At 45.8% G+C, this 576,716-nt stretch overlaps 1 protein-coding gene and 1 long non-coding RNA gene across 3 annotated transcripts; one reads left to right on the top strand and one right to left on the bottom strand.

Moving 5' to 3' along the window:
- Positions 1-205,778: 205,778 nt before the first annotated feature.
- On the bottom strand, positions 205,779-566,629 carry LOC146861952 (cysteine-rich protein 1-like). Of its 2 annotated transcripts, XM_085641115.1 has the most exons (4): positions 566,378-566,629; positions 437,805-437,899; positions 329,289-329,343; positions 205,779-206,087 (listed from the first exon to the last, which is right to left on the bottom strand). In XM_085641115.1, the coding sequence occupies exons 1-4, from the start codon at positions 566,418-566,420 to the stop codon at positions 206,002-206,004; spliced, it is 279 nt and encodes a 92-aa protein (XP_085497241.1). In that variant the 5' UTR covers positions 566,421-566,629; the 3' UTR covers positions 205,779-206,001. The 2 variants fall into 2 exon arrangements, with proteins under 2 accessions (XP_085497241.1, XP_085497240.1); XM_085641114.1 differs by lacking the exons at positions 437,805-437,899; positions 566,378-566,629 and adding an exon at positions 420,593-421,028.
- LOC146861953 (uncharacterized) lies at positions 420,875-437,994 on the top strand. The gene is made up of 2 exons (XR_014978072.1): positions 420,875-421,014; positions 433,707-437,994. It is a non-coding gene; the product is annotated as an uncharacterized LOC146861953 (long non-coding RNA).
- Positions 566,630-576,716: the final 10,087 nt, after the last annotated feature.

Genomic DNA, 576,716 nt, shown 5'->3' with positions numbered 1-576,716 from the left:
GGGCTTACTGGAGGTACGAGTAGGGCTAGTTGGCCCCAGGGACCCTCAGGAGGAACCACCAACCAAGAGGGTGCCAGGAGGCATGTTTGCAGAGTGGTGGAGATAGGTCATTTGGCCCCTAAGGACCCCCAGCAGCAAAGGGGACTTCAATCCCCATCCAAGAGCTGCCAGGGAGCGTGTTTGCAGAGTGGTTGACTAAGGGGGTGTGGCCTGCTTTGAGAACTTAGCAATCCTGAGGTGTGGGACTTACTGGAGATAAAAGGAGGGGTAGTTGGCCTCCAAGGATGTCCTTGGAGGCCAACAACCTCTCTTGTTACCTCCAGTAAGTCCCACACAGTGGGGTTGCTGAGTCGTCTTCGGAGGCCACGCCCCTTTCTCCTCCACTCTGCAAACGCACCTCCTGGCAGACTACAGGATGGGGGATGAAGTCCACTTTACTCCTGAGGGACTTTGGGGACCAAGAAGCACTCCTGGTACCTCCTGTAAGTCCTACGCAGCAGAATGGTCTCAGGCCCAGCACCCTTTCTCAACCACATTTTAAATGCGATTACTGGTAAAGAAGCATTTGCAATGTAATAGGTTTACCATTTGCGAGAGTTAGAGCTATTGGTATTGTAAATGTAAAAGTTTTTTTACTAATGTTTTTGGGTGTAGAGTGGATGTACGTTGTGTGTAGTGGAATTATGTGGTATGTTGTGCAGTCAAATTATGTGAACAGAAAGTATGTGGAATGTAGTGTATAGGAATTATGTGGAGTTGGATTATGTGTTTTGGAGAGTAATTATGTGGTATTGTAGTTTGTGTTGTGGAGTGGTAACCTCAGATTTAGTCTTCCTCGTTTACATAAAAGTTAAACTATAAACTCAATAAGACTCAAAAAAAGAAGGAACAGCTGAAGAGTACTTCGGGACCTAGTCAGAGGTATGAGCAGGGCAACTGGAATTATGTGACTGTTCAGCTGCACCAATTTTCACATAATTAAACATTTCCGCATTTGCTAAATATTCCATCATCTGCTGCCTAATCTGCAGATTTGAACAAAAAAAGCCTTGTTTCTAGCTCAAAAGGCTTGAATGTTCTAAAAAATGCAGCTTCACATGTTACAGCATGGTGGGAGGTCCTTTAAAAAGCTTGAATGGTCACGTGCTACTTATTGCTATATGTGGGTATTAAATTGGTACTAATGGTGAACAAACCTCTCTTCTTTCTGTGTCTCTCTTGCGTTTTTCTGCGTTTCTGTTGCATCTTTCTGTACCTTTCTTCCTCTTTCTGCACATCACTGTCTTTTTTCTGCACCTCAGTGGCCTCTTTTAGCACCTGTGTTGCTTTTTTCTGCAGATCTCTTGCTTCTTTCTGCACCTCTCTTGCCTCTTTCTGTACCTCCCTTGTCTTTTTCTGCACCTCACTTGCCACTTTCTGCACTTCCCGTTGCCATTTTCTGTCCCTCTCTTGCCTCTTTCTTCTTCTCACTTGCCTCTTTCTGCAACTCACTCTCTTCCTTCTGTACCTCTCTTGCCTATTTCTGCACTTCTCTTGCCTCTTTCTGTACCTCTCTTGCCTCTTTCTGCACCTCAAGTGGCTTTTTCTGCACTTCTCTTGCCTCTTTCTACACTTATTTTGCCTCTTTCTATACCTCTGCACTCGCCACTTTCTGCTTTTCTCTTGCCTCTTTCTGAACCTCACAATCTTCTTTCCGCATCTCTCTTGCCTCTTTATGAACATCTCTTGCTTCTTTCTGTACTTCTCTTGCCTCTTTCTGCTTCCTTCTTGTCTCTTTCAGCACTTCTGTTGCTTCTTTCTGCACTTCTCTTCCTTCTTTCTGCGCACCCCTCTTGCCTCTTTCTGTACCACTCTTGCCTTTTTCTGTACTTCTCTTGCCGGTTTCTGCACCTCTCTTGCCTCTTTCTGTACCTCTGTTGCTTCTTTCTGCACTTCTCTTGCTCTTTCTGTACCCTTTGCGCTTCTTTCAGCATCTCTGTTGCTTCTTTCTGCACTTCTCTTCCTTCTTTCTGCATCCATCTTGCCTCTTTCTGTGCTTGTCTTGCCTCTTTGTGCACCTCTCCTTCCTTTTTCTGCACCCCTCTTGCCTCTTTTTATACCTCTGTTGGTTCTTTCTGCACTGCACTTGCTTCTTTCTGCACCTTACGTACCTCGTTCGACACTTCTCTTGCTTCTTTCTATACCTCTGTTGCTTTTTTCACCAATTCTCTTGCTTTTTCTGCGCTTCTCTTGCTTCTTTCTGCACTTCTCCTGCCTCTTTATGCCCTTCTATTGCCTCTTTCTGCACCTCTGTTGGTTCTCTCTGCACGTCTCTTGTCTCTTTCTGCACCCCTCTTTCTTCTTTCTGCATCTCTATTGCTTCTTTCTGCACTTCTCTTGCTTGTTTCTGTACCTCTCTTGCTTCTTTCTGCATCCCTCCTACGGCTTTCTGCACCCCTTTTCCCGCTTTCTGTACCTCTCTTGCCTTCATCTTCACCTCTCTTGTCTCTTTCTATGATTCTCTTGCCTCTTTCTGTACCTCTGTTACTTCTTTCTGCACTTCTCTTGCCACTGTCTGCACCTCTGTTGGTTCTTTCTGCAGTTCTCTTGCCTCTTTCTGCACCTCTCTTACCCTTTTCTGCGCATCTCTTGCCTCTCTCTGTCCTGTTCTTGCCTCTTTCTGCACTGCTCTTGCTTCTTTCTGCACTTCTCTTGCCCCTTTCTGCACTTCTCTTGCCTCTTTCTAGATTTCCGTTGCTTCTTTCTGGACTTCTCTTGCCTCTTTCTGCAATCCTCTTGCCTCTTTATGCTCATCTGTTGCTTCTTTCTGCACTTCTCTTGCTTCTTTCTGCTCCACTCATGCTTTTTTCTGCACCCCTGTTGCCTTTTTCTGCATTTGTCTCCCCTCTTTGTACACCTCTCTTGTCTCTTTGCGCTCCTCTGTTGTTTCTTTCTGTATCTCTGTTGCCTCTTTCTGCACTTCTCTTGCCTCTTTCTGCACCTCTGTTGCTTCTTTCTGCACTTTTCTTGCTTCTTTCTACATTTCTGTTCTTTCTTTCAGCACTTCTCTTGCCTCTTTCTGCACCTCCGTTACTTCTTTCAACACTTCTCTTGCCTCTTTCTGCACCCCTGTTTCCTCTTTCTGCACCTCTCTTGTCTGTTTTTGCACCTTTCACCTCTTTCTCCACCCATGTTCCCTCTTTCTGTACCTCTCTTGCCTGTCTCTGCAATTCTCTTGCCTCTTTCTGCAGTTCTCTTTCCTGTTTCTGCACCTTTCTTGCCTCTTTCTGCTCCTCTCTTGCCTCTTTCTGCGCTTCTCTTGTCTCGATCTACACTTCTCTTGCCTCTTTCTGCACTTCTTTTGCCTCTTTCTGCACCTCTCTTGTTTTTTCTGCAATTCTCTTGCTTCTTTCAGTACTTCTCTCACCTGTTTCTATATTGAAATGGGAAGTGCAAGCTGTCAAGTTTAAAGGTCTGCGCGCTCTCGTGTCTGAGGTATATGTCTACTTGTACATGTATTCTCACAGGTGTTATGGATCTGAAGATGGTAGTTTAAAAAGCGGGTAGCTCTCTTATAGATGGTCAAATCTTAGTTCTGCTCTGTCATTGGGTTGCACAGGCAGACATGTCATGTATATAGGTGTTATAGAGCCCCTCAAATGCACTATTGAAAACGCATGTACAAAATACATACACCTTCTTCTACACAAATTAAGAAACACAGATATTCAAGTATTTATATGTTTATTTTTATGTAACATGTCACCAGGCAAAAGCAGAGGCACACGCATGCATACCTTTATGAACTTTGTCAAACTTGCAACAGCGAAATGGTTAGGATTTCTGTTTTACATTTGGTAGGCCTAATATTCTGAACAGTCGATGAATAGTGAGCGTTCAAGAGAAAAGTGAGGTTTAAGACATCTTGGGAGAAGTATTAGTGATTAGTATACTTTGAATGAGTCTGTGGAAAGGTACAATTGAAGTAGGCCTCCTTCTGCACCTCTGTTGCATCTTTCTGCACTTCTCTTGCTTCTTTTTGCACCATTCTTCCTCTTTCTGGACTTTTGTTGCCTCTTTCTGCATTTTATTTGCTTCCTTCTGCACCTTTCTTTCTCTTTCTGTACTTCTCTTCGTTATTTCTGCAATTCTCTTGCTTCGTTCTGTGCCTGTCTTCCTCTTTCTGTATATGTTCTACCTATGTAGGCATAGATAGAAATTAGCATTTAAAAAACCTCAGAAATTCACTGAAAAAACACAGGTTTCAGGGACGTTATAGTTAGACTGACATTTAACTCATACAAAACCAGAGAAATTAGACCAGTATAGTTAGCTGAGCTAACTATAACTTGCGCCCCCGCAATGCACTGCTGATGACGTCACATATTACATCACTCATGACATGGTCAGTGACATCACTGATAACATCTCAAATGACATCACTGATGACATCATCCACATAATATCTGATGCCCCTCCTCAAGTCCTAATATAACCTTTGATGCACCTAGTCTTAAATACAGACAACCATTCTAGAAACCATAGCCACACCAATACCAGTTAGTATATACCGGCTCACTGATTCATAGGTCTACACACACATCCACTCACTAACCCATACAGTCACTCATACACGCAGTCACTCATAAATACAGCCACTTATATATGCACTCATATACCAATACATACACCCACACACTGCCACTCACCTGTAGAGTTACTCAAACACCTAGTCAGTCACTCAAAGAATCAATCACACTGCCATTTACTAAACTATACAGTTATACACACACCACCTCCCTTATTCAGACAGATAGTAACAGATACTTACTCTCTTCTACAATCACTGACACAAGCACACTCATATATACAGCCACTCTCACCATCACTCACTCTCACATTTAGTCACTTATATATTCCAACACTCACATATACTGCCTTTCATATATGTACTTAGTTACACATATACCACTGAGATATCATTCGCTCACCAACACAGCCATATGCACACTCACTCACCCATACAGCCCCTTGCAGATACGCTCATGAACCCATACACCCATTGAATCAGCCACTCACACATCCATAAAGGGAGTCACACACACCCCCACCCTATCCCCACAGACAGTCAGGCACTCATACAGGTACTCAGACAACCAAACATTAACTTATATAGACACTCATGTAGCTATTCACCAACGCATACAGCCACTTACACACCAATTGAAAGACTCATATAGACATTCACACAGTTTAGTCATTCACCCATGCATTCACTAAGACACATTTAATCACTCAGTTATAGTCAGTCACATACCCACTAAATTATCCATTTGGACACTCATACACCCACTCATTCTTCAATACACTTTGGCATACATATATATATATATATGATGGGGGTGCAAGGGAGGTACGCAACCCCGTCTATGCTGAACATTCCATCAAGCCTGCTTGAAATTTTAGAAATGTAATATGACCCTACAACTAGTTTTGTGGGGTCTCACCCGGGCTGAATATGAGTGATTTAGTGCCAGCATGCAACATCTATCTATTATTTACTGCAGTGCGATGCATAGGCAATACGAAGTGCAACTATTTGACAAGCATGATGATTTAAACATATGGCCTAAGTTTTATATATTGTATAGAAACATGAAAGTGTTTATTTTTATATTATGCTGGTGTTTATTTATATTTAATTTGCTGTACTCGAGTGGTGTGGATAACACTAAGTGTACATTGACAATTGTTGATGCATCACGATATGCTTCATTATTTATGATGTAAATAGCCACAATGCACAGAATTTATATGGAATTAATTTTCAAGTAATTGGTCACCAGATTTTAAATTTAAGTTTAATTTAGTTCCAGTTAATAAAGTAACTCTTCTATGTTTACAAGCATGTTAGATCATAAATGCGACCATTAAAATGGCGCTCATCAGATTGAGAAAGCCACCTGTGACAGGCGAAATGTGTCTCTATGTGCTGGGTTGGAGGAGGCTTAATTCAATAAAGAAGCCTTTACCTGAAGGGTCCTCGTGTGCATGCTCTTTTTCCTGAAGTATATATATATATATATATATATATATATATATATATATTCAGTGAAAAAACCATAGGTTTCACACACGTTATAGTTAGGAATTAGCATTTAAAAAACCTTAGAAATTCAGTGAAAAAACCATAGGTTTCACACATGTTATAGTTAGCTGGACATTTTACTCGTAAAAAACCAATGAAATTCCCCCATTATAGTTAGTTCAGCTAACTATAACTCGCGCGCCCGCAATGCACTGCTGATGACGTCACATATTACATCACTCATGACATGGTCAGTGACATCACTCATGACATCACTGATGACATCTCAAATGACATCACTGATGACATCATCCAGTGAATGTGGGTTTTTCTGAAAATTAAATATGTTTTATATATGTATATCTCAAGGTCGATGGAAGAATAAATGGGTATATAAGTGTCTAAATGGATGATTTGTTTTTGAAAAATTGATTGTGTAACTGACTGATTAAGTGTATCATAGTGAATACATGGCTTAGTGAGTAATGTTTAAATATGTAAATATCTGTATCAGTCTCTCACTTTGTGTATAAGTGGCTGCATGGGTTGGTGAGTAGCTACATGGGTGTCTATATAGGTTATTAGTTGGTTTTTTGAGTATCAGTCTGAGTGTCTGCATGGTTCGGTGGGGGGTATTACGTAGTACATAGGTGCATGAATGAGTGACTCACTGTTTGTATGTGTTGAACAGAGCATGTGTGCAGGACTGTATGGGTGGATGAGTGTGTGTATGGGTGTGTTAGTGATAGTGTCTTTATGAGTAACTACATATGTTTAAAACTAGTATATGTGACTATTGGTGTATATATGTGAGTATATGTGAGAGTGAGAGATTGAAAGAGTTCCTGTATGAATAAGTATGTGTTTCTATAAGTGATTGTTTAAAAGACTAAGTATGTGTAAGTTTCCGTAGAAGTAAGTGTGGTGGTGTGTGTATAACTGTATATGCAAGTAAATGTATGTTTGATTCTTTATTAGCATGAGTGACTATGTGTGTGAGTTGCTCTATGGATGAGTGGCATTGTGTAACAGGATGTATAGGTGTATGAGTACATATGATAAGTGAGTACATGTATGAGTGACTGTATTGGACTGTTGGTGAATGAGTGGATGTGTATGTGGATCTTAGAATTACTGAAGAGGTTGTTGTAACTGTTATTGGTATGTCCATTGTTTTGTAAATTTTAGTCTCTATTTTTGAATGTGTGTGTCAAAGGTTATATTAGGGGAAGAGGAGGTCTGCCACTCTATCACAAGGATGATGTCATCAGTGATGTCATCAGTGATGTCATTTGAGATGTCATCAGTGATGTCATGAGTGATGTCACTGACCATGTCATGAGTGATGTAATATGTGACGTCATCAGCAGTGCATTGCGGGCGCGCGAGTTATAGTTAGCTGAACTAACTATAATGGGGGAATTTCATTGGTTTTTTACGAGTAAAATGTCCAGCTAACTATAACATGTGTGAAACCTATGGTTTTTTCACTGAATTTCTAAGGTTTTTTAAATGCTAATTCCTAACTATAACGTGTGTGAAACCTATGGTTTTTTCACTGAATTTCTAAGGTTTTTTAAATGCTAATTCCTAACTATAACGTGTGTGAAACCCATGGTTTTTTCAGTGAATTTGCAAGGTTTTTTAAATGCTAATTTTTTTTTTTCTTCTATTTTTTCTAACATATTTTTATTTAAATTTTCTTACCTTTTATAAAGACTATGATTTAATTTTTTTAATTCTTTAATATGTTTTTTTTTATATATTTTTTAAAATAAACATGTAAAATTTATTTGCAGTACTTTTTTTCTATTTTTTTAAAAAAAAATTTAGTACGCGTACCGTAAGCTCACGGTAAGCGTACGGTTTACGCAACGTCCGTAATTTTTCTACGCTGCTTGCGTATAGTTACGCAATTTGCGTAGCCGCGCGTACTCCGCGTGGGACGCGTACGCGTGTACGCTACACGCGCACGTTACGCGGAAGTGTCGGGTAGTGACTGTTATGCGCATGCGCGCAAGCGCGTGTCTTTTTTACGCGCATGCGCACTTTTGCCGTAAGCGTACCGTAAGCGTACCGTAAGCGTACGGTAGGTCATGTGATCATGAAACACAACTTTTGATTGGTTGAAACTACTTTCAGTTCTAGAACTCTCCTACACCACACCCATTCCCCTCATTTCTGCTTGTGATCCCTTGGGAGAAGGAGCTGGTTTGTCTTTGGGATACGATGGCAGAACAGCAGAGCTCTTCTGAGAGTGAGGCTAGCACTAGCAGCACTGTCTTGAGGCAGAGATCGAGGAAACAAAAGCCCTCTTATGTATGGGATTATTTTACTTTTCCTGAAGGCCAGCAAAAGGTAAATGCACCCTTAGTGACTTGTAAGCTGTGTAAGCGTGTACTTTCTAGAGGTAATCCTAACAGGAAGTATTCCTTTGGGAATCACACCATGAAGAGACACCTCCAGGATGTACACAGAAGGACACATGGTCATCTTTTTGGAGGTAACTCTTCAGAAAGACAAGCCAGTACATCCACAGCAGCTCAGCCTGGACCATCATCTGCAGGGCTGACTCCTTCTTCTGCAGGTCAGGTGAGCCCTTCATCTGTGGGGGGAGAATCTCCTTTTGCTGGCCCTCTGGAAATCAACCCTCGATTTCGGAAGGTTGATATTCGATGCACATTTTGTCAAGATCTAATTTGCTATAGGGAGACCAGTGTTTCCCTAGTGAACAACAAAATAGATCAGCACATTTGTCGCTTTGAATAATTTTCCCATGCTTCCTTTCCTCTGTCCCTGCATGAACACAACGGTTCTTTTAAGAGCCAACCTTATCTTTCATCTTTTTTTTACATATGTTTTTAAAAACTTTTTTTTTTTTTTTTTACCGTACGCGTACTTTTTTTTATTTTTTTTTTAAAAACACTAAAAATCAATTATCACATTACAAGGTCCGTGAGAGACTACAATTATTATTATTGACTTACCATACTCACTCAAAAAAATATTTATTTATTTGTTTTTAAAAAAAATAGTTTTAAAAATGGTTCTAGTTTTCGAAATTTTTCTATATCTATCTGGAAAAAAAGAAAAAAGTATTAATATTTTTAAAACATTTTATAATACAGTACACATATTTACATTTTTTTCCAAAAAATATTGTTGCCTTATTTTTGCTGTTTTCAGAATATATTGCATTTCACTATAAATTGTGAAAGCAATTGCATTCATCATTTTACAGCGGGCAAAAAAAAATAACAATCACAAAGATTGTATTAAAAAAGCCCTGATTCTTTTTTTACTTAAACTTAACATTATAGAAATGCATAATATTCTAAAAAAATATCATCTAATACCAATACTTATTTCTTTAAAATACCATCTGATATGTTTGTTTCAGAAGTATAATCACAATATTATATCTCAAATAACTCCAAAATACATCTGATTTCATTTCCTTTAGACCAAATAGTAATTTTAAATTTTTTTTGGGAATAAATTTCCAACGGTAATCCAATAAAATTCTAAAGTTTAATTTGTCCAGATCTCACCGATTCTCTGTAACATTTTGGTTCACGAACATTTTTTGAATAATTTATTAAGTCCACAATAGAATTGGTTACTTTTCCGCATGGCCAAATAGTAATTTTTTAAATCATTTTTGAAAAAATTTCCAATGGCAGTCCAATAACATTCCAAAATTTAAAATGTGCAGAAGTTACCGATAATCTCTAAATTATTGGTTTTTCAAAGTTTCATTAAAAATTTAAAAAGTCCACATTACAATTGGTTATCTTTCCATTAGGCCAAATGATAATTTAAAAAATCTTTTTTCTACAAAATTGCAATGGTAATCCAGTAAAATGGTAAAATTATTTTGTCGAGATCTTGCCAAATCTGTCTAAAATTTAGGTTTCAGGAAGATTAGATAGGAATTTGCTAAATCAAAAGGCAAACGTTGTTTGAAAATCAATTGGGAATCATTACACAGTGTCCAGCCTTTTTCACATTTAAAATAAACTGTGTAATGTCCAGAAGTAACAGTAGGTCCATCATGGAAAATTATTGCAACAGTTACAAAAGTTTTTCCTGAAATTGATAATTGCTGTCCTGTAAACTTCTTTATTAAAGTATCCAATTTTGAACCATCAGCTCTACATCGTTGCATCATTAAAATTACATACTGTCCGTATTCCTTTAAAATTAATGTTGAAAACATGTCAGAATTACACTCACTACATTTCATGCTATGATTAGCATCTTTAACTAATTTTGCAAAAGTGACTGTTTTACTCTCTGGCAATGTCAAATAAATAAATCTTTCATTATCAACAATAGAGCCACATATATTATAACAATTATCACAACTATGTTCCCATTTATAAGAGAGACCAAAAAAAATGTCAATGGGAACACCTTCTTCTTCCACTACCTGAAGAAAAGACATCAAAAATTCATGTGCATCTTGCTGTTCATTTTGAGAAAACTGTGTTCGTCCTGAACATACATCTAAAAGTTTTCTAATTTCAGTAGCACTTTCTATTTGAGTTTTATCTTTACTCAGCTTTTGAAAAAGGAGACTCAGCTCTGAACAGAATCTTTTTCCCTGATTTACTATTATCTGCTCTTGCAAACTTTTCAGATAAAATGCAACATTCAGCACTACATTTGCGTAGCAGTTGACACCAGAGCTATTTTCAAAATGACATCCTACAACCTGTTCTTCATTTTCCTTTTTCTTTTTGCTTGCAATTACATCACTCCTCTTTTTTTTCCTCTTCTCTACATCTTCATTACAGATATTCTCATTTTTTCTTTTACGAGAAACTACACGTTTCTCCAACACAGGATACTGACCTAAATGAGGAGCATAGCTTCTTCTTAATCTATTATACTCCTTTACACAGTTTGTATCAGCACTAACTTTTGAGTCATCAAAGTCTATCATGAATAAACCTGATAATGTTTTCACTCGTGACAAAGCTACATATGCCATACCTTCTTTGAACACAGTTGAACCAATGTTCACAAATGCACAATCTACAGTCAATCCTTGAGACTTGTGAATAGTTACAGCATATGCTAGAGAAAACGGAAACTGCTTCCTACGTACATATAAGTCTTTCACAAGCATAAAACGTACTGTACAACGACAAATATCTTTAACTTCTTCTATCTGATCAAATTTTATTTTTAAACATTCAACTCCTTCTTATTTCTGGTAATTAATAAAACCCACAACTCTTCCCATCGCTCCATTAACTAAACCTTTTTCAACATCCAAATTTCTCCTTAAAAATACTCTACAGTTCATGCAAACATATAGATTTTTTTCTAATCCAGCTGTTTTGGAGATGTTCTTCTCTAGTGAGTCCAATTTATTTTTCAGTTTGCCTGTTACTGTGACACTAATTCTTCCATCCTCAATTTTGTCCACTGCTTCCAATTTCCTGATCTCTTCCTTTTCCAATTTCAAAAGCTCCTCATTGAATATTGAGCATTCACGTAGAGTTGGCATTAAGCAGATGACACTTTTGTTTTCTGCAATGTTCTTGTATATCTTCTCTGCAACTATTTCTTCCTTTGGAAATAAATTATGTAGCAGCCGACTCTGTAATGTTTTTTTGCCAACTTCTGTGAGTAGTCCAATCCTGATATCTTTCAGAATACTTCCATATTCTTCATCGTTTGCTTGCCTCATATTAGTAGTAAGTTCCTTGTACTCAAAGAAGGACCAAATATTTGTATTTCCGATGCTTCCCAATGACTTCTTCGTGTCTTCATGTGTGACAGTATTAAACACTGGTTGTCCTTTAACTGGAGTAAGTTGCAAAAGATCTCCAAAAACTATGACGTGTTTTCCACCAAATAACATGTCATAGTCTGTCTTCAAAATTTGCTGCATTCTTAAATGCACAAAGGCAAGCATTAAGTTTGATACCATGCTCACCTCATCAATAATGAGAACTTGCATCTTCTTCAATACTCTTGAAACTTCCAAGGATGCTTCTCCAGTTAGCTTGTTGAATTGTATTTTGTTCTCATGCTCCACTGGTAACATTAGCAAACGATGTAAAGTGATTCCTTTTATGTTATATGCTGCTAACCCAGTTGGAGCAGTAACCACACAAGACAAAGTAGAATCCGTTTTTTGCTTTAGGTAGCTTCTGATGACTTTTATTAGGAAACTTTTTCCAGTTCCAGCTTGTCCGCTTACATACATCCTGATTGGATGAAATGATATGCATGAGCACTCTTTTTTTTCATGTAGAAATCCGTGATCAATTTTGTTTTTGATCTCTTCATAAATTTGTTGCTGCTCTTGATTCAGTTGTCTTTCCAAATTTTCTAAGTCTATAAATTCTTCTTGAGCTTGATTCATAGCCGTTTCCACTTCATTCATGGCTATTGATGCTTCATTTTCAATGATTGGTTGTCCTAGGGGATCTTGACTGAGTGTTCCTGAACTTTGGCTGTCCTGAGAACTATCTCTAGCGATTTCTGCTGCAATTGTAGTTTCCTGATCAATTTCTTCATTTAACATTTGCAGATAAGTTGAGAATGTACTGCATTGTATGCTGTCTTTGCAAGCATTAAAAGAATCTTCATAGCTCTGGAATTCTCCCAGTAGTTCATCCTCTGTACGCCATGGTTTAAACAACTGTAAAAGAGCCAAGTAGTAAAATTCCTTCTTGTCAGTAGTGTCGCAACTCAGCTTCCGGTGATTTATCAAACTTCCTTTTGTTTGCTTCACCAAACATCCTTCTTCACCAACGACTTTATATTTTCCATTATTGATGTCTTCTGTGGCTTTCCGTGAATAAATGTAGTTCTGCAGCACTTCATAGAGACACATGTTCTCCAGATGTTGACTTCTCTTGGGATAATATGTGTCCAACATGTTTGTTTTCAAAATATCTGTACTTTCTGGGTCATTCTCGGCCAAATATTCAATTTCTCCTACAGATTTCAGTACCCGATTTCTCATTGCTGCAAGGCCTAAACTTGCCCAAATTATTCTTCTTGACTTCGAGTAGAGACTTGCAGAAGATAACCTATCTGAACATTCGTAGGATCCAATTTCTCGATGCGATGACATCTTCAAACTGAAACTGTACAGCTTCTTACTGACAGTCTTCTCGTGAGAAATCTCTTCCCACATTTCCTTCAATTCTGTTTTTTCTGATTTCGTAATGTAAGACGTTACATATCGAGCAACAGCAATGGAATTGTCAGCTACATACTGTATATCCATGTTAGCGTTCCACATGGATAAAATGACTGGGTTGTAGTCATTTATATTTTTTGATTCTTCTTTTCTTTTTAGGTTGTAGGTATTCTTAGGTGATTTTCTTGTGATAGTATGTCTCACAGCTGACATAAAACTGTTGACTCTTCCATTTGAAAGAACAGGTCTAGGAAATCCAAATCGACATTTAGTGTAGTATTTTTCTTTGCTCTTGTATTTCCGTCGACAGTATTTTCCACACCGATGACTTTGGAAACGTAAAACTTGCTCCTTTAACTTGTTCTCTTCTGTGCTTTTTGGTATAGCACATGTTGCATATTCTTCAATGTAAGATAACACTGCTTCATCAGCATCTGTTCCAAACTTTGGGGCATCCTTGATCCACAACAGCATATGAATATGAGGAGCACCTCTTGCCTGGTACTCTTTTCTCCAAAAGAAATCCACTACTTCTCCAAGGGGTGGATTTTTTTTATTGCAGATGAAGGACATCATAGCCTCAAATCTATGATTGAAATATCTGCAAACATTAACCGGATCCAATGAGCACAGTTCTCCTGCTGTCTTGTATTCGATGTTTTTAATGTTTGAATTGGCCTCTCGTAGAAAATCCAGTAAATCATCCCAAGCGTACTCGGCACAGCTTAGGGTAAGGAACCATGTTGGTGTTCCTAAATTCCGTAACATGCATTTTAGTTCACCATGGCGTCGGTACCAATATTCATTTGTCCCACGCTGACAAGCCATCAGATTGATCAGTTGTGTTTCCAAATGATCATCTCGGTGCTGCACTTTCTCCATAAAATCCTTAGCAGACACATTTTGTAAATGTACTCCACTTTTTAAAATGTGATTTACTGCATAAGACAGTGCAGACAAGTCGCTTTCAAATAAAAGATGGAACAAATAAGGAATACTTTGTCGAAATCTGGGATCTTCAGCATATAGTCTTGTAGTCCGATACTCAGAAGCTGGAATCTGTTCTGGACGTTCATCGTATCGTCCTCCTTTTCCTTTAGGAAACAGCTGGGGAAAACATCGAGCTTCCAAGCTCTCCTCCCATACACTCACGGGAGTTCCTTTTGCTTTCTTCATCTGAAAGAGATCAATATTGTCTCCCATAACTTCTTTCGAATGAAGAGGATGTATGCTAAAATGTTCATAAATTTCTTCTTCCTTTGACTTGTCCACTTTTTCAATTTGTCCAGTTGGTATTTCTGTGTCTTCTTGTAAATCTTCTTCTTCTTCTTCTTCTTCTATATAAATTGATTCATACCATTTGTTATTTTTTTTCAAATACAAATTTGCTCTTTGTACTTTCCGCACATCTACCAGCTCCTGCCAAATCTTCTTATTCTTTGTAGGTACACCATTAACCAGAATAATTAATGGTTCAGTTTCCAAAGTATCCGCATCAATAGTTTCCATATTTTTTTTCAAATCCAAGGGCAAATACACCACTCTACCTTTTAAACCTCTCAGTAAATCTGAAGGAGGTAATTTACCAGTTTTGGGCTCCATACGTACTATGGTCTGGAACGGATGAACACATTGAATGAGTATAGACTCATATGTATTTAATTCAGAAAGTTCAGCAGGAATAGCATCCAATTCTAAATTATTATGTACAGCTCTGGTCGGCATTCTATTTTCCTCTAACTTGTTGTAACAGTATTTACAAATACGCTGATCTTCACCCAATTCAAAACAATTTTCTAGAAATATATATGTGGCAAAATCCTTCCACTTATAATTATCTTCATTTTCACTCTTTCTGTAGAGATCAACATTCCTAGTTTGTTTTCTATAATGAGTTCTGCGGCAACAAATACAAGTAAAATTTGGTCTTTCATTAGAGACTATTGCAAATTTTGTTATGTGATCATTAAATGTGTTACTTACAGAGGGTTCTACATTCTCTTCCACTTCTTCCTCATTTACTGTGTCCTTCTCTGCACTGTTTTGTTCAGGACCAAAGTAACAAAACTGAATTTCATCAACAACCTTCTCTACATCTGATACTGTTCCTCGGAACAGAGCCCTATTCAATTCATTTAACTTTATTGCTGGACTTTTGGCAAAATACAACCGTCTCACAAACGTTCTCATTTCAGTATGATGAACAGCCAGCATCCTAAAATGATGGAAAACACTATTGCACACTTTTCTAGATAGACAAGCCAGAGAATGACCCTGCAAACCAGTATTCTCTCTCACTCTGCATGGATCCAGACTTTGAAGCACCTTAATCTTCTGTTTTACACTTTTTTTACTATATTCTCTTAGAAACTCTCGAAATTTGTCAATAGATTCCTGACGCACAGTGCAAATACTACTACAATTCCAAGTGTACACTGGGGCTTTAGGACGTCTCCCCATTGCCTCATCTGCCATCACTTGTACCTCATCTCTTGGAACCATTATCTCCTTCTCCATTATGCAACCATTTGTTACTTCGTATGAACGACCTCTGGTGTCAACTGCATGCAGCAAACTATTACTTTGAAAATAGCTCTCTTCATTAAAAAAAGGTTCACTACTTGAACTATGCATCCACTTTCCTAAAAACACTTTACAAAAGTTTGTTCTGTTCACTACTCTTTTCCTTTTGCTATGTGATTTCAGTACATTAACCATTTTGTCTAATGTACGCATCCTATTCAAAATTAATATGACTAGTTTCCTTTTTAATTCTAATGCCTTTGCTGCAATGGCTTCAATTTCTTTTTTTCTCTTGTAATATTTTGCCTTTTGCTTATATTTCTTCACATCCTTTATCAAATTGGACATAACTCTTCTCTGAAACATTTTTCTACGTATCTCTTTAAACGCTGTTTTTCTGTTTATGTAAATCTTTTCAGTTGCAGAAGGTATATTTGTATTAACTAAATTCTCAATTTTTTCCTGTTCTGTTCGTTTCGTAACATTCTTTCCAGTACAGACATTTTGTACATTTTTCCTTGTTTTGAATATATTTTTAAGAAATTGTTTTTTCTGCTTACCAGAAGATTTTTTCTTTTTCCCAACATGAGCATCTTCTACTAACTTTGGTCCTCCAGTTGTCTTCAAATATAGTTTTTTTTTTAGCGTTTTTTGAACTCTGGATTTTGTAGGCATCTTAAATTTTGTTCACTGCTCTTCAGCAATACCTGAAAAAAACTAAAAAAAAATTCCTTTATTGTATTTAAATATATTACTACATTTCTTTTCACAATAGTCACAAAACGAAATTTCTATGCCAATTTGAATGCACACTAACTGCTCTTTTTTTTGGGCAAGTGAAAATCACTTTTACAAACTGTCACATTATGAAACCACTTTTCAGATTTTTTAAAAAGCCCATGTCCAGACTGCTACACTACAGCAAGGGCAACCAGCCTTAGTGATGCTGAATGTATTTGCATTACAGACTGAAACCTGAAAACCCCACTCGCTTGTAAATACTGTGCATGATTATACATGGCAAGCACATGGGTGTGTGCTAAGAGTCTGCCTCTTCCCCCAAAAATTCGCTCCCCCTTTCCATCTAATGCAACTGTGAAATCACCAGAGCAATACGCAATAAATCTCTGCCTATAATTCCTCTCTGCACACAGAGTCATGTTTTCACATTAGTCCCAAAACGAAATTTCTTTGCCAATTTGAAAGCACACTTACTGCTCTTTTTTTTTTCGGGGCAAGTGAAAATCACTTTTACAGACTGACACATTATGAAACCACTTTTTTGATTTATTTAAATGCACATGTCCAAACTGTTTTTTCAGACCACCACCATGTGTATTCTCGGTGACTGCCTACACTCCAGCAAGGGCAACCAGCCTTAGTGATGCTGAATGTATTTGCATTACAGACTGTAACCTGAAAACCCCACTCGCTTGTAAATACTGTGCATGATTATACATGGCAAGCACATGGGTGTGTGCTAAGAGTCTGCTTCTTCCCCCAAAAATTCGCTCCCCCTTTCCATCTAATGCAACTGTGAAATCACCAGAGCAATACGCAATAAATCTCTGCCTATAATTCCTCTCTGCACACAGAGTCATGTTTTCACATTAGTCCCAAAACGAAATTTCTTTGCCAATTTGGAAGCACACTTACTGCTCTTTTTTTTTTCGGGGCAAGTGAAAATCACTTTTACAGACTGACACATTATGAAACCACTTTTTTTGATTTATTTAAATGCACATGTCCAAACTGTTTTTTCAGACCACCACCATGTGTATTCTCGGTGACTGCCTACACTCCAGCAAGGGCAACCAGCCTTAGTGATGCTGAATGTATTTGCATTACAGACTGAAACCTGAAAACCCCACTCGCTTGTAAATACTGTGCATGATTATACATGGCAAGCACATGGGTGTGTGCTAAGAGTCTGCTTCTTCCCCCAAAAATTCGCTCCCCCTTTCCATCTAATGCAACTGTGAAATCACCAGAGCAATACGCAATAAATCTCTGCCTATAATTCCTCTCTGCACACAGAGTCATGTTTTCACATTAGTCCCAAAACGAAATTTCTTTGCCAATTTGAAAGCACACTTACTGCTCTTTTTTTTTTCGGGGCAAGTGAAAATCACTTTTACAGACTGACACATTATGAAACCACTTTTTTTGATTTATTTAAATGCACATGTCCAAACTGTTTTTTCAGACCACCACCATGTGTATTCTCGGTGACTGCCTACACTCCAGCAAGGGCAACCAGCCTTAGTGATGCTGAATGTATTTGCATTACAGACTGAAACCTGAAAACCCCACTCGCTTGTAAATACTGTGCATGATTATACATGGCAAGCACATGGGTGTGTGCTAAGAGTCTGCTTCTTCCCCCAAAAATTCGCTCCCCCTTTCCATCTAATGCAACTGTGAAATCACCAGAGCAATACGCAATAAATCTCTGCCTATAATTCCTCTCTGCACACAGAGTCATGTTTTCACATTAGTCCCAAAACGAAATTTCTTTGCCAATTTGAAAGCACACTTACTGCTCTTTTTTTTTTCGGGGCAAGTGAAAATCACTTTTACAGACTGACACATTATGAAACCACTTTTTTTGATTTATTTAAATGCACATGTCCAAACTGTTTTTTCAGACCACCACCATGTGTATTCTCGGTGACTGCCTACACTCCAGCAAGGGCAACCAGCCTTAGTGATGCTGAATGTATTTGCATTACAGACTGAAACCTGAAAACCCCACTCGCTTGTAAATACTGTGCATGATTATACATGGCAAGCACATGGGTGTGTGCTAAGAGTCTGCCTCTTCCCCCAAAAATTCGCTCCCCCTTTCCATCTAATGCAACTGTGAAATCACCAGAGCAATACGCAATAAATCTCTGCCTATAATTCCTCTCTGCACACAGAGTCATGTTTTCACATTAGTCCCAAAACGAAATTTCTTTGCCAATTTGAAAGCACACTTACTGCTCTTTTTTTTTCGGGGCAAGTGAAAATCACTTTTACAGACTGACACATTATGAAACCACTTTTTTTGATTTATTTAAATGCACATGTCCAAACTGTTTTTTCAGACCACCACCATGTGTATTCTCGGTGACTGCCTACACTCCAGCAAGGGCAACCAGCCTTAGTGATGCTGAATGTATTTGCATTACAGACTGAAACCTGAAAACCCCACTCGCTTGTAAATACTGTGCATGATTATACATGGCAAGCACATGGGTGTGTGCTAAGAGTCTGCCTCTTCCCCCAAAAATTCGCTCCCCCTTTCCATCTAATGCAACTGTGAAATCACCAGAGCAATACGCAATAAATCTCTGCCTATAATTCCTCTCTGCACACAGAGTCATGTTTTCACATTAGTCCCAAAACGAAATTTCTTTGCCAATTTGAAAGCACACTTACTGCTCTTTTTTTTTCGGGGCAAGTGAAAATCACTTTTACAGACTGACACATTATGAAACCACTTTTTTTGATTTATTTAAATGCACATGTCCAAACTGTTTTTTCAGACCACCACCATGTGTATTCTCGGTGACTGCCTACACTCCAGCAAGGGCAACCAGCCTTAGTGATGCTGAATGTATTTGCATTACAGACTGAAACCTGAAAACCCCACTCGCTTGTAAATACTGTGCATGATAATACATGGCAAGCACATGGGTGTGTGCTAAGAGTCTGCCTCTTTCCCCAAAAATTCGCTCCCCCTTTCCATCTAATGCAACTGTGAAATCACCAGAGCAATACGCAATAAATCTCTGCCTATAATTCCTCTCTGCACACAGAGTCATGTTTTCACATTAGTCCCAAAACGAAATTTCTTTGCCAATTTGAAAGCACACTTACTGCTCTTTTTTTTTTCGGGGCAAGTGAAAATCACTTTTACAGACTGACACATTATGAAACCACTTTTTTTGATTTATTTAAATGCACATGTCCAAACTGTTTTTTCAGACCACCACCATGTGTATTCTCGGTGACTGCCTACACTCCAGCAAGGGCAACCAGCCTTAGAGATGCTGAATGTATTTGCATTACAGACTGAAACCTGAAAACCCCACTCGCTTGTAAATACTGTGCATGATTATACATGGCAAGCACATGGGTGTGTGCTAAGAGTCTGCTTCTGCACCAAAAAATGGCTCCCCCTTTCCATCTAATGCAACTGTGAAATCACCAGAGCAATACGCAATAAATCTCTGCCTATAAATCCTCTCTGCACACAGAGTCATGTTTTCACATTAGTCCCAAAACGAAATTTCTTTGCCAATTTGAAAGCACACTTACTGCTCTTTTTTTTTCGGGGCAAGTGAAAATCACTTTTACAGACTGACACATTATGAAACCACTTTTTTTGATTTATTTAAATGCACATGTCCAAACTGTTTTTTCAGACCACCACCATGTGTATTCTCGGTGACTGCCTACACTCCAGCAAGGGCAACCAGCCTTAGTGATGCTGAATGTATTTGCATTACAGACTGAAACCTGAAAACCCCACTCGCTTGTAAATACTGTGCATGATTATACATGGCAAGCACATGGGTGTGTGCTAAGAGTCTGCTTCTTCCCCCAAAAATTCGCTCCCCCTTTCCATCTAATGCAACTGTGAAATCACCAGAGCAATACGCAATAAATCTCTGCCTATAATTCCTCTCTGCACACAGAGTCATGTTTTCACATTAGTCCCAAAACGAAATTTCTTTGCCAATTTGAAAGCACACTTACTGCTCTTTTTTTTTCGGGGCAAGTGAAAATCACTTTTACAGACTGACACATTATGAAACCACTTTTTTTGATTTTTTTAAATGCACATGTCCAAACTGTTTTTTCAGACCACCACCATGTGTATTCTCGGTGACTGCCTACACTCCAGCAAGGGCAACCAGCCTTAGTGATGCTGAATGTATTTGCATTACTGAGTCCAACCTCAAACCCTTAAACTATTCTTTTTTTTTCCAGTACACCTTAATTTATTGTGAAAACATACTCCATATTATTTTACATGTTCCTCACATTTAAATTTCTCCCAAAACAGAAAATGATAAACGCAACTACAACAAAAACAATTTCCATTTCTATTATTCATTTCTTAAGTTACCACATACATCCCCTCTCAAACTGTAAACTCACCTTTAAAATTAGTTAGTTGTGAAAGAAATGTGACACTCAAACAGCAGATTATCAGAGCCAGGATCTCTGTTGTGTTCACCTCTCTCCTCTCAGCAGAACCAGATAATGGCAAACTTTCCCTCTATTTTTCCACACATATACATGTAAGTTTCAAATCTCAGTGCTTCCCCCTTTTTTTCAAATGTAATCACACATTTCTATTGGTTGAAAACCAACCCTTTTCCAAAAGTACCCTTCCCCCAACTTGACTTCTGCCTAGTACCCTTCCCCCAACTTGACTTCTGCCTGCTACCATAGCAACAGCTCATGGAACACTGCTGTGTTGAGTTAGGTCAGAAGTTCGCCAAACAATGTTTCAATTCCACAGAGCAAGAGTGCTTGACTTTTCAAACCTAACAGCAAATCCATAGTACTGTTCTTTGGTTACACATTTTTTTGTACCAATACAAAACATGCTTCTATTAATTTACACATACAGCCTAGTTTTTATTCTAGAATGGTATGAAACAGCCAATCAGTTCTTTTTGTTTTGAAAAAAATATGTATGCCTCCATTTCCAAACTGTCTTTCTTTTCATATTGCCATTCTACTGAAAGACACCTCCTGAGTGCATCCAGATCTCCTTTGAAGATGTTCACAGTGTGGATTGTAGGGCACAGCTATGTCTTCTGGAGTGAAAAGTTTGCAGAGAAAACAGATATGGTGAGAGACCTTGCTTTGCCAAATGTAGACATTAAATGGATTGGTCAGAGAGGGTTAAAGTGGCACCAATTGATGCCATTGGTGAAATCCTTCATGCAAATCCAACACCCTGACCTCATAATAGTGCACTGTGGTGGCAATGACCTAGGCACTTTGACTGGGGTAGGTCTGGAAATGCTTATGAAGGACACCTTTGCACAACTGTTTTCACTTTTCCCTAAAACTGCCTTTGTGTTTTCCAACATATGCCAAAGGCAAAAATGGAACTGGTCCAATCATTTCTGTCCACAGATTGACAAAGCAAGAAAGCACGTCAACAAATCTGTTTCTGCTTTCCTCCGTGACTATGGTATGGGTGCCATTTACCACAACAACTTGCGTTATGACATGCAAGACATTTATAGAGGAGATGGTGTGCACTTCAATGATGAAGGGAACAGAGTCTTCCTTTTGAACCTTAGACTCTGCATCGGTACTTACTTGTAGGTACCACTAAAAAAATGACTTCATAAACACAACAGCTCTTTTTAGAGCTCCCTAATATCTAAACTCTTAAATCTGCTTTTCATTTATTTATTTTTATTTTTTTTACCGTACGCTTACCGTAAGCTTACCGTACGCGTACCCCGTGATTTTTTTAAAAATCAATAACAATTTTTTGTACTTTTCTGTCCTTCTTTGACCCCCTTACAAATGTTAGGGGGTCTGTAACTCTCCTCATTGCCCCCTTTTCTTGTTTTCACTCTTTTTTTTCAGAGTGAAATACACAAAATGGCGGCCGCCGCTTCCTGGTTTCGGCCGATTCGAATGTTTACTAAGATCTAAGAGCCAATCAGAATCGCGCTCGCGCACGCCACCGTACGCTTACGGTAAGCGTACGGTAAGCGTACCGTAAGCGGGCTCAGATATATATATTGATTTAAAGGCTATTTTCTCAGAATCTACTGAACAGATTTACACCAAACCTACAAAAGGCACTTCCTTGACCTAGGGACTACCTCTCTGCCAAATTTCGAGTACTTCTGTTCAGCCGTTCGGGCTGTAGCTCGTTCTAAAGGTCCTATGGAAAAATGCATGGGGAAAACGCGTTTTGGGACCCCCCTTTTATCTCAGCCCCCGCTTGACGGATCCCCCCGAGACTTTCAGGGTAGGAGCGGAGCGTAGCGCCCCAGCTATTTTGAAAAATTCGCGAGGATTCGTCGACCGGCGCAAAAGTTATTCAAAATAGAATGTTGCGGATTTCCTATGGAAAAGGGGTCCTAACTATAACTACCTACTGGCGACCGCCAGTAGGTGATATATATATATATATATATATATATATATATATATATATATATTCACTGAAAAAACCATAGGTTTCACACATGATATAGTTAGAAATTTTACTGATAAAAAACCAATGAAATTCCCCCGTTATAGTTAGTGCAGGCAACTATAACTCACGCGACCGCAATCCTCTGCTGATGCTAATACTGTATTTAGACACTTATTTGCCCATGTCTTCTTCCATACATTTTTAGCTATACATATATTACAAATATTTTTTTTCATAAAGACACATATGTCATCAGCAGAAGATTGCGGTCGCGTGAGTTATAGTTGCCTGCACTAACTATAACGGGGGAATTTCAATGGTTTTTTATCAGTAAAATTTCCGCTAACTATAACATGTGTGAAACCTATGGTTTTTTCAGTGAATTTGCAAGGTTTTTTAAATGCTAATTCCTAACTATAACGTGTGTGAAACCTATGGTTTTTTCAGTGAATTTGTACGGTTTTTTAAATGCTAAGTTACTTTACGCCATTCGTGGCGTGCGCGCCCACTTAACGCAGTTCGTTCCGTGCGCGCACGGTGCGCTTCGTGCACTGTGCGCGCACAGTAAGCACGCGGTGCGCTTCGCGCACCGCGCGCCCACTTTACGCAGTTAGTGCCGTGCACGCACGGTGGGCACGCGGTGCGCTACGCGCACCGCGTGCCCACGTTACGCTAGATGGGCCATGTACGCACGATGCGCTTCGCGCACCGTGCGCACATGGAGGACATATGATGCACTTCGTTTTGAAAGGTAATATTTTAATTTTTCGTAATTTTTATAAGCCTTGCACAAATGGTGCCCTTCGGGCACCATTTGCACACGGGGTGGACAGAGTGTGGATAATTTTTTTTTTTTTAAATATTATAGTTTATCACATCGGTTATAAGCCATGCACAATTGGTGGCCTTCGGCCACCAATTACACACGGGGTGGGGAGAGTGTGGATAATTTTTTTTTTTATATCATTTTTTACCGTACGCGTACGGTAAGCGTAATCGGCGAAATTAGCGAAAAAAAAAAATCCGTTTTTGGCCTTGGGGGATCTTTGGGGACTCCCTCAACATGGCTATGTGTGTGGGAGCTGTCTAAACAGCCCCTTTACATGTTTTTGTGCTTTGTATTTTCATCATCACTATCAGTGCGAGAGAGAAAATGGCGGCCGCCGCTTCCTGGTTTCGGACGATTCGAATGTTTACTAAGATCTAAGAGCCAATCAGAATCGCGCTCGCGCACGCCACCGTACGCGTACGGTAAGCGTACCGTAAGCGCACCGTAAGCTGGCTCAGATATATATATTGATTTAAAGGCTATTTTCTCAGAATCTACTGAACAGATTTACACCAAACCTACAAAAGGCACTTCCTTGACCTGAGGACTACCTCTCTGCCAAATTTCAAGTAATTCTGTTCAGCCGTTCGGGCTGTAGCCCTGTCTAAAGGTCCTATGGAAAAATGCATGGGAAAAACGCGTTTTGGGACCCCCCTTTTATCTCAGCCCCCGCTTGACGAATCCCCCCGAGACTTTCAGGGTAGGAGCGGAGCGTAGCGCCCCACCGATTTTGAAAAATTCGCGAGGATTCGTCGACCGGCGACAAAGTTATTCAAAATAGAATGTTGCGGATTTCCTATGGAAACGTGGTCCTAACTATAACTACCTACTGGCGACCGCCAGTAGGTAATATATATATATATATATATGATCCACAAATGAATGGGAACACCCGTTGCCTCCAGAACGAAGGGCGCGTCGAAGAAGAGACCTCCCAAACGCGGTCACGAATATTATCCAAAACTTCTCCAAGCTTAAGAAAAGCAATCGACGCTGTGTCTGTGCTGAAAGTTATTTATTGCCAGCCGAAAAAGCTAGACGCGTTTCGCCTGTCCTGCAGGCTTGTTCACTAGCAGTTTGGTAAAGTTTTCCAAGGCAATTTAAAACAGTGAGTGACGATCAAGGCACGTGATGGACTACAAGTATTAAAATAAACAACAGACTCGTACTTCAACAAACTGCGATAGATAGACAGTCCAGGCAAGTGCCATAAAGTATAAGACCAATTCATTATGGTCAGTAGAACATAGTATAAACTCATAAAATTTAGAATATTAAGTAACATTCATCAATTATAACAAAATTATTAACCAAGTGGTCCTGTCATATCGATAAACATTTAAAACCAAGTCAATATTTAACTGGCAAGGTTAATACATTACACGAGTAATTAGATCAAGTGATCAAACGCTCTGAATATAATTTCAGCCGTTTTGCCAAAACATGATTAATCAGATCATAGTGGAAATGACAGTAAATACGAGGTACCTGTGAAGTTACTGCCCAAGTGGGCTACAGTGAACATCGACAAAGAGTCAGTAACAGTTAATAGTAGCTTATTTTTAGTCCAAAACAGTGACGAGATCACACAATAAACAAAATACAGATAAAACCAGGTAGAAAAAGAACGGGAGGAAAATTTCAGAATCACTGATAGTGCTAGTGAGTTTCAGGTTCAAGTTGTTACATTGCAGCTCTTTGACAAAATCTTGCGCACTTTTCATGGTACCTTTCCAAATAATAAAAAGGTCCAACAAATCAAGGGACATTACACATGTAAGACTGACTATGCGGTCTACATATTACAGTGCCCTTGTGGCCTTAAATATGTGGGCTCTACGATTTTGCCTGTGCATAAAAGGGTGTTACAACATCTACGTGCCATTAAAAATGGGGATAAAAGTTATCCCGTGGCACGGCATTTTGACAGATGTCATAACAAAGACCCTGAAGGTCTTCTTTATTATGTAATTGATGCTGTTCCATCTGGCAGCCGAGGTGGAAACCGGGAAAAGAAACTGCGCAAACTAGAATCTTGCTATATCATTAGACTCAATACTAAAACACCACATGGTCTTAACATGGAAGAAGACTTACACACGCATTTATAGAATCCTCCCGTTCTTTTTCTACCTGGTTTTATCTGTATTTTGTTTATTGTGTGATCTCGTCACTGTTTTGGACTAAAAATAAGCTACTATTAACTGTTACTGACTCTTTGGCGATGTTCACTGTAGCCCACTTGGGCAGTAACTTCACAGGTACCTCGTATTTACTGTCATTTCCACTCTGATCTGATTAATCATGTTTTGGCAAAACGGCTGAAATTATATTCAGAGCGTTTGATCACTTGATCTAATTACTCGTGTAATGTATTAACCTTGCCAGTTAAATATTGACTTGGTTTTAAATGTTTATCGATATGACAGGACCACTTGGTTAATAATTTTGTTATAATTGATGAATGTTACTTAATATTCTAAACTTTATGAGTTTATACTATGTTCTACTGACCGTAATGAATTGGTCTTATACTTTATGGCACTTGCCTGGACTGTCTATCTATCGCAGTTTGTTGAACTACGAGTCTGTTGTTTATTTTAATACTTGTAGTCCATCACGTGCCTTGATCGTCACTCACTGTTTTAAATTGCCTTGGAAAACTTTACCAAACTGCTAGTGAACAAGCCTGCAGGACAGGCGAAACGCGTCTAGCTTTTTCGGCTGGCAATAAATAACTTTCAGCACAGACACGGCGTCGATTGCTTTTCTTAAGCTTGGAGAAGTTTTGGATAATATATATATATATATATATATTATATTATATATATATCTACATATCCACCAACAAGATCCAATTTGGTCAAAATATGTTCATTTTCAGGCAAACAAACAGACGCATTTCGAGCTATCCAGCTCTTGGTCACATGACCTTAAGTTCAAAGTTCAGGTTTTTAAAGACACTTTGATGGAAATCAACAAAAGACTTGGGATTTAAATTCATCCCCGGAGAGGCAAAGACAAAAATGTGCACTTGAGTCAAAAAACAAACAAATGATTTTTGTGTCATAACGCAATGTGTGTGGCAAAATACAACACAAATTCCTTTCTTATACAGAGCATAAATATATAGGTATTAATTATCACTGTAGTGGAACCTTTATTTAGTTCTAAATGGAACAGTCTAAGGGTAAAGTACCCATTATAAAGACTCTATATCGTCTGTCATTCGAACAGAGAAAAAACTAATCAAGGGTTTAGTACCCTATTAGATGCAGATTGTGCGCTATCCTGATTAATTCCAAGAGAAATAAAAAATCATAATAATTTATCCATATAAATGTCCACAACATAGAACTCTTCATAATACAACCAATAATTTGTTTAACGTGAGATATTACCCAGACCAAAATCTAGAAAAGGAGATCGTGATTGTGATAACAAACACCTAAAACTCCGTGCTCGTAGCTCTTAATGGTAACAGTGGTGATCATGAGCTCCATACGTTCAATCTAAGGGAAAGAAGAAAAAAGGAGTTTTTAGAGGTAAAAATACTTATTCATGTTCTCATTCCAATATTTGGTTTCTAAAGTCACAGGCCAAGGAAATAGATCATGGACAGTCTCTGCATTGAAGATCATCAGGAGTTAGGTAAAGACAAGGTATACATCTCACTATTTCACATTCCACATATATCACATGCGTTATGTAGTCGTGAAGGGATACAAAAAATAAAACACATTACAAGGAGGGGTTAATATATATATCAAGTCACTCCGTCACTCCTCAGCATTCGTTCCACAGACGGAGACGGACCACAGAGTCGTGCTGCAGTTTTCTTTATTGCTATTTACTCCATCTGACACGTTTCGGCTCTGACACGGAAGTAAGAAAACCTCTTGTATTTAAAGTGACGAATGCTTGTTGTGAGACATCACATGTACAAATCAGCAATAGACATAAAATAAATATTTATACATAACAGTGTATATGTATATTGTTATGAGCAGATATATACACACTCTATTTGATACAATAAAATCATTTCTTTTCCTGATTTCTTTGAACATAAGTTTCATATTCATTTCTAAACATACGCTTTATATTGGATCGCTTTGGTTTAGTTTTTATATTTATATAAGTTTTTATGTTTTTAGTCCACTCGAATTGCTGACTGCCAAGTAAATTGTTGACAAAAGAACGTGTTTATTTACAAAAAGTGCTTGATGTGCAAAGTGCAGTGAGTAAATTTAAAAAGTTACTATTGTTATTTTCATTTACACTGTTAATTGAGTTTGGTATCGCCTCAAAATGTGTATATGCAAGCATGTATTGCCATTCGATTAGATTACTAGTTCTGATGTTCTCTGCACTATGTATGTCACCTTAATTTACCAAATGCGAGAGCAATGTTAGTGTAAATACCAAAAGATGTTCCACTTGATCTCTTTAATTTAACCAATGTCACAGCTTGTTTTTGAAAGAGTCCTGTGAGCCAGGGATGTCATGTACCATCTTGTTTATCTGGTGACATTTACTGTTTCTAAATATGGGCTATTGTGTAGGAGCCTACTTTTTTAAAATTCCAATAAATATTCATTGCACATTTTATGATATATACGTTTCAATAGATTAATATATAAAAATATATATAAATATATAGATGCTGAAATAAATATTCTAATAAATGTTCTAATAAATATATAGTGCAAATCAATGCAATAAATAACTAAACATCTTAAATGCATATATTGTTTAATTAAATATGCTATCTAATGAGCACTTCTCTTAGAATACAACGTATATATATAATAATAAATAAAAATCATTGGATAAAAATAATCAAATAAGACTCTTAAAACCCTTTAAAACTTTTTCTAAACATTGGACATTCTGTATGTGTTGGTGTCCAGGAGATTGTTTTCTCTAAGTTGGTAATGACTAGATTCATAAACATGTATAATGGTCCTCTGACATGTTGAGTCCATTCGGTTGCTTTCTCTCCATCTCTATGATATACCTAGTCTCTAACTTACTCAGGGTACTTTCTCTGTTCCCGCCTCTTCTGCTGGGCGGAACAGCATCAATCACATAGTACTTGAAACCCTTGTTGTTTGATAGGTGACAATCTCTAAAATGTCTGGCAACCGGATAGGTATATCTTGATTGCTGATGGCCCTCAGATGTTGCAGCAAACGCTTTTGTACTTGTAATTTTGTGCTGTCAATATATAGCAGATTACAGGGACAAGTTAGGACATAAATTGCATACTCGGTTTTACAATCTAAGAGTTTTGTTATATTATGTCCTCTGGAGCTAAAAGGTGTTTGATAGCTGATTCTGTTCTCCCCATACTGACATGCCTTGCATGTTTTGCATTTGAAGAATCCCTTGTGTTTTTGGAGCCACCTTGACCCCTCTATGATTTCAGGACTTGTTTTGACCAGCTGGTCTCTCATAGATGGGCAACTACTGTATATTATAGCTAGTCTTCGAGGTAGATCAGATCCAATAACCGGATCATTAATCAGGCCATTATCATGTCAGTTTCGCTTGATAATGGCCTGCAACTGTTTATGCTGGTTACTATATTGCATGACTAACCTGAAGTCTTTGCCATCTTCCTTGCTATCATTAGTAGTCGACCTTGCTCCAATCTGTGTGTCCTCTAGTTTGTCCTGTAATAACTCCTCTCTAGTGTGGGCCATGGATTTAGCTATAGCAGATTCAATAGTTTTTCTCGAATAGCCCCTATCTGGGAACCTATTTCTCTATTCTATTTGAGCTGCCACAAGATCTTCATGTTAATTGTGAATTCGTTTGAGCCACAACATCTTGCCATAGGTAATACTGTTGATGAGGTGTCGTGGATGGGCGCTACTGGCATGTAGGATAGAGTTCCCTGATGTTGGTGTCCTGAACAGTTTAGTCTCTATTTTATTGTCATTAATGTACACCTGTGTATCTAGAAATGTCACTGTGAAGTTGCTGACAGTGGCATTGAAGTATAAATTGATCAAATTGATCTCATTTGTGTTGATGTCTGTAACAAATTGTCTGGCTGACTCCTCAGTGCCTTCCCATACAACAAATAGGTCATCAATATAGCATAGCCATGTTCTTATATTGTTGTTAACATAATGAAGATATGTGGTATTTAGGACCAACTCCTCTCACCATCCCATATGGAGACAGGCATAACTGGGGGAGATGCTGCCCCCCATGGCTACGCCCCTTGTTTGCTGGTACAGAATACTGTTAAACATGAACACGTTATTGTGTAAACAAAAAGTCACCATATCTGACAACATTTCCTTGTGTTCACTGAAATGATCTGGATCTTTGTTCAGAAAATATTCCATGGCCTTCACACCGTCATCAGGCTGGATGTTCGTAAACAACGACGTCACGTCTAATGCCAACATGTAATAACTGCTTTTCCATTCAGTTCAGTTCAATAAGCTTTTATTCGGTTTGCGTAACACAACCATGTAAGCTTTACAATTTATTCTACATTTATCAAATCCCCCTCATATATAATTAACAAACGCAGTATAATCAGTACTCCTCCTTCTGGATAATTACTATAATACATGTTCTCAATAAAACATCAAAATGTGCCAAATCGCTATAAAGTGACCTATGCTAAATGTGCAAAATTGCAATATCAACTAATTTTTACAGTACATGAAACTGTGCAAATTCGCAATAGAGGAACATCCCATAAAAATTTATAAAGTGCAAATTTACATTTACTAACCATCTGTTACAGTACATAAATTTGTGCACATCCGCTTTAAAGTGCCATGTGTTTATGTGCAAATTGCAATAGTAACACATTTTTAAAAAATATTATCGACTTTCTAGCAGCTCTACATTTCAAGATAAAACTAGCCACATAAAAACAGATATCTGAACTCTCCAGTTTGCATAGTAGTCTCATGGCATTTGTGGTTAAACGAATATTATATTTTAAAAAGATTGGTTTTAAATAGTATTTCCTAAGAGATACATAAAATTTGCAAAAAAGTAAAAAATGGCAGCAACTCTGACTAGAAATATTGTCACATGGACATTTAACTTTGGAATGTTTACCCATATCCGGAAAGGCTACAAGATGGTGGGCAATACCCAACCTGAGACGGGATAATACAAATCGATGCAAAGAATTTGTCACATCTTCCAAATACTGTTGGAATCCACTTTTAAGATCGAGTTGCTTGTAAAGCACAAGTGTTTTTTGGGTCTCTAGTAATTTATTCTCTCGTTCCCCCCTCTTAAAGGACAAAAAGCAATCTTTTATCTCTTTTTTGGATAGTGTTATAAAATGATCGGACTCATCAAGGATGTTAAAATCAAATAAAAATTTGTACCAGTGATTAATATAACTTATCCAAGGTATACGAGTACAAAAATCCAACTTTAAGCATCCCTAATTATGGATTGTGTAAATTCAGTTTCGCTCTTGGACCAGATAGAGCGCCATAAAAGCAAAGGTCGCAGGGCACCCAAATCAGAAATATAATCAAGACCGGTATCCATATGAATGAATTCATCAGAGACAAGTGCGTTTTAAAGAACTGTTTTCATCTAATTGAAGTCGGTCAGCAGGGTAATGGCCCCAAATTCCAGCCCCATAAAGGGCTGAGGAGACACATCTTGCAATATATATATTTACCATGTCCTTTACCCTCCGGTCCCCTAGTTTGGCCGCAAGCCTAAATATTCCATTCGTATTCCTAGTCATATTGTATCTGATATTTTCATGCTCCTTTTTCCAATTACCACTTCCAGTAAAGGTAATACCTAAATAACTCAAGGAGGTAGCAGCTTGAATTTTAAAATCATCTAAAAAGAAAATCCTAGATGAGTTCGGCTCTTTGCCACATGTCATAGTATAAGTTTTGGTTTTATTTATTAGGAGTTTCCTGCCTTTAATAAAATCTATAAAATTGTTAATAGGTCGCTGAAGGCCTAGTGGGGTACGGGATAATAAAATGGCGTCATCAGCATATAATAATATTGGGACCACCTTTTTATCTATTATCGGTGCGTCTGCTGGAATTTGACTTAAAACCATAGCTATTTGATTGATGAATAGAGAGAATAAAAGCGGGGCCAAAACATACCCCCTGCCTAATGCCTCTTCTGACATAAAAAAAGGGAGTTCGTTCACCAGTTGGCCCATATCGTACACTACAGGATAGTTTCTCATATACTCGTGCCTGAAAGAATATTATTTCTTTCGGGGCCCCAGATTCGAGCAGTACAGACCACAAGAGAGAGTGGTCCACCAAGTCAAAGGCACTGCTGAAATCGGCAAAACATAAAAACAGATTACCACCCTTCACTAATGTGTATTTATTGATCAACAGATCCAGGTTCACACATTGTTCAAGAGTGCCTAGTCCTTTCCTGAATCCATATTGGACTGGAGTTAAAATCTTGTGATCCGTTGCCCAGGTTTCCAAGTCTTTTTAGAAGGATCCTGCTCATAACCTTTATTGAAGAGTCCAATAAAGATATTGGGCGATAATTACAGGCTTCAGAACGGGAACCCTTTTTATATATTGGAATAATTAAAGATTGTCCCCAAGATTTGGGGAAATTCCCTACTGCCGCAATGTTAAAAACTCTTGTAAGAATCGGGGCCCATAGATCCATTTCACTCTTGTATAAATCAATCGGAACGCCGTCCGGACCTGGAGCTTTTCCCCCTTTACTGTTGATTAGCCCTTCCTGTACTTCATCCACTTCAATTAACATAGGCAAGAAAGGCCAAAGAGGGTCATTATTTGATGTTATAGTTAAAAGGTTCTTATGTGGGTTAAAAATATTAGTAAAGTGGTTGATCCATTCAGTGCAATTTACTTGGGACATCAGATCCGGTGTACATTTATCTCTCAAAAAAGGAAAATTTATAGTTTCCCAGAAGAGTTTACTATTATTGGTGTCTGCTGCCATATTTAATTTATCCCATGCCTCCGCTTTTAGCTTTTTTTTATGTGTCAATATAGCTTGCTTATATGTGACTTGCAGCTCGTGTATATACAATTGGTTTCTGGGAATTGTCCTCAATGCCAGTTTTAATTTTTGTAATACGAGTGTACATTTTGAATCAAACCACCTCGGTCCTGTTTTTTCTGAATTTTTAACACTTTTAGTTAGTAGAGTCTTTATTGATTTATTAATGTTTGAAAAGGCCTCTAGCAGAGTATCAGGGAGAAACTCTTCACTAAGACAGTAATCAATTTCTTTCCTACAAATTGTAACCACCTCTTGTTGGACTTGTGGTGGGTCTACTCCAGTCCATTTAATTCTTGTGCCATTAGATCTAACAGGGAGGATATTTAAAATACAATCCTCAGTATTCACCAATTTATTACCCCAATCTAAAATTACAATGGAAATACTATTATGATCACTCACAACCTGTTCAGATATCCATAAATCAGTATAAAAGCTATTCTTTGAAATTAAGATGTGGTCGATATTACTGAAAGCATTTCGCCCCGTAAAAGTTGGACATTTAGTATGACCCTTACTAAATGTGCAGTCTAATAAATCAAGATCAAATTTTGCCATGATCATGTTTAAAATTGTACCATATCTGCAATGGGGGGAAGTGTAACATATCATCATCATTCTTGTTATTATTACTATGAACTTTCATAAAGCCACAAGAATTAATTTGTGATGTGGGACATGTTCGTATATTAAAGTCTCCAACCCAAAGGATAATGGCGAGTTTACCAGAGAGTGCCAGTACCCTATCTATTTCCTTTTCTAATGCATCCAGCAAATCTCCCCTGTTGTTGGAAAAGATGGAATTATAATAGTTAATTAATATTAAATCCTTACCCTTTGGAAACTCAAATCTCAATATTTGGCTGTGGTTACATACAGATGAGTAACTTACAACTTTACACCCAAGTATTTTGTTTGATATAAGCATCAGCAATCCTCCCTTCGCTCTTCCTGATGTGGACGGTAAAGCACTTAAACAATATGAGGAATATCCTTCGACCACAACAGGATTTATACACCAAGTTTCCTGTAAACAAATAAAATCTTTGCTGCATGTAATAAAGTCCTGCCAAAAAGTGGTATCTAATTTTTTACCAAGGCCTGCAATATTCCAGGTTATAAATGTATAGCCCCCATGTGTTATTGTATGCATTCTTTGACTAGTGGAAGGAGTCATAGTTGTGATAGTGCCTGTTAAGATTTCAACATTCCATGACCCAACTTCTTGCTCTTGGACGCCCCCGGGCATCAATCGCGCTTAATAAATCCACATACAAATACAAATACAAATTTATAACAGGGACAGTATACACAATATTGTCGTTATCTAAGGCCACCTGCTTAAGTTTTTTATCTTTATTAATTTCATCTCTACTAACAACTAGCCCATAATCTATCCCACTGTCTTTCCCATCAATTGATGTTACCATCTCAGGTCTCTCTTGTCAATCATTATCCTCCAGTGTGCCCAAAGGTTGGAATCTGTTATACAACGGGATAGTAAAACATGTGGCACGGGGCGCTAATGGAGGCATTGAGTTAGTAGTTGGATAATGGATTTTTTGGTATGCAACGCAATCACGTGCAGGTAAGGATCTATAAAAGTAACCCAGCGGCAGTAATGTCGTGTTGAAATCCCAACAAGAAGGTGGAGGGGCATTGGTTATGGTTTTATAAGCCCAACCTGGTGACCTAAAATTAATTATTATACAGTCCCAAGCGAAGTTTTTCGATAATGGGCCTATCCATCCAACCCTTTGGGTAAGTATTATCTGGTCGGCCCTCATTGTGGGGAAACCACAGTATTTGGATAACCAATGCAGGGTTTTTTATTTAAAGTTTCGTTGTTTTCTAGTTGCCCTTCCCGTAATTTGGGTACATTGGAAAGAACAGCCACGTATGCCTCACATTGTGGTGGTAAGTTGATAACCGCTGGTATATGAGTGTTATTAAAATTTTCAGTATCACGTGGCTTTCTTACCTGCTCTAGGGTTTCATTCCTGTGGGTTCCTTTACCATTTGGTGGCATAATATTTTTAACTGGTGTTGGATTTATTAACTCCTGTAAATTATTCCTATTATCTAGGTTACTGTCGGTAGTTGGACCAATAGTAGGATCAACAGGTACTAAATTTAACGAATTACTAGTTACTAAACTCCTGGAGACATTATTTATCTTTGTGTTAATCTGGTTACAAGGATTAATTGAATGGACTTGCGGTCTATGGTTATCCAGATATCTACCAAGTCTATGAACCTCTCTAGTCAGGATATCTATTTTCTCGTGCAATGGTCGAATTATCTCGGTAATTTTCTCAGTAAGGACCTCCAAACTAATGGAACACATAGGTTCCCCATTGTTCAATGCTACTTTCTGTTTAGTCAACATCCCTCTTGTTGCTATTTGCTTTCCTTTGGCTGTCTTACTAATACCCTGGCCTAAGTTTCTCCTTTTGCCCCCTTTATCTAAATTCTTAGGCTGTGGCGAAGAGGGTGGATAGGGTAAGTCTGGTGTATTAGGGGTCCGGGAGCTATATACATTCTCTGTATCAGCCAAGGCTATACCAGAGATTATACCCGGTGTCCCATCTGCTATACTCAGTCCGTCCTCCCTATGTGTATATACCTCTGCGGTCACATCAACTTGATCCCCGCCCCTTATGCCTGTTCCCATTGAAATCCGTCTCTCAGTTCGATCTATTTCCTCAGCCAGGGCACTGACTGCTTTAGTTAAATATGTATCTATAGTATTGGGTTTGTTATCTGCTACAGGTTTTACTCGGCGTCTCGACATGATTGCTCGATAAATTTAAGATAGCAGTGTTCTCAACCCACATGTTTAAACTACACCTATATACAAGCAAATGACGTGTAGAGAATTTACCCAATACACATACAATGTCACGCTCTTACTCGAATCGAATAGTGTCAATAAGGTGGCCCAGCCCGGCCTCCCTCTGCCCCTGACGGTCACAGACGGTCCCGCCCTTGTCCCGGGCTAATCACGGCGCGGCCCCCGTGCATCCCGTGGGACGAGGATCCGCCTTGACCTTTATGCGCCTCCTGGCGCCCGGTAGCAGCGTCTGCGGTGACCTCGCTGGTAGCAGGGCTGCTGGGGGATGTAGTCCTGGTCACATTGTGGAGGGGGGGCAGCGGAGCAAAGCCCAGCCAAGGGGAGAGTCAATGAAGGGGTGCGTGCGGCGGAGCAAAGCCAGGCCAAAAATAAAAAATCACCAAACAAAGTTCCACAGATTCCTCGGCCCCGCCCTGACCTTTATGCGCCTCCTGGCACCCGGTAGCAACGTCTGCGGTGACCTCGCTGGTAGCAGGGCTGCTGGGGGATGTAGTCCTGGTCATGTTGTGGAGGGGGGGCAGCGGAGCAAAGCCCAGCCAAGGGGAGAGTCAATGAAGGGGTGCGTGCGGCGGAGCAAAGCCCGGCCGAAAATAAAAAGTCACCAAACAAAGTTCCACAGATTCCTCGGCCCCGCCCTGACCTTTATGCGCCTCCTGGCGCCCGGTAGCAGCGTCTGCGGTGACCTCGCTGGTAGCAGGGCTTCTGGGGGATGTAGTCCTGGTCACGTTGTGGAGGGGGGGCAGCGGAGCAAAGCCCAGCCAAGGGGAGAGTCAATGAAGGGGTGCGTGCGGCGGAGCAAAGCCAGGCCGAAAATAAAAAATCACCAAACAAAGTTCCCAATGCTTTTCCATTCAATTGTTTTCAGTTTTCTTAGGAAGTCGCTAGTGTCAAGAACATAAGGTGGCAAAGTTTTTACGTGATTTTGAAGAAAGTAATCTACATACTGTGATGTATGCTCGAGCAGACTTTTGCGGGCTGATATTATAGGTCTGTCCGGTGGTTTGACTGGATCTTTATGAACCTTTGGAATAAAATTAATTGTGGGTATAACTGGATTGTCGTTTTCTAAAAACTTAAATTCCTGTGTTGTGATTAAACCCATACTTTTCCATGTCTGCAGTTTTTGGTAAAATTCAGTACAAACAGACTTAAGGTTCACGCTACTTATTCTTGCATAGCAGGATCTGTCATTTAATTGGGCGTATGCTTCCTTTGTATGATCCGCTTTACCCCAAATCACTATGTTGCCGCCCTTATCTGAATTGCATGTCACAATAGCATTGTTTTCTTTAAATTTTTTCATCAGTTCCTGGTATTTTCGATCTTGCCATTCATATTTGTTTTTTGTACTTTGTATTTTGTGATTTAATTCTTTGATTTGATCTGACACAAGTTCATGAAATACATCAATTGAGTCATGTATAGTCACCGGATTGAATGTAGATTTAGGTCTGAAAGGTGTTTAATGTTTGGTTTTGGCAGTTAGAGTGGTAGACATGTCAGGCACATTGTTGTCTGTAGCGTTATTTTTCCTTTCGGACATCTCATTAGGTTGAATCCATAGATCTTGTAAGGTATTTATTAAGGGTATATCCGATTGTGTTAAGTTGCCTACAAGGTCACCTTGGTCTGACCCGATCTCTGGTGTCATTGTTTTTCTTCCTCCTTTGTTTGATAATTTGTGGAATTTCTTTAATTTTAATTTTCTCACATTTTTGTATATCCACAGTCTGATGTTAACATAATTGAAATTGTTTTTTGTGCAATAAGATAATCCCAGGCCAAGAATTTGTTTTTCTTCAGTGCTTAAATCAACTTTGGCTAAGTTCATAATGGTTTTGTCTTTGGTTTCTTTGTTTACCTCTGTTGTCTGTTCTGCCATCGGCCCCCTCTTATTTTCTTTGATTTTCCATTGTTTTCTGTTTGCCTTCCGCCTTTGTCGCCTCCTGAAGTTGTTGGTTGTTCTGCGTTGTGCCGCGGTATTCTCTGTCTTCGATCGTTGTATAAAAAAGATAATTCTTCATCTAATGTGGTTTTCTTTGCTTGTGGATCTCTTTCATGGCCGCTAGATTCGTGTTCAGATGCGCTATCGACCGTGGAACTGAGATCAAATAGAGATGTGTTGGAACCTGTTTCCGCAGCTTTAGATTTACCAGCTTTGTTTGCTGTGGCCGATTTGAATTTAGATGTACGCATTGCCTCGAACTTCTTGGCAAACTTAAAAATTGGACCCCGTTCATAATCCATCTTGTCTCGATAGAATTTGTATTTCTTCCTTTCTTTGATTGAGTCCTCTTCATTTTTGAGGCGAGTCATCATTTCTTTGCGGAGTTTGTCTCTTTCTTCACTGGTTCCCATACTCTCAAGTTCCTCATTCAATTTATTTATTTCCTCTAAAAGGGTCCGGTCAATGTCTGCATATTTAATAAGAATCAATACCAAACGTTTTGAAGAATCTAAGTCACACTCCGCCCATTCATGCATCATTTCGGTGTTCGGATTTTCGTAACTAGGTGCTAAAAATATACGAAGGCCGTGGGGGGTCCTGCCAACATCGATATAGCACTGCAGGGAGCGGGACTCCCACCATTTACTTTGTTCTGCTTTGCCTTTTTTTTCTAGGATTTAAAAAATGTCTTTCAATGTGTTTGCTTGACTTTGTGTCGGTTTGCTTGTAGTAGCACTGTTTGTTGTTGCTGGGCAATCATCAAACATTTTGAGAGCCGCTGCTTCTCTGTCTCGGCTATCTCTTCAGCGCGCCTCCGGCCGGTTTTCGCCAGGGCCGGACGAAATCGAGGGCGGTCGTTCGGCCGAGGTCACAATCAAGACGCCCCGCATGGCAAGCAACATCACAGAGAAGGTTATCAGGACAACTCCTCTGGCAACTCTAACTTTTACCCCTCCCGAAGCGCGGAACCGGTCCGCAGAGGCAGGTTCGGTGGCAACCAGGGAAACCACCAGGATTACGGAACAACAGGTGGGATTCATCCTTTTTTCAGAAGTGAGGTTGGAGGGACGCATTCAGTATTTTCTTCAGGCTTGGCGCACGTTCTCACAAGATCCTTGGATCCTAGAGACGGTGCAGGGTTACAAGTTAGAAATGTACGAAACCCCCATCCAGAGTTCCCCCTCTCACGCCATACATTTTCAGAATTTTATTTCAGAGGAGATACAATCCCTTTTGAAGAAAGGGGCAATAGTTGCATCTCAGTTTCACCCTCTGGGTTTTATCAGCAATGTGTTCCTAGTCCAGAAAAAAGGGGGCGGGTCCAGGTTGGTACTGAATCTCAAGGAGTTCAATGGGTGGATTGCCTACCGCCACTTCGAAATGGAGGGCGTCCACTTACTACGCGACCTTCTGCAGGAAGGTGATTGGATGGTCCAGCTGGACCTAAAGGATGCATATATGTCCATGCCCATCCACCCCCCTTACATGCGTTTTCTTCAGTTCCTCTGGCAAGGCGTTTACTACGAGTACACGGTCCTTCCCTTCGGACTTTCGTCAGCACTATGGGGCTTCACAAAACTCCTTCGGCCAGTGATGGAGTCCTTGCGCTCGCGCGGAGTGAGATTGATCGTCTATCTGGACAACGTCATTATCATGGCACGCTGTCCACAATTGGTGACAACACATCTGGAATGGTCCATCCACCTACTTCAGAGTCTGGGTTTCCTTGTAAACCCTCAGAAGTCCGTTCTGGTGCCTACGCAATCTATAGAGTTTCTGGGTTTTCAGGTAGATTCAAGCAGCTGCTAGATTCTCTTGCCCACGTACAAGATCAGAATCCTCAAGAAAGAATTGAGGTTGATTGTGAGCAGGCAGATTGTGTCCTTGAGGTCCATAGCCCGGGTAATGGGTTTGCTGGCCTCTTCGAACTAGGCCATCTTTTCGGGCCCCCTTCACTACCGCGCACTCCAACGTTTGAAGATTCAACATCTCCGCAAAGACCTCGGATATGCCGAACAGATCCCTCTTTCAGAGGAAGCGAGGTGGAAATGGTGTGGTGGTTAGACCACATGGAGTCGTGGAATGGCAGAGCCATATTCGGTTCCGAACCCGACGTAGTGATCGAGTCGGACACCAGCCGCTGGGACTGGGGAGACCGCTGTCTCGACGGGGGGACGGTGGTCTCCGGAGGAGCTCTCCCTTCATATCAATTGCTTGGAACTGCTGGCATGCTCGTTCACGATTCACAGCCTCCCCCCACAGAAGACAGACTGTTGCATCCTCTTGAGGATGGACAATGTTTCGGCAGTCCAAAAGGTGAACAATCTAGGGGGTACCAGGTCCCGCATCCTAGCGGAGATTGCCAAAGACTTATGGCATTATTGCCTACAACACAAACTGTTGGTAGTGGCGGAGTATCTCCCAGGCCGCAATAATGAGGTAGCCGACGGGCATTCCCATTATCTTCGGGACTACAGCGATTGGCGATTGGCGATTGCACCCTCAAATTTTTCGTATGCTGAATCACTTATGGGGCCCTTGCCAGCTGGATTTGTTTGCGTCACGACTGAACAAACAACTCCTGGATTTTTACGGATGGTGTCTGGATCTGGAGGCTCTGGCCTTGGATGCGTTACTTCAGACCTGGCCTCAAGTCCTTTGTTATGCCTTCCCGCCTTTTGTTATGATAACCAGAGTCCTGGCTCAAGCCATAAGATTCCAATGGCAAGTGAGAAGTGCCTCCTTCTTTATGGTATGGCTGAGAGAATTCCCTTCCCGTCAATGTGTGGTGATCGTTCGCCAGGATTTCAGGGCACGGACTCGTTCCTTGGTTCCGAAGTTTCCATGTTGGTCTTCGTGATGTTTGGTCCTTTGAATATTTTTCCTCACGGATTCAGTTCAAGATAAAGGAGTCTTTTGAAGGTGTTGGATTTAACAGTTTGCAGTTTGGCAAAGAAAGAGGAAGTGTTTGTCTCTGTTGGTTCTTATATTGGGACAGTCTCTATGGTTGTATTGCACACTGTGTTCATGGGCTTTGTAGTTTTACTGAATAATAAAAGATGTTTTTTTATTGCTGCTATGATAAACTATAGAAATAAGAAGAAGAATCCTCGCCTCCTTTGTCCTTAATAGAATTGAAAATACTTGTCACGATTGTTCGCAAATTTTTAAGTGACGGCTCCCAAGATGGCCACCAGTAAAAAAAGAGTCCAAATGTAGCACAAATATCACCCAGATGTAGCCCACATATAGCACAATGGCCGAAGTGTGGAAAATTCCAGAACCAGTTTGGGCACTTTTAGAAGTCAATTGGTAAGGGTTAATATGTCTAACCAATAGAAATGTGTTTTATAATTTTAAATAATGTAGGAAGGAATGTGACTTGTTACTTACATGTATTTATGTGGCGAAAGAGAGGGAAGCTTTGCCATTACTGGTTTTGACTTGCTGAGAGCAGTGCATTACATTTATTGTGTGCATAAGAAAATCTTTTCTGAGTTTCTGATATTTTATATTCTACAAATCAATTTGGAAGGTGAGATATAAATTTGTGAGGTATTGTACTTACATGTTGGTTGAAATAGATTCTGTATAGTATTATGTGTATATTGGAATATGGATTATTAATTATGGTAGTTTGTTTTAGTGTGTGGATATGTATATTTGTAGTGTACCGCATAATTTTAGCTGTTGCTTTAAATTTGGAGGTGGAGTCTGTCAAATTTGAAGGTCTGCATGGACTTCTATTGCAAGTATGTTTCTACTTGTATATGTATTTTCACATGTCCTATACATTTGGAGGTGCATGATGATGATGAAGAGGTGTTGTTGCTTTGTATGTTGTAGGCGCAAGACTGTGAGTACTAGAAGAATGGTCAAGATGCAGCACAAACTTGTGGTGTAAAAGATGGTGACATAAGGTGTTCTTAATTAGGCTTCTTTTTTTAAGTTTCTAGAGAGGTACAGTTGAAGTATGCCGCATAATTTTTGATGTTTGCTTGAAATTTGAAGTTTGTTCTGTGTTTTTTAAGGTTGGATAGTGTTATGGAACAGACATATTCATGTATGGTTTTAGTAATATGGTGAGACTTTTACTAAATACATGTGAAGGGTTCCTACTTTTTATTAGGGTAGGTGTGATATTATAAGTAGTTTTAGAATGGTTATGCAGAAACCTGAAAGTGAGGTTTGAAATGTTTGTAGAGATGTTATTTATTAGAGTAATTTTTACGATGTGAAAAAAGTTATATTTCATATAATCCGCATAATTTTCAGTGTCTATTTGAAAATTGAAGTGTACTCTGTGAAGTTTTGAGCTGTGCATGGTGTTGTGACTAAGGTATATGTCTACTTGCTCATACACTTATAGAATCACCCAGGCACTACCTTTGCACTCCTGTAATCCCTCAGCCAGTAAATTAGTGCTTCTGTATTCACCCAGGCAGTACTCGTGCACTTTTAAAATCACCCACTCACTTTTTACGTATTCCAGTAATCCCCTAGATATTACACCTGCAGTCATGTAATCACCCAGGCACTAGTTATGTACTACCCCTTCAGTTATGAAATCATGCAGGCTGTGCCTATGTAGTCATATAATATCCCACACACTATCCTTGCAGTCATAGAATCACCCAGGCCCTTCTGTTGCATTCATCTTATTCACCTACATATTACTCAAAAACGCATCTCTGCATTCAGGTTCTATTTATACATTTATTTTTGCACTCAACCTGTTTGCTTGAACTCATGTAATTAGCCAGTCACTACCCATCTTTTCCTGCAACAATCCAGTGATTAACCTTCAACTCATTCATTCACTCAAGCACTACACATGGAGTTTTGGAATCACTCTGGCAGATCTATTACTTGTCTCAGTTTATAGGTTTTACTATATTCCAGAAATATTGTATACCTGTTTGTTTTAGATTTTAAAAGGTAGAGACGTATGTATGCACGCTTTTAACAATATTGAGAGATTTATGGTTGAATCATGTAATAGTGTGCTGCTTTATATTTGGCTAGGCCCAACACTCATGCAGTTATAAAAACACTCAAGTACTACCCAGGCAGTCTTTGAATGATCCAGGCACCACATATGCACTACTGTAATCCCTCAGGTATTACTGATGCACTCATGGAATCCTCTAGGCACTACCTATGCACTCATACAATGACCAGGGTATTACTCATGCACTCTTTCAATCATGTAGTCAGTACTCATGCACTTATATAATCATCCAGGCACTACCTATGCACTCATGCAGTTCCCAGGTATTATTCATGAACTCTTTCAATCACCCAGCCACTACCCATGCACTTATATAATCACCCAGGCATTACCGTTGCACTCCTTCAATAACTGAGGCACTACCTTTGTACTTATGTAATCACTCAGCCAGTAGTCATACTGTTATGAAATCACCCAGGCACTACCTTTACACTACTTTATTCACTCAGGCTCTGCCCCAGTAGTCCTGCAATCACCCAAGAAGTACCCATGCACTTAGAAAATCACCCATTCACTTCCTATGTAGTCATGTAAATGCCCAGATATTACCTCTGTAGTCACACAATCACCCAGGTGTTAGCTATGTACTCCTTTTATCCCCCAGACGTTACCCTGTACTAATGCAATCATGAAAGCATTAGATATACTGTACTTCTACCAGTCAGCAACTATCTTTCCACTCTTCCAATCACGCAGGCACTACTCTTGTACTTATGTAATCACTCAACCAGTAGTCATGCACTTTTGAAATCAACCAGCCACTACCTTTGCACTCCTTGAATCACTCAGGCAGTATCTTAGTACTTCTATAATCACCCAGGTAGTACTCATGAACTTATGAAATCACCCACTCATTTCCTATGTATTTCAGTAATCCTCCGGATACTACCCCTGTAGTCATGTAATCACCCAGGTGCTAGTTATGTACTACCTCTGCAGTCATGTAGTCATGCAGTTTGTATCTAAGCACTCATGTAATACCCACACACTAGTCTTGCAGTCATAGAATCATGCAGGCTCTACTTTTGCACTCATCTATTCACATACGCAGTACATAATGACTCAGGCAGGGGGGAATTGCGATAATCCATAAAGATCAATTCATCTGCCGCTTGCTTGGGAGTCCAATCACCGACTGCGAGAGCCCCCCCGGAGCTTTGGGCTCAATCCACCACTCGCTTCTTGAGGGCGCAGCTAACCTAGCAAGTTCAGCACCCAATTTCACTCTCCTTGGAAACTATAACCTCCACTTTGACGATAGTTCGGCTGTTAACGCTAATGAGCTGACTAGGGACCTCTCAGCACTACATTTGACGGAAAAGATTCTAAAAGCCACCCATGTGAAAGGCCACCTATTAGATCAGGTTTTCTCAAATCTTGAGGACCTCAAAGGAGTTGACCCTATCCCCCTACCATGGACTGATCATTTTTTAATCAACCTTTCCTGGAGCCTTCAACACACAAATCTTCCCCTCCAACCCACCTGGATTTTTGACCGTCCTTGGTCCAAACTTCCTTTGGAGAAATGGATCCAAACCCTAGAAAGAACCAAACCCAAAGCTAACCCCTGCCCAACAATTGCCAACAAAAATTTTTCAGACTGGATAAATCAATCACTGGACTCCGTCCTCCCCAAAGTCAGAATAAAAAAGTCTGAAAGGTCTCACAATGCCCCTTGGTTCTCCCCTGAGTTATGAGCATTTAAACAGCAATGTAAAACCAAGAAAAGGCAATGGAGAAAAGAATTCCTCCCTTCAAAAAAAGCTGAATACAGAGCGGCTATCCAAACGTATAAATCTCAAATAAAAAAGGCCCAATCATCCTACTATGAAGAAAAGATCCTCTCAGCCCAGAACTCGCCCAGGGAAACGTTCCCCATTATTAAAAAACTACTCACACCACCAAACCCACTCTGGAGACCTTTCCCCCTATGCCCCTGGAAACTCTTCTCACTTTGCTATCCACCGTTAAAAGCGGATCACCAAAGGACCCAGCTCCACTCTACATCCTGAAGAAAGCAATATCCACCTTAGCCCCCAACATACTGAACCTGATTAACGCCTCACTCAACACAGGATCGGTACCCTCCAGCTGGAAACTGGCTATGGTTAAGGCTTTACTTAAGAAACCTAACCTAGATCCAGCTGAACTGGGAAACTACCGCCCAATATCTCTTCTACCAGGAATAAGCAAAGTGACAGAAAAGTTTGTCAACCAGATCCTTTCAGGTTTTCTTGAAACACACAATCTGATTCACTCCTCCCAGACAGGATTCCGGCCTCGTCAGAGCACGGAAACAGCCCTGCTAGCAGTAGTAGAGGAAAGCAGAAAAATCCTCGACTTAGGAGGTTCCACGGCCATCATCCTCCTCGACCTAAGCGCAGCATTCGACACGGTGAACCATGAGACCCTAATCAACCGTCTGAGGAATATAGGAGTCACAGTCCTTCTTAGAAGGAAGAACCTTTCTCGTTTTTGAGGAGAAAGTAAGTTCTGAACCGGCCAATTTAACGAGTGGGGTCCCACAGGGCTCCTCTCTCAGCCCGACACTTTTTAATGTCTACATGTCCCCTCTAGCAACCATAGTTGCCCCCTATGGAATCCGCATAGTGACCTATGCGGACGACACGCAACTGGTGGTAGCACTCAATCAGGCAGAAAACAATACCAACAGTCTCCATTCCTGCCTAGAAGACATCTCAGAATGGATGGATAGTTCCCAGCTCAAGATCAACGGTGGAAAGACCGAGATTATGGTCTTAGGTAACCACAGCAGCTTTCACCCCAACTCAATGTGGCCTTTAAGCATGTGACCCCCCCCCTACCCATAAGACCGAAATCAAAAGTCTGGGCATCTGACTGGACCAAGATTTGAATTTTAGAACACAGGCCAGGAAGACAACAGCTACCTGTTTCGGCAAGCCCGTAAAGTCCTCCCTCTTCTCCCCCCTCCAGCAAAAAAGGTACTGATACAATCCCTTACACTCTCCAGGCTTGACTATGGGAATGCATTCTACCTAGGCTCACCCTCCTCAGTAATTGCCAAACTCCAGCTAGTCCAAAACAGCGCAGCCAGAATTCTGACGGGCACCTCAAACAGACAATCAGCCAAACCAGCTATACACTCCCTCCACTGGCTTCCGGTGCACAAACACATCAAATTTAAATCATTGTGCATTGCCCAAAAAACACTGTCAGGAACAGGCCCCGCCATTAACTCAGCCCTGATTCTCCCCTACAAATCTAACAGAAAACTCCGGTCAGATGACTTGCGTCTGGCTGAGGTGCCGAGAATAAAAAGAGCCAGAAGTGGCGGACGACTTTTTTCCTACAATGCCTCCAAACTCTGGAACTCCTTGCCACTTCATCTACGCCTGATCCCCAATCACCTGACCTTCAGAAAACAACTTAAGACCTGGTTGTTTCCCTAGTCTGCTCTCCGTCCATGTTTGGTTCCACAGCGCTGGGACACTCCCAGGTAGCCATGCCCTTTATAAATGTCGTTTCATTTCATTTCATTTTATCTATGCCTTCATTTGCTATTTATACACGTATCCATGCTTTCAACATCTATATTTGCACTCATGCAATTAGTCAGTCACTTTTAATATTCTCCTGCAATTGCCTAGTGACTACCCTTGCACTCGTATAATCACTCAAGCACTACCCATGGAGTTATGCAATCACTCAAGCAGATCTATCACATGTCTTAGTTTCTAGGTTTCACTATATTCCAGAAATATTGTATATATATTTGTTTTAGATGTGATGATGATTTGAAAGGGTAGATTAATGTGTATGTGTGCTTGTAACAATTTCAAGAGACTTATAGTTGAGTCATGTAATAGTCTGCTGCTTTATATTTGGCTAGGCCCAACATTCATGCAGTTATAAAAACACACAAGTACTCACCATGCAGTCTTCCAATGATGCAGGCACTATATATGCAGTGTTGTAGTCACTCAGGCATTACTGTTACACTGATGCATTTATCTAGGCACTATCTATGCACTCATGCAATGATTAAGGTATTACCCATGCACTCTTTCAAACATGTAGCCACTACTCATGTGCTTACATAATCACCCAGGCACTATCGTTGTAGTCCTTCAATCACGGAGGCACTTACCTTGTACTCATGTATTAACTCACCCTGTAGTCATGGTGTTATGAAATCACCCAGGCACTACCTTTGCACTCCTTCATTCACTTAGGCAGTACCTCAGTAGTCCTGTAATCAGCCAAGAAGTACCCATGCACTTATAAAATCAACTAGTCACTTCCTATGTAGTCATGTAAATCTCCATATATTACCCCTGTAGTTATGCAATCACCCAGGTGTTACCTATGTACTCCTTTGATTTCCCAGACGTTACCTCTGTACTCATGCAATCCCCAATGCATTAACTATACAGTGCTTCATTCAGCCAGCCACTAACTTTCCACTCTTTCAATCATGCAGGCACCACTCTTGTACTGATGTAATCACTCAGCTAGTACTCATGCACTTAAAAAATCACCCAGGCACTACCTTTGCACTCCTGTAATCACTCAGGTAGTACCTTAGTACTTTTATAATCACTCAGGCAGTACTCATTGAATTATACATTCCCCCATTCATTTTCTTTGTATTCCAGTAATCCCTCAGATAGTAACCCCTGCAGTTATGCAATCACCCACACACTACTTATGTACTATCTCTGAGGTCATGCAATCATGCAGGCTGTACCTTTGTTGATAAGAAATCACCCCGGCAGTATGTTAACACTCCTTTATTCACTCAGGCACTAACTCAGTAGTCGTGCAATCAGTCAAGAAGTACTCATGCCCTTATAAAATCACCCAGGCACTACCTTTGCACTCCTGTAATTACTCAGTTACTTTAGTACTTCTGTAATCATCCAGGCAGAACTCATAGGGGCATATTTTCAAGAACGTGTGATAAACATCGCAAAAGTAACTTAACGCAACCTTCAAAATCGCAGTCTGTCGCGGGAAAATGATGCTGTGTTAACGAAACATTCTCAACACTGCAGCCCCATGCAATATTACCCAGATAACGTGTCAACTGACCGCCTTAAAATCAACGCCACGCCGCAGAAATGGGAAACATGAACGCAAAAAAAGCAGAGATGAGGCCAATCGCGATACAAAAATCAGCTAAAACCAGCTACAGGCCTGCAATTCACATGCATCATGCAGGAAAAATCACCATAAAAGTACAAATGCCAAACAACAGCCAAGCACAATGGATGTTGCCGGAGCAGGTACGGAGGAGAACCAGAACCCCACAATTCCCCCGGAGGACCTGCCTTGGACCTCGGTGTCAGGGAAGGGCAAGGAGAAGAAAAGTGGGAAGGAGCGCTTCAGTCCGCAGGAAAACAGGATCCTGATAACGGAGGTGGTCGAACACCATCAGCAACTGTTCGTCACCTCCACTGTGTTATTAGCAAAAAAAATGGACTATGGCAGTCCATCGTGGACAAGGTGAATGTAGTCGTAATGCTGAAGAGGACAACGGAAGAGGTCAAGAGGTGCTGGAATGACGTCAAGCGCAAAACAAAGCTGAAACTTGCCAACAACCGCAAGGCAGCAATGCAGACTGGAGGTGGGAGTCCTCCTCCACAGGAGGAGTTGGACGACATGGAGGAAATGGTGTCCACAGTCAACAGTGGGGAGACGGTGGCTGGAGTCGGGGGACCGGACACTGCTCAACATCACCGGACACAACAGCACCAGAGTGAGTAACGACCAGGGACTGGGGGGACGGGGGAGATGGGCACAATGGCACACATGCACAATTGAGCTGAGCACATCTGCGGACAAACCATGTCCCAGACCCCAACTCCCACCAAGAGAACAATGTACCCAAGTATGCTACGTGTCAGCACTGTACAAGCATGGAAGTCAAAGGCACACCGCAATAAATGGATAAGGGGCAGCAGAACAGAGCAGCAGGGGCCACCCCTCCAATGCAGAACACATACATAACATGCAGAGCACATCAACACTGACAAAAAAGTGGCACAAACCGCAACACGTCCACAACAGAACACAGGACACAACTGGTGCCTACTGGGTGTAGACACTGGCCAATCCGAAGTGGCATTGCAGGAAAATGTGAGTGGACAATGTACAAGTTGAAACACACATCCGTGATGTTGTCGAAATGTCCACTGTCGCGCAGCAAATAGGCAGCCCCTCCAAAACAGCCACGATGTACACAGTCATGCAGTCTGTATGTGAACATGTACAATCCGACAACACACATGTGAACACATTGTCATACTGCATCTCCCCTTCACATTGCAGCGGGACAATCAACACCTCGTGCAAAGCAGCCCGAGCCTCTCTTCTCTGATGACGAAGAGGACCACTACAGCTTCGACTCCGACGCCCTCCAAGAGTTCATTGACAGTCTCCGCAGCTCACCTCTAGGAGCAGGGCAGCACAGCTGCAACGGAGACACCCCATCCCCTGCACAGACCACAAAGCAGGCAGCACCCACCACCACGACTGCCTTCCAGGACCCCCACAAAGAACACATGGCCTTCCAACGCCATGTGTTGGGATGCCAGGGGCAGCTGGCTGAACAGGTGCTGGAGGGCTTCGACCGCACGGCAGACAAAAACTAGATGTCATGCGTGGGTGTCTAAGTCCCATCAGGGACCACTCACAGTCCCTAATGAACACCCACAGTGTGCTCCATGTTCTCCAATGAACCATGGCAGACATCGCCAGAGTCCTGACTCTGAGACAAGAAGGACTGTCTAGTTAGAGTGCATCCAGCGAGCTCGCCCGTAAATTGCGACTCATGCGGAGGCTCATGGAGACCATGGAGCGGGCCAATGTGGATAGAGCAGCTGCCATGACTTCACACCAACGAGATGTAGCTGGGTTCCACAATGACCTCAAAACCATCCTCATGGCATTGCTGCCAAAAGGCCTTCCGCCGATGCATGCTGCTGCTACTACCACATCCACATGTCTGCCCCCTGAAGTGTCAGTGCCACACAGTGCTGGAGAAAGGCCAGCACCATTCACAAGTGAGGTACATGAGACAGCAGGGGACAAAGATGTGGATGAAACCATCTTACTGGTACGGAGAAAACGGTAGCATTCATCTCTACCATATGGCCGGTATCAGCTTGGTTCTGCCCTCTGCATCATCACCTTCCACTGTCCCCCGATACACTCTGTGACTCTCACCTTGTACCTCACAATGGACTGCCATATTCTGTATGAAAGCCAATGACACAGCTAACAGACTGCAGACTGCACTCTTCCTCTTCCTTTGGACGTGTTATTCCCTGAAGGACTCTTGCTGGCTCTCCATGGGCCAACATTGTTAAGTGGACTTTGCATGGCCCTGTACTGCTCCAGATGTAACACTCCACTGAATGTGCATTAAACACAGGGAGGACCTGGCTTTGCAGTTCGGGCTGTACTGTTCCCATGAGGCACAGGGTCAAGACTGATTTGCAGAAGGCTGGGTTCAAACTGGAATGGCATGGTGAGCAAAAAAACTATGGGTTTAGGCCCAGATCACTGTACTGGGGTTAATGTATGACATTGTTCTGCATTCTGTCCATCAACTGTTGTTTTTGCATTTGTCACCCCGAGTGGGACGGGTATATTCAGACGTGAGTCCCGTGCTCTCCATGCCACTGGAATCAAGCTATCCTGGCTGAAGAGGGATGAAACCCCGAAACCGGTCCTAGGATGCTTGTTTTCAGTCCAGGGAGGACCTGGCTTTGCAGTTCAGGCTGGACTGTTCCCATGAGTCACAGGGTCAAGACTGATTTGCATATGGCTGGGTTCAAACTGGAATGGCATGGTGAGCAAAAAAACGCTGGATTTAGGCCCAGATCTCTGTACTGGGGTGAATGTATGACATTGTTCTGCATTCTGTCCATCAACTGTTGTTTTTGCATTAAACATTCTTTGTCACACAGATGTGTAGTGTCTATGGTCTTTGACGTGTGGTAGTATTGACGAATGTAGGGTCAGTGAATTCCTCTTACGTCCATGTGGCTCATGTCGTTGGACTTGGGTCACAGGGTGACACATTGCCGAATGTTGTCAGGGTGACGCCGATGCAACAACAGCGACACACGCATTTGTTACTTCCTTGTCCAGCATGGAACAATGCCCAGAGCCCCAGGGTCATTGTTCAAACCCTTACGCTGGACTTGCATATGCCAGGCCAGCCCACTCCACTTACACTTACGGGGGGAACGACAACGCTACATGTCCCAGGTCTTCCCTGTAGGGATCTGCTGCTCACACGTCTAATTGTCACTCCCTCACGGCTGGTGTACACTCACACCACACCCATCCAGCACACGTGTCACAGCACATATGACCCTGCCAATAAAAAGGGCCAGGCGCACGTCCTTGATGCCATTTCCAACCTCTCTCGAGGTGTATCCGTGTGGTGTGCATGTGGGCATGGGGGCCAAGGGGCCTGCGACATCTCTTTCTGCAGGCCAGGAGGTGACATGATGGCGTCTGCACCACGATACCCAATCATAGAGTGTCCATGACTTGCGGGGCACAGACTTAGTGGCACTGGTTACACTGCGGCCGGCACAGGTACATCGCCACAGGACGGTGACTTTTGGTGCTCTGAGGTAGGGGCACCATAAGCGCTGAGTGGGTGTGCAGCCTGTTATGATGCCCCGTCTTGGCGGTCCAGACTGCTCAGGTTTTGTGTGCCCTGCTGGACCGCAGTGAAGGCCTGAGCCAATGGACAGTGGGGGCCTACCGCCATGTGGCACGGCCTTGCGGGTCACAGAGTTAGTGGCACCTCAAGGGCTGCGCGGGTGCGCAGCCTGCGATGATGCCCTGTGCACTGGTATGTCCTCTGCCATGGCGAAATCAAGACCCAGCATTAAATGTGAGACCTGGTGGCCTGCCGAGCGGGGCTGCATGATGTGGAGGGTGCCATGTCCGCGGGCCCCGGGCTTGTGGCTTGCAGTGGCACGTGGTGGGCCAACTTTTCTACACGCCAGTGGCGGAAGGTGAGCAATGAGGCCTGGGTGCGCAGGGGCGGGCAAGCACCGCTGGGTGGCGGGAGGGGCTGGGGTTCATCTGCCTGGGTGCACAGGGGCGGGCATGCACTGCTGGGCGGTGGGAGGGGCTGGGTTGCATATGCCTGGGTGCGCAGGGGCGGTCAGGCGATGATGTCTTGTGCAATTGTATGTACTTTGCCATTCATATATCTGGACTCTGTTTCAGATGACGGGTTTGTCTCAGATGTGGGACCTGGTGAACTGCACTACATACTGGCATGTGGTTGGAGACACAGCGGTGGCAGCAGGTGTGCAGTGTGGCCTGGGTGCGCAGTGTTGGCACTCTCTTTCCCTCTCTTCTTTTCTCTCTCTCTCTATCTCCCCCTCTCTGTCCATCTATCTCTCTCTCCCCTCTCTGTCTGTCTATCTCTCTCTCCCCCTCTGTTCCTCACTCTCTCCTGCGCTCTCTCTCCGTCCCTTGATGTGCGCAGTACACACCTTCTCATCATGATTTCTGTCTAGCAGGCTGTGAACTATGAAATGTCCCATGGGGAGCCGCCATGTGTCTTCATTTCTGTTCTGTGTTCATTTTAATACATTTTCATTTGTTTCTTCGAAGGTGGATGTGTGATGCTCATCTTTGTGACAGCACATGCATGTCACCAGATGTGATTGTGCCACATCAGGCAGATTATTTGGTACATGATTCAGTGTAGCTGATGTGGCATGTCTCTGGCCGGGGGGGGGGGGTGCCGGGGATGTGTGGTCTTGGGGGTGGTGGCGTTGGGTGTTGTGACCCTCTTGGGTGCCCGGCACGCATGTTCAGGGGATCAATGGCATCTGTTGTTCTTAAGGTGTGGGTCTGGGCTGGGCTCCTTTTTGTTGTGCAGGCTGCTGTCCGACTTTGCACCAGGTCCGAGCAGGTGTTGGTTTTCTGCTGCTAACGCGACTTATGGCATGTTTTGTGGTCTTTTCGCCGATCTGGCTGGTCGTGGAGTGGTGTTTTCGTGGATTTTGGCAAGGGAACGCCTACTCTTTATCTCATTAGCGATAGTTGCCTGGGTCATCTGTGGAGATGTTTTTTTAGGCTGCTATTGCGGGTAAACTGGTGCTATGGGCTGTTGGCGCCAGCTTGGGAATGGAGTGATAGGTTTATCGCAACTTTGGCTGTGATAAAGTGCCTTTAACTCGGCGATAGCTCCTTGAGAATATGGCCCATAGAGTTATAAAATATTGTATACATATTTCTTTTAGAGATGATGTTGGTTTGAAAATGTAGACACATATGTATGCATGCTTCGAACAATATGGAGAGACTTGTATTTTCAGTGATGTAATAGTCTGCTGCTTTATATTTTTCTAGGCCCAACACTTACGCAGTTATAAAAGCAGCCAAGTACTACCCATGCACTCTCCTAATGATCCAGACACTACATATGCACTGTTGTAATCACTCAGGCATTAGTGCTACATACATGAAATCACCCACGCAATACCTATACATTCATACAATCACCATGGTATTACCCTTGCACTCATTCAATCATGTAGCTACTACTCATTCACTTATATAATCACCAAGCCACTACTGTTGCACTATTTCAATCACAGAGGTACTACCCTTGTACTTATGTAATCACTCAGCCAGTAGTCATGCTGTTAAGAAATAACTCAGGCACTACCTTTGCACTCCTTTATTCACTACTACTATCCATGCAGTCTTCCAATGATGGAGGCACTACATATGAACTACTGTAATCACTCAGGCCTTACTGCTGCACTCATGCAATCATCAAGGTATTAACTATGCAGTCTTTCAATCAAATATCCACTACCAAATCACTTCTTAAATCATCCAGCTAGTACATATGCACATATGTAATGACCCAGACACTACCGTTGCACTCTTCAAATCACCCAGGCACTAGGCCTGTACTCCGAATCACCCAACCAGTATCTATGGACTTATAAAATCACCCATGCACTATCTCTGTACTCCTCCAATCACCCAGGCACTACTACTACACTCATACAACCTCACACACATTACTCCTGCACTCATGCAATCACCGATACTTTACTTATGCACTCCGCCGATCTCATAGACATCTCCTAGACATTACCCCTGCACTATACAATCACCCTGGCATTACCCATGCACTCTTCCAAGTACTTAGACAGAACACATGGATTCTGTACATCTGTTCTTTCTTTCTGCACTTCTTGTGTGTCTTTCTGCTTGTGTTGCGTCTTTCCATACTCCTTTTAGGTCTTTCTGCAGCCCTGTTTCCTCTTTCTGCATTTGTGTTACCTCTTTCCACACCTCTGTTAATTCTTACTGCACTTTTTTAGTTTTTTTCTGTACGACTTACTTCTTTCTGTGCCTTTTATGCCTCTTTCTGCCCCTCTCCTCTCTGTTTGCACCCCTCTTGCCTCTTTCTACACCTCTGTTGCTTCATTCTGTATCCCTCTTGCTTCTTTGTACACCTCTGTTGCTTCTTTTTGCACTCCTCATGTATCTTTCACACCATCTTTGGTCTTTCTGCACCCCTCTTTCCGGACCTTTGTCTGCAGTGTCTGACATACTTTTGGAATGCAATTAAAACTATTTTTTTTATTTATATATAAGAATATTTGCATATAATTATTTTATTAATATTACATTATTTAATATAAGTATTTAAACTTTTTTTTCTTTTCAGACACTCACCATTATTATTAATAAAGATTGAGTATGGCAAGAAAAGATCCAAAGAAAAGAAAAGAAAGAAGAGTACTATTTAAAAGAAACAGAAAATGAAAAATCAGACAAAGTACAACATGTGACATTGAAGAAAATGCCTTCTGGTAAGAGGACTAAAGAATTTGTTAAAAGAGTTTTAAAGAAGATTACGAATTTAGAAAATGGAGAAAAGAAAAAGAAAAGTAGTACAACCTTCAGAAGAAAACAAAAAACGGATATATTAATAGAAAATCATGTTTTGGGAAAATAATCTATGATGAAAGAAGGATGAAACAGTATAAGGATATTAGGAAACAAATGTTTAAAAGTAGAGTACTACAAAATTTAATGAAAGATTTCAAGAAATATAAAAGATCTGCATTTTACAAGAAAAAGCAACAGATTGAAAGTGTTGTCGAAAATGCTTTTGAATTGAAAAGAAGATTGTATATATTAGTTCTGGAAAGAATGACAACATTGAATAAAACAATGCATTTTATGAAGGAGAAAAGTAAAAGAAAAAGACTGGTCAATAGAAATAACTTTAGCAAAAAAAAATGTGGGGGAATGGAAGCACACTTCTAGTACTGAACCTTTTTTTAATGAAGAAAGCTATTTTCAGCAAAATACATTAGTTCACGCAGTTGATACCAATGATCGTTCTTATAAGGTTAAAAATGGTTGTCCAATTGAAAAAGAAAATATGGGGGCATATTATCAAGAAACGGCGTAAAAATTATCGCCGCTTTAGCGGCAGACAATTGCCGCTAAAGCGGCGATAATGGGCTTGATAATATGCCCTAGAGAATTCCCATAGAAGCCCATGTTCTGGTGTCAACATGGGCTTCTATGGGAATTCTCTGCGGCATAATATCAAGCCCATTATCGCCACTTTAGCGGCAATTTTCTGCCGCTAAAGCGGCGATAATTTTAATGCCGTGCTTGATAATATGGCCAAGGTTCCTAGAAATGTAGAAGAAGTAACAGCTGAAGAAGTTCAAGGGAGACGTTCACAAGCTCCAGTGTATAGGTGGAATTGTAGTAGTATTTGTAGTATACGATAGGAATCTATTGATATTTTACTCAATTTCTTACGATAGTGTATGGTAAAAAAAAGTGTTAAACAGAAGATTAAGATGTTGCAAGGACTAGATTCTTGTAAAGTGAGAAAATATACTGGCTTGCAGGGACATTCCCTTGCTTGTCTTTCTAGAAAAGTGTGTCAAAGTACTTTTCATCATTTGAGAATGTTAGCAGTACATCACTCAGAAATGCAGAAGTTAGTAAGAAGATTGTACTATGTAAAGAGTCCTGCATTATGTTTAAGTGAAATAAGCACTGCTCTTTTGCATGTTTCAGTATTCGATGTAAAAAAAGTTCATGAAGATATACAGTTTCGTTTCTTTGGTCCTGAAGAGGAGTGTAGAGAAAGTGAGAGTTTCATAAGTGTAGGTGTTGAAGAAGAGGTGGAAGAAAGTAGTACTCAGAAGTTTGCAGAAGAAATTACAAAGTTTAAGGTAGTTTGTTGTGAAAAACCAAACTATGGGGCATATTATCGAGGAAGAGCGGTAAACATCGCTACGCGCACTTAGCGCATTTCTGTTTATCGCCGTCTATCGCTGAATTACATTGCCGTGTTAGCGGCGTATTATCAATGCTTTGCGAACTGGCGATGTAATTCCAGCGATAGCCGGTGAGAAACAGAAACATCGCCTGAAATCCAGCGATGATTATGGAGATGCTTGCTGATAGGGGAGGGTGGTATTAACATGGCGATCCACCTCCCATTATCAGCATAGCTAAGTAGAAGGAAAAGCAGTCGTAAACTTCATGCGATTACCGCGGTTAGCGCGTTTTTTTACATCGCTGGGGCCGCATTGTAAATAGTGCGAAGGTCTGTCTGTCACGTAAATCATGCAGACATTGTGAGAAACTCCCATTTTGCATGTCATTAGCGGTAATAATCGCTGACATGTAAGATGGAGAGAAAACGGCTACAGATTCAAGGAAACACCTGTTAACGTGTCCTTGAAAATAGTGAGATGTTTATTTCGGCCACTAAAGCGGCGAAAATGGGCTTGTAAATATGCCCCTATGTTTGTATCTGTTGTTGACGTGCTCACTTTAGAAGTAAAACTAGGAATGTTGATGTGTATTTAACAAGTGCAAAGGAAAACAATGATAAGTGGGAGCAATTTGGTCCTTATTTGTTGGTGGAAGGTCATTTTGAGTTGGGTAGTGATCAACGTATTTGTGAATATTGCTACAGCAAACTAGAAGAGAATAAAATGCCAGTTAGAGCTGCACATAATAACCTAGAGTTGGTAGGTATTCCTTCAGAACTAGTAGATTTAAATACATTTGAATCTATTCCTATTCAATCTGTGCACCAGTTTCAGGCTATTGTTCGTATGAAGCCTAAAACAGGTAAGCTGCCTCCAACAGATCTACAAAGAGGGTTAAAAGGAAGAGTTGTGTATTTAGCGATAGATTTTAAGAAAAATATTGAAACTGTTGGTGTAGAGAGAGAGGAAAGTGAACCTGTAGTCATTCTAGTTAATGGTGTACCAACAAAGAGTAGGAAAATATGGCAAGTGTTAGTAGATGTCACCAAACTTCAAAAAGCTATATTATATCTTATACTAAACAATAAATTAATATAACAATATGCATGTGGACGAAGAAGAAATATCTTTAGGAGATGATAGAGAAAATTCAACTGGCCAAATCGAAAAAGTGGATGTCTCCAGGAGTGAAGAAATTTTTTAACATTATAGTATACATCCTTTACATTTAAAAGAAGTGATTGGAAATACTATTGAATTATTCCAAATGAAGAAAGCAAAGGGAACTCCAAGAGTGTTTGAGAAAGAAGTTTAGAAGCCCGTTGTTTTCCACAGCTCTTCCCCACTGAAAAAAGTGGATGATATGATGAACGACCCGTGCAGATTCCAGCTTCAGAAAATCGTACAACAAGATTGTACTCAGAAGATCCAAGATTTCAACAATGTATTCCATGTTTATTTCATCTTCTGTTTGAAAGTGACTTGTCTAGACTTTCATATGCAGTGAACCACATATTAAAAACATGAGTTCATCTTACACATTTTTCTGCAGAGAAATTCATGGACAAAGTTGAACAAAGAGACGATCATTTAGAATCTCAGTTGATCAATTTGATGGCATGTTAACATGGTACTAACGAGTATTGGTATTGTTGTCACATAGAACTTAAATGTATGTTAAGGAACTTAAGAACCCCTAAGTGGTTTGTTACGCTAAGCTGTGCTGAATACGCATGGGATGATTTACTTGAATTTCTATAAGAAGTAAATTCAAATATTAAAAACATTGAAATGAAGACAGCTGGAGAACTGTGTTCCTTGGATCCTGAAATGTGTGCAGATATTTTAATCATAGGTTTCAAGCTATGATGTCTTTTATCTGAAATAAAAATAACCCACCTCTTGGAGAAGTTATTGATTTCTTTTGGAGAAAGGAGTACCAATCCAGAGGTGCTCCTCATATACATATGCTATTATGGATCAAGGATGCACCTAAATTTGGAACCGATTCTGATGAGACTGTTTTATCTTTCATTGAAGACTATGGGGCATATTATCAAGAAACAGAGTTAAAATTATCGCCGCTTTAGTGGCAGAAAACTGCTGCCAAAGCAGCGATAATGGGATTGATAATATGCCATTGAGAATTCCCATAGAAGCCCATGTTTTGGTGACAATATGGGCTTCTTTCGGAATTCTCGAGTGCATATTATCAAGCCCGTTATCGCCGCTTTAGCGGCCGTTTTCTGCTGCCAAAGCGGCGATAATTTTAACTCCATGCTTGATAATATGCCCCTTAGTTACCTATGCTATTCGAAAAACAGGAGGCAAAAAAACCCTAAGACAACAAGTTTTACGGCTTCAAAGTCATTGATGTGGGAAGTATTGTCGACCGAAATACAAGTCAAAGGAAAAATGTTATACAAAATATCGTTTTGGATTCCCACGTCCAGTAATTTCCAAAGGGAGAGTCAACAGTTTCATGTCAGCAGTGAGGCATACTATAACTCGAAAATCTCCAAAGACTACAATATGAAAAGAAGTGAAGATTCAAAGTATATTAATGATTACATTCCAGTGATTTTGATGATGTGCAAATATGGAAATCCAGTTTGTTGCAGATAATTCAATTGCTGCTGCTCACTATGTTAGATCATATATAACAAAATCTGAAAAAACAGAGTTGAAAGAAATGTAGGAAGAAATTTCACAAGAGAAGACTCTTAGGGGCATATTCTCAAGGTCTTATTGCAGAGTTATCAGCACTTTATTGCAGCCAAAGTCGCGATAAATGTATCGCCCTATTCACAAGCTGGTGCTAACAGCCGATACCACCACTTTACCTCCGAAAGCATTCGCAAAAAACATCGCCGCAGGAATTTAACACCTGCTCTGACCTGGTGCAAAGTCGGATGACAACCTGCACCAGAAAAGGGAGCCCAGCCCACAGCCACACCTGGAAAACAACAGATGCCATGGAGCTACTCATCGTGCAGCTCGGAGCCACAACAGGGCCACAACACCCACCGCAACCACCCCCAGGCCCGCCACCCCTCCGGACCCCCCTGCCCCCCCAGACCACCACAGAGGCAGCGCAGACAAAGACAGCGGGCCTTCAGGAAACGCACCAGCCTGAGGTTCTGAAATTTGTCGTTTCTCGATCGTACCCAGACTCCATCTTGTGTTTTCCGCCATCTTAGGTTGCCCTCACTCAGTCAGCTGGTAAACAAGATGTTTTTGTCATTTCTGCCCTTGCGTGTCAGGTAGCTTTTCGTCCCGTGTTTATTAACTAGTGTCAGGGTCTGGCCGAATACACTAATTCATGTCTGAGCCGGATAATCCCCGCCCGAACTATTTGTTAGCTCACACCATTCTTTCCTCCCGCTTATCTCATCTACTGCCCTTCGCTACACATCTCATGCATTCTCTGGTCTCACGACTGTCCTTCTAGAACATACAACCATGTTTTCCTTTCTTGTAAACTGTATCATGTGGATTCTCTTTGCAATTTACTTAAAGGGGCTGGCAACAAACATCACGTGGAACCCGAGTCAGTTTTTAGCTTAAACCATTGTTGGTAACATTTGTCGATGTCTCAAATTTTATATGTGTTTGGGTTATCCATTGTATCCATTGTATTTCACTGTATAAAACGTTGTGTGCCACGGAGGTCAGGAGCAGTCTCTTGAGAACCCATCCCTGTGTGACTTCACGGACAACTGTACTAGCTGCAGCTAATAAAACTCGATCTTTTACGCCAGACGGAGTGTCCAGTGTCTCTGTATTGCAAGGCAGGAGAACTAGAGGATTTCAGGCGTACTCTGCGCCACTTGGCCCTTAAAGGTCAGGTTCCTCAAGCCTCACAGACTTAACACCAGAGAATGTCATTGCCCACTACCGACTCAAAAGGACAACCATCCTCCTCATCCTGAAAATCATAGCCTACAGGCTGAAGGTACCAACACAGCGGACAACCAATATCCCACCTCAGACAAAGCTGCTGGCTGTGCTGTACCTGTTGGCGTCTGGGACATTCCAACCAACAACCGCCAGAGTCGGAGGAGTCTCACAGCCAGCCCTATCTAAGTTCCTCACCCCTGTCCTGGATGCCATCATCAGCTTGGCACCCCAGTAACCAAACTTCCCCGCACTGCGCAAGACCAGCTGGGGACCAAGCAAGGCTTCTACGCCATAGCTGGATTTCCACACGTGTTGGGGGCAATTGACTGCACACATGTCATACTTGTGCCCCCTGCCGACACTCCACACAATTACCGCAACAGAAAGCACATGCATTCCATCAATGTGCAGCCAATAGTGGACCACCGGGGACTCTTCACCAATGACATCGCCAACTACCCAGGCAGTGTGCATGACTCATACATCTTCCAACACTCCATCATCAACCGGCGCTTCCAGCATGGCACCTATGGAAATGCAGTGCTTGTTGGTAAGTACCAAATGAACACACCACACACCTCAACTCCACAATCATGCAACTCACAACTCTGGCAATGCACACGTTACAAATTCACATACAACATGGCAAACAACATGCCCACCTACACGACAGCACAATGCACTGTGGTAACCCGGGCTAGCCATGTACATGAGCCATCAATGGCATGGCACCTCACCCACACAATAGCATGATGTGGTGAGAGGTGGGAAACAGGCATGTGCGAAGGAGGCAAGTGACCCATGAATGAGAATGTACACAATGCCAAGTGTGGCGTGGATGTGCTTGACAGACTGCAGTATGCAGACCACAGACAAACCCATGTCGACATATACTGCTGGTGGTTGAAGTGTTGTGGACAGTGGACGCCACCATGTCACCCCAGCCAGTGGGGAAGATCTCAGAAATGTAGCATGTAAGCATGTGCGGAGTGGGCTGGCCCGGCGTACTCCAGGCTAGAGTAGCGGTGTGAATAAAAAGCACATAGCCCTGGGCGTGATTCTCTTCCAGAATGGCCAACGTGTCTGCAAGGGCGGTTCCTCTCACCCCGCCATGAGGAAAACGCCGTGAGCAGTGGTGTCTGTGATCCTGTGTGCCTGCTGCACCCCAGGCCGCTGGTCCCTAGACCTCGTCTTGCCCTCCCCTGCGTATCCAGGCCTCACTGCTCAACTGCCGACACCGGCGTGTCTCCAAGAGGGCCCACCTCGTGTCGGTGCAAGCTCCAAGCCTGAGGCCCGCGACCTTGGCAGCTTCTTCAGACCATCACGGCCTCCGCAAACAAGGCCCGCAGTACTCCTTTCTCGTTGATGTACTCCACCGGCATACACAGAAGATAAGTAGGTCACACATTTGGAAGTGAGTCTTGATTACACAATGGCAGAGTACATATTTTATGGCTGAGTTTATCTCACTATACTCTCTTCGATGTGGTGCCACCAACTCTGTGTATAGCATTCCGACCACACGTGTCTGTGGGCCCTTGCTGACTTCTGTTTCGGGCCTACACTGCGGTCGAGTAGGTCCCACATTTGGAACTGAGTCTTGATTATGCAATGGCAGAGAAAAAATCGCTGTACGCAAGGAGAGGAGTAAGAGGAAGACGTGGTTCAGTCCTGAGAAAAAAAGGATCCTTGTTACGGAGGTGATCGGACACTACCACCAACTTCTCTGGTGCCACTAACTCTGTGCATCGCAAGCCAACAACACGCAGCTGTAGGCCTATGCTGACCGCTGCCTCCGGCCCACACTGCGATCCTGTAGGTCACACATTTGGAACTGCGCCTTGATTTATTTATGGCCGAGTTGATATCATTGTACAGGCCTCATCGCAGACTGCATCCCCTTCTAGCTCTGATGCCACTGATTCTGTGCCACGGAGTCAGGGACACTCTCTGGTTAAACTTTGGTGGCGTCTGAGTCTATGGCCTGGGGGTTGTCTTCATCATCATGTAGCTGATACTGACAGGGTGGGAAAAAGGAAACTGTAGCATTCAACTCCGCCATATTGCCTGTTTCTGCTTGCTTCTGCCCTCTACATCATGCCCTGGATGGACACCTTCCACTGTCCCCCGTAACACTCCGCAACATTCTCCTTGGACATCAACAAGGGCCCGCTCAGCTCTCGTGGCCCAGTCTCAGTGCACTGCAAGTCACTGTCTTTTGGGGGTGTGTCTGATTGTCTGATCACAGTTGTAGTTGTTGCCAGCACCAACCAACCCCTGAGGGGTGGCTTACACTACCCAACACCCATCCATCACAGGTGTCACTGGACGTTTGACCCTGGCAATAAAAGGTGCCGGGCGCACGTGCCTGCAGCCAGTTCCACAAATTATCTCAGTGTGTCCGTATGGTCATTATGTATGCATGAGGGCCCCGGGCCAGACCACATTACATTGTGCTGTTGACAGCAGGAGCAACCTTGTCACCTCAGGCAGTGGGGTAAGCCTGGGACATGTAGCTGTGTCGGACCCCCCTGTAAGCGTAAGGGAGTGGACCGGCATACTGCAATACAGCATAGGGGTGTGGTCATTCAACATGTGGCTCTAGGCGTGGTTGAGTTTAGCCTTGTCAAGGAAGTTACTAATGCGTGTGTCTCTGGTGTAGTGTCAGCGCCACCCGTCACGCAATATACAATGTTGCTATGTAGCATGCCCCCGGAGTGCTAGCTCGGCTGAGGGGTACATGAGGGTGCGCAAGCCCGCGCAGGGTCATGGATCATACATGCCAACTGTTGTGTGTCTCCCTTTTTCCGCAAAAGACACACAATTGATGGACAGAATGCAGAACAAATCAAAACATTCACCCCCAGTCCAGAAATCTGGGTTCAATCCATCATTATTTTGCTCACCATGCCACCCCATTTTAGACCTGGCTATATGCGAATAAGTCTTGACCCTCTGCCTCATGGGAACAGTCCAGCCCGAACTGCCGAGCCAGGTCCTCCCTGGACCGGACACAAGCATCCTAGGACCAGTTTCGGGGTTTCACCCCTCTTCAGCCAGGATACCTTGATTCCAGTGGCACAGTGAGCCCAGGACTCACGTCTGAGCATACGTGTCGCACTTAGGGTAAGAAAGCAAAAGACACACAATTGATGGACAGAATGCAGAACAAATCAAAATATTCATCCCCAGTCAAGAGATCTGGGTTAAATCCATCATTCTTTTGCTCACTATGCCACCCCATTTTAGACCTGGCTATATGCAAATCAGTCTTGAGCCTGTGCCTCATGGGAACAGTCCAGCCCAAACTGGCAAGCCAGGTCCTCCCTGGACCGGAAACAAGCATCCTAGGACCAGTTTAGCCAGGATAGCTTGATTCCAGTGAACCCAGGATTCACGTCTGAGCAAACCTGGCGCACTTAGGGCGAGAAAGCAAAAGACACACAATTGATGGATTGAATGCAGAACAAATCAAAACATTCACCCCCAGTCAAGAGATCTGGGTTAAAACCATCATTCTTTTGCTCACCATGCCATCCCATTTTAGTCCTGGCTATATGCAAATCAGTCTTGACCCTGTGCCTCATGGGAACAGTCCAGCCCGAACTGCCAAGCCAGGTCCTCCCTGGACCGGAAACAAGCAACCTAAGACCAGTTTCGGGGTTTCACCCCTCTTCAGCCAAGACAGCTTGTTTTCAGTGGCACAGTGAGCCCAGGACTCATGTCTTAGCATAACTGGCACACTTACGGCGAGAAAGCAAATGACACACAATTGATGGACGGAATGCAGAACAAATCAAAACATTCACCCCCAGTCAAGAGAACTACAAGCATCCTAGGACCAGTTTCGGAGTTTCACCCCTCTTCAGCCAGGATAGCTTGATACCAGTGGCACAGTGAGCCCAGGACTCACGTCTGAGCATACCTGGTGCACTTAGGGCGAGAAAGCAAAAGACACACAATTGATGGACGGAATGCAGGACAAATCAAAACATTCACCCCCAGTCAAGAGATCTGGGTTAAATTCATCATTCTTTTGCTCACCATGTCACCCCAGTTTAAACCTGGCTACATGCAAATCAGTCTTGACTCTGTGCCTCATGGGAACAGTCCAGCCCAAACTGCCAAACCAAGTCGTCCCTGGACCGGAAACGATCATCCTAGGATCAGTTTCGGGGTTTCACCCCTTTTCAGCCAAGATAGCTTGATTGCAGTGGCACAGTGAGCCCAGGACTCACATCTGCGCATACCTGGCACACATAGGGCAAGAAAGCAAAAGACACACAATTGATGGACGGAATGCAGAACAAATCAAAACATTCACCCCCAGTCAAGAGATCTGGGTTAAATCCATCATTCTTTTGCTCACCATGCCACCCCATTTTAGACCTGGCTATATGCAAATCAGTCTTGACCCTGTGCCTCATGGGAACTGTCCAGCCCGAACTGCCAAGCCAGGTCCTCCCTAGACCGGAAACAAGCATCCTAGGACCAGTTTCGGGGTTTCAACCCTCTTCAGCCAGGATACCTTGAATCCAGTGGCACAGTGAGCCCAGGACTCACGTCTGAGGATACGTGTCGCACTTAGGGTGAGAAAGCAAAAGACACACAATTGATGGACAGAATGCAGAACAAATCAAAACATTCATCCCCAGTCAAGAGATCTGGGTTAAATCCATCATTCTTTTGCTCACTATGCCACCCCATTTTAGACCTGGCTATATGCAAATCAGTCTTGACCCTGTGCCTCATGGGAACAGTCCAGCCCGAACTGCCAAGCCAGGTCCTCCCTGGACCGGAAACAAGCATCCTAGGACCAGTTTAGCCAGGATAGCTTGATTCCAGTGAACCCAGGATTCACGTCTGAGTAAACCTGGCGCACTTAGGGCAAGAAAGCAAAAGACACACAATTGATGGACGGAATGCAGAACAAATCAAAACATTCACCCCCAGTCAAGAGATCTGGGTTAAATCCATCATTCTTTTGCTCACCATGCCACCCCATTTTAGGCCTGGCTATATGCAAATCAGTCTTGACCCTGTGCCTCATGGGAACTGTCCAGCCCGAACTGCCAAGCCAGGTCCTCCCTAGACCGGAAACAAGCATCCTAGAACCAGTTTCGGGGTTTCACCCCTCTTCGGCCAGGAAAGCTTGATTCCAGTGGCACAGTGAGCCCAGGACTTACTTCTGAGCATACCCGGTGCACTTAGGGCGAGAAAGCAAAAGCCACACAATTGATGGACGGAATGCAGAACAAATCAAAACATTCACCCCCAGTCAAGAGATCTGGGTTAAATCCATCATTCTTTTGCTCACCATGCCACCCCATTTTAGACCTGGCTATATGCAAATCAGTCTTGACCCTGTGCCTCATGGGAACAGTCCAGCCCGAACTGCCAAGCCAGGTTCACCCTGGACCGGAAATACGCATCCTAGGACCAGTTTCGGGGTTTCACCCATCTTCAGCCAGGATAGCTTGAGTCCAGTGGCACAGTGAGCCCAGGACTCACGTCTGAGCATACCTGGCGCACTTAGGGCAAGAAAGCAAAAGACACACGATTGATGGACAGAATGCAGAACAAATCAAAACATTCACCCCCAGTCAAGAGATCTGGTTTAAATCCATCATTCTTTTACTCACCATGCCACCCCATTTTAGACCTGGCTATATGCTAATCAATCTTGACCCTGTGCCTCATGGGAAAAGATAGCCTGGCTGATTAGGGTTATGAACCCAAAACTGGTCCCAGGATGTTTGTTTCCGTTCCAGGGAAGACATGGCTTGGTAGTTTGGGCTGGACTGTTCCCATGAGGCACAGGGTCAGACTGATTTGCATATGGCCATGTCTGAACTGGGGTGGTGGAGTGAGCTAAAGAATGATGATGGATTAAACCCAGATCAGTTGACTGGGTGCGAGTGTTTGATTTTCTCAGGCGCTCCGTCCATCATTCCCTTTGGTATCGCTTTGTTCGCCCTAAATTGGTAGGATATGCCCAGACGTGGGTCCCTTGCTCACTTTGCCACTGGATTCAAAATAGCCTGGCTGATGATGGCTATGAACCCGAAACCGGTCCCAGGATGCTTTATTCTGGTCCAGGAAGGCCATGGCTTGGCAGTTTGGGCTGGACTGTTCCCGTGAGGCACAGGGTCAGACTGATTTGCATATGGCCATGTCAGAACTGGGTTGGTGCTGTGAGCTAAAGACTGATGATGGATTAAACCCAGATCAGTTGACTGGGGTGAGTGTTTGATTTGCTCAGGCACTCTGTCCATCATCCCTTTTGGTATCGCTTTGTTCGCCCTAAGTTGGCAGGGTATGCCCAGACGTGGGTCCCTTGCTCACTTTGCCACTGGATACAAGGTAACCTGGCTGATGAGGGTTATGAACCCGAAACCAGTCCCAGGATGCTTGTTTCCGGTCCAGGGAAGACATGGCTTGGTAGCTGGGGCTGGACTGTTCCCATGAGGCACAGAGTCAGACTGATTTGCATATGGCCATATCTGAACTGGGGTGGTGGAGTGAGCTAAAGAATGATGATGGATTAAACCCAGATCAGTTGACTGGGGGTGAGTGTTTGATTTGGTCAGGTGCTCCGTCCATTATCCCCTTTGGTATCCCTATTTCCGCAGCATAAGCCAAAGATCTACCCTCAACCGCATGGCGAGTTTTCAGCCAGGCATGAACTCTACATGTGTGTCTGCCCTGTCCTTACCATAGGCCTACACACACGTGGACACCCACCTTCAGTGCACAACATCACTGTGTCATTGTCAGGCTTGTGGACATGCGCAGACAGCCATGACAATGGTGTGCTGTAGGGGTGCAAGTAATTCAACTGCGCTGCGCACACTAGTGAATAGGCTCGGGGGGAGGGAGGAGCAGCAGAGAGGCTACCTAATACACATTGATGCCGCTCATTTGCAACAAGCAGTACATGTCATACAGAAATCACAAAGTCACACATATCACACACCAATGAACCAGTGAGCCTGCCAACACATCATGCAGAACCAACTATTGACTCATGTCTCTCTGCACTGTCACAGGTGACTGAGGACATGCACTCTGCGCTTGGATGATGACACCCCTCCGAGCCCCGAACACACAGGCCCAGAGGCAGTATAATGCGGCCAACAAATGCACCAGGGGCATCGTGGAATGCACATTTGGCGTGTTGAAGTCACATTTCAGGTGCCTGGACGTCACAGGTGGAAGGCTCCTGTACAGCCCAGACATCGTGTGCAAGTTGATTGTTGCATGTTGTGTATTGCACAACATATGTGTACGCAGCAATGTCCCATGAATATAAGTGCCAGATGCAGTGGACGAGTATGATGAAGATGAGGCAGGTGGACCACACCCCACTGCAGCCGCAGCAGGAATAGCCTGTAGAAACATCATCATTAACAATTTCTTCACATGAGCACATCACATCAAATTGTGACAGTCCTTAGCAATTATGGGACAGTACAAAATGACCACAAGCACAACATGTGCAATTAAATGCATTCCAACAACACATTCCCCTGTTGGGGCACGTACATTGGACCTCCTTAAATATAGCCCCTCTGTCCCCCCTTTTGAATTACTTATTGGACTTGCCAGTTCTGTGTGTCACAGTTGGTAGAGAATCCCACTCTTCGGCGTTTCACATGTGTCCAAAATCATTCCATTTTGGCAGTCATTGGTGACCTACAGGTGACAACAGGGCTCCTTTTGGGGTCAGATATATGCCACGATGGTGCAGGGATGCCCCCTGTGACTCAAGACCCACAACATGAGCAACATGGATGTAAGTGGGAGTCACTGCCCCTACATTTGACCACGCTTTCATAATTGATTGATCATGGTCGTGGCACGTCTGAGTGCAGGAGGGGTTGCTTGTCCCTCCGCAATGTGACGGGGAGATGCGGTTTCACAGTGTGTTCCAAGCATGTTTCAGCATTGATGCAGTTTACATGCAGACTGCATGTCAATGTACATTGTGACTGTGAGGAGATGCCTATTTGATGCGGGACAATGGTCATTTGTTCTACGTCACGGATGTGGGGTTGTGCTCGTACATTGTCATCTCATCATTTTTTTACTCTGCTTTCATTTTAACGCGGTCATTCGACGCGTTATCGTGGGACTATCGCATGGTACCGCCGGGTTGAGAATACTACGTTAACACAGCAATGTTTTCCTGAAATAGACTGCCATATGCAAAGTTGAGTTACGCTAATTTTGTGATGTGTATCACATGTTCTTGAGAATATCTCCTTTAGTAACGAATTGTACAGCTTTAGTTTGAATATGATTTTCCATTGAGAGATTGGATCGTACGAATGTTCGAATCGGTTGACATCTGCAAGTTTCAAAGTCAAGAGGAATCATTTGGGTAAGTCTAGGTCTTGCTGAAACACGAAGTCGAGTATTGAAATCTGTACAAGAAACTGAATACTTAGCATTAAATGAACCGGAAAGTACAGATATTGTTAAAACAAACATGCTGGATATTTACTATCCTAAAAGAAGTCCACATCTGGAAAACATATGTCTCTATGAAGTACTGCAATATTACAGTTTTAAGGGAAATGTTAAAGTAAATATAAAAGAAGAAAAATATGCAGTAATTGGATGTAATGGATGTTTGGTAAATCATACCAAAGGAAATCTTATTAATCACAGGAAACTCAGTTGTGATACTGCAGATAAAAGGGAATCTTTCTATTTAGCACTTCTGCAGCTCTTCAAGCCTTGGCATACTGAAATGGAATTAATTGGAGATGTTGATTGCTATGAAGATTCTTTTAATCCATGTAAAGATAGTATTGAATGCACAGTTTTTCCAAATTATCTACAAATGTTGAATGTAGAGATTGAACAAGAAACTGGTATTGCAGCTGAAATTGCTAGAGACAGTTCACAAGATAGTTAAAGTTCTGCTCCACTAAGTCAAGATCCACTAGGACAACCAATTCTTAAAAAATGAAGCAGAAATAGCCATGAGTGAAGGAGAAACGGCAATGCAACAGTCACAACAGGATATTATGGAGTTGGGAAACTTGGAAGAACAACTAAATATTGAACAGAAAGAAATATATCAGCAAGTTACACAACAGATAGAGCATGGTTTACTTCATTAAAAAAAGAATGCAACTGAACATCATTTAAACCTATTCGAATGTATATCAGTGGTAAAGCTGGTACAGGAAAAAGTTTCTTAATCAAAGTTTTGACCAGTTATCTACAGAAAACCACTGAATCAAATGCATCTCATGTTGTAACAGCTCCAACTGGGTTAGCAACACACAACATTAAGGGATTACATTACATCGTTTACTGATGCTACCAGTTGAACATTGTCAGGGTCAAGGAAACGTTGACCTGAAGTGCTTGCACAGGAACAGAGATGCTGGTTCCAAACTCCCTCTACAAGGCAACCAGAGTTCCAGTAATATTCACCTGGACTCCGCACTACCCTGCAGGGGAAAGGGGGGAGTGGATAAAATAATAAACCAAGAAGAGACTGGTCCTGAAACACCGGTTCTTCACTATTCTTCTCTGCTTCTTCTAGCGCTGTGGTCAGCTCTTGTTATTGAGAACCTTAAACAAGAATACAACACAATAACTTTCTTGCTCTCTTCTGCCTCTAAACTCTCTCTCTCTCTCTCTCTCTCTCTCTCTCTCTTCGTGTTAAAACCAACCCTGGGTTTCAAGCTCTGTGCCCCTCTTCTGTATGTCTGTCTGTCTTGTTGTGTGGTGTTTTTTCTTTCCATTCTTTTTCTGTTGTTCTGGATACTTCCTTCCAACTCTTTTCCCTACAAAACACCCTCCTATTAATTCTTTCTCATAATCTTTTTCTCTTTAATTAAATGTTATTTTAACTAGAAATTTATTATTTTGGGCTTACTTCTAGAGTGGATTATTTCTAGCTGTCCTCTTCTTCCGTGTATTCTTCATGAAGTGTAATTCTTAACTCAATACTGTTCTTGCGCTAACTTGTATATCCCTTGCTTTTCCTTCTTTCTAGTTACCTAGTTTCTAGAGAACTGAGGTGAGTATATTTATTATATTGTTTATTTCTACTCTCTATATAAACACGGCTGTTTATTTCCTCAGGGCGTCTACGGAAGACTTGGATAATCAGGTACGTCGTCTATGCATTCTCTTCAGTTATATACTTTTACATTCTGTCTCCCATGCCCATCAAAAGTACTTAGCTTCGGTCTTCTTTGTTGTGTCGCAGGATGGCGCCAAAGACCTCCGACTAACTGCTCGAGGACCACGGAGATGCTTCGGAACGTCTCACGAAGGTAGGAGTGAATTCTTCGTCTTTTCTGTCTCTGTGAATCTTCGGAATTCTCTTCTGTAATTCTCTCGGAATCGTGTAAGGGTTCCGACTTGGAAAACTATTTGTTGCTCTGACGCTACTAACTAACTCTTCAGGTGCTCTATCTATCTTACTCAGGAACTCTAATGTCGAACTGCTCTCTCTCTGAATTACCTCAGTGAAGTGCGCATTCCTCTGGGAGCGCGCGCCTCACCTAACCTCGGAACACCTGTGGGAAGAAAGACTAGACTGCCGCTATGCTTCCAGCGCGGCCGCCATCTTGGAGTTCCTCTTTCTATGCAATTCTGTCCATGAATTGTCCTTTGCCCATCTGTTCAGTCTTGGGCGGCAGAAAGGCCCCAACGTTGCCCCCATTATCGCCTCTTTGTCCTCGGGAGGCCTGACAAACATGAAAAGAAGTTGGAATATCAGAAGCTATCTGGAGCAGCATGTAATGAAGTTTCAGGAGTACTGAAGAAAATGAAACTTCTGATAATTGATGTGGTGAGTATGATCTCAAATGTAATGCTTGCCTTTGTACATTTAGGAATGCAAAAGATTTTAAAAACAGATTATGATGTTTTAATTGAAGGAAAACATGTAATTGTATTCGGCGATCTATTACAACTTACTCCTGTGATAGGACAACCAGTTTTTGAAACACTTGTCCATGAAGACACTAGGAAATCTTTGGGATGGATTGGAAATGTGAACATGTGGTCTCTTTTTGAATATAAAGAACTTATTAAGAATATGAGACAAGCAAGTGATGAACATTATGGAAACATTCTTCACGATATGCGGATTGGTGTCTTCACAAAAGATGGTAAAGAAGCTTTACAAAGTCAACTACTAACAAACTTGTTTGCAAATGAAAATATTGCAACTGAAATAATGTACAAAAAAATTGGAGAAAAGAAGTCTATAGTTTGTCTAATGCCAACACTGCAAGAGTGCTCTACATTCAATCAAGAACTTTTGAAACTGGAGAAACAACCAATAGTGAAAATGGAAGCCATTGATAAAATAGAACACGAAGGAGTTACTATTCTTCAGTCAGAGAAATTACAGTCAAACTTAGATTCTTTGAAAAAATCTGCATCTGAGACTGCTGGTTTGGAAAAGACTTTATATGCATGTGTAAACTGTTGGGTAATATTACGGCGTAAATCAGATGTTGAAAAAGGTTTAGTGAATGGAGCAATGGAAAAAGTTGTTGATTATGTAAATTTTGAGAACAGAGATGGAATTGAATTTCTGAAGAATACATTTGATCAGATTGATGAGGTAAAACAGATTGGACGTTGTGCTGTTCGTTTTTTGCTTGTTAAAGATTTGTATGTTCGTAGAAAACAGTTACCTCTTTCTTTCGCATATGCGGTCACCATTCATATAGCTCAAGGTTTAAGTGTAGAGAAGGCTTTGGTAAATATTGGAAGTATAGTTTTTTAAGAGGGTATGGCATATGTTGCATTGTCTTGAGTAAGAACATTATCTGGATTGTATTTGATTGATTTTGATGAGAAAAATGTTAGTGCAGATGCAAATTGTGTAAGAGGGTATAATCGGTTAAGAAGGCTGTATGCTACTAACTTAGATGAATGTCCCATATATGAAACACGTGTAATATGTCCAAAACAAAAATATGAGAAACACTCTAGTGAGATTGGAAAGAAGAAAACAATTCAAGAGAATGTGCAGGCTGTAAAGAAAATGGACACTGTTGATGATATTGTAGGATACCAGTTAGAAAATAGTTCAGGTATCAACTGCTATGCTAATGTGATTGTGAACGTAATTTTTTTTCTAGAAAATCTTCATCATCAAATTATGGAAAAATGGAGCAAAAAGATTCTGTTCTTTATTACATCATATTTTTGAAAAGTTGAAAACTGATAAAACTAAAATGCATACTGCTTCTGGCATTCGGCATCTTTTGGATATATGTTTTGGTTCCTCACAATTTACACTTAATGTACAACAAGATGCTCAAGAATTTCTTATGTTTATGCTTGCAGTTTTGGAAGATGAAGGAATACAAATTGAAAATCTGTTTGGACTACGTTACAGATGGTATAAATGTGAAGACTGTTCATTTTCTTCTACCACTGAAATAGTAACTGAATGATTCATATATTTGACAATACCAGATTGCAAAACAGTGTATTTTAACAACAAATTAGTTATATCACCTAATCAAGATATGAAATGTACTCAATGCAAATCAGAAATGCTGTCAAAATTATTTATAGAAAGATTTGGACAATATGTTATTTTAATGCTACAATGTTGTACAGCAAATGGAAGAAAATTAGAAACCAAAATAAAAAATGTTGTGGCAAGTCAAGTGTCAATTTAAAGCAGTGGCTATTATTTTCCACGATGGACCTAGTACAACATCTGGACACTATACTGTGTATTTAAGATGCAATAAAAGATGGACACATTGTAATGATGCCCATTTAGAATTGAAATGTCGATTGCCTTATGAATTACCAAATTCATATCTGATATTTTTGATGCCAAAGTTTTGAAAACATCATTCAGCCTATTGGGAAGATGTAAACATGAATTAATTAGTTTATTTTGGATATTTTCAATGCAAATGATTTCAGAAACAGCATTCGGCCTATTGGGAAGATGTGAACAATTAGTGTTTGAATTATCGTTTCTGTTCTTTGATATTGCATTGGGAAAATTGTGTTTGAAGGAAGTAGTTGATATATTTGATATTTGTATTATATGCAATGTAAATGAGAGTGTTTACTTTTGAAAATGTAAACAGATAGTTGAACTTGTACATATTTTGAAAAGAGATTTGTTGTTTTTTTTACAATCTTATTAATTGTATTTTTGCTAGCTCTTATATGATAATCAACATTGCAATCACTGTGTATGGTGAAATTCAGTAGAATCTGAAAACAGCAAAAAAGAGAACCTGAATATGTCATGTAATTCTAAAATTATGTTGTTTTCTTAAACCTATAATATTACTTGCAATAACAGTATTTTTTCTTCTCTTTTACAGAAAGAAAAACTAATGTTTGAAAATATTTTGAATTTACTTTACAATGAAACAACTGTAAAATAGTTTCAATGAGTTTGAGATATACTTCAATACAGAAGGTAAGATGAAATAAGGTAATAAGAATAATAATATTCATTAATGTTTACAGTCACTTTTATTGCAGTTATTAATTTTTTCAAACTCAATCATCTCACTCCTCAAATCAACTCAGCAGTACTCATGCACTCCTTCAATCACTGAACCACAGCATAGGTACTTAAAAAATCACCCAGGCATTACTAATACACACATTTAATCAGTTGGACAGTACACATACACTCCTGCAATCACCCAGACGTTGCTTCTACAGTCTTGAAATCACACAAGTATTACCTATGTACTCATTCAATCATCAAGACATTACTCTTCCACTGATAGAATCACCCAAGCAGTAACCATGCACTCATGCAATTACCCAGGCATTACCTATGCACTAACAAAATCATCCAAACAATGCCTATCCACTTAAAAAATCCCCCAGGCATTACCGATTCACTGCTGCAATCACCCAGACACTACTCATCCACTCATGCAATAACCCAGGCACTACCCATGCACTGCTCCAATCACCCATGCACTACTCATGCATTCCTCTAATCACCCAGCTAGCACCTAAGCACTCCTTCGATTACCCAGCCAGTAGCTATACACTCCTCACATCACCCAGTCAGTACCCGTTCACTTAAAAAATCACCATGCACTATCTTTGCACTCCTCCAATCATGCAGGTAGTATCCATGCACTCATGCAATCATCCAGGCATTACCCTTGCACTCATGCAATCATCATCCAGGCATTACCCATATACTCATGCATACCTCAGGCAAAACCTATGCACTTACAAAATCATCCAAGCAGTACCTATCCACTTACAAAATCAACCAGGCACTACCGATGCACTCCTGCAAACACCAAGGCACTGCTCATACACTCATGCAATAAACCAGGCACTACCCATTCACTTCTCCAATCACCTGTGAACTACCCATGCACTCCTTCTATCATCCAGCCAGTACCTATGTACCTATCCAGTCACTACACCAATACCCAAGCACTTACAAAATTAGCACACATTACCCTTGCACTCTTACAATCACCCAGATACTACTAATGCACTCATGCAATCATCCAGACATTACCCATAAACTAATGTAATCAGTCAAGCATTAGCCATGCTCTCTTCAATCACACATATATTACCTGTGCACTCATACAATCACCCAAGCAGTAACCAAGCACTTACAAAAAAATCACCCAGGCACTGCCCATGCACTCCTCCAATCACCCAGGCACTACTCATCCTCTCATGCAATAACCCAGGTACTACCCATGAACTCCTCCTATCAACCAGCTAGTACCCATGCACTTATCAATCACTCCGCAATACCCAGCCACTTATAAAATCACTATGCACTACCCTTGCACTCTTACAATCACCCAGGCACTACCAATTCACTCATGCAATCATCCAGGCATCCAGGAATTAGCCATAAACTAATGTAATCAGTCAAGCATTACCCATGCAATTCTTCAATCACCAATATATTACCTGTGGACTCATGCAATCACCCAGTCAGTAACCAAGCACGCACAAAATCACACTTGCATTGCCCATGCACTCCTCCAATCACCCAGGCACTGCTCATCCTCTCATGCAATAAATCAGGCACTACCCATGCACTGCTCCAATCACCTATGCCCTACCCATGCACTCCTCTAATCACCCAGACACTACTTATTCACTACTTTGATTACCCAGCCAGTTGCCATGCACTCCTACAATCACCCAGTCACTACCTATGCACATATAAAATCACCATGCAATATTTTTGCACTCCTCCAATCATGCAGGCAGTACCCATGCACTCATGCAATCATCCAGGCTCTACCCTTGCACTCATTCAATCATCCAGGCATTACCCATAAACTCATGCAATCACTCAGGAAAAACCTATGTTCTTACTAAATCATCCAAACAATGCCTATCCACTTACAAAATCACCCAGGCACTACCAATGCACTCCTGCAACCCCCCAGGTACTACTCATCCATAGACTGCTCCAATCACCTGTGCCCTACCCATGCACTGCTCCAATTACCCAGACACTACTTATTCACTCCTTTGATTACCTAGCCACTAGCCATGCACTCCTCCAATCACCCAGTCACTACCCATCCACTTACAAAATCACTTAGACACTACCAATGCACTCCTGCAATCACCCAGAAACTACTCATCCACTCATGCAATAATCCAGGCACAACCCATGCCCTGCGCCAATCACCTGTGCACTACCCATGCACTCCTCCAATCACCCAGCCAGTACCTATGCACTTATCCAATCACACCGCCAATACCCAAGCACTTATAAAATCACCATGCACTACCCTTGCTCTCTTACAATCACTCAGGCACTACCCATTCACTCATGCAATCATCCAGGTACCACCCATAAAATCATGCACTCAGTCAGGCATTACTCATGCACTCTTTCAATCACCCATACATTACCGCTGCACTCATGCAATCACCCAGGCATTAACCAAGAACTCACAAAATCACTTATGCACTACCCATGCACTCCTCTAATTACCCAGACACTACTTATTCACTCCTTTGATTACCCAGCCATTAGCCACACACTCCTCTAATCACCCAGTCACTACCCAATCACTTATAAAATCACCATGCACTATCCTTCCACTCCTCCAATCACGCAGGCAGTACCCATGCACTTATACTATCATCCAGGCACTACCCTTGCATTCATACAATCATCCAGGCATTACCTATGAACTCATGCAATCGCTCAGGTAAAACCTATGCACTTACAAAATCATCCAAACAATACCTATCCATTTACAAAATCACCTAGGCACTACCAATGCACTCCTGCAATCACCCAGGCACTACTCATCCACTCATGCAATAACCCAGGCACTACTCATGCCCTGCTCCAATCACCCATGCACTACCCATGCACTCCTCCAATCACCCAGCCAGTAACTATGCATGTATCAAATCACACCACCAATACCCAAGCACTTATAAAATTACCACGCACTACCCTTACACTCTTACAATCACCCAGGTACTACCGATGCACTCATTCAATCATCCAGGAATTACCCATAAACTAATGTAATCAGTCAAGCATTACCCATGAAATTCTTCAATCACCAATATATTACCTGTGCACTCATGAAATCACCCAGTCAGTAACCAAGCACGCACAAAATCACACTTGCATTGCCCATGCACTCCTCCAATCACCCAGGCACTGCTCATCCTCTCATGCAATAACCCAGGCACTACCCATGCACTGCTCCAATAACCTATGCCCTACCCATGCACTCCTCTAATCACCCAGACACTACTTATTCACTACTTTGATTACCCAGCCAGTAGCCATGCACTCCTCCAATCACCCAGTCACTACCTATGCACATATAAAATCACCATGCACTATCTTTGCACTCCTCCAATCATGCAGGCAGTACCCATGCACTCATGCAATCATCCAGGCTCTACCCTTGCACTCATTCAATCATCCAGGCATTACCCATAAACTCATGCAATCACTCAGGCAAAACCTATGTTCTTACTAAATCATCCAAACAATACCTATCCACTTACAAAATCACCCAGGCACTACCAATGCACTCCTGCAACCACCCAGGTACTACTCATCCATGGACTGCTCCAATCACCCGTGCCCTACCCATGCACTCATCCAATTACCCAGACACTACTTATTCACTCCTTTGATTACCCAGCCACTAGCCATGCACTCCTCCAATTACCCAGTCACTACCCATCCACTTACAAAATCACTTAGACACTACCAATGCACTCCTGCAAGCACCCAGAAACTACTCATCCACTCATGCAATAATCCAGGCACAACCCATGCCCTGCGCCAATCACCTGTGCACTACCCATGCACTCCTCCAATCACCCAGCCAGTACCTATGCACTTATTGAATCACTCCACCAATACCCAAGCACTTATAAAATTACCACACACTATCCTTGCACTCTTACAATCAACCAGGTACTACCGATGCACTCATGCAATCGTCAAAGCCATTACCCATAAACTAATGTAATCAGTCAAGCACTACCCATGCACTCTTCAATCACCCATACATTACCTGTCCACTCATACAATCACCCAGGCAGTAACCAAGCACTTACAAAATCAGCCAGGCACTGCCCATGCAGTCCACCAATCACCTAGACACTACCATTGCATGTATACAATCACTCAGCCATCATGCATGCACTCCTTTAATTAGTCACGTACCATAGGTTTCAGGGACGTTATAGTTAGAAATTAGCATTTAAAAAACCTTAGAAATTCACGGAAAAAAGCACAGGTTGCAGGGACGTTATAATTAGAAATTAACATTTAAAAAACGTTAGAAATTCACTGAAAAAACCACAGGTTTGAGGGATGTTGTAGTTAGTTGGACATTTTACCCGTAAAAAAACAGAGACATTCGGCCATAATAGAGATTAAGTAGGGGTGTGAGTGGGTGTGTGAGTGATTATGTGGATGATGTCATCAGTGATGTCATCACTGACAAAATTTGAGATGTCATCAGTGATGTCACTGACCAAGTCATGAGTGATGTAACATGTGAGGTCATGAGCAGTGCATTGTGGAGCCATAAGATATAGTTAGCTCAGCTAACTTTAACAGCTATATTTCACAGTTTTTTATGAGTGAACTGTGATCCTAACTATAAGGTCCCTGGAACCTTTGTTTTTTTTAGTAAATTACTAAGGTTTTTTATTCTATTCACTAACTATAACGTTCGCATAACCTTTGTTTTTTACAGCTAATTTTAAGGTTGTTTTCTAACTATAACGCCCCTGTAACCTTTAGTTTTTTAAGTGAATTTTTAAGTTTTTTAAAATTTTATTTCCTAACTGTAACTACTAACCTTTGATAGTGAGTGTGTGATTGAGTGCATGAGTGTCTCTGTAGGTCTGTGTGTGGGTGTGAGAGTGTCTGAGTGGGTTTATCAGTGGGTGTGTGAGTATCTGAGTAGGTCTATGAGTGGATGCATGAGTCTCTGAGTGGGTCTGTGAGTGTGTACATGAGTGTCTAAGTGGGTCTGTGAGTTAGTTCATGAGTGTCTGAGTGGGTCTGTGTGTAAGTGCATGAGTCTCAGAGTAGGTCTGTGAGCAAGTGCATGAGTCTCTGAGTGGGTCTGTGATTGAGTGTGTGAGTGAGTGGGTCTGTGAGTGGGTGTGTGTGTCTCTGAGTGAGTCTAAAAGTGGGTACATGACTCTCTGAATGGTTCTGTGAGTGAGTACATGGGTGTCTGAATGTGTCTGTGAGCGAGTGCATGCGTCTCTTAGTGGGTGCATGAGCCTAAGTGGGTCTGTGAGTGGGTGCTAGAGTCTTTGAGTGTGTTTGGAAGTGGGTGCATGAGTCTCTGAGTGGATTTGTAAGTGGGAGCATGAGTGTCTCATTGGGGTCTAAGAGTGGGTGCATGAGTCTCTTAGTGGGTCTGTGAGTGGATGTGTAAGTCTCTGAGTGCTCTCTGTTTTGCCCTCTTCTACTCTGTTTTGACTTTTCTGCTTCTTTGTATGCCCTGTGTTCTGTGTTTCTTGCTAATTTTTTGGTCTTCTGGTTTGCCCTCTTCTGCTCTGATTTTCCTTTCTTGCTCATTTTATTACCCTCTGTTTTGCCTTTTTTTGCTTGTTTTCCTGCACTCTGCTTTGCTTTTCCTGAAAGTTTTTCCCCTCTGTTTTGCCTTTTCTGCTAACTTCCTGCCCTCTATTTTGCCTTTTCTTCTTGTTTTTCTGCCTTCTGTTTGCATTTTCTGCTAGTTTCTCTGCCGTTTATTTCACCCTTTATAATAGGGAGATGATCCTCATAATTTCAATGGAAGAGAGGGGCCATGTGGCCTCCCTTCCTGGGTCAAATTCGGCCATAGGAACCCCATCCCCCAGAGCACAGCATAACACAATGAGCTGATTTTGGCTACTGGGACCCTATCCCTCGGGACCTGGCCTTAAAATGCTAGTTACCCTGGAGCCCAACCAGGGCACCCAGTCCCCACCGTTGGGGACTGCAAGTGGAGCCTTAATGCCCTCATTGTCCCTGCCAGCTCAACGTCTCCTGTGGGAGTCTGCATTGCTCTTACACGCAGGGAGCTGGTAAACATGCAACTCCCTCTGTGTAACAACAATCCTTTCATCTGTTTCTATGCATGCATGACAGCAGGAAGGAAAGAGACAAAAACTCCACTTTCAGCAAGCAGGAACAGTTTCACAGCTCTTGCTTGCTGACAGCGGAGTTCATATTTGCTCTGACTTGAAGGGAGCGGTCAAAGCTCCCGCCAAATATTTTGCCATTTGGGAATTTGCAGGGGGTAAAAACGTTTTGGAGCCCCTTTTTTTTCTTGGCCTCCATTTGACAGGTTACCCCAAACCTTTCAGGACAGCAGTTGAAGTAAGCGTCGTACTCATTTTGAAAAATTTCATGAGGATTCATGAAACGGCGCCAAAGTTATTGGCAAAACAAAAATGCTTTCCCTATGGAAACAAGGTCCTATCTATGACTACCTTCTGGTGAATGCCAGTAGGTAATACTATACTGGGTAGTTATAGTTAGGTCAGCTGTTTCATAGGAAAGTGTTTTTTGTTTTGCTAATAACTTTGTCCCCGCTCGACAAATCTCCAAGAAACTATCCATAAAAGTGCTACTTTCTGACTAGTTTATATATGGAATGTTTCGGGGTGATCCATCAAGTAGGGGCTGAGAAAAAAGGGAGGTCCCAAAATGCACAATTGCCATGCATTTTCTACAGACCTCTTTAGGCAGGCCTGCAGCAAAAACTGCTTCACGGAATCACACTACATTTGTCAGGGAGATAGAGTTTGGCCCTCAGAGTGTGCTTTTTGTAATTTGGTGTGAATCTGTTCCATAGTTTTTGAGAAATTTGGGTTAAAAAATAATTGTATATCTGGACTGTTGGATCTGCAAGGGGCATGAGGAGACGCTCACTGGAACGCCAATTCAAAAATGGTGCGTTCTAAATGGCTCAGTGCACTTTATTTTCCTTGGCGTCCTCATGCTCCCATGAGTAACAGACTCCTGAGGGAGCAAGCGCTCGGATTTGCTGCTAGCAACATGAAAGTTTTACTGGCAGCCATTACAGGACTCCGGGACTTAATCCTCTGGCTTGAACAAGTAAACAAATATATATATATATATATATATATATATATATATATATATATATATATATATATATATATATATATATATATATATATATATATATATATATATATATATATATATTTTTTTTTTTTTTCACAGAAAAAAACATAGGTTTCTGGGGTGTTATAGTTAGCTGGCCATTTCACTCGTACAAAACCATAGAAATTCCTCCGTTATAGTTAGTTCTGCTAACTATAATTCGAGCGCCCGCAATGCACTGCTGATGATGTCACATATTGCATCATTCATGACATGGTCAGTGACATCACTGATCACATCACTGATGACATCTCAAATGACATCACTGATGATATCACTGATGACATCATCCAGTGAATGTGGATAGTTTGAAATTTAGATATGTATTATATATATACCAATCTGTATCGAAGACTGAGTGGATATATAACTGTCTGGATGGAGGATTTAGTAGCTGTCTGACTGTCTGTTTAAGTGAGTAATTAAAAGTGTCTCACTTAATACATGAATAAGTAACTAAACTATGTGAATGTGTACATCACTGTCTCTGTTGTTGTATAACATGCTGCATCAGTTGGTCACTAACTACATGAGTGTGTATATTAGTTATTGATTTGTTGGGTGAGTATTTGTATGGGACACTGAGTTTGTGTGTGGTTGGATGGGGTGTGTGTAACTATGCATAGTTGTGTGAATGTTTGATTGACTAGGTGTATAGGTTTAAGAATGCATGTGGAAACAGTTGTTTGGGTGACTGAGTGTATTTATTTGTGTGGTGTGAGTGAATATATGTTTTAGTTGTACATCTTCAACAAAGTAAAAAAATAAAATGCATTGTATGTGAGAGTTGGTGTATATTAATAAGTATGTGTAAGAGTGAGTGATTGTGAGAGTAACTATATGACTGAGTGTATAACTGTAATGGTGATTTTTTAACATATTAACTATGAGTTACTATGTGCTGGAATAAATGAGGTGTTGTTGGATAATTGTGTAAGTGAGTAAATGTAAGTGTGATTAATGATTTTCATGAGTTAGTAGGATGACTGCATAACCAACTAAGATGACTGCTGATGTGTCAATGTCTATGTATGTGTATACGTGCATTTGATAGTGTTCTATTAATTAGTGACTGCATGTATAAATGATTCTGTTGTTGAATGGGTAGTTGTGTGTGTAGACTTAGGAACCAGTGAGTGGGTATGGAGTAACTGGTATTGGTGTGTCAATGGTTTCAAATATAGTCATCTCTATTTTACAGTGAGTGATGAAAGGTTATACTAGTGTATGATGAGGTGTATCAGATTATCACGTGGATGATGTCATCAGTGATGTCATTTGAGATGTCATCAGTGATGTCATCAGTGATGTCACTGACCATGTCATGAATGATGCAATATGTGACATCATCAGCAGTGCATTGCGGGCGCGCGAGTTATAGTTAGCAGAACTAACTATAACAGAGGAGTTTCTATGGTTTTGTACGAGTGAAATGGCCAGCTAACTATAACACCCCTGAAACCTATGTTTTTTTCTGTGAATTTCAAAGCTTTTTTAAATGCAATTTCTAACTATAACGTCTCTGAAACCTATGGTTTTTTCAGTGAATTTCAAAGGCTTTTTAAATGCTCATTTTTAAGTGTGATAGTAGTTATAACTATTTTTTGTACTGATTTTCTACGGTTTTTTAACTGTTTATATATAAATATTTTATTCATTAAATAAAATTTACATTTTTATGAAAATTGCAGATTTTTTTTAAAAAAAATTCAAACTGAAATATTGATTAATTTTCTTGTTTTCATTTTTTATTTTAATATATTTACATTATTTTCTTTAAAAAAAACAATTATTTTCGGAGTCGCGCACTCAAAGCGTACACATCACAGTGGGTGTGCGCATTCTAGCTGCCATTTTAGAAAAGTCGTGAAGAATCCGCGTACGGTGTGCGACGGCTGCGTGTTTTTCAGTTACATCATATACATTTAATATTACGTGATGTGCGCGATTGGTATGCGACCAGTCCGCGACTCCTGCTCACGTGCATTCGTGATACATGCGCATTACAGTACGAGATGCTTGCGTGGTTGCGGGTCCTGCATGATGTCATATACATGCTGGGGCATGCTGGGTGCCAAAATGATATGTATGTGTCTTTAATACACATATTAGGGCAAGAGATTATCTAAGATATTCATAAAAATATTATATTTGTACTTATAATCAATTTATATTATTTTTAAATATATTTTCGCGAAGTCGGGTGCGTGTATCATGAGTGCAGAGAACCAGGTCAGCAGAGCTGCTGTAGAGACAGAGAAACCAGGTCAGCAGAGCTGTTGTAGAGCCAGAGAACCAGGTCAGCAGAGCTGCTCCAGAGCCTAAGAAGCGGGTCAGCAGAGCTGCTCTAGCACCAGAGACCCAGGTCAGCAGAGCTGCTCTAGAGCCAGAGACCCAGGTCAGCAGAGCTGCTCTAGAGGCCGAGAACCATGTCAGCAGTGCTGCTGTAGAGCCAGAGAAACCAGGTCAGCAGAGCTGCTTTAGAGGGAGAGAACCAGGTCAGCAGAACTGCTTTAGAGCCAGAGAACCAGGTCAGCAGACATGCACTACAGCTAGAGAACCAGGTCAGCAGAACTGCTTTAGAGCCATAGAACCAGGTCAGCAGAGCTGCTCTAGAGGCAGAGAACCAGGTCAGCAGAACTGCATTAGAGCCAGAGAACCAGGTCAGCAGAGCTCTTTAGAGGGAGAGAACCAGGTCAGCAGAGCTGCTTTAGAGCCAGAGAACCAGGCCAGAAGAGCTGCTCTATAGCCAGAGAACCAGGTCAGCAGAGCTGCTTTAGAGCCAGAGAACCAGGTCAGCAGAGCTGCTCTAGAGCCAGAGAACCAGGTCAGCAGAGCTGCTTTAGGGCCATAGAACCAGGTCAGCAGAGCTGCTTTAGAGGGAGAGAACCGGGTCAGCAGAGCTGATCTAGAGCCAGAGAACCAGGTCAGCAGAGCTCTTTGGAGGGAGAGAACCAGGTCAGCAGAGCTGCTCTAGAGCCTAAGAAGCAGGTCAGCAGAGCTGCTCTAGAACCAGAGACCCAGGTCAGCATAGCTGCTCTAGAGCCAGAGACCCAAGTCAGCAGAGCTGCTCTAGAGGCCGAGAACCAGGTCAGCAGTGCTGCTGTAGAGCCAGAGAAACCAGGTCAGCAGAGCTGCTTTAGAGGGAGAGAACCAGGTCAGCAGAACTGCTTTAGAGGCAGAGAACCAGGTCAGCAGAGATGCACTACAGCTAGAGAACCAGGTCAGCAGAACTGCTTTAGAGCTATAGAACCAGGTCAGCAGAGCTGCTCTAGAGGCAGAGAACCAGGAAGCATATGTATGACAGGAAAAATTAGTCGCAAACGCTGCGAATCGCTAAAAACAGCGTTTGCGACTGATTTTTCGCTATTCCACATGTATGACACACTTCCACATAGAAAATTAAGAAATCGCTAACTTTGCGAATAATTTGGCTGCGAAACAGCAAAACTGCAAAATATATTGCGAATACCTAATTTGCGATTTCTTAGCCTAGCGAAACTCGTAAACAAGAAATCACAAACTAAGAAATCGCTATCGCATGTATGAAAAAGTCACAAATTGCGATTTCACAGAATTCGCAATTTAAGAAATCGCTATTAACACCAATTGCTTGCAGGTGGTAAAATGGTGCAAGGTACATAAACCACCCCACAATGCAACAGTCCCACCCACAATGGCAGCAATGTACGTGATAGCCAGGAGGCTGCGTATTCGGGCCCTTGCTCAGAGGAGATTGAGACAGGAACGTATATTCAGGCTGCGCATCACCCTGTTCCAGAACACTGAAGAGGACATCTATGACAAGTACAGACTGCACCCACAGACCATAATGGACCTGATTGAGGAGCTGAAACCCTACTTGGAGCACCCTACACGCAGGACACAAGCAATTCCCACACATGTGCAGGTCCTGTGCTCCCTGCACCTCCTGGCGTCAGGGAGTTTTCAACGGGTCATAGCGGAGGTTGGTGGGGTGTCACAGAGTGCACTTTCGCGCTTCTTCCATGCCTTCCTAGATGCAATGCTACAGAGGCTCCCACATCACATCTACTTCCCCACCACCCAACAGGCATTACAGCAAACAATACTGGACTTCTACCAGATTGCAGGTTTCCCCCACGTCATTGGCTGCATTGACGGGACCCATGTGGCCATCACACCCCCAGCAGAAACTGAATATGTCTACAGGAATCGGAAATGCTACCATTCCCTCAACATACAGATTGTGTGCAACGCTAAGTATCTCATCACAGACATCGTAGCCAAATACCCCGGCAGTACACATGACTCTTTCATCTTCGAACACAGTGGAATACACAGACGTCTGAGTGCTGGAGACTTTGGGGAGGGGTACCTGCTTGGTAAATACATTGCACACATCAATACATCCACTACATCACTTGAGGGGGGGGACATTGACTTACCTATTGTGTTTGTCCATGCAGGTGATAGTGCCTATGCAGTGCGCGACTTCATCCTGACCCCATACCTGGATCCTGCAAATGCAAGTGAGAGGAGCTACAACAGGGCACACAGATCTACACGCTGCGTCATTGAGCGAACCTTTGGAATCCTGAAGAGCTGCTTCAGGTGCCTGCATAAAAGTGGAGGCGCACTGCAATACAGCCCTGAGACCTGCTGTAAAATCGTGGCAAGCTGTGCAATGCTACACAACATGGCAATGAGGAAAGGCACCACAATTGATGTAACCGATACAGACACATCGGATGACGAGCGCCCTGCTCCCCCTGCCAGACCAGCAGCAGGAGTTGGGGAAGCTGCTGGACGCCAGAGACGGACAGAGATCACACAAAACTACTTCTAGGTGAGTAATGATGAAATAAGACAACAAAGCTTGATGATGTGTCAAGTGTTTAATCACGCTTCACATGCAAGAAATAGTAGCTGTCCCCAGCACATGTTGTGCACACAGTGCAGATAAGGCACAAGTAATTGTTCAAACAGCATTTTCGGGTTAATGCACCCGTGTTGCAGTGAGTGTCCCCGCAGATGATCACCTCCTTCAGTGCCGTCCAGGCTGAGTGCCCCCCATGGTGTCCCGTTGGCCTGCACCCTGTCTGGCACTGCGGCGTCTTTCCCCTGGCAAGGTGGGAGTGATGCTGCTGCGACTTGAGTTTTCCTCACTCTCGGCAGAGGCCATTAGTGCGCTGCCACCAGCATTGGCTGTCTGCAGCTGCTCCACAGCAGTGGTTACCTGCGCAAGCCCTCGGGCAATATCCTGGCAGCAATGTGCCATGTCGACCTGCATTGTTACGCTTCTGCGTGTGAGGGCGCTGGTGGTGGTGCAGAGACGGTTCACTGCCTTAGTGTAGTTGTCGAGGCGTGCATTGGCACGTCGGCCAGCCCTGTCATTGGCAGCTTGGGTGTACCTCAAAGTGGCACAGAGCTCATGGATTGCCGCTGCCATGTTCCTCTGGTCCTTATGTATGCGGCATAGCTGGCGATTAATTGACTGCAGTGCCTTACTTTGCAGGCGCTGTTCCTGCAGCAGGCCCTCTTCCAGGCCGGAGAACACGGACCCTTTTGCTTCTGTCGCAGTGCTGCTCCTGGGCCTTGCTCTGGATTTCTCATGTGCTCTTCGCCTTGGTGTTTGAGTGTCATGAGAGGGAATTTGTGTCACACCCTGACTCCCCTCTCTCCTGTCAGTGTCATCCCCTGTTGCAGGGAATTCGTCCTCAAATGGAGCCAGTGGGGGCACATGTGCGCGCTTCCTGCGCTGAATTGGCTGCTCTCTGTGTCATCGCTGGAGTCCGCAGGGTCTGCAGGCTCCTCTCCCTCTGCACTGTCTTCTTGTGGCATGCCATGTGCTGTGGATGTAAAGGGGACTACATGTGTTACTGTCTGCATGTGGCAATCAATAAAGTTACTATTTATTTTGGCTAACCTCTGACACAGTTTCATTCACTTATCCCCAACACACATGTTGCATTTGATTTTGTTAGTGTCATGGACACACAGTCAGACACAGTACTACGAGTCACATGATGCATTGCTGGGTGTTCTGTAAGACCTGGCCTGGATTGACATTTTGGGTGTTTACTATGCGCATTTGGGGAAGTGTGCATGGGATGGGGATCAGTGCAGATTGATTTTGCATGCATCTTACCTTGGCTGCTGGTTGCAGGGTCGGAGCTGTCTATTGCAGCCACACCACCAATGCTCTCAGGCAGGAGAGTAGACTCCACGAGCTCCTCATGGGGGGTTGGCTGCTCTGCCGTGGAGGGTCCTCCTCCAGTCTGATTGGCGTCCTTCAGTCTGGCTGCCACCCTCTCCTTGGACCTCTGGCGCATGTCGTACCACCGCTTGCGCAGCTCTTCGATGGTATGTGTGGTGACTCCCACAGCATTCACCTTACTCTGTATTGCTAGCCAGATCTTCCTCTTCCTGGCCTCTGGGACACGCAGTGCCTTCTTTCCGAAGAGGAGCTCATGGCTGCAGACCATCTCCTCAATGAGGACCTCCTGCTCCTTTTCAGAAAACTTATGTTTTCGCTTCCTTTTCTCAGCATCCTTGCCCTGCTGTTTTTGGGTGGGATCCATTGTTGTTTGCACTCTCCAGGGATGCCTCCTCACACTCCACAAGCAGCCTCTGGGTGTGGCCCAGGTGAGCAGGTGCAGGAAATCACTCCAGTTTCCTGTTTGTGATGTCATCATGCTGCACCTGGCTTGCAGATTCCCGTTTTTGCGATTTCTTAATTTGCGAATTTCGCTATTAAGAAATCGCAAAGCGGGTGTCTGAGAATTATTTGCGATTTTTAAGGATTCGCTAATGATTTGCGATTTATTATTTACATCCCGTTTAGGGAATCTGAATTTGCGAATCGCAAAATATCGCAAATTAGGATTCGCTAAACGGGAGTTTGATATTATGCCCCCAGGTCAGCAGAACTGCATTAGAGCCAGAGAACCAGGTCAGCAGAGCTCTTTAGAGGGAGAGAACCAGGTCAGCAGAGCTGCTTTAGAGCCAGAGAACCAGGTCAGAAGAGCTGCTCTATAGCCAGAGAACCAGGTCAGCAGAGCAGCTTTAGAGCCATATAACCAGGTCAGCAGAGCTGCTTTAGAGCCAGAGAGCCAGGTCAGCAGAGCTGCTCTAGAGACAGAGAACCAGGTCAGCAGAGCTGCTTTAGAGGGAGAGAACCAGGTCAGCAGAGCTGATCTAGAGACAGAGAACCAGGTCAGCAGAGCTCTTTAGAGGGAGAGAACCAGGTCAGCAGAGCTGCTCTAGAGCCTAAGAAGCAGGTCAGCAGAGCTGCTCTAGAACCAGAGACCCAGGTCAGCAGGGCTGCTCTAGAGCCCAAGAACCAGGTCAGCAGAGCTGCTGTAGAGCCAGAGAAACCTGGTCAGCAGAGCTGCTTTAGAGGGAGAGAACCAGGTCAGCAGAACTGCTTTAGAGCCAGAAAACCAGGTCAGCAGAGCTGCTCTAGAGCTAGAAAACCAGGTCAGCAGAGCACCTTTAGAGCCATAGAACCAGGTCAGTAGAGCTGCTCTAGAGGCAGAGAACCAGGTCAGCAGAACTGCTTTAGAGCCAGAGAACCAGGTCAGCAGAGCTCTTTAGAATGAGAGAACTAGGTCAGCAGAGCTGCTTTAGAGCCAGAGAAGCAGGTCAGCCGAGCTGCTCTAGAGCCAGAGAAGCAGGTCAGCAAAGCTGCTTTAGAGCCATAGAACCAGGTCAGCAGAGCTGCTTTAGAGCCAGAGAACCAGGGGGCATATGTATCAACATCACCATTTGCGATTCTCAAATAGCGATTTTTAAAGAATCGCTATTTGAGAATTGCAAAACGGGATGTATTTAAAAAATTGCAAACTTTTTGCGATTTCTTAAAATTCCTTAATTGCGATTAGCAAATTGCGAAATCGCAATTAAGGAATACCTGCCCATTCATTTCTATGGGCCAGGAGACCCATAGGAATGAATGGGAAGTAATTCTCAAATAGCGAATCGCAATTTGCTAATCGCTATTTGAGAATAATTTCAAAGGTGCAAGGGTGTCATGATGACACCCTGATGCACCCCTGAAATCAGCATGTGTGTGCATATGGTGCACATACATGCCCTAAGGGCATGAATGAGCGCCATGTGGCACTTTGTAAAATTAAAAAAAGTGCATTTTGAAAGGAAATCGCAAATTACCACCAACTGGAAGTTGGTGGTAATTTGCGATTTCTTAAGGATAATTCGCACAACTTGGGTGCTTTTTACATGTCATTTAAGAAATCGCAATTTGCGATTTCTTAAATGCTTACGAAAAGTTAGGAAATCGCAAAATTAGCGATTCCTTAAATTAGCACTGAAACATGGCTCATACATACCGTTTAGCGATTTTTTGTTCGCAAACGCTGTTTTTTGCGATTCGCAGCGTTTGCGAGTAAAAAATCGCTTGATACATATGCCCCTAGGTCAGCAGAGCTGCTCTAGAGGCAGAGAACCAGGTCAGCAGAGCTGCTTTAGAGGAAGAGAACCAGGTCAGCAGAGCTGCTTTAGAGCCAGAGAACCAGGTCAGCAGAGCTGCTCTAGAGCCAGAGAACCAGGTCAGCAGAGCTGCTTTAGGGCCATAGAACCAGGTCAGCAGAGCTTTTCTAGAGGCAGCGAAACAGGCCAGTAGAGCTGATTTAGAGGGAGAGAACCAGGTCAGCAGAGATGCTTTAGAGCCAGAGAACCAGGTCAGCAGAGCTGCTCTAGAGCCAGAGAACCAGGTCAGCAGAGCTACCTTAGTGCCATAGAACCAGGTCAGCAGAGCTGCTTTAGAGCCAGAGAATCAGGTCAGCAGAGATGCTCTAGAGCCCAAGAACTGGGTCAGCAGAGCTGCTCTAAAGCCAGAGAACCAGGTCAGTAGAGCTGCTGTAGAGCCAGAGAAACCAGGTCAGTAGAGCTGCTTTAGAGCGAGAGAACCAGGTCAGCAGAGCTGCTTTAGATAGAGAGAACCTGGTTGAAAGATCTGCTTTAGATCCAAGGCACCAGGTCAGCAGAGCTATCTAGAGCCAGAGAACCAGGTCAGCAGAACTACTTTAGAGCCATAGAACCCGGTCAGCAGAGCTGCTTAAGAGCCAGAGAACCAGTTCAGCAAGGCTGTTGTAGAGCCAGAGAACCAGGTCATCAGAGCTGCTCTAGAGCCTAAGAACTTGGTCAGCAGAGCTCCTCTAGAGCCAGAGAACCAGGTTAGCAGAGCTGCTCTAGAGCCAGAGAAAACAGGTCAACAGAGGTGATTTAGAGCCAGAGAACCAGGTCAGAAGAGCTGCTCTAGAGCCAGAGAACGAGGTCAGCAGAGCTGCTTTAGAGCCGGAGAACCAGGCCAGCAGGGCTGCTCTAGAGCCAGAGACCCAGGTCAACGGAACTACTCTAGAGGCCGAGAACCAGGTCAGCAGAGCTGCTGTAGAGCCAGAGAAACCAGGTCAGCAAAGCTGCTTTAGAGGGAGAGAACCAGGTCAGAAGAACTGCATTAGAGCCAGAGAACCAGGTCAGCAGAGCTGCTCTAGAGCTAGAGAACCAGGTCAGCAGAGATGCTTTAGAGCCATAGAACCAGGTCATCAGAGCTGCTCTAGAGGCAGAGAACCAGGTCAGCAGAACTGCTTTAGAGCCAGAGAACCAGGTCAGCAGAGCTCTTTAGAGGGAGAGAACCAGGTCAGCAGAGCTGCTTTAGAGCCAGAGAACCAGGTCAGCCGAGCTGCTCTAGAGCGAGAGAACCAGGTCAGCAGAGCTGCTTTAAGCCATAGAACCAGGTCAGCAGAGCTGCTTTAGAGGCAGAGAACCATGTCAGCAGAGCTCTTTAGAGGGAGAGAACCAGGTCAGCAGAACTACTTTAGAGCCATAGAACCAGGTCAGCAGAGCTGCTTTAGAGCCAGAGAACCAGTTCAGCAAGGCCGTTGTAGAGCCAGAGAACCAGGTCATCAGAGCTGCTCTAGAGCCTAAGAACCAGGTCAGCAGAGCTCCTCCAGAGCCAGAGAACCAGGTTAGCAGAGCTGCTCTAGAGATAGAGAAAACAGGTCAGCAGAGCTGCTTTAGAGCCAGGGAAACAGGCCAGCAGAGGTGCTTTAGAGCCAGAGAACCAGGTCAGAAGAGCTGCTCGAGAGCAAGAGAACCAGGTCAGCAGATCTGCTTTAGAGCCGGAGAACCAGGCCAGCAGGGCTGCTCTAGAGCCAGAGACCCAGGTCAACGGAACTGCTCTAGAGGCCGAGAACCAGGTCAGCAGAGATGCTGTAGAGACAGAGAAACCAGGTCAGCAAAGCTGCTTTAGAGGGAGAGAACCAGGTCAGAAGAACTGCATTAGAGCCAGAGAACCAGGTCAGCAGAGCTGCTCTAGAGCTAGAGAACCAGGTCAGCAGAGATGCTTTAGAGCCATAGAACCAGGTCAGCAGAGCTGCTCTAGAGGCAGAGAACCAGGTCAGCAGAACTGCTTTAGAGCCAGAGAACCAGGTCAGCAGAGCTCTTTAGAGGGAGAGAACCAGGTCAGCAGAGCTGCTTTAGAGCCAGAGAACCAGGTCAGCCGAGCTGCTCTAGAGCCAGAGAACCAGGTCAGCAGAGCTGCTTTAGAGCCAGAGAACCAGGTCAGCAGAGCTGCTTTAAGCCATAGAACCAGGTCAGCAGAGCTGCTTTAGAGCCAGAGAACCAGGTCAGCAGAGCTGCTTTAGCGGCAGAGAACCAGGTCAGCAGAGCTCTTTAGAGGGAGAGAACCAGGTCAGCAGAGCTGCTTTAGAGCCAAAGAACCAGGTTAGCCGAGCTGCTCTAGAGCCTGAGAACCAGGTCAGCAGAGCTGCTTTAGAGCCGGAGAACCAGGCCAGCAGGGCTGCTCTAGAGCCAGAGACCCAGGTCAACGGAACTGCTCTAGAGGCCGAGAACCAGGTCAGCAGAGATGCTGTAGAGACAGAGAAACCAGGTCAGCAAAGCTGCTTTAGAGGGAGAGAACCAGGTCAGAAGAACTGCATTAGAGCCAGAGAACCAGGTCAGCAGAGCTGCTTTAGCGGCAGAGAACCAGGTCAGCAGAGCTCTTTAGAGGGAGAGAACCAGGTCAGCAGAGCTGCTTTAGAGCCAAAGAACCAGGTTAGCCGAGCTGCTCTAGAGCCTGAGAACCAGGTCAGCAGATCTGCTTTAGAGCCGGAGAACCAGGCCAGCAGGGCTGCTCTAGAGCCAGAGACCCAGGTCAACGGAACTGCTCTAGAGGCCGAGAACCAGGTCAGCAGAGATGCTGTAGAGACAGAGAAACCAGGTCAGCAAAGCTGCTTTAGAGGGAGAGAACCAGGTCAGAAGAACTGCATTAGAGCCAGAGAACCAGGTCAGCAGAGCTGCTCTAGAGCTAGAGAACCAGGTCAGCAGAGATGCTTTAGAGCCATAGAACCAGGTCAGCAGAGCTGCTCTAGAGGCAGAGAACCAGGTCAGCAGAACTGCTTTAGAGCCAGAGAACCAGGTCAGCAGAGCTCTTTAGAGGGAGAGAACCAGGTCAGCAGAGCTGCTTTAGAGCCAGAGAACCAGGTCAGCCGAGCTGCTCTAGAGCCAGAGAACCAGGTCAGCAGAGCTGCTTTAGAGCCAGAGAACCAGGTCAGCAGAGCTGCTTTAAGCCATAGAACCAGGTCAGCAGAGCTGCTTTAGAGCCAGAGAACCAGGTCAGCAGAGCTGCTTTAGCGGCAGAGAACCAGGTCAGCAGAGCTCTTTAGAGGGAGAGAACCAGGTCAGCAGAGCTGCTTTAGAGCCAAAGAACCAGGTTAGCCGAGCTGCTCTAGAGCCTGAGAACCAGGTCAGCAGAGCTGCTTTAAGCCATATAACCATGTCAGCAGAGCTGCTTTAGAGCCAGAGAACCAGGTCAGCAGAGCTGCTCTAGAGCAAGAGAACCAGGTCAGCAGAGCTCTTTAGAGGGAGAGAACCAGGTCAGCAGAGCTGCTCTAGAGGCAGAGAACCAGGCCAGTAGGGCTGATTTAGAGGGAGAGAACCAGGTCAGCAGAGCTGCTTTAGAGCCAGAGAACCAGGTCAGCAGATCTGCTCTAGAGCCAGAGAACCAGGTCAGAAGAGCTACTTTAGAGCCATCGAACCAGGTCAGCAGAGCTGCTTTAGAGCCAGAGAATCAGGTCAGCAGAGATGCTCTAGAGCCTCAGAATCAGGTCAGCAGAGATGCTCTAAAGCGAGAGAACCAGGTCAGTAGAGCTGCTGTAGAGCCAGAGAAACCAGGTCAGGAGAGCTGCTTTAGAGCGAGAGAACCAGGTCAGCAGAGCTGCTTTAGAGGGAGAGAACCAGGTCAGAAGAGCTGCTTTAGAGCCAAGGGACCAGGTCAACAGAGCTATCTAGAGCCAGAGAACCAGGTCAGAAGAACAACTTTAGAGCCATAGAACCGGGTCAGCAGAGCCGCTTTAGAGCCAGAGAACCTGTTCAGCAGAGCTGTTGTAGAGCCAGAGAACCAGGTCAGCAGAGCTGCTCTAGAGCCTACGAACCAGCTCAGCAGAGCTGCTTTAGAGCCAGAGAACCAGGTCAGCCAAGCTGCTCTAGAGCCAGAGAAGCAGGTCAGCAGAGCTGCTTTAGAGCCAGAGAACCAGGTCAGCAGAGCTGCTTTAGAGCCATAGAACCAGGTCAGCAGAGCTGCTTTAGAGCCATAGAACCAGGTCAGCAGAGCTGCTTTAGAGCCAGAGAACCAGGTCAGCAGAGCTGCTCTAGAGCCAGAGAACCAGGTCAGCAGAGCTGCTTTAGAGCCATAGAACCAGGTCAGCGGAGCTGCTCTAGAGCCAGAGAACCAGGCCAGTAGAGTTGATTTAGAGGGAGAGAACCAGGTAAGCAGAGCTGCTTTAGAGCCAGAGAACCAGGTCAGCACAGCTGCTCTCGAGCCAGAGAACCAGGTCAGCAGAGCTCTTTTAGAGCCATAGAAGCAGGTCAGCAGAGCTGCCTTAGAGCCAGAGAATCAGGTCAGCAGAGATGCTCTAGTGCCTAAGAACTGGGTCAGCAGAGCTGCTCTAAAGCCAGAGAACCAGGTCAGTAGAGCTGCTGTAGAGCCAGAGAAACCAGGTCAGTAGAGCTGCTTTAGAGCGAGAGAACCAGGTCAGCAGAGCTTCTTTAGAGGGAGAGAACCTGGTCAGAAGATCTGCTTTAGAGCCAAGGGACCAGGTCAGCAGAGCTATCTAGAGCCAGAGAACCAGGTCAGCAGCACTACTTTAGAGCCATAGAACCGGGTCAGCAGAGCTGCTTTAGAGCCAGAGAACCAGTTCAGCAAGGCTGTTGTAGAGCCAGAGAACCAGGTCATCAGAGCTGCTCTAGAGCCTCAGAACTAGGTCAGCAGAGCTCCTCTAGAGACAGAGAACCAGGTTAGCAGAGCTGCTCTAGAGCCAGACAAAACAGGTCAGCAGAGCTGCTTTAGAGGGAGAGAACCAGGTCAGCAGAGCTGCTTTAGAGCCAGAGAACCAGGCAAGCAGAGGTGCTTTAGAGAAAGAGAACCAGGTCAGAAGAGCTGCTCTAGAGCCAGAGAACCAGGTCAGCAGAGCTGCTTTAGAGCTGGAGAACCAGGCCAGCAGGGCTTCTCTAGAGCCAGAGACCCAATTCAATGGAGCTGCTCTAGAGGCCGAGAACCAGGTCAGCAGAGCTGCTGTAGAGCCAGAGAAACCAGGTCAGCAAAGCTGCTTTAGAGGGAGAGAACCAGGTCAGAAGAACTGTATTAGAGCCAGAGAACCAGGTCAGCAGAGCTGCTCTAGAGCTAGAGAACCAGGTCAGCAGAGATGCTTTAGAGCCATAGAACCAGGTCAGCAGAGCTGCTCTAGAGGCAGAGAACAAGGTCAGCAGAACTGCTTTAGAGCCAGAGAACCAGGTCAGCGGAGCTCTTTAGAGGGAGAGAACCAGGTCAGCAGAGCTGCTTTAGAGCCAGAGAACCAGGTCAGCCGAGCTGCTTTAAGCCATAGAACCAGGTCAGCAGAGCTGCTTTAGAGCCAGAGAACCAGGTCAGCAGAGCTGCTTTAGAGGCAGAGAACCAGGTCAGCAGAGCTCTTTAGAGGGAGAGAACCAGGTCAGCAGAGCTGCTTTAGAGCCAGAGAACCAGGTCAGCAGAGCTGCTTTAGAGGCAGAGAACCAGGTCAGCAGAACTGCTTTAGAGTCAGAGAACCAGGTCAGCAGAGCTCTTTAGAGGGAGAGAACCAGGTCAGCAGAGCTGCTTTAGAGCCAAAGAACCAGGTCAGCCGAGCTGCTCTAGAGCCAGAGAACCAGGTCAGCAGAGCTGCTTTAGAGCCAGAGAACCAGGTCAGCGGAGCTGCTTTAAGCCATATAACCATGTCAGCAGAGCTGCTTTAGAGCCAGAGAACCAGGTCAGCAGAGCTGCTCTAGAGCAAGAGAACCAGGTCAGCAGAGCTCTTTAGAGGGAGAGAACCAGGTCAGCAGAGCTGCTCTAGAGGCAGAGAACCAGGCCAGTAGGGCTGATTTAGAGGGAGAGAACCAGGTCAGCAGAGCTGCTTTAGAGCCAGAGAACCAGGTCAGCAGATATGCTCTAGAGCCAGAGAACCAGGTCAGAAGAGCTACTTTAGAGCCATCGAACCAGGTCAGCAGAGCTGCTTTAGAGCCAGAGAATCAGGTCAGCAGAGATGCTCTAGAGCCTCAGAATCAGGTCAGCAGAGATGCTCTAAAGCGAGAGAACCAGGTCAGTAGAGCTGCTGTAGAGCCAGAGAAACCAGGTCAGGAGAGCTCCTTTAGAGCGAGAGAACCAGGTCAGCAGAGCTGCTTTAGAGGGAGAGAACCAGGTCAGAAGAGCTGCTTTAGAGCCAAGGGACCAGGTCAGCAGAGCTATCTAGAGCCAGAGAACCAGGTCAGAAGAATAACTTTAGAGCCATAGAACCGGGTCAGCAGAGCTGCTTTAGAGCCAGAGAACCTGTTCAGCAGAGCTGTTGTAGAGCCAGAGAACCAGGTCAGCAGAGCTGCTCTAGAGCCTACGAACCAGCTCAGCAGAGCTGCTTTAGAGCCAGAGAACCAGGTCAGCCGAGCTGCTCTAGAGCCAGAGAAGCAGGTCAGCAGAGCTGCTTTAGAGCCAGAGAACCAGGTCAGCAGAGCTGCTTTAGAGCCATAGAACCAGGTCAGCAGAGCTGCTTTAGAGCCATAGAACCAGGTCAGCAGAGCTGCTTTAGAGCCAGAGAACCAGGTCAGCAGAGCTGCTCTAGAGCCAGAGAACCAGGTCAGCAGAGCTGCTTTAGAGCCATAGAACCAGGTCAGCGGAGCTGCTCTAGAGCCAGAGAACCAGGCCAGTAGAGTTGATTTAGAGGGAGAGAACCAGGTAAGCAGAGCTGCTTTAGAGCCAGAGAACCAGGTCAGCAGAGCTGCTCTCGAGCCAGAGAACCAGGTCAGCAGAGCTACTTTAGAGCCATAGAACCAGGTCAGCAGAGCTGCTTTAGAGCCAGAGAATCAGGTCAGCAGAGATGCTCTAGTGCCTAAGAACTGGGTCAGCAGAGCTGCTCTAAAGCCAGAGAACCAGGTCAGTAGAGCTGCTGTAGAGCCAGAGAAACCAGGTCAGTAGAGCTGCTTTAGAGCGAGAGAACCAGGTCAGCAGAGCTTCTTTAGAGGGAGAGAACCTGGTCAGAAGATCTGCTTTAGAGCCAAGGGACCAGGTCAGCAGAGCTATCTAGAGCCAGAGAACCAGGTCAGCAGCACTACTTTAGAGCCATAGAACCGGGTCAGCAGAGCTGCTTTAGAGCCAGAGAACCAGTTCAGCAAGGCTGTTGTAGAGCCAGAGAACCAGGTCATCAGAGCTGCTCTAGAGCCTCAGAACTAGGTCAGCAGAGCTCCTCTAGAGCCAGAGAACCAGGTTAGCAGAGCTGCTCTAGAGCCAGACAAAACAGGTCAGCAGAGCTGCTTTAGAGGGAGAGAACCAGGTCAGCAGAGCTGCTTTAGAGCCAGAGAACCAGGCAAGCAGAGGTGCTTTAGAGACAGAGAACCAGGTCAGAAGAGCTGCTCTAGAGCCAGAGAACCAGGTCAGCAGAGCTGCTTTAGAGCTGGAGAACCAGGCCAGCAGGGCTTCTCTAGAGCCAGAGACCCAATTCAATGGAACTGCTCTAGAGGCCGAGAACCAGGTCAGCAGAGCTGCTGTAGAGCCAGAGAAACCAGGTCAGCAAAGCTGCTTTAGAGGGAGAGAACCAGGTCAGAAGAACTGCATTAGAGCCAGAGAACCAGGTCAGCAGAGCTGCTCTAGAGCTAGAGAACCAGGTCAGCAGAGATGCTTTAGAGCCATAGAACCAGGTCAGCAGAGCTGCTCTAGAGGCAGAGAACCAGGTCAGCAGAACTGCTTTAGAGCCAGAGAATCAGGTCAGCGGAGCTCTTTAGAGGGAGAGAACCAGGTCAGCCGAGCTGCTTTAAGCCATAGAACCAGGTCAGCAGAGCTGCTTTAGAGCCAGAGAACCAGGTCAGCAGAGCTGCTTTAGAGGCAGAGAACCAGGTCAGCAGAGCTCTTTAGAGGGAGAGAACCAGGTCAGCAGAGCTGCTTTAGAGCCAGAGAACCAGGTCAGCAGAGCTGCTTTAGAGGCAGAGAACCAGGTCAGCAGAACTGCTTTAGAGTCAGAGAACCAGGTCAGCAGAGCTCTTTAGAGGGAGAGAACCAGGTCAGCAGAGCTGCTTTAGAGCCAAAGAACCAGGTCAGCCGAGCTGCTCTAGAGCCAGAGAACCAGGTCAGCAGAGCTGCTTTAGAGCCAGAGAACCAGGTCAGCGGAGCTGCTTTAAGCCATATAACCAGGTCAGCAGAGCTGCTTTAGAGCCAGAGAACCAGGTCAGCAGAGCTGCTCTAGAGCAAGAGAACCAGGTCAGCAGAGCTCTTTAGAGGAAGAGAACCAGGTCAGCAGAGCTGCTCTAGAGGCAGAGAACCAGGCCAGTAGAGCTGATTTAGAGGGAGAGAACCAGGTCAGCAGAGCTGCTTTAGAGCCAGAGAACCTGTTCAGCAGAGCTGTTGTAGAGCCAGAGAACCAGGTCAGCAGAGCTGCTCTAGAGCCTACGAACCAGCTCAGCAGAGCTGCTTTAGAGCCAGAGAACCAGGTCAGCCAAGCTGCTCTAGAGCCAGAGAAGCAGGTCAGCAGAGCTGCTTTAGAGCCAGAGAACCAGGTCAGCAGAGCTGCTTTAGAGCCATAGAACCAGGTCAGCAGAGCTGCTTTAGAGCCATAGAACCAGGTCAGCAGAGCTGCTTTAGAGCCAGAGAACCAGGTCAGCAGAGCTGCTCTAGAGCCAGAGAACCAGGTCAGCAGAGCTGCTTTAGAGCCATAGAACCAGGTCAGCGGAGCTGCTCTAGAGCCAGAGAACCAGGCCAGTAGAGTTGATTTAGAGGGAGAGAACCAGGTAAGCAGAGCTGCTTTAGAGCCAGAGAACCAGGTCAGCAGAGCTGCTCTCGAGCCAGAGAACCAGGTCAGCAGAGCTACTTTAGAGCCATAGAAGCAGGTCAGCAGAGCTGCCTTAGAGCCAGAGAATCAGGTCAGCAGAGATGCTCTAGTGCCTAAGAACTGGGTCAGCAGAGCTGCTCTAAAGCCAGAGAACCAGGTCAGTAGAGCTGCTGTAGAGCCAGAGAAACCAGGTCAGTAGAGCTGCTTTAGAGCGAGAGAACCAGGTCAGCAGAGCTTCTTTAGAGGGAGAGAACCTGGTCAGAAGATCTGCTTTAGAGCCAAGGGACCAGGTCAGCAGAGCTATCTAGAGCCAGAGAACCAGGTCAGCAGCACTACTTTAGAGCCATAGAACCGGGTCAGCAGAGCTGCTTTAGAGCCAGAGAACCAGTTCAGCAAGGCTGTTGTAGAGCCAGAGAACCAGGTCATCAGAGCTGCTCTAGAGCCTCAGAACTAGGTCAGCAGAGCTCCTCTAGAGACAGAGAACCAGGTCAGCAGAGCTGCTCTAGAGCCAGACAAAACAGGTCAGCAGAGCTGCTTTAGAGGGAGAGAACCAGGTCAGCAGAGCTGCTTTAGAGCCAGAGAACCAGGCAAGCAGAGGTGCTTTAGAGACAGAGAACCAGGTCAGAAGAGCTGCTCTAGAGCCAGAGAACCAGGTCAGCAGAGCTGCTTTAGAGCTGGAGAACCAGGCCAGCAGGGCTTCTCTAGAGCCAGAGACCCAATTCAATGGAACTGCTCTAGAGGCCGAGAACCAGGTCAGCAGAGCTGCTGTAGAGCCAGAGAAACCAGGTCAGCAAAGCTGCTTTAGAGGGAGAGAACCAGGTCAGAAGAACTGTATTAGAGCCAGAGAACCAGGTCAGCAGAGCTGCTCTAGAGCTAGAGAACCAGGTCAGCAGAGATGCTTTAGAGCCATAGAACCAGGTCAGCAGAGCTGCTCTAGAGGCAGAGAACAAGGTCAGCAGAACTGCTTTAGAGCCAGAGAACCAGGTCAGCGGAGCTCTTTAGAGGGAGAGAACCAGGTCAGCAGAGCTGCTTTAGAGCCAGAGAACCAGGTCAGCCGAGCTGCTTTAAGCCATAGAACCAGGTCAGCAGAGCTGCTTTAGAGCCAGAGAACCAGGTCAGCAGAGCTGCTTTAGAGGCAGAGAACCAGGTCAGCAGAGCTCTTTAGAGGGAGAGAACCAGGTCAGCAGAGCTGCTTTAGAGCCAGAGAACCAGGTCAGCAGAGCTGCTTTAGAGGCAGAGAACCAGGTCAGCAGAACTGCTTTAGAGTCAGAGAACCAGGTCAGCAGAGCTCTTTAGAGGGAGAGAACCAGGTCAGCAGAGCTGCTTTAGAGCCAAAGAACCAGGTCAGCCGAGCTGCTCTAGAGCCAGAGAACCAGGTCAGCAGAGCTGCTTTAGAGCCAGAGAACCAGGTCAGCGGAGCTGCTTTAAGCCATATAACCATGTCAGCAGAGCTGCTTTAGAGCCAGAGAACCAGGTCAGCAGAGCTGCTCTAGAGCAAGAGAACCAGGTCAGCAGAGCTCTTTAGAGGGAGAGAACCAGGTCAGCAGAGCTGCTCTAGAGGCAGAGAACCAGGCCAGTAGGGCTGATTTAGAGGGAGAGAACCAGGTCAGCAGAGCTGCTTTAGAGCCAGAGAACCAGGTCAGCAGATCTGCTCTAGAGCCAGAGAACCAGGTCAGAAGAGCTACTTTAGAGCCATCGAACCAGGTCAGCAGAGCTGCTTTAGAGCCAGAGAATCAGGTCAGCAGAGATGCTCTAGAGCCTCAGAATCAGGTCAGCAGAGATGCTCTAAAGCGAGAGAACCAGGTCAGTAGAGCTGCTGTAGAGCCAGAGAAACCAGGTCAGGAGAGCTCCTTTAGAGCGAGAGAACCAGGTCAGCAGAGCTGCTTTAGAGGGAGAGAACCAGGTCAGAAGAGCTGCTTTAGAGCCAAGGGACCAGGTCAGCAGAGCTATCTAGAGCCAGAGAACCAGGTCAGAAGAACAACTTTAGAGCCATAGAACCGGGTCAGCAGAGCTGCTTTAGAGCCAGAGAACCTGTTCAGCAGAGCTGTTGTAGAGCCAGAGAACCAGGTCAGCAGAGCTGCTCTAGAGCCTACGAACCAGCTCAGCAGAGCTGCTTTAGAGCCAGAGAACCAGGTCAGCCGAGCTGCTCTAGAGCCAGAGAAGCAGGTCAGCAGAGCTGCTTTAGAGCCAGAGAACCAGGTCAGCAGAGCTGCTTTAGAGCCATAGAACCAGGTCAGCAGAGCTGCTTTAGAGCCATAGAACCAGGTCAGCAGAGCTGCTTTAGAGCCAGAGAACCAGGTCAGCAGAGCTGCTCTAGAGCCAGAGAACCAGGTCAGCAGAGCTGCTTTAGAGCCATAGAACCAGGTCAGCGGAGCTGCTCTAGAGCCAGAGAACCAGGCCAGTAGAGTTGATTTAGAGGGAGAGAACCAGGTAAGCAGAGCTGCTTTAGAGCCAGAGAACCAGGTCAGCAGAGCTGCTCTCGAGCCAGAGAACCAGGTCAGCAGAGCTACTTTAGAGCCATAGAACCAGGTCAGCAGAGCTGCTTTAGAGCCAGAGAATCAGGTCAGCAGAGATGCTCTAGTGCCTAAGAACTGGGTCAGCAGAGCTGCTCTAAAGCCAGAGAACCAGGTCAGTAGAGCTGCTGTAGAGCCAGAGAAACCAGGTCAGTAGAGCTGCTTTAGAGCGAGAGAACCAGGTCAGCAGAGCTTCTTTAGAGGGAGAGAACCTGGTCAGAAGATCTGCTTTAGAGCCAAGGGACCAGGTCAGCAGAGCTATCTAGAGCCAGAGAACCAGGTCAGCAGCACTACTTTAGAGCCATAGAACCGGGTCAGCAGAGCTGCTTTAGAGCCAGAGAACCAGTTCAGCAAGGCTGTTGTAGAGCCAGAGAACCAGGTCATCAGAGCTGCTCTAGAGCCTCAGAACTAGGTCAGCAGAGCTCCTCTAGAGCCAGAGAACCAGGTTAGCAGAGCTGCTCTAGAGCCAGACAAAACAGGTCAGCAGAGCTGCTTTAGAGGGAGAGAACCAGGTCAGCAGAGCTGCTTTAGAGCCAGAGAACCAGGCAAGCAGAGGTGCTTTAGAGACAGAGAACCAGGTCAGAAGAGCTGCTCTAGAGCCAGAGAACCAGGTCAGCAGAGCTGCTTTAGAGCTGGAGAACCAGGCCAGCAGGGCTTCTCTAGAGCCAGAGACCCTATTCAATGGAACTGCTCTAGAGGCCGAGAACCAGGTCAGCAGAGCTGCTGTAGAGCCAGAGAAACCAGGTCAGCAAAGCTGCTTTAGAGGGAGAGAACCAGGTCAGAAGAACTGCATTAGAGCCAGAGAACCAGGTCAGCAGAGCTGCTCTAGAGCTAGAGAACCAGGTCAGCAGAGATGCTTTAGAGCCATAGAACCAGGTCAGCAGAGCTGCTCTAGAGGCAGAGAACCAGGTCAGCAGAACTGCTTTAGAGCCAGAGAATCAGGTCAGCGGAGCTCTTTAGAGGGAGAGAACCAGGTCAGCCGAGCTGCTTTAAGCCATAGAACCAGGTCAGCAGAGCTGCTTTAGAGCCAGAGAACCAGGTCAGCAGAGCTGCTTTAGAGGCAGAGAACCAGGTCAGCAGAGCTTCTTTAGAGGGAGAGAACCTGGTCAGAAGATCTGCTTTAGAGCCAAGGGACCAGGTCAGCAGAGCTATCTAGAGCCAGAGAACCAGGTCAGCAGAACTACTTTAGAGCCATAGAACCGGGTCAGCAGAGCTGCTTTAGAGCCAGAGAACCGGTTCAGCAAGGCTGTTGTAGAGCCAGAGAACTAGGTCAGCAGAGCTCCTCTAGAGCCAGAGAACCAGGTTAGCAGAGCTGCTCTAGAGCCAGACAAAGCAGGTCAGCAGATCTGCTTTAGAGGGAGAGAACGAGGTCAGCAGAGCTGCTTTAGAGCCAGAGAACCAGGCCAGCAGAGGTGCTTTAGAGCCAGAGAACCAGGTCAGAAGAGCTCTTTAGAGGAAGAGAACCAGGTCAGCAGAGCTGCTTTAGAGCCAGAGAACCAGGTCAGCAGAGCTGCTTTAGAGGCAGAGAACCAGGTCAGCAGAACTGCTTTAGAGCCAGAGAACCAGGTCAGCAGAGCTCTTTAGAGGGAGAGAACCAGGTCAGCAGAGCTGCTTTAGAGCCAAAGAACCAGGTCAGCTGAGCTGCTCTAGAGCCAGAGAACCAGGTCAGCAGAGCTGCTTTAGAGCCAGAGAACCAGGTCAGCGGAGCTGCTTTAAGCCATATAACCAGGTCAGCAGAGCTGCTTTAGAGCCAGAGAACCAGGTTAGCAGAGCTGCTCTAGAGCAAGAGAACCAGGTCAGCAGAGCTGCTCTAGAGGCAGAGAACCAGGGCAGTAGAGCTGATTTAGAGGGAGAGAACCAGGTCAGCAGAGCTGCTTTAGAGCCAGAGAACCAGGTCAGCAGAGCTGCTCTAGAACCAGAGAACCAGTTCAGAAGAGCTACTTTAGAGCCATAAAACCAGGTCAGCAGAGCTGCTCTAAAGCGAGAGAACCAGGTCAGTAGAGATGCTGTAGAGCCTGAGAAACCAGGTCAGGAGAGCTGCTTTAGAGCGAGAGAACCAGGTCAGCAGAGCTGCTTTAGAGGGAGAGAACCAGGTCAGAAGAGCTGCTTTAGAGCCAGAGAACCAGGTCAGCAGAACTACTTTAGAGCCATAGAACCGGGTCAGCAGAGCTGCTTTAGAGCCAGAGAACCTGTTCAGCAGAGCTGTTGTAGAGCCGGAGAACCAGGTCAGCAGAGCTGCTCTAGAGCCTAAGAACTAGGTCAGCAGAGCTGCTCTAGAGCCAGAGAACCAGGTCAGCAGAGCTGCTTTAGAGGGAGAGAACCAGGTCAGCAGAGCTGCTTTAGAGCCAGAGAACCAGGCCAGCAGAGGTGCTCTAGAGCCAGAGAACCAGGTCAGCAGAGCTGCTTTAGAGCCAGAGAAACCAGGTCAGCAAAGCTGCTTTAGAGGGAGAGAACCAGGTCAGCAGAGCTCTTTAGAGGGAGAGAACCAGGTCAGCAGAGCTGCTTTAGAGCCACAGAACCAGGTCAGCAGAGCTGCTCCAGAGGCAGAGAACCAGGTCAGCAGAACTGCTTTAGAGCCAGAGAACCAGGTCAGCAGAGTTCTTTAGAGGGAGAGAACCAGTTCAGCAGAGCTGCTTTAGAGCCAGAGAACCAGGTCAGCCGAGCTGCTCTAGAGCCAGAGAACCAGGTCAGCAGAGCTGCTTTAGAGCCAGAGAACCAGGTCAGCAGAGCTGCTTTAAGCCATAGAACCAGGTCAGCAGAGCTGCTTTAGAGCCAGAGAACCAGGTCAGCAGAGCTGCTTTAGAGGCAGAGAACCAGGTCAGCAGAGCTCTTTAGAGGGAGAGAACCAGGTCAGCAGAGCTGCTTTCGAGCCAAAGAACCAGGTTAGCCGAGCTGCTCTAGAGCCTGAGAACCAGGTCAGCAGAGCTGCTTTAAGCCATATAACCATGTCAGCAGAGCTGCTTTAGAGCCAGAGAACCAGGTCAGCAGAGCTGTTCTAGAGCAAGAGAACCAGGTCAGCAGAGCTCTTTAGAGGGAGAGAACCAGGTCAGCAGAGCTGCTCTAGAGGCAGAGAACCAGGCCAGTAGGGCTGATTTAGAGGGAGAGAACCAGGTCAGCAGAGCTGCTTTAGAGCCAGAGAACCAGGTCAGCAGATCTGCTCTAGAGCCAGAGAACCAGGTCAGAAGAGCTACTTTAGAGCCGTAGAACCAGGTCAGCAGAGCTGCTTTAGAGCCAGAGAATCAGGTCAGCAGAGATGCTCTAGAGCCTCAGAATCAGGTCAGCAGAGCTGCTCTAAAGCGAGAGAACCAGGTCAGTAGAGCTGCTGTAGAGCCAGAGAAACCAGGTCAGGAGAGCTGCTTTAGAGCGAGAGAACCAGGTCAGCAGAGCTGCTTTAGAGGCAGAGAACCAGGTCAGAAGAGCTGCTTTAGAGTCAAGGGACCAGGTCAGCAGAGCTATCTAGAGCCAGAGAACCAGGTCAGAAGAACAACTTTAGAGCCATAGAACCGGGTCAGCAGAGCTGCTTTAGAGCCAGAGAACCTGTTCAGCAGAGCTGTTGTAGAGCCAGAGAACCAGGTCAGCAGAGCTGCTCTAGAGCCTACGAACCAGCTCAGCAGAGCTGCTTTAGAGCCAGAGAACCAGGTCAGCTGAGCTGCTCTAGAGCCAGAGAAGCAGGTCAGCAGAGCTGCTTTAGAGCCAGAGAACCAGGTCAGCAGAGCTGCTTTAGAGCCATAGAACCAGGTCAGCAGAGCTGCTTTAGAGCCATAGAACCAGGTCAGCAGAGCTGCTTTAGAGCCAGAGAACCAGGACAGCAGAGCTGCTCTAGAGCCAGAGAACCAGGTCAGCAGAGCTGCTTTAGAGCCATAGAACCAGGTCAGCGGAGCTGCTCTAGAGCCAGAGAACCAGGCCAGTAGAGTTGATTTAGAGGGAGAGAACCAGGTAAGCAGAGCTGCTTTAGAGCCAGAGAACCAGGTCAGCAGAGCTGCTCTAGAGCCGGAGAACCAGGTCAGCAGAGCTACTTTAGAGCCATAGAACCAGGTCAGAAGAGCTGCTTTAGAGCCAGAGAATCAGGTCAGCAGAGATGCTCTAGTGCCTAAGAACTGGGTCAGCAGAGCTGCTCTAAAGCCAGAGAACCAGGTCAGTAGAGCTGCTGTAGAGCCAGAGAAACCAGGTCAGTAGAGCTGCTTTAGAGCGAGAGAACCAGGTCAGCAGAGCTTCTTTAGAGGGAGAGAACCTGGTCAGAAGATCTGCTTTAGAGCCAAGGGACCAGGTCAGCAGAGCTATCTAGAGCCAGAGAACCAGGTCAGCAGCACTACTTTAGAGCCATAGAACCGGGTCAGCAGAGCTGCTTTAGAGCCAGAGAACCAGTTCAGCAAGGCTGTTGTAGAGCCAGAGGACCAGGTCATCAGAGCTGCTCTAGAGCCTCAGAACTAGGTCAGCAGAGCTCCTCTAGAGCCAGAGAACCAGGTTAGCAGAGCTGCTCTAGAGCCAGACAAAACAGGTCAGCAGAGCTGCTTTAGAGGGAGAGAACCAGGTCAGCAGAGCTGCTTTAGAGCCAGAGAACCAGGCAAGCAGAGGTGCTTTAGAGCCAGAGAACCAGGTCAGAAGAGCTGCTCTAGAGCCAGAGAACCAGGTCAGCAGAGCTGCTTTAGAGCTGGAGAACCAGGCCAGCAGGGCTTCTCTAGAGCCAGAGACCCAATTCAACGGAACTGCTCTAGAGGCCGAGAACCAGGTCAGCAAAGCTGCTTTAGAGGGAGAGAACCAGGTCAGAAGAACTGCATTAGAGCCAGAGAACCAGGTCAGCAGAGCTGCTCTAGAGCTAGAGAACCAGGTCAGCAGAGATGCTTTAGAGCCATAGAACCAGGTCAGCAGAGCTGCTCTAGAGGCAGAGAACCAGGTCAGCAGAACTGCTTTAGAGCCAGAGAACCAGGTCAGCGGAGCTCTTTAGAGGGAGAGAACCAGGTCAGCAGAACTGCTTTAGAGCCAGAGAACCAGGTCAGCCGAGCTGCTCTAGAGCCAGAGAACCAGGTCAGCAGAACTGCTTTAGAGCCAGAGAACCAGGTCAGCGGAGCTGCTTTAAGCCATATAACCAGGTCAGCAGAGCTGCTTTAGAGCCAGAGAACCAGGTCAGCAGAGCTGCTCTAGAGCAAGAGAACCAGGTCAGCAGAGCTCTTTAGAGGAAGAGAACCAGGTCAGCAGAGCTGCTCTAGAGGCACAGAACCAGGCCAGTAGAGCTGATTTAGAGGGAGAGAACCAGGTCAGCAGAGCTGCTTTAGAGCCAGAGAACCAGGTCAGCAGAGCTCTTTAGAGGAAGAGAACCAGGTCAGCAGAGCTGCTCTAGAGGCAGAGAACCAGGCCAGTAGAGCTGATTTAGAGGGAGAGAACCAGGTCAGTAGAGCTGCTTTAGAGCAAGAGAACCAGGTCAGCAGAGCTTCTTTAGAGGGAGAGAACCTGGTCAGAAGATCTGCTTTAGAGCCAAGGGACCAGGTCAGCAGAGCTATCTAGAGCCAGAGAACCAGGTCAGCAGAACTACTTTAGAGCCATAGAACCGGGTCAGCAGAGCTGCTTTAGAGCCAGAGAACCGGTTCAGCAAGGCTGTTGTATAGCCAGAGAACCAGGTCATCAGAGCTGCTCTAGAGCCTCAGAACTAGGTCAGCAGAGCTCCTCTAGAGCCAGAGAACCAGGTTAGCAGAGCTGCTCTAGAGCCAGACAAAACAGGTCAGCAGATCTGCTTTAGAGGGAGAGAACGAGGTCAGCAGAGCTGCTTTAGAGCCAGAGAACCAGGCCAGCAGAGGTGCTTTAGAGCCAGAGAACCAGGTCAGAAGAGCTGCTCTAGAGCCAGAGAACCAGGTCAGCAGAGCTGCTTTAGAGCTGGAGAACCAGGCCAGCAGGGCTTCTCTAGAGCCAGAGATCCAGGTCAACGGAACTGCTCTAGAGGCCGAGAACCAGGTCAGCAGAGCTGCTGTAGAGCCAGAGAAACCATGTCAGCAAAGCTGCTTTAGAGGGAGAGAACCAGGTCAGAAGAACTGCATTAGAGCCAGAGAACCAGGTCAGCAGAGCTGCTCTAGAGCTAGAGAACCAGGTCAGCAGAGATGCTTTAGAGCCATAGAACCAGGTCAGCAGAGCTGCTCTAGAGGCAGAGAACCAGGTCAGCAGAACTGCTTTAGAGCCAGAGAACCAGGTCAGCAGAGCTCTTTAGAGGGAGAGAACCAGGTCAGCAGAGCTGCTTTAGAGCCAGAGAACCAGGTCAGCCGAGCTGCTTTAAGCCATAGAACCAGGTCAGCAGAGCTGCTTTAGAGCCAGAGAACCAGGTCAGCAGAGCTCTTTAGAGGGAGAGAACCAGGTCAGCAGAGCTGCTTTAGAGCCAGAGAACCAGGTCAGCCGAGCTGCTTTAAGCCATAGAACCAGGTCAGCAGAGCTGCTTTAGAGCCAGAGAACCAGGTCAGCAGAGCTGCTTTAGAGGCAGAGAACCAGGTCAGCAGAGCTCTTTAGAGGGAGAGAACCAGGTCAGCAGAGCTGCTTTAGAGCCAGAGAACCAGGTCAGCAGAGCTGCTTTAGAGGCAGAGAACCAGGTCAGCAGAACTGCTTTAGAGCCAGAGAACCAGGTCAGCAGAGCTCTTTAGAGGGAGAGAACCAGGTCAGCAGAGCTGCTTTAGAGCCAAAGAACCAGGTCAGCTGAGCTGCTCTAGAGCCAGAGAACCAGGTCAGCAGAGCTGCTTTAGAGCCAGAGAACCAGGTCAGCGGAGCTGCTTTAAGCCATATAACCAGGTCAGCAGAGCTGCTTTAGAGCCAGAGAACCAGGTCAGCAGAGCTGCTCTAGAGCAAGAGAACCAGGTCAGCAGAGCTGCTCTAGATGCAGAGAACCAGGGCAGTAGAGCTGATTTAGAGCCAGAGAATCAGGTCAGCAGAGATGCTCTAGTGCCTAAGAACTGGGTCAGCAGAGCTGCTCTAAAGCCAGAGAACCAGGTCAGTAAAGCTGCTGTAGAGCCAGAGAAACCAGGTCAGTAGAGCTGCTTTAGAGCGAGAGAACCAGGTCAGCAGAGCTTCTTTAGAGGGAGAGAACCTGGTCAGAAGATCTGCTTTAGAGCCAAGGGACCAGGTCAGCAGAGCTATCTAGAGCCAGAGAACCAGGTCAGCAGCACTACTTTAGAGCCATAGAACCGGGTCAGCAGAGCTGCTTTAGAGCCAGAGAACCCGTTCAGCAGGCTGTTGTAGAGCCAGAGAACCAGGTCATCAGAGCTGCTCTAGAGCCTCAGAACTAGGTCAGCAGAGCTCCTCTAGAGCCAGAGAACCAGGTTAGCAGAGCTGCTCTAGAGCCAGACAAAACTGGTCAGCAAAGCTGCTTTAGAGGGAGAGAACCAGGTCAGCAGAGCTGCTTTAGAGCCAGAGAACCAGGCAAGCAGAGGTGCTTTAGAGCCAGAGAACCAGGTCAGAAGAGCTCCTCTAGAGCCAGAGAACCAGGTCAGCAGAGCTGCTTTAGAGCTGGAGAACCAGGCCAGCAGGGCTTCTCTAGAGCCAGAGACCCAATTCAACGGAACTGCTCTAGAGGCCGAGAGCCAGGTCAGCAGAGCTGCTGTAGAGCCAGAGAAACCAGGTCAGCAAAGCTGCTTTAGAGGGAGAGAACCAGGTCAGAAGAACTGCATTAGAGCCAGAGAACCAGGTCAGCAGAGCTGCTCTAGAGCTAGAGAACCAGGTCAGCAGAGATGCTTTAGAGCCATAGAACCAGGTCAGCAGAGCTGCTCTAGAGGCAGAGAACCAGGTCAGCAGAACTGCTTTAGAGCCAGAGAACCAGGTCAGCGGAGCTCTTTAGAGGGAGAGAACCAGGTCAGCAGAGCTGCTTTAGAGCCAGAGAACCAGGTCAGCCGAGCTGCTTTAAGCCATACAACCAGGTCAGCAGAGCTGCTTTAGAGCCAGAGAACCAGGTCAGCAGAGCTGCTTTAGAGGCAGAGAACCAGGTCAGCAGAGCTCTTTAGAGGGAGAGAACCAGGTCAGCAGAGCTGCTTTAGAGCCAGAGAACCAGGTCAGCAGAGCTGCTTTAGAGGCAGAGAACCAGGTCAGCAGAACTGCTTTAGAGTCAGAGAACCAGGTCAGCAGAGCTCTTTAGAGGGAGAGAACCAGGTCAGCAGAGCTGCTTTAGAGCCAAAGAACCAGGTCAGCCGAGCTGCTCTAGAGCCAGAGAACCAGGTCAGCAGAGCTGCTTTAGAGCCAGAGAACCAGGTCAGCGGAGCTGCTTTAAGCCATATAACCAGGTCAGCAGAGCTGCTTTAGAGCCAGAGAACCAGGTCAGCAGAGCTGCTCTAGAGCAAGAGAACCAGGTCAGCAGAGCTCTTTAGAGGGAGAGAACCAGGTCAGCAGAGCTGCTTTAGAGCCAGAGAACCAGGTCAGCAGAGCTCTTTAGAGGAAGAGAACCAGGTCAGCAGAGCTGCTCTAGAGGCAGAGAACCAGGCCTGTAGAGCTGATTTAGAGGGAGAGAACCAGGTCAGTAGAGCTGCTTTAGAGCGAGAGAACCAGGTCAGCAGAGCTTCTTTAGAGGGAGAGAACCTGGTCAGAAGATCTGCTTTAGAGCCAAGGGACCAGGTCAGCAGAGCTATCTAGAGCCAGAGAACCAGGTAAGTAGAACTACTTTAGAGCCATAGAACCGGGTCAGCAGAGCTGCTTTAGAGCCAGAGAACCGGTTCAGCGAGGCTGTTGTATAGCCAGAGGACCAGGTCATCAGAGCTGCTCTAGATGCAGAGAACCAGGGCAGTAGAGCTGATTTAGAGCCAGAGAATCAGGTCAGCAGAGATGCTCTAGTGCCTAAGAACTGGGTCAGCAGAGCTGCTCTAAAGCCAGAGAACTATGGGGCATATCAACAAGGGCTTTATCTCTGCTTTTTTGGCTTTAAAAGCCAAAAAAGCAGAGATAAAACTAGCACCCTATCAACAACAGGGTGCTAACACGCAAATTTGCATGTTAGCACCCTTTTACTCTACGCTTCCCCTTGCATCTCTAATGAGATGCAAAGGGGGCGTTCCAGAGTAAAATAATAGGAGAAATGTCGCTAAGCGACATTTCTCCTATTATCAAGAATGTCGCTAACCCTGTTAGAGACAAAAAAAGCAGCGCTAACCGCGGTTAACGCTGCTTTTTTACGTCTGCTAATTTTCAGACTTAGCCATGATATCCTATGGAAGGAGGATATCATGGCTAAGTTTGCCTGTCCCTATCAACAAGGTAACGTGTGATTATCGCTGGGTTTCCAGCGATAATCTCACGTTAGCCTGTTAGCGTGTAGATTTTTATCGCTATTGAGATAAGCGTTGCTAATAGCACGCTATCTCAGCGATAAAAATTCACGCTAGCCGGCGATAATTATCCTCACGCTAACAGCGCTGAGCGATAATTATCGCCGGTTGTTGTTGATATGCCCCCAGGTTAGTAGAGCTGCTGTAGAGCCAGAGAAACCAGGTCAGTAGAGCTGCTTTAGAGCGAGAGAACCAGGTCAGCAGAGCTTCTTTAGAGGGAGAGAACCTGGTCAGAAGATCTGCTTTAGAGCCAAGGGACCAGGTCAGCAGAGCTATCTAGAGCCAGAGAACCAGGTCAGCAGCACTACTTTAGAGCCATAGAACCGGGTCAGCAGAGCTGCTTTAGAGCCAGAGAACCAGTTCAGCAGGCTGTTGTAGAGCCAGAGAACCAGGTCATCAGAGCTGCTCTAGAGCCTCAGAACTAGGTCAGCAGAGCTCCTCTAGAGCCAGAGAACCAGGTTAGCAGAGCTGCTCTAGAGCCAGACAAAACAGGTCAGCAAAGCTGCTTTAGAGGGAGAGAACCAGGTCAGCAGAGCTGCTTTAGAGCCAGAGAACCAGGCAAGCAGAGGTGCTTTAGAGCCAGAGAACCAGGTCAGAAGAGCTGCTCTAGAGCCAGAGAACCAGGTCAGCAGAGCTGCTTTAGAGCTGGAGAACCAGGCCAGCAGGGCTTCTCTAGAGCCAGAGACCCAATTCAACGGAACTGCTCTAGAGGCCGAGAGCCAGGTCAGCAGAGCTGCTGTAGAGCCAGAGAAACCAGGTCAGCAAAGCTGCTTTAGAGGGAGAGAACCAGGTCAGAAGAACTGCATTAGAGCCAGAGAACCAGGTCAGCAGAGCTGCTCTAGAGCTAGAGAACCAGGTCAGCAGAGATGCTTTAGAGCCATAGAACCAGGTCAGCAGAGCTGCTCTAGAGGCAGAGAACCAGGTCAGCAGAACTGCTTTAGAGCCAGAGAACCAGGTCAGCGGAGCTCTTTAGAGGGAGAGAACCAGGTCAGCAGAGCTGCTTTAGAGCCAGAGAACCAGGTCAGCCGAGCTGCTTTAAGCCATAGAACCAGGTCAGCAGAGCTGCTTTAGAGCCAGAGAACCAGGTCAGCAGAGCTGCTTTAGAGGCAGAGAACCAGGTCAGCAGAGCTCTTTAGAGGGAGAGAACCAGGTCAGCAGAGCTGCTTTAGAGCCAGAGAACCAGGTCAGCAGAGCTGCTTTAGAGGCAGAGAACCAGGTCAGCAGAACTGCTTTAGAGTCAGAGAACCAGGTCAGCAGAGCTCTTTAGAGGGAGAGAACCAGGTCAGCAGAGCTGCTTTAGAGCCAAAGAACCAGGTCAGCCGAGCTGCTCTAGAGCCAGAGAACCAGGTCAGCAGAGCTGCTTTAGAGCCAGAGAACCAGGTCAGCGGAGCTGCTTTAAGCCATATAACCAGGTCAGCAGAGCTGCTTTAGAGCCAGAGAACCAGGTCAGCAGAGCTGCTCTAGAGCAAGAGAACCAGGTCAGCAGAGCTCTTTAGAGGAAGAGAACCAGGTCAGCAGAGCTGCTCTAGAGGCAGAGAACCAGGCCAGTAGAGCTGATTTAGAGGGAGAGAACCAGGTCAGCAGAGCTGCTTTAGAGCCAGAGAACCAGGTCAGCAGAGCTCTTTAGAGGAAGAGAACCAGGTCAGCAGAGCTGCTCTAGAGGCAGAGAACCAGGCCAGTAGAGCTGATTTAGAGGGAGAGAACCAGGTCAGTAGAGCTGCTTTATAGCGAGAGAACCAGGTCAGCAGAGCTTCTTTAGAGGGAGAGAACCTGGTCAGAAGATCTGCTTTAGAGCCAAGGGACCAGGTCAGCAGAGCTATCTAGAGCCAGAGAACCAGGTAAGTAGAACTACTTTAGAGCCATAGAACCGGGTCAGCAGAGCTGCTTTAGAGCCAGAGAACCGGTTCAGCAAGGCTGTTGTATAGCCAGAGAACCAGGTCATCAGAGCTGCTCTAGAGCCTCAGAACTAGGTCAGCAGAGCTCCTCTAGAGCCAGAGAACCAGGTTAGCAGAGCTGCTCTAGAGCCAGACAAAACAGGTCAGCAGATCTGCTTTAGAGGGAGAGAACGAGGTCAGCAGAGCTGCTTTAGAGCCAGAGAACCAGGCCAGCAGAGGTGCTTTAGAGCCAGACAAAACAGGTCAGCAGATCTGCTTTAGAGGGGGAGAACCAGGTCAGAAGAGCTGCTCTAGAGCCAGAGAACCAGGTCAGCAGAGCTGCTTTAGAGCTGGAGAACCAGGCCAGCAGGGCTTCTCTAGAGCCAGAGACCCAGGTCAACGGAACTGCTCTAGAGGCCGAGAACCAGGTCAGCAGAGCTGCTGTAGAGCCAGAGAAACCATGTCAGCAAAGCTGCTTTAGAGGGAGAGAACCAGGTCAGAAGAACTGCATTAGAGCCAGAGAACCAGGTCAGCAGAGCTGCTCTAGAGCTAGAGAACCAGGTCAGTAGAGATGCTTTAGATCCATAGAACCAGGTCAGCAGAGCTGCTCTAGAGGCAGAGAACCAGGTCAGCAGAACTGCTTTAGAGCCAGAGAACCAGGTCAGCCGAGCTGCTTTAAGCCATAGAACCAGGTCAGCAGAGCTGCTTTAGAGCCAGAGAACCAGGTCAGCAGAGCTGCTTTAGAGGCAGAGAACCAGGTCAGCAGAGCTCTTTAGAGGGAGAGAACCAGGTCAGCAGAGCTGCTTTAGAGCCAGAGAACCAGGTCAGCAGAGCTGCTTTAGAGGCAGAGAACCAGGTCAGCAGAACTGCTTTAGAGCCAGAGAACCAGGTCAGCAGAGCTCTTTAGAGGGAGAGAACCAGGTCAGCAGAGCTGCTTTAGAGCCAAAGAACCAGGTCAGCTGAGCTGCTCTAGAGCCAGAGAACCAGGTCAGCAGAGCTGCTTTAGAGCCAGAGAACCAGGTCAGCGGAGCTGCTTTAAGCCATATAACCAGGTAAGCAGAGCTGCTTTAGAGCCAGAGAACCAGGTCAGCAGAGCTGCTCTAGAGCAAGAGAACCAGGTCAGCAGAGCTGCTCTAGAGGCAGAGAACCAGGGCAGTAGAGCTGATTTAGAGGGAGAGAACCAGGTCAGCAGAACTGCTTTAGAGCCAGAGAACCAGGTCAGCGGAGCTGCTCTAGAGCCAGAGAACCAGGTCAGAAGAGCTACTTTAGAGCCATAGAACCAGGTCAGCAGAGCTGCTTTAGAGCCAGAGAATCAGGTCAGCAGAGATGCTCTAGAGCCTCAGAATCGGGTCAGCAGAGCTGCTCTAAAGCGAGAGAACCAGGTCAGTAGAGCTGCTGTAGAGCCTGAGAAACCAGGTCAGGAGAGCTGCTTTAGAGCGAGAGAACCAGGTCAGCAGAGCTGCTTTAGAGGGAGAGAACCAGGTCAGAAGAGCTGCTTTAGAGCCAGAGAACCAGGTCAGCAGAACTACTTTAGAGCCATAGAACCGGGTCAGCAGAGCTGCTTTAGAGCCAGAGAACCTGTTCAGCAGAGCTGTTGTAGAGCCGGAGAACCAGGTCAGCAGAGCTGCTCTAGAGCCTAAGAACTAGGTCAGCAGAGCTGCTCTAGAGCCAGAGAACCAGGTCAGCAGAGCTGCTTTAGAGGGAGAGAACCAGGTCAGCAGAGCTGCTTTAGAGCCAGAGAACCAGGCCAGCAGAGGTGCTCTAGAGCCAGAGAACCAGGTCAGCAGAGCTGCTTTAGAGCCAGAGAAACCAGTTCAGCAAAGCTGCTTTAGAGGGAGAGAACCAGGTCAGCAGAGCTCTTTAGAGGGAGAGAACCAGGTCAGCAGAGCTGCTTTAGAGCCAGAGAACCAGGTCAGCCGAGCTGCTCTAGAGCCAGAGAACCAGGTCAGCAGAGCTGCTTTAGAGCCAGAGAACCAGGTCAGCAGAGCTCCTATAGAGCCAGAGAACCAGGTCAGCAGAGCTCTTTAGAGGGAGAGAACCAGGTCAGCAGAGCTGCTCTAGAGCCAGAGAACCAGGTCAGCAGAGCTGCTTTAGAGCCAGAGAACCAGGTCAGCAGAGCTCTTTAGAGCAAGAGAACCAGGTCAGCAGAGCTCTTTAGAGGAAGAGAACCAGGTCAGCAGAGCTGCTCTAGAGGCAGAGAACCAGGCCAGTAGAGCTGATTTAGAGGGAGAGAACCAGGTCAGAAGAACTGCATTAGAGCCAGAGAACCAGGTCAGCAGAGCTGCTCTAGAGCAGGAAAACCAGGTCAGCAGAGATGCTTTAGAGCCATAGAACCAGGTCAGCAGAGCTGCTCTAGAGGCAGAGAACCAGGTCAGCAGAACTGCTTTAGAGCCAGAGAACCAGGTCAGCGGAGCTCTTTAGAGGGAGAGAACCAGGTCAGCAGAGCTGCTTTAGAGCCAGAGAACCAGGTCAGCCGAGCTGCTTTAAGCCATAGAACCAGGTCAGCAGAGCTTCTTTAGAGGGAGAGAACCTGGTCAGAAGATCTGCTTTAGAGCCAAGGGACCAGGTCAGCAGAGCTATCTAGAGCCAGAGAACCAGGTAAGTAGAACTACTTTAGAGCCATAGAACCGGGTCAGCAGAGCTGCTTTAGAGCCAGAGAACCGGTTCAGCAAGGCTGTTGTATAGCCAGAGAACCAGGTCATCAGAGCTGCTCTAGAGCCTCAGAACTAGGTCAGCAGAGCTCCTCTAGAGCCAGAGAACCAGGTTAGCAGAGCTGCTCTAGAGCCAGACAAAACAGGTCAGCAGATCTGCTTTAGAGGGAGAGAACGAGGTCAGCAGAGCTGCTTTAGAGCCAGAGAACCAGGCCAGCAGAGGTGCTTTAGAGCCAGACAAAACAGGTCAGCAGATCTGCTTTAGAGGGGGAGAACCAGGTCAGAAGAGCTGCTCTAGAGCCAGAGAACCAGGTCAGCAGAGCTGCTTTAGAGCTGGAGAACCAGGCCAGCAGGGCTTCTCTAGAGCCAGAGACCCAGGTCAACGGAACTGCTCTAGAGGCCGAGAACCAGGTCAGCAGAGCTGCTGTAGAGCCAGAGAAACCATGTCAGCAAAGCTGCTTTAGAGGGAGAGAACCAGGTCAGAAGAACTGCATTAGAGCCAGAGAACCAGGTCAGCAGAGCTGCTCTAGAGCTAGAGAACCAGGTCAGTAGAGATGCTTTAGATCCATAGAACCAGGTCAGCAGAGCTGCTCTAGAGGCAGAGAACCAGGTCAGCAGAACTGCTTTGGAGCCAGAGAACCAGGTCAGCCGAGCTGCTTTAAGCCATAGAACCAGGTCAGCAGAGCTGCTTTAGAGCCAGAGAACCAGGTCAGCAGAGCTGCTTTAGAGGCAGAGAACCAGGTCAGCAGAGCTCTTTAGAGGGAGAGAACCAGGTCAGCAGAGCTGCTTTAGAGCCAGAGAACCAGGTCAGCAGAGCTGCTTTAGAGGCAGAGAACCAGGTCAGCAGAACTGCTTTAGAGCCAGAGAACCAGGTCAGCAGAGCTCTTTAGAGGGAGAGAACCAGGTCAGCAGAGCTGCTTTAGAGCCAAAGAACCAGGTCAGCTGAGCTGCTCTAGAGCCAGAGAACCAGGTCAGCAGAGCTGCTTTAGAGCCAGAGAACCAGGTCAGCGGAGCTGCTTTAAGCCATATAACCAGGTAAGCAGAGCTGCTTTAGAGCCAGAGAACCAGGTCAGCAGAGCTGCTCTAGAGCAAGAGAACCAGGTCAGCAGAGCTGCTCTAGAGGCAGAGAACCAGGGCAGTAGAGCTGATTTAGAGGGAGAGAACCAGGTCAGCAGAACTGCTTTAGAGCCAGAGAACCAGGTCAGCGGAGCTGCTCTAGAGCCAGAGAACCAGGTCAGAAGAGCTACTTTAGAGCCATAGAACCAGGTCAGCAGAGCTGCTTTAGAGCCAGAGAATCAGGTCAGCAGAGATGCTCTAGAGCCTCAGAATCGGGTCAGCAGAGCTGCTCTAAAGCGAGAGAACCAGGTCAGTAGAGCTGCTGTAGAGCCTGAGAAACCAGGTCAGGAGAGCTGCTTTAGAGCGAGAGAACCAGGTCAGCAGAGCTGCTTTAGAGGGAGAGAACCAGGTCAGAAGAGCTGCTTTAGAGCCAGAGAACCAGGTCAGCAGAACTACTTTAGAGCCATAGAACCGGGTCAGCAGAGCTGCTTTAGAGCCAGAGAACCTGTTCAGCAGAGCTGTTGTAGAGCCGGAGAACCAGGTCAGCAGAGCTGCTCTAGAGCCTAAGAACTAGGTCAGCAGAGCTGCTCTAGAGCCAGAGAACCAGGTCAGCAGAGCTGCTTTAGAGGGAGAGAACCAGGTCAGCAGAGCTGCTTTAGAGCCAGAGAACCAGGCCAGCAGAGGTGCTCTAGAGCCAGAGAACCAGGTCAGCAGAGCTGCTTTAGAGCCAGAGAAACCAGTTCAGCAAAGCTGCTTTAGAGGGAGAGAACCAGGTCAGCAGAGCTCTTTAGAGGGAGAGAACCAGGTCAGCAGAGCTGCTTTAGAGCCAGAGAACCAGGTCAGCCGAGCTGCTCTAGAGCCAGAGAACCAGGTCAGCAGAGCTGCTTTAGAGCCAGAGAACCAGGTCAGCAGAGCTCCTATAGAGCCAGAGAACCAGGTCAGCAGAGCTCTTTAGAGGGAGAGAACCAGGTCAGCAGAGCTGCTCTAGAGCCAGAGAACCAGGTCAGCAGAGCTGCTTTAGAGCCAGAGAACCAGGTCAGCAGAGCTCTTTAGAGCAAGAGAACCAGGTCAGCAGAGCTCTTTAGAGGAAGAGAACCAGGTCAGCAGAGCTGCTCTAGAGGCAGAGAACCAGGCCAGTAGAGCTGATTTAGAGGGAGAGAACCAGGTCAGAAGAACTGCATTAGAGCCAGAGAACCAGGTCAGCAGAGCTGCTCTAGAGCAGGAAAACCAGGTCAGCAGAGATGCTTTAGAGCCATAGAACCAGGTCAGCAGAGCTGCTCTAGAGGCAGAGAACCAGGTCAGCAGAACTGCTTTAGAGCCAGAGAACCAGGTCAGCGGAGCTCTTTAGAGGGAGAGAACCAGGTCAGCAGAGCTGCTTTAGAGCCAGAGAACCAGGTCAGCCGAGCTGCTTTAAGCCATAGAACCAGGTCAGCAGAGCTGCTTTAGAGCCAGAGAACCAGGTCAGCAGAGCTGCTTTAGAGGCAGAGAACCAGGTCAGCAGAGCTCTTTAGAGGGAGAGAACCAGGTCAGCAGAGCTGCTTTAGAGCCAGAGAACCAGGTCAGCAGAGCTGCTTTAGAGGCAGAGAACCAGGTCAGCAGAACTGCTTTAGAGTCAGAGAACCAGGTCAGCAGAGCTCTTTAGAGGGAGAGAACCAGGTCAGCAGAGCTGCTTTAGAGCCAAAGAACCAGGTCAGCCGAGCTGCTCTAGAGCCAGAGAACCAGGTCAGCAGAGCTGCTTTAGAGCCAGAGAACCAGGTCAGCGGAGCTGCTTTAAGCCATATAACCAGGTCAGCAGAGCTGCTTTAGAGCCAGAGAACCAGGTCAGCAGAGCTGCTCTAGAGCAAGCGAACCAGGTCAGCAGAGCTCTTTAGAGGAAGAGAACCAGGTCAGCAGAGCTGCTCTAGAGGCAGAGAACCAGGCCAGTAGAGCTGATTTAGAGGGAGAGAACCAGGTCAGCAGAGCTGCTTTAGAGCCAGAGAACCAGGTCAGCAGAGCTCTTTAGAGGAAGAGAACCAGGTCAGCAGAGCTGCTCTAGAGGCAGAGAACCAGGCCAGTAGAGCTGATTTAGAGGGAGAGAACCAGGTCAGTAGAGCTGCTTGAGAGCGAGAGAACCAGGTCAGCAGAGCTTCTTTAGAGGGAGAGAACCTGGTCAGAAGATCTGCTTTAGAGCCAAAGGACCAGGTCAGCAGAGCTATCTAGAGCCAGAGAACCAGGTAAGTAGAACTACTTTAGAGCCATAGAACCGGGTCAGCAGAGCTGCTTTAGAGCCAGAGAACCGGTTCAGCAAGGCTGTTGTATAGCCAGAGAACCAGGTCATCAGAGCTGCTCTAGAGCCTCAGAACTAGGTCAGCAGAGCTCCTCTAGAGCCAGAGAACCAGGTTAGCAGAGCTGCTCTAGAGCCAGACAAAACAGGTCAGCAGATCTGCTTTAGAGGGAGAGAACGAGGTCAGCAGAGCTGCTTTAGAGCCAGAGAACCAGGCCAGCAGAGGTGCTTTAGAGCCAGAGAACCAGGTCAGAAGAGCTGCTCTAGAGCCAGAGAACCAGGTCAGCAGAGCTGCTTTAGAGCTGGAGAACCAGGCCAGCAGGGCTTCTCTAGAGCCAGAGACCCAGGTCAACGGAACTGCTCTAGAGGCCGAGAACCAGGTCAGCAGAGCTGCTGTAGAGCCAGAGAAACCATGTCAGCAAAGCTGCTTTAGAGGGAGAGAACCAGGTCAGAAGAACTGCATTAGAGCCAGAGAACCAGGTCAGCAGAGCTGCTCTAGAGCTAGAGAACCAGGTCAGCAGAGATGCTTTAGAGCCATAGAACCAGGTCAGCAGAGATGCTCTAGAGGCAGAGAACCAGGTCAGCAGAACTGCTTTAGAGCCAGAGAACCAGGTCAGCAGAGCTCTTTAGAGGGAGAGAACCAGGTCAGCAGAGCTGCTTTAGAGCCAGAGAACCAGGTCAGCCGAGCTGCTTTAAGCCATAGAACCAGGTCAGCAGAGCTGCTTTAGAGCCAGAGAACCAGGTCAGCAGAGCTGCTTTAGAGGCAGAGAACCAGGTCAGCAGAGCTCTTTAGAGGGAGAGAACCAGGTCAGCAGAGCTGCTTTAGAGCCAGAGAACCAGGTCAGCAGAGCTGCTTTAGAGGCAGAGAACCAGGTCAGCAGAACTGCTTTAGAGCCAGAGAACCAGGTCAGCAGAGCTCTTTAGAGGGAGAGAACCAGGTCAGCAGAGCTGCTTTAGAGCCAAAGAACCAGGTCAGCTGAGCTGCTCTAGAGCCAGAGAACCAGGTCAGCAGAGCTGCTTTAGAGCCAGAGAACCAGGTCAGCGGAGCTGCTTTAAGCCATATAACCAGGTCAGCAGAGCTGCTTTAGAGCCAGAGAACCAGGTCAGCAGAGCTGCTCTAGAGCAAGAGAACCAGGTCAGCAGAGCTGCTCTAGAGGCAGAGAACCAGGGCAGTAGAGCTGATTTAGAGGGAGAGAACCAGGTCAGCAGAACTGCTTTAGAGCCAGAGAACCAGGTCAGCAGAGCTGCTCTAGAGCCAGAGAACCAGGTCAGAAGAGCTACTTTAGAGCCATAGAACCAGGTCAGCAGAGCTGCTTTAGAGCCAGAGAATCAGGTCAGCAGAGATGCTCTAGAGCCTCAGAATCGGGTCAGCAGAGCTGCTCTAAAGCGAGAGAACCAGGTCAGTAGAGCTGCTGTAGAGCCTGAGAAACCAGGTCAAGAGAGCTGCTTTAGAGCGAGAGAACCAGGTCAGCAGAGCTGCTTTAGAGGGAGAGAACCAGGTCAGAAGAGCTGCTTTAGAGCCAGAGAACCAGGTCAGCAGAACTACTTTAGAGCCATAGAACCGGGTCAGCAGAGCTGCTTTAGAGCCAGAGAACCTGTTCAGCAGAGCTGTTGTAGAGCCGGAGAACCAGGTCAGCAGAGCTGCTCTAGAGCCTAAGAACTAGGTCAGCAGAGCTGCTCTAGAGCCAGAGAACCAGGTCAGCAGAGCTGCTTTAGAGGGAGAGAACCAGGTCAGCAGAGCTGCTTTAGAGCCAGAGAACCAGGCCAGCAGAGGTGCTCTAGAGCCAGAGAACCAGGTCAGCAGAGCTGCTTTAGAGCCAGAGAAACCAGTTCAGCAAAGCTGCTTTAGAGGGAGAGAACCAGGTCAGCAGAGCTCTTTAGAGGGAGAGAACCAGGTCAGCAGAGCTGCTTTAGAGCCAGAGAACCAGGTCAGCCGAGCTGCTCTAGAGCCAGAGAACCAGGTCAGCAGAGCTGCTTTAGAGCCAGAGAACCAGGTCAGCAGAGCTCCTATAGAGCCAGAGAACCAGGTCAGCAGAGCTCTTTAGAGGGAGAGAACCAGGTCAGCAGAGCTGCTCTAGAGCCAGAGAACCAGGTCAGCAGAGCTGCTTTAGAGCCAGAGAACCAGGTCAGCAGATCTGCTTTAGAGCCACAGAACCAGGTCAGCAGAGCTGCTCTAGAGCCTGAGAAACCAGGTCAGCAGTGCTGCTTTAGAGGGAGAAAACCAGGTAATCAGAGCTGCTTTAGAGCCAGAGAACCAGGTCAGCAGAGCTGCTGTAGAGGGAGAGAACCAGTTCAGCAGAGCTGCTCTGGAGCCAGAGAAACCAGTTCAGCAGAGCTGCTCTAGAGGAAGAGAACCAGGTCAGCAGAGCTGCTTTAGAGCCAGAGAACCAGGTCAGCAGAGCTGCTCTAGAGCCAGAGAAACCATGTCAGCAAAGCTGCTTTAGAGGGAGAGAACCAGGTCAGAAGAACTGCATTAGAGCCAGAGAACCAGGTCAGCAGAGCTGCTCTAGAGCTAGAGAACCAGGTCAGCAGAGATGCTTTAGAGCCATAGAACCAGGTCAGCAGAGCTGCTCTAGAGGCAGAGAACCAGGTCAGCAGAACTGCTTTAGAGCCAGAGAACCAGGTCAGCAGAGCTCTTTAGAGGGAGAGAACCAGGTCAGCAGAGCTGCTTTAGAGCCAGAGAACCAGGTCAGCCGAGCTGCTTTAAGCCATAGAACCAGGTCAGCAGAGCTGCTTTAGAGCCAGAGAACCAGGTCAGCAGAGCTGCTTTAGAGGCAGAGAACCAGGTCAGCAGAGCTCTTTAGAGGGAGAGAACCAGGTCAGCAGAGCTGCTTTAGAGCCAGAGAACCAGGTCAGCAGAGCTGCTCTAGAGCCAGAGAAACCAGGTCAGCAGAGCTGCTTTAGAGGGAGAGAACCAGGTCAGCAGAGCTGCTTTAGAGCCAGAGAACCAGGTCAGCAGAGCTGCTCTAGAGCCAGAGAACCAGGTCAGCAGAGCTGCTTTAGAGCCATAGAACCAGGTCAGCAGAGCTGCTTTAGAGCCAGAGAACCTGTTCAGCAGAGCTGTTGTAGAGCCAGAGAACCAGGTCAGCAGAGCTGCTCTAGAGCCTACGAACCAGGTCAGCAGAGCTGCTTTAGAGCCAGAGAACCAGGTCAGCCGAGCTGCTCTAGAGGCAGAGAACCAGGTCAGCAGAGCTGCTTTAGAGGGAGAGAACCAGGTCAGCAAAGCTGCTTTAGAGCCAGAGAACCAGGTCAGCAGAGCTGTTGTAGAGCCAGAGAACCAGGTCAACAGAGCTGCTTTAGAGCCAGAGAACCTGTTCAGCAGAGCTGTTGTAGAGCCAGAGAACCAGGTCAGCAGAGCTGCTCTAGAGCCTACGAACCAGGTCAGCAGAGCTGCTTTAGAGCCAGAGAACCAGGTCAGCCGAGCTGCTCTAGAGCCAGAGAAGCAGGTCAGCAGAGCTGCTTTAGAGCCAGAGAACCAGGTCAGCAGAGCTGCTTTAGAGCCATAGAACCAGGTCAGCAGAGCTGCTTTAGAGCCAGAGAACCAGGTCAGCAGAGCTGCTCTAGAGGCAGAGAACCAGATCAGCAGAGCTGCTTTAGAGGGAGAGAACCAGGTCAGCAGAGCTGCTCTAGAGGGAGAGAACCAGGTCAGCAGAGTTGCTTTAGAGCCATAGAACCAGGTCAGCGGAGCTGCTCTAGAGGCAGAGAACCAGGCCAGTAGAGCTGATTTAGAGAGAGAAAACCAGGTCAGCAGAGCTGCTTTAGAGCCAGAGAACCAGGTCAGCAGAGCTGCTCTAGAGCCAGAGAACCAGGTCAGCAGAGCTACTTTAGAGCCATAGAACCAGGTCAGCAGAGCTGCTTTAGAGCCATAGAACCAGGTCAGCAGAGATGCTTTAGAGCCAGAGAAGCAGGTCAGCAGAGATGCTTTAGAGCCAGAGAACCAGGTCAGCAGAGCTGCTTTAGAGCCATAGAACCAGGTCAGCAGAGCTGCTTTAGAGCCAGAGAAGCAGGTCAGCAGAGCTGCTCTAGAGGCAGAGAACCAGGTCAGCAGAGCTGCTTTAGAGGGAGAGAACCAGGTCAGCAGAGCTGCTTTAGAGCCAGAGAACCAGGTCAGCAGAGCTGTTGTAGAGCCAGAGAACCAGGTCAACAGAGCTGCTTTAGAGCCAGAGAACCTGTTCAGCAGAGCTGTTGTAGAGCCAGAGAACCAGGTCAGCAGAGCTGCTCTAGAGCCTACGAACCAGGTCAGCAGAGCTGCTTTAGAGCCAGAGAACCAGGTCAGCCGAGCTGCTCTAGAGCCAGAGAAGCAGGTCAGCAGAGCTGCTTTAGAGCCAGAGAACCAGGTCAGCAGAGCTGCTTTAGAGCCATAGAACCAGGTCAGCAGAGCTGCTTTAGAGCCAGAGAACCAGGTCAGCAGAGCTGCTCTAGAGGCAGAGAACCAGGTCAGCAGAGCTGCTTTAGAGGGAGAGAACCAGGTCAGCGGAGCTGCTCTAGAGGCAGAGAACCAGGCCAGTAGAGCTGATTTAGAGAGAGAGAACCAGGTAAGCAGAGCTGCTTTAGAGCCAGAGAACCAGGTCAGCAGAGCTGCTTTAGAGCCAGAGAACCAGGTCAGCAGAGCTGCTCTAGAGGCAGAGAACCAGGTCAGCAGAGCTGCTTTAGAGCCATAGAACCAGGTCAGCGGAGCTGCTCTAGAGGCAGAGAACCAGGCCAGTAGAGCTGATTTAGAGAGAGAGAACCAGGTAAGCAGAGCTGCTTTAGAGCCAGAGAACCAGGTCAGCAGAGCTGCTCTAGAGCCAGAGAACCAGGTCAGCAGAGCTACTTTAGAGCCATAGAACCAGGTCAGCAGAGCTGCTTTAGAGCCAGAGAATCAGGTCAGCAGAGATGCTCTAGTGCCTAAGAACTGGGTCAGCAGAGCTGATCGAAAGCCAGAGAACCAGGTCAGTAGAGCTGCTGTAGAGCCAGAGAAACCAGGTCAGTAGAGCTGCTTTAGAGCGAGAGAACCAGTTCAGCAGAGCTTCTTTAGAGGGAGAGAACCTGGTCAGAAGATCTGCTTTAGAGCAAAGGGACCAGGTCAGCAGAGCTATCTAGAGCCAGAGAACCAGGTCAGCAGAACTATTTAGAGCCATAGAACCGGGTCAGCAGAGCTGCTTTAGAGCCAGAGAACCAGTTCAGCAAGGCTGTTGTAGAGCCAGAGAACCAGGTCATCAGAGCTGCTCTAGAGCCTCAGAACTAGGTCAGCAGAGCTCCTCTAGAGCCAGAGAACCAGTTTAGCAGAGCTGCTCTAGAGCCAGACAAAACAGGTCAGCAGAGCTGCTTTAGAGGGAGAGAACCAGGTCAGCAGAGCTGCTTTAGAGCTAGAGAACCAGGCAAGCAGAGGTGCTTTAGAGCCAGAGAACCAGGTCAGAAGAGCTGCTCTAGAGCCAGAGAACCAGGTCAGCAGAGCTGCTTTAGAGCTAGAGAACCAGGCCAGCAGGGCTTCTCTAGAGCCAGAGACCCAATTCAACGGAACTGCTCTAGAGGCCGAGAACCAGGTCAGCAGAGCTGCTGTAGAGCCAGAGAAACCAGGTCAGCAAAGCTGCTTTAGAGGGAGAGAATCAGGTCAGAAGAACTGCATTAGAGCCAGAGAACCAGGTCAGCAGAGCTGCTCTAGAGCTAGAGAACCAGGTCAGCAGAGATGCTTTAGAGCCATAGACCCAGGTCAGCAGGGCTGCTCTAGAGCCAGAGACCCAGGTCAACGGAGCTGCTCTAGAGGCCGAGAACCAGGTCAGCAGAGCTGCTGTAGAGCCAGAGAAACCAGGTCAGCAGAGCTGCTTTAGAGGGAGAGAACCAGGTCAGCAGAACTGCTTTAGAGCCAGAGAACCAGGTCAGTAGAGCTGCTCTAGAGCTAGAGAACCAGGTCAGCAGATTCGCTTTAGGGCCATAGAACCAGGTCAGCAGAGCTGCTCTAGAGGCAGAGAACCAGGTCAGCAGAACTCTTTAGAGGGACAGAACCAGGTCAGCAGAGCTGCTTTAGAGCCAGAGAACCAGGTCAGCAGAGCTGCTCTAGAGCCAGAGTACCAGGTCAGCAGAGCTGCTTTAGAGCCATAGAACCAGGTCAGCAGAGCTGCTTTAGAGCCATAGAACCAGGTCAGCAGAGCGGTAAACAAGCTTTACAACGCAACTTTTACAACGCTCTACCAATATAACAAAACTTTTACAACGCAAGTGGATTTACAGCGCATGCCATTACAACGCAAGTCTTTACATCGACTTGCGTTAGATGGCGTGCTAACATTACAAATAGTGTAGTTTACTATCCCAACACCTTCCCTACTGTTAAGTGGACTGGAGTTGGAATAGTAAATGATGCTTTTCTAATGTTAGCACGCCATCTAGCGCAAGTCGATGTAAAGACTTGCATTGTAATGGCATAGCGTAGTAACATCGCAGTCGTTGTAACGACCGCAATGTAACTGCACGCGTTGTAATGACTCGCGTTGTTACGTCATACATCCCAGCAGAGCTGCTTTAAAGCCAGAGAACCAGGTCAGCAGAGCTGCTACAGAGGCAGAGAACCAGGTCAGCAGAGCTGCTTTAGAGGTAGAGAACCTGGTCAGCAGAGCTGCTTTAGAGCCAGAGAACCAGGTCAGCAGAGCTGCTATAGAGCCAGAGAACCAGGTCAGCAGAGCTCTTTAGAGGGAGAGAACTAGGTCAGCAGAGCTGCTCTAGAGTCAGAGAACCAGGTCAGCAGAGCTGCCTTAAAGCCAGAGAACCAGATCAGCAGAGCTGCTTTAGAGCCACAGAACCAGGTCAGCAGAGCTGCTTTAGAGCCAGAGAACCAGTTCAGCAGAGCTGCTCTTGAGGCAGAGAACCAGGTCAGCAGAGCTGCTTTAGAGGGAGAGAACTAGGTCAGCAGAGCTGCTCTAGAGTCAGAGAACCAGGTCAGCAGAGCTGCCTTAAAGCCAGAGAACCAGATCAGCAGAGCTGCTTTAGAGCCACAGAACCAGGTCAGCAGAGCTGCTTTAGAGCCAGAGAACCAGTTCAGCAGAGCTGCTCTTGAGGCAGAGAACCAGGTCAGCAGAGCTGCTTTAGAGGGAGAGAACCAGGTCAGCAGAGCTGCTCTAGAGGCAGAGAAACCAGGTCAGCAGAGCTGCTCTAGAGGCAGAGAACAAGGTCAGCAGAGCTGCTTTAGAGCCAGAGAACCAGGTCAGTAGAGCTGCTCTAGGGCCAGAGAAACCAGGTCAGCAGAGCTGCTTCAGAGGGAGAGAACCAGGTCAGCAGAGCTGCTTTAGAGCCATAGAACCAGGCCAGTAGAGCTGATTTAGAGAGAGAGAACCAGGTCACCAGAGCTGCTTTAGAGCCAGAGAACTAGGTCAGCAGAGCTGCTCTAGAGCCAGAGAACCAGGTCAGCAGAGCTACTTTAGAGCCATAGAACCAGGTCAGCAGAGCAGCTTTAGAGCCAGAGAACCAGGTCAGCAGAGATGCTCTGGAGCCTAAGAACCGGGTCAGCAGAGCTGCTCTAGAGCCAGAGAACCAGGTCAGCAGAGCTGCTGTAGAGCCCGAGAAACCAGGTCAGTAGAGCTGCTTTAGAGCGAGAGAACCAGGTCATCAGATCTGCTTTAGAGGGAGAGAACCAGGTCAGCAGAGCTGCTTTAGAGCCAAGGGACTAGGTCAGCAGAGCTATCTAGAGCCAGAGAACCAGGTCAGCAGAACTACTTTAGAGCCGTAGAACCGGGTCAGCAGAGCTGCTTTAGAGCCAGAGAACCAGGTCAGCAGAGCTGTTGTAGAGCAAGAGAACCAGGTCAGCATAGCTGCTCTAGAGCCTAGGAACTAGGTCAGCAGAGCTGCTCTAGAGCCGGAGAACCAGGTTAGCAGAGCTGCTGTAGAGCCAGAGAAACCAGGTCAGTAGAGCTGCTTTAGAGGGAGAGAACCAGGCCAGCAGAGGTGCTTTAGAGTTAGAGAACCAGGTCAGCAGAGCTGCTCTAGAGCCAGAGAACCAGGTCAGCAGAGCTGCTGTAGAGCCAGAGAAACCAGGTCAGCAAAGCTGCTTTAGAGGGAGAGAACCAGGTCAGCAGAGCTCTTTAGAGGGAGAGAACCAGGTCAGCAGAGCTGCTTTAGAGCCAGAGAACCAGGTCAGCTGAGCTGCTCTAGAGCCAGAGAACCAGGTCAGCAGAGCTGCTTTAGAGCCAGAGAACCAGGTCAGCAGAGCTGCTTTAGAGCCATAGAACCAGGTCAGCAGAGCTGCTTTAGAGCCAGAGAACCAGGTCAGCAGAGCTGCACTAGAGGAAGAGAACCAGGTCAGCAGAGCTGATTTAGAGGGAGAGAACCAGGTCAGCAAAGCTGCTTTAGAGCCAGAGAACCAGGTCAGCAGAGCTCCTACAGAGCCAGAGAACCAGGTCAGCAGAGCTCTTTAGAGGGAGTGAACCAGGTCAGCAGAGCTGCTCTAGAGCCAGAGAACCAGGTCAGCAGAGCTGCTTTAGAGCCAGAGAACCAGGTCAGCAGAGCTGCTTTAGAGCCACAGAACCAGGCCAGCAGAGCTGCTCTAGAGCCAGAGAAACCAGGTCAGCAGAGCTGCTTTAGAGGGAGAAAACCAGGTAATCAGAGCTGCTTTAGAGCCAGAGAACCAGGTCAGCAGAGCTGCTGTAGAGGGAGAGAACCAGTTCAGCAGAGCTGCTCTGGAGCCAGAGAAACCAGTTCAGCAGAGCTGTTCTAGAGGAAGAGGACCAGGTCAGCAGAGCTGCTTTAGAGCCAGAGAACCAGGTCAGCAGAGCTGCTCTAGAGCCAGAGAACCAGGTCAGCAGAGCTGCTTTAGAGCCAGAGAACCAGGTCAGCAGAGCTGCTTTAGAGCCACAGAACCAGGTCAGCAGAGCTCTTTAGAGGGAGAAAACCAGGTAATCAGAGCTGCTTTAGAGCCAGAGAACCAGGTCAGCAGAGCTGCTGTAGAGGGAGAGAACCAGTTCAGCAGAGCTGCTCTGGAGCCAGAGAAACCAGTTCAGCAGAGCTGTTCTAGAGGAAGAGGACCAGGTCAGCAGAGCTGCTTTAGAGCCAGAGAACCAGGTCAGCAGAGCTGCTCTAGAGCCAGAGAAACCAGGTCAGCAGAGCTGCTTTAGAGGGAGAGAACCAGGTCAGCAGAGCTGCTTTAGAGCCAGAGAACCAGGTCAGCAGAGCGGCTCTAGAGCCAGAGAACCAGGTCAGCAGAGCTGCTTTAGAGCGAGAGAACCAGGTCAGCAGAGCTGCTCTAGAGGCAGAGAACCAGGCCAGTAGAGCAGATTTAAAGGGAGAGAACCAGGTTAGCAGAGCTGCTTTAGAGCCAGAGAACCAGGTCAGCAGAGCGGCTCTAGAGCCAGAGAACCAGGTCAGCAGAGCTGCTTTAGAGCGAGAGAACCAGGTCAGCAGAGCTGCTCTAGAGGCAGAGAACCAGGCCAGTAGAGCAGATTTAAAGGGAGAGAACCATGTCAGCAGAGCTGCTTTAGAGCCAGAGAACCAGGTCAGCAGAGCTGCTCTAGAGGCAGAGAACCAGGTCAGCAGAGCTGCTTTAGAGGGATAGAACCAGGTCAGCAGAGCTGCTCTAGAGCCAGAGAACCAGGTCAGCAGAGCTGCTTTAGAGCCATAGAACCAGGTCAGCGGAGCTGCTCTAGAGGCAGAGAACCAGGCCAGTAGAGCTGATTTAGAGGGAGAGAACCAGGTCAGCAGAGCTGCTTTAGAGCCAGAGAACCAGGTCAGCAGAGCTGCTCTAGAGTCAGAGAACCAGGTCAGCAGAGCTACTTTAGAGCCATAGAACCAGGTCAGCAGAGCTGCGTTAGAGCCAGAGAATCAGGTCAGCAGAGATGCTCTAGTGCCTAAGAACTGGGTCAGCAGAGCTGCTCTAAAGCCAGAGAACCAGGTCAGTAGAGCTGCTGTAGAGCCAGAGAAACCAGGTCAGTAGAGCTGCTTTAGAGCGAGAGAACCAGGTCAGCAGAGCTTCTTTAGAGGGAGAGAACCTGGTCAGAAGATGCTTTAGAGCCAAGGGACCAGGTGAGCAGAGCTATCTAGAGCCAGAGAACCAGGTCAGCAGAACTACTTTAGAGCCATAGACCCGGGTCAGCAGAGCTGCTTTAGAGCCAGAGAACCAGTTCAGCAAGGCTGTTGTAGAGCCAGAGAACCAGGTCATCAGAGCTGCTCTAGAGCCTCAGAACTAGGTCCGCAGAGCTCCTCTAGAGCCAGAGAACAAGGTTAGCAGAGCTGCTCTAGAGCCAGACAAAACAGGTCAGCAGAGCTGCTTTAGAGGGAGAGAACCAGGTCAGCAGAGCTGCTTTAGAGCCAGAGAACCAGGCAAGCAGAGGTGCTTTAGAGCCAGAGAACCAGGTCAGAAGATCTGCTCTAGAGCCAGAGAACCAGGTCAGCAGAGCTGCTCTAGAGCCTAAGAACTAGGTCAGCAGAGCTGCTCTAGAGCCGGAGAACCAGGTTAGCAGAGCTGCTGTAGAGCCAGAGAAACCAGGTCAGTAGGGCTGCTTTAGAGGGAGAGAACCAGGTCAGAAGATCTGCTCTAGAGCCAGAGAACCAGGTCAGCAGAGCTGCTTTAGAGCTGGAGAACCAGGCCAGCAGGGCTTCTCTAGAGCCAGAGACCCAATTCAACGGAACTGCTCTAGAGGCCGAGAACCAGGTCAGCAGAGCTGCTGTAGAGCCAGAGAAACCAGGTCAGCAAAGCTGCTTTAGAGGGAGAGAACCAGGTCAGAAGAACTGCATTAGAGCCAGAGAACCAGGTCAGCAGAGCTGCTCTAGAGCTAGAGAACCAGGTCAGCAGAGATGCTTTAGAGCCATAGACCCAGGTCAGCAGGGCTGCTCTAGAGCCAGAGACCCAGGTCAACGGAGCTGCTCTAGAGGCCAAGAACCAGGTCAGCAGAGCTGCTGTAGAGCCAGAGAAACCAGGTCAGCAGAGCTGCTTTAGAGGGAGAGAACCAGGTCAGCAGAACTGCTTTAGAGCCAGAGACCCAGGTCAGTAGAGCTGCTGTAGAGCTAGAGAACCAGGTCAGCAGAGTCGCTTTAGGGCCATAGAACCAGGTCAGCAGAGCTGCTCTAGAGGCAGAGAACCAGGTCAGCAGAACTCTTTAGAGGGAGAGAACCATGTCAGCAGAGCTGCTTTAGAGCCAGAGAACCAGGTCAGCAGAGCTGCTCTAGAGCCAGAGAACCAGGTCAGCAGAGCTGCTTTAGAGCCATAGAACCTGGTCAGCAGAGCTGCTTTAGAGCCATAGAACCAGGTCAGCAGAGCGGTAAACAACCTTTACAACGCAACTTTTACAACGCTCTACCAATATAACAAAACTTTTACAACGCAAGTGGACTTACAGCGCATGCCATTACAACGCAAGTCTTTACATCGACTTGCGTTAGATGGCGTGCTAACATTACAAATAGTGTCGTTTACTATCCCAACACCTTCCCTATTGTTAAGTGGACTGGAGTTGGAATAGTAAATTATGCTTTTCTAATGTTAGCACGCCATCTAGCGCAAGTCGATGTAAAGACTTGCGTTGTAATGGCATAGCGTAGTAACATCGCAGTCGTTGTAACGACCGCAATGTAACTGCACGCGTTGTAATGACTCGCGTTGTTACGTCATACATCCCAGCAGAGCTGCTTTAAAGCCAGAGAACCAGGTCAGCAGAGCTGCTATAGAGGCAGAGAACCAGGTCAGCAGAGCTGCTTTAGAGGTAGAGAACCTGGTCAGCAGAGCTGCTTTAGAGGCAGAGAACCAGGTCAGCAGAGCTGCTATAGAGCCAGAGAACCAGGTAAGCAGAGCTCTTTAGAGGGAGAGAACCAGGTCAGCAGAGCTGCTCTAGAGCCAGAGAACCAGGTCAGCAGAGCTGCCTTAAAGCCAGAGAACCAGGTCAGCAGAGCTGCTTTAGAGCCACAGAACCAGGTCAGCAGAGCTGCTTTAGAGCCAGAGAACCAGTTCAGCAGAGCTGCTCTAGAGGCAGAGAACCAGGTCAGCAGAGCTGCTTTAGAGGGAGAGAACCAGGTCAGCAGAGCTGCTCTAGAGCCAGAGAAACCAGGTCAGCAGAGCTGCTCTAGAGGCAGAGAACAAGGTCAGCAGAGCTGCTTTAGAGCCAGAGAACCAGGTCAGCAGAGCTGCTCTAGGGCCAGAGAAACCAGGTCAGCAGAGCTGCTTCAGAGGGAGAGAACCAGGTCAGCAGAGCTGCTCTAGAGACAGAGAACCAGGTCAGCAGAGCTGCTTTAGAGCCATAGAACCAGGCCAGTAGAGCTGATTTAGAGAGAGAGAACCAGGTCAGCAGAGCTGCTTTAGAGCCAGAGAACTAGGTCAGCAGAGCTGCTCTAGAGCCAGAGAACCAGGTCAGCAGAGCTACTTTAGAGCCATAGAACCAGGTCAGCAGAGCTGCTTTAGAGCCAGAGAACCAGGTCAGCAGAGATGCTCTGGAGCCTAAGAACCGGGTCAGCAGAGCTGCTCTATAGCCAGAGAACCAGGTCAGCAGAGCTGCTGTAGAGCCAGAGAAACCAGGTCAGTAGAGCTGCTTTAGAGCGAGAGAACCAGGTCAGCAGATCTGCTTTAGAGGGAGAGAACCAGGTCAGCAGAGCTGCTTTAGAGCCAAGGGACTAGGTCAGCAGAGCTATCTAGAGCCAGAGAACCAGGTCAGCAGAACTACTTTAGAGCCGTAGAACCGGGTCAGCAGAGCTGCTTTAGAGCCAGAGAACCAGGTCAGCAGAGCTGTTGTAGAGCCAGAGAACCAGGTCAGCAGAGCTGCTCTAGAGCCTAAGAACTAGGTCAGCAGAGCTGCTCTAGAGCCGGAGAACCAGGTTAGCAGAGCTGCTGTAGAGCCAGAGAAACCAGGTCAGTAGGGCTGCTTTAGAGGGAGAGAACCAGGTCAGAAGATGTGCTCTAGAGCCAGAGAACCAGGTCAGCAGAGCTGCTTTAGAGCTGGAGAACCAGGCCAGCAGGGCTTCTCTAGAGCCAGAGACCCAATTCAACGGAACTGCTCTAGAGGCCGAGAACCAGGTCAGCAGAGCTGCTGTAGAGCCAGAGAAACCAGGTCAGCAAAGCTGCTTTAGAGGGAGAGAACCAGGTCAGAAGAACTGCATTAGAGCCAGAGAACCAGGTCAGCAGAGCTGCTCTAGAGCTAGAGAACCAGGTCAGCAGAGATGCTTTAGAGCCATAGACCCAGGTCAGCAGGGCTGCTCTAGAGCCAGAGACCCAGGTCAACGGAGCTGCTCTAGAGGCCGAGAACCAGGTCAGCAGAGCTGCTGTAGAGCCAGAGAAACCAGGTCAGCAGAGCTGCTTTAGAGGGAGAGAACCAGGTCAGCAGAACTGCTTTAGAGCCAGAGAACCAGGTCAGTAGAGCTGCTGTAGAGCTAGAGAACCAGGTCAGCAGAGTCGCTTTAGGGCCATAGAACCAGGTCAGCAGAGCTGCTCTAGAGGCAGAGAACCAGGTCAGCAGAACTCTTTAGAGGGAGAGAACCATGTCAGCAGAGCTGCTTTAGAGCCAGAGAACCAGGTCAGCAGAGCTGCTCTAGAGCCAGAGAACCAGGTCAGCAGAGCTGCTTTAGAGCCATAGAACCTGGTCAGCAGAGCTGCTTTAGAGCCATAGAACCAGGTCAGCAGAGCGGTAAACAACCTTTACAACGCAACTTTTACAACGCTCTACCAATATAACAAAACTTTTACAACGCAAGTGGATTTACAGCGCATGCCATTACAACGCAAGTCTTTACATCGACTTGCGTTAGATGGCGTGCTAACATTACAAATAGTGTCGTTTACTATCCCAACACCTTCCCTATTGTTAAGTGGACTGGAGTTGGAATAGTAAATTATGCTTTTCTAATGTTAGCACGCCATCTAGCGCAAGTCGATGTAAAGACTTGCGTTGTAATGGCATAGCGTAGTAACATCGCAGTCGTTTTAACGACCGCAATGTAACTGCACGCGTTGTAATGACTCGCGTTGTTACGTCATACATCCCAGCAGAGCTGCTTTAAAGCCAGAGAACCAGGTCAGCAGAGCTGCTATAGAGGCAGAGAACCAGGTCAGCAGAGCTGCTTTAGAGGTAGAGAACCTGGTCAGCAGAGCTGCTTTAGAGGCAGAGAACCAGGTCAGCAGAGCTGCTATAGAGCCAGAGAACCAGGTCAGCAGAGCTCTTTAGAGGGAGAGAACCAGGTCAGCAGAGCTGCTCTAGAGCCAGAGAACCAGGTCAGCAGAGCTGCCTTAAAGCCAGAGAACCAGGTCAGCAGAGCTGCTTTAGAGCCACAGAACCAGGTCAGCAGAGCTGCTTCAGAGCCAGAGAACCAGTTCAGCAGAGCTGCTCTAGAGGCAGAGAACCAGGTCAGCAGAGCTGCTTTAGAGGGAGAGAACCAGGTCAGCAGAGCTGCTCTAGAGCCAGAGAAACCAGGTCACTAGAGCTGCTCTAGAGGCAGAGAACAAGGTCAGCAGAGCTGCTTTAGAGCCAGAGAACCAGGTCAGCAGAGCTGCTCTAGGGCCAGAGAAACCAGGTCAGCAGAGCTGCTCTAGAGACAGAGAACCAGGTCAGCAGAGCTGCTTTAGAGCCATAGAACCAGGCCAGTAGAGCTGATTTAGAGAGAGAGAACCAGGTCAGCAGAGCTGCTTTAGAGCCAGAGAACTAGGTCAGCAGAGCTGCTCTAGAGCCAGAGAACCAGGTCAGCAGAGCTACTTTTAAGCCATAGAACCAGGTCAGCAGAGCTGCTTTAGAGCCAGAGAACCAGGTCAGCAGAGATGCTCTGGAGCCTAAGAACCGGGTCAGCAGAGCTGCTCTAGAGCCAGAGAACCAGGTCAGCAGAGCTGCTGTAGAGCCAGATAAACCAGGTCAGTAGAGCTGCTTTAGAGCGAGAGAACCAGGTCAGCAGATCTGCTTTAGAGGGAGAGAACCAGGTCAGCAGAGCTGCTTTAGAGCCAAGGGACTAGGTCAGCAGAGCTATCTAGAGCCAGAGAACCAGGTCAGCAGAACTACTTTAGAGCCGTAGAACCGGGTCAGCAGAGCTGCTTTAGAGCCAGAGAACCAGGTCAGCAGAGCTGTTGTAGAGCCAGAGAACCAGGTCAGCAGAGCTGCTCTAGAGCCTAAGAACTAGGTCAGCAGAGCTGCTCTAGAGCCGGAGAACCAGGTTAGCAGAGCTGCTGTAGAGCCAGAGAAACCAGGTCAGTAGAGCTGCTTTAGAGGGAGAGAACCAGGTCAGCAGATCTGCTTTAGAGCCAGAGAACCAGGCCAGCAGAGGAGCTTTAGAGTTAGAGAACCAGGTCAGCAGAGCTGCTCTAGAGCCAGAGAACCAGGTCAGCAGAGCTGCTTTAGAGCCAGAGAACCAGGCCATCAGAGCTGCTTTAGAGCCTAAGAACCAGGTCAGCAGAGCTGTTCTAGAGCCAGAGAACCAGGTCAGCAGAGCTGATGTAGAACCAGAGAAACCAGGTCAGCAGAGCTCCTCTAGTGGGAGAGAACCAGGTAAGCAGAGCTGCTCTAGAGCCAGAGAACCATGTCAGCAGAATTGCTTTAGAGCCATAGAACTGGGTCAGCAGAGCCGCTTTAGAGCCAGAGAACCAGGTCAGCAGAGCTGTTTAGGAGCCAGAGAACCAGATCAGCAGAGCTGCTCTGTAGCCTAAGAACTAGGTCAGAAGAATGCTGTAGAGCCAGAGAGCCAGGTCAGGAGACCTGCTGTAGAGCCAGAGAAACCAGGTCAGCAGAGCTGCTTTAGAGGGAGAGAAGCAGGTCAGCAGAGCTGCTTTAGAGCCAAAGAACCAGGCCAGCAGAGGTGCTTTAGACCCAGAGAACCAGGTCAGCAGAGCTGCTCTAGAGCCTAAGAACCAGGTCAGCAGAGCTGCTCTAGAGCCAGAGAACCAGGTAGGCAGAGCTGCTGTAGAGCCAGAGAAACCAGGTCAGTAGAGCTGCTCTAGAGGGAGAGAACCAGGTCAGCAGAGCTGCTCTAGAGCCAGAGAACCAGGTCAGGAGACCTGCTGTAGAGCCGGAGAAACTAGTTCAGCAGAGCTGCTTTAGAGGGAGAGAATCAGGTCAGCAGAGCTGCTTTGGAGCCAGAGAACCAGGTCAGCAGAGCTGCTTTAGAGCCAGAGAACCAGTTCAGCAGAGCTGCTCTAGAGGCAGAGAACCAGGTCAGCAGAGCTGCTTTAGAGGGAGAGAACCAGGTCAGCAGAGCTGCTCTAGAGGCAGAGAACAAGGTCAGCAGAGCTGCTTTAGAGCCAGAGAACCAGGTCAGCAGAGCTGCTCTAGGGCCAGAGAAACCAGGTCAGCAGAGCTGCTTCAGAGGGAGAGAACCAGGTCAGCAGAGCTCTTTAGAGGGAGAGAACCAGGTCAGCAGAGCTGCTTTAGAGCCAGAGAACCAGGTCAGCAGAGCTGCTTTAGAGGCAGAGAACCAGGTCAGCAGAACTGCTTTAGAGTCAGAGAACCAGGTCAGCAGAGCTCTTTAGAGGGAGAGAACCAGGTCAGCAGAGCTGCTTTAGAGCCAAAGAACCAGGTCAGCCGAGCTGCTCTAGAGGCAGAGAACCAGGTCAGCAGAGCTGCTTTAGAGGGAGAAAACCAGGTCAGCAGAGCTGCTCTAGAGCCAGAGAAACCAGGTCAGCAGAGCTGCTCTAGAGGCAGAGAACAAGGTCAGCAGAGCTGCTTTACAGCCAGAGAACCAGGTCAGCAGAGCTGCTCTAGGGCCAGAGAAACCAGGGCAGCAGAGCTGCTTCAGAGGGAGAGAACCAGGTCAGCAGAGCTGCTCTAGAGACAGAGAACCAGGTCAGCAGAGCTGCTTTAGAGCCATAGAACCAGGCCAGTAGAGCTGATTTAGAGAGAGAGAACGAGGTCAGCAGAGCTGCTTTAGAGCCAGAGAACTAGGTCAGCAGAGCTGCTCTAGAGCCAGAGAACCAGGTCAGCAGAGCTACTTTAGAGCCATAGAACCAGATCAGCAGAGCTGCTTTAGAGCCAGAGAACCAGGTCAGCAGAGATGCTCTGGAGCCTAAGAACCGGGTCAGCAGAGCTGCTCTAGAGCCAGAGAACCAGGTCAGCAGAGCTGCTGTAGAGCCAGAGAAACCAGGTCAGTAGAGCTGCTTTAGAGCGAGAGAACCAGGTCAGCAGATCTGCTTTAGAGGGAGAGAACCAGGTCAGCAGAGCTGCTTTAGAGCCAAGGGACTAGGTCAGCAGAGCTATCTAGAGCCAGAGAACCAAGTCAGCAGAACTACTTTAGAGCCGTAGAACCGGGTCAGCAGAGCTGCTTTAGAGCCAGAGAACCAGGTCAGCAGAGCTGTTGTAGAGCCAGAGAACCAGGTCAGCAGAGCTGCTCTAGAGCCTAAGAACTAGGTCAGCAGAGCTGCTCTAGAGCCGGAGAACCAGGTTAGCAGAGCTGCTGTAGAGCCAGAGAAACCAGGTCAGTAGAGCTGCTTTAGAGGGAGAGAACCAGGTCAGCAGATCTGCTTTAGAGCCAGAGAACCAGGCCAGCATAGGTGCTTTAGAGTTAGAGAACCAGGTCAGCAGAGCTGCTCTAGAGCCAGAGAACCAGGTCAGCAGAGCTGCTTTAGAGCCAGAGAACCAGGCCATCAGAGATGCTTTAGAGCCTAAGAACCAGGTCAGCAGAGCTGTTCTAGAGCCAGAGAACCAGGTCAGCAGAGCTGATGTAGAACCAGAGAAACCAGGTCAGCAGAGTTGCTCTAGTGGGAGAGAACCAGGTCAGCAGAGCTGCTCTAGATCCAGAGAACCATGTCAGCAGAATTGCTTTAGAGCCATAGAACTGGGTCAGCAGAGCCGCTTTAGAGCCAGAGAACCAGGTCAGCAGAGCTGTTTAGGAGCCAGAGAACCAGATCAGCAGAGCTGCTCTGTAGCCTAAGAACTAGGTCAGAAGAATGCTGTAGAGCCAGAGAGCCAGGTCAGGAGACCTGCTGTAGAGCCAGAGAAACCAGGTCAGCAGAGCTGCTTTAGAGGGAGAGAACCAGGTCAGCAGAGCTGCTTTAGAGCCAAAGAACCAGGCCAGCAGAGGTGCTTTAGACCCAGAGAACCAGGTCAGCAGAGCTGCTCTATAGCTTAAGAACCAGGTCAGCAGAGCTGCTCTAGAGCCAGAGAACCAGGTAGGCAGAGCTGCTGTAGAGCCAGAGAAACCAGGTCAGTAGAGCTGCTCTATAGGGAGAGAACCAGGTCAGCAGAGCTGCTCTAGAGCCAGAGAACCAGGTCAGGAGACCTGCTGTAGAGCCGGAGAAACTAGTTCAGCAGAGCTGCTTTAGAGGGAGAGAACCAGGTCAGCAGAGCTGCTTTGGAGCCAGAGAACCAGGTCAGCAGAGCTGCTCTAGCTGACACTGACTAACTGACACTGACTGACTGACACTGACTGAGACTGATTGACTGAAACTGACTGACTGACAATGACTGACACTGATTGACTGACACTCAATGACTGACACTGATTAACTGACACTTACTGACTACTCTCTACTACTCTACTACTCACTCTCTACTACTCTCTACTACTCTTTCTCTACTACTCACTCTCTACTCCTCACTCTCTACTACTATCTACTACTCACTCTCTACTACTCTACTACTCTCTACAACTCACTCTCTACTACTCACTCTCTACTACTCTCTACTACTCACTCTCTACTACTCACTCTCTACTATGCTCTCTCTACTACTCTCTACTATTCACTCTCTACTACTCACTCACTACTACTCTCTACTACTCACTCTCTACTACTCTCTCTCTACCACTCTCTAGTATTCACTCTCTACTACTCCCTCTCTACTACTCTCTCTCTACTACTCACTCTCTACTACTCTACTCCTCTCTCCTACTCACTCTCTACTGCTCACTCTCTACTACTCACTCAATACTACTCTCTACTACTCTCTCTCTACTACTATCTACTACTATTCTCTACTATTCACTCTCTACTACTCACTCTATACTACTCTCTACTACTCACTCTACTACTCTCCACCACTCACTCTCTACTGCTCACTCTCTACTACTCTCTCTATACTACTCACTCTCTACTACTCACTCTACTACTCTCTACTACTCACTCTCTACTACTCTCTCTCTACTACTCACTCTCTACTATTTACTCTCTACTACTCACTCTCTACTACTCGCTCTCTAGTACTCTCTACTGCTCACGCTCTACTACTCACTCTTTACTACCCTACTACTCTCTACTACTCTCTCTATTGCTCACTCTCTACTACTCTACTACTATCTACTACTCGCTCTACTACTCACTCTCTACTATTCTCTACTACTCACTCTACTACTCTCTACCACTCACTCTCTACTACTCACTCTCTACTACTCTCTCTCTCTACTACTCACACTCTACTACTCACTCTACTACTATTTACAACTCACTCTCTAATACTCTCTCTACTACTCGCTCCCTACTACTCACTCTCTACTTCTCTCTACTACTCACTCTCCACTACTCACTCTCTACTACTCAATCTCTACTACTCTCTACTGCTCACTATCCACTACTCACTCTCTACTACTCCCTCTCAACTACTCTCTACTACTCACTCTACTACTCTCTCCCTACTACTCTACTACTCTCTCAACTTCTCTCTCTCTACTACTCTCTCTACTACTCAATCTCTACTACTCTCTACTACTCACTCTCTACTACACACTCTCTACTACTTGCTCTCCACTACTCACTCTCTACTACTCTCTAGTAGTCACTCTACTATTCACTCTCTACTACTCACTCTACTAGTCACTCTCTACTACTCTCTACTACTCACTCTCTACTACTCCACTACTCTCTACTACTCACTCTCTCCTACTCACTCTCTACTACTCTACTACTCTCTACTACTCTCTCTCTACTACTCACTCTCTGCTACTCACTCTCTACTACTCTCTCTCTACTACTCTCTACTATTCACTCTCCACCACTCACTCACTCCCTACTCACTCTGCTACTCTCTACTACTCTCTACCAATCATCTCTACTACTCTACTACTCACTCTCTACTACTCTCTCTCTACTACTCACTCTCTACTACTCTACTCCTCTCTACTACTCACTCTCTACTACTCACTCTCTACTACTCTCTACTACTCACTCTCTACTACTCACTCACTACTACTCTCTACTACTCACGTTCTACTACTCTCTACTACTACTCTCTACTATTTACTCTCTACTACTCACTCTACTACTCTCTACCACTCACTCTCTACTGCTGACTCTCTACTACTCGCTCTCTACTACTCTCTCTCTACTACTCACTCTCTACTATTCACTCTCTACTACTCACTCTCTACTACTCACTCTCTACTACTCTCTCTACTACTCTCTACTATTCACTCTCTACTACTCACTCTCTACTACTCTCTACTACTCACTCTTTACTACTCTCTCTCTACTACTCTCTACTATTCACTCTCTACTACTCACTCTCTACTACTCACTCTCTACTACTCTCTACTACTCTCTCTCTCTACTACTCACTCTCTACTACTCTACTCCTCTCTCCTACTCACTCTCTACTACTCACTCTCTACTACTCACTCACTACTACTCTCTACTACTTTCTCTCTACTACTATCTACTACTATTCTCTACTATTCACTCTCTACTACTCACTCTATACAACTCTCTACTACTCACTCTACTACTCTCTACGACTCACTCTCTACTGCTCACTCTCTACTACTCTCTCTATACTACTCACTCTCTACTACTCACTCTACTACTCTCTACTACTCACTCTCTACTACTCTCTCTCTACTACTCACTCTCTACTATTCACTCTCTACTATTCACTCTCTACTACTCGCTCTCTACTACTCTCTACTGCTCACGCTCTACTACTCACTCTCTACTACTCTACTACTCTCTACTGCTCTCGCTATTGCTCACTCTCTACTACTCTACTACTATCTACTACTCTCTCTACTACTCACTCTACTATTCTCTACTACTCACTCTACTACTCTCTACCACTCACTCTCTACTACTCTACTACTCCCTCTCTACTACTCTCTCTCTACTACTCACTCTACTACTATTTACTACTCACTCTCTAATACTCTCTCTCTACTACTCTCTCCCTACTACTCACTCTCTACTTCTCTCTACTACTCACTCTCCACTACTCACTCTTTACTACTCAATCTCTACTACTCTCTACTGCTCACTCTCCACTACTCACTCTCTACTTCTTGCTCTCAACTACTCTCTACTACTCACTCTACTACTCACTCCCTACTACTCTACTACTCTCTCTACTTCTCACTCGCTACTACTCTCTCTGCTACTCAATCTCTACTACTCTCTACTACTCACTCTCTACTACACACTCTCTACTACTTGCTCTCCACTACTCGCTCTCTACTACTCTCTAGTAGTCACTCTACTATTCACTCTCTAGTACTCACTCTACTAGTCACTCTCTACTACTCTCTACTACTCACTCTCTACTACTCCACTACTCTCTACTACTCACTCTCTCCTACTCACTCTCTACTACTCTACTACTCTCTACTACTCTCTCTCTACTACTCACTCTCTGCTACTCACTCTCTACTACTCTCTCTCTACTACTCTCTACTATTCACTCTCCACCACTCACTCACTCCCTACTCACTCTGCTACTCTCTACTACTCTCTACCAATCATCTCTACTACTCTACTACTCACTCTCTACTACTCTCTACTACTCTCTCTCTACTACTCACTCTCTACTACTCTACTCCTCTCTACTACTCACTCTCTACTACTCACTCTCTACTACTCTCTACTACTCACTCTCTACTACTCACTCACTACTACTCTCTACTACTCACGTTCTACTACTCTCTACTACTACTCTCTACTATTTACTCTCTACTACTCACTCTACTACTCTCTACCACTCACTCTCTACTGCTGACTCTCTACTACTCGCTCTCTACTACTCTCTCTCTACTACTCACTCTCTACTATTCACTCTCTACTACTCACTCTCTACTACTCACTCTCTACTACTCTCTCTCTACTACTCTCTACTATTCACTCTCTACTACTCACTCTCTACTACTCTCTACTACTCACTCTTTACTACTCTCTCTCTACTACTCTCTACTATTCACTCTCTACTACTCACTCTCTACTACTCACACTCTACTACTCTCTACTACTCTCTCTCTCTACTACTCACTCTCTACTACTCTACTCCTCTCTCCTACTCACTCTCTACTACTCACTCTCTACTACTCACTCACTACTACTCTCTACTACTTTCTCTCTACTACTATCTACTACTATTCTCTACTATTCACTCTCTACTACTCACTCTATACAACTCTCTACTACTCACTCTACTACTCTCTACGACTCACTCTCTACTGCTCACTCTCTACTACTCTCTCTATACTACTCACTCTCTACTACTCACTCTACTACTCTCTACTACTCACTCTCTACTACTCTCTCTCTACTACTCACTCTCTACTATTCACTCTCTACTACTCACTCTCTACTACTCGCTCTCTACTACTCTCTACTGCTCACGCTCTACTACTCACTCTCTACTACTCTACTACTCTCTACTGCTCTCGCTATTGCTCACTCTCTACTACTCTACTACTATCTACTACTCTCTCTACTACTCACTCTACTATTCTCTACTACTCACTCTACTACTCTCTACCACTCACTCTCTACTACTCTACTACTCCCTCTCTACTACTCTCTCTCTACTACTCACTCTACTACTATTTACTACTCACTCTCTAATACTCTCTCTCTACTACTCTCTCCCTACTACTCACTCTCTACTTCTCTCTACTACTCACTCTCCACTACTCACTCTTTACTACTCAATCTCTACTACTCTCTACTGCTCACTCTCCACTACTCACTCTCTACTTCTTGCTCTCAACTACTCTCTACTACTCACTCTACTACTCACTCCCTACTACTCTACTACTCTCTCTACTTCTCACTCGCTACTACTCTCTCTGCTACTCAATCTCTACTACTCTCTACTACTCACTCTCTACTACACACTCTCTACTACTTGCTCTCCACTACTCGCTCTCTACTACTCTCTAGTAGTCACTCTACTATTCACTCTCTAGTACTCACTCTACTAGTCACTCTCTACTACTCTCTACTACTCACTCTCTACTACTCCACTACTCTCTACTACTCACTCTCTCCTACTCACTCTCTACTACTCTACTACTCTCTACTACTCTCTCTCTACTACTCACTCTCTGCTACTCACTCTCTACTACTCTCCCTCTACTACTCTCTACTATTCACTCTCTACTACTCACTCACTCCTACCTCACTCTGCTACTCTCTACTACTCTCTACCAATCATCTCTACTACTCTACTACTCACTCTCTACTACTCTCTACTCCTCTCTCTCTACTACTCACTCTCTACTACTCTACTCCTCTCTACTCCTCTCTCTCTACTACTCACTCTCTACTACTCTCTACGACTCACTATCTACTACTCACTCACTACTACTCTCTACTACTCACTCTCTACTACTCTCTACTACTACTCTCTACTATTTACTCTCTACTACTCACTCTACTACTCTCTACATCTCACTCTCTACTGCTAACTCTCTACTACTCTCTCTCTACTACTCACTCACTACTACTATCTACTACTCACTCTCTACTACTCTCTACTACTACTCTCTACTATTTACTCTCTACTACTCACTCTACTACTCTCTACCACTCACTATCTACTGCTAACTCTCTACTACTCTCTCTCTACTACTCACTCTCTACTATACGCTCCCTACTACTCTCTCTCTACTACTCACTCTCTACTATTCACTCTCTACTACTCACTCTCTACTACTCACTCTCTACTACTCACTCTACTACTCTCTACTACTCACTCTCTACTACTCTCTCTCTACTACTCACTCTCTACTATTTACTCTCTACTACTCACTCTCTACTACTCGCTACTGCTCACTTTCTACTACTCACTCTCTACTACTCTACTACTCTCTCTATTGCTCACTCTCAACCACTCTACTACTATCTACTACTCTCTCTACTACTCACTCTCTACTATTCTCTACTACTCACTCTACTACTCTCTACCACTCACTCTCTACTACTCTACTACTCTTCTCAACTACTCTCTCTCTACTACTCACGCTCTACTACTCACTCTACTACTCTTTACTACTCACTCTCTAATACTCTCTCTCTACTACTCTCTCCCTACTACTCACTCTCGACTTCTCTCTACTACTCACTCTCCACTACTCACTCTCTACTACTCAATCTCTACTACTCTCTACTGCTCACTCTCCACTACTCACTCTCTACTACTCGCTCTCAACTACTCTCTACTACTCACTCTACTACTCTCTCTCTACTACTCTCTACTATTCACTCTCTACTACTCACTCCTTTCTCACTCTGCTACTCTCTACCAATCATCTCTACTACTCTACTACTCACTCTCTACTACTCACTCTCTACTACTCACTCTCTACTACTCTCTACCACTCACTCTCTACTACTCACTCTCTACTACTCTCTACTACTCACTCTCTACTACTCACTCACTACTACTCTCTACTATTTACTCTCTACTACTCACTCTACTACTCTCTGCTACTCTCTCTCTACTACTCACTCTCTACTACTCTACTCCTCTCTACTACTCACTCTCTACTACTCACTCTCTACTACTCTCTATTACTCCCTCTCTACTACTCACTCACTACTACTCTCTACTACTCACTCTCTACTACTCTCTACCACTACTCTCTACTATTTACTCTCTACTACTCACTCTACTACTCTCTACCACTCACTCTCTACTGCTAACTCTCTACTACTCGCTCTCTACTACTCTCTCTCTACTACTCACTCTCTACTATTCACTCTCTACTACTCACTCTCTACTACTCACTCTCTACTACTCACTCTACTACTCTCTACTACTCACTCTCTACTACTCTCTCTCTACTACTCTCTACTATTCACTCTCTACTACTCACTCTCTACTACACTCTACTACTCATTCTCTACTACTCTCTCTCTACTACTCACTCTCTACTACTCTACTCCTCTCTCCTACTAACTCTCTACTACTCACTCTCTACTACTCACTCACTACTACTCTCTACTACTCTCTCTCTACTACTATCTACTACTATTCTCTACTATTCACTCTCTACTACTCACTCTATACTACTCTCTAATACTCACTCTACTACTCTCTACCACTCACTCTCTACTGCTCACTCTCTACTACTCTCTCTATACTACTCACTCTCTACTACTCACTCTACTACTCTCTACTACTCACTCTCTACTACTCTCTCTCTACTACTCAATCTCTACTATTCACTCTCTACTACTCACTCTCTACTACTCGCTCTCTACTACCCTCTACTGCTCATGCTCTACTACTCACTCTCTACTACTCTACTACTCTCTACAGCTCTCTCTATTGCTCACTCTCTACTACTCTACTACTATCTACTACTCTCTCTACTACTCACTCTACTATTTTCTACTACTCACTCTACTACTCTCTACCACTCTCTCTCTACTACTCTACTACTCACTCTCTACTACTCTCTCTCTACTACTCACACTCTACTACTCACTCTACTACTATTTACTACTCACTCTCTAATACTCTCTCTCTACTACTCTCTCCCTACTACTCACTCTCTACTTCTCTCTACTACTCACTCTCCACTACTCACTCTTTACTACTCAATCTCTACTACTCTCTACTGCTCACTCTCCACTACTCACTCTCTACTTCTTGCTCTCAACTACTCTCTACTACTCACTCTACTACTCACTCCCTACTACTCTCTCTACTACTCAATCTTTACGACTCTCTACTACTCACTCTCTACTACACACTCTCTACTACTTGCTCTCCACTACTCGCTCTCTACTACTCTCTAGTAGTCACTCTACTATTCACTCTCTACTACTCACTCTACTAGTCACTCTCTACTACTCTCTACTACTCACTCTCTACTACTCCACTACTCTCTACTACTCACTCTCTCCTACTCACTCTCTACTACTCTACTACTCTCTACTACTCTCTCTCTACTACTCACTCTCTGCTACTCACTCTATACTACTCTCTCTCTACTACTCTCTACTACTCACTCTCTCCTACTCACTCTCTACTACTCTACTACTCTCTACTACTCTCTCTCTACTACTCACTCTCCACTACTCACTCTTTACTACTCAATCTCTACTACTCTCTACTGCTCATGCTCCACTACTCACTCTCGACTTCTTGCTCTCAACTACTCTCTACTATTCACTCTACTACTCACTCCCTACTACTCTACTACTCTCTCTACTTCTCACTCTCTACTACTCTCTCTACTACTCAATCTCTACTACTCTCTACTACTCACTCTCTACTACACACTCTCTACTACTTGCTCTCCACTACTCGCTCTCTACTACTCTCTAGTAGTCACTCTACTATTCACTCTCTACTACTCACTCTACTAGTCACTCTCTACTACTCTCTACTACTCACTCTCTACTACTCCACTACTCTCTACTACTCACTCTCTCCTACTCACTCTCTACTACTCTACTACTCTCTACTACTCTCTCTCTACTACTCACTCTCTGCTACTCACTCTATACTACTCTCTCTCTACTACTCTCTACTATTCACTCTCTACTACTCTCTACTACTCTCTCTCTACTACTCACTCTCTACTATTCTACTCCTCTCTACTACTCACTCTCTACTACTCACTCTCTACTACTCTCTACGACTCACTCTCTACTACTCACTCACTACTACTCTCTACTACTCACTCTCTACTACTCTCTACTACTACTCTCTACTATTGACTCTCTACTACTCACTCCACTACTCTCTACCACTCACTCTCTACTGCTAACTCTCTACTACTCTCTCTCTACTACTCACTCACTACTACTCTCTACTACTCACTCTCTACTACTCTCTACTACTACTCTCTACTATTTACTCTCTACTACTCACTCTACTACTCTCTACCACTCACTCTCTACTGCTAACTCTCTACTACTCTCTCTCTACTACTCACTCTCTATTACTCGCTCTCTACTACTCTCTCTCTACTACTCACTCTCTACTATTCACTCTCTACTACTCACTCTCTACTACTCACTCTCTACTACTCACTCTACTACTCTCTACTACTCATTCTCTACTACTCTCTCTCTACTACTCACTCTCTACTATTCACTCTCTACTACTCACTCTCAACTACTCGCTACTGCTCACTCTCTACTACTCACTCTCTACTACTCTACTACTCTCTACTACTCTCTCTATTGCTCACTCTCTACCACTCTACTACTATCTACTACTCTCTCTACTACTCATTCTCTACTATTCTCTACTACTCACTCTACTACTCTCTATCACTCACTCTCTACTACTCTACTACTCACTCTCTACTACTCTCTCTCTACTACTCATGCTCTACTACACACTCTACTACTCTTTACGACTCACTCTCTACTACTCAATCTCTACTATTCTCTACTGCTCACTCTCCACCACTCACTCTCTACTACTCGCTCTCAACTACTCTCTACTACTCACTCTACTACTCTCTCTCTACTACTCTCTACTATTCACTCTCTACTACTCACTCCTTTCTCACTCTGCTACTCTCTACCAATCATCTCTACTACTCTACTACTCACTCTCTACTACTCTCTACTACTCACTCTCTACTACTCACTCTCTACTACTCTCTACTACTCACTCTCTACTACTCACTCACTACTACTCTCTACTATTTACTCTCTACTACTCACTCTACTACTCTCTACCACTCACTCTCTACTGCTAACTCTCTACTACTCTCTCTCTACTACTCACTCTCTACTACTCACTCTCTACTTCTCACTCTCTACTACTCACTCTCTACTACTCTCTCTCTACTACCCACTCTACTACTCACTCCCTACTACTCTACTACTCTCTCTACTTCTCACTCTCTACTGCTCTCTCTACTACTCAATCTCTACTACTCTCTACTACTCACTCTCTACTACACACTCTCTACTACTTGCTCTCCACTACTCGCTCTCTACTACTCTCTAGTAGTCACTCTAGTATTCACTCTCTGCTACTCACTCTACTAGTCACTCTCCACTACTCTACTACTCACTCTCTACTACTCCACTACTCTCTACTACTCACTCTATCCTACTCACTCTCTACGACTCTACTACTCTCTACTACTCTCTCTCTACTTCTCACTCTCTGCTACTCACTCTCTACTACTCTCTCTCTACTACTCTCTACTATTCACTCTCTACTACTCACTCACTCCCTAATCACTCTGCTACTCTTTACTACTCTCTACCAATCCTCTCTACTACTCTACTACTCACTCTCTACTACTCTCTACTACTCTCTCTCTACTACTCACTCTCTACTACTCTACTCCTCTCTAATACTCACTCTCTACTACTCACTCTCTACTACTCTCTACTACTCACTCTCTACTACTCACTCACTACTACTCTCTACTACTCACTCTCTACTACTCTCTACTACTACTCCACTATTTACTCTCTACTACTCACTCTACTACTCTGTACCACTCACTCTCTACTGCTAACTCTCTACTACTCTCTCTCTACTACTCACTCTCTACTACTCACTCTCTACTTCTCACTCTCTACTACACGCTCTCTACTACTCTCTCTCTACTACTCACTCTACTACTCACTCCCTACTACTCTATTACTCTCTCTACTTCTCACTCTCTTCTACTCTCTCTACTACTCAATCTCTACTACTCTCTACTACTCACTCTCTACTACACACTCCCTACTACTTGCTCTCCACTACTCGCTCTCTACTACTCTCTAGTAGTCACTCTACTATTCTCTCTCTACTACTCACTCTACTAGTCACTCTCTACTACTCTCTACTACTCACTCTCTACTACTCCACTACTCTCTACTACTCACTCTATCCTACTCACTCTCTACTACTCTACTACTCTCTACTACTCTCTCTCTACTACTCACTCTCTGCTACTCACCCTCTACTACTCTCTCTCTCTACTACTCTCTACTATTCACTCTCTACTACTCACTCACTCCCTACTCACTCTGCTACTCTCTACTACTCTCTACCAATCATCTGTACTACTCTACTACTCACTCTCTACTACTCTCTACTACTCTCTCTCTACTACTCACTCTCTACTACTCTACTCCTCTCTACTACTCACTCTCTACTACTCACTCTCTACTACTCTCTACTACTCACTATCTACTACTCACTCACTACTACTCTCTACTACTCACTCTCTACTACTCTCTACTACTACTCTCTACTATTTACTCTCTACTACTCACTCCACTACTCTCTACCACTCACTCTCTACTGCTAACTCTCTACTTCTCACTCTCTACTACTCGCTCTCTACTACTCTCTCTCTACTACTCACTCTCTACTATTCACTCTCTACTACTCGCTCTCTACTACTCACTCTCTACTACTCACTCTACTACTCTATACTACTCACTCTCTACTCTCTATTACTCATCCTCTACTCTCTACCTCTCTGCCTCTCTCTACCTCTCTCTCTACTACTCTGTACGTCTCTACATCTACCTCTACCTCTCTACCTCTACCTCTCTACCTCTACACCTCTACCTCTCTACCTCTCTACCTCTCTCTACATGCACACATATGCACATATATATATGCATATGCATGTATATATATGTATGTGTATATATATATAAACATATAGATAATCTGCATATCTATATAAATACAAATATAAATGCATGCATACATATACATATGCATGTTATGTACATGAAAGTTTGAAAAACACTAATAAAACCAAAGCTAAAAAGCCACCTAATTGCAAACAGAATTGCTTTAACTTAAACGAGGGTGAGACCTATTGCATTTTCAATGCTTGTTTACTTTGGTTCCATCAAGAAGGCATTCAGATGTGTCACACATTTGTCATAAATTCTGAATGGTTGCACTCTAGTTGCTCATTAGATCACTTTAGTAAAGCTACTGCTCACCAGGGAAGTCTGCTGCTGGTATTCAAAGTGCATGTTTCAGTCTGCATGTCAGAATTTTTTAATGAAATAGAAGAGGATTTGAGAAGTCAAAATGTGCCCTAATTTTTCTTTCTGCAGCACTAATCATAATTTCTATGGCAAAATGAACCCCCTGATTTTGTTCCTTTGCCAATTAAGTGTTTTAAGTGTTACCACTTTATTCCAATCAAGATGTCTTCAGGTGTGCCATACTTTAGTCATAAGTAAGACTGTTAGCGCTCTAGTTGTTCTTTAGAACACTCTGGGACATTCTGTCATTGGGCTATACTTGGGCTTCATCTGGGTGATATTTGTGCTACATTTGGGCTCTTTTGTCTCTGGTGGTCCTCTTGGGAGACTTATTTGTTATGAAGTTTCCTAATTTCCTCATTTACTACCGTCTCTTCATTAGGAATACTTTCAGTTTTTTACTTTGATTCCATCAAGAAGGCATTCAGATGTGTCACACATTTGCCATAAATTCAGAATGTTAGCACTCTAGTTGCTCATTAGATCACTGTAGTAAAGCGACTGCTCACCAGGGCAGTCTGCTGCTGGTATTGAAAGTGCATGTTTCAGTCTGCATGTCAGAATTTTTTTATGAAATAGAAGAGGATTTGAGAAGTCACTCAAAATGTGCCCTAATATTTCTTTCTGCAGCACTAATCATACTTTCTATGGCAAAATGAACACCCTCATTTTGTTCCTTTTTAAATTAAATGTTTTAAGAGTTACCACTTTATTCCAATCAAGTTAGCTTCAGGTGTGCCATACGTTTGTCATAAGTAGGACTGTTAGCGCTCTAGTTGTTCTTTGGAACACTCTGGGAAGCTGCAGTAGAACACAAAGGAATCAACTGACAGTCTCTGCCCTTGTTGGGTGTACATGTTTTACTGAGAATGTCAAACTTCATTCTCACATGACTGAGAAAGATAACGTGAATTTACAGAAAATATGCTCTCAGTTTAGCTTATAGATCACCTTCTAAACCTCTGTGGAAAAAGCATGAGAAAATAGTTTTCTCTCAAACGTGATTCATGATATCCCAGCAGAAGGCTTTTTCACATGGTAAAATCACCTTGGAACATACCACCATTCCTAAAATGAGTATGGTACCATCAACAAATGATTCAAAATGTAACTAAAGTCTTAAAACCTTCTATTAACTGCAATGCTTTTTAATGAGGTGCTATCATGTATATTGGTCCCAAGATGGCTGCCAACACTTTTGGATGAAGTGCTGACAGCCAATTAGATCTCACGATGAGATGTGTGGTTAGGCTCCGCCCAGATATATATGTGATTTTATTTTTAATTTTCCCCAGGAACTACTGAACGGATTTACACCATTTAAGCAAACGGCACGACTCTGAACCAAAGTCTACCTTTCTGCCAAATTTGGTGTAATTCCGTTCAGCAGTTGGGACTGTAGCTGCGACTAAATGTCCCTATGGGACCCCCTTTTTTCTCTGCCCCCGCTTGACGAATCACCCTGAGACTTTTAGGATAGGAGCGGACCGGAGCGGGCCACGAGTTTTAAAAATTTCATGAAAATTCGTCAACTGGTGCCAAAGTTATTCTAAATAGAATGTTGCGGACTTAGTATGGATAATAGGTCCTAACTATAACTACCTACTGGCGACTGCCAGTAGGTAACAACTGCGTGCAAATATTTTTTTATTCAAAGGCAGCTATATATATATATATAATGGGGCAGGGTACCCCCTAAGTGCCATGGGCTGACGCAGAGGGACCTCCCCATTGCCAAAAGTAACATTGACAAAAATAAGATTGCTGTAATCCCGCAAGACTCCCGTGGGATCGTAAAAAAAAATTACGGTCAACGCCGCTTTGTTTTATTAACAGGAGGGGGTGTGGCCCTCCTCCCCTAGCCTTTATAAGCCCTGGGGAGTCCACCCCCTGGCACAAAATTTATGCAAATGGGTAGGAGAGACATGTGGCCCTCCTCCCTGTACCATCAGAGGCTCCTAAAAAAACATGACGGTCAGGGCCTCATTGATTTTTTAATGGGAGGGGGGTTGCGGTCCTCCTCCTCTAGCCTTTGCAGGCCCCGGGGAGTCCACCCCCTGGCACAAAATTAATGTAAATGGGTAGGAGAGATGTGCAGCCCCCCTCCCCGTGCCCACCTTGGAACCCCCCTTAGAACAAAAATTGATGCATGTAGGGAGTGAGGATGGCTGCCCCCTCCCTGAGCCAATCACAGACACAGGGAGCCCACCCTTGGGCCAAAATTAATCAATAGGGGAAGGGGGCATGTAGCCCCCTCCCTGAGTTATCGGAGGCCCGAGGAGCCCACCCCAGGGCTAAAACTTCTCAAAATGGAGAGGGGCTCTGTGTACCCCCTCCCCAAGCCTCTAGAGACAATGGGGAACCCATCTCCAGGGCTCACATTACTCAAAAAGGAGAGGGGGTCATGCAGCCTCCCTCCCCGAGCTTTTATTGGCTCTGGGGGACCCATTCTCCAGGGCTGGCTCACTAGCTATGTCCCAGGGAACTGACCCCTGGGACAGAGCACTTTCCCTGCTCATGAAAAACCTGTCTATGCTTCCGCTTGGTGGGAGCCTTTTTGAATCTCCCACCAAGTAGGAGCAAACATAAAGTGTGCTGCAGCTGGCGAGAGCTTTAAAAATGCTCCTGCCAGCTGGGAGCAGTTTTTTTATCTGTTTCTCTGCATGCATTGATGCGGGCAGGGAAACAGAGCAAATTATTGCTCCCACCCAGAGGGAACAGCATTAGTAGTTGCTTCCTCTGGGCGGGAGCAAGGCAGGCTCTTGTTGCATGCAGGTAGCCAGCTGGGGTCTTGAGGCTCCCCCTAGCAGCCCCTAACTAGTATATGGTGGGTGCAACGGGTGGACACCCCTTATTTTAACTAGTGGCCCTAAAGAATGGTGTCCCCAGGACCTAACAAGGGTAGAAGAGGTGACCTACATGGCCCCCTTCCCCTTTTATAAAAAATGTGGCCCTAGGGGATGTGGTACCCAGGCCTAATGAGGTTCGGGGAGGGGCAATCATGCGGCCCCACTCCACTCCACTTTTTTTTTTTTTTTTAAGTTGTTTTTATTCATCAATAAACACATACATTGTCGGCCCCTGAAGTCCCAGGGGTACCGGCCCAAGCATTGCACCAATAATGACATTGACATTTTTATCGTAATAGGATACTTGAAATGCATTTCAGGTAAAAAACAAACCCCCCAACTCTCCCCCCCACCTCTCAGATCCCCCCCCGACCGCACCGTACCATATCCAACAAGCGACATCTTGAATGAGCATAAGTCTGACAGATCCAACCCCAGTCCCTGCGCGCGCCCCCTCTCCCCCGGGGAACTAGATGGACACCTCCTCCCGCTCCTCCAGAACCGGCTCCAGGGGGAGACACCTATAATCTGCCCAACGCTTCCATATCTTGTAATGTTTACGGGGGCACCCCCTAGCTGCAAATATGGGGAGCTCCAAGCCCATGCTAAAGTCCAAACCGCTCTTCCACACACTCCGAGAGGGAGCCGCCGGGGCCTTCCATGCCCGGGCGATATCCCTCTTGGTCAGTGTAAGGCCCAACAGCAGTAAATGTCTCTTGTATATGTTGCCACCAATGTCCTCCATAACGTGTAGGAGTGTCAACTTGGGGTCTGCGGGAAGATCCCAACCCAGCACCTCGGATAAACAAGTCAACACCCCTCTCCAAAACCGGGACAATGACCCACAGAGCCATGCTGTGTGGAAGAAGGAGCCCTCCTCCCGTCCACAGCGGAGACACTCCGGAGAGACAATCAGGCCCGCCCGCCACAGCCGCCTACGGGTAAAATAAGCCCTATGCAGGTATTTAAATTGTATGAGTCATAGTCGGATAGCTATGGCCGCCCCCGAGGCCAGCGCCTCCGTCCAGTCCGTCTCGTCGAGGGGCCCAACATTGCCCTCCCATTTCCCTTTGAGCTGCTGGAGCGAGGGGGCGCTGTGAATAACGAGCGTTCGATATATCATGGAGATTTTCCTCTCTTGGAGGTCACCCATAAAGAGCTTCGCCTCCACTGGGCTAAAGTCAGCTATGGAGTCTAAGCCCGTCAGGCTGGGGGAGAGTACGTGTGGGAACTGTAGGTACCTATAGAACTGCGTCCGTGGCATGCTGAATTCTTGTTGAAGATCCTGGAAGGACTTCAGAGCACAACCCCGCACCACATCGCCTATGGTGGAAATGCCTATCTGATCCCACCCCTCAAACCCTGACAGGGCCGCCATCTGTGGTAGTCGCCCATTATGCCACAGAGGGGTCTCCCGCGTGATCACGTTCCACCACCCAATGCGTGTCAGCGCCTGGCGTCAAATCTGAAAGACTACCTGCGTCACCGGTGGCAAACGTGCCCGATGCACGGCAGAATAAAGCAGAGTATGTAGTGTGTGTGGGGCCATGAGCCGTCTCTCCACAGCGTATGCCGGGTCCACCCCTTCCCCATACCACCACTCGTTCAGAACTAGCAGGTGGGAGGCTTGATAATAAGAGAGCAATCCGACGTAGCCAGACCCCCGTCATATGTTGAGAGGAAGCACGTCCGTAGGCCCACTCGAACCACCCCACCCTCCCACAGGAACTGAACCAGTCCGGTGGAATCACATACGGATGATTCTGCAGCTGGTACAGAAGGCGAGGAAGAGCCACCATCTTGAAAATCGCAGACCGGCCAAAGATGGTGAGCGGCATGCGGGTCCACAATTCAATGTCGTGACAAACACGCTCCCACACGGGCACCACGTTTCGCCCCCAAGAAACCGCCGGAGTATGTGATAAGAACACCCCTAAATACTGAAGCCCCCCCACCGCCATCCACACCGGGGACGCCCACCCCTGAGTCGGACCCCCCAATACCCACAGGGAGGACTTCCGGGGGTTCATGAAGAGACCCGACGTCTCACCAAATATCTGCATGATACGGAGTAGCCGGGGCCCCGTGCGCTCAAGGTCCATCAGGAAAAAGAGGATATCATCCGCATAGAGGGCTATACGATCGGCCAGGCCATTTTCCCACTCAAATCCGGAGATTTGCACGTCCATCCGCACCCACACCGCCAAGGGTTCCATGGCCAGGGCAAACAGATACGGGGACAGGGGGCACCCCTGGCGTGTTCCACGCCGTACGGGGAACGTCAATGAGGACGCCCCCGCTAACCTGACCGAAGCCATAATCTCCGTATAGAGAAGCCGCACATAGGACAGGAACCGTGGCCCGAAGTTCAAGCGGTGCAGCAGCAGGAACATATAGCGCCAGCTAAGGGAATCAAATGCCCGATCCATATCCGCCAACAACAGGGCTGCCGGAAACCCCAGCCGCTGCACTTCAGCGATCGCCACATGGGCCCGCCGAATATTAGGGCGCGTGGCACGGAAGGGCATGAACCCCGCCTGATCAGGATGGACCAACGAGGTGATGTATGGCAGGAGACGATTGGCCAAAGCTTTCGCCAGAAATTTGGCCTCCACATTGAGGAGGGAGATTGGACGATACGAGGCGTGCTCCTCCGGGGGCCTGCCCGGCTTGTGGAACACTACAATCTCAGCATGCCTCCAGTCCCGGGGTAACGATCCACGCTCTCGGGCCTCCTCCACCACCGCCGTATAATGCGGACCTAACTGTAGGAAATACTTCTTAAAAAACTCACTCGGGAACCCATTCGGGCCCGGGGCCTTGCCCGGGTTCAGGCCACCCAGCGCCATCCCCTAATTCTTTCACCGTTAGCGGAAGATCCAATGCCGTCCTTGCCGTCTCTGATAACGCCGTGATAGGGTAATCACGCAGGAATAGCTCCACGTCCGTTTCCGTGAGGCTTTCGCAGGGACTATATAGACCTGCATAGTATGTAGCGCAGCTATTGGCTAGCGCACCCGGATCCACTATCGGCGTGCCCCCGGGGTCCACTATCTCTGGGAGGTCCTGGGTATGATACACCCCCTGACACAGCCTGTGCAGCATTGCACCCGACTTGTCCCCCCACTGGTACACTCGACTCCTAGTGGCTAGCCACACCTGCCGTGCCGCGTCGAGCAGTAGGGAGCCATATGTCTGCTGTGCATAAAGTAGCCGCCGACGATACACCTCACTCCCATCCCCCCGGCCCCTACGCTCCAACTCCATAACCTCAGCCTCTGCCCGAACTAGCCCCGCTCGGCGCTCACGGCGGGCCGCCGCACAGTAGGAGATATCTGCCCCGCATAGTGTCAGCTTCAGAGCCTCCCACAACATGTCCGCCCCGGACACGGATCCCACATTCCGTGACAAATATTGATCTACCGCCGCAGTCATATGCACCCTATAGTCATTCTGTTGCATTGTGCCACACCGAGAGCCGCCAGCGAAACGACCGCCCCACGCCTCCCATCCGTAAGACCGCAGACACCGGGGAGTGGTCCGCTAGCCCTCGCGAAAGGATCTCCGCGGCTTCCAACTGGGACTCCGTGGCCCCCGATAGGAAAATGTAGTCTAGTCGGGAGAAGGAGCCGTGCACCGCCGACAAATACGTGTACGCACGGGCAGTACCATGGCATGGCCTCCAAGCATCCACCCACACCAGGCCACCCACCAGCGCATTGAGTTTCGTCCGTCCACCCTCCCCTCTCCCCCGACCCCCTGACTGTCGGTCCCTAGAAAGGTCCATCACATCATTCCAGTCCCCTTCAATAATCCCCGGGACCTCCGGGATGTCCGCACAGCGCGCCATGAGTTGTTCCGCAAATGTCCAGGATAGGGGGGGGGGGGCGTATACACTACAAAGCACCACCTGTTCCGACCCAATCCGCCCCAAAACAAAAACGTACCTCCCATATGTGTCTGCACAAGTCCGATAATGCGCAAATGAAACCCGCGTGAGTACCAATATACCCACACACCTGGAACCCTTAACAAACCCCGCATGAAACACTTGTGTGTATCCGTAGCGTTGAAGGCAGAGCACCTTTGTCCCCAACAGATGTGTCTCCTGTAGGAGCAACACATCCGCCGAGGCCCTCTTCGCGTACTGCAGGATCGCCCCCCTCTTGATCTTATCTAGGGCGCCCGAACATTCCAGCTCAACACTTTGATTGTGGCTAATCGCCCACTAGACCCCCGGGAATCTGCCACCATAGGAAACATAACCAGGACATAATGGCCACCAAGGGACTTCAGCGTCCGTCCCCGCCCAAGCCCAGCTCTATACTAAAGTGCGGTCAACCCCTAACCTAAAACCCAAACTACCCAACAGACCCCCCAACCCCACCCCCCCCAACCCCACCCCCCCACCCCATACCTCACAAACATTGAAATACCTGTTGCGGTGAGAGACTTCCCCAGGCCCAAACCGTGAACCTCAGGAGTTCCCAACCAATGGATCCCCAACTTGCCCTCCACCACCAAACCCCAAAGACCCCACCCGCAACTTGCTACGGTGGTGTCCGCCCTTCACATCAGTCCCCCGAACCAAGGCAACCCCATGCACCAAGGAGGATGAAGCAGCCGGCGGCTAGTCCATGACGCGGAGACCAATAAGACCTGCTCCTAAGGAGCTCCCGGGCCCTCAGGATCCAACCGGCAGATGGCCTGCCTCCGGGCCAGCCCCACGCCGGGCCCCCCCGGACTTATTGCGACGGCGGAATCTAGAACGCCGCTGTCTCTTAGAGGTATTTCCTGCCACCTCAGTCTGGGATGAGTCTGATTCTCTACCCGGGGGTGTATGAGGACATAGCTGTACTGTCTCATCTGTCCATTTAAATACGTCCTCCGGCGATTCGAAGAACAGTGTTCGGGACTCATGGACAACCCTCAGGTGTGATGGATAGAGAACAGCGTATGATAGATGAAGCTCTCGCAACCTGGCCTTGGCCGCTAGGAAAGACTGACTCTGCTGCTGGACCATACGCGTATAGTCCGGGAATATGAGTATCCGGGAATTTTTGAACTGCAGAGGTTCCTTCTCCCTGGCCTGGCGGAGAATGACATCCCTGTTGTGATAGTTCAGGAGTTTGGCGATGATTGGCCGAGGACAGGCCCCCACCGGCGGCTTCTGGACAAGGGCCCGATGCGCCCGCTCCACCACGAAGCAGCGGGACAGCGATTCAGGCGGGAGCCAGCCCTCCAGCCTCTGGGAGAGTTCCCCTCGCAGCCCTCCGGAAACCCCACAAAGCACAAGTTATTCCTGCGTGCCCGCCCTTCTGCGTCCTCAACCCTGCCCGCCAGGCCCCGCTGGGTTGACTCCAGGGCTGCAACCTGCTTCCTCAGCGTCGCAACCTCGTCCTCCACACTCGACACCCTGGTTTCAGACTCTGTGATGCGGGCCACCGCGTTTCGCAGATCCTGGCGCAGCAGCATCACGTCCGAACCAACTGTCCCAATCTTGACATCCAGCATGTCTCGGGACTGAGTTATAGCTGCTAGGAGGGCTGCATTGTCCGGCGCCACCGCCGAGGAGCCCCCCGCGACCGTCCCCGCCAGGCCCGGGCCCGTGTATTTATCAATTGGCCCCTGCTTCGCCGCACCTCCACCATGTTTGTCTTTGGTCATTGTCGCAGCCCTTTACTCCAAGGCCACGGCCGTGCAAGATCCAGCGGACCCGACGGTAGATCTTCTCCCCCCCTTGCGTAGCTACCTCCAGGATATTGCCCCTGATACAAGTCCTCCGCCCCAATCGTCAGGGCGGAACCACGGGGGTCAGGGCCCAGCCGATCCGCTGGCACCCAGCCCGCTCCGGACCAGGCCCGATCTCTGCCAAAAGGAGCCAGGCGCTGCCTCTCCAATACTGTCCCGGGGCAGACGCGACTTCCACCCCAACCCAGCCGGCCAAATCAGTCGAGTCCCGTCGTCTCCGGGATCCAGCAGGCCGCAGACCTCGCCAACCCGGCCAGACGGCCGTCCGTCAATCTCCGTCGTTCCCCACTGGGCTCCTCACCCCCAGCGACCCGAATCGGCCACCGAACCCCCCAAATCTCTGGCACATCCGGGGGGGGGGGAAACAGAGCACAGCACACTGGGGACCGGGGCGCCACTCCGACTCAGGGCCCACCGCCCGACCGGGACACTCACCGCACCTCACTGTCACGTGGGCCCCTCCGGGCCGGGAAGCCCCAGGATGCCTCCACCGGACCCCTCCAGGCTGGGCCAAGTTGTCTTCCCCAAGGCGCCGCTTCAACTCCAGCCTCAAACGTCGCCGTCCGGTCGCCACCTGCACAGGGGCGCCTCACCGCCGCAGCCTCTCTCGGGCAGGCCCAGCCCCGCCTCTCCGCTCACGCGAGGCCGTGGCTCACAGCGCCGTAACAGGCCGAGACCGCCGCTCGGTCACCCCGCGGCTCGCGGAGGTCCCGGGCCGTCAGGATCGCTCCAGGTGCCGCCGCTACCAGTCGCCCTTCACTGCCCACAGGCAGAGCACCTCAGCTCCGGGGGAAAGGATATTTGGGAAGGATAAATGAAGCGGGCGGGCGGGAGTCGGCTCAAAGCGCGTCCGCCATCTTGGCTCACCAAGCCACGCCCCCCCACTCCGCTTTTCTTAATAAGGACCTGAGGGATGAGTAGATTTCCCACAGTGAGAACTCGAACAAACTGTCCCATGTCTGTGTTTCATGTCCCCTCATGCTGCTATCTTCCAGTCCCAATCTGTCTCGTGATTCCCATATTATTATCTTCTCCCCCTGTGTATGTGTCTGTCTGTTGCAGTGCCTTCCTGTCTTCGATGTCTTCCTTATATGGATAAATGTTTTTCATTTTGTATGTCATATTATTCTCCTAACTTTCACTTCTCAACTTGTAACTTGAATTTACATTTACTACTCAAAATGTTTTAGATTTTGTAACTTCTTAACTTATCTGCATTATAATGGTTAGGTGAATGTGAACACATGTACTGGGGCACTTTTTTGCCTGCACTATGTTTACCAATGCTCTGGGCAACATGCATGTTAATCTCCTGTAAATCCCCTGCTGTGCACAAACACATTTTAGGGTTATTGGGTGCCACAAAAATTGTATATACACATAGAGCACTGAAGGGCTCAATCTTTTTACCAAAGAATACAATTTGAGAGGGGGTCAAGAGGGACATTAAGTTTAAAGACTCCTACAACTCCAAAACCCTCAGATCAAAAGCGCAAAAACTAACAGGAGGTGCAGAGTCTAAAAGAATAGCAAGCTACTAACTGCTGAGTAAGAAATACAAAAAAGTACAAAAAAAGTCCTTAGAGAGATCAGGATAACACCGGGCGGGAGTTAAGAGTTCATCAGCCCACCCTTACTGGCGGAGCATCGTCATCTGAAACTCTATGGAATAAAGAGCTAAGTTCACAGTGGCAGGCCAGAAGGTACTGCTCAGTGCTCAGCCTGATTATTCCTAGAAGAAAAATACTCCTGCCAGGGGTTATACTCAGAAGCTAAATAATCAGCTAAATAATCAGGCTGAGCACTGAGCAGTACCTTCTGGCCTGCCACTGTGAACTTAGCTCTTTATTCCATAGAGTTTCAGATGACGATGCTCCGCCAGTAAGGGTGGGCTGATGAACTCTTAACTCCCGCCCGGTGTTATCCTGATCTCTCTAAGGACTTTTTTTGTACTTTTTTGTATTTCTTACTCAGCAGTTAGTAGCTTGCTATTCTTTTAGACTCTGCACCTCCTGTTAGTTTTTGCGCTCAATCTTTTTACTACACTATCAAGGAAAATAATTTCCAGATTTTAACTCTTCTAGCTTGCTAAAGTACTTTTACTCTAAACATTTAACAATTGTATCTATTTAACTTGTCTGACATTTTATATTTAAACTGAACGTTTTTATTTAAATGGCATACTTAATAGCAGTTTCTTCCTTACCTCAGTGGCAGCTGGAAACAAGCAAAGGTCTTAAGCTGAGTTGTTTATTTTGCACGTGGAAACAACAGATCACAGCAACAACAGGTTTCTTTCGCCATTTCAGCCAGTAGTTTGCTATTGAATCCAGGACCACTCATCGCTTGCCTTTATTTAGGTTTTCAGTTGAGGGTGGCTATGTCTCCAGACACTGGTTGACCACCTGCTGTATCCTGACCAGAATGTTCGACCAGCAGTAGAAATGCCTGCAAAGCCAAGTGCCCAAATACCATCTAAATGCCAAGATGGAGTCATTTGGACGATGGATTGTATTAGAACTGCAGTTCCAGTATTGATTTTATCAGATGCGAATATTTGTGGATATTCTATTAACATTATAATTTGACTTTTCTTATGCTGCGAAATAACATTGTTTTTGTTTCATCAAAAATAATTCTTGTTTGTTATGTACCATAATCAGGTGTGTCTATTTATGTGTCTTAAATACTTGAGATTTAGTGGAAAGTTGTTTAATCTTCTATTTAAATAATACAGAACTGAAAATGAAGCAGTTAAATGAATAGTTGTTAGAAGCATATTTGGCAACTTGTGTGCTACTGCTGAGTTTTGCTTCAACCCAAAGTTTCACCAACGTATGAATCTTTTTGTACTTGCTAAAATTTAAAAAAAGAATTCAGGTAAAAAAAAACAATAGTTGTTGTTAGATGCAAAACAAAACAAGAAAACCCCTTTTTCCGCGAATAAAAATCTGCAAATTAGACTGTGTAATGTCCACAAACTTTACACAATTTCAAGGCTGTGAAACCCACACAATTCCTCCAATGTAATTAAAATTCTGCACAGCTATGATATCAAAATCACTATTTTCTGAGCATGATGATCCAGCCAAAATAGATCCGCAAGTAACCCAACAGTGCATGAGGAAGTTGCTTCGCAGATACTGTCTCAGAATCAAGATGCTTACTGTTGCTCATGAAATTGATGATAAAGTTGGATGCTGTCAAGAGTCCTCACAAAGGACATGAAGGCTTTATTTGCTTGGGAATTCCAGGAGAGCAACTGCAGTTCTCTTCTAATGTGAACTGCAAGCACACTTGAGGGAAGGGAATGCCAAACTCCACATTCTACCTGCAGACACTTATAAAGGTGCATAACACCCAGTCCCTCCCAAAACTCTGCTCCAAAGCTGATTTGTGTTAATACCTTGGACAACTAAGGGGCATATCAACAAGGGCTTTATCTCTGCTTTTTTGGCTTTAAAAGCCAAAAAAGCAGAGATAAAACTAGCGCCCTATCAACAACAGGGTGCTAACATGCAAATTTGCATGTTAGCACCCTTTTACTCTACGCTTCGCCTTGCATCTCTAATGAGATGCAAAGGGGGCGTTCCAGAGTAAAATAATAGGAGAAATGTCGCTAAGCGACATTTCTCCTATTATCAAGGATGTCGCTAACCCTGTTAGAGACAAAAAAAGCAGCGCTAACCGCGGTTAACGCTGCTTTTTTACGTCTGGTATTTTTCTGACTTAGCCATGATATCCTATGGAAGGAGGATATCATGGCTAAATTTGCCTGTCCCTATCAACAAGGTAACGTGAGATTATCGCTGGGTTTCCAGCGATAATCTCACGTTAGCCAGTTAGCATGAGGATTTTTATCGCTATTGAGATAAGCGTTGCTAATAGCACGCTATCTCAGCGATAAAAATTCACGCTAGCCGGCGATAATTATCCTAGCGCTAAGTGCGCTTAGAGATAATTATCGCCGGTTGTTGTTGATATGCCCCTAAGTTTTCAGCGTTAAGACAAGGAAATCTCCAATATATTGAGCTGCAACTTTCCAGATAATCTTCATACATGAAAAAGCAGAACAAGGGACCAATAGGTAAACGTCCCAATTCATTTTGGCAGTGATAAGGTATGCCAGATATTTGAAGCAATCAAACAACTCAATCTTTCAGCAATTTTTATTTGATAAGCACATTACTTCAGTATGATGAAATTAGGAGATGAGAACTTTGGTTTTATTAGCATTAACCATTTGACAATTTATTTTGGGAGTATTCATAACAATTGTCTAAATGTTCCTGAAGTCAAACATGGGGCAGACTCCACCTTTTTCTGCGAGCAATATGTCTAATGCTAATCTGTTTGCAAAGACCATAGATCTAATTGTTATGAGTTCAGTGTTTACAACTAATAAAACTCCAGAGGTACATTTGTTCTACCCAGATTAGAGAGGGAGAGAGTTGTGCCCAAGATTTTAATAGTTTTTTAGTTTCTCTCATAAGTTTATTAAAATTCACTTGAACCATCTTATCCAGATCTTTAGTTACCTGAATCCCCTGATATTTTATTTTGGGGCATATTATCCAGTACGGCGTTAAAATTATCGCCGCTTTGGTGGCAGAAAACTGCCACTAAAGCGGCGATAATGGGCTTGATAGTATGCCACAGAAAATTCCAATAGAAGCCCATGTTCACACCAGAACATGGGCTTCTTTGGGAATTCTCGAGGACATATTATCAAGTCCATTATCGCCGCTTTAGCGGCAGTTTTCTGCCGCTAAAGCGGCGATAATTTTAAAGCCGTTTCTTGATAATATGCCCCTTTGTTCTTTTCCAATGAACTAACCGACCTCGTATTCCATGACATTAGTTCTGTTTTTTGTTGATTTACTAAATAACCTGACACTCTTTCAAAATCATCTAAAGTATCTTGAATAGTGGAAAAAGATCCTGTAAGGTTTTGTTTATAAATCATTAAGTCGTCTGCATATAGTGCCACTTTTTTCTCCCAGTCAAAATGTTGAAATGGGATAATTGCCTTATTTTCTCTGAGCTTTTTTGCTAAAGGCTCAATACATAAATTAAAAAGTGGTAGGGATAGGGGGCATCATTGCCGAGTTACCCTCTTAATCTGAAATTGTTTTATCAACTTCCCATTCACTAAGATCCTAGCTGACGGATTTTTGTGGATGGTCTTAACTTCTACAAGGAAATTATCTCCTAATCCATATTTCTTGACAACTACACGTACAGAAATGGCCATCTTACTTTGTCAAAGGCTTTAGTGGTGTAGGATGTCATTATGTTGAGAGGGTAGTTTTCCGTTGTTACTATGTGTATTGCACCTACTAAATCATGTGGCAACTCATATAGCTGTTTGCCTTTTATAAAACATTTTTGATCTACATGCACCAATCCCACAATCACCTTTTTCTAGTCTTTTTGCTGTGATGTGCATGTATATTTTGTAATCAGTATTTAATAAAGATATTGGCCTTTATGACTCACACACTTTAGGTTCTTTCTTGGATTTCAAGATTATACTAATTGTTGCTTCATCCCCTGATCTCAGGTGAACGTTACCCTCTACATATATTGACATCAATAACATAGCCAGAACTGGAGTGAGTTCTTCTTTTAGGGCTCTATATAGTTCATTAGGTATACAATCCAAACCTGAAGCTTTTCCCTTTTTTAGCCTTACCAGTGCACTTATTACTTCCTCCATACTTACTTCTTGGTTCAGACTGTTCTTTAATTATGCTTGTAGGGCTGGAAATCGAATTCATAAAATGACAATAAAAGAAGCGATACAGTTGCTTATAGAAACAGGAAACACATGACGCAGTCAATCATGTCTCAATTCCTTTGACTCCCAGACAGCATGTAAAAAGGATTAAACAGTAATTATCACCTGGACCGTGGGTAGCATCTGTACAACAAAGCAGGCCTAACTTATTTAAAGTGCAACGATTTTAGCAGAGGGATTAAAAATCACTTCCTCGACCAACTGTGGTAAGAACAAAACATTGTAAAGTGAAGCAAATCCTGTGGAGACACGTTGTCGCAGCCACAGGATTCCCTTCCTTATAGCCGAACCCACGCACGCATGGAAGCCAGATAATGATGCAATTGATTAAATCTGAACCTGCCCAATAAAAACCTATCATGCTGCGAGCGAACAAAGCCCCGGTACGGCTGTACGGTTTAAGAACCAGATGGCCCCTAACTGCTGCCTTTGGAGTTCTAAGCTTTCTCTCCCCAAACGGGAGCATTCCAGAAACAATCTTTTAACACTCCCCAGCTCAAGGATGGAGAGAGCAGTTGGGTTCAGAAAAGTGTTAGGCTTACCTAAAGAAAAAAAGGAAGCCTTAACATGAGCTAACAATGGGATACTCAATGCCCGGTCCAGAGACAAACAGTCTTCAAGAATCAGTTGGCTTAACTTCAGCTCCTCCCTGCTCCAGATCTTTATTCAGCACATTAGCAGACTTAGGGTGACTCGGTCCGAGACATAATCAAGCCCCAGTTCCGCGTGCACAGAAAAAGCTGGGGTGGACTGGGGGACCTGGACCACCTTGTGTAGGAAATTATTCTCCATTACCTGGATCCAATCCACCTCAGTGTATCCCTAGACCTCGCTCCCATATCACAGCAGTGCAATACACTTAGATTGATACATTTTTTAAAGGACCCTAGGTGTCCTGGGGCCAAGCCTCTGTGTAAAATTAAAACAGCCCTCATGGTTTTAACAGACTCTGATCTTTTAGCCTCCACCAGGGTTTCCAGAAATGTTTGGCATCAAATAGAACTCCCAGATAAGAGAAGGCATTGACTTTAGAAAGGGTAAAGTTTGATACCTTGAAGTTCTTGCTGCTAGTCATTTTGGGCCCACTACCATTACATGAGACTTTAAAAATTTGACCGAGAGGTCCAGGAGTCTCATGAAAGCCACATATGTGGCTAGTAGTAAATCCAACCCCTGTGCGGCCCGAACCATCAAGACTGCATCGTCCGCATGTAACAAAACGGGGAGAAATCTGCTCTCGATTTTGGGACAGTTGGCCGATACCGACAGGAGCGGGATCTCTAACCCATTCACATGCAAAGTGAACAATAAGGGTGCAAGTATGCACCCCTGGCAAATCCCACATCTAGTTGAAAATGATCGGGTGCAAGCTGCTCTGTGGGAAAAGCGCACTGAGGCTGAGGTCGTTGAGTGCAAATCAGATAATAGTGCCACGATACTGGAATCGACCCCCAGCTCACTAAGCAATGCCCACAGTTTGGCGCGATTCACCTTGTCAAAGGTGGACGTCAAGTCAATGAACACAAGATGTAGGGATTCAGTCTGAGCAACCGTGTATTTATTGATAATTAGATGGAGGTTAAGGCATTGGTCGGCTGTCGACCTCCCTTCCCTAAATCCATACTGGACGTCACTCAAGATGTTATTATCTTCCGCCCAGTCAGACAGCCTGTTTAAAACCGCCCTCCCAGTGGCCAAGGAGGCAATGGAGTAGGACATGACAGTCTCGTGCTCCGAACTCCCGGGGCCCGCCGTATAGCCACTTATTGCACCGGAGTACTTGCGGAGGATCCAGGGAGCTCTTGCTTGCTCCTGAAGGCTATCGGAGCTTGGTGGCTGACTGTTTGCGCAATCATCGTCCCAATCTACAGAGATTAGCGCCCCCAGAGCGCTGAGACTGGTGGTGGCAGTCGGCGGTCCCCATCTTGACTCTGGAGGCTGCTGCACACCCACTGCAACCTGCGGCGTGGGGAAACTCATCTGCACCCGACTGGTGCACCTGGAGCATGCCCATGATCACCAGTTGGCCCCCTCTACTGAGTAGGATGAATGGGGTGGCTCCTGAACCCTTTGCGGCTGTCTGTGGTGGAGAGAGGCATCAGATGTGCTGCTCTGTTGGTGGACCCGGGGATGGGCCCTGACGCCGTCACCTCCTGCTGGGTATAGCCCGAGACTGCCTCGGCCCTCTCGCCGACTGACAAAGTGGATGGGGAAGCGGTGAGCACCCCACAATGCGTTGGCCTTCACTGTCATCCTGGGCCTGGGAGGAGTGGTTCGGCTCACCGGTGCCACGGAGGCCTGCATGGCGGATTGGCAGAGACCGCGTCCGCATTGGTAATCGACTGGTGCTAACTGGAGACCAGAACATGCTCATTAGTATAGTGATTTGGAGCGGTGCACACCTTGTTGGAACCGACTGAGTTCTCCTCCTTCTCCAGTGGCCTTGTCAAGATCTGGCGGAAACCAGCTGGTGTGGATCTGCATACTAGGGAACTGAGTGGAGGGTTGGAACCCCGCAGTGAACCCCGTGAACCCCCAATTGCCATGCCCCGCTCCAAGGCGACCAAGGACACCTCAATAATGTCCCACTGGGGCAAAGCCTCACAGCAGGAGGTGTCATCATGCCCCCCCAATGCCCCGGGTGTGCCTGCAAGGGGAGAGCCTTCAGACCAATCACCCAAGGATATATGGACCTCTTTCTACAGGAGATACGAACCGACATCTCTTCGCTCAAAGATGACTTCAAAGCAGCCCTCCGGAACATCAAAGAAGAGGTGTCGGACATCGGCGAGAGGGTGGATGACCTGGAGCTGATGGTTGATGCATGAGCTGAGGATCAGGAGATGCTGTGGTGGTGCATTAATGCACCCGAAGACCGGCATATAGAGCTTCAAACCAAGCAGGAGGACTTAGAAAATAGGAGTCACCGTAACAACATCCGCATCTGGGGTGTCCCACCGGGGGCAGAGGACACAGACAATATGGCTTTTAGGGCTGAGTTCCTGCAGACTGTCCGGACAGTTGACGACATGTCCCCTCCTGCCCTAGACCGGGCCCATTGAGTCTCTCCAAGAACGGGGAGAGCTGACAGAGGACCTGACATCTTATCCAGGGTGCACGTTTTCACCAAAAAAGAGGCGATCATGCAAGAGGCTAGAACCAAGACAGAGCTAACTTTCCAAGGCCACACAATCCAACTCTACCAAGACCTCTGCCCAGTCATCCTCCAGAAAAGCTGTGACTTCAAGCCTGTTATGGACAAGCTACCCGCCCAGGGAATACGCTACAAATTGGGCCACCCCTTCGCTCTCTTGTTCCAGTGGGAGGGCAGACGCTGCTCGCTACATTTGTTGGCCAAGGCCAGGGTGCTACTGAGGCTAATACAGGAATCTTCAACCCAGGTCACTGGAACATGATCTCAATTCCAAATGGTACAGTCCCCTAACGTCGCACCAACAAACAGCACACTGGTCATGCCTCTCAGGATGCCAAGCCGGACATAATTAATCACCTCAGAGACCTTGGAAGAGAGACCTCTCCTGCTCATTCGACCACTGGCTCCGTATGGACGCATGGTAGTCCTAAGACAGACTCAAACTTACCTCTTAGCTGCATCTTCCCAAAGCTGCTCTATCGCCACTGGAGGTGGGCCCCGGGAAGAACCAGGGAGCTCTGTGGTTAAGATCTAGTTGTTCCCTTTGAGTTGTTGATGGGCATCCCCCCCAAGGACTTATTCTTCTGGAGAGTGACTCCTCTAACGGGATTGGAGTGCCTTGGCGCTGTTCTCCGCATATGGAAGAAGTCATACTTAGACCCGGTTGGTCTCTTGTTTTCACCTGTTTTTCTTTGTTTTTCTCTGCAGGTCAATCATTGGGTAACACAGGCCAACGGCAAAGAGACATTTGTGGCTGCATGTGGCGGGGGTGGGGCCGCGGACATGGCTGGTGGTGCATGGTTCGAGGAGGGGGCAGATGTGGGGTTCCACACGAGCGGGGTATTGGCATAGGGGCTGAATCTGATAGGGTCATGGGGTGCGGGAGACAGGGATGGCCTCTCTTTTTCAGAACAATATGAGCGTCCCAGTTTTGCTCCTGGTGCAGTCCAACACCTCTTCTGGTAAACCCATTGACTCCCCACCAGCTCTGAGCAACCTTAAACGGTTTCTTTAAACATTCGAGGTCTGAACTCCCCGAAAAAAACATAAGCAAATTTGTAACTATGTGCTGCAACAAGACCCATATGTCTTGATGCTCCAAGAGACCCATCTGATAAAGGGGGATCTACATCGCATGACACATCCCAAGTGCCCCAAGCAGCACTGGGCTTACGCCTCCTCCAAAACCCTAGGAGTAGGCGTCTTATGCAAAGCCACCTTTTACACCACTGTGGTTAAGGAGACATAGGGCAGGGAGGGACGCTTTTTATCTCTTCAGTTGCTCCGGGAACAACAGTCACTCAGGCTGCTCTACATATACGCTCCCAACACCTCCCAAGATGCACTTATTAGAAGTATCTTACAGGAACAATTGGGGGAGGTAGAAGGAGACACAATGGTCTGTGGGGATTTTAACCTAGTCTGGGACCCCTCTCTGGATAGAAGTGTCACGACATTTCAAAACGCAGGCGCGATGTCTGCGAATCTTAAAAGGGATATCAAAGGCTACGGACTGATAGATGTGTGACAATATAGGCACCCTGGCATGAGGGATTACTTCCTTCTCTCACATGTCCACGCCTCCTATTCCTGCATTGATTATGCTTTTGTCACATCTTCTATTCTGCACCGCCTTCACACAGTAGAGCTCCCAGATATCTCTTTATATTGCCACACCCACTTATCCCTCACCTGGGATGCCGGTAATGTAATGTAAATGTAAATGTAAATGTAAATGTAAATTGATACTTGTATAGCGCACTACTCACCCGCAAGGGTCTCAAGGCGCTTGTACGAATACCGCTGTGGAACCCATCCTGGCTTTCACTGTGAGGTGTCCACTCCTGGGCACCCCCAAGGTGGAGGCCAGGCATCCTTAGTGTTGTGGGGGCCGTTGTGGAGATTAAGCAAGCTATTGCCCAGAGTTGCAGAGTGGGACTCCATGATTGGAATAGGCACCGAGGCGAGAATTGTCAGGTCCGTGGAATTTTTGAGCCCAAGATCCGCCGAGGCGGGGAATTGAATCCTGGTCCCGGGCCAGACCTCTGCATCAGTGTCTGCCGCTCCAACCATTGAGCCACACTTCTCCCGTCATAACTTCACCCTGTGATGGCACCTGCCCCCACACCTATTGCGTGACCCTGTGGACGTAGCAGAGATACGCAAGGACATAGTAGAATACTTTTGTCTGAACGCTCTGCCTGAAATATCGCTACAGACACTTTGGGATTGCTTTAAAGCTATTGTCAGGGGCACAATCATGGCCATAGCGCGAGGACAGGAGGCACAGTTGGTGGAAAATTGCGGCAGAGATTTAATAGCTGGAGCACCTAAATAAGGCTGCACCCACCCACCGCACCAAGAGACAGTTGGCCCTATTACGTGGCCAATTACGTGCCCAATGCACTGACAGAGCTGAGCGTGCCTTTTTGTCCACATGCCAAAGATACTAGGAGGGGGGCGATAAAATGGGGAAGCCTTTGGCGTGTAAACTATGCCACAAGCCTGCTAAGTCTCATATTGCTAAACTGTGGGTGTGTGACACGGGTTGGGTAACAGCAGAGTGAGATAAGCTGGAGGCCTCATGAGCCTAATACCAGCAACTGTAATCCTGTGAGATCCACTCACCTACACAGCTTCACACATACCTTACTGAATGCGACTGAGAACCCCTATCCTCACACCACACAGCCCTCCTGGACACCCCCATCACTGCGGACCAGCTGCACAATGCAGTCGGAGCCCTTCCCCTTGGCAAGACCCTCGGGCCCAATGGGCTTCCGGTACTCTTTTACCACCTGTTCCTTCCCCAGCTACAGAAACATCTTCTGACCCTATCGAAGTCCTTTTCGCAAGACACTGGACTCTCCCCCCACAATGGCAATTGCAGCAATCTCACTCATCCCCAAGGCAGGGAAGGAGTCTGCACAATGCTCCTCATATTGTCCAATAGCCCTCCTTAACATGGATGCCAATCTTTTTACTAAAATCCTTGCAACATGCCTTGACCCATATTAACCAGGCCTCATCAACCCTGGCCGAGTGAGGTTTATCGCCAGTAACAAGGGACCAAAAACATATGGCACATTGCCCACTTAATAGAGAAAGTTCGCAAACTTGTCATACCCGCCTGTCTTCTCTCGCTTGACACAAAGAAGGCATTTGACAGAGTGGACAGGACATATCTTTATGCAGCGCTCTACAAGATTGGATTGAGACAGACCTTTATCTCCAAAATCATGGCGTCTTATGTAGCTCCGACCGCTTTTGTTCATGTAAATGGGAGGACTACTAGCCTGATCCTCCTAGGTCACAGCACGCGGCAAGGGTGCCAGCTTTCACCCCTGCTCTTTGCCTTGCCAGTAGACCAATTGGCTATCCGCGTTCAGGCTTCGGAAGTGATCAAGGGCATCTCCTTTGGGAGGCAGGAGCATAACATCAATCTATTCACTTACGACCTCCTTCTCGCCCTTGCTCAACCTGTGGCCTCGCTCTCCAATGTCATAGAAAACTTACAGTCCTTTACAGCTATCTCTGGGTTCAAGGTCAACAAGACTAAGTAATTTGTTCTCAATCTTACCCTTCTGACTACGAAGGCCATGGCATTACAGGACGCCACTCCCTTCCAATGGTCATCTGACTCCATCATGTATATGGGTCTTTATATTACCCCCAATCTTTCCACAAGGTCTTGAGCTAATTGGTTCCCCCTCGGTAGCTCGATTCTGGAAGACCTGCAGAGATGGAAACCCCTCTATATCTCCTGGTTGGGGTGTATTAAAGCTATCAAAATGAACATACTCCCACGGGTTCTATGCTTCTTTCAGATACTGCCCATGTTGATCCTGCAGGAGGACATCCAATGCCTCCAGAAAGATCTATGCATTTTCTATATGGAATGGGAAGCCTCCCCACATAGCTCACTCACTACTGATGCGCCCCCATGACAGGGGTGGACTGGCATGTCCAAACCTGTTGGAGTACTACTGGGCGGCACACTTGAGGTACATCTCTGAGTGGGTGGTGCTTGAAAGTGAGAAGCACTAGTGCCACAGGGACCAGGCGGTAACGTGCCGGCCCCTGTGGGACCTTGCCTGGCTGCCGAAACGAGCCCGCCCACCCAGTGCATATGTTGCAGCATCGACCAGCATGGTATCAGACATCTGGGACCGAATTGCATTGAAAAGGGGACTTACTTCCTTTCCATCTCCCAACACACCCATATCATGTAATCCGGCCTTACCCCCGGAAGGGGGACTGCCGGACATTCAGTGATTTGTTTGTGGGAGACACCATCAAGTCCTTTGAGAACTTTAGAGCGGAGTTTGCTCTCCCTGCCCACTTTGGCCGGTGTCCCAGGAGTTTTGCCACCCACACCTCCCCATGGTTATAAATACCTTCAAAATGAGCCACCCTCTATTGCTCCGGGATATGATGGCATAGAAACTGGCCAGAATCCTCAGAGTAACAAGGCCTGTTTGCAACACTCCAAAAAAGGCCACTATCCCCCATGACACAGGCTCGACAAAGCTCTTCCCAGGCGTCCTCCTGTAACCTGCATCTAAACTCCTTTTTGGCCAACTTATAGGCTATCTTGGAATTTCTAATCAGTTGCCCGTTCCGTGTGGGCTACTTTAAGGCTACCTTTAAATGGCACAAGATTTGTGAACATTCCCTGGCGTACCATTTTGGGGATTGTGACTCCCGTGTGCTATTGGATGTGACTCTCTAGAGTTTACTAACTCCCCCGGACTATGCCTTCATATATTTCCTGTACCTCCGACCCCACCCCCCCACCCACAGCCTCACTATTCAGGCAAGTCTTAAAATCAAGCAAACAGGAAGAAAAAAGAGACATTTATATGCGCTGAGGGTCCACCTTAGCCCAGTTAAGCCTTCTCCCTTTATCCATAATGAAGACAAGCTCGTGAGGGCCACCCTTGGCTATAATTTTGGGCCCACAGCAATGTCCAAGGTTAGGGAAAGTGGATTGTGATCACTAAAAGGACTAAAAAAGATACAAAAGTGTGAAATTTCGAGGTTTAATGGTGCAGAGACAATTATAAAATCAATAAGTAAACCTCTACCCCTCCTTTGATAAGATGGACAAATAACATGGTTCAAGGAATTCGCCAATTTCTAAATGGTGAAGGTCAGGTTGTAAACATCTAGGAGCTCATTTAGTTCCTGCTCCTCCTGTGAGTGAACAAAATTAAGCCCATGCACTGCAAGCAGTCTCTCGTCTTTGGGGAGTTGACCATTGGTTTGGTTGTTGATTTATCTAAAGATGGATTTAATAGCACATTAAAATCACCTCCTATCACAACATAAGTTCCAACCTCTACTAATTGGCCATATAATTGTCCAAGTGGTCCTGGGTCATCATTATTTGGGCAGTAATATTCTATAACGGTGTACCTAGTGCCCTGTATTTTAGAGTTAACCATCAGCCATCACCGATTAGGATCTGCGGTATAGTTTTCCACCTTAGCTTGTGCTGGTCTTTTTATCAGAATGGCACCCCCTTCACATTACATCTCTAGGTTGTGCATGCAAAATGACAGATCGATTTTTGTCTCTTTAAAATCTTTTCCCATTCACCCTGAAGTAGGTGCGTTTTCTCAGTATTATAATCTCATTGTTTGATTGTTTTAGATATTCTAAAATTCTCCTCCTCCTGCCATGTACCCGAAGCCCATTAACATTCCAGGTCAGAATCCTTAGTGTTACTTTATTTGCCATCTTGTAAGTTGGATTATTTTCCTGATGACTTTTTTAGTTATTTTACAACTATATGTCTCATATGAGAAAATCCTTTTTTTTACTTTTTCCCATATATTGTGGTAAATATTTCGTTACCGGTACTATTTTTTATGCGGTAAAGTCTATTAAGAATAACTCAGTAAATATAAGAGGCAGAATCCGTGGTATTAGAGGTTTTAAAAGGCTTTTTTCCTATACAAAGGAATACAATTCGAATTGTAGGCATTCTTTTCCATCACCACGAGAGTTCAGGAAGGAAGGGCCTATTTTATTGACAGATAGGCAGTTTTATAGAAAATACATTACAGTGAAACAGATGCAAGAGGCGTAACAGCTGATAATACAGATAAACTGTGCATACGTAGCTAATAGAGGCGTATACATGGGCGTAATTTAATAAACGTCATCATACATGATGTCACAAGTGGGTGGATCCATAAGAGAATCCTGCAATGTCAGCAGAAATATTTGGCAGAGATGCGCGCGCAGCCGCATGACGTGTGATTGACGTGCAACTAGAGGGTGAAGGGGACTTGACATTTAGCTCTACATGTGGAGACAGAAGTCTGGGGTTATGTCAACCTAATCCCAAATCATATCTAATATCCTATGTTTAAAGAACTGTATTATCCAAAAAGAGAGGTCTCTTAGGATAGAATCTTATTCTATACTGACTATACTGACTGTTAGTGCGTGTACAAGCGTCTAAGTGTCTACACTAGATGCGAGGGGGTAGGAATATTCCATGGTAACGGGGCTATGAATTACTTGCATGAGGGCAGCGAGGCCTGGCCCTGTGCACGGTAGCTGGAGGAATGTTTACCTAAACTACTAGACAGGAATGCATCGGACGAGGAGCGGAGGAGATAATCTTGAAGGTGAAATACAGTTTTTGGCAGGCGACGTGCTGGATCAGGCACCGTTAGCCGCGCAGGGAGTAGGACAAAGTTCATGGACACAGATGCAGGCTCAGACTGGAGCTTTCAGAGGCAGAAGGCAGAAAAGGCTTGATGACAGAATTCGGGCCTACTCGCCTGAATCTGTAAAATGTGGAAAGTGAACCACATAAAGTCGTTGGCCTTTCATACTTAGGAATGGAATATCTAACCCATTCATGGCGGATCTGAAAGAGGACATGTTGACGGTGGACGCACATATATTTGCGTCTTCAAAACTGGAGCAGGAGGGAACATACATGTACTTATAGCATGCACATGGAGCCGTTGGGGTCTACGATAGGGGACATAACTGATCACAAAATTCATATTTCCTCATTCCCTCCTTGTCCCCTACGGACCCTCAGGAGATATCGATCTTCATCAATCCATCGATCTGTTCATATAGCATCATTTGTTCTTCTTTCTTCTTCCGAGATTTTGAACGAAAACTTGGATGTGGGATACACGAGGTGGCACACAGACCACAAATCGCTGGCCCACATTGTAGACATAAGCAGCAACTGAATAGTATGAGAAAGCCAATACCTAGGAAGGATAGTATTCTCCATCCCCAGGCTGACAACACGCCCCAGAACCAACCGGACCAAGTCCAGGTGCCTGGACTCTGGTGTATCTGGCTTACAATCTTATGAAGGCGGGTTATGGCTTTATATACTGACGGCGAATTTTCTGGTATGAAAATGCAGCAACTTGATCCGCTGACCCTACAAGCTCCGCCCCTATCGGCCAGGATGACGTCAAGGACAAGACGATTTTGAAGCACAACAATCCGCATAGCAGACTGCTCTTCTGTTAAGTTGCCTAAGGCGGAAATAGTTTCGTTCACTACTGCTTCAAGGGTTCTGGTTAATCTACGTATCAGCTTGCTATTAGTGACTGTACCTATATAGGGAAAGAGACCTTTATTGAAATCTGTGTATTTTTCCCATGCTGTTTCAGTGTAATCGACAATTGGGAGATCTCTCTGCTGTGTATTGTGTACTAAATGGGTATTTCTATGATAATCAGGAGGAGCTAGGAAAACAGGTGGCAGAAGGAATGCTATGTAACAGGTACCATCCCAATCTAGAGGTAGACGTATATATGCGGTCTGGCCACATATAAAGTAGGAATGGCGAGAAGCTCTAAATGTAGACTTGCCTTGATCACTGAATTTTATTACAGTGGTGCATTTACTATGGCCCATGTGTATGGAACCATTCTTTCTTACACATAATTCCCCTTTTACTGGGAATACTGACATGGCGGGCAAGATTGGTGTAGCTTCAGATTCAACGTTCAGGATCATAAGGTTAAGTGTAAAATTACCTAATCCATATACTTCATTTTCTAGATCAGTTCCTGTTCTTTTGGGAAGTCCCTCCTTGTTAGGGTAGCAGACTTTAAGCAAAACTAAGTTCAGGTTTCCCCATACCCAGTTGTCTTGATAAACTGCGGAATTTGAATCTAGGGAATTAATCAAACTAAACCATGCTCCACAGGAGCCATTGTGTGTGAACGGATAGGGAAAGAGGGGCAAAACTCCCTTATAGTTCTGATAGGGAGGGAGTCGGCCACATATCCAACAATTTGTGGCATTGCTGGTTTGATGAGAATGATGTAACATACTAATGAATGTGTTGTTGCGCAGCGCAAATCTATAGGACAACTCATGCGGAGGTAATTCACTAAAAGAATGTTCTGCAGTTATATTGTAAGCACGTTTAGGAATAGGGCAATACATGTGCAATAGTATGCTGACAATGATGATCAGAAGACTTAGAAAAAACAAAATTAATAATGTTACTGTGCAGTGACTACGAAATGATTTACAATACGCATGCTTCTTGAGCTGCATCTGATGATTTCTTTCTCTATTCCGGTCTAGAGGATACATGTCAGGGACAAATTCAACCGATTCACCTTGGAGAGGACTTAAACAATCAAATTGTCTGACTTACTAGACCTCAATTTTAGTTTGTAAAGTTCTGGTTTTGTTAATTCAGTCAAGGGGAGCTTTGAGTCTGTCTGTGAGGGAATACAGGGTTGAGTATCTACACTGGATGGTAATCCATAAAATTTCTTGATATGACTCGAGTGCAACCACCCTTTCCTTCCCTCGATTTTCACGGCTGTCCTTGTGGTGAGTAGAACCAACTTCGGTGACTTCCACCTAGGATCCAGTTGGGTCTTCCGGTCAAAATTCCTGACCAGCACCAGGTCCCCAGGTACCACGTCATGGGGCTTCACCTCAGTATTGTCGGGAAAAGCTGCGGATACCTGTGAACGACAAGATTGTAGTGCAGACATCAAGGAAGCCAGGTAATCTGTCAGCATATTACAGTCAACATCAGTGATTTTGCGAGGTATAGGCGTCCCCCACATATTTGGTGGTCTACCGAAGATCACCTCATACGGGGATAGCCCTGTTCGAGAATGTGCTACCATTCTCATGTAAAAGAGCGCAACTGGTAAGGCTACTATCCAATCGACTCCTTTTTCTCTACATATTTTGGACAATCTAATTTTCAGAGTTTGATTATGACGTTCCACGAGACCTGCCGCCTCGGGATGTCGGACACAGTGGAATTTCCATTGGTAGCCTAATAGAAGGGAAACGTGTTTCATGAGTTCGGATGAGTACGGCTGGCCGTTATCTGAGTAGACAACACGTGGTAAACCGTACCGTGGAAAGAATTCTCGAACTAACTGTTTGGCAGTAGTCGGGGCAGTGTAATCTGAAACCGGGTATGCTTCTGTCCAACGGGAAAGAGCACAGACAACTACGAGAACATATTTGAATCCTCGACATCGTTCCATCTGGATGTAATCCATCTGGAGGACTTCAAAAGCATGATCGGGAGTTTGGAATCCACCCTGCTCTACGGGGATGCTTTTACCTGGATTAAACTGACAACATATCATACAGGTACGAACTTTTTGTTTAGCTGCGGCTCGTAAATGTTTGTTGAACCAAATGTGCTGAATGCTGTCTAGCATAGCTTTTTCTCCTAGGTGTGCTGGACTATGTATAGTGTTAATGATGACTTGGACCATTGAGTCGGGAAGAAACCATATAGATTTTTCCTTCGTCATCCATCCTTGATCTGTTTGGATCCCTCCTAATTCAGTCCATTTCTTTCTTTCTTCTGGTGTAGCATGTGTCTGTATGTCAATTACATCAAGGGCGGGATCCTTAACTGTCATGCAATGTGTTGGTGTCGGAACTATTGTCTTTGTCGTGTCAGTTGTGTGAGTCTGATTCTGAGCAGTCTGTTTAGCTGTTCTGTCAGCTAGGTCATTACCCTGAGAAATGATATCGGTAACTTTTGTATGGGCTTTGCATTTCATAATCGATATTGTAGTAGGTAGATGAATCGCGTCTAATAGGGCTTGAATGAGGGGTCCGTGTTGGATGTGGGCGCCGTGAGAAGTTAAATAACCTCTCTCTCGCCACAGTACGCCGAAGTCATGGACGACTCCGAATGCATAACGTGAATCTGTGTATATGTTGACTTTTTTATTTGTGGCTTGAATACAGGCTTGTGTCAGAGCGATGAGCTCTGCTGCTTGAGCTGACAAAGTGTTAATACAGTTTGTTTCAATGACTTCAGTGTCTGTTGTGACTGCGTAAGCGGCCACTAACTCTCCTGTACTCGTTCTCATACATGACCCATCTACATACAATGTCAAGTCTGGATCTGACAAAGGGATATCTGTCAAGTCTTGTCTGGGTTTCGTCGTGATAGTAATGACTTCGACACAATCATGTGCCAATGGATCTGTTCCGCCTACTGGTAACAGTGTGGCAGGATTTAACGTATTACAACGTCTGATTTCTATTTGTGGCTGAAACAATGTTAATTCGTAACCGGTGAGTCTCGCTATGGTCAAGTGTTGTGTTTGTGTGCGGTTCAAGAGAACCTCTTCTGCGTGTGGTACTTGTACTGTCAATTGATGTCCTAGCACTATGGCATCGCTTTGTCTGATTGCTAAAGCTGTTGCTGCCACCGATTTCAGGCACGCTGGAAGTGCCTGAGCTACTGGATCTAATATACTAGAGAAATAAGCACATGGTTTGTGTGATCCTGCTTGTTCCTGAGTGAGTACTGACAAGGCAGTACCTTCGCGTTCTGTAACAAAGAGTGTAAACTGTTTACTGTAACATGGTGTTGCTAGGACAGGTGCTTGGCATAAAGCTTTCTTTAAGCTTTCAAAAGCGTGTGTATGTTCTGGAGTCCAAGGGAGGACAGTCGATGTGGCTGCCTCCTGTGTTGTCAACTGGATGAGTGGTTTTGCTAGAAATGCATATTGAGGGATCCACTGCCTACAGTATGAAGTGAGGCCTATAAAAGCCCGCACCTCCTTTTGTGTCTTGGGTACTGGCATGTTAGCAATTAACTGGATGCGGTCGGATGTAAGCTGCCTTCCCTCCTTGGACAGCGAGTGCCCAAGGTAAACAACTCGCTGGACACAGAATTGCAGCTTAGAAGGGGACACCTTGTGCCCCTTGTCAGCCAGAAATTTTAAAACCGTCAGTGACGCTTTTTCACATTCAGGTTCGCTTCGGGCGGTGATCAGCAGATCATCGACATATTGAAGCAAGGCAGTGTTAGCTGGCATGTGGATACTGTCAAGTTCTCGTTTCAGTGCTTGGCTATAGATGCTGGGGCTTTCTGTAAATCCTTGAGGTGCGCGTGTGAATTTAAAGCTTCGTCCATTTAAACTAAAACCGAACAGATATTGACTTTCCGGATCGATTGGGACACTAAAGAAAGCATTCTTGAGATCAATTACAGTGAAAAACGTTGCTTCTGAGTCAATAGCTGTGAGTAATGAAGAGATATCTGGGACCACAGGGTATTGTGGTACAATACATTTATTTAATTCGCGCAGATCAATAACTAATCGATAAACTGGTGGTGCTTTTGGATCCGTTCTTTTAAGAATCGGAATTATCGGGGAATTACATACATTGGAGTCTGTTTCGACAACCACTCCTTGTGCAATGAGCTCGTCAATGATTTGCAGTAAAGCCACTACAGCATCTGGTGGTAACCTGTATTGTCGCATTCGTGGTAGTACTATTCCTGTTTTCAGTGTAACTCGATATGGTGTAATGTTCATGCAACCAACATCAGTGGGGCCTTGTGCCCATAAATGTGTAGGTAAATTCTGCAGTCGGTGATCCATGTCTCTGGACACGTAGTGACCTTTAAAGTCACGTAAAAATAGTCGTACTCCTTCCGGAGAACAACATATTATGGATCCTAGAGCCTTCAATGTTTTTATGCCTAACAAGTTTTCTGGACATGATTTAGTAAGCAATAAATCTGTAGTACGTGTCAATGGACCGACTGTAAGTGGAAGAGGTTGTGTTACGTCATTGATTATAGGTTTTCCTGAGAATCCCAGGGAAATATTCTGTGAGCCTGAGAGGGGTGCCCCTGGAACTTCACTGCGTCTTATAGTTGTTCTGCTTGCCCCTGTATCAAGTAAAAACTTTCTGTCTTCCCCTAATAGTTCACTATGTACATAAGGTCCCTCTTGGTCTACAGGAACCTCAATAAGGGGTAAGCCAACTTCCCTCTCTAGGCTATCTCATGAGTATCGCTGATAATCGGGATAATCTGTTTGTGCATACTGATACATCTGTTGGGTCGTTGCTTGTGTTGCAGCAATAGGCTGCGCTTGTGGTGGTGCTACGATCTGTTGTGGAGCTGCCTGTTGCGGAGCTAATTGTTGCGGAGCTAACCTAGGTTGTGCATTTTGAGGGATTTGTTGTTGATTCTGATCCTGTCTAGGTGGACGTGGTCTCTCATGCGTCCTACCTGTGGCAATATTATGTTTCAGGACTGGACAATCGTGTATATAATGACCTGGTTGTTTACAATAGTTGCATGTCCCTTTCGCAGGACCTGCGGAATCACCCTTTTGATGACCATCGGCTGGAACTGACTGTGCAACAAGCATTTTCATTTTTGTATCTTTCATACGTCTTTGTTCGTGTTCTTGTTCTTCTCTAATTCTATTGTGGTGATATTGTAACATCTGTAGCATCTGTGATGGTGTATTACCTTGCCAGGTACTTTCGAATTTCAATACTCTATTCTTAACTTGTAGCAGAGAATTTTCAACTAATTTTGTCACAAACAGATGTGGATATGACTCACTACTGGCTTTTATGCCACTATTTATACTAAAACATTTTTCAAATCGGGAATAGAAATCACTAGTGTCTTCATCTGGTTTTTGTTTGCAGGCTGAAATTGCACCCCAGTCCTCCTTTTTCGTAGTTAATAAACATGGCAGTACCTGTATTAGTAATCCTGCTAGTGCTGTAGTCTTTTCCCCAAGCCCTGCTCCTGCAGCTCGGGCCTTTTCTTCGTTTTCTAACGCTGTCCAATCTATCTTTTGGTCTCCCACCTCCCATTCCTTTTCTTTGAGTTTCTCATAAACACCGGCGGGTAATAGGACTTTTAATATTTTCATAATATCGGGGTAGGTATACTCTCCCATGAGTAACATGTCTTTTATCTCACGGTGGAAACCTGCTGGGTCCTTGTCATGGCTGGGTACTACTTTCTTCATTTCTAATAATTCCAGTTTAGTTATAGGCGTGTACACAAACACGCGTGTAAAATTATCACCGGCACCTCTGATTGGGTGCACTTCGCGTAACGGGTTCTGTCTATCTATGTGATACATTTTTCTTCCCATGATGGGAACTGGAACGTGTTCTGGGCATACGAAATTTAAATAATGGTTTCGGGATTCTAGAATTTCCTTAATCAAATCAGTACCTGACCCTCTCCATGTATTCGTGAGTAGTTCTGTCAATATGTCAGGTAAGGGTCCTGGATCGGAGTGTTGGCTTTTATATAATATAAGGAGGTGTTGAATCATGTATATACTAGCTAAACGCTGTTCATATGGGTCTAGATTCAGAAACGTGTGTGCAAGTACATCATCATTGTATTCGCCGGGACTGTCAGCCCATTGTACTGCTGACCTGGCTAATTCTTGTTCGTCCATGGAATCGAGCATGTGGTACCCCCTTCGATCTCGGAGTAATTTATCAGCGGCTCGGAATAGGTGTTCAGGGGATTTCGTATTTAACATAGGGTTTGGAAAATGTCTATTATATTCTGGACGTATTGGACGTATCGGGTCGTTAGAACCTCTAGTATTGGTATGGGGTCTTCCTCTACCTACGTAAGCTATCGTATCTAATTGCTCTGATTCTTGCTCCTCCTCTTCTTCTGATTCTACTCTGTCGGTTTCTCGTCTTTCTTTATGTATTCGTTCTACTTCCTTGCGGATCTTTCGACACATGGCGATTATACACGCCTGTCTATCGTGTTTCTCTTCTGATATGTTCTGACCCCATTTGGCAAGTCTTTGCATGGTCTCGTGATCTGCCCCTGGCCTGTCTTGATTCCTAATTACACAATTTATGAAAAAACGTAGTAGTTGTCTTTGGACATCCACTTTCTGGTATTCCATAGCTTCGTTAATACTTTCTGGACCTTGCCCTGTTTGGACAAAGCGATATATATTGTCTAGGTGTTCACCCATTCCTGGTATTGTCATTAAATATAATGTAGCTCGTCTTATACGTAGTGATGATATGAGCAATTTATCCTGTCTACCTGGTACTGGGTCGTATCTACAATCCACAAGCTGTTCTTTAAACATGTCGGATGTCGCTAGTTGGGGTGTACGTTGGAGTGCTAAATCTCTAAGAGTCTGTTTATTTCGCGGCGGTGTGGCAAACATGTCTGTCGTACCTCCTGCAGCACCATCTGAGGTGCTAGGCACAAAAGGATTTGTTGGGCGTAGGATAGAGATTGTAGACGTGGGAAAAACTGTAGAAACGGACGGGACTTGCATAGGAGTTTGTTGCTGCGGGGGCACAGAAGGATTCTCTTGGTGTTGAACACCATCGGCAAGCGGTGTGGGTGGTATGGCATTAGCATACTCGGGAGCTGCGTCATCTAAATAGGAGGAAAGAAAAACGTCCTTTGCTGTTTTGGGATGTGCTTTGGGATGTGCTTTTATCGGGAGCAATGGAGGAGTTAAGTCTTTTGGTATTTCCGGAGTAGCCTTAGGTGACCCTTCGGCCAGAAGTGGATACATACCTTTCATAAGAGCGTTTCTTTGTCTATCTATTTGTTCTGATTTTACTCGGGTACCTTCCTCAAGTAATAGATTTTCTCGGGTTTTATTTGAATTCTCTCTACCTTTCTCTTCCTGTCTGAGTGCTTTTTCCGTACGTCTATATGATTCTTTACGCCATAATTCAATGGCATCTTTCTGTGACTGTCTGGCTTTCTTTTTCCATAATTCTTCTTCTACTCTCATGATGCAATCTGCATCCCAGGTCCCAGCTGCGGGCCATCTCTGACTCTCTGGTAATTCTTTGGTGTAGTCCACCCATAAATCAAGAAATAATACGGCATCTAGGCCATGCTTATGATACATAAAGTACCCTGGAGTGTCCCTCGGTGGGATGGGAACAGCTTCTTCGAGTACACCTTTTCTAGTTTTGATCTGTCTTAGTTTCGAAAAGAGCGGCATTTTTAGACCTTATTACTAGAACACACTTTATACAATAAACACAATAATGAACAGTCATTCACACCACAATATATAGAACGTATTAAAACATTTAACACCTAACAGTTTAACGAACGATGATAACTAATAGAAAACTAGTTATTGACATAATACTGACACTAGATAATACTTATTTATACTTATTTATATGCAAAACATACTATATATACTGCTAAACAGTACAGATACACTGCTAAAACAGTGCAGACCGGATTTGTGTACCCAAACCCGTCTTGACCGGCACAGACTATGTGCACGTTAAATGCCTCCCCGGTAATGGTACTCACCGGGTAGCTCGGAACGGAAGGCCTCGGAACGGAACTGAAACTGGACCGGACTGGACTCGACTCGACTGGACTCGGAACTTCGGAACTTCGGAACCTGGTGGGCCTCTGTATACCTCGGATCTTGCTCTCTCAGCTAGGCTCTGGTCGGGATACTTCGCACTTCTCACCGCCTCGTCTGGGTGTTGATCGCAGCCTCAGTCGTCCCCGCTTGGCCGGAGGGAGATACAGGAAATCCTGCAGATACGCGTTTTTTGTCCGTTCAGCTGTGGCAGGAGACCGGGCCTGCAACGCACCGCCGGCGCGTGAGATGAGAAAGTGTCCCTATTCGGGCGCCAATTTATGTGGTAAATATTTCGTTACCGGTACTATTTTTTATGCGGTAAAGTCTATTAAGAATAACTCAGTAAATATAAGAGGCAGAATCCGTGGTATTAGAGGTTTTAAAAGGCTTTATTCCTATACAAAGGAATACAATTCGAATTGTAGGCATTCTATTCCATCACCACGAGAGTTCAGGAAGGAAGGGCCTATTTTATTGACAGATAGGCAGTTTTATAGAAAATACATTACAGTGAAACAGATGCAAGAGGCGTAACAGCTGATAATACAGATAAACTGTGCATACGTAGCTAATAGAGGCATATACATGGGCGTAATTTAATAAACGTCATCATACATGATGTCACAAGTGGGTGGATCCATAAGAGAATCCTGCAATGTCAGCAGAAATATTTGGCAGAGATGCGCGCGCAGCCGCATGACGTGTGATTGACGTGCAACTAGAGGGTGAAGGGGACTTGACATTTAGCTCTACATGTGGAGACAGAAGTCTGGGGTTATGTCAACCTAATCCCAAATCATATCTAATATCCTATGTTTAAAGAACTGTATTATCCAAAAAGAGAGGTCTCTTAGGATAGAATCTTATTCTATACTGACTATACTGACTGTTAGTGCGTGTACAAGCGTCTAAGTGTCTACACTAGATGCGAGGGGGTAGGAATATTCCATGGTAACGGGGCTATGAATTACTTGCATGAGGGCAGCGAGGCCTGGCCCTGTGCACGGTAGCTGGAGGAATGTTTACCTAAACTACTAGACAGGAATGCATCGGACGAGGAGCGGAGGAGATAATCTTGAAGGTGAAATACAGTTTTTGGCAGGCGACGGGCTGGATCAGGCCCCGTTAGCCGCGCAGGGAGTAGGACAAAGTTCATGGACACAGATGCAGGCTCAGACTGGAGCTTTCAGAGGCAGAAGGCAGAAAAGGCTTGATGACAGAATTCGGGCCTACTCGCCTGAATCTGTAAAATGTGGAAAGTGAACCACATAAAGTCGTTGGCCTTTCATACTTAGGAATGGAATATCTAACCCATTCATGGCGGATCTGAAAGAGGACATGTTGACGGTGGACGCACATATATTTGCGTCTTCAAAACTGGAGCAGGAGGGAACATACATGTACTTATAGCATGCACATGGAGCCGTTGGGGTCTACGATAGGGGACATAACTGATCACAAAATTCATATTTCCTCAATATCTCCCACCCATTGACAAATTCTAAACATTCTAAAAGCTCTTTTGTCCCCATTCTGTCCCCCCCAACCTCCCATCCTTCCTAGGGAACCCTCCATATTGTTGCATTGGGAATCCCCAGATATCCTTGAGCATACCCTTCTCAACAGCTACAAATGCCTACTTTTTATGTGTTGCAGTAATTTCTCAACCTCAGCAGGATTTTTTATTTTGTGCATTTTAATATCTCACATTATCCTGAGCATTGCAGGAAACTTCAACTGAGCTGTGGCCCCTAGGGACCTAAGGTCCTGTATGTGTATTCCCAGTTCCCATTGCTTGTCTTGAGTCACTCTAGAGATGTTGGACCTAATACAGAAAGAGACCTCTCCTTTTTTAAAGTTGTTTGCCTTCAAGGCTTCCGACAGAATCTACTCTTTTAAGGTGTAAGTTTTGAAATGTATTAATATTTAACTAGGTTTTTTCCACCTGGCATTGATTTTGAAGGGGTCTCGATGTATACTCTGTATATTAGCTTCCAAAACTTTTAATGGTACGGAAGGAATAAGCTCATTGGGCCCGATTCACAGAACTAACTTAAGACAAAATCCTAAACTTACTACCATTTTGGTATTCACAGAAGGCACTTACTCATTTTGGTATTCACAGAAGGCACTTACTCATTTCGGTATTCACAGAAGGTAGGAGTCCTAACTTTAGGACTCCTAAATGCCTTCTGTGAATACCGAAAGTCTTAAAATTAGGATTTTTCTCAGTTTAGTAGAAGTATAGTTAGGACTCCTAACTTTAGGACTCCTAAATGCCTTCTGTGAATACCGAAAGTCTTAAAATTAGGATTTTTCTCAATTTAGTAGTCCTAAGTTTAGGACTCCTAACTTTAGGACTCCTAAATGCCTTCTGTGAATACCGAAAGCCTTAAAATTAGGATTTTTCTCAGTTTAGGAGTCCTAAAGTTAGGAGTCCTAAATTTAGGACTACTAAATTGAGAAAAATCCTAATTTTAAGACTTTCGGTATTCACAGAAGGCATTTAGGAGTCCTAAAGTTAGGAGTCCTAACTATACTACTACTAAACTGAGAAAAATCCAAATTTTAAGACTTTCGGTATTCACAGAAGGCATTTAGGAGTCCTAAAGTTAGGAGTCCTAAATTTAGGACTACTAAATTGAGAAAAATCCTAATTTTAAGACTTTCGGTATTCACAGAAGGCATTTAGGAGTCCTAAATTTAGGACTCCTAACTTCTGTGAATACCGAAATGAGTAAGTGCCTTCTGTGAATACCAAAATGAGTAAGTGCCTTCTGTGAATACCAAAATGGTAGTAAGTTTAGGATTTTGTCTTAAGTTAGTTCTGTGAATCGGGCCCATTGATTAGCTTGCACACGAAAGAGGAGAGAAGCATTGTAACCCAGTCCGACTCTTTGGGCTCACCATTGGACAGCAATAACATGGAAAAGCAACATAAGTTGACTGAAGGGAAGGGAGTGGTTCTATCTAACAGGTTTGATGTGTTACCTCATGAAACTACTTGGGACAACAGAGAGAGCAATAGATGCATTCTTGCCAAGGCGAAAGAACAAGTGAAGGCTGCTGCAGAATATCCCAGCATGAAGTCATTCTTGGTTAAATTGTCGGAGGAAATTAAATGCAAGTTTGCGATCTCAGAACAAAATCAGGCCAAAATACAAGGTGCCTGTGACAGTTTAGACATTAGGATGATTGGCCATACAGAGAGACTACCGAATATGGAAGCTTCCATCGAGAATCTAAATAAGGAGGTGGAAATAACCCTTAGATAGATTCAAATACTGAAAGCAGGAGAAAAAGAGTTGTCTGACAAAGTTGAATCTTTAGAATATATTGCCAAGAGGAATAACATAAGGTTATTGAATATACCGGAAAACATGGAAGGTGAAGATTTAAAAGGTAATTGTTCATTTTATGTTTGTTTCAGAAACAAACTCTTGCTTTGGGAGCTTGATTCTGAGAAACATAAACTTTGTAAAAGTTTAGCGGATGGCCAACAAGCACAAAGGTGGCCCTCCACTAAGCCTTTAGCACAATGAAAGAAGCAACATGTTAGCAGCCCCTCTCCATGTACAGAGATGACCACCGGGCCAGTGATCACCTCTAAACTTGGCAGAGGCGTACCATCAGGATGGCGGAGATAATGTTCTCTGCCATCCTAACTAACTCTACTGCATCCATCAATGGCTAAATCAGGGCCTTATTCTACACCATTTTAGCTAGCAAGAGATGATGTATACTGCAAGCAGTTATGTGCATTGTTGTTATTTCCAAGGGTGCTTGTGAGTGTTGCATTTCACCATTATCCCCTCCAGTGGGCTTTCACGTTTTCCTTGGGAACATAGACTAACTTTATAAGTGTAGTTTGTGAATAGCAATGGACTTACACTTTTGTTGGTGTGTTTTATAATTACCATGTCCGTCCCTAAACCCATCCTTAAGTTTCCCTAAGCCTCTCTCCATTTTCCAGGAGCCCCCCTTGTCTTTCCCATATTTACTACTAAAATGTACGCATATGTGGGCGTAGATGTCCGCCACCATGATGGAGACCTCTGCTCTGCATAGATAAGACTGAAGACATAGAGGCGAGGTCTCCATCCTTAGGTTTGTGAATAGTATTTTGTAGTATGTGAGTAGTACTATTGTAGTGCTACTTTGCGCACTACAAAATGCAGTTTGTGAATAGATCCCAATATTCTCTGTAATCTACAGATCCTCCTCCACCCCTAAAAACATCCTCCTTATACACAGGGTCAACTCTACAGGGCTCTTAATTTTGTTTGGGAAGTGGTCTCCAAAGATCATAATCATATTAGCGTTGCTAGACCTAAAACCCATAGCCCCCGTAACAGCCCTATTCCATGATAGTAATACTTGGTTCCTTCATCATGACATTCACTGAGCAGCCTGAAACTTAAACTTCATTCTTTGTAGTAAGAGATAGCTTTAGTTAACATCAATCACTTTAAAACCTTCTAAATATTTGCACAGAGAGAATTTTATAAAAGAGTAGTTACACATAAAAAATTACTGAATGGAAGGAAAAGACTTACAGAAGAAAGTGCCATCTAGAAAATAAAAATTCTACATAGTTACGGGTTTGCTAGGAATGACTTCCTTCAACCTCCCCATATGCAAAAAAAAGAATGGAAGAGACATATAGAATAATGACAGCCAATGAGTCATAATGTTCACAGATTCCAGGATCTCCCGAAAACTCTACACAAATAAATGTATGCCATTGTCTTCTAAGATCAGGATTCATTCTTTTGTGTATACTGTATTATTAAAACAAAAGCTGACCTATCCAACTGAATCTATCAATATTGAAGGAGACCTCCAGGAGAACATCCAGAATCTCTGCTCATCATATCCGTAGGTTTACAACGAGGATGTATTCATCAATATGTTTTTTATATTTCACATGTTTTATTTTATGATAATTTTAAAGAAGTGGTCAATCACCCCAGTACATGTCCTGTAATCCCTATCTGCCTTCACACCAAACGTTTGGAAGTGATGCAGTGGAAAGCTGGGTCAAAAGTGTTATCTCACCTTTATAATTTCATCATCATCATCTACTGGGCCCATAAACATCTCACCTTATCTCCTTTGCAAATTTAACATCATGCTAATAATCAAACCTTGGTCCTCCAAAGGATCTTTTTGTTGGGCTAACAGGAACTTGGATATTTAGAAAACGGGAGGAAATTCCTTATGAGGACCTGGAATAAAGAAATGCCAAATACATACTTATTTCATCAACTTTGCACAGTTTGACTAAATTGGATAAATCTTAGACAAGAAAATTTACTCCAAGAATGACGCAAATATGATAATATTGCCCATGAAAATCATTTATCTAAAGCCTCAATTTGAATGGTCAGAAACATGAAATCGCATTTCATAATCACATTTAATATCAGTAAATTAGTACATTTAGCCACACAATACCATACAGATTCAATAAAAACATTTGCTGGAATGCCTAGGAAAGGGATGAGAGAGAAACATGGGAAAACCCGAGATTCAGCATTCAGATCATGCATTCCAAAATATGCAGAAATTAAGCATTGCATGCCACAGAAGGAATTCAGTCAACCCTTCAGCCGAAAGATTATTCCATGCACCCTTTATCAGCCAGCAAAGTGCAGGTTCCAGGTCAGTCAGTCGGTTCAATGGTTTGGCAATAAAGGGAAATCAGAGTTTGGTCTGACAGCATGCCAGGCAGGGAAAATGACAGCCAGCCTGACTCCTCCTCCGAAGGGGCAATTATACTTCCAATAGCTCAAAGTTTACGCCCACAAAGTATCCTTTCCATCATCACATAGGAATTCCATTAGTTTTCCACAGTGAGCTGCTCATGGTGTGATCAATACTTCACTAAGAAATCCAGAAACATTAGGTAATCCTTTTGCAAATTCATCAAATCCAAATATTTTATGTTTCCATCCTTTCCTCGAAAGTAAGAAACTTCACTTTGCTCACGGTCTGTCCGGTCCCAGACGCTCTCTCTGGGTTTGCAATAATATTGATATATTTCTGTCAAACATGTTGCTGAATCAAAAGTGAGTCCATTATTATAGGATAAAGAAAAAAAACGTCATGAAAAGTTCTCACAGCGTCTAAAGTGACAACTTCAGCTAGATTTTGCCTTTTGAACAAGGAAAGAAAAGCATCTGAGGCCTACAGGAAAATTCACGAAATCATTACCACATTATTATTAATATAAAACACACATTAATATAAGTATTTCAATTTTCTTAATGAATTCAATCATTCTTCTTCTTTAAAGGTTGCATGTCAATATTAGGCATTACTAAAAAATAATTTGCATGTTTATCTTTTTCAAAACAAAATATTTACGTGTCACTTTGAAGTACACGTTTTTCCTACACAACATTAGAATAAGCTGTAAGTTTTCAAACTATTGTTTATTTCTGAATTAGGCCTTTTCAATCATTTCATGTGCTTCATTATGCAGAAATTGGTTAATTTTTTACATGATTTTTAGAAGTTATCGTCACTATAATTTCTATGTTAATTATGTTTAATTTCTCAAAACACATGATTACATGCATAGGTAAATAATATTTGTTTCTCTCTTTGTTTATGTTTTCAGATTTCCATGTTTCAAACACTTCTGGATGCCTTTACGATGCAGTAGGAAACCTCACGTTTTTCATCTTAGCCATTTTACATGATTTAATTAAAAAATTGACTATCATAAATCTCTTTTAATGGTGAGAATTGAAAGAGGCAACTGTCATTTAACATTTATGCTCCATGACACATCTTGTTGATAATATCAGGCTTCATACGTGTTTACTGGTATATTCCAGTTTGGGTTGAGCAAATATTTCTTAACAAAGCTGATGTGAATCAAATGTTTATTTCAGTCACTAGAAATACAGTTTACTAATACTAGATAGTTCACTTAAAAATCAATTTCAAATATTCATTTTTTAAAACACTTCCCATATGAAACAAATAAAAACATACACTTTTTAAAATAAAAATGTTATTTCTGAGCATATTTTAAAGTGAGTTCAACCGCGATGGAGACATTTTCAGTTTCTTATACGAAAGCATAAATAGAAGTATTCTCCACTGTTCCAATTAAGAGTCTTTAAACATTGTCTTAAATTTGTTTTACTTGCAGCAAAAGACAACATATTAAATAAAAAGTGCTTTGGGTCATTTTATATAAATATACCGTCATTTTATTTGTGGGCATGTTATAGTGAATACATATCTTGCAAATCTTGTTCTATTTTATAAGCATAAAGGCAGCTAAAAACATTTGGTTTGATTGTAATCTTTGTCATTCTTAGAGGGTGTTGCCAACATTTCCTTCTGACTATTTCGTTCAGGGGCACATATAAATCCACCACCGTTAACATTAGCACAATCAAAAATGGTATTTTACCAGAGGAACATTGCCAGGGCATGTGGTGGCCGCTCTTCTTCCGTGGTGGGTCAGTGGAAAGCCGATCAGGACTGGTGCAGTGCAGCAGAAAAAATTGTATATGAGGATAGGGGCTGCCCACGCAAATAGGAGAAAATATGGCAACAATGGGAGACATATCAGGGTCTGTGAGGTGGGAATATTAGTGCGATGTTTAGATGATAGGTGGGTTGGGGGCTGTTAGTGTTCTTTGGGGTCAAGCTGGTAAGATCCGGAACAACTGTTAATATACGTGATCATAGCACTGTACATATTCAATGTATGTATCTCCAAAAGATGCCGGAAATGTGCTGTATACTGTATCTGATATTGGTTTATTAAAAAGATTCTTACAAAAATATATATTTTACCAATTGACATGCCTCAATTATGTTTTTCTTACAATTTGAAGCTACTTATTTTCAGAAGATTAAAAAATTCTAACACAAACGGCTGCTACTGAACTAGTAAATCTACTTGTAAGTCTTTCCAAAAGCATATTTTCAAGGGTTTGCGGCACTATATTAATCAGCACAAATTTCTAATTCAAATCATAGTGCCATAAAGCCCACCGCAGTGCCATAAAGCCCGCCGCACCCAGCATTCCAAACACGTTTTTTTAATGGCTTTGCTTTTAAACAAGTAGATTATTGGTTCTTCAAAATTAAAACTAACCATGTTGCCCCATATGTTACAATCAGTATTATTCTTGCACAAAGTGTTTTAATATGAGATTAAAGCAAAACTCTATGAGTTTCATATTGAAGTCATAAAAATCATGCATCACCTCAAAACATTTAACACACACCAACTGCTCTGGCTTTATCTACTGTCATTTTTGTTTAGGCATCACTTCTAAGTACTTAGCAGGTGTTACCCTCTGGAACTTTATATCAAATAAAATCACTCATCTATTATACCAAACAATATTACCTGAGTTTTGTTAGTAATAATGACCAAATTGTTCATGCTACAGCATTCATTCAGTGAGTTCTTCTTGCTGAATACCCCCAGGGCCCGAGTCTGAATAGTAAACTTAGATTTAAGTCTACGTTTACTACCTTTTTGGTATTCACAAAATGTAAGTTACTATTGGTAACTTTACCACAGGTAAAGGGACTAGTAGTATAGTTACTACTATTAAAGATACTATGATTAACATTACTTGCAGCAAAGTTACTAGTAATAACTTACCTTTGAGAATACCAGAAAGAGGTCAACTTAGATTAAGTCTAAGTTTACATCTTAAGTATAAGGGCCTCATTTATGAGAGGGTTGTGTCACGTTTGCATCACGCAACATGGTACATGCATGACACAAACCTCTAAATCAGAGTTTGAAGCCACGCAAAGCCACTTTGCATGGCTCTGAGCAGCTTCAAAAATCGTAACGCAACACAGTGCAAATCCCTGCATTGAAATACTCTGCCCTGAGTAGGCATTCCACGGGCGTTGCATGGGTGTTCCCACGCAAATCCCATGGCTTTTGATGCATCCCCAGATTTACAAGTACCTGTAAACCTGGGGATGGGCTAAATGCATACACCTTCCCAGGGGAGGAGTAATGACGAAAAATATCTCTATTGCTCCTTGTTTCTTCCTCTATCTATATGTGCTACATTCTGCATCACACAAAGAATGAGGAATATGCCTCTCACGACTGGTTTGGTGCAGGAAAGATCCCCTTCCTGCACAAAATCAATCAGCGTGAAACACAAGCACACTTGCACCCTGGTGCAAGGATGCCTACATTGGTGTTAAGCTGCCAAAAGGGCACCAGCGCAAGGAAAACGACAGGAAAACCCCACATTGCCTTAAATACAGCGCTTCCTGCTCTATCCCTGTCATTCAGTGCAGCCCAACAAGGTGACTTGCTGCGCTGCATGACTTTCTAATAAATTAGGCCTTAAGTTTACTACTTTTTGGTATTCACAAAGGTAAGTTACTTTTTCTGCTGAAATTGTTCTGTTGTTATAAATGGCTTACTGGTTAACTGGACTGCAAGCCCATGTCAAGCAACAACCACAATCCTTGTCAGGGTAAGGCACTAGAAAGCCCCCCCTTCAGGGCCCTTTCTAGGTGTTTTGCCGCCCTAGGCGAGAATTGAAAAATGCCGCCCCCTCCCTTTTACTACCAAGCACAAATAATACGTGAAGGAAATTTTTTTAAAAACAAGACTCTAAGCTCCACGCCTAGAATTATTACTGTTAAAGAACTGTCCCTTCACAAACATTTTTTATTTTTTTATTTCTATCTAGATCAGATCACATTGACGGAACCTAGAATGTTCCTTTTTACCCATTCCAAATTTCAGCCCTTTTTAGTGACTGTAAAACCTTCTTCTGCATTTCCCTCTACGTTTCCAATCATGTTTCTGAGTCTCGGTTGGCGAACAGAAGACAACTGTGTTTCACTTAGAGTCTGCGGTGATATCCCTCTGACACTAAGGGTTGCACTCTTTCCATGAACTTAGGTCAGCAGGCCCCTAAAACATGACTAACGTGATAACTTGGAATACAATAGCTCTTGTCTGAAATGCGTTTGGCACATATTAACATCAGCTTACAAATTTTCTGTGTACTCTACTTGTTAATTATAGGTATAAACAATACTCACTGAGGTGTAGGCAACAACGTGTGACCTGGAACACTCCACTCTACCATGGACAACTTACAGTTTGGGGTACTCAGAAGGACACTAGCAATAACTTCAAAGAGTTACTAAAAAGAAGAGTGTGTGAAATGTACACATATGCCCATCTACGCTCGATGCAAGAAACCCTCTCAAACCATGCCACAGTGAAAACACCATACAAAAAGATAGATCCCACCATGTTAGAAATGTTAAATAAAACAAGACCAAAATGACAAAAATCTAATTAGTAGATCCAGGGATATTCAATTTATAAGGTTTCAGTGAAAATAGCACATAGTGTCATCTGTGGATATCTAGTCGCGCTGGACCAGGACAAAGTCATAAGTTCAGGCCTACCGCTATCAAGCATGGGCCGGCTACAGAGACCCAGTTAAGCATGCTGAACAAAGTACCTTAAAAACCTGGTTGCAGAATTTTGCAAGGATCCATATCGAAGATGTGCCTCAAGCCGAAGTGATGCATTGGTTCTGAGATACAGCAAGCCTGCAGTGCAAAGTCCTGCTGCATCGACGTCGAAGATCCTGTCGATGGCACTAGCAATGCAAAGTCCATTGTCGGGTATGCGGAGGGCAGTAAGGGTGCTCTGTTGATTCAAAGAGCTGCAAGGATGTGATGCGAAGTCCGGCATTGTCGTCTCAGCTGCTGTGGATGAGAGATGCGAGGGCCTGCGCCAAGAATGCATCGTGCAGCAGCGGTTCTGTAGAAAATGCATATTGCGTCAGCACTGCGCGTCATTGGGACTGGTCCAGCGGAGTTGCATCGATTCTGCTTGGGATTGTGCTGCGCAGCAGAGATGTGTCAGTTCCTCTGGATCCATGGGGCCTGTAAAGCACCTTAACCCCACTTCCAATGGTCCAGGACTGGGGTTGCACCACTTGGCAGGGTAGACGCACAAATGGCAGAGTCCAGGTGCAGATGCAAGATTGTTGGAAGCCTATTACGTCCCTGAGGCTTTAGATCAGTAAGCCAGCCAACTAGCCCTTGAAGTCACCCTGGGTTCTGGGTTCAAGAGATGCAGTCCTTCCCACCCAGGCAGCGGGGCAGCACAGCAAAGCAGGAGTTCAGCAGGGTGCAGTCCTTCAGCAGCACTGCAGCACAGCAGTCCTTCTTCCTGGCAGAGTATCCACAGCTCCAGAAGTATACTGGAGGGTTGGTGTCTATGGTCTAATATTTATACCCAGTTGTGCCCGTTGAAGTTTGAGGAGAAACTTCTAGAGGTTTACCTTTGAAGTCCACAGGAATCCTGCCTCGCCTGCCCCACTAACTCCAGGGGTTATGCAACCCTTTGTGTGGAGACAGGACTCAGGCTAGGGGAAATACTCAAAGCTCAAATGCTAACTACACCCAGTCTCAGACTGAAGACAGGCTGCAGGCACCAAATGTCATTTTAGATACAGTGAACCCTACCCGCTGGGCTGTCCAGGTCCTACCCTAAGGGTGATTTATACGTATTAAAAAGGAGGGTTTGGGTTTGGCAAAAGGTTTATTTTGGCAGGTCAAAATGGGCAAATTAAAACTGCAAACACAGGCTCTTGCAAAAAGAACAATTTGTGAATAAAATGCAAACCAATGTCATACATTCACCCCAGTACAGAGATCTGGGCCTAAATCCATCGCTTTTTTGCTCCCCGTGCCATTCCAGTTTGACCCCAGCCATATGCAAATCAGTCTTGACCCTGCGCCCAATGGGAACAGTCCAGCCCGAACCACCAGGCCAGGTCCTCTGTAAACAAGCATCCTAGGACCGGTTTTACCCCTCACCAGTCGGGATAGCTTGATTCCAGTGGACTGGAGAGCACAGGACCCACATCTGGGCAAACCCGTCCCACTTGGGGTGACAAATCAAAAATAACAGTTGATGGACAGAATGCAGAACAATGTCATATATTCACCCCAGTACAGAGATCTGGGCCTAAATCCATAGTTTTTTTGCACCCCATGCCATTCTAGTTTGAACCCAGCCATATGCAAATCAGTCTTGACCCTGCGCTCAATGAGAACAGTCCAGCCTGAACTGCCAAGCCAGGTCCTCCTATGACTGGGTCTAAACTGGGGTGGCATGGTGAGAAAAAGAACAATGGATTTAACCCAGATCTCTTGATTGGGGGTGAATGTATGATTTATTCAGCATTCCGTCCATTATTTGTTTGAGTAACACTTTTCGCCCTAAGTGGAATGGGTATGCCCAGACGTGGGTCCTTTTCTTACTGTGCCACTAAATTCAAGCTAGCCTAGCTGATGAGAGGTAAGACCCCGAAACAGGTCCCAGGATGCTTGTTTCTGGTCCAGGGAGGACATGCCTTTGCAGTTTGTTCTGGACTGTTCTCATGAGGCACAGAGTCAAGACTGATTGGCATATGGCTGGATCTAAACTGGGGTGGTAGGGTGAGCAAAAAAACGATGGATTTAACCCAGATCACTTGACTGGGGGTGAATGTATGATTTATTCAGCATTACGTCCATTATTTGCTTGCGTAGCATGTTTAAGCAGGGAGCACAAGCACTTTAACACTGAGTCCTAAAACCAACAAAATGAATTCAGCTAAAAGTCGGAGGAGGAAGTAAAAAGGTTTGGGGATGACCCTGGAGAAAGGGCCAGGCCTAACATCTGGGGCCATATTATATGTATGGCGCATTTTCCTTTTAAAATGTGCATCCAGCGCAATCGAGCAAAATGCACCATATTAGGCTGAATGCGCTGCCCCGCTGGCAGCCACAAACTCACGTTGCCTTGGGGCAGTGCAGTTATGTGAAAAATGGAGCGGCTGCTTTGAAGCTGCTCTGTATTTTCACAGTGCAGGAAGTACCCACCTGCACTTTTAAAGAGGATTAGAGATTCCCTTGCAAGCGGGTGCAGTGAGTGGCTGCACCCACCTGCAAGGAGATGTCTGGGGGGTCGATGGGACACCCTTTCCCACCACCAGAGGGCTGCAGTCATTGGGTGCACTGACAGTGCGCCACCTTTTAGGTGGTGCACTGTCAGTACGACTCCTGAGATCTTCTTTGCTTCTGCGCCCGCATCCGTAATAAGGCGCGGGTGAAGAGGCAAAGGAATTCCCTCACTTTCATGGGGCCATGCCCCCATGCAAATGAGTGAATGCCCTCTTGAGGAAGCATCGGCGCTGTAAGTGCTTTCAGTATTACAGAAGGGGATGCACAAGTTTTTGCAGCCCCTTCTGTTGACCAAAGAGCCCCGGTGGTGCGCAAAGCAGGCGTACGCATCCGTTGCACCCCCAGGGCCCTACTATAATATGGCCCCTGGTGTCAATAATTCTAAATTCATCTGCATACAAAAGCCCATTGACATATCTGCATAGCTCAAACAATCCTAATGCAGCTTTTTTTTAAATATCCATCTGGGTTCTGCTGTTCAGTTTTCATTCCTTCAGATAGCAGTCTCAAGAACCATTCGGCATCATTATTTTAAATAACTGTTTCCATTTTCAGACACACCTTATGTGTTGTTTCCCTTATCTCTCTTCTTTAAAATCCATTTGTAAGCTTCAACGACCAAACAAATATCGAGATCTTTATTCTTTAACAACCTTCTCAGAGCTTTCCTAACTGCAGATATCATTTGCTACATTACTGATCTAACCATTAGTCCCTCTTGTCTCTAGAGTTTTTATTTTACATTATTGATATTACTTTAAATACTTCAAGTGATACAATTTCAAACCCTCCTAGAATCACTTCTTCTGTCAGAGCATCCAAAGACATTAGGGGCATATCAGCAAGGCAATGCGATAAAATTATCGCCACTTTAGCGTCCGTTTTAGGACGAAAAGCGGCAATAATTTTATCCCCCTATCAGCATTGACACGCTAACCGGAGAAATGTCACTAACCGGCGTTTCTCCAATTATCAAGGTGTACGCTAACATGCAGAGCGATAAGAAAAGTAGCGCTAACCACGGTTATCGCTACTTTCCTTACACCTGCTTTTATTCTGACTTAGCCATGTAATCCAATGGGAGGTGGATTTTATTTATTTATTTAACTTATATGGCGCAACAGCTACCCAACAAGGGTTTCCCGGCGCCTGGACGAAGCTACTGAAGAGGAAAGAAATTTATTGATTGAAAAGCCAAGTCTTAAGAGCACAACGAAAGTGGGAATAAGACGGCTCTCTGCGTAAAGCAAGAGGAATCGAGTTCCAAAGAGAAGGACACAAGACAGAGAAGGATTTACCTCCCATTCGTGAAAATTTGAACCTGGGCACATAGAATTTTTCAAGTGAGGCAGATCGAAGAGGACGAGTTGGAACATACTGACAAACAAGAGTCTGTAAGTAGTCAGGTGCTAGCCCCCACTTGATTTTGTGCATAAAGGAAAGAGCTTTGAACTCAACCCGTTTGTCAATACGGAGCCAGTGTAGGTCCCGTAGATGGAGAGAGATAGAAGAGCATCTAGGAACTCCGCATAGGAGTCGAGCAGCGGAGTTTTGCACAAGTTGCAACCTACGGGATACCGCCTTGTTTTCACCCAGAAACAGAACGTTACCATAGTCCAAACGTGACGTAATAAGAGCATGGACTACGGTTTGTTGGGTGTCATTAGGCAGCATCCAAATGATTTTACGCAACCACTTCAAAATAGTAAAACAGGTGCCCGAGACTTTGATAGCATGATGGTGCATTTTCAAGGAGTCATCAATGAAAAATCCTAGATTTCGGACATGGTCAACAGGACGGGGAAGAGTACCCAACTCGTTCGGCCAGTGACAAGCACCCCACAGATCCTTCTGCTTACCCAGAATAAGGACCTCCGTTTTGTTTGCGTTTAACTTTAGATAGTTGTTATTCATCCAAACAGCAATTTGACGTAGGCCCGACTATAGAACAGAAGCAGAGGAAGAGGGATCAGAATTGGAAAATGAAAAAATAATTTGGGAATCATCGGCGTAGGTGAAAAGGGATAGTCCTGCGTTAACAGCAATGTCCGCAAGAGGCCTAACATACAGATTAAAAAGCAAAGGACTCAAAATGGAGCCCTGAGGGACTCCGAATGGTGAGGGAAAGATGTTAGAGCTGTCTGATGCAGAAAACACTTGAAAAGTGCGGTCAGTAAGAAAAGAAGATAGGCAGTCCAAGGCTGAACCACAAATGCCAAAGGATTCAAGAGTGTTAATTAGGATGGGGTGAGAGAAAGTATCAAAAGCCGCGCTCAGATCTAATAATATGAGCGCTACTGTCTCACCAGAATCCAATAGGTGGCGCAGTCTTTCAGTCACGCCTAAAAGTGTGGTTTCAGTCGAAAAACCGGCACGAAAGCCAGACTGAGAAGAGTGAAGGAGATTATTAGTATCAACAAATTTGACAAGGTGAGTGTGAATATGTTTTTCTAAAAGCTTAGAAAAAATGGAAATAAGAGATATGGGCTGAAAATTAGACAGGACTTTAGAATCAGCAGCAGGCTTTTTTAACAGAGGGACTACCATGGAGTGCTTCCAGATAGGAGGAACAATAGAGGATATAAGGGAGGAATTAAGAACTTCCATAAAGACCAGGAGGTGGACGGGATCAAGTTGTTTCATAATGGAAGCAGGTAAAGGGTCATTGGGAGAACCCGATTTAATGGTACCAAGAATGGAAATAAGAGTTTCCAGATTCAAAGAGGGCCAACAAGACAACCTAGGAAAAACACTAAAGTGTTCTTGAAGGGTATCGACCGGCATTGAAGGAGGCCTCGTGCAGTTAAGGGGGGAGTTTGCTATTTCTAGATGAATGAGTTCTATTTTATCGGAGAAAAATTGAGCAAGATCATCACAGGATTGCTTGTTAAGAGGCAAAGGTTTAGCTATGGTCTGAGCGCCAGCCAAATTTTTCACTAAGCTAAACAAAGTCCTAGGACGGTTAGTAGCAGAGTTAATAGTGTCACAGGTGTAAGCAGCCCGTGCGGATTTGCATAGGTCATGGTAAATTTTTCAAGGAGTGTTTGTATGCTATTTTCAAATCTGGGGCATAGTTTCGCCGCCATTTTCTTTCTAATGCTTTGCATTTGGATTTTTCAACCCTAAGGCTGTCATTAAACCAAGGCGCAGGGGGGTGGTGATAAGTTGATTTTTTCTTGACAGGGGGAAGGCATACTTCAACAGCATGGGACAACCAATTTTGGATGATATTAGCAGAGGCAGGTATCTGCATAGTAACAGAGGGCGTATATTCCTTTAGCAGATTTTTCAGAGCATTAACATCGGCTTTTTTCCAGTCCCTATTAAAGGACATGGACTGTGGGGGAGCTGGGAGAGAATTAACAGGTGCCTGAATTTGAAATTTCAGTAGGAAATGATCCGACCAAAAAATAGGTAACGCTGGTTCGCATACGATAGTTGTAACATTAGAAAAAATAGGATCTAAGAGACCAGAATTACAGAGAACCAGATTCATAGCTAGAAGATCAGAAATAAGATTGGAGCAAGTGACATTAGCAGTGTCTTCCAAGTGGAGATTCAGATCTCCAAGTAATGAGAAATTAGAGGAAGTCAAAAGGAGAGAAGAGACCAAACAAGGCAAAGTGGCCGACCACAGTGAGGAGGAGCCAGGCGGTCGATAGAGCAAAAGCCCTGAGAAAGAAAAATTAGGAGTAAGTATAAGTTTGAATTCAGCGGCTTCACAATTGGGAAGGTTGACAGATTCTAAGTTGCATTGAAAGGAGTGTTTATAAATGACAGCAATTCCCCCGCCCAATCCAGTGGTTCGGTCCAATCTGGCGATGGCGTAATTAGACGGAAGAGCAGCAGCTATGTCTGGCCCATAACTGTTGTGGAGCCAGGTCTCGGTCAAAAAAAAGGCGTCTGGTGAATCTTCCAGAAGGAGATCAAAGATGAAGCTTTTATGCTTGGGGAGGGAGCGGCAGTTTAGGCTTAGGAAACGAAACTTAGGAACAGTGTTAGTGGATATCGTGGCCGTACGGTCATTAGAGAAGGAACAGTGAACCCCCGGACAGGTGACGGCGCGGGTATTATCAACAGCCAAAAGAATACAATCAGTAGGGCAGATCGGTCGTAGAGTGAGGAGTTGAAACGAGGAGTAAACTAATCGTGGGGATGCCACAGAAGACAGAGGGGCAGGGGTTCTGGCCCCTGGCCCCGGTCTGCCGCAGACGGGCGCAGACGGGCTTGCCTTCGGCGCGCCGCCGGCACGTACGCTGCGCGCGTCTGCTGCGCGGGTCAGCAGGCATTACTGATAAAGCCTGTGAAGGATCACGTGTCCGCAAGGACAATGAAACCCCACCTCCCCACAACGGACCAATCAGAGTTCTTCCGCTATCTCCCTCCACAACAAACGGAAAGCCCGCGGTGGAACGGGGAGTGGGCGGATCAAGAAGCAAACAAAGGATGTGCAAAAAGGCAATGAGGCAAAGTGGCAGCAAAACGATTTAAAAACACATTATGAGCATCTCAATTAAAAACCGATACACGAGTTAAGAATGAGGACTACACATATACAGGGTGCTACCTTTCCAGCACGCGTCCATTACATGGCTAAATCCACCCTGCCCTATCAGCAAGGTATCGCCGGTCGCAGTGCGATTATCGCTGGATTTCCAGCGATATCGCACTGTTTTGTGGCTAACGCATGGATTTCTATCGCTTGGGAGATAAGCGTTGCTGATAGCATGCTATGTCCGCGATAGAATCCAGCGTTAGCCTGCGATAATTATCCTTGCGCTAAGAGAGCTGAGCGATAATTTTCGCAGGCCCTTGCTGATATGCCCCTTAGTTTCCATCTCACTGTTCTAAACTCCCTCATCTTACACTTAATTATTGTTTTTCTAAGAAACGTTTCTTTCTATTAAAATACTTTGAAAATGGGTGTTCTTTGACAAAGGCAGGGAAAGATTTGCCCAAAATGGGCAATGATCTCTTTCTGAGTACTGTGAAGTCTTTCTATAAGGCCCAATTTTCTAAAAAACAAATCAGCTATAGGATGATTAACAGAACCTTTAAGTACTCTTTGCTTGTTGATTCAAATGTAATAAACATTCCTATTATTCAATCCGATGAGAACGCATCATCCTATCATCTCATTTCCTTGTTGACAACTTTAAATGTATGTTAAACTCTGCTAGGTCAATTCATTAGTGAATTTCATCAGCTATTTTGGCGTATACTCCTTCTATACTTCTCTCATTGAAATTTCCTCCAAAAGTAATTACCAAAACAGATACTGTTTTTAACTGTCCCCAACTTTATTCCGTTAGGTACAAAACGCCTCATACACTTTTCCAGGGGTTGAGATCGATGTTAATACATATTTGGATGTCTACCAATTTCTACCAAAATATTCAGGACAATTTTTTGCATTTCTTTCCTTAACATTTAAATTTGCAAACATCACCAAACCATCAATCACCCTTATTCTAGCCACTCTCTCTGTTTCTTTGTGGAGCATAAGGAACCCGTATATTTTTTACGGGGAAGAGGAATGTCACCCACCCAAGGGGCATATCATCAAGGACCGGCGCTAATTATCGCTAAGCGCACTTAGCACTAGGATAATTATCGCCGGGTAACGTGGAATTTTATCGCTGAGATAGTGTCCTATTAGCAAAGCTTATCTGAAAAGCGATAACAGTTCAAGCGCTAATTGCCAAGTGTGAGATTATCGCTGGAAATCCAGCGATAATCTCATAAAGTTTGGCGATAGCTTGATGATAGGGCAAGGCATACTTAGCCATGATATCCACCTTACATAGGAAATCATGGCTAAGTCAGTCTTGAAGCAGGCGTAAGGAAAGTAGCGATAACAGAGGTTATCGCTACTTTGCTTGTCGCTCTGCAGGTTAGCGTGCCCATACATAATTGGAGAAATGTCGCTTAGCAACATTTCTTCAGTTATGTCAGGGCAGGAACGCCCACTTTGCATCTCATTAGAGATGCAAAGATGGGCGTTCAGAAGACAGGCGCTAATGCAAGGATTCACGCGATAGCGTGACCTTGCTGATTAGGTGATAAAGTTATCGCCGCTTTTCGTCTAATTTCGTCTTATTGACGCAAAAGCGGCGATAATTCTTTATCGCCTCCTTGAAGATATGCCCCCAAGTTTCTTAGGCCATAATAATGGCACAATTCTTCAACAGCTTTATCGTATCCGTTAGTATGTCCTAGCTATTGTACCCATATCCATTCCAGGAAACTATAGAGATGGTTTCTGACCCCTTCAAAATTCCAAGATAATTGTGATCTTTCTTAAATCTGCTTTCCAGAGATCCTTCCAAGTTGATCTGTAAGCTTTGGAAAAGTGGTGTCCACTAAAAGTCCTGTCCGCTTGGTCACTGGTGATTTCAACGTGACACTTTCTAGCTTAAACAATTCAACTCAGAATTAGGGGAACACTTCAACTGTCACTAGATGAATCGTTATTAATAAAGCAAGAGAACAGGGAGACTTTATCTGCCCACAAGGAGGAATAGTTTTTGCCATTAAAATTCTTCTGAGAAAACAGAATCACATCCCTTTTATGATCAATTTCTAAGCAATAACCTGGTATCACATGGTTTGAGCAGCTATATTCTAGCGCTTTAACAGTTTTTTGAGTGACATGATTATTTCTTTCAGTGGGGGCAGCTTATGATTCAGATCAGTCAAGCCTGGTTAAAATAAACAAACAACACATTATGCAACTTAATTGCCCAATGCTGGTTTTCTCTGCTCCCTATACCACTATAGAACCAGTTCTCCATGATTGTTGGCATTGTAATGGACCTCACTCATTCCTACCCATAGGCTATCTAAGCTAGCTTGAATTGGTGACCTGTGCAATGCACTCATCTAACTGTATTGTCCTCATTCCTAGCCTGAGGTAAATGATTAATGAGAGTGGCATCCACCAGAGGATTTCTTACAAGCCTTATTCGTCTTCCTTCCATCTGATCTAAAAGTGTTTTTTCAGGCTCAAATAGACCAAAATGGTTCCTCAACCTGTCATGATTTGAATTTGCAACTTTCTGAATTACTCAGCGGCGTCCGGCACAGGTAAGCGCAGGGGGGCGGTGGGGTGGGGCAGTGCGCAGAATGAGGGGGAAGCTGACAGACAACGGAATAGGTATTATTTATTTATTAAATTATACCTATTCCGTCCATTCTGCCCTTCAATGATTCCCTCAATATCACCCTTCAACAGTGCCCCTTATCCCTCTGTAGCCCCTCTCAGGCATGTATTTAATTTTCTTTATAGCGTCTCTCATACCAGTGTAGGGTGTCAGGGCACTTTACATCACACACACATAGAGAACATGTTACATGAGACAAAGGGAACTACTAGGTGTAGGCATTTTTAAAAATGCTTGATCTGGAAAAGCACAAACTCAGGATTCAAAACATAACACAGTGGTTAGGGTTGGCTTTACTAATAAGAATTTATTTCTACCCAAATGCTTTTAAAGCAGCATTAGGATAAAGAAAGACTGGGAAAAAACATAGGTTTTAACAAGTACCATACAGTTTACATGCAGCTCTTTGATAGCAGTTCATAGCTCACTGAGCTAGATTATGATTGCAACTTATGAATTGCACAATAGGAAAAGGATCTCTGTGACAAAAGCAGTAACTCTCTGAGCTATGCACATTAAATAAAGTTCTGTGATCTGCGTGATACACATGTTTTGCAGCAGGGGCGTAACACAGGCCCTTGCAGCCCCCGCGGTGTGGCGAGCCCCCAAGCTCCTGGGGTCCCCTCAGCACAGCACTTCAGCAGATCTCCTGATAGAGTCCAGAGGGGTGCCCTCCACGTACCTTGCACGGGGGGGCCTCAAGTTTCGTTACACCACTGTTTTGCGGCAGGCATGTTAACCCTCTGCACTGCCTTATATGAGTCAAAATTTCCACAAGACAAAGCTTCGATCCCACTCCAGTAGGGATATTAATCACCAGAGATATCTTGACACTTTTACTGTTGCTGAACACTGCTGGCTATTCAAGGAAAATCTGTGCTTTTAAAACCATAACATATTTGATATGAATTACCCTGATGCAGAAATGAAGAATTCCCACAGACGTAAGTAGTTCAGAAGTTTATTTCCAGCCTTCCACTCTCCGCCACAGAATCATATAGAACCCTACATCAACATTCTAAGGTGCACTCCTGGGAAAGGGAAGAACCAAGTAAGGAGGGGGAACCAGTGGAGAACCCAACCAAATCCCCTAAACAGATAAGAAGAGAAATGTGTATTAGAAAAAGAGAAATTATAAGATGCAACAATATTTCAAAAAAGGGAGGCTGGAAACTAAAGTGAATGCTGAGTGGATTATGTTGGCCTGCTCTTTTGGTACTGGGGCCTATATTGCAGCACTGCTGCAAAACTAGCCCCTCCAGTAACAAAATCAGCCCCCTACCTTTCCAGCGTTCCGGGGAAATGCCTGATGCCGGGTTCGGCCAGTCCGCCTTGATAGCATTACTAGGTATGTAACTGACATTCTATTTATAGAGTTATCTCTCTACAGAGTGAGTAGTAAGCGAGTGCTGTGACAAGGTCACAGAAATTGATGGTAAAACATTTGTAGGCCCACATAGATTGCAATGTGATGCAAGGCCCACAGGGTGGTGGACAACAGCACCAACAACCAATGGAATAGTATGTTGATGGAGCAGTGGTCATGATCTAGCTGATAGTATGCACAGAGTGAATGTGTACTTAGTGTAGTGGATAAATCAATGTGTTTGGTGTATGCCTGTGTCAAAAGAGTGAGTTTATTGAGAATTTGTGATAGAGTGCTTGTCATGAGGATGCCCTTTAGGAGGTTTTGCGCACCTTGGGTGCCCCAATTTGCACAAACTATCTTTTGCTGGATAGAACAAGTAACAGGAGTAGTCCAAGGGCAGGAGAGGAGGACTTATGCTTGTCATAGGCATTGCTGGGAAGTCTTCTGGGGATCCTGGGACTCTATCCTCTGAAGAATGGAGTAGCCTGAAGTGGTGGTGTGTCATGCCAATGACTCTATGAGAACAGGAAATTGGAAAGAATTCACTGCAGAGCCACCGGGGTCCATCGGCCCTCATTTCTGGGGACCGAAACTCATTTTCCCACAGGAACAGAAAGACAGAGAAACTGTCACAAAGGGAGAAAGCAGGAACCTGCAGGAGAGCAGGGAGTGTCTACTTGTGGATTGAAGAGGCATGAAGTGGATGTCAGACTATGCAGCCTTGGTACTCACTGTCCCAACATTTAATTGACTGCCCATGGGATTCTGAGGAGAGTTTTGGGCACCAACACTCATTGTCTAACAATTAAGGCACTGTCCATTACAATATATTTCCTGGGTACTGGTGACTGGGCTGGGGTGAAACCTAGCAGCAGTGGCTCCTCCTTTAGGGCAGGGGAGCATTGCCCCCCCTGCTGTCAGCGCCACAAAAGTGAAAAATAAAATGGTAATAAATTCAATGTGTTACTATTTTATGTTTCCCTTTCCTCAGCCTGAGATGGTGTTTGGGAGTGGGTCTACGGCTGGGGACTGGCAGCAGGGCAGTGTTGCTCACTTCAACAGTTTACCTTGCGCATGTCAATTTAGCCGACTGTCTTGTGACGGCCAACCTGACATGCACAGTGTAAACCTCTCCACCCAGTTGCCTCAGATAGCTGGGTGGAGAACAGGCACCGGCACACAGTGCCTGTAGGAGCGTTGAGGCAGCCCGCTCCAGCCAATCCTGGATCTTGCTCTCATGCTGCTGAACATCATCAGCAGGCTTCTAGCTTCTAGCACTGAGCGACTGTAGGAGGCGAGCCAACGGAGTAGGTAAGTACTCTCTCTTCTCATTCTGCCCATTATTATGCCTCTTTGATCTCATTTCTGACCTTTATTTTTGTGGGTGGAGATGCGAGTACTTAGGTGATGTTACCGAACTGCTATAACACCAGGGGCCATACTACAAATGAGCCTGTCCATTCTTTGTGCTACTCTGCACTTCATTATTGTAATAGTGATTGCAGAAACTTGTGCCGCCTCTTCTGTAACAGTGCTCTTGTGGAGAACATTCTGCACCTGCATCATCTCAAGGTGGCATTTTCTCATTTTGAATGGCAGTGTGGTTCCACGCAAATGAGGGACCACCTTATACCCTGTTTTATATTCCCAACACAGGTATGGGGGCAAACAAGCAGTCAGGAGGCACACATAGGAATTGGGGCACAGTAAAGGCCAGATATATCAAGGTTTTGCTTCACCTTTGCATCATGCAATGAGAGCAAGAGCGACGCAAAACCTACGTGAGATTTATCAATCAAATCGCTGCCTTGCTTTACTCTGCGGCAGGCAGGCATTCCAGTGGTGGAGTGTGGGTGTTATCATACATCCAGCTATGGATTTTGGTGCATTCCCTGAATTACCATTAGTGGTAGATTTGGGAATGCATTAAAATGCTACGCCTCCTCGAGTGAGGCATAACAAGGAGAAATATTTTTATTTCTCCTCATTTTTTCCTCTTTCTACCTGTGCTGCATTCTGCAGCACAGGTAGAAAGAGGAAAATGCCTTTATGGATTGTGTTTGTGCAGAAAAGTGTGCCTTCCTGCACCTAAACAATCCTGCCTACAACACAGGCACCCTTGCAGCATGACACAAGGGTGCCTGCATTGGTACTAGGCAGCCAAATGTACACCAGTGCTAGAAAAGGACAGGAATGTGCCATATAATGATAAATTCAGTGCATTTGTGCCCTTTCCCTATCACGCAGTGCAGTACAGCAATGCGGCTGGCTTGCTCCGTTACTATGCATGAAATAATGATAAATCTGGCCCTTAGTATCCCACCTGAGTGTTCTGCATGTGATGGGGTATGGGAGACTCATGGACCACCTCGTGCCTCTCCCAAAGGAGCATGCAGTCACATACCGCACCCACTTGCAGGGAAGCCTTGCCTGCTCAATAAACAAGCATTTAGAATGCAACAGGTTTCGCAATTGCGAGATTTTGAGGTATTGGCATTGTAAATGACAATGCCTTTTATTTGTTTTAAAAAAAGCTGCAATGATAAAAGGCATTGTCATTTACAATACCAATAGGTCAAGGTTTCTAAAACGCGAGACCTATTGCATTGCAAATCCTTGTTGTTTACAAGCGCCCCATGCTGCGCTTTCACGTTAATAGAGGCCACACCCCTTTCTTTAGACGAGCCGTGTCTAAAGAAAGGTCTGGGGCCGCTATTAAAGTGAAAGCGCGGTATGGGGTGCTTTTACCAAAAAAAGCATTTGTTTGTCAAAGCATTTGTTTGTCAAGTTGACAAACAAATGCTTTTTTTTGTAAAAGCACCCGTGAAAGCACGCATGGCGTGCTGAATGTTGCAGGAAAGCATGTAGTACAGGCAGTAGGAGAAACCATTAAAGAAAATAGTGATTAAAGACTAAAGACGTACCGTGTAACAACCGAAGTAAACGGGTCAGTCCTCATGGTACTAAGGAGGGGCTAATAAACCTATTATCGAATCAGAAGACAGCATTTACGAAGGACAATGCCACAAGCCAATGACAAATATGGGCGGAGAGTGGGCGGGGATTCAAGTCCATACTCCAGTACAGCATGGCCCGCTTAGTAGCGCATGCGCTGATCAGGCTCGGCTAAAAACGAGGCTGGCCCCTCTCCATTGAAAGACCGCCCAGTAGTTTGTAATAGAGGATCTATCTGGGTACAGAACCTTTTTTACAATGAGGCACAGTCCCTGCTTGCACCAGGTAAAACCCAAAGAGTGTGAATTCTGTTCAAACAAGTACACTGCTCCCTATTAGTGCAATACGGTCTCAGGCCCACCACGGACTGGGGGGCGGGGGGGGGGGTACATTGACCGTTGGGGAACCACATGTTGTTCACTTCCTAGGTATGAGACGGGTCAAGCCACTTTCGGTCCTTCCTACAGGGATGTGTCCTGGTTTCCTTCCACTCACAAACCAGAATATAATAATTGACTAAATAAAAACAGAAAAAAGCAGTTCATAAAATACGGAGCTAAATTAAAAATACAACGAACACACTTATATTTTGCACACAGTAATGGAACATCAAATCGTCTTTACTGTAATTCTTGTCTAATTATAAATTCTTTACAGCTCTCCATCAAGTTGCAGATAAAAAAACGCAGCCTCAGTTGACTTGATTCTTCCCTATTTTTAAAATAGGGGCAATTGTTTTTTATTTCACAATAAAAAATGTAAGCATTATTTGTCTTGCCCCTGGTATCCAAAGGATGTTCCTCAGGACTGGCTGTAACGTGCAGCCATCACTGTGAGCTATTCTGCTTGTCCACTGGCCCTTTAAGGGAAGCCGCTGTCCCAGAGGTCGAGCGGGATGCTGGACGCCGTGCTCCTAAAAGTAAAGGAAACAAATAAGAAGTAGCTGGTGCAAACATAAAAAAGAATATTTAAAAATATTATTTAACAGTACATTTTCACGATCCAAATGGGCATTGGTAAGTAAACCAATCTGAATCAAGGAAAAATCTAATTCAGCAGGCATTTTGATTTCAAGAAATTCTAATTTCAATTTCAGCCAGATTAGCACTATTTAAATAGCACGTACATTCTCACTGCAGAGAAACACAATCTGGTGGGTTTTCATGTTGGCTGGTTTTATTTTAATTTGACTTCTGATATATATTAGGCATACATGTTAAAAGGAGGACCTCATTTTATATTTAAAACCCTACAAACTTTATGGGTGAATGCTTGAATTAATCTAAGCCACTGCTAATTACTCCATCATTTTTGCCCACTGTACCACTCTAGACTAGCCTTCTGCAAATCACTTCATCCTCCTCCAAGAGAAAACGGTCTGGCATGGGCAGTCAGTACGGGTCCCCTATAGAGGAAATATCCAGCATGGGCAGTCAGGACAAACCCCTACAGATGGGAAAATAAAAAGCCCAGACTGGCTAAGCCTTGTTTGGTCCCATAAGTAGGTTGCAGCTTCATTCCCATGGCACAGTGAGTGTGAGCCTCAGGTCTGGGCATGGCCATCTACTTTAATTCATGCATTCAAATTTGCAGGAGTATTCACACATGTAAGAAACTGGATTATTACTTGGGGTGGTCAACTGACCACCCCAAGGAATAATGGTAACTCTTGTCAGGGTGAAACCCCAAAGTCACTATATTAACCTGAGCTGAACCCTCTGATAATATGGCACAGAGCAGATAGACTTAACTTACAGCAATGTATAAAGTATTTATACAGTAGCAAAACAGCAATACAGTCAGAACACCAAGCAATAGACATATCAAACCAAATCAGAAAAATGGGGCAAATGTGATAAAATGATACCAAAATGACAAATATCCAATAAGGGGAACCGGAAACATAATGTTTTTAAGTTTTAAGAAGAAACAGTAAAAAAAAAAGCACAAAGCACCAATGATACTCAATAATGATGGTAGAACCTACGTGCGATTTGAGGCCAACCGCAATGGAGCTCTAATTAGATTCAACAAGTGGATTGGCCCTTCTGAGGCCTGGAAGTCCAAGTTCGAAACAATTTCAAAATCCTAATTCAAATGGGGGATTTGCCACTTTTTTGAGTTGAAAAACCTTTCCACGCCGGTCAGAACTGAAACTGTAGCTACTGCCATGCAATATGAGGTTGGCTACTGAAAGCAGGTTAGTGTAACTAATGCTGTGGAGCTTTTCAGTTTTTAGTTGAAAAATCTTCAAAGTTACAATGCAGGAAGGGACTTTGGGGCATATTAGCAAGGTCAGTATCGACGCTTTAGCTGCACTTTTTGCCGCTAAAGCAGCAATATTTTTATCGCCCTATCAGCAAGCTGTCACTAACTGCTGTTAGCGACAGCTATATGGCGAAAGCGACCGTTTTGGGTGCCGCTTTGCATGTCAGCGATATTTATCGCTGATGACATGCAAAGTAGGCGTTCCCAAACAAAAGTCTACAAAAACGGCCGCTAACAGACCTACCCCCTATTAGCAATGAGGCCCCGGACCCGGTTAGCGATGACAAAAGTCACGCTAACCGCATTCATCGCTGGAAATTTTACACCTGCTCAGAACACTTCTTACCTATCTACGCAATGGGAGGTGGATTGTGGGGCTGAATCCACCAGGGCATATCAGCAAGCATTCCCCTATCACTGGCATATTTGCGCTGGATTCCATGCGATGAACAGGCATTTTGCTGCTATTGCTGGATTCATTATCGCATTGGAGATACGCGTTGCTAATAACAATAGCAATAAAATCCAGCGATAGCCGGCGTTAAGAAAATGAGCGCTAAGCGCGCTTTGCGATATTTATTGCAAAGCGTTGCTAATATGGCCCTTTGTCCTTTTTTCGGAGGTGCAGAAATCTCAGCGCAGGACAAAGCTGATATTCAATCCCACGGTGTACAGCTGCCAGTTGGATACTTTCAATGCTGAGTACAGCTGAGGCTCTGGATCAAATGTTTTAGTGGGATGAAAAACTGTGAGGTCCGGGAAAGGGGCGGGTCCTACACAATTAAGGGTGTGACTAAAACATATACACTAACATTCATGTAGAGTGCCATCCTACCCAAACATATGCATAGAGTCACAACTGCAGCTGACATACGGGGCCATTGCCCTGTGCGCTTTGCAGAGAGGCCAAGGATTGGATGACCAGAAATTCGCAACACCGTTTTGCCCCGGCAATCCCTGAGAGAAATTCCACTGCCTTCAGCCACTCAATTGTGCCCCGTTATAAACACCTGGATGCGATTCAATTCTAAGGGGCAGATTTATGTTGCACTTGCGCCACTTTTGCGCCGCCGTTGCGTCACTTTTGTGACGCAGCAGCGGCGCAAATCCTGCGCCATGGTGCGGGGTATTTACAACGTGACGCATCTGGGAGATGCGTCACGTTGTAAAGCCCTGCGCTACATGTAGGCGTTCCAGGGCAGGTGGGGGCGTTCCGGCGCAGGAACGCCTCCTAAAAGTGGCTGAGTGAAATCTACAAGATTTCACTCAGTCACTTTTAGGCCCATGCTGCGTCAAAACCCTGCGCCTGCTTGAAGCAGGCGTAAGGATTGACGCAGCATTGTAGAGATAGGGCCCCCCAGAGCCTTGCTGGAGCTGCGTCGCGCTTGCGACGCAACTCCAGCAATGCGCCACTTTTCGTCACAGATGCGTCAGGCATCTGTGCCGTTTTTGCCCCATGGTGCGCCGCATTATAAATGCGGCGCATCCATGGTGGCGCAGCTGTGGCGCATAATAACTGGCGCATCCCTGCTGATATGCAGGGATGCGCCAGTCGTCATAAATCTGCCCCTAAGTATGCTCTAGGCAACAGTAATATGCTGCCAGAAAAAAATAGTAACACAACATCCAGGAAAAAGCAAACACTCATAGTGAATGCAAGAATAAGTAAAGGATGTGAAAAATAAGCATGAATTACTTGGATTACCTTGACGTTTTTTTACACTCGTTCAGAATTTGTTCAATGTTTTTGCTTAAACGTTAAGGACATGAATACAGTGCCAGACAGGAACCCGTTTTAATGTCCATTTAAAATGACAATTAAGTCTGAGACCCAAAAGGAACAGTCCTACTTAAAGTCCGGGCTGACTGCAAATCTAGTGGACTGTGTCCATGGGTGTTTGTATGTCTGCTAGCCTGTGCACATGGGTCTCTTTAGGAATGCTGCTCTGCCTGCATATGTTCATGCAAGTGTTAATACATGAGCCTGGTTTGTTTATCTCTCTGTGCAGGCTCTACACAAAAGACAAACCTATTGGCTTCGACAAGGTTTGTCCTACTTGTGTAAAATAACTAGAATGTGTGATCGTCCCACACCTGTGAAAGAAAATAGTTCACATATTCAAATGTTTCCAAGATTTCTACTTGAAGCCCAGGTTTGATGGAAACCTCTGAAAAGAAAATCTATAACGGTAACCCAAAGGTACTCCAGAGTTGACCCCTGACCTCACTCATGTCACGAGGGTGACTTTCAGCTGCTAGTCCGAGTTTTCCAGTCAGCAGCAATAAGCTTGCATGTCTTGTAGTCCCTGGTCCCGGTTGTACATTTGGGATTACTGGTTTAATGTATGGTGTTATCTACAACAAGGACTGACTGAAAGTCTTCATGACTTGAGCCCACAGTTATAGAGTTCGCCTATCTACAAATGATTTACCATGTGTGCTTTGATCTGAAGGGAATGATGCTTGGACACCACACATTTTTGGGATTGATGGGCGAGGTCAAGACATAAGGGGGCAGATTTATGAGCCCCTTGCGCCACTTTTGCGTCACTTTTCCCATGTTAAAAGTGGCGCAAGGGGCTCATAAATCTGCCCCCAGGTTCTAAAGTCATTTTATGTCAGGGTATAGCAGGGCAGATCAGGTTTGCACACAAATCCTAGACGACTGTCACTATTGTGAAGGGTGTGTAAGTGATTCTGTTAGTCTGTGACTGTTACTGTAGGAACGTTAGTGTGCTGTTAGTGGTGTTTCACTGTTAGTTTGAGGATGAGAGAACTTCCTATAGTGTGACAGATACTGTAAAGGGCAGGTGCGTGCTGCAGGCAGTGTGTAACAGCCTCATTGTTCAGGTTGACAAATCAGCCGCCTTAAGCCGACGGCGTATTTCATTCAGAGAGGCACTTGGCACCCTATGTAATTTTCTTTCTAGCAACAGTCCGTGTTGATGGGCTGCCGGTTCAGGTTTGTTGTGTTCTGGTGTCCATTTTAAATTACTACCTTGTCTGAGACCCGGAGGCACCCGGCCCACTCAAAGCTCTGGGTAACTGCATATCTGGTGGCTTGCACGCACAGGCGTTGGTATACCTACTAGCCTGTGCACATGGTATCTTTAGGTATGTTCAGGGCACGAGTTGGGGGTACACGCAAGTAGGCAGCATCTATCCACTATTTTCACAGGGTAAAAGCCATCCACTCTGCCAAGAAGTTGGGCCCCACTCAGAAATGATGAAAGTGTCCCGATGTAATATTACAGATCACGTTTAGCTGTGTTTGCACATTGTTTGCTGTTCATTCCCATCAACTAAAGCCAAAACTGGCTTTCAAGCAGACTTTACATTTGCAGACTAATCAAATGCTCACATATTGGCACTTCCTTACTTGCCGATATCTTACTCATGTGGCCAGCTGTGCTTCTGCCCCAGTGTTGGTGTGTATGTTGGATGTTGGGGAGTTAACATTTGCAAGTTGATTGCAGGGGGTATTGTAAATTGGTAGGTGTACTGGGAATATCAATGTAAGCAATTCCTTGAAGTATCTACAGAAATACTGATATAATCTTGTAACATTGTAAATAATGTTTTGAGCTTCATGTGAAGCAAGTCTGTTTGCCTTTGGATCCTTCTTTACAAAGGAGGAAAATAATCTGAAAGACATATTTATAGCCTTATCATAAATATTTTGTATTTACTCATAGGTTATTCGTCATCATGACGAACAACAATTTAAAACTAATGTTCAAAGGATGAAGAGTCTTAAGTTATACTCACATCTCCTAAAATATCTTGGAGTCTGCTTAGCCAGGTACTTTGTTTTGTTAACAACAGTGTTTAAATTGTAAAAGAATGAGCGCCGATGCCCAAAGCACTGCTCAGAAGCCCATGGCCGGTGATATTAAATGTTTGCTCACTGAATACTAAGGCTTTCAAGTCTTGATTCCACCTCATTCCTCTTTAATCCACTACCAGAGGCTCTCTGCCCCTTCATCTCACTCTTGCAGGTTTCTACTTTTTCCCTTTCATATGGTGTTAATGTTTTTTATTTCCTCCATCTCTGCATTTTGATTTCTCTCTCTTCCTCTTGGTAAATGTCTGATGCAGAAAATACGTTCCGGTCCCCAAAAATGAGCCCTCGTGGCCCCCCACTGGCAACCACCAGCTCAAAATAATGCACTGGTTTACAAACCCAAACATTGGGAGATTACAGAATGCTAAGAAGACAAAACTTTATGTAAGACACTTCCTATGATTATGCCTACTTTACTCTATGGATCTTGAACACCGGTCTCCCTGTTCAATGATTCAGCCCAACAGGTTGAAAGACACCTTGACGGAGTAACCCTGCCAACTAGCATCCCTCCTCGTGGATCTATCTTCCGCCATTCTGTTATTTGTGTCCTGGAACGAGAGTTAACTTTAAAATCTGGAGCTGTTTTCTCAGTTCGCGACACACAAGGTGGATGGTGTTTCCTTCAAGAGGGTAACGGCAAATGAGGATAAAAAAAGGGGAAAAAAAAAAAGACACTTCCTGTACAGTGTGACCGGTGTAGTGCTCAATCTGGCCGGAACTTTGTCATAATGTCATCACATGCCTCCCACATTCCTACAGCAGGGTGCAGCAACAGGCAGATAAATGCAGATTTTCCACAGTTTTAAAGGGAAGAAAACCATGATTTTATTAAAGACACAGTGGCTAATATTATGCACTACCTCTTTTATTGCTCCTTTATTGCCGTGATACACAGCACAAAGAACGTGGAATTAGAAGAGCACAACTTTAAACATTCTAGCCCAAACTCAAGAAAAACTATAAAAACTGCAATTTTCGTAATTCTGAATGTTTCTCCCCTTATCGCCAAGATACTTCTCTGAAGTTATCTTCTTAACTTTGTCCTGGAAAAAAAACCACATCAATAGGTTTGGGCATAACATTGGGGAGGTAGATTATTCTCCTCTGTGTCCTTAATAAAATCATGATTTTCTTCCCAATAAAACTAAGAAAAGTCTGCATTTTATGGCAAGGCATGGAGGTAAATATTATGCATCATCAAAGCTCATCCATTACTCTTTCTACAGCAATTTCCACAGGTTTAAAATAAAGCGTTTTAAACGTAGAATCACTTGACCAATCTGCTGCCTTCATGATGCTATTCAAACTGCTTCCTGACAAAAAAGCTTTACTTGCCATAGCACCTCTTGCCAAACGTGCCCCGAAAACGCTCACATCAATACCAGCCATCTTCATTACCTCTTTAACCCACCCTGCTAAAGTAGGTGCAGACACTGCTTGAAATGTTGCCTAAATTAAATCAACAACTGAGAACATCTCTGTTCTCTCAACCTCACAGTCCTTTACTCGCACTCCCTCAAACATCTCACCACACAGAAATCATCATGTTCCACCATTCTAGGGTAAAAAATCGCCCTGGACATCGTTTTTGTATGTCTCAGTACTTGAAAACACACACCCTCAGGTTGAAAACTCCTATAGGTCACCTCCAAAGCTCTTATATCAGAAACTCTCCTAATAAGTACCAAACACAGTAAAATTGCCATCTTCCAAGATAGTAACTTCAACAGCACAAAACTCATTACCTCCCCATCTTTCAACTTCCTTCAACACCTTGGATTCATCTCATAAAGAATCATACCTTGCCTTATGAGGATTCTACAATTGAAAACTCTTAATAATCCTTTTTACCAGCACATGTATTCCTACCAGAAACCCATTCACCAACTCATGACCCACTGAAATTGCTGATTTTCTCAAATTCACAGAACTTTAATCAAGCCTTTTCTAAGCAATTCTGTCAAATAAATCACAACTTCCACTTCAGCTGCTGATACAGGATTCAGAGCCTTTTTCAGCAAACCAACTACTCCATCTTCTCTATACCGTCCTGTATCCCTTTGTTGTTCCTGGAGCCCAGCATTCCTTAACCCGTTCCGTGCTCATAAGGGAACCCCTCCGTCATGAGCCACGGGCGCCGTGTGCTCATGACGGAGTGGTTCCGTCATGCTGCGCCGTTGGCGCCCGCTCCTCCCACGCGGCGCTAATTCCCCGCCTGTGCGGGCGATTAGCTCAGTGGGCGGAGTCGTGACGGAACCACTCCGTCATGAGCACAGCTCGCCCGTGACTCATGACGGAGTGGTTCCGTCATGAGCACAGCGGCTCCGCACTGCCCCCAAACCCCCCCCAGCACCGCGGCGGAATTCGTGCCGCGGCGAAGGGGTTAATACGTTCTGAAGCCTCCTCTGATAACCCAGATACTTGCCTCATTCTCCTGAAATAATGCAACCCATAAACACCAACTTGCCTCCTTCTCCCAACTCATGGCATTCGCCCTGGGCATCCACCAACAACTGCAGAAAACATGGTAACAACACCGGATAGTCCATCAACAGACTCATCACATCCGGAAACCACACCTGTGACTGCCAAAATTGAGTTATTCTCACCAACTCCGCTCTCTCTCCTGACATTCATTATTACTCTCTGAATCAATGAGAAAGGAGGAAACGTATACAACCTACCTTTCGACCAATCCTGCAGAAAAGCATCCATCGCTTTTACTTCCGGATCCGGTCTCCAACTGTAGCCACTCTGCAGCTGTGTATTCAACCTGCATGCAAATAGATCAACCTCCAAAGGACCCTATCTCCAGTCCAGACTCAAAAACACCTTCCTGTTAAGTCTCCAATTCCATGCATCTCTTAAATTCCTTCAATTCCAAACTGCCTCTACATTGTATTTCCCTGCAACCTGCTGTGCCTGTACCAGAATCTCCCTGTCCAAACAGAAACTGCAAAATTCCTTTGCCATCTCTCCTAATGCCCTCAACCGAGGAACCCAATCTTGTTGACATACTGAACCGCTGACACATTGTCCATTTTCAACAGACCACAACACTTTACTTGCTCCTTCACAAAACTCCTCACTGCGAATGACCGTGCCAGGAACTCCAGATGACTGATATGCATCTCTCCCTCTGTGACTGGCCAACGCCCTCCCATTGTCACTGAACCGCATCTGGCCCTCCAACCATACAGACTTGCATCTGACTCAATTACTAATTCTGGGACCTCCTCAAAAATTGCCATTCCACTCCATGCTTCCATATTTATTAACCACCATCTCACCTCGTGCAGAGCCTCCTGGTTCATCTTTATCTTCTGTGAATACTTTGCTCCCATGCGTAAATGATAACCTTTCCTACTTTTAAGTTCCCAGTAATGTACGGGTGCAGGAAAGCTTGCCTGAATAGACGCAGACCGGGGACTTAACTACCTCACTATTCTGCTTGCTTCACTCTCTTCAATTACTTGCACGTGTTGTTCACCGTCTCCACAGGTAACTTCAACACTCCCTCCAAGGTATGTAGCCCAAAACCTAAAAAATGTGTCTCCTGTGTCGGCATCAAGAAAGACTTCTCCTTGTTTACTACAATCCTGAATCCTCCAGTATTGACACAGCCAACACTGTCTGCTCCAATGCCATCTCTCTCTTCTCTGTCATAATCAGCACATCTTCTGGATACACTATCAGATATACTACCCTTGTTCTCAACCATGCTATCTCTGGCCTCTTGACCTTTGTAAAACACCATGGCGCTGACGTTAGCCCGAATTGTAGACTCTTGAATCTCCATCTCACACCCTTCTGCCTGAACTAAAGGTAATCTCAGTACCCCACCCACAACAAAATTGCCAAATACACATCTTTTAGGTCCAAAATTGTCATCTAATCTCCTCTCCTCAACATGTGTATCCCTATCATTTTGAAGTGATTGTAACATGCCCAACCGCTCAGTTCTCTCTGATTGATCATGGGCCTCATCCCCTTGTCCTTTTCTTAACCAAAATAATATTGCTCACAAACCAAGTCAGACTCTCCTTTGCCCTTTCTATTGCCCCTTTCTTTAAAAGAGCCTCCACTTCCTGAGTTACCAATTCTTGTTCCTTTGAAAAATGTAAGAACCTTGGCCCAACCTCTTGCGCCGGTACTCCTATAAAAATCTATTTGATACCCCTGTACTGTCCTCAACACCCAATTGTCTTGCATGAGCTCTCTCCACCTTGAAACACACACAGCTAGTCTGCTGCCCAGTTTTACATGGGTACATATGAGGTCATTTCTAAAACTCACCTGTTCCAAACGTTGCTCTTCTCTCACTCCACATTCCTCTGGACCTTGACCTCTGTCTCTGTGGCAAGAGTATACCTTGCTCTGTCCTGTACCCATAACCATAGGGTCTGAATCCTCATGTGAAAGAGCCAAAAGTGATTCATTGTCCACGGTCAAGAAATCGACCCCGCATCCTCCCGGCCCAACCAATAACCTTATGTATGTCCTTCTGGACCTACTGCAACTAATTGAACATGCCCACATATCTGGATATATCCTTGAAAAATCCTCACTAAACCATATCCCATTACACTGTATTCCTAATACTATGCTCGCCAATTCAGTTAACTTGGGGTGTATCTTTAAGAAAATACGCTTACGTCTTTCCATACACTAACGCAGCATTCATATTGCCTAAAAGATAAATCCCCCTCTGCATCCACTGGCGCAACTCTACCACATACTACCCAATGTTATTTGTGTGCACCTCTTCACACTAGCAAATACTTTTGTAAAGGGCCCTAGGATGTCCAAAATTCTATCTTGACACCCCTACAATCCTTTTTTCCAATCGCCTTCTTGGATCTTATCCTGCTTTATTGAGAAAACTCAACATTTTGGGGTCTAACTCTAGAGCGTACACCACTTTGGATCGGTAGCCAAATCCGAACCTCCTTTGGAATCTCCCTGCAAATCCAATATGATATATACAGTGCCACATGCTCAACTGGTGTCCACTGTGGCGATAGTGAGTGTTCAATTAAAAGAGGATCGAACATCTCCTCTCCTAATGGATCCATAAAATCTCCCAACTCCAACTTATTCTTTCTGTTCTCCAATTTATTTTTCTTATATTTCTCACTTTCTTCTTTTGTCTCATCAAAATCTGATGAACATATGAATTCCACAGCTCTGCTTGGTGATGATTTGTCAGAAGTCACCACATAGTGACTTTTTCCTTTTGCCTTTGTAGCATCCCCTTTTGCCTTTATAGCTGCTTTTGCATCTGGTACCTTATGCTCAAAGCCTCTGCTTTCCCTTAACACCTCCATGTGCTTCCTTTTCTGTGCTCTCTTAGATCCTTCAACAATAAAATCATTGGCTACAGGCAGCGGCGGGCGGTTCTTCTCAAAGGGCGGAGGAGCAGCGCTCCACCTGCTGCAAGCATACCAAGCACATATAAATAAAATAATGGTAATTGCATTGCCATTTACAGGCACGCACTGTTCCATCCTAGCAAAGTGAGGGTGGAGCAGCTCTGGCAGCAGCAGGAGGGTCAGGATGAGTTAAGGCTGCCAGTGCGGTCTGAAGTGCGCATAGCAGATTGGCCGGCTGTCTTGCGATGGCTTGCCCGACATGCGCACTTCAGACTGCACCAATTCCTGCAACGTTAAACTGCCCCGGGATTGCAGACACAGGTTCCTAGGCTCAAAATGAGCGCTGGGTTAGACTGTTCATACCAAACCTAAGGATTCTCTCATGCTGAAAGCATGAGAGAAGCGCCTTGATTGGTTAGGTTCGCTTTGCATTGGTGCTTGGATATTAGGAACATTGGGTGAGGTTTGATGCGTTGGAGAGGAAGTGAGTAGAACTCCAGTTTCCTGATTAGAGTTGTGGCAGTTCTTTTTTACAGCAGAAGTTGACGAGGAAAACTGGTTTGTGCTTGGTGCAGCTGTCTAAGACGGCCCATCTTTCCCTATCCCAAACTAAGGTGGAGAGAGTCATGGTGCATATCCTGGACGAGGTGGACTTCAACTCGTTCCGGGAGCAGTGCGAGAGCTCAGTGGACCGGCAGAGCCAGTACAACAAAGGTTGTGGCGTGATGTAAGTAAACACAGAAGGAAGATTTAAGGGCGTGGCTTAAGTCCAGTTTAATGGTGCAGCCTGCAGGCTACAGAACCGCTGGCTAAGCTGAATGGCGCGTGTGAAGGCCTTGTTAACAGCACAACAAGGCTTTCAAGTAGCGATCCATCTCGGATGACCTAATAGCAGTAATTCAGAACTCTAATAATGCAGAAACACCGGTTTTCTTTCTCTCTGAAGAGCACATAAAGTGCACCTGAAAGTCATCAGAACACGCACGTTCTCTGTCCCCTAATGGCACCCTTGCTTGACTAATTAGCTTCAGTTATCCAGTCTAGTACTGTTTGGGTCAGGCACTCACGCAAACATATTAAACCCCATCAAGTATTCCTCACAACAGTGTAAATATTTCAGCAGCTGGCTCACGCTGGCACCCCTTGAAGATCTGAAAATTGTAGGGTTCTCATTTTCTCTGTGCCCAATTCACAGAACTAACTTAAGGCAAACTCCTAAACTTACTACCATTTTGGTATTCACAGAAGGCACTTACTCATTTTGGTATTCACAGAAGGCACTTACTAATTGATGAGTAAGTGCCTTCTGTGAATACAAAAATGAGTAAGTGCACTTACTCATTTTGGAATTCACAGAAGGCACTTACTCATCAATTAGTAAGTGCCTTCTGTGAAAGCCAAAATGAGTAAGTTCCTTCTTTGAATACCAAAATGAGTAAATGGTAGTAAGTTTAGGATGTTGTCGTAAGTTAGTTCTGTGAATCGGCCCTCTGTATGCATCTTGGGTGCAGTTCGCTCAGTTCTGCGCTCATCAGATTGCCAGGAGAGGGAACTTTCCCCTTGAAAGACACTGTGAGTTTTGAGTGGCCTTTGCTTGTCTGTGGGCCCATTGCTCTGCGTGACTGTAAATATGGGCAACTGGAGTGCTATGGTGTGCTGTGGGTGAATGAGTGGAAAGGCAAATAATAGGAGGGGGAGAGAAAGAGACCGAATGAGTATGAGAACAAGCAAAAGCATGTATTCACTAAAATGACATCCAGGTGGCACGTTGACTTCCCACTTCTTCCCACCTTCACTCCTCAAAAATCTCCTATTTGCTACATACGAGCAAAAAATGGGCGGAGAGACGATACTTCAGAAAGTAAACATGTCTAGACAAGGACTTGACACCTCAGTCATTGATTGGTTTGTGTTCAGCACCCTGATGCATTCTGGGATTTGTAGTCTTTTTATGGTTAGGTTGATTCATTAGAATTAATCAATTTGAAAAATAAACATTTGTGGAAAAAAAGTCTCAGGATGAAGCCCTGTGTTCTTTGTCACATAGACTCATCTGGTACTTTTGCTCTAACAGCACTGTAGCTGTATTTGACTGACTGTTTCTGTTATTAAACGTGTGCTTTTTTCCACTTTGCGTCATCTATGCCTAATTTACCGCTATGGGCAGCATTTAAAAGTATAAAGCGTGACTTTCATGGAGGTGCACAAAAACCGTCCACGTGTTGAAATTGGCGTCAATTAACCTCACAGAAAACTGTGCCAGACAGCAACGAGACCCGTTAACAAAGCGAGGCAAGCTGGCTTGCCACCTCGAGCATTTTTAATGGCCGCTTCCACAATCACCGTTTGTGTAAATAGCGAGTCTATCTGGCAGCTGGTCCATTCTGCGGCCACGGAATAATGCACAGAGACAATTGCCTGTGCAACTGTTCGGGGTGCTGCGAAAGGGTCAGGACTGAATTATTTGTGATTGCAGACAGTTTATCACGAAAACAGCCTGTCAGCTCAACCTGGAGAGCGCTAGAAGAGTTACTGAACGTCCTACTCACATGCGATTATTTTATTTTTCCTGTTGGCTAATGAGTAACTGACCACATCAGAGCTCAGATGCCTCGGCCGAGGGTGGCTAAGGAGACATAGGTCCCTTACGGATGTTCTTTTACTTTCACACAGTCCAGCAGACATAGGCTAGTGTAGACTGGCCCAGTCTCTGCTGGTGCTGCTTCCGGGTGTGGCTCACAATGGCATGCCCTGGCATAATCTATAGTGACACTGCATCATGTGTAATGTTGCCAGAATTGGGGCAGCTGGTGCTGACACTGCAGAAGGCATAGTGCTGTCTGCTTTGGTCCACTTTTGTCAATTATACCACATTCATTTAATCAATAAATTGAAATTGTCCGGAGGCTCTCGACCCTCTCGTAATGCGGAAAAGCTTCTGCTTGAGCACCCCGTCTTCAAAAGGGAAATATCAATGGCGCAATCCTTCTCAGGCAATGCGGTGAGAATATGGAACTCGCTTCCCCTATTGCTCCGTGCCACCTCCTCTACCCGGATCTTCAAAGCTGAACTCAAAACTCTTCTCTTCCAAAGACACTTTCAGAACTAATACTTTCATACTCCGGCCCCTCTTGGAAGTTCGCTCTTCGTTGTAAATTTGTATTTTTTCCTGTACATTCCTCTCCCCTGCGTGCTGTGTTGGATTTTGTGTTTGTGTACCCTTCAATCTCAGGCCCCTCTTGGAAGTTCGCTCTTCGTTGTAAATTTGTATTTTTTCCTATACATTCCTCTCCCCTGTGTGCTGTGTTGGATTTTGTGTTTGTGTACCCTTCATTTTTAGTCTATGTAATGTTATATTCTGTACCACTTTTCTCTTGTAACGTAACTAGCTCTATTGTACAGCGCTCTGACACCTTTGGGTAATGTCCGCGCTTTATAAAAATGCACTAAATAAAAGAAATAAAATAAAATAACATTTCAAAAGAACCCCTTTCAAATCGACTTTAACTGCAAATTTCTCTGACTTATTCAATGGCACATAGGAGGGCTTAGTCAATTTCCAATTCAAAATTCTGCTTTCAATTCAAGACAGAAACTGAGGGGCATATTATCAAGCCCAATTTTTCCGCTTTAGCTGCCATTTTCGGGCGAAAAGCGGTAATTTAAATATCGCTCTATCATCAAGGACACGTTAACGCGTGTTTCCTTGAGTTAGCAGCCGTCTGTTCTCCACTTTGCATGTCAGCGATATTTATCGCTAATGACATGCAAAGTAGGCGTTCCTGACTTAAACTCCATTGAAACAGTCGCAAACACAGCTTCCCTCTATTATCAATGCCCGCGAAGGGATAAGAAAAGTCGCCCTAACCGCGCTTTTCGCTGGAATCTAAAACCTGAAAAAACCTTGACTTAACCATCTTGTCAATGGGAGGTGAATTGTTAGGTTAAGTACACACTTGCCTATTAGCAAGCTTGACATTAGCGCAGTTGATTTATCGCTGGAATTCTCACGCTATTGCTGGTTCTACACGCTATCACTGGATTTCCTATCGCCTTTGCAATACGTGTTCATAATACCGGGCTATCACGGCGAGGAAATCCAGCGATAGCCGGCGATAAACAAAAGCTTTGTGATAATCATCGCAAATCGTTGATAATATGCCCCTGAATTTCTACATTTATCCTCAGATTCTTAAATTTCAAAGTAAACATTTGGATACTATATTTGTATGTGTATTGTTTGTGTGTTCACATGTGTGATGGTGTTATGTGCTTGCAGGCAATTGTATGACTATGTCATATACAACTAGGAATACAGTCATGTTCTAGGTTCTAGTTACTGAGCTAGCCGTCCAAGGATGTTAGTTGGAGTCTGACTGGCTGAGGGATAGCTACGCTTAAGATGTAGGGAAACTGATGCAATAAACAAGTTCTTTACTCACCCATGGCTGTGGTATCTTTGATGTGAGGTGCAAGAGATGGTCTATGTTCCTAGGTGCCCATAAGTGGGTTGGGCTGTGTGTGTGTGCGTGACTGCAGGACTTTAAGTTGGTGGAGCCTATATAGTTAAGGGCATGGATTAATGTACACTCAAATTCGCGTAGAATGGCACCCGACCCGCACATTTGAATAGAATCACAACTGCAACTGGAATGCATAAACATTGCTCTATGTGCTTTGCAGAGAGGCCAAGGATTGGATGACCACATATTCTAAACAACTTTTTGCCCCTGACAGACACTGAGAGAAACTTGCACTGCCTTCAGCTGCAACTGTACCCCGTTATAAACACATGGATGTGACTCAATTCCAATTATGCACTAGACAAGAGTAGTATGCTTCCAGAAAAAAAAAAGTAACACAAAATCCTGGAAAAAACAAACACTCATAGTGAATACTAGATTAAGTAAAGCATGCGCAATATAAGCAGGAACGAAATAGATTTACTTTACATTTTTTTCACAATCATTGTTCAGAAATTGGCCAGTGTTTTTGCTTGAAAATACAAGGACATAAAAACAGGGTCAGAGAGGACTGGTTTCAATGTCCGTTTTAAATTACAATCAATTCTGAGATCCGGAAGGACCCAGCCCACTTAAAGCCCTGAGTGACTGCATATCTAGTGGACTGTGTGTATGGGTGTTTGCATGTCTGGTAGCCTGTGCACATGGGTATCTTTAGGTATGTTGCTCTGCTTACATATGTTCATGCAAGTGTTAATACATGAATCTGGTTTGCTTATCTCTGTGTACAAACTCTACACAAAAAGCAAACCTATTGGCTTCGACAATATTTGTCCTACATGTTTAAAAAAACTAGAATGTGTGTTCGTCCCACACCTGTGAAAGGAAATAGTTCACATACCCAATTTTTTCCAAGATTGCTACTTGAAGCCCAGCTTTGATGTAAACCTCTGAAAAGAAAATCTGTAACAGTAACCCAAAGGTACTCCAGAGTTCACTGCTAACCTCATGTCACGAGGGTGACTTTCAGCTGCTAGTCCTAGTTTTCCAGTCAGCAGCAATAAGCTTTCCTGGATTGTGCTCCCTCTCGTTCGGTTGTACATATGGGATTGTTGGCTTGATTAGTGTTGTTATCTACAAGGACTGACTAAAAGTCTTCATGGCTTGAGCCCATAATTATAGAATTTTCCTATCTGCAAATTATTTACCATGTGTGCTTTGATTTGAAGGGAATGATGCTCGAGCATTCGTTTTTGGGACTGATGGGCAGGGTGAAGGAATGCAGGGGCATATTATCTAGGAAGTGGCGGTGAAAGGCGTCAGCTTCCTTGGCTTAACGCCTCTCATCGCCACTTCGAAAACGCCAGGCTGCACCATGTTACCAAGGATATGGTGCATCCCGGCGTTTCCCCCTGCAATGGCGCTAAGTCTCACCACTTAACGCCAATGCAGGCACCCTTGCACCAGAGTGCAAGGTTGTCTGCGAGCAGGGAGGTTTGTTTATGTACAGGAAAGTGTCCCTTCCTGTACATAAACAAACCTAAAATGCCATTTTGTAACTTACATGTGTGCTGCGTGATGCAGCACACATGTAAGTTACAAAATGGCACTAAAAAAAAGGTTTGTTTATGTACAGGAAGGGACACCTATGATGTTGTGGTGGCGATAGGGGCTTGGTAATATGTCCCAGAGTTCTAAAGTCATTTTACGTTAACAAGGCACACCGGATCAGGTATGCACACAAATGCTTGACAGTTTTTGTGAAGGGTGTGGGAGTGATTCTGTTAGTCTGTGACTGCTACTGTAGGGATGTTGGTGTGCTGTGAGTAGTGTTTCACTGATAGATTGAGGATGAAAGTGCTTTCTGTAGTGTGACTGATACTGTAAATGACGTGTGTGTTCTGCAGGCCGTGTGTAACAGCCTCATTGTTCAGTTCGAGGAATCAGCCGGCTATAGCCGACGACGTGTTTCACACAGAGAGGCAGTTGGCACTCCTATGTCTCTTTCTTCCTAGGAAGAGTCTTAGGTCGAAGGGCTCATCGTTCATGTTTGCTTTGTTGTGCTATGCAGTGTCCTGCGCTCATCTTGGAAACCATCTTCATTTCAGAGTTTCTGGAAGTCACTGTTGTTAACCACGTGGTTAGCTGAAAGCAGCTGATGTATTTTCACAGGAAAAGATAATTGAGTACGATTTAGAGAAGACAGCAAGGATCTTCATTCAGGTCTGACCAAAAGCCATAGTGGCAGCACGCGACATGCATAAGGGCTGAGTAGCACATGACAAAGGAGAATGAATGACTCCGCTGCTGCTCCTCATGACTTCTGTGGGCCTGTGTGCGGAGCAGTCGCGGCCGGCATGTCTCGTGGGTGGGGGGGTTGGGGGTCGCGTGGGGAAGGGGGAAGGGGGGTTTAATTTAACATAAATAAATAAATAATAAATAAACTTACCATTCCGCCGGCCGGATCCCGCTTCTTCTCGGCTTCTGCTCCTGGTCCTGGTCTCCTGCCTCCGACAGGAACGGGAAGCAGGCAGCCAGGCTCCCTTCAGACCCTCCCCTAAGCCAATCACAACACTGCAAACATGGTTGTGATTGGTGGGGACGCCGCCTAGCAAGGGGCTTACAGGGAGGTCAATTTCTCAATGTAGGCTGCATTGCAGCCTGCATGAAGAAGATCAGAGTGCGCATGACTGGTTTGGGCGGCCCCAGAGGGCCGACAAAACAGTCATTGCGCCATCAGGAGTGGGCACACCACTCCTCTCCAGCCCTGTCTGCTCGCAGAGCAGCCCCATAGCCTACAACCAAACATAAAATGGTAATAACGGAAAATTATTACCATTTTATGTTTCTGCTTCTCGCACTGCGGGAAAGTAGTGGGACAACACTCCTCCACCCTAGTAGAGGACCCGCCTATGGTGCGGAAACCTACTGAAACTCCATGACACAAAGAGCAGAGAGCAGGACGTTCACGTCAACGGCAAAGACAACTTTTGGGGACCCTGGGCCAAATGTATTTTGGGGGCCCCTGTTCGGAACAGTTTAGAATTTATGATCTAATTTCAGCTCTTTTATGCCCTCTCTGGACAGATCACTGAGTGCACAGGCACACTCATCGAAATTCTAAATATGTTCACCTCTAGTATTCAGGGATAGTGATATGTGTTTTCAATATGGTGACACAGCAGCAGCTCATTAATATTACTGTAACTAATCTCTGTGACCACCAATTCCTGATATGTGAGGTTCTACTTTGCTTTAAAAGAAACTTTTTATGGCTATCGCATGAAACACAAACACAGCTTTTTTTTGCAAAATGTCTGTTATAGGCTCTCACACATCACACACATTAAAAAAAACTTTAAGAAAACCGTATTTAAAATGATCCGTCTAAAAATTAATCAAGGTCATCAGGGCAAGACTCTCTGCAGAACAAAGCTGGCTCCATCAGGGGGCCCCTGAAAGGTTGGGGCCCTGGGCCAGAACTCACTTTACCCTTGCCTTAAAACACCTTCCGATTTCAGTGTAGGCTGCGATCCGGAGCGGGATGCTGGTGGAATGAGGTGGCACAAATTTGGCATTTAATTGAGCACACCGACTGGTTTTCCTTTACCAGCATGACCGTTGGACTTTTTGAACTTGTGATTAGATCATAATACTTTTTCTGCAGCCCTGGAAATTAAGGACTCCAGCATAAGTATTGATTACTCCTAATTTGGTAAGCTATTGTCAATAGAGTTTTCTGTCTCGAGATTGCTGCATTGGAGGTTGCGTGCTCGATGCACCTTTTAATCAGGGGAATTCCTTTTGATGATACAGATATTTTATAGATATCCAGTGGACACTCTCATTTCTGATGTTTTGTCCTGGTGATGAACCTTTAATTAACTATGGGTCGAAACCCAGTCGATGGTAACATGTGGCTCTAAATGAAGAGGATACATTGTTTGGTTGTGTGTCTCAGTTTTGTTTTGAACCTTGTTTTGTAGTTTCCCTCAGCCAAGTCTTGTTTGTTTACACATGTCATTGTTTATAATTGTAACACTGTTTGTGTAACCTTGTGAGTGCCGTTATTATTGTATGTATGACTTTTTGATAATACATTTTACAAATCTAAAGTGAATTTTTCTACATGGGATTTGGGTGGTTTACCAGTTGGCCAGCACTAGCTTTCTTCTCCTTTCTTTTTCTTTTTTCTTTTCAACTCAACATCTTAGGATTTAGCTCCTTATGTTTCAAATCCTTTCTCACTTTTAATGTTGTACTTGAACCACTGTTTGGATTCCAGTATTAAAACACCTCTGGTCAATGGAAGCCATATTGCAACTAAACGTATTGCTACTTCTGTGCCCCATGATCTCAAGTGTGGAAGCGCATTAAAAAAGGTATGGGAATTGTGAACCTGAGTCCAGTGAGGCGGGGTCAGCGAACTTGGGGATCGGGTCAAAGATGTGGCTCAAAAGTACAAAATATTCAGCAACAATGTTGTTGGTCTTACACAGGGGAGGTTCTAGGATTTTTTGGGCCCAGGGCAGATAGGGAGAGCCTGCTCCAGAAGCTGTTTAATGTAGAGCCCTCCTGGGCTGCAGCCCCTCTCAGCCACCTACATGGACCTCTTTTACAGCTCATAAACGGCAGAAGGTGTGAGGTTTGCTTGTAGGCTGAAAGGGTTAAAATGTCTGGGGCACTAAACTGCGGGACAGTGAGTGTCCTGCGTTGCCTCTGTATGGGCTGCAGGGTAAGACCTGCAGAATGTGTCTCCTTCAACGGAGACTATAGAAGGAGCCTTCCTCCCCTAGGTCTGGCCTTTCTGTACAATAGCATCGAGGACCTGAGGAGGGGCCTCCCTTCCATGAGTACAATTGCAACAAAGCATCTTGATCTCAATTAGATGACCCAAGGGCACTAGAGGACGGGTGTGCCGTGGCCTGGTTGTGACGTACTGGTGCAGACCCCGTGTTGTTGGGCTGAGTGCAGGGCCCTGCACCGGATTTCTTCGCCCACCCACATCCCCTCCATGCACGTTTGCATGCATCAGGCAGTAGCACTAAGCATCAGCGAGCATATTCTCTTCATGTGCCCGAAGCCTCTATTTTCCTTACACAGTTCCTTGTGCAGATACACTCGCACACTTCACCCAGCGGCGCCATTGCTAATCAGTAATAATCACGGCAGGACCCGCTCCTTCATACGCGTGCCTTTTTTTCTCTTTATTTTTTCTTAGCTTACAATGGTGGCACATGTCGGCGGTGCCCCAAACTTTCATTTAAACAAGAGCCGCTTTCCTTCACAGGGTTGCAGCAGCCACCATCTTTCCCCGCTTCCAATGGGTTTTCAGTTTTCTTTCTGCCTCCATATGCCCTGCCACCCTCGTCCGGGTCAGGCTGGATGTGATTGGCTCGCGATGTGGTCCTGCTTTACATTGCGACTAACTTTTATGTACACGGATGCCACTTTCACGTTACAGCATGGCACCTGCTTTCATTAATTCACAGGGTTGCACAGCTGCCATCAGCAGAATTGCCTTTGTGTGCCCTTAATATATGCAAAAAGAAGCAGACAGGTGTGAGGGGAAGGGAGGGACAGGCCAGCAACACATGCAAACGTATCCATATTTTGATAGGCTGACGCTGCCAGATTATCGACTTGAAGCACACAATGGCTGCAGCAAATCCACACAAACCCAGGCAGGCCGGTTCTAGAAAGGCGGGGCCGTATTATGTAAATAAATACGGCCGGGGGGTTTACGATCCCCTAATCCAAAAATTCTTCTCATGTGATCTTGATATTGACAGGGGAAGAGGGGGTCTAGGTAGTCCCTGGCCATACGCGCAGCTGGCGACTGTCTGCAACACTCAACCTACCAGTGCTCCTCTGCAGAGTTCGAGCTTTCAGTCTTTCGCAAATGATCACGTCCACCGTTTCAGATTTGTAATCATAAGGCCACTCAGATCGATTCTTTCCACACCACACACGGCACTTGCAAAATACATCCAACATAAAAAGGGATTTAAAAGGATTGCAGGAAAATATGGACTCGTCCGTTTGCTATCTGTTGTCACAATGGTCAAAGGATGAGTTGGTTTTTCAATAGTACCTTGTTAAATGACTTAATCTCCCCGTAGAAGCGGCACAGGCAAGACACTAACATTATAACCTCCAAGGACCGTGTAGATTTGAAAATGTTACCGTAGCCTGAATCCTGTGCCTGAGAGTCTTTTAATGCCACAGTACATGTTTGTATGTGACTTCCGGATTTCTCGTCTGGCTGACTTTGGCAGTGTAAAATTGTTGTGTGCATTGTGAGAACAACTGGTCCTCTGCTGACACTGCACACATGTGCATCGAATTGGGAGTTAACTGTAGCGCTTGGCAATAGCGCCTACAACGACTGTGTTATTACATCTGCGATTGCATGGCTGAAAGAAATAATGACAGCCTGCAGCCGGTGGCATTCCACTTCGGTGAGCAGCCACCCTGGTGGCGGTACAGGCAGGCACTTTTATATTTATTGCGCAGGTGGATGAGGTACGAACTTCCACTGAGCACTGAGGTCAACGCTGGTCAGATTTAACACCTGAGGCGGTATGAGGTACGGGTTGGCTGCAGTTGTCATCATAATTTGTATTCAATGATGGGTGCTGCTTTATATATGCATTCCTTTCTCACATGGTTGTACCCAATCCCCTTTATTTCTGATTTTGTCACATTCATGTCTTGTCACGTATACCGGCTTGTTTTGGCTTCCAACAGCCTGACAAAACAATTGCCTTATTCTGCTGACTTCCACCTTGCACTATTGACTTCTGCGCGCTGTACACCGGCTGACTGTGCTTGCTAACTGTCGGTGCTGGTAAAATAAAGCCCTCACTGACCATCAACTCTAGCTCACTCCACTAACCCCGAAAATTACCAATGTAAAACCGAAGTGCATATACTAGGAGCCTTATTTACAAGACCCTTACGCCGCAGGTGCGTCACTTTTAACATGGAAAAAAGTGTTGTACCTTCGGTGCAGGGCGCCTTTAAATTAGCCCCTGGGTGTTTAGTATTACATTTAATGTCACACAAAAGCAGCAGCAGAAGCAGGAGGCTCGGGCGGAGCTGCTCTCCATGGCCCCCCACCATTGATGGATAGAGCAGTCATCCGAGGGGCCACATCCTGAGCAGGTGAGGGACCCATGGGTTCGGGGACCTGTCTTGAATGTTTGTCCCCGTGTTGGACTTATATTTGCATTAAACATCTGTACCTACCCCTGACCTCTTGCAGCTAAACACAGTGTGTATGATCACAGGAGACTTAAGTTTTAGAGGTACACTCACTGCTATAAATGGAAATCAGTTACAAGGCACACTATTGTAGTATCATGGAGTGTTACAAACAACCGAGATGTTTATGGGAAAGTAATAATGCTTGAAGCTACCAACAATCATTAGTGCAAATCACCACTTCATGAAAAATGTTTATTTTATTTAGATATTCGTAATCAAAACGTAATTGTGAAAAAAACAAAAAAACATAGGAGGGGTGGTCAAGCTAGGCATCCCTGCTGTTCATATCCCCAGAAAGTAATAAAATAGGTCTATCCAACGGCGGCACCTTGAAATCCTGTGCTCTATGTGAAACAGTCATCTCGAGTTGCATCAGCAGTTTTTGAACAGCTTGCCTGCTCTGATGGCCTCTAAGTGTCACTCAGTTGCTGCACAGTTCTGACAGTCCTACAAGATATACAAGCCTCTAGGATGGCGCTGGAGACCAAGATTGGAGAAGTAGGTGTGGTTGTCTCTCAGCTTCATTAGGACCTGCAAAATGTGTCAGGCAGGGTTGGGGAAGCTGAGGGTGATTTCTCAGAATTGGAAGATACACCCCAAACACTCAAATCCACAGTATCATAGCTGACGGCCTTGACTCAAAAGACCAGATGAAGGATACAGAAAACAGGGCAAAAAGGAGCAACCTCCATTTCATAGACTTGCCTGAAGGTGTAGAAGGTTCTGCACCAGAGCTATCCTTGGAATCCTGGATTACCTCATGGATTCTCACTGGAACCTATTCACATATTTGACTATTGAAAGGGTGCACAGATACCTGGCACAATGACTTTCCCCATTTGCCCTCCCCACTGCTCATGATTGCAAAGTTATCAAAATATAGAGACAGAAAAGCAATCATCAGGGGGTTCGAGCCACAGAAAAGCTGCAGTTACAATTGATATACTTGATGGTGTTCCTGTACTACGCACATCAGGTGCAGCAAGAAAGAAAGTCCTTTGATGCAGTCAAACATAAACACTTAGCCTTGAAACCTCAGTACATGTTAATATATCCAGCAAGTCTCAAAATGCTCCAAGACTCAACTTTTTTCTTCTTTGATTCCCCTGAAACTACCCGTAAGTGGGCAGCAGCGACGAGGACCCTCAAATGCAATATGATCCTCCTAACTGGCACGCCAAGGAAGAACGCCAAGGGGCCACCAAAGACAATACATGTGGCAATACTGTTGTATTGTCAAGGTGCGTCAAGCAAAATAAAGTTCTTTAATATAATAAGACTTTGAAGAAGTAAAACTGATGGTCAGTAGACCCACAGAATGCAAACGAAAACCAAATTGAAATAAACCATTAAAAGAACCCAATTAGCCCGAAAAAAAGAAATGCTATACGTTTGATCTCTGTTCATTAATGTCTTATACTTATGTACATTAATGACTCATGTTTGCTATTGAAATGCCTAAACCTTTAGTCAGCTCAAGTAATTGAGTATTGTGAGTGGTATTTAAGTGGTCAGATATGACTGTGGCTGTTCTTTTTCACCTTCACATTTATGGTGCAACAGCCCTCCATCCCCTATACTAACACATCTGCCTCTTTTCACAATATCCTATTATCAACCCACTTCAAGCCCTTGTCTCCAACCAGTTCATAGTGCTTACTTGAAGGAACCTACAACCCATATTAACTTTATAAATACTATTTGGTGCTGGAGGGCTCTATATAGGTTTACCAAAAGGGAGAGAGAAAAAATCCCCATTAATATACCATCCCAAATATGGAACATGAGCTGGTTTTAAATGAATTTGTGAGCTCGTGTCAACAGAACTTAACGTAAAAGGTAAAACTAAATGTGCCATGCCAGGTGGCCTTATGATGTTCTAGCCATAGTTGATAAGTGGCATACCTCTGCATTGTGATTTTATCACAGCGGCCCCTGTAAAATCGTACTTGTTATCAGCACAAAATAAATTGTACATAAAAACAAAATGCTGTTTCTTTGATTTCACATATTATATCTGTCTCTTGTATCTAATAACATTTGTTTTACAGGAAATTTTAATGTATATAAGGTATCTCCTTTATCAGGACAACGCAATAGGTCTCACATTTGTGAGAGTTTGAGCTATTGACATGGTAAATAACAATGCCTTTATTTGTGTTTTAAAACCCTGCAAGTGGTGCACATAAATAAAAAGCATTGTCATATACAATGGCAATAGCCCAAACTCTCGCATATGCGAGACCTATAATGCAATTGCTTGTATGGGTTTCGCCTGCGTAGCTCTTGCGCTGTGCTTATTAGGTTTCGCCTGCACAGCGTATCCAATTGAAATATCTTCAGATTACATAACTCACCCCTAAGAGGCCGTGGCAGGCAAAGGTCACAGCACCCACATGTTTCCAGTGCAATGACACTGGGAGGGACTTCTGAATTTATGGCAAGGGTTTCCCCGCTCGTCGCAAGGTATTAATCTAAAATCTTGAACAACCTGTCATGTGCACTTCAAGGACCAATGAGCCCTGTTGGACTTGGCCCTTTTTGGCAGGTCCACCCCTGAAGTTTTTGGCTTAAGTTCTGACATGGTGGTAGTGATGTTAGGCCTCTGCGCACTTTAGCACTGTGGCCAAGTGTAAAGTGCGTGCGCTCTCTGAGTGCGTGTGGTGAGATTGGCCTGCCCTCCCATAGGAATGCATGGGGGATATGTGTGTCCATGGTAATTCCTGGTATGAGAGGAGTACAGGGGCGAGTTTGGAATGTGCGAACTCGTGAGAATAAATGCTGCGCAATAGTGTGCGCAGATTTATTGTGGTTGGTTTAGAAATGCCACTTTTAGAAGTTGGCATTTCTGTGTGCTGTGTGTTTGCCTACATGATGTGAATTGCATGTCTGGCTTGTGATTGACAGGAGCTGAGAGGGCTGGGGAATTCCAGGAGCCAGGGTGAGTCTGCCCGGTGGTGAATGGAGAGATCTGCATGTAGATGGGAGGGAGGAGTTGCACCTGGGACCTGAATAGGACTGTGCCTTCCCTCCACAATGCTGGCTGCACCTCCTGTGGTGTGTCTGATGTCCCTGGCCTGTCCTGTGAAAAGAAGAGAGGAGCTGAGCAAAACAAAGTGCTCCAAAGCTCCCCTATACCAGTTCTGACAAATATCCCCCCTGCCTTGTGCTGTTACACAAAGGATTTAGTAGTATAAATATAGGGGCTGTGACCCCATGAGGTTGTTCTGTTCAGTGTTCCTGACGGAGGGGGGCTTGCTGCTGGTGAGGCCCAGGAGGGACCGCCATGTGGGCTGCCTCCCTGCTGGAGGGCCCTCTGTGCTGGCCCCTGGGCCCTACATTGCTCCCTTGATGCCTCCAGGACTTCTTGGACCTTTCGCTTTTCCTTTGACTTTGCCAAAACTTGATGCAGCCTTTCAGCGCACTGGGCACGCTTTTTATTTACTTTTCCCTAGGAGAGGGAGAGCCTGGGGGCTGAGCAGCGCTGAGCTGCAGCCCTTGCTGAGGGAATCCCCCTCGTAGGGATCCCATTTCTAACAAGCCCTGACCTAGGATTGCAATCCTTGGTATCATGGAAGATATAGGGGGAAGCTGTGGGGAACGCTCATTGGTTAGGATTGAACCCTGATCGCTGGAAGGGACATTGCAATATACTGGATCTCTGCAACACCCCCTATGTCGATTGATGAGAGGCTATGGACTGATGCTAGAAACTGCAAGAACCCACACCTACTACAAGAGGCTGACACCAAAAGCATCCCAGAATCTGGGACACATAGTGTTATACTATGGGCTGGTAGGCTGAGGAATCAATGGCATCGCAGCAGTAACTCTTGTCATATAATGGTGATTTGGCTTGTCTCAATGCTTTTAAGTCAAAGCATTGTAAAAGTAAGATATCTTTGGTTTTGTTTTATACAAAATCAACAATCACGTATCTGTTAGCGCAAAAAGTGGCACATGGATGGAGTTGTGTCAGAAGCCCGACGCAACTCCAGCAATGTTCCTTCCACATGGGGCAGGCCCCATGTGAAAGGGCCTGCGTCACTCTTACGCCTGCCATGAGGCAGGCGTAAAGTTGTGACTCATTGGTGTCCTAGAAGTGGCGCAGCGAAATCTCATTGATTTCGCTGCGCCATTCCTACGATACCCTCTCTTGCGGGGGCACCCACCCTGCATACATTATACCTGACGCAGGTATAATGTAGCGCAGGGGCTTACGAAGTGACGCATCTGCCTAGATGCGTCACTTTGTAAATATGGCGCAACATGGCACATTATTTACACCATCGCTGCGTCACTAAAAGTGACACAATGGCGGCGCAAAACTGGCGCAAGGGGCTCATAAATAAGCCCCCCAGAGGCTAGCAATATGCATCAACCTTTCAATTGCACCTCCTGCAGTGCCTTTAAATAATTTTTCAAAACAATAAAGCAATCCAGAACTGGAATCTTAACAATCCATAAATAACCCTCCCATAGAATGTTCCTCCTTTTTTAAATTCTGCTCCCTTACAGATGTTGCAACAATTCTGATGTGCCCTGAAACAAAAACTCTGTGTAACTTCGTGCAAGTAACTTTTACACTTGTTTACGTTGCTAATGCACAAAAATCAGACTTGCTTTGGTCACGAACCCGAGTGAAAATTCTAATTGACCAATTTCAAATGAGCCCTACTGGATTCAGTTTTTGTCAACTAGCCGTTTCCTGAACCTCTATGGAAAACTCCTAGCTATAAGCTATATCTATAAAATGGCTTCTAAAATCTAATGGTATTAACTGGTTCATCTAGTATATTTATTTACCAAGTACAATTGTTCTTGTTTTTTCAGCAGGGCATGTACAGTTCAATGTGCAAATCCGAAATTGCAACAGACTACAAAAGAAACCAAATATAACTTGTCAATCGAAATTTCAAACATGAAAATAATTTTCTCCCTATTTGCAAAGCATGGGTAGACAGATGTACTCTGCAAAATGCCTGTGAAACAGTTTAAAGATCTGCTCTCGTTTTAAGAAAGAAGACGTTTGACATCTAGTGGTTATGCTTGTGAACTACGGTTTTATTAAATTACAACTAGTTACTGTTTTTTTTTTACAGATTAGAGATACACATCGGTGTATTTAAATTATGGAAGCAGAAGGTACACCTGGCGTGGAATTAAAACAATGTATTCCAGTATCCAATGCTTAATTTGAGCCATGGCTGCAGGTGGGGCCTACCAGCACTATTTTTTGGGGAATGGTGCTTCTTTCTCCTCGTCAGACTTTGACTAAAAAACATGAAAGAGGGAAAGAAGGAGGAAGAGAGAGACGGAAAAACAGTGGCAAAGAAAGAAGCCGGGGTTAAAAGGAACTCGAAAGAGTGAGATAAAAGCGATGGGAGTGTATGGTGGCGAAGAAAAGCATAAGATCTAATCACGACTAGGTAGCCTGGGTATTTGTCACCCGCAATTTTCAATAGTGCTGGAAGCGGCTTCCACATAAAACTTTGGCCCTGGCACTTATTAGTTTACAAGTTAGGCACTGCCTGTATCTCTTGAAGGTAGTCGATCATGATGCCACCAAGCCACAAACCCAGGGGGAGATTTACTAAGCTTTTGGCAGTATTTGCATTATAAAAGTGATGCAAAACGGCACAAAAGCTCTTTTTCCTAATTTACTTACCAGCGCTAAACTTGTTTAGCGCTAGAAATAATGTAGAAGTAACGCAAAGCAGCACATAGCACTACTTCGCATTACTTTGAGCCATGGGGAGTGCCAAGGGTGGTGCATGGGCGTTCCCATGTAACCACCCAAGGTTTTTCACTCTAAACCCAATTTACTAAACACAGTAGAGTGGGTTCTGATGGATACATCTGCCTGTGGATTCCTCACCTTATGAATATCCCCTGCGCCAGCATTCTGCGGAATTTTTTCCTAGCTCTCCACGCCGACGAGGACATCGGCTCCGCTCACGACTCTGCATGACGCCACCGGAGCCATAAGAGAGCTTCATCGGCGTGATGACGTCAGTTCCCTTTTTTCCGCGCCGTCGACGCGTAATGGTTTTCTAGCACTCTTCATATATGTGGAGTTACTTTGTTGTTTCTTCAGCTTTAACTGTTGCTAGAAGTGATGTCTTCTTCGAGGAATTCTGGTTTTAAGCCCTCTAGGGAATGTGGGGGTCACATGTCCATCACTGACCCCCACGAAGATTGTTTATGGTGCTTATCATCGGATCACGACATGGAGGACTGTTCCTGTTGCAGGAAGATGAATCCAAAAGCACTTAAGGAATGGGAAGCGAAGTTATTTCTGGCCAAGGCGAAGAAAGAAGGCAGAGGACGCAAGCATGATAAGTCAAAGTTGAAGTCATCAACTTAGCATACGTCGAAGTCAAGGAAACACAAGAAAAAGAGAAGACATGGATCCCGCTTGACGAAGGGTAACGCTTCGAGATCGCTTTCGCCTGCCCCTCGACGTCGCCGTAAAGACTTTGTTTCTCCTTCGCCCTCTCCTTCTCCTCGTGCGACTCCGGAGAAGTCTCCTTCGCCTAGAGGCACTCCGGCACAGTCTCCGGCGGCGAGGGATTCACCAGCTTCCGACGCCGAGCCAGTTCAGGATGTTTCATCTTCTCCTGTGCCTGAGATTGAACCGGTGGATTCGGCAGTGGATCCGATCGTTCCAACGTCGGACACTCCCCGTTTGGATACTGGTTTGAATCCATATCCACAATTCCCGGCTCCAGGGGCGTATCCGTCGCATTTTTTAAATGCTATGTACAGAGTTTTTCAAAGGGCGGCTTTCCCATGCGGAGCACCTTCTAGTCCCGTGGGTCCGCTGGCATTCAACTTGGGCATGCCACAACACTATGCCTAGGCAACCTTCATGCCCTTCATGCCGATGGCGCCGTCATGGCAATTTCCAGCGCCGAAAGTCTCGACGCCGTTGATAGAATCTTCAGCGCCGTCTGGAGAGCCTTCCTCTCTGCCTCGTGTGGATCTTGTGCCTCCATCGGAGCTTCCCTCGACACCGGTTCCGGAGCAGTCGGCGCCTCGTACGGCGCCAACGACGCCGCGTCCACGGATTCGTTCACGGAGAGAGGCTCAGAGACTTTTAGAAGAGGAGCAGTATTGTAAAGAGGAAGTAGAGGAGGGTGAGTTAGAAGAGTCTCTGGATGAATTTGAGGGAATTCAGGAGGCGAGTGGATTGGACACTGTTAAATGGTAGCGGCAGTCGTAGTCGATAACCTTTCAAGTATTGCCCGGCGGTAATCGCCTCTTATGCCATTCGATGCTAAACCAATAAAGAGGCAGGCGCCGGAGACTGGAAGGCAGGAAACAAAGTTTTATTCCGTCGGAGTGGAACACATCAGATCAGACAGCGAGGTATCGTCACGAGGTGCTCTAACTGCATCTCTGAGGCCTGGCCTCTTATACACAGGTTTATGACTTTATTGCGGGTTTATCTTACATGGCACATTCTTGAGATTGTTTTGATACATGATAGAACATCCTCGGAATCCCCACTTCGAGCTCGTTCCCACACATATCTATAGTGGAAGTCCCCACCCCACCCACAGTAGGAGATGGCTATCACACAGCTGGACATTCCGCCAATTCCCGGGGGTGTGTGCGACCGGTCGGGTCTCAGGGGGTGGGGGGCCTTGATCTACTGTAATCCCTTTGATGTGGGGTGTTTCCCTTACAGTAGGGGCAATAAACTGCATCCGCAGGGCTAGGTGATGGCCTGGGATCGGTTCGGACAATGGGGCGCAGAGGAAGGGGGTTATCAAAGAGATGCATGACCATGTATGGGATGCCGGTCAGGCGTGGGATGTGGTTCCATGGCAGGGTCGCGCAGAAGGAGAGGGTTTATGGCCCGTGTATGAGAGAGCGGGGGTGGCCGGCGCGCGGGGGAATGCTTGCAGCGCCAGGGGGACGCGCTGGTGATCGGCAATGAGTAGGGAGAGACCAAGGTGCCTAAAATGGCTGCCGTGCGCTATCCTGTGTGTCGCGCTGGGGAGAGACAAGATGGCGCAGATAATGTTCAGTTCGCAAGCTAAATTTCCACAGTCCTCCCTTTTAACATATCTCGCCAGCTTGTTTAGTTCGGATCTATCCCCATAATACTACGAACTTCCACCTCATACAAAGCTTTCATTCGCTCCGCTTCAAAGTTCAAAGTCTTAGGGCAGATGCAGTTCATAAAAAGCGAACATAAAGGTGGCAGACACTGAATCCCCAAGCAACATCCACATAGTATCACAATTGGTATTAGGATAAATGAAAACAACCTCCACCCCCAACTTTTAATAGTGTCCCAAAACCAACTCCCAAGCGACCATCCTTCTTGCTCCTGATGAACCTCTGCGGAAAGTCTGTGGAGGTGCTCAATCGCCTTGTAGACTGAGGGTGAGTTATCCGGTACATAGGTACAACAGCTGGACCCAATGATGCGGCATGCTCCTCCACGATCTGCCAGAACTACGTCTAGAACGAGGCGGTTCTGAAGAGCTACCAGGCGGACGGCTTGAAGATCGGCGGTGTTGTTGGCGAGGATGCCAGCCGTAATGTTCATCGCCGTTTCGACTGCCTGGGTTAAGTGGCGGATGGCACGGCTGTTTGCCATTGGACCCCAGAGTGGAACAAGACCCTTTACTGCGTCCATGAACTGTGCTCCGGTGGAGTCGGCTTGCGCAATGTCTTTGGCACGTTTCTGTCGGTGATGGTTTGCTGGAGCCACATATGTCGGAGGAAGGACAAAAGCGATGTAGCAGGTGCCTCCCCAACCTTTCGGAAGCCAGGTGTAGGCCTTAGTACCACAGACGAAGTACATATTCGGGGAGGCGACAAAGGAGGGTGGATCAACTGAGTCCAATGTTCGGGTGATGAGGCAGGAGCTGTGGCCCACCAGCTGCGCCCCCAGGCCTTCGAGGCACACAAGTCCAGTGATGTTGATGACGGATAGGGCCACTGTTAGGGTGGCGGCCGTTCGTTTCCGGAGGTAAGAGAAGGTGGGTCTGACTGGGTTGTTAAACACCTGCATTTCAAGTCGTTCTTTGGCAGGGATGTCCATGTGAAAGGAAGTGTTTGATCTCAGAGGACAGAAGGGGGCAGAAGTTTTTCCAGTTTTGTTCAGCCAGAACCCATGGTAGAAGTGTGACACAGTTTTGCCGGAAGTGGCATTGTCCTTGTAGCTTTCTTGCAGGAGGATTAGCCAGGCGAGGCAGGAACCATGGACAGAAAAAGGTGAAGGGATGAAAGGGATAGAGTGTCCAGTGGCATGTGGTAGCAATCCACAGATCCAGCAATTAGTGGCATTGGCGGCAAGATTGTGTTGGTGGAGCAACTGCACAAAAGAGTTATTCCAGAACTCCTTACGCCTTTCTCGGAGTTGGGGTGAAAGTGAGATCAGATGGTGTTCTTTCATGGTGGTAGGTTGGACAGTGGTCAACAATGTCTCATGGGCGGGTGCGCTCTCCTCCATGATCCAGAAGGTGACCATGAGGAGAATGCAAAAGAGAAGGGTAACGAAAAGTGCAATAGTCTTTGAGCTGTGCATTCTGTCAGTCTTTGGGTTTTTGTAGTGGATCTTCGGACGTCCGGTTGCTTCCATCATCTTCATGTCGGATGCTTCCATCACCTTCAAGGGACTCGGTAGCGGGCAGAACCACAGACTTTGTTTAGTTTCTCTCCTGGTGGCCTTTGAGGTGGCTAGGCAACCGCTCTTGAGATTTCAACTTAGTTTGTGGTCTGCTTAGCCGAAGTTCCCTCCTTTCGTCGTAGGTTATACCCTTCTTTGGATGGGACAGTAGGATCGGGATATTTCGTTAATTCAAGTGTCTCTGTATCCGGGCAGTGGCTCAGGGATGGTCGGTCTTTGTCCAGTAGTTCCTCTTGGGCGGTGATGTTGTCCGTGGTCGTCAGGGTCGATGATACCTTCTTGCAGTGGTGTGCATGCAGCCAATTGCGCTTTCCCTCCACTCGAAGAGCTGTTCGGGTGGTGATCAGGACTTGCAGAGGGCCCGTCCACCGGGGCTCCAGACTCTTGGTGCGCTGGAAGTTACGCACTAAGACAAAGTCACCCGGTTGGATGTCGTGCCCGGGGCCTCTGGAAACGTCGGGAATGGCTTGCAGCACCTGCTGATGGATAACAGACAACGTTTAGTTAGGTTGTACAAATAGTCAGACATGAGGACGTCCGGGACGTCGTGGATGGATGTTGGTTTCGGTGCAGTCCAAAGGTTCATGGGCCGCCCGAAGATGACCTCGTAGGGGGTTAAGTGGTGTTTGGTGGGGGTGGAACGCATTGATAGCAATGCTAGCGGGAGAGCGTCTGGCCATTTCAGTCCTGTGGTAGCAACTATTTTTGCTAGCTTAAGCTTCAATGTGGCATTATGTCGCTCAACCAAGCCTGCAGATTGGGGATGGAAGACCGCATGGAACTTCTGTTTTACACCCAGCACCTTTAAGATGAGTTGGATAACCTCGGCTACAAAGTGGGGGCCGTTGTCGCTCCACAAAATTCGAAGGCCGTATCGGGGGAAGAATTCTTTCAGTAGTACTTTTGCGGTAGTCATAGCGGTGTTGTCGCGGGTTGGGTAGGCTTCCACCCACTTGCTGAAGGCACACACAACGACAAGTACGTACTTCAAACCTTGGGACCTTTCTAACTGGACGTAGTCCATTTGTAGGACTTCAAAGGGGTGATTGGGAACCCCAAACCCTCCCCGGGGTACGGCAGTTCCTTTCCCAGGGTTGTGTTGGAGGCAGACCAGGCATTGTTGAACCAGACGTTTGGCTGAGTCTGAGATTTTGTCATTGTGCCAGACTTTGGAGATGAGTTCGATCATGGGAGCAGACCCTATGTGTGCGGGGGAGTGTGCCATGGTCAGCATGGGGATCAAGTATGAGTCAGGTAGCAACCATTTGTTCAAGTCTTTAGTTCGCCAGCAACCGTCATCGTCCTTCAATCCCACCCGTGCCCATTCAGTTAATTCGTGCGGTGAGCTGGCTAATTGGATGTCCCTAATCGTTTCCCTAGCATCCTTCCATTTCTCAGTTTGTGACCTGGTTACGTACATACGGGTCGTGGATCTATTCTCGACTGTGGTTCGGGCAGTAATGTCAGCTAGTGCATTTCCCTGTCTTATAATGTCTGTCACTTTCTTGTGTGCCTGGCATTTGATCACAGCCAGCCGTGTGGGGAGGAGGACTGCTTCGGTCAGGGCAGAGACTAGATCTTCATGCAGGATGGGTGTGCCATGGGAAGTCAAGAATCCCCTCTCCTTCCAAAGGAGCCCAAAGTGGTGAACTACCCCGAAGGCGTATTGGCTGTCTGTGTAAATGTCCCTGCTGCCAGGATGCATGCTCGTGTGAGAGCAATCAGTTCAGCCGCCTGTGCGGATCGCTGTGTGATGCGAGCTGTCTCAACAACTGTTCGGGCTGTGGTGACTGCATAGGCAGCGGAAGTGGTGCCATCGGGGAGCTTGATGCATGAACCATCCACCCATAGTTCTCCGTCAGGGTCCGGGAAGGCAGTATCTCGAAGGTCAACCCTACTCTTGGTCTGTTCGTCGGTGAGAGTCACGCAGTCATGTATGGGGGGCGCATTGGGGTCAGTGTCAGGGAGAGGTAGTAGAATGGCTGGATTCAGAGTGGTGCATCGTTTCAATGTGATGTGGGGTGCAAGCAGAGTCAGTTCATAGCCAGTCAGTCGTGCGCTAGTCAGGTGTTGAGTCTTGGTCTGGTTCAGGAGGGTGTCAACCGCATGGGGTACCAATACAGTGAGGGGGTTCGAGAGCACGATCCCCTCACTTTGCCGGATAGAGACAGCAGCGGCGGCTACTGCTCGAAGGCAGGCGGGCAATGCTCTGGCTACAGGGTCAAGAGTGGCAGAGAAGTAGGCACAAGGGCGTTGTTTAGGGCCTATGGACTGGGTTAGGACAGACAACGCACATCCCTCCCTTTCGTGGGTGTAGAGGGAGAAAGGTTTAGTGTAGTCCGGGGTTCCTAGGACTGGTGCCGAGCAGAGGGCATCTCGTAATTCTTTGAAGGAGGATTGGCATTCGGGTGCCCAGGGGAGGGGGAAGGGGACATCTTTAGCCAACAGGGAAAGCAGAGGTTTTACAATAAGACTGAAGTTTGGCAACCATTGTCGACAAAAGGAGGTGAGGCCTACTAGAGACCGCACTTGCTTCTGAGTTTTGGGAACAGGGGTTTCTAGGATGGTCTGAATTCGGTCAGGGGTAAGTTTCCTCCCATCCTTGGATAGGAGGTGGCCTAGGTATGTCACTTGGGGTTGGCAGAACTGTAACTTCTTCCTGGAGACCTTGTGACCGTTCTCCGCGAGGAAGTGGAGGAGGTGAAGGGTGGCCGTGACAGCAAGTGGGGTGGTGTCGGCCGCCAAAAGGATGTCATCGACGTACTGTATTAACACCACTCCATCGGGTAATTGGACTGTATCTAGTTGTCTCTTGAGGGCTTGGCTATAAATGCTGGGACTCTCAGTGTAGCCTTGGGGTGCCCTACAGAATCTGTACGACCGGGCTTTCAAAGTGAAGCCGAACAGGTAGCGGCTGTCTGGGTGGATGGGGATGGAGAAGAATGCGTTCTTGAGATCAATAACAGTAAAGGTGGTGGCAGTGGACGGAATTAGGGTGAGGATGGTGGTGATGTCTGAGACCACGGGGTACTGAGGTATGACTACTTTGTTAACTTCTCGTAAGTCAACAATGAAGCGGTATGCTTTCTCATCTCCCTCGCCTTGCTTCTTTACAATGGGTAGGGTAGGGCTGTTGCAAACATTACTGACTACTTCTTCTACTACTCCTGCATTGACTAGGGACTGGATGATTTCCACCAATGCCTTCTCACCTTCGGGCGATATTCGATACTGTGGAAGCTTTGGTAGCACTGCGTCCGGTCGGACGGTTATGTGTACTGGGTCGATCACCATGCGCCCTACATCTGAGTCGGTTTTAGCCCATAGATGTGAGGCTAACGTGTCGAGTAGGGACAGGTTAGCATCAGTTATAGAGAGCATACGTCGTGTGTGACAAGGTCTGAACAGATCTGGGTTATCGTGCAGGATGACTCGAACTCCGTCTGGGGAACATCTGATGGTAGCTCGGAAATGTTTTAGCAAATCGAGTCCCATAATAGCATCGGGGGTGTTGGAGGAGAGCAGAAAGGTCGTGTCAGTGGCGTTATCTTCTAAGTCAAAGGAGATTGGTGCTGATAAGGGGTTAGTGGAGGGCGTTCCATCGAAGCCTATTGAGGTTACTTGTGAGCCAGACAAGGGTGCCCTAGGAATCAGTCGTTTAGATAACGCACTACGTGTCGCCCCAGTATCTACCAGGAATGGAGACTTTGTGCCCAAGACCTTAGCAGTGACGTAAGGACCTTGCTGGTCAACACGGAGTTCGACTGGATCCCTCCCTTGCCCCTGGCGGTCCTATGCGAAGTCATGGGTGCTTTCGTAGTCGGACTGCTGACACTGGTTTTGTCGGGGCGATCAAAGGTGTTTGGTCTGCCTGGCCTGTCGTTGATGGCGTCGTTCGTGTACCCTCGTCCCTGTCCTCTATTTCTGGGGTCATATGCTGTGTCTCTGGGGTCCCTATTTTTGTTCATTTCCAGAAGGACCGGGCACTGGGATTTCCAGTGTCCGAACCCTCTACAGAACGCACATTGGTTCCCATCTAAGTCTCTCCGTCCGTTGTAGGGTGCAGGTGTATGGTCTCTAGGGGGTAGCTTTCTAGGGGCGGTTGGTTGGTAATTCCCTTTTGGGGGTTCCCTTCCTATGGTCACCCCTTGCAACTGTGCTATCATTACCCTCTCCTTCAGTTCCTTTTTCTTCTTCTCTGACGCCCTATCGTTCTCATTCTTTTGGTTTTCGTAGTATTGGGCCATCTGGAGGATTGCTGCGGGTTTGGATGCTGCCCAACTACTCTCGCTGGTCTGTAGCTTCTGGGAGACTTCTTGTGACAGACCCTTCACATAATTCTGGACAAAGAGGTGATGTCCGGTTGCGGTGGTCATGTCCTGGCCACTATAATCGGAAAACACGGTCTCGAATCGAGAGAAGTATTCAGACACATCCTCCTGGGGTTTCTGGCGACAAGCCGTCACTATCGACCAGTCTACCTTTCTTTCTGGGATTAGAGTCTTCAACTTCTGTACAATCTTGTCTGGGAGCTCCAATATGGCTTTCGGGGGTTTCTGTCCCGGTTCTCGCTGTTTATCTATGGTATCGAGTTGTACCCAGGTATATCCGAACGGCTCAGCGTGGTCAACTTTCCGGATTTGCTTCCACACATCAGCCGGCAGACATAACCCGAAGAACAAGTCGATATCTGCTAAGGTCATTATTGTTGAACCTAAGGCTGTACCTAGTTCGGTGTAGAAGGCAGTCGGGTTCTTTCTTAAGTCGGGTAGGGTTTTTCTAAAGGTCAAAATGTCTTGTCGGTCCCATGGCTGGTAGACCCAATTATATACAACCCTTCCCTTCGCATCTTGGTGGTTGATGTCGTCATGTGTTCCCTGACCTCGTGGGGGGACCCAGTAGGGGGCGGCCTCTTTGATGGGCATCATGGCATCAGCCCTTCCTGCCTGGGGCTTAGTCGCTATGGGGGTTTCTGCTTTGGTTGTCTGTCTGTGCTCTTTAAGGTGCCGGTAGACCTCGAGTGTATGAGTGAAGAGGTTCGTCACATCGCCCTCTCCTTCTTCCCCAATGTCTACCTTCCTATATAGGGCCGCTAAGCCTTCGGGACCTTTATTGTGGTACCTATCCTCATATGTATTCAGGGCGTGATAACAAAGTCGTACGACAAAGTGTCGTCTGCGGTTGTCGGCATACAAGTTATACACGTCTGTTATATACTCCTCACTTTCCTTTCGCTCCACCAGTGTCCTTACTATCTTGTCGATTCCTGCTCGTTCATCCTTTGTTAGTCGATTCATTCTGGTGGAATCTTTCTTTCTCATCTCAGGGTCATCCAACGTTATTGCCAACGTGGTGTTCAGTACAAGAGGCTCGGCCGGCGCGGAGGCCGTGAGGACCGAGGCCCCTGTACTGTTTTTGCTTGTGTTTGGGGGTTGTGGGTGTTGCACTACCGGTTGGGAGGGTGCGTATGGAGGGGGCATGTAAATGATCGGGGGACCTAATAGTAATTCGTCATTCGTTCGTTGCTTAGAAGACAACTCAGGGTAGAGCATAGAGGGGGTCCTAACAGGGTACTGGCCTGATGTTTCGGGCTCCTGTCTTAGTTTAGCTTCCCTTCTCTCCTTTACTTCTTCTTCTAACTTTCTAGCGGCAAGGTGAGCTGCCTTTCGTAATTCCTTTTCTGCTTTTACTTCTTCCCTCTTTTTCCGTTGTGTTGCTTCTTTGCGCCACATGCCGATACTGTCAAGCATAGTAGGCGTCGTTTTATTACTACGCAGAGCTATTTCTAGCATTTCTATTTTATGGTCGTCGAAGGATCCCATCAGTGGCCACTGACTCTCGGGGTCCTTCCTTGTATATTTATGCCATAGCTTGCTATAAGCTACGGCGACTAGTCCATATTTAGTGAACATGTCCTTATTAGGGGTGCCTTCCAGTGGAGCCGGATGGTTCACCTCTAATAAGCGGTCCGGGCAGAACCAACTACCAATCAGTGGGGAGAAGATAGGCATGACGGGTTACAACGGGGACAAAAGTCAGCACTACCTATCTTTTCACTGCTTGCAAAGACTAGACAGAATATCTCTATTCCTCGTTATTTGTAAGCAGAGAATACCTCCAAAGAACCAATATCGAACAACTAGTGTTCGGACAATCAATCAATCAATGGGGAGATAAAGATAGGCACGACGGGTTACAATGGGGACAAAAGTCTGCGTTACCTACCCTTCACTACTTGCAAAGACTAGACAGAATATTTCTATTCTACGTTATTTGCAAACAGAGAATATCTCAAAGAGCACTATTCTTCAAAACAATCAATGTTCGGACAATCAATCAGTGGGGAGATAAAGATAGGCACGACGGGTTACAATGGGGACAAAAGTCTGCGTTACCTACCCTTCACTATCTGCAAAGGGAGAGAGAGAGAGTATTTCTACTCCTCCCCGTTTGTAGACAGCGAATATCTCAAAGAGAACAATCAATAAGCAATACTAGTATTTTTCAATCAATCAATCAATCGTTTCGCAATTTGTCGTGTTTCACGACCTTACCCGGACCGCGTGGACAGTTTCTCGTCTTCCGCCTCCAGCGCCCGATCGTCCTCTACTCTCCGTATTTGCCGCGGCACTCCTGATGGTTCCCAGTCAGGACCGTAGATCACTCGAGAGAGGTCTGCTCGGAACCAGTGAAGTTCGGATGATCGGCTGCCAGACAAGGGTCTATCGGGCAGGAGCTCTCCCGATCGTTGCAGTCGTTCACTCTGTCGTCGGGACCTCTCCCACTGGATCCACGTGTCGCTGATGGGCCCCACGTTTGGGACGCCAATTGTTAAATGGTAGCGGCAGTCGTAGTCGATAACCTTTCAAGTATTGCCCGGCGGTAATCGCCTCTTATACCATTCGATGCTAAACCAATAAAGAGGCAGGCGCCGGAGACTGGAAGGCAGGAAACAAAGTTTTATTCCGTCGGAGTGGAACACATCAGATCAGACAGCGAGGTATCGTCACGAGGTGCTCTAACTGCATCTCTGAGGCCTGGCCTCTTATACACAGGTTTATGACTTTATTGCGGGTTTATCATACATGGCACATTCTTGAGATTGTTTTGATACATGAAAGAACATCCTCGGAATCCCCACTTCGAGCTCGTTCCCACACATATCTATAGTGGAAGTCCCCACCCCACCCACAGTAGGAGATGGCTATCACACAGCTGGACATTCCGCCAATTCCCGGGGGTGTGTGCGACCGGTCGAGTCTCAGGGGGTGGGGGGCCTTGATCTACTGTAATCCCTTTGATGTGGGGTGTTTCCCTTACAGTAGGGGCAATAAACTGCATCCGCAGGGCTAGGTGATGGCCTGGGATCGGTTCGGACAATGGGGCGCAGAGGAAGGGGGTTATCAAAGAGATGCATGACCATGTATGGGAAGCCGGTCAGGCGTGGGATGTGGTTCCATGGCAGGGTCGCGCAGAAGGAGAGGGTTTATGGCCCGTGTATGAGAGAGCGGGGGTGGCCGGCGCGCGGGGGAATGCTTGCAGCGCCAGGGGGACGCGCTGGTGATCGGCAATGAGTAGGGAGAGACCAAGGTGCCTAAAATGGCTGCCGTGCGCTTTCTTGTGTGTCGCGCTGGGGAGAGACAAGATGGCGCAGATAATGTTCAGTTCACAAGCTAAATTTCCACAGACACCTCCCCTGAGTGGGAGCTCTCTTCTACTAGGGCTTCACCTCCTCAAAAGGTAGCTCCCTACCATTTGTTGATAAGGAAAGCTGCGGAGCATTTAGATTTGCATTTACCTACTGCTGAATATAAACCGAATTTGTTGACTGAGATTTTGCATTCACCTTCCTCCATAGTTGAGCCTCTGTTACCTTTCATTGAAGCCCTTTTGGATCCTATCATCGAGGTTTGGGGCAAACCACTTTCTTCGCCTGCTGTTTCTAAGGCTGTGGCTAGAAGGTATAGGACTGCTCCAGGGGATCCAGATTTTTTCTCTTCTCACCCGTCTCCAGAGAGTTTGGTGGTACAAGTATCCTGCTCCAAGCAATCATCAGGTGCTTTTCCACAGGTCCCAGCTGACAGGGACTCAAAGAAAATGGAACAGTCAGCCAAAAAGGTTTTCTCCTCTTCTAGCATGGCACTGAAATCATCCAATGCCACTTGTCTGTTGGGTCGCTACATACATGCTTTGATGGACTCGGCAGAGCAATTGGCCCCCACGTTGCGTGATGAAGAGAGGGGAAACTTTATGGAGGTTCTGTCAGACTCTCAGGCTGTGGCTAGACAGGTTATTCAATAAGGCCTGGATACGGCTGATTCAGTAGCCAGAGTTATGGGCTCCTCCATAGCTACAAGAAGGCAGGCTTGGCTTCGTTCTTCTGGATTTTCCCCTGATGTCCAGGCCACTCTTGTTGATTTTCCCTTTGACTGGTCGAAGCTCTTTGGGGAAAAAGCAGATTCGGCCTTACAAAGGTTTAAAGACAGGAGAGCCACTGCAAAATCCTTGGGGTTGCAGACCCAGTCGAGAGGTTTCGGCTACAAGAAATATCGAGGTTTTGGAAGGTCTTCCTTTCGCAACTTCCGTTAACCTCAGCAGCAGCAGCAACAAAATCCGCTCTATAAATTTTATAGAGGAAGAGCCAAAGGTCGCCAACGTAGTTCTGCCCTCAATCTCTCCTATTCCTCTTCTGCCTCCCCCGCTCCCTCTGGTGCTGCCGGAAAGCAGCTCTAGATCCCCCATCCAGGATCATGTGGGTCCTGTAGGGGGTCGCTGTCTCACTTTCTGCAAGGTAGGAAATCGGTCACAACAGACCTTTGGGTTTTAAACCTTGTGGAGAATGGGTACGCCCTTCCCTTTCAGGAATTTCCTCCTCCTTACCCTCCTTGCCAAGGTTTTTGCTCAGAGGACCATTTTCTTCTCCTTCAGAAGGTGGTTCTTGCATTACTACAAAAAGGTGCGATAGAGGTGGTTCCAGAGCATGAAAGGGGTCAGGGATGCTACTCCGGGTATTTCCTGATCCTCAAAAAGGACGACAGGTTATATCCAATCCTGGACCTCAGGGTCTTGAATTTTTACCTGAAGCAGGAGAAATTCAAGATGCTGACTCTTGGCCAGGTTCCTCTGGCACTGCATCAAGAGGACTGGATGGTGTCGATCGACTTGCAGGATGCGTATTTTCACATCCCCATTCTGAAGTCGCACAGGAAGTATATCCGTTTTACGGTTGGGTCGCAACACTACCAGTTTGCGGTCCTCCCGTTTGGTCTTACTACTGCACCTCGAGTCTTCACAAAGGTGATGGCAGTGGGGGCAGCTAATCTCGGGGATTTCTGTTTTCCCCTATCTGGACAACTGGCTGCTCAAAGCGGAGTCACCAGAGATGGTGCTTCATCATCTGCGGGTAACATCTCAACTGTTGTTCAACTTGGGTTTTTCAATCAATATGCCCAAATCTCACCTGGTGCCCTCTCAGCGCAACCTGTTCATAGGGGCGGTACTGAACACTACTGTGTGTTGAGCATTTCCTCCTCCACAAAGAATTCTCGACATTCAGGTGATGATCCCTTTATTCCACAATGGAGCGGTTGTTCCAGTTCTGAAGGTCCTTCGCCTGCTCGGTCTGTTTGCCTCCTGCATTCTGTTGGTCAACCATGCACGCTGGCACATGAGGGCGCTCCTGTGGTGTCTCCGCAGGCAGTGGTATCAGCACAACGGAGATCTCAGGGAGTCAGTCAGAATCTCCAGAGAAGCTGCGGCGGATCTGTCTTGTTGGAGCAAGGAGGGCAATCGGTCTGAAGGAAAGCCCTTTCATCTTCCTCCATCCGTGGTCACAGTGATAACGGATGACTATACCCTAGGGTGGGGTGCTCATCTGGGGGGTCTGGAGATCAAGGGCCTTTGATCTCCAGAGGAAAGGTTGTCTCATATGAATCTTCTGGAATTGCGGGCGATATGTTTGGCACTCAAAGCCTTTCTCCCTTCCCTTCGCAGTCAGTCGGTTCAAGTCCTGACGGACAACACTACCTTGATGTGGTATGTCAACAAGTAGAGAGGAGTAGGGTCGTACTGTCTCTGCAGAGAGGCGTTGCGGCTTTAGTCCTGGGCTCAGGACCATCGGATTTGCTTGATGGTGAATCATTTGGCCTGGGTGTTGAACGTACGTGCGGACAGTCTCAGTCGGCAGTTCTCCGCTGACCACAAGTGGAGGCTTCATCCGGAGGTAGTTCGACACGTCTTCCGGTCGTGGGGGACTCCTCGGGTGGACCTGTTTACCACTTTTGAGAACACGCATTGTCCGTCATTTTGCAGTCTCCAGTTTCCGTTGCAGGGGGCGTTGGGGGACGCATTTCAGGTGTGTTGGAGCTCTCAACTCCTTTACGCGTTTCCTCCCATACCCTTGATTCCTCTGGTTCTGAGGAAGATTCGCCAAGACCGGGCCCAAGTAATATTGATCACCCCGGATTGGCCAAGAAGGGTGTGGTACAATGATCTACTTCACATCTCATCGTACCCTCCGCTCCGTCTCCCTCTCAGGGCAGACCTCCTCTCGCAGTCGCAGGGGCAGGTTCTACATCCCCACCTCCAGAGCCTGCACCTTCATGCCTGGAGATTGAACGGGGCAACCTGGCCAGGCGACACTCCACCAAGTCCATTTACTCCTACAGATGGTCAAGATTCGTTAAATGGTGTGGAGAGAGATCCATTGACCCTTTAAGGGCCCACTTGTCCAATGTTCTTCAGTTTGCTCTTTCCTTGGCTCAGCAGGGTTGTGCTGTGGCCACGGTTAAGGGCTATTTGTCGGCCTGATCGGCTTTCCTGTGTCTACCTGATCAGCCGTCTTTATTCAAGTCTCCTATTGTTTTGAAATTTATCAAAGGCCTTACCAATAGGTTTCCGCCTACTCCCTTTGTTATGCCCCAATGGGATATTAATCTTGTTTTGACTTTTTTAATGGGTTACCCTTTTGAACCCCTTCATAGCTGTCCTTTGAGGCTTTTGTCCTTTAAAACAGTCTTTCTAGTAGCCATTACCTCAGCAAGGAGGGTGAGTGAGCTTCAAGCTCTTAGTTCAAAACCCCCGTTTTTGACCATACATGCTGAAAGGATGGTCCTAAGGACCAGGGCTGCTTTTCTGCCTAAGGTAGTTACTCCTTTTCATATGGGGCAGTCCATAACGCTCCCTGTGTTTTATCCTCCCCCTCACTCTTCCAAGGAGGAGAAGAGACTTCACCGCCTGGACCCTAAAAGAGCATTTATTTGGACAGGACAAAGGACTTACGTTTAGACGATCAGCTCTTCGTGGGCTACATTGGACACTCAAAAGGCAAAGCTGTGCACAAGCGCACTCTATCGAGGTGGATCAGCTTGTGCATCAAGATCTGCTACGCCCTTGCTGGTAAGGAACCACCTCAGGGTATTAGGGCTCATTCTACTAGAGCTAAGTCTTCCACCTCTGCTTTGGCCAGAGGTGGTCCTGTAGTGGACATTTGTAAGGCTGCGACTTTGGCCTCCCTCCACACTTTCGCGAAGCATTATTGCTTGGATTCCGAAATGAGGAGGGAGGGCCATTTTGTGCATTCTGTCTTGCAGGACTTTTTGGTATAGGAAAGGTGGACACCCTCCTCCGGGAGTGGGACTGCTGTGGGAATCTATTCATAAGGTGAGGAATCCACAGGCAGATGTATCCATCAGAAGAACAAGTTACTTACCTTCGGTAGCGCTTTTTCTGGTGGATACAGTATCTGCCTGTGGATTCCTCACTGACCCACCCTCCTCCCCGTTGTCCACCTTTGTGTACCTAAAAGGATGCCTTATTTGGCTTGTTGTTTTACATTGTATCTTCTTTCTATCTGGTACATTTATAGGAAATGCTGAATTTATTTAGCTTTCCTTTTTGATTTTGTACTGTGTATATTGGTTCAAATGTTTTGAACTGTGTATACTTTGAATCTGTTGTCAGTCTACCTGTTCGCCTCGGAGGCACGAAAAAAATGTGTGGAACTGACATCCTCACACCGACGAGGCTCTCTTATGGCTCCGGTGACGTCATGCGGAGTCGCGAGCGGAGCCGACGTCCTCGTGGAGAGCTAGGAAAAAATTTAGCGGAATGCTGGCGCAGGGGATATTCATAAGGTGAGGAATCCACAGGCAGATACTGTATCCACCAGAAAAAGCATTACCGAAGGTAAGTAACTTGTTCTTTAGCGTGAGAAAACGGTGCCCTTCTAAACTAGGCGCAAGTAAGGTGAAATGCTTCCAACTTTGAATGGGTGCTGCACTGTGCACCACGCATACAAGTTTGTGCTGTGGCTCAGTGTGTACTGGTACATTATCAGGTCCAGTCCTGCATACACTGACACAGTCAGCACTATCTGTCTAGCAGACATAGGATAGTGTAGACTGGCCCAGTCTCTGCTGGTGGTGCTTCCGGTGTGGCTGAGAAATGCATACCCTGGCATAATCTATAGTGACACTGCATCATGTATAATGTTACCAGAATTGGGGCAGCTGGTGCTGACACTGCAGAAGGCATAGTGTTGTCTGCTTTGGTCCACTTGTGTCAAATATACCACATTAATTTAATCATTTCAAAAGAACCCCACTCAAGTCGACTTTAACTTTCTCTGCCTTATTCAGTGACAGGGCATAGTCAATTTCCAATCCAAAATTCTGCTTTCAATTCAGCACAGAAACTGAATTTCTACATTTATCCTCAGATTCTTAAATTTCAAAGTAATCAATTGGAAACTAGATTTGTATGTGTATTGTTTGTGTGTTCATCTGTGTTATATGCTTGTAGGCAATTTTATGACTATGTCATATAGAACTAGGAATACAGTCGTGTTCTAGGTTAGTTATTGAGCTAGCCTTCCAATTATGTCAGTTGGAGTCTGACTTGCTGAGGGATAGCTACTCTTAAGATGTAGGCAAATTGAAATAATAAACAAATTCTTGGTCTATGTTCTTAGGTGCCCATATGTGGGTTGGGCTGTGTGTGTGTGACTGCAGGACATTAAGGTGCCGATTCCGATCCTGGAAAAACCGGGTACGAACCGTCGGTCGGAGCGTTTTCTCCGTCCGACTCGTACCCGGGAAAAAAACATTACAAACATGCAAGTACGATTCGCACGGAAACACCATTTCCGTACGAATCGTAAAAAACACCGACCGACGAAAATATACATACAAATGTGATCCGGGAAAGCGCCGACGTGACGTCGGGACGCATTCAGGCTGCGTTTCACGAACCAGGAAGTATGATTCGAACCGACAGCAGTCCGGACGGCAATATTTTTACGGCACCCAAAAAGTGCTGGAAAAGCAAAGTACGCCGCAATGCGAGTGGAATTGGGGGCCCGGTACTCGCCATAGCCCCCCCCAGCCCCCCGTATGTACGCGCCGTCCCCCCCAGCCCCCCGTATGTATGCGCTGTCCCCCCCAGCCCCCCGTATGTACGCGCCATCCCCTCCCCAGCCCCCCGTATGTATGCGCCGTCCCCCCCAGCCCCCCGTATGTACGTGCCGTCCCCCCAGCCCCCCGTATTTACGCGCCGTCCCCCCCAAGCCCCCCCCTGCAGATGTACACGCTGGGTGTCCGCACCGTACATACGGGGGTGAGGGTACGCACCCTACATATGGGGGTGGGGGTACGCTCCGTACATTCGGGGGTGGGGTGGGGGTCCGCACCGTACATACGTGGGTAGGGGTACGCTCCGTACATTCGGGGGGTGGGGGTCCGCACCGTACATACGGGGGGGGTACGCTCCGTACATTCGGGGGGTGGGGTGGGGGTCCGCACCGTACATTCGGGGGTGGGGGTCCGCACCAGACATACACGGATCGGGGGCTGGGGGTACGGCGCGTCCATCCGCGGGGGGGCTGGGGGTACGGCGCGTCCATCCACGGGGGGGGCTCGGGGTACGGCGTGTCCATCCGCGGGGGGGGCTTGGGATACGGCACGTCCATCCGCGGGGGGCTGGGGGTACAGCGCGTCCATCCGTTGGGGGGGCTTGGGGTACGGCGCGTCCATCCGCGGGGGGGGCTGGGGGTACAGCGCGTACATCTGCGGGGGGCTGGGGGGGACGGCACGTACATCCGCAGGGGGGGCTGGGGGGAACGGCACGTACATACGGGGGGCTGGGGGGACGGCGCGTATGCGGGCACATGTCTCCATGGTTGCTATTGAGGTTCGCTCCGTGCGGTGTTTTTTCCATACGGTTGTACAATCGGACGGACGGGATGGATCGTACTTGCGCGCTCGGACTCCAGTTTTCCGATTCGTACGTAAAATCGTCCGGGGACGTGTCGGACACTTTTTGCGACCCGACGACGTGTGGGGGAATTTTCCCAATGCAATTCGTATGTATTTTTTCCCATGCGTATCGTACTTGCCAGTTTGTACGGTACTTGTACGATTCGGACGGAAAAAAATCCGGATACGATTCGTACGGAGAACATTTTTCCAGGATCGGAATCGGCCCCTAAGTGGGATGAAAAAACTGGGAGGTCAGTGATAGGGGTGGAGCCTATATAGTTAAGGACGTGGCTTAAACATGTACACTAAAATTTGGGTAGATTGCCCCCTGACCGACACATTTGAATAGAATCACAACTGCAACTGGTATGCATGAACATTGCTCTGTGCGCTTTGCAGAGAGGCCAAGGATTGGATGACCACATATTCTAAACACCTTTTTCCCCCCGACAGCCACTGAGAGAAACTTACAATGTCGCAACTCAATTGTGCCCCGTTATAAAAACATGAATGTGACTTAATTCCAATTATGCACTAGATGAGAATAATGTTCTTTCAGGAAAAAAAGAAGTAACACACCATCCTGGAAAAAGCAAACACTCATAGTGAATGTAAGATTAAGTAATACAACAAACAAATGATGGACGGAATGCTGACAATGCAGACATTCTCCCCCAGTCAAGAGATCTGGGTTAAATCCATCGTTCTTTTGCCCACTACGCCACCCCAGTTCAGACATGGCCATATGCAAATCAGTCTTGACCCTGTGCCTCATGGGAACAGTCCAGCCCGAACTGCCAAGCCATGTCTTCCCTGGACCGGAATCAAGCATCCTAGGACCGGTTTCTGGCTATCTGCCGTCATCAGCCAGGATAGCTTGACTCCAGTGGCGTAGTGAGCACGGGTCCCACGTCTGGGAATACCCATCCCACTTAGGGCAAAAAGCGTTACAACAAACAAATGATGGACGGAATGCTGACAATGCAGACATTCTCCCCCAGTCAAGAGATCTGGGTTAAATCCATCGTTCTTTTGCCCACTACGCCACCCCAGTTCAGACATGGCCATATGCAAATCAGTCTTGACCCTGTGCCTCATGGGAACAGTCCAGCCCGAACTGCCAAGCCATGTCTTCCCTGGACCGGAATCAAGCATCCTAGGACCGGTTTCTGGCTATCTGCCGTCATCAGCCAGGATAGCTTGACTCCAGTGGCGTAGTGAGCACGGGTCCCACGTCTGGGAATACCCATCCCACTTAGGGCAAAAAGCGTTACAACAAACAAATGATGGACGGAATGCTGACAATGCAGACATTCTCCCCCAGTCAAGAGATCTGGGTTAAATCCATCGTTCTTTTGCCCACTACGCCACCCCAGTTCAGACATGGCCATATGCAAATCAGTCTTGACCCTGTGCCTCATGGGAACAGTCCAGCCCGAACTGCCAAGCCATGTCTTCCCTGGACCGGAATCAAGCATCCTAGGACCGGTTTCTGGCTATCTGCCGTCATCAGCCAGGATAGCTTGACTCCAGTGGCGTAGTGAGCACGGGTCCCACGTCTGGGAATACCCATCCCACTTAGGGCAAAAAGCGTTACAACAAACAAATGATGGACGGAATGCTGACAATGCAGACATTCTCCCCCAGTCAAGAGATCTGGGTTAAATCCATCGTTCTTTTGCCCACTACGCCACCCCAGTTCAGACATGGCCATATGCAAATCAGTCTTGACCCTGTGCCTCATGGGAACAGTCCAGCCCGAACTGCCAAGCCATGTCTTCCCTGGACCGGAATCAAGCATCCTAGGACCGGTTTCTGGCTATCTGCCGTCATCAGCCAGGATAGCTTGACTCCAGTGGCGTAGTGAGCACGGGTCCCACGTCTGGGAATACCCATCCCACTTAGGGCAAAAAGCGTTACAACAAACAAATGATGGACGGAATGCTGACAATGCAGACATTCTCCCCCAGTCAAGAGATCTGGGTTAAATCCATCGTTCTTTTGCCCACTACGCCACCCCAGTTCAGACATGGCCATATGCAAATCAGTCTTGACCCTGTGCCTCATGGGAACAGTCCAGCCCGAACTGCCAAGCCATGTCTTCCCTGGACCGGAATCAAGCATCCTAGGACCGGTTTCTGGCTATCTGCCGTCATCAGCCAGGATAGCTTGACTCCAGTGGCGTAGTGAGCACGGGTCCCACGTCTGGGAATACCCATCCCACTTAGGGCAAAAAGCGTTACAACAAACAAATGATGGACGGAATGCTGACAATGCAGACATTCTCCCCCAGTCAAGAGATCTGGGTTAAATCCATCGTTCTTTTGCCCACTACGCCACCCCAGTTCAGACATGGCCATATGCAAATCAGTCTTGACCCTGTGCCTCATGGGAACAGTCCAGCCCGAACTGCCAAGCCATGTCTTCCCTGGACCGGAATCAAGCATCCTAGGACCGGTTTCTGGCTATCTGCCGTCATCAGCCAGGATAGCTTGACTCCAGTGGCGTAGTGAGCACGGGTCCCACGTCTGGGAATACCCATCCCACTTAGGGCAAAAAGCGTTACAACAAACAAATGATGGACGGAATGCTGACAATGCAGACATTCTCCCCCAGTCAAGAGATCTGGGTTAAATCCATCGTTCTTTTGCCCACTACGCCACCCCAGTTCAGACATGGCCATATGCAAATCAGTCTTGACCCTGTGCCTCATGGGAACAGTCCAGCCCGAACTGCCAAGCCATGTCTTCCCTGGACCGGAATCAAGCATCCTAGGACCGGTTTCTGGCAATCTGCCGTCATCAGCCAGGATAGCTTGAGTCCAGTGGCGTAGTGAGCACGGGTCCCACGTCTGGGAATACCCATCCCACTTAGGGCAAAAAGCGTTACAACAAACAAATGATGGACGGAATGCTGACAATGCAGACATTCTCCCCCAGTCAAGAGATCTGGGTTAAATCCATCGTTCTTTTGCCCACTACGCCACCCCAGTTCAGACATGGCCATATGCAAATCAGTCTTGACCCTGTGCCTCATGGGAACAGTCCAGCCCGAACTGCCAAGCCATGTCTTCCCTGGACCGGAATCAAGCATCCTAGGACCGGTTTCTGGCTATCTGCCGTCATCAGCCAGGATAGCTTGACTCCAGTGGCGTAGTGAGCACGGGTCCCACGTCTGGGAATACCCATCCCACTTAGGGCAAAAAGCGTTACAACAAACAAATGATGGACGGAATGCTGACAATGCAGACATTCTCCCCCAGTCAAGAGATCTGGGTTAAATCCATCGTTCTTTTGCCCACTACGCCACCCCAGTTCAGACATGGCTATATGCAAATCAGTCTTGACCCTGTGCCTCATGGGAACAGTCCAGCCCGAACTGCCAAGCCATGTCTTCCCTGGACCGGAATCAAGCATCCTAGGACCGGTTTCTGGCTATCTGCCGTCATCAGCCAGGATAGCTTGACTCCAGTGGCGTAGTGAGCACGGGTCCCACGTCTGGGAATACCCATCCCACTTAGGGCAAAAAGCGTTACAACAAACAAATGATGGACGGAATGCTGACAATGCAGACATTCTCCCCCAGTCAAGAGATCTGGGTTAAATCCATCGTTCTTTTGCCCACTACGCCACCCCAGTTCAGACATGGCCATATGCAAATCAGTCTTGACCCTGTGCCTCATGGGAACAGTCCAGCCCGAACTGCCAAGCCATGTCTTCCCTGGACCGGAATCAAGCATCCTAGGACCGGTTTCTGGCTATCTGCCGTCATCAGCCAGGATAGCTTGACTCCAGTGGCGTAGTGAGCACGGGTCCCACGTCTGGGAATACCCATCCCACTTAGGGCAAAAAGCGTTACAACAAACAAATGATGGACGGAATGCTGACAATGCAGACATTCTCCCCCAGTCAAGAGATCTGGGTTAAATCCATCGTTCTTTTGCCCACTACGCCACCCCAGTTCAGACATGGCCATATGCAAATCAGTCTTGACCCTGTGCCTCATGGGAACAGTCCAGCCCGAACTGCCAAGCCATGTCTTCCCTGGACCGGAATCAAGCATCCTAGGACCGGTTTCTGGCTATCTGCCGTCATCAGCCAGGATAGCTTGACTCCAGTGGCGTAGTGAGCACGGGTCCCACGTCTGGGAATACCCATCCCACTTAGGGCAAAAAGCGTTACAACAAACAAATGATGGACGGAATGCTGACAATGCAGACATTCTCCCCCAGTCAAGAGATCTGGGTTAAATCCATCGTTCTTTTGCCCACTACGCCACCCCAGTTCAGACATGGCCATATGCAAATCAGTCTTGACCCTGTGCCTCATGGGAACAGTCCAGCCCGAACTGCCAAGCCATGTCTTCCCTGGACCGGAATCAAGCATCCTAGGACCGGTTTCTGGCTATCTGCCGTCATCAGCCAGGATAGCTTGACTCCAGTGGCGTAGTGAGCACGGGTCCCACGTCTGGGAATACCCATCCCACTTAGGGCAAAAAGCATTACAACAAACAAATGATGGACGGAATGCTGACAATGCAGACATTCTCCCCCAGTCAAGAGATCTGGGTTAAATCCATCGTTCTTTTGCCCACTACGCCACCCCAGTTCAGACATGGCCATATGCAAATCAGTCTTGACCCTGTGCCTCATGGGAACAGTCCAGCCCGAACTGCCAAGCCATGTCTTCCCTGGACCGGAATCAAGCATCCTAGGACCGGTTTCTGGCTATCTGCCGTCATCAGCCAGGATAGCTTGACTCCAGTGGCGTAGTGAGCACGGGTCCCACGTCTGGGAATACCCATCCCACTTAGGGCAAAAAGCGTTACAACAAACAAAAGATGGACGGAATGCTGACAATGCAGACATTCTCCCCCAGTCAAGAGATCTGGGTTAAATCCATCGTTCTTTTGCCCACTACGCCACCCCAGTTCAGACATGGCCATATGCAAATCAGTCTTGACCCTGTGCCTCATGGGAACAGTCCAGCCCGAACTGCCAAGCCATGTCTTCCCTGGACCGGAATCAAGCATCCTAGGACCGGTTTCTGGCTATCTGCCGTCATCAGCCAGGATAGCTTGACTCCAGTGGCGTAGTGAGCACGGGTCCCACGTCTGGGAATACCCATCCCACTTAGGGCAAAAAGCGTTACAACAAACAAATGATGGACGGAATGCTGACAATGCAGACATTCTCCCCCAGTCAAGAGATCTGGGTTAAATCCATCGTTCTTTTGCCCACTACGCCACCCCAGTTCAGACATGGCCATATGCAAATCAGTCTTGACCCTGTGCCTCATGGGAACAGTCCAGCCCGAACTGCCAAGCCATGTCTTCCCTGGACCGGAATCAAGCATCCTAGGACCGGTTTCTGGCTATCTGCCGTCATCAGCCAGGATAGCTTGACTCCAGTGGCGTAGTGAGCACGGGTCCCACGTCTGGGAATACCCATCCCACTTAGGGCAAAAAGCGTTACAACAAACAAAAGATGGACGGAATGCTGACAATGCAGACATTCTCCCCCAGTCAAGAGATCTGGGTTAAATCCATCGTTCTTTTGCCCACTACTATGTCATATAGAACTAGGAATACAGTCGTGTTCTAGGTTAGTTATTGAGCTAGCCTTCCAATTATGTCAGTTGGAGTCTGACTTGCTGAGGGATAGCTACTCTTAAGATGTAGGCAAATTGAAATAATAAACAAATTCTTGGTCTATGTTCTTAGGTGCCCATATGTGGGTTGGGCTGTGTGTGTGTGACTGCAGGACATTAAGGTGCCGATTCCGATCCTGGAAAAACCGGGTACGAACCGTCGGTCGGAGCGTTTTCTCCGTCCGACTCGTACCCGGGAAAAAAACATTACAAACATGCAAGTACGATTCGCACGGAAACACCATTTCCGTACGAATCGTAAAAAACACCGACCGACGAAAATATACATACAAATGTGATCCGGGAAAGCGCCGACGTGACGTCGGGACGCATTCAGGCTGCGTTTCACGAACCAGGAAGTATGATTCGAACCGACAGCAGTCCGGACGGCAATATTTTTACGGCACCCAAAAAGTGCTGGAAAAGCAAAGTACGCCGCAATGCGAGTGGAATTGGGGGCCCGGTACTCGCCATAGCCCCCCCCAGCCCCCCGTATGTACGCGCCGTCCCCCCCAGCCCCCCGTATGTATGCGCTGTCCCCCCCAGCCCCCCGTATGTACGCGCCATCCCCTCCCCAGCCCCCCGTATGTATGCGCCGTCCCCCCCAGCCCCCCGTATGTACGTGCCGTCCCCCCAGCCCCCCGTATTTACGCGCCGTCCCCCCCAAGCCCCCCCCTGCAGATGTACGCGCTGGGTGTCCGCACCGTACATACGGGGGTGAGGGTACGCACCCTACATATGGGGGTGGGGGTACGCTCCGTACATTCGGGGGTGGGGTGGGGGTCCGCACCGTACATACGTGGGTGGGGGTACGCTCTGTACATTCGGGGGTGGGGGTCCGCACCGTACATACGTGGGTAGGGGTACGCTCCGTACATTCGGGGGGTGGGGGTCCGCACCGTACATACGGGGGGGTACGCTCCGTACATTCGGGGGGTGGGGTGGGGGTCCGCACCGTACATTCGGGGGTGGGGGTCCGCACCAGACATACACGGATCGGGGGCTGGGGGTACGGCGCGTCCATCCGCGGGGGGGCTGGGGGTACGGCGCGTCCATCCACGGGGGGGGCTCGGGGTACGGCGTGTCCATCCGCGGGGGGGGCTTGGGATACGGCACGTCCATCCGCGGGGGGCTGGGGGTACAGCGCGTCCATCCGTTGGGGGGGCTTGGGGTACGGCGCGTCCATCCGCGGGGGGGGCTGGGGGTACAGCGCGTACATCTGCGGGGGGCTGGGGGGGACGGCACGTACATCCGCAGGGGGGGCTGGGGGGAACGGCACGTACATACGGGGGGCTGGGGGGACGGCGCGTATGCGGGCACATGTCTCCATGGTTGCTATTGAGGTTCGCTCCGTGCGGTGTTTTTTCCATACGGTTGTACAATCGGACGGACGGGATGGATCGTACTTGCGCGCTCGGACTCCAGTTTTCCGATTCGTACGTAAAATCGTCCGGGGACGTGTCGGACACTTTTTGCGACCCGAGGACGTGTGGGGGAATTTTCCCAATGCAATTCGTATGTATTTTTTCCCATGCGTATCGTACTTGCCAGTTTGTACGGTACTTGTACGATTCGTTCGGAAAAAAATCCGGATACGATTCGTACGGAGAACATTTTTCCAGGATCGGAATCGGCCCCTAAGTGGGATGAAAAAACTGGGAGGTCAGTGATAGGGGTGGAGCCTATATAGTTAAGGACGTGGCTTAAACATGTACACTAAAATTTGGGTAGATTGCCCCCTGACTGACACATTTGAATAGAATCACAACTGCAACTGGTATGCATGAACATTGCTCTGTGCGCTTTGCAGAGAGGCCAAGGATTGGATGACCACATATTCTAAACACCTTTTTCCCCCCGACAGCCACTGAGAGAAACTTACAATGTCGCAACTCAATTGTGCCCCGTTATAAAAAACATGAATGTGACTTAATTCCAATTATGCACTAGATGAGAATAATGTTCTTTCAGGAAAAAAAGAAGTAACACACCATCCTGGAAAAAGCAAACACTCATAGTGAACGTAAGATTAAGTAAAGCATGTGAAATATAAGCAGTATGAAATAGATTTACTTTACTTTTTTCACAATCATTGTTCAGAAATTGGCCAGTGTGTTTGCTTGAAAAGGCAAGGACATAAAAACAGGGCCAGAAAGGGCTCGTTTCAATGTCCGTTTTAAATTACAATCAATTCTGAGACCCGGAAGGCCACGACCCATATAAAGCCCTGGGTGACTGCATATCTGGTGGACTGTGTGTATGGGTGTTTGCATGTCTGGTAGCCTGTGCACATGGGTATCTTTAGGCATGTTGCTCTGCTTACATATATTCATGCAAGTGTTAATACATGAATCTGGTTTGTTTATCTCTGTGGACAACCTCTACACAAAAAGCAAACCTATTGGCTTCGACAATGTTTGTCCTACATGTTTAAAAAAACTAGAATGTGTGTTCGTCCCACACCTGTGAAAGGAAATAGTTCACATACCCACATTTTTCCAATATTGCTTCTTGAAGTCCAGTTTTGATGTAAACCTCTGGAAAGAAAATCTATAACGGTAACCCAAAGGTACTCCAGAGTTCACTGCTAACCTCATGTCACGAGGGTGACTTTCAGCTGCTAGTCCTAGTTTTCCATTCAGCAGCAATAAGCTTGCATGGCTTGACCTCCCTCTGGCCCCGGATGTACATATGGGATTACTGGTTTAATTAGCGTTGTTATCTACAAGGACTGACTGAAAGTCTTCATGGCTTGAGCCCATAATTATAGAATTTTCCTATCTGCAAATTATTTACCATGTGCGCTTTGATTTGAAGGGAATGATGCTCGAACATTACATTTTGGGATTGATGGATGGGGTCAAGGAATAAGGTTCTAAAGTTATTTTACATCATCAGGTCATAGCAGGCCAGATCATGTTTGCACACAAATCCTTGATACTTTTTTTGAAGGGTGTGAGAGGTATTCTGTTAGTCTGTGACTGCTACTCTAGGGACGTCGGTGTGCTGTTAGTAGTGTTTCATCATCAAATAACTTTCTTTTTCGATCACAAACATCTTATAAAGTGCAAGATACAGTTTAGAATAAAAACAACATAAACATAAAAATCCATTTACAGATAGATTGCATATCACTAGATAAAACGATTTGGGAATAAAACTAATTTTTCAAGAGTAGACAAGAGATTTTCATAAATAGAGTTTAAAAAGGGATACAAAAGTACAATTCATATAATACATTTAAAATGTTTGATCCATAATGCATGCAAAAATTCTCAAAACATCAAGCTAGTGGCCAGGTCCAATTAGTTTGCAAAGCAGAACAATCCATTTGGCCCTCAGGCTTCTGTAATGCGGGCAAAACAATAACAAGTGGACTGTGGATTCAGGACTATGCTGGACACTGGTCATCAGAGGGGGGCTCACAACACTACTTTTTACAAAACAGTGTAGTGGGGAGACTCTTGTATCGGATTTTTATAAATAATTTACGCACAATGGGTGGAACAATTTCATCGATAGCTTTCTCATAAAATGGGCCAGTTTTTAAAACTCATAAAATCCTGGATCAATGAGCCACAGGTTTAGCTGTCTCCTTCTCTAATACAGATTCCCAATATAAACTTTTAACCCTGCACTTCAGTATAAGGGACAGTCTTTCAGGAGTGGACCAGTAGTCCTCCATCCCAAGTCTGAGTAGTTTTTTCAGGGAGGTAAACCATGTAATACAATTTACCTGTGGTTGCTTCAGCAGATCAATCGTCGCCACTCAGTAAGGAGCAGAGCTCTGTTACAGACCACAGGCAATGCCAAAACATTAGCACCTTTTACCCCAACTTATGTACCAGCTGTTTATGGCCTGAATCCAACAACTTAAGTACTGGGGTACTGATGGGAAGGTTTAAAAGAGATCTTAGAAAGTGATTTTCTATTAGCGTGAGGAAGTTTGTATTCTCAGTACCCCACATTCTGCCCCGTAGAGGGTCCCCCCAGTACTTTGATATTATAACTTTCCCATGCTGGGGCCACTTTCCTGGAAACTGCGGTTTTAGGGATTTTCCTCATATGAGCAGTTTGTTGGATTAACGACAATTGAACTTTTTCAATGTTTGGGGTCCAATTTAGCTTGGAAGTTAAACGGACACCCAAATAATCAAAGGCAGATACTCGCTGTAGGAAGGTGGAATCTGACTATATGGTTGCCCCCACTTTTTGCCTGGTGTTTTGCTGGTTTATGACTTAGTTGGACTGGGATCCTGCTATTCAGGGCCCCAGTCTATCTGCTTTCTCTGTAAAATGGTTTCCATGTACATTAGGTACATTTCTAATTGGATTCTGGACTGCCTTATAAGCCCCTAGTATATGGTATACAATGTACCTAGTGCATAGGTACCTCAGAGGCCTACCAGGGTCTGAAGCATGTATTATGCCACCCCTGGGAAGCACTCCAAAATAGGCACCACAGGTCTACTACTGCAGCCTGGGTAAGGGTGTGCTTGCACCCCTTACTGTGATATAGTCTAACTATATCCACCTATATATACAGACACATATAATCCTATGGCAGGCCTTGACAATCCTGAAGGCAGAGTGCTTGGTTTTGTGTGAGAGAGTGCCCAAGCATGAGCTGAGCCCCTCTGCAGCTTTTGGAAATACTTCCTTATGGCTGTTCTGTGATACAGCCTTACCATATACTCTTAAGTGCATTATAACCTCACAGTAAATGCTAACTTTGGAATGGCTGCATCAAAACATGGCGTGTTTGGTGTCAAACGCTCTGGAATACTACCCCCCCCCGCCAGTTTTGGTGGCTGGGGTAGCATTCCAGCCTTCTAGAGGGAGAGACATGTTCACACTGGTCAAACCCGGTAGGACTTTCCTGAGCCCTGGCATCAAAAAATGGATGCCTCTGCCACAGACACGGGTCTGGTCTCCTGCTGCTGACCAAAACTCCAGCAGGGGAGGCCTGGACAATAGGTTTCCTGTTGAAGGGAGGTGTACCCACCTCCCCAGACAGGCAGATGTGTTTTGGAGCTGGGCAGGAGCACTCAGTGGTGCTTTGAAGTCCTGCACTGGGGGCACATTTGGCGTCCCTGCGCATAGTCCAGTTAAAACCGGTTGCAGGGGCTACCTGACCCTGCTCTGGCACGAAACTGGACAAAGGAAATGGGTGTAACCACCCCTCTTTCCAAACCCACCCATTGGTGGGGCCTTAGAGTTAGTCCATCCCCTAAACTTAGTGTAAGTATAGGAACCCAGTCCCTAGGACTTTAGATTACCCTGGACGAAACTCGGCAACATATATCCTGGACCTTCGACTTTCTATCACGACTAGAAGATGGAAGAGATCTCCCTTGGGGTCAAAGAGTGACTCCCCTGCTTTGCAGGCACCAAAGAAGCAACTAACCGGTCTGCATCGCTGAAGCTCCCGCCGGACGCCAAAGTCGTTGCATCACCGGAGGTGGATTTCCAGACTTCCCCGAGGCTACCCTGAGTCCACAGCAAAGCTGAGGCCCGTGACTGTCATGGGTGATGTGGAACTGTGACCCGTGGACACCGTGATCTTTTGCAGCAACAGCATCTTCCTGGGCCTCCTCGAAGTTGTGCTTTGGGCTCCGAGTAGCCCTAGCCTTGAGCACCTCCTGCACCGAAGATTGCTGGCCTCCACTCCACGAGTGACCCGTGGGCCAGTTTTAAGTGCGACTGCTCGAGGCTCCTTCGCGATCACTAGCCCGTTGGTTAGCAGGTCCCCATGAAGGCAACTCCTCTTCTACTTGGGCTTCCCCGGTTGCTCCAGATGTGCCCTGACTTACCCTTGCTGGGTGAGTACCTCAGAGCTTGCTGGTCTGCACCACAGTCCTTTCTCTGAATTCCAGTGACTTGCCGTTGCCAAGACTTGTTGGGTCCAATCTGGTCGCAGACACTGCAGCACTCGATAGACTTTGTGGGACAGCTCGAATCCGGCTCATAGACTTCGTCGACACCACCTGGACCTCGTGGCTGAAGAGTCAAGACACCCATCAACTCACCTGAAGCTCCCGACATCAGTGGGCATTGGTCCATCCTGCCCTCGGTCACTGGCTAGTGACCCAGACTCTGTCCCCTCTGCTTTCAGGTTCCTTACATCCCAGATCCAGGCTTGGATCTCTTCAGACACTTCTCCTCTTCACAGCAGCAGTAGTTCTTTGCAGGCTTCCATTGCAATCGACGACGCGACCCGACACCAAAAGACACCTCTGCACCCGGCTTCCCTAGGTGAGTTATCTCAAGTACTCCGGTGCTCCCGTGGGTGCTAGCCCTAGAACTTCTTAAGTCCAAAAGGGTTTGGTCCTGACTCGATTTCAAGTGTCCCCAATCTTTAAATTTCACACCGCGACATTGCCCATAGAAGATAACGGGAACCCGCGGTTGTGTTTACACACTGCATACAGTCCCCGTGGGTCCCCTATGTCACTACCTTGGGTGGTTCCTTGGGGTCCCAGCGATTCTACCGGCTCTAGTCCTTGTGTCTATTCCAGTCATGGTTCTTATACCACTTTTTTGGTGTATGGTTTGGTACGCCCCTAGGGCCCAAACGTGTATTAGTGCTATTACTGATAATTGCTAACTTGTAACCAAAGTACTTCGAACTCCAGTCTCATAAAGAGACTAGAGGGGTGTGTTTTAACCTAAATACATATATTTTGAATATATACCTGGTGTGGTTGTCCTTTCATTTGATCATTCAAGAGATTAGAGACTGGTAAAACAAGCAGCTTTACATTCCTTCAAGACTTAGCCTGAAGGCTGCTCTCCATAGCTACCACTAGGATAGCTTTTAATAAAGGTTGTCTTTAACCAATTCACCATACGGGGTTGTTTGGACTGATACAAAGTGCCCACTAGAACTAGTGGACAGCATATATCAGGCCACCTTCTCACAATGGTTGCAGCGTGTGGGATTCCAGCTTGCTATTGTTTTACCAGATAATCTCAATTGAATTGATCAACTGAAACCCACCACTAAAGGTACCTAAGGTACATATAATATCAAGTTTAGCTACAGTACGTTCTACTGAACTTAGAGTTGTGTGTTAAGGGATAGCACACCCTTTCTACACCTCAAGAGAGTTTAGTAGGCCACACTAGTGTAGGTAGTGCAATACACCACACCACATTAGTAATGTCTAACCAGCCAGGAACCAGTGGGTCCCTACAAGTAACCAGTGATCTCCTTCCCTATAAATATGAGGATCTCACCTTTGCTCAGCTTAGGGCCTTATGTTCCATTAGGAAGCTGAAGACAGGCAGAAGCCCAACCATCCAACATCTCATAATAATACTTAAGCCTGATGATATCACAGGGCCTAGTGGACCTGATGAGGTGGACAGCGTGGGAGAGGCAGCAGGTGAGGGTGGGCCTAGGGGTAGCAATTCCCCTGACCCTACCTCTAATGCTGACCAGACTGATGACAATGACCAGACTCTGGTGAACACAGATCTCCAGGATGAGGATGACGAGGATGACAACAATGCTCCTTCCTTTATCCCTCCAGGTAGACCTGAAAATAGGGCTAGAAGGTATAGATCTCTGTCAAGGGGTTCTATCCAGTCTAACTCCTCTATAGGGACCTCTGCCTCTTCTCACAGAGGGAGGGAAACCTCCCAGGAGAGGAGAGAGAGAGACTGCTGAAGTATGAGCAAGACAAGTTCAACCACAGAAAGCAGCAGATGGCCTTAGATAGGGAAGCCCTAAAGCTCTACAGAGCTAGTAAAAAGGAGGGACTAGAGTCCCTTGGTGGCAGCAATTTGCCTAGAGATAGGGAGAGGTCTTATGACCATAGAAACCTAAGTAAGATTGTCCCTCCCTACCAGAGTGGGGATCCATCCACAAATGACATCCACAAATGGATAACTGCCTTGGAGAGGGCCTGTAAAGTACATAAGGTCCCTCAAGGTCAGTGGGCTGCAATCTTATGGCTCTCCTTTGCAGACAGAGGTAGAGACAAGCTCCTCACTGTAAGAGAAGAAGATGCTGATGATTACCAGGTCCTGAAAAGTGCACTAATTGGTTTGGCCTAACCACTGAACAATACAGGTTAAAGTTCAGAGACACCCTAAAAGCACAACATCAAGACTGGGTTGACTTTGTTGATTGTGCTACTAAGGCTCTGGAAGGCTGGATACATGGCAGCAAAGTGCATGACTTTTCAGGATTGTACAATTGATTATGAGGGAGCAGATCCTTAGTAATTATCAAAACCAGCTTTTAAACCAGTACCTGGTGGACTCTGATCTGACCTCTCCCCAAGAATTGGGAAAGAAGGCAGACAAATGGGTCAGAACCAGGATAAGGCCTAAGAATCACGGGGGTGACCAGAAGAAAGATTCTACCAAGCCCCAAGAGAAAGGTGGGGACAAATCTAAATATAAGTCCACTGCAGGGCCCCAGAAGCCCTCTTCTGGGGGTGGGTCCCAAACTCCTTCCTCTCCTGAAAAGAATCCCTATTGCCATGTCTGTAAAAAGCCTGGGCACTGGAAAACCGATCCCAGTTGCCCTAGGATTGGCAATAAAGAAAATGTTCCTCCAGCTAACACTACCACCCCTCCTGGTACTGCCAGTAGTAATCCTCCAGTTGGGAGTAGTGCACCCAAAAAGTTAGGTGCTTTTGCAAGTGGAACAGAGGTAGGCCCCAATTTAGGAAGGGCCTCCTCACCTGACTCCTCTGACTCTGATGGTGCATTGGGCAGGTACAGATTGGAGCCACTGATTATTGGTCAGAAAGCTGTGGCCTTCAGGGACACAGGGGCTAGTGTCACCATGGTGACAGGGAAACTAGTCCCCCCTCAGCAGCTTTTACCTGAGCTTAAATACCAGGTGACCAACATTGATGGTGTCAGAACAGATCACCCCATGGCCATAGTCAATCTCAGCTGGGGAGGGATCACAGGCCCAATAAGAGTGGCAGTGTCCCCAAACTTGCCTGTAGATTGCCTGATAGGCAATGATCTGGAAATTTCAGCCTGGGCTGAAGTTGAACACCAAACTCATCTAAGAATGCTGGGCATCCCTGAAAGAGTTAGTGGGGCTGTGTTGGCCACAGCCCAAACCCAGAAAATGTTTGGAGTGATGGAGCTGGAAATAATGGCCCACTCTCCTCCACAAGAGAGCACAGGGGTTGAAGAAAAGTCTTCTTCCCCCCAGACAATAGGTAAGGGTCAGCCTCCTCAAGGAGCTGATCCTACCCCTTGTGAAGGAACTGCCCCAGAGGTAGTCAGGCCTGCCCTGGCAACACCTCTGATGGCAGTGGAACCTTCCAAGGTGGTACCCAGTTTGGAGCAGGTAACTTGCCCCTCTCTACCCTGCCTCAGTCAGCCCAGGGCTGCAGAGGTCAGGAAGGTCAGTGGACCCCACAGGGCCCCCTGTCCAGAGGAACCCCTCCATCAGCAGATTAAGGGCTCCCAGGTTAGTAGCCCTAGCCAGGTGAAAATTCCTCAACCCAATGAGGGATCCCTATTACCATTGTTTAGGGACTTCCCCCAGCAGGACTCTGTTGGGCAAGGGCAAACATGGGACCCAAAGGTTCCAAACCTGCCCAGCCCCTCCATGATCCACCCAAAGGGACCCAACCCCCAGCTGTAGGCAGCCAGAGGTTGACCCTTAGAGCAAAGTACAACTCAGTCATGGAAAGTAAGGCATCCATGGTGACAAGTGATCTGAGGAAGCTGAGGCCAACTTTATTAGGGACTCCCTTCTCTGCTCAGACACCTCACCAGCCTTCTACTTTGCCAAAACACACCACAGGTAGTAATTCCCCATGGTGGAGTTCCTCTAATGCCCTTAGGGTGAGGAATAGCTCAGTGGACCATAAGACAGGGGGCAACCATGCTAGTGCAGGTGCTTTCTTATATGGCCACTTAGTCAATAAAGGCTCAGCTGGCCAAGGTTAGCCTTATCTCCTTTCGTTTGGGGGGGTATGTAGGAAGGTGGAATCTGACTATATGGTTGCCCCCACTTTTTAGTACAAAACAACAAGAGAGAGAGGGTTAAGTCACACTCTTACTCCCCCTATATCATAAATTCAACAACAAAAGAGTGTGAAGAGTGAAAAGCAGAAAAGAGAAATCCCAATGGCAAAAAATGTATATTAATGTCTATGTAAATAAATATGTGTGCGTTATAAAGTGCCACAGACCAATCAATCAGATATGTGTATAGAACCCTCACTCACCGACCTAGTCGGTGACATGCTTCATCATAGGGTTCCACCAGGGGTGCCTACTGCACCTCTGGTGTGCTTCGACGCTTCCTTAGAGCGGAGCGCAAATATCAGATCAACGAGATTCTCGTGTATGATAAATACCCCCCACTTTTTGCTTGGTGTTTTGCTGGTTTACGACTTAGTTGGGCTGGGATCCTGCTATTCAGGGCCCCAGTCTATCTGCTTTCTCTGTAAAATGGTTTCCATGTACATTAGGTACATTTCTAATTGGATTCTGGAGTGCCTTATAAGCCCCTAGTATATGGTATACAATGTACCTAGGGCATAGGTACCTCAGAGGCCTACCAGGGGCTGAAGCATGTATTATGCCACCGCTGGGAAGCACTCCAAAATAGGCACCACAGGTCTGCTACTGCAGCCTGGGTAAGGGTGTGCTTGCACCCCTTACTGTGGTATAGGCTACCTATATCCACCTATATATACAGACACATATAAACCTATAAGTCACTCCTATGGCAGGCCTTGACAATCCTGAAGGGAGCGTGCTTGGTTTTGTGTGAGAGGGTGCCCAAGCATGAGCTGAGCCCCTCTGCAGCTTTCGGAAATCCTTCCTTATGGCTGTTCTGTGATACAGCCATACTATATACTCTTAAGTGCATTATAACCTCGCGGTAAATGCTAACTTTGGAATGGCTGCATCAAAACATGTCGTGTTTGGTGTCAATACTACCCCCCGCCAGTTCTGGCGGCGGGGGTAGCATTCCACCCTTCTAGAGGGAGAGACATGTTCACACTGATCAAACCCGGTAGGACTTTCCTGAGCTCTGGCATCACAAAATTGATGCCTCTGCCACAGACACGGGTCTGGCCTCCTGCTGCTGACCAAAACTCCGGCAGGGGAGGCCTGGACAATAGGTTTCCTGTTGAAGGGAGGTGTACCCACCTCCCCAGACAGGCAGATGTGTATTGGGGCTGGGCGGGAGCACTCTCTGGTGCTTTGAAGTCCTGCACTGGGGGCACATTTGGTGTCCCTGTACATAGTCCAGTTCAAACCAGTTGCAGGGGCTACCTGCCCCTGCTCTGGTGCGAAACTGGACAAAGGAAATGGGTGTAACCACCCCTCTTTCCAAACCCACCCGTAGGTGGGGCCTTAGAGTTAGTCCATCCCCTAAACGTAGTATAAGTATAGGAATCCAGTACATAGGACTTTAGATTACCCTGGACGAAACTCTGCAACATATATCCTGGACCTTCGACTTTCTATCATGACTAGAAGACGAAAGAAATCTCCCTTGGGGTCAAGGAGTGACTCCCCTGCTTGGCAGGCACCAAAGAAGCAACTGACGCATCGCTGAAGCTCCCGCCGGACGCCAAAGTCTTTGCATCATCAGAGGTGGATTTCCAGACTTCCCCGAGGCTACCCTGAGTCCACAGCAAAGCTGAGGCCCGTGGCTATCGTGGGTGATGTGGAACCGTGACCCCTGGACACCGTGATCTTTTGCAGCAACAGCATCTTCCTGGGATTCCTTGAAGTTGTGCTTTGGGCTCCAAGTAGCCCCAGCCTTGAGCACCTCCTGCACCGAAGATTGCTGGCCTCTGTGAGAAGTTGGCCTGATATGTAGTGCTCACTATTCTAGTGATCACTGTGTATCATTCCAAACGACCCTTATTGATGATTGGTTGTAAGTCAACCTTTTAGACCAGCTATCCTAGTAGCGTGGATACGAGCAGTCTTTAGGCTAAACTCTAGAGGGCGTGTTAAGCCAGCTGTTTACCATCACATATACCCCTTGAACACCAAGTGAAAGGACACCACACAAGTTGTTATGAAAATAAAAGGATATTTATTTATAACAAGACTACCCTGGCTCTTTATGAGTCAGGGAGCTAAGCACACTACAAAACTCTTAGGAAAATACTTCAGTTGCACAATTTACACAAATGCCCGAGGGGCACGAGAAACCATCTACACTAACAGTGGAATGCGAATGGTTAGAGTCTGGAGATACTGATTCCGGAGTGATCCGATCAGTGGGACTAAACGAAAAAGGAACTGGACACTTGTAGAGCGAACCTGCGATGGAGCACCGAGATGCTCGAGTTACCTAGCCCAGAGGCTGCGGCGGTTGAAGGTTCGGCAAGATGTCGGAAGTCCTCGTTGTAGTCTCAGGAGCCTGAAAGAAGAAGTTGCTGGCAGGCGACCAGTGACGATGTTCAGAGCGATCCAAGCCTGGATCGGTGGTGAAGGAAAACCTGAAAGCAGAGGGGACTCAGTTCTCAACCGCTAGCCAGCGATCGTGTGGGTACCAGGAGGGTACCGGCTGAAGTCACCTCGACCAGGTGAGTGGGTGACGTCGGACTCGGCTGTTCCTCGGACCAGGAGGCGCGGCGGCGACCAGGATGGAGGGCGAGCTGTCCCATGAAGGTGTCTGCTGTCGATGATGCTGGGCCCAGGAAGGGGCAGCGGATCTTGGCAGTGGCCACCCAAGCGGGGGAGTCAAGATGGCGTCGGGAGTGGACCAGGAGGGTCCGTGGTACTCCTCTGTTGAAGGGGAGCAAGAGCCAGTCTGGAGCAACCAGACTAGTGATGAAACAATCGTGGTGCGTCGTGAAGAGGGCCACAAGCCGGTCGGCAAGGGGTCGAACAACGCGGTGAACAACAAGGAGCGGAAGGGCCCCCACGCAGATCTCGTGGATGCTGGGGAGGCAGACTTCGATGCTGGAGCTGCTCAGGGTTAGGGCTTCTCAAACCCTAGGTGCACTCACTCGAGGGTCCCTCGGTGGGCGTGCTAGATAAGCGTCGTGCAGGTTCTGAAGATAGCCGGTCCCGCAGGTCTCGTCACACCTACGACTCTCAGCTGAGCTGATGAGGGAGGTAAAAGGTCAGAGATGGCATGGAACTCGGGTCTCGTCGAGCTGGGCAGTCTTGATCCGTAGGAGAGACTTACAGCAAACCGCAAGCGCTTAGATGGTGCCTGCTGGTGCAGGGTGGCTACTCCTTAGCCACAAGGGAGAGTCTTCAGAAATAGTCAAGAGTTCCTTTCGTGGAAAGTAGTTCGTGATTCGGAGTTATCCGATTATCTGATTATCCAATTTGGGAAGGGGACGCGCTCCTACCTTTATTCTAAGAAAAGGGGCTGGCCCGTGACTAGGTTCTACCTATGGGTGGAGCCAGGAGGGGGGTGGTTACACCCCTAACCTTTGTCCGGCTTCGCGCCAGCTCAGGGGCTGGTGTGCCCCCGAAACTGGTTTGAGCCGGGCTATGCACAGTGAGCACCGGGGTGCCACTTGCAATCACCTTCCTTTCAGCCCTGCCTACCTGGGATACACAAACCCTGTCTGGGACGGTGCTAACACCGCCCTCGACAGGAAACCCTTTGTCCAAGCTCCCCTTGCTGGAAGGTCCCCCAGCAGCAGGAGGTCAGACTTGTGTCTGGTGGCAGCATCCATTTTGTGATGCTGAGGCTTGAGTCAACTTTTAACCGGGGTTCAAGGTTTCTTCCATGTCGTGTCCCTCTAAAAGGGGGGAATGCTAACCCCGTCACCAGGACTGGCGAGGGGTTCGTATTCCCATTCGTATGACACCTTACTCGACATGTACAGGTGATGCGATGCCAAAGTTAGCAAATAACCGCCAGGATTATAATGCATTAAAAGTAGTTGGCCCGCGTCACCATGGAACGGCTATTAGGACTTGGTTCCGCAAGCCGTCGACGGGCTCAGCTCGCGCCAGAGCACCGTCCCACATGATTCCCTGCACTCTGCCTTCAGGATCGATAAGGCCTGCTATAGGAGTGACTGATAGGAACCCATGTGTCCATTTTAGGGTTTAGGTGTAGGAATACTACACCTACAGCAACGGGTGATTACACCACGTGGCCCCAGCTGTCGTGCAGCCAGTTGTGTCAGATTTGGGCGGCCATTCCAGGGGCGGCATAATACATGCTTCAGCCCCTGGTAGGCCCTGGGTACACCGATGCCCTGGATACCTGTGGTATGCTGAGACAGGGACTGCCAAGGTGGCCCAGTTCCAATTAGTGGATGCACCTAACGTACATGTGTGTTAATTTCGAGAGAGAACAGCTAGGCTGTGGGTCTGATTGGCAGGCCCACAGCCGGAGAAAGTCGTAAACCAATGAAGCAAAAGCAAAAAATCTGGGTGATCATAGGATTGCAGACCCTACTCTCCTACATGACCCCCCCCAAACTTCGGGACAATAAGCTAACCTTGACCAGGTGAGTCTTCTTGCTCTAAGTGGAAATACCTGGAGAGCCCATCTGCATTGCCATGATCAGTGCCAGGTCTATGCTCCACTGTGAAGTCCATCCCCTGTAGGGAAATGGACCACCTAAGTAGTTTGGGGTTTTCACCCTTCATTTGATTTAGCCACAAGAGGGGCTTATGGTCGGTCTGAATCTTGAAGTGAGTGCCAAACAAGTATGGCCTCAACTTCTTCAGGGCCCAAACCACAGCAAAGGCCTCCCTCTCGATAGCTGACCAATTCTTCTCTCTGGGGGTCAGCCTCCTGCTAATAAAAGCTATGGGCTGGTCATGACCATCAAAATTCAGTTGCGATAGAACAGCTCCCACACCCAGCTCCGAAGCGTCTGTTTGGACAATGAATGGTTTGGAGTAGTCTGGACTCTTTAGGATAGGTGCTGTGCACATGGCCTGCTTTAGGTCATCGAATGCCTTCTGACAGCTTGCTGTCCACTGAACTTTTTTTGGCATCTTTTTACTTGTCAGGTCGTTTAGCGGGGTCACAATGGATCCATAATTTCTGACAAATTTCCGGTAATAACCAGTCAGGCCCAAGAAAGCTCGAACCTGAGTCTGGGTGGTTGGAGGAGCCCAGTCCTGGATGGCCTGTATTTTGCTCTCCAATGGTTGAACCTGGCCTCCACCTACAAGGTGGCCCAGGTATACAACCTGTGTCTGCCCTATCTGGCACTTGGTGGCCTTGATAGTGAGGCCTGCCTTCTGCAGGGCCTCTAACACTTTCCTCAGGTGGACCAGGTGATCCTCCCAGGTGGAGCTAAAGACAGCGATATCGTCCAGATACGCCGCACAGAAGTCGTCCAACCCAGTGAGAACGCGATTCACCAGCCTTTGGAAGGTGGCAGGTGCATTTTTCAAACCAAAGGGCATTACCACGAACTGATAATGCCCACCCGGGGTAGAAAATGCTGTTTTGGGCTTGGCCTCCTCAGCTAACCTGATTTGCCAATACCCAGCGGTCAGGTCAAACGTACTTAAGTAGTTGGCCGAGGCCAACCGGTCGATAAGTTCGTCTGCTCTTGGTATCGGGTGGGCGTCGGTCTTAGTGACCGCATTGAGACCTCTGTAGTCCACGCAAAACCTCATCTCTTTCTTACCGCCCTGGGTGTGAGGTTTCGGCACGAGCACTACGGGACTAGCCCAGGGGCTGTCCGAGGGTTCAATGACTCCCAGCTCCAACATTTTCTGCACCTCTGTCTTGATGCAGTCTCTGACATGATCAGGTTGCCGATAGATTTTACTCTTTACGGGTAGACTGTCCCCAGTGTCGACCTCGTGGGTACACCACTTGGTCTGACTGGGTGTCAGAGAGAACATATGTCGAAAGGATTGAAGAACCTGTTTACAATCCTCTTGTTGATGTCCAGAGAGGCTGCCACAAAAGACAACACCATCTACTGATCCATCGTCAGGGTTCTGAGAGAGCAGGTCTGGGAGAGGGTCACTCTCCTCCTCCTGTCCCTCATCTGTGGCCATGAGCAAGCCCATGCCCTCCCTGTCGACATATGCCTTGAGCCTGTTTACGTGGAGCACCCTGTGGGGGCTCCGGGGAGTTCCCAGGTCTACCAGGTAGGTGACCTCTCCCTTTTGCTCAATGATCGTGTGGGGCCCAGACCATTTGTCTTTGAGTGCTGCTGGGGCCACTGGCTCCAGCACCCACACCTTCTGTCCAGGCTGGTACACCGTCAGGACAGCCTTTTGGTCGTGCCAAGCTTTCTGTAATTCTTGGCTCGCCTCAAGGTTTTTAGACGCCTTTTCCATGTACTCCGCCATCCGCGAGCGGAGACCGAGCACATAGTCCACAATGTTTGATGCCGGCTTTCTGAGAGGTCTCTCCCATCCTTCCTTTACCAAACAAAGGGGTCCCCTTACAGGATGTCCGAACAGAAGCTCAAAAGGGCTGTAGCCAACCCCCTTCTGCGGGACCTCTCTGTAGGCGAACAAGAGGCAGGGTATCAGGACATCCCATCTTCGCCGAAGCTTTTCAGGTAGTCCGTGAATCATCCCTTTTAGGGTCCGGTTGAATCTCTCAACCAGCCCATTGCATTGTGGGTGATAGGGTGTGGTGAACTTGTAGTTGACACCACATTCCTTCCACATAGCAGTCAGATATCCCGACATGAAGTTTGCACCTCTGTCTGAGACGACCTCCTTAGGGAAGCCCACTCTGGAGAACACTCCAAGCAGGGCCCGTGCCACCACAGGTGCTGTAGTGGTCCTAAGGGGAATAGCTTCAGGATACCTGGTGGCGTGGTCCACCACCACCAGTATGAACTTGTGCCCTGATGCTGTCTGGGGTTCCATTGGTCCGACAATGTCGATCCCCACTCGTTCAAAGGGTACCCCCCACCACTGGTAGTGGTATGAGGGGGGCCTTTGTCGTGCCACCTGACTTACCACTGGCTTGGCAAGTGACACAGGAGCGGCAAAACTCCTTCGTATCTTCGGACATGTGGGGCCAGTGAAAGTGTGGAACAATTCTGTCCCAAGTCTTATTCTGGCCTAAGTGACCTGCAAGGGGAATCTCGTGGGCCAAGGTGAGAAGGAAACCTCTCAGAGACAAGGGGATGACCAACCTCCTGGTCGCACCAGGTTTGGGGTCTCTTGCCTCAGAGTACAGGAGTCCATCGTCCCAGTACACTTTGTGGGTACCTGTGGCGTTCCCTGCAGCCTCAGCAGCGGCCTGCTGTCTGAGGGGTTCAAGTGAGGGGCAGTCTAACTGTGCCTTCCCCAGGTCTTCCCTGGAGGGTCCCCCTGAGCCCAGAAACTCAACCTGACCAGGTTCAAGCTCTTGCGGCTCAGTTTCCCTCAGTTCTTTAAGGTCAGCCTCCTCGGAGACTTGATCCACGACCTGGGGCAAGGGGGAAGGCGAAGCCTTACCCTTACTGCTCCTTTTCTTGGAAGGTGTCTGGTCCGTTCTTCCAGGATCCAGCACCTGTTCAGTGGGGCATCTTTTGGCCTGTGACCTGGTCACAGCAAGGACATGTGCTGGCAAACCTAACATTTCCATGTGAGTCCTCTGCTCCACTTCTGACCATTGTGACGTTTCCAAATCATTACCCAACAGACATTCTACGGGGAGGTCTGAACTAACCACAACCTTTTTCGGGCCACTTACCCCTCCCCAGGAGAAATCAACAACTGCCATACTGTGATTGGTAGTGACGTTGCTGGCATTGGTCACTAGGTAACTGGTACCTAGCATGATCTGTCCAGGGTCCACGAAGTTAGGCGTCACCATGGTGACACTGGCACACGTGTCCCTGTAGGCCTGAGCCACTTTTCCATTTATCAAAGGTGTCTGCCTGTATTTGCCCAAAGTATTGGGACTGGCATCAGGGGACATATCCATATCCCCTGTACAGACAAGGACGGCCTGAGTGAGCGTGCCGACTAAGTCGTCACTCCCCTCGGTTCCCAAGGTTAACCCAACTAATGCCTTGGGAGGCGCACTACCACTGCTGACTGTACTAGGGGGCGCAGGTGCCTTAGGGGCTGCAGTGGTAGGAGTTTGCCCTCCTTTCTTGGTGCACTCACTAAACCAGTGAGTCTTACTTTTACAGTATTGGCACCACCTTTTTGACTGGCCTTCTTGAGTCTTCTTCTTCTGTGAAGCCTGACCCCCACCCTCTTTGGTTTGTTGGGGACCTGTCGAAGACTTCTGGTCATTTTGTTCGTTCTTGTTACCCTTTTGGTCTGCTTTCTTCTGACCACCCTGGTTCTGATTCTGGTTCTGCTTGACCCTTGTTCTGACCCATCTGTCTGCCTTCTTTCCCAATTCTTGGGGAGAGGTCAGATCCGAGTCGACAAGGTGCTGATGCAACAATTGGTTCTGACAGTTGTTTAAAATCTGTTCACGCATGATAAGATTGTACAATCCTGTGTAATCAGTAACCTTGCTACCCAGCAACCAGCCTTCCAAAGCCTTAGTGGCACAATCGACAAAGTCAGCCCAATCCTGAGACTGAATTTTCTGGGTGTCCCGGAACAGCACCCGGTACTGTTCCGTGGTTAAGCCGAACCCATCAATCAGTGTGTTCTTCAGGACTTGGTAGTTGTTAGCATCCTCGGCTCTTGTAGTGAGGAGCTTGTCCCTTCCTTTACCTTCAAAGGAAAGCCACAGTATAGCTGCCCACTGACTTGGGGGGACGCACTGGACAGTGCAGGCCCTCTCCAAGGCAGTTATCCACTTGTGGATGTCGTCCCCTTGTTTAAAGGGGGGCACGATTTTACTCAGGTGTCTAGTGTCTATACCCCTGTCTTTCTCTCTATTGAGAATGCTGCCACCAGTGGGATCTAACCCACTTAATTTCTGCTCTCGGGCTAAGGCAAGTCTTTCTTTGGCGAGGGCAAGTTCTTCCCGCTCGATCCTCAGATTGACCTCCCGCATCTTCGCTTCATGCTCCCTCCTCTGAGGGGAAGTCATTCCTCTCTGAGAAGGTGCCTGAGAGACATGTGTATGAACCGATCTGCCAGAGCCTCTGGAGAGAGACCTAGCTCGTCCGTTCCCAAGGTTAAGCCTGCTTGAGCGTGGGCCCGGGGCTCCCCCAGTTCCATTCTCATGCCTGCTTAAGTTGGTCCTTGTAAGCCTGCCGACTACCACTGGACCTTTGTCTGCCTCGTCTCCCGATAACTCGTCCTCGTCCTCCTCCTCTGTGTGGAGGTCGAGGTCTGGGTCACCGAGGGTTCCCTCTAAGGGAGGCATGTTCCCATCTGCACTGGGGGGACCTGGGTTAGAGGACCTCCTAGCATCGTACGCCTCTAAGAGACCTATCAGTATTGCGATGGTAGGGTTAGAACCCTGGTTTAGCTTCCTGGAGGCACACAGTTGTCGCATCTCCTTGAAGCTAAGAGTTGCATATCGTGACACGACCTGTGGAGGGTCACTGACCACTAAGGGAGTCCCTGCAGACTCTCCGTGGACCGACATGCTTTTCTAGTGAGGTGTAAGTGTTGCACCTACCTACACTATGGGTTTACCTACTGATCCCTTGCTAAGAGTTGTAGTCAGGGTGTGCTAGCCCTGTTACACTACAACAGCCGGTTCAGTAGAACTCGGAGTATTCTAAGTTAAGTTATATGTACCTGGGTACTTATGTGATCTTTCACTGCGATATTCTTAGGATACGTGTGTGGTAAAACAACAGCAAGCTCAAATCCCAACCGCTGCTCACCAATGTGGGAAGTTGGCCTGATATGTAGTGCTCACTATTCTAGTGATCACTGTGTATCATTCCAAACGACCCTTATTGATGATTGGTTGTAAGTCAACCTTTTAGACCAGCTATCCTAGTAGCGTGGATACGAGCAGTCTTTAGGCTAAACTCTAGAGGGCGTGTTAAGCCAGCTGTTTACCATCACATATACCCCTTGAACACCAAGTGAAAGGACACCACACAAGTTGTTATGAAAATAAAAGGATATTTATTTATAACAAGACTACCCTGGCTCTTTATGAGTCAGGGAGCTAAGCACACTACAAAACTCTTAGGAAAATACTTCAGTTGCACAATTTACACAAATGCCCGAGGGGCACGAGAAACCATCTACACTAACAGTGGAATGCGAATGGTTCGAGTCTGGAGATACTGATTCCGGAGTGATCCGATCAGTGGGACTAAACGAAAAAGGAACTGGACACTTGTAGAGCGAACCTGCGATGGAGCACCGAGATGCTCGAGTTACCTAGCCCAGAGGCTGCGGCGGTTGAAGGTTCGGCAAGATGTCGGAAGTCCTCGTTGTAGTCTCAGGAGCCTGAAAGAAGAAGTTGCTGGCAGGCGACCAGTGACGATGTTCAGAGCGATCCAAGCCTGGATCGGTGGTGAAGGAAAACCTGAAAGCAGAGGGGACTCAGTTCTCAACCGCTAGCCAGCGATCGTGTGGGTACCAGGAGGGTACCGGCTGAAGTCACCTCGACCAGGTGAGTGGGTGACGTCGGACTCGGCTGTTCCTCGGACCAGGAGGCGCGGCGGTGACCAGGATGGAGGGCGAGCTGTCCCACGAAGGTGTCTGCTGTCGATGATGCTGGGCCCAGGAAGGGGCAGCGGATCTTGGCAGTGGCCACCCAAGCGGGGGAGTCAAGATGGCGTCGGGAGTGGACCAGGAGGGTCCGTGGTACTCCTCTGTTGAAGGGGAGCAAGAGCCAGTCTGGAGCAACCAGACTAGTGATGAAACAATCGTGGTGCGTCGTGAAGAGGGCCACAAGCCGGTCGGCAAGGGGTCGAACAACGCGGTGAACAACAAGGAGCGGAAGGGCCCCCACGCAGATCTCGTGGATGCTGGGGAGGCAGACTTCGATGCTGGAGCTGCTCAGGGTTAGGGCTTCTCAAACCCTAGGTGCACTCACTCGAGGGTCCCTCGGTGGGCATGCTAGATAAGCGTCGTGCAGGTTCTGAAGATAGCCGGTCCCGCAGGTCTCGTCACACCTACGACTCTCAGCTGAGCTGATGAGGGAGGTAAAAGGTCAGAGATGGCATGGAACTCGGGTCTCGTCGAGCTGGGCAGTCTTGATCCGTAGGAGAGACTTACAGCAAACCGCAAGCGCTTAGATGGTGCCTGCTGGTGCAGGGTGGCTACTCCTTAGCCACAAGGGAGAGTCTTCAGAAATAGTCAAGAGTTCCTTTCGTGGAAAGTAGTTCGTGATTCGGAGTTATCCGATTATCTGATTATCCAATTTGGGAAGGGGACGCGCTCCTACCTTTATTCTAAGAAAAGGGGCTGGCCCGTGACTAGGTTCTACCTATGGGTGGAGCCAGGAGGGGGGTGGTTACACCCCTAACCTTTGTCCGGCTTCGCGCCAGCTCAGGGGCTGGTGTGCCCCCGAAACTGGTTTGAGCCGGGCTATGCACAGTGAGCACCGGGGTGCCACTTGCAATCACCTTCCTTTCAGCCCTGCCTACCTGGGATACACAAACCCTGTCTGGGACGGTGCTAACACCGCCCTCGACAGGAAACCCTTTGTCCAAGCTCCCCTTGCTGGAAGGTCCCCCAGCAGCAGGAGGTCAGACTTGTGTCTGGTGGCAGCATCCATTTTGTGATGCTGAGGCTTGAGTCAACTTTTAACCGGGGTTCAAGGTTTCTTCCATGTCGTGTCCCTCTAAAAGGGGGGAATGCTAACCCCGTCACCAGGACTGGCGAGGGGTTCGTATTCCCATTCGTATGACACCTTACTCGACATGTACAGGTGATGCGATGCCAAAGTTAGCAAATAACCGCCAGGATTATAATGCATTAAAAGTAGTTGGCCCGCGTCACCATGGAACGGCTATTAGGACTTGGTTCCGCAAGCCGTCGACGGGCTCAGCTCGCGCCAGAGCACCGTCCCACATGATTCCCTGCACTCTGCCTTCAGGATCGATAAGGCCTGCTATAGGAGTGACTGATAGGAACCCATGTGTCCATTTTAGGGTTTAGGTGTAGGAATACTACACCTACAGCAACGGGTGATTACACCACGTGGCCCCAGCTGTCGTGCAGCCAGTTGTGTCAGATTTGGGCGGCCATTCCAGGGGCGGCATAATACATGCTTCAGCCCCTGGTAGGCCCTGGGTACACCGATGCCCTGGATACCTGTGGTATGCTGAGACAGGGACTGACAAGGTGGCCCAGTTCCAATTAGTGGATGCACCTAACGTACATGTGTGTTAATTTCGAGAGAGAACAGCTAGGCTGTGGGTCTGATTGGCAGGCCCACAGCCGGAGAAAGTCGTAAACCAATGAAGCAAAAGCAAAAAATCTGGGTGATCATAGGATTGCAGACCCTACTCTCCTACAGCCTCCACTCCACGAGTCACCTGTGGGCCAGTTTCAAGTATGACCGCTTGAGGCTCCTTCGTGATCACTAGCCCGTTGGCTAGCAGGTCCCCACGAAGGCAACTCCTCTTCTACTTGGGCTTCCTTGGTTGCTCCAGACATGCCCTGACTTACCCTCACTGGGTGAGTCCCTCAGACCTTGCTGGTCTGCACCGCAGTCCTTACTCTGAATTACAGTGACTTACCGTTGCCAAGGCTTGTTGGGTCCAATCTGGTTGCCGACACCGCAGCACTCGACAAACTTTGTGGTACAGCTCAAATCCGACTCGTGGACTTCGTTGACGCCTCCTGGATCTCGTGGCTGAAGAGTCAAGACACCCATCAACTCACCTGAAGCACCCGACATCTGTGGGCATTGGTCCATCCTGCCCTCGGTCACTGGCTAGTGACCCAGACTCTGTCCCCTGTGCTTTCAGGTTCCTTACATCCCAGATCCAGGCTTGGATCTCTTCGGACACTTCTCCTCTTCACAGCAGCAGCAGTTCTTTGCAGGCTTCCATTGCAATCGACGACGCGACCTGACACCAAAAGACACCTATGCACCCGGCTTCCCTGGGTGAGGTAACTCGAGTACTCCGGTGCTCCCGTGGGTCCTAGCCCTAGAACTTCTTAAGTCCAAAAGGGTTTGGTCCTGACTCGATTCCAAGTGTCCCTAATCTTTAAATTTCCAACCGCGACATTGCCCATAGAAGATAATGGGAACCCGCGGTTGTGTATACACACTGCATACAGTCCCCGTGGGTCCCCTGTTTCACTACCTTGGGTGGTTCCTTGGGGTCCCAGCGATTCTACAGGCTCTAGACCTTGTGTCTATTCCAGTCGTGGTTCTTATACCACTTTTTTGGTATATGGTTTGGTACGCCCCTAGGGCCCAAACGTGTATTTGTGCTATTAAGGATAATTGCTAACTTGTAACCAAAGTGCTTCGAACTCCAGTCTCATAAAGAGACTAGAGGGGTGTGTTTTAACCTAAATACATATATTTTGAATATATACCTGGTGTGGTTGTCATTTCATTTGATCATTCAAGAGATTAGAGACTGGTAAAACAAGCTGCTTTACATTCCTTCAATACTTAGCCTGAAGGCTGCTCTCCATAGCTACCACTAGGATAGCTTTCAATAAAGTTTGTCTTTAACCAATTCACCATAAGGGGTTGTTTGGACTGATACAAGGTGCCCACTAGAACTAGTGGACAGCATATATCAGGCCACCTTCTCACACTTGCTCTAGGGTACTACTTTCTGCATACATGGTTTTAGTAGATGATTTGGTGTTACCTTTGGAAAAAATCATATATTTCTTTTTGGATTCATTCCGCACCAGGCCCGTATCTTACAGAACCTAATAAAATCATTCAACAATTGTTGGAGCCCTTGGGGGGATTTTGAGATTAATAGAGTGTCGTCTACAAATAGTAGTGCAGGAACTCTTCTCCTATCTACTTTCGGGCCGTCAGACACATCCCTATGTAGGTAATCTACCATCCCATTGATGAAAACAGAAATTAGGTGGACGCTAAAACACATCCCTGTCATACTCCACATTTTAAAAAAAAACTGCTGGGTGAGTTGGTTATTTCCCCCCACCTAACCTGGGCGATGCCACTGAACTAAAATGTCTAATAGATATGGGGTAGGCCCATCTCTGCTACCACCTACCATAACTTAGCTTGCTGTACTTCATCAAATGCGGTGCATAAGAACACAAAGGCAACATATAACTTACCACATCAAATACTGATTTCCCTCCAGTAGACACACAGAAAGCGAAAAACCTGGTCCAGTGTGCTAGTATTTGCACAAAATCCTGCTCGGAGGTCACTCAGGATGTGATGCTCTAAAATCCAGTCCTGGACCCTAGACAATACCTGCTTGCAGAAACTTTTCTGCAGTGAATCAATTAGACCTATAGGTCTATAGCTGGCATGCTTTTCTCCATCGCCCTTCTTATAAATAGGGATTATTTCCGCTATGTTTCACGAGGAGGGAATGTTCACACCCGATAAGATAACATTTGTTAACTTATTTATATATGGATCCCAAACAATTGGGTCCTCTCCATACAAGTCACTTGGAATTCGATCAGGGCCAGGGGCACTGGTCTGGAATTCTAGAACGAATCGCCACCTGCATTTCTTCCAGAGAGAACTCCAAGTTTTCCTTGGCATCACACAAAATATCCCCCCATGATTCAGTTTTGCTCTTGGCCTCATCACTACCAAGCGCATAGAGACCCCCAAAGTGGGTCACCCACTCTTCAGGCAGAACTGTTAACTCCAATTTAGTCTTTCTACCGTTGAGCAAATAGACTCCTCGTTCCAAAAACGTTGAATCCTTTGTTGTTAGTGACCTTTGTAAGGATTACCAGAGAGAGCTTTCCCACAGTTTTGTATCATGCTCAATTTCTTTCCTATATCTTGTTCTACAGCCACCAAATCAGAGTGGACGTTAGATTTTGCGGCCCGTACAAGATCAGCCCTAGCTGTCCTACAGTCCAGGTTGTACCAAGCTGCCTGGGTTTCTTGCTTTATGTGTGTCGTAACTTGCTTGGATTTCGGCTCCCTATGCAGAGACGTTTTAATGCATGGGCAAAGTGGGCTCTGGCCCAGGGCCCCAGCCTTTCAGGGGGCCCCCTGACAGTCAGCTCCGTTCTCCAGAGTTTTGCCCTAATGACCTTGATTATTTCTTGAACGGATTGTTTTAAATACTGTTTTCCTTTAATTTATGTTTTATGTGCCTGATGTGTGATAGTCTAGTACAACCATCTTGCTGAGAAATGTTGTGTTTATGTTTCATGCAATATACAGAAAAAAAGTTTCTTTTGGATCAAAACAAGGCCTAACATATAAGAAATGAGAGGGCGTCACAGAGATTATTTGCAGTAATATTGGTGAGCTGCTGCTGTTACAATATTGAAAACACACATACCTATCCCTATATTAGATGTAAACACATTTAGGGCCTTATTTATGAGAAGTGATGCATCGCTGTGTGAAAACAGGGATGCGTCACTTCTTAGTGCACCCTCCTTGTGACATGACGGATGCATCATATTTACTGTATGTCGCATCATGTCGCAAGGAGTTACAGATACTTCAGTAATTCTGGCGTATCTGTAGGCGCAAAAGTGATGCATTGCTGGGGTGTGTCTGAAAATAGACGCAAGTCCAGCAATGTGTCCTTTCTCATGGGGCAAGCCCCATGTGAAAGGGCCTGCATCAGTCTTACACCTGCTGTGAGGCAAGTGTAAGATATTGATGCAATGGCCTCCTAGAAGTGGCGCACTGAGTTCTCATAGATTTCAATGTGCCACTTCTATGAGGCTTTTTGCGGAGGAACACCCACCCTGCATACATTATACCTGGCGCAGGTATAATGTGGTACAGGAGTTTACAAAGTGGCGCATCTGCCTAGATGCGTCACTTTGTAAATAGGGCGCAACATGGCACATTTATTTCGCTGCCGGTGCGTCACAAAAAGTGACGCACCGGCGGCATAAAAGTGAAACAAGGCCTCATAAATAAGGCCCTTAGAATTTGGACGAGAGTTCCTTTGCACTGTCAGGGACATAATGAAATTAAATGAAATAATATATTTAATAAAGCACGCAGCCACTCAGACTAGAGTGTCCTGGCACATGAAAGCGGGAGGAAAACGTGCGTAAAAGACCCATCAGTTATTAAAAAGCCAGGTTTTTAAGTTCTTCCAGAAAGAGAGTAGGTCTGTGGTTAGTCTCAGAGACTCAGGGAGTCTATTCCACAATTTTGCGCCTAGAAAGCAGAGGGATCTGCCTCCAGTGCGGGCACGGCATATTTTAGTCACGATGGCCAGGTAGGCATTGGAAGATCTTAGGGGTCTAGATGTTGTGCAGTGATTAATGCGCCTATTTAGGTAGCCAGCTCCTAAGCTGTGGAAAGCTTTAAAGAAGATGGTCATCGCTTTGAAGTTGATCCGTTCTTTTATGCGGAGCCATTGTAGAGACTTAAGAATAGGGCTCATACTAGATCTGGGTTTACGTCTCAGGCTGGCACTGCCCGCCGCGTTTTGTACTACTTGTAGGCGCTGGATAAGGGTTTTGGGAAGACCGAGGTGCAAGCTGTTGACATAGTCAAGCTTTGATGTCACCAGAGCCTGCACGACGATCTTTCTACTCTCATGTGGTAACAGTGGCAGGAATTTTTTTAGCATCCGAAGTATGCCAAAGCAAGCTTCAGTTAGATTTTGAATTGGAAAGCGCATGGAGAGTGTCTTGTCTATGACAATTCCTACGTTTTTGACTTTCTCCTTTTCCGTGGGCGGGGGCAGCAGATCTTTTGGCCACCAAGAGCTCCAGTCAGGCGTTTCTGGATTACCAAAGAAAATAACTTCAGTTTTGTCAGGATTGATCTTAAGCCAGTTAAAAACCTTTGTGAGGCAAGACCTAATCATTGCACCGTCAAAGTCAGTTCCTTTTTCACATGTAAAAATCAGCTGAGTGTCATCAGCATAGGAACCAATTTTGACACTCTCTTCCTCTACCAGAAATGCAAGGGGGGATAGATAAATATTAAAAAGGGTAGGACTGAGAATGGAGCCCTGAGGGACACCTACATTCATGGCCGAAACTGGGGTGAGAAAGGTGGGAGCCAGATGTCCTGAGATCTATTTGCCAAGAAGGATGACATCCATGTTAAGGCGGCCCCCCAGGTCGATGTTAGCAAGTCTCTCCAGGAGCCTCTCATGTGGGACCATATCGAAGGCCGCCGACAAATCGAGTACTATCAGAACAGCCTTGCCTCCCTGGTCCAGCTTACCCTTGAGAAATTCAGTCACATCCAGGAGAGCGGACTCCGTACTGTAGTTAGCCCTAAAACCGGATTGGGACTCATGAAGGAGCTTCCCATCATCAATGTGTTTTTGGAGGGTCTTGTTTACATGCTTCTCTAATACTTTGGAGAGGGCCGGAAGAAGGGAGATTGGCCTGTAGTTGGCAGGGTCCGTCAGTTTGGCGTTAGCCTTTTTTTATCAGTGGAAGAATCTTAGCATTCTTCCATAATTTCGGCATGTTGCCTGAGGAGAGGGAAGCATTAAAGAGCTGGTTTACCGTGGGGTTTCTGGTGGGAGCTAATAGGTTCAGGATATTCGCTGGACATGGGTCGGTAGGAGAGCCAGACTTAATGCTTTGGAGAAGGGTCAGTGACTCTTCAAGCTAAAACTCAGGGAAAACTAGTAAAGATGGAGGATCCAAGAGGTGAAATTTGCTATTGGAACTAAGGTAGAAGGTCAGTTCTTCCTCTGAGATGTTACTGAAGGCTTGTTGGATCACGGAGATCTTTTTGTAGAAGAATTGAGCTATTTGCTTAGACCATTCTTCCGTACATGGCCCTTCCTTTGTGCCTGCTTTCGGGATGGTAAAGGATTTAACTATGCTAAAGATTTCCTTACTCTTATTTTGGTCATTTTCTATTTTGGTTTGAAAGACGTTTTTCTTGGCTGCCTTCACAAGAATGTAATGAGCTTTTAAGGTGTCTTTATACACCTTCCTGTCCTCAGGTAGATAGGATTTACGCCATTTCCGTTCCATTTTTCTACAATTTATTTTGCTAGATCTGAGGGAACCGTTAAACCATGGAGCTGGTGAGGCCGACTTCTTTGAGGAGCGGGAAACAACCGGTACCACTGTGCCAATGTTGGTACGGAGCCATGAATCTACTGAGAGGGTGTCCGAGTCGGGGCAGCCTGACAGCTCCGGTGAGGAACAACCGAGGGCATCTGCTAACATCGGGATGGATATTTTATGGAACGTCCTGTAATTAGGGACCCTCTGCCCTGTGTTAGCCCAAGGGGCTGTGGCAGAGTTGGGAATTACACATTTTAATAGGAGGTGGTCAGACCAGGTAATGGGAAGAGGTAGGCTTGCTTATATGTCAAAGTTGTGAAAGATTTGGTCTAGGGTATGGCCCTTCTCATGTGTGGCCGAAGAAATAGATGGAAACATGTTGCAGGCCTGCAGCGTCCCCAACAAGGAAATTGTTTGAGGGTCTTTTCCATTGTCCATATACATATTGAAATCTCCCAGAATAAAGCAGTTGTTGTATGTTAAGGCCAGGGAGGTGGTGGCTGTATTAAGCGTAGTAATAACATTTCCAATTGAACCGAGAGGTCTGTAAATCAGAAAAACAGCTATGCTATGATGGGGGGATAAGGTACAGCAGAAGCCTAAGGACTCTGCACCCTCGATGTTTTCCATTGGTATGGGAGAGCAGTCTAGTTTTTAATTGTAAATTATGGTGACACCGCCCCCCTTCCCACTTTGTCGGTCTCTCCTAAAGATTTTATATCCCGTAGGGATGGCCAAGGTGATAGTAGGTTTGGAGGCTATAGACAGCCAGGTCTCAGTGAGAAATAAAAGATCAGGCTGTTCGTCTAAAAGTAGGTCATAAATGTGTGGTTCATGCATTTGCATAGAGCGACAATTTAAAAGGGTGGCCTTTAAGTACTCTGTTTTCTTATTGTTTTTACACTTATTGTTGCGTGGGTGGATGTTGGGTGCGAGTTTCCTAGGCTGGAGGAGAGACCAGTTGCACTTATTGCATCGAAAGTCTACCTCCAAGCTTGGATCAGCGGCTGTACACTGACATAATGGTAGCCGCCTAAGGCTAAGCAGTTTTTCCCTACTGTAATATAGTGGAAGAAACTCACCGGAGGGGGACTGGGCAGCATGGCCAGAGCCAGACGCCTCCGGGATTCTGACGGACGCAGAGGGCCTTGCCTTTGTCACACCAGCGGCGTGCCGAAGGCACGCGTCAGTTTGCATCGGGAATATAGAGGCTAATGCCTTTGATGAAACTGGACCGGTAACGCAGCTGAGGAAGCGGAAACTACGGGGCGGAAGTGAGGAGCCCGATAGTAGCCCCAGCCCTCTGCACAATCGGCGTATCAGCCACGGCAGACCAGGACTGGAGAAAAAGCGAGATGCAAATCGGAGCAGCTAAGGAGGTGCAGGCAAGCAGAATCAAGTATAGTGCAAGTGCGTGTAGGTAGAAGAAATTGTTAAAACGCACAGAGTAATTCAGCCACAATATACAATTTAAAAAGTATTAAAAACCTAGTAGCAGGGCAGGAAACACTAAATCCTACTGCTGTCAGCTGCACGCGTCTGTTTGCATCAGGAATATATGGGCTAATGCCTATGATGCAAACTGGATCGCTAATGCAGCTGAGGAAGCAGAAACTGCGTGGGAAACAGGGGCTCAAATTGGATCATAAATTCAAAGCTGTTCTCAACAGGGGCCCCCAAAATATGTTTGGCCCAGGGCCCCCAAAATCCTTAAGATGTCCCTGTCCCTATGCAGTTTGTCCAGCAAATTCCTGATCTCATTAAATAGGGTTTCATGTTGGGTGATCATTTTTTCCGCTACTTTATTTTTGAGGAGTTTGGACATCTCTTCCACCACCAATCGTGATTTAGCTTTAACTATTCCCAAGACATCCGGCTCTTCCTACACCCTGCCCCATCTAATCGTTCTCAAGTTGTTCGCAATGGACAGTTCACCCATGTCCGTCCTACCTCTAATATCAGGTTCAATTTCGCCCTGAATTATTAGAGAAAGGATCATGGCCGCTATCTGATCGACTGACCACTGCCATATCGTAGACGAATGGGCAGAGGCACAGGGCAACCAGGCGATAGTCAATCCTACTAGCGTAACCAGGTCTGTTGAAGGGTAGGTCCCCCTTTGGATCTGATTTCGTTCTCCTATTGGTGGCTCTACGATTGTGTTGTAGGGTAAGAGCCAACAACTGACTTCCTCTTTTTGTCCATCTAACTGGGGGAAGATCTAGCTGTGGGACAAGCCAAGCCCTGTCCCACTCCTCAGTCAGATCTCAGAGCAAACAGATCAAAGATGCAATTAAAATCTCCGGCTACCAGGACAGGGACACTGTCAATAGATTCAGATAGTATCTGATCAAGAACTTTGATTTAGTAGTGTTTCACTGTTAGTTTGAGGATGAGAGTGCTTCATGTAGTGTGACTGATACTGTAAAGGGCAGGTGCGTGCTGCAGGCAGTGTGTAACAGCCTCATTGTTCAGTTTGAGGAATTAGCCCGCCTAAAGCCGACGGCGTGTTTCAAACAGAGAGGCAGTTGGCACTCCTATGTCATTTTCTTCCTAGCAACAGTCCGGGTCGAAGGGCTGATGGTTCATGTTTCCTTTGTTGTGCTATAAAGTGTCCTGCGCTCATCTTGGAAACCATCTTTATTTGACAAATTCTGCAAGGCAATGATTGGGTTACAGGGCCCGTCTGGGACCCAAAACCGGCCCTGGCAAAGTGCTCGGCCGGCCCCCCGGAGCTTGGGGGTGCCGCCGAGCTCTTTGCCAGGGCCGGTTTTCGGCCGATTTTGTTACAGGGCCGATTTTGCAGCTATGCTGCAAAAACGGCCCTGTAACTAAAACGACCCCCAGGGGCCCAAAACCGGCCCCCACCCGTGCGGCGCACCAGGGGATTGCCCGGTGCCCGCTACGGCCAGTCCGGCCCTGTTGGGTTAGCTGAAAGCGGCTGACGTATTTTCACAGGTAAACATAATTGAATGAGATTTAGACAAGACAGCAAGGATCTGAGTAGCACACGACAAAGGAGAATGAATGCCTCCGCTGCTGCTCCTCATGACTTCTGTGGGCCTGTGTGCGGAGACCTACTGAAGGTCCGTGTGCAGGAGAGCAGAGAGCAGGACGTTCATGCCAGTGGCAGAGACAACTTACGGATTTTGGAGACCCTGGGCCAAATGTATTTTGGGAGCCCCTGTTCGGAACAGTTTAGAATTTATGATCTAATTTCAGCTCTTTCATGCCCTTTCTGGCCAGGTCACTGGGTGCACACGCACACCCATCCAAATTCTAAATGTATTCACGTCCAGGGATAGTGATATGTGTTTTCAATCATGTGACACAGCAGCAGCTCATTAACATCACTGTAAATAATCTATGTGACCACCTCCAATTTCTCAAAGGTGAGGTCCTCTTGTGATCTAAAAGAATCTTTTTATAGATATTGCATGAAATATAAACACAGCATTTGTCTGCAAAATGTCTGTTATAGGCTCTCACACATCACACACATTAAAATAACTTAAAGAAAACGGTATTTAAAACAATCTGTTTTAGATTAGCCAGAATTAATCAAGGTCATCAGGGCAAGACTCTCTGCAGAACAGAGCTGGCTCCATCAGGGGGCCCCCTGAAATGTTGGGGCCCTGGGCCAGAACTCACTTTGCCCATGCCTTAAAACACCTCTGGTCAAGGGAAGCCATATTGCAACTAAAAGTATTATACTTCTCAACAGTGGCAGCGCATTAAAAAAAAGTATGGGAATTTTGATCCAGTGAGGTGGGAGTCAATGTACTTGGGGGCGGGATCAAAGATGTAGCTAAAAAGTACAAAATATTCTGTAACTATGTTGTTGGTTTTACACAGGGGAGATTCTAGGATTTCTGGGGCCCTGGGCAGAAAGGGAGCCCATGCTGTAGAAGCTGCTTAATGTAGACCCCTCCTGGGCTGCAGCCCCTTCCTCTCAGGCACCTAAAGTGACCGCTTGCTCATAAACGCAGAAAGTGTGAGGATTGCTTGTAGGCTGAAAGGGTTGAAACTTCTGGGGCACTAAACTGCGGGCCAGTGGGTGTCCTGCGTTGCCTCTGTATGGGCTGCAGGGCAAGACCTGCAGAATGTGTCTCCTTCAAATGGGACGATAGTAGGAACCCCCCACCCCTAGGTCTGACCTCTCTGCAGAATAGCATTGATGACCTGAGGAGGGGGGCCTCCCTTCCATGAGCACAATTGCAACACAACATCTTGATCCCAATTAGATGAGCAGAGGGCACAAGAGGACGGGTGTGCCGTGGCCTGGTTGTGACGTGCTGGCGCGGGACCATTAGGTTGGTGGGCTGAGTGCAGGGACTGGGCAGCTGCCCACAATGTCCATGCCTAGCACCAGCCCCTGGTTTTTCACCATCAAGTAACTACATGCAAAATACCACACAGCTTAAATGAAAAATAAATGCAAGGTAAACTAGTCAGGGAGAAATGCACTATTTTATGTTGTGAAACCTCTATTGGCCAGTGTGATCTCTGGTGATGTCTGTGTGTGTAACCGGAGAGACACAGAATTCTATTCTCATTTGTGCAGTGGGGAATGGTGACTTTTGAGTGTTTCGGTTTTTACGAGATCCCAGCACTGCGAATATGCACGTCATTATTTTAAGCTTGCTTCACATACAATATAAGGTGTGCTTCCACAAGGTGCACAAAAAGATTTAAGATTGAAAACTGCTTCCATATTAGAAATCTGAGTAATATGCAGATTGTACCTAGTGCAAACACTTTTTATAACTGTACATTAAAAGCAGGCTCTCCACAGCTCATGAAGTCACCTTAGAATACCTTTCGAAAAGAATTCTCTTCAAGTGACTCCATCAATTAAAATCAATACCGGCTTTCAAACAGCCTTTACATTTGCAGATTAACCAAATGCGCACATTGACATTTCTTTCAAGCAGCAGACACCCAGGCAAGAAGGCGTGTTTCTTGTTCAGCTGTCTGCCCTTCCCTCGCTTCAGAGCACAGGAGACTCTCTCCCCTTCCACCTCAGCTGAGGCATCTCAAATGTCAAAATTAACCGTCCTGGGATAGTTGGGGCATATTTACAACAGACGGCAATAAATATCGCAAAGCGCGCTTTTATATTTATCGCCGTCTATCGCTGGAATTCACTGCCATGCTTGTGCTGTATTTACAACGCATAGCGCAATGGCGATATGAATTCCAGAGATAGCGGGGTAATCGCTGTTTTGCAGGGAACATCGCTGGTTTTCCAGCGATGTTCCCTGCAAAACAGTGATATGCTTGTTGATACGACCATATGGTCGTAACACAAGAATCCACACCCTATGTTAGGTATGGGTTAGTCATGACTTTAGCAGACGTTAGTTTTTGGCGAAAACAGCGGTTTTCGCCCAAAACTAACGTATGCTAAAATGCGTGGGCCACCTTGTAAATATCGTGATGTGCACATCAGCGATATTTACAAGGTTGTACTGCCCAGTGACGCCCACTTTGCATCTCATTAGAGATGCAAAGCGAGGTGTCGGAAAAAAGGGTGCTAACATGCGCTAATGCACTAATGCATGTTAGGACCCTCTTGTAAATAGGGCGATATTTTTATCTCTGCTTTTTTGGCTTTAGAAGCCAAAAAAGCGGAGATAAGGCCCTTGTAAATTTGCCCCCACGTCTGTTAACATAAAGTAGGGGAACTGTTTAAAAATGTATGTGCATGTCTCACGCCTCAGATCCCACCCACTTCGACTTTTGGGAGACATTCAAAAACTCCATGTGCCGGGGCTATCTTGTTGCCACTTTTATGGCACCATCTATGTCACCCTCTATGGAGCCTTTCAGAGCAGTCTAGGACTGAAAAACGCAAGCGTAATTCATTTTCCATCTGAGATGCAGAACAGGACTGGAACACATTCAAAATTTGAATAGGACTTTTTCCTCTTGAGAAAATTGGATGTGGCGCACCACTATTTCTATTAGCATCAAGTTTTGACCATAGGGTGGCACCTTGAGACAGCATGTACTTACAGTGTGTGCACACAGATGCGAAGTGCACAAAATTCGTACTTATCTCCTAGGACTAGGGGGAGGTGTGGTAAGTGCAGGCCCGCTGCTCGGGTTTTCATTTGCTGTATTACCCTAATGTAGTACTTGACTCTCTCAGGGTGGTGAAGCAGAGCAGTCCAGGGACTACACAGGGTAGGTGGTGTGGGTTTGTACCACAGCTTTCTGTTATGTAACAATAGTCAATAAATAATTGTCCAGTCAGTACCTTTTCTTATAAAAAAGGAAGCGTACTTTAATAGGCATGCACTACTAAATCCTATCCATTAATTTACAAATATGTACAATTAGGAAAATGGAAATACCTATGGTAACATCCTTAGAACAGCGCATAGCCCCATTGAGCGCTGAACCCTGTAATCAAAACACTCCACCTATTCAAGACACAGTATAAGGGAGTGTCCTTATCAATAATGGAAGCCTACTGGATTTTTGTCCGGGTGTCAAGGTGTCATCACAATGCTAAAAGCCGAAATATGGTATATCAAATAAATGCAATACCATTAACGTCATTTTGGGTAGTACTACTTTGCAATAACCATATCATTTTAAATTGTCAATAAACCATTAAATTATCAATTTAACATATGCAAGAGCACTCCTGGGTGCTCTGTGCCAGTTGGAGTCAAAGTACTTAGGTTCATCCTTGTAGCTGAATCAGGCAGCTTCTTCTTTCATCTGGGCATTCCTCCCAGGTCCAGTAAGGTCTCAACTGTATCTCCCTTGTTCTGGAAAGCAAACATATCTGTCCAATCCTCGGGTGCCACAGCATCACTCTATCCATTCCCCAACCCTCCTGCACAGCATTCAGGAACATTTTACCATGGGGGCATGAAGTGGTCCATGGATGCTGTGGTGCAGATTTCACCCATAATCGTTACAGATGTACACTATGAATCCTACTAACAATATAAGGCTTTTACTAGGACAGCATCAATCTCTCAAAGGTTCCTTCTCTGACAGGCTAACTGTGCACAAATATCAAACAGAGCTAGAGAGAGTCTTACAAGCTCAGACCTCACATTTGTGCATACACTAGTGCTAATGGGTTCCAGTGTAACCAGCCCAGAGCCTCTAACCCCAGCTACCCAACATCGTAATAGGCAGGCACTAGGGTTTAGAATTTTCAGCACATTTCCACAGAATTTACTATGCGCGAGACCCAGTGAGACTCACTTACAGTAAAAGTTCAAAACTGGTAGTGAAAAAGCAAAGGGTCCAGGGGGATTAAAAGGGTGGAAACCATTTCCTACACAGGTCATCAAAGCAATGTATAACTTAGAAAATAGCAGGAATGCCAATCACTGAACACGGCTGCTTAAAATTCCACTTTCTCTATACTTCTTTATACTTTTTTTGATGCATAAATTACATGAGCTTTTGCAAAAGCCTGCTAATGCTACCTGTATCGAGATCAGAAAATGGAACTTGAGTGTAAGGGAAGGTCTCCAGGTCATCAGCGTGTGTGTCCTGACAAAAGAACAGGAGGTAGACTATAGACACTAAATTTAATTAGAATTGGTGGCTGGACAGCCAAGATGACGCCACTTGTTCATCAGCTCCTGCCATTCTCTTTACAGAGCTATAAGCACCCTGGTTGCTGCCGCATATCAGTAGCCCTGGGCACAATACAGCGGCCTTGTGGATCTCCCTGAATGGCCAGTTGTGCCAATTATATAAAGAGTGTGCCGTCGGCCTTGCGGTCTCTTCGCGGGAACCGAGAAAGATGGCAGCCCCAAGTGCCCTGTAATAGCAGCCATAATGAGTGAGACAGCAGACGCACTCTTGGAGGTGGCGAGGAATGAGAAGGGAGATCACACCTGCCCCCTGGCACTGTTTTCTGTTCCTGAAGGCCATGTGGGCCCAGGACCAAGTGGTTGGAGCTGCCCGCTCCCACCTGTGATCAGGTGTGAGTGGAGAACAGCAGTGTGATTTGCAGAGAGTAAGTGCCAGCTGTCAGTAAAGAGTCTCCTTCCTGGTGGGTTCATGCGTTGAGCCTGTGATTGGGCAGGGGTGTCACCTGACAGTAGGGATCTGCTGGGGTCCTACTCCATTGAAGGCCTCCTCCCCTGCTGCAGGGCTGCAAAGTGGATGTAACTTTGGAAGCGGCAGCAGACCTCTAGGAAAGAGACCAATGTCCACTGGTGAGGGTACTCCACCTTTCTCCCCCTCCTCCTTCATGATTGTCATGGCGGCCTGCAGTTACAGATCATACAATATGGAAGGATTTTAACTTTAATTCTCTAGTTGCCCATACTGCTTGAATCAATCTGGGGTCTAGTAAGGCAAGCTGGCCTAGAGGCTCCGATTGTTACGACTTACTCACAAAGGACCAGACACTGGCAGACACTTGCCCGGGGGAAGAGGGAACCCATTCTTACTGGTAGGAACTGTGTTCAGGGGATACCAGGCTTATGCCCTGATGAGGAACTGGTGGAAACTGTTCTCAAGGTCTTGGCACCCTGTGGTGCAAAAAGCATCTCAGGCACAAATTAAAATTGAGTTGAAGGCCCTAATCAATGCCTGTCTGAATCTACTGAAACAAGCGCTATCCTACAATATATACAAGTCTCTAGGATGGAGCTGGAGACCAAGATTGGAGAAGTAGATGTGGATGTCTCCCTGTTTCATCAGGACCTGCAAAATGAGGCAGGTAGGGTTGGGGAGGCTCAGGGTGGTTTCTCAGAATTGGCGGATATATCCCTAGCACTCAAATCCCCAGTATTGGGCTGATGACATTGAGTAAAAACCCCGAATGACCAGATGGAGGATACAGAAAACAGGGCAAGAAGGAGCAACCTCTGTTTCAAAGACTTTTCTGAAGGTGTAGAAGGTTCTGCTCCAGAGCTATCCTTAGAATCCTGAATTACCTCATGGATGCCTGTGGCAAACTATTCACATATTTCAGGATTTACCCCAAAAACATACAGTGGAGGTCACAAAAATGGCAGGACCTCTGAACCTACGGGCTGACACTAGGGAAGAGGCTGGTGGCACAGAGTGAGTCTGACGAACAGATTACCATCGAACCAAGGTCCTAGATTGGAGGAGATGGCACACACAGAGACTGCATGATGAAGTCCCATGGGAGTGGGCCCTTGGCTTTTGTTTCAGGCATGAACAGCGGGAGGGGGGTTTTATTACCTGTTACCTCCCCACTACTTGTGAAGCTAACAACAATGTATCCTGGTGCTATTTCTGATTCCTAATGGGATACCTCTCATTGTATTTCATATTTGCTTGTGTTATTGTTATTGTCTTGGTTATTGTTTAGGTTGACAGATTATTCTGGGGAGGAAGTAGCTTTGTACCTCCAGTGCTTCTCTCAGTTTACAGTCATCTCACTGGCAACCTGCTATGGGGCCTCCCACAAACTAGCCAACTGCGTCTATGACTACAGTGAAGTTACTGGGCTCCGCTTTAATGATTCGCACTATACCCTTCTATGCACACCTTTACGATAATGATCTGGAATGTGGCTGGGTTAGAATGACCGTATTAAGATGAGAGCATTTCTTCAGTTTGCAAGGTGTCACGCACATACTATGCTGATGCTTTGGGAAACACATCACCTGGGTAATAAATGCTCCTTTCTTAATAAATTCAGCTAGAGAAAGAGTCTAACACACTGGGCATACAAAGGTCCCTGGGGGGACAACATTACTCTCACATAAAAGCTTCCCACTTATCATCTCTCAGACTCTTCTTTGACTCACTAGGGAGACTTGTAACAGTAAAAGAGTGGCTTGAAGGGATATAATACTATTAAGTGCCTGTTTCCCCACCAGCTAATTAAAGCCTCGTTAGAGATCTGAAAGGGACAGTCGTAGTGCTGCCCTAGAGCATAACTATTATGTGGGTAGATTTTAATCCCAGTATTACCCCAGAGATGGACTTCACTGATTCCAGGGCAGCTCATCGTGGAAGGGACAGAGGATTGGCTGATTGGGTAGCAAGCATTGGCTTTTGTGATGCTTTGGGCGGCCACCAGGCCAATGCACATCATACCACTCTACCTTCCTCATAAATGTGGTGATTAAACTCTGTGCTACCGTCCTGGCAAATAGATTGCTCAGGGTTTGTCTACCTGGACCAATGTGCATTTATGCCTCATAGAAGTACCTGGGACTATATTTGCTAAGTCCACATTTCCCTAGCCCGATTAAGTCACCTGAATGCCCTAAAGCCCTCATGCTCATTGACTTTGAGAAGACTTTTGGCTCTAAATAACGGTCCCTTCAGGAAGTGTTGATTCAACTGGGATTTGGCCCCACTACATGCCCTATGTACTGCCCCTATATTCCCAGCCCCAAACACAAGGTGAAGGCCCATCCACCAGGCAGGGTTACCTCTTGTCACCCTTACTGTTTGCTCTAGCCATCAAACCACTCTTGACATGAGTTACGTGTGATGCCCAGATATGCCGTTGGGGTACGTGTGGTACGCACCGTACCCACGTATTCATGCGTGGGTACGGTCCGTACCTGAGTTGTCATGGTGCTGTCGGGGTACGTGTGGTATGCACCGTACCCACACATTCATGCGAGGGTACGGTCCGTACCTGAGTTGTCATGGTGCCGTAGGGGTACGTGTGGTATGCACCGTACCCAGGGTACGGTCCGTACCTGAGTTGTCATGGTGCTGTAGGGGTACGTGTGGTACGCACCGTACCCACGCATTCATGCGTGGGTATGGTCTGTGCCACTGTTGTAATGGTGCCATAGTGGTACGTGTGGTACGCACCGTACACGTCCACTTCCGTTGTTGCGGTACGCAGGGGTTGCTGGACACGCCCCCCCAAAGTGACCAGACCCTGGTGGTAATTTATGGCCTCCATATTATAGGTTTGGGTTTGGGTTTGAGTATGGAGTATGTTTCGTGCCCCTCACCCCCACCCTGGCCCCTGGGTGTTGTTCTCACCTTCTGCGGTGTGTGTGTCAGGTGCGGTGTACCAGGTCGTAGGCCAAGAGGACCGGGACGACAAGTACGATGGGGTTCATGGCGTGTACGTCGCGTACCGGTGCTCCGTTTCCTAGCGGTTCGCATCGAACTCTGCTTTTCCGGCTGTGTTTGACTCCCGTAAAAAAAGAGCCGTACGGAGTAACGTAGGGACGAATCGTACTTGCTGGGCCGGAATCCGCTGCCTGAATACGTCCAGACGTCGCGTACAAGCTGTTCCGGATCAGAACCGTAGGTATTTTTTCCACGTACGGTCTTTTGTACAATTCGTACGGAAATAGGCTTTCTGTACGAATCGTACTTCCTAGGTTGTAGGGACAGTTTACCGGGTGCGAGTCGTACGGAGAAAACGCTCCGTACGACGATTCGTAGGGCCTTTTTACAGGATCGGAATCGGCCCCTTTATGTTGGGCAACAATTTACATCTTCAGCTTTGATCACCCACATTTACCTTTCTCATCCCATGGGTTACAAAACTGTGAGTTTTTTTCCTTTGCATTGGGAAGCAATCTTGTTACTTTCTTGCTAACACTCCATACAAGTGCATGTTTGCAGTCTGTCCCACCTCGCAGCATTGTCGTTTGTCCCGTCCTTTCTCTCCCTCTGTTATTTGAATGCCTCCTCCCTTGTTGTTTGTTGTCCCGCCCTTGCTTGACAATTTTTGTTTTCCTTGTCCCCACCCCAGTTGGTTTTTCCCTACACCAAGCAGCCCACCTTGCTCAGCTCGCTCCACACACCCCATTTCACCCATGCTGAGGGGAGCGAAGGTTTTTTTGTCACATCAACCAAAGCATCTTTTTCCAACAGAACAATGCTAAATCTGCCAGAGTGCAGTGTCAGCATCCGAGCATGATCACAAAGGCTCTGGTTTTGAGGGGATGAATCAATCTCCACTGGAAGGATAGTGCAGTCAAACCGCAGATCAGTACATTTTTGTCTGGCTGATTTACTTTCTTTTGGTCTAGAGCATAAACAACGTGATGTGGGATGCATTGCCCTCTTCTCTGCATCATCACTAAAGCAGTCACAGGGGTAGATTTTCAAAAAAGTCGCACAAGGCAGCGCAGCCCCCGTGAGGCTGCGACGCGTAGCACGACAGGGAGGGAGCAGAAAAGGGCCATATCTTCAGAGATATGGCTCTCTCCTCCCCTTTCCCCTGCGCCGGCTCTGATTTCAGCTGTCGCGGCCATGCACACACCTTAACGCCGCAGCGTTAGGGTGTTTTCATGAGTGTAGCATAGGTTTTGTACAGGAAGGGTACCCTTCCTGTACAAAACACTTATGCAAGGCACAATGCAAATCTTTTCCCACTTTGCATACACGCTGCGGAGTGCAGCACTCATGAAGGGGCGTTAACTTTTGGCGCAAAACCATGTTTACAAATGTTTGTAAATATGGTTTTGCGTCAAAAAGCATGGGGGTTGCATAGGAACGCCCATGTACCACCCATGTCACGCCCCCTCGGCACAAAGTAACGCAAAGCAGTGCTTGCAGCTGCTTTGCACTACTTACAGAGTACTTTCCAGTGCAAAACAAGTGTTGCGCTAGAAAGAAAGTAGCAAAACAAAAATTTCCGCTGGTTAGCGTCACTTTGTGAAGCTAAAACAGCGCAAAAGTTTTGAAAATCTGTCCCACAGTCTTTAAGGCTCTGCTTGTCCAGTGGGTAGGATTGAAGAGTGAGGGGTGTAGTGCTAGAGGCACTCTTGTAGTTTGACACCTAGTGATGACTTTTGACTACCATTATTTTAACTGACTTTAGTGAGCTATTTCATCCTAGCCTGGATGTACGACGGTCCTGCATATGCCTTGCTTCTCTTACAAGTTTCTTTCTTGTAATCTTGCTGTCTTTCAGTGGGAGCTGTCACGGAGTAGACAGCCTTGCCAAGAACAGAGGTGTGGAATGTACTTTTTGGTCTCAATATGCAGTGTTGTAGGCAGTGATGCACACATGTGTTCGGTGTTGGACATTGAAAGATGGAGTATGTGAATCTATAAGCAGTTGTGCACAATTGTGCATTGTGTTGTACATTGATGAGAATTATGAAGTTCTTACTATTGGCTTTGACATGACCTCATGTCATCCTTTTTCCTGGCTTTGCCTTGCTTCAGCTTTTCTGCGTGCACAACAGTGCTTGCAAGTTGTTTGGGTTATTCACGTTCAAGGTCTTTTTGTTTTTGTGAGGGATTGTTTATGTACCCAGAAGGCTTTGTGAGCTTCGTCAAGATAAAGGCTGGAACATGTGAGATTTGGAGAAGGGGACATGAGAACTCCTTCCTGCCATGGGAATGCTTGCTTGGAACCTGGCCAGTTCTGGTAAGATTCCTCTGGCCCGGGGGGAGGTCTTTTCCGAACCTTCTAGTGTGTTTAAAACTGAGGGTTGCTGACTCGGAAACCGGGAGTTTGGAATCTGATTGAGGGCGGACGCGTCTACCTCAGAGAGTGGAACTCTGGTTGCTGAGGCTCTCAATCACGGCTGTTTTACTTCCCCAGTCTGATATGCAGTGTTTGCTCCAGGTGATGAATTGAGGTTTGGTTATTGCCATTGTGATGCTGGGCCAGTGGCTTTGATCATTTGAGGTGTTTTCTTTGTGATGTGGAAGTGAGTTGAGGTGCATATCCAAAGTAATCATCTGATGTATATATATATATATATATATATATATATATATATATATATATATATATATATATCTTTCTGATCTCTTGCAGGACATCCAGTATATTTGCCTGAGTCTTATTCCATATTATTTGCTGCTTGTTTATTCATCAGTATTATTCATGCATTATATTTACCAAGTGTGTTATTATTGCTTGCATATAAGCATATATCTATATATCTGTGTATTTGAATCTTGTGCATTTGACATCAGGGAAAGCCTTTCTGTTAGAGAGCATTGTGTAAAATAAAACCCCGAGCCTTATTCTAAAAGAGAGAGTCCTTGCATTTTGTAAAACAAAACCTTTTCTAAAGGTGTTGTTTGTTTTGTGTTAAAGTCTTTTGCTGCGCCGGGTGTTGAGCCATTGTGTGGGAGCTGTATTATCAGATAGGCGCGAGCAAGACAGGGGGTTGCTGGCGAGATTCCTCCATTTACCGCCCACAGCGGCTGCATTGAAGAGCGCGGGGGCAGCAGGTAAGAGCGGGAGAAAGCCACAGTCAAAAAACTCATGCTGCCCGAGGCAGACCGCCCCTATTGCTGCACCACTGTGCTCATCTGTGTTCAAATGTCACCTTTCCTTTACTGTCTTCGAGCTATTAATTACCGTTGTCCTTCTTTTTCGATTGCACGATAAGCAGCAGCAAAAAGTGGTTGCTGAGCAGAGCTCGTGCAGTTGTCTGAGCGAAGTCTGTGTTTTTAATAATGTCTCCAGAAAGATGGTGAGAACACATCAATGGTAGCAGTGTGGTTTTTTGGGAGCTTTAGAGCTCTTTTCCATATTTCTCATGGAAGACTTAGCTGATGTATCTACTATGCGGTTGATGTCAAAAGGAATTGACACCTTTGGGAGGCACAGCAAGCTAGCTGGCATTTCAGTTGTGTTTAAAAATGTCATTCTAAGAGGCACACAACTGGGTACATTAACAAATTTCTCCATTTCTTCTCACCCTCCACCTTTGCTGTTGTGTGCACTCTAATCTACACACGCACTTCTGTATGGATGCCACTTGTGATCTTAAACTTTCAAGCTCAGCCCCAATAGGATTAAACAACTATAACTATATTAAAAGCCTCTTTATTTTTTAGGAATATCAAAGGTATCAAAGCATCCTCAAATTATTGATTCCTAATACAAAGCATCTCTTTGTTGAAAATTGTGTTTTTGTTTTTAAATAATGTATACGTTTAGTACTCTTGAATAGGTTTTATTTCGGAGACTCCCACAGCCTCACTATCACTGTGTGAGGACTGTGCTTTAAGTAAATAGATGAGACTGGGTATACTTCTCTCTGACACTCAGGGGCATATTTACAAGCTGGCAATTGAAAATTATCGCCGCTTTTGCGGCCGTTTTTGGCCAAAAAGCGGCGACAATTTTATCGCCTAATTAGCATGGCCACGCTAACGCGTGAAACCTTGCTTTAGCGTCGGGATTCCTAACGCCCAGCTTTGCATCTCTAATGAGATGCAAAGTGGGCGTTCCTGACCTAACATGACAGGAGAAATGTCGCTAAGCGACATTTCTTCTATCATCAAGCCCCACGCTATGAAGCATAGCGGCAGGAAAAGTAGCGATAACCCCTGTTATCGCTACTTTCCTTACGCCTGCTTCAGGACTGACTTAGCCATGATATCCTATGGAAGGTGGATATCATGGCTAAGTTTGTGAGTCCCTATCAGCAAGCTAACGCCACATTGCGTGAGATTATCGCTGGGTTTCCAGCGATAATCTCAGGTTAGGCAGTTAGCGTGAGGATTTTTATCGCTGAGGAGATGAAAATCCACGTTACCCGGAGATAATTATCCTCACGCTAAGAGCGCTGAGCGATAATTATCACCGGGTTTTGCTGATATGCCCCTCAGTGCTTTAAATGGGCTGGTACTGCCAAGTACAGAGTACCGGCACTTTTTAATTTTAAGAGGGAGAGTACCGGCATTTTTGGAGACCGAGGTGATACTTTTAATTGGAGAGTACCGGCACTTCTCAGAAACAAGCAGGTACTCTGGTACAGAGTGCTTGCACTTCTATTTTTCCATTTCAAGCACTGCTGACACTAAATGCCCCACTAAATGTTGTCTGCTTTGCAAGTTTCCAACAGTGAAATACATGGTCTGTTTGTTTTCCCTTTTAAGGTTTTTCCTGCACAGCGCTTGCACTGTGTTTATTAGGTGTTGCATGCACAGCACTTGCGCTGTGCTTGTTAGGTTTCCCCTACACATCGCTTATGCTGTGCTTGTAAAATCTATTGCATTTAATATAAATCTTAAAAGGGGCATCAATAAATAATATTGCACAACTGCTCTCCAAGCTACAACTTACAACAAAAAACAGCTTAATATTAATCACATAAGCGAAACCTATTGCATTTACCAATACTTGTTATAAATGCTTACAATTTCGACATTGCACCTCATAATATGCAGTGCCTGAATTCAATCCACTTAAAGGGATGTATGACATAACAACGCGAGTCATTACAACGCGTGCAGTTACATCGCGGTCGTTACAATGAACGCATGTAACTACGCGATGCCTTTACAACGCAAGTCTTTACATCGACTTGCGCTAGATGGCGTGCTAACATTAGAAAAGCGTAATTTACTATTCCAACTCCAGTCCACGTAACAGTAGGGAAGGTGTTGGGATAGTAAACTACACTATTTGTAATGTTAGCACGCCATCTAGCGCAAGTCGATGTAAAGACTTGCGTTGTAATGGCATCGTGTGGTTACATGCGTTCGTTGTAACGACCGCGATGTAACAGCATCGCGTTGTACTGAATGCGATGTAAACGATGTTTCCCACTTAAAGCCAAGATCCTGATGGGTCCCACTAGGAAGGGTGCGGAATACTGCATCTACAGATCATTAATCGTTAACTTCCCAGACTTAGTTGTAGCCCTTAAGGAGAAGAGGAAGACATGGGTGGATCCTCTGGAGGAGAGTGACTGGAGAGGTGCTAGAATAACCACAAGTGAACTTGCCCTGTCATCACGTTTGAGACGTATCCAATTGAAATAGCTTCACATTACATAACACCCCTAAGAAGCCTTGGCAGGGAAAGAAGGTCACAACGCCCACATGTTTCGGGTGCATTGACCCTGGGAGGGACTTCTCTTTTTATGGCAAGGGTTTCCCCGCTCATTGCAAGGTATTGAGCTAAAATCTTTAATACCCTGTCTTGTATACTTGAAAGACAAATTAGTCTTGACCTAGCATTGCAATTCTCGGTATCCTGAAAGATTTGGGGGAGAGGCTGTAGGGAACGCTCATTGGTTGGGATCAAACCCTGATCACCAGGAGGGACTTTGCAATATACTGGAAGTCTGCAACACCCCATATGTCAATTGATGGGAGGCTATGGACTGATGCTTAAAACTGCAAGTACCCGTGCATACTGCGAGAGGTTCGCCCCAAAAGCATCATAGAATCTGGACCATATAGTGGAATACTATGGACTGGTAGGCTGAGGACATTGCAGCAGTAACTTTTGTCACATATTGGTGATTTGGCTTGCCTAAATGCTTCAAGTTAACGCATTGTAAAAGTACAATGGGGCATATCAGCAAGCAGGCGTTTTTGCGTCCGTTTTCGGCCGAAAAGCGGCGATCATTTTATCGCCTTATCTGCAAGGTCACGCTTTCGGGTGAAACCTTGCCCTATCTCCATTTCACTTACCGCCCATCTTTGCATCTCTAATGAGATGCAAAGTGAGCTCCCCAGGATAACGGGAGAAATGTCGCTAAGCGACATTTCTCCTATTATCAAGCCTCACGCAAAGCAGCATAGCGACAAGAAAAGTAGCGATAACCTCTGTTATCGCTACTTTCCTTACGCCTGCTTTGAAACTGACTTAGCCATGATATCCTATGAAAGGTGGATATCATGGCTAAGTATGGGAGGCCCTATCACCAAGCTATCGCCAAACTTTGCTGGGATTCCAGCGATAATTACACGTTTGGCAGTTAGCGCTAGGATTTTTATCGCTTTTGAGATAAGCGTTGCTAATAGCACGCTATCTCAGCGATAAAAATCCACGCTAGCCGGCGATAATTATCCTAGCGCTAAGTGCGCTTAGCGATAATTATCGCCGGTTGTTGCTGATATGCCCCAATATCTTTGGCTTTCTCTTAAACTAAATGGAGAAAATGGGGTTATAAAAAAACATTAGAAATACAGAAATATGCCTAAATCACATTGCTAGAGTTATTATGTGCCCTAAAACAACAACTCAGTGCAACTCCGTGCAAGAAACTTTTAAACTGGTTTATGTTGCTGATGCACGAAAATGGCGATTCTCCGATCACCATCAATAGCAAATCAGGATTTCATTAAAGACGTGGGGGCAAATTTACAAGCCCCTTAAGCCAGATTTGCGCCGCCGTTGTGTCACTTTTGTGACACAGCGGCGGCGCAAACCCAGCACCATGCTTTCGGCTATTTACAACGTGACTCATCAAGGGAGATGCGTCCCGTTGTAAAGCCCTGTGCCACATATGGGCGTTCCTGCACAGGTGGGGGTTGTTCCGGCGCAAGAACGCCTCCGAAAAGTGGCTGAGTGAAATCTACAAGATTTCACTCAGTCACTTTTACAGCCATGCTGCATCAAACCCCTGTGCCTGCTTGAAGCAGGCGTAAGGATTGACGCAGCATGTTAGGGATAGGGGCACCCCGAGCCTTGCTGGAGCTCCATCGCGCTTGCGATGCATCTCCAGCAATGCGCCGCCTTTCCGCGGGGGGGATGCGACACGCATCTGCCCATCTGTGCGCCACGGTGCGCCGCATTGTAAATGTGGCGCTTCAGCGGTGGCGCACGGGTGGGCAGATGCGTCGCATCTCTTCTGGCGTATACCTGCTGATTAGCAGAGATGCGCCAAAAGCAGTAAATCTGCCCCAGGGAGGCTAACAGTATGCATCAACCTTTTAATTGCCAATCCTGCAGCACCTTTAAATAACTTTTCACAACAATAAAACAATCCATAACTAGAATCTTAACAATACATAAATTACCAGACCATAGAATGATCCTCCTATTTTAAAATCTGCTACTGTTCAGATGTTGCTACAATGCTTGGGTGCCCTAAAACACAAACTCTGTGCAAATCTGTGCAAGTAACTTTTCGACTTGTTTACGTTGCTGATTCACGAAAATCAGGCTTGCTTTGGTCATAAATGCAAGTAAAAATTTTAATTGACCTATTCCAAATGATCCTTACTGGATTCAATTTTTGTCAAATAGCCGTTTCTTGAATCACTATGGAAAACTCCCAGCTATATCTTTGAAATGGAGTCTAAGATCTAAGGGTATCTACTGGTTCAAATGGTATATTTATTTACCAAGAGCAATTTTTCTTGCTTTGTCAGCAGGGCATGTAGAGTTCAATGTGCAAAAAAATCTTAAATTCCACTGACTGCAAAAGAAACCAAATATATCACTTCACTTGAAATATTAAACATGACAATACTTTGCTATTTCCAAAGGCTGGATATACAATTGCACGGTGCAAAATGCATGTGAAACACTATTATGATTTGCTCTCGTTTTAACAAAGAAGATGAGTGCCATCTAGTGGTTAGATTTGTGAACTACGGTTTCATTAAATTGAGACATACGGTTTCATTAAATTGCGACAACGTCTCGGGTATTTTATAGATTACGGGTACAGGTAGGTTTATTTAAATTATGGAAGCAGAAGGTTTCTACACCTGGAGTGGAATTAAAATACAGTATTCCAGTATCCAATGCTTAATTTGGGCCGTGGGTGCAGGTGGGGCCTACCGGCACTCTGTTTTTGGGGAATTGAGTTTATTTCTCCTTATCAGATTTTGGCCCAGAAACACAAAAGAGAGAAAGAAGGAGGAGCAGAAGTACGGAAAAAACTGTGACAAAGAAAGATGCTGAGGTGAAAAGGAACCTGAAAGAGTGAGATAAAAGAGCAGGGAGTGTCTGGTGGTGATAAAAGACATAAGGGCATATTATCAAGAACGGCATTAAAATTATCGCCGAAGCTGCCGCTAAAGCGGCGATAATTTTAACGCCGTTCTTGATAATATGCCCCATAAGATCCAATCACAACACGGCAGCCTGGGTACTTGTCTCCTGCAACTTTCAATGGCGCTGGAAGCGGCTTTCAAGTAAAACGCAGGGCCCCGGCACTGAGGGTCATATCATCAGGGACCGGCGATAATTATCGCTAAGCGCACTTATAATTATCGCCGGGTAATGTGGAATTTTATTGCTGAGATAGCGTGCTATTAGCAGCGCTTATCTCAAAAGCGATAAAATTCCAAGCGCTATCTGCCAAATGTGAGATTATCGCTGGAAATCCAGCGATAATCTCACAAAGTTTGGCGATAGCTAGCTGAGAGGGCAAGGCATACTTAGCCATGATATCCACCATCCATAGGATATCATGGCTAAGTCAGTCTTGAAGCAGGCATAAGGAAAGTAGCGATAACAGGGGTTATCGCTACTTTGCTTGTCGCTCTGCAGGTTAGCATGCCCATTGATAATTGGAGAAATGTCGCTTAGCGACATTTCTCCAGTCATATCAGGGTAGGAACACCCACTTTGCATCTAATTAGAGATGTAAAGATTGGCATTGGGGGAAAGGGCGATAGCGTAACCTTGCTGATTAGGTGATAAAATTATCGCCGCTTTTCGTCTGAAAACGGACGCAAAAGCGGCGATAATTTTAAATTGCCTCCTTGATGATATGCCCCTTATTCTTTTACAAGTTAAGCACTGCCTGTATCTCTTGAAGGTAGTCGACCCTGATGCCACCAAGACACGATCTCAGTATCGTGTCTCTTCCCGTCTCCCAATTATGTTCAGTACTTGACCAGTTAACAACAATGCGAAAGCTTCAGATAAAAGAAAAACACAACTATAATTATTTTTAACCGTTAGCCTCGATTGAATGAAATAAAATGAAGTATTATGTTCGACATGGTTTACGTGTCAGCACACATACCTGCTCCTCAGGACAGAGGAAGGCAGGGCCTGTGAGAATGCTGGCTGCTGCAACTGTCAGAGCAAGCTTGCTACTGTAGTACGCATATCAAATATCAGACATTTGCGGTGATCCACTTGAAACAATTCTAAATAAGGGCAAATTACAAATGTAGAACCATTTTAGTTTATATGTTTTTGAAAACTATCATCACAAGTGCAAAATCAAACAGCTATACCAATATTAAAATATAAAGTGTAAAAGGTAGTTTGTAAAGTTAACAAGCATTTTCAATGCAATAGGTCTCGCATTTGTAAAAGTTAGAGCTGTTGGCGTTTAAAATGACAATGTTTTTTACATTTTTCTTTTTTGCAGTGGAGTAATTTGCGAAGCAGCATTGCCATTGGTATTTTTAACGTCAACATCTCTACCTTTAACAAATGAGAAAGTGTTATAAGCTGAATACATATTATGAACTAAAACAACAGCCAGACTGATTCGAATGCACAGCTGAAAAGTAATACTGGCATTCCTTACAGAGTACATATTGGAATGTAAATAACAGAGCGGGATATGGCACGGCTGGTGTTATACTGACTACTGAAACTAGGCAAGCACTATCAGGCAACCAACAGTGGTCTACCACATTGCAAATGCAGGACGCAAATTCCCCAGTTGCCAGGAAAGAGGGAGCACTAAACCGGCAAAATTTAATTTTGCTTGGGGCTTTTAAAAATGAGGCACCAGGCATGTCTGCAAGATCTGAGAGAGCCTTAAAGGTATATCTGTGACTATACCTTGGTAGAAAGTAGATTTTAGCATCTCTGTGCCCCCCTTTCCGTCTTGTACTTTCAGACTGCTCCTTAATTTCTCCATCTATCCCACAGCGCCGTTCTAGAAGGCAGGGAAAGAGAGAGAGGAAATGTGGAGAATAGAGTGAGGAAGTGTAGAGAATAGAGGGACAGGGAGAGGAGAAAGAAGTGGGAGCCACTATGGGACACGTGTTCCTTTCAACATGGTCATATACCACAGCGCCGTTTCATAAGTCAGGGAAAGAGAGAAAGGAAGGGTGGAGAATAGAGGGACAGGGAGAGGAGAAAGAAGGGGGTGTTGCTGTTGCAAATGTATTCATTGAAACATGGTTATATACTTAGCAGCTATTTTTATTTTGATGTTGCGATTGATTGGCTGATTTGACTTCTAAATTTTTCACTGATGTGATGCAAATACTTAACGTTTTACTGCGTTCAGAGCCAGAAAGGTGTTAGGGAGTGTGGAGAAGGAGCACGGAGAGTGCAGTGATTGGGAACAGACGTTAACTAACCTATTTGTGCCCCAAAGCTTAAGATCCCCGTTAATGAGATCCCCTGAAACTAGAACATGTGTCTTGAATACAAAAGGTGATCAAATTTCCACAGGAGCACTGATGTGAAAACGAGCAGGAAATTGTAAAAGACTCCTGCTGCCTGCCTTTAATGTTACTGGGAAGGGAGACCTGCAAATTTTGGATGGCAGCTGTAAGTAAACAAGAAAGACGAACAGGAGATGGTAAAAAACAAGGATGAAGAGTAGAAAGGAGGTGGAGGGAATGTTGGGGGGGGGAGACTGACGACAGAAGCCATGAAAAGCTATGAAGAGGGAAAAGAAAAGACAATGTGCAGACTGTGGCGCAGTACAGTAGGAGCCAGGGAGGGCTGTCAAATATAGAATTATAGCAGGAGAACTGGGAAGAACGAGATGTTATTCACGACAGCTTCTGCGTAACATCTGGTGGCTGAGAGTGAAGCTAGTGCTGCCAATGACACCCTTAGAATCGCAAGATGAATAGAACCCCCATTATTCACAGATGCCAATCTGCCATTTCATGTTGTATAGTGACCCCCCCCCCCCCCCTCCCCAATAATTAATTCCTGCATCTAACATACAAGCAGCAGCAGAGGGGGCATACAAAGTGTAGTAAAAAACGGGTACACAAGTCTCACCTTGAGTTAGCAACTGCCGGACTCTGGGCACTGCGAGTCCGGCACCAGGCACAGCTGACTATGCCTGTCCGGTCACATTACGTGGAATGGTAAAACCCAGTGCACCATGGGGAAGCAACGCTTATCACAGAGTTGCTCTACGCGAGGACAACGCAGGACAATACATTTAACATGTATGCTCACCTTGGTGGGCGGGAGACCCCTCAGCACTATGATTATAATACTGCTGCATACACCGTCACTGACTAAAATGAAAATGACATCAATGTGTGTTTGAGGAAGCTGTACCTAGAGACAAATATGCCAGCACCACATAAAGAAAGAACAATTAGTCAGTCATACATTTTGCCTCTTTATAGCTGTTAGTGGCACGCGATAGTTGATCACAGTCGTATCAGCATCCGATCGCCAGAGCAGATGAAGCGGGCACCATTTAGGGTTTACAATAGGGCACAGAGAATAGGACAGTGTGCCTTTACAGCTCGATGAGTCTTTAGTGATGCACTGATACCCCATATTCTTGCCCCCACTCTGTTTACTCCTGAGTTCTGCATAGCTCCCCATCTGTCTCCTGCCCAGCCTCCTCCCCCACCTTCTTTTCTCCTTCATAATTCAACAAGTCTCCGAAATTGGTTCGCTCGTAGTTATTATTCAATGCTCTGAGCGAGTGAAGCCCTGTTTCATCAGCAGAAAGAGGGAGTGTTTACACAAAAAAAGAGAAACAGTAAGAGGCCTTTAAAAGTGTTCCCTTATTTTGGCTGATGCACATTTTAGTAAAAGACAAAGGGGCTCATTTATGAGCCCCTGCGTCACTTTTGCACCACCGGTGCGTCACTTTTTGTGACGCACCAGAGGCGTAAAACATGCGCTATGTCGCACCATATTTACGAAGTGACGCATCTAGGTAGATGCGTCACTTCGTAAACCCCTGTGCTACATCATACTTGTGCCGGGTATAATGTATGCAGGGTGGGCGTACCCCCGCAAGAAAGGGTCGTAGGAGTGGCGCAGCAAAATCGATGAGACTGTTCACATGAGGCACAGGGTCAGACTGATTTGCATATGGCCATGTCTGAACTGGGGTGGCAGAGTGGGCTAAAGAACGGTGATGGATCAAACCCAGATATGTTGACTGGGTGTGAGTGTTTGATTGGGTCTGATGCTCCGTCCATCACCACCCCCTTTTGAACCGCTTTGTTCGCCATAAGTTGGCAGGGTATGCTCAGACGTTGAGTCCCTTGCTCACTTTGCCACTGGATTCAAGCAAGCCTGGCTGAAGACGGCTGAAATGCCAGAAACCGGTCCTAGGAAGCTTGTTTCCGTTCCAGGGAAGGCATGGCTTGGCAGTTCGGGCTGGACTGTTCCCATGAGGCACAGGGTCAGACTGATTTGCATATGGCCATGTCTGAACTGGGGTGGCAGAGTGGGCTAAAGAACGGTGATGGATCAAACCCAGATCTGTTGACTGGGTGTGAGTGTTTGATTGGCTCTGATGCTCCGTCCATCACCACCCACTTTTGTACCGCTTTGTACGCCATAAATTGGCAGGGTATGCTCAGACGTTGAGTCCCTTGCTCACTTTGCCACTGGATTCAAGCAAGCCTGGCTGAAGACGGCTGAAATGCCAAAATCTGGTCCTAGGAGGCTTGTTTCCGGTCCAGGGAAGGCATGGCTTAGCAGTTCGGGCTGGACTGTTCCCATGAGGCACAGGGTCAGACTGATTTGCATATGGCCATGTTTGAAACTGGGGTGGCAGAGTGGGCTTAAGAACGGTGATGGATCAAACCCAGATCTGTTGACTGGGTGTGAGTGGTTGATTGGTTCTGATGCTCCCTCCATCACCTCCCCCTTTTGTACCCCTTTGTTCGCCATAAGTTGTCAGGGTATGCTCAGACGTTGAGTCCCTTGCTCACTTTGCCACTGGATTCAAGCAAGCCTGGCTGAAGACGGCTGAAATGCCAGAAATTGGTCCTAGGAAGCTTGTTTCTGGTCCAGGGAAGGCATGGCTTGGCAGTTAGGGCTGGACTGTTCCCATGAGGCACAGGGTCAGACTGATTTGCATATGGCCATGTCTGAACTGGGGTGGCAGAGTGGGCTAAAGAACGGTGATGGATCAAACCCAGATCTGTTGACTGGGTGTGAGTGTTTGATTGGTTCTAATGCTCCGTCCATCACCACCCCCTTTTGTACCACTTTGTTCGCCATAAGTTGGCAGGGTATGCTCAGAAGTTGAGTCCCTTGCTCACGTTGCCACTGGATTCAAGCAAGCCTGGCTGAAGACAGCTGAAATGCCAGAAACCGGTCCTAGGAAGCTTGTTTCCGGTCCAGGGAAGGCATGGCTTGGCAGTTCGGGCTGGACTGTTCCCATGAAGCACAGGGTCAGACTGATTTGCATATGGCCATGTCTGAACTGGGGTGGCAGAGTGGGCTAAAGAACGGTGATGGATCAAACCCCGATATGTTGACTGGGTGTGAGTGTTTGATTGGTTCTGATGCTCCGTCCATCACCACCCCCTTTTGAACCGCTTTGTTCGCCATAAGTTGGCAGGGTATGCTCAGACGTTGAGTCCCTTGCTCACTTTGCCACTGGATTCAAACAAGCCTGGCTGAAGACGGCTGAAATGCCAGAAACTGGTCCTAGGAAGCTTGTTTCCGGTCCAGGGAAGGCATGGCTTGGCAGTTCGGACTGGACTGTTCCCATGAGGCACAGGGTAAGACTGATTTGCATATGGCCATGTCTGAACTGGGGTGGCAGAGTGGGCTAAAGAACGGTGATGGATCAAACCCAGATCTGTTGACTGGGTGTGAGTGTTTGATTGGTTCTGATGCTCCGTCCATCACCACCCCCTTTTGTACCGCTTTGTTCGCCATAAGTTGGCAGGGTATGCTCAGACGTTGAGTCCCTTGCTTATTTTGCCACTGGATTCAAGCAAGCCTGGCTGAAGACGGCTGAAATGCCAGAAACCGGTCCTAGGAAGCTTGTTTCCGGTCCAGGGAAGGCATGGCTTGGCAGTTCGGACTGGATTGTTCCCATGAGGCACAGGGTCAGACTGATTTGCAGATGGCCATGTCTGAACTGGGGTGGCAGAGTGGGCTAAAGAACGGTGATGGATCAAATCCACATCTGTTGACTGGGTGTGAGTGTTTGATTTGTTCTGATGCTCCGTCCATCACTACCCCCTTTTGTACCGCTTTGTTCGCCATAAGTTGGCAGGGTATGCTCAGACGTTGAGTCCCTTGCTCACTTTGCCACTGGATTCAAGCAAGCCTGGCTGAAGATGGCTGAAATACCAGAAACCAGTCCTAGGAAGCTTGTTTCCGGTCCAGGGAAGGCATGGCTTGGCAGTTCGGGCTGGACTGTTCCCATGAGGCACAGGGTCAGACTGATTTGCATATGGCCATGTCTGAACTGGGGTGACAGAGTAGGCTAAAGAACGGTGATTGATCAAACCCAGATCTGTTGACTGAATGTGAGTGTTTGATTGGTTCTGATGCTCTGTCCATCACCACCCCCTTTTGTACCGCTTTGTTCGCCATAAGTTGGCAGGGTATGCTGAGACATTGAGTCCCTTGCTCACTTTGCCACTGGATTCAAGCAAGCCTGGCTGAAGATGGCTGAAATGCCAGAAACCGGTCCTAGGAAGCTTGTTTCGGGTCCAGGGAAGGCATGGCTTGGCAGTTCGGGCTGGACCGTTCCCATGAGGCACAGGGTCAGACTGATTTGCATATGGCCATGTCTGAACTGGGGTGGCAGAGTGGGCTAAAGAACGGTGATGGATCAAACCCAGATCTGTTGACTGGGTGTGAGTGTTTTATTGGTTCTGATGCTCCGTCCATCACCACCTCCTTTTGAACCGCTTTGTTTGCCTTAAGTTGGCAGGATATGCTCCGACGTTGAGTCCCTTGCTCACTTTGCCACTGGATTCAAGCAAGCCTGGCTGAAGACGGCTGAAATGCCAGAAACAGGTCCTAGGAAGTTTGTTTCCGGTCCAGGGAAGGCATGGCTTGGCAGTTCGGGCAGGACTGTTCCCATGAGGCACAGGGTCAGACTGATTTGCAAATGGCCATGTCTGAACTGAGGTGGCAGAGTGGGCTAAAGAACGGTGATGGATCAAACCCAGATCTGTTGACTGGGTGTGAGTGTTTGATTGATTCTGATGCTCCCTCCATCACCACCCCCTTTTGTACCGCTTTGTTCCCCATAAGTTTGCAGGGTGTGCTCAGACGTTGGGTCCCTTGCTCACTTTGCCACTGGATTCAAGCAAGCCTGGCTGAAGACGGCTGAAATGCCAGAAACCGGTCCTAGGAAGCTTGTTTCCGGTCCAGGGAAGGCATGGCTTGGCAGTTCGGGCTGGACTGTTCCCATGAGGCACAGGGTCAGACTGATATGCATATGGCCATGTCTGAACTGGGGTGGTAGAGTGGGCTAAAGAACGGTGATGGATCAAACCCAGATCTGTTGACTGGGTGTGAGTGTTTGATTGGTTCTAATGCTCCGTCCACCACCACCCCCTTTTGTACCGCTTTGTTCGCCATAAGTTGGCAGGGAATGCTCAGACGTTGAGTCCCATGCTCACTTTGCCACTGGATTCAAGCAAGCCTGGCTGAAGACGGCTGAAATGCCAGAAACCGGTCCTAGGAAGCTTGTTTCCGGTCCAGGGAAGGCATGGCTTGGCAGTTCGGGCTGGACTGTTCCCACGAGGCACAGGGTCAGACTGATTTGCATATGGCCATGTCTGAACTGGGGTGGCAGAGTGGGCTAAAGAACGGTGATGGATCAAACCCAGATCTGTCTACTGGGTGTGAGTGTTTGATTGGTTCTGATGCTCAGTTCATCACCACCCCCTTTTGTACTGCTTTGTTCGCCATAAGTTGGCAGGGTATGCTCAGACGTTGAGTCCCTTGCTCACTTTGCCACTGGATTCAAGCAAGCTTGGCTGAAGACGGCTGAAATGCCATAAATCGGTCCTAGGAAGCTTGTTTCCGGTCCAGGGAAGGCATGGCTTGGCAGTTCGGGCTGGACTGTTCCCACGAGGCACAGGGTCAGACTGATTTGCATATGGCCATGTCTGAACTGGGGTGGCAGAGTGGGCAAAGAACGGTGATGGATCAAACCCAGATCTGTTGACTGGGTGTGAGTGTTTGATTGGTTCTGATGCTCCGTCCATCACCACCCCCTTTTGTACCGCTTTGTTCGCCATAAGTTGGCAGGATATGCTCAGACGTTGAGTCCCTTGCTCACTTTGCCACTGGATTCAAGCAAGCCTGGCTGAAGACGGCTGAAATGCCAGAAACCGGTCCTAGGAAGCTTATTTCCAGTCCAGGGAAGGCATGGCTTGGCAGTTCAGGCTGGACTGTTCCCATGAGGCACAGGGTCAGACTGATTTGCATATGGCCATGTCTGAACTGGGGTGGCAGAGTGGGCTAAAGAACGGTGATGGATCAAACCCAGATCTGTTGACTGGGTGTGAGTGTTTTATTGGTTCTGTTGCTCCGTCCATCACCACCTCCTTTTGTACTGCCTTGCTTGCTATAAGCTGGCAGGGTATGCTCCGACGTTGAGTCTAAGGGTGGGCTTAGTGGGGCTACGTGAAGCAGCGCGTAGTGTGCCCAAATCTACACACACTACGTGCTCCGCGTAGCCCCACTACGTGCCCCCCACCTCCCACACGCCCTCCTTTTAAAGCATACCCTATTTGTAAATTAAATTGAAGTAAAGACACTTACCTGAAGCGCGGCGTCTCCGGGGCTCCCTCTTCCTGGTTTCCAACTTCTTCTGAGAAATGCGCATGCGCGGACACTAACTAACTATAACGCTCCTGAAACCTATGGTTTTTTTTGTGAATATATATATATATATATATATATATATATATATATATATATATATATATATATATATATATATATATATGCCATTTCACGCTGCTGCTGCTGCACTTGGTGAAATGAATAAATAAACCTGTTCCAGGAAACTGTTTGGAGGTGCTGTGTCCTGTTATTGAGCATTGAAAAAACCATAGGTTTCAGTCACGTTATAGTTAGTTGGACATTTCTCTCATATAAAACTATAGAAATTCCCCCATAATAGTTAGTTCAGGTAACTATAACTCACATACCCACAATGCACTGCTGATGACGTCACATATTACATCACTCATGACATGGTCAGTGACATCACTGATGACATCACTGGTGACATCTCAAATGACATCACTCATGACATCACTGATGACATCATCCAGTGACTGTGTGTGTCTGTTTCTGCACTGCTGATGACGTCACATATTACATCACTCATGACATGGTCAGTGACATCACTGATGACATCACTGGTGACATCTCAAATGACATCACTGATGACATCGCTGATGACATCATCCAGTGACTGTGTTTTTCTTTAAAGTTTAAATATGTATTAGATATATTTGCCAAGGTGTATTGAAGAATGAGTGGGTGTATAAGTGTCTGAATGGAGGATTTAGTAGGTGCGTGACTGACTGTTTAAGTGAGTTATTACATGTGTCTTACTGAATGCATGGGTTAGTGACTAAATTGTGTGAATGTCTGTATCAGTCAGTCTGTTGTTGTGTAAGATGCTGCATGGGTTGGTCAGTAGCTACATGAGTGTCTATATGGGTTATCAATAGGTTGCCTGAGTATTTGTATGGGTGCCTGAGTGTGTGTGTGGGTGGGTGGGAGGTGTGTGCATAGATGTTTGAGTGGTTGATTTAGTGTGTGTATGGGTTCAAGAATGCAAGTGGAAACAGCTGTATGGGTGGGTGAGTGTGTGTATGGGTGTGTTGGTGAGTGAATAGATGTCTCAATGGTACATGTCCAAGTAACTACATATGTAAAAAGCAGTGTATGTGAAAGTTGAAGTATATAAATGACTATACGCGAGAGTCAGTGATTCTGAGAGTGGCTGTGTGGATGAGTGTCTACTTGTATCAGTGATTGTATAAGAGAGTAAGTATGCGTTTTTTTGTTTGAATAAGGGATGTGGTGTGTGTATAACTGTACAGGTCAGTAAATGGAAGTGTGATTGATTCTGTGCATGAATGACTAGGTGTGTGAGTAACTCTGGATGAGTGGTGGTGTGTGAGTGGCTGTATAGGTGTATGACTGCTTGTGATAGTGTTGTATTGATGAGTGACTGCAAGTATGAGTGATTGTATGGGTGAATGAATGGATGGGTGTGTAGACCTAGGAATCAGTGAGTGCGTATGTAGTAACTAGTATTGGTGTGTCGATGCTTTCGAAAATATTAGTCTGTATTTTACAGTGGGTGTATCAAAGGTTATATTGGAGTGTGAGGAGGTGCATCAGATTTTCACGTGGATGATGTCATCAGTGATGTTATTTGAGATTTCATCAGTGATGTCATCAGTGATGTCACTGACCATGTCATGAATGATGTATAGTTAGCTGAACTATAACGGCAAAATTCCTATGGTTTTGTACGAGAGAAATGTCCAACTAACTATAACGTGCCACAAACCTATGGTTTTTCAGTGAATTTCTAAGGGTTTTTAAAATGCTAATTTCTAACTATAACGTGCCTGAAACCTATGTTTTTTTCTCTGAATATATATATATATATATATATATATATATTCACTGAAAAAACCATAGGTTTCAGGGCCGTTATAGTTAGCTGGACTTTTCACTCGTACAAAACCATAGAAATTCCCCCGTTATAGTTAGTTCAGCTAACTATAACTCGCGCGCCCGCAATGCACTGCTGATGATGTCACATATTACATCACTCATGACATGGTCAGTGACATCACTGATGACATCACTGATGACATCTCAAATGACATCACTGATGACATCACTGATGACATCATCCAGTGAATGTGTGTTTTTCTGAAAATTACATATGTTTTATATATGTATATCTCAAGGTCGATGGAAGAATAAATGGGAATATAAGTGTCTAAATGGATGATTTGTTTTTAAAAAATTGATTGTATAACTGACTGATTAAGTGTATCTTAGTGAATACATGGCTTAGTGAGTAATGTTTAAATATGTACATATATGTATCAGTCTCTCACTTTGTGTATAAGTGGCTGCATGGGTTGGTGAGTAGCTACATGAGTGTCTATATAGGTTATTAGTTGGTTTTTTGAGTATCAGTATAAGTGTCTGATGTCTTGATGGTTCGGTGGGGGGTATTACATAGTGCATAGGTGCATGAATGAGTGACTCACTGCTTGTATGTGTTGAAGACAGCATGTGTGCAGGACTGTATGGGTGGATGAGTGTGTGCATGGGTGTGTTAGTGAGTGAATGACTGTCTCAATAGTGTCTCTATGAGTAACTACATATGTTTTAAACTAGTATATGTGACTATTGGTGTATATAAGTGAGTATATGTGAGAGTGAGAGATTGAAAGAGTTCCTGTATGAATAAGTATGTGTTTCTATAAGTGATTGTTAAAAAGACTAAGTATGTGTAAGTTGCTGTAGAAGTAAGTGTGGTGGTGTGTGTATAACTGTATATGCAGGTAAACGGATGTTTGATTCTTTATTAGCATGAGTGACTATGTGTGTGAGTAACTTTATGGATGAGTGGCGTTGTGTAACAGGATGTATAGGTGCATGAGTACATATGATGAGTGAGTACATGTATGAGTGACTGTATAGGACTGTTGGTGAATGAGTGGATGTGGATGTGGATCTTACAATTACTGAATAGGTTGTTGTAACTGGTATTGGTATGTCCATTGTTTTGAAAATTTTAATTTCTATTTTTGAATGTGTGTATCAAAGGTTATATTAGGGGGAGAGGAGGTCTGCCACTCTATCACAAGGATGATGTCATCAGTGATGTCATCAGTGATGTCATGAGTGATGTCGCTGACCATGTCATGAGTGATGTAATATGTGACGTCATCAGCAGTGCATTGCGGGCGCGCAAGTTATAGTTAGCTGAACTAACTATAACGGGGGAATTTCTATGGTTTTGTATGAGTGAAAAAGTCCAGCTAACTATAACGCCCCTGAAACCTATGGTTTTTTCAGTGAATTTCTAAGGTTTTTTAAATGCTAATTCCTAGCTATAACGTGCCTGAAACCTATGTTTTTTCAGTGAATTTCAAAGGTTTTTTAAATGCTAATTTCTAGCTATGCCTACAGAGATAGGACATGTGAAGAAAGAAGGAAAAATGCACAGAAAGAAAAAAAAGAAATGCAGAAAGAAGCAACAGACGTCCTCAAAGACGAAGAAAAGTGCAGGAAGAAGTATAACGTGCAGAAAGAACAAACAGAAGAGCAGAAACAAGCCTTGTTGCAAAATCATCCTGTACCCTCAACTTTTTCAGACGGATACTGGTGGTAACTGAGTCTGACTAACCAGTCCTAGAGCCAGTGCTATGTTAAAAGACACTCAGAATACAGTGAAAACACCTACATACACTAGGGCACACTATGTGTTGGGGTCCCCCTGTGATTAGCATGACCTCCTCTGTAAGCCCCTAGTATATAATAGGGCAGGGGATTAAAACTACCTCTTAAAACGCACCACAGGGCGTGTTTGAACACGTCACCTCATGCCCCGTCCCCTCCCTTCCCCACTGTGTAAACACACCCTGTAGCCATTTTAAGTTGGGAGATTAAGTCCCCTTGAATCCTGAGGGTCCCTAGGGTCCAACTAGACCACTAGGTACCTCCAGTAAGCGCCACAGAGCTGCGTTGCAGAGAGGTGTAAAAAGTGGCACGGCCTGCACCACCTCTCTGCAACGCAGAGCAGTGGTGCTTACTGGAAGCACCTGGTGGGCTAGTTGGACCCCAGGGTCCCTCAGGATTAAAAGGGAATTATTTTGCCAACTTAAAAACGCGCCACAGGGCCTGTGGGCGTTCTGAGTTGAGAGATTAAGTCCCCTTGAATCCTAAGGGTCCCTAGGGTCAAACTAGCCCACTAGGTACCTCCAGTAAGCGCCACAGAGCTGCGTTGCATGGAGGTGTAAAAAGGGGCGTGGCCTCAGAACACCTGTCTGCAACGCAGCTCCCTGGCGCATACTGGAGATACCTGTTGGGCTAGTTGGCCCTCAGGGACCCTCAGTATTGAAGGGGAATTAATTCCTCAACTTACAACTGGCCAGGGGGCGCGTTTGCAGAGTGCTGCAAGGAGGGGGCGTGGCCTCCGGCGCGATGCCGGTCTTTTATTTATTTATTTTTAAGAAGGAGGGCTGTGTGGCCCCCTTTCTTTTTCTAATTTATTAGCCCTGGTGACCCCATCCCCCAGGGCCTGCACCCTAATTTTTTTTGTTGAAAAAAATTAATTTGGCCCTCCCAAGGCCTTAATCGGCCCCGGGGACCCCAACCCCCAGTTCATGGCCTTTTATTTATTTTTTTATTCTTTAGGAGGGGGGCTGTGTTGCCCCCCTCCTCAGGCCACTTATGGCCCCGGGGACCCCATCCCCCGGGGCCGGCCTTTGTTTTTTATTTTTAAAAAAAAATATATATTTATAGAAACACCTATGACATGCTGGACAAACCGTATGTACCTATCACCATGACGATTTGCGTGATATTCATTAAAAGGCGACTATGCATACAATGAATCCACGTAGAATGTATTCACACCGCTAGTGAAGCTCTGACATGTCTGACACCCTACCGTGCCTAATCCCGGCGCCCCCGCTGGTGGGTACTCTCCAAGTAGACACCCTTGTCATTTATTTATACAAACATGGGTAGCTAATCACGGGCACATTTAATACACATGCACACCAAGCCATTCAAAGGGGATTCGACAAAAAATCGACCAAACTATGCAAGAAACCCCCTCACGGTTAATAAAACACACATCCACCGCCGGATGTGTAATACTTTTTATTTTACTCTCTGGAAAGGAGACAAACCTCACTTGAGAGTCACAGCGTGCTCCTGGCTGAGCCCAATGCTGTGTTACACCCACCAGTGCCCGCCGAGTGCCACACACCTCTGTGTTGTATTCCACCAGCTAGTGCGTATGCTATGACACTCTCTAGCCCATGTGCACAGTAACACCACCCCGTGAATATGTTATGCCACACTTGCCTTCGCATGGGTTATATTGCCCCATCTAACGTGCCTTCCTCGATGCCTATGTTATAAAGCACAGCGCTATGCCATACATATTACAATCTGGGATCCATATCTTTGTCACAGTGCATATGCAATGTTACACTACCCAGCACATATTTTATATCACAACTTTAGAGACTACTTAGGTTACACAACCCTGCCCTGTGCATATTACACTCCAAGGCGCATATCACATAGCAAGCGCTAGTGCCTGTGCTATCTCGCGCTCTCCAATGAATCTGTCATTGCACACAATGTATTGCATATTATATTTCACGCCCCGGTTCATCTTATATCACACTTTTTGGTGCATAGTTTATACCATATACTATATCTAGTTTTCATTTTCAATCGTGCTCTCAGGACTATGTTGTATATAACACTGCGTCCACCTACCCTTTTCACGGGCATTACATTTTGCGATGGGGGGTGGAGGGTCAGGGGATGTTTCTGCCAAGTGAGCCCGGAGTCACAGTCCCAAACGTCCTCTTCTTCCTGAATAAAAGTGAGATTATGCTGCATACTTGTTCATATTTTAAGTAGTTCGCACAGACACACATTTTAAAAACAATAAAGTTCCTAATACCCACCTTCTATGAACAGTTATCTTGCTGCCCCATCCACCTCCTCCCTATCCTCTGTTGTCTGAATCCATGGACTAGCCTCCTCCCTCCTGCCATGCATGGTCTGATGTGCTGCCACTGCCCTGCATTTAGCATGATGTACCAGTCCACTCATCCTGCCCTCCATTGCCCAATTCTATGGCCCATCATTGACCTCCTGCTTAGCCTCTGTGCTTTGCTTGCTGCCCCTATTCTCCTTCCCCCTGCCCTCCGATGTCTTTGTGCATGCCCCTGCTCCATCCTTTTTGACCACCATGTTCCATGGACCTGCCACTCCTATCTACTCTGAGTGTTCTGTTGAGCTGCCACTCCCCTACCACCTGCCTAGCATTGTCAGATGACTGTAACCTGTCCCTGCCACCTCCACCCTGCCTGTCCACATGCCATGCCCCTATCCCCTTCCTCCTGTCCTCCATGGTCCATTTTACTGCCACACCCTTCTGCCCTCCCTGGTCTGTTGTGCTGCAACTGCTCCCCCTGCCTGCCCCGCGCGGTCTGTTGTGAGGCCCCTTCCCCTGAACTCTCTTGTCTGTGCCCAGGTCCTGACCCTCCCTTCTATCCTCCATGGTCCTTTGTGCATGCCCCTGCACCCTCCTTCTTGCCCATCATAGCCATTGTGCTGCCACTAACCCTCCCGCTTGCTATGCATGGTCTTCTGTGCTGCCATGGCCCCTCCCACCTTCCCTGTGTGGTCAGCTAGCTGCTCCTGACCCCCTCCCACCTTCCCTCCATGGTCTGTGTGTATGCCATCATAGTCTCACTGTTGCTCTCCATGGTGTGTCTTGTTTCTAGTGCCCATCCTGCCTGACCTCCATGGTCATCTTGCTGCTCCTGCCCTGCCCCCTTGCCCCCAGCCCTCTGTTTCCATGTGCAGACCCCTATTCCCTCCCTCCGGGCTTGTCGGTTCCATTGTAATGCCCCTGATCCGTCCCTCCTGCCCTTTATGGTCTGTTATGCTGCAGCTTTCTCTCCTGTCTGTCCATTATGGTCAGCTAGCTACCATTGCCTCTTTCCCCTCTGTTGTCTGTTGTCCATGTGCATGGTCCTGTCCCCTCCCTATTGCTTTCTATGGATTGTTGTGCTGCACTCCCGTCCCGCATGCCCTGTGTGGTGTATTGTGCTGCTGCAAACCCTGATGCCTGCCCTGTAGGGTCAGTTTGGTGCACCTCTCAATGTCCCTCCTGTCCTCTGTTATCCGAGTCCATGTCCCTACCTCAATTCCACCTGCCTACCATGATCCAATGTACCATACTTGCGAACATTTTGAACTTGGTAAGAGGGAGATTTTGAAATAAAACGGGGGTATTGATTTTCCCCTTTGAGTTACATTGAAAAAGAGAAGATTGTAGACAGGAAACAGATCAAGTAAAGCCCATTTGAGCTTAAAAACATTGGACGTTTCCTGGCTGAAACGGGTCTGTTGGCATGTATGGTTGTATGACCACTGCCTCTTCCTTCTGCCCACAATGGTCTATTATATTGCCACAGCCTCTCTTGCCAGTCCTGTATTGTTGGTTTGTTGCCCCTGCCCCCCTTTCCACTGCCCTCCATAGTCTGTTGTGCTGCCACTGCCCTTCCTGCCTGCCTAGTGTGGTCAAATTGTTGCCTCTGCACTCTCCTACCTGCCTTCAATTTTCAGAGTCCGTGCCCCTGGCCTCTGCCTCTCAACAGTATCCCAATGAACAACTAGATTGCTAACATTCTATATTTATTACAAAAGTGTGGAATGCCTGACGTCATCTTGATGTAATCAAAACTGTAATGCCTAGAGCATTTCCTTTAGAAATTACATATATGAGAGGGTCTTATTTGCATCACAATTATCGTTAGTGCTCCAAAAAACTAAAATGAGGACATATTTTCTGAGTTTTCAAATAGCGACAAAGAACTTTTAAATTATTTGTAATCTTAGTTTTTTTATCCAGTTGACCACTTGATTAAATGTTGCATCCAAGGGGAGAGGGTGTGGTGTTACTTCCAGAGCTGCAGACTTTGCAACTGGGGAACCAGGTTGGAGTTTCTGCTTCAGCTCAACATTCTGTGATTCTGGTCAAATCACTTAATCTCCCCATGTCTACAACCAAAATGAATTTGATCTTGTGTGATGTAACCAATGTTCATGGAAAACACTCCAATACCTGACAAGTCTGCACTATATAAAACTGCAAATACACACAAAAATAAGTGTTTTGCACACTTCTGTCATTGGGCTACATTTGGGCTACATCTGGGTGATATTTGGGCTACATTTGGGCTCTTTTGTCTCTGGTGGCCATTTTAGGAGATTTATTTGTTATGAAGTTTCCTAATTTTCTCATTTACTGCAGTCTCCTCAGTAGGAAATGCTTTCAGTTTTTTACTTTGATTCCATCAAGAAGGTATTCAGATATGTCACACATTTGCCATAAATTCTGAATGTTAGCACTCTAGTTGCTCATTAGATCACTGTAGTAAAGCTACTGCTCACCACGGAAGTCTGCTGCTAGTATTAGAAGTGCATGTTTCAGTCTGCATATCAGAATTTTTTTATTAAATAGAAGAGGATTTGAGAAGTCACTCAAAATGTGCCCTAATTTTTCTTTCTTCAGCACTAATCATAATTTCTATGGCAAAATGAACCCCCTCATTGTGTTCCTTTTTCAATTAAATGTTTTAAGTGTTACCAGTTTATTCCAATCAAGATGGCTTCAGGTGTGCCATACTTTTGTCATAAGTAAGACAGTAAGCGCTCTAGTGGTTCTTAAGAACACTCTGGGACATTCTGCCATTGGGCTATACTTGGGCTACATCTGGGTGATATTTGGGCTACATTTGGGCTCTTTTGTCTCTGGTGGCCATCTTGGGAGATTTATTTGTTATGAAGTTTCCTAATTTCCTCATTTACTGCAGTCTCCTCAGTAGGAAATACTTTCAGTTTTTTACTTTGATTCCATCAAGAAAGCATTCAGATGTGTCACACATTTTCCATAAATTCTGAATGTTAGCACTCTAGTTGCTCATTAGATCACTGTAGTAAAGCTACTGCTCACCAGGCAAGTCTGCTGCTGGTATTCAAAGTGCATGTTTCAGTCTGCATGTCAGAATGTTTTTATGAAATAAAAGAGGATTTCAGAAGTCAAAATGTGCCCTAGTTTTTCTTTCTGCAGCACTAATCATAATTTATATGGCAAAATGAACCCCCTCATTTTGTTCCTTTGTAAATTAAATGTTTTAAGTGTTACCACTTTATTCCAATCAAGATGGCTTCAGGTGTGCCATACTTTTGTCATAAGTAAGACTGTTAGCGCTCTAGTTGTTCTTTAGAGCACTCTGGGAATCTGCAGTAGAACACAAAGGAATCAACTGACAGTCTCTGCCCTTGTTGGATGTACATGTTTTACTGAGAATGTCAGACTTCATTCTTACATGACTGAGAAAGATAATGTGAATTTACAGAAAATATGCTCTCAGTTTACCTTATAGATCACCTTCCAAACCTCTGTGGGAAAAGTATGAGAAAATAGTTTTCTCTCAAACATGGGTCGTGATATCACAGCAGAAGGCTTTTTCACATGGTAAAATCACCTTAGAACACACCACAATTCCTAAAATGAGTATGGTACCATCAACAAATGATTTATAATGTAACTAAAGTCTTAAAACCTTCTATTAACTGCAATGCTTTTTAATGAGGTGCTATCATGTATATTGGTCCCAAGATGGCTGCCAACATTTCTTGGATGAAGTACTGACAGCCAATCAGATCTCACGATGAGATGTGTGGTTAGGCTCCGCCCAGATATGTATGTGATTTTACTTTTGATTTTCTCAGGAACTACTGAACAGATTGACACCATATATGCAAAAGGCACATGCCTGACCTGAGGACTACCTCTTTGCCAAATTTCAAGTAATTCTGTTCAGCCGTTCGGGCTGTACCTTGGACTAAAGATCCCTATGGGAAAATGCATGGGGAAAACGCGTTTTGGGACCCCCTTTTTTCTCAGCCCCCGCTTGACGAATCACCCCGAGACTTTCAGGGTAGGAGCGGAGTGGAGCGCCCCATCTATTTTGAACATTTCACGAGAATTCGTCAACCGGCTCCAAAGTTATTCCAAATAGAATGTTGCGGATTTCCTATGGAAACACGGTCCTAACTATAACCATCTACTATATATTTATATATATATATATATATATATATATATATATATATATATCCTAAATTACTTTAAAAATTAGGCTATCACTCAGGGGGTTATTTCAGAGGTTGTTGTTTAATATATATATATATATATCTGCGATATTTTGTACGACTATATTTTTGACCAATATTTTTAGGGGTATTTTTTTACTTGCCATTAAAAATGTAGGATGTCGATATTTTTTACATCGATATTTAAAACTCATTATTGTGGTAAGGAGATATTTTAGGTGTAAATATTCTGTCAGTTAACCGAGGCCAAATTCAAATCTTATCATGTAGCCTCTTGTATAAGTCTGGACTCTAAAAATTCTCTTGTAGGCTTGGAGTTGAGATTTCTCAATTAATTTCGTGAAGGTTCTGGGAAAACTTCCTGGCCATAGGTGAGTGCTGGCATAAGAGAGGCCTGGAGGATCCGTCGTATGGTTATGGTAGAAGGGCTCTTCAAGGTTGTGTTGCGCTGGCTTAATCTTGTAATGATCAGTGCTGACTTTGTTTTTAGGTGTCCCGGATGGATTTTGGGTCCACCCTTTGATGACAGCCACACACTCAGATGATTATAGACATTTGACCTTTGGATGGTCAGGGGACCCAGGCTCCAGGTGGCACTTACTTTATTATTTTTTCATCCAAATACGACCATTTTTGTCGTTGACTCGTTAACTGTCAGTTTATTTACTTCGATATATTTGTGGAGAGCATACAGGTTTGTCTGCATCCCTCCACAGCTGACCTCAGGAGGGATCACTGACATAATATCGACTACAAAAATATAGACTTACAAAAATATCGATGCCAAAATATAGAATACCAAAATATCGACTCCCTATCTCCAAACAGGAAAATACAAAAATATAGAATCCAAAATATCGTTGTAAATAATATAGTTAGTCAAAATATCGAATTTTTTAAATGTTTTAAAAGTAATGTAAAATTAATGAAATAATACATATAATTAACTGACACATACTTAAAAATACTTAAATAACATTAAAATTAATAAATAATTAATGTAAGTAAAAAAAAAAATTAATACATATATATTAATGTAATATTTATTAAAAATATTCAATATTTTCTGCGTAGGATAGCGGGCGGGTAAAATTTCCTTTTACCACTCCAGTAAGTGCAATAGTAGGGAAAGCGTTGGATAGCGGGAGGGTAAAAATTACTATTCCCACTCCAGAGAATGCAACAGTAGAGAAAGCGTTGGATAGCGGGAGAGTAACAATTACTATTCCCACTCCAAAGAGTGCAACAGTAGGGAAAGCGTTGGATAGCGTAGGGGTAAGAATTACTATTCCCACTCCAGAGAGTGCAAACGTAGGGAAAGCATTGGATAGCGGGAGGATAAAATTTACTATTCCCACTCCAGTAAGTGCAACAGTAGGGAAAGCGTTGGATAGCGTAGGGGTAAAAATTACTATTCCCACTCCAGAGAGTGCAACAGTAGGGAAAGCATTGGATAGCGTAGGGATAAAAATTACTATTCCCACTCCAGAGAGAGCAACAGTAGGGAAAGCGTTGGATAGCGGGAGGGTAAAATTTACTATTCCCACTCCAGTGAGTGCAACAGTAGGGAAAGCGTTGGATAGCGTAGGGGTAAAAATTACTATTCCCACTCCAGTGAGTGCAACAGTAGGGAAAGCAGTGGATAGCGTAGGGGTAAAAATTACTATTCCCACTCCAGAGAGTGCAACAGTAGAGAAAGCGTTGGATAGCGTAGGGATAAAAACTACTATTCCCACTCCAGAGAGTGCAACAGTAGGGAAAGTGTTGGATAGCGGGAGGGTAAAAATTACTATTCCCACTCCAGAGAGTGCAACAGTAGGGAAAGCATTGGATAGCGTAGGGATAAAAATTACTATTCCCACTCCAGAGAGTGCAACAGTAGGGAAAGCGTTGGATAGCGGGAGGGTAAAATTTACTATTCCCACTCCAGCGAGTGCAACAGTAGGGAAAGCGTTGGATAGCGTAGGGGTAAAAATTACTATTCCCACTCCAGTGAGTGCAACAGTAGGGAAAGCATTGGATAGCGTAGGGGTAAAAATTACTATTCCCACTCCAGAGAGTGCAACAGTAGGGAAAGCGTTGGATAGCGTAGGGATAAAAATTACTATTCCCACTCCAGAGAGTGCAACAGTAGGGAAAGCGTTGGATAGCGGGAGGGTAAAATTTACTATTCCCACTCCAGCGAGTGCAACAGTAGGGAAAGCGTTGGATAGCGTAGGGGTAAAAATTACTCTTCCCACTCCAGAGAGTGCAACAGTAGGGAAAGCATTGGATAGCGTAGGGATACAAATTACTATTCGCACTCCAGAGAGTGCAACAGTAGGGAAAGCGTTGCAAAGCAGTAGGGTAAAAATTACTATTCCCACTCAAGTAAGTGCAAAAGTAGGGAAAATAATAAATTAATATTTTCTTAACAATTAATTAATTATTAACACCAAAACAAGTATTACAATTAATTACCAATCACACAAGATTTAATAATTGATTATTTATAAATACCAATATATTTTTGTTTAATTAATTACCTATTAATAATTAATTAACAACCAATTGTTTTTCAATAACAAACATTAATAAATGCTAATAATACCAATTAATCATTAATTAATAATATATTGATTAACGATATACACAAATTATTTAAATAATTATTTGTTTACAATTATATTACTTCCCACCATATTCCCCTATAAACACACTACCCACTACAAATATTAAATAAATACAATTAATATAATTATCAATTAAACAATTAATACAAATTAATTACCAATTAATACAAATTATTTACCAATTAATAATTAATCAACCACCAATTAATTTGCAATACCAATTAATAAATAACTAATAACAATTAAATTACTTCCCACCCTATTCCCCTATAAACCCACAACCCGCTACAGAAGTAAAATGCTAAATTAAATCAATGATATATTAATTAACAATATACACACATCAATTAAATAATTAATTATTTACAATTATATTACTTCCCACCATATTCCCCTATAAACACACTACCCACTACAATTATTAAATAAATACAATTAACATAATTATCAATTAAACAATTAATACAAATTAATTACCAATTAATACTAATTATTTACCAATTAATAATTAATCAACAACCAATTAATTTTCAATACCAATTAATAATTAACTAATAACAATTAAATTACTTCCCACCCTATTCCCCTATAAACCCACAACCCGCTACAGAAGTAAAATGCAAAATTAAATTAAAAATTATTAATAATTCCAATATATTATTATTTAATGTATTATAATTAAATTACTTCCCACCCTACTCCCCTATAAACCCACAACCCGCTACGGAATTAAATTACACAAAAATAAAATAATATAAAATTCATTACTTTAAAAATATTCTAACATACATTACAATATTAATACATACTTTCAACACATATACTAACACTTAAAACACTATAAAAAATTCGATATTTTTAACAACTATATTATGACTGTCGATATTATTTACTTCTATATTATTGCAATCGATATTTCTTACCTGTTTTTCGATATTCTTCACCACTATATTTTGGTAATTCGATATTCTGTCCATTCTATATTTAAAACTCGATATTCTGTCCACTCGATATTTTTTTTTCGATATTATGTCTATTTACCCTCAGGAGCAATTTGTTATTCAACAGTTGTCCATTTGAGGGGGTTACAACTCCTTGAGTCTGTGTGCTATTCATTTTTTTTTCTCACAAAACTAGTAAAAGAGGGGATAATACATCCACAGATACATCTTGATTATAAACCAATCCAGGGTTGGTTCACTGTAGTTAGACCCATTATTGAAGGATGGGTATTCTGAAATACATTTTGCTGCTAAGGATAGCCCTTTACCTCTCTAGCACACACCTTACATATCATGTGGCCTAGTCCTATATATATTAATGATCATTCTAGCCTCAATTAAACAAGCTTTTGAAAGTGCATGCAACATAAGAATCTAAGGTACTTTCACACTACATATTGCAAAAAATGTTATGCAGGGCATTACTTTGATTATAGTTATACAAAGCAATGGCATTTCTGACTGTAAGGTTGTAGATTGACTAGTAGGTCTTTTATGGGTCTGATTATAGTATTTTATCTCTTGAGGTTGTCAACAAATACTGCCCACTCTTGATGACCGTAAGTAAAAGTACAATGCAAAGTATTAGTGACAGTAGAATACCCCTCTGCTGTGCATTACACATGCCAATGGTTCCATCGCCAGATCACATAATATTAGCACGGCGAGCAACTTTGTCTTTACCTCATCCTATGGCCTAGTCAGAGATTACTTGCTGTTAGCTGGATTTAGGGTAATTTTATCAGCTTCAATATGCTCTGTTCAAAGCCCACCTTTTTAAGGACCTCAAACTGATATGGCCAGAGCAGTGCATCCTGTGCCTTCTCTATTTCTATGGAGTCTTCTGTCGACCTATATGTGATGTTTGGTCCATAATATGGAAGATGAAATGAAGACTGATATTTGTGTTACAGCTGGTCTGAATTTATTTTGACCATTGGGCCCTACATCTTCAACTCTTGATACCAGCCTATTGGCCACTTTTTTCTACAGTAGTTTGTATTTGAGATTTAACAGAGATAAAGGTCTGTTTAATTTAACTTCTAGGGGGTTTCTTCCCTGCTTGGGTAATACCACTATAATAGCTTTACTTGTTTAATAATCTTAACTTATTGCAGTTGTTTGTCTTCAGTAACTTTGCTTTTATCTATGGCATCACGTTCAAAAGCCATGTGGAATCACATCCTGTGATGTTATCAGGGGTTAAGGGCAGTTGATGTCTCCGTGATGTCAGCAAGCATTAGTTTCTTGCTTATATGATATCCAATCATAATTAACCATTTCCATTAAACAGTGATAGCTAGGTCAAACAACATCTGACATTATTTCTTACCTCGTGGGCCAAAGAGCAGAAGGTAACAATTATTGCAGAATGGCTTGTCATCATGCTGTGAAAATAAAAAAAAAGCATGTGAATATGTTTTTATCTTTATGTTAGTGTCTAAGATGCACACCCTAATAAATGTCATTGAAGTTTAGACTGATTCGAAATCAGTAATCTTTCATTTTAACCAGCAGTGAAATAAATATTTTAAGGAAATGAATTTGAAAAAAGCTGCAGTACTTAGTGTGTCCAAGAATCCAATGTGTTGAGATGAATATCCACATAGATAGGAACATTCTTAACATTACAGGTGACATATAAGCTAGAAAAAGATCTGAAGGTGGGTAAAACTCTTCTTTCCTGACCCTATCCACAGGGGATTTGGAGATTTATGAGTCTTTATGGACTGCAAAGACCATGAGAATTCCTAATCGTTAGAATTTGGGGGGGATTTACAAACATTTTGCACTGGTTAGCACCACAAATGTGACAGCCAACCAGCGCACAATTATTTTTTTGCTATTTACTTTCCAGCGGCTGGAGCGCACCCTCAAAGTAGTGCAAAGCAGAGCGAAGCACTGCTTTGCATTACTTAGCGCCGAGGGGGCATTACATGGGTGGTACATTGAAATTCCATGTAGCCACCCATGCCTTTTGATGCCAAACCATATTTAAAAAGATTTGTGGACATGGTTTTGCGCCAAAAGTTAACGCCACTTCAAAGGAGGCGCTAACAGGAGAAATGCTTTCATTTCTCAGTGCTTTTCCGACTTTGCATGCGTGCTGCACTGTGCAGCACGCATACAAAGCGGAAAAAGCATTGCATCACGTCTAAACATAGTAATTTGTACAGGAAGGGTAGCTTCCTGTTCAAAACCTATGCTAGACTCATGCACACACCCTTGTGCTATGGCGCTAAGGTGTGTGCCTGGCGCATGGCAGCTGAAATCAACACAGGCGCAAGGGAAAGGGGAGGAGAGAGCCATATCTCTGAAGAAATGGCACTCTCCTGCTCCCTCCCTGTCGCATAATGCGCACAGCCTCGTGGGGGGCTGCTCTACGTTGCAGTGATTTTTTTTATATCTCTTCCTTGTGTCTCATAGGAAAGTGGTGATAGCAGTGCATCAGTACAGTGAGTCGTGCATTGCTTCTGGGGATTTGGCTGTAGCTGGTGGACGTCATAAGAGGGCTGAGGAACATTCACACTGCAGAAGGTAGACTGGCCACTATCTGTGCAGAGATGTGTGGTTTAACAAAGCTGTCCCACAGCCTTACTTACAATGGCACTCTATTGAATAACCAAGTTCCTCCCTTTTACTATTGGTTCTCCAAGGTATCGAGGGCAAACAGCCATGGTATGGTACAAGCGGTGATACATAATTCGGAACACAGATAGAGTAGAGCAGAAGCAAGGCACTCAATAAATTCAGGGCCTGATTTACAAAGGTCAACTTCGAATTAAGTGGGAGTTTACTACTTTTTTGTTATTCACAAAGGCAATTTACTATTAGTAACTTTACTGCTAGTAAAGTTGCTAGTAGTAAAGTTACTAATAGTAGCTTAACTTTGTGAATACCAAAAGTAGTAAACTATGATTTAATTCTAAGTTTACTACTGAAGTCTAACTTTACTTCTTTTTGGTATTCCCAAAGATGAGTTACTACAAGCAACTTTACTGCTGGTAAACTTACTACTAGTAAAGTTACTAGTAGTAAATTTACTACTAGCCAAATTGCTAGTAGTAATGTTCCTAGTAGTAACTTACCATTGTGATTTCAAAAAAGTAGGAAACTTAGACTTAAGTCTAAGTTTACCTTTTTAGACTTAAGTCTAAGTTTACCTTTGTGGATCAGGCCCTCGGTGTCCAGAACAAGCTATATGTTTGAAAAAAAGTATTTTATATACAAATAGGTAGGTCTGGCAGTCACAATTAGGGAGCAGAGAGAAAACCAGAAGGGCCTAATACATGCTTGGCCTAGATAAACCCCAGAAGGTCATTAGAGCAATTATGTAGTGTTAGTCTTGAAAGCCTTAGGGTGGTCTTCCCCTCAACTTTTTGCCTGCCTCCCTCCTTTTCCCTGACCTAGTTTTTTCTGGCTTTAGGACCTGGTGCACTTTACCACTGCTAATCAGTGCTAAAGTGTGTGTGCTCTCTCCCCTAAACCTGGTAACATTGGCTTAAACCCAATTGGCATCTTTTATTTACTTATAAATCCCTAGTAAAGTGCACTACATGTGACCAGGCCCTGTACATTAAATGCTACTAGTGAGCCTGCAGCACTGATTGTGCCACCCACTTAAGTAGTCCTCTAACCATAGCTCAGGCCTGCCATTGCAGGGCCTGTATGTGCTGTTTTACACAGCCACTTTGATCTGGCAAGATAAATTTCAGGCCTAAGCTTCCCCTTTTCATACATAGACGTCATCCCTAAGGTAGGTCCTGTATGACCCACAGGGCAGGGTGCAATGTATTTAAAAGGCAGGAGTTGCACGTTTAAGTTTTACATGTCTTGGTAGAGAAAATCTCCCAATTTAGTTTTTCTCTACTGCAAGGACCATCTCTCCCATGGGATAATATTGAGATTGCCATATTACATCTTTCAAGTGTAATTCACAATTTTGAATAGATATGATTTTTCAAGTAAAAAAAAAAAAGCTTTTAGAAAGTTAGCATTTGCTTAATTTAACCATTTGATGCATGCTGCATGTCTCTGTTCAGTCTGGGTTCGGTAAAGGCTGGGCTTTGTGTATTCCCTCTAGGCAGCTACACACAAATGTGTGTCTTGATGGACCTTCCTGGGCGATGAGAGGGAAGAGCTGGGTCCGCCTCAGACTTAGACTTGAATAAGCTGTGTCCTGCCCCCCCCCGTGGTGAATCTGGAGCCAGGGCAGAAAAAGGACCTCTGAGGATCCCCCCAAATCAAAGGCACAACTGGGTATAAGTTGTGGACCTCTGACACCATAACTCCAGTACACTTCTGGACCTGTGACCATTCTGCCAGGAAGAAGAACTGCTGTGCTGCTGAAAGGGCTCCCACTCTGCTGGACTGCTGCTTTGCTGGACTCTTGCCTTGCTGTGCTCTTGCCTTGCTGACCTGCCCCACTGCTTGTCTGGGTGAGAAGGACTGGACCTGTATCACTTGAAGCCAGAGTGCCAAGGGCTTGCTAGCTTACCTTCTGTTATAAGTCTCAGGGATATCAAATACTTGAACTATCTGCATATGCACCAGGATGTCTGCCCCGCCAAGTGGTGCCACCCCAGAACTGGTCCCTTGGAAGTGAGGCCTAAGGTGCTTCTACATCCATAACCCAATCATCCTTGTCGCAACTAGCACATCTTCACCTTTGCGTAAGTCGGAACCAGCGCATCCTCATCTTTGCGTGGAGCAGACCAGGTGCATCGCATTTGGAACCAACACATCGCCTTCGGTATTGACACATCACCTACTGTAGGAGCAGCAGCTGCGCATCGCCTTCAGAACCAACACTTCTCACTCGGAACTGACGCATCGCCGCAGTAGCATGGAGAAAATCGATACATCTTGTCCAATGCGTGGCTCAACACTGATGCATTGCTTTGGCTGCACCTCGCATCTTCTTCTACAAATACTCATCTGTGATCAAGGTACTTTGATTCAGCGGGCCCAAATGGGTCTCTGTATCCAGCCAGCTCTTCATTGCTGTTGGTCTGAAATTTGTCTTCATCCCAGTCTAGCGCAACCAGATATCTCATTTCAGCGCTTATTGCTTCTAAGCGCTATTTTACATTTATTCCTAAAATATTCATATCTCAATTTCTACTTGTTGTATTTTTGCCAATTTGGTCTTGTTTTATTTATAAAATCATAACCTAACTTTCTTACTTGGCGTGCAGTCATTTTTGTGGTGTTTTCACTGCGCTACTGTTTGAAACGGTGCAAAAATACTTTGCACATTGCATCTTAAGCTAAGCTTGACTGATTGGTGCCAAGCTACTAGAGGGTGAGTACAGGATAATCCCAATTTCTAACATGTAGTAATACTCTATAGTAGAAATACCAAATGATGCAATGCAAGGTTCAATGTTATGCTATGAGGAATATACTTAACGTAGTGGCACAGGTACCTGAAGCAGCTAATTTTACTAGGCTCGACCTGCCTTCTGATATTCAAGTACTCCCCCTGGGAAATGTTTTATTAACCTGAATTGGTCTGTTCTACACCATGGACTTTAGTTGGGCCCTAAAATTTGAGTATGTCCATAAGTCAGCCCCTCTTTACCCAACCATGTCCAAGTATAGGCTTGCCCCCTTGAGCCAATTGGATTCCTGCGATCAACGCATAGGCTCTGGTGCAGTTTGTGCCTCCATACCGGCTTCCCATGATTTTACTGGACCTGAATCCCTAGGGGTGGAAATTGTATCAGATAGTGCCTGCCCCAGTTTCGAGAGTTATAGTGCAAGGCCGCAGGGAGAACCTTTTATTGCCAGTAATCACAATTTACAATTGATAAATTGGAATATTACTAGGCTTGCTTTTAAGTTTGGGGATGAGAATTAGTTAACTTGCATCAGGGGCTTTGACCTGATTTGCCTCCAAGAAACATGGGCGACCATGAATACCCTTTCTTGGAGGGCTATAAAACTTTTGTTAGGCCTTGTATTCAATCCTCTTCCGGTAGGCCTAAAGGTGGCTTGATTATTTTCATGTTACTGGAGATTAAGGGACGTGTCATCGAAATTCATACCAGGGATCCCACTTTACAAGCCATTAAAATTACATTATCTGGCTCAGTCGCTTTTTATTTGATTAACTTTTATGATGTACAAACATGGTCACAGTGTACCTCTTGTATTGATAGCCTGAGACAACAAATTCAGTCACTTGTAAAATGTCAGAAAGAGTTGATGAATTTTATGATTGTGGAAGATTTTAATGTACCTCTGTGCAAAATGTCTATTGATGACTCCAACATCTGCCATTAGTGTGTGCTCTCACCTTCCTTCCACTCAGAGCAAACAACCGAAGGGGTTGCACTAATGTCATTGCTTAGTGATTTTAATTTAAAAAAATTCCATAGACATGTTTACTAATACTGATGGTAAGGGACTCATTCTCACGAACACAGGAAGAAGGAGTGATACTGTTATTGATTATATTTTTCAGTCTGCATCATTATATTTTTTAATCACTGAGTTTAGTATTTCTCACCAAGCATTCAGGGATCATAATCCACTCATTTTAGCTTTATGAGCATCCTGTCTGCATCCCAGCGGCTGACAAAGAGATCTTGATGTACCCCAAACTCATTCTTAGGGTAGTCGATTAAAGGGGCCATAGTGGAACCCGAGAATTTCCTTCATTCCTTATTTCATAGTTGTGCTAAAGAAGTATCAACATGTCTTAACCTTCTGCTCCAGATTCAAGGCGGCTTACTGCTTTTGATTAAATAGCCCAAAAGGCTGATGAGCTATTACATGTATCATATACAAAAACGAACAACTCTGCCCCCAAGTGATTTGACACTGGGTAATCCAAGGCCCTGCGTAAATTAAAAAATGCGCTCAAATCAACTCCTAGAGGTGTAGATAAGGTAAAGACCCGGAGACGTACTTATAAGGAGGAGTTAAAGAGAAGAAAAAGTTCTCTAGGGGATATGGTTTGGGATGAACTGGTTCAAGTGAGTACCGTTAGAAATATTTGTTACTTTGGCACATAGTAAATCAGCCGTTTTCCTCATGAGAATGTGCCTACTATGTGCCATCATATTACTGCAATGACCCATTTTGAGGGAATGTATATTTGCTTAGATGTGCCAGCTCTGACTGAGGAGAGGGCGGTGGTCCAATGAAATCTAGGCTGTTTTTTACACTGGTATGTCGGAGATAACCGAGGGCATAAAGGGCTTAACTAGTAAAAAGCCCTGGAACCACATGGTATCCCGTCAGACTTATATGCCAGCTACCCAGATTTTTGGGGCCCATTGTTGACCTTGGTCTTGAATGCAGCAGTGCGGGAAGGCCTGCTACCCTCCTGGTCATCATCAGTCATAGTCCCTATTTTAAAAAAAGGGGACAAAGACAGTCCACAGTACTACAGGCCCACATCATTATTAGATCCAGTTGCAAAGGTAGTGGGGTGGGTGCTCTTAGATAGACTGAGATGCTGGGCTGAAGATAACAACATAATCTCTGGTTTTCATTATGAATTCTAGCCGGGCAAAACCACCCTAGATTAGTGCATGAACCTCTATATGGTGGTTAATAAATATACAGTTGCACGCTCAGAGACAATGCACATGGCCTTTATGGATCTTAGGGCGTCATTTGGACCACATTAACCATAATAGGTTATGGAAGATCATGTTAGCTCTGGATGCGGACCCTAATACAGTATCGTGTTTGCACTAGCTTCATGCTGGGACTTCTGCTAGAGTCAGATATTCCAACAATTCTTGATGTACTGATAGCTTTAAGACAGGCTGTGGGATTCGACAAGGCTGTATCCTAGCCCCTCTTTACTCTCTTTGTAAGTTAATGTCCTTGAACAGTTAATAATTGCAGCAAAAGTAGACTGCACATTGATCGCCACTCGTCCCCTGCCATTACCAGTACTGTTATACGTGGATAACACGGGGTTGATAGTGAGAACGGCCAATGGTCTACAAACCCATTTGAATATATTTGATCCCTTTATGAGGGATTTAGACCTTTCGGTCAACCTCACTAAATCCCACATTGTGGTGGTGGGGCCCAGGAAACCCAAAACAAAATCCTTTAGCCTGGATGGGCCTTATTGGCAAAGGTGGAGAGTTTCCCCTACCTGGGTGTGCTATTTGACTCTGATGGAGCAGGGTTTTGCAAAAAGGAACCTGCTCGGATTAATACCCCCATAATACTTACTAAGAGTGTGCAGTGAAAAACTAACATGCAAAACACATGAACCACATGGGAAACTGCTTTGCGCATGTGTGCACTAATGTGAACTAATGCATGAAAGAACTAGCCGCATTTTACATTTGCGTTTTGAAAGAAACTAAATGAGTGCATGTCCAGGCTGCATTTCGCATTTCACATTTTGCATCATGCTTTAAAAATAATAATGAATAATGCTGCTTTTTGCATTAAGCTTCTGCTAAGAAAATATTAACAGGGGATAGTGTAAAGGTGGGTGCTAAACAGTGAAAAGTGCATTTCCATGCAATTAATGAATGCTTATATTTATTCGTCATAGTGAGCTGAATGGGCCTGCATTTTCTCAAATTGTCCGGATAGATGAGGGGCTGGAAAATGAGCAAGAATGACCTGACAAAAACAGACAGAAGCGCTGAGCGCTGCAGAAGAAGTTCAAGCGTCCAAGGTTGTACAGCACAGAGAACATTGTTTGCCTGCCAAAAGATGAGATTGACCGGGGGACCCAGGATTTCTTCCGTGGACGTGGATGAGAAACATGTGTGAAAATAATGAAAAGATACAATAAATATAATTTATGAACGAGTCAAAAATTATGTCATGAGAAAGGATGAAGAACAATGAGCATGTAAAAATGATTAATGAAATCACGGTGGTGTGATACCCCACCTCTCGACTCGACCAATGAAAAGTTGAATTCCGTGAAACAGTTTAACTAATGTGGGTCGGACATGTAGGTTTTAGGGTATAACTGGGGGGCCTTTGGGGGTGTGGTTTAAGCTTAGGTCATATGGAGAAGAGAGAGGGGTGATACGTCTCTGTCCGTCGGTTTGCAGAGAGGACTAGCTGTTCCTGTCCTGTCCCGCTCCTGATACCTGAACTCTTTGTTCCCTGACTCTATTCAGGGGACCCCCACCTCTCCCTTGGCCGAAGGGGTGGTAGTTCACTGATCCTTTGGGTTTGTATTATCTTTCTGACTCGTACTTTGCATAATTATTTGCAAATGTATTTTTGTCTATGAAATGTATGTCTCTTCATCTATCCACTCCATCATACGTATATTGTTTCGCATTTTTTTGCTGAACCTTATGTCTCTTCATCTATCCACTCCTTCATTTGCATTTCGTATATTGATGATGAGTAGGACACTGTTTGCATTTGCTGATTGATTTTCTCTCCCTTTGTGAGATTCTTTGTTTGCATAGTAACCTGTATTACGATGAGCATTAATCATTTACAAGAAATTGAAATAAACTTTATTAATCTTACAGAGAGTCTGTGATTATTTAGTTGGTTAGATAGTTAGTTAGTTCTAATATTACCATCAACTACTCAACTAATTAGTCCGTCGACCGAGAGGAAAGAGAGTTGATACAGGTCTAGTTTTGTATTCAGAAATGTTGAACATAAACCTGTGAAGGAAACAACTTTTCATGTCATTAAATCTTGACCCCCAGCGCAACAGGGATTTATGAGTTGGGTAAATGTGTATGGGCCATTTGTATGAAATATTGATGAGTATCAATCCCTGATAAAGAGTAGCGCTGGATCAACTCCAAATTGAGTTGTAAGCCCCTGATTGGGGCTAAAGGCCAGGAACTCAGGAAGACCTTAGGAGCAGTCTTTAGCTTTGCTGCTAGGTTGGGAAGTAGACCCCTTCAAGTCCTTGTCAAGATTTATCGAGCTAAGTGTGTGTCCAAAGCTCTATATGGGAGTGATATTTGGGGTTTGTTGGACCCATGTGAGCTCCAGGTGGGGGAAAACAAACGTCTCAGACATCTACTCTGTGGGCCCCAGAGTACATCATCCTTCTGTGTACACAAAGAGTTAGGGGTCAGGTATTTAAGTCTAGATTGCCTTGCGAACTTTGCTGAGTTGAGTTAGGATTTAGTCCAGGGAGGAGTTGGGTCTGAATCGATTAATTTTGAGGGATTGTATGGAACTTGACCAGGCCTATAAAATTCCATGGGTTAGGTATATAGGGTCTCTCTCTCCAATCTGGGAAGAGGGAGTTGTTTACCAATCTCGTGGATATCTGCAGAGGGGAACACAAATGTGCAAAGGACCATTTTATGGAATAGGAGAAATTTACTAGGGAAGGGGCAGAGTGGTTGAAATCCACTGTTAGGGAATATGTTTTGACAACCACAATGGTCATGGAGCCATATCAAACTTTTATAAGGCATAATAGGGATAGATATTTGCTTGCAAGACTCAAATCTAATTTACTGCGCCTGATATTTACTACCCCAAAAGGTTGTTTTGATTTCAATTATCTGGGTCTTTGCAACTGTGACAATAAATCCCCTCAGAACTCCATGTACTTTATGATGTCTTGCACTTTTTAATATAGAACCAAGGAGGGTTTTTATTGTACCTGTTTTACAAAGCAAAAGTTTTTTACAAGTCCACCCCGCTTATATATATTCACAAATGTTTCCAGACGAATATGTCATAGCAAATGTCATAATTTATTTAAGAGCTGTAATTTTCATACGGAATAACTAGGATGAGTAACTGAATGTTTTAGTACTTGAATATTTATTTGTTTTTCTTTTTGTGTGCACTGTTCTTATATACAGGATATCATGATATTTTTGCGCACTGTTCTTACAGATGTTGTGTTTTTTATGGTTTTAACCAAGACCGAATAAAGAATTAGAATTTTGAAAAATTGGAATTAGTTCGTGCTAGTACTAGTTCATCATATTTGGTGACTAAAATATACTGATCTTGGGCAATTCACCATAATTACGGCCCCTTAACGTCCAGATTCAGTGACTGTAATAGCCCATGATAAGATCTTTTCCATGAAAAAGCCAGCCAGCCTGTAACACTATTTATACAATGCTTGCCTTTGATGCCTAAAACAAAGGCATTGGTACACCTAATAATATTTGTGGCAACTACGATTCAGGCCTCAGTTGCTTTTTGAACTTGATGGGCACTATTTAGTCTAAAATACTTTGAATACATTATTTATCCTAACATGGTTTATTTTTTGGCTACACATGACTTCACAATATTAAGTGCAGCTCACTTTGTCTCTTTGCACGGCCAATATATTATTGCTTTCAAGCCACTTTTTCAGGATCACAAACTGAGCGTATGAGACTATATTGCCTCAATCAATTCAATAAATAAATATTTCTCTTTTATCTTAAATACTTTAAGCATTATTAATAACAGTGGTTTAATTTATTCACTGCATTTAGGGGTCTATCACGATGGCGGTTGGACAGCCTCCGACCGCCATCGTCGGTTTCAATTCCAACCGGCTGATTATGAATCAGCTGGTCGGATTTGAAACCGGCTCGTCATTCCAGCTGGCTGCCGACGGGCTCAAAGAGCCCATCAGCCAATTGGAGGCCGGTTCGTAATCCCAAAGGGCGGTCTTTCCACGCTTGGGATTACAATGCACGGTTTCCAGCAGGTTTGCCATCCCAGCATTTCTGACATGGAAACCCTCGCGAAAAGCAAGTTTCTGTGTGCGGCCTCCGGCTGGGGGCCGAGGGGGCTCCTATGGTGCCCTCTATTAATCCCTGCACTTTGTGCCAGATCACACCTGTCAATCATATACAAGCCTGTATCTAGCTATATTATGGGAGCATGGCGTATCATAAGAAGGGCATAGAAACTTTCCACCATGGCTACCAATCAACCATGGCCTCACCTAAGAGGGACATTAATGGGTTTTACTTGACATACTTCCACAACCGAAAACGTTCACTACTATTTTAATGCCAGTGCTAGTATTTTACGGCTTAAACACACTGATAACAAATAGAATAATTGAGCTAGCCAGCCAAGATTGTGCCAGTATGCAATATAGACTTGAATATTAGTTGCTTATTTTGTGCTGTTTTACTGTGAATACAATGAGAAGTGAACGTGTTTACCCACAAGCTGAGTCGTTATGTTTCAATGTATATTACTATGGGTATGCAAGACACTCTAGAGCCCTCAATTTTGCATGAATCCTAGCATTTATTGAGTGGTTTACACAAGTCTCTTTATGGTACGAACTAGTATTCAACTTGTAATTTTAACTGTATATTATGAATGTATTTTTGGTGTTTTGAATTGCAACCAGAATAGCTAAAACAATAAAGACTTACCTCTAAAAACAATTTTCAACTCTTAGGAATTAATCTGGAAGACAATTGACTTTGATGTGCATTGTGGTACATTATTTAAGCATGTAAAACATTTCTCACTTGCATTTGTAGGCCATAAGAGTAAGTGATCTCAACAATCTCCTTCAGCAGTGTGTTCACTCTGCTTCAGGCAGTGCACTGAACTCTGTAAATGGGAAAACCATTCACAGAATGTTTCTTGTGTGATGATGTGACAGGAAAGAAATGTGAGGGCCTTGAAATGCATGTTGATAGTAAGGTTAAAAGAAGCACATTCTACTTAACCCTTTGCTTTCTACAAAAAACATGAATGCAGAAGCTAACAAAATTATAGAACTAGAATAAAAAAACATCAACCTATAGGTAGGTCACAGTTTCCATAGGAAAACAGTTTTTGTTTCATTAATAATTTTGGTGCTGTTGGATGAATCTGCATTGAATTTTGTTTAAAAAGTTCATCCACCTTGACCTCTTCCTGGAATGTTTTATGCTGATCTGTCAAGTGGAGACCACGAAAAAAGGGGGAAAATTGCTCTCTGATAGAGAAAAAATGGCTCAAGGGAATTGTAGCAAATTTCTCAAAAAGTTATATCTTCAATAAGAAAGCAAGGGGCATATTATCAAGGACGGTGTTAAAATTATCGCCAGTTTAGCGGCAGAAAACTGCGGCTAAAGAGGTGATAATGGGCTTGATAATATGCCCTGTAGAATTCCAATAGAAGCCCATGTTCACACTAGAACATGGACTTCTATTGGAATTCTCCAGGGCATATTATCAAGCCCATTATCACCGCTTTAGCGGCAGTTTTCCGCCGCTAAACCGGCGATAATTTTTAACGCCGTCCTTGATAATATGCCCCCAAGTTTCTTGTGATTTGATGTTTATCCACTCAGTTGTTTTTGAGGATTTAGCATTTAAAAAGGGGCTCAGGTTGGGCATGAAAGTGTTAAAAAGTTAATAATATCTGAACTTTTGATGCCCAGATATGCTCTCATTGGCCAATTTACAGGGGACTAGTCAATCCTGTTTGGCTGCTTGTAACATGAACAGTAAGTTGTGGCAATAATATGTGGATCCTTAACACTCCTCAAGGATTATGATCCCAGCAGCGTGAAAATGAATTCAAAAATATAAACAGGGCATGATGAAAAGATGACAACCCAATGTGAATGGGGGTTACAAAGGACCTCCCCCCTCAATTTGGCTGAGCACAACATGGATATTTTATGGAAGCCCTTACCGAACTAGGAGTCAAGATCCTATTGAATTACATTGAGGTGAAAGCCTGTTTTTGAGGGTCACAAGAAGGAGGTCTGTCAGTCCCGCTTAAGAGATGGTGTCAGGTGGAAGCATTTCCGCCCAACATCATAATCAGACCTTTAGTGTGTTGTAATGCATTTGCATGCAAACTTGTAAATGGTGCAGCAGGTGCAGTTGCACAGGGGCCCAGTGGTCTACTCTAAGAAACAAGAATACAATCGCATTGTAATATGCATAATGAACAAAAACAATTTAAAGAAAGAACCAACAATACTTTTTTTATCAAGCAAGTACAAAGTATCTTTTATTGATGATAACAAAAGTAAAAATAATAACTCATGCTATCCCAATCATATCAGCAATCATACCAACATTCATATTCCACCCCACAATTGTAAATTCAATTAAAAACAATTTGGTAACATTGATAACGATAGTGATTTGATGATAACGACAATAGTATAAAGGCTGATTTTGACATTCATGAATGAACAGTGTACCACAAATTCAATCGACTGTTGTGTTCTACGCGCGTTTCGACACTGGAAAATGCCTTTGTCAGGAAAAGGCCACAATTAAGTCAATGACGCTATCTGTGAAGAAAATGCTTATTATAAGTGGTAGTTTCTTAATGGCGTAAACAAAGCCGCTTTATAGCGTGCGATGATAACAGTTTCTTTGCACTATCTGAGAAAATAAAGGCAATTAAGAAATAGAAGACACAGACTGAAATTGGTATCAACAATTTGTTTAAAAAACAGTGTGCAACTGCCCTGCAATCATAGATAGAAGAATGTGATGAGAGTGGACAATGGAATGTGTCTAGTGAATAAAAATAGATAGAGCTACTGCAACCAGAATTGTTTAAAATCAACCCTTAATGTGACAGGTACCCATAGGTGACCCTAATAGATAAACTAGATTAGGCAAAAATTGACCCTGATTTTGTCATAGAAAGTAACCAGACTGCCTCTATTGCTGGTACAACGTGTTCTTTTCCTAGGGTCACAATTTTCAAGCTATGAAAAAGAAAATTACTATCTATTAATATCTGCTGCTGTGGGCCTTGATATCAATGTATTTTACCTGATATATACTTATGGTGATATGTACCTTGATGGACTGTAATCCACTGTAGTATATATCTTGATAGGTTATAATCCACTCATGTAGGGATGTTCTGCATTAAAAACGGGAGCAATATTATATTAAATCTCAAAGCTCAATAGAATTCATTCATAAGGAAAAGCTGTGAAAAAGAAAGGAAATTCATCTCAAATCATTTTAGTTTCATTTATTAATTAAAAAATAGTCAGACTGAGGGATACTATCGCTAAGGTAATATAAGATCTATGGAACATAGTATGGACTTCTACGGTTCTGTTTACCCTATTGATCTGATAGTATAAATGAAAAAGGAACCGAATCCTGAATATATGTTTTTTAGATGAGCCAGGGGCATATGTATCAAAAACCGTATTTGCTATTCTCAAATAGCGATTTTTTGAGAATCGCTATTTGAGAATTGCAAAACGGGATGTATTTAAAAATTCGCACATATTTTGCGAATTCTTAATATTCCTTAATTGCGATTAGCAAATTGCGAAATCGCAATTAAGGAATACCTTCCCATTCATTCCTATGGGCCAAAAGGCCAATAGGAATGAATGGGAAGTAATTCTCAAATTGCGAATTGCAATTTGCTAATCGCAAATTGAGAATAATTTCAAAGGTGCAAGGGTGTCATGATGACATCCTGATGCACCCCTGAAATGAACATGTGTGCGCATATGGTGCACATACATGCCCTAAAGGCATGTATGTGCACCACATGGCACTTTGAAAAATGCCAAAAATTGCATTTTTCAAAGAAATCGCAAATTACCACCAACTTGAAGTTGGTGGTAATTTGCGATTTCTTAAGGAGAATTCGCACAACTTGGGTGCGTGTTACATAGCATTTAAAGAATCGCAATTTGCGATTCCTTAAATGCATACGCAAAATTAAGGAATCGCAAAATTAGCGATTCCTTAATAATGTGATGCGAAAATGTCACATACATCGCGTTTTGCGGTTTTGTATTCGCAAACGCTGTTTTTTTGCGTTTCGCAGCATTTGCGAATACAAAATCGTTTGATACATATGCCCCCCAGTTCGGCATCTTTTATTGGAGTCCCATAGCTTACTGTTGACTATGATGTACAGTTTATTTCCGTCTACTTGAGGGTGTTCCTGCTAAAATAAATAGTTGCTAGACCATTATGTAGCTAATTGTCTAATGAAAACAGTGTATATCAAATACTTACCTAACGTTGAAAAGACTTGTTTACAATATGAATAATTCTGAAAGATAGAAAAAAGGGACGGCACATTTATATTTCTATTATTGATCGCCTGCTATCTATGTATCAAAATCTGTTCTGTAGAGGAGTAAATAGAACGTGCAATGATGGTAATTTGTCAGCTAACAATGAAAATACGCGATATAGAGTAAGCCTGTAGGCATCCTATATTTTTTAATTGAGCAAAATAGAGACCGCCACATTTAATTTTGAAAAGCAGTCTGAGAGACTAAACAACAAAACGGCTATATATATTATTCTGGTCTCTAACAGAAAAGTGGTGGACAAATGATTATCATAGTCGGGATGGATCAGACTCGTCGAGAGAGACGATCTCTATGTATCTAAATATTTTTTTCATATAGAGAGGCATATTATCAAACTCAAAAACCAAAGGAACTGATGAACGGAGTGTTGAACATTGCATGCACTCACCCCCAGTCAACAGATCTGGGTTTGATCCATCACCGTTCTTTAGCCCACTCTGCCACCCCAGCTCAGACATGGCCATATGCAAATCAGTCTGACCCTGTGCCTCATGGGAACAGTCCAGCCCGAACTGCCAAGCCATGTCTTCCCTGGACCGGAAACAAGCTTCCTAGGACCGTTTTCTGGCATTTCAGCCGTCTTCAGCCAGGTTGCTTGAATCCAGTGGCAAAGTGAGCAAGGGACTCACGTCTGACAAATCAAACTCTACATCAAACAAACTTGCGTAATGTATAGAACCTTATCGCCTAGCTTTCAAATTGATTCTTTTACAAATGCGGAGTCATAATTACTACCTCAAAGGTAGACAGACAAAAAGGGTATGCATTGGCGCCTGCTCGTGTGTACGTGTGCATGTGAAAAAAGTCAGTGGAAGACGGTGCCACAGGCAGGGGGATAACCCCAAACCCCCAAGGTAGACACAAGGTCTCTGAACAAATGAAACAAGTGGCCTATGCACACATGATAAATACAGGCAGAGCGAGTACTGCGAGTCTAGAATACAAGTCTACAGAAACACAACAATCACAGTAGTCCAATGTTGCGTTTGTTCTCTGTTTAATGCCGATCAGATGCCCAGCCAACACGTGTTTTGTCAAGGTATTGGACCCTCAACTTCTTCAGGGCTAATGGGCCGATGGGCTAGGAGGGGTTCTATCTCTCCGCCGATTGTAATTCCTTCCCGGCTGCTGTGGGTGAGTTTCTCCCCAATAATGGAAATCAAATTGTGAGGTGGTCAGTACCACCAAGGAGTACACTGGTTGTGCGAGTAGATTCCGGGCAGCGAGTACACTGACAACAATCCCGAGACCTGCGAGTGAAAAACCGGATTTTTCGCAAATCGAATCGTGTTGTCCAACTGATTTAAAAAAAGTAAAAATGTTCATATTTAGTGCTAGAAAATGCTCAGTTCCCTACATCTTAATTTTTCTAAAAAATATAGCCATTGTTACGATTTTTGAGATGATTTCGGCGGAAGTGTAATTGTCATTGGAACCAGCCACATCAAACCATTCCATGGCACTGTTCCATACAGGGGAAGTGGCCCTACCATCTCAAAAGCATTATACATGTGCACAGATTTTAGCAGATGGCTTTTCTAGCTTCTGGGAAAGTATGGGAATGTTCTACAATGCTTGAAATCGCATTCATATTTTCCTTCGGTTATAAGAGGACTTCCACCAGAGCAGCTTTTCAATTAGGCTGAGCTTGGAAAACAAAATAAGAACATGATTTACTGGCCTTTTCCATTACTGTCGGAGAAGCACAGGGAAACCAGCCATGGGGTGCGGGATGGAGAAAGAGATAGTGGGAGGAGGGTGATTGGGGGACGGGACAAGAAACTGGCTCATGTTCACAAAGTATATACAACATGTCAGAGCATGTGCTGTCTAGAGTCAAGACCTGATAAACGATTGTAACCTTGTGTAATGTAACTGATGCTTATGTAAATTGCTCCAAAACCTTTTTATGGAATTTATGCTAAATAAAAATGCATAAAACAACAAACATTGGCAAAGCCAACAGGGTGCACCTCTGTGAAATCTATTGATTTTGTAATTTTGGTTTTAGAGATGTTGCATGGCAGCATTTCTTAATGTTGAAAAAAGTAGCATGATGCAGTTACCACTGCCCAGGTCATAGCTCTTTTATTAAAAAAAACTATAAACCATTTTGTACAGCAGCTAGTATCACTGTTCAACATGTCTATGCGTTCACCACGTCATACTGCTTGTTTTTTAACTTTAAGGCATGCTGCACAGCAGCTAGTGCAGCTAATATGTCTAGAAATCTTTGGCAAAAACAACAGATTTCACAAAGACGGGGACGTGGCCACGAGCCGAGGTAAATGGACGCAGTGTGAAGAGCTCTACAGCTAAAATCTCCCACCGCCGTATATCCGTAAATTAATCCAGCCACAAATACAGAGGAGACTTTATCGGACTGCTGTGAGCTGACTGATGTGCCGCGAAGCTGTGAAAATTGCCCTGGGAAGAAGGTACAGAGCCCAGCACTAAGGCAACAACAAGGCCACAGAAGCCGCGTGGTGAGGTAACGCACGCAGCCGAAGTGTGTGATCGAGGTGTTGGAGACTGAAACACCGGAGAGAGGAGACGAACAATATTTGACCGCCTGCTGCCGCAATTACGCCATCAAAGCGATCGAGGTGGGGACGTGGGTCCTCCTGTGAGCTTAGAAAGCGGAGAGGTGCGATTGCAAGGGGGCCGGAGTAGCCGGCGCGACTTGGACTACAGCCCGTATGGCAGGATCACTGATCGGGGCCACAGGACGTCTGGCCAGAGGTGAGAGATGCAGCCTTCCCCTCTCCGGCAGTATGACACTGCCAAAACTCTGTTGCGTTCCCCACAGGGACACACAGCTTCAGTTTGACCACATCCAGTATGCGTGTGGCCTGTATTAGTGAAGGGCGGAGCCCAGGCATTCCATCCACGGAGATAAGCACAGCCTGGAATAACCCGGCAAAATAAACGCATTCGGCACTACTTATAACATCAACCCACGAGGGTGGGTAATTGAGCATTACCTCCTCGTCAGCCCTCCCCGTCCCAGTCCTAACTACATGAGCATAGCTCCTCCCACCAGCAACTCCCAAGCAACTAAAAACCCATCCCTTCCCTCCAGGCCACACCCACACCCTAAGGCATATAACCCTGTGACCCGCCCATCCACATCCTGTTTGTTTTTTCTGCAGACTGACTTCCTGGTAGCTGCATCGTGTGGGGTGCCGGTCCTGGCCTCCTTTTGGGTGAGTGTGTGACGGTCTACTTGGTGGCCGTTTTAATCCCCTTGGGTACCTGTTGTTTCATGTACGTTTGAGTCCCTGCTTTAGCGGGACCATGGGGTTGGGGGGTCCGGACTGCCTGATGTGGGGTGGTGGCTCCCTGCTGCGGCCTCCCCTCTTCCGGGTACGTTCCCTGCCCTAGCGGGATCACCCGGGGAGGGAGGGGAGGTGTGTTGGGGTCGCGGCTGGCTTCTCTGCGCGCCTGGGGCGTGGCGGTTTGGCTCCTCCTCGGAGGTGTGTTTGGGGGCAACAAAGAATGTCCATGCACACGTTACGAGTAAGTACTGTGTCAATACAGAAAGTAATGGCAAGAACAGTAGTATAGACACAAAATACAGAAGTCCAACACGATTCTTTTTCTTTGTTTAATATGATTCCGTTGCCCAGCCAACACGTGTTTCGTCCGGGTGTAAGACCCACGACTTCTTCAGGGCATCAGGCGCAACGTGAACAGTAAGTGGATCTCTCCGCCGGTTATAATTCCGTCCCGGCTGTACGGGAAAAGAAACAAGTAATGGTCACTAATTGGACGAATTACACAGGGGTGAGTAGCCCAAGTGAGTCAGGACCTGTGAGACGAGTGCGTCAAGAAGTGTAGTTGGAGTCCGGTTCGTAAAGTTTGGGGGCTCTGTGCTCGTCTCGGGCCCGCGTTTCCCTTTTTATTTTAATTTCTGCTTTCCATTCTTGTGGTTTCTGAGATAGAATTTTGAGACGGTAATGGTCTGCACCTCATGACCCTGGCCTGGGGCCGGTGCTTTGGGTGGCCGGGACTCTGTATGCAGCGGCTGCGTGGGCCATCAGCTGCGCTGCCAACTTGGTGCGGGGAACCAGGGTTCGGGCCTCGGGGTCGCGTCCACTGGCTGTGTTTCTGGGCTAGTCACTTAGTCTCCCCGTGCCTGCATGTGTAATGTACCTGCGGTGCTGTGTAACGCGCTCCGATACCTTCGGGTCGAGTTTGCGCTCTTTAACTAGGCGACGCGGGCCACTCCCTGCCCCTTTTGAAGGGGATTGCTTTGGTTTCCGGCAGCAAACCGTTGTGGTAACTCTAGTTACAGTGAATGTGATGTGTACAGGCCCCAGCTAGGCCCGCGAGGCACAAGGGTTCGCTCTCCTGTAACGGAATCTATAAGGAAGTTGGCACGGAAACTGCAAAGTACAAAAACAAGGTTTATTAACCCTTAAGGGTGGTCCTACAATCCATACAATACCCTTCAGCATTGCATAGAGTAGCACAAAGAACTTGCGTACACAGTCCCCTTTTATACACACCGGAGGGGCTCATAAATGGGTGGATACAACATGAGGCCGAAGAACATTACCATTTATGGTCATTCTCGATACTGAATCAATACATAGGCGGAGCCAACACACTTCTTGAGCCCGCGAAACACATGGTCAAGCAAGGCTAATTATAACAGATGTGGTCAAGTCTGGGCATGCGCCAAATGGACAAGAGAGAGCTATTTATAAACTGTTACTAGGCAGATTACAAGAGCAACTAACACAAAGGTCGGACTCTCCTCGTGGCGAACACGTGGCAGCATGACAATACAAAATGGAGTCCAAACTTCGGTCAACATAACGGAGAAAACATGATCTAAAGGGAAAGCATTAATGTCGTCAGTAAATGCTTAATCACATTGCTGCTCTAATTACAACAGACGACCCTTTCAGCATTTACTGAAGACATCCGGCTTCCAAAAATCATCATATATGTCAATTATCATCATTCCTTTAACCTCTTTAGCTAGACGCTTCTGATGAGCAACATCGGCAATAGCTTTCTTATCCGGAATGCAGAATGAAATGCATACAGAACAGAACAATGGTCCACATTGAACACACATACAGAAAAAGAACGGAATTGCTATAATAATACAGAGACCAGTTAAGACCTTCCATCCCCAGGCAGTAACCAATGCCCAAAACCATCCAGAAAAGGACCAAGTGCCGTTTTCTGTGTGGATTTCAGCTGCTATTTTATGCAACTTGTTAATGGCGTTATAAACGGATGGCGTATGATCAGGGATGAACACACAGCAACTGCTTCCAATAATTTTACAGGCTCCACCTCGATCAGCTAGCATTACATCTAATACCATACGATTCTGCAATGCAACAATCCTAGTTATTTGTAACTCTTCCGTAAGATTCCCAAGAGCAGCAGCAGTCTGATTTGTCACAGCTTCTACCACTCTTGTTAATCTTCGGATCTTCCTACTATTCAAAGCGGCTCCAACAAAGAAAAACAGTCCTAAGTTAAAATCAATATACTGCTGCAAGCTGGTATCAGTTTGATCCACATCATCAATCGATAAGGTACGTTTATACCTATTTACAGTCACATTATTCAACAATTTCAAGTCCTTATGGTAAGATGCTGGTGCTAGGAATACAGGAGGTAATAGGAAGGATACATAACATACCCCAGACCACCCAGCCGGCAAACGGTAATAACCTTTATTTCCGCACACAAAATAGGTATTATGGGACGCTAGGAAGGTACTGTTGTTCAACCCATCAATGTTCAAGACAGTTAGGCAATCACTGACACCAACAGGGATAAAACCCACACTCTGGACACACAGGTCCGCTTGAGCCTGTGCCACTTGGATCACGAATTTGTCCTTCCCCACAGTGTCTCTGGTGTTCGTGAAGATGTAGGGAATGGATTCATTGTCTGGTCGGTACTCTTCCCACTCCCAAATTGTCCCATTCGCTTGTGGATACCCATTCTTGTCTTGATGGCATTCTTTATTAAGTCTAAAAAGCAATCGTCCCACTGTCGGTTTCCGAGTGGCAAACAGTAAGGTGTACCATGCTCTACAAGAGCCATTATGAGAGAAAGGAAGTGGTATGAATGGCGTACCTCCTTTCTTCTGATGGGCCGGCATCATCCCACATATCCAACAGTTCGTAGCGTTTGTAGCAACGTGGGTATGATGCAGCATCTGAATGAAAGTGTTATTCAAATAAGACTGTCGATGCTTCAACTCTTGATACGGCAATGTATAGAAGTAGTGCTCCGCAGGCACCGGAGTCGTCAACACAAGTGTTTTCCGAGCAGGAGTTACCTCCTCTACAAACCATGTTGTTATCCCAACAATAGCTACTGTTAGCATGAACCCCAACGCACAAAGGATTTTCTTCTTCTCCATGTCAAAGGAAACAATACCCTGATATCTTCCTGAAACTAAAAAGTCTGTCAGAACTCTTCCCCTTGGGCAGCGGTTGATTTCTTCACCAGCGGGCCAAGACGGGTGTCGCTACACTAATGCAGGGCTGATCCCCCCCCATTGCCTCATCGGCTCTCCGTTTCACTAACCCAAGGGCCGTTCTGACAGTGTGTCCCGGTACTGGAAAACTCACTTCCGTGGTCGAAGATGATATCGCCTTCCTCCAGAAGTCGCGTGGTCCGGAAAGAGCTCCTCAGTGTCACTTGGCTCTGCAGCACGGCCTGTCTCTGCTGCCAGGATTTCTCGTTGATCGGTCAGCACGGCAGACTCCACCAATCCGGGCGGTACCTTTCGACAATGCAAGGAATGGATCCAATTCTTCCTGTTCGAGACTCGCACAGCCGTCCTCGTTGCAAGGAGGACTTGCTCAGGGCCCACCCATCTCGGTTCCAAGCTGTTCGTTCTGTCAAAGACTTTCACCATCACATGGTCACCAGGCCGGAGACCATGTCCTTCACCGGTAGACCGATCAGGGAGCGCCTCTCGGACCTGTTGATGAATAGAAACCAAGTTATCCGTTAACTGTGCCAGATAATCACTCATCATTACACAAGGTACATCATACACAGCCTTAGGCCTTGGTGGACCCCAAATATTCATTGGGCGTCCGAATACCACTTCATACGGCGTAAGGCCAGTTCGAGAGTGCGGTACTGATCTAATTGACAATAACGCCAGTGGCAGGGCGTCCGGCCAAGTCAAAGACGTCGAAGCTTGAATTTTGGCTATTTTAAGCTTCAGTGTACCATTATACTTCTCGACTAGGCCTGCAGACTGAGGGTGAAACACGGCGTGGAACTTCTGAGTGATGCCTAGACCCTTCAAGACATACTTTATAACATCCGCTACAAAGTGAGGGCCATTATCACTCCACAGAAGTCTACAAACGCCATATCGGGGGAAAAACTCCTTCAGCAGCAGCTTCGCAGTAGTCATTGCAGTATTGTCTTTCGTAGGGTACGCTTCAACCCATTTGCTGAAAGCGCAGACCACTACTAGAACATACTTCAAATTATTACAGCGCTCGAGCTGGATGTAATCCATCTGCAGAACCTCAAAGGGTGCAGTAGGTGTCGCAAATCCTCCTGCTGGAGTTCGAGTACCCTTTCCTGGGTTATACTTCAGACAGATCATACAAGTCTGCACCACCCTCTTTGCGGTGCTAGCAATCTCTGGATGCTCCCAAACTTGAGTAAGCAATTTCACTATTGCGGAAGCTCCAACATGTGCTAGCCCATGTGCCATCTGAACCATAGGTTGTACAAAGGCCGTGGGTAATTTCCATCTATCCATTTGCTTATTTCTCCAGCAACCCTCGTCATCCAACTCTCCCTCGCTAGCCCATTGCTCCCGCTCTTTATCAGAAGCGGTCCTTTGCATTTCTCGCACTTCCTCCTTCGCATCACGCCATCTTTCCACCTGTGACTTTACTACATACATGGCAGTAGCACCGGGCTGCATCGCAGTCTCCCGTGCTACTCGATCTGCTAACGCATTCCCTTCTCCAACTTTATCAACTATTTTCCTATGGGCGCTACACTTAACAATGGCAATTTTCTTTGGGTATGTCAATGCGGTTAAAAGATTGCGAACTAACTCTCCATGCATTATCTGCGCCCCATGTGACGTTAGAAACCCTCTCTCCTTCCAGAGTAGGCCGAAGTCGTGCGCTACTCCGAAGGCATAGCGGCTATCTGTATAAACATTCACACATAATCCTGTACTGAGCTCACATGCTCGTGTTAATGCTATCAGTTCCGCTGCTTGAGCTGATTTCTGTGGTATGCGTGCTGTCTCCACTATCGTTTGTAATGTGGTAATTGCATATGCTGCTGAAGTCGTACCATCTGGTAGCTTCAGACAGGATCCATCCACCCACAGTTCTCCATCTACATCTGGAAAGGGCGTATCCTGGAGATCAATACGACCCTTTGTTTGTTCCTCAGTCACAAGAATACAATCATGCGCTTTCCGCGCCTCAGGCTGAGTTTCGGGGTATGGCAACAATGTTGCCGGGTTTAGTGTTACGCACCTTTTCAACGTAATATGAGGAGCCAAAAGCGTCAACTCATATCCCGTCAAACGGGCACTGGTCAAATGCTGCGTCTTTGTTTGATTAAGCAGGGCATCAACAGCATGGGGGACTAATACCAACAGCTTGTGAGATAACACAATTCCCTCGCTTTGGCGTATTGACACAGCTGTCGCCGCAACCGAGCGAAAACAACCAGGCAATGCTCGGGCGACAGGATCAAGTACAGCCGAGAAATATGCACAAGGGCGCTGCCTGTCGCCGTGCATCTGCACTAAAACTGACAATGCACATCCATCTTTCTCATGCACATACAACGAAAAGGGTTTTGCATAATCAGGGGTCCCTAACACTGGTGCTGAACAAAGGGCCTGTCGCAGTTGCTGAAAAGCAGCATCACACTCATCTGACCAAGGGATTGGGATAGGTGTATCCTTTGTCAAAAGGGCTAACAATGGCTTAGCTATGTGTGAAAACCCCAATATCCACTGTCTACAAAAAGAAACAAGGCCCAAAAATGCACGGACATCCTTCTGTGTGGATGGTCTCGGTGTATCCAAAATTACTTGGATACGATCCGGTGTGAGTGCCCGCCCCTCCTTAGACAAAAGGTGACCCAAATAAGTCACCTTTGGTCTACAGAATTGCAATTTCTTCCGAGATACCTTATGATTGTGGGAGGCTAAAAAGGAAAGTAAGGATAGCGTGCTTTTCTCACACAGCTCCAGGGTGTCAGCCGCCAACAAGATGTCATCGACATATTGAATGAGGGCGACCCCCTCGAGTAAAACAAAGGAATCCAACTGTCGTTTCAAAGCCTGACTGTAAATGCTAGGGCTTTCTGTATAGCCCTGGGGAATCCTACAGAAACGATAAGATCTATTATTTAATGTAAACCCAAAAAGATATCGGCTATCAGGGTGAATGGGAATGGAAAAGAAGGCATTTTTCAAATCAATCACTGAGAACATGGTCGCCGTAGGCGGGACCAAGGTAAGCAACGTCGTGATATCGGAAACCACCGGGTACTGAGGGATCACGATCTTGTTTACCTCCCTCAAATCAATTATGAACCGATAGACCTTCGCATCCGTGTCCTTTTTCAAAATAGGGAGAATCGGACTGTTACAGATATTATAGGGAACTTCTTCCACTACTCCCACTGCAATCAAATCTTGCACAATCTGTATGAGAGCCTCCTCGCCCTCCTGGGAAATACGATACTGCGGGAGGCGCGGCAACACCGCCCCCTCCTGGACACTAATGTGGACCGGAGGAATCACCATTTGTCCCACATCTGTGTCCAAAGTCGCCCATAAAGCTCGAGGGAGGGTGGCCAACAACGCATCCTCTGATATCGTACACATCCGCTCTGACCGGGGGTAGTTGTCATTTAAGATCACCCTCACACCCTCAGGGGAGCAGCGGATCGTAGCCCTAAAGTGCTTTAACATATCAAGGCCCATAATGTTATCCGGTGTATACGGAGCAAGCAGAAACGGACAGGGCGCAGAAAAAGAATCAACCTTAAATATAAGGGGCTGTGAAAGAGGGCTTCGGGAGAGTGTACCGTCAAACCCTACCGATGTAACCACTGAGCCGGATGGGGGAGCCCCCGGAACCAAGTACCTAGACAATGCACTACGTGTCGCTCCCGTATCTACTAGGAACTGATCAGTAGAACCTAAAACCTCAGCCGATACATAAGGACCCGTCTGATCGACCGGCACCTCAACTGATTCAGACCCCCATCCAACGCATTCCTATGCATGCTGCGAATCATGATATCCCGACCGATCGATCTCCGACACGTAATACTGGTGCTGGCGATCGAAAACATTTGAGCTATCTCGGTGCTGCCCAGTAGTATCGAAACGAACATGATCGGTAGAATTTCCTTTAAAGCTCGAGGAACCCCCTCTACCTCTCGGGCCACCCGGAGTATGCCCCTGTCGCGAGGCACGCAACACTGGGCAATCCCTGGCCCAATGGCCCAATTGCTTACAATACGCACACTGGTTCCTATTCAAATCAGATCAGCCCGAAGGGGGACCATAAGATCCTCCCCTTCCTCTATTATTACCCCGTCGGGGCGGGCCATAAACTTGTGCCAACATTACCTTAGTCTTAAGATCTTTTGATTTCTTTTCCTCCTGGCCCTTCGCGTCGTGCTCCTGACGCTCATAATACTGAGCGATAGTCAGAAGGGCCGTCGGCGTCGCGGAGGACCAGGAACTCTCACTCGTTTTTAAACGGGCCGCAACTGCCGGTAACAGATTAGCCACATATTTGTCCGCGAAAAGGTGGCGGCCAGTGTCGTCAGTAAGCGACTGGCCACTAAAATCATGAAACGTTTCCTCAAAGCGCGTGAAGAAATCTGCAACTGACTCGTCAACTTTCTGTTTACATGCGGCTAACATATTCCAGTCAATCTTTTTAGGGGGGATAATCGTCTTCAGCTTAGTCACAATAGCAGCAGGGAGATCTAAAATACTCTGCGGCGGTTTCTGCGCGGGCTTCCTCTCCCTGTCTTCATCCTCAAGCTCAGACCACCGGGCCTTAAAGGCAACTATATCATCTACCTTTCGTACAGATCGCCACATATCCGGTGGTAGAATAAGGCCAAAGAACAGGTCTATGTCTGCTAAAGTCATAACGCAAGAATTCAAGGCCCCCTCAACTTCTTCATAGAAGGCCGCTGGATTCTTGCGAGGGTCGGGCAGCGCATTCTTCAATGCCATAACATCAGCCCTATGCCATGGAGTGTAAACCCAATTATACACGAAATATCCCCTAGCATCGGCGGAGGTAATGTCCGAGCTAGTCCCTGCTCCTTTAGGAGGAACATACAAAGGCGCTGCCTCTCGCATTGGTTTAGCATGCACTACGTCATCCTTATCTGACTGGGAGGTGGATGAGTGGCCCCCTGCTGCAAACGAATCCGACTGCTTCTCCTCCTCCGTTTGTTGGCGTGCTTTCTCTCTAAGGGCCAGCACCTCGTCCCGCAAAGCAAACAACCGCCGAGCCGCCTCAGGAGCCTTAGGGGGAGAAAAAACACCATTACGTAATGCTCCGGCATCCGAAGACACTTCGTCAGGCTCAAGGACACTAGAATATTTTCGGAAAGCAGTAATTACTTCATCCGCGAAATGAGACAGAAAATACACCCTCTCTCTATCTTGCCACGACCCCCAAGTATGGAACAACTCCTCCTTAGACATCTTGCCCTTAAATGCACGGAGGGAAAGTTTCCGAAGCTCAGCCATATGCTCGGCCGATAACATGGACCGTGTGTCTACCTTACCCGAGGCCGAGCCAGAATCTTGCGGCCGCGGAGCAGATGCGCCAACATAAGGGGGCGGAGAGCGATCTAGCAAATAAAAATCATCATCAGGATTATTAAGGACAGGATAAAGTGGCTGGCGAACAACATATTGACCCGAAACTTGGAGCCTACGCTCTTTCTCTTGTCTGTCCGCCTGCTCTTTGTCCTCCCGACGCTTCGCTTCCTGTGCTCGCACATGATCATTCTTTCGTTGGTCTTTATCATACAGCGCTTTCTCACGCTTCTCTCGCTCACGCACTTCCTTCACCCATAATCGCACACACTCAAACATATCCTGACGAGCACGTCGCTTACACATACACTGTTCCACATACTCAATCTTACGTATATCAAACGATCCATACAAAGGCCATCGCAACTCAGGATCCTTCTTTGTGTATTTCCTCCATACTGTGCTGTACATTATGGAAGAAAGACCATGCTTCACATACATATCCCTATTAGGCGTCCCCTCTGGGGGAGCCGGAGCAGATTCCTCGAGGTTCAACCGGTTTCCGAAACAGCAGCACCACTTACGGAGTGCGCTGAAAGCAGGCATGCTCAGAAATAATGCAAAATATGCAATATTATAAAAAATGGCACTTAATCGTTGCGCCATTCAAAGTTACACAGCTCTGGAGAAATCTCTCCACATTACCTGCCTATATGTGTTGCAACGCATATATATTCACAAAGACAAATCCAAAATATGACTAGTCATCATCAATCAAACTCAAATAGCCAACCCAGGCTTCAAAAACTCGGAGTAAGTACCGTACAACGGTTCTTACCAATCAAGAGTCCAGATTCCAACTGCCAAGCTCCACAATCGCCCAAACGGCTCTCACGGCAGGACCGACAGAAGAGGTCTCAGTCGATGACCGGCGCCACCCAGACGGTCAGCTCGGAAGGGAAGGAAGAAAAACCTCGGGATGCCAGGGCTAAAACGCCGCTGGCAGTGATCACGTCCCCGGCCAAACTCCTCACCTTCGTCGCGACCAGTCCTTCGAGCATCCGAGTCGCCGATGAGCCCCACGTGACGGGCGCCAATTGATGTGTACAGGCCCCAGCTAGGCCCGCGAGGCACAAGGGTTCGCTCTCCTGTAACGGAATCTATAAGGAAGTTGGCACGGAAACTGCAAAGTACAAAAACAAGGTTTATTAACCCTTAAGGGTGGTCCTACAATCCATACAATACCCTTCAGCATTGCATAGAGTAGCACAAAGAACTTGCGTACACAGTCCCCTTTTATACACACCGGATGGGCTCATAAATGGGTGGATACAACATGAGGCCGAAGAACATTACCATTTATGGTCATTCTCGATACTGAATCAATACATAGGCGGAGCCAACACACTTCTTGAGCCCGCGAAACACATGGTCAAGCAAGGCTAATTATAACAGATGTGGTCAAGTCTGGGCATGCGCCAAATGGACAAGAGAGAGCTATTTATAAACTGTTACTAGGCAGATTACAAGAGCAACTAACACAAAGGTCGGACTCTCCTCGTGGCGAACACGTGGCAGCATGACAATACAAAATGGAGTCCAAACTTCGGTCAACATAACGGAGAAAACATGATCTAAAGGGAAAGCATTAATGTCGTCAGTAAATGCTTAATCACATTGCTGCTCTAATTACAACAAATGTATGCTGTCGATGGCCTGTTCAGGTGTTTGTGTCCCCTTCTCGGTATTGAGGCAGGTCTTGTACTGTTGAACACTGCTCTCTTTAACTCATGTTGAGGGCTGCCTGTACTTTTGAGGGTGCGTTCTGTTTGTCGTTACGTGTGTCTCTGATGTGTCCCTCCTGAACTTTGAGTCTCTGTGGTCTAAAATCCAGGAGCTATAGCTCAATGGTACGGCTTGTGCCTGTGGTTGTAATGGTTCTCACAGGACAAGGGTTCGAGTCCCGCTAACGCTGGCAAAGTGTCATGAGATGGCAAAATTTCAAACTCTTTTTAGGTCTCGCCTGAGTCAGCGCTTTAGCGCTGCTCTGGCGAGACTTATAGTAAACGAGTTTTGGAAGTGCAAACGAGTGCATTTCAGGCCGCCAACTACAGTGCATGTGCTCCGGGCGCGCGCACCATTTGGCAGCCTGAAAGCCCTCGTTTGCGGCCGCTTTGATGTTTGATCGCGATCGCGATCACTTTCACTTTCGCGGTCGCTTGTTTTAAACGCTGCCCTTAAATGCCTCAGTTTGTTTCCAAGTAATTTTATTTTGATTAACCACTTGGATAAACAATTCCTCTCGTCTTAACAGGCAGTCGAGGCGCGTCAGTGTTGAATTTCTTCCAAATGCAGCTCGGCTACAGAAGCACAGGTTATATTGCAGGTACATCTTTGAAGAAAAGAAAAATGAAGAGGAATAGAACGAAAGCGGCACTTCGTTGTTAAACAGCTAAGTACTTCTAATCGCAGTTCAGTGGGGGGGGACTACACTTCAGTGTAACACTACAAAGGCGCGGGTCACGTGGCTGGCTGCAACGTCACAATCTTCTACTTGCAGCTTGCGTTCATTAGCCTCTGCAGCCCACTCTAACGACTAACAACAGCCAGTCCTGTTTATGTTCTCACACTCAAAAACGGAGGCTGCTCTACCATTTGACAAGCTATTACGGATGGATTCCCGTGGGCAAGATTTCTCAAAACACGCCACTCCCTCAAAAATGTTTTTTTCATAAGGTTGGGAACAGAATGTCTTGTGAGTAGCGTGGTTGGAGCCAGCACGTGGTTCCTGGCACAGCACCCTAGTGTTGTCTCAGCCTAAATTAACCTCATTCAGCGAGGAGGACGGCTTAATTCACTGACACTATTAATGGACAATGATATCACAGGACTTTCCTTTTATCATCTATTGACTCAGTAATTCTTATTTTTTTTTGCATAGAGCCTCCCTCACACTGGTAGAACGCACTTTAACATCAATACAGAGTGACGTTAAACACAATACCAGCAGTAGCGCTACACAAAATGATGGGCCACCCCCACCCCCACTCCTGCTGAAGATGATGAGGGGCCTCACATGTCACCAGTAACCATAGACTATGCTTCCGTGAAGCGTGGAGGCCCCCTCCTTCGTAGAGGCTGCAGGGCTCTGCGTTACGTCCTGTCGGTGTGAATGCGCGACAAGATTTGACTTTTTTGTTAGTGGAACACTTTGGCACATGGCATACTGTTGTTTGGGCGTATTACAGAGGAACAGAGGCGAAATAAGTCCATTTAGAAACACTCTTTTTCGCATATATTTTGTTAAAAATAATTCTAAATGGCGCACATTTTGGCAGCGGTTTTGTTCTCAGCGTGCTGCGTGCTCTTTATTTGTGGCAGGGCAGATGAACTAACTCCAACGCCTCTAAGCTCCCCTCCCCCTCTCTCTTCCCACAGCCTTGTGAATCGATCCGATCTGAGAAGGATCAAAAGTTGCCATTGAGAAAGAATCAGTCAGAGTTTAAAATTGCAAGAGTAAATAATCCTGGAACTTTCTCTAATTAGACGTTTGGTGAGAGAAAGGAGCATATCAGTAAATCGCATGCTAATTTAGCCAGTTTTCCGCAAACTACAAATGTAATGTTCTCTAAACCACAAATTATATATACACAGCGTGGGCTGGTCTTAATGTGCCTATAAAGGAATGCAGTAGGTATATTTTGTAAAAGCAAATAACGTTTTTCTGCTAGATTATTTTAAAGACGCCATGTTTTTAAATACCTATAAATGTTCCTAAAAATATTAGGCGACTGGAGTTGGTTGATGGAAATAAAATAAGAAATTCCAGGGAGTGAGTTCAGGGAAACAAAGGTACGACTAACGCAGAGCCACTTTATAGTGAAATGTTTTGTTGTATTCAGTGGCGAAAACAGTATATGCTCATGTTATTTGTGCATTTGTCCTGTAAATGATTAGAACCTGTTTGATTGATAGTCGAGTTTCTCGGCACTACTGGAGCAGATCCTATTTCAGTGTAGGCTAATGGAATGAGGTGCTTGCACAAATGTGTAAAGCTTGCAAGTAAAACAAGACAGGGACATGATGCAACTACCAGTCTCGCGTTCTTTAAATGTACATGTTTTTAATTATTTGTTGATATGATAGATACATTTTAGAATCATCGGTTCAATATAAAATAAAGCCAAATAGCAGTTCATCGCGGAACAAAATACCTCACATAAAACACAAAAGTAACATGAATCCAGCTTTAGAAAGGAAGGTGTCTTTCTGCAACTGTGTTCCAGTGGAATGTAACCATTAAGCAGATGTAAACACGGTGTGTTTACTCAGCACACAAGAGAAGGCAATCTTTTACCCCATGGGGATTAGGCTGTCCACTAACCTGGGAGATGGGCTCTACGTAATTAAACGTGCCTGTAACTTCACATGTAATCTCTCCCTCCTCCAAACTCCACTCTTGTCCTTCGCTCCTCCCCTCTCCTTTCCCCCCCACAGCCACTACAGATCTCAGAGATTGGGAATGCCAGAAAACACAGGCCATCGCTCACGTCATTAAAGGGATTTGCGCCACTTTGCTAATTAAGGACAAGCTATAACATAATACTCGCATGTCTGTAGAAGCCTTCCTACACCAAGACTGTTTCATTTTCCAGTTCGGTGTTCCAATACGAAAGAGTCTCGGGCTACTTGCATATACTTAAGAGGTTTGTTATCACAAGTCTGTTTAATAATGCACACTTTGGAGCCCTTTCAGGAAAAAGCCTCGGCAAATCCTTTTACGCCCAAGGATTTGCAAACTGGGTTCGAGGCAGTCTGGCAGAGGATAATAACTCTCCCTATCTTTGATGCTTACTAGTCTTGCTTCACTCACTTCATATATCAGCACAGCACGCGCTTCTATGACACCGTGCTTCATGTTTTAGACAGCACGTTGCAAACAATGCTTGCTTATTTTGTCGCAGTTTGTTGAAGTGCCTCGCCTCCCTCGGAGCGCACACGGCCTCTGCAGCAGTGGTCCACCTCAATCCTTTGGCACCCTCTTTTCCGATACCGTACTTAATGGTTTGAGCAGCACGGTAATAACAATGCTTGTAAATTTTAACACAGTTTGGCTAAAATAAACAGGCATTGTTAGCACTGTGCTGTCCAAAACATGAAACGCGGTAAACTAGGACACCGCCCTTCCATGTTTTGAGCAGCACAGTGCTAACAATGCTTCTTTAATTTAGCGCAGCTGCTGACTTCTACTGGCTGTACCTTAAATCTCCTTCACAGCTCCCATACTCCACTATTCAGGCGGAAAAAAAGCTTAAACTCGCAAAGCGCATTCCAGCCTCTTCATGGCAGCAAGAACCTGCTCAACCTGAACAGCTAGCAGAACTAAAATAACGGCTTTGCTATCAGGTAAGAAACGAGGAGTTCAGACCTAGTTGAGACGTTGTAAAACGGTGATTATTTCCTGTGGAAAAAACAAATTCTTAAATTTCATTCCAGGTCTTTACACACGTGTTAATTCTTCCTGGTATGCGTGAAGAATCATCCGTCAACATGATATAAAATCAGGCACATAAAAGGTGTCCCAAAAAATATACCAGTGATACTAAATATGCATGTAGTTACTACTCTTACTAAACCATCTCCCTATATTTACAGAAATCACTGCATTGTCAGGGTTTAAAATAAGAGGTGAGACTATGTGTCATAACGGCCAGAGGTGACAACATTGAAGATGGGGAACTAAGTCCAGTCTCGCGCCGCCTCAACATTTCTAGGCAAACCACTTATTCTGCCAGTGAATACAAAATACATGGATGTGTCTTGCTGTAATATAACTAGAGCTCCGATACCTTCGGGTCCAGCTCGCGCTATATAAAACTCCCAAAAAATTAAAAGTGACCCACCAACTTCCTGGCGTACAGCAACTTAGAACGTTACTTATTTATGTGTGTAAGGTATATTTTTAGGGTGTTAAATGCATCCTGGGCTGTAACTATGCAATATCGAGTGCATGGTCTATAAACCTCCATCCAAGTCGTGGTTTTACTCACATAAACTTTCCAACCGTGGGACATCTGAGAATACATTTTTTATCAAGCCCCTTTGTGATAGTTCTCATTTTCATAATACACAGACTAATTTAAAATTAGCACATGAAGCAGGGATCTCATGTAAGTTGTTAGCAGCAGGTCCATACCTGTGTTTTTCTCTTTGCATTTTTGTGACTAAAGCATGCAAAAACAGGCCTGGAAAACATACATATCAGTATACTATGCATAGATTTGTTGGCTTTCACAATGCTGGTTTGACAAAAAGTGTGAAATAAAAAGGGACAGACATATAGCACATAAGAAACAATTTCTGTATCTTCAGCTGGTTTTAAAGCACATCTATATACTACTGTGTGAAAGATGTATTTTTGGGTTTAAAATCAAGGTAATGTGCATAATAGCAACATTTTGTATTTATTAACAGCACCAGCATGCAGGGCTGGGAACCAAAACCGCCCCTGGTAAGCTGCTCGGCCAGCCCACGATGGGAGGTAGGGGGGTGCGGCCGATATGTTTGCCGGGGCCGGTTTCTGTCGATTTTGTTACAGGGGGCAGATATTGCCGGCCATCAGTAACAACAAGCGATTGCAATGCAATAGGTCTCGCATTTGTAAAAGTTTAAGCTATTGGCATTGTTCATGACAATGCCTTTTTTAAGCTATTTTATAAAACAAACACATAATGGCATTTATTTATCATTTACAAAGCCAATAGCTAGTGTTGCATTATTATTAGCAATGCCAGCTGCTCACACTTTTATAATGCGAGACCTATTGCATTGCAAATGCTTGTTTAAAAGTGGTTATGATTCCTGACTCTTCCTCCACAGTTATGGGTTCGGATTCCGGTGCATCGCTGTTTGTGGGTTTTTGTCGCTAGTGTATGCACTCTTTCTTTATCACCTGGTGTTTATTTCTTTGTGGTTTCTGAGCTTCATTATTTTATAACTGTGGGGTGTGGCGTTCCCTGATTGGCCCTTATGGTTCTTGCATTGCTTGGTCTGTGGAAGGATGTTGGGCGCTGATTTCTCTGTGCTGTTCACATCTTGGAGGTGTGTGGTTTGTGCGTGAGTGAGTTCCGCAATACTGGGGAGGTGGTGGTCGCTGGGTCTTCCGCTGCTCCTTCCATTGTTCGGGAGCAGGTTGCCGCTGCCGCGTGGATCCGGGCTTGGTTTCGGTTGAGACCGGGGACAGGCCTTCACGGTGTTTTGCACCGTGTTCTGGGCGCTTTTGAGTTCCATGGCCCTTGGTGGGTGGTTAGTCAGTGGACTTTTTAGCCACTCGCCAGTTGGTGGGGCTTGTAGGCCTCCCTTTTCCTACTCCTCTGTGAGTGCTGTGCTGGTTGGGGTGTGGGGGTATGTTGTCAGACATGCCTTTCCCCAGTTTCTGGCAGTAGGGTTTCCTTTACGGTAGTTCGCTGGGGTATCCTGGCTGGAGTGCTGGTGGATCCCTGCTGGCTGGTGTGGCTTCTCGGAGCCTGGTGGTGTCCGTGGTTGCAGTTCCTTCTTCTCCTGTGGTCTTGCGGGATGGGGGACCTTGGTGCAGTCTTTTGCTGCCTCTGGTCTTGCTGTTCGAGCTGCGGCTTGCCCCGGATTTCGGGTTCAGTCGCTTCATGTGTCTGTCCAGTTATTTCTGTGCAGTCTTGCTGGGTGTGGTTCCCTCCGTCATTTGTTCCGGGTTGGGACTGCAGTTGAGTTTCCGGGCAATTTCGTCCTCCGATTCCCTTAGTTCGGCGGCGTTGGCAGCTGGGTCCTCTGTGGCTGCTCGGTGGCAGTTGGGGCTTTTGCCTTGGATACCGTGTTGGAGCTTCCCTTCGCGGGCTCTATACTGTTTGGGGTTCCGTTGTATTGCGTACGGGCTTTTGGGCGGCATTTCATTCTAATTTGGCGGCCCAACCCTATCGTGGTGTGGATCGGGGCCTGGGTGTCCCTTCCTTCCTCTTGTCCTGGGGTCGACTGGGTTCTTTCTCTTCTTCTGGTCCCTCCTGGTCGTGCTGGGCTACTGGCTGTGTTCTGTGCTGCCCCTTTTCCAAGTTCTCAGACACTGTGTCGGGTTCTACTACACTGTGTTTGGGTCTTTTTCCGCTGTGTTGTGAGGAATCGGCACGGTCGGGGCATTTACTCGTTCCTGGTTCTGTTCTGGGGCCCGTATGAGGATTGCAGTCCTGCCCTGGTTAGGACGGCTGTACACTTGTGTCTACCTTAGGTCCTTCATGATGGTGTCTCTTCAGTGGTTTCTTCCCTTCCTGGGGGGGGGGAGTTCCTGGCGTATCTGGTTCTCTGGGACGTCTGCTTTCATGTGCCGGTACACGCAGCTTCGCGGGGGGTCCTGCGTTTCGGTGTGTGTTGTGTTACTTTGTTTTGGATATTGCCTTTTGGACGGTCTGCATCTCCTTGTAGGTTTGCTGCCGTTTTGGCGCCTTTGGTGGTTTTGTTGCCTGCTCCGGGGCTCCGGGTGTTCCCTTCCTTGAGCGGTTGGTGGATTCATCCTCTTTTTTCCTTCCGGCTCCGGCCCTTTCCCTGGATGGTTGCGGGCTCCTGCGTTGGTTTGGGTGGTTCTACGCTTGGAGGATTCCAAGCTTTGCACCACTCGGGTACTACTGTTCAGGTAGGGTATTCCTGTCGGTGCCCCGCAGGCTGGCTCTGTTGCGCGCACTGCGGTAGTTGTTGGCGGCTCGGTCTTCCTCTTCTCCCCGGCGGCTCCTTATTCAGCAGCTGTTGTCTGCTGCTGTGGGGTTTGTTCCTGGGGCCCTAAGGCACTTGTTCCCCCTGGTGTGTATTGCTCTGGGGCTTTGGGTTCTGGCATCTCTGGGTTGTCGGATGTTGTTTCTGGGGGGTGTGGCCATTTGCCGTGGGTTGCCCTGATGGTTGGTGGTTCAATCCTCTTGCAGGGCTGTCCTTTTGTGTCCAAAGAGCGGTTGGTCCTGGGACTTTCTTGGATTTGTTCGGAGTTGTTTGTCCTGGGCGCTGTATCTCGGTGGTATGTCGTGGGCCTCTGCTGGCACTGTCTCTCGTGGGACTTGGGTTCGTATCCTGCCTCTGCTTTCTTTGTATCCCATGGTGGTATTGGTTCCTGCGGTGCTTTACATTGGCCCACGGAGCTATGGCTCGATGGTTAGTCTTGTGCCTCTGGTGGCGCAGGCTTGCACTGGTCTTGGGTTTGAATCCCGCCTCTGCTTTCTACGTGTCCCGTGGTCGGTTCGGTTGGCCTGGCCTCTTTCTGCCTTGGGTCCTCCTGAGGTTCGTGGTGGTTCGGTCGGCTGTCTTCCACCATTGGCGTGCGGGGTTGGCTCCCTTGGCGGCTTTGCTGTTATGCCGGGGGGGGGGGGGCAGTTCTTCCTTGTGGTCCCTTTGGGCTTTACGTCTGCCGGGGGTTTTGTTATCGGTGGCGGATCGCTTGCGCGGGGTGTTTCCCTCGCTATCCGTGTTGGGCCTGTCGCTGGCCTGGTTCGGGGTCCCACTTTTGCCTCTCCTGGGTTCGCCTTGGGGTGCGGTTGTTCTCTGATTCGGTCGGCGCTGTCTGGAGCGTGGTTGCCGGGTCCTTCTGTTGTGCGGGGTCCTGGTGTGTGCTTTCCCCCGATTGCGCTGGCTCCACGGGTCTTGCTGCAGGTCGGCCTGGGTCGGGCCTCGTATGTCCTGGGACTGTGGTGTGTCTGGCCCTACTGGCTTTGGGGTGTTCTCCTTCGGTGGCTGGGTTTTTTCCTCGGTCCGGGCGCCCTTCGACTCTCCTGTCCTATGCCAGTCAGGGGGTTTACTTGCTGGTTTGCTGGGCGACGCAGGGGGGTTTTGCGTTGGTTTCAGGGGCGTGTCTTGGATTCTGGGAGGTTGGCTTCGACTTGGGTCTGGCTGTGTCCTCCCTGCGAGCTCTGTGGGCGGCTGTGTGGGCCTTTCGGGGTTCGGGCTTTGTGCCGGTGGGCTCCTTGATGTCCGGGTGGTTGTGGAGTTGTTTCCTCCTGAGTCCGGTCTTTCGTTCCTTTGCTCCTTGTTGGAGTTTCTGGTTTGGCCTGTTTTCTGTCCTATTCCTCTTTCTGGGGTTTTGGTGCGGGTGCTCTGTTTGGCCGTTGGGCAGGCTCTGGTGGGGTGCTTCCTTCCTGCTGTGCCTTTTTCATGGGGGGTTCCCCTTTTTGTTTTCTTAGGGCTGACTGTTCTTGGTCCGGGGCATTCTGTGGATGCTCTCTGTCAGTGGCTATGTTGGCTGTGGGGACGGCGTTTGGGCTTGTGGGGTGTTGGCTCCTAGGTCTTTTCAGGGTGGCTCGACTCGGCGGTGGCTGCGTCCTGGGCTTGCTTCCGGGGGGCTTCCCTGGCCGTGTTCTGCATTAAAGCGGCTTGGTGTTCTCCTCGCTCTTTTCTGTCCCATGTTCATTGGGTGGTGAGTGGATCTGTGTCTCCTGGGTTTGGGGACGTGGTGCTGTGTTCTGCTCAGGTTGTGTGGCTTTCGGCTTGTGCTGTTTAAGTCTGTATGTACTACTGGGTGAAGCCGATTATTGCTTTGGTATCTGCTCATGTAGTTAGGACTTGGACGGGGAGGGCTGACGAGGAGGTAATGACCGGTTACTCACCGGTAATATTCATTACTCCGAGTCGTAGCCCTCCCCGTCCCAGTCCAGGTTCCCATCCCTCCCTCCCTGTTCGGCTTCTTGTGCTTGGTGGTACATGATGTGGATGGGCGGGTCACATGGTTATATGCCTTAGGGTGTGGGTGTGGCCTGGAGGGAAGGGATGGGTTTTTAGTTGCTTGGGAGTTGCTGGTGGGAGGAGCTATGCTCATGTAGTTAGGACTGGGAGGGCTACGACTCGGAGTAATGAAAATTACCGGTGAGTAACCGGTCATTGGTGACCCCCATAATTAAATCATTTGCCATTTGCCAGTCAGGAGCCGGCTGAGGGGGGCTGGGGTCTCGCTACTGGAGCCCCCCCATTAGGATCCGTGACAGTGACAGTGATATAAGACCCAAGAGCAACGGCTGCATGGAAACGGCTGCACGTCCTGCCAGGGAAGCATTCGGACGGTGGTAGCGTGATAGGTGACAGCTTAGAAACACTTAACTGATATGCTCCATATCTCTATGATATCAATTCAATTCAAATTCAATTCAAAATAGTCTTTATTTCGATTTCTCAATCATAAAAGACAGATAATACAATATGTTAAAAAAATCCATCTCTTAACATATTTCTGTTTTTTTTATTTTTTTTTTTGAAAACCTTTATTGACAGTTCAAGAAGAACAAGTATGGGCCTACAACCCCCCAGGGCCGGCCGCTAAGCAATCAGAGCAAGAACGACAAGTATAAACACAGGCAGCACTTCGGGGAGCAAAATCGTACTGCTTATACTGTGGACAGCGTAAGTAGGGCACCAGGAGAAAGAGGTTTTCATTTTATGATGAAACAAGGCAGAAGGATCAGGTGACAAGCAATTTTAAAACAACGATCACGGATATGCAGAGTAATGAACGTTAGCGATTTACAGCAATCTATTCGGTCAATGGCGCAAACACAAGAACATCAGGATGGAGAAAAACATAGTCTACAGCTGCGCCCGCAGTCCCCCGCCAGAACTCCCCAAGAACACCCCGGAAGTTGTGAACACATGGAACGGCAACAAGGCATAGCAAAAGGAGGTGTATCACGCTGATCCCAGAAAAAGAAAGACAAAAAGAATCAGAGAAGAAAAAGGAGGCCATGGAAAAAAGATGAAGGAATACAGAGTCCCCTCCCCCAACCCCCCACCCTGCACCTCTGCAGATGAGTACGGCCCCCCCCCCCAGCAGTGTGCCTGTCGCCCTGGAACCAGACCCGAAATGTAGGAGAATAGGGAAAAAGAAGTAGGAAAGGACCCCCACCAGACGGGGGGGTTGAGAAAGCATTTATAAACTGGAGGAGGGCCTTCATAACAGACCCCCGGCTTCTCCCTCCCGCACGGTAAGGTTCCCCTAAAGTGAACAAGGAACAGCACAAAAACAATCTTCTCAAACCACGATGGGGAGCATTATGCACCTATTGTGCCAGTAGCCATGTCAGGAGAGCACACCACCCCAAGCCCGCCCGTCCACTAGGCGACCACCCCCGAGGGGCCAGCCTCATCCCTGACCACTCTGTGGAATTCTGCCCATGCCAACCCCTCGACCCAGCACCATACCCAATGTTCCTAGGCAGAGGAATGTCCAACAACGACAGAGAAGCGACGCACACAGGTGGGGTGGAAGTCTCTGAGCATCAACACAGTCCGCCGCGTGAGGAAACAGGCTTCCCAGTGCTGCCCTAGGGTCTGCACTGCACGCAAGGCTCAGGAAGGCAGAAGCAGCCAAAACAGACATTAGTTGCTGGAGTTGTCTCTGGGTCACAGGAGGGCATGCACGGGATGAGGCCACCACATCCCACTCAGGTCCAACGCCTCCGGGACAGATCAGGCCCTCAGAAGGTCGAACACACTGTAGCATACTGGCCGGGGCGTCCAGTCGTGTACTAACCTCAGGGGGGGCCACCACAGCGTCCTCCTGCGCGCAGTGTGGGTAGACTCTGTGTTCGTGCGGACAGGCGGGCCGCCACTGCCCCAACTCCGACGCCACACCATCGAGCTTACTCCCCAAGATCACGAAACCATGAACCAAGGAGGAGTGAAGAGTACCAAGAACCTCGAGGAGGTCGCCGTACCCCAGCTCAGCTCTCTGTGATCTCGCCGCCACACTCCCAAGAATCGTACGCTCACAGGCCCACTGCGGCCCAGCGGACAGGATGGTAGGCTTCATCGACCCAAGATGGCCGCCAAGTATGCCCGACCCTCACCGGGGCCGGGACCCCGGGACAAGCGTCGCGATGTCCACGTCGCGGGTGACCGGGTTCAGGGGGCAGGCAAAAAACTATCCGTGGTCACGGGCAACAGTCGTCCCCACCACGGACCAGCTCCCGTAGAAATCCGGGGGCGGCCTGCAATGATCGGGGCAGGATACGGACGGCGGCCGGGCAGCTCACCAGCAAGGCAGGGGCAGTCACCGGAGGATCTAAGATTTGCACCCCCGGTCATGCACTCGGTCAGCTACACTGGGCAGTAGAAGTGACCACGCCGAAATGTAGGCCGAGTTTAACACCGCTTCGGTGGGCCGACTCCACCCAGTCACCACCGGCCGCTGTTGTCGCACTGCCACCCGGCCACGGCGTCCACTCGATGTCCCGGCTCCAGGGCCGCACAGGCCGCAAAGTTCAGATGCAGTTTTCTCCGGCGATAGCACGGCTAGAAACCTCGGAGTCACACAGTCGGGAGCCCCTCTCCTTCAGAAACACGACCACGTAGCACAAGTTGAGGATCTCAGGCAGGATATCCGTGCGGGGTGCGGAGGTTCACGGAGCCGGGAGTCTACGCTGCCGTCCCGGTCGCCATCTTGGCTCCTCTCTATATATTTCTGTTTTTGATAAGGCCAACAATCCACATTCATAAAAACAATTAAAAGATATATAGCCATTGATAAAAACATGTGGTTAACCAAATCAATGATAAAATCGGTTATTAAAAATCAACTTACAATAAAAGAATTAATCTACCCACATTGCGTTAGCTCGAATTGCCCACACCCATCTTAAAAATTTTGCCATAGCAACCACAATGAAATCTGTGTTGTCTGACCTTAGGATCCTAAGGGTCTCCTTAACTGATCTTATACCCAAGTTCTTACAAACAGGTTTTAGCCATTTAATCCTAGGGAGATTGTAAACTAGACAGACAAATAGAATATGGGCTAGGGTCTCGATGTGGCCAGAACAAAGAATACATTTATCTTCTACTGGTGAGGACCATCTACTAGTGAACGCACTTATGGGGAGTGAGCCCACCCTAAATTGGTGGTACAGTTTCCGATCGAGCGGCCTGGAAATAAGATCCCAGTAACCTTCCAATTTGGTCTCATTTTTCCCTTCTAGGTATTCCCTTGTCAATGTCGGCCTTGTAATTGATGAAAACCTCTTAATTTTAACCATTTCCCAGTAAGCTGTCTTAAAAATCTTTTTGGGGGGAAATGATGATAAAACTGGATCTTCCCATAAGGTGCTCATCCCCATAGCATACAATATGGTTTTGATTTTGTTCAACCATGAAATATCATGCAAACGTCCCAACCTCCTTACATCCGATAAGGCCTTGGCATACAGAGAAAACTCGGGAGTGGTCCACAGTCTTCTCCAGAATGCCAATGGCCTAAATCGTGCTGCATACTCAATACTAAGACAGCCCAAATCAAAGTAGAGAGTTATAAGGGGGGAGGATTGCGGAAGGTCGACTAGTGACCTGACAAACTTATTTTGTGCTATTACCTATGGCGTTAGATTCTCAAAGCCCCAGAGTTCAGCACCATATAGTATAGCTGGGCTAATTTTTGAATTATAAATTTGCAGAACAGGGGCAATGGGCTTAGTGTAAGATAGCCTATGCTCTTTAATCAATGCACCTGCTAATTGCGCATGTTTTAAAGCCAACATGTCAACCTGGGGTTTCCAACTCAGTTTCCTACTTAAAGTTATGCCCAGGTAGGTAAATATATCTATCTGGTCCAAGAGAACATTGTTCATGTATACTCTCCCGGGAATAGCTTTGGATTTATGAAGCACCATGAACTTTGTTTTCTCCACATTAACCCTCAAATCATGGTCGTGGCAGAACACCTCAAACCGTGACAGGGCGGCCTGCAAGCCCTGTCTGGTCCTAGATATTATCAGGGTGTCATCCGCGAACATGAGCAGTGGTATCTTCATACCTGCCAATGATGGAGTGTCAGTAGGGTGATCGGAGTAGTATTGGACCACCCTGTTTATAAATAGTGAAAACAGGGTGGGAGCTAGTACGCACCCCTGGCGTACCCCCTTGGAGACCGAGAACCTCTCAGTAACATCCCCAGGCTTACCCCAGCGAACTTGGGCATATGTTGAGTCATGTAGTTTCACCAAAATTGCCACCAATTCCGGGGGTATCTCCATTTCCACCAATGCGGTCCATAGTTTCGTACGGGGAACTAAGTCAAATGCGGACTTCAAATCCAAAAAGGCCGCGTAAATTGTACCCCCTCCAATAATGACCACAAGCCAATAAATTAACACAAACCTGAAAACCTGATCAAGGGTACTAGTGTGTGGCTGAGACCCCGTCTGTAATGGTGTCAGAACATCTGTTTCGACAATCCAAGCCTGGATTCTACCCAGAATTAGTCTTGCTACAATCTTCTGAATAGAATCTATCAGGCTAATTGGCCGATAATTTCCTGGTTGCGACCGATCCCCCTTCTTATATATTGGTAGGATTTTGGCACCTGACCAGGTATTAGGAATCGAAGCACCACTAGCTACGGCATTCGCCAATAGCTTAATATAGGGTACCCAAAACTCTTTTTCCCTTACAAACAAGTTAGCTTGGCATTGCATTCAAGGCCTGGGGCCCTACCTCTCGGAATTAGCTTTAACACAGACTCAACCTCCATGTTAGTAAAATGCAGGGGTTCCCTGAAAGATGGCCATGGGGGGATCTCCTCATTGCAATTAGTGGACTGAAACTGCGCCTCATAGTATGCGGCCCACTGTTCAGGAGCTACATGGTTAGCCGGTGTCTGCTTCGTCTCACCACTACCCCAATTAACTAGCTGCCAAAATTGTGTCATATTCCTTCCTTTGCAGGCCATCAACAAATCTTGCCATCGATCCTCATCCCATTCCCTTTTTTGCTAACAATTGCACTTTCTTGTACCTTGCTCTAGCCTTTCTGATGTTCCCCATATCTTTAGATCTAATAGTCCTTGATAGACTTTTATAAGCCTGTCTGCAGGAACAGTTATACCAAGAGCCTACTTTCACAGTACGCTGCTTCTTAAAAACACTGCTTTTAATAAAAAACGATTTTAAATTATCAAACATATCTTCGTGAACCTGCAAAATAATAAAATTTATATCCTCCTGTGTATCACAGTTGAGAAGTTTGGCTGTTGAACCAATAACCAAGTCCCTCATCTGTGCCAATTCATCCTCATTATTTTCGATCCTTCCCCATTTGACTCTCCTCATGTCGATAGTTAATTATTATCTTTTCCGTGCTATACTCAACCTTCCTGGTATTCAGTTTACAAAATCCCACATTCTTTAGCTTTAGGACCAATGGGTTGTGGTCACTTTCAGTCCATTTCTGGACCTCCATGTCCAGGACGGTTGACCGATATTCTACCTTAATAAATATAAAATCAATACGACTTCTTCTTAATCCATTGTCAAAGGTATTTGCACCCTGCCTATATGATTTCGTCCTCCCATTTACTGCCCTCATTCCCCTTTAAAGACAGAAGCCCTTCAGTTGTAATGCGCCCTCTGTCCATTTTTTTATGGGGCCCAATTCTAGCTTTGGAATATTCAATTGTGCATCTTCCTCTTCAGTCAGGTTCCCACCCTCGTGATCCAGGGGCTCGAAACAACAATTAAAATCACCTGCTATAATCACATAGCAGGAACCCCCTAAATTTTCCAAATAGCCATCAAGGGCGGTAACCACACTAGATCCCTTACCACCCGGCAGCCCTCTCGCATACACATTGATAATCAAAGTGTCTGGACCATGAGATGAACAGACTCGTATGGCCATAATTTCCGGGTTGTCAATAGGTACTTCTTCCACCCCTATCCCTACCTGCTGTCTAACCCAACTTGTCAGCCTTCCTATCGGTCTTCATCTCTGTCCCCCTATAGCAGCCTTTGAAAAGTTAAAAAATCCAGGGTGGTAAACTTTATCCACAGACCAGGTTTCCTGGAATATCCAGACATCAAGGCCATCAATATATGACGAACAATCAATGGACGCAGTTTTGGATGTTAACCCTGCGATATTCCATGAGGCTATGGTCATATGGGTTTTTGAATTCCCAGTACTCATACTATTATAAATAGTGGATACCTCTTGATCTATTACTTGACCCTGTTCTAATAAACCATAACTAGGGATACTATTTACTCTACAGGGACATGTTACTACTCTTTTAGTAGTTATATCTACCATATCACTAAGGCCTTTTTCCGACAAGGATAAACATGCCATATCTTCACTGGTAAGGCTACACACCTTAGTATCCTTAGGAACCTCCTTGGGTTCAGACATCGCAACAGTTGTACAAGTTGTTCCCAGTCAATCGACTTCCTCCAGGGATGTAAAAATATCAAAGCGATTACTTGTGGGCACTGTGTAGTCTTGTTGGATATGTGAGTTAGCAGATCCTCGCCACTCACTAAACCTATGTGTACTCTGCGGTTTATAAAAAAAACCCTAATGGAAGGATTTTTATATCATCCATTTTGGTAAAGCAATGCCCGGCCATTTCCAGTATATGCTGAACCAAAGTTGGTGATCTAAAGCTAAGAACCGCACAGTCACCTGGTAAAGACTTACGTGACTTCCCAACCCATGATTTTCTACGTACCATTTTGAACTCAGAGAATAGATGACCTTTAATCCCCGTCCTATTACCTAGCAGGTGTAAGGCCTTGTTCTTTAACACTGACCAATGTTCCTGGGCATCATTTGGGAGCCTTGGGACGTTTGCAAGAACCACTGTATATGGAGTTGCTTCCGGAGGGAGATGCAAAAACATATGTGGGTTCATATCACTGGACTCAGATATCCCTTGAGTCCCACTCCTGGGACCCCTCTCCCTGTTCCTTGACTCCTTTATCATGGTGTACCCTCATCAGATGGGTTAATAGTACGTTGGGGCTCAGAATTTATAACTGTTGAGGTAGCGGATGACATATTTCAGACTTTTACCGGAATTCCCTTTTGCGCTTTATCAAATACCCGCGCCTGTTGAGTGACTATCCTTTTGTAGATTAGAAATGTTAGGGTTAGTTGGTATAGTGCCAAAGATACCCTGTTCAATCTTCTTTAGTCTATCCTCTACTGAGGTCAACATTTTAAGCACCTGATCAATCATAGCTGTAATTTTCACTTCTATCAACTAACATAACTCATCCATGTTAAACGGGGAGGATGGGGGTATCAAACGGGCTGTACTACTGGTATAATCGGCAATACTATCAGTTGGCTTTGCTAAAAACTGATGTGCACTTATTTTACCAAGGGTGGCCACCTTTTGTTTTGTTGGTCTAGGGGGTACTGGATTTGGTTTTGCCGGAGCACGACCTTTCCTTTTTTTTGTGGGCGGTTCACCACTCATACCACCCAAACCCCCATTAAGTTTCTTATCCCTAGTGGTAACCATAGAGGCGTTTGATGAGCATTCCTGAACTTGTGGGGTAGGTATGGTTAAAGGCACTGAACCATGATTTGTCACATTGGACTGACTGCTATGCAGTTCTGAATCGGTTAAACTGTCTATCAGTTGTTGCAATGACCGTGCGGGGGGCTATAAATACTTGTTGGAATTGGACGTTCAAGCGATAGCCTACGCTCCGTCAGTTGGATCTCATGCATCAATGCAGATTCAGCCCTGCTAAGAAAAGCATCAAGGGTACCTACTACCCCACCACCCATCTTCCGTTTACTCATATTGGCAGGGCCCCAACCCTAAGCCGTCAGAATACACAAATACAACAGGTCAGCAAATCAGCAGATCTCAAGACACAACCAAAATGGTATAACTAAAGCTTACAGTTCAAATGGCTTACAGTTCAAATGTCAATAGTGTGGCCCTGCCCAGCCTCTTCTGGGCTCTGACCGGCGCAGACAGGCCGGCCCTTGGCCCGGACTTCGCCCGCGTGCATCCCGCGCTGCGGAAACCCGCGGCCGCCATTTGAAGCGCCTCCTGGCGCTTCCTGCTTACGTGGGTGGCCGTGCACCAAAAGGGAATTCTGGATGCTGTGGTTCCCCTTGGTGCGAGGTTGGCAGCAGGACGCCAAGAAAACGGGAGCGGTGAGTCAAAGCGTTGCGGTCTCCTTGGACCGATCACCGGCAGGCAGGCAGTAGATTTAAATAAATAGTCAGCATTAACGGGATATGATATCTAATATAGCCACTGGAAATTCTTACACCCAACCAATGGTGTATAGCATTCTCATATGGCCACTGTTGACATACCCTCAGCATATTCGGTCTCATGGCACCTAGAGACAATAAGAGTGCAGGTACTATCTGTGGTGTGACGTTCTCCTAAACATACCCTTAAGAAACTAGGAAACCCCACGGTCCCGCAGCAGTTATTATCCTATGGGGTGGCGGATCTGGCCTCGCGGTGGGGTTCCATTGGCGCACCCTCCCTCCCCACTGGTGGTGCGATCGAATAATGTCCGGAGGCAGGAGTGGAAGAACTACACATCAGACCAAAATGGACAAATACGCCTCCTAGAGAACCACAGATACGGAGGGGACAGATAAGGCCGCAACGAAAACCACGCCAGGACAAGACACTGATGACCCCTCCCTTAAAGACATAATGGACGCCATCACTGGGGTACAAGCCTCGCTCGAAAGTAGAATGGACTTAATAACGATGGAGGTAACACTAATTCAAGCGGATCTACAGAAATTGCGTGAATAAGTCAAAACTATGGAAACAGTCACGACAGATCTTGGCCATAGTTCTAAAACAATGCAGCAGCAGAGCCAAGATCTCCAATTTGCGAATAGAATCATGGAAAATAAACTGGATGATTATGAAGGGTGGTCATGGAGGAACAATGTTCGAATTATCGGAGTACCTGAACGGCCGGAGGACCTACACTTGATCTCTTTGTCGAAGAGCTAATCACTCAACACCTCCAACCGAAAAATCTCTCCAGCTTTTTCTTGGTGGAAAAGATGCATCGAGTCACCGGTGGTAGGCCAATACCTGGGATCGTGATATCATATTACAGACGGCCCGGACGGCTCCACCTATCAAGATTGAGAATAACTCTGTGGCCTTTTATCCTGACTTCACCGTCAAGGTACAAAAACAAAGACACTCCTTTCAAAGCATCAAGGCTCAACTAAGAGACAAGGGACTTAACTATTCTATACTGTTCCCGGCGAGGCTGCGCGTTGAAGCATAGGGAAAGGCATTGTTCGAACCCCACAAGTTGGCTCAGGAATGGCTTGAGGGATGGAGAACGGTCAACTGACACGGCAGCATGCAGAGGAAGGATTAACAAACAAAATAGTCCAACTGGAGATATCTGTATATCAGGCGATAGCGATATGGCAATAAGAAGACCCATACATTGGAACTGAAGAACATAGTTGGTGCCCTTAATGAAATGGGAGAACTTCAAGTATATTTTTCTCTTTCCTTATTCTTCTCCTTCCTTCCCCTTTCCTCCCTCTCAATTATGACTGCCCTGTGAGTATGGCTATTGGTCTTGTTGTAGGTAAAGTTGTGCAAAGGTAATTTCCCAGGAATTTGTCTGTCTCTTCTGTAACTCAAAGTTAAAACAGTTGGGAGGATGGAAAGAAAGCACTCCCCCTCCACTTTTCTAGATAGGATCTCATTTGGGGTGACAGACACTCTGCATGGTTGGTGATAGGGGCTCAGTTTTGCCCAGATTGCAGGGACGCAGGGGGTGGTTGGGGTTTCACTTAGTGTTGGTTCATAGGTTAGGTGACATCTTTATATTGTGAATCAGTCCAACTAACATTTTCAGTGGTGCACGTCCAGGAGCAACACCCATAGGTTCCTTCTACACAATGACAGTAAAGGCAGGAAAATAATCTACCCTTCTAGAACCCTACAGTCAATCACACACACACACACACACAGGTACAGAGTAGGATGGGTCCTATAGGAAAGAGGAATATCCAATTACGTCAATGGCCTGGAGGACAAGCTAAAAGAGGGATTGTGCTCCAGTTTATCAAGAGACATACACCGGATGTAGTGCTCCTTCAAAGACACACTTAATAGGAAATGCATGTGGGGCACTTACTAGGTGGGGCTATAAATTAATGGCGCACTCAGGATTTACAACCAGTTCTAGAGGAGCAGGCATAATGATTAGGAAAGCTTTTCCAATGTCGAACACTCATTGACTGATAAACTGGGTGGATACACTGCAGTCTCGGGCACATGGGAAGGTAAAACTCTAACGCTAATATCCCTGTACATGCCCCCAGGCCTGCAGACATTGGCTTTCAAAAATCTGGGAGAACTGCTGCTTACTCTCCCTGCTGGACTATTGGTAATGGGCGGGGACTGCAACTTGGTAGTCTCGGGCCAACTGGACTGCCACCCGCCACGAGAGGTCCCGTCCTCTAGAATGCAAATTTGTGACTTTATGGCAGCGATGGGACTGGTAGACGCATGGCACACTCTCCACCCCACAGATACCCAATTTACTGATCACTCGGGTGCCCACAGGTCCCTTTCCAGACTTGATATGTTATTGTACCAGTAGGACAAATGGGACAAATCAAAGAGGTGCGACACTTAGCAAGGGGTATTTCTGATCATTCCCTATTATGGGCTGTCGTTGAGACGGGAGGGAACCAAGCAGGTAGAATAGCACAGATAAGACCATGGTTTTTGAAAAATCAGTCCGTTAAAACCTCACTCATAAAATAAATAGAATTATACTTCCAGGAAAACAAAGGGTCAGTGGAGTCAGCGCAATCATTATGGGAAGCCTTCAAGACAGTAATTAGGTGCCAGGTAATTTTCCAAATAGCAAGGACCCACAAAGAAAAGGCTGCCGGATGCATGAGGAGGAAGAAATGGAGATAAAGCATAGGTTAGAAATCACGATTAAATAATGTAGAGACTTGGCCACATAAGCGGCGCAAGCACAATACAAAGCCACACAATGCAGAATATATGAAGTAGGGGACAAAGCAGGTAAGCTGCTGGCATGGCTCGATGAATGAGAACAGGCTAATAGACTGGTGGCCGAGCTGTGGACGGAATTTGGGCAACATTCAACAGAGCCAGGGGAAATTGTGCAGGGGTTTGCCAACCATTATCGAAATATCTATAAATCCCATACCTCCTCCACAGAAGAGGAGGCAAATGCCCTTTTCTCCGCTATACCCCTGCCCACAATTTCCAAAGATGAATCCGCCATTCTGGACGAAGAACTAACACAATCTGAGGTGGAGCGAGCAATAAATGGTTTGCCATCGGGGAAGGCGATGGGACCTACCGGCATACCCATTGAACTATACAAACTCGCACCTGGTAAAATAGCTCCACATCTCACTAGAAGGTTCCTTGAAATTCGGGAAAAAAGGGATGCTCCCGGAGGACCAGAGACTAGCAACAATAGTAGTAATACATAAGAAGGGCCGTCCCAAAGATAAATATGCCTCTTATAGGCCGATATCATTATTAAATGCGGAGGCCAAAATCCTGGCCAAACTGCTGGCTACTCGTCTCCTGGGGGTAATCCCGAGGCTAGTACATCTGGACCTGTCCGAAATTATGCCGTCAAGAAATACCTCACTGAATGTCAGACGCCTCCATGGGGTTATGGGTAGAGTAGCAGCGTTGAGAGAGGATGCGGTAGTGTTGTCCCTGGACACCACTATAGCGTTTGATACTATCGAATGGCCTTATATGTTCGCAGTCTTGAGTCAATTGGGCTTCGGCCCCAACTTTATTAAATGGGTTGGACTCCTATAAAAGAAGCCACTAGCACAGGTGGTAGTAAACAATACCAAATCAACTGTGTTTGAGTTAGAAAGAGAAACCAGACAGGGCTGTCCTCTCTCACCACTACTCTTCTCACTAATGTTGGAACCTCTCGCGTAATCGATATGGAAGGATCCAGTTATGAGGGGATTGCGATGGGCAGAGGATTGGGAGGATCGAATCTCCCTATACGCAGATGATATTCTATTATATCTGGCATCACCTGCAATTTCCATGAATAGGGTATTGACCATCTTCACTAATTTTGGCAAATACTCTGGTTATAATATAAACTGGTCTGAAAAAAAGAAGAAAAAAAAATATTTCACAAAGACGAAACCTATTGGCTTCGCCAATACTTGTTTTAACTGAAGCTTCCATTTAAATGGATAACTACTATTTTAATTAAGTTGTGGTACTTGGTGTGACTGAATGTGTTATTTCTTGGTCTATTCATTTCACTCTGGTATGTGCTATGTCATATATCGCTAAAACATCAAGAACTTTTGTTTTTTTAAACTAGGTTTGTTTTCCAAAAGTTAAAAATAGATTTGTTTGCTGTCCAAATCGACGTAATTCTTCTGTATTTCTTGGTACTGTTGTCTGGGAGGGGGCACATAGGTGTCAGTACTCTCTGGCATGTGAGGTACTGCAGCATTAGACCTGACTCAGAGCCAAATGTTAATTGAATTTGCCTGCTTTTTAACTTTGTTTTCATTTTCACTTGGACTTGTGTAAATACTACTTGAACCATAGAGAGGACCCCTGTCCTCTATGGTCATAGAGTTTGTAGATTGGCGTTCTCGCTGTTCAGCCATGCCTATTTATGGCAGCAGCAGTGCGGACATGAGGCTGAGAGGGGGCACATAGGTGTCAGTACTCTCTGGCATGTGAGGTACTGTCGCATTAGACCTGACTCAGAGCCAAATGTTAATTGAATTTGCCTTCTTTTTAATAGCTTTTTCACTTTACCTTGTACTTGTGTAAATACTACTTGAACCATAGAGAGGACCACTGTCCTCTATGGTCATAGAGTTTGTAGGTTGGCATTCTAGCTGTTCTGGCATGCCTATTTATGGCGGTAGCAGTCTGGACGTGAGGCTGAGAGTGGGCACATAGGTGTCAGTACTCTCTGGCATGTGAGGTACTGTCGCATTAGACCTGACTCAGAGCCAAATGTTAATTGAATTTGCCTTCTTTTTAATAGCTTTTTCACTTTACCTTGTACTTGTGTAAATACTACTTGAACCATAGAGAGGACCACTGTCCTCTATGGTCATAGAGTTTGTAGGTTGGCATTCTAGCTGTTCTGGCACTCTTATTTATGACGGCAGCAGCGCAGATGCGCGCAGCGGGCGCGCCGCTGGAGTGCCAAAAGCGCGGCAAAGGAAAGCCCGTTTGCGCCTTTCCGTGCCCGACCGAGACCAGGGGCCAGGTACCCTGCCCAAATCCCCAAAGCTCATCCCAAACTCCTGAGACATAATGCAGGTGAATTACTGCAGCTTAGGCCCGCCCTGTCCCCACTCTGTGCTCATACCCTCAAGCTGGACAGTCCCACAGGAGTCGGAGAGGTCTGTCTTCAATGCAATTTTGCCCTAGATAGATGTTCAAATAACAACAGCGTAACACAGAACACCCAAGGGAAGAATGCACAATGGAAAATGGGGCTATTTACTGCAGGTCCCCCCCCAGGGCACAAAGAAGCGATTCGGCTGTTACCAGAGAACGAATCTCTTGATATACTGTTCATAACAGAGACCTGTTTTAAAGATAGTTCAACGCCAGATATTGCCATGACCCTTCCCCCAGGCTATGGTATTAGTAGACAGGACCGGTTGGGAAAGTTAGGAGGAGGGGTGGCCATCATATATAAAGAACAGTTCAGTTGCTCTATCACACCCCTTATAGTCACTTACTGCGACACTGTGCAATTCAGAATCACACTTTCCTCCACATGCTCTTTTTCTGGAATTCTAATTTACAGGCCTTCAGGGCCATGTAGCGCATTCTTGAATACTCTCCCTGATCTCCTAGCCTGTACTATTGTAGGGAAAGGAGTTGTCACGATGGCAGGTGATTTCAATATTCACCTTGATGAAATTAACAACCCATCCACCAGCAGACTCCTGTTAGACCTGGAAGCCATGCAACTTATCCAGCTGGTGGGCTCCCCCACACATGAGAAAGGGCATGATCACGATCCTATCTTTTCCAATCACCCTAAAATACAGGTGTTCACACCCATCTCAGTCCCTTGGTCTGACCACTGTTTTGGTCCTTTTGTATATTCAAAAACACCCACACAACCACCTTCCACTGGCGATACGAATTTAGGAAGGAAATAGCCTAGGATCGTACCAGAAAGATGGGTTAACACCTTAAAGTCCTCCATTCTCCCCCCCCCCCCCCCCCCCCCAACAGAAGACCTTAACGAGGCTGACACGCTTCGGTCAGACTGGATCAATTATGTGGTGGACTAATGCTTTCGGGGAAACCCAGACCAAGTGTGCAATGCAAGTCCAAAAGAGCCTCATGGTTTAACAGCCAGTTAGCCTCCTTAAAAAATAATTGCAAGAAACTTGAAAGGAACTGGAGAAAGACCTACGCCCCAGACCTTAAGATTCTATATAAAAGATCCATCAGACAATACCATGATGAAATAAAGCAAGCCCAGGCCATACACTATGAGGAGAGAATTAACATAGCCTCCAACTACCCCACAGAACTATTTAAAATTGTGAAGTCACGTACTACGATAGAGCAAGATATCCCCCCGCATCAGTCCTCGAAGGAGAGATGCAATGAGCTAGCCACTTTCTTTAAAAACAAAGTTGATAACAGATATATAACTCATTGCAAGGTAGCTCCACAGGTGGACCCGAAGTGGGGCAGGGTAACCCTTGTAGACCAGGCCAGTACTTAGGCACTGACCTATCAGGTCTGACAACAGCCCGGTACTAAATAACTTTATGGCCTTGAACAAAGAACACACGGGTCACCTCTTGAGGAACATTAAAAATGGCTCACCACTAGATCCCACACCCCCATAATATTCTACTCCGGGGCAGGGACTCCATCCTTTCTATGATGGCAGAGCTTCTCTCTCAATCTCTTAGTCCTGGGTTTGTCCCAAAGAAGTGGAAACATGCGATTGTGAATCCCTGGCTTGAGAAGCCTCACTTAGACTCTGCAATACTGGGGAATTTCTACCCCATTTCACTGCTACCCATCTTGAGTAAAGTAGTGGAAAAACATGTAAATCGTATCATTTCACAATTTCTGGACGAGAACAACGACTTGCATCAGACTCAGATGAGCTTCCATCTGGAACACAGTATGGAGTCGGCCCTTCTGGTGGTTACCGAGAAGCTCAAAATGATACTTGACCAGGGGCGCTCAGCCGAAATTCCGCTTCTCGACCAAACACGACTTTTGATACTGTGGATCACTGTACTCTAATACACAGATTGAGGGAGATTGGTACCCAGGATAAAGCCATCTAATGTCTAGGTTCCTTCTTAAATGATATATCCTTCCAGATTATGGGATCCATCAACCTATCAGACAAGCTTCCGGCCCCATGCAGAGTTCCACAGGGTTCGGCGCTCAGCCCCACTTTGTTTAACATATATATGCGTCCACTAGCGCAAATTGTGCAGGAGTTTGGGCTGTCAATTTTGTCATACACTGATGACACACAACTGGTAGTTTCAGTGTCTGAGGAGACTAACTCCAACCACATTCAACTGGTACCATGCTTGGAAATGGTGGCCAGATGGATGGCCAGCTGCAGCCTTACGCTGAATGGCGATAAAACAGAGCTAATCTTCCCAGGGGAATTGCCCTGGGCCATGGGCCAGAATTAGCTGTCCAGAAGGTTGGGGTGCACCCCATGTCCCCAAACCTTCCATAAAGAATCTGGGGATGTGGTTAGACCACAACCTATCCATGGAAACCCAAGCAAAAATACTTTCAGCAACCTGCTATGATCACACAGTGACATGTCTGAATGTCATTGTGTGATGTAAAGAAGCAGTCATAGTGTGTGCCTAGTTAGGTAATAATTGTGGTAATATTAAAGAAATCAATGACCCACAAACAGCCACATAATAGACTCACAAACAGCTAAAAGAAATATCCCACACATTGAACTGGCAGGCCAGCAGTTCTGGCACTGCAAAATGGCACTATTGTGTAATGAAAAGATAAAGTGGGAGGACCCACTTAGTGCCTCGCACTGTTCACTGGTTGGGGAAATTTCCCAAACGCAACGTCTCAGAATTAAGTATAAGTTCTTGATGAGTAACGTAGTACAGAAATATGTTTAATTGTACAAATGTTAGTGCGGTTATCCAATCATCATTTTGACATTGTTGATGAAACAATTTTGTTGTACATCATATTAATCATTCTTAATTAAGTGTACATTGAACATAAAGTAATGACATTGAAAACAGTGAAATGATAAAGATGTTTTTCTCATTTCGTTGGTGAAAGTGCCCAATGCATTTCGGGAACTTTAAATCCCTTTTTCAGGGGCCAAGTTATTTAAAGATCCCGAAATGCATTGGGCACTTTCACCAACGATATGAGAAAAACATCTTTATCATTTCACTGTTTTCAATGTCATTACTTTATGTTCAATGTACACTTAATTAAGAATGATTAATATGATGTACAACAGAATTGTTTCATCAACAATGTCAAAATGATGATTGGATAACCGCACTAACATTTGTATAATTAAACATCTTTCTGTACTACATTACTCATCAAGAACTTATACTTAATTCTGAGACGTTGCGTTTGGGGAATTTCCCCAACCAGTGAACAGTGCGAGGCCCTAAGTGGGTCCTCCCACTTTATCTTTTCATGTTCATACATCCGCAGTGACAGCGGATTTAGTACCTCAGCACCCTTTAAAAAAAAAGCTTTATTTAAAAAAATAGTTTAGCTAAGTTTAAATAGGAGTGCTCCTTATCCACATTCTCACTATTGTGTAATGACCACATGAGTTACCCATATACCAAGGAGTTAGGGTATACAATAGAAAAAACACCAAGTACCCTTCTGGGTTTTGTTTAGCAAGATACTCGTTTTATTATTTTGGACTGTCAATGAGTACAATAATAGATAAAAGAATATAGATAACAACCTGTATTCAGTGTAAACATTCTTTGTGCGTCAGGATTGAAGAAAACACTGTATTCAAAGTATACATTAAACAGCAAAGGTGCTCTTGCGAATTGTTCAGACAAGATGGGGAGCATTTATCACCTTTGACCAACACATCTATTTACATGTAGAAAGGAAGGGAAGAAGAATGAAGGATTCTCTCTAACGAAAGGGGGGACAGAAGAATCACCTCAGGGGAGGGGTTCTTTTCTGGGTGGTCAGAAGGGTGCTCAGGAAGGCATTAAGGTATCAAGGAAGAGTCCAAAAGGTAAGAGAAAATGAGTGAACAAAAGGATAGCATTCTCGGTCCAAAGGTGGGCAAGCCTGTGAGGCAAGAAAGCAGTGGACACCAGAAGAAAAGCATGAGGGCCTCAGTGAGAACTGAGGATGGAAATGGTCCAGTTGAGGTTAAACAGAAAATGTTGAGGAGGAGGGGGGGTGTGTTTAGGGGAAGTGGGATGGATTAGTTGCTTTTTGTTTAGTTCATTGCTAGCACATTTTTAGTTTGCGCTGCAGGAATTCAAAAGGTAATTTGTTATAATCCCAGCTTGCTCTCATGAAAAGTGGCCATTTCACAACATAAGAGCACCTGTGCTGATTTCTCTTTCAAATCCCAGCTGTCACTAGAGCTCAGGTGGCCCTTGTAGACTAGCAACTGATTTGTGAGTTGTGTTGAGGATGCCCTTAAAGGCAGAGAGTATGGCTTCAAAGAAAAAGACCAACTCCATTACTGAGATCCTATCCTCTAATGAAAAATATCCATTTTGTTTGTACCAGACGTGGGAATGTCTTCCTCTTGGTTGAGCATGTTGTTACATCGTTGTGCTGATATCTGCTGTGTGTTTAGCACCTCTTCAGTCCTGCATTACTCTTGTGTTCCACACCCACTCACTGTCCCTCAGTCATAGACAAAGACTGCCACTCCAGCGATCTCCTGGGTCCATTTTTAGGTCTCGGCTAGATAGCGCATGCGGACTTACATGCCGCGAATCCCCTACCATTGGTAAACTTCAGGGTCGCTCTGATGCTCTTTGATGCCATTTGTCGTGGCATGTGGGTGTCATGCCCTCTTCTTGTGTTTGGTCCTTCCATAGCGCATGGAACGATCACATGTCTCCTTACACTGCTTCCGGTTTGCGGTACTTTTTTATCTTTGTTTTCAAGCACTCCATAGGAGTACTTGTGTTTTCAGGCTATCTCTCTTGTACACATACACACATACCACTGAAATGCATGCATGTTTACATAAACAATTGCATTTTTATAAAGTTGTTAAAACATGAACAGCACTTGTTTATTTGTTGTGCATGATACAATGGTATTGGAGCACTTGCTCCATCATCTGTCTTGCCATATCGCAAACAAAAGCCGATGGGATTGAAGTGCTTGGAGTGCTCACCAGTTACATTACACAATGACACACTCATTTTTGTCACTGATCCTGCTTAAATTAAAGTATTTTCCCCCATTGTTACTTGCCCATCTGCCCGTTCCCTCCTGCTTCCCTGCTTGATCCATCCCCCCCAATACCTCCCTCATCGCTGCTGCTTTTTTTTGCACGTTCCAATTGCATTGGAACGGTTGATCCATCCTCCTTTGTGCCATAGTGCTAACACCAGCCGAAGGTATTGGAGTGCTTTCAAGGCTCACCAGTTAGATTACACAATGACACATTAATTTTTCTAGGCAGGGGGAAGCATAAGTGATTTGCCCAGAATCACAAATTGTTCAGCCGACCCGAGATTCGAATCTGGTTCCCCAGTTCCCCATATCAGCAGCTCTGGCCGTTACACCACATCCTTGCTTCACTTCAAAGCTCCTCAACTGTTTTGCACTATCACTTCCACATTTGTTCAACAAGGCCCCGTCAACACTGAACAAGCATTGGCAAAGAAAATAGATATCTGCTAAGCCCGAGCTATTGGCCTTGTCAATGTGAATGTCTTTTAGCCATGTTGTCTAGCAGCACATCTGCTGTTCAGCATGGCTGAAAGTTACTGAAAGCCCAGAATTACAGGATGATGAGCTGATACAGTCTCTTCGCCCCCCCCCCCCATGTTGAGTTCATTGTCTTGCTCCTCCTAACACAAAAAAGCAACATTGACATGGCCAATAGCTTGCCATTGATGCCACCTATTGGCATTGTGTAGGAGAGTGGCATCGACTGCATAGTTGCCCCCAACTTTGTGCTGATGTTTTGACTGTTTTATGACACTAGCCAGGCTGTGGCCCTGCTATCCAGGACCCCAGCCTATCTGCTTCTTCTCTAAACTGATGTGAGTATCCTAGGTACCTTCCAATTGGATACTGAGGACACCCTACCAGCCCCTTGTAGATGGTACCCTAGGTACCCAGGGCATGGGTCCCTCAGAGGCCTACCAGGGGCTGCAGCACTTATTGTGCCACCCCTGGGACAGCCATACGAAATGACACCACCAGACCACTACTGTAGTCTGGGTAAGGTGGTGCTTGCACCCCTTACAGGGATATAGGTATTCTGTATCCCACTCAATACAACACATATATCCTCATAGGACACCCCTAGAGCAGGCCTTGCTAATCCTACAAGGCAGGGTGCTGAGATATGTGTGAGGGGGGACCCGTACCTGAGTAGGGCCCCTCTGCAACCTTCGTAAAATCATTACTGGGTTGTTTGTAGTGTAGCCATACCATATACTCTTAACCGCATTATAAGTCTATCGCGATAGCGTGATAACTTGAGAATGGCTACACAGAACCATATCGTGTTTGGTGTCAAACATGTAGGAATCATACCCTCAATCCAGCCATGGGACTGAGGGCATGATTCCCCCCTGCTAGAGGGGCGATATGGGAAAAGCGGCAGAATTTAGACACCAATTTAAAAGTGCACGCGAAGTACAAAATGGATGCTACCCGCCACCCACACGACTCTGGCTGCCTGTTGCTGGGCAGAACTCCAGCCACGGCAGCTGGGCAATAGGGATCTTGTTGCAGGGAGGTGTTCCCACCTCCCCAGACAGACTATGTGGATTGGAACTGGGTGGGTGCACCATAGGATACCTTTCAGAGTTGCATGTAGGCTTCTCCAGTGCCTACATTCTGCATACACCGCCTGGAACCGGTTTAGGGGCCTCCTGTCCCCTGCCCTGGAGGGAAACACACAAAGGGGAGAGGGTGTATCCACCCTTTCCCGCCTGACCTCTCATTGGTGGAGCCTGATCTGGACACTCCCCTAATCTTTGGATAAAGGTGAATACTGGGTCCCCAGAGCCTCAGATTATTCTTGAACTTCACAGTCTTGACCTTCGACTTGCTGCCGCACAGCTACCTGAAGAAATCTCCCTTGGGGTAAAGGAGTTACCCCCCTGCTTGGAAGGCACCTGAAACACTGCAAGTGACCCGGTTGGAACCTCGCTGCTCCTTTGGACATCGACGACTCTTTCCTACCTTGAGGTGGGTTTCCAAGCATCTCAGAGGCCAGCGAGTGTGCACAGCAAATCTCTGCACCGTGGACCCCGTGGGTACCGAGATCCCTAATACCCCAGGACACTGGCCACCTCTTGCACAGCACCCGACCCCGACAAGTGGGGAAGTTGTGCTTTGGCCCAAAATTGAGCCAACCTCTCTGCAGCATCTGTGCCAAAGATCGATGCCCTAGCCTGCTCCGGCGACCCGTGGGCGCACCTTTACGCACACCAAATTGCTGCCTTCCGCGGTCCCTTGTCTCTCGACTTGTGGGCCCTAGCAGAGAACAATCTTCAATTCCAAGAGTTCCCCTGGTTGCTCCAGGCCTGCTCTTCAGTCTCCTTGCTGGAGACCTTGCTCAGACCTCGTGGGTCTGCACCAGTAGTTGCTTTTTGTTTCTTGCGGTTTCTTGCGGTTGCCAAGGCTTAGTGGATCCAATCCGGACACTAACACCGCAGCGACCCTCATCCTTTGTGGGACAGTTGCCCTCCAGAAGCTGGCCTTCCTTGAAGCCTCCTGGACTCTGTGGCTGACGATCCAAGCTACACCTCTTCCACCTGGAAGCACCCGACATTGAAGGGCTCCTTCTCTTGAGCCCCCTGGTCACTGTGCCGTGACCCAGACTCTGTCCCCTCTGCTGTCAGGTCCTTCTCTACAAGATCTACATTTTTATTCTTCACGACAACGACGACGCTTGTGGCTAGCAGCAGTTCTTCACGTTTTGCCATTGAAAATCAGCCCGCGACCCGACATCGAAAACGACCTATGCACCCGGCTTCCCTGGGGCAGGTAACAGTGGTACCTTGGTACTCTCGTGGGTGTGGGCCCTTCAAAAGCTTAACTCTAAAGTGTTGAACTTGAACTCCTGCTAGAAGTGTTTTTAAACTTGTAAAATCAAACCACAACATTCTCCATAGGCTATAATAGAGATCCCGACAGTAACTTCAGTCACTGCATGCGTCTCCCGTGGGTCCCCTTCCTCACTACCTTGGGTGGTTTCACAAGGGGCCAGCAACCTTAAATGCCCTAGGCATTGTCTGTAGAATTGTTGTGGTTTTTATACCACTTTTTTGATATATGTTTTGGTCCCCCCCTAGGGCCTTGTGATTTCAGTGCTGTTTATTGTAACTATCAATACTTGTTTGAATTGTATCTTCACCTCTAGCCTCATAAAGAGACTATTGTGTTTATTCCTAGAATAAATACATATATTTTATATATATACCTGTGTGGACTACTCTTTCATTTGGTTATTCAAGAGGTTATCTATGGTAAAACAAAAAGCTTAACACTCCTTCAAGACTTAGCCTGAAGGCTGCTCTCCACAGCTACCACTAGGATAGCTTTCTTTAACCCCTTCGCTGCCAGGCCTTTTCCCCTCCGGTGCCACGCCCTTTTTTGACTATTTGGGGTAGTGCGCGCTGAGGCCCCTGTAACTTTTTGACCACATAAGGTATCCACGCCAAATTTGCTTCCTTTTCTTCCAACATCATGGGGATTCTGAAGGTACTCAGGGTTTGTGGATTCCCCTGGAGGGGTCACAGAAATGAGCCAAAATACAGCAAAATTTAGTTTTTTGGGGGGAAAATGGGAAAAACGGGCTGCAAATGAAAGCTTCTGGGTTTTTCCCTGCAAGTGTTATCAAAAAAGGGTTTGTGGGGCTGAAATCACAATTTTCCCAGCTTTTAGGGGATACCAGACTTTTGTCAGAAACCCAACATTTTTTACACAGTTTTGGCATTTTTCTGGGACATAGCCTATTTTTACTATTTTTTGTGCTTTCGACCTCCTTCCAGTTAATGGTAGAAATGAGTACAAAAGCAATAATGGATCCTGGAAAGCTATACATTTTAGAGAAGTAGATAACATTCTGAATTCAGCAAGGGGTCATTTGTGTAGATCCATGAAGGTTTCTTTATAGAAACTAACAGTTAAATATAGGATAAATTGAAAATTTGTTGAAAAAAAGCGCCTTTTGTGTCAACGTTTTCACCTGTAACTTCTTGTAATTATGACAGCTCTTTGAAAGCAATGTACCGTTACATCCGCTGGACATTACTGGTTATGGGGATATATAGGACTTGTAGGTTCACCAAGAACCCGATGAACCCAGAGCCAAAAACTGAGCAGCAACTTGCAATGGTTTTTTATTATGTACCGGGTATATAGTAATTATTCTGTAAAAATGTGTACATGGAAAAATCGGTATGAAAGACACCTATGTATTTCTGAAATGGGAACAAAATATAGAGTTTAGAAACAGTAGATATTTGCACATTTGCGAATTTGGGAATACTCATACTAGCATGAGAATTATCAGTCATTTTTTAGAATGACTTCTTTTTTACACAATGTCTTTCATTTGGAAGGCAGAAATGCATCGAAAGTCAATAGGTAATAACAGTTCCTTTACACAACTGAATTACCCTAAGTCTCCCGATAAAAATGGTACCTCACATGTAGGGGTAGGCATAGTGCCCACGACAGGAAATGGCTCAAAACCCAACGTGAACACACCACATTTTCACAATGCAAAATTACCCTTTTTTAGCAAAGTGCCTAGCTGTAGTTTTTTAACCATAGCTCTGCCGTCACCCAGGGAAACCTAGCAAACCTATACATTTTTGAAAACTAGACACCCAGGGGAATCCAGGATGGGGTGACTTGACTGTCTCCCACCAGGTTCTGTTACCCAGAATCCCTTGTAAACCTAAACAATTGCCAAAAAACAAATTTTCTCCACATTTCTCTGGTGGAAAGTTCTGGAATCTGCGTGGATCCACAAATTTCCACCCACCCCGCGTTCCCCAAAGTCTTCCCAGAAAAATGGTACCTCACTTGTGTGGGTCGGCCTAGTGCCCGCGACAGAAAACGGCGCAAAACGCAATGTGGAAACACCTCAATTTCGCTGTGAAAAATGACCCTTTTTTGGCAAAGTGCCTAGCTGTAGTTTTTGAACCATAGCTCTGCCGACACCTAGGGAAACCTAGCAAACCTATACATTTTTGAAAACTAGACACCCAGGGGAATCCAGGATGGGGTGACTTGACTGCCTCCCACCAGATTCTGCTACCCAGAATCCCTTGCAAACCTAAAAAATTGCCCCAAAAAACACATTTTCCCCACATTTCTGTGGTGGAAAGTTCTGGAATCTGCGTGGATCCACAAATTTCCACCCACCCCGTGCTCCCCAAAGTCTTCCGATATAAATGGTATCTCACTTGTGTGGGTCGGCCTAGTGCCCGCGACAGGAAACGGCGCAAAACGCACCGTGGACACACCTCAATTTCGCAGTGAAAAATGAACCTTTTTTGGCAAAGTGCCTAGCTGTAGTTTTTGAACCCTAGCTCTGCCGGCACCTAGGGAAACCTACCAAACCCTCACATTTCTGAAAACTAGACACCCGGGGGATTCCATGGAGGTATGGCTTGCGTCGATCCCCGAACGTTTCCTTACCCAGTATGCCCTGCAAACCTCAAATTTAGCTGAAAAAATCTCCTTTTTCACACATTTTTGTGTGGGAAAGTTGTGGCATCACCGGGCTGACACAAATTTCCTATCACCCAGCGTTCCCCCGTGTCTCCCGATAAAAACGGTGCCTCACTCGTGTGGGAGGCACAAGTACCCGCGACAGGCAAGGGCCCAAAATGTATTGAGGCGACATGAAAATTGCCTACATCAAAACGACCTGGTTTTGCAAGGGGGGTCACCTGGGTTTTTGGCCCGGTGCTCGGCAGCCACCCTGGGGGAATCTACCAAACCCACACATTTCTGAAAACTAGACACCTGGGGGATTCCAGGGAGGTATGGCTTGCGTGGATCCCCCAACGTTTCCTTACCCAGAATGCCCTGCAAACCTCAAATTTAGCCAAAAAATTCACCTTTTTCACACATTTTTGTGTGGGAAAGTTGTGGCATCAGCGGGCTGACACAAATTTCCTACCACCCAGCGTTCCCCCGGGTCTCCCGATAAAAACGGTGCCTCACTCGTGTGGGTGGTCCAAGTACCCGCGACAGGCAAGGGCCCAAAACGTATTGAGGCGACATGAAAATTGCCTACATCAAAACGACCTGGTTTTGCAAGGGGGGTCACCTGGGTTTTTGGCCCGGTGCTCGGCGGCCACCTAGGGGAACCTTCCAAACCCACACATTTCTGAAAACTAGACACCCGGGGGATTCCAGGGAGGTATAGCTTGCGTGGATCCCCCAACGTTTTCTTACCCAGAATGCCCTGCAAACCTCAAATATAGCCAAAAAATGCACCTTTTTCACACATTTTTGTGTGGGAAAGTTGTGGCATCACAGGGCTGACACAAATTTCCTACCACCCAGCGTTCTCCCGGGTCTCCCGATAAAAACGGTGCCTCACTCGTGTGGGAGGCACAAGTACCCACGAAAGGCAAGGGCCCAAAATGTATTGAGGCGACATGAAAATTGCCTACATCAAAACGACCTGGTTTTGCAAGGGGGGTCACCTGGGTTTTTGGCCCGGTGCTCGGCGGCCACCTAGGGGAACCTACCAAACCCACACATTTCTGAAAACTAGACACCCGGGGATTCCAGGGAGGTATGGCTTGCATGGATCCCCCAACGTTTCCTTACCCAGAATGCCCTGCAAACCTCAAATTTAGCCAAAAAATTCACCTTTTTCACACATTTTTGTGTGGGAAAGTTGTGGCATCAGCGGGCTGACACAAATTTCCTACCACCCAGCGTTCCCCCGGGTCTCCCGATAAAAACGGTGCCTCACTCGTGTGGGAGGTCCAAGTACCCACGACAGGCAAGGGCCCACAACGTAGTGAGGCGACATGAAAATTGCCTACCTCAAAACGACCTGGTTTTGCAAGGGGGTCACCTGGGTTTTTGGCCCGGTGCTCATCGGCCACCTAGGGGAACCTACCAAACCCGCACATTTCTGAAAACTAGACACCCGGGGGATTCCAGGGAGGTATGGTTTGCATGGATCCCCCAACGTTTCCTTACCCAGAATGCCCTGCAAACCTCAAATTTAGCAAAAAAATTCACCTTTTTCACACATTTTTGTGTGGGAAAGTTGTGGCATCAGTGGGCTGACACAAATTTCCTACCACCCAGCGTTCCCCCGGGTCTCCCGATAAAAACGGTGCCTCACTCGTGTGGGAGGCCCAAGTACCCGCGACAGGCAAGGGCCCAAAACGTATTGAGGCGACATGAAAATTGCCTACATCACAACGACCTGGTTTTGCAAGGGGGGTCACCTGGGTTTTTGGCCCGGTGCTCGGCAGCCATCTGGGGGAACCTACCAAACCCACACATTTCTGAAAACTAGACACCCGGGGGAGCAAAGGCCCTTGCCCAAGGGGCCGCTCCCCCCTCCCTGGTGTCTAGTGGGTGGATCCCTGCTTGGGGATCGCCCTCCTGTGGCGATCCCCAAGCAGGGATCCACTGGGGAGATTCTCCCCTTTCCAACGATACGTCTCCCGTCTTTCTGCGTGCTCAGGGGGCTGAGATAGCCCCCTGGGCACGTACACAGTGAAACCTGAAATGAGCCTCTTGGCTCATTTCAGTTTCACTTTCACTGTAATGACGTCGGCGCGACGTGCGCGCCGATCGTCATTACAGTGAAATGGGGGGGGCCTCGGGAGCTGGGGAAGCTCTTCCCCAGCTCCCGAGGCTATTTGCAGTAAAAGGGAATCCCTCTGGTGCCCGCACCAGAGGGATTCCCCAGGGAATGCCGCATGACGAGATGGACTCGTCATGGGCACAGCGCGACTGTGCTCCATGACGAGTCCAGCTCGTCATGGGCGCACAAGGGGTTAAATGTTGTCTTTTAACCTATCACCTTAGGAGTCGAATAGGACTGGTGCAAGGTGGCCACTATAACTAGTGACCAGCATATGCCAGGCCAACTTCTCACACATTGCAAATGCTTATTGTGTGAGGGATAAAAATATTAGCATCTGACATAATCAGACTGATAGAAATCTCAACCTCTGCTCTTGTTGCCTAGTGGAAACAGTTCCACATTAACATGGACTAGCAATCATAAAAAAATGTCATGTAAGACCCAACTGAGCAGAATCCCGTTAAACACTGGCGAGAGTTCAAAAGGGTCACTGTCGACGCAACCTGCTGAGTGATATTTACAAGCACATGTAAAGCCTTTCCCTGCATGACTTTACCTTTGCTTGTAAATATTGCCCCTTTTCCCACAACACTTTGCGTGTTAGGGGAGTGACATGGGTATTGCTGAGGGTGTCCCCACGCAACACCCATGCCCACTGTTGCATTTTCAGATTTAGAGGGAATCATAAATCTGGAAATGTGTCAAAATGCTATGCCACCCTAGGGGTGGCGTAGCGAGGTGCAACGAGGAGAAATATTTTATTTCTCCTCGTTTTTTTCCTCTTTCAATGCATGCTGCTTTCTACAGCACACATTGAAAGAGGAAATCACCTCAATTGATTGTTTTTGTGCAGGAAGGTGCCCCTTCCTGCACAAAAACTATCTCCTGACACAGGCATCCTTGCACCATGGTGCAAGGGTGTCTGTGCCAGCGCATGGCAGCATTTTATGCGCAAGCGCAGGGGGAAGCACTGAGATGCGACATTTTGTAAATATGTTGCATCCCTGTGCTTCAAAACTGTTGTGGTGCAGCAAAATGATTTTCGCCACAGCGCTGCGTTAGTTTCTTGTAAATCTGCCAATCAGTGTTTAAAAGCCTAAAGAGAATGTTACTCCAAACGCTAAATGGCAAAGCGCCTCAGTGAGGTAACCTCGCTGAAGCTTTCCTATGGTACTATCACCAGCGCCTGCTCCCTTCTGAAGGGCGATTGTAATTATTGCAAACAAGCATGGTGTCAAAAAACGAACACACACATCTGAAAACCAAAATCTAAAGCACTTCACAGGAAGCTTCCTGCTGGCGGGAATCTTTGAACCTTTCTCTCATCTGCTCCCCTGGGAAAATTAAAATAATCGACCAAGCAACACATTTTGTGTTCCTTTGATACCACAGATTTTCTACCGAGAAATGCTGAGAAGTTGTGACACCGCTCAGGCTGTTTCATGTGCGCCATCACGAGGGAGCCACGTAGTTCCACGTCTACCGGCTTTTACCTAAAGCTTTTCTTCCCGTCGCGTGGATAATTGAGCTGCGGCTCAACAGGGTGCAAGCCATTAAAATGGACCTCCTCGGCATGTCATTGGTCGAGCTATTGGCACGTGCGACCAATTACGTGGAACCAAGGCGAAAAAGATGTTTTGGCTACTTGCGCGCAGTGAGGGAACTCGGCTTCCAAATGCAAACCCTGTGCGCGGCTTTAACACGAGGTTGGTACTGGATGTGCACCTTTCAGTGTAGGGATTCTCCTGCCGCCCTTTTGCTTCTATTGCTTTGCTCTTTGAATGAAAACCCAGATCAGTACAGATTGCATTTCTAACAAGCATTTGCAATGCATTAGGTCTCGGATTTACGCGAGTTTGAGCTATTGACATTGCAAATAACAATGCCTATTGGCATTGTCATTTCCAATGCCAATAGCTTTAACTCGTGTAACTGCGAGACCTATTGCATTGCAAATGCTTGTTGCTGTATTGCAAGTAGCTGCTGGTGTAAATTATTTAATAGGACACACAATGGAATCATGAGTGGGGGAAGGGGCGTTAGTGATAGGCTGGTTGTTATAGTTACTGTGTGGCAATTAGTCTGCCTCGGAGCGCTACATTGGGCAGAAGATGACCAGACGGAGAGGGGTAGACAGCATTTTACACTTTGTGGGGTAGATACCTCGGGCCTGGGGGGGAGAGGGGGGGCAGGGGGGCGCTTACGCTGTACTGCGAGCAGGGTTGCTCTCAGAGGTCTAGCCTCTTGCTCTGTAGGGGACCGCCGGAGCGGTGTCCAGGTGGCCCCTAAGAATAGGGACCACAGCGCCCCCTACACAGGGCGAGCCTATTGCCGCTGCCCATCCAGGATGGCGCTGCGCCGTGATTGGTCCGCGCTTTATACAGGCATGACGGCTCTTCGCCCAGAGCAGTTAATCATTCATGCTTTCGAGCAGCATTGTCTGGTCCGGTGGACTATGCACAGGCAAGCCACTGCCTATTTTTGTGCCCGAGTGCATTAACAGGCAGACTCGTTGCATTCACTGCTAGTAGCCCGTTAATACAAAGTGCTTTGCAACTGAGGCAGTGGATTGTCGCTCACAAGCGTGCTGACTGAAACGTTATCCGTCCAGCAGGCTTTAATTTTTTATCGCATGAAGCGGCTGACGTTGACGGCAGAGGGTTAACAAACATCTTGTTATGTTGGGGCATGATTTAAAGTGAACTTACATTTTGAGTAATAGTGAAAAATGGTCTAAGTAAAGGTAGTCAAAAATCGCATTATTTTTCCCTCCTGCGAAATTTCAGACTTCCATTTACAAATTCGCCAAATTCTGCTTTGAATGTGAAATGTGGTGTAGCTTGCATCACTTATGACTTTTCATGTGGGCGCGCTCTTCGGTTACAAAATTATTTTGAGATACTGGTTCGAGGGAAAAAACAATTTTCTGTACAAATCAGACGCAAACATGATGCAAAAAAAGTTTTGAAACGTTACAATTTCTGCAACGTAGTTAAACTTTCTGCCAGACCTACCATAGTCCGAGCTTTATTCCTGCATAAGGCACGAACCAGTCACAGCGCCTTCAAGGACAGCAGAGACAAGAGACAGGCAGGGCATGGGAACAGAGCTGTGGGATGGTTGAAGACAGGGATCAGCGGCTGCAGGTGGAAGAGATGGGTGGGCAGAATAATCGGAGGGAGGGGGGATTGTGTCTGCAGAGGGTGGAGAATGAGCAGCAGGAAGGAGGGAGTGGGGCAGGCGGGAAAAGAGAAGGGAAAACAGCAATAGCCGAATTGAGAGAGAGGAGGGGGAGAAGGGAACTGCTGGTGTGAGATGGACAGGCAGGGTAAGAAAAGAGAGAGATGCGGCTGCAGAAGAGGGAGAGGGTCAGGAAACAGAAATGAAGAGAGACCAGGGAAAGGAACACGAGAGAGACGGGGAGACAAGGTAAGAAAACTGAGAGGGACTGGCAGGGTCAGAGAAGGACGCACATGAACCGCTGAAGGAAACGGGAGAGGCAGACAGGGTCTGAGAGGGTAAGGGGGGACTGCGGCGGGAGGAGCCGAGGCGAATCTTAAGAGAAGAGAAAACAAAACTCATAGAGAGGGTTACGCAGGGCGAGGGGAGAGTATACATTGCAAAAGGGAGAGGGGGGGGTTGGTCCTTACAATCCGAGAAGAGGGAGGAGCCCTTGGAGGAACGGGTGTAGGTTTGTAGCCGGGAATGAAGAGGGGAGATGGAGGGGCGGAGTGGGCTAGTTAAGAGAAGAAAGGATAGCAAACACTGCAGAGGGGAGAAATACATTATCAGGGAGGGAAGATTAGTGAAAGGAGGAACTGCATGAACAGCAATCTCCCCATGCCTAACCAAAACAAAAAACAAGCCAAGCCACGAAAGTGAAAGTTAAAGTGATCGGGCGGAGGCAGAGGAGAATGCAACTTAATGACCCGTGACGGAAGAGACAGATGGTGGCTGTGTCCGCGAAAGTGATCAGGCAGTGCTTTTCAGGCTGCCAAATGGTGCGCGCGCCCGGCGCACATGCACTATATTTGGAGGCCTGAAAAGCACTAGTTTGCACTTCCAGATCCCCCTTTTACAAAAGCTCTCACGAGAGCAGCGCTAAAGCGCTGGCTCAGGCGAGACCTAAAAAGAAAGAGAGCAGTTTATCTTTTTCACACATGACAAAAGTATAGGCAGAGGAGCAGATCTTTGGCACATACAGTAGGGAGCTCCATGCTCTCAAATAATTAGAGATAAATAGAATAATAATAATAATATCCAGCCCAGCATAAGCGTAGGACCGTAGAAAACGTTTTACATATATTCAACAGCCAAAGGTGCACAGTATCAGATCAGACTCATTAGTGGACTTAAACCCTTTATTCCAAAGGTTGACTGTAACGTCATAATGCAATCTCTACACCTAGCTAGGATAAACTATGATACTCTCCACAGTATTGAATTGTAATAGTGCTGGGGACAACTTTTTTCAGAAATCCTCCAGCACTACTATTGAATTTTGGGGTTCCTGAATACTAAGGCTGCTTAGTATTGATTTCCCCTCTTGCTTTTTCCCTCCATCATCATACTCTTGCTGCCCTTTTATCTCACTCTTTCAGGTGCACTTTTATGCCTGCTTTCTCTCTCTATCTCCGTTTTTCTGTCTTTTGCTTCCTTCTTTCTGAGGGTGGCTGGAACTTGATAAAATGAACTTAGCGCAATTCTGCGGAGTGACATAAAGAACTCTGCGAGATTCCACAGAGTTCCGCCAACAGACAGAAATAGGCACATCGCACTGCTTGCACTGTGATTTTGCTGCCGCTCGAGTAGATTTTCCAGTCGAGCGGCAGCCATCTGACCATGAATGGTCGTGACCGACCGTATTAGAGGAATCTCAAAGGATGCCCTCCTAGCGACCGGAAATTGCACTAGGGGATGCCAAATCTCACTCGTGTTTGCTAACTTACCGTTCTGGAGCCACGCCGAAGAAAAAATCTTACAGCACGGCAATTGGCAGAATTTACCCAGAACTCCATGTTACAAGAGTAACATGAGGTCACCAAAATAACACTATTTTCACCAGTGGTACGGAATATTTTGTCCACCCCCACTCCTTTCTCCCTATGCTGCTTGTCCCTCTTTTTTTCTAAGTAAAAGTCTGATTTTTAAAAAATATTCCCTACAAATCAGTGCCAGTGGGCCTCGCCTGCAAGTCTTCAGTTCATATTGAGGACTGTGACGACCTAATTATACATATCCACAGTCTCATTCTAGCCCTTCCAACCCCCCTCCCTTCAAAGGCTGTCCTCCATGTGGTGGAAAGATTAATTTTAGGAACATAGAGGTCCGAGCACATCAAGCCAGTTCTGATCATCCTCTAACGGCTACTATGAGAAGCAAGGAACTTTTTTATACTAGCCTGCTTAATACATAGAGCTAGGCATAGCAGAACTCTGCATTCTCGGTATGCGTCTTATAAACTTATTTCACTTGTGTCTTTATAATTTTGTCTGTAGAAGAAATATGCTGTTGAGTGTTTTTAAGTGTACTACTGCTGCTGTGTTTGGGGTCATGGCTACTGTCTCCAGGTTGGGGACTTGTAAGGGGGGGGTGTTGTGTTTTGGGCAGGTATTTCTTCTTGCCTGGGCCAACTAGAGGTGCCATTTTGGGTAAGTTTGCACTCTAGTCGCCCAGGAGTAGGCAGTTGTTTGACGATGACACTGGTGTATAAAAGGAGCACTATGGTGCTGAGGCACTGCAGGTGCACCGCTGGTGTGCCTAGGCCATCCAGATTGCAGTCTGCGCCAGCCATGCTATTCGTAGAGTTTGGACAATTCTGAGTGCAGTCGCTACTCTCAGCCGCGGTGCGTCCATTGGGGCATAGGGGCGTAGCCCCACCTGGCCAAGTTGCACCGCACGCACGCACTTAAAATACAAACTTTAAAGTACTTCCGAGTCGTGAGTCGCTCTGCTCAGGCTGAGGCAGGCATTCAATCGGTGCTGAAGGGGGGTGGGGGCGGGGCTGGCTTGAGCAGCACGGAGGGTGACTGACAGCAGCGCTAGTGCGCATGTTCGATTTTGGGCTATGATCAGCCTGAATATGCGCACTACAGCCACCTCCTAAGAACCAGGAGAGAGCGAGGAGGGAGGCGGGACCCGAGAGGCCGAGGGTTGCTTCATGCAGCAACCCCCGGTCTCGAATGGGCGAGGCGTCTCCGTGCCCTTGCCAATCCTGGCGCTGCTAATGCAGCGCCAGGATTGGCTGCCTGAGACACCGCGCAGCCTGAGGGCTGCTGTTCAGAAGGCGCGGGGGATCATGTTAGTTCCCTTAATCCGATGTTGGACATTAAAGAAAATAAACGAAATATCGTGCGTGCAGCAGAAGAAAGCTACCGGCATCCATGCACTCTGTTGCCCAGGTCAGTGGGTGTAAAAGGCTTCAGTTCAGTGCGCACTACAGAGGTGTCCACAATCACGCGTGGGCTCTTTTACGCTGGGGACTTCTGAGCACTGTGATTGATTGGGAGGCATAACAATGTGTGCGTGTTAACTAAATTTGCTGAGCAAATCAACAGATAGCAGGCCTCAGATTATCCCCCCCCCTCTAGAAATACCGTCATGCCTGGATGGGCCCTGCCACTGAGATAGACAACGTTTCTTCTTTGCTACTGCCTTGATGCCAACCCCGAAAGCAAAATGTTCTACGCTTGGCAAAGATAATCCTCGGGGCGCATAAGAGCTAAAAGTGCGGGACCGGCCCAGGACAGAGCAGAGCAGAACAGAAGGCGCCAAGCAGCCCCCAATGCGGGACCCCGGCCATGGATTCAACAGAGGCGGTGCGGACCAGGTAAGTTGTGTTTATATTTTATTTTAAACTCCCCCGCGCGACCCCCACTAGACTCCCTCTCTCTCTCTCTCCCCCCCCCCGCCCGAGTATTGCAAGCCGTGACTGATTCAGGCATCAAGGAGCTATACAGATAGAGTGAGCTTGAATGCACGTTCCTACCACAATCACCATATATCATGTAAAAATCAAGCGTGTCTCATACTTTCTTTTTTATTTATTTGTGTAACTGTTTATGTAGCGCTTCCGCACCACAAGATTATTAGGAACTTTTTTGATTTAATTAACAAAAAGACAGAAGTGAGGAAAATCTTTTGCAGAACCTTGCAATAAGGGCATCGCATATAAACGTACAAGGGTAGAATGAGGTTAAGCGCTAGAGAGAAGAGAAGAGGCACTAGTTCATGAAGAGGTGGAAGCGTGACGGTTTAAGGTGTTTCACAAACGTGTGAAGATTTCAGTTACTAGTGGTTTCGAAAGGCAGACAGTTCCTTGCAGTTGTTGCAGCGCTAAAGAGATGGGAAAGAGAGACTTTGAAACGAGGTGCTTCGAGCTGAAGTTCGGCTTCTGGGAGCTCTCTGGGTGTCTCTAAGATAGGTAGTGAAGGCCTTCTCGGAGAGGCAAATTCATTTCAATTTTATTCTCCATCATTCGAATAGAAGATAATACAGATCATTTGTAACTCAGGTGATGGGGAGGCCTAGGGAGTGGGACGTGGTGGGGGGGACAGTGAATGAAGGACAGAAAAAGCACAGGATAGGGAGCAGCCGCGGTGCGTCCATTGGGGCGTAGGGGCGTAGCCCCACCACTAAGCCACAAGGACAGATGGACATGGAGCCAGCCATCATCACCGCTGATATAATTTAAAAGTTTAAAACTTAAAGTTTGTCTCTCTGCCGCTGGCTGATTCGCGGCTGGCGGCTGCGCTATCCGAACGCGGACGGCGCTGAAGGGGTGGCCTGGGGGCGTGGCTGCGGCAGCTGGAGTGACAGTCCACTCAGCGCGGCAGTACTGTAGTGAAGTAGTGTGCGCATGTTCATTTTTGGGCAATGCCCCAGCCCTAACATGCGCGCAGTAGCTTGAAGGCTTCCCCGCAGAGCTGCTGCTGGTGAGGGAGGGAGCTGGGAGGGACCCGAGGGTACAGCAGCCCCCTGGGTCTCACATCTATGGGCGAGAAGTAACCATGCCCCCTAGCCAATCCTGGCACATTGTTGCTGGCTATTAGCGCCAGGATTGGCTGAGCCACTGCGCAGCGCAGCAGTCCGTCAGGTGACTCAGTCACGTCATTGCGCTGCACACGACGACACACACCGCCATCATCACACCTCAGACCTCGTGGTGGCTCGTCGTGCCGGTGTGCTAGCTTGTGGCTGAGTGGCTCGCATCGCGTCACGAGTTGTGCACTAGTAGCCCTCTGTGCTGGCTGAAGTAAGTTTGCTTATGCTGCTTCAGATTCTTTGACTCAGGTAATTTATGGTGGTCTAAATAATATGTATATTTAAGTGCACGTGATGGGACTGCATTTGGGAGCCAATGTCGCTTTACTTACGTTTTCAAACTCGATACTACTTTCATCTGCTGTGTTCTGAGTACACTCTTAAAAACATCAGGGAGGGAGCGCAGGGGAAGGGCGACGACATCACAGATTTCTGCTTTACAAGACTTGTTGACCGAACCGCTGCGTGTCGACCACGGAGAGGTTATTTGAGATTTAGCAGAAAGCTCACAGCCTGTATTTTTGCTAATCTAACGTATGGCAGGAAGAGAACAGACACTAATCAAATTAAAACTTGGAATGAGATTTTCAGCACCAGTGTCGAGGCAATTAAATTATTAACATCCCAGGGCATCCTCACACATTCAGTGTGATGACAGTAAATTGTTTTCTGCCCAGAACTGTTTGCTCAGATACTGCATATGTATGTAACATTAACAAATGCTGGTTTTGTTTTATGTTGAAGCACCATGCCAACTAACGTTTCATTGCTTGACACTCAACACAAATATTCTGAGGGTTCTGGGAGCAGAGATGGGACTCCATTTGAAATCTTCCTTCACAGAGGAGTACCGTGTGCTTTTGGTAATCATAAAGACAGTAAAATCAGGCAGTAAGATGGTTTTCCGGCAGCACGACCATGTCGTTCAGACTAGAAATAAATAATGTAAGTTTGAAGGCCACACTAATGTATGCTGCCATTTATAGGCGGCCGCCATTATCTGCCATGTTGCGATTATGCCACAAAAGCAAGCAAGACCTGTTTTTATAATGTATATATTTGAAGCAGCAACGAAGGGCCTTGTAAAGTACAGTCCCAAATCAAAAGCCCCTTCTGTCTGACGGCCCTGTGTAAAATGCATGCTGTCTCTTTAAATAAGTGTCCCCTTTACAATTATGTTTTTCTATTAGATGTTATCTCTGATTTGAGGCTGGCGCTTCCCTAACGGTAGCTAAGGTATCCATTTTAGGGTGCAGCAAAAAGCAACAAACGTTACACAAAATTGCCATTTTCTAAAGCAGGGGTCCAGGAGAGCCGGATCCATCATCACAGATTCAAAATATCTAATTAGTATGTAAATGAGTAGCATTTAGATTAATTCTACCGACATTTATTTTATCCTGAAAATCTGGCGTGGATTTGGCTCTCCTGGAACTATGTTGGACACATCTACTCTTAGAGCTGAGATTTCCATGAGTCTTATTGTCTGAACTCAGCACCTGAGCATAATAGGACAGAATGCATGAAGCTCTGTGGTAATACTGAATAAGCAGCTACCTATGTTATGCCATCTATTAATGTAATAACTGCACTTTCACAATTGCTTTATTAACCTTCCTGCTTTCTCAAATTTGCTTGAAAATGCACGATTTTTCTTCTTTTTTTCAAAATTTTCTAGGGGGGTGTAACCCCCCCAAACCCCCCTTTTGGGGTTCGGGCTCGCTCGCTATGCTCGCTCGCTACGGTGCTGTATGCTAATTCGTTTGCGCCCCACCATTTTAAAATCTCACCCACCGCCCCTGGCTACTCTAGCAGTGATGTTTGGGCTCCTCACCCCTTGTTTTACCTGCCCTAGTACATTGGATATGAAGCCATGCTCTGGTCTCGTTTCCTGTTCAGCAGCCACATTGAACCTTCTATAGATAGTTTGACCCCTGTACCCTCCCCTGAGCCTAAGTCTGACTCGTCGAATATCATGTTGGGAAGGGGCAACTAACTAAATGAACTGTTTGCACTTTTATATAATGTCTGTTCTCTTCCTACGCATGTCTTGCATATCTTTGATCTACTCAATAGTGGTAGGCTAGATGTGCTTTTTATGACAGAGACATGGCTGAATGAGTCCTCTGCTCTGGCTATTGCTTTGGCTATTCCTGAGGGTTATTCGTTGGTCCACCGTGACAGAAGACGCAAACAGGGTAGAGGGGTGGTGGGGTGGTGGTAGCCTTTAAACATCCTATGACATGCTCTGTTTTTGAGCTTGATGATCTCCAAGGGGCGGAGTGCCTTGGTTTTCATCCTATGTTGTCTGCCCAAGCCTCCTTCTTGGTGGTACTAATTTATCGTCCTCCGGGACCGGCTGGTGATTTTATTGGAAGCTTTGTCTCCTCATCTTTTAAAATGGGCCACATTTACTGTGTTGGGAGACTTTAATCTTCACGTCGATGACCCAAAGGGCCAGTTGTCATCTACGCTTATTGAGCATATGTTGTGATTGGATTTGCCTCACCTACTCACTAAAAATCATTCCAATCAAAGAGTATATATAAAATACATTGGATTGGTTAAGAGAATAGATTTATAAATAGATAATGGAGCAATTCTGTTTTCTTCAATCATCAAGTACAGGACAATATATTGATAATGTTATAGAGATTTGGGGATAACGTAACATACCAACTCATTGATGTCACAACAGTCCATCACTAAAATGGCATTTCATTCTATAATTAATATTTCATGTCACATTTCTTTCTTTATTAAAACAACGCTTCTTTCCTGCTAGTAAAAATCTTCCATAAAACTATCTTGACTACATTACTTTAAAATGTCCTACGTTTAAAGTGCCATTGTGCATTTCATTCATAAAATGCAATTTTTACTTGAATCATCTTTCTATATTTTTGTATCAAATGAAAAAGGAATTACAATTATTTATCATAAGTCAAGATACACCAAATAGATCAAATAATTAATAGTGCAAATTATTATAGGTTATTACAATGTGATAGAACCATAGGAAGTTTTCCCTTCCTGAGCCAAAATAACATCTTCAACTTCAATAATTAAGGAATTAGGATTAACAGTCTAACCATGCTAAGGTCTCACAGCATCGTTAGAAATAAAATAGCAGTAAAAACGGCTTACCGGTCATTACAGGCTGCCCTTTGTATCTATGGGGTACTCAAGATTTATCTTTTTTTCAGCTATAAGGATGAACTTTACAAGCTGAGTTGTTAAACGGGCTGATTTCCCTAAAAGGCAAGTTATAATTGCTTGGCGACATGTTCTCACTCCGTTTTCACTGAGGATAGATTTTAACATTGCTTTCCTCTCCTGCTGCAAGCGAGGACAAATGCATACAATATGCAACAATGATTCATTATGAAAGCCACATAGTCTACAACTATTTGGTAACCGATTTTGTATCCATATTGGGGTTTCATCCTTTGCAGGATATCGACCGAATCGTAGCAAAAGAAGTTTATCCCTTAAAAACAGCTTTAAATTGGAGATAAGATGAGGTTGTGGCTCTATTTTATTAAATGAGTTAAAGGCCGACCAGGCATGCCTTTTTTTTGCAAACTCCTCCTTATGCAAAATCATCGATAAGAAGTTTGCTGATTAATTTAATATCTGTCTAAACACCGCTTTATTTCTGACCATATGTTCAAAGGGCTGAGACTTAAAAGTATTTAGGCTCTCAGTTAGATAGGATCTCCAACCACTTGCAAACTCTTGCTTCTTTAATTCCTTCCAGCAATGGTTTGCAAGTGTGCCGGGATCAGACAGAAAAAGCGAATATAAGCATTTTAGATATGCAGATAGTCTCACTAAAGATTGTCTTTTCAAGCCAAATTCCAATCGGACATTAGCTTGTCCGACGTTTCTTGTTACCCTAAAAGTTGATTAAAAAACTTTTATTGTAGAGTGTCAAGGATTATGGAATTTTTACCTCAAAAAATTAGTGATCCGTAGGCCAGATAGGGAATCAGCTTTGACTTCATTACCTTAAGTAAATGATCATGGTTCGGACATAACAACGTATCTCGCAGCTTTCTAAAAGCAAAAGACAGTACAGTAGCTTTAGTCTTTATATTAATAAAGTGCTGTTTAAAAGACGTTCCATCATCTAACGAGATACCTAGATACTCATAAAGTTTTACTGTTTCAGTCTTTAACCCATTTATATTTCATATTCTCATATCTGATTTAGTTGAACCTAACATCACCAGTTGAACCTAGCCACCTTGTCTGCAGCTGGATCTTTATGTACTTTCCTTTTTTTAAGCACCACTTTTTGTTTATCCCTCCTCCCTTTTCCTCCCATGTGTCACATCGTGATGCCTGGTACTCAGGAGCAGTTGTGTTTGTCGTCTCTGCAACCTTCTTAATCATGTCATCCTTCTATCTTTTGGTGCCTCTCAACTGATCTATTGGGATGCTGAAAACTGCCACTTTTTTTTCCATTTGAACTTATTCTTTCGACACATTTACTTGTATTTGCTGTCTTGCTTTCATTCCTGCTAAATTCCCTGCCATGCTCTTTTCTAAACTCCACTTCTTCTCTTTTTAAGAGGAGCCAATTGCTCCTCACCTCGCTTCTAGCGATTTTACGTTTTCATTAAATTAACTTTCCAACTCCCATCCTTCATATGCATTCGCCATAGCCTAGCTATTGGTCTTGTCAATGTGAATGTCTTTTAGCCATGTGGTCTAGCAGCACATCTGCTGTTCAGCATGGCTGAAAGTCACTGAAAAAAGTGCAATGGTGCTGTCGGTGCAGGCCATGTCATATCACTTTTTTTGTGTTAGGAGGGGCAGGACAATAAACTCAACATGGGGGATGAAGAGACTGCGTTGGCTCAACATCCTGCGATTCTGGGCTTTCAATAACTTTTAGCCATGCTGAACAGCAGATGTTCTGCTAGATTACATGGCTAAAAGACATTCACGTTGACAAGGCCAATAGCTTGGGCATTGCCGCGACATATTGCCTTTGCCAATGCTTGTTGTGTGAGGGACAAAAATGCCAGCATCTGACATAATCAGATGAAATTTCAACACCTGCTCTTGTTGCTTAGTGAAAACAGTTCCACATTAACATAGTGTAGCACAGGGTTGGATTGGGATTAAAAATCGGCCCGGGCTCGCTAAACAAAAGTGGCCTTTGCAAAACACTGCTCCGGCGAAGTTTAATAAAAAAAAAAAAGGGGGGGGGTGAAAAAATGCACGGATTAGCTTACACAGGTGAAACACACCTTAATACAAGTGAGGCCACCTTTGCTCCGGACCCCTGCCCTGCTCAATATGCTTATGTTAATGGGCCGGCTCCAGAGAGAGAAAGGGAGTGACACCTCTGCCCTTTGATAAAAGGGCAGTAATTGAGGCCCATCTACCTCCAGAAAGGCCACTCAGGCACCCACTGGGCAGCTGGCGGCATCCGAACAATGCAGAAACCGCCAAATCGCCCCCCAGACTGCTAAAAAAAGCAGCTGGAACTGGACACCGGCCCCTCGGGCATTGCCCGAGTGCCCGCGTTACCAATCCGACGCTGGTCTAGCAATCATAAATTATTTTATGTAAGACCCAACTGAGCAGAATCTGATTAAACACTGAAGCGAGTTCAGCAGTGTCAATGTTCAAAAGTCTAAGGAGAATGTTACTTCAAGCGCTATAGTATGTATAGCGCTTCACTGTGGCAACCTCGCAGAAGCTTTCCTACTGTGCTATCACCAGAGCCTGCTCCTACTGAGGTTGGATTGTAATTATTACAAAGGAGAATAGTATCAAAAAACGAAAACACGCGTCTGAAAGCGAAAATCTAAGGCACTTAAAAGGTGGCCAAGGACTTCACAGGGAGCTCCCCGCTGGCGGGAAGCTTTGAATCTTTTCTTAATCTGGTCCCCTGGGAAAATTAAAATAATAGACCAAGCAATGCATTTTGTGTTCCTTTGATGCGGCAGATTTTCTAATGAAAAATGCTGAGAAGTTTTGATGTTGCTCAGGCTGTTTCATGTGCGCCGTCACGATGGACCCACGTGTCTCCACGTCTATCTGATTTTACCTAGAGCTTTTCTTCTCGTCACGCGGATAATTGAGCTGCAGCTCAGCAGGGTGCAAGCCATTAAAAATGGACGTCCTCTGCATGTGATTGGTCGACGCGCATGCTACCAATTACGTGGAACGAAGGAGAACAAGATGTTTTGGCGACTCGCGCCCAGTGAGGAAACTGGGCTTCCAAATGCAAACCCTGTGCGCGGCTTTAACACGAGGTTGGTACTGGATGCTCACCTTTCAGTGTAGGGACTCTCTGGGCGCTTATTTGCTTGTATTGCTTTGCCATTTGAATGAAAGCCCCCACCTGTACAGATTGCATTTAAAAAAAGAGAGAGAGAGCATTGTTTACATTCTTCACGCATGACGAAAGTATAGGAAGAGGAGCAGATCCTACAGAACATGCAGTAGGAAACTCTATGCTCTCAAATAATTAGCCATAATAATAATAATGATAATAATATCTAGCCCAGCATAAGAGTACTACCCTAGATTAAGTTTTACATATATTCAATAGCCAAAGGCCAGATCAGACTACTCATTGGACTTAAACGCTTTAATCCACAGATTGGCTATAACTTCATAATGCAATCTCTACTCCTACCTAGGATTAACTATGGTAGCCTCCGCAGTAATAAATTGTAATCGAAGAAGTGCTGGGGACCAAATTACTCAAATATCCTCCAGCGCAGCTATTGAATTTTGGGGTTGCTGAAAACTAAGGCTGTTTAGTCTTGATTTCACCTCATTCATCTTCCCTCCATCATCATACTCTTGCTGCCCTTATATCTCCCTCTTTTAGGTGCACTTTTATGCCTACTTTCTCTCCCTGTCACTGTTTTTCTGTCTTTTGCCTCCTTCTTTCTGAGGGTGGGCGGAACTTGATGAAATTGACTCTACGGAATTCCGCTGAGTTGCATAAGAAAATGTGCGAGATTACACAGAGTTCCATCAAAGGACAGAAATAGGCATATTCCACTGCTTGCACTGTGATTTAGCTATAGGAGCGTGTGCTGCGCTGAAAAATCAGGAGGCACACAAGAGGGCAGCCCTCTTGAGTTTATTTTGCTATTGGTCGAGTAGATTTTCTACTCGAGCGGCAGCCATCTGACCATGAACGGTTGCGACAGCTCCTATTAGAGGAATCTCGAACGGTGCCCTCCTAGCGACCGGGAAATCGCACTAGGGGATGCCAATTCTCTCTCGCGGTCACCAACTTATCATTCTGGTGCCACGACCAAGAAAAGATTTTGCCACACAGTGATTTGCAGGATTTGGCCAGAACTCTGTGTCACAAGAGCAATGTTAAGTCACCAAAATTACGGTGGCGGTACAAAATATTCCGCCCACCCCTACTTCTTTTTCCCTTTGCTGCTTGTCTCTCTTTTTTTCAGGGTGAAAGTCTAGTGTTTAAAAATTAGTCCCTGTCCCTACACATCAGTGCCAGTGGGCCCCATCTGCATTCTTTAGTTCAAATTAAGCACTGTAAGTACCTAATTATGCGTATCCACGGTCTCATTCAAGCCACCCCCCCGGCTGTCCTCTATTAGGTAGTAAAATTAATTTTAGGAACTCAGAGGTCCGAGCATATCCTGCCAGTTCGGATCATCCTCTAATGGCTACCATGATAACCAAGGAATCTTTTTAAACTAGCTTGCTTAATACGTAAAGCGATACAGAGAACAAGGGTCCTTGACCAATAATTCAAGAGGAACTTATTTTGTTTAGCACAATAATCAGTTTAAACATTTCGGAGCTAGCAAATGTCAGCTCACAGTTTATATTCAACCATTTGGATTTGCAAAAGTATAGAAGATGTGCAACAACCAATTTACAAAACAATTAATATTTATTCAATTGATAAAAGACACAACATGGTTCAAAAAAATGGAGAGGGTCGTAAAAGGAAGAAAGGTTGTTCTAAGGGGAACGTGTAAAGGAGTGCTCAAGGGTGTCAAAAAATTCAAAGTATAGGGGGACATAGGGTTTTAAAGACTCTACATAGAACTGATACTGAATAAAGAGTTTGTTGTAGCCTGGCCAATCACAAGATAAAGTTTGGGAATTCACATAAAAAAACAGAAGATTTTTTCTTGGTTGGAATGTGGGTGACAGGAAATTGTGGTCCAGGTACACATGGGGGGATTTCGTCGACGTTTCGATCATACTTGACGGCAAAGAGGGATAATTTAAACCTCAGCCATGCGTATCTTCCTCAGGACAGGGGGTGGGAGGGGGAGACCCTCATCAACCGTGTTAGGTGCCTGAAGCATCCAGGGGGTGAGGCATCAACTATATTCTGTATTTGACCTCAATCGTAGTTGTGAATCATCACTTATTGAGGTTGTGGGGGGAATGGCATCAGTACCTGCAATAATGTCGTGCTGTGTGCGCACAGGCAGTGGATCTGGTCGCTAAATTGGTTAGGGCCACAGCCTAATGAATAGAGCTTGTGGTGCTTCAAAAAACCAGCTTCCTCACTCCAAGACAGTTGGCTGGTGCACACACAGCACGACATTATTGCAGGTACTGAGGCCATTCCCCCCACAACCTCAATAAGTGATGATTCACAACTACGACGCTTCCAAACATTTTGCTTTCTTCCTCCTATTCTCCTATTATTTCTGACCTGTTTGTGTTAAACCCTATTTTTTATGAGTAATCCAGGGAAAACCCCTCCTAGGTGGGCAAAATGGATTTTTTTTATGCCAAAGTATGTGAATCCAAAACAGGAATAAATAAAGATGTGGCTTTGTTATTTCATTTCCTAGGGGCAGAAGGTCAGGAAATGTAAGAAAACTTACCTGATTTGGAGAGGGATGTGGGAAGGGATCTTAATGAATATCTACTATTCTAGAGCGGTGTCATTTTGGCAAACGTAGACAAGAGGAAAATGAAACGTTGGAAGAATATATCACTGCATTGCATTAATTGGCTGCTACCTGCAAATTTGGGGCTTGGTCTGAAGAAAGAATTAGGGATCAGGTTTTACTGTGTTGCAATTCTGACAAAATCTGTAAAGAGCTATGGCTTAAAGATTAACCAAATCTGAAAAATGAAGTGATAATTGTTGCTAAAAGGGTAGAGCATATGGAGAATTGTATCTCTGAACTGAAGAAGAGTGACATGAAAACAACAGAAAAAGAAGCCATAACAGTACTAAAGAAAAATGAACAACAATAATAATAATAAACTTTATTCGGCATTGGTCACAGCCATAAAAGAAGCAACGTTAAAAGAGAATAAAACACCAACAACTGGTTCATTTGTTATCAAATGAACAACAAGATAGAACAGAAGGAAAGGAAAGGGTGTTCAGAAGATAATGTGATTGATTTGGCCTGCATGGTCACATGGCCAATAGTAAAACATGTACAGTGGCAAATGCCAGTTGTAACAAGTGTAACAGGAAAGGACACTTTGCTAAATGTTGTAGAAGTGGAAGTGTAGAAAAAAGATTCAGGAAATACAACTTGTGCAGTCTGAAGAGTTTATTTTGCAAATTAATGGAAAATTAGGAGGGTATCCTGAAAGGTGGGTCAACATCGGAGGAAAAAAAATTCAAATGATGTTCTAAGTTGACTAATATTTCAAAGAAGGTTTATCCGGTTCTCTTTCATGGATAAAAAGGGTTGGAAAAAATGGATGTAAAGCCAGGTGGTTATGGAGGGAAGCCAATTGAGTTGTTGACTTATTTTCTAGCCACTATATCTCTGTCTACTAAAGTAGAATGGGAAACGTTTATATGGCAGAACAAGGCGATGAAATTTTGAGTTGGCCACACCAGAAGGAGCTGGGTGCATTCTTGGATCCTAATGCAGTTCCACAGGTAAGATAAGCAGGTGGAGAAGTCACAAATGGATTTTGTAGAACAGCTTCCTAAAGTGTTTAATGAAAGTTCAGGATGTCTCAAGAAGTATGTACATCATATTACATTGAAGAAAGAAGCAATTGTAGTGGCTAAGAAGAGTAATGGAGATTTCAGTTTACGTATTGATCTACAAGCCCTAAACAAGGAGGTTGTGGTGGGCAAGTTCCCCTTGTCTAATATCACTTGGTGATGAAGCGAGCGCAAGGTAAGTGGTTTTATTTTTTAAATTTTACTTTCCCTATCACATTGTCTGTCCACTTGCCCCCACCGCACAGCCCCACCTCATCGATGTTACCTGTTCTGGTCGTGCCGCAGCTTGTGCATGCTTGCCTCCTGTTAAGAAGTCTTAAGGCCATTAAAGACTAGTGGAGCTAAATTCAGTTCATGGGTGCCAATTCTTCATCGACACTGCAGTAAGGAACCAAGGCCACATGTCCGGAAACCGATGCATCACCTCCCCTACCAGTAAGGAACCAATGCATCACCTCCCTGGCCTAGCAGTAAGGAGCCGACGCATCACCTTCTCTGTGTAGTAAGGAACGGACATATCGCTTTGCTTTTCCAGTGCCTCAACTCCCCTGCGCCTTGCACCATCTTTAATTTTTGACTCGTCTAAGTTACTTTGTGCTAAAAAAAAACACATCAATTGATTTCTAAAGGCTAAGCCTGCTTAACCTTTTAAAAAGTGATATTTTGACATGTGTATGTTAGATTTTTGTTGTTTTGGTCTTGTTTTATTCAGATGAATATTAGCTATTTTTCAAAAGAGGTGTGGATTCTTTTGTAGTTTTTTCACTGTGTTACTGTGTTTGTGTGTGTACAAATACTTTACATATTGCCTCTGAGATAAGCCTGATGGCTCATACCAAGCTACCAAGGGGGTGAGCAGGGGTTATCTTAGCTGTGTGACTCCCTTACCCTGACCAGAGTGAGGGTCTCTACTTGGACAGGGTGCAAACCACTGCTAACTAGAGACCCCATTTCTCACAGGAGCATTGCATGGGGCTGTTGTGTGTCCTCTCTGGATTCTAGAGGCCAATCGGTCTAGCTTGCTTCTTTTTCTTCTGAGGTGAAGCAGTCAATCAGGGGGTCTCGCAGACCTCTTCGTTAAGCCCTACCCTCTTTAATGTTTTCATGCCCCCCCGGCCTCAGTAATCAAGCCTTTTGGTTGTAAAATTATTTCTTATGCCGACGATTCTCAGCTGCTCTTTGCCTTTGATGGCTCACATATGTCAAATGCAGAATTCTTTACGGATTGTATACTTTCCGTTTTGAACGGATGCAGGGAAGTCAACTTACATGTAACACGGATACGATGGAAATCACTATGTTTAGATCACATGTATCGAACTGGTGGGAATACATTTGCCCCCCTGCTCTGACGGCCCTGCCTCTTCCATCTCTGGTGTGTAAAAACATAGGGGTGAAGCTGGACAATGCCCTTTCTGTACGACTGCAGATTTCTGCACTGGTGAGCCAATGCCTTGGAAACTGAAGATTTTTTCCCCTCCTTCCTCTGGAGTAGAGGAGAGTTGGGATCCATGCGCTGATTACTTTGTGCTTGGATTGTGCAAATGCTTTCTATCTAGGAGTGGCAGAGGCTTAGGTGAACTGCCTGCATGTGGTCTAAAATGCTGCTGCTAAGCTCATTATGCACCAGCCTAGGCGTTACTATATTTTGCCAGTTTTGAAATCCCTCCATCGGCTACCTGTCAGGAAACAGTTTTTATTTAAAGCCCTGGTCTTGGTCCATAGGGCAATGTTTCTGTCCAGTCCTGGATGTCTAATGAAGAGATTTGTTCCATACCCCCCCTCCAGAACACTGCATTTAGCTTCTGCTTCGCTGCTGACTATTCTTTGCATTAACTGTGCACGAAGGGGCGGCAAAGCCTTTTGTTTTTGTGCCACCAAAGCTTGGAATGAGCTCTTATGTCAACTGTGTCAGATGTTCCAGAGATCATATTTCGAAGAAAAATAAAAAGTGTTTTCTTTCTGTTGGGCAGTAGTGTTTTAGTTTATACTTGCATTCAATGTGTTCCTTTAGCACCGGGACACTCTTCGGAAAAGCAGTGTGTTCTTTAAATTCAAGTATTTCATTCATTTATTCATTCACTTGGCATGCAAACTCATTTAAGGCGTATCATGATCACAGTGGAACTCTGACAATCTTCTTCTCAAAACCCCTAACTTCAAGGAAGAAATCAACCTCTAACAAACCTTCTCAGGAAACATACCCAGGCCATGGAACTCCAGCTTTTCAGAACCAGTCCTGACTGTGGGGAACCAAAAAGAAGCCGAAGGGCCTCTAAATCCATTGGCACCTTTAACTGCTAATGCAAGCCAGACCGCACTGTTTCTGCCTAAGCCTTAGGACTTCCCAAGGAACCCAATTATCAGTGCCGGGATGACTCATTTGCATTGACGTCCACTGCTAAGTAGTTATGTATAAAATCTTTTTTTTGCAATAAGTTTCTGACCAATATGTTCTTGGTGTTGCAAATACTTTTTGCTATTTTCTTTTTAAACTATTTTTACCCTTGCACACTGTGTAAAACTCTCCACTACCAATTCCAGGTTTGGAACGCTTCACATAAAACTACAACTATAAATAAATATATACATATTTAGTGCTGGCATGTGTATTGTTAGACTAAGGAAATTCTTAATAATAGCAAACATCTCCATAAAAAGGCACACATATGACATTACCCTGATATATTCTGGTGTTGTACTTCAGAACAAGAAAGTGCTATGTTGTATTATCCCTGATTGTTCCTTGTCAACTGCAGTTATTTTCAAATTTGCTGTGCTTTTTAGGTCTCGCCTAGTATTGCAGCGCATGCGCAGCTCGCTCGGGGAGACCTATAGTTAGAGGGGAGATTTTAGAAGGGGGCTTGAAGCCCCACCCGTCATTTTCATTGGCTTGCGTCACTGTTTATGCTAAACCGTGGTCTGCCATTGGAATTATTTTTTTTTGTCGCTGCCCTTTCTCCTTTTCAGACGGCTCATTGGGACAGGCTCGTCTGCTTCATAGCTGTTGTGAAGCATTTTCTTATCTTTAGGGGGTGTGTACAGAGTTTAATTACCTCTGCAGGCACGCACAACGCATGGCGCGCTTTCACTTTTCCTGATCCGGCCCCCCAAAAAACATCAACTATAGCCAGAGGCGTAACTAGAGCCAAATTTCAGAGGGGGGGGGCTAATTCTTAAAGCAATCGGCAGAGCGGAGCTGCGGGGGCTCTAAGAAGGTGTAAAAAACACAACAAAGCCTCCTTAACAAGTAGATGGTCTTTAAAAGACCTGTGAAGTACTCGGGTGCGGCTGTGTGTGTGCCCGGGAAGCTGTCTCAGCCAGGCTGACACGCACGACGGGGGGAGGAGGGGGGGCTGAAGCCCCTTAGGAAATGCTTTCTTAAACAAAAGTGGCAAACAGGTTCTCTCTTTAAAAAAAAGAAGCCATACACTTCCCTTTAGCATATATATGGGGAGTATTACCTCAAACCCAATGAATGGGCTGCCGGCTTTTCCTCCTGCAGTTGGTGCAGGTTCCCTGGCCAATTACTGTTACCGTAGCGAACACATTTATTTTTCCCGCATCTAGCCCTTTGTATTGAGGTTTCCAACGGTTGCACTGTATTTGCCCCACAGTTGCAGAATTATTTCTGTTTGCAAATTCTTGTTGTATGAGGTACTTTCTTTTTAGGAATGAGTGACCTTAAGACGTGGAAAAAGGTTATTTTGTCAGAAATGTACATAAACCTAATTGTGCATCTCCCTACTAAGCTCTGAGCGTGCGTCACTCCAGAAAAAACATTGAACAGAGATGGGGTGGAAGGTATTCTGTATGTCGAATCCCTGTTAAGCATGAGGGTCAGTGGCCTCAAGTTGTGGATTAAAATAGCCTACATAGTAATTTTAAACTTTGCGTTGTAATTTTTGCACAGTTTAACAATAAGTATTTTCTTGATGCACTGAGCGGGAGCACATGTGCGATGCGTGCTGATACATCAGGGAGAGAAGTGGGGCTGGTATAACCTCTATGGTGCCTGCCCATAGACACCTGGCCCAAGTTTACCTTCCATTGGAATAAACATGCACATACATCCTTGCATGCCACCTTGAGTGCTCGTTGGTGGGTCTTTCAGTTCAGATCCGTATCTCAGCATGTGTGTGCCTCTACTCAGCGTGACAGTGTCTGGTGTGTCGGCTAGTGTGCCTGTGACTCAGTGTACCTGCATGTGTGATCACGTGCTTCGGTGCACCCGTGTGCCTCTATGTATTAGCGTGTCTGTCTCACGGGGTGCGGGTGTTTCTCAGCATGTGCATGCATGTGTGCCCGTTTGTAGTGCGGTTTCTATGTATGTCTGTATGCGGGGGTCAACAGGGGATAAAAGACATTGTCATTTACAACGCCATTACTTGATTAATGCTTCACGAAGGGAAAAAAACCCAATAAAATTTTCAATGCCAATAACTCAAAACAATGTAATTGTGAGACCTATTGCATTATAAATGCTTGTTACTTGCTGCAATGGTGGGAAATGAAGAAAAGTAATGCAAATTATATGGGTTGTTTAAAGGCAAAAGCCAGATGTACAAAAAAGCCAGGTTGCAACTTCCTAATTGCAAATTTTTGCGATTCTCAATTTGAGTATCGCAAACAGCTATGTACAACAGTGTCTCAGACAAGGTTTGAAATCCCAATGGGCCGCAAATGGACCTGCCTCATCAATATTCTAGAGGCAGGTTTCAATATGCAAGCCATTAGGAACGACTACAATTGCAGGGATGATGGCCTTCAAAGGAAAATGGGCTGCATTACAAACAAAAAATAAAATGTTTTCTTTTCAGTTTTTTAAGAGTAAGCAGTAGTCCGTGGGACCACTGCCTGCTCCTAAAAATGTTTTCTCCCCCATTCACAAATGGAAAGGTGTGTCTAAGGGGCCCCTTGTAGCTTTTGAATGGATTACCATCTCCTCTACGGAGTCGGTAAATTAGGAATGTTTTGCAACTGCATACAGTTGCAAAACATTCTTACATACCAGTGCTCTTCGATATGAGGAAGGGACGCACTAAACACGCCCCTTCATAATACTGAATTGCAAAAGAAAAATGCAATTTGATAAAAAGTTACTAAGTCACATTTTGCCTTTTGTACATGGTAAAATGCTTTGTACATCTGGCCCTTGATAAAAAAAATCACAGTCTATTCAGTTGCATCATTAATGTTTAATGTTGTGCTATGTTGGATTCCTGTGGAAGGCCTTTTCTTTACAGGAGTGAGTGTTGTGAGAGCAAGTATTATTTGAACGTGGATTTGAAGACATAAGCAAGTGCTAATGGGTGGAAACCAGCTTGTGTATGGATTGAGCAGTACTGGCCACTGTGGCAGGACAATGACAGATTGTAACAACCCATGATCGAGCAGAATGTGGAAGACGCCCCTGATTCCCAGGCACGAGCAAGGCCCACCATGTGAAAATGCGAACTCCTCCATCTGCCTTATCTTCTCAGCATGAAGACTATGGCAACCCACTATCAACTCTCCCTAGCTAGTAGTGAGGGACAATTCTCAAGACTGTTTGTATTTCCAGTCTAAAGTACATAAGTTGCTGTCTCGCCAGTCTCCATGCTGAGTAATTGGGTCCTCCAAATTAGAGGGCATATTTGGATGATTACTGTTGTGAAGTTATGGCATGCTGGTCGGTTTTTGGGAATGAAGTGACAGCCCCACACTAAGCAACTGATAAATCAGCCTCACATGTTATCTTCCATGGCATGATAGAGACTGCTTGCGAGTCCTGTTTGCAAGAGTATGTACATCGTATTTCCTAAAAGTGGTAACAAATTGCACACAGACTTTTAGAGAATCCAATGGTATTTTATAAAACAACCCATGTACTAATATGTTGAGTCGCAAAATAGGAAATTGTAGTGGATTCCTATTTGAACTTCCCAGTGTGGGCTATCCGCTATGGCGAAGGAGCGTCGCCCCACTGCTTTTAAACAGTGCAAAGCAGAAACATAAAATGATAATAACTTTGAGTTATAATAATTTTAAGCTGCTTCTTGCTGCTTTGAGTGCGGGTGGGTGGCGGGGCTGCTCTGCTCTCAGAGCAGAGCAGGGGAGGAGTGGTTTGCCCACTCCTAAATGCACAATGACAGTTTGGTCGGCCCTCTCGGGCCGCCCAAATCAGTCATGCACACTTTCCCTGTTCTTCATGCAGGCTGCATTATAGTCTGCATGGGGATCATGCTCAGGCCTCCATTCCCTGTTTGATCGTCGAACCAGGATGCTCAAACGCAATCACAATGCTGCATTGCAGCATTGTGATTGTTCAGTGGGGCCTGCTTCCTTTTCCTCAAGTTCCACGAGGAGAGCAGGAGCAGAGACGCGGGACCCAGTGGCAAGGTAAGTTTATTAAAAAATATATTTTTTTTATATTTGAACCACACACACCCCCCTCCCTGTGCGACTCCCCACCCTGCCACTCGTGGTTACAAAATGCGACCCACTATTATTCACTGACATCACAGGGATGGTGGCCTGCTGGAGTCAGCAGACCTCGTTGTATGGAATGGTTTTTAAATAAATAAATATTTTCTCTTTTAATGTAGCCTGTTTGTCTTAAAGTAAAATAGGATGCGTATAAAAAAATATGAAAAGTTTTACAAACTCTTTTTAAGACTAGGGTTTGGTCTTAAAACTACTGCCTACTCCTAAAAAATGTTTTTGTCAACATAAAAAAGGGGTACCTTGGAAACCCCTTCACGTTTGAGGTTGGGTCACCACTACCCTCATGCAGTCAGTAAAATAATAATGTTTTGCGGCCATATTTCAGTCACAAAACATTAATACATCCCATTGTAGATTGCTACTTGGATGGGACTTCCTAAACATGCCCCTTTCAAATAGAGATTTGGTATGCACTTGCAAACCCAAATTGTGATTCGGTAACTCATTTTGCACCTACCAAAAGGTCTTTTTGCAGTCTCATATGCTCCGATTTTTGCGCATCAGAGTCTTTGCAACCAGGAAATCCCTTTGTACATCTGGCTCTTTGTTTTCAAATATTATTTTCATTTTATGTGCCTGAAATGCTAAAACAGGAGGTAATACCCAGAAAAAAATGCAATTGCCTCTTGATGGTATTACTCCTACTTTTGTACACTATAGTAAATGTGCCTAGGTATTCTTTATAATTCAGAGAGAGGAAGGTGTCACTCGTCACTTGTAATAAAACAATAATAGCTATAAGTATCTGTAATAATTTATTATATGATGTGTGTGGAATAATAGCTCACCCTGAGCCTCATCACTCCTTAAAAGAAAGTGAAAGCCTGGCAAGAGCTTTTTCCCCTGGGAAAAGGATATTTATGGGGGTCCACTGGGGAGAGGCCTCCTTGCACTGAAGAGTCAGCAAGAAGGGAGAGTGCTGCCCTAAAATAAAAAGAACTGGCACCAGCCAGAAGAACAAGTTGCCCTCAGGTGCAGAAAGAATTCTCATCTACTCCCTTTGATGTTACTTCAACAGCCGTTTGTTGCACCCTTGGCAGGAAGGCGGGGGAGGGAGAGGGTATGTAAACCCATGCCCCTTTGATGGAGTTCACATTGGGGTTCCAGAAAGGTGGCCAAAGCCTGACTGTATGAAACACAGCTACTGGAAGCGAATGGCCACCCAACATGCCTGATCGCCTGAAGGCAAATGAAACCTGTGACTTGTTAAGTTTGTCGCTTCCATAGGTGAACACAGGAATGTAAGAGCAGATATATGTCCCACGTACCCAGAATGCCTTTCTCTTCTATGCAATTCTGCATGCTTGCAGCCACATGGTCACAAACCCTACACATACTCTCCTATTACCAGAAGCAGGCGCGGCCCATGCAGGTAAGAGCGGTGGGGCCGGGTAGGGGGGATTCCACAGACGACCACAAGGGAAAATTAGATCATTATTTTTCCCTCGTCGTAGTCTGTTGATATCCCCCCTCACTTGGCCCCACTGCTCTTGCCTGAATGGGCGCTGCTGACTAGAAGTGCAAAGCACCCCCAACAACAAAAGTAATTCTAGTCCTACAGTGATCACATGTAACATATATAGCAAGCAAGCCCTGCCATTATAAAGATGTTTCGAGGGGTTCTCACCCAAGAATATTTTGAAACAACTATGGACAGACGGTGCGTTCTACAGCACAATATTTTAAATATATTGTCTAAAAAAGCAATTTGTACATGTCTTCCTGAAATGTGCACTAATGTAATGTTATAATAATTCGAGGCTGTGTCGCTGTCCTAGGGAGAGTTATTTTTCCATAACATCAAATAATGCATGAAAAGTGTGCTTAGTACAAAATAAGTGGATGCACAGCAGTCAACCATTTGTGCGAAAGGAAACCTGATGCCTGTATGACAGACTGCTTGCTGCACAGGAAAAGAACAGCTCTTGGAAAATGTCTATGACACTCAAAGTTCACAAGACAAGCATTTACAATGCAACGGTCTCGGCATTGTTAAAGTTAGAGCTATTGGCATTGCTCATGACATTATTTTTGTTTTTAAAACATTTAAAGAAACGGCATTGTTATTTACAATGTCAATCGCTTAATCACTCTCAAATGCGAGACCTATTGCATTTGTACCCACACACAGAGCCACACACACAAATAGAGCCACCCACACACGCAGAGCCACCCACACACAAAGAGCCACACACACAAATAGAGCCACACACACAAATAGAGCCACACACACAAATAGAGCCACACACACACACACAGAGCCACACACAGAGCCACCCACACAGACCCTGAGGGTCCCTGAAGAATTGGAATTCCTTGTCGCTGTGGAAGTGGTGATCTGTGGATATTTAGACTAAAGCTAAGTAGTGTGTACTATGGGTACTGGTAAAGAGTGTGTGGAAAACCAACTGTGTTGGAGTTAACAAAAACTGTAAACACTGATCAGGAGACTACGTCTACCATTTAAGTCCAGATGTGGTTCCCTGCATCTTCACAAAATATCACCAAGGAGCACACGGAACTCGTGAAAGCGCACAAGACATAAGGGTGCATGATGCAATCCCTCGCCTTTGAATATGTGTTTTTTGCTTGCTGTGGCATGAATGCAGCACATCTCTGATTGTGGGGCAGATGACCTACACACACACAGCCTACCTCTCAGACCTTCAAACATGCATGACCAACCTCCTGGGAGCATGCCCACTACAGCGCTATGATCATCCACCTTGTCTACAGTGAGATTTTGTGACACACAAGTGTCACAGTGAGTTTCTGCAATCCCTTATAAGACCGTGTGGGTGATGTCCCTCTTACAATTCATGTTTCAACCTATAAAATGAAAAAAGATAGGCGCAGAGTTCTGAATGCTCGCCTTTAACATAGCTTCCCTGTAAGCTATGCAGGTGCAGTTTACCAATATGCTCATCTATATTGAAGATTAAACAAAAATAGTTGGAGGTTACAGCCCCATAAACTTGCTAAAAAGAGTTAAATACCACCATTCACCTGCACATTCGCATTAGACCAAGCCAACGCCCTATAAAAACCAATGCCAAAGGTGAGCTTTGATGTGTGCACTTTGTCAGTGACGTTCCTCTGAACATCTACATTGGCGCCAACACTGTGAGCCAAGGGTCGAATTGACTGCTCTCCTATGTCTCGCTGGCCTATGGTGACCTTGTCTCACTCGCCTATTGTGACCTTCCCTTTGGCAATGTTATGCATATGGACCATTAAACTGGTGTCTTACAAAAGCTCTGAAGGGTTGGGGTTCCGTTACAGCGACAAGTACCCCTTAGTCACTTACTGTGAAAAGCCACAGTTCACCTAAGCAGGCCAGCAATGCATGCCTACATAAAATCCTACAAGTGGCCTCTATGCAAACTTTCCTCACACTTAATACCGTTGCTGTTCCGAAAAGCGCCTAGAAGCATTTGAATTACGTTGTGTGCGCATTAACATAACAGACTTTCCGGCACACTAGTCACACATCGTGAAAAGCTGGATTGAACTCACCCTGCGATTCCTTCAGCCTCCTCCAACACACCCTGTGCCTGGTGGGGCTGGCGGCGGCCGCCCAGGAGCTGCTCCCACGCCTCAGCTTCCAGTACGGTAAGCCGGCTGCTCTCTAGCGACGAGGACTCGCACAGCACGGCTGGAGCCAAGGACATGGGGGCGACACGGGGCTGGCTGATCCCCGCTTTACACACGCTGTGCCTGGTGGGGCTGGCAGCGGCCGACCAGGAGCTGCTCCCACGCCTCAGCTTCCAGTACGGTAAGCCGGCTGCTCTCTAGCGACGAGGACTCGCACAGCACGGCTGGAGCCAAGGACATGGGGGCGACACGGGGCTGGCTGATCCCCGCTTTACACACGCTGTGCCTGGTGGGGCTGGCAGCGGCCGACCAGGAGCTGCTCCCACGCCTCAGCTTCCAGTACGGTAAGCCGGCTGCTCTCTACCAGTGTTTGTATTAATCAATGAGCGGGCTGGGAGGGGGGTTAGGGTGGGGGGTTACTCCTGCTGAAGCACACTGCCTATGAAATGTAGTGTTTGTCATGCATCCTGCCACTGCTGTGGTATTCTGTGGAATCCGACGCTTCTGTAATGGGATAACTCAGTGGGTTGAAGGCATTGTTCTACAAGTAAACTCATGGCCTTCTTCGGATGTAGGTAAAATAAGTCCCAGCACAGTAGAAGGAAGCCAGGAGGCGCTGGCACTATCTTCTGTGCTATCTGTCACGGTGTGCAGGGTCTCTGGCATGGTGCCACTTTAAAAGATGCGTCTAAAGTGCTTACACTTATATCATCATCGTGGCGTTTGGATGTCTTTCTCCAAAGCAGATGTTGCACGAGCAGTGTTTGTTCTCGGATGATGAAAAACGCTTGTACAAAGAGGCATCGCTAGCGCTGGCACTGCCCCCCTCCTGGGCTCTCTTCCTTGTTGTGACAACTGAAAACCTTGACTTCAAGATGGGGTTCTCACTCTCTTTCCTCTACTTTCTTTTATTTGCTCCCCTGTGAAATGGATCCAAAAAAGAAAATCATTCTTGCTGGAAATGTGGTATTTTAATTCTAAGGTGCAGCATCTGGAATAAAAGGTTAAAAATATGAAAAATAATTAAATAAAGTAACATTGGTAGCAAACTGGTCAGATTGATTTTATTCACACCCAAACACTGGCGTGTTATTTTACTGCAGCGTGTGTTTGCGCAAGAGTGCTTCATTCTTCGAGGCGCTGTGGGCCGTGCCCTGCCATGTTATTTTAATGCAGCGTGTGTTTGCGCGAGAGTGCTTCATTCTTCGAGGCGCTGTGCGCCGTGCCCTGCCGTGTTATTTTAATCCAGCGTGTGTTTGCGTGAGAGCGCTTCATTCTTCGAGGCGCTGTGGGCCATGCCCTGTCGTGTTATTTTAATGCAGCTTGTGTTTGCTCTTAGGTCTTAGAAGCGCTGTGGACCGTGCCCTGCAGTGCTATTTTAATGCAGCTTGTGTTTGCATGAGAGTGCTTAGGTCTTCGAGGCGTTGCTCGTCTTCGCCTCTCTGCTAGCTGGACCTGTCTTTGACCAGGGCTGTGTGCTCCTCGGAGCTCTTCATTGGGAGTGTTTGGCAGTTTGTTTGAGCCGGGGCTGTGATGGATGCTGTAGTTTCTAAGTGTGATGCTGCGCAGGAGCCATGGACAGGAGTCTTGTGCGTCTGCTCTCGACCTTGTCTCCAGCTTTATCTTATTTTACGTTTGATGCAGAGTGGCTCTGTGTTTGTGGGTGGCTCTGTGTGTGTGGGTGGCTCTGTGTGTGTGGGTGGCTCTGTGTGTGTGGGTAGCTTTGTGTGTGTGGGTACAAATGCAATAGGTCTCGCATTTGAGAGTGTCATGAGCAATGCCAATAGCTCTAACTTTAACAATGCCGAGACCATTGCATTGTAAATGCTTGTTTTGACTGATGCTTTAAGCAGGTTAGCAAGTAATCGCTCATGTGCAGTTGTGGGTGCAGTTGGGCTTGTGGAAGGTGGGTCTGTGTACCCAATGCTTCTATTCCTCCTTGTGCACCGAGCCAGTTCCCTTGCCCCTGCTCAGCTAACATCATCCTCAGGAGAAACAGGTAGTCTGGTCAGCAGGGGACTGTCATTGCTTTCGCGCCCACTTCCACTCACTACTTTGCATCAGGAAGACTACAAGGTCAACTATTAACATCTTTAGGTTTAGCAGCACTGCAAGCACATATCTTAATTTAGAAGTGCCTCTCTGTTTCACAAGGCAATACAGTACATGCAAATTACAAAACAGGAGTTATTAACCAGCATTACTCCTTGACTTGGGCTTGACATAGAAGAGTGGTATGGTGTGCTATAATAATTTTAGTGAATACCCAGGTGCACCTGTGTGGGCATAATGTGACAAAGACAAGAGACTACCTGCTGGCTCTCAGGCAATAATAACACACCCCAGAGCGGCCGGCTTTAGGGCAGTGCAATTGGTGCAGCTGCACTGGATGATGACCTGTGAAGGGGACGCTGACCTCAGCAGGGGCGCTGTGTTTAGCACTTTTCTCGATGGTAGTGATCGAATCCAGGGAGGCAGTCATTGGGTGTGGGGGCACCAAACACGATTGTCGCACCGGGCGCTCCCAGTGCTAAAGCCAGCCCTGTAGAGCCATTCATTTTAACCCTGAGAGATCAGCAGCCCCGCCCTGCAGAACTATGATTTGCTCCTAGAGCTTGACAGGCTTGTCAGGAGGCTGACTAAGGCATATCTAATTGGCCAAAATTTGGATCTGTCTCAGTCTCCCCAACTGAGGGGACTGGCTGCCGGAAGACAGCGATTGGATCCAATTGGAGGCCTGCAGCAGGAATTCAATCAGATAGGAATGGGATGTAAATTTAGTAGGCAAAAGGAATCACTGAAAATCAGTAGCTTTGGCAAGTATGTAACTACATGTCATGTTTTACATCTTCATTCAGTCCTGGCTTTGTATCCAACATTGCTTTGTTTGTTGGGACTTTAGAGACCCTGACAGCAGTGCTAATGCAAAATGACAAGCCCAAGAATTGAACATGTTGCCGGCTGGAAAGCAAGACTAGCTGATGGTTTCACACTGGCATGGAGATATTTGACAGCTTTACCTACTTCTCACCCCCTTGCCCCCTTGTACATAATCTGCCTCCTCTCTTCTACCCTATTGTCTCCTGGCACAGCCTGTGAATATGCTGCCTGGAAAATAAAGCACAATCCCCATAGGCATGTAAGCAGAACTCAGATCAATTACTGTGAAGCCTTTGCCACTCTTTTCTTGAGTTGTGTTGAATTCATACGGAAAGAGTAAAAGAAGGAAAACATAAAAGGTCATCGAGGCATGATTTGAACTGGCAATCTGACAATGAGTGTTCCTCCACCATAGTCCCCCACTTTTCCAACTGCACTATGGAAGACACCGGCATTCAGATTTTTTATATATTTATACACCCTCTTTATATCATTGTACATTATTATTATATTATACATTATTTTTATATATTGTATTATATTATTTGTTCATTATTTATTAGATTATTCATTTTTATATACATTGTTTATTCCTTTTAGTTACTGCAATCAGCCGTGAATTGGTTTTATGAATGTGAATAAAAGGCGTGTATTTTATACGCGGACTAACTAATTTTGCTGATGTAATATGGGAGGCATGTATCTTATAACACCGTTCCTATAACTCACAGAGGAAAAATTCAAATGCCCTGATACTGATAGCTTGAGATAAGGGTATACAGCTGTATGTGTAATCCAAAGAAGTATTTATGGACACTGCCTATCCCACAATCGTTGCCCATGAGATTCCTCCGTGAAAAAAAGAGTTAATGATTAACTTTTTTTTTTCACAGCGATTGATAGTGCAATTCTGTAGTGATGTTGGGCGAGGTGTGGCGCAGCAGCCAGAGCAGCTGACTTCGGAGCGCGGGGCTCACGGTTTGATCCCCGGCACCTGGAGCAGCTCAGCGTCTTGTAACTCTGGGCAATAGCTCACTTAGGGGCATATTATCAAGGACGGCGTTAACATTATCGTCGGTTTAGCAGCAGAAAACTGCCGCTAAAGCGGCGATAATGGACTTGATAATATGCCGCAGAGAATTCCCATAGAAGCCCATGTTCACACCAGAACATGGGCTTCTATGGGAATTCCATAGAGCATATTATCAAGGCCATTATCGCCTGTTTAGCGGCAGTTTTCTGCTGCTAAACCGACGATAATGTTAACGCCGTCCTTGATAATATGCCCCTGTTCTCCCCGACGGCCTCCAGTGCCTTAAAACCTTAAGAGGTGATTTGTTCGCGCTTTGCAAATATGGAGTTTATTAACCTGAAAATGCCACTGTTTTAATGAAAAACAATGAACAAACCTCATGAATTTTTGTCATTCTATTAGGACTTCATACAGTGTGAAGTCATGGGCTGCTGCAAACTATTTCATTAAAGTCAACGGAGGTGAATGTGTTTTTGGAAGATAAGGGTTTGTAGGGTGTCTGATCTCAATGAGGCATTTGACATTCCAAGAGGGGGAGCGCACACAGGGAGTGAGGGAGAAAAGGTATATATATAGAGAGAGAGCAATATACATGCACCCCTCTTGAGTACTAGATCATAAATGGTGATAAAAAATAGGGGCATATCAGCAAGGTGAGGCGATAAAATTATCGCCGCTTTTGCGGCCGTTTTCGGCCGAAAAGCGGCGATAATTCTATCGCCTAATTAGCATAGCATAGGAATTCCTAACATAGCATAGCATAGGAATTCCTAACGCCCAGCTTTGCATCTCTAATGAGATGCAAAGTGGGCGTTTCTGACCTGACATGACAGGAGAAATGTCACTAAGCGACATTTCTCCTATCATCAAGCCCCACGCTATGAAGCATAGCGGCAAGAAAAGTAGCGATAACCCCTGTTATCGCTACTTTCCTTACGCCTGCTTCAGGACTGACTTAGCCATGAGATCCTATGGAAGGTGGATATCATGGCTAAGTTTGTGAGTCCCTATCAGCAAGCTAACGCCACACTACGTGAGATTATCACTGGGTTTCCAGCGATAATCTCATGTTAGGCAGTTAGCGTGAGGATTTTTATCGCTTTTGAGATAAGCCTTGCTATTAGCACGCTATCTCTGCGATAAAAATCCACGCTAGCCGGTGATAATTATCCTAGCGCTAAGTGCGCTTAGCGATAATTATCGCCGGTTGTTGCTGATATGCCCCATAGTCCCTTTACATTAGCAGTGGAAAGATATGACTCAGCCAATCAGAACACCGTGACATTGTTTCTGGGTGGGACAAACACAAGAACATGAAGGAAATCCAATAAATCAAGGGGAGACATCTGAGACAGACAACAAAGCTCTTCAATCATATGCAAGGAGCTGACCCAAAGCTCACTGCCAGTATATGTGCTATCTACTGGAAATAATAGGTCTGCCTACAGACAGCCAAAGCTGTATGTAACCGATATTTAAAAACAGAACACGTTGGAAAAGGAGAACTATTCATGTCTGTCATGTGATTCCTTCACAATTCAGCACAAAATAGCAAATGGATTTGGCTGCATACAAACTGTGCAAAACAACCCATGGCCTGCTAATAAATGCAAACATTCGCAGAACAGGATGCCACATGCAAAATATTCATGTTTCACCTCCTTTCTATAAATATCAGAAACCAACGCTTTTCAAAAAGCTTCAACCCGACGCACAGCCAAATTATTTACTTCTGTACTGCAATACACAGACAGACTAAAAGCAATTTCACACCCAACAAAAATAGCTGCACAAACACCGCAAAGAGGCTTGTTATCAGCAGAGAATCCATAAACAGTAATGCTTCTCCACTGACACTTAGCCCTGGATACATAGTATTAGCATAGGAAGCAGCCACATCTCCAAACTGACAGAGGAAGTAATAAAAATGCTACACTACCAATGCATGTATGTAAGTATGTATGGATGTATGTATATGGTACTTCCATAGAGTAAACCTAGCCAAAAGGAAACACAATGCTGCACATTGTCAAAGACAATCATGCAGCCAATGAGTAGGAAGGAGAGAAAGCTAGTTTGTGAATAGTTATTGCACTGTAATGTGATGTTTTTGAAGATGTAATGTTGTTATTGTGTGCTTTTATGGTCAAAAACCTGACCGGATAAAGATGATTTTGATTTATTTTGATGTGATGTTCTTTAAAGAGGTGTGTCTTCAACACTTTCCTAAATTGGATCAGTGTTGGAGTGCTTCTGATGGATATAAGGTTGTTGCTCCACACCCGGGTGCATGAATGGAAAATGCTTGTGTAAGTAGAGGAGGATTGGGACCTGCACCTGGTTCTAGAAACTCAAATCTTGAATATGTTTAATAGATGGTGATTCAAGTTCAATAAGATCTGATTTGCCCATTTGATTTGAGGAGATGGACCTCTTCTGATGCACCTTACAAGTAGAAATTGCTGCTTTATTGGCAGCAAGAGCTAACAATGTGTCTAACCTTCAGATTAGCTGCAGACTCAAATAACCTAATCTTTCTAACATCGCTCTCTATCACCAACACCCAACCCTAACAATTTCTCAACCCTAGCAGCTGTACAACTCCCCCCCCCCTCTTTTTAACATTCAACCCTTTAATATTTGACATCAAGCTCCCTGTGTATTCTTCCTGGCCCCTCCAAACACCCTGTGCAGATAGACTGTTCCTCCCCGCTGCGTGCAACGAGCCACCTCCACACTGTAGGTACCAATACGCCTCTCCTGTTTAGACCACAGATTGCACTACGCCAGATGTTCTATGTTATTGCAAGATGGGCAGAACAGAAGCAATGGGGTTTGCCCAAATACCCCTCCACCATCTAGGCTAGCAAATATCACACTATACAACAAATGATGTGGAGGAATGGATACATTCACAGTAGTCAAAGGGTACATCAAATTACTCCTATTTCATGGTACATAGTCCCATCTCATTTATCTACATCTCAAAGAGCCACATACCACTGTTTATTCCTGGTTGGAACAATTATTAATTTCTTTTTAATTGTTCTCCAAAAAGTCAACATCAAAAACAATACATTAAAGTACATAAATCATCACAGAAAAACACATAAACAATAATTGTTTCCTACCCCCCAAATTTACAATGCAGTGTTCGCTTTCTGATTAACAGCAATCCACTGTGAGGTAATCCTCTACACACTTGAGGTACCAACTGCACCTCTTAACTCTTTTAGTAGCGTGCACATCCATTTTTAGCACAATATTTTTAATTTTGTGGATTCCTCCATTTTTCAACTGTCAGCGCGTTTCAGCCCTTTCATTCAGGCCTCATCAGGACAAGGGTATAAGGAACAACCTAAAGCATAATACTTAAAATCAAAACCACATGTACATTCAAAATACATTTCAGTCACCTACGTATATGCTCAAATATGTGCTGATCACCCAGGCGTGCAAAGGTGCCCATAGAGCAAGACTCAAACAAAATCATTAGAGGGTCAACTTGCGATTAGTCAGAGTGGATCCCTACTTTAAACAATTGACATGTCACCACAACAACATGCCAGTCAAATGGAAACAGGCCTTATTCATACTATGGATCTAAGAGACATGATGAGATTAACACCGTTGGTTGGTCATTTCAGGCGTAATAATCGTGTAGCTTTCCCCATGACTAAGGACGGTAAATTTGTGATGATGAACGATAAAAGACATGTCCAACATTGTTTTTCGAAAAGCTACACTAAAAATGTTATTTATTGTTTCACATGCGCATGTGGTAAAATCTACATTATTATTATATTTTGCATTATATTATTATATTTTATTATATTATTTGTTCATTATTTATTAGATCATTCATTTTTACATACATAGTCTATACCTTTTAGTTACTGCAATCAGCCGTGAATTGGTTTTATTAATGTGAATAAAAGCTTTGCCGGAGGCGTGTGTTTTATACGTGGAATAACACATTTTGCTGATGTAATATGGGAGGCATATTTTTCTTTTGTTGTGTTTTCAATTTGTTACTCTTTAAGTGATGCATAAATACTTTACACATTGCCCCTAAGTTGAGCATGATTGCTTTTGTGCCAAGCTACCAGAGGGTTAAGCACAGGTTAATTTAGTGACTTTGTGGTTCAACCTGACAAGGATTTTGTGAATGTTGTTTGAGAAGGGCTCACACCCTCCTCAACCAACAACCAAGTTTCTCACAAAGGTGCAAAACATATCACCCTTTGGTGCTAAGGAGAGGTAACCATTTGTGGCTCCCTCCATCCCTTAATGGTGTGGTTCTCGTCAGGAGGCCTGTCTGTGTAGCATGAACCTTAGGGGTCCTTGAGAGCTGAAACCCTGAAATAAGCTATGCCTATTCACACACACACATAATTTAACCAATGATGTGTAGAGGTATTTTATGGTCCTACTCAAAGATAGGAGAGGTGTCCGCTACTCCTGCTGCGGTTTCTTAACCTCTTCAGTGCCCATGACGAGATAGTCTCGTCATGGAGCACGGTTGCGCTGTGCCCATGACGAGACTATCTCGTCATGAACCCCGCCCGCTAATGTAACGCCCGGCACAGGGCGGGGAAAGGGCGGGGCACTGAAGGGGTTAGGCACTTAACAGATACAAAGGATTAGTCCATATCCTCAATAATATGAACAATGGCTGGAAAAACCCATGGAGTTTGAGTTGGAGGAGTTTGAGATCGCCAAAAATGTAGGCCCTACACTTACTGCCAATTTGAAGGCTAGTGGACTTCCATTAAGTGGGAGCAAAGTAGTACTAGCGGTCAGAGCAGACTGTATATACTACGGAGGTAATTTACTGCTGGATTGAACTAGAAGCTATGAATGCAGTGAGCCTATTTACAAAATATCTAAAGATTGACTTCCCATGCCAATACGATCTATTTGTGTATGCTAAAGTACTTTTAACTAATTTACTTGACTGAACATTAAAACTTATTTTAGGCAAAGCTCCTACATGTAGTACAAAGGGTATGATTGGGTCCACTTACAATGCCAGGGCAGATGTGGCTAGTACTTGCTACATACACACCGCATCCAGAATGAGATAGCCTCCCACTGACAGAAACTAAAGAATTTTTCACTTACTGGAATTACAAACATATATTGACGATTGAGGCAGTAGTAGTAGTAGTAATACTTCGTTTGGTTGTCGCAAACCAACCAATTATGCACACACAATAGAAATCAAAAATATTGAATTATTAAAATAGTACATAAAACAGCAAGTATAAGATTCGATTCAGAGACATCATCTCAGCCATTAAATAAGATAAAATCTACAACATTATAACTCCATTTTAACATATGATATAACCTGTGCAAAACGCAATCCCAGGTTATGCAGCAGACTAATACATAAGTAACAAACGTCTTAGAGTGATTTTAAAAAGTCAGCAAAACCAAGACGATAGATGCTAAATCAATGGAGTTCCCCCTTAATAACAATCAGTGCAAATGCAGCCATGGATTATGTGCAAATAGCAGAAACTACTAAAGCAATTTCTTCCTAAGTTTCCAGAAATTTTGAAAGGTTAAAATAAGCATGTGAAATATTATGAGAATTAAAAATTATCTGGAAGGATGAGCATGGTCACTAGATTGCTGCTTGTAAAATGTTGCTGTTCTCTTGTACCAAACCGCCTGTAAGAACTTACTCACTGCAAATACAATTGTAGGAGAATTGTTTCTTTTTAAAATTCTAAAGGCTACCAGGTGTCTAATTGGTCTCATGTCTCAGCATATTGGGCGATCCCTTTGCAGCAAAAAACATGATATTCAGGACAGAAAAAGACTATTTGGCCAATTACAATGTCGTTCGGAAAGGCTCTGAGGGACATTTGAGTCGTCCGAATCCGATTCAGAACCTGTCTTTCCGATTGATTCAGAAAGCCTTCTGACAGACTGATTACGATAGCCGGAAACCGTTCGGACTTTCCGCCTCGGATCCAACTCGGTTCCGAACAGCATTCGAAGGAACCGAGTCATTCAGAGCCGACTTGTACAGGTCTATGGACCACGTTTCCGACCGACGTATTACGATGTCGGATTCGGACAGCCTTTCCGAATCGGTCTGTCTGACACGGATAGGCTCTCAGAATCCAACTTTGGAGGCCATTAGCAGGCACCCCCTCATCAGGGGCCTTCCGAATGGGGCCTGTGGACGTACCCATGGGACCCCTCTTCAATACCATGCACAGTGTGGCAGGTATCATGGGGTCCCGCCACACGGTGCACGATTATCCCCACCCACCCCTTTCTTCAATGGGAGCCTGTGTAGTCGGTCAGAACACAGGCTTCCGTTGAAGTCAATGTGAGTCCGACTGGAAGGTGTTCAGAAGCATCGTAATCGGTCGTTCAGACTTCCTAAATCTGATTCGGTCAGAAAGGTTTCCGAGACCGAGTCGGTCAGAATACTTTCTGACCAACATCGTAATGAGGCCCCACATGAGTCTCATTCTCATCCCTCAGGCCACACACTGGGCAAACGCTAGAATCTCAATCCTGGCACCATTTATGTGTAAACAATCCTAATGGGGGAGTCCCAAGTCGAAAATGTACATAAAAACTCTAAGGGAGATGATACTAGATCTAGGAATTGCTCAAAGAACAGAAAGGGCTTAAAGTCTAGAAACATGTTGGTCAGGGAATAATTTGAGATACTTTTTAGATGACCATCATTGATATAAGCCCAACGGCATGTTTTCAATGCAATGAGATCTGCTTTACGAATTGCAGTTGGCTCTGCCCAGAGCCTTTGTAATCACATCTTCCCAGCCAGGCGTAGACAAATTGGACCCTAGGGAGGGTCCTAGCACCCGAGGCTTTTAATAGATCTTCAAGAGATTCCCAGGAGTCTCTTAACTCTGGTGTGACCCAGAGACGGATCCAGTACACTAATGGTTTTAGTGCAGCTAAATCTGCAATTCTTTTTAATCCCAGGTCAAACTATAATAGAGTAAGAGGGAACTAGTTGGAATAGAAACTAACTTCCTGACAAAATTATTTTCAGCTGTGGATAGAGAATGGACAACAGCACAGCCCCACATCTCAGAGCCATGGAGTGCAGCACCGTGTGCCTTGGCACTGTAAACCTCCAGGGCCGGTGAACCTGCAAATGTAGTTGTTTGCTTGTACATTCTGATGATAGCATTTGCTCTGTGCCCAATTGCAAGAGTACTCTTTCTGAGTTGACCTGACCATTTAAAGTTCTCCATAATTTTGGCCCCTAGATAGTCAAAGATGTGTACCCTTTCCTGGGCCTCAGTGCCAACATGAATGAGTGAATTTTTACTCATTCGGTTCCCGAACACAATGTATTTGGTCTTATTTACGTTTAGCTCCTATCCCCTAGACCTACAAAAACCTAAGAATTTGTTGATTAGAAGTTGGAACCCCATAGGCATCTTGTTAAATAAGAAGGGAATCACCGGCAAATAGGAGAATGGGAACCTTTCTGTTATTCAAGAGAGGGAAGTCATTTCTGCAGTTCACCAGAATGACCACAACATCATTCCTGTATAAAGAAAACAATCTTGGAGAAAGAATGCACTCTTGGCGAACACCGCGCTCAAAAGGAATACATTTAGTCAATTCTTGATTTGGACCCCAGCGCACTTGAGCGTATTCTATTTCGTGGAGTTTACTTAAAAGCTGAATACGAGTGAAGGGAGCCCCCATGTTTAACAAAACGCATCATAGGTTAGTGCGTGGGATAAGGTCAAATGCAGCTCTTAGGTCTACAAATGCCGCATAGAGCTTCTGATGTTGTAGTAGAACATATTTCCAGTATAGTATGGAAAATCTAAAAATCTGGTCGGATGTGCTGAAATTTGCCCTGAAACCAGCTTGGAGAGGGGACATAATTTTGTTTAAATCCACCCAGTTTAGCAGTTTCTCTAAAATGTGTCAGGCAAAGATTTTCTATGCGTTATCAATTAGACTAATTGGCCTATAGTTTGAAGGGTTGCATGCGTTACCCTTTTTGAATATTGTTATAATTTCTGCTCCTCTCCAGGATTCTGGTAGTTTGCTCCCTGCCACTATTGCGTTTGATAGTAAATTTAGGTAGGTTGTACAAACTTGGGGATCAGTTTTGCATAGAGCTCCAGGGATTTTGTCTGGGCCTGGTGTCTCAGCGGGTTCTAGAAAATTATTAGCTGTATCTTTAAGGCTAAAGAAGACACTGCACCCAGAAAGAAAAAGCCTCCCCCTAGCAGAAACTAGAAAAATGTTAACTCACTGGAATAACAAACATATATTGACGATTGAGGCAGAACGTATTGCAACATTGTGGTACTGAGATAGTGAGATCATAGAGGTTGTGCAAACACCCACACAGACACAGGCTACAAATGTAAATTGACAGAAAACAAATTATAAAACAGGGCGTTGCCCAACCAAATGAAATGAAATACAACTTTGATTAGCAAAAAAGACCTATCAATTAGAAGAAGAGTTTCCTCATTCTACTGCACAGAGTAAACTCTGAATACTAAATATCTGTTTACTGATGGGTATGGGACCACATTTGCAACAGAATCGGTTATTGGGGAAGTATTTGCTACCATACACATGACTATGCATGGCATGCCTTCAATTGCGCTGTTGCCAGAAGTATTGAAACAAATGCAGGAATAACATGGAGTTATACCTACAGTTGATTTAGGGTTGAATGTGATTGGTAACATAGACATGTCTGCTGAGATAGTTCTTGGTAATAGTAAAAGCAAAGCAGCACTATTGGCTATTCGCCAAAGATATACTACTACTCCACAAGATCAGAAAGAGGTACAGTTGTAGATTATAATATCTCAAGTTTATGACTTTGTGGGGATGGCTACCTTAGGGGTGAGACTACAAACACCCAAATTAAAAACTAGAGTGAAGAGTAAAAATCTACCAAAAGAAAGGAAGCCATAATCACAAATATCCCAAGGGGAGAATACAAAGTTCTGGGGTTAATCGAAAATTAAGCCACACTTTTACTGTAAAGATGAAGAACAGGGAGGATATAACTTGAGAGATAAAAGAGAAATAAGAGCAGAAGAGATCTTTCAATCCTCTGTGCTTTCTCACTCTTCACAGGATCATGGAGATAAGATGGCTGAGTCAAGCAAATGTGCTCATTCTTCCTAAAGACCCGACAAGGGACAAACCTGTAAGCAAGGAGAAGGAGCCGGATGAGAACCGGGACCCTCAAAACCACCTTTCAAGATGAAGAGAGTAGCTGCGGCATGGAAACAAGATGCTTCACAGAAAGGGAGTTCTATTGAGGAACAGAACATGGGCAGTGGCAGTTTTGGAGAGTGCAGTGGAAATAACTATAGCCAACCAGAAGCTCAAACTGCATCTAATCACTCAGGAGGATAATGAATATGTACAAATGAAAATGCCTGATGTGCGTTTAAATGAACTGGATGTAATGGATGTAGCTCAAAAACAAATTGAAGAAAACATTGAACAAACAATCTCAATGAGTTTTTTTAACTCACTTGACCAGATCCTAAAACCAAACACTTGCAGAAGGAGATCGGCCTCTACAATTTATGATAGGGGCTTCATTAGGGGAGGAAGTTGTAATGAGTGCATTTCAGCGCTGGCACCCCAGCAGCTTAAGGACCAGTGTGCCCCAAAGTGAGCAGTACAATTAGCTCCTGCATCATTGCAAGGGAGATAAGAGGGTCTAGAATTTAAAATCGAAAATATACATGTGAAGCCTTTGGGTGACTGAACCACATAAATTGCACAATTAAATGCACTCGTCCTAGCCTTCCAGAAAACTGACAAATCAGTTTCTACCTAAATTGTGTCTGATTCATTACCTTGTGTGCAGTTCATACAATGTTGATTTAAAACATTGGGAGACCATAGATTACTAAGAGTTACAGGGAAAAATTATAAAAGCTACACAACTTTAGACTCATAGAGTTGCCCTTTTCATGCTAAAAACAATTGCAGATGGCCCCATCAAAAACAAGGGCTGGCCCAGAGGTACAGTTGGCCGTCCAATCATCACACAGTAAAAAAAGGCTCTCTGTAGAAGTAGAATTATTTCCTAGAACAAGATTGGATCCCTACATTCAGTATTCCTAAGAAAGGAGAACACTGCATACCAAGTGGGTTTAACCGATTGGACCCATCAAAAGGATATCTTCAAGGTTTAGGCTCTGAACATGCAGGGGTGTCTGCATCCTACTGGAGCGCTACTGTGAGCCATGAATGTCTAAAAAATCTAAACAACCTGTAATACAATGTGAGTTTTGCCCACAAATAAGTCATTCTGCAGTTGTGACACTTCAACCAGCTCCTCTGGAGAAAGCTGAGCATCAGTCAGTAGACAGGTACAAACATATATTAAGTCTCTTTTGCCCATGACCCCCTCCCCCCAGGAAATCCCTGGGTCAGTCATAGCATCTCTCTTTGTCCTGTCGAGTCCAGCTTCATCTGAGACCCATATAATTTACTGAGTGAGCAAAGTCTGCCTAGCTGGGTTTATACAGATGTGTACCTACATTTTGCTTACAACCTATTTGAGATATCATAGGAGTGAATTATTGAGAGGAGTTCAAATAAGAATATGCTACTGACACTGCTACATGCTCTCCCTGGTCCTCTCCCTGGTCACCCAATAAAGGCTGGAAACCTCCTTGTTTAAAGAGTACTGCCCTTCTATATTCGCTGCTCCACTATTTTCTGTTCTTTCAAGGTGAAGAATCCATAATTGATGCAGCTTTTGACTTCCTGGCAAGCAGTCTTACTGTACATCTGGTACTGTACAGATCAATGGAAACCATTGTAGGTGGATGTAGTTTAGCTGCTCTGGTGGGTCATTAATGCCAATGGGGAGGTATTTTTCCATGTAACTACAGGCAGAAAGCCCAGCAAACCCTGCTTTTGTGGACCAGAAACAGTCAAATTGGCACTGCGAATCGGCGGTTGGGATGGGTAGGGGAGAACTTGTAGTACTTGTAGCGATTCAATGACTAAACCCCCCATTGCGTGCAAGTTCTCTCCCCCTTTTCGTTCTCGGCCAGATTGTGTAAACCACCCTTTTCCATCACATCATTCAGAAGGACAATAGTTTTAAGGTGCTTTATTATTTCAAAAACATGGATCATCCATTTCACAACTTACTGGTTGGTCATTCGAAAACCCATGTTTTCTTGTTATACAACACATTTGTTAGTAGCTTTGTCTCTTTTTGTTTTCGCTTTCATTTCTGGCTGACAACACTAACCTTGCGCGATGACCCCTTCTGCAGGTATCTCAGTGTTTTGTGGTTCTATGCTTCCCTTGCTACCGACCTTGTGGGGGGCAGTCAGATCCAGCTCGGGCTCCAAGTGCCATTCTGCTTGCTCTGGACCCTTGCTGACCACTCGCCTGCTCACCGTGCCCCTGCCTTGTGGCATCCCAAGGACACTGTCTGAGCAACCCTTCTCTTCTGGCTGCTTTTGAGTTCTGTCGCATGCTCCCCCACATCCCTGCTGTGAGGCATCAAGAGGACACTGTTTGAGCAGCTCTTCTACCTAGGTTACTCTTGTCTGTGGGCACCTTTCCGTGCTACCTCCGCCTTACCTTCTTCCCCTATTCTTATGTCTGCAACTACTGTAATTTTTTGGTGTGGGTGGGTGGGTTCCAAGGCAAGGTCAGTTGTAAACAAAGGGAGGTCCATGCCTACCTTTTGACCTTTTTTTGCCCTGCCCTCACCCCAATTGGGGGGGTTTTCACATTCGAATCCCACTCCCAATCATTGCACGACACTTTTCGTGGGCTCTCTCCCTCGCATCCCTTGTGTGTGTTCCCGCCAGTTGGAGGGGGTGCCCGTGGTCCCCTATCTGGTCCAGCTTCCCCTCCCCAGTCCCGGCAACTTCCTGACCTTCGCCCCAGTCATGTGTCACACTCCACCTCAATTCTCATTTTCATTGTAGAACTCATTGGCACACCAGAGCACCAACAGAGACTCATTTCGCTGCAGCTATCACCAAAGTCAGACAGCCACCATCTTGACTTCCTTCCCAAGTTTCATCGAAGTGTGGATACTTTGTACATAATTCGTTGGTTCCCCCTTTGAACTTGGTCATCTCCGGTGACCCTGATGTGTGAGCGTGCCCTATGACACATGATGGGGAGCTTGAATCATGAATCAGGGGATAGCTTTATGAGGCTCTGCTCCTCCTCGCTCATACTGAGCTTGAGTACTGATGCTAGAGCATGCTGATATCTGCCCACAATCTGCTGCTGAGTGTCCTCTGTGAGCTGACCTGTCACCACGCTTCTCTCTCTGACCCAGCCAGCACTGCTAGCTTTATTCCTCACACGCCTTTCACATACCTCTCAGACATGCCCTCTATCCCCCTCATCTCCTTGCGGGTCGGCAGTGGGTGCTCTGTGGATTCCTATGCCCCCCCATTCCCATAGCACACAGGACATCTGACACCCTCCATGATGCGCTGCTGCCACTGCACACAATGGTACCCTACACAGCATTAACACAACCTGGATACACAGTGAATGAACAGAGCCTTTGTGCTGACTAATACCTTAATTGTTTACTTTTTCAAAGCAGACGTTTGCTGGCCATACACTGATTTCTAATTACAGAGCTACACGAAGGGGTAAATGGGAGCCAATATTCGGCATCGCCCATTGAAAGCATTTGCTAAAGTTCTCTTTTGTCTTTATTTTATGGGTCTGACTCGAATGTGCGCATGCATACAAAGAGCATTACTCTATGCCTCCGCTGCCCGCTTTAGCACGTTAACACCAAACTTAATGGCTTTGTCAATGATTGTTGTTGGCCAAAGGAAAAACTGTCCTGTTTTGGAGACCATACAGCTTTGTTTATGCGCATATTATCAAGCAGTAATTACCAATATCACAACGGATTGGAGCTGATCAATATATTGTTACCAGTGCCATTGCAGCCCTCCACTATGTTCTACAAACTACTTGGATAAACCTCATATGGTAAATAACAAGATGTTTACTTGCTACGCAGCACAACTGTTCCCTAAGCGTGTGGCACTTTTTGAGAACCATAATGGAAATCCCTCTGATGCTGTAACTTATTCTTAGATCTCCCTAATTTATAGTGAAACTCAACAGCCATTGCATGGGTCAAATGGTTGCTGTCAGTTTGAAGGTGATTTGTTCATGTGGGCTCACTGCAGAGTAAGGACTTACCTCTGCATGTTGACTGGGGCTGAGCTGCCTCTTGCAGTGGTTGCACTTCAGACACATGGGGTGGTAGTCCTTTCCCAGTGACCGCTTCCTCTCCGCTGTTAAAAGTACAAAACAGTTGTCATACTCTGTACAATTAACAAGGTTAACTTGGGATCAGTAAAAATAATAAATATTACAATCAATTTGAATTTAACATTTGACCAAAGGCTCTTGCTTGTATTATTAGAATTTTTTTTTAGAGACAGGGTAGAAAACCTTTTTTTATTTTGTTAGTATATAGAATTGTATTGTGATAACAGTGAATAAATAACAGGTATGTTTTCACTGAGGAGTTCTGAGTAACATCAAGTAGATGATAGCGAAGCTCCAGTGGTCTATGATGTCGGTCAGAACCTCTCGGAGATAAAAAAAAATCCCATTTATTGACTTTTTACCCATCCATGATTTTATGTTATGTATGGCCCTATCATCTGCTCCTGCTTTCAAACGTTACACAGAGGCAGAGGAGTAATGAGCGAGCTGCACATAACATGGACTCCCCTCACAAAGATGAGCTATTTATATGGGAAATGACGAAGGAATATCAGAATGGCGGACTTGTGTGGTGACTTTGGAAATTAGCTTGGAGGAGCACAGGAACACGTATGGCAAATACATTTGTAGGTTTGATGGGGGTTTAGCAGTGGTGCTCCTGTATGGGCCCCAGGCCCTGCTCTCCGGGGTTGCTGCACCGCTCTGCTTCCTCTCCGTTTTGCTGAGCGCTTTCTGCTGCTTTTCCCTCGTTTTTGGTGTTTTCTGCTCCCCCCGTGTTTCTGAGTGCTCTCTCCTGTTTTTGTCTTGTTTTTTACTGCTTTCTCTGTCCTTCACCCATTTTTCTGAGTGCTTTCTACTGCTTTTTCCTTGTTTTTCACTGCTTCTCCTTGTTTTTTTCCTCATTTTCCACTCCCGCCTGCTGCCCGTTTTTCTGCCTCCCACCTAGCCCCACCCACCACCTCCAGCACCCCTGCCTCATCCCAGGACCTACTTAATGGAGTCACCAGCATGAGGCCACAGGCGTAGCTCTAGTGCTACCGCACACCTCTCTGCTCCCTCCTCGTTTTTTGGAAAGCTTTCTCCTGCTTTTGCTTTGTTTTTTACGGCTTTCTCCTTTCTTTACCCCCACTTTTCTGTGTGTTTTCTCCAGTTTTTGCCTCATTCTTTACTGTTTTCTCCTTCCTCTCCTCCACTTTTCTGAGTGCTTTCTGCTGCTTTTGCCTTGTTTTTCACTGATTTCTCCATGAAGCAGTCCACATCTCCAGCACCTTGGGACCCTCCCTGGTGGTTTGCAGCGCTTTATAAATCCTTATTGATTGATTGATTAATTGATTGATTTATTTGATGTACAGTCATAGAGCAGGGGCTTCTAAGAAAGTATAGAAATATGTATTCATTTATTTATTTAATAATTTGCTAAGAGCACTGCCTCCAACAAAGGTTTGCTGATAGCTGCTATCGAGAAAGACAATCCATCTGATCATACTATCGGGGACATTTCAAAGGACAGAACATGAGAAGGCTTGTTTCAGGTTGTGCAAGAGATGATTGCTCCTTAGTTCCTGTCAGACCCCATTCAGGAGGTCATGGAGCAGGCAGAGGCTAATGGGCCACCACTGTGTGGGTTGAGGCCTTTCACCACTGCGGTCTCGGGCCCACCCTTTTATGGCTGTGCAAACTGAGTTAAGTACATCATACTTTACTCTGACTGGTAGCGAGGGCCAGCAGTCACAGGTGTCTCAAGGAGGTTAGTGTGGGGGTAATTAGGCTCCATAATCAACACCACCCTCCCAGCAGCGCAATAAGATCAATGTCCTGCCCAGGTCTTCTCCTTGTATAAAAGACAAGTACTCTGTATTAGTCTTTATGCTTCCGGGGGCCCTTACAGGCTAGCTCAGCTACCCTCCACCAGTCCCTCACCCGACCACTCACCTAGGGGTTTAAATGCCTTTTTTCCACTGCAGCATATTTCTTTAGTTTTATACCTTCATGTTTTGACTCAATGTACTGTTACTACAGGTATGCTTGTAAAGATGTTCATTATACGCTGGTATTTTTACCTGGTTCCGAAATCATGTGCTCATTGAAATTGGGTTACATACAAATCTCAATGAATCGATTTTGCAAATTGAAAGACAGGGCATTTTATTATTTCAACCAGGCCTAAGTACCCATTTAATTTCATTAATTTTGGAGCTTGTTCGAAACAGACTTTGTTCATCACAGACTACATATTTAATTATGTTTTTTAGTGGTGTTTTGATTATGTATAGCATGGACAAAAGCCAGAGAGTGGCAGAGCGCTACGTAGAGATTACAAGGTAGGCAACAACCCAAGATCATGGGGGCATATTTACAATAACTGGCGCATCCCTGCATTACAGCAGGGATGCTCCAGTTATTGTGCGCCACAGCTCCGCCACCATGGATGCGCCGCACCATGGGGCAAAAACTGCACAGATGCGTGACGCATCTGTGCCGTAAAAGTGGCGCATTGCTGGAGTTGCGTCGCAAGCGCGACGCAGCTCCAGCAATGATCTGCGGGGTCCTATCTTGTTAATGCTGCGTCAATCCTTACGCCTGCTTCAGGCAGGCGCAGGGTTTTGACGCAGCATGGGCCTAAAAGTGACTGAGTGAAATCTTGTAGATTTCACTCAGCCACTTTTAGGAGGCGTTCCTGCACCGGAACACCCCCCCTGCGCAGGAACGCCTACATATGGCGCAGGGCTTTGCAACGTGATGCATCTCCCAGATGCGTCACGTTGTAAGTACCCCGCACCATGACGCAGGATTTGCGCCGCAACGGCGGCGTAAATGAGGCGCAAGTGGCTTGTAAATCTGCCCCATGGTATTTTAAAGGAAGCGTACTGGCACAAGCAGAGGTTAATGATGTTTCAAATAACACCCATGGGCATCCATAGTGGGAGTAAGGGGGGGCACTAGACCCCCCATCACTCGGGTCACTCACTGGCTGCCTGGCAGGGGCAGGCAGCAGCCTGGTCGATTTACAAAGTGCAGTGCAGCATAACACTACGGCCACCGCCTACTATAGTGTTATGCTGCACTAGCCTAATAGTATGGGCAGCACCATTGTGCCAAAAACAGTCTGGGATAGACTGGGTCATGGCCTGTGAGTGGGTGCTCCTAGAGGCAAGCAGCTACCAGTGCTAGCCTTCTGTCTGAAATTAGTAGCTGAGCACTGCGCTGCCAATTATACTCTCATCGGTAGTAGCATAGCTCTCACCTACCAATGACAGTACGACCACCATCCGCCATTTCAGTCTGGCAGCACTGTCAAGCCACCTCACGTGTCTCGAATCAGACCAATCATGGTCCATCCTTCACTCCATCACCTGAGTTGCCTACCCACGGCCCAGCCATAGCCCCAGCATAGTGCTAAAGCTCACCCGTCATGCCTCAGAAGGAGGAGTTCAGAGCAAAAAGTAAGACTCAGCGTGTGTTGTTTGCTGCAGCAGCACTCGGCACAACAGGCCCTTGTTCACTCACTGGCTCAATGGCTCCTAGCGCATTTTGGCCCCCGACCGACCTACTGCATAGACTCCTGGCTGTGTATCATAGTTTTTCTGCCTCAGGCATTTGCTGGGCAGTTTAGAAACGATATACCCTGTGCAGTGCTATTTAGGAAAAAACAAGGCGAAGTAGTGAAAAATGAGGGAAAGCAAGCACTCAGAAAAACGGGTGAAGGAAAAAGAAACCAGCAAAAAGTAAGAAAAAAGTAGGAGAAACTACTCAGAAAAATCGGGGAAGAGGAAGGAGCGTACAGAAAGAAAAGAGGCAAAATAATGAGAAAATACTCAGAAATAAAGAAGGTAAGGAAGGAGAACCCACTAAAAAACGGGGCAAAAGCAGGAGAAAGCGCTCAGAAAAACAGGCAGAGAGGGCAGAAAAAGCAGTAAAAAACAGGGCAAAAGCAGAAGATAGCGCTCAGAAAACCGGGCGAAAAGTACGAAAAAAGCAGTATAAAACAAGGCAAAAGCAGGAGAAAGCACTCCGAAAAACAGGGGGAGAGGAAGGAGAAACCACTAAAAAAACGGGGCAAAAGCAGGAGAAAGCGCTCAGAAAAGTGGGGGGAGAGGAAGGAAAAAGCAGTAAAAAGCAAGGCAAAAGCGGGAAAAAGCACTCAGAAAAACAGGGGCATGGAAGGAGAGGGCAGAAAAAAAGGAGGTGAAAGCATGGGAAAGCACTCTGAAAAATGGAGGAGAGGAAGGAGAAAGCACTAAAAAAACAGGGCAAAAGCAGGAGAAAGCACTCAGAAAAACTGGGGGAGAGGAAGGAAAAAGCAGGAAAAACAAGGAAAAAGCACTCAGAAAAACAGGTGGAGCAGAAGCAGAGCACTGAAAAAACCGAGGCAAAAGCATGAGAAACCACTCAAAAAACATAGGGGAGAGAATGGAGAAGGCAGTAAAAAAAACACGGTAAAAACAGGAGAAAGCACTCAGAACTATGGGGGGAGAGGAAAGAAAAACAGTAAAAACAAGGCAAAAGCAGGAGAAAGCACTCAGAAAAACAGGAGGAGCAGAAGGAGAAAGCAGAAAAAAACGAGGTAAAAACATGAGAAAGCACTCAGAAATATAGAGGAGAGGAAGTAGAAAGCAGTAAAAAAACGAGGTAAAAGCAGAAGAAAGCTGTGGGTTTATATCTTGTGCCACCATGGGGGGTTATATTATTTTCTGGTGTTGTGGGGTTATATCTGGTGATATGGGATTATATCTGGTGAATGAAGTGGGTGCCATCCAGTGCCAAGGCAAGTGATGTGGGTTTATAGCTGGAACACCCATGTCCCCGCTCTTAGATTTCCTAAATTAAGTGTAAGGGTTGTTAACTCCATAGTGATGAAATGCTCCTTCCACCTATGCCCGCCCTACCCTCAGCCTCATAGGAAATTACTCCATGAATGATGAGGCGAGTGGGAGGGTTTACCCACAGTACTTAGTCATCTGTAAATGGACCACCTCGTATTTGTCTTCATCACAAAAGGACACATTTTTATAGCAACCTTTTGTGTAATTGTTGGGAAAGGTGATGACCAGACAGCTGACACAGTGTTCTACCTTTTTATGTAGTTGACTCAACCGTGGATCGGGCTGTTTCTTTTGTTTAAAGAATTGACGATTTTAGAATTGGTTAAATATGGCGAATTCATTTTTAAATAACAAAAGCACTTTACCTGTAGGGATTCTGTGATTTCTGATTTTAAAATTGGTTCTAAAGATGGCAAAATAGTTTCAAATTAACAAAAGCACATTGTCTGTTGTAATTTTGAACTGTTGGGGTATCAGCGCTGGGCATGTGGGAAGCATATAGGAAAGGGGAATTGTTGGCATATTAGTTCCATAGAGTCTAACCAGAACTGATCAAACGGCAATCCAACAAAACCCCCATTCAATTGACAATCACCGCCAGTCCCCAACCTAATTATGAGGACTTTGCTGCCTTCTTCCTCGAACAATCCAACAAAATTGAATCTGATCTAAAGTCTGCCTTGCTCGAATTATCATCCTTAGCAGACTTTCACCTAACTCCACGGTTACTTACCTCTCTCCTAAAAACAATGTGAATTGGAATCAATTCTCTACCTTCAAGGACACTTCCGTTCTCAACATTCTTTCTACCCTGAAACCCTCGAATCACTTCAACTATCCCCTTCCCTCATATTTCTTTAAAGAAATGATAAGGCCTCTAGTTCTGCTCTGGACCAAGATCGTTAATGCCTCCCTACTTCAAGGTGAGATCCCTTACTGCCAAAGTCGGGGCTCGTTCTCCCCATTCTAAAAAAACCTACGACGGACCCTGAGGATCTGAATAACTTCTGGCCAATCACTAACACCCCTACTCTGGCAAAGCTCATTGAGAAATGTGTACAGGTACAACTATGTAACCAGATTGAGGAATTCCAGCTACTAGACCGATTTCAATCGGACTTCTGTCAAGGCCACAGCACTGAAACAGCCATCACGCACATAGTTGATGACGCGCTTAACCTACTTGACCAGAACGAATCCTGCCTATTAATCCTACTCGACCTCTCATCAGCCTTCGATATGGTCAAACATGACAATCTCCTGAGCCTTCTGGAACATAGGATGGGGCTGTCTGGCACAGAACTAAAATGGTTCGCCTCCTTTCTCCACAATAGAACAAAGAGAATTAAATCCAACCAATCCCTCTCCCATCCCAGTCCCTGCACCCTGGGGTTGCCCAAGGCTCCTCGCTTTCACCTACACTTTTTAACCTACTCATTGAACCCCTCACCGAAATCCTCAGAGCATCTAACATCCAATACCGCATGTATGCAGGCAACACCCAGCTGTACATGAAAATCTCATCGCCTGACAATATCAAGGCACTCAACGGAACCTTACACAAAACCCTTTACTGGCTTACCTTCAACCATCTCAAACTAAACACCCTCAAAATGGAATTCTTCCTTATTTCCCTGCCCAAGCAAGCACCCATCATTGAGGAATACATGAAAAATCTGACTGCTCTTAATTGCACACCACATATCATAGACTTTACGAAATCCCTGGGTATAGTGCTGGATAGGAACTTGAGCATGCAGGATCACATTAGTGCTTCTACCAAATGAGCAAACTTCAAACTGAGCATCCTAAGGAAACTAAAACCTTTCCTTCCCCCTGATGACCTCAAGTCCGCAGTACAAGCATTAGTCATCTCACGATTGGAATATGGCAGTGCAACACTCTGCGGTCTGCCTAAGTACACACTGGCCCCCCTCAGATCCATATTGAATGCGGCGCCAGGCTCGTCACAGGCTCCAAGAAGAACAATCACATCTCCCTGGACCTGAAAACTCTCAAATGGCTACCTTTCGAAGCAAGGATACACCTAAAACTTGCCTGCATGACCCACAAAGCCCTTCACTTCAACACACCTCTACCTCGCAAAAAAACTTGAGCTGTCGGGTGGTGCCCGTACCTCCAGGAACTCCAGCACCCTCCTACTTAAACTAAAGAAGTTCAAAAAAACAAAAACCTACAACCGTTCCTTCCCAGGAATTGCCCCAAGAATCTGGAACTCCCTTCCAACGGAAATGAAACTGATTCCATCAAGTGTCCTTCAAAAAGGAAATGAAAGCGCTACTGATGAATACTTGCCTGTCCTGAAGTCCAGTGGGGGTCCTGAGTCATCTCATCTACTATCACGCTGATGACTCTCTCGCCTTATCCTACTAATTCTTTTGCCCACTATTATGTCGTTATGTAACTATTGCTATTTGTTGTCTATCATGTCATCACGTAACTATTGTTATTTTTGTCTATTGCTATGATTCTGCCACAATTGCCCCCTCCCCACATATGTGTTGCATCCCTCTGTAAAGCACTCTGATACCCTCTAGGGTCATGTTTGCACTATACAAAACGTTCAAATTAAATAAATAGAGTCGCTAACACAGGTCAGCACTCTACTGGTTGACTCTCTAAGGATAAAAGCATGGTGGGACAGCGGACGCGCTGCAGATGTGTTCAACAGGCGTGCCGCTGGCGCGCCAATGGCAAGCCCGTCCATGCCCAAACGAAACCAGGGGCCAGGAACCCTGTTTCGTCAGTTTTCTATATCAGTTGTTATTCCGGAGACTCCCTGCTTAAATTAAGAGAAGTGCCTAGAGAGGGCTGCAGGCACGGTATGAATCTGTTGTAGGGGGATAATAGTTGTAAGTACTGTGATTAAAAATTGATTGACAGCTGAACTGCCAACCGGTAATATGTGTTTGTTAAACTTAGGTCTCTCCAATGCCATAAACTAGATATTTTCTCCTTTCTGGAAGATGCTAAACACGTTGCACACTTCCTTACGGAGACTTGATTAAATAGGGAATCGGGTCCAGACGTTGTTCAAGCCTTGCCCCCTAATTACCATATTGTACATATGGATAGAAAAAAATAAAAAAAGGTGGAGGTCCGACCATCATTCTCAAGGCTAGTCTGACTTGCCAATTCGATTCCCCGTAACCCCTGAGTGTGAAAGCTTGGAGTTTGCCGTCACAATGTCCTGTACATCTACATTTGCAAGAGTGTCAATCTACCTCCCCTCAGGCCCTTATAGTAAATGTATTGAATTGTTTTGAATCTGACTACTAAGCATAGCCACTTTACAATACTGGGGGACCAAAATCTAACGCTATCCGCGTCCTTGTTTTGACTCAGACCCCCAAACTACCAATGAAGTGAGTATGGAATGGTCGATGGATTCTCAATGAAGTTGCAAACGTTGCAAAGCTTTAAAAAAACATGGAGACGAAAACTCCCACAATTGTTTTTTCTGTTAAAAGCAAATCATCTCAAGACCCCGCTTTCTACATGATAATTCTCCCACAAAACTTTTTTTATCAGAAAACATCACTTGCAAGAAAGTTGTGGAAAAAACAGAATACACAAATTTTACAGAGTGTGAAAGTGTTGGTTAGTGGCTGACAAACAACAGAGAAATTCAACATTATTCGGCCCCTCGCTGAGTAGTGCAAATTGTATTTAGATCTCACGTACAGAGAGCTTTTAGAAGTGAAAACCCTCTTGTGCACCACACCAAAAGCTGACCGTGGGCGTTGAGCCTGTCCATTGCCTACCATTGGTTGGCTATCTTGTTGCTCTTGGTGGCTTTCCTTTCTCCTTTTTTGGTTGACCCTCACATGGAGCATAGGGGCATATTAGCAAGGGCTTGATCTCCGCCTTAGCGGCACTTTGTGCTGCCAAAGCGGCGATTTTTTCATCGCCATATCATCAAGCTGTCGCTAACAGCAGTTAGCGACAGCTTTCAGGCGATAGCGACCGGTTTGGGGCCTGCTTTGCATGTCAGCGATATTTATCGCTAATGACATGCAAAGTGGGCGTACCCAAACTGGTAGCGACTGAAAGCCGTCGCTAACGCAGCTATCGCCTATTACCAACGCAGGCGAAGCGATAAAAAAAATCGCACTAAGCGCGATTATCGCTGGTATTTAACACCTGCTGGAAACCTGACTTACCTGTATTCCTCAATGGAAGGTGGATCTTCAGGCTAAGTCCAGCGTTAATGCGTGAATATCGCTGGATTTCCAGCGATATTCAGGCATTTTGCCACTATCGCTGGATATTTTATCGCATCAGAGATAAACGTTGCTAATAGCATGTTTTCTCCGCTAAAATATCTGGCGATAGGCAGCGATAAAAATGAACACGCTAAGTATCGCATGTTATTGCTAATATGCCCCATAGCTTCTTTAACACCATTTTGGATTGGATAGTTTGTACCCCTCCACTGCTCACATTCAGGGAACTTCTACTTTTTTTGCCATTGGCATTCCATATGAGTGTAGGTGTTTTGTTAATCTCTGCACCATGGGGCATATCAGCAAGCAGGCGATAAAAGATTATCGCCGCTTTTGCATCCGTTTTCGGACAAAAAGCGGCGATCATTTTATCGCCTGATCAGCAAGATCAAGCTATCGCGTGAAACCTTGCCTGATCGCCATTTCCCTTAATGCCCATCTTTGCATCTCTAATGAGATGCAAATTGGGCGTTCTCCCCAGGATAACGGGAGAAATGTCGCTAAGCGACATTTCTCCTATTATCAAGCCTCACGCAAAGCAGCATAGCGACAAGAAAAGTAGCGATAACCTCTGTTATTGCAACTTTCCTTACGCCTGCTTTGAAACTGACTTAGCCATGATATCCTATGTAAGGTGAATATCATGGCTAAGTATGTGAGTCCCTATCAGCAAGCTATCGCCAAAAGTTGTGTGATTATCGCTGGATTTCCAGCGATAATCGCACATTTGGCAGCTTGCGCTCTGAATGATATCTCTTTGGAAATAAGCGTTGCTAATAGCATGCTATCTCCGCGATAAAATTTAGAGTTGGCCGGCGATCATTATCCTCACGCTAAGAGTGCTGAGCGATAATTATCGCCGGCCCTTGCTGATATGCCCCCAAGTTTTCTTTTTGCACTGCTTAGCTACCTTCCATTACCCACCGCCACCCCCTGAAACAACAGACGCTCCATCTTGTTCTTTCCTTCCTCCTCCCTATGCATTGCATCAACAAAACAGATATCTTTTGTTTCAAATGTATTACTCCCTTCCGCCTCAAGTTTGTCCATTGCTCCCCACACCTGCTAATCAGTTGTCCCCACCCTTTAAGGTCCTCAATATGAAATATTTTTCATGATGTTTTTGGGAGGCCTTGGCAGTTGCCATTTTTTGCTGGGTGGCTTGGGTTTTTTGTTTTGTTTTTTAAAGCACTTTTGCGCAAGTAAAAAATATTTATTTTATTTACCACCATCTCGGAACGGCACAAAAAAAATGTAAACAAAATGGGCCCTCATCACATGTACATGCATACATAATTACACATATGCACATACAAAATGATGCAACCACTTTCAGCATCATGACACAAATGTGTACAACTGTACACTCGAGTCATTACAATTGTTTTCCTTTTCTTTTTTGTCATTCCTGCAAATGACCAGCAAATGCATTTCATTTTGTTGGTGCTTCACAGCATCACCAAAAAGTAAAGGTAAATCAAGTAGGTCAAAAGGCATTTTTTGCAATTTATTCCTTGTCAAGCAGCCGGGTAAAGAGCCTGTCTTGACTATTTACATGGCTACACACCCAGGGCCAGATGTACGACCATTCATTTTTGCGAGTCATAAATTGCGTCAAATTGCCACTCGCAATTTGCGACTCGCAAAAATGAATGTACAACAGTGTCTCAGACACTGTTAGCGATTACCAATGGAGTCGCAGATTGCATGCCTCATTAATATTCCTGAGGCTGTCGCAATTTGCAACCCCATTGGGAATGGCTCGTACTCACACCACCTTAAAGAAAAACGGGATGCATTTAAAAAAAGAAAAACTAAACTTTTCTGTTTAATTTTTGAAGGGCAGGCAGTGGTCCCTGGGACTACTGCCTGCTCTTAAAAATATTTAATCACCCATTCACAAAGCAGAAGGGGTCCCCTGGGGACCTATTCTCCTTTGCGAGTGGCTTACCACCCTTTTGAAAAGGGTGGTAAACTGCAAGTGTTTTGCGACCGCAATCGAGGTCGCAAAACAATTGTTCATTGCAGTCAGACTCGCTATTATGAAGGGATGCCCTTGGCATGCCCCTTCCTAATAGCTAGTCGCAGACCATATTTTGCGAGTTGCTAATAAGTTAGCGACTCGCAAAATATGCTTTGTACATGGGGCTGACCAATTATGCGGTCACAAACGGGCCAAATTCCCATTTGCGACCACTAAAAACGGTTGTGCATCTGCCCCCTAAATCGCAGACATTTTGCACCATTTGGCCGACAACCAGGCAAACAGCAAAGAAACTTCACCATTAACCATGCAGAGCACAAAATAGGGCAGCACCTGATATTTAGCCATTGGCCTAGAAAAGTATGTGTATTTGCCTGTATGCCAGCCAAATAGTACTTGATCTCAAGGACTCAGCCTGTGACCCAGTAACTATTGCTTTTTTTGCAACTTTTCCAGCTCCCTACCAAATATTACATAATCTTTACTACATAGCCAGTTGCTGGATTAATGGTGACATTTCTTTGCACTATAGCAAATAGTCCCGAGCAAACCACTTCAATAATGATCAATCCTGTCAAATGATTTCAAAACAATTCCTCTGAGTTTCAAATTGCTTTATTCTTTTGATCTTTTGTTCTTCAGTAATCCCTTCATGGCAGCACGTGTTTCGTCAGACCGATGTTAAGACATCACTGACTTCATCAGGGTTACAAATCAAATATATACATGATTAAAATACTAAGTTGTTCTGCTACACCCATCACCCAAGACACCCTGGTGCTCAGGTTCTGAGGAAAAGTTATTAAGCATTACAAAAAACAAAAGAAGGGGTACAGTGCTCATACTCCAACCGTGAATATCAATACTGTACATTAAGCGTACATCATTGGACTATTTTTTTTTTAAAGTTTAAACTTTATAGAAACTTAATGAAAGAAAATACAGAAAATACATCATATATAAGAAATGACAATATAAGAGAATACATAAACTTCAGTAAATAAATAACCGTTATTTATAATGAAAAGGGAATAAGGAGGGAGGAATAAAAAGGAGGGAAAAAAGAAAAGGGGAGGTGAGGGGAAGAGAAGGGAAGAACAAAATTATAATAAAAGTATGGAAAAAGGAGGAAATATCTAAAACTTAATCTCTATCAATATAAAAAGACATTTGCGAATATAAAATAACCATAAGAAATCAAACCATGAAAAGGTGCAACATTAGAAATATACTTGTATCTAGACATAAAGACAACGAGAGCTTCAAGGAGGTTTTCTAACTTCATTAGAAGTATCCGCTGAAATAGCAAGAGTTGAAGCAATACGGGTTAAGTAAGAGGACAGAGGGAGCCATAAAAGTTCTCTTTTAATAGCTGAAGAGATGGGTTTGACATGACTAGTATCACGTCTGTGATGAAAGCAAACAGCATTCCACCACGCTCTGAAAGAAACCTTGTCAGCTTGTTTCCAATTGGAAGATATTAAATGGAGGGCTATTACTAATAACAAATCAATTAGCGAGGGACTGGAAGCAGAGTGTGGCCAAGACGGTGATAAGGAACCTAAAAAGATGTTAGAAGGTGAGAAAGTTTAGACCTGTGCAACTGGATTCAAGCTATCCTGGCTGATGAGGGGTGAAACCCCGAAACCGATCCCAGAATGCTTGTTTAAGGGCTAGCGAGGACCTGGCTTGGCAGTTCGGGTTGGACTGTTCCCATGAGGCACAGGGTTAAGACTCATTTGCATATGGCCGGGTCTAAACTGGGGTTGCATGGTGAGCAAAAGAATGATGGATTTAACCCAGAACTCTTGACTGGGGGTGAACGTTTTGATTTGACCTGCATTCCGTCCATCAATTGTGTGTCTTTTGCTTTATTTTAGATATAGTCACCTGAAGGTGAAAACCGGGACAAGTTGTGGAATATTTTGTGTTTTTTAGCCACCCCTTTGACTCAGTCCCCACATTCCCTCACCCCACCCCCATGGCGCGCAGCATCACCGTTCCCCTACTTTTTTAATGCACTTTGACCGCTGACTTCACTGAATTTCTACCATTTAATCATTACACTGATCGACCTGCAAACCCTTTTTTCTTTGTCACCTGCATATTTAGCAGCATTTTGCATATTTGTTAGTTAAGCATGTGCTGTATGAACCAGACTGTTCTGCTTCTAATCAGCATGCATGCTGAGAAGAAAAAAAGTTGTGCCAGAACAAGACATGATGTCAAATTATCGTTTCAAACGCTTTTCTTCTCATTTGAGGCAGACTCAAACTGACTGGCAATTTGCTTTACCACAAAAGAACCGTTATTTTGGTGGTTGGTGTATGTAGATTAGCGGGGCTGGTTCTGCGTAGTGAATTAATTTTTTTATCTTGCCATTTTGAGGAGATTTCTATTCTGTAGCTTATTTTTTAGAGTAATATTTCAGACATGTAAAATTGTTACTAAAACCTAGGCCATAAAAAAGTCTGGTCTGTGTTTTTTCAGAGGGTGCGTTCGACAGTTTTCCAGACACAAGTTAGATTTGCAGCTGGAATAAGCCGGAATGGATGCTCGTACCAACTACGGTGCGTACACACAGAAGAGCAAAACAGTTACAATCAGCAATGTTATTAAAAAAAACATAAACACACATGAGCAATTAATAATATGTGCGTGTGTGCGTGCGCGTGTGTGTGTTAATTACTCACATATTAGTTGCAGGTATATGAGAATCAGCCAAACACAAGCTAATATGGGTATGTCAGAGCATCTGAAAGTGATCATGAAGTTGCTTCCTCAGTACCAACACTCTGCATTTATACTTCAGTTTTGACGATATTTGAATATCTTGATTTAACAATATACAAATACCCTTTTACAGCAGTGAAGTTTATGGAAATATCCTTATTGTACCGACTACAGTGCGTGCACAAAAAGTGAGCAAAACAGGTGCAAATAAGCAATGTTATTTTTTTTAAAAACATGAACAAAAGCATGCGTTCGTGTGTTTGTGTGTGTGTTGTAAATTACTCACATATTGGTTGCAGGTATATGGGAATCAGTCAAACATAAGCAAATTAGGATATGTCAGAGTATGTGAAGGTTTTTATGAAGTTGCTTCCTCAGTATAGACTTCAGTTTTGACTACATTTGAATTTCTTGATATAAAAATATGCAAATACCCTTTTACAGAAGCGAGTCTACATTCCTTGCTCCTGTGTGTTAGTGACGTTTATGGAAATATCATAATTATGTAATACATTGGTGTCTCCAACTGGTCAATAAAGTCCAGGAAAACCTGGGGCAGATTTACAAGCCCCGTGCGACACTTTTACGCCGCCGTTGCGTCACTTTTGTGACACAGCGGCGGTGTAAACCATGCGCCACGTTGAGACTTATTTACAACGTGACGCATCTAGGCAGATGCGTCACGTTGTAAAGCACTGCGCCACATGAAACCTGCGTCAGGTTTCATGTGGGCGTTCTGTCGCAATGTGGGCGTTCCATTGGAGGAAAGCCTCGGAAAAGTGACGCAGTGAAATCTACAAGATTTCACTCAGTCACTTTTCCGACGCTGCTGCGTCAAATCCTTGGGCCTGCTTGAAGCAGGCGTAAGGCGTGACGCAGCATGTTGGAGATAGGCCGGGTTGGAACAATGCTGGAGTTGCGTCGCGTCCGCGACACGACTCTCGCACTGTGCTAACCATACACCGGCAGATACGTCACGCATCTGCCTATCCGTGCGCCACGGCGTGCCACATTTAAAATGTGGCACATCCATGGTAGCGCACGGGTAGTTTTGCGCTACGCATCTTTCTTGGCCTATCCCTGCTGATTTGCAGGGATGCGCCAGAAATTGTAAATCTGCCCCCTATATTGGCATGGTCTAGGAAGGTTTAAATTCCGGATTCGTGTTGCCTTACCATGCTAGGGAAAAGTTATCTAACCTTATTCCATTGTATAAATTCATTAAGCCCGAGCTGGTCACATTTTTCTTGAAAAATCCAACAGGCTTCCTTTGAAGCCAAAATTCCATCAATGTTCTGTAGATTTCCCACTACCTTCTCTAGTACTACCCAGGTGAAAGTGTATTTTTGCTAATGACAATGTTGCACTAATTTGGTAGTAAGTTTTCCTGTCTTTATTGTGCTTAGATGTTCCTGCATTCTGATTTTAATTTTTCTGGTGGTGAGCCCTATGTATTGCAGAACACATTGACACGTCAGTCTGTACACCACATTCGTGGTATTACAGTTACTAAAACGTGTCAAGAACCATTCTTTACCAGAATTTAGTGTCACACTCAAAGTCTTCTTAGTCAGACCACAGACTGAACATGACCCACAAGGGTAATGACCATGTGAAATCGTGGTCTCATTCGACTTCTGTACGGGAGCTGTCCGAGTAAGGACTAGTTTGTCCTTCAAGTTGCTAGACCTTTTAAAAGCAAATCTTGGCAGTGGCATCTTAAAATCTTTGTTAGATAAGAGTGACCAGTGCTTCCGCATTGATTGTCTGATCCGAGTTGCTAAAGGATCAAAAGTCATCACCACCGGAACGCACTCATCTATTGTTTTTTCCTTTTTCTCCAACAATGCACTGCGGGGAGTATTCAAAGCCCTTTCCTATGCCTGTCTAACTATTTTTTGGGGTTAATTTCTCTGCCTACATTTCTCACTTTACTCCTCTGATTGTTCTAGGTACGTGGTAGTTGTGGAACAATTCCTGCGGTAAAGCAGAAACTGTCCCACTGGCAGGTTATCCCTCAATGCTCTCGGATGGTACGATTCATATAACAGAAGCGAATTCCTATCCGTGGCTTTTTGATGGACACGAGTAACCAATGACTCCTCATTGGCCTCAATGTCCAAATCCAGATATGCAGCTGTTCGATTACTGTATGTCCATGTGAACCTTAAACTGGGATGCTGATGGTTTAGCCAGTTAAGGAACTCCAATAAAGTATCTTCTCCACCAGACCAAATACAGAGCACATCGTCTATATATCGCTTCAAGAGGCGTAAATTCCTCTGAAAAGGGTTGGATGGATGATAGACGATGTGCTCTTCAAACTGGCCTACATATATGCAGGCCAGGCTGGGCGCCATAATTGCGCCCATAGATGTTCCTGTGGTCTGTAAGTACAGCTTCTCACTATAGCTGAAATAATTGCAAGTCAATGCCAACTCGATACATTGCAGTACAAAGAACTGTGGTGCATCATAGAACCACTCTTGCTCCCCCAGGGCTCGTGCTGCTGCCACCAGCATGGCATCCTGAGGTATGCAAGTGTAGAGTGATTCTATGTCTATAGTAACCAACAGTTCCTGACAAGAATCAAATTGCATATCTTCCAAAATGTTGAAAACCTCGGTGGTGTCTTTAATGAAAGACCGCTGTTTTATAACCGATTCACGGAGAAAAAAGCCAGCAAATTGTGACAGGGGTTCCAAAATAGATTGGATCCCCGACACAATCGGTCAGCCGGCGGCGGGCGTTGGGGCATATGAATCTTAGGAAGAATGTAAAAAGCGGGGGTCCTAGGTTTCTCATTAATCAGGAACTCCGCTTCCTTCGCTGTGATCCATTTGTTTTCTCTAGATTTGCCCACCATCTTTTGAATGACCTTTTGCAGTTCATTGACTGGATCATGACTGAGGGGCTGATAGTTGTTACGCACCTCCAACAGTCTGGTCACCTCAGTATCATAATCTTTAGAATTCATCACAACCACCGCCCCACCCATATTGGTGGATTTTATTGTAAGCGAATGGTTGTTCTGTAAGCTTCTGACTGCGTACCAATCCTCCCTAGTCATGTTACTGAATTTTTGCCCGTTGTTGTTACATTCAAGTGTGGCAATATCTTGTAACACTTTATTTTCAAAGACTACAACATCTGGTCCTACAGAGGTGGAAGGGGGACAAAACTGCGATGGCTTCTTTAAATTGGTATTAAACAGTGCAGGGGAATCTTGAGGTTTATTCGCAAAGAACTTCTTCAATTTTATCCTTCGCATTGTTTCATGGAACTCCACTCTACATTTAAAAGAGTCATGTGCTGGTGTGGGGACAAACCCCAGTCCATTATTCAAAACCCTCTCCTCACTGGCCGTGAGGACGCGGTCTGATAAATTAACCCCAATGTTATTCAAGTTTGATTCCGCCCGCGACTGCGTGTTATCCTGGGGGAGAAGGATTGCCATTGTTGGCTTTGATTGCCCCTCCCACGGCCTCTGCCCATTTGCCCAAACCCTCTGTTGTTCCTCTGTCCTTGTCCTAAAAAAGACCAGAGTAATGCACCTAAATCTTCGTTGCTCTTGTCTTGCTGATTAAACCTTACTCTATTCGAATTGGATGGTGGACCCCCTTCCTCCTCTTCACTTGAGGTATTGTCAAAGGTCCAGTTGTTAGGTGTGCGTCTGATTTGTTGTCTCCCACCTCTTCCCCTTGAACGTCCTCCCACAATTTGTTGTTCCGGGCCTGCTTGATAATATCTGTCCACTACATAAGGGAATGCCCATTCATGGGTATATCTTTCAAGGTTTCGCTTTAATCCTTTGATTTTTTGATTTATCATGTAGTTCTTATATTCACTAAGATCCTTCTGGATTCTTAGTAATTGATCTTTGGTGTCCGTGAGAGTCGTGTCTTGTTTAATACTCTCTTCCAATTCTAATATTTCTTTAAGTAGCTCTTCACTCAACCGTTTAGCGGAACTTATAATTAGGATTAACCAATCACGTGTGCATTTGTTAGCTATATAACTCCAGTCTAATCTAAATTTACTGTCCTCCAGGAAAATTCATGGTTCGATCCTGACCAGAAGGCTAGCAGGGGATGCTCCTGCTCTATAATACTCGGTCATAAGCGCTCCATGGAGAGCTATTCTGACCATTTTTTTCTTAAGGGTACTAAGCTTTTCCCACTCCTCCCTAGCCGATGTCCCACTAAGTAGGGGGGCATCAGGAAAAAGCGAGGGACCTGCTAAAATTGCCGCAATTTGATCATCTGAAAAAGCTAGACAGTTCCTATCCATTGAACCTTAAAAACCTTCCCAAAAGACACAGACTTTACTTATTATTATACAAACTCTAGAATGAGTCACGAACGGGAGAGAGGAGGTGCAGTGTGTGCCTTTTAAACTGAAATTTTTTTTACTAAAAAGATTTTTTGCTCTCACGGCTGAGCCGCCGTCCTAATCATACATTAAAAAGGAGCTTTAGAGGGAAGAAAAAACACAGGTCGCCCTCCCCTCAACAATAAATCAAAAACAACAAGACCTGTTTTTTAAGGCAACTACTGTTAGGCTACACAATTTCAAAACGGAGGCGGGGATTCACCAACTGTGAATTCCATTTATTCCTCTCTTTCTTTTTATGAGGTAATCACCAAACGTTTTCCGCCATTATTTGAGAATAAAACAGTTTTTACAGCTGACAGTCACCATTTCTTATAATATTTCCATCAACGTGTAACAACGTGAAAAGAATCCTAGGTTTCAAAAAGGAAGAAGGAAAAAGTGTGGAAAAACAAAATGACCCCTCACGTGCGCACCACCAACGGGTTGACTGGTTGGTACTCACCAGCTGTGCCCACTTTTCTCATCATTGGTGTTCATTTTGTCCGAAAAAATGAAAATTGGTGTCCAAAAGAAAATAACCTAGATGCAGTGAAGTGAACAGGTCACATCTCACGATGTAACCGTGTGCAATTAAAATTGAAAAAACACACTGTATCGGCAACCAGTAGACAAGCTGGTGGCGGCAGAAAGACTGAGGTTAAAGGGTCCTTTGACCTCATGCAGAGAAACAACCAGGGCCTGATTCACAAAGGTAATTACAATTTTGAGTACGCTTACACTTTTGAGTAAGTTTACTACTTTTCAGCATTCACAAACTGCAACTTTGCAGTAACTTATACTTTTGTAGTAAGTCTCACACTGCCCATGGCTAAATACAGGTACTGAAACACCCTCCCAGCCCATATTCAAACGTGTCTGGCTGGCCCATTAGGGGAGAAGAGGCTGAGGCACACTACTTTTTAAGGCTGCTACTAGCTGATGGCACAAGCTATATTTAGAAACATCAACTCGACTTCTGGATTTTAGAGACACACTAGGCACACATGAGAGATCATCTAAGCCTGTCAACTTCATATACTTGTACAGTACGCATGTAAAAACAGGAGACAGCACTTCCACTGGAAAAAGGGGTAATATGTCTAATCTCTTAGTCCAAGTAAATGCTTTTCCAGACACTCATCTCGAGTACCAAATTTCAGCCTTGCAGGTGGGGCCTACTGGTACTCTTTTTTTGGAGTCAATCGAAAAACATAGAGACCTGGTTTACAAGTCACCTTTTTTTTAAAACAAACAATTTCAAACGGAGGGGAGGATTCATAAAATGTAAATGCCATATACTCCTCTCTTTTCCATAATGAGGTAGTCACGAACCGTTCTTTTGCCTTCATTTGAAACTAAAATTGTTTTTACAGATGGCAGTCACCACTTTTTTATATCACCATACAAAAGAAATTGTACAAAGTGCAGAAAGATTCAGAAGAGTTCAAGAGAATTCTCAAAAAAAATTGTGAAGAGACAAGATGACCCCTCACGTGCGCACCACCAAAAGAGCTTGCTGATTGGTACTCACCAGTGATGCCCACTTTTATCATCCTTGGTAGTCATCTTGTCTCGGAAAATAAATGTGTTGTCCAAATCAAAAGAAAAGAGTATAGAATAGGTGCTGTGAAGAGAAGAGATCACATCCCACGATGCAACACTGTGTAGTTAAAATTGAAAGAGGTGCACATTACTCAGAACCAACTTTTTTATTCATCTGTGCACTCGTTCAAATTAAAAGCGGTTGCTTATCATGCAGACCGTTTCTTACTGCGCCAACATGTTTCATTGCCACATTAATTTTAGGGCAAATTCTTCAGGGCAAACAAAGTCGCATAGGCACCAGTACTGGACACCCAATTCACTTTTTCTGGGGCCTTCCAAAAGTAAAAACAGGACACACCTCAATTACTCTCAAAATCGCCCTTCGTATAAAAAATCTTATGAAACAGTTATCTTAAGATTTAGAGTTTCTATTTACCCTAAGAGAGCCACTGTTCCACGTACCAGCTCTGTCTGTTTAGGTCACACAAGAGGCTCCACCTGTGAGTCACCATAGAGATGATGTCCCTGAGTGCAGTTTGTCACCTAAGCTGGTACCTAATTGTATATATGTAAGGGATGTGACAAAGGGTTTGTTTCCCTACACCCTCTAAGTAAAGAGAACTAATGTGCGTTTAGTACTGTACAGAATGAGAAGGAGCACAAAGACATTCTAATAGCAAAGTATATGGAAATTTTCCCCTTTTGAGGTCTATTTTTGTAGACAGGATATACACACACGTATTAATTGCTTCTGAAATTAATGGCAGTGAAGAAAACAGATTTGCCTATGAATGAGTACTTTGAGAATGATGCCCTGCTGTTTGAGAATATTGGGCAGTCTTTATGAACAAAGATGTCATTTGCCAGAGCGTTTAAAGATCGATAAAAAAGTTATAAATAATCACTTTCATGAGTAGTTATACTACTCTTTGGAATTATGCACAAAAAAACATTATTTTCAATAAGGCATTCGTAATTTTCTATGGCCTTTTATTGGAATTATAGAAATATCGTTTTTAGACCCCTTTCAAAGATGGCGCCGCCTCTGCGTCGTCTCCCCACGTGACCGGACCGCCCTCGGAAGTTCAAATACGAGGCGCCCGGTCGGGAGAGACGACCGGAGGAGTAGACGGGCTCCGAGAGGCCCGGGGCGGTAAGGTGTACGGGAGAGTTAGCACGAGGTTACAGGCTAATGTAAGATGTGTTTTCCTGACAAGCGGGGGTGTGACACTATTTTTACATTGTGTGTGTGTTGGTTTTTAAACAAGTTAAAAACAATGAGGAGAGATGAATGCGAGAGGATATTGTCAAGCGGTGACACGCTGAAGACGTTCTTGTGTTCTAAACGTAATGACGAACATGAGGTATAGCTTCTGGGCAATTGATAAGCAAAAAATGAGTTTTATCTTTTTTTAAGGTAATGACAAGCGCGAGAGGCTCAGTTTGATAATTGACGACTGGCTATAAATGTGCAATTATAAAGACTTTGGACAGTCGGTTGGCATTGCGTGATGGCGCGTGATAAATACAGATTTAGGGAAGGTACCCTATGTAGATGAAAGGGACCCTTGTGTAAAAAGAGAACTCTCAGGGCCCAAAAATATGGTGAAAATCTTCCTGAATACTACACTCCTGTCTTTTTAAATAATATATGTATTGCTTCATAGATTGACATTACAGCTGAATGTGAAATCCACCGAGAGGACTCACAGGTGGAGCCTCTTGTGTGACCTAAACAGTCAGAGCTGGTACGTGGAACAGTGGCTCTCTTAGGGTAAATACAAACTCTAAATCTTAAGATAAGTGTTTCATAAGATTTTTTATACGAAGGGCGCTTTTGAGAGTAATTGAGGTGTGTCCTGTTTTTTACTTTTGGCAGTCCCCGGAAAAAGTGAATTGTGTGTCCAGTACTGGTGCCCAGGCAACTTTGTTTGCCCTGAAGAATTTGCCCTAAAATTAATGTGGCATGAAACATGTTGGCGCAGTAAGAAACGGTCTGCATGATAAGCAACCGCTGAATAATAAAGTTGGTTCTGAGTAATGTGCACCTCTTTCAATTTTAACTACACAGGGTCTCATGGTGGGATGTGATCTCTTCACTTCACAGCACCTATTCTATATATTTTTTTCTTTTGATTTGGACACCACATTTATTTTCCGAGACAAGATGACTACCAATGATGATAAAAGTGGGCATCACTGGTGAGTACCAACCAGTGAGCTCGTTTGGTGGTGCGCACGTGAGGAGTCATCTTGTCTCTTCACAATTTTTGGGAGAATTCTCTTGAACTCTTCTGAATCTTTCTGCACTTTGTACAATTTCTTTGGCATGGTGATATAAAAAAAAGTGGTGACTGCCATCTGTAAAAACAATTTTAGTTTCAAATGAAGGCATAAGAACGGTTGGTGACTACCTCATTATGGAAAAGAGAGCAGTATATGGCATTTACATTTATGAATCCTCACCTCTGTTTGAAATTGTTTGTTTTAAAAAAAAAGATGCCTTGTAAAGCAGGTCTCTATGTTTTTCGATTGATTGTTGAGTGGAGGGCGACCTGGTGTTTGTTCCCTCTAGAGCTCCTATTTGTAAACACTCTTTTTTTGGAGACCAGGACTTATTTTTGATCAGCAGACTTTGACCCAGATCAAGAGAGAGAAAGGCAGCAAAGGGGCAAAAAAGGAGAAAAAGAAAGACAGAAAAACAGTGACAAAGGGAGAAAGCAGGGAAGAAAAAACCTAGATGAGTGATATAGAACAGCAGGTACAGCATGTTGGTGGAGAACTCAGGCATGAGGGGAAATCAAGACTATGAAATCTTGGTATTCAGCAACCCCAACATTTAACTGCAGCGTTGCCGGGCTTCTGGAGAAAATGGGGGCCCCTGAACTTATTGTTTTACAAATTAAGTACTCCTTCCCCCAACCATTTTCTGACAGCTGCTTCCGCCTCAGAGGCCTAAAGGGCAGAAACAGCCATCCAGTAAGGGGGAGCTGCTATTGTCTGTCAAGATCAGCCATCCAATGAAGACAGGAGGAGGGAGGAGTCTTGATTGGACACTTTGGGGCAGATCTACGGGGAAGTGCCGCAGCATGGCAACGAAAGCCCTTTGGCTGCACCACGCTGCAACACTTACGAAGCACAGGGATGCTATATAGTTACAAGAATATGTTGCATCTCTTTGCTTCCCCCTGTGCTGGCGCACACCCTGCAGCCATGCGCTGGCGCAGACACCCTTCCACCATGGCGCAAGGATGCCTGCGTCGTGGGGAGATTGTTTTTGTGCAGGAGGAAGGGGCACCTTACTGCACAAAAACAATCACTACAGGCATTTTCCTCTTTCAATGCGTGATGTAGAATGCAGCACGCATTGAAAGAGGAAAAAACGAGGAGAAATGAAAACAGTTCTCCTCGTTACGCCACCTCTAGGGTGGCGTAGCATTCACACGCATCTCCAGATTTATGATTTCTCGTAAAGGAGATGTGTGTTGTTCCATGGGTGTTGTGTGGGAACACCCACAGCAACACCCATGGAACGCCCCTTCAACACAAAGTGCTGCATGTTAATGGGCCGTATTTACAAGGAGAGAAAAAGTCACGCAGGGTGGATTTTCCTCTCCCTGTAAACATGGAGGAGCCCCTGCGCCACCAGTACATCACGAAAAGTGACGTACTGGTGGCACAGGGGGCTTGTAAATCTGCTTCTTTAATTTCAGCTTCCCCCAAGCCTTGCCTCTCAGCATCATGTCTTAAAATCCTTTATTGCCTCCTGTTTGTAACTGTCCCCCGCCACACAGACTGCCTAAGCTGTCAGAGAATCCAGTTAAATTATCTGAGAGGTTTAACCTTAATATAGAAGTCCATATATTTGGACAGCCCATTTTATTGGCAAATCAGTGGAAAGCCCTATCTTCCAGATAGATCATTCAGATCTATGAACAGGGGCTAGAGAGGTTTTTCCACTTTGGAGGTATGCCTTTTCCAGTTGCGGGAGCTATATAGTAGAATGACTTGCTCTCTGGCCTTCGGAACACATTTGGCCTGCTCCCATATAAAAGTATAATAAATACCTACCTGTTATAGAACCCTCCGTTGCATGCTTGGCTGTTTCTGTGTCTGGATGTGGCGCATGGGTATCCCATGATTTTGGAGCTTAATATATGTTGGTTGTCTCGACTTGATTGGGCATATAGGGATCACTGATACAATACAAATCTACTCTGTCAAAAATATAAATTGCAAACTATACTGTTTCCGTGTACTGATAATGGTAAGTACAAGAATGTTGGTGGAAAAATATAATTTAAACACTAATTTTGTTTAAAAAATACAAAAATATAGTTTTTAATATATATATAATTTAACTAGGAAAAACTTAAATATTTTTTGTATAACACATTAGTATAATTTAATTTAAATAAATTTAAAAAATATCTAATACTATATATAAACATATACTGATATAAACACACACTTATATGTGTATGTATAGATATACATAAATATATAATGTAACACTATTATTTTTAAATTCATGGGTTATTTTTAAAATGTACAAATATATATATATATATATCACAACAATTCCCTTTTACGCATAGAGTGACGCAAAAATTATGCAAAAAAGAAGCAAGGAACTCTGGGTAGTTTTCAAGATTAGGTGGAACGCAGCTCCAGTATAGAGCACTCTTAACACCAGCAACACCCTAAATTTGCTCACCTTAAATGTCCGCTTTTCTATGAAAGTCTTTAAGCATAGGATTAGCAGTGTCATCCACGCCGAGAAAGAAAGGAACAAAGGGGCATATCAGCAACAACCGGCGATAATTATCGCTCAGCTCTCTTAGCGTGAGGGTAATTATCGCCAGGTAACGTGGATTTTTATCGCTGAGATAGCGTGCTATTAGCAATGCTTAGCTCCTCAGCGATAAAAATCCTCACGGTAACTGCCTAACGTGAGATTATCGCTGGAAACTCAGGGATAATCTCACGCAATGTGGCGTTAGCATGCTAATAGGGACTCACAAACTTAGCCATGATATCAACCTTCCATAGGATATCATGGCTAAGTCAGTCCTGAAGCAGGCATATGGAAAGTAGCAATAACAGGGGTTGTCGCTACTTTTCCTGCCGCTATGCTTCATAGCGTGGGGCTTGATGATAGGAGAAATGTCGCTTAGCGACATTTCTCCTGTCATGTTAGGTCAGGAACGCCCACTTTGCATCTCATGAGAGATTCAAAGCTGGGCGTTAGGAATCCCCACGCTAAAGCAAGGTTTCACGCGTTAGCGTGGCCTTGCTAATTAGGCAATAAAATTATCACCGCTTTTCGGCCGAAAACAGCCGCAAAAGCGGCGATAATTTTTTAAGCATAGGATTAGCACAGTGCTATCCTTGACGAGCTGTAAAATGGCCAAAGCCTTTTACCATCCAGGCACAGTATTACAGCTTTGAATTGATAAAATACCATCCAAGCCAACCTGAAATGAATAAAAGCAACCCCTAACACCTGTTGTGCTCTCATTAGAGCTCTTCAGAGAGGTATAGCTTTGTACAGGCACAAGTGCACACCCAGTATAAGTCAAAACAATTACCTTTCAGGCATAGAGTGACACATAAATTATGCACACAAAAAAAGCAGAGAACTCTGGGTAGTTCTCAGGTTTAGGTGGAAAGCTGCTCAAGTACAGAGCATTCTAAACACCAGCGCCACTCTAAATTTGCTCACCTCAAATATCTGCTTTTCTATCAAAGTCTGTTTGAATAATTTATGCGTCACTCTATGTCTAAAAGGGAATTGTTTTGACTTAAACTGGGTGCTCCCTTGTCTCTGGACAAGCTATACCTCTCTGGAGAGCGCAAATGAAAGCAAAGCATTTGAGGTGAGCAAATTTAGAGTGTCGCTGGTGTTGACAGTGCTCTATACTGAAACTGCTTTCCACCTAAACTTGAGAGCTACCCAGACTTCTCTGCTTCTTTTTTTGCATAATTTATGGGTCATTCTATGCCTGAAAGGGAATTTTCTTTACTTATACTGGGTGTTTCCTTTGTATCTGGACAATGCTATACCTCTCTGAAGAGCGCTAATGAGAGCGAAACACGTGTCAGGGGTTGATTTTATTCATTTCAGGTTGGCTTAGATGGTATTTTATCAATCCAAAGCTGTAATACTGTGCCTGGAGTGGTAAAAGGCTTTGACCATTTTACAGTTCCGCAAGGATGGCAAGGATGGCCCTATGATGGTGCTGTAACAGTACACCCAAGGGGAGAACCAAGATTTACCGCCAGTTGCCTGTGTACGTATATGAGGGTTTTTATACGGTTCCAAAACGACTTAGACCCTGATTTCACAGGACAAGTGATCCATTCTCCCCCCCTTGATTAATTGTATTCCAATGTAAGTCATAGTAGAATGTTAGTATGTAATGCTACTAGAATGTAAGTATGTAATGTTAGAATGTAGGGCTGTCATGAGGGGAATCTTGGGGAGTTTGTACACGGTGCTGGAGAAGACGGTTGCCTTGCAGTCTGCTCCTCTTGGTGGCTGTTTAAGCTGTCTTCTTTTCCTGCAATAAATCTACTTATCAGATCCGCTGCTGTCTGCCTCTTCACTACATAAATTTGGCGACGAGCGGGAGAAGGTAAAAAGAAGGCAGCACTCACCAATATTTCGAGCTTCCTTGCGTTCTGCTAAAGACCCGTTTTCTTCATGAAGCTGTTTCTACTCATCCCAGGGCCGTCGGCTCATCAAACTATGTCATCCGACCTCTGGTAGGATTTATATTTTTTGATTTTGGGCTTCCTCTGTCTCTTCACTACACTCTGGTCACTGTACTACACGTGTGCAAGTAGTGTTAGCATGCGTTTATTCTAATTCTGTAGTTATGCAGTAACCAAGGCATCATGGCCCTATGCAGCGCCACCTCCCAGGCGCAGCTCATACAACGTCCCGGGGTGTGCATCCGCGGGACATTTATGTTTGCTATTACAGGGTGGGAGCATGGCTTCCACCCTGTGATAGCAAATCCTTGTTTGCCTCGTTGAGGCGAGAGGAGGAAAACCTTGTATCACTTCAATAAAGCGGATCCGGATGGTAAAAATGGAAGAAAAAAAAAATGAAGCAGGGTCTTACCCGTTCATTTAAATGAGCCCCCTGGTGGGTAATGTTCCAGGCCAATCCTATTATTATATTGCGGGGTCTCTGCAGCTCTGGGGACCTTAATCTCACATGTAAATTAGGCGCGGGAGGGCACAGAGACGTTTCGCAACCTAGGGGATCACCACCTCCCTGGGTATTGTTTACTAATTGTTCGGGGGGCTTCGAGGCCAACTCAGATCCGGGGATCGCCACCCTCCGGGGCTTTACTTAAATATGCAGGATGGGCCTCGCCAGTCCCTTAAGCCTCGGTGGCCCTAGGCGGTGCCTTATTGGTTCTGTAATCACACGGGCAGTACTCATGGTGTTATAAAGTGATACACTCATAGAACCCTTGCAGTTGTAGAATAACCCAGGCTTCATTTATGTAAGTCTGTTGGTTTATATTTGGTAGGTGCACCACAAAATTACAAATGTTTTCCCTCATAACCTCCTATCAACCACCAATTTTCACAATAAACTACAGACAAGTGTTGTCAGAAAAAAAAGACCCATACACTTACTAAAAAAAATAACCTTTATTAAAACAACACAAATAAATGGAAACACAACTTTATTCAAACAAACAACAGTATAACATGAGATAAGTGGGTGGGACTCCTTCGGAAGCAGCGTACAAAACCTGCAAGACAAAAAAGAAACATAAGTATGTGTGCCATGTCCAAGAGAAAAAGAAAGGTAGTGAGAATGAAAGGAAGAAAGTGAGAATGGGACAGAGAGCGAGTGGGTGGAAGGGAGAAGGGGAGGGAGAGTCAAAAGAACAGAGGGAGGAGGAGAGAGAGCGTTGGCCTACTGCACCCAGCCCTCACTGTTCACCTCCCGTCACCCGTGTGTCTGGGACGCTGGGGTCCGCGAGAAAGAGTGCGGTCCATCAAGTCCTTAAAATGAAACAGAGATATGAATGAGGCCTGAGATTACAATATTATCTACGGCAACATCACTTGCCTGCACCTGTGCACCCAGGCTGCTGAACCCCAGCCCTTCCCCCGCACTGTGCTCAATTGCAGCTCCTGCGCACCGAGGCTTCACTGCTCACCTGCCACCACCGGTGTCTCCAACGACATGCCTGTGCGAGCTCCGACTCCGGGGTGCCTCTCTCAGGGTGGCACAGCAGGTCTCTGGTCGGGAACCGTGTCTTGATACCACGATGGTAGGCATCAGAATACCCAGGGCATCATCACGGGCTGAGCACCCGCTCCGCCCATTTTGGCGCAACTAACTCATTGTCTGAAAAGGGAGAAATAATATAATGCTGGAAACGTCTTCATGTAAATGAAGGTTTATTTCAAGATTAATAGAGAACTCCAGTGGAGTTCATCCTTCCTTCTTGAAGAACGATCTACCAACTGTTAGTGGTAATTGTAGTTCAAAGAGGAGTTGGAGTGCACGAGAATACACAAGGTTAAATAATATTATGTTATGCCAACGTTCACATACAAAGGAATAGAGCACATGCTAGAAGCATAAGGTGTGTGTGTAATGCAGTGGCGCAAGCCTGTGTGCATGTACACTTAGTAATCAGCTCACTACAGTGCCCCAAAAGCCAACGCCACGTGTCTGTAGGGCAGTGCTGCCCGCTGGCTCAGGCCTACAGTACGATCCAGCAGGTCCTTAAAATGAGACAGAGATGTGACTGAATGAGGTCAGAGATCACATCATTACGCACGGCAACATCGCTTGTTTGCACCTGCGCACCCAGGCTGATGCACCCCACCCCTCCCGCGGCACTGTGCTCAATTGCAGCCCCTGTGCACCCAGGCCCCACTGCTCACCTGCTGTCATTGTTGTGTGTCAAAACACGACGGCCAGCAGGGTTCACAATTCAAATAGAGTTTTGATTGCCAGGATGGTGTACACTTCATGTGCATTGTGATATGCGAGGTGGATGCGGCCATATCACCTGAGGCAGTGTGGAAGAACTCGGACATGTAGCATTGTCGTTATCCTATTTATACGTACGCAAAGTGGGCTGGGCATGCATACGCCAGGCCAGCGTAGGTGTGTGAATAATTATTCCGGGGACCTGGGCGTTGTTCAATTCCTGCCTGGCCAGGAAGTGTACTTATGTGTGTGTCCCTGTTGCAGTTTTGACATCGCACAATCCGCAATTTACATTAATGTAGCATGTACCGGGAGGGCGGCAACTATCGCTAATGAGATGCTGTCCGAAAACATTGAATGGCCAACATCACATGTCGTTGTCAAGCTTGTTGATATGCGCAGACACGCATGTCAATGGTGTGCGGTATAATTGAAAGTCTTGCTATCGCGAAGCACACACATGTGAATGTGCTCTGATGGAGGGAGGATCAGCAGTTAGGCTACGTCATACACAGTGATAACACTCATTACAGTCAAGCAATGCATGTCAAACGTGAATCTGAAAGTCTCACATATGACACACTACTATACTGGTAAAGCCTGACAACAGAGCATACTGCAACACAAATCTACACATTACTGTTTACTGTTTGTCACATGTGATCTAGGATGTGTACTCTGCCCGTGGCTGATGATACCCCTTTGAGCCACCAATACCCAGGCTGAAAGGCAGCACAATAATGTGCACACACACACACACCAGGGGCATCGTGTAACACACATTTGTTTTTTGATGTAACGTTTCAGATGCATGGCCATCACACGTGGAAGGCTGCTGTACAGACCATGAATATTGATCAAGATGATCATTGCATGTTGTGTGTAGTATAAGATATGTGTACACAGCTAAAAACTTTTCAAGCAGAAGAGGTGTCTCTCATCAAACACTGTAGAAAGAATGACAAAAATGGGTGGGGTCCTCCAACTGTTACAATGGGAAATGTTATGAACCAATCAAATGCTTTTTTTTGAGGTCACACGGCAATCGCGCACCGAGCGTGCAAGGAGGCTGCACCCGATGCGATTTTGAGAAAATATATTTACTATAATATAAGTTTATTACAGTTAGAAATATATAAATGTTTAAAATATTTTAGACTATCGCTTGCTCTCATATACACTTTAAACTTATTTAGATATAGTTTTGAGACATAAAAAAAAATTAGGGAATGGCGTACCCGGCGCGACACCATACGTCAGCGTGCACTCGTCGCATACGCAACACGCAGCGGGCCCGTCACATACCAAAGTAGCAGCTGGCGCGACCTCATACGTATATGAAGTTACATGGAACACGGTGCCACGAACCTGTTTGATACGAAATGCGTATCATTTACGAGTTTAGCAATATGGCGGATAGGATTCGCGTGCTGATGGAGGTCGGTACACTCCGGTAAGGGACACCTGTTTTCTAAAAAAAAAGATTTACATATTTTTTTTGAAGATATAAAACATTTCATAATTTTTAAAGTTACAAAAAAGGATAATAGAGTTCCAAAATATTACAAAAAAAAAAGAAAAAATATAGGTTTTATAAACATTAAAATATTAAATTAAGATTTAAAAAACCTTTGAAATTCACTAAAAAACCATAGGTTTCAGGGACATTATAGTTAGTTGGACATTTGACTCATATAAAGCCAGAGAAATTCGCCCGTTATAGTTAGTTGAGCTAACTGTAACTCGTGCGCCTGCAATGCACTGCTGATGACGTCACATATTACATCACTCATGACATGGTCAGTGACATCACTGATGACATCACTGATGACATCTCAAATGACATCACTGATGACATCACTGATGATGTCATCCAGTGAATGTGTGTTTCTGTAAAGTTGAAATATTTTTCATATATATCTATGCCAAGGTGTATTGAAGAATGAGTGGATTTACAAGTGCCTGAAGGGATTATTTAGTGCTGTTGATGGCACATCTTTGGCTCATGCTGTGCTAATAGCGACACACACAACAGTTGGCATGTGTGATCCCTGACCCCAAGCGGGCATGCCCTCCCCCATTTACCGCTTAGGCCGACCACGCACACCGGGGACATGCCACACAGCAACATTGTTGATTGCGTGACGGATGGTGCACACACTACAACAGAGACACACACATCAGCCACATCCTTGGCAAGGCCCACACTGAACCACACCCAGATCCACGTGTGTAGGAGCCACACTCCTATGCAGTACTGTCATACGCCGGGTCAGGCCACTCCGCTCACGCTGACAGGGAGGACGTAACAAGCTACATGTCTGGGACCTTCCCCACTGGCTGGGGTGAAATGGTTGCGTCAATTGTCCACTACACTCCATACACCAGCGGTGTGTGTAGACATGGATATGTGTGTGGTCTGCATACTGCAGTCTGGCCAGCACATCCACGCCACACTTGGCATTGTGTACATGCTTATTAACGGGTCACTTGCCTCCTTCGCACATGCCTTGTTCCCACCTCTCCCCACAATCTGCTATTATGTGGTTGAGGTGCCATGCCATTGATGGCTTGTGTGCATGGCTAGCCCAGGTTACCACAGTAAGTTGTGCTGTAGTGTCTGGTAGGTGTGTATGTTGTTTGGCATGTTGTATATGAGTTTGTAACGTGTGCATTCCCAGAGTTGTGATTTGCACGATTGTGGAGTTGAGGAAGTGTGGTGTGTTCATTTGGTACTTACTAACGAGCAGGGCATTTCCGTAGGTGCCATCCTGGAAGCGCCGGTTGATGATGGACTGTCGGAAGATATAGGAATCATGCCCACTGCCTGGGTAGCTGGTGATGACATTGGTGAAGAGTCCCCTGTGGTCCACTATTGCCTGCACATTGATGGAATGTGTGTGCTTTCTGTTACGGTAGTTGTGTGCAGTGTCGGCAGGGGGCACAAGTAGAACATGTGTGCAGTCAATTGCCCCAAAAATGTGCGGGAATGCAGCTATGGCGTAGAAGCCTTGCTTGGTCTCCAGCTGTTCCTGCGCAGTGTGGGGGAAGTATAGGTACTGGGGTACCAAGCTGATGATGGCATCCAGGACTGGTTTGAGGAACTTTGATAGGGCTGGCTGTGAGACCCCTCCGACTCTGGCAGTTGTTGGTTGCAAGGTACCAGAGGCCAACAGGTGCAGCACAGCCAGCAGCTTTGTCTGAAGTGGGATGTTGGTTATCCGCTGTGTTGGTACCGTCAGCCTGTGGGCAATGATGTTCAGGATGCGGAGGATGGTTGTCCTTTTAAGCCTGTAGTGGGCAATGACATACTCTGGTGTCATGTCTGTGAGGCTGGTGTGTTTTTTCGGAAGGTCTGCGGTCTGTGTTTGTGCTGCCTCTGTGGTGGTCTGGGGGAGTGCGGGGGTGGTGGCGGGCCTGGGGGTGGTGGCGGTGGGTGTTGTGGGCCTGTTGGGGCTCCGAGCTGCATGATGAGTAGCTCCATGGCATCTGTGGTTCTTCAGGTATGGCTGTGGGCTGGGCTCCCTTTTCTGGTGCCGGCTGCCGTCCAACTTTACACGTGACCAAACCACATACAACATGTCAAACTACACAACCACCTACCAGACACGACTACACTCCATGGTCAACCTGGGCTACCCCTGCACCCAATACAGACATTTCATGGCAGCACAGCCACACAACAGCTGAACGTGTGGAGAAGTGGAATGCAGCCCTGTGCGAGGATGGAGGTGACCCGTGAGTGGGAATGTACACAATGAGAAGTGAGGCGTGGATGTGGAGGACAGACATGGGAATGCAAACAACTGATATGTCCATGCAGACCACAACTGCTGGTGGCTGGAGAGTAGTGAGCAGTGGATGCAACCATGTCACCCCAGGCCGTGGGACAGATAGTGGAAGTGTCGCACGCTGCGTCCCCCCCTGGGTGCGTGCGTGTATTGGGTTGGCCCTGAGTATGCCAGGGCTGCGCAGGGGTGTGGTGACAAAACCCCATTGCGCAGGGCATGGTCCACTCCCGGGAAGGCCAACATCACTGACACTGACAGTGCGGCACCGCGTGGCCTGCCACAAGGCCGACGCTGTGAGCAGCGGGGCCTGCTACCCTGTGCTCCTACTGCACCCCAGGACGCTGATGCACAGACCAGGCCTGCCCGCTCCAGGGCTCCAGTGCTGCACTGCTAACCTGCCGACACCGTCCTGTGTCAAAGAGGGCCCAACACGTGCCGGTGCAAGCACCAAGCCCCAGTCCGCGACCTCTGCATCCTCCACAGACCATCGCTGGGCCCCCTGACGCTGGTCCACATCACTCCTTACTAATTTACATGCTCCACCGGCGTCCTTTTCGGCCCAGTAGGTCCCACATATGGAACAGTGTCCTGAGTCCTGAATGGCAGTGACCCCAAGTCCGTGGCAACGGCCACAGCACAAGACTCCCTTCGATCAGTGAGACATAATTCCATATCGCAGGCCTGCAACACATGGTGCCACTAACCCTGTGCGCCATTAGTGACCGTCATCATCCGGTGGAACATTGTTGGTGTCTGAGCCTGTGGCCTGGGGGTTGTCATCAGCAACGGACAGGTACAGACTTGGTGTCTGGCCTGGGTCTGTGGCATTCATATCCGCCATGTTGCCGGACACAGCTTGTATGTGCCCTCTGCATCATGCCCTAGCGGAAGGCCTCCCATTCTCCCCTGTGACACTCCATGGAAGGCACCCATGACACATGTGAGGCCCAGCTCTGCCCTCATGACCCTAACCCAGTCTCCCGCAGGTCAGCGTCCCGTGGCGGTGGGCCCATGTCGGCCGCTGTGCATCCAGGGCCACTAGCCCTGGCGACTCGAGTCATTCCCCCTTGTTGTACTGACATTGCATTTCTGAGTGCCTGATGACTTTTGGAGTTGTTGCCAGCACCAGCTACTCCCTGAGGGCTGGCTTACACTCACCCCACACACAGCCAGCACAGATGTCACTGTATTAGTGGGCCTGCCATCACATCCTGCTGAACCAAGTATTGACTCTTTTCTCCCCGCACTGTCACAGGTGATCAAGGATATGCACTCTGCCCTTGGATGATGACACCCTTCCGAGACCCAGACACACCCGCCCAGAGGCAGTACAATGCGGCTCACATATGCACCAGGGGCATCGTTGAACACACATTTGGAGTGTTGAAGTCACGTTTCAGGTGCCTGGACAGCACAGGTGGAAAGCTCCTGTACAGCCCTTACATCGTGTGCAAGATGATCGTTGCATGTTGTGTGTTGCACAACATCTGTGTTTGCACCAATGCCCCATGAATCCCAGTTTCAGAGGTACCGGACGATGATGTTGACGATGGCGTAGGTGGCCCACATCCCACTACAGCTGCAGCAGGAATGGCCTGTAGGAATTGCATCATTGACACTTACTTCGTATGAGTACGTCACATTGTGGCCGTTCATGGAAATCATGAGACAATAGAAGATGTCCAATTGCACTGCATGTGTGATTAAAACATATTTGCAGGTTACAGGCTGTACTTGTACATTGTCAGTTTACATTTTACTGCGATTTCAGATGTGATTTGCCATGTTGTGCACATTTGCGGAACCAGTTGTGTCCTGTGTTCAGTTGTGGAGGGGTTGCTGTTTGTACCGGGATGTTGTCAATGTCGAGGTGCACTTCTGCTTATGTACGTATGCTGCACAGTGGGCGAGTCGCTCCTGCGGCTCTGATTTGACTGCCACTGGTCTCTTTCATGCGGTGTGCCTGTCGGTTCTGTTCTTCCACGGTGCTTGGATGTTGTGGTGTACATGTTGTCCTCTGCAGTCGGTCAGGGTGCATCCGTGGTACTCCGCTGTTGATGTATTTTTTTCTGTGGCATTTTCCGTATGCTGTTCTTGTGCTTTTTCCCGCATTACATGTGAGTATTGCTGCCCTCACGCTGGTTGTCACTGTTTTCTTATCGCGCTTTGGCCCATTGCAGGTTTTTTGGCCTTGGGGTTTGTGTTTTTATCTCCGTGGAGGTGGTTGTAATGCCAAACTATCACATGGGGCCGCCTTGTTGTGAATTCCACGTTGACACAGGGTTATTTTCCCGCGATAGACTGCGATGTTGAGAGTTGCGTTAAGCTACTCTTGCAGTAGTTATCACACGTTCTTGTGAATATACCCCTTTGTCCCTTTCTATCTCAGTGTGGATGGCACTGTGCTAATCCTATACTTAAAAACTTCGATAAAAAGCAGACATTTGAGGTGAGCAAATTTAGGCCCATATTCTCAAGGAGCTATCTTCGATTTAACGGCACTTTAGAGCAGCCAAAGTCGTGGTAAATTTACCTCCCAATTCACAAGTCAGTGCAAACAGCCTACAGCACCACTTTCATGCGCTAGCATCCGCAACAAACATCGCCAGGGATGACCCCAGCAACTATCGCTAATGAGATGCAGAGTAGGCATTCCCGAGCAAAAAGCTGTGACAACACCACTCCACAACATTCTCAATGACTAGCCAGATCTGCAATAAAAAAAAAAACAGGCGATAAGGCGCTTTAGCAGCAGGAAATTAACACCTGCTCTGACCTGGTGCAAAGTCGGGCCACAACCTGCACCAGTCAAGGGAGGACCGCCCATAGCCATACATGAAGAACAACAGATTCCCCCGAGCAACTGAACATGCAGAACGGAGACCCAAGAGGGCCACAACACCCACCGACACCACACCCAGGTCCGCAACACCCCCTCCCCAGGCCCACCCCCAACCACGGACAAAGAAACTGCACACCAACACCACAAATCCCAAAACAAATATTTTGCCTGATGTCACACAAGCAGGAAAATCAACATACATGCGTGGTCAAAAAATGGAGAATCAATCATACAGCAATGCAATCACCAACACAAAACACCATTCAAACAAAAGCCAAAACAACCTTTCGGATGAGTCCTAGTGGCTCCTCACTGGACAATCTGTAGGACACAGCCTGGAAGACAAAATCCAAGAGAAGAAGGTGTGCCCAACAAAGGAAAGAGAGGGAGAGAGGGAAGAAGAGAGACGGAGTGAGATTGCACAAGCAGCGCAAGGCCTCTCGGGCACCTGTGTACCGCCATCCGTACACCATGAGCCCAAGGCCTTGTCCCACTCTCAGTGCCAAAGCCACATCACATTCCGAAAATGCAATTAGTAGTCAGACAGACATCAGGGATGAAAGCTCCATTGTTCCAATGCAGAAGGCAGGAGGGCACCTGCACCTCTGACCTTGATCCAGAACACGCTGGAATACCCTGAGAGAGATGCCATGGCAGATGGGGACGACTCCCACACCACGCATTGTGCAAATGAACTATCTGACTTATCCACACCCCACTCACAGAAGCCCCTGCCTGAGGTACCCCCGCATGGGATGCCCTTGACACTCATGGAAACAGCAACCCATTCTCCCCAACTTTGCACACACATTCAAATCATTGCTCAGAGCTGTGGCATATCCTCCACACAACTGCCGCAGTTCAGAAGAGTGCTTGTTCCCCGAGACGCACCAACGCAATGGCAGGCCATCCCGGGCACATGCACAACTCCCGTCACGTGGAAAAGTACCGTGCACGTATGCTGCATTTACTGGGCGCACTGCCACTGGCAGTGCTGCGGATCAGTTACCGGCTGAGCTTCTGCCTTGCCTACGTCACTTGCGTCCAGCCATGGTTCCACTGCCGAACATGCACATTCGAGTGTCCCATGGATGTCTGCCTATCCAACACAACTGTAGATGAATTGGACTATGACTTGTGTCTGCACCCCCTGTTGGATCACGAACAGGAGTGTAACCGAGACTGCCGTGCATGGGATGACTTGACATACTGCGTATGTATTGGCAGTTTTCCATGGGAGATTGCACAATTCCTCGTGTGCAGTGAACACATCGAGGTGCTACCCTATTGGGCTGTGTTGCGGATTGGTGAAACGGCCGGGCTGAGTACACCTGCCCGGACCAGTTAATGGATTGGCTCACCCTGGTGTTCCTTGAACACGGCAACGATGTACTATTGGAACACATTGCACATGAAGCTGCAAAGGCATTCATGGACGAGTAACTACGTTCCTGCAGCCACATCGGTTTGTCACCCACAGCACAGGTCCAAACAACTTGTTGCATCATGGGCAATGCTCACTTATCCCACCACAACAGAGGACATGTCTGCTTTCGTCAGGACTCTGGATGCATGTGCGTGGGACTACGCGTGTGTACACACACCTGTGCAAGGTGATGCAGGTCCATGGTCGGAGCAACACAGCATAGTCTGGCAATGTTGCCAATTCGTATACACTGCTGGGGGGAGAGTACACACATGGCAATGTAGCACGACATGTGAACCTTTCGGACCCTTTCACCTGATAACCGTCAGCAGAGCAGACAATCTGCACACTCCGGTGGCAGAGCACTAGGCAGATCCCATGGGCAGTGAGTCATGCCCCCTCACACGGGGCAATAGGCAGATGCCAAACAACACATGACTCATCCAGTAAGGCAAGGTGTGCTGAGACCTTTGCCATCCGTGATGATTGTTGTCCATTTTTGCATCATCATTTTCTGAACCTTGATATGTTCCCATGCTGCGTGTACGTGTCTTAAGCATGTCCCTGTCTGTTGTGGCCGTTGCCTCGTCCGTACTGAGAACGGACATGCCAATAAAGTCTATGCCACTCCAATGGTGTCTAACTGTGATGTGTGTTGATTAGATTGTGCACTTGTGTGCCACAATGAGCATCGTCCCTACACAGGGAGGAACTGACTGACACATGTGCAATGGGGGTGGCTCCCTATAGCAAGCTCCATCTCTGTGAGCCAGACATTGTTTTGGGATAGGTGTTGGTCGACCTGTCCACTTACGTGACTTCAGCAATGTGAGTATGGTGTCCAACCTCTGACCATGTGGAGCAATGTCATATATCATAACAGAATGTGTCCACACAGATGTGTGTGAGTAGGCATGCAATGTGAAGTTCTGTTGTCACATGTGATGAAGGACACCACTCCTGGCCTGCTACCGATTCAGTCATTCCTACACACAGCCCTATTCAATACATGGATGTGTGCCTACGTTGGGGGGTTTTGAGATTGTTGTTGATGTGGAATGGGGCCACGCGGTACAAAAGGGGGTGGTGATGGACGGAGCATCAGAACCAATCAAACACTCACACCCAGTCAACAGATCTGGGTTTGATCCATCACCGTTCTTTAGCCCACTCTGCCACCCCAGTTCAGACATGGCCATATGCAAATCAGTCTGACCCTGTGCCTCAGGGGAACAGTCCAGCCCGAACTGCCAAGCCATGCCTTCCCTGGACCGGAAACAAGCTTCCTAGGACCGGTTTCTGGCATTTCAGCCGTCTTCAGCCAGGCTTGCTTGAATCCAGTGGCAAAGTGAGCAAGGGACTCACGTCTGAGCATACCCTGCCAACTTATGGCGAACAAAGCGGTACAAAAGGGGGTGGTGATGGACGGAGCATCAGAACCAATCAAACACTCACACCCAGTCAACAGATCTGGGTTTGATCCATCACCGTTCTTTAGCCCACTCTGCCACCCCAGTTCAGACATGGCCATATGCAAATCAGTCTGACCCTGTGCCTCAGGGGAACAGTCCAGCCCGAACTGCCAAGCCATGCCTTCCCTGGACCGGAAACAAGCTTCCTAGGACCGGTTTCTGGCATTTCAGCCGTCTTCAGCCAGGCTTGCTTGAATCCAGTGGCAAAGTGAGCAAGGGACTCACGTCTGAGCATACCCTGCCAACTTATGGCGAACAAAGCGGTACAAAAGGGGGTGGTGATGGACGGAGCATCAGAACCAATCAAACACTCACACCCAGTCAACAGATCTGGGTTTGATCCATCACCGTTCTTTAGCCCACTCTGCCACCCCAGTTCAGACATGGCCATATGCAAATCAGTCTGACCCTGTGCCTCAGGGGAACAGTCCAGCCCGAACTGCCAAGCCATGCCTTCCCTGGACCGGAAACAAGCTTCCTAGGACCGGTTTCTGGCATTTCAGCCGTCTTCAGCCAGGCTTGCTTGAATCCAGTGGCAAAGTGAGCAAGGGACTCACGTCTGAGCATACCCTGCCAACTTATGGCGAACAAAGCGGTACAAAAGGGGGTGGTGATGGACGGAGCATCAGAACCAATCAAACACTCACACCCAGTCAACAGATCTGGGTTTGATCCATCACCGTTCTTTAGCCCACTCTGCCACCCCAGTTCAGACATGGCCATATGCAAATCAGTCTGACCCTGTGCCTCAGGGGAACAGTCCAGCCCGAACTGCCAAGCCATGCCTTCCCTGGACCGGAAACAAGCTTCCTAGGACCGGTTTCTGGCATTTCAGCCGTCTTCAGCCAGGCTTGCTTGAATCCAGTGGCAAAGTGAGCAAGGGACTCACGTCTGAGCATACCCTGCCAACTTATGGCGAACAAAGCGGTACAAAAGGGGGTGGTGATGGACGGAGCATCAGAACCAATCAAACACTCACACCCAGTCAACAGATCTGGGTTTGATTGGGGCCACAGCTAGTACTCACCTTCACAGTCATCCAATTGGCCGTATGTCTCTGGGATACACATGCGCATAGATGTCAGTTACCAGGGTGTACCTTCATGTGTAATCATTGTCCCTACATCCAGCCTTACTTCCATACGTGAGTGAACATAGTCATGACACATCTGTGTGATTTAGAATGTTTTATTCACAATCAGGTGATTGACGGAGCTGGAGCTGTACATGGACTTCCAAGCCCACATTACATGGAAGCCCAATGGTGGGCCAACCAGAGTCCTTTGGGGATTGAAAAGTGATTTGGAAGTGGGGGAGTGCAGTCCGCATCAGGATTGCTGTGTAATTGTCCAGTAGTGAAGATATGGCAATCCGTGTCGGGGTCCGGGTGAATGTCGCAGAGTGTTCCGGGGGTCAGTGGGAGGTATTGTCCCATGGCATGATGCATAGGTCAGAACCAGGCAGGGACAGGCCATGGCAGTGATGGATGCTACTGCCTCCTTCCTCACACAGTAATTACCATCCCCATCTTACTCCCCTGATACGGGTTCTGTGTCCGGTGTGTCCGGTGTGTGTGGCAGGGTAATGGCTGCATCACTGTGTGCCACTGGCACATCAGATTGCGAAGGTGATGGGGCAGCATCACTGTGTGCCACTGACACAGCAGGGGTCGGAGCTGAGTGTGTCGTTATTCCCGCTTCAGTCATCTGGGACAGGCTCAGTGGCAGCAATGGCAAGATGATGAACTGCAGGGCATTGAAGTTCCCAGCTACTACTCGCTGGTGTTCAGCCATGGCAGCCATACTTCCAGCCTGCATCTGCTCCATGGTCTCCATTGACCTCCGCATCTGTGCCAACTCTGTGCTGTCGTCGCTGGTGCCTGTCTGACCAGACAGTTCTGGTATTCGATTACTGGTCACAGCGAGGTCAGCCAAGGTCTGTGGTGGAGCATGGTTCGTACAGGGGGTGTCCGATAGGGACTGTACGTGGTCCCTGATGGGACTCAGACACCCACGTATGGCATTGAGTTTGGCTGCCACGAGCTCGAAACCCACCCGCAGCTGTTCCTGGGAGACAGCTGTGGTGGTGTGTGTTTCCTGCTGTGTGGTCTGAGCAGGTGGTGGGGTCACCTTGGGGCAGCTGGCCTCCCCTGCTCCTAGAGATGGGGTGCGGAGGCTGTCCATTATCCGTTGGAGGGTGTCCTGACATATGTGCAGGTTGTCCTCTTCATCATCAGTGATGGGAAGTGTGGTGTGCTCTGCAGAAGGTGTTATTTGTCCCTCTGCAATGTAAAGGGGAGATGCAGGTTAACAGTTACACATGTATGATGTAGATTTGCAGATGTTTACATTCAGACTGCATGCCAATGTACATTGTTGTTGTTTTGGTAGAGCTGGCTATTTCATGGCAGTTAGTGTGTTTTTCGACTACATGACGGATGTGTGGTAGTACCCGTATATTATCATCACACAGTGTCAGGCAATGCCAGGTGTGAGTGGACAGTTACCACGCATGTGCGGAACCTGTTGTGAGCCCTGTCCTGTGGTGTTGGTGTTGCACTTTGTACCACATTGCCGTCATTGCTGATGTTCTGTGATTGCTATGTGTGTGTGCTGCATTGTGGGGGAGTTGCCCCTGCAGCTCTGATTTCGTGTAGCCTTCTCCCTTTGATTCGGGGTGCCTTTGAATTGTGTGCTTTTCGGGGGCTCAATTGTTTTTGACTTGGGTTATATGTGCTCTCGGACAGATTTTGTGGCCTGGTGCATTGTTCGTCTGCTGCGTGTATTGTACGGCATGGGTTGTGGGTGCGCGTGGATATGTCAGAGTGTGACCTGCTCCTTTACGGATGTGATCAGCATTGGGCCACCTCCATGTCGATTCATGGGCCATGTCATGGTTTTTTGGCTGCTGCCATGCTATCGGTCATGCAGTGTCACTTGCATAGTCAGTGTGGGTCACAGAGCCGCTGCTTTGCTGAATAAGGCACATGTGCATAGCTCAGTTATGATATTGTTGATAGGGAGGGGGGCCCCTTTGTGCACTTTGTGAACGGGGGCCTACTTGGTGTATCTATGTGTGCTGCAGTCTGCCAAGGCTATCAGGGACATGTTCCACGATCATTGTGGGTGTGCAGTGTGCTACACATATTTGTGCATGTGTGCCATTGTGCCCATCTCCCCCCATCCCCCCAGTCCCTGGTCGTTACTCACCCTGTTGTGTTGGGTCAGGTCGTATCGTGCTGTGTCCAGGCCCCCAAATCCAGCCACCGTCACACTGCTGACTGTGGCCACCATTTCCTCCAGCTCATCCAGCTCCTCCTGTGTCGCTGGACTCCCACCTCCAGTCGCCGCTGCTGCCTTCCTGTTGGCGGTGAGTTTCTTTTTGGTTTGGCTGTGCACTTCATGCCAGTGCCTCTTGACCTCCTCCAGTGACCTCCTCGTTACTCCGACTGCATTCACGTTGGTGACGATGGCCAGCCATATTTCCGTTAGGTTTGCCAGTGCCGCAGTGGAGGTGCCGAACAGTTGTTGATGGTGTTCTATCACCTCTGTGACGATGATACATTCTTCCTGTGGATTGAACCCCTTCTTCCTTTTCTCCTTGCCCTTCCCCGAACACGGGGATCCTGGCTGGTCCTCCGTGGGGCTTGTGGAGTTTGGCTTGTCCTCTGCACTCATTCCGGGTGCATCCATGGTGCTACGCAGTTTGAATTGGTATTGGTGTTTTTTTTTCTTTCTTTTATAGTGTATTTTTCTGCCAGACGCGTGGGATTTGCAGACCTGTGGCTGTTTTTTGCTGATTTTTGTACCACGATTGACCTCAATGCATGATTTTTTGCGTCCGCGTTACGCCTTTTTGCGGTGTGGTGTTGATTTTAACGCTGACATTTGATGCATTATCTGGTGACTATCGCATGCTATCGCCGCGTTGTGAATACTTGGTTGGCACGGCGGAATTTTCCCGCGATAGGCTGCAAGGTTGAGAGTTGCGATAAGCTACTCTTGCGATAGTTATCACACATTCTTGGGAATATACCCCTTTGAGTGTTGCTGGTGTTGAGAGTGCTCTATACTGGAGCTGCGTTCCACCTAAACTTGGGAATTACCCAGAGTTCTCTGCTTCTTTTTTTGCATACTTTATGCATCACTCTATGCCTAAAAGGGAATTGTTTTGACTAATACGGTGTGCTCCTTTGTGTCTGGACAAAGCTACACCTCTCTAAAGAGCTCCTAAGAGAGCAAAACATGTGTCAGGGGTTACTTTTATTTATTTCAGGTTCGCTTGGATAGTACTTTATCAATCCAAAGCTGCAATACTGTGCCTGGAGTGGTAAAAGGCTTTGCCCATGTTACAGCTAGGTTATGATAGCTCTTTGCTAATTCTATGCTTAAAGACTTTGATGTAGACATGGTAAAACAGTTTGTCCCTTTCCATCTCGGCGTAGATGGCACTGTGCTAATCCTATGCTTAAAGACTTTGATAGAAAGCAGACAATTTGAGGTGAGCAAATTTAGAGTGTCGCTGATGTTGAGAGTGCTCTATACTGGAGCTGCTTTCCACCTAAACTTGAGAACTACCCAGGGTTCTCTGCTTCTTTTTTTGCATAATTTATGCGTCACTCTATGCCTGAAAGGGAATTGTTTTGACTTATACCGGGTGCTCCCTTGTGTCTGGACAAAGCAATACCTCTCTGAAAAGCTCTATAGAAAGCAAACTACGTGGCAGGGTTTGCTTTTATTCATTTCAGGCTGGCTTGGATGGTGTTTTATAAAGCCAAAGCTTTAATATTGCATTTGGAGTGGTAAAAGGCTTTGGCCATTTTACAGCTCGTCAAGGATAGCACTGGGCCAATCCTATGCTTAAAGACTTTGCTGTAGACATGGTAAAACAGTTTGTCCCTTTCTATCTCGGTGTGAATGGCACTGTGCTAATCCCATGCTTAAAGACTTTGATAGAAAAGCAGACTTTTGAGGTGAGCAAATTTGAGTGTCGCTGGTGTTGAGAGTGCTCTATACTGGAGCTGCTTTCCACCTAAACTTTAGAACTATCCAGAGTTCTCTGCTTCTTTCTTTGCATAATTTATGTGTCACTCTATGCCTGAAAGGGAATTGTTTTGATTTATACTGGGTGCTCCCTTGTGTCTGGACAAGGCTATACCTCTCTGAAGCGCTCTAATGAGAGCTAAACACATGTCAGGGGTTGCTTTTATTCATTTCAGGTTGGCATGGATAGCATTTTATCAATCCAAAACTGTAATACAGTACCTGGAGTGGTATTATGCTTTGGCCATTTTACAGCTCGGCAAGGATAACACTGTACTAATCCTATGCTTAAACACTTTGCTGTAGACAAGGTAAAAGACTTTGGGGCATATTATCAAGGACTGGTGATAACTATCGCTAACCTAGGTTAGCGTTAGTTTTTTTACCACTGTCTATCGCCCTTTTAATTTGGCTTGTTAGCTACATATTATCAACACGTCGCTAACAGGCAATAGCTTCTGCGAAAACTGACATTAACCGCTGCACAATGGTGATAGGTAAACCGGCGATAGCGGGCAGAATCCAGCAATAAGCTTTTAGCGACAATAAAATGCACGCTAACCCGCAAGTGTGAACTTTGAAAAAATAGCCTATCACCCCACCTACCATAGAAAAGATGTACAAAAAAAAAGTGAAATGCAGATCTGAGCACCCAGGGCCAAGTGCAGCACACATCAACAACCCCCTCAAGCCCCCCAACATCCAGGATAACCAGGATGAGAGCCTGGATGCTGGACCTGTGTCTGGTGCCTGGATGCCTGCTGGACTTGTGCCTGGATCCTGGATGCCTGCTGGACTTGCGCCTGGAGCCTGGATGCCTCCCTGGACCTGTGTCTGGTGCCTGGATGCCTCGCTGGACTTGCGCCTGGATGCCTCGCAGGACTTGCGTCTGGTGCCTGGATGCCTGCTGGACCTGCGTCTGGTGCCTGGAGTGGGATGTAGAGTAGCTGTGGAGTCGATGACCCATGGCGGGAGACATTGATGTGCAACTATTGCCTGTACCTGGTGGTGAAGTCTGGCAGGTCGCATGGAGACACATTGCTGACCTGTGTGAGAAGTCCACCTTGCGCACCTTGGAGCAGTCAATGTTAGAGGCGCTGCTGCGCACCAACTTAGTGAGTTCTGCATCACGTACTACAATCCACCACTACACCGGTGTGCACAGAGTGGATTACCAATGGTGGATGCCGTCTCCCTGCATCACAGGACGGATGATGTTGGGATGGCTGGATGCTGTGGAGGGAGAGGCCCTTGTGCTACGCCCAACTTGTGTTGTCTGACTGCTGCAACTACAAGCCACAAGGGAGGCCTGGTGCATCAACTGCATCGGGAGATCCACCAGCAGACTACGTGGTGACTGCTGTACCCAGCCCAGTGAAATCACACCTGGCTCAGGCTCCTGCTGGCTGAGTCACAGATTTGAGAGAGTGCAGTGGATTGCGCCACAGGGTCAATGTCTAGTTAATGAGAAGGTGGGATGCGTAGCGCAAGAGGGCCGGGGGGTGAGTCGCTCATGCCTATCACACATAGTAGGTGCACCCCCAGTGGCGAATCGACCGATCTGGTGGAAGAGCGTTGCCCCACCACCTCAAGCAGTGCAGAAGAGGAACAATCTTCACATGATCATAACTCAATCAATCAATCTCTCAGGGGAATTGTAAGTGTGTTACTCACCCGTGAGTGTCTCAAGGCACTGAGGGGGGGGTGCAGATCTGTTAGCCAAAGAGCCAGGTCTTGAGGGTCTTCCTGAAGGTGTTCAGGGAGGGGGCACCTCTGATGTCTGCCGGTAGTACGTTCCAGATCTTGGATGCAATGTGGGAGAAGGAACTTTGGGCTGCCCAGGCTCTGTGGATGCATGGGGTTTAGGACAGTGCGAGGTTGGAAGATCTGATGTCTCATTTGGGTACGTGGAAGTTGATTCTGTCGTTTAGGTATTTGGTTACGTTTTTGTGTAGGCATTTGTAGGCATGAGTGATGATTTGGAATGTGACTCTTTACTCCACGGAAGCCAGTGGAGTCTACGTAGGTGTTGGCTGATGTGTTTGTTCCGGGGGATGCCGAGGACGAGTCTGGCGGTGGTGCACTGCAATGTCTGGAGTTTGCGGAGTATGGATTTGTAAATGACGGCGTAGAGTGCGTTTCCACTCTCCAGTCTGCGGGTGAGGAGTGCATGGGTGACTGTCTTCCTTGACTCTGGGGCGATCCCTTTGAAGGTCTTCTGGAGGATGCAGAGGGTGTTGAAGCAGCTGGAGGTGCTGGCGTAGACCTGTCGTTTCATGGTGAAGGATGGGTCGAGTACGATGCTGAGGTTTCTGGTGTGGTTTGAGGGGGTAGGTGGGCTTCCGAGGGCAGAGGCCAACCAGTGTTGTCCCATGCTGGAGGTGTGGTTCCAAGGACGAGGACTACTGTCTTCTCGGTGTTGAGCTTCAGGCAGCTGTTTGTCATCCAGACTGCGACGTCTGGCATTCCTTTCTGAAAGTTGAGTCTGGCGGTGGTGGGGTATTTGGTGAGGGAGAGGATCCTCATCACGGATGGGCTCATCGCAAGTTTTCTGGTGTTGTGGTCTGTGTTTTTATCTCCATCAGGGTGGTTGTATCACGGACATTGGCTGCGTTTTTGGCGGACTATCGCATGCTACCTCCTTGTTGTGAATTCCATGTTGACACGGGGTTATTTTCCCGCATGGGCTGCGATATTGAGAGTTGCGTTAAGCTACTCTTGCAGTATTTATCACACGTCTCTGGTGAATATGCCCCTTAGAGTGTCGCTGGTGTTGAGAGTGCTCCGTACTGGAGCTGCTTTCCACTTAAACTTGACAACTACCCAGAGTTCTCTGCTTCTTTTTTTGCATAATTCATGCGTCACTCTAAGCCTGAAAGGGAATTGTTTTGACTTATACTGGGTGCTCGCTTTTGTCTGGACAAAGCAATACCTCTCTGAAAAGCTCTAAAGAGTTCGAACTATGTGTCAGAGGTTGCTTTTATTCATTTCAGGCTGGCTTCAATGGTATTTTATCAATCCAAAGCTGTAATATTGCGCCTGGAGTAGTAAAAGGCTTTGGCCATTTTACAGCTCGTCAAGGATGGCACTGTGCTAATCCTATGCTTATAGACTTTACAGTAGACATGGTAAAGCAGTTTTCCCTTTCTATCTCGGTGTGGATGGCACTGTGCTAATCCTATGCTTAAAGACTTTGGGGGATATTCTCAAGGAGCTATCGCCGGCACAGATGACTCTGGCAAATAGATGCAGAGTAGGCATTCCTGTGCCAAACCCCGCGACAACACCACTCCGCAACTATCTCAACAACCAGCCAGATCGGCGATACGACTACAAAACATGCGATAAGGTGCATTAGCAGCAGGAAACTAACACCTGCTCTGACCTGGTGTAAAGTCGGACCACAGCCTGCACCAGAAAAGGAGCCCAGCCCAGAGCCACACCTGAAGGGCAACAGATGACATGGAGCCACTCATCATGCAGCCCGGACACCCAAGAGGGCCACAACATCCACCGCCACCCCCCTCCAAGACCCCCCCTCCCCATTCTCTCCCCCCCCCCCCGGCCAAAGACATGCCACATCAACTACACAGAATCATGTACCAAATAATCCGACTGATGGCGCACAATCACATCTGGTGACATGCAAAATGAGCATCACACATTCACCTTTGAAGCAACAAATGAAAATGTATTAAAATAAACACAGAACAGAAATGAAGACACATGGCGGCTCCCCTCGGGACAATACGTAGTTCACAGCCTGCAAGACAAAAATCATGATGAGAAGGTGTGTCCTGCACACATCAAGGGACAGAGAGAGCGAAGGAGAGAGAGAGAAAGAGAGGGCGAGAGAGAGAGATAGACGGACAGAGAGGGTGAGAGAGAGATAGACAGACAGAGAGGGAAAGAGAGAGATAGATGGACAGATGGGGGAGAGAGAGAGAAAAGAAGAGAGGGACAGGGAGAGAGGGTGCCAACACAGAGCACCCAGGCCACACTGCGCACCTGCTGCCACCGGTGTGCCTCCAACCACATGCCGGTATGTAGTGCAGTTCACCGGGTCCCTCATCTGAGACAGACCCGTCATCTGAAACAGAGTCCAAAGACTTGAATGGCACAGTACATACAATTGCACACAACATCATCGCCTGTCTGCCCCTGCGCACCCAGGCAGCTGCACCCCAGCCCCTCCCGCCACCCAGTGGTGCATGCCCGCCCCTGCGCACGCAGGCAGCTGCACCCCAGCCCCTCCCACCACCCAGCAGTGCATGCCCACCCCTGCGTACCCAGTCCTCACTGCTCACCTTCCGCCACTGGCATGTAGGAAAGAGGGCCCACCACGTGCAGCTGCAAGCCACAAGCCCGGGGCCCGTGGACACGGCACCCTCCACATCATGCAGCCACCAGGTCTCACTTTTGATGCTGGGTCTTGATTTCGCTATGGCAGAGGACATACCAGTGCACAGGGCATCATCGCAGGCTGAACACCCGCTCAGCCCTTGAGATGCCACTAACTCTGTAGGCTCCCACTGTCCGCTGGCTCAGGCCTACACTGCAGTCCAGCAGGGCACACAAAATCTGAGCAGTTTCATACCACCGGGACGGGACATAATCACAGGCTGCACACCCGCTCAGCACTTACGGTGCCCCTACCTCAGTGCACCGAAAGTCACAGTCCCATGGTGGTGTGCATGTGCCGGCCGCTGTGTATCCGGTGCCACCAAGACTGTGCCCCGCAAGTAATGGACCCTCTATGATTGGGTATCGTGGTGCGGACGCCATCATGCCACCTCCGGGCCTGCGGAATGTGATGTCGCAGGGCCCTGGGCCCTCATGCCTACATGCACACCACACGGATACACCCCGAGAGAGGTTGGAAATGGCGTCGAGCACGTGCGCCCGGCCCTTCTTATTGGCAGGGTCACATGTGCTGTGATGCATGTGCTGGATGGTTGTGGTGTGGGTGTACACCAGCCATGAGGGAGTGGCTGTGGCATGCTGACAACTAGACCTGTGAGCAGCTGATCCCTATAGGGAAGACCTGGGACATGTAGCGTTGTCGTCCCCCCCTGTAAACGTAAGTGGAGTGGGCTGGCCTGGCGTATGCCAGTCCAGTGTAAGGGTGTGAACAATGACCCCGGGGCTCTGGGCATGGTTCCGTCCTGGGCTGGACAAGGAAGTAACAAATGTGTGTGTTGCTGTTGTTGCGTCATCACCACCCTGACACATTCGGCAATGTGTCACCCTGGGACCCAAGTTCAACAACATGAGCCACATGGACGTAAGAGGAATTCACTGACCCTACATTCATCCATACTACCACACTTGAAAGACCATATACACGACACATCTGTGTGATTCGGAATGTTTAATGCACATTCAGTGGAGTGTTGCATCTGGAGCAGTACAGAGCCATGCCATCCCCACTTTAAAATGTTGGCCCATGGAGGGCTAGCCAGAGTCCTTCAGGGAATGACAAGTCCAAAGGAAGAGCAAGAGTTCAGTCCGCAGTCTGTTAGCTGTGTCATTGGTGATCAAACAGAATATGGCAGTCCATTGCGAGGTCCAAGGTGAGTGTCGCAGAGTGTATCGGGGGACAGTGGAAGGTGATGATGCAGAGGACAGAACCAAGTTGAAACCGGCCATATGGCGGAGATGAATGCTACAGTTTTCTTCGTACCAGTAAGGCAGATGAATCCGCGTCTTTGTCTTCTGCTGTTTCATGTGCCTCACGTGTGGGTGGTGCTGGCATCCTCCAGTACTGTGTGGCAGTGACACCTCAGTGGCCGGAGGTGGAATGTCTGCCACACTGTGTGGCACTGACACTTCAGGTGGTGGAGATGTGGATTTAGTGGTAGCAGCAGCATGCATCAGCGCCAAGCCTTGTGGCAGCATTGCCATGAGGATGGTTTTGAGGTCATTGTGGAAAACAACTACCAATTGCTGGTGTGCAGCCGTGGCAGCCGCTCTTTCCGCATTGGCCCGCTCCATGGTCTCCATGAGCCTCCGCATAGGTCCCAACTCCCAGGCGACCTCGCTGGGGCCACTCTGACTAGACAGTCGTTCTTGTCTCAGAGTCAGGACTCTGGCGATGTCAGCCATGGGTCGTTGGAGAGAATGGAGCAGACTGTGGGTGTCCGTTAGGGACTGTGAGTGGTCCCTGATGGGACTTAGACACCCACATATGGCATCTAGTTTGTCTGGCATGCCGTCGATGCCCACCCGCACCTGTTCAGCCAGCTGCTCCTGGCATCCCAATACACGGCGTTGGAAGGCCATGTGTTTTTCGTGGGGGTCGTCAGAGGCAGCTGTGGTGGTGGGTGCTGCCTGCTGTGTGGTCTGTGCAGGGGGTGGGGTGTCATCGTTGCAGGTGGGCTGCCCTGCTTCTGGAGGTGGGCTGCGGAGACTGTCAATAAACTCTTGAAGGGCGTCGGAGTCGTAGCTGTGGTGGTCCTCTTCATTATCAGAGAAGAGAGGTTCGGGCTGCTCTGCAGGAGGTGTTGATTGTCCGTCTACAATGTGAAGGGGAGATGCAGTTTAACAATGTGTTCACATGTGTGTTATCGGATTGTATATGTTTACATACTGACCGCATGACTGTGTACATCGTGGCTGTTTTGGAGGGGCTGCCTATTTGCTGCGGAACAGTGGACATTTCGACAAGATCACGGATGTGTGTTTGAACTTGTACATTATCTACTCACATTTCCCTGCAATGCCACTTGTGATTGAATATGTGATATATTTTATATATGTATTTTAACAGATGAAATAGATGTAATGTACACTTTTATGGTTGTAACAAACTAAATAAAGTTAAATTGACTGACTGACTGACTGACAGTGTCTACACCCAGAAGGCGCCAGTTGTGTCCTGTGTTCTGTTGTGGACTTGTTGCGGATTGTGCCACTTTGTTGTCAGTGTTGATGTGCTCTGCATGTTATGTGTGTGTGCTGCATTGAGGGGGTGGCCCCTGCTGCTCTGTTTTGCTGCCCCTTATCCCTTTTCTGCAGTTTACAGTGCTGAGATGTTGCATACTTGGGTACATTGTTCTCTTGGTGGGAGTTGGGGTCTGGGGCCTGGTTTGTCCGCAGATGTGCTCAGCTCAATAGTGCATGTGTGCCATTGTGCCCATCTCCCCCCGTCCCCCCAGTCCCTGGTCTTTACTCACCCTTGTGCTGTTGTGTCCGGTCATGTTGAGCAGTGTCCGGTCCCCCGACTCCAGCCACTGTCTCCCCACTGATGACTGTGGACACCATTTCCTCCATGTTGTCCAGCTCCTACTGTGGCGCAGGACTCCCACCTCCAGTCTGCATTGTTGCCTCCCGGTTGTTGGCGAGTTTCTGCTTGGTTTTGCGCTTGACGTCATTCCAGCGCCTCTTGACCTCTTCCATTGTCCTCTTCAGCACTGCGACTGCATTCAGCTTGTCCATGATGGACTGCCATAGTCCATTTTTTGTTGCCATTGACACAGAGGAGGTGACGAACAGTTGTTGATTGTGTTCGACCACCTCTGTTATCAGGATCCTGTTTTCATGCGGACTGAAGCGCTTCTTCCTGCTCTTCTTTTCCTTGCCCTTCCCTGACCCCGAGGTCCCAGGCAGGTCATCTGGGGGACTTGTGAGGTTCTGGTTCTCCTCTGTACTTGCTCCGGCAACATCCATTGTGCTTGGCTGTTGTTTGGCATTTGTTTGTCAGTTTTTTCTACTTTTATGGTGATATTTCCCGCCTGACGCATGAGAGTTGCAGGCCTGTGGCTGGTTTTCGCTGATTTTTGTATCGCGATTGGCCTCATCGCAACTTTTTTTGCGTTCGTGTTTTGCATTTTTGCGGCGTGGCATTGATTTTAACGCGTTCGGTTGACGCGTTATCTAGGGAATATCGCATGGTACCGCCGAGTGGAGAATGCTTCGTTAGCACATCGTAATTTTCCAGCGATAGACTGCGATGTTGGTAGTTGCGTTAAGTTACTTTTGCGATGGTTATCACACGTTCTTGAGAATATACCCCTTTGATAGAAAAGCAGACATTTGAGGTGAGCAAATTTAGAGTGTCACTGGTGTTGAGAGTGCTCTATACTGGAGCTGCTTTCCACCTAAACTTTAGAACTATCCAGAGTTCTCTGCTTCTTTTTATGCATAATTTATGCATCACTCTATGCCTGAAAGGGAAATGTTTTGACTTATACTGGGTGCTCCTTTATGTTTGGACAAAGCTATATCTCTCTGAAGAGCTCTAATGAGAGGGAAACACATTGCAAGGGTTGCTTTTAATCATTTCAGGTTGGCTTGGATGGCATTTTATCAATCCAAAGTTGTTATTCTGTGCCTGGAGTGGTAAAAGGCTCTGGCCATTTTACAGCTCGTCAAGGATAACACTGTGCTAATCCTGTGCTTAAAGACTTTGCTGTAGACATGGTAAAAGACTTTGTCCATTTCTATCTCGTAGTGGATGGCACTGTGCTAATGCTATGCTTAAAGACTTAGGGCCATATGTAGAAAGCAAATTTGCGATCGCAAACGCTGAAATTTGCCGAATTTCGGCGTTTGCGATCGCAAATTTGCTAAGTGGAATGTAGGAAGGCAAATCTGCATGCAAAATAAGGAATCGCTAAATTTGCGATTCCTTATTTTGCAATTGCATTTAAGGAATCGCAAATTTTGCGATTCCTTAAATGCAATGTAGGAAGCTCCAAAAAAGTGCTATTTGGCCTTAAGGAATCGCAAATTACCACCAACTACAGGTTGGTGGTAATTTGCGATTTCTTGTAATAATGCAGTTTTTTGCATTTTTCAAAGTGGAATGTGGTGCACACACATGCCCTTAGGGCATGTATGTGCACCACATGTGCACCCATGCTAATTTCAGGGGTGCAACAGGGTGTCCTATTGACACCCTTGCAACCTTGAAATTGCATTCTCAATTTGCGATTCTCTAATTGAGAATCGCAAATTGAGAATGTCTTCCTATTCATTCCTATGGGCCTTTTGGCCCATAGGAATGCATGGCAAGGTATTCCTTATTTGCGATTCTCAATTAGAGAATCGCAAATAAGGAATGGGTGGGATTCGCAAAAAAAATTGCTAATCCTACCTACATTGCATTTTGCTATTCTCTAATTGCGATTCCTTAAAAATTGCAATTAGAGAATCGCAAAACACAGTCTACCTACATATGGCCCTTAGATAGAAAAGCAGACATTTGAGGTGAGCAAATTTAGTGTGTCGCTGGTGTTGAGAGTGCTCTATACTGGAGCTACTTTCCATCTAAACTTGAGAACTACCCAGAGTTCTCTGCTTCTTTTTTTGCACAATTTATGTGTCACTCTATGCTGGAAAGAGAATTGTTTTGACTTATACTGGATGCTCTATTATTTCTGGACAAAGCTTTCCCTCTCTGAGAAGCTCTAATAAGAGCGAAACACTTGTCAGGGGTTGCTTTTATTCATTTCAGATTGGTTTGGATGGTATTTTAATCAATCCGAGGCTGCAACACTGTCCTTGGAGTGGTAAAAGGCTTTGGCCATTTTACAGGTCGGCAAGGATAGCACTGTGCTAATCCTATGCTTAAGACTTTGTCCCTTTCTATCTCGGCGTCGATAGCACTGTGCTAAATCTATGCTTAAAGACTTTGATAGAAAAGCAGACATTTCAGGTGTGCAACTCTCAACAGCAGCAACACTCTAGTGTTGCTGGTGTTGAGAGTGCTCTATACTGGAGCTGCGTTCCACCTTAACTTGGGAATTACTCAGAGTTCTCTGCTTCTTTTTTTGCATTATTTATGCGCCACTCTATGCCTGAAAGGGAATTGTTTTGACTTATACTGTGTGCTCCTTTGTGCTCCTCCTGTGAGCTATACCTCTCTGAAGAGCTCTTAAGAGAGCAAAACATGTGTTAGGGGTTGCTTTAATTCATTTCAGGTTGGCTTGGATGGCATTTTATCAATCCAAAGCTGTAATACTGTGCTTGGAGTGCTAAAAAGCTTTGGCCGTTTTACAGCTCGGCAAAGATAGCACTTTACTAATCCTATGCTTAAAGACCTTGCTGCAGACATGGTAAAACAGTTTGGGGCAGATTTACAACTTCTGCCGCATCCCTGCAAATCAGCAGGGATGCGCCCAGAAAGATGCATCACACAAAACTACCCCCGCGCCATCATGGATGTGCCTCATTTACAATGCGGCGAGTCGTGGCGCACGGATAGGCAGATGCATGACGTATCTGCCGGCGTAAGGTTGGCGCAGTGCGAGAGTCGTGTCGCGGACGCGATGCAGCTCCAGCACTGTTCCAACCCGGCCTATTTCCAACATGCTGAGTCATGCCTTATGCCTGCTTCTAGCAGGCGCAAGGTTTTGACGCAGTGGCATCGGAAAAGTGACTGAGTGAAATCTTGTAGATTTCACTGCGACACTTTTCCGAGTCTTTCCTCCGACGGAATGCCCACACTGCGACGGAACGCCCACATGAAACCTGACGCAGGTTTCATGTGGCGCAGTGCTTTACAACATGACGCATCTGCCTAGATGCGTCACGTTGTAAATAAGTCGCAACGTGGCATATGGTTTATGCCGCCCCTGAGTCACAAAAGTGACGCAACGGCGGCGTAAAAGTGTCGCAAGGGGCTTGTAAATCTGACCCTTTGTCCCTTTCTATCTCTGCGTGGATCGCACTGTGCTAATACTATGCTTAAAGACTTTGATAGAAAAGCAGACATTTGAGGGGAGCAAATTTAGTTTGTTGCTGGTATTGAGAGTGCTTTATACTAGAGCTTCTTTCCACTAAACTTGAGAACTACCCACACTTCTGTGCTTCTTTTTTTGCATGATTTATGCATCACTCTATGCCTCAAATGGAATTGTTTTGACTTATACTGGGTGCTCCCTTGTGTCTGGACAAAGCTATCCCTCTCTGAGGAGCTCTAATGAGAGCGAAACACTTGTCAGGAGTTGCTTTTATTCATTTCAGATTGGTTTGGATGGTATTGTAATCAATTCAAAGCTGCAATACTGTGCTTGGAGTGGTAAAAGGCTTTGGCCATTTTACAGCTCTGCAAGGATAGCACTGTGCTAATCCTATGCTTAAAGACTTTGCTGTTAACAAGGTAAAAGACTTTGTCCTTTTCTATCTTGGCGATGGCACTGTGCTAGTCCTATGCTAAAAGACTTTGATAGAAAAGCAGACATTTGAGGTGAGCAAATTTAGAGTGTCACTGGTGTTTAGAGTGCTCTATACTAGAGCTGCTTTCCACCTAAACTTGAGACCTACCCAGAGTTCTCTGCATCTCTTCTTGCATAATATATGTGTCGCTCTATGCCTGAAAGAGAATTGTTTGGATTTATACTGGGTGCTCCCTTATGTCTGGACAAAGCTATACATCTCTGAAGAACTCTAATGAGAGCGAAACACGTGTCAGGGGTTGGTTTTTTTCATTTCAGGTTGGCTTGGATGGTATTTTATCAACCCAAACCTGTAATTATGTGGCTGGAGTTGTAAAAGTCTTTGGCCATTTCACAGCTTGACAAGGATAGCAATGTGCTAATCATATGCTTAAAGACTTTGCTGTAGACATGCTAAAAGACTTTGTCCCTTTCTATCTCGGCATGGGTGGCACTGTTCTAATCTTATGCTTAAAGACTTTGATAGAAAAGCAGACACTTGAGGTGAGCAAATTTAGAGTGTCGCTGGTGTTGAGAGTGCTCTATAGTGGAACTGCTTTCCACCTAAACTTGAGAACTACCTAGAATTCTCTGCTTCTTTTTTTGCATAATTTATGCCTCACTCTATGCCTGACAGGTTGTTCTTTTGATATATACACACATACATATACATATATGTAAATATTGGCTCCAAACCGGGTTCCATACATACGAAACAGGCACTGACTCCGTGGGTGAAGTTTGTCAAAGAAATTGCTTTATTTCAAAAAGCTGTGGCCCAGACGCGTTTCGGCGAACTAATCCGCCTTGCTCACTGTGTCAGACCAAGTTCAAAAACAATGCTTATATACTAATTACGTGCATGTGAAACAAACCCCCAAGTTGCTTAGCAACCAGCAACCAAGGTTGACATAAAGGAAATACTTGCAAAAACATATATATATAAGTCTTTCTTCAGACTAGTGTCTTTTTTCATACAACGCAAAAAATTGCATCAATCAAACATTAATTCATATTAGGGTTCTAGAGATAACCAGTGAATTAAATATACATTTGTACAATTTATAAATCATATTGTAGACTTTTAGTGAAATTAAGCCCAAGTGGGCCTACTTCATCATTGTCAATAACCACTGCAAATTCCTCGTTTAAAAGTCTAATGTTGATGACTGATTCAATTAATGTAGCATCTTAATGTCTTCATAAATTTATCACATGCTAGTATGGGGGACAAAATTACACACTAGACACGTATAAAATAATTTAACCAATGAACAGAAACTGGGTCAAGACTTTTCAGGATTGTTACAAGAAACTTAGAGAGGCAGCCGTGAATTTATAAATGAACGCTTAATGCTTCATCGGCATTCAAACCATTTGGAATCTTGCAGTCTAACTGTATTATATATCGTGAATCCAACCTCCTTAGTGCCAGTTGTCTGTTCCCGCCCCTGATGTTTTTCTTGACACTGTCAGCAACAAAATATACTAGATCTTCTGCTTTACCATCATGTACACTATTGATGTGTCGTGCAACTGGGTATGTCGGGTCTTTGTTATTGATTGCCCTTAAATGTTGCAAAATTCTGACATGTACAGGATGAATGGTGCTGCCAACATACATCTTATTGCAGGTACAGCGTAACACATATACCGCAAATTCTGTTTTGCACGTGAAGTGCTCCCTGATTTCAATGGGAGTTTTTCTTATTGGAGTTACGATTGATTTGGTGTTGATTCCATACTGGCAGGCTTTGCACTTGGTGCATTTAAAAAATCCTTTTTGGGACTTTAGCCAGCTGGTACCTTTGTCTGACACAGGAGCATTGGATACAAGTTCCTGTTTCATGGACTTGGCTCTCCTGAACGTTAACTGGGGGAGCTTAGTACATGAAGGACCTATGACAGGGTCACATCGTATTATCGGCCAATGCCTGTATAGGATTTGTCTTAGTCTCTGATGAAAACTGTTGTAGCCTGTAATTAACCTAGGTGTCTGTTTGTTCGTTTCTCGTGACGTGGTGCTGTTTGCTTTGTTCTTAAATAGAATATCTTGTCTTGGGATATTTGAACATTTTTTCTTAGCTTGTTCTAGAGTTTTTGTTCTATAACCTCTATTGCTAAGTCTTTTACACAGGTTATCAATAGATTCAGTAAGGCTCTCAACAGTACTGCAATTTCTCTTCATACGAAGGCACTCTGCAAAGGGAATATTCTCAATGAGTTTCACAGGATGAAAACTCCGAGCGTGTAAAATAGCATTTCCTGAAGTCAGCTTGCGGTGTGTGCGCGAATGTATTTTGTTGTTCATGGTGTAAAGTTCTAAATCAAGAAACACAATAGATATATGTAAATATATGTATATCTCCTTCCCAATATAAGAATGACACGGCACTCAGGGATGAATGAAAGCCGTTCAGTTTATTCCATCAGGCCACACCGAACAGGATAGGTTTTGGCTGTGCATAACAGCTTTTGTCACCTACTGAGCGCCATTTTAAAAATCCCTTTACATACTTCAATTTTACATAGACATAAACTAAATACTTCTAGATTTTTAATTTTCTTGCCCGCACTTCTCGAGGTCATACGATAAATACAAAACAGGTTGCAATCCCTGCAAACATGAGTTTTGACATAGTTTTGCACATAAAAAAGTTGAAAACATTAACTCAATTATTTGTTATGCTCAAATAGCAAGTTCAGACCCTGCGTGTGATTCTATAACCACATATTGACTTCTCAAATACAAGTGCTGGTTATTTTGTAAAACTTTGTGAAACTGCCAGAATTTGCGGGGGTTATTACCCTCTGCACATGCCATGGGAAAGCATTGTTTGATGGCAAGAGATGTTCAGGTGAGAGATTGAACATACCTTTACTCACAGAACGGTAATGTGCTGTCCCAGTCATCGCTGTGAATATTATACAGTTATGCCCAAAATGAAATTGATTTCTTCGAGGCAAGAGGATTGCACAACAATAAGCAATGTCCAGGCACTAGAAAATATGATTTCAAAGAGGAATGTGGAAGTACATAACTTGGATGTGTACTTTACAGTTACATTGCTTTCTGGGCACTGTGGTCCATGAATTAACATTGAATGAGAAGTCCACTTAGAGTCCTTCCTTACTGTTTATGAACTGTGGATTTAAATGGAGGAATGGACCATTCCTGTTTTGCATATGATTAAGACCGGATATAGGTTGAAATGCGCCTTGCCAAATTGACTCTCTGCATAATAAAACAACTGAATCTACAATGGCATGGTGGGCTTTTCTTTCAGCCTGGATGGAGGAGTGTTGGGAATATATATATATATTATCTACTGGCGGTCGCCAGTAGATAGTTATAGTTAGGACCGTGTTTCCATAGGAAATCCGCAACATTCTACTTGGAATAACTTTGGCGCCGGTTGACGAATCCTCGCGAAATTTTCAAAATAGGTGGGGCGCTCCGCTCCGCTCCTACCCTGAAAGTCTCGGGGGGATTCGTCAAGCGGGGGCTGAGAAAAAAGGGGGGTCCCAAAACGCGTTTTCCCCATGCAATTTTCCATAGGGACCTTTAGTCCAAGGTACAGCCCGAACGGCTGAACAGAATTACTTGAAATTTGGCACAGAGGTAGTCCTCAGCTCAGGGAAGTGCCTTTTGCAGGTCTGGTGTCAATCTGTTCAGTAGTTCCTGAGAAAATCAAAAGTAAAATCATATATATATGTGGGCGGAGCCTAACCACACATCTCATCCTGAGATCTGATTGGCTGTCAGCACTTTATCTTAGAAGTGTTGGCAGCCATCTTGGGACCAATATACATGATAGCACCTCATTAAAAAGCATTGCAGTTATTAGAAGGTTTTAAGACTTTAGTTACATTATAAATCATTTGTTGATGGTACCATACTCATTTTAGGAATTGTGGTATGTTCTAAGGTGATTTCACCATGTGAAAAAGCCTTCTGCTGGGATATCATGATTGAGAGAAAAATATTTTCTCATGCTTTTCCCACAAAGGTTTGGAAGGTGATCTATAAGCTAAACTGAGAGCTTATTTTCTGTAAATTCACATTATCTTTCTCAGTCATGTGAGAATGAAGTCTGACATTCTCAGTAAAACATGTACATCCAACAAGGGCAGAGACTGTCAGTTGATTCCTTTGTGTTCTACTGCAGCTTCCCAGAGTGTTCCAAAGAACAACTAGAGTGCTAACAGTCCTACTTATGATAAACGTATGGCACACCTGAAGCCATCTTGCTTGGATTAAAGTGGTAACTCTTAGAACAAAATGAGGGGGTTCATTTTTCCATAACAAGTATGATTAGTGCTGCAGAAAGAAAAACTAGGGCACATTTTGACTTCTGAAATCCTCTTTTATTTCATTAAAAAATTCTGACATGCAGACTGAAACATGCACTTTCAATACCAGCAGCAGTTTTCCCTGGTGAGCAGTAGCTTTACTACAGTGATCTAATGAGCAAAAAGAGTGCTAACATTCTGAATTTATGGCAAATGTGTGACACATCTGAATGCCTTCTTGATGGAATCAAAGTAAAAAACTGAAAGTATTTCCTACTGAGGAGACTGCAGTAAATGAGGAAATTAGGAAACTTCATAACAAATAAGTCTCCCAAGATGGCCATCAGAGACAAAAGAGCCCAAATGTAGCCCAAATATCACCCAGATGTAGCCCAAGTATAGCCCAATGACAGAATGTCCCAGAGTGTTCTTAAAAACAACTAGAGCGCTTACTGTCTTCATTATGACAAAAGTATGGCACACCTGAAGCCATCTTGATTGGACTAAACTGGTAACACTTAAAACATTTAATTTAAAAAGGAACACAATGAAGGGGTTCATTTTGCCATAGAAATTATGATTAATGCTGAAGAAAGAAAATGAGGGCACATTTTGAGTGACTTCTCAAATCCTCTTCTATTTCATTAAAAAATTCTGACATGCAGACTGAAACATGCACTTTTAATACCAGGAGCAGACTTCCATGGTGAACAGTAGTTTTACTACAGTGATCTAATGAGCAACTAGAGTGCTAACTTTCAGAATTTATGGCAAATGTGTGACATATCTGAATACCTTCATGGTGGAATCAAAGTAAAAAACTGAAAGCATTTCCTACTGAGGAGACTGCAGTACATGAGGAAATTGGGAAACTTCATAACAAATAAATCTCCCAAGATGGCCACCGGAGACAAAAGAGCCCAAATGTAGCCCAAAATCACCCAGATGTAGCCCAAATATAGCCCAATGACAGAAGTGTGCAAAATACTTATTATTTTGTGTTTTTGCAGTGTTATATAGTGCAGACTTGTCAGGTATTGGAGTGCTTTACATGAGCATTGGTTATATCACACAAGAACAAATTCATTTTGGTTGTAGACATGGGGAGACTAAGTGATTTGACCAGAATCACAGAATGTTGAGCTGAAGCAGAAACTCCAACCTGGTTCCCCATTTGCAAAGTCTGCAGTTCTGGAAGTAACACCACATCCTCTCCCCTAAGTGCAACATTTAATCAAGTGGTCAACTGGATAAAAAAACATAAAGATAACAAATAATTTAAAAGTGCTTTGTCGCTATTTGAAAACTCAGAAAATATGTCCTTATTTTAGTCTTTTAGAGCACTAACCATAATTTTGATGCCAATAAGACCCTCTCATATATGTAATTTCTAAAGGAAATGCTCTAGGTATTACAGTTTTGATTACATCAAGATGACGTCAGGCGTTCCACACTTTTGTATAAAATATAGAATGTTAGCAATCTAGTTGTTCATTAGGATACTGTTGAAAGGCAGAGGCCAGGGGCACGGACTCTGAAAATTGAAGGCAGGTAGGAGGGTGCAAAGGCAACAATTTAACCATACTGAGCAGGCAGGAAGGGCAGTGGCAGCACAACAGACTATGGAGGGCAGTGGAAAGGGGGGCAGGGTCAACAAACCAACAATACAGGACTTGCAAGAGAGGCTGTGGCAATGTAATAGACCATTGTGGGCAGAAGAAAGAGGCAATGGTAGGACAAGCATACATGCCAACAGACCCGATTCAGCCAGGAAACGTCCAATGTTTTTAAGCTCAAATGGGCTTTATTTGATCTCTCTCCTGTCTACAATCTCCTCTTTTTCAATGTAACTCAAAGGGGAAAATCAATACCCCAGTTTTTTTTCAAAATCTCCCTCTTACCAAGTTCAAAATGTTCGCAAGTATGGTACATTGGATCATGGAAGGAAATGGGGTAGGGACATGGACTTGGATAACAGAGGACAGGAGGGACATGGAGAGGTGCACCAAACTGACCCTGCAGGGCAGGCATCAGGGTTTGCAGCAGCACAATACACCACACAGGGCATGCGGGACGGGAGTGCAGCACAACAATCCATAGAAAGCAAGAGGGAGGGGACAGGACCATGCACATGGACAACAGAGAACAGAGGGGCAAGAGGCAATGGTAGCTAGCTGACCATAATGGACAGACAGGAGAGAAAGCTGCAGCATAACAGACCATATAGGGCAGGAGGGACGGATCAGGGGCATTACAATGGAACAGACAAGCCAGGAGGGAGGGAGTAGGGGTCTGCACATGTAAACAGAGGGCTGGGGCCAAGGGGGCAGGGCAGGAGCAGCAAGATAGCCATGGAGGTCAGGCAGGATGGGCACTAGAAGCAAGACACACCATGAAGAGCAACAGTGAGATTGTGATGGCATACACACAGACCATGGAGGGAAGGTGGGAGGGGGTCAGGGGCAGCTAACTGACCACACAGGGAAGGTGGGAGGGGCCATGGCAGCACAGAAGACCATGCATGGCAAGTGGGAGGGTTAGTGGCAGCACAATGGCTATGATGGGCAAGAAGGAGGGTGCAGGGGCATGCACAAAGGACCATGGAGGATAGAAGGGAGGGTCAGGACCTGTGCACAGACAAGAAAGTTCAGGGGAAGGGGCCTCACAACAGACCGCACGGGGCAGGCAGGAGGAGCAGTTGCAGCACAACAGACCAGGGAGGGCAGAAGGGTGTGGCAGTACAATGGACCATGTAGGACAGGAGGAAGAGGATAGGGGCATGGCATGTGGACAGGCAGGGTGCAGGTGGCAGGACAGGTTACAGTCATCTGACAATGCTAGGCAGGTGGGAGGGGAGTGGCAGCTCAACAGAACACTCAGAGTAGATAGGAGTGGCAGGTCCATGGAACATGGTGGGCAAAAAGGATGGAGCAGGGGCATGCACAAAGACATCGGAGGGCAGGGGGAAGGAGAATAGGGGCAGCAAGCTAAGCACAGAGTTTAAGCAGGAGGTCAATGATGGGGCATAGAATTGGGCAATGGAGGGCATGAGGAGGGGACTGGTACATCACACTAAATTGAGGGCAGTGGCAGCACATCAGACCATGCATGGCAGGAGGGAGGAGGCTAGTCCATGGATTCACACAACATAGGGTAGGGAGGAGGGGGAAGGGGCAGCAAGCTAACTGTTCAGAGAAGGCGGGTATTAGGAACTTTATTGTTTTTAAAACGTGTGTCTGTGCGAACATACCTAAAATATGAACAAGTTTGCAGCATAATCTCACTTTTTATCAGGAAGAAGAGGACGTTTGTGACTGTGACTCGGGGCTCACTTGGCAGAAACACCCCCTGACCCTCCACACCCTATCGCAAAATGTAATGCCCGTGAAAAGGGTAGGTGAACACAGTGTTATATAGAACATAGTCCTGAGAGCACGATTGAAAATGAAAACTAGATATAGTGTATGGTATAAACTATGCACCAAAAAGTGTGATATAAGATGAACCGGGCGTGAAATATAATATGCAATACATTGTGCGCAATGACATTCATTGGAGAGCGCGAGATAGCACAGGCACTAGCGCGTGCTATGCGATGTGTGCCTTGGAGTGTAATATGCACAGGGCAGTGTTGTGTAACCTAACTAGTCTCTAAAGTTGTAATATAAAATATGTGCTGGGGAGTGTAACGTTGCATATGCACTGTGACAAAGATATGGATCCCAGATTGTAATATGTATGGCATAGCACTGTGCGTTATAACATAGGCATCGAGGAAGGCACGTTAGATGGGGCAATATAACCCGTGCGAAGACAAGTGTGGCATGACATATTCACGGGGTGGTGTTACAGTGCACATGGGCTAGAGAGTGTCATAGCATATGCACTAGCTGGTGGAATACAACACAGAGGTGTGTGGCACTCGGCAGGCAATGGTGGGTGTAACACAGCATTGGGCTCTGCCAGGAGCGCGCTGTGACTCAAGTGATGTTCGGCCCCTTTCCAGAGAGTAAAATAAAAGGTATTACACATCCGGCAGTGGATGTGTGTTTTATTAACCGTGAGGGGGGTTTCTTACATAGTTTTGGTCGAATTTTTGTCAAATCCCCTTTGAATGGCTTGGTGTGCATGTGTATTAAATGTGCCCGTCAATAGCTACCCATGTTTGTATAAATAAACGACAAGGGTGTCTACCGGGATTAGGCACGGTAGGGCATCAGACATGTCAGAGCTTCACTAGTGGTGTAAATACATTCCACGTGGATTCATTGTATGCATAGTCGCCTTTTAATGAATATCACTCAAATCGTCATGGTGATAGGTACGTACGGTTTGTCCAGCATGTCCTAGGTGTGTCTATAAATATATATATTTTTAAAATAATAAAAAACAGTGGCCGGCCCTGGGGATTGGGGTCAAAAAAATATAATTAGGAGACAGGCCCTGGGGGATGGGGTCATCAGGGCCAATAAATTAGAATAAGAAGGGGAACCACAGAGCCCCCCTTCTTAAAAAATTAAAATACATAAAAGACTGGCATCGTGCTGGAGGCCACGCCCCCTCCTTGCAGCACTCTGCAAACACGCCCCCTGGCGAGTTGTAGGTTGGGGAATTAATTCCTCTTCAATACTGAGGGTCCCTGAGGGCCAACTAGCCCAACAGGCATCTCCAGTATGCGCCAGGGAGCTGCGCTGCAGACAGGTGTTCTGAGGCCAAGCCCCTTTTTACACCTCTCTGCAACGCAGCTCTGTGGCGCTTACTGGAGGTACCTAGTGGTCTAGTTTGACCCTAGGGACCCTTAGGATTCAAGGGGACTTAATCTCTCAACTTAGAACAGCCACAGGGCGCGTTTACACAGTGGTGAAGGGAGGGGACGGGGCCTGAGGTGACGTGTGCAAACACGCACTATGGCAGGTTTTAAATTGGGGATATAATTTCCCTTCAATTCTGAGGGCCCCTGGGGGCTAACTAGCCCACCAAGTGCTTCCAGTAAGCGCCACTGAGCTGCATTGCAGAGAGGTGGTCCAGGCTGTGCCACTTTTTACACCTCTCTGCAACGCAGCTCTGTGGCACTTACTGGAGGTACCTAGTGGGCTAGTTGGACCCTAGGGACGCTCAGGATTCAAATGAACTTAATCTCCCAACTAAAAACGGACACAGGGCGTGTTTACAGAGTGGTGAAGGGAGGGGACGGGGCCTGAGTTAACGTGTGCAAAAACGCCCTGTGGCCTGTTTTAAGAGGTAGTTTTAATCCCCCTGCACTATTATATACTAGGGGCTTACAGAGGAGGTCATGCTAATCACAGGGGGACCCCAACGCATAATGTTCCCTAGTGTATGTAGGTGTTTTCACTGTATTCTAAGTGTCTTTTAACATAGCACTGGCTCTAGGACTGGTTAGTCAGACTCAGTTACCACCAGTATCCGTCTGAAAAAGTTGAGGGTACAGGATGATTTTGCAACAAGGATTCTTTCTGCTCTTATTTTTGTTCTTTCTGCACGTTATCCTTCTTCCTGCACTTTTCTTCGTCTTTGAGGACTTCTGTTGCTTCTTGCTGCACTTCTTTTTTTTCTTTCTGTGCATTTTTTTTCTTCTTTCTTCACATGTCCTATCTCTGTAGGCATAGTTAGAAATTAGCATTTAAAAAACCTTTGAAATTCACAGAAAAAACCATAGGTTTCAGGCACGTTATAGTTAGGAATTAGCATTCAAAAAACCTCAGAAATTCACTGAAAAAACCATAGGTTTCAGGGGTGTTATAGTTAGCTGGACTTTTCACTTGTACAAAACCATTGAAATTCCCCCGTTATAGTTAGTTCAGCTAACTATAACTCGCGCGCCCGCAATGCACTGCTGATGACGTCACATATTACATCACTCATGACATGGTCAGTGACATCACTCATGACATCACTGATGACATCTCAAATGACATCACTGATGACATCACTGATGACATCATCCTTGTGATAGAGTGGCAGACCTCCTCTCACCCTAATATAACCTTTGATACACACATTCAAAAATAGAGACTAACATTTTCAAAACAATGGACATACCAATACCAGTTACAACAACCTCTTCAGTAATTCTAAGATCCACATACACATCCACTCATTCACCAACAGTCCTATACAGTCACTCATACATGTACTCACTCATCATATGTACTCATACACCTATACATCCTGTTACACAATGCCACTCATCCATAGAGTTACTCACACACATCGTCACTCATGCTAATAAAGAATCAAACATACATTTACTTGCATATACAGTTATACACACACCACCACACTTACTTCTACGGAAACTTACACATACTTAGTCTTTTAAACAATCACTTATAGAAACACATACTTATTCATACAGGAACTTTTTCAATCTCTCACTCTCACATATACTCACTTATATACACCAATAGTCACATATACTAGTTTAAAACATATGTAGTTACTCATAAAGACACTATTGAGACAATCATTCACTCACTAACACACCCATACACACACTCATCCACCCATACAGTCCTGCACACATGCTGTCTTCAACACATACAAACAGTGAGTCACTCATTTATGCACCTATGCACTACGTAATACCCCCCACCGAACCATGCAGACACTCAGACTGATACTTAAAAAAACAGCTAATAACCTATATAGACACCCATGTAGCTACTCACCAACCCATGCAGCCACTTATACACAAAGTGAGAGACTGATACAGATATTTACATATTTAAACATTACTCACTAAGCCATGTATTCACTATGATACACTTAATCAGTCAGTTACACAATCAATTTTTCAAAAACAAATCATCCTTTTAGACACTTATATACCCATTTATTCTTCTATCGACCTTGGGATATACATATATAAAACATATTTAATTTTCAGAAAAACAGACATTCACTGGATGATGTCATCAGTGATGTCATCAGTGATGTCATTTGAGATGTCATCAGTGATGTCATGAGTGATGTCACTGACCATGTCCTGAGTGATGTAATATGTGACGTCATCAGCAGTGCATTGCGGGCGCGCGAGTTATAGTTAGCTGAACTAACTATAACGGGGGAATTTCAATGGTTTTGTACAAGTGAAAAGTCCAGCTAACTATAACACCCCTGAAACCTATGTTTTTTTCAGTGAATTTCTGAGGTTTTTTAAATGCTAATTCCTAACTATAACGTGCCTGAAACCTATGGTTTTTTCTGTGAATATATATATACATATAAATAAAAAAGCATAAAAAATATTGAATAATCAACTGCAAAATATTAATTTAATTATCAAACTAATTAAAAATATAAAACTATACAATCCAAAATAAGACATTTATTAAAATTAATATAAAAATATATCTATAAACAAATAATATAAAATTTGTAAAATAATCCAATAATAATAATAGATATATTTAAACAATATTAGGGAAAGGCTGGGATTAATAGATATACTATTCCCACTCCAGTTTATGCAAAAGTAGGCGAAACGTTGGTGTTAACCTCAATTAAATTATAAGGTGGCTTAAGATTGCATGATGTGACACCACAAACACAGTGATAAAAGTAAAAAACTAATAAAAAATAATTGTCATGTCTGTTAAAAGACGCACAAGAGACCAGATGTCCAAATATAGGAATAGCAATTACCTAATTGCAATTTTTTGTGAATCGCAATTAGAAAATCACTATTCCAGTTTTCATTAGCGATTCATAGCGGTTCACAAATAGACCTACCTCATGAATATTAATGAAGTAAGTCGCAGTTTGTGACCAACTGGGATTTGCTGCCATAACAGGAATGGTGGAATGCTGGGGTCAGCAGACCACCATGCATGTGGTTGCTTTTAAATGAAGTAATGTTTTTTTTAAACGCAGCCCGTTTTTCTTAAAAGAAAATGCTCAAAGTGGAAGGATCCCTTGGGGACCCTTCCCCTTTTGCAAGTGGGCTACCACCAACTTTAAGTTGGAGGTAAGGTGCCAATGTTTTGCTGCCGCATTTCGGTTGCAAAACATTTGTACATTACACTGCAATTTGGTATTAGGAAGGTAACAAGTTGCCAATTTGCAATTTGGGCTTTGGACATTAGAAAAGGCATTTTTGCGGTTAATGTAGTGTAGCTACTGAGTGGAATACACTGTGTATGGAGGGGCACAAGTTATAATTATTTGAAGCTGTTGCGTGAAATATAACTTAAAGATATAAGTATAAGTTTAGAAGTTAAAATGTTTCTGTACTGTTACTTTTGTTTGTGGGTAAAGAATAAATAAAGTTATTTTAATTTAAAGGTGGTGCATAATTTTAAGGTAGCATTATTACTTAAGAATTTGTAATGTTTGTTTATTTTTTACATCTGGTTTCTAAAGAACGAATAATAAAGTTTTTCTTAACCTTAACAAAAGAATAACCTTTGATTTTTTCATTGACATGTATATGTATATCCAAACTACAACACAGTGGCAAACTGCCTGAAGCACCTGATTTGAGACGGTGCACGGCAACACCGAGGTTCGCCTTCCTCTGTATTTTAGCATGAAATACCCTCCACCTCCTTTCCAAAAGAGGCGCTGGTACACTCCCGTAGAGTGCTGCAGCTGTTCCTTCACCATCACATTGTTCAACGCGTTTTGGCTATCTACGTAGCCTTGGTCACAATAAAGAGCACCATCTTGAAAGTGCATTTAAAACAACAAGTGAATAAATAAAATATTTGAAAATCCATTTGTTCATATGAAATTCACTTATACATTTCAAAATAATTTAAATATTAACAATTTCATGTATTTTTTCTTCCATCCCTAAGCACCGAAATCAGGTAATAATACTTCATTCTAAAAAACTGTAATGTAATCAATATACTTGTTCAGACATAATCATTTGAATTCTATTTGTATGGTTGTCCCCCTGTATGTTATTTATGCTGCTAACCCTCAAAGAAACCCCCATACATATGTATATATTGCCTAGTTATAGTTGGGTCAGAGTTTCCATAGGAAGAGCATTTTATGCTTCAGAAATAACTTTTTTACCGAAGAGGGTTTGGGCCCAAGAACCACACTCAAACTAGGCTTCTATAATAGTTTAAACTGACAGAATGTCTGGGTGCAGTGTTTAAAGTATGGACACTTTTACACAAACCACTTCAACAACAAGAGTGATTCAGTGTTTTTGACTGGAGCATGTCAGGAAGTAAAATCCAACGTGAAACTGAAGTAACTCACCCCTCTGAAGTTTCTCAACCCTCTGGAAATTCATATTGAAGCACAGTAGAGCAGCATCGGCTTCACAGTGAGAATGCTTTGGAGTTAGGTGTTAGGTATCTCCAAAATATTGCATCTGGAGATATGTTTACTTTCCTCTCATATTCTGATGGGGAAGTTGGAGGTGAAAACACATTGACCTCTGGAAAAACGCAATAGAGAAACCTATTTTTTTTTAAAAGGGTGAATCTAGGCCTCCCAAACAGGTGATATTGGTCTTTTGAAACTAACTGCACAGAGAACTCACTTTGCACTATAGTCATCCACTGAATATGCTTAAAGTATACACGCTGGACATCTCAAGAAGTACAAACAACACTTTAATCCTGAGAAGACTTGGGGAATAGTGTGTAAGTGACTCATGAATACATGTGAAATTAAGTTTAGGAATATACCCAAAAATAACAGAAAATTATTTAATATCTAGACAGCTGTAGATCTTTAATTTCTAACTTCTTGTGGTTCCTGTGATGACTGCAGTATGAGAGAAAGCAGAATACCAACTGAAACTTGTGTCACTTGTTCCTGCTTCCATACATAAGTGTGTGAAAACTGATATTCAAACAGAGCAGATCAGGACAGGGGTGAAGGTGGGAAAGTATACATTCTACAAAGTTAGAATGGTTTGGAGTTGGGTATCAGGCAGCTCCAACATATTTCATCTACAGACATTTTACTGTACTCTTTTACGTCCAGAGAAAGAAATTATAGCTGAAACTATGAGGAGCTCATTGGAAAAACCCTACACTAAGAGTGAATAGAAGTGGTGAGATTTAGCTTTACAAAGTAAAATGAAAACTCCCTTTGTACCTCAGCCGTCCACTGAACATGATTAAAGTATTCAAGTACTAAATCTAAGCAGTAGAGACAGCAGTGTGATGCCAGGAAAAGTATGGGGAATATGCCATTAGTAACCCAAGAAGGCATGCAAAATAAAGGCTGAAAATGGGCCTGGAAACCACTGAAAATCATCAAATGTGTAGACAGCTTTAAAGCTTTAACTTCTTGTGTTCTGCGTGGTGACTGGAGTTATGTGAAAAAGAAGAATCCAACTTAAACTGAAGTAGTTCACCTCTGCTTCCTAACATAGGGCTCATTAGGATGGGGAAGGCCCGCCACCGCCAGCAGTGCGGTGGCTGGCCCTATGCCATCTGAATTCCTATTTCCCCCTGCCATATTAGGATGGCGGGGGGAATCGTTCTGCAAGCGTGGCGGTCACAAAGACCACCTGCCACACTTCCACCACAGGCAATTGTTACAATTGCCTGGCGGAGAGGATAGGACCAGGGAAATGGTGGCGGTGCCTAGCAGGCACCTCCCGCCAGATTACAATGCTGGCGTCAGCCAGCCTTTCCATGGCAGTGGAACTGCCATAGAAAGGCTGGCGGATTCTGGATCTGGGGGCCAATCGCGGGCCCCCTCTGTGTTGGGGGAGGTCTTGCTGCACTGGGCGGTACCCATGGTACCTCCCTGCATTTCCCTGCACTGCATGGCAGGCACCGTGTGGTGCCTGCCACTTAGTGCTGGGAAGTGCACAGCATGACATTTTGACATTGCGTACGGTGCTGCAGCCAGTAGCACCGTCCGCAATGTTAAATGCCCTGGATGCGCCTGCCAGTATGGCGGGCGCATAGTAATTGCAGTGATGGGACCGCCGCATGTCTGGCGGGCGGTCCCAAACACCTTAACGATAGTCCACCCGCCATCGTAATGAAACCCATAGTCACCTGAAAACATACAATCACACAGAGCAGATCAGCACCTAGTTGAAGGTGCAAAATTCTGCATTCTTGCACATTCTACAAAGTGAGTATGTTTTGGAGTTGGGTGTAAGGCAGCTCCAAAATTCAACTACAGACATCTTCACTTTCCTATCTTATATCATGCCTTTTGTCTGCCCTCTTCTGTAATACAGATAGCACTGGTTTACATATAGATTTGGCGCTATCTTTAGGGGGTGTTCCCTCAATATCATGGTGTGTGTCCCATACAAATTTCAGAAACAGTTTGGTGCCGATCACGATCCTGTGAAAACCGGGTACGAACCGTCGGACGGAGCATATTCTCCGTCTGACGCGTACCCGGTCGACAAAATCTACCAACATGGAATTACGATTCGCACGGAAACACCATTTCCGTACGATTCGTAAAACCCCCCCACCGAACAAAATAAACCTACAAATGCGATCCGGGAAAGCGCCGACCTGACGTCGGGACGCTCGCAGCCTGCCATTCACGAACCAGGAATTACGATTCGCACCGACGTCATCCCGCACGGTGAATATTTTCCGGCTGCCAAAAACTGCCGGGAAATCAGGACGACGCGAACAAGGACCACCAGTACGCGACGGACAGACAGGACGACGCCAACAAGGAGGACCAGTGCGCGACGGACACACAGGACGACGCGAACAAGGAGGACCAGTACGCGACGGACACACAGGACGACGCGAACAAGGAGGACCAGTACGCGACGGACACACAGGACGACGCGAACAAGGAGGACCCGTACGCGACGGACAGACATGGACCCGAACCTACGTGTCATCCCGGCCCTCATAGCACTCGACCTCCTCTACAGGTTCCGACGCAGACGCCGCAGAAGGTCAGAACAACTAAGGGAGGGGGGAAAGTTGGGTGGGGGGGGTGGCAGGACCAGGCCAGGCCACAAACCCCCCACCAAAGTCACACAGCACACATGCCCTGGACATACCTGACTCCCAGGCACTGGTCACTACGAGGGGGTGGGGGCGTGTCCAGCTAAGCCAGCGACCGCCACTACGGAAGTCCGTCACGACGCGAACCGGCAACACAACCAGACATGTACGTCCCGTACCCACGCCTGAAGAGCGTGGGTACGAGTCGTATCACGCCCACACCCACGTCACCCCAACAATGGCGGGACGGCTCGTACCCACGTGGCAAAGGCCTGGGTACGGCCCGCACAAGCATCACATAGCGTGGGGACGGACATGTACGGACCGTACCCCCACCCCGTATGCATGGAGCATACCCCCACCCCAACAGTGTAAGTACGACCCGTACCCCCACCCGCGTACGTATGGAGCGTACCCCCACCCCAACAGTGTAAGTACGACACGTACCCTCACCTCGAAAGCATGGAGCGTACCCCCACCCCAACAGTGTAAGTACGACACGTACCCTCACCTCGAATGCATGGAGCCTACCCCCACCCCAACAGTGTAAGTACGACACGTACCCTCAGCCGCGTACGTATGGAGCGTACCCCCACCCCAACAGTGTAAGTACGACACGTACCCTCACCTCGAAAGCATGGAGTGTACCCCCACCCCAACAGTGTAAGTACGACACGTACCCTCACCTCGAATGCATGGAGCGTACCCCCACCCCAACAGTGTAAGTACGACACGTACCCTCAGCCGCGTACGTATGGAGCATACCCCCACCCCAACAGTGTAAGTACGACACGTACCCTCACCTCGAAAGCATGGAGCGTACCCCCACCCCAACAGTGTAAGTACGACCCGTACCCTCACCTCGAATGCATGGAGCGTACCCCCACCCCAACAGTGTAAGTACGACCCGTACCCTCACCTCGAATGCATGGAGCGTACCCCCACCCCAACAGTGTAAGTACGACACGTACCCTCACCTCGAATGCATGGAGCGTACCCCCACCCCAACAGTGTAAGTACGACACGTACCCTCACCTCGAAAGCATGGAGCGTACCCCCACCCCAACAGTGTAAGTACGACACGTACCCTCACCTCGAAAGCATGGAGCGTACCTCCACCCCAACAGTGTAATTACGACACGTACCCTCACCTCGAAAGCATGGAGCATACCCACAACCGTGCATGTTATGAGCGTACATATTGTGAAATAGGAGAGGTGGGTGCAGAGTCCTCCCAGCAGTGCCCTGAGACAGGAGGGGTGGGTGCAGAGTCCTCCCAGCAGTGCCCTGAGCCAGGAGGGGTGGGTGCAGAGTCCTCCCAGCAGTGCCCAGACACAGGAGGGGTGGGTGCAGAGTCCTCCCAGCAGTGCCCAGAGACAGGAGGGGTGTGTGCCTATCACTCCCAGCAGTGCCCAGAGACAGGAGCGGTGTGTACAGAGTCCTCCCAGCTGTGCCCAGAGACAGGAGGGGTGGGTGCAGAGTCCTCCCAGCAGTGCCCTGAGACAGGAGGGGTGGGTGCAGAGTCCTCCCAGCAGTGCCTAGACACAGGAGGGGTGGGTTCAGAGTCCTCCCAGCAGTGCCCTGAGACAGGAGGGGTGGGGGCCTATCACTCCCAGCAGTGCCCTGAGACAGGAGGGGTGGGTGCAGAGTCCTCCCAGCAGTGCCCAGACACAGGAGGGGTGGGTGCAGAGTCCTCCCAGCAGTGCCCAGAGACAGGAGGGGTGTGTGCCTATCACTCCCAGCAGTGCCCAGAGACAGGAGGGGTGTGTACAGAGTCCTCCCAGCTGTGCCCAGAGACAGGAGGGGTGGGTGCAGAGTCCTCCCAGCAGTGGCCAGACACAGGAGGGGTGGGGGCCTATCACTCCCAGCAGTGCCCAGAGACAGGAGGGGTGGGGGCCTATCACTCCCAGCAGTGCCCTGAGACAGGAGGGGTGGGTGCAGAGTCCTCCCAGCAGTGCCCTGAGACAGGAGGGGTGGGTGCAGAGTCCTCCCAGCAGTGCCCAGACACAGGAGGGGTGGGGGCCTATCACTCCCAGCAGTGCCCAGAGACAGGAGGGGTGGGTGCAGAGTCCTCCCAGCAGTGCCCTGAGACAGGAGGGGTGGGTGCAGAGTCCTCCCAGCAGTGCCCAGACACAGGAGGGGTGGGTGCAGAATCCTCCCAGCAGTGCCCAGAGACAGGAGGGGTGGGTGCAGAGTCCTCCCAGCAGTGCCCGGACACAGGAGGGGTGGGTTCAGAGTCCTCCCAGCAGTGCCCTGAGACAGGAGGGGTGGGTGCAGAGTCCTCCCAGCAGTGCCCTGAGACAGGAGGGGTGGGTGCAGAGTCCTCCCAGCAGTGCCCTGAGACAGGAGGGGTGGGTGCAGAGTCCTCCCAGCAGTGCCCAGACACAGGAGGGGTGGGGGCCTATCACTCCCAGCAGTGCCCTGAGACAGGAGGGGTGGGTGCAGAGTCCTCCCAGCAGTGCCCTGAGACAGGAGGGGTGGGTGCAGAGTCCTCCCAGCAGTGCCCAGACACAGGAGGGGTGGGGGCCTATCACTCCCAGCAGTGCCCAGACACAGGAGGGGTGGGTGCAGAGTCCTCCCAGCAGTGCCCTGAGACAGGAGGGGTGGGTGCAGAGTCCTCCCAGCAGTGCCCTGAGACAGGAGGGGTGGGTGCAGAGTCCTCCCAGCAGTGCCCAGAGACAGGAGGGGTGGGTGCAGAGTCCTCCCAGCAGTGCCCAGACACAGGAGGGGTGGGTTCAGAGTCCTCCCAGCAGTGCCCAGAGACAGGAGGGGTGGGGGCCTATCACTCCCAGCAGTGCCCTGAGACAGGAGGGGTGGGTGCAGAGTCCCCCCAGCAGTGCCCAGACATATGAGGGGTGGGGGCCTATCACTCCCAGCAGTGCCCATGGGACGCAAAGGGTGGAGTAGCCACAGATACCATGCCCACAAATGTCAGTCAGGTGCACAAAGACCCTGCAGTACATGTACCACATGTGTGCGAGGATGGAAGTATACGCATGCATAGGGCCAAAAACAAAACATTTACACATGAAGTCATGTCAATAATCCACATACACAAGTACAATGACTACCAAGGATGCCACGAATGATGCAGGTGGAGACATCGCTCAGCATGCATGTGCAAAGTAGAAGGAGTCCCTCACACACCCAGCTAATGTACTCACAGCTCTGCACTAAATATTGGGAACACCCTGCAGGGAAGAAGTCAGGGTACACAGAGGAAGGAAAACACCTTGGGACAATTGCAACATGCAGCAACTGCCTACATGAATGGAGAAAAGTAGCTAACACCGTGTGAGGCACACTGATCCCAGGTTCCCCCCTATGAGCAGCACACCACTACATTTCCCACACACCCAACACATGACCAACACCCACAACCATGTAGCAGCCCCACCAACAGCAATGCCAGCAATGCAGGAGTGTTCCAAGGGCAAAAAATATATAGCTTTATTCAGCATGATCAAAAAACTAGTATGACGTAAGTCAAATAATAACAAAGGCCATAGGGCAGTCCAGGAGTCCCAGCTGGATGGGGGACACAGTGGGATGCGTGTCCCCTAGCTTGCCTGCACAGTTACGAGTCCTCGTCTTCCACAGGGGTGAGGGCATCATGTGGGGGGGAAGGAACAGGCACCGCAGGGACAGGAGGGCAAAGGGTAGGCGAATTGGGCGCAGGGATGGAGGACTCCACCACAGGGGGTGGGGCAGGGCCAAAGGTGGATTCTAGGATCTCACTGCAGACCTTGGCAAGGTCCTCCAGGGACTCCCCTGCACCCGAAGGAACCACAGGCCCCAAGGAGGGGGGGGGGTCAGAGGGATGGGTCGCAGCGCCACTGGGGGAGGATGTGGACAGGGGGGGGGACTCAAGCACCCTGACCGAGGACTTCCTTGACCGCTTGCGTGGTGGCGTCACTGTGGGGCTCAGGGACAGAGCGGCCATGAACGAGTCTTTGGGGGAGATGTGGCCAGGAGAGCTGAGGGGAGGGGTCAGGAGGTGTGCGGCGGACCTTCCCTGCTGGTGTGGTGCCTGTGTCTGTTGTGGTGGGTGCATGCTTACGTCTGTGTGTATGTGGGACAGGCATGGGAGTGGGAATTGTGGAAGGAGCAGGGGTAGGGGGTGGGACGTAGCGCTGCAGGAGACCCACTGCTGCAGTCAGTGTGGAGTCTATGGACCTCAGCAAGTTGCGTTGGTCAGCCTGCGATGAATGAATGCCCTCCAAGTATGCCTCCATGTTGTTGAGGACCTGGCTGTGGCCATGGAGGACATTAAGGATCACAGTCTGACCAATCTGCAACTGCCGCTGGATGTCCACAGACTCAGCATTGGCGGCAGCAGTGGAGACAGGGGCAGGGGGTGCGGTGCCTGGCAGGAAGGAGACATGTGGGGACCGGGCACGCTGGGAAGGGACACGAGCACGTGGGAGGCGGCTGATGCCAATGGAGGGGGCGGTGCCAGATGTAGGGCTGCTGTCAGATGGTGGTGCAGCCACCGCCCACTCGGAGTGATCCTCCTCGGACCCGTCGGCTTCATACTCTGTTGTGCCAGTCGACAGGTCCCCGGGTTCACTCTCCACCGCCTCAGTCCCACTCGAAGTGCCAGCCCCGATGTCACCGCTGGCACTGGTGCTCCGTCCCTCCGCGCCGTCTGTGTCCATGTCTCCCTCCGTGTCCCCCGACGATGCTGTGGGCAGGGTGAAGAGACAGAAAGTAATCATACACCTGTATACATATGTCACATGAGTCAAATCTACGTAGGTTACAGTGCATAGCCTGAAACAAAGGAATAGTTACATCTACAAAACAAGGTACATATGTAGGGCATGCAAGACACAGTTTTTCGACCCACCATGCCATGGAATAACTATGGAGAGCATGACACACTAGCAAATGAGATGATATGGAATTTTGACTGAGGAGCAAGGCCCCGGGGACAATCCAGCACTGCATCAGCACCACACAGCGTGGCAGCAAATAGGGATGAGCAGGGACCATAGGCAGGAACAAGAGGCACTTGCAGCATAGGTAGTACTGATCACATGCCCACCCTGACTGGCACACTGCACCTTGAGTGTATGTCCAGGCAAACATCACACACTGGCCACTCCTAGCAAGGAGATATCAGGTCTTGACATGTCGGACATGCCCGCACCACCCACCCCCTACATGAGACAAATCTATGGAGACACAGGAAGCACTTACATCTCTTAGTCTGGGTGAAATACACATGGGATGCAACAAATCAAGGTTGCACACCAAATACCCAAGGGGCGCCTGTCCAAAGATTCATGTACAAATGGCCATCATCAGATGATTGTTACAAGACACACAGGCAATGGCCACCGTGAGTATGTACTTGGAAAATCAGGTCAGGCTGGACAGTGGACACTTGTAATACATCGCACGTCAATATACATGGTGCCAGGGGACAATGGCACAGAGCACAACCTATGCTGTAGACACAGAGATTGTCGACATTCTCGGCTTACACACATGATACCTAGGAAAAGATGCCCCTGGGGACAGTAGTGGCCACACAACTCCATGCACCTGAATGGAAATGACTGCAACACACGCTAACATCCCTGCACTATGCGTAACGCACAATCATGCACACCATGTCACAGGCCACCACATGGGACATGCCTGCTGGAAGGCCTTGCACTCGAGAGATTAACTCCCATGTCTGGAATCAGCATTAGTGCCAACGGACATGGAACCCACAAGTCCAGAACTGGACAGGGCACAGGCAAGGTCACTAAACCTGTTACACACCACCCCCACACATGATGCTGCAGGCATTGGACACTTGGAGAAGGTGTCAGGCTACATGACCTTGTGATGGAGCGACTACACACAGACCAGGGAACACATTGCAAGGAGGGGAAGGGAGGCAGGAGAGCACAGCAATTCTGTGGGGAATAGGATCAGCAGAGCACCATAAACCCTGGAAGTGTATCCATGGAACATTGCACTTACAAATGCTGGTGAAACACAACAAACACACACATGTACCTACCCCCTTCCGGCTGCTGCATCTCCTGTAGATGCCTGTCCAAGTCAGGAAAGACCACCGCCAGCACACGTTTCTGGATGTGGGAGAGACGGCGGCGCCCGCGGTTCTTGTGGCTCTCAGGTGAGTCCCCCAGCAGGACCCGTGCGATCCTCCGCGTCCAGCACCGGATATCCTGCCAGCGTTTCCTCACCTGGGTCAGGCGCCGCTTCCGACCTTCCGCCCTCCTCACGGCGCTGACGGCGTCCAGCCATATCTGCTCCTTGGCAGAGGCGTCTACCTGTGAGGATGGACAAGTGACACTACATCAATACACCTGGCACATGTCACAGGGACACAGATTAGAACACATTCGCTTTTCACAACAAGGCCTAGTATGCATCCAACGCATTGCACCTTTGTCATAGGGACATGATCCTCTGGGGAAGGCCAAAAGCAGTACGTGCCATTGAAAGGACACAGGTGGAATGAGTGCAACGACACAATCAAAGATCCAGCCTCACACTGTGCATCACACCCACCCCTCCTGTCTCAGGGCACTGCTGGGAGGACCCTGCACCCACCCCTCCTGTCTCAGGGCACTGCTGGGAGTGATAGGCCCCCACCCCTCCTGTCTCAGGGCACTGCTGGGAGGACTCTGCACCCACCCCTCCTGTCTCAGGGCACTGCTGGGAGGACTCTGCACCCACCCCTCCTGTCTCAGGGCACTGCTGGGAGGACTCTGCACCCACCCCTCCTGTCTCAGGGCACTGCTGGGAGGACTCTGCACCCACCCCTCCTGTCTCAGGGCTCTTCTGGGAGGACTCTGCACCCACCCCTCCTGTCTCAGGGCACTGCTGGGAGGACTCTGCACCCACCCCTCCTGTCTCAGGGCACTGCTGGGAGTGATAGGCCCCCACCCCTCCTGTCTCAGGGCACTGCTGGGAGACATCAGGCATTCCCCCCCCTGGGACCCCCCCTACAGTACATAGCATGTGTGTCACACCTGGACACAATGGCAGAAGTCACAGTCACAAAAAAGGGACACAGTCTGTGGCAGTGGACACTGCACTCACCTGATAACCTGGTCGCCCATACAGCATGGGGTACCGTGGGAGGATCACATCCACCAAAGCCATGTTCTCCTCCAGGGTGAATGGCTGTGACCTCTCCACAGCCCTTGACATGGTTCCAGGGAATCAGTAGCAGCAGCTGGGTCGTGGAATACAGAGATGTGCAGGCAAGTGCTCCCTCATGGGACCTGGCTGCCTTATATCTGCCTTGCTGGCCCATCTCATGCACAGGAGTACAGAGTGATTGGTCACTCACATTTGCATCCTATGTTTCCTCCAATCCCTTCAAACCTAGCAGTCTGTGGGTTCTCTATCGGTTTCATTCTCCTGCATGATGTCAGCCCCACAAACACATTGCTACAAAGTAGAAGAATTCCAACTGACTTCTGCTGTGCACCTTCCAGAACAATTTCGAAATTTGAACTTGGTCTCCATGACAACCAGCCTGCATGTAGGCCTTAATACTTGTCCCCTATGTAATTTTGAGCTTCACACACAGGTACGGTGCGTTTCGGGGCCCTAGGGCACCCCAAATGCATTCCAACGGCCCGTTCACGCGTGCCTACGCTTACTATCACTATGGGTGTCCTCGCGTATGCGTACTCGTAGTGGTACGGGCCGTACACACGCATGTACGCTCACTATCACTACGAGTACGCATACGCGAGGACACCCATAGTGATAGTGAGCATACATGCGTGTGTATGGCCCGTACCACTACGAGTACGCATACGCGAGGACACCCATAGTGATAGTGAGCGTACATGCGTGTGTACGGCCCGTACCACTACGAGTACGCATACGCGAGGACACCCATAGTGATAGTGAGCGTACATGCGTGCGTACGGCCCTATCACTATGGGTCTGCTCGCGTATGCGTACTCGTAGTGTTACGGGCCGTACACACGCATGTACGCTCACTATCACTATGGGTCTCCTCGCGTATGCGTACTCGTAGTGTTACGGGCCGTACACACGCATGTACGCTCACTATCACTACGAGTACGCATACGCGAGGAGACCCATAGTGATAGTGAGCGTACATGCGTGTGTACGGCCCGTACCACGACGAGTACGCATACGCGAGGACACCCATAGTGATAGTGAGCGTACATGCGAGCGTACGGCCCTATCACTATGGGTCTGCTCGCGTATGCGTACTCGTAGTGTTACGGGCCGTACACACGCATGTACGCTCACTATCACTATGGGTCTCCTCGCATATGCGTACTCGTAGTGTTACGGGCCGTACACACGCATGTACACTCACTATCACTACGAGTACGCATATGCGAGGAGACCCATAGTGATAGTGAACGTACATGCGTGCGTACGGCCCTATCACTATGGGTCTGCTCGCGTATGCGTACTCGTAGTGGTACGGACCGTACTAATGCCTGTACGCTCGCCATCACGATGGGTACACATACGGCAGCACTCCCATAGTGATTTGGGAACGTACACAGGCCCTCTTAGCAGCAGTACGGCGGTTTTTACACATCACAGTGGTGATAGGCGGCACACAGGTAGGAATAGGGCGGACATACTTGTCCATGGATGGACATACTTGTCCATGGATGGACATCAAGACATTGTCTGTGCATCACTACATGTGTGGGGCACAGGTGTGACAGGCTGTGATGTGGAACATTACTCCTGAGTGGAGAAGGCACCACATGTATGATGAGATGTGTACAGGTGTACTGTGTGAAGGTGCCATGTGTGCCAGGCATGCCCTTGACTCCTTTGACATGTGTGCATGTCGTACTGCACACTTGTGATGACCGACACTGCCATGGCACGGACACCAACACACGGAAGTGTCCCCTGATGCCCGGTACAGGGGTTACCACACCTGCCTTGTCACTACCCACGGTGCACAATGTGACTATGTCATGTATGTGTGGGGGCTTCCCATCAGGTAGATGTTGGAGCACCCTCATAAGCTGCAGCTGTTGCAGCAACCAACATGTGTCTGTGTGTAGATTGACATTGCACACTGTTCCGCACACCATGCCACATGTGGTATCGGATGTGATGTGCACATGTATGCATGGGACACGGAGTAGCGTGACAAGGACATGTCTGCATCCTCACAATGATTATGTGGTGAGTCATGACATGTGCACCTTCATGGCAAGGTGTGTGGGCTGTCCTAGTGTAATGTCATGTGACCTGTGGCTCTAGTGTTCCACTACCAGTCTCTGCAATCGGCATCCTATTTCTGCTGATGTGTGGGCGTATGTCACTCCTGTCTTGCGTCTGCCTGTTCACTTGCACTGGGACACAGCTATTCCCATGGCATGGAATGGGGAGGTTCTCTATCTCCGTGTGTAGCTGGGTCTTGGTAGGAGTGTCACCTGGCAGCCATACGTGTCCTGGGCATGTAGCACATACCTGACTCCCTATGTAGCATATGTGTATTGACAGATTAGCATGTGCTCAGTAGAAATGATTTGTTGTTGTGGTGCACTCACTCTTCCTTGTCACTTCCAAATTACTGCAGAGCGCCGCCTCTTCCCCGAGCAATGCCGGACTTGGCTGACATGCAGGAGAATGATCGGATCCGGTGCTACCGCTTCCCACGACAGTTGATTCTGGAGTTGACGGCGAGACTGGCACCACACCTGGAACCGCAGCACAGGTATCCTACGGCACTGACACCCCAGCTGAAGGTAATGGCAGCCCTACATTTTCTTGCCACGGGATTCTTCCAATATACCATAGCTCATGTTGGTGGCATGTCCCAGAGCATGTTCTGCCGTGTGCTGCATGATTTCTTAGAGGCCATGTTGATTCACCTGGATGACTTCATCAAGTTCCCAACCCCTGAACAGTTGACTGCGGTCAAGCGTGGATTCTATGCCCTGGGAGGGATGCCCCATGTCATTGGGTCCATAGATGGGACACATGTAGCTTTGGTACCACCACACGCACGGGAGGTAGCGTACCGCAATCGGAAGCACTACCACTCCATCAATGCCCTTGTGGTGTGTCAGTCCAACATGTTGATTTCACATGTCTGTGCTCGTTTTCCAGGATCAGCACACGATGCCTACATCATGAGGTGTAGCAGGATGCCTGAAATGATGATGCAGCTGCGCAACGAAAGAGCATGTGTTGTTGGTGGGTACAGTCTGTCAGTCCTGTATTTTGCATAGCCTACCAGCACGACCGCTTCACCAGTTCTAACGATGTCCATGTGCTTCCCATGTAGGGGATGCTGGCTATCCCAACATGCCATGGCTGCTCACACCTCTCCGCAACCCCATCACGCCGGCCCAGCTCCGCTTCAACACCGCCCATGGCCGGACAAGGCGAGTGATTGAGAGGACGTTTGGCATGCTGAAGAGCCGCTTTCGGTGCCTCCACAAGACCGGCGGCGCCCTCCCATATGCCCCTGCGAAGGTCTGCAAAATCTTCATGGTCTGCTGTATGCTGCACAACATGGCAGTTGAGAAAGCTGTGCCACTCATCCTAGATCAACATGACGAGGACCATCCACCCGTGGAGGATGAAGGCCTTGGCAATGGGGCTAGTGATGTGGAGGATGTGGAGCCGCAGGAGGACATCCGGACTCGGCTCATACGCGACTTCTTTGCTTAGTGGTGAGTACCTGTGTCTGTGTGTGCACGCATTGGTCCCCGTGTGGCATGTGTTGTGATGTGTGTGTCCACCTGCATGTATGGCACGTGAGTCAGAGGTGTGTGTGGGTGTGTCACTGGAGTGATGGTGCCAGTAATGGTTGTATTTCCCCAGTCATAATTGTGACCTAGCATTTTGTCATCCTAACATGTGTCGAGTACATGCACATGCATGTGGCTGTGCTTTTTGTGGCTGACTTCTTGTGTGTCTCTCTTCCCCAGGTACTTGCGCATGCCGTCTGCTGGTTGCATTGTTGTGGCACTGCTATTCCTCATGGACACGTCATCGTGGGCTGACTCAGCGTTACAGGCACGGACACGTTTGGAAGTCTCCATAGGGTAAGGGATGCATCAGGGGTGTATTGGGTGTGGCAGTTGTTCACGATGTATGCACACTGCCCCTGTCGAAGTTTGGTTCCTCTGCAGCCATGTAGCATCAGCATGGGACACGACATGCAGCTGGGTACACCTGAATAGATGGTCTGACTGATTGACAGTCATCAGTGATGGGATAGTGGATTGTGATGATGGCATCAATGTGTGTGACACTGCCCTCGGACACATACGGTTAGCATTGGCTTGACATGGTGTGGGACTTCCACATCAGCGGATCTATGGTGTATGGCAGTCTCTCCGTGAGCAGCTGTGGGTGTTTAGCTGTTAGCCGACGCTTGTGTGCCAGTTCCATGGCTAACACGCATTTGTGCTTCAGAAGGGGGGTGCCAGTGTTGGACCCACATGTTACTCCACATGAACTGTTCATGTGTACTTCAAGTTGCCTCTGCACTCCCGAAAACATGACTAATAAAGGTGTCCCTATGCCTCCAAGGTGCCTCTTCTCAGTCAATGCTGGTGTGTTGCCACGGTGCATCCAGCATGTCTGGCATGGTATTCCCTGATTGTGGCTATGTGTCAATGTGTCGATTAGCAAGACGCAAGCTGTGTGTGTGGGCTGAGACTGTGAATTGGGCATGATGTCCATGACTGTGTGGGTATTGTGACATGTGCCATCCCCATGCATCCAACGTTGGCCAGGCCCCCATTCTCTGCATCCACCGGACTCAAGCTTGCAGGACATGGTTCTGCCACCTGTCTACACATACCTGGGTGCCCCCCAGGACACTCGACATGATCCCTGACCTCTGCGCATGCCTGTTGCTGTACTCAATATGTCTGTCAGCACGGTTGTGCGGCCACCCCCTCAGCTGGTTGGGCCCATCACGGGTGTGTATGGTGCTCCATGTCTGTCTTGCCTAATACACTGTGACCCATGTGTCCTGTGCCAGACTCAGGCACCAGGGTGTGGATGGTTGAAGTCAAAAGATAACTCAGGCATGTTTAGACTTTACAAGACACATGTAAGGTAATAATGCAACCAGCAGGCATCTTCTCTTCATGGTGTGTTTTTATTTTTGTGGGGGGGTTGGGGGGGGGGGGGTATGACGTGAGGGGCTTTCCGGGAGTTTGGAATCCAAAGTTCAGTAGGGGAGTTGGTGTCCTTGCCATTGGAAATCCTCAGAGTCCATGCCACAGTCTTTGTCAACATTGGTCCGACAGTGACCAGCAGGGCCATGTGGCAGAGAATGTCTCTTGATGCTGTGATGCTGTTGCTCCAGTGGGCCAGGTGCCAGGCCAGGTGTCCTGGGAGATGGTGATGTTGCGCCAACCCTCACGGTCTTCTCCGTGGACGACCCGTTCTCCTGCGGGGACCCTCAGAAGCAGGCCGTGACGACGTCTGGGATGCTCCATCGGATGTTGCCTCCTCCTCCTCCTGATCCCTCCCTGTGGGTGGTGATCTTCTCCGCCTTCTGGCACAGGGAGGGTCGGCCATGTTGTCGGCCATCCGACGGAGTGTATCGTGAATCCCCTGGAACACCGTCACTTGCTCAGCCTGTCTGTCCTCCATCCTCCGTTGGTGTTGCAGTAGACAGGCATGTTGCTGGGCCTGCTGGGTCTTGATCCCCTCGAGGATGGACACAACCTGGGCCATGCCCGTGGTGTCCTGCCGGTATGTGTCCATGATGTTACGGACATGGGCAAATACCGGTTCCCCAGCCAACTGGTCAGGCTCGCGCCTCCGCCGTCCTCCACTCCCACCACCCCTGCCCACTTGCACCTGGCCTGCCCTTGTGGGCACATCGGGTCTCCGGGACCCCCTGAGGGGTGGCATTGGCGTTGTCTGCTGCCTCCTCCTGGGTGCCCGGGACACCGTGTCCCTCCTGGCCAGCCTGGCTGCATTGTGGTGTTGGGGCAGGGATCCTGGGTGTCTCCTGGGATGTGGCAGGAGTGGGGGTGGTGGTTGGCACAGTTGTACCTGACGCAGGTGCTGCAGGTGGTTGGACACCAGAGGGGCCAGGTCGGTCGGGGTCGTCCGCAGAGTGGTGAGAGTGGTCGCTGCCGGTGGGATCGGGCTCCTGCAGATCCGGGTCCTGTGAGTCTTCCCCCCCAGTGTTGGGGGGTGAACCACGACGTTGACCTGTGTGTGAGGGGGACAATGTTAATTTTGGTGCATGCAACATCCATGTTTCATCAGTTTCAAAGTTGGCACATTTCCTCTAGGAATTAGGATCTGTCTTGCATTCCACTCACAGTGCACTTGTGCATGGGTGTGTCCCTTGGGCACCACTTTGGCCCCTTTAACTACGTGTGGCACGGTCTGACTTGCTGCGTCAAGTGTGACTGCAGTCAGCAGTGGAGTGGGCAGGTGTGGCGAGCCATGCATTGGCACCTTCCGTGTAGCACTGTACATGTGCACATGGAGTGGAGCCACACACTTATATGATGCAGGTAGCTGTCGTTGTGCTCGTGAACAGGTTGTGACATGGCCCTGTGTTTTGCCATGGGGAAGAGGGGGGGTTCTGGCACTGGCCACCCTTGTCTACATGCACGCAGTCTACCTGCTGACGAGCAGACATTCGCACACGCCACACGGCTGACTTGCTCTCCCTGTGTCTCGCTCCCTCTCTGTCCCCCTCTCCCTCCCTCTCTGTCCCCCTCTCCCTCCCTCCGTGTGTCAGCCTCCTCCCTCTGTCCGTGTCCCTGTGTCTCCCTCCCTCTCTGTCCCCCTCTCCCTCCCTCTCTGTCCCCCTCTCCCTCCCTCTCTGTCCCCCTCTCCCTCCCTCCGTGTGTCAGCCTCCTCCCTCTGTCCTTCTCCCTGTGTGTCCCTCCCTCTCTGTCCCCCTCTCCCTCCCTCCGTGTGTCAGCCTCCTCCCTCTGTCCGTGTCCCTGTGTCTCCCTCCCTCTCTGTCCCCCTCTCCCTCCCTCTCTGTCCCCCTCTCCCTCCCTCTCTGTCCCCCTCTCCCTCCCTCTCTGTCCCCCTCTCCCTCCCTCCGTGTGTCAGCCTCCTCCCTCTGTCCTTCTCCCTGTGTGTCCCTCCCTCTCTGTCCCCCTCTCCCTCCCTCCGTGTGTCAGCCTCCTCCCTCTGTCCGTCTCCCTGTGTCTCCCTCCCTCTCTGTCCCCCTCTCCCTCCCTCTCTGTCCCCCTCTCCCTCCCTCTGTGTGTCACCCTCTGTCACCTCAGCCCAGCTTCCTGGGCACACACTGTTAGCAGATCTTTGAATGGCCCTTGGCTTGTTGAAGTGAGTTTGTTTCTGATCTCCAGGCACCCATTGGGTGTAGTGTCTGTGTGTGCGCTGCTGCTGTGGTGGTGTGTGCTGCCACTCTTTCACAGTGTTGGCTGTTCATTAGCTGCTGTCATGTGCGAAACAGTGCCTTCACCCCCATGTGTTGATGCAAGGCGTCCGCCATTTGCTGGCGAGTCTTTCCTGTGTGGGGACACAGTGTTTGTCTGGCAGTGACCTAGGCCATATGGGCAGAGGGCATTGTTGTCTGCTGCTGAGTTGCACTATGTGATTTTTGGGGCCCACCCTCCCGCCATCCGGGTTACCGTGTCATGTGTTGGTGTCTTCTGTGGCCTGTGACTTGACATTGTCCAGCTGGGTGCATGGGGCATGGTGACAGCAGTGGCATGTGCGTGTTCATGGAGTGTGGTTGAGTCATGCGATAGGTTGGGGTGGTTGCGTGCCTGTTAGTGATTTTGGTTGTGGATGACGTTCCCCCCATGTGAGGTGCATTGTTTGTGTACTCACCCGGGTCTCGGAGTCCTTCTAATCCGTCCACTGCCTCCACCGGCAGTATGGCCATCACCCTCTCCTCCCAGGGCTGGTAGTGTACGGGTCTGCGGGAGGGCCCTCCTCCAGTGGCGTTGGCCTGGTTGTGTTCCTCCTGCATCTTGGCTCGGACCCTCCTCCGCAGATCGTACCACCTGGATTGGCATTCATGCCTGGTCCTTCTGGTGTCCCCAACAGCATTCACAGCATCGATGATGGTCTGCCACATGGCTGTTTTTGCTGCCATGCTGGTGTTTCTGACCAATGTTCCAAAGAGCTGTGGCTCGACTCTGAGGATTTCATCGACAAGAACCTCCAACTCTCGGTTACTGAACTTTGGATTCTTGGTAGTGGGCATGGTGAGGGGTGTGGGTGTGGATGGTGGGGGGGGTGTGTGGATGGTGGGGGGGGGTGTGGATGGTTGTGGGTGTGTGGGTGTGGTTGTGCAGGTGTGTGTGTGTGTGATTGTGATGAGGGGGTGTTTGTGAAGGTGGTTGTGTGAAGGTGTGCAAGTGTAAGGTGTGGTGTAGCTTGTAGTAAGGTGCTGTAAGTTGTCTGTGGTGTCTGGCAGCAGAGAGTCTGTTGCAAAGGCTCATGGTTTGTGTGTGTGGGCCCTTTTTATTGGTCCATTGGTGGGTGTGGCTGTGTTTGAAGTTTGGGTGGGTGTGTTATAAGGAGTGGTGGTGTATTGGGCCTCTGTTTGTTTTTGGCAGTTGCAGGTCAGTGAATGTGTTTTTTTATTGCTTGTTGGACATGTTTAGTGGCTTTGTGCCATTCGAATGGTGTATTCTTGTGTTTTTTTAGTTTGTCCTGGTTGTGTACGTGCGTTTTGAGCGTGTGTACGGTGTGTAGATGGGCCATTTGGTTGTACGGTGCTGTCCTTGTGTGTGGCTTGGTACGACTCGTACATGCGGTTGTGATGTTGGGGCATGGAGTGCGCTCCGTACTTAGGAGGTTGTGGTGTGGGTAGGACTCGAACGTACTGGGGTGTAGGTACACGGTGGTACGACACGTACAGGGGTGGGGGTAGGACTGGAACGTACTGGGGTGTAGGTACACGGTGGTACGACACGTACAGGGGTGGGGGTATGACTGGAACGTACTGGGGTGTAGGTACACGGTGGTACGACACGTACAGGGGTGGGGGTACGACTGGAACGTACTGGGGTGTAGGTACACGGTGGTACGACACGTACAGGGGTGGGGGTAGGACTCGTACGTACTGGGGTGTAGGTACACGGTGGTACGACACGTACAGGGGTGGGGGTAGGACTGGAACGTACTGGGGTGTAGGTACACGGTGGTACGACACGTACAGGGGTGGGGGTACGACTGGAACGTACTGGGGTGTAGGTACACGGTGGTACGACACGTACAGGGGTGGGGGTACGACTGGAACGTACTGGGGTGTAGGTACACGGTGGTACGACACGTACAGGGGTGGGGGTACGACTGGAACGTACTGGGGTGTAGGTACACGGTGGTACGACACGTACAGGGGTGGGGGTACGACTGGAACGTACTGGGGTGTAGGTACACGGGGGTACGACACGTACAGGGGTGGGGGTAGGACTGGAACGTACTGGGGTGTAGGTACACGGTGGTACGAAACGTACAGGGGTGGGGGTACGACTGGAATGTACTGGGGTGTAGGTACACAGGGGTACGACACGTACAGGGGTGGGGGTACGACTGGAACGTACTGGGGTGTAGGTACACGGTGGTACGAAACGTACATGGGTGGGGGTACGACTCGAACGTACTGGGGTGTAGGTACACGGGGGTACGACGCGTACAGGGGTGGGGGTAGGACTGGAACGTGCTGGGGTGTAGGTACACGGTGGTACGACACGTACAGGGGTGTGGGTAGGACTGGAACGTACTGGGGTGTAGGTACACGGTGGTACGACACGTACAGGGGTGGGGGTAGGACTGGAACGTACTGGGGTGTAGGTACACGGTGGTACGAAACGTACAGGGGTGGGGGTACGACTGGAACGTACTGGGGTGTAGGTACACGGTGGTACAACACGTACAGGGGTGGGGGTAGGACTGGAACGTACTGGGGTGTAGGTACACGGTGGTACGACACGTACAGAGGTGGGGGTAGGACTGGAACGTACTGGGGTGTAGGTACACGGTGGTACGACACGTACAGGGGTGGGGGTACGACTGGAACGTACTGGGGTGTACATACACGGGTGGGTGTTCGACACGTACTCGGGTGTACATACAGGGGGGGTGTACATTCACGGGGAGTACGACTCGAACGTATGGGTGCTGGGGGGAGTGTTGGGCGCGTATGCGGGCACATGTCTCCATGGTTGCAATGGGAGTTGTGCGGACGGTGTTTTTACCATACGGTTGTGAGTTCGGACGCACGGGTGGGATCGTGATTCCTCGGTCGGACTTCGCTTTTCACGTTTGTACGGTAAATCGTCCGAGGACGTGTCGGACACTTTTTCCGACCCGAGGACGTGTGGGGAATTATTCCCGATGCGATTCGTATGGTCTTTTTCCCATGCGAATCGTGATTGCCAGTTCGTACGGCACTTGTACGATTCGTACGGTAAAATGACCGGATACGAGTCGCACGGGGAATTTTTTTACAGGATCGTAATCGGCACCTTTGTCTCTGCAAGACTCGTAACTGTGCATTTCAGCATTTGACCAATGCTTACCGGTTTAGCACAGGTATTGGGTTCTTGCTAATTCGTGGTGCCTTTTATTTTAATTAACACTGTGATAGTTATAATTAATATTAGGTGTAATCAACTTCACATTAGGTAAATATTCCATGGAATTTGAGTAGATAGCAAAAACGTGGTAAAATTGGGACCTTCGGAATAAGAGCATCACTCACCCTTTATCCATTTCTCTCCAGATCTCCCTCCCTGCAGGACCCTCCTGAATTCCCTTACATCGATTTGGCCACTTCAAGCCTCTGTCATGTATAAAGCTGAGTCAGTGCCGTTGAGAGGTGGAATTCTGGAAGTGTGCTGTTATTATTATTATTGTCCATTTGTAAAGCACAGTGTTCACCTAGGAGGCATCTTGGCGCTAGCAGAGTTCATTCGAAAGGTCAAAGGCTGGGATACCCATTTTTTTGCCATTGGGTAGTACAGACTACGCTCTAAAAATATTTAGGAAAGAGACAAGTTTTTAGGTCCTTCCTGAAAACTAAGTAGATCTCTATTTGTCCTAAGGGAGATAGACAGCTTATTCCATGCTTGTGCTGCCTTGATTTGAAAAGCTCCCCCTTCTACCCTAGTTTTCCTAAACCAAGGTTAGTTGATGATGATCTCAGCCTCCATGCCAGTTTGTAGTAGGGAAATATATCCTGTAGGATCTGGGTCCTGATCCATTTTAAGCTTTATGGACTATGCACATTGCTTTACACTTGTAGCCAGTGGAGTAATTGTAATTTATCTATTGCGGAATCAGACCAGGATTTGTTGAGGGCTAATTTAGCTGATATCACCTGTGTCCTACAGAGTCTTTTGAGCAGATAATCTGGGATTCCCAGTAGTAGGGCATTACAGTAGTCAATCCTGCTTAAAATCCTGCACTGCACTACCAGCGTTCTTGCTGGATGTGGCAGCATGAGAACAATTTTCCTCAAGATTCTCATAAGACCATGACGGGTAGCCACTGTCTTATTAACCTGAGTTTCCATAGAGAGTGTCACATCTATCTGCACACCTAAGTTTCACACTGATTTAGCCGTAATAAGATCCGCAGCTTTTGTCAGTCACCAGAAGTTATCTGGAAGTTGGCAGGGAACTTTGTTGGGGGAGCAGCACAGGAACTCCTGAGCCAGTTTACCATGCAACGTGGAACTCATCCAACTGGCTCTGGTCATCATTGTCCAAAAATATAATTAACAGGGTGTCATCTGCATAATTTATGGAAGACAGTCTGTAAGATTTAATTAGGATTAGTAGGGGGCGTAGGTACACATTGAATAGAATAGGGTTGAGCGCAGACCCTTGAGGTCCTCCATGCGATAGCTCTCTGAATTCTGATCTAAATGGGAGGATGGAGATAGCTTGCTATCTGTCTGATAGATAAGATTCAGTCCACTTTAGGAAGGTGCCTTCCACTCCTAACTCTTTTAATCTGTTGAGTAAGACTAGGTGGTTGATGGTGTCAAACGCCACTGACAGATCTAGTAAAATCAGGACTGCTGACTGTCCCCCGTCAATTTGCCTCCTCAGTTCATCTGTTGCCATAATAGGAGCTGACTCCATGCCATGGACTGGTCTAACACCTACCTGTTCTGGTTCAAGTAATTGATTAGATTCTAGAAAATTTACCAATATTTTGCTCGTGTGCTTTTCTACAATCTTCACCGGGTAGGGGAGGTGCGAGATTGGTTGAAAGTTACTAGGATCAGCTTGAGCTTTCTTCAGTAAGGGGGTGACTAATGCTTTTTTCCAGACTGCTGGAACAAACCCTGTCACTAGTGATTGGTTACGGATTTTATGTAAGACCGGGAATAGTTAATTCACCCTCTCTTTCCAGATACTGTGTGGTATAGAGTCTTTAGCATGGAGCCGGAAGAGATTGACAATGCTAGCACCCTGAAATCTTCCTCATTTGACAGGTCTATTTCGGCCAACTTCATACCAGGTTCCACCTGCTGTAAAGTTATCTTGGGGATGCAAGGGGAGCTCACATATCCCTGGTTTTAGAGTTTTCCCCCTGCTTCGGTGGATTCTTTTTGCTAATGTCATTTTTGATTAGGCCCAATTTGTTATGAAAGCAGTCTGATAGTTAATCGCATAGTTCCCATATTGGTTCTACTATTTGTTTTGTTCAATCTGGGTGAGTGAGTTCTTTCACCATCTCAAAAACCTTGTTTTAGATTTCTTAACTGCATTGTTAATGGCACTGGTGTAATAGTTTTCCTTTGCTTTTCTGATTTCAATTTTATAACTTTTTAATGCATCTTTCAGTTGTTACTTATCTTTATCTGTGTATGTTCTTTGCCATTGTTTTTCAAGTTTTCTACACTCAGTTATTCCATAGAAGCCCATGTTCTGGTGTCAACATGGGCTTCTATTGGAATTCTCTGTGGCATATTATCAAGCCCATTATCGCCACTTTAGCTGCAGTTTTCTGCTCCTAAAGCGGCGATAATGTTAACGCCGTGCTTGATAATATGCCCCCAAAATCCTTATTTTGCCCAGGCTCTTCCCTGTACCTTTGCTCTAGCAGTTTTTGAGTATTGTTTTTGGTTAAGCCCAGTTAATTTAAACGTGACCAGATATTCCTCTGTCTAGCTAACAGGGGCCACGCCCTCTATTACCACTGTGTTAAAAGGCGCCAGTACCAAATCCAAGGTCTGGGCCCTTTACTCATTGCTTCAGTCAAAGAGTTTCACATGATGTGAGAAAATCGTTTATTTGGGTATGAGCTATATTTTCCGCCCAGATGTTAAAGTCTCCTAGCACTAATAGCTTGGAGTGGGTTAGGGTTAGATTTGAGATTAGGTATAAGAGGGATTGAAGGTCATTCAGGTAGATACCTTGCGGCCTATAGTATAGAATCCCTGATAGTACAGCTTTCCCTCTTCCTATCATGGAGAAACCAAAATTTCAACCCCCTGAATGTTCTTAATTGTGAGTATTTCCAATTCCCACTTTTGTTTGAAAATCATTGCTATTCCCCCTGCTCTTTTCTGGGCCCTTGGTTGATTTATTACTGTGTATCCTGGTGAGCAGGTAAGACCTAAGTCTACCTCTGCGCCATTGGGAATCCAAGTCTCTTTTGTAAATAGCATTACCCAATCAGATGAGTCAAGCAGCAAGTAAATCTCTTGTGTGTGCTTTTCCAACGAGCGTGTATTAATGAGTCCACATTTGAGGCTTCCCCCTTTATCCCTGCTCTCCTTTCCCTTACCCTTACCCGGGTGCCCCCTCTCACTTCTAACCTCCATAGCCTGGTGATTTAATCTGATTACCTCTGTATCTGATCTGGCTTTTGCTTCATCCGCTTTTGGGTTCAACTCCCATAGTTCTTTACCAGAATAAACTATTCTTCTGGCTTGCGTCGAATTTTCTGACTTCAACCCGGCAGCATGTCTGTTATTGGCCGCTTCCTGGACACTGACGGGGGCAGATGGGCTTCCCTTTGGTTCCCTGCCAGCGCGGTCGTGCCAGCTTGGCCTAAATATGACCAAAATACCCCCGAGTCCATAGAGAGGCAGTTATAGTTGAGAATGATCTACCCATAGTCTCTTCAGCTGATAATTAAGAGTGGGTCTTTGATGAGCACTTTCGCGCTGGTGTGTAATGGATGAAATTCTCTTGGAGACATCGAGGCCCCTTGCCATAAAAGGCCCTATGGACCATGCATAAAGACTCGAAAATAATGAGCTTGACAATTGTTAATCATTGTATATTATTAAGAGCTGCGAACGTGGATGTTGCACATGGCCACTGCATTCTGAATCTGTTGGAACCATTTTAGGACTCCTACCAGCGAACCGAGGAATAGGGAATTGAAGTAATCCAACCGATTTAAGGTTGTGGCTGAACCTTCCCTGGACGTACCACAGACAGAAGGAAGGGTAGAATTTTAAACAAGACACACAAGAGAAAAAAATAGGCAATTGAAAGATGGTTGATCTGGCTGGTAAGGAACAGCTGATGATCAAAGGAGACACCTAAATTAGGCATTGTATTGGAAGATAGGGTGGAGAGCCAAGTGATGCTGGACAGAAGTCTTTAAGGATAACTATAGAGGGACAACCGCACGAAAAAAATCTCCTTCTTTTCAGCATTAAGCTTCAAGAAGGTAAGTGATAGCCATGAAGCAGTGACTGCCATATAATCTGGATAAACTGCATAGGAGTTAGGGACAGTATTGTCAATAAAATTTAGCTGCTGGGAATCATATCATTTGTTTGCATGATTTACAAAATTAACCCACTGAGACCATATCTGCTGGACCAAATTGCATAGATAAAGTTTAAAAAGAGTAGGGCTCAGCAAAGAGCCTTGCGAAACCCCCTGCTGTAAGGCCATAAACCCGGTAGAAAATGAGGCCAGATGAACAGTCACTGAAGAGCTGGACCAGCCTCTCCCAACCTTAGCAGCAACATATCATGAGCCACTGTATAAAATGCAGCAGAGAGACATAACAGCACCAATACTATTGGGTGACCCTTGTCTGTTGACAGTCTGAGTTCATCCAAAATAGAGACTACAGCAATTTCCGTGCCCTGAACAGGACAGAAACCTGATTGCACCAATCTAATATGTTGTGCTGCTCCACAAATTGAAATACCTGGCTGTTGATAAATTTCTTCAAGATTGTTTTACGGGAAATGGTAGAAGCGATATAGGATGAAAGTCGCTCAGAACAGCAAGGTCTGAATGATCTTCTTCAACAGTGAAATAACTAAGGCTCTTTTTGAGTCATCCAGAAATAATGCTTCAGCGATAGAATTATTGCAAATATCTAAAAGGGGTATTGCTAGACAAGGGTGTATCACATTCCAGACTGCTGAAAGGATGAGATCCAGAGGTGAACCTGATGTTACAGAGTTAGGTAAATCCCAAAACTCCCCAGGAGTTAGTTAAACGTAGAGAGATTAGGCATCTCAACATCTGAGAAGGAACTAAACATGGCAACAGAGTCCGTCACATGCCTCTATCACAAATTGCTTACTCTTGTATCTGCCACAAATGCCCCACCTTTAGGTCTGATCCCCAAAGTGCCCCTCCACCAGTCCAACTTGACATCTCACCATATCTTCAGCTCTCGGTGCCTTCCACAAGTGCGCAACAGTGCCCCCCTCTCTTGCCATATCCCAAAAGTTACCACTAAGATCAAGATAACAACTATAGAACTAATCCTGTTTCAAGTGCAATCTTCTAATAGTGCCTAAAGGGGAAGAAGGAGTCAGCAGCCTATCTCTTTAAGCCACAGCATTGTAACAGGAAGTACAAATTGAATCACAAAGGAGAAACAGGAACTGGCAGTTCAGCCACATGCTAAGTATGTTCTAGTGGTGGCAGCCTAGCCAGACAGGAGACCTTTATTGAGAAAGGCAAATTGCATCCTTTTGGTGCAGGTTGATATGACAGGAGCACTAGTTGTTCTTCAGTGCTTCAGCAACAATGTCAATGTATATCTGAGGGTGAATTGTAAGCAGCAATGCGTTCAGAAATTAATTATGTATTTGGTACAAAATCAATGTAAAATCTTTGCTTTACTTGCTCACTCAGTTGTTATGAAACCAGCAGGCAAATGTTGCAAAATTTGCCACACATGTTTATGCGCAGAAACACATGAGGCCTAATAACGATGTCGGGCAGACTTAAGTCCACCCGACACAGTCTTGGTTCTGGGACAGACCGACCGGTTGGCGGTCCCGACCGTTTAATTAGGATGCGCCCAAACACTGCTTGGTCGCATTCCTACATTTCCCTATGGAAGCATGCATTACGGGTGTAAACTGGCCATAATACATGCTACCATAGGGAAATGGGAGGTGCTGTTCATCCCTGCACCCCGTGGCAGGCACCTTGCTGGGTGCAGGGATCAACAGGGGGCACCATAGGTGCCCCCTCGGCCCCCAACAGGAGGCCGCATACACAAGGGGGCCCTGCTTGGGGCCTCCAAACAGGCTTTCCGACAAGGTTTCCATGTCGGACAGGCCGGCATGGAAACTATGCCAGAAACTGTGCATCGCAATCCCAAGGGAGGAAAGTTCCACCCTTTGGGATTACGAGCCAGTTCTGACTGGCCGATGGGCTCCTTGAGCCGGTCAGAATCCAGCCGGAATGACCGGTCGGTTTCAATTCCGACCGGCTGATACATAATCAGCCGGTCAGAATTGAAACCGACGATGGGGGTCGGAAAGCCTCCGACTGAAGGTGAGAGGCTTTCCGACCTCCATAGTAATCGTCCCCTCAATGTCACTAGCCGCTCTGTGCATCAAGCAAGTTTTTTTCTACCACAAAACTTTATGCAGATCTATCTCTATCCATCCTCACTACCAAATTCCCCAATTCATGCAAGTGAAATCCGACTCACCCTTTTGTCATGTCAGTGAGACCAGGATGGTAAGACTCCAGCTGTCATTTACACTACCAAGATCCCAATATGTGAAAGCGGAGTATGCTTGAGCACTGGTTCTTCTTGCGATGAGGGTCATTAGGTAAAGTTATATTGTATATTGTATAAGCAAGAGGAAGCACAGCTGATCCCATAGATTGGATATCCAAGGAATACCCTAACAATCCAGACTTACTTTTTACAAAATGAGAAGTCAAAGGATATTTCCAGTGCTTCCCAGGGACAGGTATCTTCGCTACACACAGACAAGCATATATTCATGAATGCACACATGCATGTGTGCACACACACAAGTTACAAAGTATCAAGTCCATTGCTGGTATTTCTATCCTAAGACCTGGGCAGGCAGCCTATCTAAGTGAATTTTACCCATGCTGAGGATCATGCCCTTATGTTCCTCCCACTCCTGGAGTACTTTTCCATTTGTTCTTTTTGCCGCAAGAGTTTTCTGGGGTGTTCCATGGTGAGGGGTCAGGGTGCAACTCTGAGAGGGTAAATGGGTGGGACAATGGGATTATATATTGAGTCTGGCTTCTTTGCTTCCTACCTGACTCTGTTCAAGGATCAAATGTCAGCAGCGATATTTTCGTTCCATCAGTCCAATCCCCTTTTCCTGGGGAATTTTTTTAGGGAAAGAAAGTTGATGAGAATTTATGAGGGTAAGCACAAATTACATCCCATATTGCTATGTAAACTGAGCATCAAAGAATTTGATATGAGTTCAGGGCCTGGTTGGAGAATTAGGCTGGCCTTAAGGTGGCCTGCGGCTCTAGATTTGCCCCAGGGGCTTTAAGGTGGCCTGGAGCTCTAGACTTGCCCCGGGGGACTTAAGGTGGCCTGGTGCTCTAGACTTGCCATGGGGGCCTTAAGGTGGCTTGGTGCTCTAGACTTGCCCCGGCGACCTACGGTGGCCTGGTGCTCTAGACTTGCCCAGGAGCATTAAGGTGGCCTGGTGCTCTAGACTTGCCCCGGGGGACTTAAGGTATCCTGGTGCTCTAGACTTGCCCCGGGGGCCTTAAGGTGGCTTGGTGCTCTAGACTTGGCCTGGGAACATTAAGGTGGCCTTCTGCTCCACACTTGCCCCAGAGTTGAACACATCAGATCAATTTATGTATGAAGTTATGTATCTTGAAAAATGTATACATTACACTGTCTTCTTGACTTTGTTAACTGCAGAAAGATTGACAAGAGATGTGTGTATACACTCTGTTTATGATGTTTGTTGTTATTTCTGGAAATGTGTGTTGGATCACTTCTTTGCCTGCTGTAACTTTATTACAAATAACATATATACCAGCCTTTGGAAATGGGGACTAGGGAGATTTAGAATAGTAGTTGGAGGAAATCAATTTCCCAATGGACTTGCATTGAAGTTTTTCTAAGAAGGAGAAATCTGAAATAGAAACCGTTTTGACTTAAGAATTGGGAGTCTGCCTCAAATGCTTGATAGAGTATTGCTTCTACACTGCATTCTTTTAAGTAGGTCGGCCATTCCATTTGTTCAGCACTTTAGTAAGTAGTATGTATCATGCAGTGCTTTGTCTGACCAAGGTTCTGTGAGTGTGTTATTGTTCATGAATTCTATCGAAATGATTTCTTCAATGAGAGGATTCATGCCTGGATTGAAAGGAACAGATTGGCTATTAAAATATAAGGAACAGCGTAAATGCAACTAATGAAAATAGCTACTAAAGTCCCTTTATAGATCAAAGCCTACAGGACAGCACAGCTGTATGGTTGCAAAGACATATTGGGGCAATGCCAAAATCTTAGTCATGAATGCATTCTATCCATTGCTTACCATTGGCTTGGTCCTTTGTCATACATATTTGCTTGCTTTCTATTTGCTGGCTTAATTTGTATTGGCAGGGCCATTTTGTCTCTGTCCCTTCCTTGGAGCATAACCTGCTTAACAACTCTCCAATGGGCTATTTGCAATCTTCCATGAGTGCTCGCTTTTCAGGAACTCTTTATCTTTTCATAAAGCACTCCATGAGAGTACATGTTTTTCCAACTGTCTTCCAGGTGTGCTTCTTTGCCCACATTGTTTTCTCTCCCATTTTCAATACTCCCCTCTGCCCACCCTCCATTGCCCTCTGGTTTCTCTCTTCCTTTCACCCTCCATTGCTGTTTTGTTTTCCAATGCCCTCTGCACCCATTGTGCTTTTGACCCTGCACTACCCACATCCTCTGTGTTGCTTCTCCCCCACTGTTTCAAAACAACAGAGTCCATGTAGGGACCATTATTGAAATGTATATAATTAAGTATGACACAAAACAGACTATTAATACATGCATTGTTATATGCAGTCAGTTTGCAAGAGAAGGATATGACCAAGTTAATTTTTAGAGAAATCCCTCATCTCAATATTGTTGCAAGCAGAATAAAAAAAAACAAAGTAAATTATAGAAATAAGTGCTCAGTGTATCAAGTTAACACTTATTTCTCAAGAACTGTGAAAATTGTGCAAAGGTGATCACAATTAAAGAAATTAAAGAAATGGCGAGAAAACCAAAATACCTTGTACTAATTATATTATTTTTTATATATGCAACTTACATGGACTCTATTTTGAAATGTTTGGGACCCATTTCCACATGTGAGTCTCTCCTGTAGCATATACGCTTTCCCCATCGGCGAACGACCTTTACACCCCGATACATTTACATTGCGGTCATTACAATGCAAGTTGTTACAACGCTACACACTAAGGAATAGTATGATTTACTATTCCAACACCTTCCCTACTGTTACGTAGGCTGGAATTGGAATAGTAAATCATACTATTCCTAAGTCCAGCGCCTCTAGCGCAAGTCGTTGTAACGGCTTGAGTTGTAATAACTGCGATGTAACGTACCGCGGTGTAACGACCGTGTTGTAACGACCGCGTTGTAACGTCACATATTCTTCCCCACCACCTGCACCCTCTGTCTCTTCCCACACTCTCTTGTTGTTTTCCCCAACATCTGCTTCTGTGATTAAAGACCCACCCTCTGTATTGCTTCTGCCCAACCCCTCCCCACATTTTGATGTTTCTTGCCTGCGTTTGCCCGTGTTTTTTGCCTGTGTTTCTCCCTCCCTTTAAGCCTGACTCACAGAGAAACTGTTATTATTTGGATCTGCTTCACCAGGAGCAAATGGCCTTGATGACTCTTGGATCACATTTGTAGCTGAACAAATACTGCAGCCCCACTTCTAAGGGTCTGAGGATCTACAATCACGGCCTGCGGTGTCACAGTGGAGGACAGTGAATGATATACCACACACACCTTTTTTGTTTGATGATGTAGTTCTGAAAGTCTATAATGTTCTGGGCGTGCTGGGAGGAGTCGTCCTCTAAACAAAGACGTAGTGATAAATGCAACAGTTGCACCGCCCTGGGATGGGTGGTGTCCCTCCTAAGCACAACCAATTGCTAGCGAAAACGTCGCAAATCCAAAGTAAATCAAAAGTCCCAGTAAGTTGTAAATAAAAGGATTATTTGTAATGATTCACCATCAAATAATCCTCATTGTAATCATGAGATTGTCCAGGGAATAAAGATTCGAAAATTCAAATTACTGTAAGCAGCTGAAGAATAAGCCCCAATGCATTTCGGATATAATGATTACCCTTCGTCAGGAGGAATGGTCCTAAAAAACGTAAAGATAGGTGTGAATTGAAGCGACCGATTTAGTCGAACTAATGTTAGTCATGCTGGTGCCTTGTAGCTAGAGACCGCAATCGTGCGTGGTAATAAAGAGATACAGGAAAAAAATGAAAGGAATGCGTGCTGTGAAACGATCAAATCAAGAAAATGCTAAAAATGGTTCGTAATAAAATATAGTAACACCCAGTGTCATTAGCCTTTTCAGTGTAATAAAGTGCTCCAAAGGAATGAGGCCGTTGAGTGAATCCGCGAACGGTTTAAAGTAAATGTGAACCGATAGCACGGCAGTTAAGAAATATGTCAGAACAGTGAACCGAAAGTTAAACTCTGTGCACAGCCAGCGTGTAGAATACGAAATAGCAAAGAAGAGTCATAATATCAACCCGAAGTCAAGAAAATACATGAAAAGAGATGCGCATACCTCTATGTTAATAAGGATAGCGTTCCGCGTGCTCCCGTTTGTTTGAAAATTTTCACATGGCGGCCATAGACTGCCGCTGTTATGAACAGTGAAAGGGGGAGTGTACTGCTCTTCATTAATGTGGCGGCCATGTTGGAGTGGGTGAATGTATGTCGACCAAGTAGAATATTACCGAAAACAGAAAGGTAACGACGAAATGAAAAACAAAATGTGATAAAATAAAACTGAAAGGGTATATGGGGGTAATGCAAAAATGTAGCAGCCAGTAATGAAATGAAAAGTAAATCACTCAAGGTAAAAAAATCATACAAGAGAGAAGATGAGGATCAAGGGAATTATTGCAGCAAAGCCAAATAGTGGAGCATGAAACAGAAAAGACCATGTGAAAATGAAAAGCGCGGTGTAAAAAATCGCTCAAGGCTGAGAGTCAAAAGTGAAAAGTGATACAGAGGTAGAGAGAATTATGAAAAAGAAATATAAAGTTGGCTAAAACAAAGGTATGAATGAAACCAGGACATAGTACAAATAATATGGTTGTTTACATAAAACAACTAAATCCAACACGGTCATTGAGTCCGTGAGGGACCAGTGAGTTCATTTTGTAAATCCAAGCAGTCTCTCTTTGGAGAAGGAATTTACGATTGTCTCTGCCTTCTTTAATGGGTACTAGTTCGCATATCAAAAATCTTAATTTACTGATGTTATGATTGTAGTCAATAAAATGTGCTGCCACTGTGGATTTGATATTCTTTTTGCGAATTTTACTCTTGTGCTCATTAAGTCTGGTTTTAATCTTTCTTTCTGTTTTGCCAATATATGCCAGGCCACAAGGTCACTTGAGCATATATATGAGATTCTTAGAGTCACAAGTGGCTGTAACGTATAACTTGATGTTGAACCCACGTGTGGGATGCTGCGTATAATTGCCCTTGATGATATTCTCTCGTAGGTGAACAGGGGTCTGTCTGAAAAAATGTTCTTGAAGTCAGGTTCCACCTGCAACATAGGCCAATGTTTCAAGATGACTTTCTTGAAATTAAAACTTTCAGTGGAAAACTTGGAAACCATGACAGCTCTAGATGTGGCTTTAACGATTCTTTTGGTGATCAACAGCTGAGATCTAGATTTAAGTGATACTCGATTAATGGCTTTAGTGATGATTTCTTGAGGGTATCCGCGGTTGAGAAACCAACGCTCCATGGTTGATACATTCTGTGTGAGTTGTGCAGATTCTGAAATGATGCTTTTGATCCTGAGAAGTTGAGAGTATGGTAGATGTGTCTTAAGTGCAGGTTGATGAAAGCTGGTAAAGTACAATAGGTTATTCCTGTCGGTGTATTTTCTGTCTAAGGCAGTTTCTATATGGTTGTCTTTGATGTACACCAACACGTCCAGATAATTGATTTGAGACTTATGAATATTGTATGTGAATTTAAGTCTTTCATCTCATATATATGCTTAAGTGCCCTTGTGGCCTGGCCTATATTAGCAAAACAGAAAGAAAGATTAAAACCAGACTCAATGAGCACAAGAGTAATATTCACAACAAGAATATCAAATCCACAGTGGCAGCACATTTTATTGACTACAATCATAACATCAGTCAATTAAGATTTTTGATATGCGAACTAGTGTCCATTAAAGAAGGCAGAGACAATCGTAAATTCCTTCTCCAAAGAGAGACTGCTTGGATTTACAAAATGAACTCACTAGTACCTCACGGTCTCAATGACCGCGTTGAATGTAGTTGTTTTATGTAAACAACCATATTCTTTGTACTATGTGCTGGTTTCATTCATACCTTTTTTTTAGCCAACTTTTTATTTATTTTTCATAATTCTCTTTACCTCTGTATCACTTTTCACTTTTGACTCTCAGCCTTGAGCGTTTTTTTACACCGCGCTTTTCATTTTCACATGGTCGTTTCTGTTTCATGCTCCACTATTTGACTTTGCCGCAATACTACCCTTGATCCTCATCTTCTCTCTTGTATGATTTTTTACCTCGAGTGATTTACTTTTCATTTCATTACTGGCCGCTACATTTTTGCATTACCCCCATATACCCTTTCAGTTTCATTTTATCACATTTTGTTTTTCATTTCGTCGTTACCTTTTTGTTTTTGGTAATATTCTACTTGGTCGACATACATTCACCCACTCCAACATGGCCGCCACATTAATGAAGAGCAGTACACTCCCCCTTTCACTGTTTATAACAGCGGCAGTCTATGGCCGCCATATGAACATTTTCAAACAAACGGGAGCACGCGGAACGCTATCTTTATTAACATCGAGGTATGCACATCTCTTTTCATGTATTTTCTTGACTTCGGGTTGATATTATGACTCTTCTTTGCTATTTCGTATTCTACACGCTGTCTGTGCACAGAGTTTAACTTTCGGTTCACTGTTCTGACAAATAACTTAACTGCCGTGCTATCGGTTCACACTTACTTTAAACCGTTCGCGGATTCACTCAACGGCCTCACTTCTTTGGAGCACTTTATTACACTGCAAAGGCTAACGACACTGGGTGTTACTATATGTTTTTTATGAACCATTTTTAGTATTTTCTTGATTTGATCGTTTCACAGCACGCATTCCTTTCTTCTTTTTCCTGTATCTCTTTATTAACACGCACAATTGCGGTCTCTAGCTACAAGTCACCAGCATGACTAACATTAGTTCGACTAAATTGGTCGCTTTAATTCACTCCTATCTTTACGTTTTTTAGGGCCATTCCTCCTGACGAAGGATAATCATTATACTCGAAATGCATTGGGGCTTATTCTTCAGCTGCTTACAGTAATTTGAATTTTCGAATCTTTACACTCTGGACAATCTCATGATTACAATGAGGATTATCCGATGGTGAATCATTAAGAATAAACCTTTTATTTGCAACTTCCTGGAACTTTTGATTTACTTTGGATTTGCGACGTTTTCGCTAGCAATTGGTTGTGCTTAGGAGGGACACCACCCATCCCAGGGCGGTGCAACTGTTACAGTGGAGGACAGGCCATTGCTGGATTTCACTGAAGTGCACAGCTCCACCCTCTGACCCATAGTACATGAACTGTGCTCTGCTTTTGCCCTCCCAGAGATGCTGCAGGGTAAATGCCACAGACGAGCAGAGCAGTTGCTCCTTCTTTCTGTTCCACAGGTTTCAAACTTGACACCAAGGACTCAACAGTTTTACAAGATCACTTTTAGGTCTCCCGTATGAGCTTTTAGCTCTCTTTAGGCAAAAGCGTATTTTGGACAAAGTGGAATGAAAAAGGTGGGTGGATCTCCAAAAATGGCGTGGCCTAAGTTCTGAAAGGTGTGGCTTAAAATATGTGAACTACAAGCCTGTGCTTTACACAGCATGCAGTGTGACCAGCATTTCCATGCCTATTGCATCCAGACATATCACACAACACATGCTTACAACAAGCTAGACTTATTGACTTTGTGAGTGCCTGTTAGCAGTTTATTATAAACGAGTAACAACAAGGATTTTATTCTAAATAATTAGAATTGGCAGGTACAGCTAGTACATATGTCACCATCACTCTTTGTGCACTGGAGAAAGCAAGTATTCGATGACCATGAAATCTGACTGACTGACTCAGACTGTCTTCAGCCTCAGCTTCAGTGCCATTATGGACATCCTCCCACAACCAGAACTCACTCAGACACCTAAATGTGCCTCAGCTGACATATACCATACACACATTGGAAACCCCAATAGCTGAGTCTTTCAGAGCCGAGGCCTCTTGACTGCCAAAACGTAGTAAAGTCAACTCCAATCGTAATACAAAACTGCTCTTAAGCAAAAAGAGTTTACAAGTGTTAACAAATGCAAAGTCTTTACTTACATAAAATATGCAATGTATATATAGTAACATATTTCTAAAGCCATTGGGAAAGCCAGTAGGTCTCAAAGGTGAGACCTTTTGGCTTTGCCAATATTTGTTTTGTATGGAATGATGACCCCTGAAAAAGCTGAGGGTACCTCAAAGCAGAAGACATAGAACAAGTATAACCTTTTCACTTTATAAAGAAGAAATCATTACAAAAAAATTAGGATCTAGCGTCCAAATGTCCTAACTCTGTGACACCATCTACCAACTCTGGCCTCAAAGTGTGGCATTCTAGGGCTTTGAATCTTCCTTATGCCATCCTAAGCCTACACATTTATACACCCTAGGATGCCAAACACTGGTGACCGAAACTCAGTAGCAACTAAATGAGTAACAAATGACATGAGAAGGTCGTTGGTCGTGTTATTCTAGACAGGTTAACAAATTGGACAGATGAAAACAATATTCTAACTGATATCCAGTACGTGTTTCGTGCTGGACGTTCAACCATGGCCCAAGGTCTTAATTTACATCTGATCCTGAACAAGTATACGGTCGCCCGCCCCAGTATCATCTATTTGGCGTTTATGGATCTGTCTTCCGCGTTTGATCGCAAAGAGAACTAAGCTATGGCAGACCATACTGTGCATGGGGGTGGATGCCGATATTGTTCATTTTCTTGATAATTTCCACAACAATACCAAGGCTGAGGTTCATTACTCACAAGATCTTAAGGTATCTCGCCAGTTTCCAATTAAAAGAGGAGTGTATCTAGGCTCCCTTCTTGTTTAATTTATATATTAATAAATTAGAGCAAGTCTTGTTGGAGACCAAGATAGATTACCCCCATGTGGGACGGCGTGGCCTGACGGTTGTGCTGTATGCGGACAACGCGGTCCTCATGGCCTGGACAGCCAGAGGGTTACAATCACTGCTTAACTCTTTTTCTTCTTTCATGGAAGATTTGGATTTGTCTATTAACAACTCCAAATCTTACGTGATGCAGGTGGGACCCCGTACAAGAAAGCAGTACCAGTTTAGGGTCGGTGCCGCCCTGGTTCCCCGCACAGAGGTTTTCTCCTACCTTGGGGTTATGATAGAAGATAAAACGAAATGGGGGCCTTTAAAATGGAGATTTAGTACGTGCTAACACGGCTGTTTTTAATTGTGCATCTAAACTGGGTAGGAAACTGATTGCGGCACTTTTACAGATATATCAGGCAAAGTGCATTGCAAACGTTTCCTATGGAAGTGAAATTTGGGGCTACATCACCATGGATGAATTACAAGTGGTTGAAAATACTTTTTTTAAACGTCTTCTATGTGTGCCGCAGGGTACCTCAAGTTATATGGTTCATGAGGAGTAGGGGGTCCCTTATTTGTCAGATCTGTTGGCCCTTCGGCCTCTTTTATTGTGGCTGAAATTATGGTTGCACAAGGGACTGACCCTAAGTAAATCAATTCTAAAGGAGTGTATGGGTCTTGATCGTGCCCATTATATCCCGTGGCTTACCTACATCAAGAAACGCTTTGAGTAGTTGGGAAGAGTAGAACTATTCTCCAACCCAGAATCCATGCACAAAAAAGACCTGGGCTGGGTAAAGGAGACGTTTTTTACTCGGAGAATTATGGAAAGGGAAGGGTGCAAGCTGAGGAAACCTAGCGTCCGTAGGATTGTTATTCTGAAATCCATACAATCTAATGAGCGATATCTATTAGGGCATTTTAGTACCCATGATAGCTTTTTAGTAAGTAGGTTTCACTTTGAGCTCCGGTGACATTATTCTATCTGTCCTTAGTATTTTTAAATTAGCAGCGAGACTCAGAGCCTGTTGCAACTAAGGAGCCCATTATGAATGCAGGCGGATCGCCACCGCCCGGCCGGCGGTGGCGATCCGCCCGCCATAACAACCACATTTACCCCCGTCATATTACCATGGCGGGGGGGACCACGGCGTACGGAATGTCCGTCCGCAGTTTTTCTGCCAGTCGGCATTCGTCACAATTGCCGGCCGGCCGGAAAAAAACAACAATATGGTGGCGATGACTTGCAGGCACCGCCATCCATATTACGATGGCAGCGGGGGATATGCCTTTCCATGGCGGAAAATCACTTTGGGGGCCCGTTGCAAGGTCCCCGGGGGGCTGGGGTGCTGCACTTGGGGGGTACCTATGGTTCCCACAACATTGTAATGCCCAAGGTGGCAGGCGCCGCGCGGTGCCTGCCACGTTGCGCATCGCAATGCAAAACATGGGTTTTTAACATTGCGTACGGTGTTGCAGCCAGCAGCACCGTCCGCAATGTTAAACTACCGGGATGCACCCACCACCAGTGTGGCGTGCGCATCCTAATATGGCGGGCGGGACCAGCACACCTGTGGTGGACGGCCACAGCTCCGCAGGGATGACGGGCGGACGAAAGTCCGTCCGCCATCCTAATAGGCCCCTAATTGTTCATGACCCCAAGAGATTGTTAGGTGTTTCTACGACCAGGTTTCATTTTACATTTTTATCCGATTGTGTTCTATGTATGTATTGTAAAATGTGTCCCTTAAAGTACGAGCTGCCACTCATGTTACATCTCTGTATATGTATTGCTTTAGACTACTTTTATGGTTTTATGCAAAAAACGAATAAAGTGTTTGATTGATTGACATGAGAAGTATTACATCAATGAATGTGCACATATGAACATGTATGGGAGTTGTGTATGTCTGTGCATGTGCTCCTTTGCATTATCTGCGTACATTAGTTCTTGTGTATATCAGGCAGTTTTGTTTTAAACAGTGTTATCCACCCACAAATAAGTGTAGCCCCTGTAAACAAATCACTCAAATGCATTTGGAAGAAAGGCTGATCTACCTTTTCTCTCCAAAGCACATAGAGCATCACAACCATGTTGTGGTTTGAAATAAAATGTCTTTTAGTCGTGGACTAATGTTACGGGTCCTGTTTCATATTTGTTTACCTTGAAAATAACCAGTACAACATATTGATTTCTTATGGGTTATAAGACAAAGAAGTATTGCTGAGTTGAAAATTTAGAATCTCCTGCTTAACGAATTTCTATTAAAACTGAATTTAACCCAGGTTCTATAAAATGCAGGGTTTCCCCTTTTTTGAGATATTAGTGGTAGAATGGACACATTTTTGTTTGAGTTGAACATTTAATGAACGTTTGATATCCACAGCAACATCCATTAATGATGAGTGAGCCAGTTCACCTCTTTTGTGTCAATTCTTATAAAATAACAGTTTGAGGCACATTTCATAACATTTTTGCTCTCAGTTTGCATCTCAAAAGTAATGCAAACCAGAGAAAAATATTTATTTTGAATTTAATTTCCTGCTTTGCATTAAATCAAATCAATTCAGCTTTATTCGGTTAAAAGAAATACAACCATAAAAGCATTCTAAGAAATATCATCCTGTTCAGAATTCATCATTATCAGTACAATAAATTGCATTAAATATTTAAAAATCAATCCATAGATTGGTAAACACAGTGGACATGGTATAATAATTTGTCTATATCAAGGTGGAGAAATTTAGATAGTGGTTTATAAATAAAGTGCATACGTTTAAATATTTATGAAGTATAAAAAAGCATAACATCCCTTTGAATTACTTATTGTCAGTGGGTGTTCATTGGATAGTATATGACGTTCCCATGCTGCCACCCATGAGTTTTGACGCAAAGCCCTATGTACTACCAGTAGCACCTCTTCAAGAGTACAGTTAACCTGGAGAAATGCTTTTTTTCTCCGATATTTTCCAACTTTGCATGTGTGCTGCACTGTACAGCACACCTCTAAAGAGGGAAAGTTCTAAAGATTGTCTAAGCATAGTATTTTGTATTGGAAGGGTATCTTTCTAGTACAATACCTTTTCTACATATCACTCACAGCCCCTTACACTGTGGTGCAAGGTGAGTGTGTGGTGCTAGACAATCTAATAGGGCTCCAGTGCTGGGAAGACAGCTGGAAAGATCCATATCTGAATTCATATTTCCCTTTCCTTCTCCATGGGTCTTACAAAACGCGGAACAGCAACTTTGTTTGCTGCACTGCATTGCGTGACATCTTTGTAAATTTGCTCCTTTGTGCCTTTTTACTATGCAGCTGTTTTTTACTCTTGAGCTCAATTTTGCTATAGCTTTTACCGTCTCACCAGCAGACTTCCTTTTCCTGTGTGTGGTTGTGTGCCTGCTCCTCTCGTGTTATTCACTTCCTGTTAATTGACAGCCATTGCCCACATTATCTACTTTCATAATATGATGACATCTGGTAAAAGTTAACACTCTTGGTAGAATGTAACGAAAAGAGCTGATTCCTACTTGAGTGCATTTTCCTCAATTCTACCGATGTGGAAATCTGGTATGTAATCCCCACAGAAAAGGAATACTTTTTAGGACAGGCATCATTCTGGGAACTTCGGCACAAGTCTGTTTGACGAAGTTCACCATCTGTTGTAGATCTTCTGTTGGTCCATTCTGGAAACTGTGGGCCCGATTCACAGAACTAACTTAAGACAAAATCCTAAACTTACTACCATTTTGGTATTCACAGAAGGCACTTACTCATTTTGGTATTCACAGAAGGCACTTACTCATTTCGGTATTCACAGAAGTTAGGAGTCCTAACTTTAGGACTCCTAAATGCCTTCTGTGAATACCGAAAGTCTTAAAATTAGGATTTTTCTCAGTTTAGTAGTAGTATAGTTAGGACTCCTAACTTTAGGACTCCTAAATGCCTTCTGTGAATACCGAAAGTCTTAAAATTAGGATTTTTCTCAATTTAGTAGTCCTAAATTTAGGACTCCTAACTTTAGGACTCCTAAATGCCTTCTGTGAATATCGAAACCCTTAAAATTAGGATTTTTCTCAGTTTAGTAGTTGTAAAGTTAGGAGTCCTAACCTTAGGACTCCTAAACTGAGAAAAATCCTAATTTTAAGACTTTCGGTATTCACAGAAGACATTTAGGAGTCCTAAAGTTAGGACTCCTAACTTCTGTGAATACCAAAGTGTGTAAGTGTCTTCTGTGAATACCAAAATGAGTAAGTGCCTTCTGTGAATACCAAAATGGTAGTAAGTTTAGGATTTTGTCTTAAGTTAGTTCTGTGAATCGGGCCCTTTGTCTTCATGGTTCATCCGAACCTCAGGGTGGCAGGACTTTCACCTGTCATTTAATAAGGAGTTGACCAGTAAGCTTGAAAAGCAGCATAGAGAGTGGACTTCAAATCAAGCTTCTCAAATGTAGCACGCTGGACAGTCTTTTTAAGTGTGCCCATGAGGCGTTCGACAATGCCATATGCTTGTGTCCAAAGAGGTGTGCTTTTCTAATGCTTCGCATTGTAATGATTAAGAATGTTTCTGAATTCTGGACTGTTGAATAGAGGGTCATTGCCATCTAACCTCTCGATGACTCTTTCTTGAGTGGTGGATGAGAGATCGTCTACCAATGGAAAACAGGGGTATTCATCAATGACCACCATTAGGTGATGTCCATTGTCAAGAAGACCAAAGTAATCAACAGCAATTCTCTCCCGTACAGTTTGGTAAATCAGACATATTCAAGGCATGTTGAGTAGTTTTGCAAGATAAGCAATTGCACAAATGACTGGCCTTACACTCTCTTTCAACTCTCTCGTCAAGTTATCACCGTCACTCTTGGCACAGATATTTCTGAAGCCAGGGGGGATAGCCAAGGTCAGGGCCGGCTTAGATTCCTCCTTAAGCCATGTTTAAATCAGAAACATCACATCTCAATTATTATCCGACATCGATAGCCAGATTTCATCTGCGTGTTTGGGAAGTGATCTGCAATGAATCAGACAGGCTCTTATCCTGCTTTCCAAAAATCTCTGAACACAGGAAATGAGGGTCATGCCTTTGCTTCGGGTTGTCCTCCCGGTGCCCCTAAGGTAAAATTGCACCCCTTGCAACAGTATGGGAGGCCACCACTCATTAGATTAAGACCTTGGTCACCTAAACATTGGTCGCCCCTTAAGGCCAGGAGGGAATCACGCGGGCATGTAATGAGCTTACCGCTACCTAATTGAGCAGCGTGGTTGGCGCTGGGGGCGATCTGGATGCAGACAGGCGCAGATGGGCTTGCCATTGGCGCGCAAGGGCGCGTCCGCTGGATTTCAGCAGGGCAGTGTCCATTAAATAGGCACCAGGGGAGCCAGACAGCTAAGCTAGTCCACTCACCCTTCCAAAATGGTGCCTGAAAGTATCCCAGCCGAGGGAAGGAAAAATGGTGAACCGCTCGGTGTGCAAAAAGCAAGTGGAACAAGCCTACAGGGTTAAAAATGAATTAGGAGTTTTAAAAAGATTAAGTATAGAGTAGTTTTAAAAAGATTCAGTACACAGTGACTAAAACAGCATTAGAAAACACCTTGCAACATGCAGAGGTAAAATTCCCCTTGTACTCGCGCCCTCCAAAATTAGCCCAAACAAACTCAGTAGCACTTTACCACAATAATTACTTGCAAACGCTGCGCGTCAGCAGTGTGGTGGCCATTAAATAGGCACCAGGGGAGCCAGACCGGTTAGCTAGTCTGCTCACCCTTCCAAAATGGCACCTGAAAGTATCCCAGCTGAGCGGAGGAAAAATGGCGCCCCGCTCGGTGTGCAAAAAGCAAGTGGGACAAGCCTACAGGGTTAAAAATGAATTAGGAGTTTTAAAAAGATTCAGTATACATAGGCGTTCCTGTTTTCAGTTTTTGGTAAATTCTGGTGTTTTTTCCCCAGTGTTTTCAAGTGATTTCAATACCTTAAAAAACAGTGGTCATCAGTGGTTACACATTTTCGCACCATTAAAAACAACAGAAACAGTATGTTTCCGGTGTTTATGGAACTTTTTGCTTTTATTGTTGCTTATTTTCTGCACATCAGTGCATGGTATATAGACAGTGTACATACAGTGTAAATGAGGTCCAAATACATCTTTACAATTCAAACTTATCGTAGTACACCATACAATACTTCTTCAGTGAGTCTTTGGTCATGCATGCTCACTCTTTCCTTCCCATGTCAACTTTTATCTGTGAAAAGGCCCTCTCAACATTGGCACTTGAGACAGGCAACGCCAAAATAGTTTGTATACAATTTGCTAACTCTGGCCACTGACATAGCTATCCATGCCAATACTGGTGCACCTGAAGATTGTGACTCTCTGCAACATATGTGTTGAACTGGACTTCAGAGTTATTGAAGCAGTCAAAAATGAGGCAGCACTTTTGAAACTCCTGAGAAAATTTCCCTTTACGGAAGGGATCTATAACTTGTGCAGAGTACCACAGTGAGGCTTCATTGACTTAAAACACCATGGTTGGTGAAGGGCTATTTCTCATACATTGTAAAATAAAAGTTCCTTAATTGTTCCTCAACATTTTTTTGCCTACCAAGTGGCAAGCACTCGAAGACGGAACACGTTGCAGTGCCAAAGTCACTAAAGGTGTCGCCCAGCCTACTCTCAAGGAGATGTTTCACATCTACACCAATTATGCCGAACACTTGGTAGACAAGGGTGTTTCAGACTCTCGTTTTTTTATCAAGTCTACTACAGCAGTCATGCTTTCCTGTAAAAATAGAGTGTACTTTTTTCAAATCCCTATCAATATGTGACCAAAGATCCTCACATTTCTTGCCTTTGGCATCATCACTCGGCAAACGTTCTGTAAACGGTTGCCACATGGATAATATGGCATTTGTGGCCTCTAGGACTGAGAACCAACAGAAAAAGTGACACAATTGGGATGACTCTTTGATGCCACACAAAGCACAAAATGTGTGCTTTAGTTTCCGTGCATAACAAAACAGAGCACCAGAATGGACTAAAAAGTCAATAGCATTCTTCATTAACTCTGAAGATTGTAAAGATGCTTTCAGCATACCATCTAACAAGTGGCAAGGATCTCTTACAGGGAAGCACTTCAGCTCAGGTATCGATTTTGAGTGTCAAACCAAACTTTTTCATATATGTAGCTGAATCACTGCAAATACAAACAAAATCACTCCAATCTTTGTTGAACTTGGTAAGAACGTTTTGCAGCAGCATTCCAAGTGACGCAGAATAATGTTAGCCCAGTCTTTCTTACCGCTACCTTATATAACAAAGTTACATTGCATTGGCCCCTTCAGGAAGAAATAAAAAAATGACTCTTAAATGAATGAATGAATGAATGACAGCAACTATGTATGCTCTTCTCTTTTCAGCAAGGTCACAAATCCTTACCTAACCAACTATTACAAACACAAGAAAAGGTAGATAGAAAAAGTGGTGGAAGGGTGACTCTGGAATTTAATTGAATTCTCTCACAGTCATAGCACAATCACTGTACTTTCTCTTGGACTTCCAATAAAATACATAGAAGGGGTCAAACGTCTTTTTTTGGATTTCATAAAATATTCGCTGAATGCTGTTGGTTCTCTAGTGTATATCGCTATACCCAGGATGACTATATCAACCTAAAATTATATACCTCCACTACATCAAACTAACAATTACATCACAGAGTAAGTACACATGCTATTTTTAACTGCGTCCCTGCTTACACAGACTTGCCATGAAACAATGGGCCAGGTTCACACTGGTAAACTTACACTTTGGTGTAAGTTTACAATTGTTTACTATTCCCAAAGGTGTTTTATGAGAGACCTATCTTATTATGTGCCTTTTTATGTGCGGAGATTCTGCAGTCGTAAAGCTACTAACAGTCTGTTGTAAAGTTACTATTCATAAAATATCTTTGTGAATAGCAAACAATTGTAAACTGATATAATGGAGACGAATAAAGGAGTGAGTAGTTCTATGGAGCACTGACAGCAGACATCCGCAAAATTAAAGGGTGATTGAAAATTAGGCTGCACTGGTGACACTCTATAAGGAAAACAAACCTTTTACGGAGCAGATAACCGGAATATGAATGAAGATGGGCATAATAGGAGCCAATTTGGAAAAAGGTCCCCAGGCCTCCAAAGAACAATATTCGGGGTTGTACGGAGGAATGTGCTTGACCCGCTGTCGTCCCCAGGTGCAGACTTCTGATGGATGGGGTGCCACCATGCTAGACGGGCCTCTTAATATTGGTGACCAACCTACAGCATATACCTATTTTTAAAGGCTATTTGAGACTGGGGTTAATGTCATTGAGCTCAGCTGTTGATGCTGACCAGAATGCCTTTTTGGAATGCACTAGTTTTGGTGTGACAGGGGCTCTGCAAAGTTGGGGGGCATGTTTCAGCTCACTGTGCAGGGATACTGAGTGGGGGGTTTGTTGTGGGAAGTTATACTGCTCCGTTTTGTTTGTACTGTTGTGTATTTCAACTGATGAGAACCACTGATAAGAAGATAGGCCCAATCCCAAACAGCTCACTCTGTGACATGCTGTAGGGGAGATTAGATTGTTTAATCATTTACCACGTATGGCGGGCTGTAAAGTGTTGAAGGTAATGGCCTGGAACGTTGATGGGCAGAGCAGTAAAATCAAACAAGAGGTGATACCTCTGCTCTGTATATATGTCTCCCATACTTCACACATGGGCCCTTCCAGAGGTGATCGACTGCCACTTCGAGAGGGAACCCTGCTGTTGGGTGGAGGCAGAGGACTTCAATTTGACACTGCAAGCAGAAGGGGACATATCATCAAATGAAGGAAATCCAGAGAGAGGGAGTCCTCTTCAAGATGTTCTGACAGCTGGGAGGCTGATAGACCTGTGGAGGTCACGTAACCTACACAATAGGCAATACACTTACTTTTTTGGGCTCACGGAAGCTTCTCACCGACAAACTTCCTCATCACTCGACACACGCAGGATCATCTCTACTTGGAATTATGTCACTTAGCCAGGGATATCTCAGATCATCCACTATTATGGGTGGAGCTCTGCATTAAGTACATTGGTCAAGGCAGGGTGTGGCCCTTTAATCCCCGTCACCTTAAAAACTCCAGAAATGCAAAGAGCCTCAGGCAACATGCCAACCAATATTTTGCAGACAGTGAATTCTCTGTTGCCTTGGTACTCACACTCTGGAAGGCATATAAGGCTAAGAACAGGGGACAGGCGATATCCCTGGTGGTGAGAGTAAAATAGGAAAAACTAAGACAGCTGGATGAATTATAAAAAGAGGGCCAGGAGTTGGAGCGCTGACTGCACTCGGGAGCTGACGTTGTTCTCTTGCATAGACTACGCCTTGCACAACAGGAATATGAAGATCTCGCAACTGATGTAGCACTTGCGGCCCACAATGCCACATTGCAGTGGCTTTGTGATGCTGGGAAAGAAAGCCGGGAGGCTGCTGGCTTAGCTATACAGAGGGGACCAGGCACAGTCTTGGGTCCTGGGGATCAGAAATGTGGCGGGGGGATGGTTGAGGGAAGCGACAATATTGCAAAAGTGTTTGTTGCACACTATGCCCAACTATACACGCCCATGGTGGTCACGACGGACGCAGTTGCGAGGAACTTCCTCAGAGATATATGCTTTGAGGATAGAATGTTCCGTGGACGCTGACATTGAGGTGTCTGAGACAGAGGGAGCAGTACAAGACCTACAAATGGAAAAGGCCATGGGACCCAATGGGCTCCTGGGGGAGCTGTGTCAAACCATGGCCACAAAGGTGGCCCCACACCTGCTGGCTATATACACAGAGAGTAAACAGAGAGTCTCCTTCCCATCGGACCAGTGACTGGCCACTATTGTGGTGTTCAAAAAGGATGGGGGAACCCCCTGATGACTGTGCATCATATAGGCCCATTTCACTGCTGAACATAGAAATTAAGATATTGGTGAAGGGATTACCAGTGCAGCTGTAATGGATGATAGGCCCCCTGGTGCCCCCATATCAATCAGGCCTTATGTCCTATCTCAGTACGAGACTCATCCTCAGGCAGCTCTATGGTGTGCTGGGGCAAACGGACAACCTGCGTGAAAGTGCTATGGTTTCATCCCTCAACGCAATTATGGTGTTTGATACGCTCCAATGGAGGTACATGGCTGCGGTCTTGGTGAGGCTTAGGTTTGGCCCAGTGTACACCCCCTGGGTCTGATTTCAAGCCTGGTAGCTACACTAAGGGTTAATGGGGCATGCCCTTAGCTGTTCCAGCTCCAGAGAGGCACGTGACAAGGCTGACCGCTATTGCCTCTGATTTTCGTCCCGGCACTGGAACCATTAGTAGCGTGGATCTATCAGGACTCATTGGTTAGATGACTCGAATGGGGAGGCACATGGGAAGACAGAGTGTCTTTATATGCTGGCGATATATTGCTTTTGGTGGCCAACCCTGAGGTGTCAATATCCAGGCTCATTTAAATGATTACGAACTTTGGTAAATGTTCGGGCTTTGTCATCAATTGGCACAAATCTCCGGTCTACCCACTCAGAGGCATGGTGCCAAAGCTGCCATCAGACTGTAGAATACCAGTTGTAGAGAGAGGATTCTTCTACCTAAGCCTATATGTAGCAAAAGGCACTGAACTATTCTATATGAACAATCTATACCCTCTTCTGGAAGGGCTAGGAGGTGATGTGAAACACTGGTGCACTCTCTCGCTCTCATTTCTGGGAAGGGCGGCATTTCAAAATGCTATTTCAAAGAGAAGTCATGTTGCTGTGGAACAGCAACCCACATAAATCGCTATGTCAAAATGAATTACATTTTGGTGGGATGGCGGTATAGCATTACTGCATATCCAGAAATGCTACTGGACAGCTCAACTCATCTCAATAAATGACTGGGCTTTCACAGCCCAGACGGACCCAACCTTTTTGATGGACAAGCTATCGCTGGGAGACAGGGGATTTCCAGCACCACTATATGGGAGGCAAACCCCGCCGACACTGCCACACACACGAAAATGGTAAAAAACTTTGGAAAGACACGTTACCTCGAAGGATGAGACACACTCACTGTAGGAAACTGGCTCCTTATATGATATATCAAAATGAGATACTTTGTGCAAAGAGTCCTGTGTTTCCCTTATGAGTGGACAGGGGCTTATTCTAGCAAGGTGCTCTTCTAGGAGGTAGAGTGGTCAGGCCTCCCTAGGCTTATCAAAGAGGAGTGTTAAGACATCTGCAAATACACACAATAGTCAATAAACGATGCACACAACTCAATAAGAGCCACATCAATTTAGAAAAGTAACACATATCTTTATATATATTTAGGCACCAGAATCAATGTGATCAGGTAAGTAAGTTTTTCAATAGAATTACTTTTGTATGTAAAAAGTCGGCAGTGCATTTTTCAGGAGCTGCAATGTTATCCGATGGGAGGAAAACCAAGCATGGCATTCAGATACAGTACAGCGACTTACAAGCCCAATCTCTGGGTCTTAAGGTGAGTGGAGAGCAAGGTCCAAGGCAACACCAGCCAGACACAACCAGCAGCACTAGGGCGGCTGGGTGCAGGGTTGCAAAACAGTGCTGGGTGATCAATGGAAGTCAATGGGGATCAGTCTATGCAAAAAGAGGCTGAAGGCTTTGACTGGGAGACCTGTTGGGTTGAACCAAAAGGGGGCTCAGGCCTCATGATGCTTGGAGACATGGGGACACCTTTGGTTCTCTTCTTCATGGGCCTGGGGTGACAGATGCAGAGGTATCCTTAGGTGTTGGGTTTTTCTTACCCTGGAGCATTCGCGGTAGAGGGGGCCTGCAAACATAGGCTGCATGCAATGTTGAGGAGTCCACAGTAGGGAAACCCAATGGGGGCTTTGAATCTAGAGGGTCTGGGGACCACGTTGGCACCGTTGGTCCACTCAGCTTGGGCTAGGAGGCTAGGGTGCAGTTGTAATTTCCGGCATCAGGTTACTGCAGCCTCACAGCTCAGTCTTTCATGCCTGCAGGATGCAGGGGAACAGGTCCGCAGTCCCATTGGAGTTCTTGCTTCCTGGGCGAAGTACTGGAGGGTCTCTCAAGCTTTGAAGACACAGCAGCAGCAGGACAAGTCAGCAGGCAGGTTGGCAGAGTTTGGGCCAAGTCAGTCTCTGGATCTTCTGTTCTTGCTCTTTACGTCCATCTTCTTCTTTCAGGGTGGCAGAATCTGCTTCTCTGGTTCCAATGGCTCCCCTAAATACTGAATTTAGGGGTGTTAGGGGAGTGTAGGGCAGTAGCCAATGGGCTACTTAACCTTCCAGTCACAATGCCCCCTATATGACCACTTCCTGTGGGAAGTGGAATAACCCTCTCCCAGAATTCCTAAGTTTGCCATCTTCAAGATGGCCTACTCTAAAAAATTGTGTCCACTTCAGGTAGCCCTCCTTAGGGGTGGTAGCCTGAGGGTAAGCATGCCTCCTTGACTAGCTAATTTCCACGCCTGTCCAGGTGCCACAGGGCTCTGGACAAAGGGGGTCAGCTTCCTCTCCTGGAAGGAAAGTCAGACTTGCATTTCAAAGGCGGTGGCTTCTTTGGAACTCCACTGCCTTGGAATGCTAATCAGCAGGTCATGCTGTGCGAGGGGGTGTGAATACCCTCTTCCCCAGCAGGCTTCTTTCTGGCAGCAGGCTGGCAAGAACCAGCCAGTCAACACACCAGGGGCTGGCAGGTTTTCAGGGGCACCTCTAAGGTGCCCTCTGGATGCATGTATTAATAAATCCAACACTGGCATTGGTCTGAGTTTATTAATACGAGATGCTTGACACCAAACATCCCTATTTTCAGTGAAGCCATCCTGTAGCTGGGGAGCTTGTTTTCACTTGTGTCCAGCAGATGTACTGAAAAATGGCTATCCGGTTCACTTGTACTGGCAGCAATAGAGCTGACCAGCACCTGGGCATATCTGCTCATGCAGTTATGCCCTCACACATAATATAGGGCACCTTGCTTTAAGATTGCAAGGCCTGCAGTAGGGGTGAGTTGCCTATACTCCACGCAGTGTCTGTGGCGCATGGCACACAGGCTGTGTGCCATGTTGAGTTTTCACTTTTATCTGCACCAAGACATTCAGCCTGTAGCAGCAGTCTGTATGTGTTTGGTGTGGGGTCCTTTAGGGTGTCACAATGTGTACTGCAGCCCTCAAGGAACCTCTTTGGCCTCCCTTCCCTAGGTACCAGGGGTACTACATACTAGGGCCTTACAGGGAGTGCCAAAGGTATTGCTAATTGGGGGTAAAACTGCACAGTTTTGGAAAAGATATCTGGCACTGCAGACCTGGTTAGAAGCGACCCAGTGTACTTACAGTCGAAATCACATCAATTACCAGGAAAAAAGTGTTTGGGACTATGGCAAAAAGGGGCACTTTCCTACACTCACACATATGACATCACTATGGGATGCAGCGGCCTTGGGACCCGAGGAGGAACTAAATGGATTCCATACCTGGGATCGGTTGGGTATCCCCACACTAGGTGATCTATCGAAGAGGGGGGATGTAGTGCCTCTAACAGATGTGATGAAGGAGTATAGTCTGGCATCTAAGGAGACATTTCTCTACCTACAGGTTTGGCACGCCTTGCAAGCCCTCATGCCGAGACGTACAATACTAGCGGAGTCCACCTCAATGGAGGATAGACTACTGGAAGGCCTCATAACCAGGGAAGCCAAGTCCCTGACATATAGAAAAATACAAAACAATTCTCCCAACACTAAGCTTGAGCTGAGGACCACAGGGGAAGGAGATGTGGGGTTCCTTGAAGATGAGGAATGGGAAGAAGCACTGAGAGGCCTGAGGGACACAGCAATAAGATCCAGTTTCCGACTGGTACAGCTTAGAATACTACATCGCTCTTATAACTCTGGAACAACACTTCAGCGAATCGGGAGTGCCTTGTTCAGATTACGTATACAAGGTTGCAGAGAAGAGGGTACATTCTTCCATATACTATGGTCCTGTCACTAATTCAAGGGTAATGGGATAAAATCACAAACCGCCTGAGTCAGGCAGGTAGTGTTGGCTTGAATGGGTGAGCGAAACAATATATCCTGAATATATGCTGTGGTACTGTGATACCAGAAGATTTGGACAGTTTTGGGACTGAGTGTAGTAAAACGGGATATTGCTCAATGTTGAGAGTTGGAAGAATCCTGGAGGTTGAAGCCTGGATTAAAGATATGGACTGGTGCATGCTTGCTGAAAAGGTGGTGTACAACAGCAGGGGATGTCCCCAATTATGGGAACAAACCTGGTGCAATTGGGAGGCCCTCCATAATATTCTCATGGACAAGGAAGATGATAAGGGGGGATTGATAGGACCTGTGGGATTCTCAAACATGAGATGGATAGTGTATATAAACTGTAAGGAAGTGGATGAATATGCTCATTGCTACTTGTTTCTTCGAATAAAAAAAAATTGTGAACTTTAGCTTTGTGAATCAGTGCCACTGTAATCAAGTCAATGTCATGGGTGCAATATTCTTGTCATGCTACATAATGCATGTATGCAATATAGTGGCCCCCAACTATGCTGAAGAAAATGTAACAATGTACTTTATCTTAGATATGGTTGGGGTTAAATTTCATAGGATGCTTTGTAGTACTATAGCCCAACGCCAAGAGGTATACCCATCTTTAAAGGCCCCCTCTAAAGCTATAGGTCTGATTTGTAGGCAAAGAACTACAATTAAATAGAGGGACTTTAACAACAGGTAAAGCTTGAGGCAAAACGGCTATTTATGGTACCCCTTGCTGTACATTTTATGGATATTGCAAGCCACTGAGGAGTTCCATGATCATTTGGAGGCACAAGGTCATGAACTATACGGTGTAGAGACACACTATCGAGTACAAAATGTCGAGGTGCACAAATATTAAGTTGGAAATATAGTTGGTCAGAAATATCGACAACAAGAATATTGAGGTTAAGAATATCGAATTCAGGTAAGTAATATTGATTTAAAAAATATTGAAGTGTTTAATATCATTTGCAAAATTGTGGTTGTTAAAAATATCGTTTTTTATTATTGTTATGTATTTTAGTTTATATTTTACATGCATGCGATGTATGTTTTTGTGTATAAGAATTGTTTGTATTTTTAATGTGTGTTACATTTTTTGTAGTTATAAAAAAAAAAAGGTTCTGTAGCGGGTTGTGGGTTTATAGGGTGGGAAGTAATTTAATTATATTAAATTTATTCTTTTTTTTTCTATATGAATTTTGCGCTTTTAGTTCCGTAGTGGGTTGTGGGTTTATAGGGGAATAGGGTGGGAAGTAATTTAATTATATTGAATGTATTGATTAATTTGTATTTATTAATATTTGTTTTATTGCTATTTAATATTGTTAAATGTGTAATTTAATTTATTATCAATTAATTAATATTGGTTGTTAATGAATTGTAATTAATTATTCATTAATTAAATATGGTAATTGTGTAATTGATTTTTATGTGTATTGTGGTGTTTGTAGGTGTAAATGGCTGGAAGTAATTTATTTTTAATTTTTTAATTAATAATTGGTTAATTAATTTTAATTAATTATTTGTTATTTAATTATGGTAATTGTGTACTTAATTTTAGGTGTGTCTTGTGGTGTTTATAGGTGTAAATGGTGGGAAGTAATTTGTGTTTAGTTAATATATAGTTGTTAATTAATGTTAATAATATATAAATATTTTGGGTGATTTTGGGTTGATTTTTAAATATATTTGTGTAATATTTATTTTTAAAAGGGGTAAAGGGTGGGTACTAAATACATTTTAATATTTTAATTATTAGTTGTTAATAGTAATTGATTGTAATTTTAAGATAGGTTTTAAATGTGTTTTATTATTTGATAGTTTCATTTAGTTTGTGTTATGCAAATTATAGTGTTAAAGTGTGTGTAGTAGATTAATGATTTTGTAATTGTTTATTAATTATGTAAAATGTGTAAATACATTTAATTAAGTGTTTTATTATTGGTGTAGTGTTATAGGTTAGGAAATTAAATAAATACATTTATTTTGTCAATAATTTTTTTATATTTTGTATTTTAAAATTGATATTTATTGGTAAATGTATTTATTATTTTACTATATATAGCATTTGAAAGTTTTTGTTATATGTAAATACTATTGTTATATGTGTTATTTGTATACGTTTTAAAAAGTTAATTTTAATTTTTTAAATATTGATTGTTATTTTTTATCTTTTTGATTTGTTTTAATACATATATATATATATATTAAGTGTTTCAGTGTGAATAGTATTTTTTTTACTACGGTATCCAGCACTTTTCCTACTGTTGCACTCATTAGAGTGGGAATAGTAATTATTTCTCCTCCGCTATCCAACACTTTCCTTACTGTTGCACTCATTGGAGTGGAAATAGTAATTTTCACTCCTCCGCTATCAAACACTATCCGTACTGTTGCACTCACTGGAGTGGGAATAGTAATTATTACCCCTCCGCTATCCAACACTTTCATCACTGTTGCCTTCTTTGGAGTGGGAATAGCAATTTGTACCCCTCCGCTATCCAGCACTTTCTCTACTGTTGCACTCACTGGAGTGGGAATAGTAATCATTACCCCTCTGCTATCAAACAATTTCCCTACTGTTGCACTCACTGGAGTGAGAATAGTAATTTTTACCCCTCCTCTATTCAGCACTTTCCCTACTGTTGCACACACTGGAGTGGGAAAAGTAAATGTTACCCCTCCGCTATCCAACTCTTTCCCGACTGTTGTACTCTCTGGAGTGGGAATAGTAAATTTTACCTCTCCGCTATCAAAAACTTTCCCTATTGTTGCACTCACTGGAGTGGGAATAGTAATTATTACCCCTCTGCTATCCAACACTTTCCCTACTCTTGCATTCTTTGGAGTGGGAATAGTAATTTTTACCCCTCCGCTATCCAGCACATTCCCTACTTTTGCACACACTGGAGTGGGAATAGTAATTTTTACCCTTCGCTATCCAACACTTTCTCTACTGTTTCACTCTCAGGAGTGGGAATAGTACATTTTACCCCTCCGCTATCAAACTCTTTCCCTACTGTTGCACTCACTGGAGTGGGAATAGTAAATTTTACCCCTCCGCTATCCAACACTTTCCATACTGTTGCATTCTTTGGAGTGGGATTAGTAATTTTTACTGCTCCGCTAAACAACACTTTCCCTACTGTGGCACTTACTGGAGTGGGAATATTAATTTTTACCCCTCCGATATCCAGTAGTTTCCCTACTATTGCACTCACTGGAGTGAGAATAGAAATGTTTACCCCTCCGCTATCCAACACTTTCCCTACTGTTGAACACACTGTAGTGGGAATAGTAATTTTTACCCCTCCGCTATCCAGCACTTTCCCTACTGTTACACTCACTGGAGTGGGAATAGTAATTTTTATCCCTGCGCTATCCAACACTTTATCTACTGTTGCATTCACTGAAGTTGAAAATTTAATTTTAAAGAGTTTTAAATAGTTTAATGTTTTAATTTATAATATAATGTTTTTTTTTTAGATTTTATGGTATTGGTGTATTTATATATATATATTGATTGATACATTTTTATAAATACAATTATAAAAGAAATTAGAATAAATAGTGTATTAATTGTTTTAAAGTAAAAATATATATATTACATTTTATATACCTATATTTGAATTTTTTTAACTAAATTTATTTGTTATGTTTATTAAAATGTGTATTAAATCTAATTTTATTTTTTAAAGTTAAGTTTATTTGTTTATATATTTAATAATAATTTTTTATATATATATATTAAAATCAATATTTTGTACAACTATACTTTTTACATAGATATTTTATTTTCGATATTTTTGTACTTACAATAATAAATATAGGATGTCGACATTTTTGACATCGATATTAAAACTTGATATTTGTGTATGGGGATATTTTGGGGATCGATATTATGTCAGTGAACTGAACTATACAAGGTAATGGATCCCATGTTGACTTGCAATATCTTTATATTATTCACTCATCACTGTTCATTTTATAAAAACAAATAAAACTAATAAAAAGTCAGTTCTCGTTTTACTTGTTTAAACTGCAGCTACAATTATGTATTGTGACCTGCATTTCACCTTGGCTGCTGGCTCTGACCGCAGGACGTAATGCATCACAACTCAACTTTAATAACTAATTACGGTGGAGCCGCTACTTAATTTTCTTACTACAGATAACTACAGATGTCACAGTATGAAATAAGAGGAAGGCTTTTATACAAGGATTGTGGGTTTCCATGTTCTACAAAGTTAGTAAGTCATTCCACCCACTGAGTGTAGAATGTTCTGAATTAAACAGGGAGAAAAACAAAAATAAACATTGGAATGGTAATGCAGAAGTCCCATAGCACTTTCAATGGCCCCTAGTCACTCCATTGTCTTTCAAATAAAAACATTCCAATGTCCTAATATAGCCTTATAGTCCACCGTAGCGGGTTGTACCGGTCATTAAAGGTATGCTCCATTTTGCTCGGGCCTTTAAAAATGGAGCGGGACTTTAATGCCGGTATAGCCCAGCTACGGAGGGCTATAAGGCTATTAGAACATTCCACCACTAGAGGGCAGAATGTTCTAACAAATAAAACAAAGGTCTCGCAGAGCCAGAGGGGATTGAAATCCCCTTGGGCTCCATGAGGCCTTTGTTCACAGCAACAGCTGTGAAGGACAACATTGGAATGTTGGCACTCCAGGCTTCTACAAGCCATTAGAAGCACAGAGCACTCCATTGTTTACAATGGAGCTCCCAATATTGCAATGTTCTAATGTGGGTTATTTTCTCTCCTTTCAGATCAAGTCTGAGTTTAAGAGCATGTCTCTGTGAAGGATTTGTTTTTCAGAAATAGAAGATGGCACAGTTACTATGCTAAGTGCATGTCCTCTCATGCGTAATTTGGGCAGATGATGGTGTCTGAAGGGAAGTCAACTGGAAGGCAATGAGGATAGGTTTCAGTCTTAATATGAGAAGTGACTGAACTCCTACACTGCCTAAACTGAATCAGAAATAATGTTAAACAGTTTTCCTAAGGGGATTTATTTGATACCTTACCCTGAGTGGCAAGCCAATATTTAGTGAACACACATGATGGGACCGATTCCAATCCGGGTCGGAAAGCACTCTGACCGAACCGGATCCGGAGTGTTTTCCGACCGAGCCGGAGTCCTGCAGTCCAACCCAGCGAGTACGATGCGACCGTATGCTGCCGGACTCGTTCGGTCCGACTCCCACAGAAGTCAATGGGAGCCAGTCGTACGACGCGTACATGGGCTCCCACTGACTGAATGGGTACGTTGCGGACAAGTGCGCCCCTTACAGTGGGTACGCGTCGGTGCCATCCGCACCATACATGCCTGTGTTGGGGAGACCCATGGGTCTCCCCCTGTGTCCGAGTCGTAGGGCTGCGGGTGACGGGGGTCCAACGCGGACCTCCAAAGACAACCACCTGGACAATTTGCGAGCCGGACACTCCGTCTTGCACAGGCCGTCTGACACGTGCATCGTACTGGCTCGGTCGTGAATCGCATCCATTGCACGCCACGGTTAGCTTACGACCAAGACGTACGGAGCGGTTCGGACCCGGAAACTACTCGGTCGGTGAATTTCATGTAGCTCGCATTGTACTTGCTCGCTCGTATAGCTGTACGAGTCAGCCGGAAAACACGCATATGGCTCGTAGTTTTTCCGGCCGGATCGCGTTCGGTGCCCTTCCGACCCGGATCGGAATCGGCCCAATATGTTTAGATAACAAAACAACAAAGTACTAATAGATTTAAAAAACATAAAGCACTTTAGAACCCAAACCAATGTTAATTAACAAATATGACTCAAGTCAGTGAATTTTGGTTGAATTATAAAGCCCTGTTTGACAAGCCACAGTCAAAACTGGATCAGTGATGAAGGATGGTAGCAACTTCTGTCAGGAGAAGAGGCCTTTGATGGCCAGAGCTCAATGTAAGCTCTTCAGATGTGGGTCGACCCTCCTTTGATTTATTCTGCTCCTTTAAACCCTTTACATTACAGATCATCTATAGTCAGCAGGTGAAACCACAATTCTGCACTGGACAACGCAACCTGGCCCCTGAATGCACCCGATCACAAAGGTCAGAGAACCAGGTGCAGCTGCTGTAGAAAAGACCCCAACTTTACAAAGAGGCCTCTTGCCAACCACCGTACAAAGCAGTTTTAAGATGTATGCCTTAAACCTTCCCTCTGTTAGACACTGAAGGTTTCGCAAGGGTGATGATTCAATTGTTATAGTCAATTTAATCAACACCCAACATTGTAGAAATGCCAGATTAATCTCAAAGAACTCAGTTCAATTGAATAAGGCTGTTGGGATCTCCCAACCACGGTGATAGCCCCAAAGAGCTTTCCCACTAGTACAGCAGTTACCTATAAAGTGCCCAACTTCCCAGCAGCTCCCTCTTGATCTGGCCCATTCCTCTTTCCAGCTGGCTTCCCAGGACAATTTATGAGGAGACAAAAAGGCCCAACAGGCAAAGAAAATGATCTACAACAGTCCAACACTTAAATATGCTGAGGTTGTGTTCAGGAAAATCTTTACAGAATTCTTGCAGCACGTTCTTGGAGATTCGATTAAGACTATTAATTGAATTATCTAGTCCAATTTTCCTCATAACAAGATTGTGCCCCAGATGAGGCTAAGAACTCCTTTTCTTCTTCAGTTTCAGCTTTTGGAATTGGCCCTGCAGGGGCTTTTAAATGGTAAAGGTCATATGCTATTTGATGGCAGATGTAAATCAATCCCTTACTTTCCCTACAGTGTCTCTCCTCTCATATTGAAGTTGTATGATGTAGTTTCTAATCATGAAGACAGCTTTACGACAGAAGTCCCTTAGTAGTATGTCTGCATAAAATCTAAAATGAAGGATGGTTTTGTCAAAATTTCTGACTACACCATAAACTCTGATCCTTCCCTTTGACAGCAACAGTAGGCCTACTTAATAACAAAGGCCCTTATTTGAGGCCTTGCGTCAGTTTTGCGCCGCCGTTGCATCACTTTTTGTGACTCACTAGCGGTGTAAAAAATGCACCATGTTGCGCCCTATTTCAAAGTGACGCATCTAGGCAGATGTGTCACTTTGTAAACCCCTGCACCACATTATACCTGCAACAGGTATAATGTATGCAGGGTGGGCGGTACCCCGCAAAAAGCCTCGTAGAAGTGGTGCATTGAAATCTATAAGATTTCACTGCGCCACTTCTAGGACGCTATTGCCTCAATATCTTAAGCCTGCCTCACAGCAGGCCTAAGACTGACGCAGGCCCTTTCACATGGACACATTGCTGGAGTTGCGTCTGTTTTCAGACACACCCCAGCAATACACCACATTTGCACCTACAGATACGTCAGAAATACTGACATATCTGTAACTCCTTGCAACATGGAGTGTCATATTTAGAGCGCATCCTATCAAAGAGGGCAAAGTGAAAACTGTTGCATCGCTGTTTTCACGCAGCGATGCAACAGTTTTCATAAATGAGGCCCAAAGGGATTTCAAACCTTCCAATAACTCCCCATCCCAACAGGATAGTCCACTGGTAGAGGACACAGGGTGTCTGGAAAGAACCCAAAACTGAATATACAAGGAAGAAAGAAAATCATTGACACAATTCAGGTAAGGCAAGGACAGGCTATGACATGCATTCTCCCAATCTGCTATCCCTCGGCATATAAATCGTCTGAAGCTGTCCAAGGGCTTCTGATCACAGCAGAGGCAATTTGATTAGTTAATTGGATTGCACTATTAATTCACTGTCTACAAAAGTATAAAATATTTAATTATTTGTGTTTCAAAATCTGTAAGAGATACTTAGATTACATCTTTAGGCATAAGCTCCTTTTTAAAGTTTTGAAATATTAATAGCAATGAGGGTCATTTTGTCTTATTAATTGTGGAATGTAGTCACAGGCAAGTTTCAAAGTAGGGTAGGCAAGCAAGCCAATACACATTTATGTTACCTTAGTTTGCACGCATGGCTAAAACCACTCTGAATTATTAATGGTCTCTTCAGAATAACTCCCTTTTTAATCCATATTGAAACATTGTATCCATATGTTTAAGAATATTGCAGCATAATACACGATTGGACCACCTTTTACCAAAAAAGGTCTCGGACTACCATCTCACGCACCTCCCCCATCCCGCAAACACACATTCTCCATTGAAAGTTTTATTCTCTATGGCTGCACTTGATCAATCAGTACCGCCAGGATTTTTAGAACCCTGTTAAAATTAGTGAGTTGACGCCCCTAGCTGCACCTCCAGTCAGAAGCCTGTTCCAGCACCATTTGGATAGGGTAGCAGGCCGTGCACACTTCCCTTACATATGCCTTTTTCTCACTGTTCTCAGGATGTGGCTGAATGGCTAGAGCGGGCGACTTTGAAGCTGGAGAACCAGGTTCGTGTCTGGTGGGAGGTCACGCATCTTGTGATTCTGGGTAAATCACTTAGGGGCATATTATCAAGAACGGCGTTAAAAATTATCGCTGGTTTAGCGGCAGAAAACTGCCCCTCAAGCGGCGATAATGGGCTTGATAATATGCCCTGGAGAATTCCAATAGAAGCCCATGTTCTGGTGAAAACATGGGCTTCTATTGGAATTCTCCAGGGCATATTATCAAGCCCATTATCGCCGCTTTAGCGGCAGTTTTCTGCTGCTAAACCGGTGATAATTTTAACGCCATCCTTGATAATATGCCCCTTAATCTCCCAGTACCTAAAATGAATGTGTTTGTCTGTAATGCAACTGGTTCTCTTGTAAAGCAGCTCTGATACCTTTGGGTCGAGTTTGCTCTATGTAAAACTGCAACAACAAAAAAATGGAGCATAAAAATATTCTCAAGCCACTGACTGCTTCCTAAGAACACACTATGAGTTCCAAGCAATAATAAACGCCTGACAATGCAATGCAGCTTAGGTGGTAACAAGAGTGCATAGGGTCCTGGTGTAAGCAAGGATAATGGGCCGCTGTCTGCTTGTTGGGTCGTAAAATACAGCCATAACTGGAGCTCAATGGGCCCCTAAGACCTCTGGGCTCCGCTGCCACTGCACCTGCTGCACAGTTGATAGTTGTGCTCGAGACTGCTGCAAATGTTGTTCAACAAGCTCACAATGGAAACACACTCAGACCCTTATTGTGAGTTAAAGGCTATATTCCGATCCCTGTGCAAACAAGTGTCTGCACAAGCATCGGAGTTATGAGTTTTGTGGTAATTATCACACTCTCACAGATTTCCCCAGATAAATTCCGGCAACTCCAATCTTCCACAATTTATTGAAGGAAAAGGCCTGGAAAACAGGCAAAACATTAAAAATTGGGAGTGTTAAACACTGATTCCACATGTTAATCCCTATTTTCTTGTGGCAAACTCTGGATAGGAGCTATTTACCATACCTGGTTAATACCTCTCACTGGCCCTCACACCGACTCAAGGGCTAACTGCAGATCCCTGTATGCTTGCACAGGGATCAGAATTAGGAGTTGCGTGATAATTATCACACTCTTGCAGTTTTCCTCTGATAAATTCTGTCAGATCAAAAGTGCCGAAATGTATTGGGGGAAAAGTCTAAAAAAAACATAAAAAATATGAGGAATTCAGGGGCATATTATCAAGCATGGAGTTAAAATTATTGCCTTTTTAGCGGCAGAAAACTGCTGCTAAAGCGGCGATAATGGGCTTGATAATATGCACTTGAGAATTCCAATAGAAGTCCATATTGTCACCAAAACATGGGCTTCTATGGGAATTCTCAAGTGCATATTATCAAGCCCATTATCGCCGCTTTAGCGGCAGTTTTCTGCCGCTAAAGCGGCCATAATTTTAACTCTGTTTCTTGATAATATGCCCCTCAGTGTGTTAAATACTGATTCTGCATGCTATGCCTAATTTACAAGTTAAAAATTCGGAATAAGAGGTATTTACCATACGTGGTGAATACCTCACCCTGGGCTAATGCCACGTCTGCCCTGCATCAGATTCCTTTTTTGTTTGTGATCAAAGAAAATGAATTCACATGTGACAATAGCGTGTTAACTTAAGACACAGGAGTTTTAGAAGAGGTGAACTCCATTCTCTCCCCTGTACTTAATTTGAGCAGGTGTCCTCCAGTGCTGGGCACCGGTACTTAATTCTCAAACATCAGGTCTCATGGCAGTTCACCACATGGTGGCGCTGTTTGTCTAAATTTGAAGTAAACATATTAGCAGCATGTTTAACAAAAAAGCATGAAAAATAAAATAATACCAGCGCATCTGGGCCAAATGGTTGCACTTGTAGGAGAGTGGTGGTTTGTAGCTGCATTAATACTGCCATGGGGCAGCGTTGACAGTGACTGTAGGTATCGAAAGCTGCAAACACCTGTTATAAAATGCCTTTGGCCCTGGCACTTACAAATTAAGCACTGTCTCACTCAACATACCACAATACAAGTGCAGAGCCTTCTCTGTGTGCTTGTTATTGTACCTTTTGAAACGTTTTGTTTGCTGTCATCCGAAGAACAGGTATGTTCGACTTTGAAAGGATGTGAGCTGTACAACCTTAGCTCACAATATTTGGTCAGTCAAAATAAACGCGTCAACGCCTGCAATTTTTGCATTTCGGACTAACACACGGCGACAATTAGCTTTCTCAAAATAAAAGGGAAAGAAATCCTTGGCTCCTGTTGAACCCTTATCTGGCGGGAAAGAGTTTGTTCTTTGGTAAGTAAGCGAGATGAAGCATTGTCTAACATCAAGCTGAAATAAAGTTTATTGTTTAATATCTGGTTCACCAACGGAATGTATGCAAAGATAATCTCTACACTGAGTACTGATGACTATGTAAAATGAAAATACAGGCAAAAAGGTAGAAAATATGTGTCATAATACAACATCTCATATGGCAAACGGTTTGCTAAAAAGAATTATGGATTCTTTATGTCACTGAGTACACATAAAAGCCAGGATCATTAATTTGACTGGAAAGCTAATAAGGCCACTGTAAAATATCGATAACACAGGTTAATCTAAGTCACAAGTGATGCCCCCGATCAATCATTTTCTGTGAACTGTCTCAGTCAGAAGTATGACAAAAACTGCAGTGAGAGCGCTTCCACCAAGCCTCCACAGAGACGAACCACAGCATCGCAGCGCTATAAATGATGCCAAATAAACTCACCAAAGTAAACGGGTTTGCCACAAACGGGACAGTAGGATAGCATTTTGACACGTATTATCGGTGCCTCGGTTCCTTTCTGAAATCTTGAGTTTGTTTCGACAAAATGAAGACTGCGGAAGACTTCTTCAGCTAAACTAAGAGGAAAACCAGGGCTGCCACCGAGCTCGCCGGTTTGTTCTCACAAACAGGATGTTGTGGTCAAAGGTACATTTGAACACACTGCAGCTAAAGCAAGTGGGTACATTTGGTGTGCAAAAATGAAAGGAACTGACTTGCAGGAAACGTGCCAACTTGTTAAAGGGGCGGAGGTGTCATCGTCATAGCCAACCCCCTGGGTCCAGTGCTCCTGAAATAGTCTACAATTACTTAAAAACGCCTCAGGGGTTATGATTTCTCACAAATACACAGTTGAGTAGGAAGGATGCAAGGGGTCTTAATTCCTAGCAAGGAAAATGCCCCCAGAATGCCTGCATAGGTACTGAAATACAGCGATAACTGAGGTGCAGAGTGCCCCTCAGAGCCCTGGGCCTTGGTGCCCCTGCGGCATAACTGATAGCTATGCCTCTGTACATACAGACTCATGAACACACAAACACACACATGGCATAGGCGCGCACATACAAACACATACACCTCTCTCTGTGCTGATTCTACCTCTCTTGCCTGGAGGCTACCGCGGTTTCCTCTCAGGCCTGGTTAACCTTCTTTGCTCTGGCCCTTCTTTCATCAGTCATTATGCTGTAAGTCGTCTGGGCGAAGTCATTCTGTGCACATGGCTCGGTGCTCATACCATCAACACTATGGGGCAGATTTACAAGCCCCTTGCGTGACTTTTGCGCTGCAGGTGCGTCACTTTTTTGACGCAACAGCGGCGCAAACAATGCGGCCTGCGCCGGCGCAGGGCTGCAGGTTGTGCACCAGCGCAGGGGAAGCACAGAGATGCGACATATTCTTGTAAATATGTCGCATCTCTGTGCTTTCCCAAACTAACGCAGCACGGCGAAGCAAAATGACTTGCTGCGCAGTGCTGCGTTACTTTGTTGTAAATCTGCCCCTAAATAGATAAGGTGCAGAGTGAGTGAATCCCTGAGTGTGCTGCTTGGGAGGGAGGTACGGATGTCACAGGGAGCCACAGACCTCCACCTGCAGGCAAGTGTGGCCATTCCCTGCACCCACCTACAAGGAGATCTCTACTCCCCTTTCAAACCGAGGGCGGATTGCTGCCTGAAGTGAAAGGTGGACTGGTGGCTTCTAACAGCTGGTCTGCCTTCCTCTAATGGGTGCAAGATTGTGCCTGTACTGTGAACAGTGCATCCTCTGAAATAGCGCACACTATCCCGGTCTGCACCCAGTACAGGATAAGATAAGGTGCACATCCAACTTAACTGACAACATTTCTTTTTTGTGGTCTCCATACAACCAGGATCAGGTGTCAGTTGCAAACAGAACTGCACACAATACAACAACGAATGGACTTTAAGTCACCTCTTGCTCATGATTGGATGGCTTTGTTGTCTGTCTCGGGTCTCTGTACTTGATGTTTTCTCTATTCTTCTGCTTGTCCAACCCGTGAAACATTTCTTCTTAACTCTTGCTTTGGATTGGATGAGTTATATCCATCAACAGCTGATGTCATTGAACTATTCCTCCTCTTTTGTTAACATTTATTTCTCATTTAGAACATCTTGGGAGTGCATAACTTGTTCTTTGCTCCTGTTCCCTGCATTTAGAGTACTCCCATGCTCTTTCCCTTCCCCTCCTTTCCCAACCTCCCACACCCCTTCTCTCTTCTCTCAGTGTTCAGTATAATGCACTGCTGCATATTGGTGTCATGTTTTCTCTCTGCTCCTCTGCCACTCTCTTCCCTCACCCTGAATTTCCCTCCTGTAGGAAAAAATCTCTTATTGGGTGGTCACCCCCATTTTTAGCGGGAGACTCTGCTAAACAATCTACAGTGCATGTGCTCTGACCCCTGATACTTATAGTCCTGATTTGCATATTTAACTTGCCTATAAGTCCTTGGTATATGGTCAAAAGTGTGCCCAGGGCCTGTACATTAAATTTCACTAGTGGACTGCAGGACCTATAGTACCAGCCAGTACAATGACAGTATATACATGGCTGTATGTCTTCCACTGTAGTCTCAATCGGGCAGTTTAAAAACTGTAACTCGACTTGACAAATTAATCCCTTTTGGCAGGCCTCAACCATCATTTTACATTTTAATAAGTCACCCCTAAGTAGGCCTTATAACCCATAAGGTAAGGTGCATAGTATTTAAAAAGTAGGACATGTGGAAAGTTTATATTAAACATCCTTGCAGTGACTGATACCTAAAAGCCATTTTCACACTACCAGGCCCGTTGCTCCATGGAGAAACACTGAGATGCACTAATATATTTAATATTGCTATCTTTGGTTGTGAAACATTATTTGACTCTGTAATATTTATTATACACCCAATTCACTGGTGAAGTTGGATTGTTAATAAATATTAAGGAACACTTAATTACTTTTTCCATGCATAAATCCTTCCTCTGCAAACCTCTGAGTGCTCAAGCTCTGAACGAGGAGCAAAAACAAAAGCCTTTGTGTGGAGAGGTGTTACTGTTCCTCAGGCAGAATGGCAGGACGACCATTTAGGCACTGCCCAGGAATGTGATTAACTTCAAAGAGCACCCCCCCCCGACAAATGTTAGCAGGTACTTGGGCAAGCCCCTTTCATTGTTTCCCCAGTCAGACAGGCTCAAATCCAAGTGGGGAGGGAGATGACCCTAGAGCTGGTTTGAAGTCTTCCCCACTGAAGACCAATAGTCCTATAGCAGGGCGCATTAAAAAAACATGTGCCTATCATCCGCACTCAACACCCCACATCTATGACATCTTGGGGCAACAGCTGTTACGAATTTTGACAATTTATATGGTGTCCAATACAACCTATTGACTGTGAAAAGGTGGTTTCTTTTTAGATTTGCTGGTTTGACCACCTTCTACAACAGCTTAAAAGAAAGTTGCCACAGTCTCTGTGGCTCCGTCGTCTGCACAGCACCATCCCAAATCTCATATGGTGCTTTGAGCTTCTTCTCTTCAGAGGACACCAGGGTCTGGTACCAGTCACTTACTTCCTTCCTTTTCGGGGCCTCGTTCTGTCGTTTCTTTTCAAACTCCCAAAAACCTCCAGTCTCTTCCCTGTTTGCCTACCACCAGGATAGCAACTGCAAATATTTAAACCTTGAGAGGGATCCACCTGTCTTTGCCATCAAGACTTCCCATGGCACCACCCCTTTCATCACCATGCGATCCCCCCAAAGATCAATTCCCGCCCTCCTAAGTGGGAAACTTAACTGTTTTTTGAATGCCCCCTGCTACAGGATTATTGGTCTTCAGTGGATAAGGCAATAAACGAAATTCTTTGCACTAATATAAAAATAAGTTTAACGTTGATTATGTTGGGGCTGGAAGATCAGCCGATTTTGCCCTTATCGATGAACAGGTGGGCCCTGCTTTTTTACCTGATCCTTCTCGCTAGGAGAGAAATTTGTAAAAAAATGGACAGATGCTGTACCACCCCAAGGGTTGGACTGGTTCCAGGCAGTTAAAACTATCTGCAAAATGGACATAGTGCTAGAGACCAGTAAACATTCTAAGTTCTGGGAGGATTTTTTTAACTGGAATGGTACAATAAGAACCTAATCTTACGAGTCCTATGATTACACCTGCGTGGAACTAGCAACCAGGTCACTGGACGGGCTGGTACGCAGGACTATTGCGATACTGCAAATAGCCTGGGGAGGTACAGATGGGATGTCAGGCTGCAATTTGCAAACAATGGTGTTATGAGGACAACATTTTTTTTAAATAAAAAAGAGCTGGTTTGAAGTAACCACAGATGAGGGGTTGCTCATTTCCCTGGCTACACCTCTGGGGTGACCACATAGGCTCTGCACAAGGGGAGAAGAGTTTCACCATGTTGGATTAGGAAGAGAGGGGCACTGTGTTATTGTTTGCCATAGAGCACACAGGACCTGCTACAAAAGTGGGTAGTGTAGTGCTACCCCTGGTTAGGGAGGAGCCAGGAGCCACCCCAGGCATGTGGCAGGCATAAACATGAGGAGACCCTAAGAGCTGGACCCACTCCCACTTGTATCCAGGATAAATAAGAGGACTCCAAAAGTCAGTTGGCTGACCTTCTGTTAAGTTACTGGGACGCAGCAAGCTGCAAGTGGGCTTTTTTCCTGAAAAAAAAAAGCTGACCAGTTTCAACTGGACCTGCCCTGTACAACACTGGTGACCTGATAGAGTGAGTCTTGACCCTCAATTTCTGTTTCTGAGGTCCTGAAACCCTGAGCTGTGTCAAACTGTACTCCTCCTAACATCCTGAAAAACCTGGGACCTTGAAACTTTTTGGCTCAAAAGACCTCCCGAAGACAGGGCCAAAACTGTCAAGTCGATGCTCCAAAGGTGCCTTGCCCTGGGTTAAACATTCTCCCACTTGGAGATTTTCTGCAGCAGCAAATCCATTTCAATGAGACCTCCCAGAGAAGATTTTCGGCCACCTGGAGCCCTCTTCGGCTACATAATGCAGTCTTGCCCCGCTGGAGGATCTGAGCTCCAAAAAAATGACCAAGTCCAAATGTAGAAAACATGACCTAGCGAAGATGATACAAGTATTTAGCCAGCACCTTTCCAACGTCATGGAGCCCTTCTCGGACAAAACTGCTGCCTTGCCCCGCTGAAGGACTTTGAATCAAAAAAAATACAAATAAGGCCTGTTTTACAACATTTTCACACAATGCCAACATAGGAAAGGAACTTGCTGCACTGCATTCCATGAAAGGGGAAAGAGCAGAAATGAGCCATAATTACAAACATAGGGCGCACTTCTGTTCTCTCTTGGCGCTGGTACACTTGTGGTAGCCTAGCGCTAATGCTGACACCCTTGCGCCAGAATGTTAAGGGGCCACTTTTTGTACATGATGTTATACCTTCCTGCACAAAAACTATTCCTAGAGGCTTATTCCTCTTTGCATGTGTGCTGCAGAATTCACCACACATGCAAAGAGGAAGAGACAAGGAGAAATAAAGATATTTCTCCTCGTTACAGCAGCCTCAGTAGGCACACCATTTTGTCCCAAAACCAGGTTTACAGACTTTAGTAAATCTGGGTGTGCACAGGATGGATACACAGGAACCCCCAGGCTCCACCCAAGGAATGCCTCCATGATGCAAGGTAACGCAAGGCAGCGCTATGCGCTGTTTTTTTATTTTTTTTCTCAGCCAAGCAAAGCCACACAAATCAGGATTTGTGAGGCTTAGTAAAGCCAGAAATGCATTTTGCAGCATGTTGTGTAAAAAAAAGTAATTTAATCCAATAAAAAAATGTTAGTAAATCTGGACCTAGGTCCAAAAGTAAAACCTCTGACCCAGTCGAACCTGGTTGGTCCATCTGGCCCGTGCTCTATCACAGTGGGCCTTAAATCATGCCTAGATCTTTGTCTGTCTTTACCAGTTACCCCACAATGCCACTTAACACTTTTAGAGCTATTTCTGTTTAAAGCTTGAAAAACGTATATCTCCGGTACCCCTTATTGGCTTTTTGTAATTGTGGTGTCACTGTGATAATTAAATTATTCTCTATTTTTATAAATTTGACTGGGATTTTAATTGTGTTATGATTTTGACTTTTTAACTGTTTGGTAGTCAAACCTGTCTGCCCTGTGACACAGCTACCAGGGGTTGAGCTCAGGTTTAAATTACTGAAACCTTTACTAGACAGTGAGACATTTTAGTATATAATACCCCAAAACACCAAGCATAATTTTTCTAGCTGACCCCCAACAAAAGGTATCACTTATTAAATGTAATAAGGTAATCCAATGTTATCCTACGGGAGAGGTAAGCCTCATCGCAGTGAAAAACTAATTTGGGAGTTTACCCCTACCAGGACATGTAAAACCTACAAGTATATGTCCACCTTTTTCAATAAAATGCACCCTGCACTATGGGCAGTTTAGGGGCTACCCTAGAGATGATTAATATATGTTAAGCAGGGTGTTTTAGGCTTAGTAAAAGGTTGATTGTGCCAATTCAAATTGGCAGTTTAAAACTGCATACATGAGGCATTTTTAAAAAGGCTACTTAAGTGGGTGGCCCAACAAGTGCTGGAGGCCCACTAGTAATTTACAAGCCTGGGTACATGTAGTTCCATTTTACTACGGATGTAGAAGTGAATTAAATGTACCAATAGGCTGTAAGTCAATTTGACCATGTTTTAGGAAGTGAGCACAAACACTTTAGTACTGGTTAGCAGTGGTAAAGTTCACAGGGTCCTAAGGCCAACAAAAATGAATTCAGCAAAACAGGAGGGGAGAGGGCAACATGTTTGAGAGTGACCCTGCAGAGAGGGCTAAGTCCAATATAGATCAAATAAGGTTATGGCATTTTACTTGTGGTGGACTACCACAATATGATGTGACACAATATAGACAGTATACTAAATAACAATTTTATACTTTCAAGATGGCTTTTATTGAGTGATTGAATAAATGTGTTAACGCACACCCTTTTGTGTAAACCTGTCCTTCAATGAATGAAAATTGCTTAACTTGTGCGCGTGCACACGAGGAAGGGGTTGCTTGCCCCTCGAATATGAAATGTATGCGAGTGACTGTTCTCTCTATATCTGATTGCACAGCATAAATAGAAATTCTTCACATTATCTACATGAAACACGAATGTACCCAAAGGGTCACAGCGTATTTAAACAATCAATCATTTGCTCATTTTTACACATGCTTTGGCCTTTATTTGGCTCAAAAAAGTTTTTTTCATTAAATGATATGAAAATGCCTTTAACAAATAATTACAAAACTATATGTAGCTTGAACACCACGATATTCATATCACAAAATGAATTGTTGAACATCCAAGAAATGTCGTTGCCCAGTGCATTTTGGGATTGTATAATCCCTTCTTCAGGGGCCTCTAAAAGAGATATTATCTGACACCTGGATGTAGTTGGACACTAGCTAGTGCCCATTCCGAGATGGCGGCCGCACTGTGTGTTGGTGGTGACTCAGTCTGGGTGGTAAATGAAGATCAAAGTTTGTAGCACACTGGTTGCTTTACCTGTCTGACAGAGTCACTTAAGGACAGTGATTAAATTAGGCGGGCACATATGGAGTATTGGCGTCGGGATTCGTCAGATGTGCAGCAGATTTCACATACTTGAACAGCCATGTTAGGATGTCGGCTGACATTGCCCGACATAGTGATTCCTCTTCTGCGTTTAACACGAGGTTAAATTCTGGCGTGGCTTTGAGCTCCCGTTTGTTCTGGGAGTTGGAAGAGAGTGTGTTGTCTATGAGACGTACACATCATTAAGTTTGGTAAGTGTACCTCATGAGTGTGGTAGGACCCTGGGTCTAAGTGACACAGTGTCTATGGTCATTTTTATGGTTCGCAATTTCGGGATAATTGAATCTTGATTTTTGTTGTTAGATATCATCTGTGCACGAGATGCATACTGTGACTACGAGTGCATGATTAGATAATAGGTAATATAGCACATCACTCGTTTGCCAGTTACACACAACATAAATGTCTCAAATTTACAATTGGTTATTTTCATTATTAGGGAAGCAGTCCAGCAATCCTCTATTCTGGCAGCTGTGACAATGGCATTCTGCCAACAATAATGCGATGTCTTGTGCATAAATATGCAGCATTGGTTCCCACGCACAGTGAGTATGGTGCGACAGCGTGCAGTCTTGATGATAAATTACACCTGCTAGCAACACAAATTCACCTTTTATTCAGTTTGTACATTTTGGAACATTTCGTAGATTCTTCACCTAGATATTTGAGTATCTCTTCCGTGATTGTCGATTCATAAGCGAAGGCATCCAGTAAGTTTACATCCTTTTTTCCATCTGTTTTTCAACTTCTTTGCAACCGGGGTGGCGGGCAGGCATCTTTTGGTCACGTTCATTGTTTACGTTGTCTTGCAAGCTTGGGTGCATGCTGAGGCAGACACAGATTCAACTTTCAAAATTGTCTGATTCAAGTGTTTCTGCTACTTATCAGCACACAGTGGTTTTATATGGTTGTTTCTCGGTGGCTGGCACTCATTGCACATGAGCCTTTTTCTTTCAGCGTTGCCATGTCTATGTACATCCTTGGGCTCAGGGAGCTATCCCTATATTTGTAAATGTGATATCATTGAGTTTCATTAAGTGTAGTTCACTATCATCTCTTTTAGGGGCATATCAACAAGGGCTTTATCTCTGCTTTTTTGGCTTTAAAAGCGAAAAAAGCAGAGATAAAACTAGCACCCTATCAACAACAGGGTGCTAACACGCAAATTTGCATGTTAGCATCCTTTTACTCTACGCTTCCCCTTGCATCTCTAATGAGATGCAAAGGGGGCGTTCCAGAGTAAAATAATAGGAGAAATGTCGCTAAGCGACATTTCTCCTATTATCAAGAATGTCGCTAACCCTGTTAGAGACAAAAAAAGCAGCGCTAACCGCGGTTAACGCTGCTTTTTTACGTCTGCTAATTTTCAGACTTAGCCATGATATCCTATGGAAAGAGGATATCATGGCTAAGTTTGCCTGTCCCTATCAACAAGGTAACGTGTGATTATCGCTGGGTTTCCAGCGATAATCTCACGTTAGCCTGTTAGCGTGTAGATTTTTATCACTATTGAGATAAGCGTTGCTAATAGCACGCTATCTCAGCGATAAAAATTCACGCTAGCCGGCGATAATTATCCTCACGCTAAGAGCGCTGAGCGATAATTATCGCCGGTTGTTGTTGATATGCCCCTTAGAGGCCCCTGAAGAAGGGATTTTACAATCCCAGAAATGTATTGGGCAACGCAATTTCTTGGATGTTCAACCATTCATTTTGTAATATGAATATCATGATGCTCATGCTACATATAGTTTTGTAATTATTTGTTAAAAGCATTTTCGTATGGTTTAATTTAAAAAAGGCCAAAGCATTTGTAAAAATGAGCAAATGATTGATTGTTTAAATACGCTGTGACCCTTTGGGTACATTTCTGTTTCATGTAGATAATGTGAATAATTTCTATTTGTGCTGTGCAATCAGATATCGAGTAAACAATCACTCGCATACATTTCATTGAGTGATGCCACAATGCGTCATGCCAATTTGAAAGTGTAGGAAATACACTTCAAAGATATCTGGTCACTACTATTGGCTTTCCCACTTTTGACTCAATCTTAAAGCATTGGCAAAATCAATATCTAAGTCCAAAAGGCATTGGCATTGGGCTAGCCAGGTTCTCCCTGAACCAGATCACAAGCAACCCAAGACCGGTTTAAATCTGATTGGATCGCATCATTCAGGGTATAGCTTGGTTCCAATGGCACAGTGAGCACAGGATACACGTCTGGGTATATCCTTGGCACTTAGGGTGATACATCAAACACAAAAAAGATGATAGGAGGAATGCTTGCAGTAAGTCTAACCACTGGCAAGCGCTTGAGGTTGGCATTCTAACCCATCATTCCTTTGCCCACCATAACACATCTGTTTGGACGCAGCCATGTACAAATCAGTCTAGAACCTGCTCCAATAGGAACAGTACAGTGGGAACTGCTAGACCAGGTACTTTCTAAAACAGAACACAAGCAACCTAAGGCCTGTTTCAGCATAATTGAGACTCATCAGTCGAGTGTAGCTTTGTATCGATGGCACAGTGAGCACGGGACCCAGGTTTGAGCACAACCTTGCTAATTAGTACAGTTCACAAACACATGAAAGGTGACTTGTGCAATGCTTTCATTAAGTCTAACCACTGACAATCACTCCGAGTACCATTCCTGAACCTGCCAGGGCATGTCCTCCCTTAACCACAAAACAAGCAAACCAAGACCGGTTTTGTGCTGATTGGAGCTTCTCAGTATGGTGTAGCTTGGTTCCAGTCCAACAAACTCACTGACATTGTTCATCCATCCACCATCCATACCTTGTAGGAACTGACAAAGATGGCTGTAATAAGAATCCCTGATCATATGAAGAACCCCTCCTCCAATTGAGTAAGCAGAATGTTGAATGCTTTCAAACAAATTCTAAAATATGATCTGGATTCAGCTAGCTCAATTGTTCAATCCAATGCTATGGAAGTAACATCCCCGTGTGTGTTCCATAAGCTTTTCAGTAGAGGTTATCCTAATGGACATATGCTTCAAAACCCAGAGGCTGTTCAGTGAGAAGTCAGGTTCTTCATGGGAACAATTAAAACATCACCATGTGAAATGAATGAAATATTTATAAAGAGTGATGGCTACCCTGAGGCCTCCCAGCG

Source organism: Triturus cristatus, chromosome 2_2 (genome assembly GCF_964204655.1).
Source record: "Triturus cristatus chromosome 2_2, aTriCri1.1, whole genome shotgun sequence".
Classification (NCBI taxonomy): Eukaryota; Metazoa; Chordata; class Amphibia; order Caudata; family Salamandridae; genus Triturus; species Triturus cristatus.
This window is presented reverse-complemented; position numbering and strand designations above follow the sequence as displayed.

Coding starts and splice junctions, on each gene's coding strand:
- LOC146861952 (XM_085641114.1), bottom strand. CDS start 420,747: ATGTCCTTGGCTCCAGCCGTGCTGTGCGAGTCCTCGTCGCTAGAGAGC. Junction 329,344..420,592: donor GAGGCTGAAGGAATCGCAGG/GTGAGTTCAATC, acceptor TTATTTTCACAG/CATGATGACAAGCCATTCTG. Junction 206,088..329,288: donor TCTGCTCTTTGGCCCACGAG/GTAAGAAATAAT, acceptor CTTTACTTTTAG/GAGCACGGCGTCCAGCATCC.